This window comes from Alligator mississippiensis, chromosome 7 (genome assembly GCF_030867095.1).
Source record: "Alligator mississippiensis isolate rAllMis1 chromosome 7, rAllMis1, whole genome shotgun sequence".
In the NCBI taxonomy this organism is placed as follows: Eukaryota; Metazoa; Chordata; order Crocodylia; family Alligatoridae; genus Alligator; species Alligator mississippiensis.
In genome coordinates, this window is record NC_081830.1 from 75,849,883 (window position 1) to 76,364,095 (window position 514,213).

Sequence of the window (514,213 nt, forward strand, 5' to 3'; positions counted from 1 at the left end):
CATAGATATTGAGAGATAATAACAGGGACAAAGTTTCTCTAGATAAAGAAATTTTAAGGTTGGAGCAAGAAGTCATTTGCTTTTTTAAAAAACTTTTTACTACAATTTACCTTACTCTTGTTATCTCATGCTATCGTCTAAAGCTATATCATAAATCCTGTAGGGTTGCCAGGCCTGTACAAGAAGTTTACGGCTCTTTTGTCATTTGGGGATTATTTGTACATGTTTACTGTAAGCACTGTGAGATTGCCTCTTTTTGATCCTGGGGGAGAGCCAGAGCTTCTGAACCATCGCTGTGGCTTTCTAATCATTGATTTGGCAAGGAGGGAGTCATCAGGCCTCGGCCTTATCTTGGAGCATTTTACAAGTGCCTAGCAGTAGAGCTTCACATTTTTTATTTGACTCAGATGTTTTCTTCTGTTTACCTTTGGGAAAAATTAGTAACAATGTTCTTGGGGAAAAGTCTTCTGCTTAATGCTTTGCCATTTGAGATTAGATATGCTGAGTCACTGATATAATTTAAATCCAAAACTGAAGACATTTTATTTTGATTGCTCTGTACACAAGTCTCCATATTGCATATGCATGTAATTAACAGCAGGAACGGTGTTCTATTTAAGGTACACTGGGAAGAAAGTTTCAAATAGCATCCTGATTGCTTTTTAAGTTAACCTGAGTTTCAAAAAGAGTGAACAGCCTGCAAGTTAAATTGTAGTCTGAGGATATCTAAGTGTTTGGAATAGCCATTGTGATGCCACCAAAGAAATCAAAGTCAGGAACAGAAATCTTTTAGTTACTATTTAGACATTTTGGAGAGAACCATGGATTTTGGAGAGAGCTCTGCTTGTGATGCTTCCTCTGCAGCAATAAATTACTCAAGCAAAATAAACATTTATGTAGTTAAAATGTTGTTTTTTGTTTGTTATGTCTGGATGCTCTTTATATGAGAGGCTGAAGAACTGGAGAAAAACAGCTGGCAAACAAAAGGAAGGTAATAAGGAGGCAGGGGATATAGTGTGATGGAAAACTTGGTGTTAAACAAGGGCAAAGGCTCAGTTTAAGTGTTGGTATGCATAGAAATGACAACATATGAATTTTTACAGTAAGGGCTATAAAGCTTATGTTAAATCACCTGTTTTGTATCTTTGCTCCCTTCCCCCTCTTTGCAGGGTTTTTTTTTTCCTTTAATAACAAGGAAGACAAAAAATTGAGAGTTGTAAAAAGTGCTACAGGGGAAACACTGGGGATATAACCACCTAATTATGAATTTCCTGAATGTGCAACATGACCAGGAGTAACTGGACAAGATGAATATTATATGTTTTATCTCCAGCTGTTTCATGAATACCAGTCTTCAAAGTGTTCCAGGAAGAATTTTTTTTGTGGACCTGTTTTTGTTTTTAACAGTGCAAGGAATATTGGGTAGGTTTTTTTACTAATGACAGATTGCCTGAACTGCAACAAGAGCTTTCCACAGACAGACAAACAAACAAACCAGAACTCAGGGAGCAAAAGAATTGGATACTGTTAGGGAAATTAGGCTTGATTACGTGCCAGAAATCAAAAGAGCATCTTTCTTATTGGCAGAAGTGGAACTAAACCTGTGGGGCTGCACAATTTTGAGACAGGTATGAAACTGTATTTCATTCTGGCATAGTGGCCAGACATTACTGTCTTGAATGGACACCACTTGCATGTGGCAAGCTTCTTCAACTGAGTAAATGGCAGTGGTCATGGGGAATGCTTGGCAGATGGGAACTTATTTACAGTATTTACTAAAATGATGATGAAAAAATGCACTTCCTCAGCTTGCATGAAATCATGTTACAAAGACAATGGTGCTTCTGATCAAGGGGATGGCAACAGAAAAGATTTGATTTCTGTGATCTCTTTGCAAAGACTAAAGCACAAGTAGTAGAATAACGTCTCTGACTACTGTACCAACCCCTTTGCTGATGCTGCAGAAATAATGCCTTTATCTAAATGAAGCTGCAGTGCCTTGCAATTAGAAGGCCCATCCTATCTTCTGTTGAGGTCAATGGATCTTCCTATTGACTCCATTTACCCATTCTGGCATTGCTACTGTGGTCATGATAGACTGAAAATTGAAGGAATTTACTATTACTCCAGTATGTATCATTTCCTCTGTATCTACATTTTACTCATCATTTGGTCACAAAAATAAACTAAGGCCAGAGCTGCTATAGCCAGCAATAGAAATATGCTTTTCTCCATATAATTAACTACTAAAACTATGAAATCTTCTTTCTTATTATTACTCATGGTACATGAAAAGATAATGGCTTGAAGAAAGGAGGTTAATGTGATCTTTTTGCAACCAGTTCTAGACACAATGTGAAGAGTAAGTTCCAAGATCTTAAAGCACCTTCTACATAATGTACTCTGGAGATTTCCGCCCCTGATGATCATTCAGTTCCTTCACCTTTGTATGCTTTTGTATCCAAGACTCAACCTCACAAAAGCCTTCCTTCTGGCAGAGAAACACCTGACATTTGGCAGTGTTACTTTTCTGTTGGTCAGGGTGCTTGCTACAGGGTCATGCAAGGTGTTTCTTGCTGAAGCAGTGTATGCCGCTTCTCTGCAATCCAAGCCACTGCCAACTGTGTGCGAGTAAAAGCCTGAACCCAGCACTCCCAAAATGTAAAGTGTCAGATGCTAGAATGTGGAGCCAGCCCACCCAACAGCTATTGAAAAACCAGCACAAAGAAAAGTTCTGTGGCCACAGAGTTTGGATGGGGCTATCATCTGTGTACTCCAGGGCTATGTGATATTAAAAAAATGACTGAGGGCAGTATGCCCTAGGTTAGACAAAAATATTCAGCAAATAAACTAATCAAAGATTTCTCTGTACCCTATTAAACAGAAAGGATGCCAAGTTGTCAACCTACTTGCATTTCCAATGCAGCATACAGTTTGTTAAAACAGCAAAGTTAAATGCATAATCCTACCAGAAACCTAAGGGAAAATATCCTAGAAAAATAAAGATCGTCTTTCAGAACCCATATTGCCTTTTAAGAGATGTTTTATCTAAGATGTCATGTCATGGTTGTACTAATAGACCTAATCTTCCAAAACACTGGATTTTTTAACTAGTGGGGCCCGATGATTGAAGGGAATAGCAGTAGAATATAAAACCTTTGACTGGTTTGAATCCAGCCCACAGTAATAGTGACTGCAAGCTGTTACCCATCTGCTAACAGTTTAATGCATGTTAGACAAGATTTGGTGATTTCGGTCCAGTTCATGGTGGATAACTATGTGTAAAGCTAGAAACCACCACAATTAGCGGAGGCTAACTAAGGCCTGGACATGTTAGAAACTTAATATTCCTTTCAGCCTGCTTCCCTGTAAGAAAACTTATGCACATTGATGGAGGGATGTGAGAGATTTTGCACTGCTACTGTCCAGGCTATACCTATTCTGTGAATAAAAAGGATAAACTATGGATAAAGGATACATTTTTGGATGAAGGATACAAAGGATACATTTTTGGATGAGGAATATAGTATATATTATTGGCAAGGTAAATTTCATGTTGTAAAGTATTTAAAAATAAATAAAAAGCTTGGTTTCTAAGTCATAAGGGTGAGATTCAAGTGCAGGAACCTCCCTCCCTTGTCTCAAATTTGGTAGGTTTCTTATACTTCTTGGAATTTGAAAACTATACTGGAAATTTTGGGGGAAAAAGGCTTTCACATGAGTCTGAATCAGGCAATGCAAAAATTCAGAGAAATAAAAACTAATGAAAAAGACCAAAATTAACAAGAGAGACTGGAAATCACATGAAACACAGTCACCACGGACATTTTGTTCCTAAACATGGCAAGGTGTAGTGTTTTCAGTTGAGTTTCTCTCAGAGCCTTTTCCAATCTGAAAGTGTGAACTGACAACGCTTCGGACAGCTCTTCAGATAGTGTCATGTTTGAACAGCCCTAGACTGCATTGCTCTGCTTCTAGAAAGGCAGGGCAGTGTAGCTGGAGACACAGTACCTACAAATTCAGTTGTGACTATCCTAAAATTAGGTTGTACAGGCAGTCCTCAGACTTATGACACAACTGGTTCCTGAAAACCGTGTCTTAACTTGGAACCGTTTTTCCCATAGGAAACAATATTATAAATGGGGATTGGGTCCTGAACCCTATTTGGGCCCAATACCCTATTTTCACCAAAAATAACCCAGAATTTTGTACTCAATCAATTATAGATGAATAATATAGCTACATTAATGCATTTATATTGTAAATAGCAATCATATTGATTTAGAAGGACTTTGAGGTAACTTTACTGGACATTTTGAAGGGCTCTTGTTTGGACTTTTTGAAGGGCTCTTGACTGGTGTCTTCTCAGGAGCCTTGGCTGCAGGTTTTTCTGGAGTCTTGTCTGCTTTCTTAAAGAAATGTCCAAGCAAGTTTGGACAGATGTTCTCCAGGGACATGGGCAACTCAGTGAACTTGTTTTCTGGTGTGGTGTCGCATCAGATCAAGCGTTGCAAAACTGACATCAGAAAGTTGAAACAGGGTATCAAGTTATAAATGTTGTAACTCGAAACGTTGTAAGTCAAGGACTGCCTGTATTTGAATTTGGCAGCTTAGTTCAGCCCCATACAAAAGGCAAGCTACACATAAATATGGAAAGCAATACAGTTGAATGGAACTCAGTAAATAATAATCTGTTACCACCTCACTTTTTCCCTACTGATCTCTTATTTTATATTATTTACTTCTCAATTGTATTTTTTACAACGTTTTTGACATTTATGTCATCTTATAGTTTCATAGTTGGTAGGGGCAGAAAGGACCTGAGCAGATTATCAAGTCCAACCCCCCTGCCGTGGCAGGAAAGAGTACTGGGGTCAGATGACCTTGGCAAGGTGTACATCCAGCCTCCTCTTAAAGACCCCCAGGGTAGGAGCCAGCACCACTTCTCTTGGAAGTTGGTTCCAGATCCTAGCCGCCCTAACTGTGAAGTAGTGCTTTCCTGATATCTAGCCTGAATCTACTCTCTGCCAGCTTGTGCCGTTATTTCTTGTCACTCCTGGTAGTGTTTGGGGGAACAGGGACTCTCCTAATGGCTGCTGGTGCCCCCTGACCAGTTTGTAAACAGCCACTAGATCCCCCTTCAGCCTTCTCTTGTGAAGGCTGAACAGGTTCGGGTCCCATAGCCTCTCCTCGTAGGGCCTGCCCTGCTGCCCCCTGATCATGCGGGTGGCCCTCCTCTGGACCCTCTCCATGCTGTCCACATCCCTCCTGAAGTGCGACGCCCAGAACTGGACGCAGTACTCCAACTGCAGCCTGACCAATGTCACAGAGGGGGAGGATCACCTCCTTGGACCTGCATGAGATGCATCTGTGGATGCATGATAAGGCACGGTTGGCCTTCCTGACCGCATCCCCACACTTTCGGCCCACGTTCATTTTGGTGTCAATAATGACTCCAAGATCCTTTTCTGCCTCTGCACTAACGAGAAGGGAGTTCCCCAGCATGTAGGTCTGCTGCTGGTTCTTCCTCCCCAGGTGCAGTACCTTGCACTTGTCAGTGTTGAAACCCATCCTGTTCTCATCCGCCCACCCCTGTAATCTGTCTAGGTCGGATTGCAGCCTATTCCTCCCTTCTAGCTTGCCCACTTCTCCCCACATCTTATTGTTGTCTGCAAATTTGAACAGGGAGCTTTTTACACCCTCGTCCAAGTCGCTGATGAAGATGTTGAACAGCATGGGCCCGAGGACCGAGCCCTGGACCTACCACTGCCCACATCCCTCCAGGTCGAATAAGACCCGTCCACCACCACTCTCTGGGTGCGGCCCTCCAGCCAACTAGTGACCCATTTGACTGTGTAGGTGTTGATGCCACAGTCTCCTAGTTTTTTAATGAGAATGGGGTGAGAGACAGTGTCGAAGGCCTTCTTAAAGTCCAGAAAGACTACATCCACTGCTTCACCTGCATCTAAGGATTTTGTGACCTGGTTGTAGAAGGCCACCAGGCTGGTCTGACAGGACCTGCCTCTAATGAACCCATGTTGATTGCCCCTAAGTTTAATCTCCCCTGCTGGCCCCTCACAGGATAATTCTCTCAAAAAACTTACCCAGGATCGAGGTAAGACTGACTGGCCTATAGTTTCCTGAGTCATCCTTCCTCCCTTTTTTGAAAATGGGAAGCACACTGGCCCTTTTCCAGTCCTCTGGCACCACGAGTGCTCGTAAAGCTCTGCCAGGGGTCCCACAATGACCTCTGCTAATTCCCTCAGCACTCTGGGGTGGAGATCGTCAGGACCTGATGATTTAAATACATCCAGTCCCTCCAGTTCACCAACTCTAGGCCTGGGTGTGCCTCCCCTGTGTCCTATGGGGGTTCCGGTGGGGGTGGGGGTGACCCGGTCCCTGCTCAGAAAAATGGAGGCAAAGAGATTGTTAAATAGGTTAGCTTTGCTGCCTGGTGCGACGACCAGATTTCCTAGTGTGTCCTGCAGAGGCCCCACGTTACCCGGTACCTTTTTTTTACCCACTATGTATTTAAAAAAGGACTTCTTGTTGTACTTGATCCGGGTAGCTAGTCCCAGTTTCATCTCCGCCTTGGCCTTCCTGACTGCCCTCCTACAGCCCTGAGCAACCGAGGTATAGTCCTCCCTGGTGATGGCCCCTCCCTTCCATTGGGTGTATGCCTCCTTTTTAGATAGGAGACATTCCCGTATGCTTTTGGTGAGCTATAGGGGCTTTTGCGCCCTCTTGCCCGCTTTGATCCATGCTGGGATTACCTCCCTTTGGGCTTGGAGGATCATCTCCTTAAGGAACGACCACTCTTCTTGGACACCCGACTCCTCTCCCCTCCAGGACCTCAGTGCCTCCCCGACTATTCTCCTTACCTTAGTGAAATCTGCCCTCCTGAAGTCCAGAGCTGCTGCCTTGCTGCAGGCCTTTTCTACCTTGCGCTGGACGGTGAATTCCAGCAGGCAATGATCACTGTCGCCCAGGTGGTTGAGCACCCGCAGACCCCTCACCAGGTCATCGCCCATGGCCAGGACCAGATCCAACAAGGCGTCTCCCCTGGTGGGGCTGTGCACCTGCTGGGTTAGATGGGGGTCATGTATCTTGGCTAGGAACCTACGTGAGCAGTCAGACCTGGCTGGCTGCTCTTCCCAGCAGATGTCTGGAAAGTTCAGGTCACCCATGATGACCATGTCCTTTGACCTAACTACCTCCGTGAGCTGACTTAAGAATTCCTGGTCTAGGTCTTCCCCTTGGTTGTGTGGTCTGCAGTAGACTCCCACTGTCCCTTTCCCCTCGACTTCCTTGTATTCTAACCCAGAGCACTTCAGTGTGCCCCTCCTCTGACCCCATGCTACTCGTTGAGGATGTGCATTTCTCCTTGACATAGAGCGCCACACCCCCACCCTTCCTCCCTGTCCTATTCCTCCTGTATAGCCTATAGCCCTTGATATTCACCGCCCAGTCATGCGTTGGGTCCCACCACATTTCAGTGAGCCCCACTGTGTCTGGGCTGGTGTCAGGTAGCAGGAGGGTAAGTTCCTCCTGCCTGTTCCCCATACCACGAGCATTTCTGTAGAGGCATTTGAGGCCTCCTGAAGATGCATGCACTGGCCCCCTAATCTCAGTACTACCCGGGTCCCTGTTGCTTACCTGGGTATTTGTTCTGCTCATCATTGGTCTAGGCTGAGCTGTTCTTGTGGGTGATGCTTGGTTTAGTGGTCCAAGGCTTCCTCTGCCCTCGTCTTCCCCTTCCCCCGACGAGCCTAGTTTAAAGCCTGCCAGAGGAGATCAGCCAACCTAGAAAAGAACCAACGCGTACCTTTGGGGGAAAGGTGAAGCCTGTCGGGGCCGAGGGGCTGTGGCCAGCAGCCCGGGCATGTGGGCAGGGAAATTCAGCACAACAGACTAGAATTAGGCACGGACTCGTAGCGGTTGAACAAAGAAAACTTTACTTACACCGTAGGTGGTCGTGGTGCAGGCAGAAAGACTTGCTTGCGTTGCAATTACAGACAAACACACATGGAGTTTGCTAGGCTCCACCGAAGACGCACACGCACGGAGTTTGCTAGAGCTCTGGATAACAAAATGAGAGTCCGAAATATGACTCTCGACGAGCGTGCAGGGTAGGGATACGTCGGGATCGTTTGGTGACGGGGAGAGATTCTTGGTAACTGATCAGACCACCAGTCGGTCCGAAATTTACGTAGAAGTCCACGAAGTAATCATGGAATTCTCTCGGATTTCTCCCGGAATTCTCGGAATCGGGGATCTTGGGGTCCTCCCAAGATTCTCGGAGATCTCTGGCTTGGGCGGAAACTGCTCAAGCCTCTTATATGGCTAGCAAGCCAATCGCTAGCTGCCATGTGGGAATAATTTAGAAACAGCCAATAGGGGGCACAAATTTGCATACGCCTGGTGGGAACTTTTTGCACCGGGGTTTTCTCTCTGCAGCTGAGAATTGCACCGTGCAAAGAAAGTTCCATGTGGCGGGAAATAATTCTGCAGTGCCGAAGCGCACACACAATCATTGGGTCATGACAAAGCCCATCCCACCCAAGCATGTCTCTCGTCCTGATATGTGGGTCGTTGTCTAGGAAGCCGAAGCATGCCTCGAGACACCATTCCCGAAGCCACAAGTTGACCTCTCTGATGCAGGTCTCGTGTCATCTTCCAAGTCCGCTCACTGGTAGGACAGAAAAAAATACCACCTGTGCCCCTATCTCCTTCAGCATGCCCCCCAGAGCATGGTAGTCCATCATCAGGTGATCAGGGCTTCTCCTGGCCGCATCATTAGTGCTCACATGGATTAGGACCACGGGGTAGTAATCAGTGGGCTGAATCGTGGCCTGGATCATCCCCGTCACATCCTGAATCTTTGTCCCGGGCAGGCAGATCTATTCTCCTTCCATAATGAGCTATCTATTCTTGGCCAGGAATTAGTCTGCAAGACCCAAATACATAACTCAAAGCAACCTGACTTAGAAAGTCTACATGCTTTAGGTCTGCAGCAAAATATAAACCGTTTTTCCTGATTTCAGATTTCATGTCTTATTTTAGCAACTGCTTATTTTCTGTTGAAAAACATGTTTGACACAAAATGCCAATTTTGAACAAGTCTCTTTTAGATTAAATATTTTCTTTTGGTGAATAACTAAAAAATATGTATTATTTCTGATCAGCGAAAACTGAAAAAAAGGAGCTGATTAGGCAAAAACTAGATTCTACTGAAAAATAGCGCTTGACAAGTGTTGCCACCTTCTAGTTTAAGTGCATAAGATTCCAGGAATCAGTTTTAAAAACTGTAAATCCTCCAGTGGTGTGACAAACAAAACAATATTTAAAGGTGAAATATAGCCTTGTCATGGAAAGTTTCTTACCTTACAGGTCAGAAAAAGGTGAACCAAAGCGTAGCAAGAAGGGTTCAAGGAATGTCTCTCTTTCTTCCTCTCTCACAGGCCTGGTGAGGAAGTTACAAAGTTGAATTCCTCTTTCCAAGTCCAGAGGCTGAGGAAAGAGTAGCTAGCAAATAGTTCTTATTTTATTTTATTTTATTTTATTTTCTCCAGGAGCCAAAGAAAATCATTCACCTTTTTTTTCAAGTTCAAGAAAGGCCACCTTTTACCCAACCTTTTATTACTTTGGGTGTCTTATTAGGAGCACTGAAATAAAGAAAAGAAAATCTTGGGTAGTGGAAACAGTGGATGGGCCGTCCATGAGAATTCCTTCTCTCCTCTCCCCCTTTGGAGCTCAGGGGAGTAAATTGGGTGTGTATCATGTTCTCATCCTTCCCACAATGTAGAGGTGAGGTAAGGAAATCATGGAAGGGAGGGTTTCCATTTTCTGCAGTGAAGAAATCTTATGGGAGTAAATTATTCTTTCATTTCTGGAGATAGAGATGTTTTTCCCTACAATCCTGACTCTAGGGGCTGTAAGGGTTCCCCTTCAATTCTAGTATGATATTTTTTTCTGTTCCTTATATTCCATAAGGACCAGGGAGTCTCCCTCCCCCAGATAGTGAGAGAGTGGTTTTTCACATCCTCCTTCCTTGTTCCCATTGCCTAATGGAAACTAGTCTTACCCTTCCTTTTATTTCTAGATCACCTTCAGTTGCTTTATGTCACTTGTCAACTTTGGAGAACCTATGGGAATTATTTTTTCTCTCCTTCTGTCATCCTCAGTGAATGCTTATCAAACATCACGAGTCAGAGGGTTATGTTGCCCCTGCTGCTATTATTAATTAGTTTGATTAGGCAAATGCACACACTTTCATGGTTTTCCAGGCTCCAGTAGTGAGTTGAACTAGAGAAGCTAACCTCAGTGCCTCACCAGCTATGTAGAGTTTTTGATCTACCCTGATCAATCTTTTTCTTCTACTTTTCCTCCTGCTTCCCACTCCTCTCTCACACCCTTCAGTCTCTATCCCCACCCTAGCACCTTCATTTCCACTGCTCCAGTATCTGCTCTCACCTTTCTAGCCAGCTGGCAGAATGTGAGAAAGCTTTCTTCTAGAGAAAGCTATAATGAAGAAAATATAAAGCAAGTAAGAAAAGAATGGGAGAGATGGCAATGCTGGTGTTTTAAGTAATCAAGGGCCCAATTATATTCCAAATGCAACTAAGAAGACTACATCGAACTTGGTTGCAGATTGTAGTGTAAATGGGTCCTAGTCTTGCTTCAAGGTTTTCTAATTGTTAGACTAAAGTCCTAGAAGAAATTCCTGTCTTCTGCTACACAACTTTCCTGGCTACTTGACTGACTGTTTAGAGGTAAAGGACTGAGTGTGGTTCCCTTTGAGTCTGTGCCAAATACCTGCACAGGAAAACAAACTTTTCTTCCATCCCACTGCAAAGGTACTGCACAGCGACAGGTCCAGGTCCTGGGAAGAAGGGCAGTGCTGCCCTATACAGTAGGGCAGCGGTTCCCAAACTCTGACACACTGCGCATCACTGATTTAAAATGATACAACCTTAAGTACTAGGGGTGTGCAAAATGGCACTGTTCCATTTTGACTTGCGTTTCAAGGTTTTGATGGAACAGCATTTCATTTCAAATTTTGTTTCGATTCGAAACAGCTGTTCCGTTTAGTTTCATCAAAACAGTGACGTTGTTTTTATGCTTTACCCATAGGCTATAATGGGGAAGCTCAAAACAGCCTTCCTCATCCAGCAGGCAGATCGGGGCCCAAACCCGGGAGGGCTGTGGGGGCTGTGCCAGTCTTCCTAGGGTTGCGGGCCCCCATCTGCCTGCCAGATGAGGGAGGGATGCTGCCTGGGACCGGGGAGCTGGGAGGGGAACTGAGCGATTGGGCTCAGTTCCCCTCCCAGGCGCTGGGATCGATCAGGGAAGGGAACTGGGGCTGAGCTGAGTGCTACCATCAGGCTGGGGAAAGGAACTCAGCCCAGCTGAGCTGAGTTCCCCCCTTTAGCTCCATCATCCTGCTGGGGAGGGGAACTCAGCTCAGCTGGGCTGTGTTGCCTTCCCCAGTCCAATCCTCCCTCTGGGGAGGAGAACCGAGTGATCAGGCTCAGTTCCCTTCCCTTCCCCTGTGCTGCGATTGGCTTCCTGCAGCCACGCTGCAGGAGGCAGGGAGAGCCAGGGCTGCGCTCCCCGCCTGGCTGAGCCTGGAGCTGCTGGGAGCACAGCCCTGGCTCTCCTCTGTCTCCCACCACCTGGCTGCTTTGAAACTCAAAACGTTTTGAAAGTTTCGAAACGTTTTGACTAGCCTCTTTTTGTTTCAAGGCTGTTTCGAAGCCCTTTGTTCTATTTTGATTTTATGCGGGTTCTGTATGTGCAAATTCACTCCTATGAGATAACCCATTTTATACCAAAAATGTGTTATATGCGAGGTAAATTCACTCTTATGAGAGGAGTGTGGTGGAAGCTGGCAGTCAGCTGCTTTGTGTGGTGCATTGTGGGAGTGATGTGTGCCAAAATATAGTCTCCTGTGTGGATCTGTGCTCCTTGCTCATTGTCTGCGACATGTTTCTGTAGTTGCCATCCCCACTGTGGCTTCTAAGCGTCCCGCTAGCTTATCTCCTACCCCTCTCTCTGGTCCCTCAATGAAGTGCAGGAGATCTTCACTAACATTGGAGACAAAACTGGAGACCCTTCACCACCTCTCTTCATACCAACTAAACATTCACCACCACCCTGTGCTTGTGTGCACTGTCTGCTGTTGGTGAGTACCAAAATTGTCTTATAAAAGTGGTAGAAATGGGACTGGGCGTCGGTACGGTCAAGGTCTTGGAACGTATCCCCTATTTGTTACATTGCAAAGTGGGGTCCCTTTATGTGAATTCGAGTTACGCACCGTTTTCGAGGACCACACGTACAGCATAAAGTGAGGGGAACCTGTACCCTTCAGAGCAAAGAAGGGCCTGGCAAGCTCCTGTAGGCGGCCATGTCAGCGGCAGGGGCATGGCGGTGGTGAGCTCCTGCCGACGGCCACGACGGTGTTGGCAGTGGGTGCTGAGCACTGAAAAATAGAGGACATCAAGGCCTTCAGTAGAGGACAGAGAACCAGAAAACTGGACTGTCCTCTATAAAACCCAATGAATGGCCACCCTACGGGCGAACCAGGTGGCCACCCAGAGGAGGGGCTGAAAATGGCAATTTTAAAATTATTATTAGTAGGATTATCTCTGGCAAAGGGCAGGGGGGGCGATACTAAAAGTTTGCCCAGGGCTGCCAGGAGTCTAGGTTTGAGCCTACAGGGATTGCTTTGCCGGTGCCCTCCTGCCACGAACGGGGGTGCTTCCAGCGGCGGTTATAAGTGGGGGAGCTCCTGGTCAGCAGCGGCAGGGAGAGGGTGGCGAGCGCTCACCTTGGGTCGGCGACCACCTGCCGTGGGCACTGTGGACCGCAGCGAGGTGGCGCCGTTTTGCAGGGGGTGGCTCAGGGGGCGCACGTGCCCTACACCTCGCCCCTGCCTCCTGCCCAAGGCCGGCCTCTTTCCTCCCCTTTGCTTTTGGCCACCATGTAGTCACTCCAAGACGAGGTGTCGCACATCTGCCCTGCTAGGCCCTCTCCCCAGGCCGCGGCGGGATGCGGCGGGCACAGGAGGGGGCGGGGCGAGGCGGGGCGGGGCCGGGAGGAGGGGGAGGAGGCGGCGGCCCCGCCCCCGGCGGCGTTTGCAGGGAGCGGCTACTCCAGACTGCGCGGTAGCGGTAGCCGTCGCCGTAGCGGTCGTGGTAGCGGTAGTGCGGCCGCCCCCGCCCCATGTGGTCCCGACATCACTGACATGGCGGAGTCCCCGGCACGGCCGCCCGGCAGCGCCTCCGGCTAGAGCTCGCCGCCGCCACCAACATCAGCACCAACACCGCCCGCCGCCCCGGCCGCGCCCAGGTAAGCGCCGCGGCTGCACCCGGGCGGGAAAGTTTCCGTGCGCGGCTCCCTGAGGCGGCGGCGGAGCCGGGCCGGGCCGGGAGCGCCTCCAGCAGAGCCCGGCCAGCCCGCCAGGCTCCGCCGCCTCACGCTCCCCGCCGGCCCGGCCCGGCCCCGCCCCGCCCCGCTCCGCCCCGGGGCAGCGCGGGCTCGGCGCCCACACGGACACGGACACGGGCCCGGCGCGGCCTCCCTCCCTCTCTCCCTCCCGCGCACCCACCGTCGTGGCACGGCCGGCAAGCGGGTCCTCGTCCCCTCCGCGCGTGTGGAGGGCGAGGGCGGGAGCGGGGAGAGGTGCGCGGGTTTCTTCAGGGGCTTTAAGCGGTGCGACGGGAAGCCTGGGATGGAGGGTTTCTGTAGATGTAACTTTCTCGATATTTTATTTGTAAAAATTCACGCTTCGTTTGTTGGGAGGCCTCGGTGCGAATCGAGGTCTGTCTCGTATCACGCGTGAGAGAGGTCCAACTTTTTTAAAGAAGGGATTTGAAAGCTAGATGACTTTCTCTCTGCCGCATCCCATTTCCCGGTAACGTGCCACCTTTTTTTTTCAAGGTGTGTGGCGGGGGAGATGCATGCCGCGCTTGCAGGGTGTTTCTAGCGGAGGGCGGCTGGCGCTCTTTGCTGCTGGGGGCAGGGGCTGCACTCGGTGACCGGCTGAGGTCCTTTCCCATCCGAACATCTGTGAATCGATGGAAGTGGCATCGTGTGGGGCGGATGGGATCACGGAGACCGGTCGCCTGTGTGTCTTTTTTTTTTTTTTCCTTGTGTGCGTCTAGGTAGATATATAGATGAGGAGGTATATAACTTCTTTGTTTTAAATCCTCTTCTCTTTCATGCTCAGCTGAACATCCTCCTGCCTTCTTCTCCCAAAATAAGGTTTTGGCTCACGTTTATGTGGTTTGGGATTTAAAGGAAGGAACAATTCATCCCATCCACATATGAGGATTTTTTCCCCCTTAATTTTCCACACAGGCACAGTTCTGTGCTGTGCATTAGTATCTTTTCCGTGAGGGTCAGAAATTGCATGAAGACAGGGGAAGAGTAGGTCCATCTCTCTTTTTTTTTATGGGGAAACTGAGGCATAAAAACTTATCAAGTAACTTTTCCCTAGTTGACACAGAGACTCGGTGACAGAGTTGGCAATGGAGTTCAGATTTTCCACTGAACCTCATCACTTGTTTGCCCTGTGGTGGAGCACATCCTGACCAGGACTCACCAATACATGTTTAAAAAGTGTTAAGCTTGTCTAACGTGAGCCTCACAACATGTTCACTACCAGATTTTTAAACATGCCCTATTTGTCTTAGTCTAGACATGAGCAGTACGTATGAATGCTAACTGGAAACCTTCCTGGGAAGACGAACGCTGTTCCTGCTGTCGTTTCCCGTATCTCTTAGCAGTAGATAAGATGGAGTGACTCTTACTTGTAGTCTTGGAAGCATTCGCTGCCCCTCGCCTGCTCCCTCCTTACTGTCCCTAGGCTGTAAGATGGGAATTTGTGAGGAAGTTTGCTGCTGGTGTTGCCCCAAGAGGAAGATGGGTCTTGGCAAAATTCCCAGGGTTATTTGTGGTCTTACTGGAGCAGCCTGTCAGCGTCCTTCAAGTCTACAGTGCCTTGTGGTTCTCCCTCATAAATTTTCAAGTGACTAGGTTTTGGTGATTATACTGGGGACCTTACAGTAGTGACAAAGGGTTCTGCTTCCCCTTAAGTGCTATCTATCATTCATTACACTTTGGTTGGCTTACATTCCTAGTGTAGCCCAGGGGTGAGTGTGCATGGAAGCCGACTCATTTTCCATTTTTGAAGTGTCTGGACTCATCTGGTTTGGTCTGAGGTCATTGCTGGGACAATGGAGAGATTTTCACACTATTATCCTACCCCATCCCTAGCCTGAAGATAAATGAAGAATGTCAGCTTCCGAAACAGACTGCTAGTCTGTTGTATCCAAGAAGCGTGAGGTTACAGCCTCATTGCATCTCTTATGCATATTTATTCTTAGGGAAACTGTTATGAAGTTTTCAGTATGAAATGACTGTACTCTGGTTCCTTTTTTTAAAAGAAGACTTAGGAAATAGTAGTTTCCTAGCGTTTTTCAATTAGACTGCACGCAGGAACTTTGTGCACATTCTTTTTTCATAATAATATGTAATTTACATTAATCCATTCCCTTCATAGGCTTAATGAAAATCTCTAAAGAAAGGAATGGGGTTTTGTAAGTTGTATAAGTCTTTCCTCTCTCTCTCCCCTTTCTAAATTCATGGAATTCATATGCAGACCAAAAAATGTTTTGTTTTTTTTTTTGGTTGGTTATTTTTGGTCTGCGTGTCTAGTTTCATTTAGGACTGTTCAGTTAAATTGGCTTTCTTTCCAGAAACCTAGGTCCTAATCCTGTATGTAAACACACATTTGTTGTATAAAGGTCTCTTTATAAATTATTCATAATTACAAAAATTTGGGGTCATGTATACTGAATGCATCAAAGGACTTTCCCAACTGTTTCTCAGTACAGTTACCTACTCCTCCTACCCAGGCAGAAGCTGTTGAATAGTTATTGATCTGTGACAGCAGTATAAGGACCACCAAATTCAGGCTTATTTGGATGAGCAGGGGGAATTATTTCCAATGCTGAGGATCCTTCAGAATTGGGGCATTGCATTGGGAGACTGCATGCCAGAAGGTCATAATTGTTTGGTGGCACACTTTGCACGTGATTTAAGTCTTTTTTCTTTTTTAAATAAAAGGAATTTAAATCTGCAGCTAATGTAGTAGAGGACGTCAGAACACCTAAAAGTTGCATTTCTGAGGCATAAAATACCATAGAACCGAAAGGTTTTTTTAAAACCAGCAGTTAACTTGATTATAATTGGTCTTCCCTACACTACCAAGGCACTACTGTGGGGAATCCTTTTAAAGAAGGATATCAAAAGTAGGGTTGTTTACGGCCAAGGTTTAGTGTCACTGTGTGATATGTCCCTGGAGACAGAAGGTATGTGGGAAGAGGGAAGTTCTTTAAACAACAAAGTAGAAATAGGAGACGATAGATACACAATGTTAACAGGCCATCTACAGGCAGGAATGTTTGTGTTTGAAAATAGATAACTCCTTAAACAGTTTTCCAGTTGAGATGTGCTTGTTAGTAGCTGGTTCTAAATATATCTTTCGCTAAATAACGGAGTCTTTATTGGACTGCAGCTTAATCAAGGGGGAAAAAATTAACATATGCTTTAATGTGGGGTTTGTTGAGCACTGTGTAGAGATTTGTCACCTTCCCGGGTATGCTGCTGTAAGACTGCCTCTGCTCTAGATTATGTTGTTATAAGGGTGCTCACTTGAATTTAAGTGGTTTCTTTTTATGGTAAACTTTAATTTTGTCCAGAACTATCCTACAGACTTTCTTTCCTAATGATATGGCATTGGAAGATGATTTAAATTCCTTCTGATTTGTAAAATGATAGATAGTCTTACAGTACCAAAGTGTTTTAAAGGTTAAAACTAACCACTTTTGAGTGGCATCTTTTCTGTCTTTTTAAACCAATACATCATCCACTTACATTCAGTTTACAACGTAGTCTATATGTAATTCACCACTTCAGTAGCTCAAGTAAGTTGATAAAAGTAGTAACTGTAAAACAGGATCTGCATCTGTAATATGTAAACAGCAAAATGCTGATTTTAGCTACTTTTAATGCTTGCTTTTTGTTGGAACATGGTCAACAGTAGTTTGACAAAGTAGCATTTTATATGAATATAATTTTATTTCTGAGTTGTGCAAGTCATGCCAACTGCACACAAACATGTATACACAAAAATACCTGGGCCTTAAGTAAAATTAATGTGTAAACAGTCAAAGTAAAAAAAGCCTAATATTGAATTTCTTACTTTTGTTTGATACTTGCACAACCCCTTTAAGTCTAACATGCTGATGTCAATAGGAATGTGAGAGAGGTAATGAGTAATATAATCAAGATTTGCCCCCCAGAGTATAGGCAATCAAGTCCATGTTTTTGAATTAGACCTCTTTAAAATGAAACTAGAAATTCTTTATATGAAAACCTTTTTATTTGCGGTTAAAAGAATGATTCATTTTGAGTTGTTGACATTAATTTCACAGCAATTTTTTAAAATATGGAAATTAAACTACTTGCAACCTGTTAAAATTAGTTATTAGTTTGCTACTGTCATTAATACATTGCTCTCAGTATAAAATAAGGACTTCATGCTTTTAGAAGCATGTACATAAAACAGCTTCTTTGTACAAATCGTAGTAATTCTGTTGGGGATGTAAAACAACTCTGTTAAATACAGTTGGTCAGATTTTGCCTTCAAATATGTATGCTGTTTTCTCTTGCACCTGCACCAAAATTTGTTATACTGATAAATATGTATTGAAGCCTGAAAAAGTCTCTCTCTCTCATTTACTGAATTAAGAGATGTGGTATTAACTGTACTGTGGAGAGGAATATAGATTTTTGTAGTATAACATAGGACGTCTCGCGTTATGATACTTGTAAGTCACTGTGTCAGAACTTACCCTCCTTGTTCGCTAACACTTAACTTTGTAAACACTAAATATGGTAGTTATGTATAGTAAATATTTTCTGTTTTGCAGTTTTTGAGCAGCCATTAGCAAACGATGGTAATCATTACAGATACTCTTCTTTCTAAAAATATCCATTTTAGGAATGCTTTCTTTACTAATATGGCAGAAAATATAAATTTAACTTTAGAAATAATTTGTTCCTTTATCATTTATTTTTCTCTTGAGTAGGCAAATAAAGCAGCTAATCTTGACATGCTACTCGGGCCCCTGGCTTGCCCCCTCTCTCTTCTGATTCATCCCCTGATTTAACCCGGATTTGGGGTTGACACCAGGAATTAATTTAAAATGTGTTTCACTTTGAATTTTTAGCTCAGTATCATAAAAGTTGAACACATGAAGTAGATGGGAACTAAAACACCTTGCTTTCACTACTCTGTAATTTCAGTTCAAGGATGTCATACTCTCTCATAAAAGTACATGAGTCTCCTTTTTTTTTTTCTCTCTATATGAGATGCAGTATTTTATGTAACACTCCTGAAATCTCCAATCTTAACTGTTCATGTGACCACTTCTATTAGTCTCAGAAAAGATAAAATATATTGATGGAGTATATTTTTTCTTTAAATGGCGCATCTACATAAGACGCTAGAAGCGCAGTAGACTGTGCATTAGTGCGGCAGGCAAGAAACATGCTTATGTGCTGTAGAATTAGTCTACTGTGCATTAGTGTCAGAAAAAGCATGCACTGGCGCTACTGCGTGGTAGTGCCAATTACAGCACATTAAGATTGGTACCTGTTATTACAGGTACTAAACTTTAATATGCTGTAATTACAGCGCACTAATGGATGTGTGGATGTGCCCAAAAAGTATGGATTTTGTGCCTTCAGGAGCATGTTTCATGTAGCATATTCTGAAAGATAAATGAAGGAAATGTCTCTCAGGAAGCTAATAATGAGGACTATTAAGTGGAAATATTAGATAACTCTCTTATGCCTGGAAGGTCCTTAGAATGTCATGGAACAGACTCCCTAGCCCTTTTAATCTAAGTCGCAAAAATTGAAGCACCTCCTACCTAATCTGCCTTCAGACACACTTCTTTGAAGCCTTTGCATAGTGGTGACAATTTCATTAAGGTAACGTTGTGTTTTTTGGTTGTTTTTTTTTCACTTTCCCTCCTGCTCCTCGTATTGAAACACTGTTGCTATTGTTGCATTATAGAGCGGTCTCCACTTGCCCCGCTGCCCAAACCGTTTTAATTTTGTTGTCTAGTTGAGTTGAATTTGGTAGTATACTGTGATATTCTAAATCCTAAACTTTGGATGCAGAATCTGCATGTGGATGGAGAGCAGTTTTGATTTGTGTTGGGATTCCATTCTCTTGCCGTCTGTACACCAGCGCTTTGCTTCCTCCACCTCTGCTTCTGTAGTGCGAGATGCTCCTGTCAGGGAAGTATATGCTTGCTTTTATGGCAAAGATGAGTGTCATTGGGCAGCCTGCATAACATGGAAAGTAATTAAATTGTTATAGGTTCTTTATGCTGTGGCACTAGTGGCTCATTAGTGTCACATGCCTCTTTATTCTTGATACTTTGTCAATGTTGAGTAATAGAATGGGGAAGAAAAGGAAGACACAGTGTTCATGGATATCTGAAGGCCTTAAATAGTTTTACAGAGGATCCAGGAAATTGGATAACAATGTAGGGTGTCCAAACTTACATGAGAAAAGAAAAATGATTTCAGGAACTTTGAACAGCAAGTTTCTAGTAAACAATAATGTTGACATACTGGGTCAAATCAATAGAGCAAAAGTGACAAAGCCCCAAACGCTAATGTTTCGTTTTCCAGATTTTTATGCCCGGAGTTAGTTTGTGTTGCTTACTGGTGGAGGGGTAAGCCTGAAAATCAAACCTAGATTTTGTGTGCCTGGTGATTTGATTTAGGGGCTGATGTTTATATATGTTTGGGGTGTGAATCATCATTGTTCTGCAGTGTTGTAATGTTATGAGAACCCAAATTTTTGCTCAAATAATGATGATAAAAAAAAATGAAGCATGAAGTATCCCCACGCCTGCACACATGCACGTATGCATGCACAACGACTAAGCCAAATTTACCGTGATTTTTTTACGGCATTCTTATGACTTTCATTCAATCTGACATGATCCTCAAATGTTTGGGCTTGACAATATTAAGTGAAAAACTAGCAGCAAAAACTTATTTTTGATTTGTTCCCCTTCCCTGCTTGATACCAGTTTATGTAATGAGAAAAGATAGAAAGCACATAATGCGTCACAGTGAACTTGTACATCAAGTGTGTGATGGGGTTCTAGATTAGTATAATTTGTGCACCAAGCATTTGAGTAGTTTTGCAAACATTTTCAGTTTAAGTTCTGTTAGATTTGCTTGCACCTTTTTGGATTTGGCTATTTCAAATTTTTTGTTATGTCCTGTGAAAAGATAAGAAAAGGGAAGATCGAGCCTCTTCCTGAGGGTTCATCAGGAAATGGGCAGAGAATCCAAAAATAGGAGTTACATTTTTTGAGTCTCTATATTTACTGTCAGCCTTGACAAAAATCACTGTGCATTTCCCTGCTCTGACAGCTAGTTACAGTTGTGTTGTCTGCTAGCCCCTGAGCCCTTCTTAGTGACTTTCAAAATATATAAAAAAAAAAAAAAAGCACTTAGTATGTCAACTGCTTAGGGCAATGTTGGTATGGATGTAAGGGAGGAGTACCTTGCTGTATGGTAATACTAATTCACTTACCTTAGCTATACTGTTGTGCAGGGGTTGGTAACCTACAGTCTGTGGGCCAGATTTGGTCCAGGAAATAATTGGGTCCAGCCCATGGTATCACAGAGGATCAGCAGGATGAAGTTCAGTCTGGCACGTGCTTCTTTACCCTATGGCATACCACTGATTCCCTCTGCAGTTCCTCCTTTTGCATCTCTTCCTGCTTTTTTCCCCTCCACATTTCCCTCCTCCTCCCCCCTCCCCCTGCCCTTTTATCATTGCTGCCTAATTGGCCTTCCCCATTGTTGCTGCGGTTGAGAGTCAGCAGCATGTGGTTCAGGTGGCAGCAGATAGATGGCTTGGGTGCTATGGAGGAAAGTGGTGGCCCATGGTGGCGGGAGAGATTGGTGCCTGTTGGTGGTGGTTGGATCCCAAGGGGTAGTCTGTTGCCTTCAAAGGTCTTCCAGACCTGCCCAGTGATTTTGTCTGGGCATTCAAGTAATGCTTACCATTCTGCAACCCTGATCTGGATTGATTCCCTGATAGGGGTGAATACTTTAGGAAAAACTAGGTCTCTTTGATACTGTGGACAGATTGGGCTAGTAGCAAGGGCTGAATTTACTCAGTCTTGCATGGTATATCATAAAATCAGAAATTTGGACTACACTTAGAAGCATTTTCTTAATTTTGTTTTTTGGCTAAAGATACCCTTGTATTGAGGGTATAATATAAATAAAATGATATTATGATAATAGCAATATTGGAACAGTTGCATGGCTAACTGCATTTGATTTGCTTTCCTTTGTGTTTTGTTCGTTCCACTTTGCAAACATTAGCTTGGGTAGGAACATATAATGGTTCTTTTCACCTTTTCTGTTCCATGCCATTAGCATTTGCTAATCCAATGCTATTTAGATTTCCAAAACTTCAAGGGCATACTTTTTCTAAACACTTCTTTCTTTTGACATAATTGTTGAATAATAACTCATTCAAATTTAGATTTTGTTTGAAAAGTGCTATTACATAACATGTTGAGCCTGAGAGGTGCAGTCCCTTTAATTCACTTTACTAAAGGTGAGAAATTTGTTCCTGTTCAGTTGCACATAGGGTGACGACAAGTTTTTCAAATGCCAGTTTCCACTGAGTCATCTCTTGAGTTGAGTAGTGGGGCACTGCTTGCTGTTGTCAAGTATTTTGCATTGGCAGGTTGACTAGGAAATTAGTTATGAAAGTCTGCTTTAATAATGAGAGAGAACAGTTGCAAGTCTTACTTCGCTTTGCAATGCAGTCATTTTTCAGACAAATACAATGCATTAAAGAAGCAAGAATTTTATTCTATTAAATAATCAAAATGTTGGTTTTGCTAAACTTTGCCATCTGTAGCACCATAATGTGCTTTAGGGCTTTTCAGTTGTTTCATTTAATCACCAGGCTAGTTAATTAGCCAAGTACAGGTCTGATGTTCTCACACACTTTTTTTGGTCATGTCTCCAGTTTGGTAGGGGTCCATGAACACCTGACCAAGAGGCCAGTTGTTCAAAATCACTCGCTATGCAATGACACATAGTTTAGCAAAACCAACATTTTTGGGATTTTTCGTAAAACTAAAAGACTCTAAAAAAAGTTTTAAGTCCCATGTCTACGGTTGACGAAAGGAAACAACAGGTGGGTGAAGCAAGTTGGAAAGGTGCAGAGGCTAGATGGTTTTGGGTTGGTTGGTTTTCTTTTCACTGGTGATATAAAAAGTGTCTGGTCATGGTTAATATAGCTATGACCAACTGATATATTTCCCATAGCCATCACTTAAATTATGCTGAAATAGAAGGTAGTGGCTTTTCAGAGGAGTTCACTGGGGTTAACCCTGCTTTCTTCCAAGCTATGTACAGAAAGTTGTTGTGGGCCAAGTGAACAGCACTGTTGATTAAATTACAGGATATAGGAAATGCTGCATTAAGATAAAAAAGTGGCCTAGGTAGGCAGGAGCTTTTGATTTAAAGGAGGAGAACAATGTGGTCAGAGTAAGCAGAGAAATGGATATTTTCTGCAACTATGGATTTACAGGAGAACAAGCTGGATGCAAGGGAAGGGAGAAGAGAGGAGGTATTGGTAGTCAAGGAAGTGAATCATAGTAGGTCAGTTTGCAGATGGTTCTGCCTCTTTCTTAGTAAGACCTCTAAAACTTGGCTTAGATGTGGCTGTAGAAAAGAGCTGGGTATGGGTACCTGGAGAAAGGTGGTGCATTCAACCAGAATGAAGAAAGGGCAGGCAGTTCTATTCTGAACATAAGCTTAATACCTGTATGGGAAATTGGGGTGATGTTGTCAGAAAGATACTGAGAAGCTTCTTGAAATTGGCTGTGGAACGGAATCTGTGAGACTTTTTAAAGTCCCTTATTTAAGAGGTATTGGAGTGAAAATAAAAAGGGCATAAAAGTCAGAAACACTACTGTAAGAACAGGATCTAAATCTTGGTGAATGCTTGAGGAGGCTGATGCAACTGGTTTTATTTGCCACCTTTGCATACTTTAACTCTGAAAAATGCAGGCTGTATTCTATTTTGTAAGGAAGAAACTTATTAGATATTCTGGGCATAAAAGGAAAATGTTAATTTAGCTTTAAAAATGGAATATATTACCATTTGGATCCATCACTCTTTAGGCTGTTGAATGTAGCAGTGTTATAAAAAAAATTCTAAATTTTTGGCACAGATAGTTTAGTGGTGTTCTTTGTTGGTTTTTTGGGGGTTTTTTGTCCCCATGGTCCAGATGAGTGGCTCAGGGCCAGTTTGTGGTCCTTTGTGCTGCAGTCAGGCTCTGGGGCCCAGCATGACCCTTCCTGCTTCTGCATCTCAGGATTGGGTCTTGTGGGTCCAGCACTGCCCCCTCCCACCTGGATTGGGCCCTGGGGCCAGGCATCGCCCCCTCCCAACCTTCCTCCTGCCAAGATTCAGCCTTGGGCCACCCTTTTGTACTCCCTTGCATGTCGGTATTGGGTCCTGGGGCCCAATGCAGGGCCTGCCCAGCCTTATGCTTTGGGATCAGCCACCCAATCCAGTGCCTGGGTACTAAGGCTCCCCGTAGGTCTAGAAATGTGGTGGCGTGCAAGTAGTGCCACTGCTCTCTCTCCACTAAATTTTTGGACCTATGGAAGCCCTGCAGGCTGGATAACATGGGGCTGTGAGCCAGATTGGGACTATGGGCCATAAATTGAGGACCCCTGATAATATTGCAGGTGTTCTGTTGGTTTCAGATAATGTTAAAGTAACACACTTCATATCTTTAGTGCAAACAAAAGTGATACAATTTGTTGAGAATTGTCCCTGTTTTTGAGTCTTCCTGAACTTGATACTGGGACAGTGATTACATGTGTCACTTCATTGTGCAAAGCTCGATCTAACACCTCTCACTCTCTGGGTATGCTTGTCAATAAAGGACATAATAAAAATGCCTGTTTTCCAAGGAACTAAAGAGAATAACGTGCAGATGACAAAAAGCACATTTCATTCATGTCTATTCTAGGGTTGTGGTTAAAGCTCAGGAAATGTCATGATGATGACATCTCATGGAAGTGTTTGAGACTCTTGCCTTGCAAATCCCCACTTAATTTTTAATTTTTTTAATTGTGAGAATTTTGTTTGTACCATGAACTCCAGATTTGGTAGCTGACTTAAAGCCTTCTATTAATCTCTGTAATGCTTCTGTTCAGTTTGGTACTACCTTTATTTTCTAAGTCTTTATCCTGATGCCAATGTTTCTAGGAGGACCGGCACTTCTGTTTTGTTTCTTCACTCAGTGGTTGTTTGGTGGGGTTTTGATCCTCATCAGTTCATTGAATCTGCTTGCTTGTCTGCATATATCCTGTTCTGCGCTTCCCACCCCTCCTGAATGTTTTGCTGATTCTTGTTATGTCTTTGTGCAAACTCTTGCAAAACTTGTAGAAGTGTTTACCCATTTGTTCATCTTCCCATCCACCCACTCACTGTTGCACAGAAATCCACAAAATGTCAAGTCATAGGCATTTTACAGAAAATCTCATGAGGTATAAAGGAACCTGATTCAGGAAAGTTCTGATGGTTATACGGCTTTAGTATTACTAAACTAACATATTAAAATCACTGCTCTAGCAAAGCTGGTGATTCAAGCGGGTTTACTTCAGTTCACCCTGCTGTATACAGGTGCCTGAACTAGAACAGTTTGTTAACAAAAGATATCCAATTTCTCTGTGCTGATGTTCTCCTTGATACAGGGTTGTCATGCATTGCTCTTTAGGTGTGAATGGGCGAGCTAAAGAACAAGAATTAGCTTTTGTTATTAATTTCCAACTTTTAATAATGAATTTAAGGCCAGTCCTATTTTAACTGCTTGTTTGTATGTTTGTTTCTCTGTCTTGTTGTTGAACTGCAGCTTTGTAAAATGTAAATAAATATTTCAAATGCCTGTTAGTTACTAAATAAAACTTACAAAAATGCTTTTCCTTAATATTACTTTAGATGGTTGTAATGATTGTGTACATAACTGAATCTCAAGTCCTTTTTTTTTTTTTAAACATATAGCATCTAACTGATACTACATAAGCAAAGGGTTATGTTTATAAACTTAAATTTAGCCCCAAGCTGCAGCTGCACATTTGGGTTCAACCTGTTTGTTCTTAAATGTGTTCTTGCAGGGTCTACGTGCATTTTTGTGCCTGAATGCTGGAAGTACCTACTACTACATGGATCTCTTAGTCCCATGTTCAGAACAAAGCATTATTCAGATAATTTTGATGCATGTGCCACTAAAACTAATGGATTTTAGTGACTCCACTATTTCACATTCCCGAAGGCCGCTAATAAACTGGTTTTTATAAATTTATAAAGCATCTGTGTTTTTCCCCCAAGTAAAAATGTTTGGTTATGGGCCAAACTTTCTGCTGATATAAATGGACAAGACTTAATTGACTTCTGGATAGCTTCTATTTACAGCAGCAGAGAACTTGGCCTACTATCTTATCTCTAGAGTTTCTCTCCCAAGCTGCCTTTTGGTTTGTTGGTTTTTTGGGGGGTTTTTTTAAATCCTATTGCAGCAGTATGTGACTGGATTTATAACCCAAACCCCAGAAAAATGGTAGTTATATTATAAAACACTGGCAAACTTGATGCTGTTTGTGCTTCTATAACTACTACTATAAGAATTCAGCAAGACAGCAGCAGCACTATAGTAAGCCATTGTTATTACATTAGGGTGATAAATCATATTAACAGGCAAGAAACTCATGCTCCATTCAGTTTTTGTTGCCACACAGCGTGTTCTAGCTTTGATTTGTGAAAAGTCCTAGGAATTAGATTCTTTTGACGTGATTCAGAGTGGAACACCTGGGGTTGAGTAACTGATGGTATACCATAAATTGTCCACAGTTCAGGAGTTTTAGGATAAAAAGAAACAGAGGGCCCAATTCTGTGGTTTTTGAAGAGAATTCTTCCAGACCTTGGGCTAAATTAAGGGGAAAGTAACCTGAAACAGCTTAGCAATGCTTGTGCTTAAAAGCAGGTTGATTTGATGCTAAATTCTTAGGTGTGTCCTTGTTGCATAATTTGCTTGTTTGATTGGACTCCGGGCATTGGGCTGGCTTTTTTTTACTACTCCATGAACTGCTATAATAGGTTTATATTATCACTGACCTGACTGGTTCAACAGTGTTTATCATAACTAAACAGGATACATGTCTCAGTTTAAACTGCCTCAAGAAGCCTTGGTTAGACATAAAACATTCACTGTAACTCATTCTAAATCCATTCGTCAGATGGAGATATATCTTAGGTGGTGGTGTAATTGTGCTTACTGAAAGCCCTGAGATGACTTAACTAAGCCATTTCTTCACTTCATATTTTTATAAGCTTCCATTGGAACAACACATGGGTGGTGTTTGCATACACACACACATGCTCTTCCACTTTAAAACATTACAGCATGAGCATCCAGATGTGTTAATATTTTGTGTAGTGGACAGAAAATGCATGAGTCATGATCAGGGTATGCAGCCCTACTGGAAAAGGGGACAAGGAGCTGTATGGGTGATATAACCAAAGGGATCTCTACTTCAAGCAAACAGACACTGACATCAAGAGCTGGGAGGAGCTGGTTGGTAACCAACTCCAGTGGCACTGCAACCTCAGCCAAGCAGCAGCCTGTCTTGACATAAAGCGTCTTGTCCTTGAAGCAGAGAAGAGAGAGTGGTTGAAGGAAAAAGAGAGGAATCCCAGCCTGCAGCCTGTTTTTCCTTGCAGAAAAACCTGCAACTACTGTGGTTGCATCTGTGGCTTAAGGATTGGACTCTGAAGACCTCAAGAACCATCAATGAGCTGTGACAGAGAATCTCCAAATTGAGGGATTGCCAATTCCCCACCCCCCCAACGACAGGGATCTTCTAGTTCTGGATAACAATGTAAGAGTGAGCATCTGGATGTTTTGTAACCATACCTGTGTAACATGTAGAAGGGACTACATTTTGTGTCTGAATTGCCTGCTTCCGTGTACTACTGGGAACTAACTAATGCTGTCATCTTTAAGGGTAATATTAAGTAGAAGAAAATTTTACTTTCTTCTTACATTTTTTGATCCTCCAGTAAAGTGAATAACTTAGACCTCCAGAAAGCTGTTATAACAATGTTTCACTTTTTCCAATTTGCAGCCAGCAAAATTTTCCAGTATTGCCAAATCTATTGTTTCTAGTATCTGTCTGAGCTAACTTCATCATAGCTTATCCATCCTTCCTTCCTTCCTTCCTTCAAGTTGTTCAAGAGAGAGCTTATTCAACATAATGTTGTTTCAAGTGTTGTATTTAGCTGTGAGGAGGCCAGATGAAGTGCATTACTGGTTACAATACATGGTGAAACTGGAAACAAGGTGGGAGTGGTAGGATATGGGAAAGGAAAGAAAAAGTGCTATGAAACTTTAAGAAGTGAGAATGAGCATGGTAGTACTTGGAATAACATGGACTGGCATTTTTGATCGGGAACTCAAACTGTTTTTAAATTTTCACAATTGCCTGGTTTGGTGCTAAAAACCCAGACTTGCCTGGATCAGTGCTATTAATATTAAGCCTGATTTTTCAGTTTGTTTCTTGTCAGGGCTGGAATCAAAGTTGGCTTGCCCACTGGTGAGCTTGAATACTGAGATAATGCTTGTGTACCTAGGTAGGCAGTGCATATGCAATTGTTAAGGCACCAGATGGGCATTATGATTTTGAGATGGTTGGCTTTGTGAACCTGTCATCATTCAAGAGCCTGTAGTATGCTGTAAACAAAACATGAACAAACTTATTAGCTTCCTATTTCATATGTGATTATAATTGGGCTTGTTTAAAAAGCAACATTATTACTGCTCAGTTTTGGTACTGAGGTTAGGTCAGGTTTATTTGGAAGTCCTTTGTTTTTACTGCATCTGTAAAACTCTAGGGAGTGATGGATTGGATAGGATAGGATAGGAGGCAACTCCATTCTGACTATACCTTAGCAACCTGGCAGTTACTGATCTGTCACTTTAGTTTGAGAAGGACTTACAATGTTTTGGCCCAGTGCCTGAACTAGTTCCAGATGGTCAGAAAAGATTTTGTACTCGAGTCAAAGTATGTTGGGATGGTAGACTGGACCTATCAACTCTTTTCCTCTTCTGTCCTCTGAAGAGTTAGTTTCACATGTACTTGGAGCACATACACATGATGCTGGGTGGGAAGCTAGCATGCCTGATGACATAAAATGATCCCAGCAGGGCATGGTCAGCTTTCTGTGGCTCTGCTTCTTTCTCCCCAGCCCCCATGATTTCTACTTTCCCAAAGAGCGCTGGGTACATCAACACTGAATACTGGGCTATAATTAAATTCTTCTTAAACCCTCACTATTTGAGATGTTCGTTGATAGTTTCTCTCTTGTGCTGAGGTTAAAATTGTCCTATGGTTGCTTTTATGTAGAATTAGTCAAATGCAGAAGAACTGTCACGTGAAGTACTACAATCACTGTAGAATGTGAATGAATCTTGCAGAACAGTCAGCAATAAATCATGGAAAAAGGAACCACCTGATTTAATGTGGCCAGAATGCAGCCTTTTACACTTGCTTTCCACTTATTGATTAGTCATCTCTAACAATTTGCTTTCATGTGCAGTTGTGCATAGTAGGAACCTTTTCTTTGTTGAAGAAATAGGTTATTTCTTATTCCCCTCCTCCCAGCAGAAGTTAGCTTTAAATTGATTTTTTTTTATGTGGAGTTCATTCAAGATACAGTAAATAAATTATGTAAGTTCATCACTCAGTATTTTTTTCCTAATGCCAAAGGCTTATTCACTTTGACTAAGTCTACAATATAGACTTCTGCTGTCACAGCTGTGTCAATAAAGGCAGTAGAGGGGTGTGATACCTGTGGTAAAAGAATGCACTAAACTGGGCCCTGGTTTAGGTAGAGTTGCAACTTTTTCTGAGATGGCTTGTTTCATTTGAGGGCTAGCTACTATTTACTACTGCTATAAACTGTTACTTCACTAATCAAGTTTTGTACATAGTGGGTGCATCTACATGAGACACTTCCTGCTCAGTTGACTAATTAGCTGTACAGTAAACATATTGGCTTCTACATGTGCACCTCTCTTGGGGTGCACAAAACTAATAAACTCCGTTGTATTGTAGTCTTGCAAAATACAAATGCTGCCCTGATGTGGAGTTTTTCATGCTCTGCAATGCATGTGTAGACGCTGCCCTGGCTGGCTGGGGTTTCTCACCATGGGGCTAGCAGCGCCTGTGTTGAGGCACCTTGAGCCCCAGGCAGCCACTCAGCAGAAAATGCTTTCCCTCTTTCTGCCTTCTGCAGAATTATTAAATGTCGCATTGATAGGGAGGAATATTTTAATTCTCATTTACTTTATGAACTTCCAAGATAAGTCAAAGTATACTATATATTCTGTTTTACATTTTATTTAAAAAAAGGTTATAATGCCAATTACGTTATAAGGTCAATGCGATTATCAAACATCTGAATTTCTTTTTACTGCATATATGAACTTTACTAAAATCTAAGATGGCATACTGAAATCTCTGGGATGGGTTTAAACAATAAAATAAATATTACTCTTGTTAATAGTTTATCATAGGTTGAGACTCTACTCTGCAGGTCTGGTATATGATAGATTGGTGAGATACAGTGGAATGAAATCAGGTCACTTACAACTCGAGAGTTGGAATGTGTAATGTTGAATCATTGTGTCTGCTTGTCCAACACTAAGTGGAAAATGGAAAATCAGTATGTACCAGTGTGTACTAGAGGCATTATCTAGTTAATTGCCTGCTAGCCAAACCAAAATTGCTTTAATATTAGCTTTCAGTGTTTTGTTTCTCAGCAGAAATGCTGGAGTCAGTGAACAGTTAGTTCCTTGGACAAGTACTTGTGCATATTGTCTTCTGGGTTTTTCCCTTACAGTATGGAAACACAGCAATTGGTTGAGCCTTTTCCTCTGAAAAGATCAGGGAAATTGAAAATTCAGTCCAAATGAAGTGAGAGCTCACTTTTAATGTGATGGCATGGATTTATGATGTCTAAAATCTTAAAGAAACCCAGGCAAACTTCTGTGTAATGGCAGATTCTGGGTATGCGCCACCAGTGGAATTGAGTATACCTGCCTTTATGCCATTTAGCCGTTTACAAAGCAACTGTTTAAATTTGGACAGTGTCATTGTTAGTATAGGCCTAAATGGAGAGCATGAAGGAGTGAAGCAATAATACGTGGAGGAATGTGATGCCAGAACCTTGGCTAAGATACTTTTGTCAAAAAGTGAGAATTGGCTTGCAGATTCCTCAGTGTTACTGGGTCCAACTTCTGTTTGAGTGGTTTAAATGCTTAGCCCTGAACTTAACTGGACTCTGATTTGGAGCTGCATATGCATACCAGCAAAGGTGTGTTTTTTTGTTTTTGTTTTTTTCTTGTTCTGTCTTTTGCTAGCAGGAGACAAGACAAAATGTTTGGGGGAGGGGGAAGCGGTGTTTTGTGTGGGCTTTTTTGTTTTTTCTCTGCTTTCATTTTGTGCCGTCTCACCCTTTTATTGTTTTTACACTGGTTTCTGAAGCTCAGACTAATTAAGTTAGTATTAATTGCAGCATTTGCCTGTGAGGCTGGTATTTCTTATATTCATTTAATATTCTAGTTAGTTAAAAGAAATGAGCAATATAGGAATAATACCACTTTTTTTGAAGAAGTGGTATGTGGGTTCTCTTTCCTAGCAACAGTAAGGGGACTAATAGCTTTTTTGTCACTTTCGATATTTTATTTGCTGTAACTGAAAATGGTAACATGAGTTTAATTTACTATCCTGGACCAGACCCATGGTCCATCTAGATTTTAAAGGATTTGATAGATAAAGAATTTAAGGTCAAGTTTAAGGTCATTGGGGCCCATTAAATCATCAGGTCTGGTCACTTGTGTGTCTTAGGCCCCTTAAACTGTATTGACGCACTTCTGCACTGAGCCCAATTTCTTGTTCTTCCTGAAAAATAAGTTTCAGCCAGATGCAATTTCTGTATTTACTTTTAATTAATTGAAAATGTGAGTTTAGCACTGGTCCATGCAGGTTCCTGCTAGAAGCATTCCTATTTGATGGTTACTCCTTTGGCAGTTATTTATTTGAGATGGACATCATCTTAGTCCATCTAACATATGGCTCATTGATATTATGTAGTGCTAGTTTTTTAAATTCGTTTGTATGTAGCACAAATCTGTAGTGCACCACAGTTATTGCTGCGAGTCAAGCTGAGAATCTTTTCAACAAACGAAATCTCCTCTTTTTGACAAGACCCATTTTCTATAAACCATATTGACTTACGTTGTTGTCATTTATATAATTAAATTCTTTATCTATGAAATCCTATATTAAGTTCTCCATTACCGTTTGTACCTGAATCCATCCATGATGATTTCGGATTTTAAGACGATCTCACCAAGGATTAGATTTTATATATGGAACATCTTAAAAATGTGTTTTTATTCCAGTTACAGACTCTAATTTATTGGAGAATTGTCTTTTAAATTGGAACTCCTCCCCTCCCCCCCCCCCTTCCGGCCACCGGCACAACAGGGAAAGCAGCAGTTCAGGGGAAGGAAGGGGAGTCAGCCCTCCCTTGTCACCTGCACCCCCACCCCCAACCTCACTTCTTCCCTCTGCACCCTGCCTGCCTCCTTCCCATCCCCCCCTGGGTATTTCTTCCTGGGGCATAGAGTACATGGGAGTGTAGCTCCTGCCTGGTTGCGTACAGCAGCATCCCAGGGCAAGAGCTGCACTACTGCTGATTAGCTGGGCAGGGTATGGAGCCTCCGTGTGCTCCTTTTCCAAGGAGGGAATGGAGCTGGAGCTGTGTGACAGTGGGAGGGAGGCGGGAGGAGGCAGAAGATGTGTAGGGCAGGCAGCTACTGTGGCTCTGACTGGTTCTGGCCCTGACCTAGGCTTGGTGCCAGAGTCAGAGCCTCAACAGCTGCGTGTCCCCCCCCAATCCTGCCCTCTAGCTTTGTATTCAAGTCCAGGATGAAGGGCTTCCTGCTAGCTCCCCATGCTGAATGTTGAGGGGCTTGTCTTGGATCGAGTAAATATGGTATGTTGTTCAGAGCAGATGATGGACTGAGTCATCCTACTTGCCATTTTTGACTATAGACAGATCATCAGCAGTCTCTCTTACACCAGCTTCTGAAATGGCCTCACATTTATTACCAAGAATTATTAAAAATGGGCACCAGCTGTTCAGCTGCTTTTTCTTTCTTTTTAAAGGAACTCCCACTTTTTCTCATACTTCTCCATAGTTGGTTTTTTTCCCATTTAATATTGCTTATAACTTGCCTTGTTTTTAGGAAATTAACCTTCTAGAAGCACTACTATTTCTATTACTGAGCTTAATATCTTTATAAAAACATTTGATAGTCGTGGGCATGATTTCTAATTTTTCATGGTGCTGATGTGTGTGAATTTCTGAAGGAAAAAATCCCAGCCATAGAGAATATTGTATGCGCAAGAATTGTAGGATAGGAACAGTGTTCCTTTAAACATAAGGAATGCATTGGCTTTGTATTTTTGTGTGTTCAAGTGATTTAAAGCCATGCTGGAATTCTTTGAGACTGACTATTCTTTTGTAAAATAAATCAATGCATTTCTTTAAATTTATTTAAGGTAACAGAGGAAGGAAGCTGTTTCACAACTGCTAGGCAATGCCAAAATTGGCAGATGACTCGGTGGCCGCAGTAGCATGATTATAATTCATTTGTTTAAATGAAAAATAACAACAACTGTTTTGCCAGCATTCGCCTCATGCAATTCATGCAGTTGCTGCTGAGTTAACTAGAAGTTTAAATCAGCACCCCCTCTTCCTAACTGCAAATGTTTCAGGCTGCCTCTCTCTTCTCCCCCCAGCATTTGAACTGTTGCCCTGTGGGGTCAGGCCAACTCCTCTCAGGATCTCAATATTGTGGTGTGACACAATTGCGCGCGCGTGCACACACACACACACACACACACACACACACACACGTAAGTTCTTAACTTGGATGGCATGGTATGTATGTAAGTGTGTGCTTGGGGTACCTGGGATACTTGGGGGAAGGTTAAGGTGAGAGAGAGAGTTAAAGTGTAGGGAGTGAAAGTTGCCAGAACTGAGATTGGAACTGGTGAACCAGAGAGAATCTGCTTGGGGTTACTTAAGGTAGATTGGGGCTGGAAACTGAGGCAGACAGCTGAGATATTGGGGGCGGGGGCAGCTAAGTGGTGGCAAGGAGGAGACAGCCAGAAAAGAGAGAGAGAGAGGTAGAAACCTGGGAGCTTGGGGCTGGAAACAGGCTGACAGCTTAGAGACGGGGGGGCAGATAAGTGGTGGCAAGGAGGAGACAGTCAGGAAACAGACAAAAACCCAACTCGGGGTTTCAAAATAACAGGTTTATTAAACAGACAACACTCTACACAGCCCCATGAAGTTATTGGTACATGCACATAGACTGGCAGCAGGAGAAAGAGACTCAGTGGAAGGGTTGGAGTCCAGGTGAGGAAGAGAAGTAGAGTCCAAGTTGTTGGTTGAAGAGGGGGTGGGGGTGATAGCTACCTATCCAGGCTGGAAAGGGGTCCTTGTCCAGTAGGTATTGTCCAGAGGGGGGTCGCCGGCAGAGCCTCTGGGTGGATAGGTAGTGTGGCATGGTGCTGGTCTGGATGGAGAGGGTGTTCTCAAGGAGTCAGTCTTCACTACCCTTTTTATGGGGCAGACTACCTCTGATCTCCTATGGGGATGGCTTGTCCAGGCAATGTCAGTCCTGTCCCAGAGGGCTCCAGGTATTCTTACTGAGCATGTACAGCCTGACACAATGGTGCATTGCCTCATCTTTTGTTTCTTGAATGCTGATGGGTGGCTCCAAGGCCTGGGTCGCCAGTCCAGGTACTGGTGTTGATGGTTCAGTCACTCAGAGGGAGCTATTCTCAGACCCACTGCCACTGTCTCTCGAGCACCCTCATTCATCCCCATTCATTCAGGAACCAAGTTACATAGGAGGGGCAGGTGTGAGTCAAGGGCCACACAACCAGGCCTGGGGCCAGGATGGAGACCCGACAAACAAGATGAAAACTTGACATGACCCATGCCAACCCACATGTGTAGGCCTAAATCATATAGTACCAGTAAAACAGTAATATAGAACAGTAAAAATCAATATAAACATAATAATTATACAATATAAAGATGAGAAAAAACAAAACAAATAGAACTTGCTACCAAAATAAAATGCTGAGGCTTATCCTATGTCTTAGCTCACTTATCTATAGGGAATAGAGAGGGAAAGAAAAAGTTAGAAATGGTTGGGGAAGGGGAGGGAATGCATTTTAAAAGGAAAAAAAAAAAAGAAAAATGGGGGGTTTTGCTACAGAATTATTGAATGCTAAATTCATGACCCTGTCACATCTTTTTGTTTTCAGCAACAAAACTTCCCAATTCCAAAGCTGGAACAGTTGCTGATATTTCTTCCAACACAGCAAAGGGATATTTTTAGAGGGATAATGTTAGGAGGAAGGGAAGTCTGTGTTATAAAAGGCCTAAGATGTAATAGATTTATGTAATGCAGGAATTGGGTAACTTGCAGTATGGGTGCCATAGGTGGCCCAGGCAGCTTCTGTGTGTGATTTGTAGCAGATTGGGTAAGGATGAGCATCATGATGACAGATAGGGCAGGAAGCAGAAAGAAAAGCAGCAAATTGGGCAGGGAGCACAGGGTTGGGAGCAGAAGCCAGAGCAGGAGATCAGGCAGGGGAAGGGGACTGAAGTGGTACTTGGAGGGTGTGGTAGCCCCCTTTGAGGACAGAACTTTGGCTCTGGTGGTCTGCAGAACTTAAATATTTTTTTCTCTGTGTGCTGGAGCAGGGGTGCTCAATCTCCAGCCGATGGAGCCTTGGAATCTATCCTGTGGGGCTTTGCAAGGATTGGGAAATTTGGCAGCAGGTGAGCATTTAATATTGCCACCTCTCCCCACTGCCAAAATCCCAAGCCTAGTGCAGCCAGGTTGGACCGGGCCATGCCCCCTTTTTCCCCCACAGATTTGGGCCACATTCCTTCCCCCTGCCCAGCCATGTCGGGGCTATGTCACACCCCCTTTCCCTTGCAGAGCTGGGCCATGCCCCTTCCCTTGTGCAGCTGGTTCAAGGCTGGGTAGCAACCCCTTCCCCACCCCTGTGCAGCCACTCATCTGGCCCATGGGGACAAAAAAAATGTGGCCACACCCCTTTCCTCCTGTCTGACCAGGTTGGGGCTGGGCCATGTCCCCTTCCCTGTGGGGCTGGGTTGCAGCCGGGTCAAGCCCTCTTCCCCCCACATGGTCGAATCAGGACTTTGATGCCCCCCATTCCCCTCTGCAGCTGGATGGAGTCCCACCGTGCCCGCCTCAGGGATCATATTAGGAACACCCACTGTCTATATGGCCTACCAGGGAAAAGGTTGCACACTACTGTCCTAGAGGTTTCATGGTTTGGTTTTAATAAAAGTTGGGGCACAGGAGAGGCAGTAGTTGCTGTGCCTTATTAACCTTTCTAATGCAGACATGACTTTAAAAGCCATATTTTGGCCCTTTGTAGGGCTAGGACTGTCTATGGATTATTCACCAATAGAATATGGCATTTAATTGCTATTTAAAATTTAAACAGAGGGTAAACTTCAGGGTTATACAAAGAATGAATTTCATAGATAAAGCTTGGTTATTTTGTTAATTCATTCTGTCTGCTTTTTGTTAGAAGTAATTATTGTAGTACCAGAAATGGAAAACAACACAGCTATAATCTACTTGTAGTTGCATTAAAATCCTTAGCATGAAATACTGAGATGCATGCTGTTTGAACAAGCAAGATAGCTGTGTAGGGATTTTATGACTTGCCTTCCTCATGAAATTAAATGTAGTACACTGAAGCTTCTGTATGTACTCCAAAATATTAAAACTCCAGTTTATAAACAAATGATCAAAAAAGAGATCTCTCTCTAAAGCACATGTCTGTTTGCCAGAAAGAAAGCCCCTAATTTAATACAAACAAAAAGCATTTGTTGGAGCCCTTCTAGAATATAATTCGTTGGGGTGGTATCATGTTTTCTGAAATAGATGGATGATAGAATGTTGTGGGTATTGTTGTACGTGGGCTTAAATATAATTGATTTCAGTTGAAGATGGGTGAATTGGTTGAATTTTTGTCTCACTTAAATATATCTATCTATTTTGTCTAACATCAAGTAAGTGATGAGTTGGGAAGCTTGCCTTGCTGGGGGGTGAGCTTCCTCTTCTACGCAAGAACCAGAAACTGGGAACTGAACACCTCTAAAATTCAGAGGCTGTTTCTGAGTTGAAGTGTGGGACTGTAGTCCATTCTACTTCAAAGTATTAAGGCTAAATTTTGTTTTGAAATGGGCAGTTGATAAAGTGTTGTATCTGGGAAAGCATCATATTGAAGAATTTGTTATTCATTTCCGGTTGAAGGTGGAATTATGCTATTTTAAAAACTGTTCTCTAAATTTGAGCCATACTTTTTCTATAAGCTATTCATTTTGCTTAAAAACAGCAATAACAAAAGACATCCCTATTAGCACCTGAAATATTTTTTTAGTAGCACTTGTCTAAATATAATATTTTTAGAGAGAGGTAGTTAGCCACGTTAGCCTGAAGTTGGGCAGAAGGCAGGTCAGTGGCACCTTATAGACTATGTTGTTAAGAAAGGTATGAGCTTGAGAAGGCTACATTAAGGCAAAGTTATTTGTGGTGAGAATCCTACTGAATTTGGTGGAAATTGTACTCGCTTACACAATGGTGGAATTTCACTCTGTGGGGCTGACTATAGAAAAAGTTCTTGTAATTGGGTTCATTTCTTACTTAGACAACACTCAAACTTTCCAAAACATTGTTACTACTATTTTCCAGAAAACAAAAAGCCTTTTATGGGTTGGGGTTTTTTTGCATATTAAAATAGTGTGATTACTGATTTCTTCTCTACATCAGCCTGCTTCTTAGTGTTCTTGGAAAGGCAAATCAAAAGTACTGATTGTAATGGTACTGAAGGTAGCCCAGTGTCTAAAAGGATTTTTCCATGTTCTGAGACGTTCCATTTTGATTTGTCACTCATTCCTTCTCTACCAAAGCTTGGAGTAAATGTCCATAACTCTTTTTTTTTTTGTAGTTAATTAGCTTTACAGACTCTAGTGTGTCTTTGTTTTGTTTGTTTGTTTGTTAGATTTATATGCTACTTTTCCCAACGAAGACTCAGGCTGGCTTATAAAAGAGAGCAAAACAACTTATAAAACAAGCATACAGAACAAAATAACATAAAAAAGCTAACGGTATTAAAATAAACTATATAACAACCCTCACCCTTTCAGGCTTAGGGTCTGGTGGACCTTGAGGGGGAGGGCACTCCAAAGCTGAAGGGCACCTACCAAGATTGCCCTTCTGTGTTTTCACCAAGTGAGCTTTATGTCAGCAAAGCATCCATTTTAGAAACTTCAAAATAGCTGAAATGGTGCGACTATTAAGTGTGACCAAATAAGTGATGCTCACTTCAGATTAAATTTATACTTTCTTAGTGTCATGTTTAGCTAGCAAACTGACAGGTGTCCTAGAAGTAATGAATGCGATTTCCAGAAATTTGACAGTTAAGCCCAGAAATACGAGTTCCTGTGTTCTATAAAAAGTACAAAATTTTCCTGGCCTTATAATAATAAAATTAATACGACATCATCGGCTTGTTTTCACACCTTTCCAAGAGTTCCTTTCCCACACAAGTAGTAAAAGTGGTAGGTTAATAGCAATCAGTAGAAGGCTTTCAGGGGTAGTTTTGTTTTTGTGGCATCAAAGGTGAGTTTATTTTAATGAAGCATAATTCAGAGGCATGAAATGGTTGTTTGTGGTGTTGTTCTTCATGGGTGAAGATGACCGTATCCAGCGGGGGAGAGAAGAGAACAGGTAGGGAGAAGAGCTGAGAGAGGAAAGAGAGAGGAGTGGGTGGGGAGGGGGGAGGTAGAGGGTAGATCACCTGGGTATGTAGATGATTTTATAAACTTAATCTTTGACTTGAACAATCTGCTGCAGCAGGGGCAGGAAAACAATGAGGACTGGGTATGAGACGTTTTCGTTTTTCTGGCCATGCGTTTCCTCATTGCTTCTGCTGTGCGTTGCTGTTCAAACACCATTCTCGATTGACCTCTAGGATGGACAGTCATGAGCAGAGATCCTGGTTTTCTGTGATTAAAAAGAATAAATCAGAGAATTTGCAAATTTAAAAAGCCCCAAATCCATGATAAACAGTAAAGGTCCCCCCCATAGTCTCAACAGCCCTCCTGATGCCCCTCGCAACAGCCCCCCAGACTCACAGACATACAGATACTGACACCCACCCCAGTAGGTAAGTGTGTGTGTGTGTGGGGAGGGGGGAAGGGGCAGGGCAGGGCGGGGGAAAGGGAAGGTGCTGGGAGGTAGATCAACAAGGGGGGGAGTGTGCCCCTGTGCCCACTCCCAGGAGCAGAGCCAGGGGGTGAGGGCAGGGGTGTCACTCTGTGGGCCACACACATGACAGCTGGCCTGACAGGAGGTTCTCATATGGAGGCTGTCACCGCAACTCTGCCACTGCACCCTGTGCTACCATCCCATGGCCACCTGCATGGCTTTGTGGGCAAGTGGCACAGGGCACGGCAATGGCAGTGTGGTGGTGGCCACCGTGTGTGGGCCACATAGGTGCTGCCCGGCCAGGGGGCTTGCATGCAGCAGGTGGCTTGCATGCAACAGCATGCCCCGCAACCGGCTGCGTGGCTTTGCGGTGGTGTGGGGTGGTGGCTGCATGCAGGCGGGGGGAGGCTTTGCGGGCAAGCACTGCCACCTCAGAGCCATGCCCTTTGCCCCTGGATCCTAGAGGTAAGTGGGGCTTAGGGGCTGTGGGGCAGGGCTGGGGAAGATGGCTGGGGGCTGAGGGAGTTGGGGGGGCTGTGGGGCAGGGCTGGGGAAGATGGCTGGGGGCTGAGGGAGTTGGGGGTGCTGTGGGCCCCAGGTGGCACATCACAGCTGGGAGCAGGGCCATGGGGTGAGGGCAGGGGTGCCCCTCTGCGGGGGGGGGGGGGGGGGGCTTTGCGGGCAAGTGATGCGGGGCGCTGTGTGGTGGTGCCCACCATGTGCGGGCCGCACACATGCCACCCAGCTGCCTGCCCAGGGGACGGGGAGAAGGAGGCTGGCATGCGGCTGGAGCTCAGCTCCGTGGTCGGCTCTGCAGCCATGGCGAGGGATGGGGGCACAGGGATGGGGGCTTGGGCTTGCACGAGGTGGCCGCTGCTGCTTACCTGGAGGGCCGTGACGGCCACTGCCTACAAAACCTCCCGCTGCCGCTGCGGAGCCGTGCCCAGAGCTGTGCAGCCAGCCGTCGGTTGGCAGCAGCGGCATGGTGGTGGCTGGGTGGCATGCAGCCATCCCCACCGCCACTGCACGCTGCCGCTGCCAGCTGCACAGCTCCAAGCATGGTTCCGTGGCGGCAGCAGGAGGTTTTGCAGGCAGCGGCTGTCATCGCTGTCATGGGCGGCCACTGCCACTCACCTGTGGGGCCTCCTCTGCCAGTGGTGACTGCTGCTGCGTACAAAACCTCCTGCTGCCGTCGTGGAGCCATGCCCAGAGCTGTGCGGCTGGCGGCAGCTGTGCAGTGCGGGGTGGTGGTGGCCGGGTGGCACACAGCCATTCCCATCCCCACCACCGCCCTGTGCCACGCCACTGATGCTGGCTGCACAGCTCTGGGTACAGCTCCGTGGCAGCAGCAGGAGGAGGCTTTGTAGGCAGCAGCAGTCACTGCTGGCACCGGTGGCCCCACAGGTAAACGGCAGTGGCCGCCCATGCCAAGGCTGACTGCTGCTGCCTACAAAAACTCCCGTTGCTGCCGTGGAGCCATGGTTGGAGCTGTGTGGGCAGTGGTGCGGTGCGGAGTGGTGGTGGGGATGGCTGTGTGCCACCTGGCCACCACCACGCTGTTGCTGCCTCCTGGTAGCTGGCCGCAGAGCTCCAGGCACTGCTCCATGGCAGCAGAGGGAGGTTTTGTAGGTAGTGGCCATTACCGCCATCACGGCTCTCCAGGTAAGCAGCAGCGGCCACTGTGTACGAGTCCAAGCCCCTGCCCCCATCCCTTGCCGTGTCTGCAGAGCTGGCCACGGAGCTGTGCTCCAGCCACATGGCAGCCTCCCTCTCCCCTTCTCCTGGGCAGGCGGTCGGGTGGCATGTGTGGGGCCCGCACATGGCGGGCACCACCACACTGCACCCTGCATCACTTGCCTGCAAACCCCCCCCCGCAGAGGGGCACACCTGCCCACACCCCCTTGCCCTGCTCCCAGTTGTGATGTGCTGCCTGGGGCCCGCAGCACTCCCCACTCCCTCAGTATCCCAACCATCTTCCCCAGCCCTGCCCCACAGCCCCACTTACCTCTGCTCCAGGGGCAAAGGGTGAGTCTGAGCCCAGCCTTGGCTGCCTCAGAGGCTAAGGCCCTGCCCTCCTCCCTCTCTCTTCCCCTCCGGCCAGGGCTGGGGATTTCCTGCCCTTTTTGCAATTGGCTCTTGCAGGCTGGAGCTGTGCCAGCCTGCAAGAGCTCTTTGCAAAAGCAGAGAATCTGCGGATTTCTCTGCTAAAAAGAGAAATTTGCGTTTTCTCCGATTTAAAACGGGATCCGTGGTTTTCTCCATTTTTCTGTGGGAAACAAAGCCCAGATTCGTGGTCATGAGGGGTTCCCTCCCTTCCCCCTGCATCAACTCTGGGTCAAAGCTGAATCTCTTTAGGGACATCTTTAGGGTGTCCTTGTACCACTTCTTTGGTGCACCGTGTGAGTGTACTCTATTTGACAGTTCGTTGTAGAAGGTTTTATTTGGTAGGTAGATGTTGGACATTCTTGGAAGGTGGCCGGCCCATCTTAGCTGAGCCAGTTTCAGTAGAGTGGGAATACTGGGGAGAGCTGATCTTCTGAGCCACCTCGGTGTCCAGAATCTTGTCCTGCCACTTGATCTTTAGTATCTTTCAAAGGCAGCCCTGGTGGAAGTGGTTTAGTTTCTTGACATGCCCAGGTTTCGCAGGCATAAAGGAGGGTTGGGAGAAGGATGGCTTTTTTGTCGATGTTCTGATGCCTCTGCGGTCCCAGACCATCTTATGGAGTCTGCTGAAGGCCACGCTAGCTTTTGCTAGTCTCGCACTGACTTTGTCGTCGGTGTGGACAGCATGGGAGAGTATGCTGCCTAAGTAGACAAACTTGTCAACCATTGATAGTTGTTGGCCTTTAACCGAGATGTGTGGTTTCTGGGGCGTTGTGCCAGGCACAGGTTGAAACATCACTTCAGCCTTCTTCGTGTTAATAGTGAGTCTGGAGTTGTCGCAAGCTGAAGCGAGTAGGTTGTTTGTAGTTCATAATTAATTGTGGTGAACTATGTCAACTACTTATACCTGACAGTTTGGGAAATAAGCTCCCCTTCTTACTCCCTTTTAACTATTGAATTGAGGATGAAAATTGAGGTCTCCAAAATCTATTGAACAACTTAATGCTCCTTTTAGTAATTTGTAGACTGGGAATCTTTTTGCATTTTGGTTGCGGAGGGTGGGGGAACCTTTCCTAGCAATGCTAATGTGAAACATGCGTTTATTGGTCAAATTTCTTTTGAGACCGTATATCTAATTATAGGAAGTTAAATAGATGTTTAAGTGCAGCTTCATATATATTTATAAATACAGTTCTGTATTGGCATCTATAATTAGGTCTGTTTTCTCAGAGAATGCTAAGCAATAAACACATGCTTTGCACTGAGTACTGCTTAAGAGTAAACTGAGAGGAAAAACTTGTTGTATGGTTTGTTTGGTTGGTTGGTTGGGTTTTTTTGGTGTTTTTTTTGATGGATAGAAATCTTAGTGTGCATGATGAGCAGTCCTGAGGATATTGAGGTTTAATAAGAATGAAAATTGTTGTGTGATGTATCTTGAAAGAACTAGCAGTGTTTCCTTTTAAAGAATTATCTGCATTAAAATGAACTCTTGGACTTCATACTCAACTGTGTGAGAGCTGAACTTCTTGTGTATGAGTTGCTTTATCTGGGAAAGATGTCACTTTCTTGTTCTTTTACTGGTGAATGTGGGTGAAGAGGGTAAACCAAATTTGAGATGTCCAAAATCACAGCATTGTGAAAGCACTCCAAGGACAAAATCTTTCAAGACTAGAATTATGGAGGCTGAGGTGTCCAGAGAATGATTTAGATGAAACTCCTATTGGCAAGTTTAGACTTATTTAGTCTTTAATTTGATAATTACTGTTTCTGAAAAAAATGCATGAGAGGTATGTATTAGTTTGGAGCCCAAGAATGAAAAGTATAGCATGGCATTGAATCCATACCAAGAAACAATGATGAGCTAATTAGCTATTTCATATTTTATATATGACAACTGTAGTGGTTAGTATGAAGATACACTCCCAAACAAGTTTTGTAGCTCTATATAGAGTTATATGTCTCAACTTTAAAAGTAATAGACACTGTAATGGCCAAATGCTCCTTGAACTCCATTAGCAATTTCAGTCTGAAAAAGGAATGCAAGTTTGGGACCATAGGTGGCAGAAGGGGGGGAGGCGGGGGTAATGGGGCTCAGCCCCCCCTGTCCCCCCCAAACACAGGACAGCAGCAGGCATTGCCTTAGGGCAGCCTGGCTGTAGGCTGCTGCTGCAGGGAGGGAGGAGCGGGCACACTCAGCTACCCTGCACACTCACATCCAGGATCACAGCCGGCCCAGCTGCAGGCATGTAAATTTCTTTTGATCTGTTTTGTTTATTTCCATGGGCTGGGGGGGAGGGGGCAGGTCACTCTCTCCTGCACTGTGGGGGTCTTGGGGTAGGAGAAAGGTGAATCATTCACCCCAGCCCCTGGCCTGCTCCCTACTACACTGTGGGGAATGTCCCATGACGTGGCCTGGCTGGAGCCCCATTCACCTTGAATGGGGCCCTGGCTAGCCAGGTCATGGGACAGTCAGAGCCTGGCGGCTCATCCAGGGGTGCGGGGCATGGAAGCATGTGCCCCTACCTTGGTTCCCCTGTGGTGCGCACAGCGGCGGCAGCTGCCCACTTGTGCCCCATCGGGCTCCAATTGTGCCATGACCCGGCCCGGCTGGGGCCCCATTCACAGTTGTGGGATGATCAGAGCCCAGCGCTTCCTCCTTGGCCCTTTCCCTTAAGTGTGTGCACACACTCAGCACCCCCCCCACCCCAATTTCTTTTCTTTCTCCACTTGTTTTTGAGACTGTCATCATCAGACTCCAAAGTTAACAATCGTTCTTCTGTCCCCTTACAGGTAAAAAGTCATTGTACCTCCAGAGTATGCAGATGTTGTGTAAATGTCTGTTTCTGAGCATAGAACAACTTGTTTGGTTGGTTTTTTTAAATCTGCTATTTGCTGTCTGTCAGACTAGATGGATTTTATCTTTGTAACTAACCCAGGGATTTGAAATGCCATAGAAAATTTAAAAATATTACTGCAAGCATGTTGTTTGCTTCTGATCATTCGTTTTATGCTTTTTCTTCTCTATCTTACTGTAAATGGTAACAATCAGTGATTCGGGGTGAACTGTATTGATTTGCATCCATGTTTTTCTTACTGATACTTTAAAATGTATTTGTGGACTGCTGTTATGGTGGCTTGACTGAACCAAGTATTAGTAAAACAATGGCTGACATAAGGAAATCAGAATTGACTTTTGTGTTTCATACAAACAACGAATGAAATCTTTTAATTGTAAAAGATGAAATCTTGGTTGAAATCAATGAAAATATTGTCATTCATTTTTATGGAGTTGGAATTTTGTTGTAGATGCAGTATTCAGTCGAGTAGACTTAGATCCTTTCTTTTTGTAGAGATTTAGAAGAGTTTGTTGCACTCATATGCGTAAAACCTGGGGGAGTAGAATCTGCCTAATTCTGCTTTAGGTTTTTGCTGCCATTTAGAAAATTGCTTTTCTGTTTGACAGTACTTGATTAAAATTTCTCTTTTGATTAAGTTGGAAAATAGTTCTTTTTCCAAGGTTATATATTCGTATCATACATTTAATACTTGATATTATGTAATTAAATGTTTCTGTTCAGTTTCATGCTATCATTTGACATGTATTTAGATGTAGATTAAAGTCTGCGATACTTTCATAGAATATTAACAACTTCTGTTACTTGGATTGCCTTGGAATTGATTCAGTTTTATAAATTGTATTTACATAACTTCTCAAAGCATACAAAATTGAGAATGCTTTAAAGGCATGACAAGCTTAAAACACATCAATTGACCTTGACAGATTAGGAGACACTGCTGCTTTCATCACCATCTTTCTCCTTCCTTCCAGAAGACAGTCCCCACCCCAGGCACAGCTTGTGTGAATACAGGTTTCTGGATGCTAATTCTCTCTCCTGCAATGTAGCCTAATGTAAAAAATTCAAGCTTCTCTACTGTAAATGTCATAAGTCCATTCTCTGTTCATTGAAATCTTTATCAGCTAGCTCAGTTAGTTAGGCAGACTTAGGGTGAAGCAGAGAAAGAGAAAGGAGGTTGCCAGGGAAGTCAGGATCCAGTGCTCATAGGCTTCAAATCACAGTACTAGTTTTGGACTCTGAGCATGAAGACCAGATCATACGTTATGCTTCCTGTAGGAACTGCCATAAGTAGGAGGCAAAGCTTGGGTTATTTTTTTTCATGTGATATCAAATGGAGTTCATTGCACTAATTTGATTAAATTGCTATGTTAGGGCTTGTCTATATAAGGAAAATAACTTGCCTAGCTATGATGGAAGGAGGTATTCTGCTAGAGTTATTCTAGAAAACGTCTCACCTACTTCTCTGTTCCAGGACAAAAGGGACTTTATTCTGGAATGATTACTTGGAGTAGATAGAATTTGATTGTAATTGAAGCTTAGTAAGTAGGCTTCTGATGTGAGAGCCAGAATAGAATCCAGCTTGGTCTTGGCTTTGTTGACTGTGCATTGCTAGCAGAAATAAGCAGCAGTAAAATCTTGCTTTTGTTGTTGAAGTAATTAGATGTGATTACAAATAAGTACAGATATCTGGTGGAGCAGAAAAGTGCCATATTTATAGCCATGTTTGTGTGCAGAATTCCATTTCAAGGAATAGGGTTGATGTCTAGAAAAGAGGACTTTACAATGGCCAATGTATTTATAAAGGATTGTTGTGTGTGTGTGTGTGTGTGTGTGTGTGTGTGTGTGTGTGTATTGCACATATATAGATAAAGAAAGAAAGAAAGAAAAGAAGGGCTTGCTATTGTAAGCAGCTTTTCATTTTTTTAAAAAAAAGCAGTCAAAGGTACTAAAGATGGGACCAGTTGTCACCAAAATATAGAGGCTGAAATTAGTTCTTTTGACAGCATTGCTTTACTGCACTCATTATAAGGTAAATTGAAAGGGGTCAGGAGCTTGAGGGTGTCAAGAAATTAACAAACTCTAATTTAAATCGGAAACTTCCTGTGGGATAACTGTCCTTGTACCCACTTGTACCTTTTGGTAAATGAAAGCTAATCTGTGGCAATTTAACTGTGTTTTAGCTTTTGCTAATTGCACGGTAAGAGCAGCCAGAAAGACAGATGCCCTTTGTGAAGTGAAATAAATCCCTGCTCCATTTACATGTTGTCACAGTGTTTGTCCAAATCCAAAGATCCCAAACTACTGAGGGTAAGGGACAAGGCGAGTGCAAAGCCTTCTATTTATATCCCTTTGTGGTCAAGGTTGAGATGTGGGTAGAGCTGCATGTTCACATACTGCAGCAGTGTTTTCAAATTAGGGCACTGGGGGAGCAGAGGTGTTGGAGAGACTGTATCCAGAAAGATATGACCAAAGTGTGAGCTTGAAACCTCTGGGATTCCACCATTTTGACTACAGTTGTTGCAGGAGGAGTGTCATCTCTTTGTAAACACCAGAGAAATTTAGGTTTTGTGTGGGTAATTGGATTGTATTTATGAAAGATGTATGGAACTTTCTGTGGGGCCAGGTATCTCTTTTTGGGAGATCATTATCTTTGATGCACAAATACAGCATGCCCTCGTCAGTTGTTGTGAATAAATGTTAACAAGAAATCAAGTTAATATTTTGGGCTAAAAGTATTAACTTGTTAGAAACCTTTCTAAATTCTTGTCGACAGTAGAGGGATCTAGTGAAAAATTACTTACCCCAAACATATTCACAAATGCTTAATTGAGGGAATGTTCATGGAAGCTCACTGCTTACCAGACAAGTGTCAAAGAAAACAGGGAAATAAACATACATGTATCAGAAAAAGTGCAAGTCCATCCCATAGGGAAGAGACCAGAGTAAGTGGTTTTGTACTGTAAAAAAATATCTCCTATGTTTAATGCAGTTAAACTTTACTTGGGCTAAATACAGACATTTGGGGAGTTTAAATTGGATTAAGAATGGGCATCTGATGTAAATTTAGCTGGTCCTGGTGCCAACCTTACACTTAGAGACCCGGTATCAATGACTGGCAATCGGTCTAAACCTGTAACTGTACAGAAGTTCCATGCACATAAACCAGTCTAAAAATTGCAGAACCTGACTTCAGATAAACCTGGATCTATGTAGTATCACATGTACTTGATTTAGGTCAAACTGGTGTATGGAACTTCTGTCCACTTTGCCCGTGCAGCCCTGGGGCTGGGAAAACCTAGCCACTAGTTCCAGCCCCAGGGATGCTGTTTTCGCTCCCTCTCCCACGCACTGGGCTAATTTTTTGCGTCCCCACCGGCCCCTGGTTACCTCCTCCCCCTGTCAAGAGCAGCCACTGTTCTGAACCTCCATCTTGCAAGCCGCCCTGAGTGCAGCTGTTTTTTATCGGTGTTTCCCACTGCTGGAGCCAAGCAAGTAAGTCCTGCTGGGGGGGAGGGGTGGGAAGGATGGGGGGTAGGTTTGCTTGGGGGAGACCCCACCTGCAGGTCATGCCTGCCCCCCATCCCCCCCAGCAGGCCTCTTCCAGCCTGCCTGAACCCCCAACTCCCCTGCTAGCTCCCTCCATCCTGACTTAACTGATTTTGGGCAGCCATTTTGATCTGATATAACCCCCTCCCCCCCCAATGCCCCTGAACATCTGTACTTGGCTTATCAGGGTTCACAGTTGTAACCTTTTATTGTCAAAATGCCTCTGTCCTTGCACTGAAAGTTTTCAGTTCAGTTCAGCTGCACTTTTTACATTGGGTCTCTTTCCAAATTTAGCTTCTTTGGCATCACCTCAAATATTCTTCTGCCTTCTGCATTGTGGAATTTTGAGTTTCTCATCATAGGACAGAACAGGAAGCTGCTTAAGAGTAAAAAATGTATTTTAATAAACAGATTTTGTCCTGATCTTAATAGATTGTTTTTATTAAGATTTTTCCTTTTTGCTAATTAAGAAATATGAACTTGCAACAAGTTGGAAAACATTGGGTATGAATTTGTTAACTCAGATGCCAAATAGTTAAAGCTTGAATTGGGCAAATTGGTAAAAGGTAGTTGAGAGCAGATGACAGCAGTGAGTTGTAAGTAAAGGCCTGTTACTTCAGGGAACTTAATTGTGACACATCTTCCCCGTCTGTATCTAGGTGTTCATAAGTGACCTGGAGCAAGGATGTGTCTATGAAGTGGATTCTCTTCCCTCCTGCTCAGGAGGTTTCTAGAACCATTTTTTAAATGTTTCTTTTCTCTTTGTCCTTGTTGTTGCATGTGTTCTGCTTTTTCATGAGTTGTTCTTGTGGCAAGGAAGCTAAATGTGAGGGGTGCTCTTCAAGCTGGTGTGGTCTTTCCTGGTATTGGTCTATGACGTTAAACAGGACTGCCCCACAGCACAAGGCACTTTCTTATTGCTCAGCCAGTGGTGAGCAGAGTGCCTGGTGTAATGCAGTCCTGGCAGTCGGGATTGCTTAGGAGTGGGGCTGTGTTCTTCTTCTGCCCTGCAATATGGTGGTTTGGGGTTGAGTGTTTTGAGAAGGGAGATCTCGAAGAGCTGCTTTACTAAAACTGACTGCAATGCTGCGGCTACCACTGTGGTGAAAAAGAAAGTATGTATAGAGAAAAGTAGCCCTTTCAGTGTTTCTGTGAGTGCATTATGTACTCACTGGTACATTGAAAACAAACCTCTGTACTGCATAATGACACAGATAAGAAAGAATTTACAATAATAGCAGTGTCCTGAAGCAGTATAGCCTTTGCTCTGAGTATTTCCTGTCCACAAAATTGTATTTTTCAGTAATCTTTTTGGCAGAAAATCCAGAGAACTTGAGGGGAAAACTAGTACTTGAAAATAAAATGTTAGGTGTTTTCCTTTCCTTTTACTTAACAGTTCCAGGAAAGCAATGGAAAAGGTTAGGTTTTGGGGGAATAAAAAAGATCTCTTTTCCGTTCCTCCCACATTTATTCCTGGAAACCTCCACTGTTGATGAACATAAATACAGTGTAGATAATGATTCGCATTATTTTAATTCTTCTTAGCAAGCTTTTGGGTATAAATGCCCTTCGTCAGGCTGAGGAAGCCCCAGGCTATCTAAGGGTATTTATACCGGAAAGCTTGCTAAGAAGAATTTTTCCAACTATTTGAATTGGTCTAATAGAAGAAATCAGATTTACCCAAAGAACCTTGCCTGCCTATGTCCTTAGACCAACATGGCTACAACCTGTACCCCTGAATTTATTTTAATAAACGTACAGTATTTATTTTTGTTTTGTCAGTGTCTACCGTCTGAGTATTTCAGGAAGGTGGGGAAGGCATTTGTCATAGTCAGACTTGGCTTCCTAGCACAGCTTTGCCTATTTTATCTCTATCTGTGTGTATTATAGTAAAAGATAATGTTCATTACACTGTCTTTTTCTTAAAGTAAGTTTTGGCTTACGACTTTTGATCTGCTTCTCTTCCCTTATCCCTTATTCATTGCATGGTTCACTCATATTACAGTGGCATACCTTGGGAGGCAGTCCCAGGTGTGGTAATGAGGTGCTTGTAGCTTCCTGCTCTGAAAATACCTTTTGTCAGACTGATCTGGTGTGTGCTTTCTTCTGTAAACTTAAGTTGGAAATTACTTGATCTTGCCAGTGTGCCTGCATTTTTTGGGAAAGAACATTTCTGACGAGGACATGGTCCCTTCAGTAAGTTCCCACTTGTATTTATGTAACGTGATTATTTTGTGTTTTACTTCAGCAAAGGTATTTTTGAAGGGTTCTTCTACTTAAAGACATGCAAGAATTATTATTAGTAACTTAAATATAGCAGTTAGTCCAGTTTTGCAGACAGAAAGCAGGGTAAGCAATTGGTAAGGTGAGACATTAATCAAGTGTTTTTTGTTCCTTTTCCAAGCTTCCTTGACATAACAGACAGGGTAAAGGAATTTGATAAGCGTTTTCCAAAGGAAAGAAAAATCTTATACCTGAGCTATGATTTTTAGACATAGGAGGATAACTTTTTTTTAAATAGAATATTAAAAAAAAAATCTTCCTGAAACCATAGTTTGAAATAAAGTTGGTTGCAAGCTCAGATTGGTATAAACTTTAACATGTTAAAACAGAAACCTGACACGGATGAAAATGGTAACTCTGATGCAAAAAAAAAAAAAAAAAGATTTGGAATCTTTGGTATGTGCCAGGGGCAACAACCGAGGAGCTGAATCTTGCAGTACAGTTGGTCTTTTGAAATGAATGCGTGAAATGATTTGATGTACAGACATGCTTTTGTCTTTAAAAATGAAGGGTACCTTAACAGGCTACAGAGTGAGATGGGTTATAGACATTTGAAGTATTGTTTAAATAGCCCTTTCTTTCCTTCCTACTGAAGCCTCATTTTCAAGCATTTGATGAGCCTCCTAACAATCCTGTAATAAAAGGAAATTTGATTCATTTTATTGATGGGTAAACTTAGACATGCAGGGTGAGTGGAAGGGGGGAAAGGGGAGGAGTTCAGTGGTACAGTTCCATCCCCCTCCTCTTTTTTTTTTTTCCTGGTCTACCCATAGTTTAAAACTAACTGCCTGACAGTGGCAGCAGCACTTCTATTCAGGCAAGCAGTAAAGGAGTCACCTGACTTCATAACTCATAATCTGTCTTATTCTTTCTAAACTCTTCCTCCTTCCACAGGTGTTTAACGACCCTTTCGTTTAAAAAAAGTAGTTTTGATGTTCTGCTAGTAAGATTGTTCCTTCTGCAATTTTTCTGTCTGTTAGCTAGTCCTGGTAATGTAGCACCTATTAAGCAGCATTGCAGACTGTTTTTAACTCTAGCTAAGAACACTAACTCAGGTGTGGAAACATGAACTCTAGTGAATATCAACTTACGTATGGAAATAATTTTCAGTGAAGCATTAAATGCTCTGTCAAGATGCTCAAGAAGGCTAGATCTTGTTTTATGAATCTAAAAGAGATGTTGTCATTAGAATTAAATATATAGAACTAAAGAAACCATATCTTTTGATTTATATTTTGCTTAGCTTGTGGTTTCTTTTTTATTATTACATAATTTATGATGTAGTGAACAAATGCACGTTTTGATAAAGTTATTTTTGCTTTGATTTTAAACTGAATAATATAGCTCTCATGTAGTTGTGTTGTATGGGATGATGTGTCACACCATCGGCATCCTGATTCCCTTTTTTCAAAATTTTATATCCGCCCATGTAGGCATATACACTTTAAATTAACTTCCTCAATGTCAAGCAGAAATAGATGCCTAGATCTGTGCATAGGCGATTCCTTCCTATTCCAGTGGGGAGGGCGCAGCTCTTGCTCTGTTTGTGCAGAGCCCGGCTTGTTGGAGCCATAGGTGCTACTGAAGTACAAATAACTAACTTGATGATCACTGTAGGTCTGGGATGTGGAAGGCTTGCTGTCTTTGTCTTGTGTGGAATTGCTCTACAGTGGCCTAGCGCTTTTTCCAGGTATGATGCTATCAAACGTCTCGTGCTGTCTGTGGAGAAGAGCAATAAGGATGTCAGATTTCCATTCTGTTGGCAGTCTAAAAATGCTGTCATCTTCCCAGCAGGCTGAGCCGGCATGCTTATGATGGTTATGAAATTGTAGAGTCCTGTACTCTTTCCTGCTAACCTCCAAGAACGTTTTAATTGTCTTCTCACCAAGAAATACTGCAGCACTTGAGGCACAACCTGAATGCAGTTTGTCAAATATACTGAAACTTCCTTTGGGTTTGATAAGACCAAGGCAGTTATTTGACAGTTGTCCCTAGAAAGTAACAGAGGATCAACACACAAGTAAGAAAAGCCACTCTGTTGGTAACTTTGCCTTTTATCCATGTCCTAAATGTACAAAAGTGGTATTCTTAATTGATTTCATATCAAAGCAAGTTATTAAACATACTGCAGAGAGATCCTTTTAGGTATGCTATTAAGTAATTCATTATTTTTGACAAAGTATTCTTTTGAAATGGGGGTTACTAACGACTAGCATGCAGAGAAGTAAGATGAAAATGTAGAAAACTTTTCAATAGCCTTTCTGGCAATAGGAATTCAGATATAAAAACAAATAAAGGCATATTTGGGGGTCTCTATTTAAGTGATAGGGTCTCTTTTTCCTCTCCTTTCCTGGACAGAGGAAGCATTGAGAGTGTAGTGAATTGTCATGGTGTTGAATTTCAGAAAATTAGCTGTTGAATAAATAGGATTTTCTCTGTGCTATTTGCTATTTAAAACTACAGGGAACAGGGATACTACTTTGAAAGGCTACAGCATTCATAAATATACAAGGGCTGATCTAAACAGCTTTTAGTACTAAATAGACTATATTGCTCTGGCCACATCATTTTAGTATTGACAATAGTTGTGGGGTAACTTTTATTTTTTTGTTGGATTCTTTTTTCTTTTCTTTTTTCACAGACTTTGTGGACTTTTATTTAGAGTACAAATACTAGTGGTAGTTTGGAACACAAAGTAAGATTAGAGGTGAAGTTTGACCACAGGGCTTTTCTCAAGAATGGGAAAACATTAGTATGAATTCATTAAGGATGAGGGAATGTCATCAGTAACCATTTAAGAGGGGGGTGAGATGTTATACAGCTGTCTACAGAGGTTTTGGAGGGTTTCTTTGGAACACCATGCACTGCTTACATAGTCATCAGCAGTTTAAAAAATGAATAAATAAAAAGGAACAGGGGGAAGAGTGTTTTATTGATTGTTGGATTTTATTTGTTATTTGCTTGTGAAACCAGTTGGCATTTAAAATGTTGTTAGGACGCTTGCATGGCCTTGATGTCCTTGAAAAAAATAAGTAATGTATTATGGTTCAAATATTGGATAATGCTGTTTGGTTTTTACTGGAAATTTAAACCAGTATTTTTAAACATGCTTAAGGGGGAACAAATGTTTTTGAACAGAAAGGTCCCATTTTTGGCGAACAAAAGTAGGACCCATGTCTTATTCTTTGTCTAGATTTGTGAATCTCATGAGAGAGAGAGGAGTTGAAAGATACAGGTTTAATCTATTAGGAGTGTTTTGTTCAGTGACCTTAAACATTAACTTGAAGTCGTGCTGTCAAACCAATGTGCCATACAGAGTTTGTGTGTGGAAGATGGAAAACTGAGGGTATGGGTTTTTTTTGTTTGTTTTTAGGTGGGTTTTTTTTGTTTGTTTGTTGGTTTGTTTTTTATTCTTTTTTTCTACTCCTTATGGAGCTAATGCAATTCCTACCTGTGGATTCATGGACAACGTCTCCACTTAATGCTGTTGGTTACCTTTTACGCCCTTGTGTGAATACATGCCATATGTATTTTTCATTCTGAAGAAGTTGACCTTTTATTAGAAAAGTATATACTCTCATTGATTCCAACACACACTTTGAACATGTGTTCTTTCACTTACCATTTTTAAAGCAAATAGTATCAGTTTGCCTTCGTGACTCCAAATAAACTTCCTTGGCTGAATCTTTTGTCGATGTCCCTTCAGCTTCCACTTCAGGTACCTGAAAAGAAGCTCCTGCCAAAATGTCATTTTTTGCTATAGAAAGTTCTCTGTCCAGAAGCTCAAATGTCAACACAGAATCCTCATAGTTTTGGTCAGCAAGAGTGTACCTGTGGCGGTACTGAAAGAGTTGGTTAGCAGATAGCATCTGATTATGTAAACCTCTGTTTATGAAAGTTTATGCATCTCTGATTTGAGTTAGTTTATAATAGGGGAGGGCAATTATTTGAGCTGGAGGGCTACTTAAGGAGCTTTGGTCACCTGTTGTGGGCTGGGTCAGCACCCCTTGGCCCATGACAGCTCACCAAACTCAGTAAGTGGCTCTGCTGTGTACTCAACCAGGTGGATGGGATGGGGCACTGGGTGGATGGGGGAGCAGCATCTGAGAGTGGGACAGGCTAGGGTTGGGGTCAGGTCTGGGATCTGGATTGCAGGGTTTGGGCCCAGGCCTGGGATGGAGCTGCAATTTGCTTTCCACAAGCCCCTGAGACAGGCCCCTGTTCCACAGGCAGGGAGTGTATTGTAGCTCTGGCCCAGCCCATGCTATCACCACCCAGTGGTCCCAGGGTTTTGATAGAGACCAGCCTGGGAATTGCTTGGTCAGGTGGATAGGATGGTGCCATGACTGGGGAGTGACATCGGGGAGTTGGATGGGCAGCCAGGGCCATGGTTGGGGCTGGTGTTGTGAGGTAGTGACAATGTAGGGCTGTGGCCCAGGGCAGAGACATGATCCACTGTCCGCACAGCCCTGCCTATTGAACCAGCGCCTGTCACAGGGATGCAAGCGGCAGATTGTGGTTGTACCCAGGGCCACAGTTCCATGCTGTCACTGCCCTGTGCTCCTGGCCCCTGCTCCCGGATGCTGCTTCCTGCCCACTGCCCTATCCCATCTGCCCAGTCAAGCAGGCCCTGCCCTCGTGGATCCCAGGCTGGTCTCCATGGAGAGCCCACCCACCTGATCTGTCTGGCACCTCTGGTACTGGGTGCAGGGCAGATGGGCTGGGGTGCTTGGGCATTGGGGCAAGATCCAGTGGCGGCAGTGGAGACTGGCAGCGGCAGCTGGAAGGAGCCACCTCTGTGAGGACTGCCAGGAAGTGAGTCTAGCCACTGTACTGTCCCAGTCCCACTTGCGTGCCCGGGGGTGGCAGGACCAGCTGTACCTGCTATGGTCCGGGCTGTCCCCTGTTCCTGAGCCAGCAGGGCAGAGGGACCTACTGTAGGCCAGATAAAATCCCTTGGTGCGCTGGATCCAGCCCATGAGTTGTATTTTTCCCACACCTGGTCTATAAGGTGCAAATCTACCCTGTCTTCTGTGGTGCTGAAAGTCACCAAGTGGGTATTGTTTGCTTGAAGGTTTTGAAGTGTTGAAAGTGGTGGGTGGGATTCTTCTTCTAAGGAGGAAAGTGTAGAATAAGATCCATTGCTCTTTCAGGATCTGTTCACATGTACACTGCTTGCTCAAAAGAAAGGATGTTTGGGAACAGATGAAGTTGAGAAGAAGGAAGGTAAATATCAGGGACTCAAAACAACAGCAACAAACTCTTCACACTGCAGAAAGCAGAATCTTGTAAAGATTTACCCAATGTTTTTGTTCACATAAACGAAGACACTCCTAAGTACACTGTTTTATTGCTGGGGGCTGTTCAAACTTGCATTCTGAAAATAGTTTTTAAGAACTTGTACATCTTGCTCTCATCTCTTTGGCATTATGTGAGTGAATTATATATTATCCCCACCTACTCTTTGGCCTTCTAAACATCTCAGTCTCCTTTTTCTTTTCATTTTTCAATTCGCGTATCTATAGGTGACTATTGTGTGTGTTGTTTTTTTTTCTGGCAGACTGTTAGAGTTGTTTTAAGTTTACTGGGGAAATTGGCAAACCACCAATTAATCAATTGTTTAGTAGCTTCTTCCCTTACTGTCATCTATGTTAAGCATCAGCTACCTTGGTTAGGTTTGGAGGAGAGTGATCCTTAATGGATGTGCTTGGCAGAAGTCTCTACTATCCACTTCTTGTGGATACAGCTTGTTGCACTTATTGAAGGTGACTTACTGCACCAGGATGCAGTGCACCTTTGCCAGTTGAGCTACATCCGTGCTTAAAGAGCTTTGGTAATATAGCATAAGGGCATTCCTGCACTGGTAAAATACGCCAAGTTGAAGGCCATAGTGAGCTCTTATGGAGTCTCAGGATGAAAGGCCTCTCAGCAGGCAGTTTGACAGCAATATCCTCCCTGCAATAGGAAGATGGTGAAGTTTACAGTTCCCTGCTGTTTCATTAGAATATTAGGTTGCTATGACACTCTTAAAAATGATATTAGAAAGATATTGCAGTTGTAGAGGAAGGCACAAACATAAATCTTGAGTGCACTGTTACTGGCTTTTACTGCCTCTGTTAATGTATTCAGTGTCTTGCTTACGGAACACACAATTAAAAATGATTCCATTTAGGTGTTTATTTTTAGTTAATTATATTGATAGAAGCAATTTGTATGAATGGTAGATTTTAAAAATAATTGTTTTATGTACAGTTACCCAACCCTATTTCTTCGTTGCTTAGAATTACAGGGGGTGTACTGACATTTTATAAACACGTGTCATTTTTCTGAGGACTTGAAAGCATTTTTGTCAGTTCAAAGAGAACTTGCCCTCTGAGGTGAATATAGGTCTAGAATGGAGGAAACTGAAATGTGGTGAAGAAATTATTCTACACCAACTGGAGTGTCAGATGATGATGTGACACCCCCATTTTTTTAAGTTGGAGGTTTCATCCCAATGCCCAAGCCAACACTGCTTTACAATAGATCCTACCAAAGTTTCTTTCCTGTGAAACTGAGTTTAAGTGGTACCTATTTTAACTGATTATCTGGGGGTTTTGCAGTGAATCTCACTTTTCTGCGCCCCACTCTTTAGTGTATCCATACAAAAATGAACCTCTCCAAGTGTCTGAAGAAAAACTGAAATCAATGTGGTGTTTCATGAAGCTAGAAAATCAGAGTTTACTTCCCTCTTGCTAGTGAATTAATTCCTTTGATTTCATATTATGAGCCAGCCAAATGACAACTATATCCCAAAGGTATTGATTTAAGATTAAATATTCATAAGACTAATTTTATTGTAAAGCTTTTAATTGAATTTATTAGAGCAGGGTAACTACATAGGTTGTGCAGAGCTGTTTAAGGGGAGGGGATAAGTATATTGTGATAAAGTGAAACCTAAGCTAGGGATGGATTTGAACAAAAAAGGACCATTCAGCTTTCAACCCCCATTTATTGTCTTAAGGGTACTTCTTAGATTTCTCTCCTCTGACTCCCTCCAGCAACTCCATCACCCTTCAAACAAGTTTCTTGTCCTTTGAGATTCTTCATATTTTTGTAGTTTCTTGCTTTGTCTTTCCTGCTTTGCCAGTGATGCCAGCCGATAGCGCCCACTTGACCTTGCATGCTGCTTCTCTATCCCTCTACCTCAGCTAATCCATAAAAGGCTTTCCCTGTCCTCCTTCAATTCTCTCCTTAAAACCTACTCTTGGTGCTGCCAATATAAAATATTGCTAACTGATAATGCCACGTAGATGGCCAGGATAGACTTTGTTTCTCTTGTATTTTAGGATTTTTGTTTGTTCCTCTTGCCTCATTTTTTAGTTACCAGATATAAACAAACCAGCAACCACTTATTTGTGCATCTAGATGGCCTGTGTGAAATTTTACTCTTTTGTTATTACGGTTCTTTGCACCCTTTCCCTCCTTTCTTTTGAATACAAATGCGGTTTAGCCTTAGACTGGAAGTAGGCTTTGGTAGTGGTGCCTTTCAGTGTGGTCCAAAGCCTTACCCAGTAGGCTGGTGACTTGAGGTAGAGTCTGAGCACTGCTGTAGTACAAGTTAAAGAAGAAATGAATGCAATTTTTCTCCTTCTTACATGTAACGGTACAGTTGTTTTTCTGAATAATTATGTGATTTGAAATGTTAATTGTATGTTTGTGCAGCACAACTCCAGTACATTTTCTGGAACTTTAAGCCACTGTGTGAAAAATGACTGGGATATGGTGTGGTGGCTGCCTTTTCCTTGCTGCTGGTGTCGTACCTAGGGCTGCTTCATGTTCTGCTTGTCTTAATTCTGATTTTTAAATGCAAAAGTTGAAATATTAAGGAATCTGCATTTTACAAAGACTTAATTCATCACTTATTAACTAGTGACTCCCACTTATTAGGAACGCTGACTTCTGAATGCATACTGGGCACACAGAGGGAAGAGCATCTGTTTCCCCTGGCTCAGTGCCACCCGGCTGCCTTTCAACCAACAGTGCTGGGTTTGTATAATTTTTTTTTTTTAAACAGTAGAGTCAGTTTCTAGTTTAATATCAAAACTTGTCCGCTAATTGACCATCCTTCTTATCACCACAGAACACTGCTAATTTCTTTCTGCTGACAACAGCTTTCAGTCTACCTCTGCCTCACACTTCACTGATGAATAAGCACCTCTGGGGTACACTGGTAGGTAAAGCCTTGGTTTTCAACCTGTGGGCCACAGACCCCTGGGGGTCTGCAGACTATGTCTAAGGGGTCGGCAAAAGATGACTAATAAATCAAAAGCATGTGAATACCCACGCTTACAATTCAGATGGGTCTGTGCCTCCATTTAAAATTTCCAAATGGGTCCATACCTCTGATTCAAAGTTTTTTAGGCATTTGCAAATGAAGGAAAAAAAATAAGGTTGAAAACCAGTGCCTTAAGTACATGTACTGAATAAGCCTTACAAAAGCAGAGTAGACACTAAACATATTTTAGCTTAGATGGGCAGGAAGAGAACTTATTCTGTTGGACTGCTATCAAGCTGGTGCTTCTAGGTGAATATTATGATCGTGCCCGAGTGTCTGACTCTCGTTTATATTAGTGCTGTGTCTATATTGCCGAGTGCAGTGGTGTGTGGAAAGCAAAGCTAGTTTGGGTACCAGAAATTGCAATATTGCTGAGCTATATGCTAGCAAATCTACTCCCCTATTCGTTTTTAAACTACACTTGTGATGTGTATTGAAGGTTCAGATGTGGTCTGTCATAATGAGTTTCCAATCAAGGGCCCAGTTTAGGTCCTGTGCTGCAGTTCAGATTATATATTTTGGAAACCTAGTTTCTTGCTGAGTATTTTCAAGGTGCTTCTCTTTGGGGCATGTTTTAAAAATGGAATTAAATGCTCCTAATTCAGTTCAGAAAATGTAAGTTGTTGTTGCAATGTTTTTGTTTTGCACAGCACCTTAGAAGGATGAGAGGATCTTTATTTCCCCGTTCCCCTTTTCTCCCCCACCATATTGGAAAACCCTTTGCTTTTGTTTTATCTTGAAATCCAGACATTTAGAGCCTGTGAACATGACATTTACAGTGGTTTGACATTCCCACTGTGTTAAATTCCTCCGGCTAGCATCCAGAGGTGCTCCATTCCAGTGATTGCTCAGAGTTCTGTATGTGAATGCCCATTGTTGAATCTCTGGTTGAATGGGAGATTTGTGTGAAGTGGTTTCCCACAATAATACAATGTGCTGCTCTCTGTCAATACAACTTCTGCCACAGGTCAGGTTAACAGTTATGGCTGAAGCAAAGAGCCTGCGTTGCAACAAAAAGTGTGCTGAAAGCAACTTACATTAAAAAAAAGATCTCTACCTTGTATTGCTTATTTGCTAGAAAGTTTAACTTCCGTGTGGAAAGTTTACATACGGGAAGTTTAACTTGTGTGGGTAAAGGAAGTATACTATTTTAGTCAGTGGCACTGAAATGTAGTTAATTATAGTAGATTACCTAGGGAGTATAAACCAGTTGTAAAGTGAAATCATAATAATTTTAGATGAGATGAGAAATACCTTTGTTTTTACCCCACTGATTTTCTTTTCAAGAGGTAAAGCTGGGGGGAGGGAAGAGAGGGATGGATTCTGCATCAGTGAACACGAGCTGACTAACCCTAACTATAGATCTTAAACGTACATTTTAAAAAGTAAACCACATGAAACATGCATCATATCTCTCAATCTCTACATGAAAAAACCTGCTTCTGTATATACTGCCTAAGGTTCTGATTTTTCAGACTTATGCATACCTAGCTGTAAGCAGTGCTGATTTCACTGAGCCTACCCACAAGTGCATAACACTTTACAGGATTGAAGCCAAAGTTTGAGCACATATAACTCTCCCCCCCCTTTCGGATATTTAGTAATGTGGATTCTGAAAAGGAGAGGCTTTTTAAAATTGGGGAACAGGAGAGAGAGGGAGTCATGCATGCATGTGTTTGAAAAGCAAATATTGAAGCGCAGGGTATAAAATCTGTAACTTGCCCCAGTTCTGTCCTTACTGGGTTTGTGCACAGACTGCTGCCTTTCAGAACAGCACAGAGACAAACCGTCCCCTTAAGGTACCTGTGAGGGTTGGGAAAGCTTTTGGAGGCACCAGGTTTTTCTGAATCACAGAGCTTTCCAGAGCCCTCTGGCATGTTGAGGAGGTAGGCACCAGCTGTGCCACCAGCAGGAAGGCAGAGCATGTACTTTCTCCCGTGGTAGCCAGCAGCAAACTAGGATGATCCTATTTCCTTCTTGCCTTTCTGGGTCTGGCTTTGATAGCACAGGGCTCCTGAGTGCAAATTGCTGTGCACTTTTATGGGAGCGGGGGAAGGGGGACATATGATGGCCAAGATACCTTTATTATAATAACTCAGTAGGTGTAGACCCTCCAAGGTAAATGCTGCCTGTGGTTATGAAAGTATGAATGGCCATTACCTTTCTAAAGTGAACAGTTAGTGGATATGTAAAAGGTGTCCTAAACAGGTGAAGCTGATTGACCTGGATCTCATCTGAGAACTGCTATAATGGGGTAGAGCTTTTATTTATTTATTTAAATGCATGACACCTTTAAAAATTTAATAGGTACCAGTAGCCACTGCTGTATAAGGAGGGTGAGCTCTACCTGTTGCCTTTTTAAAGAGGCAACGTGATATAGCCTGTGTTCGTTAGAAGGACATGGGAAATGTGATTGTTTTGGAGAAGAGGAAGGCTTGTAAATAGGCAAGGAAAAAGAGGGTTGGTGTGTAAAATCCATGTAAAATGGTAGTGGAGAGTTGTCTGAAAAAAGTTGTAGATTGACTCTCTAGTTTCTCTCTGATATAAACCTGTAAAAGTTTGCTTAACTGGACCCTATTGTTCAATGTCTTACTTTCCTAGGGCAGGCTTCTGTGTTTTTTTGTTTTTTTTTAATTTCCACTGAATAGGTTAATTTAGCTATAATACCATCTTTTTGAGAATGCTTTGAACTTGTGTTGACTGACACCGTGTGCTACTGTACTGTTCTGTTCAGGTGTTCTTAATATGAGTCTTAAATGAATTTATTAGGCCAAATTCACTCCTGGTGATTCACTTGAATGCATTTGCTGGTATTGTGTCTTATCTGAGTTCACCTCCCTTTGGGGCATGTTTAATATTTTTAGAGCACTATACCCTTTGGGAGGAATGTTGGCTAGTTTTCCAAGAAATTGCACAGGTTTCTCTCTGGACAATAGAAAGCAGCATGGAAAAAACCAGTGGAGTGGTACATTCCTTTGATAGTTAAAGACTCCTTTGTGTGTGCCTGCTGACTTTGTTCTGGTATTTCATCAGAGGTATCGTACATTGATTAGTTTTACTTGCCCCATGAAATAGGACACTCCTGTATAAGGCATTTAACTTAATCTCTTCATTCCTAAAATTCTCTTCTGATGTGCTGTTTAAGTCATGATATTTGCAGCTAGTTAGCAACGTGTTGGATGTTCTTGAGGTTTCGTTCCCCACAAGATTTTTATCAAATGTGAGGTTCTCTTCTAACTATTCAGTGAATGAAACCAGAATTGCAAAAATGATGCTTTTCTGAAGTTTGTACTTAGGTTATCCTGAGTTACAAAGGTTTTTTTTGTATTTGTTACATATTGACAAGTCTAGCTAAGTTAAAATGCCTTTCCCAGAGCTAAAAGATGGTCAGTTTCCCAGTCAAAGATGGGCCAAAGTTGCAGAATTTTAAAGCCAGATTCTGCCACTTGGCCACACCAAAGATGTGTTCTTGAGTCAGGCTTCTGCTTTACGCCATATTGTAATGAACATAGGTATTCTTTGGATAATAGGGAACTAAGATTGGACTGGAAATGATTGTTTCTGAAATGCAGAATGCATTTTGCATGAATAATGACGACAATAAGTCAAATAAAGACAATAAGTCAAATTCTTTATTTAGGTGAATGCAACCCCACTGCTTAGAACAAGCTTTTAGCATGGGATTTTCTAGTGTGTCTAATTGACTCAGCAGTATAAATTCTTTTGACCTTTTCAGTGGGGACTTGTGTTTCTAAACTTGTCTTTTTTTGACAGACTCAGCCTTGACACACTTATCTTTAAGAACTCAATGGTATATTACAATTTACTGTTTTTGTATATCTTTCAACTCTTGTTTCCATCTATTTGTGTTTTCTATTGAGCAGTTTGGACAGGATAAATGTGTGTGTTTCAGTTATTCCTAGTAGTGAAGAGAAAAGAAGCTATTGATAATTTGTTAAAGAACAATGGCAGTTGCTAGTTTTCTTTTCCAGATGGGCATTCTGTGCCTTATCCTTTTACATTTCAAAAATGCAGTTTAAAAATATTAATTGGGAGATTTGTTACATATATCACCGTATGTTTTTGGATGCTTTCAGTTTAACCTACCATGTTTGCAATTAGACACAGAAAGAATGCTTTTAGGTTTTAAGTATTCTTTCAGACGGATGTGATTTTAACTGGGCTAATGAACACACATCAGACAAGAAGACAAATTCCAGACTATTTGTACCCTGACCAACCAGCTGTGTGCATACCTCCAGGTACTGCTCATGTCTCGAGAGGCTTTTTCTACATGAACAATTATCACCACTCCTTTTTGCATTCAAGTGGCAGGCCATGGCAAGCACTTTTCTTAGGTACAGCTGTATTTGCTGCTGAGCTGGAGTCCACTGAGCCTGTGGAATAGAAATATCGCACTGTGCTTGTTTTAATTTAGATATTTTTGTGAAATACTTTTAAATAAGAATATCTGAAAAGTAGTATTCATTGATGGGGGTTTGCAGCACACTTTGCTAATATGCAAGGGCTGCAGAGAAGAAGCAGAAATAATTCAGAGGTTTTCTTTCTTCAGCAGAGGCAGTTAAAAATCATCTCGGCTGAGAAGTACTAACTTTTTACCAGGTGGGGTTTCTGCCTTGTCAAATTAGTGAGACAGAACCATTTTAACACCAGTACATAGGCATTTAAAAGAGCTGATACTGACATGCTTTCCGAAGCCTAGGAAATCATACCGGGAGCATTCCTTTTTGTGGAAGAATACTGTGCCCTGCAGTTGTTGCCTGCTCCGCGTAAAACAGTGAAATATGTGTTTTCCCCCCTTGTTTCCCCTCTGTCCCTTATTTCCATCCTTAACTGCATATAGGTAGAAATAGTTCGGTGCTAGTCATTTGGGAGCCTGCTGTCCACAAGGCCATATTGGCCACTACTTTTTTCAATGGTATGTCCTGTACCTCTGAGATGCAAGTGTTTGTGGTTTCTATTGATGTATGGACCAAATGTTGTGGCAAGAGCTGAGACCTTTCAAAGTTTGGTCCCTTGGGAACTGTGTAGTTGCTTAGCCGCTTGTGGTGCTACACCCCTGCTTTTCTCTCTTGACTTCTGTTTGCCAGATATTTTTGCTGTCTCTTTTGGGTAGATATTGGCACTGAGCCAAGCTAGGAGGATGACAGGTACGTCTTTTTGTAAAGGATGCTGGGAGTTGCTAGGGTGGGGAAGGTGTGTATCATAGATCATGTGTATTAAAACATATACGTACCCACTCAAAGCCAAGCAGATATTTCCCTGCTTGGGTTTTTATAGTAAATTTCTTTGAATTTTATGGTAAAGTTGTTTTAACTTAAGGTAATATTCTGTTGAAATTTTTCTATGCTGAAGACTTGTTGGAAGCTACTTAGCATCTCCAGGTAGATCAGGAAGTGCAGTTTAATTTACAGTATCTGAACTTGACATGCGAGTCAAGTGAATTATCTTTTTTTTCAAGATGACTTATTTTTGAGTGAAAGGGTAGAGGTGATTTTGAGAGGCCACTCAAGCATTCGTTGTAGAAACCTGTGGATAAAATTAATTCTTTTGTGTGGGAGATCCAGTGTAATTGTGATTCTGTGTTGAGATCTTTTTCTTTAAAGGTTTAAAAATTGGTTGTTCAAAACCCTTGTATGTTAAAAGTAATTGTCTGGAAACAGTCGTCCTCTCTTTTTTGCTGCAGTGTGAGTGCTAATGAAGTACAATCTTAATCTCTTCTGGTATTTGGAGAAACAGACTGATCTAGTGCAGAGTTTTCCAAGCTTTTGGAGTTTATGCCCTGCTGCAGTCAAGTTGGCCACATAACATTCCTCTGACTTCAGCTGCAACCTTTTTTTTTTTTTTTTAACGTTTTGAGGCTGAATCAAGGGAGCTCAATACCAGGGCAACTGCATCTTGAGACACGGCTTTACCACTGCCATTATGGGTTTCCCTACCTGCCCTTTGCCATTAATTGCCACTGCTGTTTCTGCTTTGTGAGCTGGATGAATCCCTTCGTAGGCAGGATCTGGCCCATGGATCATAGGTTACTTGCCCCTGATATGTGATTAGCACATTCACGGGTAGCCTGGTAAAATCGAAGTCTCTCCTCCGCCTTTTATTTCTCATCCCTCTTTTACCTTTGTTCGAGAAATGCTCACTTACTGAGAACATGACTGGGAGTCGGTCTTGACTTCTGCTTTGTCTTGCTGGGTGGCCATGGGTAAGTCTCTTAGCTTATCTGTGACTGTGTTTCTCCAGCTGTAATGTTACTATAATACTTATTTACCTGTTTCCCAGGGATACCATACAAACTAATTAAATGACGTTTGTAAAGGCCTCAAGATGTAAGAATGTTCATATAAACACTAAATATTTTCATGGAGGTAAACTTGTAGGTTTTTTCTTTTTCTGAAGTCTTATTCATAATTTCCTACATTCCCAGTTGTTAGCTGGTTTTTAAGGAGTCTTTGTTTAATGGTGATGTGGATAAGCTTCTGCAAGCCTCACTGAAGTGAAATGGTCAGATTACTAGGTTAGATACAAACTTGTCCTTTTTATGAAGTACCATTTTATTGCCGGAAACTTTTTGATTAGTACTAGTCAAAGACTCTTGTTCACTTAAGACCTGGCTGGTTGTGCAATGTATGTACTTGAAAGGGTAAAATGACATAACCTTAAAGCATTGAATTTTTCTTTTTTATACTGATTTTTTTGATGGATATACAAGATGTCATCGTTGTGGTTTACATTATACTTTAAATGATTTTCATTAAAAGTAAGAATTCTTATTTAGTAACTTTGAGTAGTCTGTTACAGCCAAATGAAAAATTAACCTTTATGAAAAGGAGTTGAAGCTAAATATTGAGAAGTACTATTGCTTTGCCAGACTCCGTCTGAAATTTGGCCTGTATTAGTTGGAAGAGGCTCTTTAGCTATGTAAAAGGTACAAGGTAGAGAAGTCATAACGGGGGTGGGAAATGTTTTTGACTTCTACCATAATGAGAAGTGTAGTCAGAAACCTAGGAGAAGTTAGATGGCCTGGCTTATCCCAATGTGGTTTAAACTCTTCCTGGAATTTGGGGATAACTGACTTAACACAATGGGTCATGTTAATTTGTTATACATGGAAATTTGTTTTAGATAGCTATACTTTGTTCTTCCTTGTTTTTAACTTTTTCATCTGTTGCCATATGCAACTAATTTATGTATTACTAATTCACACATTGAACTAATTTAAGAACTTAGGAACATCATCTTGCTTGGTGAGCTGTAGGACATTTGTAAAGCTGAAGATCAGATTTGGAAGTGATTGGCAAATATTGAAAAGTTTGGTTTGGGTGTTGATGAAGCATCTAAAAATGGGGAAGCTTTATACCTGTCTTTGGTCTAGAATCTGGCTTGGAAACCTGTAGAAATTTCCAGTATTTTCTGGATGTAGCTAGACTGGAAATACAACCACTCTTGTTGACCACTAGCATTTCTGTGTCCTGTTACAGCCAAAACCAAGGAATGTACACATGCAGGAGGGAAAAAGTCAGTTTCTTGGTACCTGAAAAATATTTGGGGTTTTGTTTGACTCAAGTGCTAGGTTAGTATCATGCAGTTTATATTTTGTTCACTGAAGTGAGGTTCTCCAGTCTAAATTTGTTCTGATTCCTTGGGTTGGCGTTTTCCCTGTGGGAAATTTACTTGGTTCTTGGCGAGAGAAGGGGTTGCAGTGCTCCCCTACTAAAACAGTTCATGTCAGTGAAATGAATGGAACTAATTTATGTATGAGGAACTGTTTCATCCCAGTTTTTTTGTTTTTGTTTTTTTTTGGGGGGGGAGGACGGAGAAGGGGAGGCGTGTCAAAGGATGTGATACTTTGTTCTCTCTAATTATATTTGCAAAAATATTGCAGTTTAAGAATAAGAAAGAGTGGGGGATTACTCTCTGAAGCTGGTTCCTAGAGGCTTAGTATCTGAGAAGTTTTGTTTTAGTGGCTTTTAACACCATCCCATGTAACCATGCACATAGTAGGTCTACAGTGCACACTATTAAAAAATGCCAGTGACCAACTATGTCAATACTACTATGTCCTTCACTGATGCTATTAGCAGCAAAATGAGAGAGCTTTTCTTAAAAAGAATAAGTATAAACATGACTGGAGTCAGAAACTGTTAATAAAGTAAAAAGAATGTAACTGCAAAACTTTAACTAATGGCATACAGCGAATAAATCTCAGCATATTGGTTTTTTGTCTGGACTGGGAATATTACTATGGAAAAATATAGCTTCAGCTAGAGTCTACATTTTTTCTCCTCAACAGAAAAAAAAATTGGCATTGCCATTTTTTTTTTTAAGTTGAATGTAAATTGAAGCTCAAACATCTACGTTCAGACTGGATGAATGTGTCGTTTATTGGTTTATGTACTTCTAATGTGTTTATAATGGCTTTTGTCAGCCTTGCAATCCTTTCAAATTTCCTTAATGAAGTTAAAGAAGTAGGCCAGGAATGAATTGAGGACATGTGTGCTTTAGCTTGGATTACACGTAAAAGCAAGAGAAGGCTTTGGGTTTGTGAAGTTCTCCCTTCCGTATGATTGAAGACTTTGTGCAAGGCCATTGCAGACCTTTGCCTAAATTAATCCACTGTCATTGGAAATAGCTAGAATCATCTTTGAACGTTGTTTTGAAAAACACTTTCTCCCCAAAACCAAGAGTATTTTCTTTCTTTTTTAAATGAAAGATGAGATGCTTGTGTGACTATAGGAGCTGATACTTTAATATTACAAGACTCGAATAACAAACCTCCAAAAAAGTGGCTGATGAATTAGTGTGGGTATTTTAGGCAAATTTCAATAGCCAGCGAGCGTAGAAGGGCAAGGGGGTGAATATAAGCTGGGAACTTTAAACTCCTTAGATCAGAGGGTAGACATCTGTAAGCTGAAGAGGTAGCCAGATGTTCTAGGGTTTCTGTAGTATTAGACCTACATCAAGGTTGAGTTCTGTATGGCTAAACACTTGGTTTAGGGCCAAACTTGCAGATGTGGGTGCAGAGCTCAGTCACTTGCTAGTTGCTGTTTGTCATTTAAGCTGTGCTCCGTTTCCGATTTGCTGAAAATGTGTCCTATAATTATGCCTCAAGTGAAAGGAGAAGAGTCCTGTCATTTCAAAATTGATGGAAATAGATGTTCTCTATTTATATCTAGGTGAAGCAACAATTAGAAAAATGGTATTTTTCAGGCTAGTGATAACATTAGAGGGAGGTATGCGATTCATGCTAAATCTGGCACAAGCTGTCAAAGTCTGTGTAGATGTCCTGACTGATGAGGGTGATAAGGGTAAGCCTGACAGGTTCAAGGGTTAGATGCATAGTTTGGTTAACTATTGCTTCCTGTACATATAAAGGTGCTTGATGCAATAAGAGTGAAGAGTTGAAACTAAATTGTATTCGGGAACTGTGGTTACTGCTGTTACCCAAGTGAGTCTTCCGAGCTAATCAGACTGCTCACTTATGGTCTGATATTTTTTTAATTCTGATTTATTATATTACAATTTAGTTACCTGCAGAGCAGTGAGCTCTCGATGGGCTCATTTTCAAGAAATCCTAAATACATAAGTAGACCAGGATGGATGGAGTGTAAATCAGTGTTTTTTGTCTGTCTACAGTTCAAAACCTGTCTCTTAAAAATCTAAATTTAAACACTTGCATCATGAGGGGTGGGGATGCCTTAGTGGACTGAGTATCAGGTTTGCAGTATATAGACTCTGTGGAACCAGAGTGTCTAATCCTGGAATGGTTTCATCAGACTCTCACCCCTCATAATATATAAACTGAATTCCATGCAGTTCTGTTTTATGGCTCTTCTGGCCCTGACTTTAAAGAGCAAAGTCCTGCCTGTTGCACACAAACATTAGATCCCTCCACACTTTCCGCACAAATAGGGTTTGCCCTGTTGTTCTTTGCCAAAAATTCCCCTCTGGACACTTGTTTGGTATTGTGTGCGCCCGTTACCTGGTTGTTGCTACCTCTTGGTTTTCTCCCCAAATTCTACTAATGTCTCACGCAGTACCTTTTATGCCAGAGGATCCCAAAATACTCACGAATGATTGTGAGTAGATAAATTGTTATTCGGTCAGCACTAGGACCATGTGGCTTTTTTATTTGTGGGTTTTGTTCAAAAATCTGCTTTCTTTGTTAGGATAAACTACTTGACATTAGGTCCTGTAGTTTATTCATTAAGAAACTGGATTATTGCCTCATAAAACAGCTTGATGGTACTATTAACACTGAATTATAAGACTTGTTTTTACAAAGTGTTCTCCCCTTCGTTTTAGCAAGGCTTATATAACACTTCAGGTAATTAGCTGCTAGGGGATGGGGTTACGGTGAAAGTGGTCTATGTTTCATTATAGATTCTTAAGTGATGTCTTCCATCATGCTCCAGTTTTCTGCTTGCAGGTTTGTTTTCTGAGTAAAAAGCATTCTCATGGCTTATACTGTGAATGACTGGGGACTCCTGAAATTGGATTTTTAAATGCGCTTACAAAAATGCGGGTTGTCTGTAGACATGCTATTAAGGATTAATACCACTTGGCTTGTGCCTTGGATGTCACGAGTAATAGAATCTATTATGAATATTAAATATTCAAAGGATGCTTGTTCCAAGAACTACTGTATGGAGAAAGCATTTCTGTTACAGATCAACAGACTAAATTCTAAGCAGATCCTGCTGTAACATGGGTATGAAAGCTTTAGCTCATGGATTTTATTCTTGGAAAACATTATGGGAAGAGTGAAGACTGACATTGTGTGTGTGTGTGTGTGTGTGTGTGTGTGTGTGTGTGTAATGTGCTAATTCTGACCTGTTACATAAAAACAGTTTTATCCATAATCTTGATCTGACAGTTGTTAATGATGCATTCAGTGTTCCTCAATCTTCAACTTTTACTTTCTTAAATAGAGTTAGTGGGCAGGGTATTACCTTTGTGAAGAACAAATGGATTTTGAGGTTGTTGTTAAAAAATGAAATTTCTTTGTTGCAGGAAGCCTGTTGAGGAAAATTCTCCATGAATGTATGTCACAATGATGATGACCGACCAAATCCCGCTGGAACTGCCACCATTGCTGAATGGCGAGGTAGCGATGATGCCTCACATAGTGAATGGAGACGGATCGCAGCAGGTCAGTAAGCTGTATGGAAAGAAAATACTGAATGACCTGTCAGTGGGCCACAAAGCAGCATTTGGGAATGTGAGCATGTTTTTTTGGTTACAATTACTAGACACCACGCTACCCTACCTGCTGGGTAGAGGCAGACAACAAAGCCAGATGAGGGAGGGGGGGTCCTGACTTGCCTCCCCCATCTCCCCTGCATTCCCCCTCCTGGTTGTTTTAGGCCACTGGATACAGCCTTTTGGCAGGCATACCATAAGTTGCTGCACAGTCTGTGAGTGCCATTTGATCTTCTTCGTTTGTCCAGTCACCTGCTCTGTTTTCTGCTCCCTGTTCTGTGCTCCCCGCCCAATTTCCTGCTTTGCTTTGTGCATCCTGCCTTGTGCTCCCTGCTTGATCTGCTGCTCCGCTGTCTGCCCCATCTCCCACTGTGCTGCTTGTCCTGTCCCTGACCTGTTGTCATAGAGGCTGCCTGTGCCACTTCTGGCACTTGTGCTGTAGGTTGACCTCCCCTGTTTTAGGCTATGATAGCCCTGGGATGAAGAGCTCCTACCTTACCCTAAGCCTCTTAGCTTGTTTAGAAGTGGCTTTTAAGTATGGTATTGGATTGCACAGGTGTTAAGCTACCATGCTGGCTTACTTCAAAGGGGTGGGTTTTTTCCCCTTTTCATTTAAACACTCTAGTGCTGTATTTGGTGTATAGATAACTTAAGAAAAGGAGAGAGCGCCATGTTTTTCTTTTTTTCTCTCTCCTCTTCTTTTATAGTGCTGTAATGGTTTATCAGTTTATTTTTCCTTAAATATGTCCTTTGCGTCTCTGGAAATCATCATTATTCAGGTCAGAACTTCCAGTATGTTTTTTTCATACATCTGCATTTGGGAACAATAAAATATTCCTGCTGTCATCATAAGTAGTGGGCATCTAATTTAACTTTGTACATCTTCATTGGTGATGAATCCATAATCTCCAGCTGCTCTTCTGTTCACACCCTCTACCCCCTTTTTCTTTTTTAAGTAAAATTTCCTGAGGTGTAAGTCCTTCTAGTTTTTGTCTTGCTTGGCCTGAACAGAATTATGTGGTATTATGTTCATGAATCAAGTTACTTATGGAGTCTGTCTTGAATAGGTTGAGTCATGGTTGACTGGTGTTTATTCAAACCTTAGTCTCTGCTAGAAATTGGGTGCAAAGAAACATTTATGGGACCAGGCTTGAGTTAAAAAAATGTATCCTGAACTTTTATCTGTTGTAGTTGGAACACATCTCCCCTGGACTACTTTTCACTATGGCCTTCCTTTTAATCTCCTCCCCACGTGATCTTTTCACTCCGTTCTCTGGTCTCAGTTCACTTCCACATTTTTTTGAAATGTGGTTTCCCAAACTGAATGAAATGACTGAACTAAGTACTTAATTTATTTTTGCCATATTCAGATAACAAAATCCCTTAGCCTCTGTAAGTGTCCTTTAGCATAACTCAGAAAGTTTGGATTGGAGATGAGAGAGAAATTAATTTTTATGTGTTTCTTTTTTCTTCTTTCAAAATATTTAGTGAGACATCTCTCTTCCAAATTAAGAGCACCCTTTGAATTTTACTTGGTATCTTCAGTGTAATGATTCTTCCTTCTTAATAAAGGGTACTTGTATCCATTCTATAGGGAAGAGGATGAGGCTGACCTCATCCTTACCAACTGCTTGCAGTGCTTCTGCTTACTGGAGTCTGTCTTGGATAGATTGAGTCATGATTAATTAGTATTCAAACCTTAGTCTTTGCTAGAAATTGAGAGCAAAGAAGATTGCCCCATCTGAATTCCTGTGGTGATGGGGAGTGTGCTGAAAAATGAGCCTACTGTGTGTAAAATGGTCCAGTAAGTCTCTCAGTCTCCCCTCCAGGATGTGCAGGGTGACAGAATAGGACCCTGCAGAATTATGTGAGCGGAGTGTGTGGGAAAGAGAAGTAGCTCCTGGAGAAAGAGAACCATAAAGTAATCCCATTTTTTTTCCAGTTGGCTGGGTGCACAATGGGTTGTTGGCGTCTTCTGATCAGTAGTATCCAGGACTGCCAACACTCTTTAAAATTTGTCCATCTAGAGGAGGAGCTTGTCAGTCGTCATAGTTGGTGCCTTGCCTATGGCTAAAAAAAATCAAGGAAGATGCAGGATATCAGACCAGTATCGTAGTGCTTAGGGTCGGAAGGGACCTAAACAGATTATCAGGTCCGACCCTCTGCCCTGGGCAGGAACGGGTGCTGGGGTCATATCACCCCAGCCAAATATCTGTCCAGCCTCCTCTTGAAGATCCCCAAGGTAGAAGACAGTACTTCACTTGGGAGCCCATTCCAGAGCCTGGCAGCCCTAACTGTAAAGTAATGTCTCCTGATGTCCAGCCTGAACCTTCTCTAACAACTTGTGGCCGTTATTCCTAGTAACCCTGGTGGTGCGCGGGGGAACAGAGCCTCCCCCAGTTCTCACTGGTCCCCCCTGGTGAGTTCGTAAATGGCCACCAGATCCCCTCTCAGCCTTTTCTTGTGGAGGCTGAATAGATTCAGACCCTTTAGGCTCTCTTCATAGGGCCTGGCCCACTGCCCCCGATCATGCGGGTGGCCCTCCTCTGGACCCTCTCAATGCTAGCCACAGCCCTCTTGAAGTGCAGCACCCAGAACTGGACACAGTACTCCAACTGGGGCCTGACCAGCTCCACATAGAGGGGGAGGATCACCTCCCTGGACCTGCTTGTGATGCATCTGTAGATGCACAACAAGGTGTGGTTAGCCTTACTGACCGCCTCCTCGCATTGGTGGCTCATGTTCATCCTGGGGTCAACATTTCCGTTAGTCTTCCCAATAATGTACCTAATGTATTTTAAGTTGATGGAGCCTATATTGCATCTAATTGTTGATGTCAGACCCCAAGGTACTTTAAACAAAGGCTTAAAAAAGGCAGTGATTGGCAAGGTTACTGGCAGTGATTTTTTTTTTCTATAAGCACCTGGAGATGTAGCAGTAAAAGGTATGCAAATCCAAAGTAATATTATATAAGGATTTCTGCAAAAGACCTGCAGGCTGGCTCCTGATATAGAAATATTGACTATTTCCATCTAAGAAAAGGCATACAACTTCTCTGCTAGATTTTAGGGGCCATTGAAGCAAAAAGGTCTTGTTCTGAGGATGATGCTTCGCTAGTGGCTCTTGACTTGTGAAACTGGGCAAAATTAGTCAAAAAACAGTGGTAAGAAGCAACTCTCACAAGTAGACCTTCTTGTGTGACATGAATCTAAAAAAGAATATCCTTTAGATAAGCAGGTTAGATATGCTTTCCTCTTCGAGTACTTGACCGGCATCGTTTAAACAAACATTTGTTTCTTTGGAAAATTTAATTTTGATGCCTGTAACCAATGGCAAGCTGCCTTTTAGTCCTGCAGCAAACGCACAGAGAAAATTAACTTACTTCAGAACTTCCTTGCCACATAACAACTTCTAGCATTTTAAAGATCAAGTTAGCTGCTGTATATAGCAACAGTGTATATTGATTACAACGTAAGTTTTATTCAGTTCCTTTACCGGTTCATGTAATCACGTAACTTAATAGTTGAAAGAAACCGGAAAGGAAAAAATTGTCTCAATTTTTTTTATTTGTTTCTTCCTTTTTTCTTTCTTTCTGTGCATATGTTTGTCCTTCTAGAAACTGGACTGAATTGGCTATAATTCTAAGGCAGACTGCTAAACAGAGTTTTTGTGCTCCTAACTAGAGAGGATACAATTTAAATTTTCATAGCTGAAGTTAAGTGTGAAGTTTGGAAACTTAGAGAAAGGCAGTGGGTCAAAAAGGGAGAAGGAGTTAAAGTGAAAGACCAGAATTTCTGTTTTGAGACAGTTTTCTTTACAAGACATACTCCCTCCCCACCCCCTGCCCAACCCTCTTCCTTTGATTGACCAGTTTGGCAGTCAGTCAACTCTATTCTGTAATTAGGGAATTGGTGTTATCCAGAGACCACAGGTGCTCAACCTGCAACCTGTGGGCTAGATGCAGCCTGTGGTGCCCATGTCATCTCGCCCATGGGGTTCCCCACAAATCCAGAAATTCGGTGGTGGGAAAGTGGTGGCATCTCTCCTCTGCTGTCAGATATCTGGACCCATGGGATCCCCGAGCTGTATGCACTACATCAAGGTGCTTGATCTCGGCGCAATCCTGGCAGGCAGCGGGTCTGTGGGCTCCAAGGGCTGATCTGACCCTACAGAGCAGCCAGGTGCCACTGTTTAGCCTTGCAGGGCAGATTAACTTGAACACCACTGATTTAGACCTGCTATTGAGCCATTTTTCCTCCCATAGACATAAATTCTAATATAGTGCATGCACATAATGTTGTCCATCCTTGTATAATTTCACATCTTTAAAAAGGAGCTGGAGATCAGGCATGAGATCCTGATTCTGCACTAATAAGGAGTTTTTAGTCTCTAAGGGGCAGGTCCTAAAAAAATATTTGGGTGTCTGAACTCCCAGTGAAGTCAAAGAATGAAATGGGACAAGCTAAATCTAGCTTCCTACTTCAGGATAGGAGCAAACATACCAAACCTGCAGAACAACTCGCCTTCGGTAAGTCTGCTCCCTCCCCCAACCCTTCATCAACAACTTTTTTTTTCACTTTTATTTTTGTCCAAATTATTTGGTGTGTCTTGTTTGCAGTTGGGAGTTCTCTTTAGCACTACAAGAACTGCAGTAAATACATTCAGTCTAAAGTTTGAGGACACCTTAGCTGCCTTGCTTCTGTCAGTCTTTCTACTGGTATCCCATAACGTACTGCTTCATGCCTGATTGTGCTCTGGGATGACCATGACAAGGTGTTGCATCTCTGTTCACCACCAGTTAAAAACAGAGAAGGAAGCTGCTTTCTCAATACCAAGTATGTAGTGGTGAGTTAGAGACCTGGTATCCTACACCTGTTGTACAAACATGTTCCTTGATGCTGCCCTGTGGATCCCTTCAAAAGTCCTAGAATTGAGGTCTTTGGAGCGCTGCCTGTTCAGTATTGTCTGGAGATGATCCATTGGAATGCAGATGTCTACAAGATAGTTTTAGAGCAAAGAAGAGGAGGCACTCTAAGTTTTATTTGTTATTGAACTAAAAGCAAAGTAGTACCAGTGGTATTTATTACCAGGGTTCAGATTACACTTTGATGCTGGGGGGGATGCCAAGATGCCTCAGGGCAGCCTGGGTGCGGGCTCCGGGCAGCTCCAGCAAAACGCAGCTGGCAGAAACAAGGGGGAGGGGCTGCCTTCCCCCCACCCTGTGCTAAACAGCAGTTTCTGCCCGGCTGCTGGGGGGGCTCAGTCCCCCCGACTCCCTGCCCCCCTGTAATTCAAACCCCATTTATTTCCTTAGAACAAGAGATGCTTCTGCTTTGAACAGGGGGGTGGACAAGATGACCTCCTGAGGTCCCTTCCAACCCTAACTTCCTATGATTCTGTTATTATAACAGGGCACTTAGCAAAGCTCCTTCTACTTCCTTTGCTATAGGGATGTAGCTGTGTTGTGTGCGTGTCTCTTGTTGTTGGTTTTTGTTGGGCTTTTTTTTTTTGTTTGTTTTTTTGTTTTGTTTTTGCAAGCTGTGCCACTGAACTTGAGAATTGTATGGTAAATAGTTATGCACGCAGTACCTAGGACAGCATGGCAAGTACCCAGAGCCTACTGAATGTTCCCATGACCCCACATTTCTCCTGGCATTGACCAGGAGGAGATTTATCATGGCAGCCAAGAACTGCATGACCCAGCAGATAGGTTATACATTCTTATATAATGAAATATGGACAATCATATTGAACTTACTGTGGTAGAGAGCTGTACTAGCAGCCAGCCTGAATTTGCTGCAGAGGACAGTTTGCCAATACACATTTTGCTGTCGTACAGCGTATGTAGTTGTATAGTTGGATTTAGAACTTACCTAGCTGAATTCATTCAGATTTATCAAAATTCCATTGATGTACTTCTTTATTTTTCATTATATTTATTATTCCTTCCCCTTGGTTTATATTACTATTGTGAGGCTTCTGCTTACAGCTTGCTATTTCTCTGTGAAGTCAAGCAAACTGATATTGAATAGTTCTTCCTTATTGTCATCTTCTGTTAATAGGTCACATTACCACTGAGCAACCCACCCATATTTTCCCTTGTCAGTCTTCTATTGTTGGCTACAAATGTCCGACTCGGGATCCTTAAAATTCTAGTTTATTAGGTGGATTGAAACACTGTAATCATAAACCTTGGGGCTGGTGCACGCACGCACGCACACACTGGCAGGCTACAGAGTCAGGTATACCTATCCTACAAGCGCTGGAGTCTGTTGTCGAGGCTTCTTTCAGCGTGATGTTATCTTCCAGAAGGGAGTCGCCGGCTGGTCCTTCTGGCTGGACAGGTCTGGTCGAGTTGGAGATCAAGAGGGCACCATTGAGGGTCACTTTTCACTGCCTTTTATCTGTCCCTGGCAGACTTTGGTGACTCCCCAGTTTTCAGGTTTGCCCAATCCAGGGGTCATTGACCCTCGTGGGACCCCCCCCCCGGGTGGCTACTGGATAGCATCGGTCAGCCCCAGGGGTCGTCCGCATGTACGTGCAGGTTTGGGAGTCCGTTGATGAATTTAGAATAGGGCTCTGGGAGTGGTCGATCTGGAGATATTCAGCCCAAAAGTTGGTCCCCTGCGTTGATTAACTCTTGCCAGGGCTTCTAGCCCTTGATCAGTGACGTTTAGAGATTTCCTGGTTGTTACATTGCCTTCTATTGAGTTCTTCCGTTGGCTGATCTGCAGCTTCCCAGGTGTTAATTGCTGCCTGCTTCCATGTTACACATTCAATCACTGATTCACTGGCTCTTTCAGGGGCCAGCCTGATACAAGGAAGGGCAGTTTGATTCCTACCCTTGTTAACATTGTTACAATGTATAACTTACTAAAACACATTTAGTTGAAAGGTGAGGAGTATAAAATATAAGCTACAAATGCCATGGCACACAAATAGATAAAAATACCAAAATACAAGGGGAGATACAAAATGCACACATACAAATTTTAAAACACAATTTCTTATCTTAAAGTGAAAGAGAGAGGAAGGAAGAAAAGGTAGAAAAAGAGAAACATATCCAAAGAGGGGAGAGCAAATACAGGCAAGAGGAAAGGGGGCTTTCTGCTACACTATCTGACATTTGCAGAATCCCTTCTTCTTGTCTCCCTTATGTTTTGCCTTTATTTTCCTGATGTGCTTTGTGCTGTTCCTTTATATACTTGCATAGTGACGTACCCTAGTGTCTGTCTGTATCTGTTTGTGTCCCTTGATTCCTTTTAGGAACCGCTGGCCCTCTTGAACTTTTCTTTCTTTTAATATGTCTGTGTGGGACATGTGCATCTAGTATAATATAACATCCCCCTGTAGGCATAACCTAAGTGAAGACAGATAGAAATATGATGAGATGGCATTGCCCACACTGACACATTTTACCTTGTGCATTCTGCAAGTAATGAAGTAGACTGGATATCCAATGTGCTGGAGTCTTATTTCATTATTGGGTTTTCAGTGTTCAGCTGTGTTTTTGCCCTTGCCTATAGGGGTAGAGTCTAACTTTCCTTGTTCTTGATTTAGAATGGGGAGTTAATTTTATCTGAAGCCTCACAAGAATGTAAAGGCTTCTAACAGCTTGAGTCTGTTCTATGTGTGTGTTGGATTTTTTTTTTTTTTACAGGACTTCCTTAAAAGCTGAGTTAATTAAGAAGCTACTCATGAAAAAAATCATTGGATTAATTTACTCCTTTGAGTTGGTTCTACATTATAGTCTCAAAAATTGATCCCAGGCAGCTAGATTGGAAGGTTTTTATAAAACAAGACTCAAGCTCCTTGCAAATGTCCCTCTCCAAACTGTCAGACACCAAGCTTATATTACTTGGAGATTTAAACCACCTTCTCCACGAGGCGCGTGTTTATTTTATAGCAGCAGTTAATGCAGATGCAGAAGGCTGTCTCTGATCACGTCAAAGGTACCTTCCCTGTTTTGAGGCTACTTGCCTTCCTTATTTCTTAGCTTTTTTTGTAGTTTCTTGTTATCAAATACATTTTTAATACTCTTTTGCTTCTCTGTAGTAGACAAAGTTCTGTAAAGCAGGTCAGGTTTCTGATGTCTTATGAGCAGAAGAGTTCAGGAAAGTAATCGGAAGCAATAGTTGAAAGAAAGGAGGAGTTACTCAAAGCAGAAGTAACAGTAATGTCTGCGGAAGAAGGACCCATACATTCTGTGAATTGGCAAAGCTATGCTATAATATCCTCTTTTCTGTAAGAAAAGGATGAGATGCAGATATTCAGGAGGGGGAACCGCAAAGGTTTCTGATGCTAATAGATCTAAGCTGCCTTAGTTGAGAGGTATTTTCGAATTTAATCAGTCTGAAGAAGGTGGGTGTAATCTAAAGCAAGATTAAAATCAATATACTTAAGCACTGGGGAATTCAAATGGCCCCAGTGCATCTTGGAAAAGAAATGAGAAAACAGTATTGCTGACGGAAGTCAGGCAGTATTATAGAAGTAACCCATAGCTGATGTCTGTTATCTGGGAAGCCTGTCTGGAACTCAGAAAAAATAAAAGGCTTTTTTTCTAAACCATTGCAAATGTAATCTTTTTCTTCCCAGCTGATACTGCCTGTAAGTCTAGATGCTGATGACAGAACTCTGCAAGCCCATTCTGTTGCACAATTAACATTCCCTTTGTTTGCGACAATGGCAGTGTAAGTGGTATTCCAGCTTCACGATGCTTAGAATTGCCTGATTAGTTGGAGCACTTTGTAAGAGTTTTATACCGGGATTTTGTTAAACTGTTCTGTAGCAGCATTGAGCCACAGGAGTGGCTATGATGCTTCCTGGTAGCTGCACAGGTCCTGCCCTGCTCTAGCTCTCCAGATACCCTTCTTCTTTTGCCTGCTATGCCTTATTGATATTATTTAATTGGGAGAAAGGGAGGCTGGCCAGGGTCCCAGAGTGAGCCCTTGGCTATTATAAGTGAGTCCTTCCTGATCCTTCTGATGCTTGTCCTGCCCTTAAATGCTAGGTGGGTCCTCCCATCCCTTCTGTATCCCCAGGGCACCAGTCGCCTTAAGGGCTAATTTTGTGGTCTCCAACCTCCCCTACAACCATGACCATGCCTCACAGGTGTTGTTAGTCAATGGGACATTTTGCCACCAAGCCAATGCTAGGTCGCCTCAGGCCTCTGCACTCTTGTTAGGGCCTCAGCCTTCCTGGCCTCTGCCAGTTTTTTGTTCTGGTCCTCTTGGCCTCAGGCCTGCTGCTGCCCCCCCTCTCAAGATTGTCTTCTAGTCATCTAGACTCCTGGCCCACTATTAACTTTTTCTGGCTTGCACCCTGAATCCTTGCCCCCGGCGGGCTGTCTGACGTGCCTTACTGGTACCTCCTCCTTTCCTGTTTTGTTCCAACCGCGTCCACCGGTACAAATAAAAACATACAAGCAACCATGCACTTTAATGTAAACCTTCCCTTCTGGGCAAACAAACCAAGGCACACACTACCACTTTAACAAGAAACCTCCCCCCACCATCAGAGCAACCCTCACCTGTGGGAGCAGTTCTCACTACTCTGTTGTTCTGCTCTGGTTCAGGATAGCTCTTCTTCTGGGAGCTATTCTCCCTGCCCCAGCATGGCCAGACTGACTTTTCTGGCTCTGGTGCTGAGCTTATAAGCCTCCCAAGCCCTGCCCCTTCTGGTAAGGCAGCTCCCCACCCACCTGCAGAAGTTAATCAGAGCCTGATGCTTATTTCTCAGGGCAGCTTGCAACTGCTTCTTTGTCTGCCTTGGCAGTGCCATGGTTGTCCAAAGAGGGCTCTGGCCTGCTGTCCTGTAGGAGAGCACATAGTGTTGCAGTAGGCACTCATAGTCTCTAGCCTCTGACTGCTTATTTCCTGCAAGCAGCCCATCAAGTGCAGTGGTATCCTCCATCTGGGGGGGCACTGGTGTTGCTTTTCCTTTAAAGGGGTGGGGAGCCCCTGGTTCTGGCTTGCATAGTCCCTATGAACCTGTCTGGTCCTTTAATCCTGTGTGTGTGTGCGTGCACATGTGTATAGATATGTATGTATCTATGTGTATGTAGAGCTTGGCAAAATATATATCTCACTTGTGTAATTTATAACCTTAAGAATACAGTTTAACAGAAGCATAGTCATCTTTGTTAAAAACTATAATTACATCCCTAAATGTAAAAATGAATGCCTTGCCAAAGAACATGTTACTAAGATAGCAAATGTCCTATAATAGTCTGCTAGGTAACCGTAGACTTGAATACTGTGTAACTATATTAATTTGTCAAATCAGACCATTATATTAAAGCACAATACCATTTATATTATATTAGGATTGTGTTGATATCTCTAAGAAAAATTATACTCTCCAGCTTTTAAATCTGGGGTCCTTCTAGTGGTGAAATTGTGAGGCGTTTGAGGAGAAGAGATTAACAACACTTTTCTAAAAATGCTGGTTTAGTTCTTTTTTAATATTTAACATATTACATTTTTTATCTTTCATTTGGCCATACTGGCCATCTCTGCTCTTCAGAGTCCTCATTAGAATAATTTGAAGTAATCAGAGGGGGAAAAGGGAACTGGATCTGACCCTAGGTACAATACATACATGCTAAAATAACCTATCAAAACCTGTAGAACTATGTGGAGTCTTTAGCAGTTAAGATGTGATTAATAGGGGTGTATGAAATGGGCCGTATTTGATTTGGATTCGGCCCAAATTGGGGGACAGTGATTTGATTAGGTGATTCGGATCACTGTCCCGATTCGATTTGGCCGAATCTGAAGATTCAAAGCTGATTCAAAGAATCAGCGATTTGGCCGTAGACACAGCTTTAAATGTCACCAGGCGTGGCTCGTGAGTGCTGCAATGGTGGGGCGGATGGAGCATCCCAGAGGAGCCTGGGGGGCTCTTTGCGTGCTCAGCAGCAGACCCGGAAGTGGACTGGAAGTGCTTCTGGTCCACTTCTGGGTCTGCTGCTGAGCATGCAAGGCCCCCCCCCCCCCCCCCGGCTCCTCTGGGATGCTCCATCCGCCCCACCATCGCAGCATTCATGAGCCGCCTGGTACCTCAAGGTATGTAGAAAAAACATTTAAAGCTGCGTCTATGCCTGAATCGCCGAATGTCTCCAAATCGATTCAGAGGGTTCTGATTCAATTTGGAGAGATTAAAGGGTCTCTTGATTAGATTCAGATTCGGCTGCTGAACCTCCGCCAAATTGAATCTGCGACCAAAACTTCGCACAGCCCTAATGATTAAGACTTCATACATGAACAGCCTAGAAAAGATTGGTAGCCAAGTATCTGACTCCTAGCACTGTTTACTGGACTGTCTGGTAAAGCAAAAGAGTAACATGGGTTTCTTCATTAAGAGACAGTCTGGCAACTATAACCAGGCTCCTGAGAATTAAAAAAGTAAAGTGCATTGCTGAACTGGGAAGTTGGATAGAACATGTTCAAGCTGATGGTAATTCTGCTACCTACATTGTATTGTATTAGAAGAGTAGATGGATATTGTGTTGTGTACCAAAATGTATGGTTCAGTACCAAATACCTTTCTCATCAATACTTTGATAAAATATGATCCAAGCTTTTCTTAATAACTTCTTTATATTGCATTGAGGATATCTTCTTTAGTTCAGTGTAACACAGTTTCTTGCACTGTTGCCTTGGTTCTTACTTTGGGGATTACACTGTATTGGAAAACAAACAGAATGACCAGCTTTTTATAAGTGGTTGACCTATTGATGCAACCCAGCCAAGAGTGAGGCCATTATGCAGCAGCTTGGTTTCAAACTGGGTTATCAGTTACTGACTCCTGGTTGATTCAATAAGCAGTGTATACTTATAAATTCAGGGAAAATTTTGCAGAATGATAAACTTTGGCATATAATACTCTATCTATAATATCCCTTTAACCTCCCATTTCTTCTTAGCTTTTTGGGTAGGGCACTATCCTTGCATCTCTCTTTCCCTCCCCCTTCAATAGACTTTAATTCACAGGTTTCAGAAATGGTGGCCTCTTAAACATTACCTGTGCATAACTTTGGGAAAAGAAGCCCCAGGGTTGCTCCAGGATGCAGAATATTGTTTTGTTTTTTGAGAGAACCTGGGAAGTCAATCTCAGAGTTAGTTCCCATACCACCAAGACATACTTAGTCAGTGTATATAAACAAAAGAAGTCACAAAGTGCCTGGATGTTATTTGTCCCAGATGGAGTTCTAAACTTGGCTCATTATACGGCACTGATGTCATGGTGCCTAAGTAAGCCCAGAATTGGAGGCATGCATAGAATCCATTTTATTCCTGTGTGATTGCACTGGTGGGGGAGAATGAGGGGGTGTTTGTTGGAAAAAGTGTTTCATGTCTTTCCCTTCACTGTCTGCTAAGAACAGTGTTAATTAAAGAAGTTGGAACTGATGCCAGATAAGGCAAGCAATGTAATAGTCGTTGTCCACCTGTGTATATACAGAGGAATGGTGTTAAATTTTCACTAGCTGTTGGATGCATTGTAGAATGTGTGTCCATCTTCACTGTCAGTTCCTGATTAGAAGCTCAGCCTCTGAAATAGAACTGCTGTGTTCTTTGTAATGGCCTGACATGAACTATAGCATTGTTATAGCAATGCTATACTGTGCAACTCTGAGCTCTTATGGCCCTGTCCAGAGTGTGAGGATGGTCTGTAGCAAATCACTTGATTAAATCACTTAGTGAAATTCCCATCTCTACAGCACAAAACTTAGAGATGCTCTGTGCAGAATACAGTATCAGTGCATGGGAATGGCAAGAACAATTGATTTCAGTTGATAATCAGTGCAGGGTACAGAACAGCCCTGAAATCTTATCCTGGTGGCTCTTATTCCTGTACCTTACCTAACAAAATGGCCATGCTTCTTTGTTCACTGGGCAGGTAAGATGAGAAAAAAAACAGCTTAACTTTTAGCAAAAAAGATTTATGTTAGATGCTAGGAGACAGCTTTCAAACTTCAAGGGTAGCAAATTACTGGAGAAGGCTACCTAGGGAGGTTATGAACTCTTCTTATTCTAGCTTGTTCTTGAAAAGCTCCAGCAAACAAGTGACAGAAGCTTCTAAATTGTAGGCCTTGGTCTCATGGGGGACATAGGCTGGGAGGGAAACACAGCAGTGCACAAGAAGTCCTACAAGTTCCTGGAGTGTGTTGGAGAACTTTCTGATTCAGGTGGTTGAGGCCAATGAGATGGGGAAGATCTTCTCAACTTACTGCTCACAAAGAGGGGGGAATTGACTGGGAACTTGCAGGTGGAAGGTAATATGGGTGACGGTGACCACAAAATGATAGCGTTCAAGATCCTAAGGGGAAGAAGGAAGGAATAAGGACAACGGACTTGAGAAAAGCAGATTTTAACAGACTCGGGGACCTGGTGGACAGGATCCAGTTTTGGGCTCCACACTTCAGTCTGTCCACATACTTCTTGGAAAGAGTGCATTGGAGCGTGACAAAAATAATTAGAGGCCTTGGAGATGAGACTAATAAGGAAAGGCTGAAAGAGCTAATAGGGTTATTTTGTCTGGAGAAGAGAAGATTTGATAACAGGATTTGATAACAGTCTTCTAATACCTAAAGGGTGATTTATAGAGATAATGGAGATGGACTTTTCTCTGGGTCTGTAAGGGACAGATCTAGGAGCAATGGCCTCAAGCTTCAACAGGTGAAATTTAGGCTGGAGATTAGGAGGAACTTCCTGACTATGAGGGTGGACATGTACCCGAACAGGCTATCTAGAGGAGCTATGGAATCTCCATCCTTGGAAACTTTCAAGAGCAGGTTAGATGAACATTTGGCTGGGTTGACTGAGTCAGGGATGGATCTGCCTTGAGCAGGGGGCTGGACTAGATGACCTTATGAAGTCCCTTTCCAGAAGTCCCATCCAGCCCTATTTTCATGTGATTGCTGTGAAACCTCTGTGATACATGATCTTGGTATGCTTGATTTTGCCTTGATGAAGAGGGTTTGAGCTTGATGCCCTTAGGCTTGTATGGCTGGAAGGAATCTCCAATGATTCTGGTGCCCCTGATCTGTATGCTGCAAGTGCTTCTCCTCAGGGACAGCTATACTATAAGAGTTCTTTCTGTGACTCCAACAGTGACTGATTAATTTCAGTGGCAGAGCACCGATGCATTTTAGTTGCTTTAGTACTTAAACTTCTTGTTTTCAGAAATGGCAAGTACAGAGGTCTGTCCCCTCCTGCTCCCCTCCCCCCTGTTTTTTTTAAGATGAGATTTCTTGAGTGGGATGGCTAGAAGGAGGTACAGTTTTTGCCACACATTGTCATGCCTTAATGCAATCTGAGAATTTGTGTGCATGGAAAGATCATTCATAAATAAGGAAGGAAATGTGAGCCCCTACAAGCAGAAGACTGAGAATTGAGAGACTTGGTATGTTCCTGGTTCTGCTGATGATTTCCTTTGAGGAGTAAGTGATGTCCATTATGACGTGCCTGGTTTCATCACCTGCTGCGGGGGAATAACTGCAACTACAAGTTAGAATTTTCAGCATGTATATATGAGCCTAGAGGCCTTTCCAAAAGTCCCTAGTTGCACAATTCCCATCTCATTTCCATGAGAATCGGACACCCGGAAGTCTTGAAAATTCCTCTCTACATATCTATAAGTGCCTCAGTACCTTTTAAGATCTGTCTCTCTCTAAATCCTAGGAATGCTGTGGTCTTGTTTGGTGTTACTTGTAATGTGCTTTAAGATCCTAGGATGACAAATCTCCACTGACTGCAAAGTTGAAAAATCTATGTGAGGACTTGAAAGGCAAGGAGATATTTATATCTGCTGGCTCTAACTCAGAAACCATATTAGGACCTTTTCAGGACTGCTGGCTACAAAATAAAGCACCTGTTTCTAATAGTATAATTAAAGTTAAAAAAAAAAAAAAAAAAAAGTTGCACTGTTAAGTCTATGGCAGACAGATAATGGAATTAACATAAGAATCTTGTAAGTTGGAAATGAAATTGCAAAGGCTTACATGTGACATTGCATTTAGACGTTAAGGTGAGGGATTTTCAGGGCATGAATGGAAGACTCTTAAATGGTCACTTTTGACTTTTGGACATTTCCTAAATTTATTATTGGTCAGTAATGGCTGCTGCTGTTGGGCTGGTGAAGATGATACGCACTGCATTTGTCAGAAGCTGTTGTGAATCTAAAAGTGCATTGGAAACTTTCGAGAGAGGAAGCAAATTCCTCCAGGAAAACATTATGCTTCTTCTAACAAGAGTGACTTCATATGGGCAGAGTCGAATCATCAAATGTGAAACACCAGATGCAAGTGTGTGTGGAAGCTGCTTGACTGTCTGCCAGATTTTGTGCCAGATGATGAGGCAGTTTGGTAGAGCGTGAAAGCATTGCAGAACTTACCTCTAAAATGACCCAAGAGTGATATCACATATACTGCCTCTGAGTCCTAAAAAAGTAAGATTTAATTACAGAGGAAGAGTCATAGCAGTAAGTGGGTACTTTGGCTGTCCTTATTCGATCTTCAGTGCCAGTCCTAAAGGCTGCTTGTCTATTTTATAATAAATATTTAAATCTTTCACAATTTGGTTTATCAGTTTTTAGTAGTGCTTTCACACTAGACTTTTTTTTAATGTACCAAGGCACAAAAAATGAGTGTGGTGAGTAAAAGAAAGAACATACATGCCTGCTGCTCCCAGCTGGGAGTAAAATGAATCTGGTTAGAGGGAACTACTTCGAAGCTCAAGTAGCTGTTTTTCTGGATAGTAGGGGCTCTTGAGAGAATAGGGACCCTGTTCTGCAACATACTGAGCCTTTTTGAAAAGATCATTTTCTTTTCAGACTGTTCTTTCACTCCTCTTTGATATAAAAGAGGCACTGTGCGTGTTTTGCATGATATTTAACCCAAAGCCAAAGTCCCACCAAAAGCATTTTATGGTCTCTGCTTCGGCTGTAGTCACCAGTACTGCAAACAACAAATCTATGATAGCCTCTCTTAAGAGGCTGCATACAAGAAATAATGATTGCCCTATGGTAATGGATGGAAAACGTTTTTGTTTTTCACATTCAGAATCCTGCGTATGTCAGGATAATAATAGTTATTTCAGATTCATTTTAATAACTCCTAGAAGTACATTAGTTCATATCCTTTTGAGAAGTGTGGGTTTACATAATTACATAGTCTTGGGGAAAATTCTTCTAGTGACGATAAATTAAAATAGACAAGATTTGTAAATTTGAAATGTCAAAATGTCTTCTCTCTCATCTTATCTCTTGTTTTCTTATTCAATAGATTTCTGGTCAAATTTAATTTGAAACAACTGATAATAAGAACTTATTTTCAAGTGTGTGTTTGTGTATATAACTTGGCTGAGATTTACAAATCATCATATGGTTATGCCTGTACACCTTTTGATTCCATCATCATTTCATTCCTTGGTTTTGAGTCTTTTAGTTCACATGTCTCTTATATAATCTACATGGGGGGCAAAGCCCTACCTTTCAGACTATCCTTGCAAGTGTTAGGAATTATCGCCTGCCATCTGGATGTCAGGAAGAGTCGTATTTTCTGAATGAATCTTAGAAGAAACAGCTTGGTCTGGTCAGGTTCTGGGTTTTGTGGTTCAATGATAAAAGTTCTGTTATGAATACAGACGTCTGCTTTGCAGCTTAAAAAGAATAGGGCTTGCATGATACAATAGGTTAAATGCTACAGATCCTGCCAGTGTCTGACTCACTCTCCTACAAGCCTGCGTGATGCAAGGCCTGTTGCTGTCTTGCTGATGTCGGTTGTCAGGGAAGAGTCATTAGGCTTTTTTCCCCTTCTACTTTAAGTTACAACCAAGGTGATGAGTCTGTAACAGACTTCCCTCCCCCAGTCTGACCATAAACTGTCTGCCATGGATAGCACCTTTCTGGATGTCAAAGTGACCTGGTGACGTGGGTGGTGTTGAAATTTGCATTCACTTATTAAGTGAGAATGAATATTAGGATACTGAAATTTTGCTGATATTTTAGGTGGCTTGCTGGACTACTATCTGATTACTGCAGTAACTCAGCAGCAGTGAGTATTACAGAAAATAAAACCTTGACATGGAATAGTTAAACAAGAGGTCAAAGCTTCTTATCCAGTCAGTCTCCCTGTAAAACCTCTAGGTCCACTTCACCAGGCCTCCTGCACAATTTGAATTTCTTCCTCCTATCTGACTGTTAAGAAGCATGTTTTCAGTATTTTTCCTATCATATGAGGCAAGCAGATTTTATAAACAGTAAAGGGAAGTAAGAAGCTGCTGTATCCTCTTTCCTGAAGGAAGTTACTTTGGCAGCACAATTTTTATCATTGGATTTGAAGAGCCACATACGAAGAGCAGGATGACGTTGCTTTATTTCAGTGGTTTTTGAACTTCCTAAAATCACAGAACATTTTCTCTCGTGTCAAAGCTTTGTTTGGCCAGATCTTTAAAAAACTCTCCAAGGACGGAGAGTCCACAACCTCTCTGGGTAGCCTGTTCCAGTGCTTTACTATCTATCCTCCTTGTGAGAGTTTTTCCTAATATCCAACCTAAACTTCCCTTGCTGCAACTTGAGACCATTGCTCCTTGTTCTGTCATCTGCCACCACTGAGAACAGTCCAGCTCCATCCTCTTTGTAACCCCCCTGCAGGTAGTTGAAGGCTGCTATTGAATCACTGTTCAATCTTCTCTTCTCCAGGCTAAATAAGCCAAGTTCTCTCAGCCTCACCTCATAAATCATGTGCCCCAGCCCTCTAACCATTTTCGTTGCCCTCCACTAAATTCTCCAATTTGTCCACATCCTTTCTGTAGTGGGGAGCCCATGTTTGGACACAGTACTGCAGATGGGGCCTCACAGTACTGCAAAGAGGGGAATAATCACTTCCCTCAATCTGCTGCAGTGCTCCTACTAATGCAACCCAGTATGCTATTAGCCTTCTTTGCAACAAGGCCACACCGTTGGCTCATATTCACCTTCTTGTCCGCTGTAATCTCTGGGTCCTTTTTCTGTAGAGCTGCTGCTTAGTCGATTGGTCCCCAGCCTGTACCAGTGCATGGGGTTGTTCTGTTCTAAGTGCAGGACTTTGCACTTGTCTTTTTTAAACCTCATAAGTTGTCTTCTGGTCCAGTCCTCCAATTGGTCTAGGTCCTTGAATCCTAGCTCTACCCTCCAGCATATCTACTACTCTCCCCAGCTTGGTGTCATCCACAAACTTGCTGAGGATAGACTCCATCCCATCTTCCAGATCATTGATGGAGACATTGAACAAAATCAGCCCCAGGACAGACCCTTGGGGCACTCCACTTGATACTGGCTGCCAAGTGGACATCAAACTGTTGACTACTACTTTCTGACCCTGATGATCCAGCCAGTTTTCTGTCCAGCGTCCGGTCCATTAATCCAGCCTGTACTTCTGTAGCTTGCTTTCAAGCCTGTTGTGGGAGACCATATCAAAAGCCTTGCTAAAGTCAAAAGTATATCACATCCACTGCTTTCCCTGCATCCACAGAGCCAGTCATCTCATCATAGAAGGAAATCAGGTTGGTCAGGCATGATGTGCCCTTGGTTGAATCCGTGGTGACTGTTCCTAATCACTTTCTCCAAGTGCTTTGAAATGGATTCCTTAAGGAACTGCTTCTGGATTTCCATCCCACCCCCCTCACCCCTGCCCAGGGACTTACGTGAAGCTGACTAGTCTGTAGTTCCCCAGATTCCCCTTCTTCCCTTTCTTAAAAGATGGGCACTGTATTTGCCCTTTTCCAATTGCCCAGGACCTCTCCCAATCACCATGAGGTTTGTTTTTTTTTCAAAGATGATAGCTAGTGGCTCTGCAGCCACAGTGGTCATCTTTCTCAGTATCGTTGCATGCACTGCATCTGGCCCCATGGACTTGTATGTGTCCAGCTTTTCTAAATAGTCCCTACCCTGTTCTTTTGCCACTGTTGGTTCCTCCCCAAACTGTTCTGCCAGGTGTAGTAGTCTGGGACCCGACGTTGCCTGTGAAGACTGAGCTAAAGGCATTGAGCACTTTAGCCTTTTCCACATCGTTTATCACTAGGTTGCCTCCCTTCTTCACTAAGGGACCCACACTTTCCCTGATTTTCCTCTTGTTGCTGCCATACTTGTAGACATCCTTGTTATTACCTGTCATGTCCCTGGCTAGCTGCAACTCTAGTTGTGCTTTGGTCTTCTTGAGTTCATCCCTTCTCTTATACTCCTCCTTAGTCATTTATCCGTGTTTCTACTTATCAGCTTCTGTTTTCTGTTTTAGCTCACTGAAGAGTTTCCTGCTAAGCCACACTGGTCTTCTGACACACTTGCTAGTCTTCCTGGCATCAGGGTGGTTTGTTCCTGCGCCCCCAGTAAGGTTTCTTTAAAATAGGACCAGGTCTCCTGGACTCCTTTCCCTCTTGGATTAGCCTCCCAGGGGATCCTGCCCATCAGTTCCTTGAATGAGTCAGTCTGCTTTTCTGAGGTCCAGGGTCCTTACTCTGCTGCTCTTCTTTTTTCCTTTCCTCAGGATCCTGAACTCAATCATCTCATGATAGTTTCTGCCCAAGTTGCCATCCACTTCTACATTCCCCACCAAAACTACTTCCAGTTTCTTTGCAGAACCCCCTGGTGACAGATGGTGGAACAGTTTGAAAACCACTAGTTTATTTAAAGGCCATCAGAGCTTAGAGATGCATTTGGCTATTATGATCCTGGCAATTTTTCCTTTAATGGTTAAGATTGCCAACTCCAATCAGTAACTTTAAATTGCTAAAAGTTGTTACTGTAGACATCACTGGGTGAATGCATGGTTGATCTGAGGGAGGGCACTCTGGTGCACAAAAGCTTGTCTAAAATCTTTTGCTTTTTAATAACTGGCTGGTTGGAAGTATCTAGCATCCAATATAATATTTGTTAGTACATCTGTGGATTGATGTTGACTATTGGGAATTAAAAGGTTAATGGCAGAAGATAAGGAATTGCAGTTGAGGATGGATTTGTGTAGGATCCTGGGGATGCTGGGTCAGAACAAGACTAGACACAGAACTGAGTTAAAGCCACAGCAGCAGGCAGAGTGCAGTGCACAGCTGATTGCAACAAGAGGACTGCGTGCTGAGGCAGGTTTGATCTGTCTGAGCTGCCTGGCATGGGAGGAAGATCAAGGAGTTGGAAGGAGGAGAAAAAGCTAAGCCTTTAGGGGCATATGGGGAGCCTGGGGGTATCTGTTCAGCGCTCTCCTTCCCTCAGACTTCATGAATCCTAGACTTGATTAGTCATAATTTACCACTTACCGTGTTATATCATCAGATAAATAGCCAGTCCAGAAATTGCTTCTGAAAAGCTGTATATAAAAGAATAATTAGGTGACTTTACAGACTCATAGGCTGCTGCCTTGGTTTTGTTGTGCCCTTGTAACCAGGCCTCTTTCCCACCACCCCCTCCTCTATTCAACCCTATCATTTTGCTCTGCATGTTTCCTTTGACAAAAGAATATGTATCCATCCCCTCTAGTGAATAATTCATAGTTATTCCTAGGCAGAAGAGCAAATGTCCTTAAATGTTGATTGTGCAGAGGTTAGAGATGGGAATGGCTTTTGTCTCTTACTTTTATCTTGTCTAAACGACTTACTGTGGTGTGTCTGCTGGCTTAAAGCCATGCTAATCAATGTTCTGTGAAAAATTACTGTTACAGACCTAAAATAATGGTACTCTTGTTGTCATTTTTCCTCTCATGGCTTATAATTTGTGTTAAAAATTTAACCATGACAATGGGCTTCTGCCACAATACTGTAATTTCTAGGCTTATATAGGCAGTAATTATTTGTCATATAGTTTTATATCGCATTGAGAAAACATGGCATTTCTTTCTCAAATGGCATCCTGCAATGTGGACATGAATTTAAAGTTGAAGTCCCTGGTTCTAAACACCACAGGGCACCAGGCTTGGTACTAACTTATAAGTAGATCAAAATTGGGTTCCAGATGTGAATATGGAATTTTTTTTGGCTCCAATATAATCAACATTTCTTATTTTTTGTAACAAAAACAATTGTTTTGGCCTATTTGGCATGATGCTTGAAACCAACTATTGTGTATTTTGAACATGTAATGGATAGCATATGATAAAATGAATATTTATTCCAAATAAAACACTTCTTTAAAGATAGGACTTCCTGAAAGATTGCAAAGAACAATCTTTTCCAATTATTTAGTTGGTCTAATAAAAGAGATCACATCTACCCAAAGAACCTTGTCTGAGTAGTAATAAGTAATATTGATTTGGAGTTTGACTCTGCAGCTGCTCTGTAGGGACTGCCTGGAAGTTGGTGAGTATTCTGAGTGCCATCAGGTTCAAACCCATATTAAATGCTGACTAAAATAAACACAGACAGATCACATTGTGATCAGGATATTGCTGCTTGTGAAGTCATGCAGGATAAGCATAATTTTGCAGTCCCACTAAAAATAGTCTCTCCCATCCCCCACTGATGTCTGGAAACAAGTTAAACAGGCAAATGCATCACACTTTCTATTATATGGTGAAAGTGGTTTCAGAGAGGATGGGGTAATATGTCTTTCAGCCAGTTCTCTAGAGGTCCTGCAGCTCTCCCGTCATGTGGGAGAATAGGAATGACATCTAACTGTTCATTATAAATTATTCACTATGTATAGGAGGATGAAGCATTTGTGTGTCTAACTTCAGTCTTCACAGATGATTATAGGACAGTAGGGACCTTGTGAAGTCTAGTTCTGCCCCCTGCTCAAGGCAGAATCATCTCTGACTAAATCATCCCAATCAAGTGTCAGTCCAGCCTGCTTTTGAAAATTTGCAGGGGCGGATATTGCACAACCTTTCTGGATAGCTTGTTCCAATGCTTGACCACCCTCATGGTGAAAAAAATCTTCCTTAATTTCCAACCTAAATTTCCTCTTGTGCAGTTTGGGACCATTGGTCCTAGTCCTGCCCTTTACAGCCTAAGGGAAAGTTTATTTCCTATTTCTATCTGCTATATAATCACCTCAGTTTCTTGTGATCTAGGATCCTATTGTTAACAGTAGGTTGTTTTTCTGTGCACTTTACTACACTCTGTTTAACTATGGCTGGATGCTTTGTATCCAACAAAATAAATACAAAGGTCTAATACCTTGTTTCACTAGATGCAGCCCTAAGTTTGATGGGGCAAGGTGCTGCTTGCATTGCTGTCACAATGAGAGCATAATTTGACCCAAGATGTCACGCAGAAGCTTTTTCTGCAAGGCTCACTCTGAGCCTTATAGGCAGTAGCCCTATAAAGATGAATCTATTTCATTTTTTTTAAATAGGTAGCACAAAGTTATGCAGACATACAAAAATGTTTATAGGATTAGTGCTTAAATTTGTAGCTTTCAACTGTATACAGTAGGCTTAAATTTAGCTATACCAGAAAGGGTTGGAATATAATTGTGTGAATAAATATCATGTTCTAGCAAACTTCAAATCTGTATTGATTCTAGAGTTCTGCTGATGCTCGAGGCTGTGGTGATTTCTAGTTTGCCGCGTGTAGCTAATATGAATGTTAGAATGCATCTATTTTACTGCAGACGTGTAAGTAATATAAACAGTAGAATGAATAAGGCAGATCTTGGAGCATTAGATTGAAATCTAATCTGTTGTTTTCACAGGTCATTTTGGTTCAAGTTAATCCAGGTGAAACCTTTACAATAAGGGCTGAGGATGGAACACTTCAGTGCATTCAAGGTAAGAGTTATTTTTCTTTTATTTGTTTAAACCTTCAAATTAATTGAGCATCCTTGAACTCATGGACACAATGAATTACCTTTTCTGTGATGACACGTCTCAGGTGTACCTGGTTTCACTTTGTGAAAAGTTAATGGATAAGCTATTCGATTAAATCACATTTTTGGCATGTGTGTGAGGCTGTATATGTGACTATATATTTTATAGGACTGACTTAGGTGCCTGTTTTAGTATGTTATCTCGGAATAAACTGGAATTTTGTAAGGCCAGTGAATTTTGATGGGTACTGTAGGTAGGTAGGAAGTGACCCCACATGGTATTGTAGAGAAACTAAAAGTGGAAAGAATTCTTCTATTTCTTCTCCCTCCCCCCCCCCGCCCAAAAAAAAAAAAGTTTTTAACAAATATCTGGCTCTTTTGGAGATTTTGCAGCCCAAATATTGTCTCATATTGGAACAGGAGAAACAGGGTCTAAAACTGTGGAAATGATCAAATAAAATTAAATGCATTTGTGTATGATGTGGTCCAAACAGAAGAAAGCAAGATCAAAACAGGACAATATTTACCAGTCTAGGCTATCCTAGTAACCTAACAAAGGACATTAAAAAGTGTTTTCACTCAGAACTATCATTTAGGTATCCTTAACTTTTGTTCAACTTAAACATGAAAAATCAAAAGGCTTAAAAGTTTTCTATTTTCTGATGTTTTCAGATGAAAACTGATCTGTATAAGAAAGCCAAATATTTTCAGGTTCACGTGAAATCAGGAATTCCATTTCATAAGAGTAAACTTGTTTTTAATATCAAATTCCTTACCTGAAGTAATCATTTTCTATTATATCATAATTTCTGGAGCTTCCCATATGAAGTCAGGAGCAGAAGATGTACGAATCAATTGGGATATTATCATTTGATTCAGATGGATGTGACTTGAGCAATACTTTTGTTTTTATATAAATGTTCCTTACAAATGTTCCGTGACACAGAACTTTATAATAAAAAAGAACGTTGTCTATTGTCCATTGTGCCCGATTGTATAATTTTGTAAAAATGCCAAAAACAGTTTCCCTTGCCATCCCCTGTCTGTTAATGTTTTGGGTGATTTTTCTCTGAAAACTATTATGACTGTTTATAGGAAGTACAAAAAAAGTTGGGTTTTTTTCTGGTCAGTTTGACTCATTACCTAAAGAGATGCAGACTTTTTCTTCCTTTAGGGCATAAGAATTGTCTACCAGGAAACATGCTGTGGTAAAAAATAGACGAAGGAAAAATATCTAGCATAAGTTACATCATGTTGTTTTCATCAATACTTGGCATGCACATACCAATATTTTAAGAAGTCTTTCTTCATGATTTTTAGCAACCTTAATATGCTGATTATTTAATAGAATCAGTGAAATAACATATCTAGTGTCCACTGGACAAGGGCTGGCTTGACCCCTTTGAATTTGAACCAAACATGGCCTTTTCCTTTGACTGTAAAATATTAGGTCAAGTCATAATTTGCAGAGGACCCTACACAAAAGAAAAAAATGATGGTGGGGAGGAAGAAAGTTTTTTTTCTCTTTTCACTTTGCCCTTCCCTCATCATATTCTACTCTTTTTAACTTTTGAAAATGATGGCATCTAGCTTCTTTTGGTCATGACAGTTCACATACATGGATAACTTGTTTAGGGTGTCAGTCTTGTTTCCATGTAACAAAATGAAGGTCACCAACTGTAGTGTCTAAAAAGACTCAAGTGCATTGCTAAAATATGGTGATACCAATTTTTTCTAGGCCTTCGATGTTTGGCAAGATAATGTTTGCCTTCAATGTTTGATAAGCAAAATATTGGAAACATAAGTAACTGTCAAGTGAGGGCTTGATCAAGAAAATATTCATGCTTAATACTGAGGGGAAAGCATACTTGTTCTTAGTACAGTACACAGGAGAAATGTGTTCAGGTAAAGTTTGGTGAGATGCTGCTGTGATTAGAGAAGGGCAATGTTATGCCAGTCCTACCTACCAAGGCTTTTGTTTGCCTCAAGGTAATGCTTATAGAAATAAGGAACTAATAATAGATCTGACTTGCTTATTAGGAAGGTATTCCCAAACAATCATGTTGGTACAATTCAGTCTTGATCTGTAATATTGACCCCAATCCTATCAATCATGCTACTTTGCATGGGTTGTTTTTTTTTTTTTGGTTTTGAAATACCATATAGTCATGGTACAGTACACCATATTGGGACCACTAAACTCTACTTGTGCTGTCATTTACGTGTTAACCTTTGGATCTGTAGAGGGAAAGAGTCTAGGAGCTAGTTCAACTAGCACAATTGAATTTAATAAAACTAGAGTCTTGGTGGGTATAAATTAGTATAGGTCCACTGAAGTCAATGAATCTTTGCCAATATGGCCATAAATGCTTTTCTGATTTCTGAATAGGCCAGGCTTGCTTGTGTGTAGCTTTTTGTCACTGAAGATGTCTTAAAAGAAAGAGAAGTAGAACAAACGATATAAGGTCCTATTGTCACTGACTCTTTAAAATGATTGTATTTAAAAAACTGTAATTAAGGATGATTAAGTACTTATTGGAGATTTCTAAAAGTAGAATTAAAGACTGTGCTATCGATTTTGTTCTAAAAGTTGCTTATAGTACTTGCATGGATAATACTTTTCAGATTAATTAGGTTAATGTTACGAATGAACATACTGTAAAATCCACATTTCTGGCAGTATTTTAAAATTGCCTGTTAAGCTTGATAGTCACCTTGCTGTGTGTGAATGAGAGGTGGGCAGACATGAGAATTAGCAGGCTGATAAAGCTGTGTAACCCTTTCATTTGGGTTATAGTGATTGATACATTACATCTTTTCCATTTTGAATATAATACTAAGCATTTATTCAGCATTTTTTATGTTCAAAGTATTGTCCAGATGCATTCATTTTTAATGGGATAATTTGAAGCATTTTACAAAGTACATTCAGTAATTTGTTTTTGTGTTTAAGCTAATAGTCCTTGGTTGTCATTCAATACAAAACTGCTGATAAGTGTTAAAATACATTTGCTATTTATATTGTATGAAGTTTGGAAATTCCACTTGGTTTTTGTCTTGCAAACACTAAAAAAACCCCATGTATACATTATGAATATATTGCTTTTCATACCTTCTATGATGCATCTGATTATGGTCGTCTTTATACTAGCCTAAATTTCCTAAATTATTTTATAATAAATGCTTCTCTCCTAGACTGAACATGTACACATGTTTAAAAAGGTGGTCCCAGCCCCAAATGGCTTACAGTCCAAGTACAAGAGTAGACAAGTGACAGGCCGGGTCATGACTTCCTTCAGTGTTATGAATGAATTTGAAGGGTGTAAAACTGCATTGGTCAATGCAGGGAAAAGGATATTGCAGTAAATGAAATGTGAAAAGATGAGTCTGCATGGGGATGGCAGCTGTCCTGATGCCATAGAGGTGGTGTTGGACAGGAAAGGATAGACAGATGTACCTTGACTGCAAAGACTTCATAGAGATGCCAGGTTGAAGATGACACCTAGATGATGGGCCTCGGTGAGGGGAAAGCTGATGAAGAAAGGATGTAGTAGGGAGGCTTGTGGATAAGGGGAGGATGAGGCAGATCTATATCATCCCAGTGTGGCTTTAGGGAAAGCTGTACTTGGACACATTGTGCCCATTCCTGCATGCACTAGCTTCTGTATTTGGAGTTGTGTAGCTGGCTTAATGCACAACTGGGTCCTATCAATAAGGTCTCCTGAGAAATGGAGCTTATTAATAGGACACCTGGGTAGGAACCAGTGAATACTACTTCTTGTGAGAGGTGGGTTTTTTTTTTTGGCATGTATCTAGTGCTGTGCCAAGCGTATCACATCTCATTAGTCTTGCCTCTGAACCATACTGGGGTGGTATAGACGCGTCTCAAGAGCCGTGCTTGAGCTGATAATTGGTTACATGTTTGTGAGAGTTATTGGAGGTGCAGGTCAAGTTTGGAAGCAGGCCTAGAGTACAGAGGTGAATCTGCACATGCTCAGCCTGGAGATGCCAGTAGGAATTCATGTTTGTAGAACTGAACACCAAGGAACAAAGAATAGAAGTAGAACAGAAGTTGACCAAGAGGAAAGAGCCCTGTGGAAATACTGCAGAAAATTGTTGGGGGACAAGTTGGATCCTCCGAAAGAGTAACTGGAGCGAGAAGGAGAAAACCAAGACAGGAGGATTCACGGAAATCAGCGATGGACAAGGTTAAGAATAATGTTTCATTGTTAAATGAAATAATAAAATAATCAGTTTCCAGCCTTAGAGGTGGGAAAAATATACTCCCCCATTTACCCATTGAACAGCAGGTAGTGAAATACCCACATTAACACTGTGCCCACTTCTCTGGTAAGAACCCTTCTGTGGGTGGCAGGGGTTTGATCTCCATTGTTGGTGGTTAATTATCAATTTAGTCTATAATTATCCGGGCCTGCCCAAACAGCGGTTCTCTCTGTCAATTAACCCTCCAAGAGGGTGGGGTGGTTCTTTGCCCACAGCGTATCTAATCCCCGCTTTTATTAAATAAATAACTAAGAGAATTGATAACAGTACACAAACAAGATGATTTATTATAACATTGAGAAGAACAGGTAACTATACAATTACACAAGAACACACTTAGTCTAATTATCTACAAATCCTAAGTACAACAACAAAAATACGAGGACTGAACTTTATTATAAAAGGCAAGGGAACTTTATTCAGTTCGGCCCCGGTTGTTGGACTGGAGACAACTGCACCTCAGACAGCAGCTTCTAATCTTCTTCGGACACTCGCCGAGAAGAAGAAGAGCCTTAATACCGAGAGGGGAATGGGGTAATGCTTACCGAACAGAACGGAGGGCCGCTACTTCGTGTGAAAGACGCACCCGGAGGGAAAAGCCTGGGGAGCCGACCCTTCCTGCTCTGGTGGCAGACAGAAGATGTCTCACGGCAACTGGGTCCAGTACCAGGAACCTCCATGGTCCACACAGTTAACCAGCCACTCCGTGTGTGTGTGTGTGTGTGTGTGTGTGTGTGTGTGTGTGTGTGTGTGTGTGTGTCTCTCTCTCTCCTGTCCACAAGCACCCTGACTTCTTTCCCTCTCTCAGTCCCACCTCAGTTCAGCCACTCACATGCACCCTACGCACCAAGCTTGCAGTCCCACACACACAGTTTCTGTCAATCAAGAGCCCGTTATAGGGGTAGTGCACCCGGCACCCCAGGGCTCTGCACACGGCACGTGGGTGTGCACACAGCACTCTATTCCAGGGTCTCTTGAGGGTGGGTCAATTAAAGGTCATCTGTTGACCTACTTAACATCAACTAAATGAGCCAAGCCCCGATTTCCACCATTACACCATCTCCAGACCTATCCAATGTATTGTGGGTGCTACAAATCTGTTAACAAAGGTGTCCATTGAGGTGGTTGGGTTGTAATATGGATTTTTTTTCCAATCCTGAAAATAATCAGTTTTCATTTTCTGAATGTGTTTTGATACATATTCTGTTTTTCAAAAGCATGGTATTGGAGGGATCATTAGGAACACTTGACGCTAGGCTGATTTGTTCCCTTCTGTCACAATCCTTTCTTTTTCCTTTGAGCCCAATTTTTCCAAAACCTTGCTTGAGTGAATAATCTTTACTCTCATAAGTAATCATATAAGTAAAAGTCTTACAGGATTGAGCACTCTTGGGGGGTTTTTTTATCTTCATTTTTCCTGGTCATCAATTTTAATTAATTGGGTCATCGTGTCAGATTCTTCATCTTGCTACTTCATTTGTCTCCCCAACTGTACCGAGGCCTTACTTTTGAATTGAAATTATAATTCAGTACTGAAATATTTCATGCCCCTGTTCCTTTTCTCAATTAAAAGGTTAACTTGTGGCATTACTGCAGCCTCGGCTAGATAGTTGATATACACCAGGGGCATGGGTGCCAGTGTGTGGCACGTGAAGGCGTTTTGCTTGGCACGTGCACCTCAGGGCAGATGATGAGGAAGGGGCTGTGGCTGTGCTGCCACAACAAGGATCAGGCCCCTTGCAGCACCCCTGCCATCCGCCCCAGTCACGCCAACGTCTTACAAGTTGAGGTTGTGGGTGTTTTTGGCATACTGCCCAAAAACATTGCCGATCCCTGATATATGCTGATTCTTCTTTAAAAAGGCCTACACTTATAAAGGTACAGTAAAATCCCCGAGGCTTCATGGAAGACCATATGTAGTATGCTTTGGTTTGGTACAGCAGTCATGTAGTTACTGTGATTGCAGTGTTTAGACTATAGGGAACCATTTTCTCTTACTGGAACTGTTTTGTCAATGAGTGCTTGAAAATGGAGGCTTGAAATAGATTAGTGCTTAGAACATTTAGTATTTTTAAACACCTGATCCTTTTGTTAGATTCTGAACAGTCGCCCTTTAAAACTATATTGATCATGACCTCACTTTTTCCATGCTCGGAGAATATAGTTGGGAAATTCTCTTTTTATTTTCATGATACATCTTGTCCTTAAGATAATTATATAACTTTGATCTTAGTTTTGAGACACAACCTAAGGTATCTTAGAACATTCTTATTTAGTATCGGTAAGCTTTCAGAAATTAACCTTTCCAGAATGTGCCTTTTGATCTTTTAGCTGCAGAATAGTAGTCAATTGATCTGAGAGCATATCAAGGGATTTCTATTCAGCTGCTCATTGTTTGATCCCTTGAACCTTCTTCTTTTTCTTTTTTAATTGGGAATGACAGGAAACTCAAAGTAGGTGGTGACTTTGAAGATGATGTTTCCAATAGTGAGGACAGAAATTATGACTAGTTACAATACTAGTTTTCGCTGCCATGCTGTATACCGCATGCAACTACTTATGGAATAAGTTTGACATAGTGTAAAGCACCATGAAATGCTCCTATTTATAAGTGTATAATTCATGACTTCATAGTTCTAAGACAAATTGAGGCTGTTTACTTTTGCATGCTGGGCTGCTGCATGATCAGGGATGGCATAAGATACATTTATAAATGGAATCCATTCATGTTTAACCAACTTTCATGTTATGAAGAACAGTCTTATACACTATATGATTCTTAATGAGTTTAAATTGGGTGAGCAGTTTCAATAATACTTTAGGAGATGTGGAACTATCATAGCTTAGTTGCATTAAATCATTCAGGCTATATGAACGCTTTTATTTACACTGAGTCACTACACCCCTTCCACAGCTGCATCTAATTTTATTTGTATAGAGTAGTTCGTCTCTAAATGGAAAAATATTTTGCATTGCTTTCTGAGGATTTTTAGAATCCTCATCTTAAGCTTGGAGATCTTATTCTAGGAATGTATGCTTTATGCAGTACTAAAAAGATAGCCTGTCAGCCATTGATTTATATCCAAGATCACATAGAGTTCTATCATCTTATTTTTCCCCATGTTGAACAACGTCATCAAAGCCTTTTCTGTGTCAATGCAGTTTTTATTTCTAACTTTTAACATAACTAAGGTTTTTTTTCAAAGGGCTTATATGAAAAAAAAAAAAAAGTATACTTGTGGAACTTGGGCATCTGAAATTGTCCTCCGTAAAAACAGCTGAAAGTGTAATTGAACAATGAACCTATAAATGCTTTTAGAAACAGAAGGTGTTAAGTCTTTCGTGTTGGAGTAGTAGCTTGCAGCAGTCAGTAAGGAAGGTGGCAGTTGCTGAAGGATCTTGAATAACAAAATTTAATTAAACCTCATTCTTTAATTTAAAATTTAGACTAGTTCTCCAGCATTTTGTCTGTTGGTGGTTTTCCCTTTTAATGGAAAGTGATGATCTTATTAATAAGGGTCTATAGAAGCTAAAGAAGGGTGTGTGTGTGTGTGTGTGTACACACATCTGAAGTGGTTGGATCTGACCAGAAAGACTAAGGGATTTTGGATTTCTGTTCCAAAATGTGTACAGTAAAACCATTTTTTCTTGTACTTTTTTTTTTTTTAAACTGAAACCAGTTCCGCTGTATAAACCTATTCCATATCCAACTTAACAAGCTATCTTGGGGTACTAATGCTGTGGTGCCCTGTTTTGCAAGGGCAAATTCTTTTATACTTAGGATAATATATGCCATGGATACAGTTGCACAAACAAGTGTCAGTGTCACTTCTGTCTGCTGTTGGTCCTATGGTTGTGCTGATGTTGTCTATTAACATTCAAAGGAATGTTAAAATAGGGAATTTACTTGGTGCTGATCAGCTATGCTTTGTCTGGACAATCATACCTTCTTTGGCTCTCAAACAGTTTATACTATGGGAATCAAACTAATCTGGCCCAGCAGGATAGATGGGGGCATGGGGCTGGACTGTGGTCTGGATTGGGCATATGTTGGTCTTGGGTGTGCAGAGCTTGTTTGGTACCTGCTGCATGAGGTGCATGGGGTTGGACCTAGATTCTTCTGTACACGGCACACAGAGTTTGTTAGGGGCACACACTGCATGTGGCACCTGCACCAGACAAGCCCTAAGCCAACAGTGTCCCCTTGTTGCCAAGAAGACGTACTGAACTACATTGTTAGGGATGTTGCCAGCAGGTCAAAGGAAGTGATTATTTCACTCTGTTCAGCACTGGTGAGGCCACATCTGGAGTACTGTTCAGTTTTGGGCCCCCTGCTACAGGACACATGACTCATAACGAGAGGTTGCAAGAACTGGGCTTATTTAGTCTAGAGAAGAGAAGACTGAGAGGGGATTTAATATCAGCCTTCAACTACCTGAAGGGGAGTTCAAAAGAGGATGGGGCTAGACTCTTCTCAGTGGTGGCAAATGACAGAACAAAGAATAACAGTCCCAAGTTGCAGCAAGGGAAGTTTAGGTTGGATATTAGGAAGAGTTTTCTCACCAGGAAGGTAGTAAAGCACTGGAACAGGTTACTCAGAGAGGTTTTGTACTCTCCATTCTTGGAGGTTTTCAAGACCCGGCTAGACAAAACCTTGGCTGGAATGATCTAGTTGGGGATGGTCCTGCTTTGAGGAAGGGGTTGGACTCACTAGATCAGCGGTTCTCAACTTTTCGTACCTTACGTCCCACCAACCATTTTGTCAAAAAACCCTGATCCCACCATGATAAAAACAAAAACCCACTGTTCGAGCTATCTGTTGATTCATCTATTTGAAGTGCAAACAACTTTGGTATTTTTTCAATCGGGCAATGAGTTGAAGTCCCACCTACATGACCTTCAAGTCCCACCAGTGGGACGCATCCCACTGATTGAGAAACACTACATTAGATGACCTCCTGAGGTCCCTTCCAACTTTAATTGTACATGATTCGAAGTGCTGTTTCTGGGCCTGGTCTAGATCAGGCCCATAGACCAACTCCATGCATTGGCTGTCCTGCACAGGTGCTGCATGCAACGCACTCCCAGGACTTGCCCCTGTTAGCAGTTAACAGAATAATAAAGCTATGGCATGCAGGCTATAAAAAATAAAATAAAATTTGAAAGGTGGAAGAATGCAATATTTAATGTCCAAATTTGAGATTTGAACGTAAAAAATTAAACTGGTTCCTAGTGCAGTAAGTAAAAGGGGTGCCTGGTAAGATTATTTAATTTAAAATATTTAAACCAAGTGAAATAAAGCACCTTAAAAACTCAGTAGTAGATTCTAACTTTGTGGTACTCCCTTGTATTTCATTGCATAGTATTAAGAATTTGTGTGCTGGCTACAAACTGAGGCTTGTTACCTGGCCTGAACTAAGTGTTATAGAAAGTATAATGGTCATCCTTTTATTTTTCTGTTTATAAACCGTAGCTGACCAATCATTGAGTGTTCCCTTTAAAACCTCTGTATAGTGGTAACAAACTTTTATATACTACCTACAGAATATGCAAGTAATTCTATAGGAAGAAGAAAATGTTAACTTGCTGAACTGAAATGAATGGAAGCAGCCCAAGCTGGTTTAAACATGGATTCAGACGTGTAACTTTAGTTCTCCATGGTTGTTAGCCCTGCCCTGTGACTATCTGCTGGGTAAATTGGCCTCACCTGTTCCGTATTGATTGGACCTATTGCAGCTTGCACTACTTGAGGTTCCTGTCTACAAACCTCATTCTCAGTCCTGTGCGTGAGCTACATGCCATTTTCCCTTTCTGAGGGAGAGAACAATACTTTCCACTGAGTTTGAAATCTGAAGCCACCTTATGTATCTTTAATACCCAATAAACTGTATCTTTTACCTTATATTTTAGCACGAGTGGGTGCTTTGTAACTCTAGATTTGACTTTTCATCGTTTTTTGTTGTTGTTGTTCATTTTTAACAATTTCATTTGGGACCAGCCTGTTACCTTCAAAGGAAAAAGAAAGGCACAAGCAACCCTCTCTTCTATTCCCCAAAGTTCCTTTGCAGTTATTGCTCACCCATAATTGTAGCTCTTGTATGTATCTTTGCACAAACACTTGGTGCACTTCTCGAGCCTTGCCACACCAATGTGAGCATGGTGGAGATAAGGTATGGTGTGTTCTCATTCCTTACCAGGCATTGAACTGGTTCACTGCATATACTACACTTCATGAAGCCTTTCTTTGTATGTCTGGCGGTTCCAGAAGAAAAAATCTAAAAGTATAGTCCTGAATACTCCGTAGACCTCCAGAACCAGACCTAGTTTATGCCTGTTCTGGATAGTTGTAGCTGCTTTAGTGAAGTCATGAGGACAGCCTAATTAACGGTAGTGTGAGGATTCTTTCCCAAAAGCAGCATTGCTGCACCCAGGCTAAGCAGCACTGCTTCTCACCAGAGCTGATTAGCATTGCTGCATTTACACAGTGCTAAGAGGCAAAGATAATTAGCTGGCCTGTGTGCAGCACTACTTGTGGTTCAGAAACAGTAGACCTGTCGTTGCTGTGCCACGCAAGCCTGACTGCATCCTTTTGGTGCATGCAGAAGGACCAGTGGGTGGGGTTTACCTTTTTGAAGGCCCCTAATAATGATTCCATATTTCACTTTCTTATTCCCAAGCACTCTGTCAATGCTGCTGTTTAGCTCCCCCAAAGAAAAAGCTCACCGAACGAATATATAATTGAGCTGCAATTTTTAAATGAAATTATTGCAAAATTGTTGTTGTACACATTGCACTGTGGAATGAATATTATGGACAAAATTACTTTGGCACCGCTTGAATTTTGTTTATATCCCCACTGTTCTCAATGTTGGCAGATGACAGAACAAGGAGCAATGGTCTCATGTTGCAGCAAGGGTAGTTTAGGTTAGATATTAGGAAGAATTTTTGCATTAGAAGTATAGTAAAGCACTGAAACAGGTTACCCAGAGAGGTGGTGAAGTCCTCCATCCTTGGAGGTTTTCAAGACCTGGCTAGGCAAAGCTTTGGCTAGGATGATCTATTTGGGGATGATCCTGTTTTGAGCAGGGGATTGGACTAGATAATCTCCATAGGTCCCTTCCAACCTTAATTTTCTATCATTTCTATGGAGTGCATGTTTGTAGTGGGATGGGGGCATGCTAGTGTTCAAAGCAATTGGAAAATTTAACAGTGCCAGGTTGAAATAGAGGAAGGGACTTAGTTTCTTGGAGACAGAGAGAGAGTTGTAAATAGATGGACTGTCATGCAAATTAAGTGTTTGCTAACAGCTCAGTGTTTTTGGGTGGATTCCCAAGGGACAATTAGAGCTAGGGAGGGAACATGCCAGGGAATTGGTGGCTGTTGGGTTAGAGATGCAGTACAAAGCAAATCTGTTGGGAGTTTGAAAGGGTGGAATGAAACATATGAATCAAGGAATTCTAAGGAACTGCTAGCTTCGTTTCATCGAATTGTGGGAATGACTGTACAGTTTTTTGTTTGTTTTTTTAATTTCTGGAAAGTTTTTCCATTGCTGTGCAGGTGAAGAAATGGCTACTGCATCACCTGTGTAGCATATTTTGATACAGATGAACAAGCAGTGCTCAAGTCATACCACTTGAGAGAGGTTGCCAGAAGGCCAATAACTAACTTTAATTAAAGCCCAACTCGTCAAACTTGGAGAGAGAACTACTGTATACACTTGGCAGCATAGCAGATGCAGTGATTGTGTGTTAATGTTTTGCTGATGCCAGTAGGTTTCTGGAATGTACCTGGAACCGTCAGCACCACAGGGGGGTTATGGCACCTGGGCAAGTGTCCAGAATACACCTTTAATGCTCAGCCACACTTAATTAGCCATGGTCCAGAGTCTCAAAAAATGTATGCGCCCAGCAGTTTCTCCATGGCACAGAGTTAATTGGTCTGATTTTTCAGATGTTGCATACCTCATGGTACCTGTTGTTCTCAATAGGATCATGTAGATGATGGGTAGTTCTGAAAATGTGTGTGTGGGCACACGTGCATATGCCCCCACATTCCTTTGTCGAGGGGGAAGTCATGCCTAACAAACCTAGTGTCTTTTTATGACCAGGTAACTAACCAGGTGGATGTGGGACAGGAGGTGGACATCATCTACCTAGGCTTCAGCAAGGCCTTTGATGCTGTTTCCCATTAAATTCTCTCAACCAAGTTGGAGGGTACTGGCCTAGACCAGGCGAGGTGGGTTGGCAACTGGCTCAGAGGCTAATCCCAGCGAGTTGTAATTGATGGGGTGGCCTAATCCTGGAGGGCCGTCTCCAGTAGTGTCCCCCAGGGATTAGTGCTTGGGCCTGTGTTCGTTAACATCTTTATCAATGACCTGGATGAGGGAGTGGAAAGTGTAGTGATTCTGTTTGAGGATGACACCAAGCTGTGGGGACAAGCTGTGCGGGCACATCTGAAGGCAGAGCAAGAGTCCCGGACACCCTTGACAGGCTGGTCCTATGGTCTGAACGCAATCAGATGAGGTTCAGTAGGGACAAGTGCTGGGTCCTTCATCTGGGTAGGAAGAACTTCATCATATCTATATGATGAGTGGTGGTCCACTGGCTGGCACTGCATCCAAAAGGGACTGGGTTGACGATTGACCAGAGAATGAGCATGAGCCAACAGTGCGATGAAGTTGCCAGCAGGGCAAATAGAAGTCTGGTGTATAACAACCAATGTGTTGCCAATACATCCAAAGAGGTGCTTCTACCCCTGTACTCAGTATTGGTGAGACCACAGATTGAGTACTGTATCCAGTTCTGGGCACCACACTTCAGGAAGGATGTGGATAAGCTTGAAAGGGTGCAGAGAAGAGCCACCCTCAAGATCAAGGGCCTGGGAGATAGAGAAGAGACTTCGGGATCTGCGTTTGTTCAGTCTGAATAAGGGAAGACTGAGGAGTGACTGGATAGCCGCCTACAAGTATGTCAGGAGTGAACACCAGGATCTAGGGGAGCAACTCTTCAGAGAGGCACTCCTTGGGAGGATGAGGTTCAATGGGCACAAGCTAGTTGAGGAAAAGTTTAGGCTGGACATAAGGAAAAACTTCTTTTCCATCCAGGTGACTAGAATCTGGAACATCCTGCAAGCAGAGGTGGTGCAGTTGCCATCCCTGGCGGTGTTCAAGAGGAGGCTGGACAATCGAGCCCAATTAACTCCTGCCCATGGACTTGATCTTACAGGTGCCTTCCGGTCCTTCTATTCTATGATTCTGTCCCTGCACAGACACTGTGGTTATGTATTAATGTATGCATGATAGCATATTACAATGACACAGCAGGTGGGGGCAGCAAGCAAAACTAATGCACCCACTGTTGATTCCCTCTAAAATGTACCTTAACCTTTTAGCCTTCTTTCCTCCTTTTATCATTCCATGTATTGCTCCTCTCTTGCCTTATACCACCTATTTGACTGTTTAGCAGCCCCAGGAGATGATACAGATTTAGATGTTGCATGAACATCAGGATCCTCAACTCCTCGGTTTCATTGATGTGAGGAGGGGATTTGAAACCTATGTGGAGGGAAAGGAAGTGTTGAGGAATTTATAGGCAGGATACATTTGTGTCTTGGAAAGTAGAGGTGGCTAAGGCTAAGGACTGGATGGAGTTTTGCACGTGGTGGTCTGGGTCCTGAAAAACTGATGATCAGCCATAGCCTTTCCCCTCTCTTCCTTTTTTGCTCCATATTGTTGTCTTTTCCCATTTATTCATTGGAATATAGAATCTGAGAGTTGCACTGAGATCTTTGTGGCTGAAAAGTTACACAATGGCAGGACAATATTTCCTCAAATTATTTTCACTGAGCATGTGGTGATAAGAGAGAAGCTAGCTGTGATCAGAGCAGGGTGGTACCTTATAAAACCCTTAAGAGAGGCCTGAGCTTTCCTAGGCAACAGCCTGTTTTTTCAGGTGCTGTGAATGGACTTGCAGAGAGCAGGAGTACTTAATAACAGGAGTAAGTCATTTACATACAAAGCACAAGGAAAAGAGGAGGAAAGGAAGGGGACACTGGGACAGGTGAAGTTGAGTTGCAGAGATCAAAAGGGGGTAAGCAAAGCAAGTTAACTGTTTGAGGGAAATAAGGGTTATGAAAGCTGGTCTAGGTGATGGGATAAGACTCTAGAGTCTCTGAGACTATAACCAATACAATCCACAGTCTATGGATGCCTGGTTCTGCAGTTTTGTGTTCAAACTGGTTATTAATATTTTGTTGGCTAAGAACAGCCACCCTGAGGTCAGTGATGAAATGTCCAGGGAGGTTAGTGTTCTGCCCTAGGTGTTTGTGGGTTTTTTCATATAACACTGGATGTTATAATCAGTGTTGGTCTAGTGATTTGTGGTCTGTAAGGGGGCTTATCTGGTGCCTGCATCTGTAGCAAGGCCTAGTTGCTCGGTTAGAATAGCAGTTAGGTAGTCTGCTGGAGAGACATTGTTTGAGTTGGGGGCTGCCTGTTGGGCAGGACAGATTTGTCCCCAGTAGCTACCTTGATGGTCATCAGTTTCCAGAAGGGGTTGGAGGTCATTAATATGTCCAAGGTGTTCAACTTAGGTAATGTAGGTGACCCTGATACAAGATACGAGAGAATCAATTGTCCCTGTCACAAGATTGATATTGTAGCAGGTCAGAGTGGAGTCTTAGTCCGACTGTGCTCATTTAAGCAACTATGGTTTTGGGATTGTATTGTAAGTGTAGGAATCTCTGCTCCAGATCCGTAAGGTGCGCATCCCAGTTGGGATCAGAGCAGATATAGTTGTAACATAAAGGTTGGCTGTAGATCTGGTGATATGGTTAGGATGAAAACTGGTGTCATGGAGGTAGCTGTAGCAGTTGGTTGATTTACAAGAAATGCATATACTGGGTGGAATATTCCAGAGTCATTTGATGCAGGGGTGCAAATTATTAAAGTCCTTGTGGAATTTCTCTAGAGAGACCTTCCTATGTGACTATGATGATGTCATTGATGCATCTTAAGTATGTGGTGATGCTTTAAATATATTTGTAGTTAATGCACAATATACAAGTCCTGCTTGTAGAATCTTAATTTGGGGGTGGGGGGTTGCTCTCAGAAATTTTAATTTCTTTTGTAATTTATAGCCTTGTAACTGCCCAAAAGCACCTTCAATTGACACCCTTCCAAACCTGCTGTTTGGTTATGGTCTTCTTTTATTCCCAGATTTCTCTGCATAGATGTCATTTCAGCCTTCCAAAATGTGCCTGCACCACGTATCACCCTTGATGTTCTAAGTGGCTATAGAACTTTTAGTCTGACTAATTAAACTTTCTCATGTTAATCAACCTGTTGCCCTGGAATTATCTACAAAAACATTCTCTTGGACAAAACTAGTGTAGACTTTTATGGTCCCTTTGAAAAAATCATATGACACTTTATTGTTCTTAACTCCCTATTTTAACTGTCTGCTGCATTAGCCAAAATATTTAGTCTTCACTGTGGAGTCTTAATATCATTTTTCAAGAGAGATTGCCACCCATCCCTCTGCTCTGTTTACTTTATTCTTTTAGTAAATTCTGCCTCCTGGCCTTTAAAAATCCATATGTATAGTTCCCTACTCAATCATGTCCCCTCTCATTGGGTTATTACTCTCTGAGAATTTGTATAGCTGGAAATCAGCAATTTTGATAGTCCCTTACAGTTGTGTGGCAACTATTTAGTGCTTTGTTTGTCTTACTGTTTGCCCGCAGTATTACTCAGAAGGTACAGTAATCTGAAATCTAAACTTCCTCCCCTATATCCTTCCTTTCCATGGTATTAATGTAAATTTAATCTGAATATATGGGGATCCCATTGAGATGAGGCATTTTTAATACCTTTTCTCCTTACAAAGTACCCATTAAAAAAGTGTCTTCTGCTCATTATATTTATTCTCCCTCCTATCCCATAAAAAGTATTACAGGAACACTTCTCAGATGCCTTGTACTGCCTGTCTAACTGGAGGAAAAGTCTGATCAGAAGAGAAGAGCTTCCCATGTTATGATCAATAAAATTATAGCACACTAATTTGATGGGAAAAAATGCTGCATTCATCGGAGAGTCTGGTGTGCTGAAATGAAACCGAAGTATAGGATGCTGTGTAATAAGCCAGAAGTAAACAGTAGACTGCTTTGTTTGCTGTGAGAATAAACTCTTAGCTCTTCCGTTCCATTTAAAATTTGATTTTAATGAGTAAATAATAACCTAAAGATCTGTTTTGTGTGAATGAATATTGTATATTGGTATTGTTTATTGTACCTGCAATATGTTTACTGAATGTTGTACATCTAGCCTGGTGGGTTTTAACCCATTTCAGTATAAGGATGGCAAACTAATAATTATTTATTTCATGCAGTCCTCTTGAGACTGGCCTTTAAAAAATTGTGAAGTTTGATTTGGCTTCCTTGTTAATCCTTTACAACTATCTAAGTTTGTATGTTATATAGTACCATACTCCAAGGAGAGAGAGAGAGAAATCTCTGTAACTGGAAATATTTTTGGAAAACTTTGATATATGGAAACTTTAAACCTGCAATAAATGCGAAACTTGGACCTTGTTTAGTGATCCGTATTTTCAGAGGCTAGTCTTTTTTCCAGGCTCAGAGCTCTCTTCACTTGTGCAAACCAAAGAAATGGACTTTGTGCTGCATGTGCTGTGTGCTGTCTGCTCCAGACAGTCATGAATGTGACCTGGCAACCAGCTCTGTTTCCTGCTGACGTGGCCTTCCACAACAGGAGCAGAACAGAGCGGCTTCAGTGTAAAGTGGAGGAGAGGGGCAAAGGATGAATTGTCAGCAGGATGAAAAATAAATGAAGACTCAAACTTGGATTATTCAAGTTTGCAAGCATATAAAAACATGGCATCTTGCTTCACGGGGGAATGATCCAGTCAAGTAGAGAAGGATTTGATTAAACTTCAGTAGTTCTAACATAGTTATTTTATGTAGTCTGGGTGTAGTCTCTAGTAGTCTACACCTTGATTATCGCTTGTGCATAGAACAGCATACTTCAAAGGACTAGTATTGGGATGTACAGTAAGGTTGCATTTGCAAAGATCCTTGCGTTTGTAAAAGTACAGGATTTGTAGCTAAGGATGTGTATGCCTCCTTCTATTATTGCTAACATTAGTTGGATCAATATACCTAACTGGATCCTAGTTGAATCCATGTGTGGGGTTTACAGGGGCTGGGGTGGTGCAGACATAAAAGTGCAGGGTTGACAGCTTATGGGTCACAAGTTTGAGCCCATAGCAGAAGTGCTCATGATGTGGCCTGTCTGATACCAACGAATCTGCAGATCCTGCTGAATACCCTGTCACAAGGGAACGAAGAAGGAAGGAAAGGAAATGTGGGGTGTACATGCACTTTTCAGAGGTTCTTTGAAAATATGCACTTAAATATTTGAGAGAAACATTTTTTGTTTTTTATGTACTTGCAATGTGACCTTAATGGGAAAAGCATATCCCACGCTGCAGGAAAGCCAGAATTGTCTATATAAGAATCTGGTTAAATATAAATAATTCTCCAACTGTAGACTCGTTACATTCCAATCAATAGTGTCAGTATTCTGACATCCAAAATCCACATTCTTTACCCACTATTGCTGTGGTCTACAAACATTGCTAACGCATTAGTCAGTGCTAAAAATCCTTAATAAAATTTTATGCAACTATATTTCCTAGTCAGTAAAGCAGGACTTATTCCAATTATTTAACTGTAAACCAGATCCAGAAATGACCCAATCAACTATATTAGGTTCCAATACCTGCTGCCTTCTCGCAGATAGATGTCTAATTTCCCATGGCATTGTACTCTTCTTTGTGCCTTTTTGTTTTAGCATGTGAAAAGTGACAGATACTACTGAAATACAAATTCTGTGTGTTACGCATCCTGGAGAGAAGGGGGGTGGGGAAAAAAGATTTTGTATAGGATGCAATGCACCTAGTATGAGCTGCTATGAAGAGTTGTACTTGTTTTACAGGAAGAGGTTTATTCAATATCCTGGTTTCCAGCAGAGTTTTTCTGTATAGGAAAATAAAGTGGGTGGGTCTGGTGTGTGTGTGTGTGTGTGTGTGTGTACATGCCAGCCCACAGGCTTGATTACAGTCTGGCTAATGTCTGTCACAGGCATCAAGTGTATAAACTCACCTCAGTTACTAGGTTTGAGATTTGAACTTTATAACTATAGATTGTATGGGTCTGCAATATTAGTACTCAAGTCTAGCGTAATCCTCAGGCATAAAACCAGTGCAGATAACTATCATGCAAACTGATGTGAAAACTGAAGAGAATCTTATGCAGATATTAGGAGCGAGTCAGGCTCCATGGTAGCTCTGCTATGGGCTTTTTCTGTGAAGTTTGTGCCATATGTTGTTGGCTTATTTGTAAAGGGGTCTGTTATCCATTGGGATTTCACTAAACCCCTCGAATTACTGTAAGCAAAGACTTCAGGTTAGGATGGAACAAACAGTATCCTATTTCTTGTGTTTGAACTAGTCTCTAGTTTAGACATTCCAGAGGAGAAAACGTTATCTCTGTTTGACCCTGGATTCCCCCCCCCACGGCTTCTGCAGCCTCCTATGGACTGTCTAAAAAGTGTATGCATGTGCTCCAAACTCAAGCGTCTGGGAGTGGAAAACCAATCCTGTTAGGAGGATCATTGTTCCATGTGCTGTAGTGACAGGACTGCTCTATTTTAGAATATTAAGAAATGTTTTCTTGTAGAAATGAAACTTTATATTCTCCACACAGCAATATTAACATGTTTTGCCAGTTTATAACTTTTATTAAGATCATATGTTACATTGCAACAGTCTGTGAAACACTGTTATGACACATTAATTTATTACCTTTATACAAATGGCTAAGCCACCATTTCTTCTTCCTTTAGTCAGACTCTTAGCTCAGCAGAGGACAGATTTAATGTTTGTGTGCTTAAAAAGTTGCCTGCTTGGTAGTGTTTGCCATAGCTTTCCAATGACAATCAAGGGTTATGGCCAAAGCCTCAATTAGGGACTGGCAGGTGAAATTCTGGGGTGCTTCCAGAAAATTTTGGGGGCTAAGGATGGCTTTAATTTTGGCAAGATTTATATTGTCACAAATGCCTCAGTGCTTTTTTAAGGCAGCATGGACCAAATCAAGAAATTTAAGCTGATGAAAAACAGGTAAGATATGCAGATTTGAGGCATGGAGACATATAGTGCCACTCAGTAATGTTGTGGGACTTTTTTGGTTTTTGTTTTACAGACTCTTATAGGGAAGTTAGCAATGATGCTTGTATCTGGGACCTCTGGCCCATAACACATTTTTGCATGAATTGAATCAACTTGAAAACATCTTGATAAAAAAGAATGCCTGTTTGCTGGATTTTAAAGCATGTGATTTGTGTGTACACCATGGAAAAGAGAGAGATGCTGCATATTGAAAGCTTCTAATGTTACTGTTGGTCCTGTTGATGAAATGACCCTTATCAAATTTTAGGTCAGATCACTTTCATTCTCAGAATATTTGCTTAACCTCTTTGTATTTGAACAAATTGCACTGTATAGTCATGTTCTGAAGAGTCTGATTTGTTCTTCATGTGCCTACCTAAGCTTTCATTTGGTAACAACAATGCAATCTTGGCATTTCAAGTTTATGGTAGCTCTAAGGCATTGATTGAATGGTCTCTATAACTGAACAAAATTGTTGTTTGCACTAGTAAGGTTGTAAAAGGCAGATCTTATCAACTCGGTGTAACTCAAGGGCAGATTTTGAATTTTGAGCAGTGCTGACAGGAATGGGGAAAGTGCCTCCACCATATATTAAAATATATGCAAATCCTCCCAAAGAGAGTCCAGTTGAGAGAACACTGGTAATAACAGTACTTTATGGTAAATATGACTTATGGAGTTTAGGTTTTTATTCAGGAATATCTTAGCAAAAATACAACAAAGGGGAAACAAGTGCTTGTAGTTCTGGGATCATTAAATAAATCTTTTGGCCCACAGTGCAGTGCTGTTGCAAGACATGGTCACGGGGAAATAAAAGACAGAGAATGGGAGAGCTACAGCTGGATACTGTAGTTACATTAGCCAAGGGAGGAAGTTTGGAAGCCCTTGTTTGTATAGGTTGTCAGACTGTTGAAATGCGCTCCTACAATATTCTCTCCAACAAGTGCAAAGGGACCTTGAATTGATTATTCCACCTTTTAGAGTTTTGTTTATTGCAAGGGCCGGCAAAATACAGCCCGCAGACCGCATCCGGCCCACTAGGCCATTCTGTCCAGCCCATGGGGCCCCTAAAAAATTAGAAAATTAATTATAATCTTTCTGTGGCTGCCTGTCAAACGTGACAAGGTGCCAGCGGCAACAAGACGGAGGAGGAGCTGGCGGCAGACAGCAGCAGCAAGGCCTGTCTGGCCCTGCCCCGCTCCCAGCCCCCAACTGGGAGCTTCTGCCTAGCAGAGGCTTTTGGCCAGTCGACCCTTGGGCTGTTCCCCCACCCTCCCTCCATCTGAGAGGGAAACTCGGATAAGAATGGGTGGGAGGGGTTGGGGCGAGGGGCGGAGGAGGATGGCTGGCACAGCGGGAGCCAGCCCAACCCAACTGGCACCACACAGTTTCCAGTTGGCTCCTGTGGTGGGGGAGCTGTGGGTGGGCAGGTGGGGTGGGGCGGGGTGGGAGGGGAGTGGTGGTGGTAGTGGGTTGGGATGGAAGGGAAACAGCAGGGGAAAGGCAGCAGCAGCAGGAGATGGGAGTGCTAGCAGGTAGGAGCACGGGGCCCCAGAGCTGGGGCTGGTAGCAGCAGGAGCCGGCTGGGAACCACAGGGGCTGGGCTGGTCCCAGTGTTGCAGCTGGAAACCATGCACTGGCAGGAGGTGCCTGGCTAGGCCAGTCAGCTCTGTACTGTGCTGCACAGTTCCTGGCTGCAGTGCTGGGACCTGCACAGCACAGCACAGAGTTGACCAGTCTGGCCCAGCAGCGCTCAGTTCCCTTGGTTCTCACGCCATTGAGCCAGGCTGGCTCTGTGTGGGTCCCGGTGTTGCAACAGGGAACCATGTGGCATGGCACAGAACTCACCAGGCACCTCCTGGCACCACGCGATCCCCATTGTCCTGGCCCAGCCCCTCCAGGCACTGCGTGGTTCCTGGCTGCAGTGCCAGGACCCATGTGGTGCTGCATGGAGCCAGCTGGACCAGTCTGGCAGCACATGATTCTTGGCTGTAAAGCTGGGACCCACATGGACCCAACCCAGCCTGATGGCGCGTTAGTGCCAGGAGCTGTGGGGAGTCCTACACCATCAGGCTGGGCTGGCTCGTGAGGTTCCTGGCGCACTAGCTGGGAGCCGCACATGGAGGCACAGAGCTAGAGTCCTGTGAGCCCTACCTTGCAGCTGGGAACCACATGGCACATGGTACCCTCCCCTACACCCCACATACCCATACCCCCTGGTCCCCTTCACATGCCCTCCCCCCCCCATGTACACAAGTAAGACTTCATTTTGAGCTATTATGCAATCACCTCTATATACACAACAAAACACACACAAATCAGGACAAAAATATTTTTTGAAATTAAAATATGTTATTGTAGATGTGAGTTTTAGCATACAATATAGTTTTTTTTCAGTTTTAAGATAACACCACCTCCGCCCCCAGGAGTACTCCTGGAGCAAGGGGAGGGACTTCCCGTGGCAAAGGTCAAGAGTTAGGGGGTAGGGATTCCTGTCCCAAGATGGCGACCAGGGAACAGGGCACCTGTTGAGGGGCACGGCTGCCCTTGCGGTCCTTGACAGCTCACCAAAACTCGTTAAATGGCCATCCAGCCAAAATAATTGCCTTTCCTTGGCAATAGTGATATATCATGGAACTCACCAAAACACTTGAGTTACTTGTGATTGCATAAAAAAAATAACCTGTGGGGTCATTCTTTTTACAAGATCCTTGCTATGAGGGGAGATGTGCTCTCTCGTTTTGCTTCTTGAAGTCACACAGCTTATATCCTGTTAGTTCTTTTTCTGTGTATTTCCCTGTTATTTCCATAAAGGTGTGTGTAGCTCAGTATATTAGCTGGGTTATGGTTCCTGTAGGGTTTTTGACGTATACCTCTTAAATGGGAAAACACATTAATAGATTCCCTGTTGGTTTTTTTTTCTTCAAATAGATACAGCGTTAGCTCAGAGGTAGAATGGTTTTTCTTCTTAATTAAAGACAACATGTAATGGAGCAAGTCTGTTTTCAGAGATGTTTTTCTCAGGGTTGCTATTAATCCCTGTAAAATCCCCAAAGAGGGTTTTAAACAATGTTGCAAGGCACTGCCACATGCATTGACCTTCTGCTGTACTGCATCTCCACAATGGGTTGTACCCCACTCGAGTTTATTTTCTGCTGACAAACCAAGAGTTCGTGGAATGACCCCAAATGTATGGAACAAGTGGCCAAATTAACTCTGATAGAGAGGACACGCTGAATAATAATTACTGTTCAGACATGCTCATAGTTAGGGGGACTTCATTATAGCCTTTGCTTTCTAGGCACGACTCTAAAATCCTTTTTAGCTTTTTGTTTTGCCTTCATTTCTTGTATACTCCAGGTATGTGTTTTGTTGTTTCAATTTCTGCAGCTTTCTAGGGAGGTCACAAGTCTGCCATGTCTTTGTGTATTTTAAGGTGTGCTGCGTAGAGTTTTAGCCTGAATCCTTTTACCGACTTAGATGTCTATTTTATTTTCATGGGAAGAAATTATTTTTACTGCTCAAAGTTTTATATGTTCTCTTCAAATTAATCATTTTGACCAAAAATTACTCTTTCAAACTTCTGCTTACTCTTTATGTTGTAGGGTTGACTTCTCTTAAACGCATCCAGTACCACATGGAGGAATGGGGCAAGGGGCTGTGCCAGGCATGTGCAGTGAGCACTAGGATCAACGTTGGCTCCTGATGGAGTCCTGTGTGAGCTCCGAGCTCAGCAGCTGATTGGGGTGGGGTCTGTGCCCACTTCTGCATGGCTCCGGAATTGGGGCAAATGCTGTTGTTATTCACCCTTTCCCCTGATCTCCTTCCCACTGAATTTAGCAGCAGGGGGAAAGGAGGGGATGAGTGAGCGGCAGAGGGCTCTAGTCATGCTTCACATCAACAGCCTGCACGTCTCTCACACTCTGGATCCACCCCTGGAACATATCATCCAGTCCAAGACAGTTACCTGGTTTTTGGTGCATGTTTTTAACTTTGAATGAAGAGCTATTTGAAAGAAGCTGAGGAAAATTAATAAGATGTTATGGTGAAGTCACTATATCTGCTTTGCTTTTTTCTTTTTGCTTGCATACATTTTTTTCTTTCCAAAACTGCACACAAGCACAGAGATTTAGACTAAATTGGATCCACTTCTCTTTCAGCCTGTGTTAGGACAGTATTTTTCCTGTTATATCCTTGCTGCATGTTTCCCGTTTTAAAAATGGCTTTAGTGACCAAAAGTGGCTTGTTCTATCTGGGATTTTTGTTGTTGGATTTTTTTTTGGCTTTGAGACATTGTGTAGAAAGTGTGTGACGCAATTGAGTGCTGGAGTCGTGTAGCCATCATGGTCAAGGAATTGCGCGAGAGGCAAGGTTCTTTGTGGGTTATTTATTGGGCCAGCTGCATGCTTGGGGTGAAGTTAAACAAGCTTTCAAATGCAAGGCATGATGAAGAATCCTTGCCACAAAGTTCCTTGCCTTTGACAAAATTGAGCACGTTTTCAAGACTTAGTGGAAAACCTGGAAACTTAGTTTTTTGAGATTGAAAATGTGAATGAGCAAAATCATTTTTTCTGAGTTTTTGAGAAATGGCAACCTTTAATTCAACTTTCGTGTTTGTCTACAAGTTCTGTCTCTGCCTGTGACTTGGGCAGGGTGGGTGAGGTCGTTCTACATGTAGTCGTGATTGGTTTTGCCAGATGAAGTATGAACCATGAGACTTCTTTTACCTACCTTTTTAACTTTCCATTGTATTGCACTGAGAACCATTAGGATGCAGAAGTGTTGTTATAGAATTATACTCTTATAAGCACAACATAAACAATACTGCTTCCGAAGCTTGTTGTAAGAAGCCTTCAGAGCTAAGTCTCCATAGATTAATTTGTTGCCACATGTAAAATATTATTTTAGTTCTAGCTTGAAGATACTATCTCATCATAACAATTTTATAAATTCCTAGCTAAACTGGGTTTCACATATTGGAGCTGTGCCTAGAGATGGAACAAAAACAGTGCTAGTCATTCTCAGCTGTTCAAGCCAAAGGCTTTGAACTGAGTAAAAGACTAAGTCAAGTAGGATGGGAGTGAAGGAGTAATACCACTCTTCCATTGCAGGTCCCCTGTACCTGTTGCTTCAAGCTGTGTTACCATAATGCCCGAGAGTTATATGGCAAAGGAAAAGGATGTTTAGTACAGTATATTTGTACTGACATTCAAATGAGATAACGTACATGAGAATTAGCTAAAATTACATTACTTTGCTTTAAAATGCTTATTTCACAAGGTGTTAAGCATGATACTTTCTGCGTTACAGACTCTACGTCTTTAATAGCAACTTAAAAATGACAAGGAAATTGGCTGATTTGCCTGCAGGATTTTCACTTGGGGCTTGTTAATGTTATTTAACAGGTGAGAAGTAATTCACATCCTTTGAGGGAGAATCCTCATATTTTTAACGTTTATTAGTCGACTACAAAATGGAATGTTCATAACTTTTGCTTATTTTAGTTGAGGAACTCTGAAATACAGTGATGAAGAACAGTTAAGCTGAAACCAATTGTATTTACGGATGGAATTCAGTTTTTAAAAAACTTACCTTTATCCTTCATGAATATCAAGGAGCGTGATTTGTATAATTAAGAGTATCATTTTGTAATTTTCTTGCAGACTGAATGATTTGACATCTCTCTTTTTCTCTCTCATTTTTTATTTCTATTTTAAAATAGCTAGAGCAAATTGTACCATCCTGTCAGGTGGGGCCTTCTGCACTGAGTACTAAAAGAATTATCAAATTACTGTGTTTACTTACGGCATGCACATGTAGGAGGCCCAAAGGATATTGACTGGAAAAATTGCTTGAACTTCCATATCACAACTGTTTTATTGTGGCAGTAGTTAATATAATTACTGCACTTGACTATGAGCAGCACCTTACTTGGCAAGCAAAGCTGTGAAATACAGTTCTGGGAGGCATAGGGAAGCTGGGCTGATTTCTGTTTTCAGGTGCCTCTTACCTTTTGACCTATTTTATGTTGTCAAGCCCAGAGAAAGAACTGGAAAGACTTGTGGATTCTTTCAATGGTGTTTTTCATCTACAGATGGCAAAATGGTGTTTCGCTTAAAGAGTTCTTTAAATAATAGTATTTTCCTCTGCTACTGTACTTTCCAGGCTGCATCAAGTCAGCTGTTTTAAATGCCTGATTTCCTCTCCACCCCCTATAAAAATCATTAGCAGTTTGGCTATAAATTCAGTGGGAGCAATGTACAACTTTATACAGCAGTTTATGACAAAAAACCAAATACAAGTACTCTATCGTCCAGGTATATCTCCTTAGGGAGCCCAGAAAGGCAAGCAAAATGGTGAGCTGTAACTTGGCTGGCACATTGAAGCAGCTTCCTACTACAAAGTGGTATATGATCTTAATTATGTATGACCTCCAAAAAAACAAATTGCTTATTACCTGCATCAACAAAAACCTCACAGTTGTGACTCTAGTACCATGCTTGGGTGCTGTCTATCGTTGTGGAGTTGGAGGAAATGATTCTGTCTATGGATCTGTGAACACGCCACTTCCTTCAGCAACCCACGTTTTTCCTAGGACATTCAGTTACTGACCTGGCGTGACCCATTTTAGCTTGCGGTGGAATTATGGCACAAAGCTTTATAAGTAGAGGTTTATCAATTATATTAATTGCTTGTAGTTACCATTTATATTGTTTTTGTTGCCTCGGGGTCTGTTGCAAATTCTGCATAAAGAAAATTTTTAAAGAAAAAAAATGAACCAGCTGTGGGAAAGTGCCTTTCTTTGGAGGTACTTACTGAGATGCAGAACTTGGTTAAACTTTTGTACCAATTGCGGAAGTTTTATTCTTCCCTTTTTAAATGAACAGTGAAGCACAACTGTGGTGCTGCTTGGCATTGCTTATTGTTTTCATCCAGAACTAACAGAATGCTTTGTACTACAGTAATAAGAAGTAAAATTCTGCCCCAGAGAGTGTACAAACCCTTTGTTTTTGACATCTAATCCATACAAGCACCTATGACCATGTGGACCTCAATTAGCTATACCTGGGCTTCATGCAAAATTAATAGATATTGATACTGGTTAGGCAAAAAAGATTGTCTCCTTAAAAACAGACACAAGATAGGTGGAAGAATTCCCTAGGAAATCCAGTGATATGTGATGGAGACCAGCTTTGAAAAGGAAAATCTTCCCAATCATCATAATCCATTTTTATCCCAATATTACGCTGTCCCCCCTCCCCCCCAATGAAGCCTGTTTGGGTAAATGAACAGGTAAGGGAGTAAATTATTCTGCAATAAGAATTTAATTATATTATTATTGTTTTTCTTGCGCTAAATGAATGGTGAGAAAACTATTAAGTCATTTTCTTTCCCAGAAATACCTCATAGCTAAGTTCCAGTATGTTCCTAAGAAAAGTGATCTCTTGGTTTCTAGAGTAGAAATCACAGCTGTCTGTTCCTCCACAGTGGCAGTAGGCAAAATTAATTTCCAGAAAATTACATGCAGATTTGATTTTTAATAAAATACAGAACTGAAATTTCTAAACTTGTATTACTGGTGAGATAATGGGGTTTGCTGTATAATGCCCTACATGTCATATGAACACAAATATTTTTAGTATAAAATATACAGTTGATATTATCATAACAATTTGCATGCTGCTACCACAAATGCGTTCAGTTTAAGGAACAGTTCACCTAATGCCTTACTTTGATCTCTGTTTAACAATTTAATCGCCTCTGTGATGTAAATAAACACTCTGTGCTTGATTTCCAAAATTTCCATTTGGGAGCTTGTCATAAAGGAAGCTGTTTATGTCAAGGATGCAATTTGTTTAATTAGGCTGTTCTTGAAGTTTTCTTTTGAGTTTAAGGATTTTATCATCTCAGCTTTCCTCTTGTAAACTTAGATGACCTAAATGTCAGGAATAACTTTACAAAATTGCATTATCCACTTAAATGTTAGTTGAAAAAAATTAGTTAGAAAAAAATATAACAATAGGCTCAGTCTAGGATCAATATGCATATTGTTTAACATAATCTGGATACCTATTTTTGCTGTACATTATAACACACAAAAAGCATTTGATGCAATAATCTGTAACTTATACTTACCTCTTGTCCAAGGCATGATCTATAATAAAATCAGTGACAAACCTACAGTTTATCTCAGCTGCGGCATTAGATGTTCATTGTCTCCCATGATTGGCCTCTTTGTTTAACTAGTACCTTGCAGTGCAGTGTTGGTAGTGCTGATAGTTGTACTTGTTTTAATGTGTTGACTTTTGTGGTGGTGATCATATATTGTAGTGTTTGGAACACCTAAAAATCTTGTGTGCTTTCTCAGTGTATCAGTGTTTAGCCCATTTCCCCCAGTACCTTTACTGCTTCTTCCTAATAGGAGTATGTGGGTGTCTTGTGTGGAGGAAGTACATGAGGTTGCTGTGCAGCTCCTTTGCAGTTTTAATTTTTTTCTTTCTAGTTTCCATGAGGGTTCCTAACAGTTGTGTACATGCTAGTGCAGGGGTGGGCAAAAGAGTGGAGCCAGCCTGCAGCTGGACTCCATTTCCCAGCAGCCCCTGCTCATGTCTCTGCAGCCAGTTTCCTTGGAGGAGTGAGGCTGTGACAACGTGGGGGTTCCATGGAGACTGGCTCAAGCAGCACTGGCAAGGTGTGAGGTTGTGCAGGGAGCTGCTTCAGGGCTGGGGCCAGGATTTCGCGGTGGTAATAGAGTGGTCCGGAGCTGGGGCAGAGACGGACCACACTGTCACTGCTGCAAAATCCCAGCCCAGACCACACTGTCACTGCCGCAAAATCCCAGAGCAGCTCCCTGCCCAGCCTGGTGCCCTGCCAGCACTGCTTGGGCAGATCTCCATGGAAACCCAGGCCCTGTACTGTCATGGCTCTGCCCCTCCTGGGGTCTGCTTGGAAACCAGCTGCAGTGATGTGGGCAAGGGCGGCTGGGAAATGGAACCTGCTGTGGGCCTGATTTGGCCCACGGACTGGACTTTTGTACACCAGTGTAGTTGGGATTGGTTGAATCCAGACATGCATATGTGTGCGAATTCTGTCACTCCACTTCAGCCCATTCATTATTTATTCTCATTCTTAGCATTTAAAAAAAAATCCTTTGCTTCTCAGTTCATTTCTGCAGATGTCACAGCTAGCACTTATGCATATTCACAAACAAATGCTGTTATTCCCATGTGGCCTCTTGCTAGAAGAGGATCTCCATGCTGTTCACTATCCAGAAGTATTCATGAGTGACATTCAGATTCTTTTCAGTAACATGCACTCCTGGGAGCTGCCTGGGACACAGTGGTAGAACTTAAAATCTGTTTTACCTGATAGTGTTTTTGAAAAGAGACGAGAACTGTTCAGTGTGTAATAAACGGGCTGTTGGTGATTGGCTTCGTCTGTTTAGCTGAGAGGTTTTCTAATGACAGTATGCCATTAGAAAGTTATACTTTCCCATCCAAGGAATCTTGGCTTGCAAAATGCTTTTTTGGAAAGGGTGGGGTTATTTCTATGCTGGAGGTTTTTTCCTCACAGGCAGAGCATTTTGCTCTCTTTCTTGGAAACTGTTTTTAGTGCAGACTCACTTAACAAGCTAGTTATTGGGGCCTCATGTAAAGAACAGTTGTCATAACAATCTTTTCTATTTGACTCTGTGTGTAGTAAAATGAATGCTAACTACTGTTTCTAGACTTGGCCTAACTTAAAACTACTTTAGTAAATAAATTGTTACAATCTGAGTAGAGTTCTGATTAGAAATGTAAAAATGACAGACTTCTGCCTTTACATCAGAGCCTTCCCATGCAATGTACCTCTGAGATCTCTATTTCCTCTAGTGGGGATCTAGCTAGCTACCAAAAACTTCCTCCTCTTGATCACCTGGCACCTGTTAACAGATCCCTAGAGGTCATAATCCCCAAGCTAAAGGTTTAAACTTTTATTTTAGAAGTTCCCTTTATCTGTGAGATTTAAAGTGGAACAAAACCCAGGAGAATAGGGCTAGAAATTCCATAAGCAGCTACCAACAGACATTGCATTTGTCCCGGGTGAAACAACGTTCTCCCAGGACAAATTGTGATCATTCAGATATTCATGGCTGAAGTCCCACAAAAAGGTCTGCAGGGTAAGAAGTGCAAATGGCTTGTCCCTGGGCACCGCAAAGTGGTCGAACGGTTGTCCAAAGAAGATGCCAGTGTGTATGGCTTGTATCATAGTGGTACGCCTAGGATTGTTTTGGAGCAGTGGCTTTTAATGTTTTTTCATTCGTCAACCCCTACAAAATTTTGAATGGGGGTACGGGTGCCTTTGAATTGTGAGTGTGGGTCTTTACATACTTTTTATTGATTGTTGTAGTCCTCTTTCATGGATGCTTTAAACATAGTCCATGGACCCCTGGGGATCCACAGACTACAGGTTGAAAACCACTGCTCTAGGGGCCATGCAGAGACACTTACGTTACGAGGTAACACTTTCCATGCTATGTTTTTACCCTCCGTTATATGTTTTTGGCTTCTCCGCTTGAATGTTATGTCCAGGTTTTTTTGGTGAACTGTTAGTAGGGGTAGGAAGAGAAACAAACATGGCTTGAACTAGCTATCAGATTGAGTGCAGTGTATCTGGTAACTTGCTGGCTTGGATCCTAGTGGGAACAATTTAATGAAACCAACTCTCCTGTTTGCGTGGGTGGCATAAATCAATTTGCTGAAAAATGGTTTTCTGTCTGAAATTCTGTCCCTGAAATTGTTGTTAATTATTTTATCTTGGCGTCAGAGCCAGGAAGTTTGACTCAGCCTCCCCACCTTTCCAAGTGGGGAGAGAGGGACAAGATGTCATGTAAGTTCCTGTTGTAAACACAACTAGCCTGGCCCAGTTTTTTTCGTATCCTCATTTTTTGTATTCAATAACTTCCTGACATTATTTCAAATAAATAATCTCCTTGGATGCTACAAGGCAACCTTAAGCTGTGTTTGGAGTGTTGCAGCAACCCACGGTAATTCCTAGGGAGGTCCCAAGACTCTTGGTAAGAATTTCTGCTGTGCATCTCCCAGTAGCTTCAGTAGGACCTTCATTGCTATGAAGTTTCTTAAAGAAGCTGTTAAAATGCAGTTGGTATGAATATTTCTTTAGACACTTAATATGGAATTAAAATAATTTTCACTGGCATAAAAAACCCAGAAGATATAGTAAGAAATATTTAAACCAAGGGGTGGCAACTAATTTATATGAAATATTAATATTTCATTAATAGGTCTGGATGCAATTAATTAGGATGAAAACACTATCCCTTCAGTCTATACTCCAGTTCATTGGTGTTTGAGAAGAGGATAGGCATCATAATAGATGAGCAAGAAGTTGTGCACTGTAGTGAGCCAGTACAGTAGTTTCACACTGACTGTTTGACTGTTAATTGACTCAAAAAGATCTTTTTATCTTACCCTGTATGTTTCTGCACCATGCATGGAGGAAGCTAAGATAAACTAAATCTCACAATGACTTCTGTTGAATATATTGCACATACACCTTAATCATTCTTGCTCATATTGTGGCTCAGTCATGCCTGGTTGTTTTAATTTTGAGACCAGCATCAGCTTGCCGATATTCGTCACTGTCTACCTCCAAATCTTCATTATCGGAATTATGTTAATATTGCCAACAGCCTTAAAGCAGAGATTTTTTTCAGACAAAACCAAAACAACCAACGTGACCAGCCCCTCTAAAATTCCTATGTGGCTTTGCTGGTTAATAGTGTACTGTATTTATTATTCTGCACTCCGTGATGTAGTCCTTTACGCCAGTATAGAAATAATCTCAAATGTATTGGTTCAGACCAGGGGTGGTTTTTATATTCCTATGCACTTCTGAACAGGGCAAGTAAAAGGAGTATGCAAGGCTGTTGGGGATCAGGCCCTTCTATTTTTACCCCCATTTTAGTTTTTCTCCTATGCTGCACTGGGATCTAGAAATAAATAGCCTTGTTTTTATGGTGTAATGTGCCTTGATTATTTTAATTCTAACATGTTCATTTTGCTATTGCTTCTACCAAAGGATCTCTCTGTAGAGCAGTAAATTTTTTGTGGTAATTTGGCTTCAGATAGCAGCACTGCACCGAATCCTCGGGATATCTGTCATTTGTACAAATCTTTCCCAACTGCTGGTCCCTTAGTTAGTTATTCAGAGCTTCTATTAATCACTGCATGTTAACAGAACGGAGACAACAAATTTAAGTCGCAGCTTTTCTCCTCAAGAGCTATAATTGTAGACTTGTACCATCTACCTTGCTTTCAGTTGATTAACTTTTTACTTATATTTCTGTGATGGTTGTGGCCTTTTTTTCTTTCTTTTTTTTTTTTAACATGAAGAACATTGAGTTCTGATCTGACGGTGTTTGAAGTTTCTAAATTTTCAGATTGCAGGGCTTTGAATATCCAAGTTGGTATATAGAAGGTGGCCTCACTCTCGGTTAGAGAAAAGGTCACCATTCTGAACTTAACTTCTATAAATCCTGCACTAAATTGTCTAGGTTGGCTTGTAGCTCAGCTTTCAGGATGTGTGAACTGCACATGAATACTTAAGACTTCTTGTGCAGGAAAGCACTAATAGTGCAGAGCACTGCCTCTCGGCTCAGGTCAATAGCATCAAGAATTGTTGGCTGCAGTAGCAGCACATTTTAAGAAGGCAAAGTATTTTAGTTTATCTATACCTTGACAACTGGCTGATCTGAAAAAAAATTCTACAGTGTTTCATGGATAGCACATATCACGTTGCTAAGTTTTTCACCACTTGGGATTAAGGTAAGAGACAACTAAAACACCTGTGTATTTTCATTCAAAAGTGCACTGCCATCATTTTCTCAGTGCTGATGCACATTTAGCTATTTATGCAACACAGCACTGGGTGCATCAGCTTGCGTGCAGAGCAGGCTCAATTAATCGAGTTTGCTCTGACGCATGTGGCATGTTGGACCAGACAAATATAATGATGTATGCAGGCAGTCCTTGGACTTGCAACACAATTGGTTCCTAAAAACCACATCTTAAATTGAAACGTCGTAACTCGGAACTGATTTTCCCATCGCAACAACGTTATAAATGGGGGATTGGTTCTTAAACCAAGGCCCAATACCCTATTTTCACCAAAAATAACCCAAAATTATTTTGCACTCAGTCAATTATAGATGAGTAATATAGCTACATTAATGTATTTATATTGTAAATAGCTATCACATTGATTTGGAAGGACTTCTTTGAGGTGACTTTGCTGGACTTTTTGAAGGGCTCTCGATTGGACTTTTTGAGGAGTTCTTGGCTGGAGTCTTCTCAGGAGTCTTGGCTGCAGGTTTTTTCTGGAGTCTTGGCTGCTTTCTGGGAAAAAAAAAGTTTCCAAGGAAGTTTGGACAGATGTTCTTCAAGGAGATGGGTGACACAGTGAACTTGTTCGTTGGCGTGGCATCGTGTCAGATCAAGCGTCATAAGGTTGAAACCGATGTCAGAAAGTTGAAACATGGTGTCAATTTATAAACGTCATAAGTGCCATTTGTTGTAACTCAAAATGTCTTAAGTCAAGGACTGCCTGTACTACCATAAAGATGTTTTGTATAAAGAACAGATGAAAGAAGACAGATATTCCCCTCTGCTTGGAAGCTATCTTTCCCTTGAACTAGTGCATCTATCACCCAGTGACAATAAAAGCCCTCTAGCTATTAAGAGTTACTAAATACATTAGCAGACCATCTCAGGCGTCAATGTCCTTAAAATCACAAAAAGTTGACAAAAGTCTCCATGATTTTGAGGAGCATTACAGAAGCAGTTTCAGCAATGTTTAGGCTTACTTGCATTTTTTAAAAGAATATAAAATACAGTTTTTTTCTTTCTGAGACATTGGGGCAGCCGCATTTCTCCTACCATGGACTGTTCAGGGGGCTGATGTGTACCCATGAATTTATGGTTCCAAGTGGAGTAAACAAAATTAAGTGGGAATTGCCAGTGATGATCCTCTTAGCTTTGGCTTGGTCCAGGCAACACTAGTACTTGGACTTACTGAGTTCCACTATGTCCTGCAGCAGTCCAGCCAGTTATCTCCAGAATGTCAGTTTTGATGGGGGTTCCCTTATTGCACTTGCCTGTGAAGGCAGTCTTCCTAGCAGCAGTTACCTAAACCTGTAGAACAGGGGAGCAGTGAGGGCTTGTGGCCGTCTACTGATTTTCTTAAACAACATAATTCTTGGAGAGCCTTAAATAGTTTCAGCCTGTCACCTAAATCAGTGATGTGTTTACCAGTTTTGCTCCTACGTTACATTCATTCCAAGCTTCATACTTTAGATATCCTTAAAGCCCTATGGCCTATCCGGTTAGAACAAATGCTCTCAAAAGGTCACTCCACCAGAAAGCAGGCAGCTTCTGCTGCTTTTTTCTCAAAGTATCCTAGTTGCTGAAATGTGATCACACATGCTCCTCCTTTGTGTTGAGTAATTATTTGTTTTCTAGAAGTGGGCAAGAACTCCAAAGAAAGGAAAATTTTACTCTACCTGTACCAGACTTGAAGTTCCTTAGGGCATATCCCATAGCTGGCCTGTGTTCCCTGCTACAGCTCAAGCCAGGGGAAAAGCTGGCATGCCGTGGCAGTGGCGGGGTGGGGGGGGGGGAAATGGGACAGTGCCCAGGCTGGCCCAGCCCAACACAGCAGCTGTGGGGGAGGAGAGGAGCGAGCCTCCTTCCCCATTGGGCCCAGGCCCACTCCTCCCCCAACCCTGCTCCCCCATGTTGGTCCTGGGCCTGTTGCTCCCTACCCCCTCTCCATGTGGTGGCCCAGCTTCTCCTCACCCTCAGGCCTGGTCCTCCCCTGCATCAGGTCCAGGCCCATTTTCCCCCCCTCCCCACCAAGCAGCAGAAGGAAAGGCAGAATGGCCCGGGGTGGGGGCTGGGGCAGCAGTAGCAGAAGTTGGTAACGGTACCTTTGGTGCTTAGCATGGCTCCCTGTGACCACTCCCCGGTTCCCCCCCTCCCCCTCCTGCTGCTCACCAGAACCTGTAGTCTGCCACGGGAAGGGTGCAGGGATCAGACTTCTCTCGCCAGGGTGCTCTGGTAATTATTGGCTACAACGACCAGAAAATGCCGATAGTTGACAATGTCATTGCTCCTCTTATGGGTGCCGATCCGATAGCCAACCAATATATCCGATACAGCGCGTTGCAACATTTACATTGAAAATCTGGTTATGACGAGTCTTTATTTAAGTGACATCCTGACTGTGCAGAAAGCCCCAAAATCATTGATACAGCTCTCTTGTTTTGGAGAGTCCATGCCTGAGTGGTCCTGGAAGTGGATTGAATATGTGTTTGTGGGAGCTTGTGGTTGCATATGTGTATCAGCTTGGAAAATGAAGGTTGTGTGGTCATCAACTCAGTAGTCATCAGAGAGCAGCAGGCTGTAATAGTGACCAGTAATCAACCTTGTCTGTCATTCTTCCCCAGCAGTGTGCTGGAAGCATTCTGTACTGCTTTCCCCCACCTCCTTCGTGACTCGGATCCATTCTAGGAAAAGTTACCCACATCAGAATTGTTCTTTTGAAATACAGATAAATACAGCAATAAATGCAAATAGATTTTGCCTTCCTAGTCCGTGGGACCTGCTCCTGTCTTTCTAAAGGTGGTAAGCGGTCTTGCCTTTGAATGATGGGAATAAAACAGTGCTTGAAAAAAAAACCAACCCAGGTAGAAAGCCCTATTTTTCTTTCAACACCCTTTCACTATTCTTACTTATAAAAAATAGTCCTTTACAAAATCTTCCATTTTTTTTCTAAACATAACAGGCAAATAAAAAGTGTTTTGATTTTTTTTTTTTATTTTGAAAATACTGCCATATGCTTTCTTTTAGTGCTGCAAATAGTATTGCTATTTTGTTAAATATTTTACTATAGGCTCTGTAAGATAAAACTCTTGTTACATTCAGTCAATAAAGAAAGAGGCTTCTTGGAGGTTTTTGCCAAAAGAAGCACAAAGATAGCCATCTGAAACGTGCGTACAAAAGGCTTCTGTGCTCAACTTCTGAGTAACTTTGACAAAGGTTGTGAACTGAGCTTTGTGGTAGAAGTACATGAAAATTGTATGCCTAGGTTGTAACTCAAGTATTTCAAAGGGAAGCAGTGATGTGCCTACTTACCTAGCTTAAAAATCATGTGATTATCTTGACAATAGGTTTAGTACTTGATAAATGCTTTCTGAGTGCCTGCGAGGAATAACCTCATTCAGAGCTGAGACACGACTTTTGGTAGAAAAACTAGTGTGGTTTAATTTCTCTCTGTATCTTGGAACTTCCTGTACTGTTTTATTTTTTTGGTTGGCAAATGAATGTGTAATTTTAATTATAATGGTTTTTTGTCTGGAGACCTCAAGACACTTAATAAAATGGACCAGGTAAGTATCATAATTGCCACATTACTGGAGAGAACCTGCAGCACTGAGCAGAAGTGTGTAGGTATAGGCAGTAAATCTGTAGCAGAATTAAGATTAGAACCCAGGTCATCACTACTTAATCCAGTAAAATAAAAGCTTGGCATTTCTTTGCGCTGTGTGACTGGGCAAACATGTTAGTCTCCCAAACCCATTTGATTAGAGTGACAAATCGTGTGGGGGAGAGGAGGAACAAATTCTTTTGACATTCCTTGAAATAAAAACAGCTGCATTAAACATTTCTAAAAGCACAGTGGCATCTCCCTTGATAATCAGAGTTGCAGCTGAGCATGAACATCATGGCATAGTTTTCTATGGAGTCAGTTTACATAGTAGTGTTGCAACACTGATGATTATCCGACGCAAAACAGCTGTATTCATTACTAATAGAGGCAATTTGACAAAACATCAGCATGGATGTTTCCCATAACAAACAGATGTGTACAGTGGATTGCTATCCCCCTCCCCCATATTGGCAACTTCAGGAAGCCATGTAATGTTCCTGTGGACTTCGTAGGTGTGGTGTTTGCCTTATAGCCTTCAAGAATGGATGCATTTGTTACAACTGTATTATGGAATAGTTATGTTGTGACTCAGACTGATCTGTCAGCTGGAAAATTTTAACATCCTGAAAGAAAATGTTTCTGACTTGTTGGTGCTTTATTTTTTTTTTTAATAATAAAACATTTGGTGGATGCAAACACATGTTCTGTTCCCAACATGTACCAGGCACTTCTAAATAATTTCCTAGGATTTTATTACTGTTGGTTAGTAAACAGATGACTTAAAGGATTTACAATTGGCCACACACCTCCCAGGCTTTCCCTGGAAGTGGAACTATTTTATTATGATTACACATGGGAAAATATGTATTGTACAGCAGAATGTACGTAAGAACATTGGCAACGAGAATTAATTTCTCCCGGGTCTAGCAAAAAATATATCATCTCCGTGATTCCATATTTGCTTTTCAAATAGCATTACAATGTACATTTTAAATTAGGGAAATAACTATCAAGCACTCTTTTTTTTAAGAATCGGGCAAGACAGGAGGAAGTAGAGGGAAAACATGGACTGTATAATACCTATAGAAGCACAGGGGCTTCATTACTGGAGTTTGTCTGAATCGTTTGTCTTCATAAAGATGGAATAACACAAATTTGAATAGTTTAGTGTGGTCAAAAGAATATTTTTTTGTTTAGAAGGTTGTATAATGCTTGTAAATCAATGAGAGGAGACAACAGCTTGATTTCTAGTGTTGCTAGGGTCATCTGTTTCACAGTAGCCTTGCCAGGTAATGCTTGCTCCATTTCTACATCTCTGATTTTGGAAGCGGTTTCTCAGCTGTTTATCCTTCATATCTGAGAGAGGGAAGAAATGTGCGTTTGGTTCAACGTCATCCTGTCATGAGATTGACATTAAAAAAGCTTTGCTTGGACCATATCTTGAGAAGAACAACAAAAGTAAGTGAAGAAACGCATCAATAGAAATAAGGTTATTGGTTGTAGCTGTGTTGGTCTGTTTTTTAAGCGGGGGGGGGGGAAGGGGACATAGACCGCCTTCCCAGGAATACCCTTCTAGCCACCATGGCTGTTACCAGCTCACATACTAACATCCCACACCAGCATGGCATCCAAGCCTGCCTTGCATATCTACAAGAACAAGTTTACATCTCAGAGTACAGACCTCAAGATATTACTGAACTTACAAACTCATCCTCACACACCACAACTTCACTGTGAATAGCCAACACACTTCCTCCAGACCATGGGCACAGCTATGGGCACCAAAATGGCCCCACAATACGCTAACCTTTTTATGGCTCACGCAGAAGAAGAATTCCTCAAGAACTGCACCATCAAAACCATGCTATACCTAAGATATATTGATAACATCATCATTTGGAAAAATCTGCAGTCTCTGATTGATTTCCATCACAAGTTCAGTAATCATCACACCTCCATCAGACTATCTTTTGAATACTCCAGCATCAACATCTCCTTTTCAGACACTATGACAAATATCTAGAATGCTAAAATACAAACCACTATATACAAGAAACCCATAGGACAATATATACATATATATACTTCTGCACAATATCAGCAATCACCCTAAACACATCAGGAGAACTATAATTTAGAGCCAAGCCTTCTGATACCACTGAATTTGCACTGACAAGAATACCTGTGATGACCACCTTGTAATCTCAAAAGGGCTTTCACCCAATAAGGACACTCCTCCAGAGAGGTACATTGCACTTTTGAAAGAGCTGCCTAGATACCACGTGAAGAATTGCTGCAGTAGACAGAGAAAATCTGCACACCATTTGTTGTGACTTACCATCCTTCCCTGGTACCTATGTGGAAAATCCTCAAACAGTTGTAGCCAATACTAGAAGAAGACCCAGTTCTCAAAGAGATCTTTCCAGAACCACCCATCCTAGCCTTTAAACAAGCACCAAATGTTGCCAACGTCGTCACCAGAAGCAAAATTCCTATGGCCCAAACCACACCTAATGGATCCAGATCATGCTGGGATAAGAAATATAAAACCTGCTAATACATCTCTGCAACTCCCACAATCGCCCCATAATAGAACCATCACCATTCCTGAATCTTACATCTGCCCTGCAGAAATGTAATGCATCTCATCCAGTGCACCAAATGCCCTGATGGAAAATATGTAGGAGAAACCAAACAACTGCATAATAATAATAAACCATAATAAACACACACTGAAAATCTTATCAATGACAAAAATATTCAGTTACCTGTGGGTGCGCACTTTTCACAAGAAAACCACTCTCTTTCTGCAGTTGCTGTTCTAGTCCTCAAAGGGAATTTATAAAACACCTTTCATAGATGAGCCTACAAACTTCACTTCATAGATCTACTGGATACAAAATATCATGGACTAAATATAAACATTGGATTTATGGCACTTATAACCTGCCTAACATGTGAGAATCCCATGTAACCTCTCTACAGTTTAGTAGCTGCATTCTTTCACCAGGTCAACATCTCCCCTCCCCGCCCCATTTGTCTTTTCACAGACTTGCATTTTTGCATATTGGCTTCTAATCTACCCAGGAGAGCACCCAAAACAACAGCACACTCTCTCCAATACCTGAAGAATGGTGTTTGTGCCTGGAAGCTTGCAAAGAACTATTTTTCCAACTATTTAGTGGTTTAATAAAAGATATCATGTTTACCCAAAGAACCTCAGTAGAAATAAATTTGACAATAAAAACAATCCCATGCTGTTGCAGAAAAACAGGAAATAAGCATAATTAAAGGGCTTGCTTGTGGGACATATAATTTTTTTCTTCTAATTGTCCATTTAGAATGGATTATTTCACGCGATGGCCTGTATGCAGTGGGTTGAGACGGCAAACGGGAGCATTGACCAGGATGGGAGGCTACATTTTCTATCTTTCTGATAGTGATTGCTTTAGGTTAGTGCATAGGGACATGGGTAACATTTTATGGGAAAATCCCTCTACTCCCTCCTTCATCCTAGGATGTTATCTGAATAAAGCATTTCATTTTTTCCAGATCTGTCCTTCATCTTCCATGAATGCTGAAATACCCACGCACAAAGTTGCTGTAAAGATAAAAATAAAAGATAATGAATAAGGAGAAAAATTATTATTTTTAAACTTTTCTAACTAACAAAAATGGTGTGTTGATGATTTTGCCTATGTAAGACTTCTGAATGACTTGCTGATTATAACATATAGTTAGTCTGTAAAGGGGCATATTGACCCTGCCTTCTGACTGATTTCAGACTAACACAGCTAGCTAACTTTATATAAAGTAGAAAGGAAAATGAGGAGCTAAAATTGCATTTGCCAATGGGTATTATTTTGACACTCTTCCCCTTGTTGAAGTATTTATGCCTTGGTTACAATGAGAGCAGTTTCAGGCATAAGTTTGGAGTCATACTGCCGCCTGAAGCTGATTTACAGGAAAATGGTGGACACAGGAAAGCTACAAGTGAAGCTGCTTCAACGTCTAGAACTGAATCAACAGAACACTACTGAGGCAAAACTCTTAGCTGATCAACTGAGATGCTTTTTCCACAGAACAGCAGAGATATCAGGATTTCCATCATAATCTAATGCATGCTGTTGACAGACGGTGTGCGCAAAGCCAAAGAATGAAAGAAGCCTTGTAAAGAAAGAAGTCCAAGGGAAACTTATTTTTTAAACCACTCATTTCCTTCCCTGTCTTCCAAACATCTTCAATTAACTTTGAAACCTTTTAAGTCTTTTAAATACAAATGTTTCCAAGTGATCAATTTCAAAACACAACAAATGAACAAAACCTTGTTTGGGTGTTTTTGAGACTTTGAGTCAACTAAATTAAAATATATATACCGTATTTCACGGTTTAGAGGTCAACACAGTGTATAGGTTGAGCCGCAGCTTTCCAATTCTGAAAGATGAGGATTTTCACAGACATGGTGTATAAGCTGGGGCCAGGCTCAGTGCTTGGCTGGCACAGCTCATGCCCTGCAAGCAGTGCTGCTGGCACCACTCACAGGGGATGAAGCCATGTTAGCCAAGTGCTGAGCCCATCCCTGTCCCCAGCAAGCGGTGTGTCCCCAACCAGGCACTGAGTTCAGCCCCATCCCCTGCGAGCAGTGCAGAGCCCAGTGCTGCTTTCAGGGGGCAGGGATGGGGCTGGGCTTGGTGCTCAGCTAGCACGGCCTCATCCCCTGCAAGCAGCATAGCTGGTGTTGCTTGCAGGGGATGAGGCCGTGCTAGCCAAGAGCTGTTGAGCCCAATCCCATCCCCGTCCCCATCTCCTGTGAGCGGTGCTGGGCTCGCAGGGGATGGGGTCACACCGGCCAAGTGCCGAGCTCAGCCCCACCCCCTGTGAGTGGTGCTGCTGAACACTGAGCCACTGCTGCTTGCAGGGGACTGATGGGCTCGGTGCTCAGCTGGTGCAGCTCCACTGCCTGTGAGTGGTGCTGGTACAGCCCAGGCAGCGCTGCTCACAGGGGATAGGGTCACGCCAGCTGAGCTCTGAGCCCAGCCCCATCCCCAATTTTTTTGATGTGGCATGGTGGTATAAGCCTCTCTTGATTTTTAAGACACAAAAATTTGCTTTAAAAAAAGACTTATACACCCATTATTTCAATTAGTAATCATGTTAACTTGCTACCTCCTTGTATTTGCTCTGGAAATTTCAGCATTAATTAATGGAACCCAGATTGCATGTATGTGGTGGAGGACCATGGTGGACAATCCTATTATTAGGTTTGAAAATGTATTAATCTCACAATCTGTTGATTTTACAGCTGGCAAAAGGCTACAGGAAAAAATCTGTAGGTATTGCATCTTGTTTAGATTCTGGTTTGGAAATACCCAGGCTTTCAAAAGAGGATATAAATGTCTTATTTATAATAGTAGGCCCCTTGAATAAATCTTATTGTCAATACCTTTACATGAATAAATTTAGTTGTAAAAACAGGATTAGAGGTATCCTGTTTCAAGTATCACTCTTAAAGAATGGTATCACCATTTTAAAAATGGCTCACGTTTTAGCTTAACTATGTATATGTCTGCCTTGTATGATGTTCTCCATCTTTTCTTGGTGTCCAACAGCTGCAAAGATGATGGCTTATCAACAGTACTTTTTGGGTGTGGATATAAAATACTGTCACATTTCTACTGAACGCTGTTACAATTATAGAAGGTGGGAAGCAATTCAGAAAATTTAAGAAATCCAGCCATCCTCAAATTCTATTTGAATTTGGGTTGAATTAGTCTCCTAATACTTTCCATTGATATCCAATTCTGAAATTCACAATTCTGGGCATTGGATAGGACTGGGTATGCCAAAGTGCTGAGAGACTCTCTACATGTTTCTTAGGTGGGTAATAGTAGGAGGTTATGCAAGAATTTGTTTTGCTGGGATTTCCGTACCACTCTTTAGATTTAAAATACTTGGCGTTTGACTTATTTGGATGCTTATCTTGCCAGGATCCCTTGACCCTAGCAGACTTGCTGCCCTTTGGGCAGGGGGCTGGACCTAATGATCTTACAAGGTCCCTTCCAGCCATAATGTCTATGAAATCATTACACTGTCAGAAAGAGGGCAGATAGCAGTAACTGCATTTGAATTGTGTGCCCAGATAGTTCTGCTGCTTGTACTGGATCTGTCTTTGTACATTCTGCACATGTCTTCTACAGAACTACTTAAGTGTTAGATACAGAATTCATCCTTTTATTATAAATCAGCCTAGTTTATCAGACTATGAACATTATAACATTAACAAACTAAAAGTTTTCTATAACCTGCATATAGAAGCAGCATTTTCCAAGAACGGCATGTGTTGTCACAATTGGCCTTTATTACAAATGGTGTCAATCCAGAATAGTGCATCTCAGTAGTATGAATTCATTACTCAGAATTTTTCCACAAACACTTGTATTGAAAAGTAAGAAAATATTTTCTGAATAGCTGACAATCATAATAGTACTCAAAAAACTTGTGATCCTTTACCTCCTTGAACGTATCTCAATAGAGAATACCTTTTTCTTTTGACCTGATTGTCACCATGAGGTTGTTAAACCATGATTATTATAAGGTATTTAATGTTCCAGTTTCATAGACTTGAAGTTCAGGCTGTTAAGTCACTGCGGAGAGGTACAGGTCCATTGAAGGTTGGGCTCTTTATAGTCCTAGCAATGTTACTGATTTCTAAAGGCTTATTATTACTTACCCATATAACTTTTAAAAATTCACTGTTTTACAGGCTGTTGCATATCCTGCATTACGTTCATACCACTGGCTTTTTTTAAAGCCATGCCAATAAATCTACTAAGCTGTTACTTTGTACTTTTACAACATATAACTGTGTTCTTTTGCAATGCTAAAGGATAAGAGTTTTTACTACAGATGGCAGCAAGCTACAAAACTTGCATCTAGTTCCAGTCTTTCCCAAAAAATCGAGATATTCCAAATTGAGGATTTGGTCTTGCCTGTTATAACAGTTAAACTCCATCCTTTCCCAAACTACAGGAGAAGAAGTGCTCCAGAATTTGGGTTCAAAGCCATCTAAAAAACCCATTTACAATATTTCACAGTGTATTGGTCGATCCCGGTTTTCCGATGCAAAGAGTTAGGATTAGCATAGGCAAAGTGTATAAGTTGGGGCTGGGCTCAATGCTCGGCTGGCGTCGCCTCATTCCCTGTGAGTGGCTCCGGGCTTGCCCCATCCCTGTGAGTGTAACAGACACTGCAAGCGGTGCTGTCTGGGCTGTGCCAGCTGAGCCCGGCCCCATCCGCTTACAGGGAATGTGGCTGTACCACTGACCTTGTCTGCTGTGAGTGGCACTGTTGAGAGCTGAGACTAGCCTTGTCCCCTGCAAGTGTCACTGGACTTGGTGCTCGGCAGCACCTCTTGCAGTACACAGGGCCAGGCTTGGTGCTCGGCTGGTGCAGTCCCATCCCCTGTGAGCCTCCGTTACTAGAGTGAAATATTAACTTCCTAGGGCAGAGGTTGCAATCAGACCTGTAAAACCATTGGATCCACACTGCAGACATTGGTGTTGGTGGCATTTGGTGGTGGGGACAAATGTCAGCACTGGGTGCTTGCCTGCCCCTGACCGGGGTGGCTTATTTCAGCCTATAGCTGGAAAAGGTTTCCCACCTTAATTCTAGGGTCATAGATTCTAGGGTCGGAAGGGACCTCAATAGATCATCGAGTCCGACCCCCTGCATAGGCAGGAAAGAGTGCTGGGTCTAGATGACCCCAGCTAGATGTCTATCTAACCTCCTCTTGAAGACCCCCAGGGTAGGGGAGAGCACCACCTCCCTTGGGAGCCCGTTCCAGACCTTGGCCACTCGAACTGTGAAGAAGTTCTTCCTAATGTCCAATCTAAATCTGCTCTCTGCTAGCTTGTGGCCATTGTTTCTTGTAACCCCCGGGGGCGCCTTGGTGAATAAATACTCACCAATTCCTTTCTGTGCCCCCGTGATGAACTTATAGGCAGCCACAAGGTCGCCTCTCAACCTTCTCTTGCGGAGGCTGAAGAGGTCCAGGTGCCCCAGTCTCTCCTCATAGAGCTTGGCCTGCAAGCCCTTAACCATACGAGTGGCCCTTCTCTGGACCCTCTCCAGGTTCTCCACATCCCTCTTGAAGTGCGGCGCCCAAAATTGCACGCAGTATTCCAACTGCAGTCTGACCAGCACCCGATAGAGGGGAAGTATCACTTCCTTGGATCTGTTTGTTATGCATCTGCTGATGCACGATAAAGTGCCATTAGCTTTTCTGATGGCTTCATCACACTGACGACTCATGTTCATCTTGGAGTCCACTAGGACTCCAAGATCCCTTTCCACTTCCGTGCCACCCAGCAGGTCATTTCCTAGGCAGTAGGTATGCTGGACATTTTTCCTCCCTAGGTGAAGCACTTTGCATTTCTCCTTGTTGAACTGCATTCTGTTGTTTTCTGCCCATTTGTCCAACCTGTCCAGGTCTGCTTGTAGTTGTTCTCTGGCCTCTGGCATGTCTACTTCTCCCCACGTTTTTGTGTCATCCGCAAACTTGGACAGAGTACACTTCACTCCCTCGTCCAAGTCGCTAATGAAGACATTGAAGAGTATCGGTCCAAGGACCGTGCCCTGCGGGACCCCACTGCCCACACCCTTCCAGGTCGATGCCGACCCATCCACTACAACTCTCTGGGTGCGACCCTCTAGCCAATTCGCCACCCACTGGACTGTGTAGTCATCCAAGTCACAGCCTCTTAACTTGTTCACCAGTATGGTGTGGAATATCGTATTGAAGGCCTTCCTGAAGTCTAAGTATATGACGTCAACCCCTACTCCTGCGTCCAGGTGTTTTGTAACCTGGTCATAAAAAGAAACTAGATTGGTCAGGCATGATCTACCTGCCACGAACCCGTGCTGGTTTCCCCTCAGCATGATTTGTCCTGCTGGGCTCTTGCAAATGTGAGCCTTGATAATTTTTTCAAAGACTTTACCTAGGATGGAGGTGAGACTGACTGGCCTGTAGTTGCCCGGGTCCTCCTTCCTCCCCTTTTTGAAAATGGGGACCACGTTAGCCCTTTTCCAGTCCTCCGGGACCTGGCCCGTGTGCCACGAGTGTTCAAATATTCCCGCCAGTGGCTCTGCAATGATGTCAGCCAGTGCCTTCAGTACCCTCAGATGTAGCTCTTCCGGGCCTGCCAACTTAAACGCATCCAGTTCCTCCAAGTGACTCTGCACCACCTCAGGGTCTACGCTTGGTAGTCTGGCGCCCTGCTGCTGCCTCTCCACAATCCCATTGAGAGACTTGTCTTGCCCCTCACTTAGGAACACTGAGGCAAAGAACCCATTGAGGAGTTCAGCCTTGTCCCCTCTGTCCATCACCAATTACTTCTGCCCATCTAGTAGAGGTCCTGTTCCACCCTGGGCCTTCCTTTTTCTCCCTATATAGCTGAAAAACAGTTTCTTGTTATCCTTAACTTGGCATGCCATCCTCAGCTCCATGGTAGCTTTGGCCTGTCTAACTGCCTCCCTACAAGCGCCAGCAGAGGAGGTATACTCCTCTTTGGTAATTTCTCCCTGTTTCCACTTTTTATATGTTCCCCTTTTAGCCTGTAGGCTGCTCTGGATTTCTCTGGTCAGCCAGGGAAGCTTTCTGGCCTCTTTCCCTCTTTTTCCTCGCATCGGGATTGTCTCCCTCTGTGCCTGAAGGATCATTTCCTTAAGGCACAGCCACCCTTCCTGGGCTCCCATCTCTTCAAAACTCCTACTCTGCAGTGCATCCTTGACTGATTGCCTGAGTTCATTGAAATCAGCTTTCCTAAAGTCTAGCACTTTCACCCTACTAGTTATCTTACCCACTCAACGTCTAATGATGAATTCTATTATTAGGTGATCACTGTCCCCCAGGTGACCACCGATCTGTAGCTCCCCTACCATGTCATCCCCCATTGCCAATACCAGGTCCAGTATGGCATTCCTCCTAGCGGGACCATGTACCTCCTGTGTCAGGTGGAGGTCCTGTACACAGGATAGGAACCTGCATGAACGGTGGGACTTTGCTGTCTGCGTCTCCCAGCAGATGTCTGGGTAGTTTAGGTCCCCCATGACTACCGCCTCCTTAGTTTTTATGGTCTCCGAGAGCTGCCTCAGGAGCCCCGAATCTCTTTCTTCCCCTTGATGTGGGGGTCTGTAGCAGACCCCTACCACCAAATCCCTTTCTCCTTGACCCCCATGTAACCTAACCTAACGGTCATCATCCATAGGGAACTGAGAAAGAACATTTAATACCTGAAAGCTTGTATAACAGCTCTCCCAACTAGATAATTAGTCCACTAAAAGATATTACAAAAAATACTTGCCTCTTGTAAGTCTTTCTACAGATTTACTATATCGTATATAGTAACATATTGTAAATGTTATACTTAACCTTGGGGACCATCATGGTAAGAATGTTGAATACGTTATTTAAACACCTGTTTAAACAACCTATACTTACTTTTATATACAAAGTGAAGTGGACTAGTACTATTTTTTTTTTTGCTTTCTGATATGTGCTGGGATATTATAGCCAAATATCTATTTGATTTAGCTTTTCCATAGCACAGTGATGATTACTGCTTACATTGCATACACTATTTGCCTGTGGCTATGTTGAACTGATCTTGGAAGCTCGAATAGTCCTAGGTTACCTGGGAAATCAGGCTCATGGTTGAGCATGTGGTGAATATTTTGGCTACAGAAACTAGATGAATGGAAAAACAGCATTTGGCCCCACTGCTGAATTGCCAAATGAGAATGTAAAAGTACCCTATATCCTATTTACGGCACGTACTTAAATGGACAGATGCCTGGAAACCAATTTTACTTTCAAAGCTAATTTTCTTTTGCTGGGCCCCAAATAATAATAATAATATTTAATGTAGGGTGGGGGGAGCTTTAATGAATGTGCATAGAATGAAGTGTGTGTTCTGAAATGCTAGGCAGCCCTGTGCTTGTTCAGAAAAAAATTGGTAATCCAGTAGTGTAGAGAGAAAACTGGATCATGTCTGCTTCTCCTCCAGCAGCTCTTCCTGTCTGTTTGGATTACATTAGCAATGACCTCTTCACTGAGAAGCATATAAGAAAGAGCTCACAGTGCCTGTCAGCTTTAGGAGCCTGGGCTCTGCGGCTGATACTGACCTCAGATAATCTTTTGGATGAGTTATCAGCACAAAATACACATCATATGGAACTCCCTAAATATACTGGGATGCTTTTAAAATCTATTGCACATTTTTGCCATTATTCCTTTTTTCCCCAATTTGTTTTACTCTTAATCGCTGACAACATAAAGCACAGTTTTCCAAATGAAGTGAGGTGAGTCTCTGCGAAAATGTATGTGCATCACTGCATTTGAGTGTCTGTATTTGGCCCTCTCTGTTGGGTGGTGATGACTCCCAATAGAGTAGGTGATACATTTACCTACTGCTTTCTTTTGTAGATCAGTCTGGGACAGATATAGCCATTAGTGTTCATCTTATTCTGATACTGGTTAGCCATATTGTGCTTTAGTCATGTTCGTGAATAAGAGCCATGAGGTCAGAGTAGAATGACTGGTGTTTTGTGAGATTTGATCAGGACTGAAAACCCTTGAAAGGGCTCTGATAGATCTTTTTTAAAACACTTTTTCACCAGGCAAATCTCAGCTCAAAATGAAAAGTGGAAGCCTCAGTTACTTGTGCATAGCGTACAAGTTGTCAGTACAAGTTTAAGTGTTAAGAAAGTAGTGTTGAAAGAAAAGGCAGGCTAGCTAGTCCAGCTTTAGAATACCAGACATTCAGTTAACGTTTGTGGTTTTATTTACACGTTTGATTTTTCTTTTCCTACAGGAAGCTTGTTATAATCTAAAAAAATTCACGTCTGTGCCAACAAATACCTTCTGGTAGAGACTGACCAAAATTGAGAGCACTAGACTGGCGAATGAACAGCAGTTCACTGGCCAAGTTTCACAATTTTTCCCTTACTTGGGTCTTTACAAATTGAATGTTCAGAATTGTTGCAGTGTTTGAAGTGTTTCATAACCAGGAATCCTGGTTTTCTCTGATTTAAAAAAATAATCCCTAATCAATTTTTGGGTTAAAAGAAGTAACCTAAAATCCACATTTTTCTGTGATCAAAGTGAAACACCACTATGTATATGTATATTATTAGTGGAGTTTCATTTTAATCACAGAAAGATGTGGATTTTGGGTTGCTTTTTTAACCTGAAAATTGGGGATTTTTTTAAATCAGAGAAACCAGAATCCCTGTTCATAACTAACCCCAGAGGAAGAAGTACAGCAACATCTGTACTACTTCCATATAGCATAGAATAGGGGGATAAATACATGGAAAAATCAGCTGCGTGTGTTTTGGCAACCAAATATAAAACCAGGTTTTTAACTGAATCTGTAATAGAACAAACTTTGTCACATCCTGGGATTGGGACTCAAGGGTTCTACTTCAGTGGTTGATGATGACACCAAAACCAGCTGAAACGGAGGATTATTGTACTAAGGTGTTTTTCATATTAACTGGGGACAAACTTTTATGCTACTAGGATGCTTACTAAGTAACATCAGCTATACTAATTTTATGCAGTGTCCAATCATACGTTCTTTTATTGGGATTTCATACAATGGAGCCAGTGGAACGTTTCCATAGCTATGAACCGGCATGACGTTTCTACTGGGAGAATTGCAGCTCTCTGAGCAGAAACCATGAGTATACAAGAAGTCACACTGTTCCTCCTGGAACAAAATTGGCTGTCCTGGGAGAAAAATAGCCCGTCTCCAACCAGGTAGAATATGCTCCAAGGAGAGTTTCTTCTGGGAGAGAGAATGCCTGTATACTTCCCCACTGGTTGACTCTCTTTCTGGGGATGTGGAGAGGTTGGGCAGCTGGGAAATGCTTCTCTTCCCTCTGCCATGCACCTCTCCCCCTACCACCCTTCCATCTCTGAGGCCAGCGTCACCCTGGTCTGAGAAAGTCAGGGAAAGCAACTGCTGCTTGTTGCCTCGTGGTCCTGGGAGGAGGCAAGTTGCTGGGAAAGTCACCCCAGTCTGGAGAAGGTGTGTGCGGGGCTCCAAGTTGCATCCTTGCCCACTCCTCACACTGAAGTCCCCAGAGGGAGGAGAAAGGCTTTGCTGTGCTGCTCAGTCTGCTCAGCTCCCAGGCCCTGAGAGCCAAGCAGACTGAGCAGCTCCTGCTTGCTCCCTAATGTATACATTTTGAAATCTCTCTGCATTATAAATTCTCAAGACAAGTCTATAGAGCGGAATGAGGACAGAATGTCTATCGCTGTCCCTTCTGTCATGCCGGTTTCTTACAAACTTATTTTTAATTCTGAGAACCTGCTTTGTACATACTGTATTTCACATTTTGTTGGTGGCTCAATTTCATCAGGAAAGTACCTACCAAAATGGCACGATCACATTCTGTTCTGTATGGTGGAATACCTATTTATGTGTCGTTATGGAGGCTAACTCTTTAAAATTGTCCTTAATGGGCACCCTTTTTAAATAGATGCAGTCAAATGAAGTTCTTGAATTCTTGTTTGCTAATAGTTATTTTGAATGATTTAGAATCTCGCTGCAGTATTTTGAGTCCATTGGGTATACACATCCTATAAACTGAAATGAATTATTAGACTTCTTCAGTAAAAGTGTAAGTTTACACAAGTTTACTAGTCAGTCGGTAACCTGGGAACACTGTGTGAGGTCACCTACTCGCTTTTCATGATTTTGCTGCCCCAAATCAAACACCAAGTGATGAATTTTGGAAGCTGAACTCGTGATGTATGACTAACTTATTTGCGTCATTATCTTTTTCCATTTTGGGGGAGTGTACTTGCTATTTCCCTCTTCTGCATATTTCTGCACGTAGAACTCCATATAATTGCATATTCAGTACATGCATTCTCAGTTAAAATTATTGCACAAAAAGCACCATGTTACATTGAAGAATTAATTGTTAATTAAGCCTTTTTCTTAAAGACATATCAAGAACTATTCTATGGAATGTAAAGGCATCAACCAAAAGTGGTTTTTTGGAAGTATAGTATTGATTAAATAATTATATTCTGCTTTTTCTCAGCGGGTTTCAAAATAATTTTCCAAGAACCTTGTATTAATATCCCAAATTTAGAGTTGGAAATATGGCGGCACGCAGATGGAACACGTGGTTACCTATCAGTCTAGTAGCAGAGCTGTAAACAGAACTTGGGTCTCCTGAATTCCTGTCGGATACCCTGGCAGTGCATAAACTGTAATGGGCACAACTTTGAAAAATTTACTTATGCAACTTGGTGTTATTTTTGTCAGTTGAATACATTGGTGTATTTCTCTGAAAATCAGCATTTGTGACTGAGGATTGTAGAGTTAGGCCCAAATCTTGCTGTCTCTTTTGCTGTCCTTTTAGGTATTAAATTCATCCTGGGATTCTACTACAGTGACAGATCTTAGGTTGATCCAAGAAAAAATTATGTCCTTTTTGTTTCCTTGGACTTGATGTCTTCATTTTCTTGGACTTAAACTCTAATGCCTTGTGTTGTCATAGGATTTTTTTTATAAGAGTGTTTCCTTTGCTCTTACCTACCTTTAGTCACCACCAAGATTCACAGACAAATACAAAAGTTCATGGTGAAATTCCACTTGTATGTACACCAAGCCATGTGAAACCTGAATTTTACAGGATTATCATGTGACTCTTTAGGTATGTCAAGGTTTGTTGGAAATGAAAATGGACACTAGCAAACCTTTTAGTGACTTTTGTTTGAACTGAGGTTGTAGCAGTAAAACCCAGCTCATTTGGATCAAATAGAAAATGTTGACTTTCTTTTCCTTTTTGAAAGAAAATACCAAAATATGGTATCAAGTTCAACATGTACTGTTCCATTTGACCCAAAACATTGTTGAGGATATTTTTTAAGATGCAAAGGTAACAAAAGTCTAGATGCACCAAACTGCCAGTGCTGGCAGTGCCTTGTTTTAAATCCAGTTGCATAGTTGCTAGGGTGCTCCCACAGTATATGAAATCTGGTGTTAATTCAGTCTCCTGTGTTTGAGGGGCCTTAGCACTCCCATTTCCCAGAAAGGACCAGACGCCAAGCTAGAGTCTCATTTTCTCCTGTTCTGTCTCAGTTGCAACTTACATATTTTGTGCAAAGTAGAACAACTCTACACACAATGGAGGATAGTGATTTGTGCTTTGGGGTTTTCCATTTTTCAGAAGTATCCATGCGTGTTGACTCCACAGGTGCTTTGGGCCTCAAGCACCTACCAAAAAAAAATTGCGGGAGCTCAGTGCCCACGGAGCCATGTTTGCAAATGTTAAAAAACGAACAGACCCCAAAACAAGCAAACAAAATGCGCTTTACCAGAAGAAGCTGTGCATTACTTCAGCCCAGCTCTGCAGTGTCTGTAAAGACTGGGTACTTCAGTGCAGTTTGTTGGTGCTTTAGCTAAAGCTGATTTAGCTATTAGATAAAAGTACCAAAAAAGCCACGCTAAAGCACACAGTCTTTACAGGTGCTGCAGAGCTGGGTAGAAGTAACGCACGGCCTCTTCTGGGTATGCATGGGGCTCAGCATGGGAACGCACCAAGTTGAAAGTAAAGTGCCGCGTTTTTCGTTTTGTTTTGTTTTTTGTCTGCAAGCACCCACCAGCAAAAAATAAAGTTGGTGCTTATGAGAGTGTCTTCTGAAGTGGGGTAGTTTAAAGCTCTTCCTCGGCATATGAAAAACAAATAAATAGTCTTGAATGAGTGGGAGAGAGCGCTCCTCTGTCTTGCTGGTTCTAGCACGCACCAGGGCAGTGTGATGCATGGGTTCAGTCCCTGCCCCTTGGGGAATGCAACTGAGATGACAAAGGATGGCTGAACCTAAATATCCTCACCAACAGCTTGTGCTCTGATCAATGAGGAGTAGGATAAAAAGGGAACAGTATTAAAGAGCATAGAGCAGTAGTGAATAGCTTTAGGATGACAATATTTTTTCAGCTAACTGACTCTACTGCAGAGACTTTGTCCAGCTCTCAGCTCTGTGAATAGTTGAGGAGAGTGAATGGCATGAATTCAGCTTGGCACTTCTTTTTCCTTCAGCTGGATGTTGTTTTGTGTTGTATGGAGAAAACAGGAGACATGCAAGCTTTCCACAGGATTAGTAGAAAATGTGTAAGCATTAATGTGTGAATTTTTTCGACATGAGATGACAGCGTGGTACTTCTTATTGTGCAATGAAATAGAATCTGTTGATTTGGAAGCCCTACATTATCCTCGTTTCTTGTAATTTTGCTTTCTGAGAAGCTACCAAATACAGCAGGGGTGGGCAAAATGTGGCCCGGGGGATGGATGCGGCCCACCAGGCCACTCTATCCGGCCTGTGGGGCCCCTAAAAAATTTGGAAAATTAGTATTAATCTACCCTGGGCTGCCTGTCATGTGGCCCTCGATGGCTTGCTGAAACTCAGTAAGTGGCCCTCTGCCCAAAATAATTGCCCTCCCCTGATATGCAGCAGATTTTTGATGGACTTGCTGATGAATTCAGTTACTGTTGCCACAATACTGGCAGGATGGTGCCAAAGAATTCCAGGAATCCAAGATACAATCAATATACATGTGATTCCAGGAATTTTAATATTTCTGTAGCACAATGCAACAGTAATTTGATTGCTTAATGTTTAGTGTGATTACATGGTGAACCTATTTGTCATTAATGTTACTATCATAAGCTTGCATAGAATTTCCATTAAAATATGAAATGAACTAGAGAGGATTTTCAAAGATGTACCAGTACCAAGGTTTCAGTTTGCCTAATAAATCTTACATAAGAGTGCTTACGAATAAATGGTGAATAGTTAATTGATTTGGTACACAGCTGCCATTCTTGCAGACTGCTCACCTGAATAAGACCTGAATCTATAGCCAAAGAAGAGACAAAGCTGTATTTTGTAAACGAGGGTAATTGCAGAACAAACGCACTTTTGTAATAAAAAGCATTTATAAAACTTCCCTTTAGGTACGTAGGTATTTTTTCTTTCTCCTGTGCATGGGGAACGTGTGTAAAAGTAAAACTCCTATGTTTTAAAGTGGTTTGCAAACCTCCTTTTGCAACCCCTTATATACTGTCTGTCCAACATATTTGCTCTCTTGGTAATCAAGGGAGTGCTTAAGAGCTGACAAAAGGGTGCCAGTAGTAAAAATGGTGTTTAATATAACATTGATTAATGGTGTTTGAATGATTTGTATTTAAGTGGACTTCCTTGCTTCCTGAAGTGCGTCTTTAAAAAAAAAAAACCCATTGCAATGTACAGTATCTCATGGACTGTCACAGGTGGTGATTTAGGAATCATTTTTTTTTATTCATATTAAAAGTAACCTACTCCTCACCTCCCAGAATTGGTCTATATGTATATTGATGATGATGTAGGGATCTGAGTTCTCAGTGTTTGTGTAGAAGCTATATAATAGACATTTTTTAAGTCGGTGCTGTATTTGGTCACCATGGGTTCTGTAAATGTCTAACTGCAGCATTTATGACACTTTTTTTCTCTTTTTGCAGAATTTACTGTTTGTAGCTGAACATTATTGCAGTTTTATTGAAGATGCTTACAATACTGCTGATTTGAGCATTTGCTATGTATATTGTACTTATTTGTAATGTACCTCTCTGCTAGGCCTATTTTATCTTTGAAAAGTGACAGTAATTGCATTTAAGCAAGATTGAAGGGACTCGTTCTACTCGAAACAATATTTCTCTGAAAATGCACTTTATTTACCACTGCTACAAATAGCATCTGAGAATATTACAGCTGTAGGGGATTAATGAGAGGGTGGAGTTTTTGGCTATGTTTACTTCATGACCTATCGAGTTATGCTAATTCCCTTTTATATAAAACCGTAGATGCTCCTTTTCCTTGTTTTTATGCATATCTCTCACAGCAGTGAAGACTAAAGAACATTTACAAAAAAAGGAGGACAAAAAGTGGCTGGAAATCTCAGGGATGGTTCCGATACCTACTGCAACTACATTTTTTTTTAATTAACTAGACTGACTAGCTTTGAAGGTGCTGGTATAAGTGTTGTTGTTAGTACTGCATTTTTCCTAACTTTGTAAAATGGAGCTCTCAACCCATCTGCTGACAGAATCTGTCCAGTTAACTTCCCCCTGCAGCATCTCTGCTATGCTTAATGCACACTGATTAATCATTCATCAGATTTCAGTGTCTCATGACCTTTTTCAGATGCTGACAGCCCTGCTCCCCACCTTTTACCCTTCAGTTTTTTTAAATGTAATTGTGTGTGCATTGCTGCATATTCTGATGAGACCAGGAGATTCGCCTAGGTCTTTTCATTTGTTAAGAAATTGCAAAAATCTGCTGTTTTGTTAAAAGATGTTTATATGTTGATGATAACCTGGTTATTTAAAACATTTGAGACATACTTGTATTCTATTAAAAATAGGGACAAAAAAATCAGGATTGCTAATCTGAGGTTATAGACAGGAATATATTTGACTAGAGGCTAAAAGACTCTATCTGTACCCTGGATTACAGGAAAAAATTAATACTCATATGTGACATGAACACACCCAGCTTTCCTTTTGCATTGTGTAAGCCCTAGCAAATTAATTATGAGTTAGCTCTTAGCTCTGCTTAAAGTAAAAAAAATTCTAAAATTAGAACTCCTCTACCATACTTGGAAAATTTCCTCGTGAAGTGATTTACATTTGACTGATATACTGTTTTCAGAAGGATGTAGGTACAGATCAGATTCTGAAATCAGAACCTGTACAAGCCTAACCTTTTGCAAATTATGAATTTATTTTTATCAGTTCTCTTATAAGAAATTTTACAGAGTTAGTATAAAAAAAAAAAGCTTAGAAGAGACTTCATATTTTCCACACACCCAAAAATATACCTTCTCACTGCTGTAACTCTCTGTACTCCTATCTTAGAAGGGTAAAAATATAGGTGGTCCTAAAATTCATATGTGGAAAACCTTTTTGGTGACAGATGGCAATAATGTGTGACTCAGTATATAATCCATGTGGTTGGTATGCATTTTTCATGATGAATCAATACATGAACACTGTCTGGCCAGTTTGTCAACTATTGGCTTGAAGTCTATTCCTGAGAACTATATCTATCCAGCAACCGCTGACCTCATCTCTAAGGATTCAAGTGACTTGAATTCTTCACTATGTGAGCAGTGTATAAAAACGTTGTTTATTTATGTATTTATTTATTATAATAAATAAAAAACAAGGACTTCAGCATTTAGCTTTTGAAGAAATAATATTTTTAATTTGCACCTGAATAACACTGCAATTGGCTGTGTTTTAGAGTTTGGATTCAAAATATGGTAAGATCTAGAATGCAAGTTCCTGTGATGTTTCATGCAGTGTTTCACCCACATCTGAACAGGGCCTGTAGAACCAGACACTTTCTAGCTATGATTGCAGTTCAAAAGGAAAACCTAGAATAAGCTTTTGCTCTGATTCAGTTCTATCTTCTGCTTTGGGGGGGGCACTGGGATTTGGCGTTGGGGTGGTGACTAATTTTTACATAGCCTGTGGAGTACAGAACATACAAGCCATTCTGCAGTTTGTCTTGAAACAGGCAATTGCCCTTCTGCAGTCTCATTGCTGCTTCTCTCTATCATTTGCTGCTTTTAAGGCAAGGTATGTGGTACTGATTTTAGGCAACATGTGGACTAAATCTCACACCACTGATTATACATCTGATTACTGGATTCAAGTGAGAAATTTTTCATCTTTGTAAAAAAACCCAAAAAAACAAAAAACAAACTACTGATCTAGAAATTCTGTTTGTGGAAATAGTGCAGATAGTTACCCACATGACAGAGCAGGCAAAAAGCCTTGCTGCCTCTTACTTATTTCATGGACCATAATGGATACATCACCTGGCCCTTACCATGACAAAACAGGATGGGTTTTCCCTGCTAAATGCATTGTAGCATTTTGACTCTAAGATACTAATTTAAACCATGAATATTTGGTGTTAACCCTCTCTGGGCGTGTCCACACATGCAAGCACATGCGCTTGCAGCAGCTCAAATAGAAGTGGTGCAAATTTGAGCCGGGGCACTTTGCCTCAGTGCACGTGCTTGTACATGCGCTTTGTTGTGGAGCAAATTGTGCCACTTGGGGCAAAATGGCTCTGTCTGTCTCCTCCTGGATCTGCAGCCAGGGGGAGCTAGAGCCTGGAGCCAGCACCCCTGCTGTCCCCATCAGTATAAAAAGTTGCCCTGTCCTGGCCCCGTCTGTACAAACAGCTGCTTTGGCAAGCAGCTCAGGGCTACTTGCTCTCAGGAGCTTCTGGGGCCCAGCCAATTGGTACCCGGGAACAGTACCCCTTGTGCCAGCTGGACTGCTGCGCAGCAGCATCCCAAATCCATTTTTAAAAATATCCTAAAATCTGTGTTCTTCCATAGTTGAAACAAAAAACCACTCTACACACACATGCACACGCACCCCCCCCCCCCTTATAGAGACAGAGAGACAGCGATCAGTTGAGTAATGCTTAATTGGTATATTTATAATGTTAAAGCAATTTGGAAGCCTACCAGTGTCTCTCTTCATAATAAAATTAATTCTAAATACCTATATGTGTTGATGTGTACTTCTTGTTTTCTTCATGCTGGGCCCAGCTGGGTCCTGTCGCTCTTGGGCCTGCTCTGCTGCCCCCCTGGGCTCTTCCTATAGTGGCAGGACCCAGTCCAGCAGGCGGGAACCGTGTGGAGCCGAGCCGGGTCCTGCCGGCCCTGGGGTTGCATGTGACGCCTGCCCACACTGGGCAGCACAGCATCCCCAGGGCCGGCAGGATCTGGTCTGGCTCCTTGCGTTCGCTGCATGCTGGGCCGAGCAGCACGAGCAGCCTGGGGACTGCGTGGAGCCGAGCCGGGTCCTGCAGGCCCTAGGCTGCTCATGCTGCTCTATAGTGGCAGGACTTGGCCCGGCATGCGGGAGCCGAGCCCAGCCAGGTCTTGCCGACCCTGGGGCTGCTCGTGCCGCCTGGCCACCGAGCGTCACAAGCAGCCCCAGGGCCGGCAAGATCCGGCTTGGCTCCGCGCGGTCCCCGTGTGCCGGGCCAGGTCCTGCCACTATAGGAAGGGCTTGGCAAGGCAGCAGGACGCAGCGCGGCCTGTGGGGACCGCATGCTGCACTGGGTCCTGTCACCATGGACTGGGCTGGTTCCTGCCGTTGCCGTGCTCTGTGTGTGTGGTGGGGGCGGGGGGTGAGGACCTGGCCCAGCCTTATGTGGCTCTCTAGTCCGGCTTTGCATTGGAGCGGGTCACATGGCTCTGGGAGGCGTGGAGCCATGCAACCCACTCTGGTGGAAAGCTGGACTAGCAAGCTGCAGGGATCTGGGCCAGGTCCTCACCCCCCGCAGCCCTGGGGACATTCCCACCCGCACTCCCCAACCCTCCCATATCCCCCTGCCACCCCTCACCCACCCACACCCATGAACCCTCCTCCCACCACTTACCTTGGACAGCGCCGGGGTCTGGAGGCAGCAGGAGCACCAAAGAGACGCTCTGGCCGAAACCAGAGCATCTCTTTTGGAGGACCAACTCCTTGCTGGCTCTGGGCACAGTCTTGAACTGTGTCTTGCTCCGCTCTATTACAGAGCGGGTTTTTTAGACGTGCAGTGTGGGGAACATTTTTTTGTTCCCGCACGTGCCTCTTGCCCTGCCTCAAAGGAGTTTGAGGCGGGGCAAGAGGAATGTGCGCACACATCTGGATGTGCCCTCTGTGGCTAATGCAGTAGTTTCCAGCCTCTTTTTAAAATGAGCATCCATCTCACGTTTTGGGGTTGGATCTGCCTGCCTATCCTGCCATGTCCTGCCTGAGCTAACCTGCTGCCTGCACCACTATCCTTATTTTTGCTCCTCCTTCTGTCTCCACTCTTATTCTGTTCATTTTTATTCTATATTCTTACCATGGTATTTTTCCTTCTTTTTGGTCTTTTAATGGTATTTTTATGATTCCCTTAGTGCTTGTCCTGCTTTCTGTCTATCACTCAAAGCCTAGTGTTCCTACAGGAGTTGCATGGGCTGTCACTCCAGGCTTCATGGCTATGGAAGTACCACAACAGCAAAAAAGAGAGCTACCCTAGTCTGTACTTGTGATTCCTTCTATGGTAATGGACACCACGAGTATGTCTGTGGCACAAGGAAGTGCTGTTCTAAGATGCGCATTAGCTCCTCAGTTAAAGTGATATAGCTGTGCTTGTGCAGTATTTCTCAGCAGTATGTTTGTTGGCCTTGCACTATCATGGCGATGGTGCTTCTGTCCTAGTGCTAGCATATTTCAGACCTGTGATGGTGCTGCCTTGTGCTGAATAGACTTATCCTGTTGGGTTACTGAAGACAAGCAACCACTTCTGGGCTACCCTACCCCTGTTGCTGGATAAACATTCCAGCTGGGGAACAAATGGTAATGGGAAGATCTGTTATGCCATGGGGAACTAACAGTTGTGGCAGGCATGCCACAAATTAGTCCCATATCTTCTGCCATTGCTACTCCAGTCTCTTTCCCTTGCCTGATCTGCCCCTCCATCTTTCTGCTCCTTACTTTCTGCTTTTTGCCTCCTGCTTTGTGCTTCTTCCCTGTTCAGCGGGTCTGTTTTCTGGTCTCTGCCCTATCTGCCACTGTGCTGCCTAGCTTCTCCCCATGCAAGTCCGTCCCCAAGCTGCCACGTGCCACACAGGGGCTACATGTGCCACTTGTGACACCAGTGTCACAGGTTGGCCACCCCTGTGTTTGTCATCATCAGCCACCTCTGTGCATTTAACCAACTTTGTTCCGAAGTAGGCAATCTGTCCCAATCTGAGCAGGTGCAAAGATGTTCAGAAATGGTCATTTTCTGCTTTGCTCTCTCCCCTTTTCTGATTTTGAGTCATCCACTGTGAGTTCCAAGAAGCCTGTAGATGTACGATTGAGCAGGCAATAACAGCAGTTACGTAGAGATGAACTAACAGATACTGGTCCCAACACAAATCCCTGGGGGGCCCTGCTGTTTACTACTTTCTGTGCTGAAAACTGACAGTTTCTAGTCACTCTTTCCTTTCTATTTTGGGGCCAATTTCTAATCCACAAGTGGATGTTTGCTGTAATTCTATGACTGCCTTACTTAGTTAACAGCCTGGGATGTGGGACCTTGTCGAAGGCTTTTTAGAAGTCCACATATACTATGTTAACTGGATCATATGCTTATTAACACCCTTGAAGGACTCTAGTAAGTTGGTGAGGCATGACTTCTCTTTGACAAAGCCATGTTGATTCCTCCCCAGCAAGTTATGTTCATCCATGTGCTGAACAATTCTTCTATTTTATTATCTTTTCTACCAGTTTTCCAAGAACAGAAGTTAAGCTCACTGTCGTGTAGTTCCCTATGTTCCCTCCAGAGCCTTTTTAAAATATGGGAGAGTTTAGCATTTAAAGATGGATGTAGGTAGGGTGACTGACACGACTAAATGTTTTGTTGACCACATCAGGAACTGCATGTCTTTAAGAGCTTCTGTTAATGACATCAAGTATTAAAATAAAGTTTCAGAGGAAAGCTATTTTACTTTCACTGTTGCCTCCTTCCCATTTGTAAGCTAGAAAGAGGGTTACGCTTCTAAAAAACAAGAAAATGACTCCTGCAGACACATTGATTTTCATTGTCCTCTGATGGGGGCATGGAATTCTGTTTTTTTGGTATAATGATTTATCTGTCATTAAAAAGGGCTGAAGCAAATTGAAACCAGAAGGGCCTGTAGGTTCCAGGTGTTCTCTGCCTCATGTGCTTTGACTTCTTTTCATGCTTGGCTTGTTTATAATCAACTACTACCCTGAGATAAAATAATTAACAGAAAATAACTTACTCTATGAAAAGCAACTGTAGAAACCATGTATTTTGTTAGCCATTTTCTAAGTGGGTTAGTATGATGTTGCTGTAAACATCAAATTATTGGGTTACTTTGTGGATTTTTCTTTATGGAATTTAAAAAGACTTCTTGGATAAAACACTTGTGACCTAGTCCCTTTTCAGTATAATTTTAAATAATCTCTACTAGAGCGATTGTTAAAATTCTCCATACTTATAAACTGATTTTCCTGAGCATGGACAAATATATGGTTTATGGTTAAATACAAGGGTGGATCTCAATGCAGAGATGGCTGATGGTATACATCACAAAATACAGGGCTAGAATCTCAAGACTGTTAGAGGTTTATTATTCATTCTAATGCATGGTATGTCTGTAACACATTCAGTCCATAAATATCTCCTGGCTTGGTTAAATTTTGGCTAGTCAGCTCAATCCTTTTTTAAATTTCCCACTTAGGGATTTTGTATGCACTTTGACGTGCGTTCTCAGACTTCTCATTTGGCAAGTGCAATTTAGATCTCTTTCCAAAACTGTTCACAAGCCTGGAAGGTGAATTAATCCTGCTGCTGTGTTGCTAAGGAATCTTTTTCATGATGTTACTGAGTTGATTTGACTGAGTGATGGTTTCTCTGCTCTTGCATGCATGGAGACTTTTCTCTTTAAGAGAAAAATAGAGGACATAAAGGCGTCAGATTTTGTATCAATACAGGACAAAGTAGCAGAAAACCAGAATGTCCTCTGATGGCCACCCTAGTTGGAGAAGGAGTATCAAGAAGGCTTCATTCAAAGCCCTGTAGAACTTCACTTGCCTTTCAAAAGAGCCTAGGGTGCTTTTAATTGGACCTGAACCGATATTTGTAGCTTTTTATCTCCAGCATGTTAAGAAGCTAGGAGTGAGTTTGCCAGCACAAGGCCTTTGCAGAACTTGAGTTCCATTGAAGACCCATGCCTTGTTCAGGTCTTTTGCAGAAGGCAGCATTTTATCCTCCATATATTAAACTTGACACAGCTTCACTTTGGGGCTGGTTCCGACTTGGGAAGTGAAAGTCCCTGTTTGTTGACACTGTTGGAAAACTCTATACATGGAAGGTGCTTACCTCGCCACTTCATAACTAGGTCAGTTCCCCACAAGAAAACATGTATAACATGAGAGTGCTGTTCCTCTTATTAATTCTTGATCTTTGCCTACACTGCAACATCCAAGTACAAAAAAAAGTTCTCAGAGTTCTGCCTTAGCTGTGAATTCCTCTGCTTTTGTTGTTGGGTTGTTTTACATCTAAGCCGAGATATGTAACCTGATGCTTGCGAGATACTGACTGTTCCCTATGAGTTGCTGGGAGCTATCAAGACTTGGAAATAGAATTTGAGGGTCAGCAGCATCATGCAGGATCAGGCTATTTGTAAAAATAAACCTTCAGGCTCAGTTAAGATGCTAACAATGCCATGGCTCCTTTACTTTTATCCAGCTTCCTGATGGATATTCCTGTTGTAGAAGAGCAATGATTCCCTTGATTATTACAAGGGAGAAAATCAGCTACCAACTTATTCATATTTTTCCATAAGTATGTGAAACAAATAGCTTGCAATCTCTCTCTTGACCATTTCCTCCCCCCGCCCCCTTGCATTTATTCTACAGTTTTCGTGCATATTGCTAAGTCCTGGACCAGCGCGAGATTTAATGTGTCCAATACCATTCCCTTCCAGGGCTACAATTGGTGTTTATTGCTGTTGGGATATGCATCACTCTTCTTTTTATCTGCTTGAATCGGGCATCAGTGCCCAACACAGGTTTTTAGGTGCCTTAGATAAGGATTTTGGCATCCACATATGAAAATTTGTCCTGGACTGAATTCCTAGGGTTCTGGCTACATGAAAAGGCAACTGGGAGGGAAGCTGGGATGTGAACTCCCAGTGTATTAGTCACTCTGCAGTAACTTCCTGGGTATATGATGTTCACCTGTTATTCTTGCCCCCACAGTGATCCCAGGTAGCTTCCCCACTTTGTATTGAGGCAAATTCACACTTATGCATGGTAGGAGTGTGCCTTGAGGCAGTTACTATTGAATCACTAGGGCAGTATATGTTCTTATCTTCATTTACTTCACAGTAACTTGTTTCAGGCAAATGCTTGGTATTCAGGCTTATCAATCAAGACCCTTCGCCTAGTATAACACTGAAGAGGGCGTGAAAAAGGTTGGAGGTAAATGATAAAAAGGCAGTAGGAGGGGAAGGAGAAAGCAACTTTGCAAGTAGAGCCATGTTGCTTGCTTAGAATAGCTTTTTTTTCCCCACCTCCCTCTTTATTATGTAGTGCCATGAGGGTGAAAGGCTTTTCCCAGGGTTATTTTCTATTCAGTGTTGGTGAGGAGATTAAAGATGTTTGTTTTCCATTGGCTTAGGAAGCCTAAATCCACCCTTTGAAGCCAGGTCATAAAGGATCGAACGGATGAAAAATCCGCTCTTTATTTGGTAATCTACCTAAGACCCCAAGCTTTTAATTTAAAAAACGCCTCCTCCTGGTGCAGATGATGATGTCAGTATAGCCTAAGGTTTGTTTAAACAGAAAGCTGAAGTCAGCTTGAACAAAACTTGGCTAAAGTGGGCTGTTTTATTCATGTGGATGGTTTGAATAATGTTCCAGCATTTCTGTGGAAATAATTTTGTTATACTGTATGTTTAAAAAAATACCCCAAAACCCACATTTGGAGAAAGATATTTAAGATGGAATTATATATTTTTTAAATTTATATTGGGTGGTATTTTATTGCAGTATGGTTTTAGACATTTTCCATAAATACAAAAAAAAAAAAATTCAGAAGAGCTCTAATTCCTGTAGAGCGCTAGCGATAAACCCCTCCACCCTGTGCTGAGGGAGCAGGAGAGAAGTGGCATTACCAGTCACAAACACTCAAAACTTCATGAAGCAGACCAACAGAAATCTATAAGCTACTTGGGTTTCTTCCATTCCGCCTGGTTTTTTGGTCTGTACCTGGATTGGTATCGGATGTGTGCGTCAGGAAGCTCCTGGTAAAATGCAGTTGCATACATGCATTCAGGCACGGTAGGGGTCCGAGGGGGAGTTCAAAGTCCCTTGCTCTATTCCGTCTCTCTCCCTGAATACTTATCCAGGCTCTTATCTAATCCCCGCTCAGCTCCTCTTCCTCTTTCCTCCAGCACTGCCTGTTCTTCCAGTCCAGTTCCACGCTCCTTTCCTGAATATCTTCTTGTCCTAGCCAGCTCCCTCTTCCCTCCTCCAAATCACTCCTTTCCCTGTCTGCTCACCATGCTACCCCAGGCATACTGCAAAGGGCAGGTAGGCTTGATGAGAGACTTTAAGGGGTGCTCAGTTGCCTGGGAACTCCCTCTCTTTGTCAACCTCTCATTCTCACATCCTCATTTAATACTTTAGAAAGAAAGTTTGGGAAGGAGCTGACTCGCTGCTTCTCTTTGCCCACCCATGAGTGCTTGTCTGTTCCTATGCATCAGATGCAGCTGGCAGACCAGTGGCTTCTGCTGGTGGCAGCTGGAACTCCAGCCCCAACCTTGCAATCGTGGCAGCTGCAGCCAGAACTTGGGAAGTTCGGGAATTGTCATGTTTAAGGAACTTCTCACAAGCTCGTGGGAGGTCAGTAGCAGTGTTGAAAATCTCAGTACTCAATTAAAATATCACAGGAGTTGACAGCGTTGGTTGACGCACAGGCCTGCCATGAAGCTAGGGGGCTAACTGCTCCCCCTCTTTCTGCATCGGCTTCACCCAGCCCAAGTTTTTATAGTGTGACTGAGATAGTACACATAGGCATCAAACACAAGCCCTTTTACCTCTTCAGCATAGCACCTCTGGCAGTGAGGCTCATTAAAAAAAGTACACTGAGTGGTTAGCACCACCTATATTTAAGGTGGCCTGACACTTTCTGTTATACAGTCACTTTCACTAACTTATAACTGCCAAACTTTGACCTTTCGGGCTAAAATTTCCAGTGCTGAATGACTGCATCAGGATTTTTTTCTCCCAGTTTCATCAGAAATAGTTCAGTCTCTTTTTGAGAAGAATTAAGGGGGGAAATAGGCTTTTACCTGTAGTGTTAAAAGAAAAAAAAATCCTTATTTCATTGCAAACTCCTTGCACTTGTATACTTTGGAGAAGGAAGTTCCAGCCTGGTGAAGATGTCACTCTGGCAGCATGGTGTTTCCATCAGAAATGCTTTGAGCCATTGAAAAATGTTTTCACTTGCCCAGGGACAGGCAGGTGAGCTTGGTAACTAAGAAATTCAAAGATTGTCTACACTGAGCATGTTTGAGAGCACGGTTGTAGAGCATGAGCAGGGGTCCTATAATTCTTGCTCCCAGCTGCAGTGGACCGGGGAGGAGCTGGGTGCCAGAACTAAGAGTGTGATCCTTTTTCCTGTGCCCATTCTAGCTCTCCTGTTAATGCCTGAGCAGCATAGAGAGAGAAATTGTGAATCAACTTGTTAAGACCATAGGAAGGTGATAGGATCTCTTACATAATACATAATTCATTCCTGTTTCAGGTTCAATAACTGCGGTTGACCTGGAGAATCTGTTAGGAAACCATCCCATTAAAAACCTGCCATAATGCTTGAATACAGGGGGAGCAAGAACCAGACATGGGTGTGTGGAGGGAGTAGAATGAGACGAATTGTCTGTGGGCTTAACGTAGCAACCTAAACTTTCTTTTAAAGCTGTGGTGCCTAAGCTTTGTGGCTCCTGGGCGGCCACATGATTGGTGCCAGACCAGTCTGTGGGTTGGATCTAGCCCAAGTGCCCGGTCTGGAGCATAGTGCTGGCCCAGCCAGGGCCTGATCCAGCTGTCTGGAATGGGCCCTGGCCAGTCTGTCGCAGCATTAGTAACAGCAACAGCAGTGCACATACCTACTCTTGGGGGAGCAGCCACTTCCTGACACACTGTTTCCTGCAGGCAGGAGGTGTGGAGGTGCTCAGCACTGCCTGCCTACTGACTCCAAGGATTTGCAAGGTACAGCACGGGTGATGGCAAGAGAATGAGTGTATGCCTAGTCCCCACTGAGGGATCTGCTGAGTGATGAAATCCCAGTGTCAAGGCTGCCCTCTAGCCCTTCCCCAGAGGGATCCCCATGCCCAGAGGGGGTGCCAGGGCCAGGCAGCAAGTCCAGTGTTGGGGCAGGGGCTATGTGTGTAGGAGGGAAGGGGGCCAGAGCCTGCTTACTCTTATCCAGCCATGGGAACAGCCTGGTCAAAGCTGATTCTTTGCAGCTGGATCAGGGCCTGGTTTGATCCAGCCATATAGGAGTGGGTCCCAAATTCTTTCGTATAGGATTGGCATGACAGGGGCCTGGTCCAGCCATGAGGGGCTTGGACATTGGCACTGGGGAGTGGTAGTGGTGGTAATTGTCACTGCCCCTCTCAATTTGTTGCCAAATTTATGGACCTGTGGGACACATTAAATGGCTCTGTAGGCTGGATCTGGCTGGTGGGCTAGGGGTTGAGCATCTCTGTTCTAAAGCATCAGACTTTCTTCTGACTCCTCCCAAACCCTTCCCCAACTGAATTTAAAATCCTGAGGCAGTTTTGTCCAAAGTGAGATAAATGGTAGGTGTGTTACATTAACTGGGGCCTTCCTGTCAAGGTAAATGAGAGTTTAGTGATCCAGTTTCAGATTTGCTTTATGCTGAGGACAGTTTTCAGTTCCCTGTGACAGGAGCCAGCTTCATAGCTTCAAATCAGGATGAAATTCTGGTTCATTTCTTTGCTAACAAATACTGAGGGGTTGGCGTGGGCTTTGAGGCTGATTTAACATGATGGTAGAATGCTCTGTAAGGAGAGAATGAACAAATCCCAGAAGTGAAAGACCTTTGCAATTTCATTGCCTGAAAAGCCAGCTAATAACTGTCAGTGATAGGAGCATAAAGTAGGGTGGACTGACAATTGTGTCGCAGTCTTTAGGATATGTGAATGTTACCATGGGCACTTGGTTGTGAAGCAAATGTGATCACAAGAAATGGTGATTGTATGTACATTACAGCTCTTACAAATACTTTCAGCTGTTCCTTCCTTAAGAGACTCTGAAAGTGAAACTTGCTGTTGCTTTGGCTGCAGATGATTTAAAAAATGCTAATAATTTGTAATGAGGCCTAGTGTTCTCCAATATATTAGTTGTTCATTGTCATTTCTGTTTGTTGCTTCGAAGGCGTCCCTATACTATAGTGGTGAGGACCAGATACATACCTAGATAAATTTATACTGCTGTCTAAAAGTTGGGAGTTGGTGAATGTGCACTTAATATAATTTCACAATATCTGATGGGGTTTTTTTTAGCTTTTTGCTAATTTTTGGATTAAAAATGGATGCAGAACTAAGATGGCTTTTTAAAAGCTGTTGGGCCTATTGAATATTAAGTATCAGACAAAGACATTTTTGTTTTAGAGGCCTATCCCAATGGGTTGCTAGAGTCCTAGAGAAGGGCCCACAGTTCTCCTTGCTGTGGACTAATAGGAATGCTGATGTTTGCTGAGTAGATGGCTGTACTTACTGTCCAAACAGATCTGTGTTTGCCAACTGTGAACATATTGCACTCTCTGTGAAGTACTCCATCATGGCTTGAAAGGGTTCCCTTGTGTTCACTTTCTGACTTAAAAAAAGAAAAGAAAGAAATATTTCTTTCAGCCTTCACTGATCCATCCAGAATTTCACCAAACCTTTAGTGACCAAGTAAGAACCAAAGGCGACATTCTCAGAGGGGCCACAGAGAAGGGAAGAAGCAAAAAGAGGGGACTCTGGGAATGCCTTTTTTTTTTTTTTTAAACCACTGGTTACCAGATTTTAAGTGAAACAACTCCTGCAAAGACCCTGGAGATTCTTGCATTTTTTTCCCTGAACAGACACTGTATATTTATTAATGTACCATTCATTTTAACTTCAGAATTCCTTCAATATCACTAACAAATGAAATCATGAATTCATTCTTCTAGAATCAATAAACTCTTTTAGAAATTGAGTTAGCAGCAGCTGAGGTAGAATGCGGTTTATAAAGTAATCTTTACAGACCTATGCTCCAAATATGGTGTCCCAGTACTATTTCTGTGTCCAGATGTATTTATTTTGCACAGCTACTACAATAATATCCTGATCCTATGATACAATAGATCTTGGACTCTCCCTTTGACTTAGTGAACTCTGTGTGAGCCTAACTGTACACAATCGATAATCATTGTAATGAACAGCTCCAGTAACTCGGTATGTGACAGAAGTAAGAGAAGAGTTTTTCATTCAATGTTACTGTTTCTACCCACACAGTGAAAAGAGGTTTTTCTTCTACTTTTCCGACTAGCTACAAATCTAACCTAAATAAGGTAGAAGGCAGGATAAACGTGCACCTTCTAGACTAACTGAATCATAGGCCTCCTGTACACCTTCCATTTATACTGCTATTTTAACAAGTTAATCATGGTGTAAATGGCAAGTGCCATAAAATGGCAAACTAGCCATAAAAATGTTCTATATGTACTGCTATCCAGGGCCTGACAGAAGGATTATAAGGGTTTTCGTTCAAGCCCCCACCTGGAAAATAACCTTTACTTGGGGACCTAAAAGAACAACTTCCCCATTCACTCAAACAGAAAATAAAAGCCTTATTAAAGGGAAATGAGAGCATCCAAACCTTATTAGACACCCCTACTATTAAATACATGAACTATGAAAACACCCCTGGTCTCAGTTTTAGCCTCTGTCTGAAACTCCCCTTACCCTGGGAGTTGATGTCTCTCCCAGTCCAGGAAGGAGGGGAGTCTCCCTCGGGATTGCTGGCGGAGATTGTGTTGCTGGCTTCCACTTCTGGGTTGCTGTCAGGATCTCCTGGTGCTGTTGCACCTTGGGGTCTCTGCCGCTGCTCAGGACACACCGCTTGGAGGTCATGCTGCCTCTTAAGAGTCACCACTGACCTTCATCAGGTTGCCAGACCACTCAACTCTTCAGGTCAGCAGTTCAGGTAGTGTAACTCCTTCAGATCTCAAGGCATTTGCTAGGAACTCAAGGATTTCAGCTCTTGGTCTTAATGGTAGGATGGCTTAAGTTGAATTTTACTAGAGAGGGTTTTACAAGCCTTGGCTCTTCAAAGGATGCCTCTGATCTGGAGCCCCACTGGGCTCTCTGGTCCTTTTTAGGATCTAGTGGATACAGGCTTAAACCTGACCTGCTCTGTGTACTCCAGGCATTTCAACTTCTATAGAAACAACAGGGTAGCAGGCCTCATCCTGAACCCATTACAACAGGGGTGTCAAACTCGTCTGGGGTCCTATGCCGGATCTGGATTAGCTCTGTCTGGCCACAAAACCACACCAAGGTAACCACACCTGATTATTGGCCCCAACCCTGGACTACATTCATGCCAGTTCAAGACCCTGGAGCCAGTGATCAATTGATTGTTAGCCATGGCCTCAGACCTGCAGGGATTTGGCTTTCAACTTGCTGGTACAGGGGGAGTCTGGGATCATAGTTTTGGACTCCCTGGACACTGGCCAGTAGAAAGCACATGGTTATGATCTGATCCTCGAACTGAAAAATTCACCCCCTGTCATGAGTGGCATATAGGAGGCATGATCTCGGGGATCAGATCCCATGGCACCTTTAAGTGAACACGTGCCAGAGGTGTAGAAGATTGTGAGCAATAGCTCATTTCATCAGAGCATCAGTTAGTCCATAATGTACACATCTACCCTGCCTTATGCCTGACTTCAGACAAATATGGCTAACTACCTCTCTCTAATCTAAATAAATAAAAGCTAAAGTGGAAACTTCCTAAAGCTGGGATTAAAATTTTTTGGGTTTTTGAGGCTCAGGATGCTACCTTAAAGCTCTTATGGAAAAAAGCAATAACAGGGAAGCCTGTTACTAAGCATTTGTGGAAAAAAGCCGCTGCCCTGACAAGTCTATTGTTTCTGTAATTACAGTTGATTCTGAGGAGATAATTGGCATAAACCAGAGCCAGTTCTTCAAATTTTATTGCTACAGAGAAGAAACTGAACCATGGCTCAGTGTCCAGGCAGTGAAAACACTGCATTTACACATGCCTTTTATTTTCCTTGCAATACTCTGCATTAATTTTAAAGACTCTGCTGTGTCACATGAATGCACAAGTTTATTAGCATGTCACCAGACAATATAAATTGTAGTTGGGAATTCATACATATTTTAGATCCATGTAACACTGTACATACTGGTAACTTACCTAAGTATTGTGTACAGTGAAATAAAATAACTGAAGATGTGATTAGTTTTTTCATTAAGTGCTGTATACTTGGGTATAAAATATCCCTAATGTAGGGAAGTTTCTGAGCATAGTAGGAAGAGAAAGTGATGGCTTGCACTGTACCGTAGAAGCTTCATGGTGTAGGGAAGCCGTATGTTGCAGCATACCACTAAACAGTCTGTTACTGAAAAACAGCCTGGGTATATGTTGTGCATTTGGCTCAGTATGATAGCTTGAAAATGATGCAAGTGCAATTAATTTTTTTGAAAACTCTGCTTAAATTTTCTTTCAGCTCTGTAATTCAGGAGTGAAAGTCCCAGGGAAAGCTGCAGATAGTACTTTTTGATGTAAGGAGAAGTTCTTAGTTGTTAGCCCTTGCATTTATAAACTTGGGACCGACAGTAGAAATAGCAGGATGAGGGAGGGTGCTTTTAAAATACTATTTTCCCCCACTATTAAAATGGGAAGCTGAAAATAGATATTGTCACTTGTCAGTAGCAGGAGGACAAATGGTCTATGTGTATTACTGATAGAATAGCAGTATTTTTGATGTTATAGCAAGATGTACTTTTAAAAAATGCAGTCCATTCTCTTAGTTCCTGGAGATGAGTTAATTATAAACACGAAAATCTAAGTGGAACTTACATAATTGCTGTGATAAGTATTATAGAGTAAAAAGTGATTTAGGATGAGATTATAGCATTTGAGCAAGGACTGGATTTTTTAATTTCTATTCTTGAATCTGTCATAACCCTTAGAAAAACATTGGACTTTCAGTTTCTCCATTGATAAAAATGGATCATTTCATCAATCATTTCAACTTTCATCTCATGCAGACCTATCAATCAAATGGCTTTTCCAGTGTTAACTAGGACAGATGGAAAATAATATCAGAGGCAGGGTTGTAGAAAAAACTTATACTAAGACTGTTTTATTTGTTTGAATCCAGAAGGTGATTTTTGAAAAGGAAACAGCTTTTCTGCTGTTGCCATGCAAACTGTAAGCTTCTCGGGATAGGGGCTCCTGTTGTTTCTCATCTTCTACAACTCCAGCCTCATGATGAATACTTGGAAGTAAATGACATTGCTCTGGGGGTATGTGAAAGTGAATGCTGGCAAAGGTGTAGAACCTTATTGCAGTGCTACTGTTACATGAGCTTGGTTGTGGAGAAGCAAGATTTTCCCTTCTGTGAAAATTTCCAAGTTCTTGAAAACCAGATACATTCTGGAGCAGAATTAAAGAAACTTTTTTTTTTAAGTCACTGCCAGCCAAGGAGTGGGGCACCCTGGGGGGTCAGGCAGCCAGGGAATTAGTTGTCTGACTCCTCGGCAGCCCACTACATGAGTTTCCAAAGCATTCAGGGATACTTGTGCTTGCCTGTTAGGCTGTCCTGGAATCCAGGGCTGCCCCCTTTCTATGCACGTGTGGATGCTTCCCTTCCTGCTGCTCTGTGTGGGACCTCCCTCCCATTGCTGCACTGAGTGCCTCTTCCCCACTGCTGCCCCATGTGGGTGCGATTTGCCTTCTCCCTGCTGCTCCTTCTTTCCCTGCCCCCTCCCCGGTATGGAATCAGTTTTTCTCCCTCCCTCCATGCATGACTTGAACTTGCCCTTGACTCCCCTATGCTGCTGCACTGCCCCTACCCTGGGGCAAGAGTAGGAAGTAGCAGGTGGAGGAGGGAGAAGGAGCCTGGGGATTCTGGAGCAATGGAGGGAGTGGCAGGCAGGTGAAAGCCCAAGGGCTGCAAATTAACCATATGGCTGATGGGCTGCCAGTTGGACAGATCTGCTGTAAGCCTTGGAAAGTGAGGCTGCTAGGAGCACAAAAGCTGTGGGAGCCAACTTGGAGGGACAGGGATGCAGGCAAGTGTGTGTGAGAAACAAACTGCTCGGTTTTCTTGTGGAACATCTTGCATTTGACACAATGACATGTTCTGAAGGGAAAAGCATTCTTTTGGAAAAATTCTGACTAGCTTCTCTCATTAGTGTGAAACTTCAGCATCCTTTGTTTAGGGTAAATGTTAGAAACACAGAAATTACAGCAGCTAAAAGCACAGTGGAAAAAGTTATTGCTCTCCAGATCTAATTCTAGCATTTCCTGTATCCTGTAAAATTGCATTGAAGTCTGTCTAGACTTGGGGTGGGCAATTATTTTGGCTGGAAGGCCACTTAAGTTTTGGTGAGCTGTCAAGGGCTGCACAAATAAAATCTTTCAGAAGATGTCATTTGAACAAATTATAGATAAAAACAAATCATGTATTAATCAAAAATGTACTATAACATTCTAATTTTATTTCAAAAACTATTTTTGTCCTGAGTTTACATTTTTTGCGTGGTGTGTACAGAGGTTATTGCATAATAGCTGAAAATAAAGTCTTACTCTTGTATATTGCGGGGGTGTGGGAGTGATGGGGGGGTGTGGGCAGGGGGGTGCTGCCTGTGTGCTAGGTTCTGGAACTTGGCCATGGGAGCAGGGGCACATGCAGCAGAGCTTGCCAGGGTGGTGCAGGTCTAGTCTGCACACCGCCCCCGCTATCTGACCTGCAGCTGCCCCTGCAGCACTCTGAATGTGGCTGAATCCCACCCACTTCCACGCTGGGCAGCCCATTCCGTGCTATCACCTGCACCCAGTCCTGGCCAGTGTGCACAACACGGCAGCTGCAGTTGCCCAGGTACTGCTCAGTTCCCCTGCCTCCAACAGCTTCTCTTCCTCCCCCCTGCTGTGCCACTTTGGACAGCAGATAGCATGGGGAAGGGCAGCAGCTGTGGGGATTCATGTTGGGCACCACACACCCAGCCAGGCAGGGGGGAAGCTGCAGCCAGGTGGCTCCTGCCCCATTGCAAGTGGCTGCTCATAGTGCTGTGCAAGTAGAGTGGGCGGAAGGTGGCAGGGAGCTGGATGGAGCCCAAGCTCTGCACTCTGGGGCAGGAGTCACCCAGCTGCAGCTTCCTATTTGCCTGGCTGGGCATGTGGTGCCTGGGACACATCCCCACAGGTGCCATCCTTCTCCACGCTACCTGTTCTCCAGAGCGGTGCAGCAGGGGCAAGAGGAGGAGAAGGAGCTGCTGGAGGCAGGGGGAGCAGAGCAGTACCCGGGCAGCTGGAGCCACAACAGGAGCAGCCTTGCTGGGAAGCTATGCGTGCTGGCCAGGGCCGGGTCCATTAGTGTGTGGGAGCGCAATACAGGATGCCCTAGGCAGGAGTGGGTGGGGATCGGTCCCACGTGGAGTGCCATGGGGGCAGCTGCAGGCAGGACGCAATCAATTGGCAGCTGTCTGCCCATGGGGCAGATCCAATCAGTTGGTGGGCTGGGTCCGGCCTGCAGGCTGTACTTTGCCCACTCCTGAATCTACACTGTAGAATCATCGCTATGTTTTGAAAAAACTCTCCAGGTTCGTGAAATAAAATTCTTGCTTTCTTTCTGGGATCCTCTTGGCTAAAGTCCAGATTTCCAGTATGTGCAGATAATTCTAATCTTAATTCAGAGTATGCCTTTAAGATGTGCATTTGTATATGCTGTGTGTGTGTCGTATTTTCCATTATTTTCTGGCAGGCGAGTTCCAAAAACACAAATAGCTCTGGACACCTGCCTGATTTATGCGTATATGACAGCCAAATTTACATTCAAGGCCTGATCCTGAGAGTGCCAATGGTCAGGACCTCAGTCCTGAAGCACATTATTGCAGCCAACAATCTTCCCATCAGGACTGGCCCAATTTTGAAATCCTTTATCTGCTGGAAAAGTCAGTTTTGAAGTGCTGTATTTTCCATCAACAAATTTTACATACTCCTCTCTGCAACACTCCATGGAAAACAAGGGAGCAGGACAGGAAGGGGAGCCGTTATTTACTGTTGATTATAATGATACTCTAAAGTTCCTGCAATGAAAATACCTCATCCTGCAGTGAATGGGATGTGTCAGGATCTATGATGTACAGGTTTTTAAACTGGGCTCACTGTTTAATCGTGCACGGTATCATTCCCAACCAAACCCACATTTCTACCAGTCATCTATACTTTTCCAGAAACTGTTTTGTATATAACCCTGTAAGCGAGCTAATCATGTTTGTCCCGACTTAAAAACGTTCATGTAATTTGTGCTAGCTTACCTTTGGAAAGTGTCTATGTGGTTTTTGCTTTCTAGCGCAGAGATGTTTTGATGTAAGTGGTGCTTTTTAGACTTGTAAAACAACAAAACATTTTCAGCTGCAAAAGATTGTTTCAAGCAAAGGAATCGGTAACAATATATTGAGACCTTGATGTATTGTGTTAACAATCTTGGTCTTGCAGGCTAAAGCTTCACTAATGGTGGTTTCCCATAATTATATAGGTATGGGGGGTGGAAGTCCTTTTAAAACATGGCATAAAGTAAACTTTCCGTTGCATCGGCATACTAAGTTTGGAAAATGCCTTTTTTATAGTAGAATCTCTACTGAGTTAATAGGCAGACAAGGTTCCTTGGGTGAATTTGATATCTTTTATTAGACCAACCCAAATGGTTGGAGAATAGTTATTAAGCAAGCTTTCCGGTTCAAAAACCCTTCGTCAGGCTAAGGAAGCTTCAGCAGTTGCTGTGTGCTGAAACTTCCTTAGCCTGACGAAGGGTTTTTGAACCGGAAAGCTTGCTTAATAACTATTCTCCAACCATTTGGGTTGGTCTAATAAAAGATATCAAATTCACCCAAGGAACCTTGTCTGCCTATGTCCTTAGACCAACACGGCTACAACCTAAACCCCTACTGAGTTAATAGAATTCAGAAAAAAACCTGCAACGTGCACAATAGCACCATGTATTTTCCAGAAAGGCTCTTTGCTGCTTTCTTGGATTGGGTACAGAGATCACAGACGTCATGGATTTCCTCATTTCTTGAAGGACTTATTCCCCAGCTGTTGGAGCAGAGGGGTGTGAGTCATGGTATTGGTTCTATTCGTGGCTCTTCCACTGACTTTTCCTGTATGACTGGGCAACTCAGTTCCCTCCTCTTCGACTTCCTCTGCTACAAAAGTAGGTAATACCACTTATCTAACTCATGAGAGTTTTAGTAGTAATTGTTGGATGCTCTAAAGTTCAAAGCAATTGCGTTCATTATTTTTTCCATCCACAGTTTAAATCATTACATAAGAACTGTCATTTACTTTGTCAGGTCATAGATTCGTTAAGCCTAGTACCTTGTTTCTCCCATTGGCATAGTAGATGCTGAAAGGAAAGTAAACTGGGCATGTCTAGAATTGTCTACCCCCTGCTCCTCACCCAGTGCAGTTGCCAGCATACAGAGATTTAGGGAGCTCTGATTTAGAGGCCAAGTTCAATACTTACTGAATAGTAGGCATTGAAATTGTTCCATCCCCTTTTAGTTGGGTTAAGCTCTCAGCGTCCACAACATCTCGTGGCGGTGAGTTCCACAAGTTAATATGGTGTGAGAGAACTTTTTTTCGACTTTTAAACCTACAAGCAAATTTTTATTGTGCTGGGGCCTTTCTACTAGCTGAGATTTTAAATTGAATATCAGATGTTTGGTTTATGGCTTGTCTGGTCTTTTGAGGGTGCAATGCGATATCAGGGGTAGTTCAAAGCATAAAGTAAATGTTAAGCTTCACTTTTCCTCTGCGCTTTGAAGTAAATGATGGTGAAACATGAAAAATATATTCTGAATAGTGCTCAAAGAGGCCTGCCAGCAGCAGGGTGAGCAGAGAGAGCATTGCTAATGGAGAATAACATTGGAGCTGAATCTTGGGAGCCTCATAGAGCTGGGAATTCTAATAAGGGCTGAAGTGGGGACGGATTAAAAGAGTATGGAAATGCTTCCTTATTTTCTCTGATCACCTCCAGGAGAGCTGTTATTTCGAGTACAATTCCTATTTGCTTCACTTACCTCCTTAAGCTTGCCAGAGAGTCTATTCTCAACACTGCCGGTCATTCAAGATGTTATGGAATTGTTTTTTGTGCAGTCTTTTCCAAACATCTGAAGAGTCAAGGTTGATGACCACATAGTGTTGTCATACTTACTCATGCTTCCCATGGCAATGTCCTTTGTTTCTGAAAGGCTTGCCTGCCTCCCAAGTCTAGAAGGTGAACTGGGGGAAAAGAGCTAGAGTCAACTGTTCCTGTGAAACATGCTCTTAAACTGACACAGCAGTAGCTGTTGTGGGTTCCCAATTTTCTAATGAGTTTTTGTGGGTGAAATTTAGTGTTCAGGTGGTCAGAACTAGGGACCTTTGTGTCTAGAAGCCCTTGCATTTGGTCTTCAGTAATACCGCAATTCAGCTACAGTTCAAATACAGACCAGAAGTTTCTATGCACTTTCTTCATGCGCATTTTAAGTACTTAAGCAGCAGTCCCTGCACATCTGTTTTAATAATACGTTTCCATCAAAAATTGTGCTAAAGAATAGAGATTTTTAAAACAGAAGAGTTAATAAGTCCAAACTCTTGTAAACTTTAAATGGAATGAAAAATATGGTCAAATTTGCCTTTCTGTAGATTTCCTAATTCAGTTAAGTGGGCCCTTCATTAGTGTTGGTCCTGTTCTACTTCACCTTATTTTATTTTATTTTCTCTTCAAACTAGATTATGTTCTGGTGGTCACAAACAGAAGTGACTTCGATTTGTAATTGCACAACCGTGCACAGTGGAAGTGGTTGAGTCACAAGCCCTGGAGAGTTTCATGAGAATAATACTTCATCACAATTTCAGCCGCACAAGCTATTGCAGCAGCATGCCTGTCCAGTGCTGGTGATGGGAAGTCTGAGTCACCAGCCCTGGTTGTTTTTCATTTGTTTCAGTTGCTGGCTGGAAGAGCTGATGTGCTGAGTTGTGACCCAAAGCATTGTTTTGCTAACTGTTGCACAAGGTGCTATTAGTAAGTGTTCAGCAGGCATTGGGAATCTTAGAACTCTGGCCTGGTCCAGAGGCTTCCTTCCAAATCTGCCCTGAGATCTTAACTCCTGATGTACCTTGCCTGTGTGTCCATGGGAGGGAATGAGGACTCTTAGACAATATTCACAGTGATTCTCGAGCCCCTGGTAGATGTTAAAATAATGATACAATTTGGATAAGAGGAATTTTATGCCTGGTCCCAAAAATTGTGCAATCTGCTGTGCCAGAAGGGCAGTGTTTGGGATCAAGTATACAATTCCTCCAGTCCCAATAGTGCAACTGCTGGCACATGCAGCTGGGGATCAGGTTCCTGATTCACAGCTGCACATGCCAGGTGCTCCTTCAAACAGCGGGCTTGCAGCTGGGGTGGTGGAACTTGCCCATCTCCAGCTGCATGTGCTGGGCTCCCTTTCAGACTGCGTGGATCCAGGCATAGGCGCCAACTTTAATTTTTGCTGGTGGCTTGGAGGTAGGGAGGGCCTGAGATGATGCCCCTCCCACTCACCCTGCAGCACAGCCAGAGCAGAGTTGTGGGGGGGACAGGGTTGGATGTGGGCAGCCTGCTTGGGGCTCCCCGCCCTTCTGCCCTTCCCCTGAGAAGCCAACACTGCCATGGTTAGATGCCCCCTGTCTGCCTGGTAACAGCAGGGGGTACAACTCTGCACCACCACCTCCCCTGCTGCTGGGCAGGCAGGGGACAACTTGCCATGGCAGTGTGGCTGGTGCAAGGCTCCCCAGGCAAGGGCAGCAGGGCAGGAAGCCCTGAGTCTTCATCAGGCAGCCCACATCTGCCAGTGCCCCATGCACAAATCTGGGGGGCACTTGCCCACCCATTTCTCCCTTTCCATGGCTCTGCCCTGCTCCCTGCCCTGCCCCGGCCCAGGGTCCCATGCACCGCCCTGCTGGGCAGTGCTGCTAGGCCCAGCCCCTGCCCCACTCCCTCCCTTACTGTGGAGGACCTCAATCTGCCCCCCAACCTCCATAGGCTTGCATGCAGGCAACTGGGGGAGCTGTTCTTCATTGCTGCCTTAGGGTGTATTCCTAGCCACGTGCATGTGTGCGTGTGCACATAGATACACGGTGCCTCCTGCGTCCTGCTCCCTGCAGCCCCTGGAACTCTGCCAGCCTGCAAGGGGAAAATTGTTGTTTCCCACGTTTTTCTGTGGTGACCAGAAAACCCAGATCTCAGCACGATACTAGGAATCTGGGACAAACGTTGTTGTCCTGGAGTTGTGCATTCCAGGACCAGGACTTGATGTTCCCATTTTGGGACTGCCTCTTATGAAGGCAGGGCCAGTGCCCTCGGGCCTCCATTTACTAAACGCCTATGGATCCATGGCTACCTCGAGGGATTGCACAAGGGGAGCTGGGTCCCCTTTGGAGGTAGATTGTTACTTTAAGGAGGCCCTTTTAAGGGTGCGAGAGCAAGCTGTCCCAATGTGACGGAAGAATCGAAAGTACAACAGGAGACCAACCTGGCTCAACAGCAGTCTTTTTAGTGAGTTGAAGCTCAAAAAGAAATACTACAAAAAGTGGAAACTTGGTTGTAGTGCTAGGGAAAAGTATAATAGTATTGCACAGGTATGCAGGGAGAAAATTAGGAAGCCCAAGGCACAGTTTGAGATGCAGGTAGCAATAAAAGACAATAAATAAGGATTCTACAAGTATGTTGCAAGTAAGAGGTAGACTAGAGAAACCACAGGTCCCTTGTGGAATGTGGAAGGCAGTGTAGTTACAGATGATTCAGACAAGGGTGAAATATTTAATGCCTCCTTTACTTCAGTCTTTGTGTACAGGTGTAGTTATCTGATGAGTTCAGCTGGCAGCAGAGACAGGAAAACAGACAAATAATCTAAAGTAGTAGGAAAAATAGGTTAGACTACTAGGAGATGCTAGATGCTGTGATTGCAGAGGCACTAGCCACCTTCTTTGAAAACTCATGGCGATCAGGAGAGGCCCTGAATGATTGGAAAAGGGCAAACATAGTACCCATATTTAAGAAAGGCAAGAAGGAGGATCCTGGGAACTACAGACCAGTCAGCCTCCCCTCAGTCCCTGGAAAAATTCTGGAGAAGAACGTCAAGGAATCCATTTCTAAGCACTTGGAGGAGAAAAAGGTGATTAGGAGCAGTGAGCATGGATTCACCAGGGGTAAGTTATGCTTGACCAACCCGATTGCCTTCTATGATGAGGTGACTGGCTCTGTGGATGCAGAGAGACGAGTGGATGTGGCATGCCTTGATTTTAGCAAGCCTTTTGATACAGTCTCCCACAGCATTTTTGCAGGCAAGCTAAAGAAGTATGGGCTGGATGAATGGACTGTAAGGTGGATAGAAAACTGGTGGGAGCATTGGACTCAGAGAGTAGTAATCAATGGCTTGATGTCTAGTTGGCAGCTGGTGTCAAGCGGAGTGCCTCAGGGGTCGGTCCTGCGGCCGGTTTTGTTCAATGTCTGTATTAGTGAGCTGGAAGAAGGTATAGAGTACACCCTCAGCAAGCTTGCTGATGACACTAAGCTGGAGGGAGTAGTAGATACGGTAGAGGGTAGGGCTAGGATTCAGTGACCTAACGTATTGGAGGATTGGACCAAAAGAAGGTTCAACAAGGACAAGGGCGAAGTCCTGTACTGAGGACGGAACAATCCCATGCACCAGTGCAGGCTGGGTGTGACTGGCTGCGCAGCAGTTCTACAGGAAAGGACCTGGGCTTGCAGTGGACAATAAGCTGAATGTGAGCCAGCAGTGTGCCCTTGTTCCCAAGAAGGCTAATGGCATACTGGGCTACTGTTGCCAGTAGGTGAAGGGAAATGTATCTTCCTTCCTTCAGCACTGGTGAGGCCACATTTGGAGTATTGTGTTCAACTTTGGGCCCCCCACTACAGAAAGGATGTGAACAGACTGGAGGGAGTCATAAAGTCTCCTAGCTCATTCATTCATAAAGTGTGCTAGCTTGCACCCATGCAGCCTCTGGCAGTTCTTCTGTAAGGGAGATGCAAGCTGTCTGGCCTTACTACGGTTGGAGTGGCGTTGTAGTTGTGGTGGTCTTGGAAATATGTGAGAAGCAAGGGCTTTTTGGTGATTATTTGCTTTATTGCTTATCTGGATAGTTGGGAGATGTTAAATATGCTTTTGGGTATGAGGTGCCTGTTCTTAGGTCAGCTTGTTTGACACCTCTCCCAATTATACAGTTGGTCCAATAAAATAATATCATCAAAAGGCCCTTGCTCGCTATTTTTACCAAGGCAAAGTTTGGCTCTTAGCATTTATCTACTCAAGATTATCTTGTTAGGGTGGGTAACCAAGACCTTAAATCTTAACAATGAAAGTCAAATACTGAGAAATGCAAACATTTAGTGAAGTTCCAACCTGTTGTTGGAACAAGATGCTTTATAATGAAGTCACAAACATTCCTTGAATATTCACAGAGTAGATGCATTTCTTCCCCCTCTCCCTTGGTTTGATTACTACAAATTCTAGACTTCAGCCTTGTTATTAGTCGTAGCTGAGTCTGTAACTTTTAAAGGCTGATCCCTCCAAGAAACTTCACTAACATTGGGAGTCCCATATTAACATGATACTTCCATGATCCTGCCTCTGTGTAAACCATCGAGTTGAGTTGAATAGAAAGTTTCTCATGAAAAGAAAGGTGGTTTCTTCTCAGATGCAAATGAACAAACCTTGAGTGAAAGCTGCTGCTCTCATACAGACTTAAAAAAAAAAATCTTGATACCTATCACACTTGTTTTCCCCAGGAAATCTACCCAAACTATATATTGTGTTCCTAAAAAATGTTCAGCAGTAAACATCTGAAGGACAATTGCCAGGTTACAGGCTGTTATAAAAAAATTTATTCTCGAGAATAAAAGCTGTCATGTATACTAAGCTGCTAGGTGATAAATGTTTTGGAACAACAAGTGAATTTTACAGTCAATATTTAATTTTTATACTAGCTGACAAGTGATTCTCCTTTCTCTACTTGAATGTTTCCAACATTTTGGAAGTGTCACTAGAGAATGGTATTCTGGATCCACAGTTTTGATCTGAATACATGTCATTTTGGCAACTGTTAAACAATATTTGTTGTTTTTTTTAAGTTAATTCTTTCATGTTCTCTGCATTGAAGATAAAGTCTGCACTGACTTCTTTATCTTTTTTGCTGTCAGGTTAAAGGTAGGGGGTGCTCGATAGGGGTAAGGGTGAGAAAAGAATGAAGCCATATGCTCGATGCTTGTGTTTATTTGTGAAGAACCTAGTACTATTGTGGTATTAGAAGTAAGTATTAAGTTATTGTTTAAAGAAATGTTGAACTGGAAAGTGAAAGTGGACCACGGGGTAGAACTGTGTTTTTGGATCCTGTCAGAACCCAATAAGCAGAGATCGAGGTTTTCCGTTTCCCATGGACTTTCCCCTTTCTCGGAGGAAAAAGCGGATTTCTCATTTTACTGGAGAAACTGGCAGATTTTGCTCTTTTGCAAAGAGCTTTCTGCAGGTGGGCAGAGTTCCAGCCTGCAAGGGGAGTGGGAGGAGGGCTGTTGGGCAGGGGTGCCATGTGGATGTATATGGAGTACCTGTGTTTAAAACCTGCAGCAGTTTCAAAATAATGTAAGCTGTTTCCATTCTTGAAGAACAAAGTCGTTAGTAATTTGTTTATATGCAAATTTTGTCTTCCTCTTCTATGCGCTTAGGAAGAGCAGGGTCTGACAGTCGAGGGATCGGGGGGAGAGAAGATGGGAGAGCAGAGAACAAGGGGGCTACCTGACCCCCCAGATGTATATTTGCTGCTGTAACAGTGGGAGGGGGACAAATTCAAGGCAGATATCCGATAGTTAAGATTCTATACCTGGAAAAATATAATAACTATATAAATTTTCCTTATACAGAGTCTAATGATTGGGGGCTCGTCTTGTAATCTGGGCTGTCTTATATTTGAGTAAATATGGTACACCGAGCACTTTTTAAAGTGTGTGCGTGTGTTTAAGGATGCAGACAGACACGTAGCTCTCCACTGTAACTAAGAAGGCTTTGCAGGAAGGCTTTTTATGTGCGTGTGTGCCACACGCACACACACATATACATACCATCCAGCCACTGATCACTGCCTCTTTAACCCACCGTAGGAACCCGCGCACCTGTTACAATATACACACCCACATAATGGTGCTCCCATGCACCCGTCCGCAAGGTTTCTTCTCCCTCAAACCCTTTGTCTCTTAGTCTTGTCACCAAATACAGGGTTTAAAACTCAGTTCATTTGCTGTCTCTTTCACTTGAGGACCCGCTGCTATTGTTGCTGCTGCTGTCCTCATTGCTGTCTTCCGATCCGGTTGTCTCGACATCCTCTTCGCTGTCGCTGTCCATTCCCCCGCGGGGGGGTCAGTCTTGAAAGATCCTGTGCCAAGTGTCTCTCTGCCAGGTGGATTTGGCTGTGACCCCACCCTCCTCTGCTGCCAATTTTCTGGTAGTAGGACTGGAGTTCAGTGAAATTTAACACAGTCGACCACCTCGAGGTTCATGTGCCTGTACATCAGGACGTTCCTAGACTTCCACAGAGCTCTTCTAATTCAGGATACGAGCTGATTGATGTGGACTGACGGACTCCCCTGGTGTTTAGTCAGGTGCCCGTATGGCACCACCTCTCTTGACAGCTGTCTTGCCCGTCACTGCTTTGCAGAGCCGCTTTACCTTCTTCCACACCTCCTTGACGTACAAGCAGAGCCATAGGAGGTGATCAATTACTCTCTGTGGCTCCTTGGCAGATTGCCTTCGGTTGCCCCTCATTGGGAGGGCTTGGTGGGCTATCAGCCAGTTCAGGTCTTGGTGGTCTTTACTCAGGTCCTTGTTCTGAGTTACAGCGGTCACCTGGACCAAACAAGTTCACTGTTGGTTCCAGGAGGGAGGGGAATTTAGCAGCTATCTGGGGGCCTGCAGCCAGTTTCCTCTAGCAACTGCCCCTCCTCCCTGCCAGCCCACGCGGTTTTCAAAGTGGGAGCTGGGGGAAGGGAGTAGAGGGAGCTTGTTTTAGGGGTTTCCTAGAATTGTAGCCCCCACCTTGGGAGAGCTCCAGTACACCCATCCCACCCTTCAGCGGTGGCTGAAAAACCCTCATACTGAACTCGCTTTGCTCCCTTTCCTCCCTCCCATTCAGAAAACAGCTCACCGGCTGTAAGGCAGGCAGGCCCAAGTTTTACAGCAGATGCTGTTTTGAAACATCTTCATCTGACCCCTCATACAATGAGGGTTCAGATTTTCATCTGATCAACCATTTTTGAAGCGGTCTGCAGCCCTGTACTTGCTTGGTCATGGTGATAGACTGCTTTCTGTGACCAGATTGGACGAGAATTGTCACTTCTCTCTGTGCCGCACATGAACTGCTGCAGCGCTTGCTTATAGAGGAGGAATCTCTTGTTGCAATTGCAAGCAAAGAGACCATTATGAAATTAGCTGGCAGTGTCTTAGAAGCCATGACAGCTGTGATTCCAGAACACTAAATTGCTTTTTTTCACTTTGAATCCTGCTTTAGCATTTTTCCCTAATTATTCTCATGGAACTGCAAGACTAAACTCCCAACAATGACATATAAAATGTGAAATGACATTTAAAAAATGGTGTCCTAGTTTGGGAGCATATATTGGGAGACTTGTGCTTGCACCTCAGGAAAATTTTGCCATGAATCAAGTTAATTCTGATAGATTCTCATTGTGTAGTTTCTAGAGTTTTAAGTTTATGCAGTTTTGTGATACATTCTTTGCATTAAAAAAACTTAGTGCCCAGCACCTGCCTCTTACTTCAAGTCTGGAAGCCGCAGTTTTTTGCATGTGCCTATGGAAGAAAAGATTTGCTATTCCTTTGAAAACAGCTGTTCTAGCAAGCCGATAAGTATGTAGAAGTGATCAAAGTCATGACTGAACTCCTGTGGAATTTGGATTGGTGCAATGCATCAGATAATTACGATTGTATTATCATCTCCTCTAGGGATGGTGACTTGGGTGTGATCGCTGACAGAATTATTTATGCTTATGTAGGGTCTCAACATGTGGTTTCCAAATACTAAATGTCTCATTCTATGACATTATGTAGGTGGCTAGGTAGGTAGATATTCTCATTTTTTCCAATGAGTAAAGTAAGTCCCAGGGATTTCAAATGATTCATCTAGAGCCAAGAATAGAACCCATTAATCCTGGCTCCCAGCTTCCCGTTCCAGTTGCTACTCATTCCTTTTCTGGGCTAGGAAGGTATTAGATTGGCAGTCAACTGTAGATTTAGCTGTTTATGAAGTGTGCTTTTTTGCTTTGGGTGGATGAGTATAATATAACCGTCATTACTTAATTATCACCTAAAGAAAGCATAGGAATTATAACTCTTATCTTCTTGGTAGCATATCTGCTACTATACTATATACCATCTAATTGTACAGTCATATTGTTGCCATGGGAATGTAATAATTGCATTGAAGAAATAATAATTGCAGTAGTTCTCTTGTTTTGTTAATAGAGCAGAGCACTGGTATTAGGATAATTATAGCCATCTTTAAAAGGGGTGGGATCAAAGCTGACTGTTTATACAAACGTTAAGCCCATTAAGGGGAACAAACCATTTATAAATGAAAGCATTTTGTATAGCATGCTGCAAAATGAAAACCCAGAACAAAGACTGTTGCATCACTACCCGCTTCTGTTCCTTATCCATAGTTTGGGTATCTTGCTCTACCCTGAAATGTTCTACCATGGCATCAGGTAACACTAGTAATAAATTAATTTCCCATGCACAGATGTGGCTTTCAAACTAATTTCCCAATGAAAAAATATATCTGGTACTTTCCATCACATAGTTTATATGGTTTTAGAGTCCTGACCTCTTCTTAGGCACGTGAGCCTTAGATATACCTTAGGGCCACTGCTAATTTGGGCAAAAAAAAAGCCCACCAAGCCTATCAGGGAAAAATATGGTTTATCAATTGGCATTACAGTTTTAACAAATGAAATGCTTGTGACAATGGGGAACTTGCTAATGTATCATAAGTAACCAAAGAGTCTGTTTAAAAAAAAAAAAATTCTGCCTAACCTCAGTTATAGGCAAGGTTTAATTATTGTCAAGATTCTTCATGAAAACAGGCCAGGAGATAACAGAAGAAAAAACAACCCATAAATCCGCAAGCCTGGAGTTTTTCATATATGCATGTGGTGGGTATTTAAATTTGTGCCATCTCATTAATTTTTCTGGGAAGGATTATGATGTTACCCAATCATGCCTTCAACCATATCTTTTGTGCAATTAGAAGTACAGTTGTTTTGGGATCAATACAAGATGGATTTGCAAGTGTATCAGCTGTAGTGAAATGCACAAAACCTTGATTATGTTCTTTTATTTTAGTTGTTTTAAAATCAACTATTCAAACTTAAGAAATGCTGGATTTAAGATTGCACAGGCAGTATGATACAGTCTCTAATTACACGAGCAAATACCTTTTTCCCTAGGCTCTGTCTCATTCAGTTTAAGGAATAGACAAGGTCATTTTAATGAGTAGCTATTCAGTATTTTGTTTTCTTCTTATTGTTTGAGACATAGCCTTGTGCCTTATTTCCTGCATGCTATTTAAACTGCACTCTGAAGAATGAAGTATTAATTTTCTCATGGACTTTTTTATGGTGCTTGTTGCTATAACATCTGAGTCCCATGCAAATATTGATGAATTTTTTTTCACAACGGCCCTGTGAGATGAAGGTGTAATATTTCTCCCGTCTTACAGAAAAGGAACTGGAGATTAAAGGTCAAAGGTATCTAGTTTGGATGCTCCATTTGAGGCACCTAAGCCTAGGTTTTTTTCAGAGGACTTAGCTTTTTAGAGAATTCTTGTACGTTCAAAGCACACTTACTTCCGTTATGGGTGTTAAGCACTTTGGCAAATAACATCCAAGCATCTCAAATTAGGCTTCAGGAAAACGGTGCTCACTTGGGGCTCCTATACAGGAGCACAGAGGCTGCTCCAATGCCCTGGAATTCCAGCGCGTCCGTCCAGACTCGGTAATTAAGTCTTCTGGATTGTGGCATTTACTGCGCTCCAGCAGCGTCCTGTGTCTCGTGTCAGCATCCCCACACTTCAAAATGGCAGCAGCAGGCCTGGATTAATGCATAGGCGAACTAGGAATGTGCCTAGGGCCCTAAGTGAAGAAGGGGCCCAGTTTTGCTTATTTAAATATTATAATTATTGAGTGAAAAAAAAAAATAAGGGCCCATGAGTTTTTGCCTAGGGCTCAGGAAAGGGTTAATCTGGCCCCTGGGCAGCAGGTCGCTTGAACTAAAGCTCATCAAACAAGGTTTAGTTCAGGTGCCCCTGCTGCCATTTTTAAGCGCGGGGGCATTGGTACAGGAGACACAGCAGGGCTTATTGCAGCTCCAGGAGCCACTCTAATTAAAGCTCCGTCCCCCACCCCTGGAGTATGTGTAAAAGTGCCCCTAGTGATCACCTGTGAAAAGTTTGACTTATGTGACTTGATCAGGTTCCTGTAAGACCTCTAGCATGGGCACGGGTAGGAAGAAGTTTCTTGAGGCTGCGTTCAGTATCCTTAACCAATGAATTCTACATCCTTTCCCCTGCTTCATAAACAATGCAAGTAACAAAGTCTAATTCTTTGGACAAAAGCTGTCTTTGCTTCTCAGCCCTGATTTCTCGCTAAAGTAGCTCCATTCTGTGCACTGAATGAGGCAGGGGGTCTGTGGAAAAAATAATATGTGATCATGTAATTAAAGACTTATCATAATGCAGACACACAAGGGAGCTAAATGAATGTTGCTTAGGCAACCTTAATTCTGGCACTTCCTCTTCTTTTTTTTTTTTTTTTTTTTTGGCTGTTTGATTTTTACAAGCTGAAAAGTGTTCTTTTGGTACAGATGCCTATGTAGTTTCCTGGGATTTTAAAAGCAAAATTAAAAATAATAAAACCCCACAAGAGATTCTACCACAAACCATCACTAGCATCTGCAGTCTTGTAGATCTGCATCATTCAGATCTCTACCCCTTGCGTTAGAGGAGTAAGTGATAGCAGTAGTAGATTATCATCTCCTGTGTGGATCAGGAGTAGAGGTGGATGAGATGCACACTTTGTCATTGGGTTTTATTGATATTTGGTTCTGGGTGTGGCTGTAAACTGCATTTGACTGGAGGGCCTGGTAGCAATGCGGCAGGGCTACTCATGGCATGGTAGCTCCTATAAAATACCACAATGTTGTAATCTTCAGAGTAAGGCAAGCATAGGGTGCTGGAAAACCCTATCCTCCACTGTCTTGTGGGTACTCCTTGGCTGGAGAAAAGCTCAGGAACATCACCAAGAGAGAAACATGTCCTTGCTGAGGTATTAGACAGTCAGCAGTAGTTCTTGGATACTGCCAGAGAGCAACAGATACAACCATCAAGGCACTGAATGTCTGGACTTGGTCTGGCCTTTGTACTTAGTATTAATGGTCTAAAGGGAGGATGGTAGGTCTTGGGCAACCTCCACTCCTCCGTACACTTGTCTAGGCATACACGTCAAAGGTACAAGTGGATTCACAGGCACCTGACTGGACCTTTTATGTGTACACCACGATCTAGAGGATTGATGGTTGCCTACTTTATTGGCATTTGCTGACAGCAGAAGAATGGTGCGATTCAAGAATCTCAGGGCACTTTTATGCATGTTCTGGAGATGGAGGAAATGGCACTTTAATTAGAATGGTTCTGAGAGTTGCTTTAATTAAAGCGCCACCCCGTCTTGTGTATCAGCAAGGCACTCAGATGGCGGCAGGGGCAATTGAATTAAAGCTCGTTTGAGCTTTAGTTCAATCACCTATGCTGCCATTCTTAAGTGTGGGGGTGCTGATGCGCAAGATGCAGGAAGCAGCTGGAGTGCGGCAATTGCCATGTTCCAGCAGACTCGATTAATTGAATCTGCTCTGACGCACTAGAATTTCAGTGTGTCAGAGCAGCCTCCACGCTCGTGTATAGACAGCCCACACACACCTAGAGGTGGTGTGCTGTACTGGGCAAAAACTCTTGTATGCTGGGCTTTTTGTCCAGTCAGTGTGTGCACCCTCTGCTCAGCTGGCTGAATTTTTTTCTCCTTGCAGTCTCTGGCCTATTCTCACCTCACTGGTTCCCTGGCCTGGTCGCCTTGCTCAACTATTTGCATTCAAGTCACCCTGAGTATCCAGTTCCAGTCTCTTTACTTTGTCAGTCCCAATTTTTCCCAATCTAGACTGGCAACTGAAAAGCCAGGTCCTCTATTATACGAAGAGTCAGGCAGTGTCTAACAGGTGGAGCTAGCAGCTCCTCTTAATACAGTCAGAAAGTCCACGTACTAAGTTTTCCAGGTGAACTCTGTGAATATTTCTAAAATGCCATTTCTTTTTAAATGAAAACAAAAGTTCTATAGCTCGTGTAAAATCTTCCAAAGCCAGCAATCTTTGCGTGCTGTTCAAAGCTTTACCTGCCTGAAAACTGCTGGGAAAGACTCCACCTATTAGGGATTGCGGTGTGAGAACTGATGGTGCCTGAGGGCTCCATCTTTTGAAGGAGCCTCCAGATAGTGGTTTTTTGTTTTTTTTTTTAATTTTTCCTTCTCTCTCTCTCTGACTCTTCCCATAAACTGCCTGTATGACCTGTTATCGGTCATTTAACTTCTTGAGAAAATGTGGATGATACTTCTCTTCTACACAGGCTTCTGAGATGTATCCATGAATACCAAGTGGCGATCAGATACTCTCTGATGGTGATGATGAGGTGACAGAAGTACCTGAATAAATCTGCACCCTTACTTGAGAAGTCAGCACATCGTTATACTGACATTCACCTTGTAATTAACAGCTCGTCAGTTTCATGTTGCTGAGAAAAATTTGATCAGGCACAACTATGGTTTTGCATGATAATTCACTAATTTCAGATGTCTTTCAGTTGACTTGTTTTTGTAATTTCTTTCGATAGTAATTCCAATTTCTTTAACAGTATTAGCTGTTCTAGTTAACTGATTTTTAAGCAGATGTTTGTCTCTTGTCTTGTAGTCTAGACAGCCATGATTTACGATCGGCAACCCATCTGGTGAAATGCCATGGGATTATGCCTATCTTTCAATGCTCAAAAGATTGCAACATACTCTTTGCAAGTGTTTTCACAGTGGCAACTGATGAGCCAACCATCTGAAGGGGTTTATTGCAGGAGCTGAAAAGAAATCTTGACTTCTGCTAACTTGTTATGCAGATTAGGGCAGCAAAATATATCATCCCCACTAGGGGTAGGTGGGAATTTTTCCAATGAAAGAGATTTTCATCAGGAAAAAAAATATATATCTGGCAAAGTAACTTTCCAGTTTTGACCAGAGTGGAATTTCTGATTTAAAAACAAGAATAACCAACCCAGTGCTCTACTCTAATAGCCAGGGGTCATGGGAAATCAAGAATCAAGTCCTTGCACCAATCCTAGAAACATATGGCACTGACAGACAGCATCTGCTCTATTTTGTTGTTTTGAGCAGGACATCTCAAGCATTTTTGAGGGGATTCAGACCATCTAGACCATTCCTAACACGTGTTTGTCTGGCTTGCTCTTGAAAATGTCAAATCACAGGAAGCTGAACTCAACACCCCACCACTTTTGAATGTGGTGGCATCCCCAGTTGAGTACCATAGTTGGTGCTGCTTCAGTTTACCTTAGTGCTTCTCAATTGGGTTCTGCTGCCTCCTGATAAAATTGTCCTGTGCCTGCTGCAGGGTCAGTCCGGGAAGGGTTGGGACACATGCACACGCTCCTCCTGCATGAAGGCTGTGATTAGCCTAAAGCAAGCAAGCAGCTGCCTTGTACCGTGTTCCCTTCCCGGTCTGGCTTCTCCCCAAAACAGGCATGCAGGTGGGAGTCTTGTGCACCTCTGTTTCTGGGGGGAATGTGGCAGGGGCTGGCCTGGAAAAGGTTGGGGTCCAGGGAGCTCATCCCAGTCCTAATGCAGCAGGAGTGTGTACAGGGCAGTTTTTTACCTAGCAGCTGCTGCTATAGGACATGTGAGTGGGGGGGGGCTCGTAGCACCCTGTTTGAGAACTGCTGCCCTAGAGCATCCTATTCCACCTTTAGTATCTCTCTAATTAGTTTTTCTTAATATTTATCTTTAGTCTCTCTTGCTGCAAACTAGGACTAGTTTTTTTGCTTTTGGTGATAGTGGAGAACAGTTGATTTATATTCTCTTTATAACTTCAAAAATCTGAAAGTTTATCTCCACACCTCAATTTTTGTCCCCCTTCCCTCTAGAGTAGACAAACCCAGTTCATTCAAACTTCTTTCACAGGTCACATATCTGTAAACCTCTATTTTTTGTTGTTCTTCTCTCTTTTTTTCTACAAGGGTGATGCACAGAAACTGGGCACAGTGCTCCAGCTGAGTCCTTGGCAGTCTGTAATAGAATTTTTTTCTGTGTATACCAAGAATACATCATAGAAATAGCTTTTGCCTTTTGTTAACTCGTACTCAGTATGTACACCCTAAATCCTTTTCTGCAGTACTCTGGCCTAGACAGTTAGCATTTTTGCTTTTTATTTATTTATTTTACTACTTGCTTGTGGGGATTGAAGCAATAAATATCTCTGCCTTCTGTTTCATCTGGCTGTTTTAGTTATGTTACCTGCTGGTGGTTACAGTTGTTGATCTTTCTCTTATTTCTAAGTTATTTATAGAACTTTTCCTTTAATACTGTAATTCATTTGGTACTTCAGCCTGATTTTTGTGGCTATGTGCTTGCACTACTCTTAGCCATGTGGCCTTGTTTTAACACTTTACACAAGTCGTTTTTATTTTATTTTTTTGATTTTTCAGGTCATCAGAGCTTCTGATATAGCCATATTAGTTTCTAACTGTGCTTTTTCTGCCTTTCTCCTCCTCAGAACAGCTTGCAGTTTTGCCTTTAATATGCCCTATGAAATGCTGTCTGTCGTGAATTTGTTTTCCCTTAGAATTCTTTCTCAAGAGACCCTACCTGCCGGTTCCCTTAATTTGTTGCTTTTTTGGAAGTTAGTTGATCCTATTTTGCTCTGAATGCTGAATATCCAACTATTGTACAAAGTGAAGCAACTTAAATAGAAGAGCTGGGGAAGAGACTATTGCAGAGGATCTCATAACCTGGTGGGTATGGCACTCTTGATGTAGGGGATTGAGGTCCCTACTAAGAATCACTGAAAAACTTGCTCTCCCACATTTCTGGTAAGTGTTATAACTGCTGGGGAGTGTTCACTGTCTCGGGGAGCACAGTTTGTGATTTCAGTTATGATCCAAGTCAAGCATTTAAACTAGAGTTAAGTATAGATATGCTATATAAGCTGGTCTAATAAGAGATATCAGCTTTACCCAAAGAACCTTGTCTGCGATACGCAGTATAGACTTTTTATAGCAAGCACCTCATTGTGATATTTTGGGGCAAAATGAAGCTGAGCTATTCTAGTTAACTCGTGTGCTTTCTTCATTACTGTTGCTACAACATATCCTGAACTGTATGACCATATCTTCAGGACACTTATTTGTGGGTTAGTATTCTGCTGAATAAGGAAGTTCTTGGTTTGGGAGCAGCAGAGTATTAGCAATTATGCCTTTCTTTCTATGAACCACTTGTTTCTATAAAAAGAATCAACTTGCATAGCCTACCACTGCATAACTCCAAATTGGGGCCATCTTTGGTATAGGGTGATTGAACCTTCTATTGTGCTCAGACAGGTCAGGTAACCAAGGCAGCTAAAGTAGTAATTATTATTAAAATAGCACAGACCAAAAAGTGTGCATGCACAGCTAAAGAATACACTTTATTAGGAGTAAAGAGATGAAAAAGCACTTGATCTTTATTCTTGGTATATTTTAAGTGAGTTTACCCTGATTTTTCAGTTTCTTTACACATATGTACAAAATCATCTGTTAAATCTCGCCCATAGCATGGTATAATCTAAGGCAGTGGTCACCAACCAGTGGATCTTGATTCCCCTGGTAGATCTCAGAGCCCTCCTGCAGTAGATCTTGGAGCCTCTTGGAGTCGATCTGAGGCTGGAGTGGGGGGCTCTGTGCCCACGTGCATGAATACATGCATGTGCCCCAGGCCAGCAGGTCAGTCCATGGGGGAGGGAAGGGGCAGGGGCTGGATTGAGGCCCCCACGGTGAGCAACAGTGCAACAGAGGCAGGAGCAAGGGTAAATTAAGTGGGGCCCCGGCCGAGTGGAATTTACCTGCTGTGGAGGTGCATCCCCAAATTTTTTCTCCATCTACCTTGATCTGCACCCCCCTCCCCTCCTTCCAGACTTACCTGCTGGGTGGGGGAGTGGGGTGGTGGTGGCAACGCATGGTAGATCTTGGCTGGCTTTTAAATGCCAAAGGTTAAAAGGTTGGAGACCACTAATCTAAGGTTTGAACAGGGAAATTAAATCTACATGCCGAAGCGATGCATAGTGGTTTTCAGAGGGAAATTGCACTGAAACGCTAATTCTAACGCTACTTTTGGTTTAATTTATTTTTATAATATTGCATACGTCTTGCATATAATATGCATCTTTTCCCAAAAAAATAGCTGGTGCAAATGGAAGTGCACATTATATATGAGAAATACAGTAAGGGCGGGTTGTGCTACTTATTGCAATGGAGTAGAGTCAGCCCCCTAGCTGTTCTTGGTTACTTATCAGCATTACTAGGGAAGATCTCTTTTTTTTCTTCATACTGTCTTTCAAAAACAAGATACATATTATGTTCTGGGTAGGGGTGCACCAATGAAGATTTTTTGGGCCGATACCACTGGTCGATTCAATAATGAGCCATATTGGCCGATACCAATCCGATTGCCAGTATGCAAGAACAGCATCTGGCTGGTAAGTCTTTTGGATGAGAAGGGGAATTGGGGGGAGGGGGGGGAGGCTGACTGAGGGCCCCAGTGGTGAGGGAGGCAGGGGCTGGGACTGGGCAGCTGCTGCCCAGCTGGGCAGGGTGGGGGATGGAGCCATGAGCAGCTTGTCCAGGGGGCATGGGGTGGGGTGGCTTCTGCTGCTGCATGCACCCCGAGGGAGGCATGGGGGGGGGTGCATGCCGCCCTGGATCTGTGCTCAGGGTGAGGGCAGGCTGCCTCTGCGGGTGGGGCTGGAGGGTGCACTGTGCTCTTCCCAGCAGGTGGGCTGGACCAGAGCTGCACTTGGACGTAGCACAACCTGCTCTTACTGTATTTCAATTTCCACCATCTATTTTTGGGGAAAAAGATTCATATTGTATGCAAGATTGGAGTAGGCATGTATACTCTATATGTAAGTGTGCAGAGCTCTTTGTAATTAACTCAGCAGTTACCAACAGTTACTGTATTATGATAGATAACTTTTTAATTCTAAAAGAAATATAGTTTTACCCCTGCTGCTTCTTATAGGTGCCGTACTGGTATATTAGGTGCTTATATGATTATATATCCATTGGCTTGTGAGGTTCCTGTCCCTGTCTTTGAGGGCTTTTTAATGTGCTCTCTCTGTCTCTCTTGTATTACTGCAGTTCGTTGCACTTTTACTGCCCCACCTGCACTAACACTAATTCAGCAGACACGGGACTGTTTTTAACATTTGAAACATCAGAAATTTCAAATATCCTGTTCTTCTCCACCCTGCCAGACACGCACACTTTCAGCCCCTCAGAGCCTGCTATCAAAAGTTTCTCCTTCTCCCAAATGTGAAGTTCCCTTCCTAGACCAGCTTATGCTCACCTAAGGTTGAGGACTCTATAAACTTTTGGTCCTGGAGCAATGATTTTTTTTTTTTTTTTTTTTTTTTTTTTTTAAAGATCCATAATTTTGCAAGGGGTATTGGGAGGCTATTTTTCTGACATTGCCCTGCGCCTTGCATAGCCTTTTTGGTCTTTACAGAATAAGTGGATATAAAGTGTTGCCATTCTGCTTGTATAATGTCTTCACGGCGATGTTACATAACTATGGGCCAAGGGGCAATGCAGTAGAGTATTGGAGATCTGCAATTCATGGCTTTTCAGAATGTGTCCTCCCATCGGCCTTCAGTCAGATAAGCTATTAATTACACCGTAAGATGGTGGTATGCTTTGTATATGAAAGGAATTTTTTTAGATAGTTAATTGAGGAGCAGACCAATTCTATACAGTGGTGACCAAATTACTTAAATTGCTTGGCATGTCATGGCAAATGTGTTGTTTAACACAACTTCATATTGGAGGCTAGAGAAAGAAATGGAAGAGTCCAATTCTCTTTCCAGTGTCTACTTCAGAATAGATTATAGATACGCTTGAGAATAATGAAATAGTAAGAGAGAGGTGTGTGCACAAGGGAAGGAAGAGCCTGTTTGTGCTTGCTTCATTGAGGAAGTAGTTCTGGAACAGCTGTTAATTGGTGTTAAAATGACAAGCCCTTGGATTTCTGCCAAGGTCAGCAAGACCTGGAGTGATCCATTTGCTGAAAAAGGCCTGGGTCATTTGTTTTAGGGAAGCAGTTGTATACTGCAGGCTGTTTTTACCCTTTAATTATCTTTCCTTTTTTATGATAGTCAAAAGAGGTGCAGATACATTTCCTGGGATGTGTTCAGTGTTCCAGGAGGAGAGTATATCAATTTTAACTTGAATATTGGGATTCAGAGGGTTTTTTCTGCTCTGATTTTAGTTATAAAGCTAAAACTTGGTGAGTTTACCATGCAGGGATTTATTACAGTGTCTACTGAACTAATTGCATGTAGGCTCACACTCTCCCCTATATTTTGAGCCCTAGGTTTCAGCTGAAGTAATCAGGTTTCATTTAATTTTTCTGTTAATTTCAGTAATTGCAACATGAAATTGTGTATTGGGCCAAGTTTGCCTGAAACCAGGCCTAGATTCTCTTGAGAGATTCATAAAACTTATTAATGGAGTTTTCAGTGGATGTGGTCTGAATGCAGAGTTCATAATGAAGCCAGGTGGGTTTCAAATCCTGATAATAAGCCAAAGTAAAATGGTTAATGGAAGCACAAACCAGAACATATGTCCAGATTCTGGAGGTGACTGTGAATAATGGAATATTACTCAGCACTACAAAGAAGAAAGCAATATGTTTAGGTGTAATTGGGAGGGGGGGGGGAATTAAATATAAATTAGTGCCATTGTAGACAGGCCTCATTTGAGACATGCTGTCTATTGCTACATTGGAAGAAAAGCTGGCAAGGTGCAATGGCATAGTATGAAGCAACTGAAAACGGGGGAAAAAAAAACTTGCCATAATTGGTCTCTAAAATTTTAGAGGAAGTAAACTAAGGAGAGATTTAATTTGTGCGTGTAAAAAATGTCACACAGGAACAGGAAAGAAGGATCTTGTTTTTGCCAAAAAAAAAAAAAAGTCTTTTGTACAGTAATTAATTCAGAAAAAGGAGTCATGGGCTGAAATTGAGGTTATTAGCCTTTCAGCGGTTTGGTGGAATTTCCTTAAACAAGACATGATACAGTACTTGGAGGAGCGGGAAAGTTGACAAGCTTTCTGCCTGTCTGTCTGTGATAGAGCTGGACACATTTCTGGAGAAAAGTGGAAGCAGGGAATGTGTTGCTATTAACCTATCATTTACATAGCTTCAAAAAATGACACAAGGTTATAGGAAACATGCTGTACTATAGCTACACATGTGCTTTTATAGGAAATAAATATGTAAGTAACAGAATGGGAAGTAGAAATTCTGATGCTATTAGCATATAAGTACAGAAGGTTTATAAATAGTGGCCCTACTGAATTCATGGCAGAAGTGGGCTGCATGGCTGCTCCTTTAATTTTGCAGATTCCCCCGTGTTGTACCCCCTCTTTCCCCCCCTGTTGCTGATTGGCTGAGTGGCCCTGGTGGCCCTTGTGATTGTTGGGGGGGCGGGGGGCATGCGAGTGAACCTGCAAGATGAAAGGAGCCACTGTGCAGCCCACTTTTACCATGAATTTGGTTGGGCCCTATTTATAAACTTTACCAAGCAACTTTTTGCTTCAGGGCTAAACCTACCGGTTAATAAGGAGTGCAAAAGAAATGAATGGGAAAGGAAAACTAGCAAAATAGGACCGCAGCCTTGTGAGCTCGGTCCTGCATCCACATGTTGTAGAAAAGGGAGGTTACTGGAATGCTTGCAAGGGTATTATCACTGGATCTTACTCTGAGTTGCCAACGTTTAATGGATTCTGATTATGATGTGTGATAAATCTGATGCCTTCCTCACTTGGTGACTATCCAAAGGGAGTGCACTCGTTGTCTTTACCCCCTTGCACACACCCCAGGCTTTGGTCTGATGGTTGCTGTACAACTCCCCAGTCTGCAGTTAAAATATAGAGTCCAGTTCCTTCTCCATTTTGAACAGGGCTGGCTTTTTCATTTTGTGCACGGGGCTTTGAAAGTCGGTGGAGGTAGTCTGAATTCACACCAGTGTAACTCGGAGATTTTGGCCTCTGGTGCTCAGAGTAGAGATGTACAGAAGTCTCCCGGCTTTGTCATGCTAGAACGGCTAGGTGCAGCCCTGTCTTGTTAATAAAAGGATCATAGACTGTTCAAGCCAACCTGGTGCCAGTTTATGCCATTAGATTGAAACAAGATGAAATTTGACTGTGTTGCTTAAGCCTTGCTTTAAATTTTGGAGTTTGATTCCAGCCACCCACTTGAAATGAAACCCAGGGAGTGCAAATCCCAGAAGGAAATGTGGGTGTGATCCTAAAAAATGGAGACTGGCAGAGCTCTGTCTGCAAGTCCCTCGTTCCTTACCAATTCTATAAATATTTAAGCTGATTGGAAATAACGTTGTTTTATTTCTTCGAGTGTGTTTACTAGGCACCGAGGCTAGTTTTATTGCAGAGAGCAGACTCTTTAAGAGGACTTGTCACACGCCGGAGATGGTTTCTCTGTATTATGCAATCCCACTTGAAGTTGTTTTGATAACAGCGATGAGAGAAGAATAATGTATGCTAAAGCAATTTGGCCAGCCTTGAAACCAAGAAATCAAAGAGACCCTTTCCGAGCTGTAAATCACTCACCTGTCTCAAGTCCTTTAAAACCTGTTATCCAGATGATTTTAGGAGTTTAAGGTCATGCCTGAGGCTAAGAGTCTGACTGCATGGTGCACATTTTGATGATAAAACACAATCTTCTTTTATTGAAGTGGAAGTGTTACAGTCAACAGTATCTGTGTGGGAGTTTGATTTCTTCCTGAAAAAAGATTGTTCTTCCATACGAGCAGTTGGCAGATGTTTTAGTATTACAGGTTCTAAAGAGGGTGGAGTTAAGTGTCTTTTAGTTACTTGAGAAGTAACTAGAACCTGCTGTGTTGCTCTTTCAATTTAGTTCAAAGTCTGAGTATATATTTTATGATTAGGAACTAAACCAGTTTTGAGGAGGGCTTCAGTTGCTTGAAATGCTATGCACTTTTTTTGTATTGAGGAACATTTGTTTAATCCAATGTAGCACCTATATTATTGGTCAAGTAAATGCCAGATTATGAAGTTTTCCATTTATTTGGAATATTTTTAACAGTTGTTCAAGTATTTAAAAAGAAAGTTGCAAAAACAACTAAAGAAGAATTCATGTAACTTCAGTTATTTCCCCTTTTTTCATATACTTAAGCATGTGTCATTTTGAAGGGTTCAGTACCATTTTTGTAATTTAGTGTGATTCAGATTCTCAAGTCAAAATTTGACTCTGTTTGTATGTATTAGATGGTATGTGTAGTTATATATATGCTGTAATAAAACCATTTCTGGGGAGAGAGTTGGCAGCCCTCAGTGGTTTAGGACAAAAATTGAAATTTATATTTCTCATAATTAAAATCTGTAGAGAATTTAGATAGGAAGAATATAGATACTGAAATGGCAACCCTGGAAAATACCAGTATGAAGTATTTTATGTTTCTTGATGAGCTAAAATGGAGCTATTTGCAGGTTGCAATAACTTCTTCAAATTAATTGCACACTGACCATGTGGGGTTTTTGCCATTTTCCCTGAAACATATCAAAGAAAAGAAGTTTACTATGTGTTGTGTTTTCTAAATAGAAAGTCTCCAGAGTGCCTTAGATTTAAATTGTATATAGTGCCATAGTTAAATGGGTGATCTTTTTTTATTTATTTATTTTTCTTTGTCAGGATTTGGCCTTAATTGGGGGAGGGAGGGAAAGTGCTGCATTTCTGGTCCCCTGCTTGGTTAAGTACAGAAAAGGGTGAGGAAAGGTGATGTTTGAAATTCCCTATGTTAAATTTTTGTTTTTTATGGGCCTACCACTTTTTACCATTTCAGAAGTTGATTTATCACATTCTTAACAATTAGCCAACTTGCTAATAGTTAAACTATCAAAGCTTTCTATGCCTAAGGTAAGCTGGTAGTTTAAACAGATAACAGTAAATATAATTGAAGACAGCGTGCCAAATTTGGAAAACATGTAAATGATGCATACTGGTCTGTTGGTGTAACTGCTCATGAAGAAAACTAGAAGACAGGACTGTGGTTTAACAGAAGCAGACTATAAGGAAGCAAACGGTAGACATAGTAGTGTTTCACTTGTACATTTATTAGGTGCACAACAGCCAACTTTTCCCATTTTACCTTCTGGAAAGTGTGTTGCACCTGTTCACTAATGTGTAACTTTCACCTCGGTTCACATACGGTGACACACAGGAACAAGACACAGAGGAATAAGGATTGGTGATCAGAGGGCACTGAGGGTCTCAGCTTCTGGGTGAAATGAGAAAGCAAGGTCTTGGCCACTTTTGGTGGCTGACAGGCGGGGGATCGTCACTAGATGCAGTGTTCTCTAAAATGCTGTGTAGTCTGGAGGTGCACTGTTAAATGACTGCTGCATTTCATCTCAGAAAGGCTGGGAAGCAACTCTGCTGTGGGATGCCATGTAATGTTTACACTGTTAGCTGTGAAACATGATTCACAAGATAAACCCAGAGATTGAAAATAGGAATCTGCAGTATCAAACCTCTTCTGACCTGTTGTCTTGCTGAGATGCTTGCAACAGAAAAATGGCTCTAGTATTATTCCATAGTCAGAAAACAAGTGAAAACCTAAAGCTGGCATTTTCCAAGGGGTGCCTAGAGTCTGAAAAAGTTCAGAACCACTGGCTTGGTTCTGCTGAGAATTCAAAACACTATGAAGCTGTCATTAGACATTATTGTAGCATTGCTAGCAGGTGCCAGTACAATAACTACTTACAATATTTCTTGTTGCTTGCCTAAGAGAACAGTTCTTATATCTCACCTTTACTTTTTCAGAACAATCCAATAAAACCCGTTTGAGAAGGTTTGGTTGACTGGGGTATCTTCCTGTCTTGTGGTTGTTCTGCGTGGCCATTAATTGCCTATCCTAGTCTTAACTGCTTGTATAGAAATATTACTTCAAAATGTTGAGTGAACAAGTTCTAATTTTCCATTTTACCTAGGAATTTTTTTAGTTGTGTGGTTCAGTTTGCAATAGCTTAATGGTTATGGTACTTGCTTTGTTGTACTCCCGTCCCTCGAAGTGGAACTTGCACATCCAGAGCTACGTTCTGAGTGGAAACCATAAGCGCCTTGACTATATAACCGAATTCCAAGGTTCATCTGAATTGCTGAGATAATTAGTTTGGTTTTTGTGTGTTCTTAAATAGATAGTCATTCAAATATATGTGAACTATGGTGCAATTGGAGGCTTTACTTGCAAGCTGCCTAGAATGTGGCAGAAACTATGCAGTCTGAATTTCCTTGGATTTCTAATGAGAGATTTATTCATATTATTGATGTAGAAATTGTGGCCCATGAAAGGGCATTTAATGTTTCTGTCTGACTATAGCCACGTTGCTCAGTGGATAACAACAGAAAGGCTATATTTTTAGCTCTGTTGCAACAGTGAAAACACTCATTCAACAAAAACTTCTTTAAGTTGCTGTACAGCAGTGTCCTCAACCTGAATATACTGCTTTAAGAGAAATAAGCTATACACTGGAAATTATGTGGGTTGTTCAGTTACAATTGTTGCAGGTTTCTAATGTGACACTATTTTAGCACAATTGTACTCATTTTGTAAAAAAAATGCCTTTTCTTTATTCCCTTAGGACCAGCAGAGGTTCCCATGATGTCACCCAATGGATCCATCCCACCTATCCATGTGCCTCCAGGTTACATTTCGCAGGTAAGCAGCATCCAGAAAAAAAATTGAATTATTTTTTTTTTTAAGACGTAGGTTTGCATCTGAGATCATTAGCACTGACTCATTTGGCCAAGGATATTCTTTACTTCCTACTGGGGGAAGGATCCAGGGCATATAGGGTATGGGCATATAGACTACCATTAGGTAAGCTGGGTGCCCTTGGAATGTGTCATCTACTTGTCTATACCCAATGGCTCTTACCCAATGGTAAATCTGAGGTAGCTTACTCTACTTTTTCACAAGGGCCAAGCCACCTCTTGTTTTACCATAGTCTAAAAACATATACACAGACAGTTAACTACGAATTAGGTACCAACTACATTTGTATCCTAGTTTACCTTCCAGTAACTTGTCTCTGTGCTCATGTGCTAATACTCAAATACTATTTACAAAAGACACTATTACTTATCTGTTGCCATTAGTATAGGAAAAGGTGCAGGATAACAAGTCCAGTTTAAAAAAAAATGTATGATTTAATTGCCTATTTTAGTGATGCTAAAAGCCATAAGAAGGCAAGGATATAAAGAAAAGTTTACTGTTTAAGATGCATCAAGTTCCTGGTCTCTTAAAAACAGTCATTTCTAGATTTCACATAAGACCTTCATAAGATGGTTGAATATACTTACTGGTAGATTTTCTTTGCATCTTCTGTAAACTAAAATGGTCACACAAGCAGCCTTGCTATGGTTGGGATATAGTAAACCTATTCTGTGGCCATTTCACAGGACTTGAGCCTGATCGAAGGATCCATGTTAAAATTATTTAATTTAAAAAATGTTACTAAATGGCAAAAATACCCTTTAAATTTTTCAATATATCAAACCCTTTTGTGTATTTTAATAGCAGTAGACTGGATGTTGTCTTTTTCCTCTCCAGTAAATGTGTGGGTTGAGTTTAAATGGAATCTTGAATAGCCATGTGTGTCTGAAAAATTGTTGATGACATTACACTTACATCCCACAAATCACTGTAATGGCTCTGTGGCATTTTGATTTTCAAGTACAAAGAGAAAATGCCATAAATGCAGGAAAAATGATTATCAGTGTGGTGGTTGAAAGGATCTGCATGAAAGACTTGATTGAAGGCTAGTCTAATGGCCTAGCCGTATGGATCGGTGTGCTTTTTTGTGGGAGAGCTCCAGTTTCCTTCCAGTTCTTTTGGATTCTGGGCTTGTGGTGGGTATAAAGTTTTAAGGCACTATTTGAATTGCTCCTTACCACTCTGGTAGACCTCCAAGCTTGCTGGATGTACTGAGTTAGATTCTAGTACTGCGGAGAGATTCAAAAGTACGCACCTCTGTGGGGGAGACTTGGTCCTTGTACCTCCATTTGCAGGATCAGAACCTTTAGGAATGCACTTGATCTTTGTAATCAGGTTCTAAATTTGGGGGTCATCTTCAATCCTGGCTGGTCCCAAATGTTCAGGTAGCACCTGGGCCTAAGAGCCATGTTTTGTGCTTCTGTAAATCTGGCCCTAGTCACTTAAGCACTATTATACCCTCTTTGGAGGGACCAAGACTTGCACTGATGCTCTGTAGACTGTTGTGGCTTCTGGCTGGGTTCCAGCTGAAATTTAAGGTATCTGTAATGACCTACAAAATGCAAGTAATTTCTGAACCCAGTTAGCCTTCTTGAGCTTGCAAATACTTCCTTAGAACCCCATAATAATCTACCCCAGGAAGCTTTAAATAACTTTTAAAGAAGACAGTTAAAATGCATATTGTAAAATTTTATAGGAAAATCTGTAAGCTAAAAGATTTTAAGCATAAGAATGTACTTTTAAGGCATGTAGAAAATGAATATTTTGCCTTATGCATGACACCATGCTAAACAGTTGAAAGTCAAATGAGTTTTGTCTTGTAATTGATGTTGTAATAGCTTTCTCTGCCTTCCTGTGCTCTTGCCTTTGTTCTTTTGTATTGTTAACTAACAGGTTTATTGTATAATAATTTTAAAATTGTTTGTTTGTGGCACAATGAAGGCAAATTAGTGCACTCTGAGACATGACTAAAATATGGTTTGATTTTGGTTTGGTTTGTCCCCAGAGTGCATGTCTCAGTTAAGCAGAAAGTGGATACCCCTGTGGAGAACTATGTGCCTATTGAGAGAGCTACTGAATCCTTTTTCCATTTTTCATTGCCAAACCTTTGGAGCTGCACATATGAGCCTTGAACACTTACATTTACTATCTGATGACTGCCACCCAGGATTAAAATGATGCTTTATTACCTCTTCATAGATTCATAGATGTTAGGATCGGAAGGGACCTCAATAGATCGAGTCCGACCCCCTGCATAAGCAGGAAAGAGTGCTGGGTCTAGATGACCCCAGCTAGGTGCTCATCTAACCTCCTCTTGAAATCCCCCAGGGTAGGGGAGAGCACCACCTCCCTTGGGAGCCCGTTCCAGACCCTGGCCACTTGAACTGTGAAGAAGTTCTTCCTAATGTCCAGTCTAAATCTGCTCTCTGCTAGCTTGTGGCCATTATTTCTTGTAACCCCCGGGGGCGCCTTGGTGAATAAATACTCACCAATTCCCTTCTGTGCCCCTGTGATGAACTTATAGGCAGCCACAAGGTCACCTCTCAACCTTCTCTTGCGGAGGCTGAAAAGGTCCAGTTTCTCTCGTGTCTCCTCGTAGGGCTTGGACTGCAGGCCCTTAACCATACGAGTGGCCCTTCTCTGGACCCTCTCCAGGTTATCCGCATCCCTCTTGAATTGTGGCGCCCAGAATTGCACGCAGCATTCCAACTGCGGTCTGACCAGCGCCCGATAGAGGGGAAGTATCACCTCCTTGGACCTATTTGTCATGCATCTGCTGATGCACGATAAAGTGCCATTGGCTTTTTTGATGGCTTCGTCACACTGCCGACTCATGTTCATCTTGAAGTCCACTAGGACTCCAAGATCCCTTTCCACTTCTGTGCCACCCAGCAGGTCATTCCCTAGGCTGTAGGTGTGCTGGACATTTTTCCTCCCTAGGTGCAGCACTTTGCATTTCTCCTTGTTGAACTGCATTCTGTTGTTTTCTGCCCACTTGTCCAACCTGTCCAGGTCTGCTTGCAGCTGTTCCCTGCCCTCCGGCGTGTCTAGATTCATAGATTCATAGATGTTAGGGTCGGAAGGGACCTCAATAGATCATCGAGTCCGACCCCCTGCATAAGCAGGAAAGAGTGCTGGGTCTAGATGACCCCAGCTAGATACTCATCTAACCTCCTCTTGAAGACCCCCAGGGTAGGGGAGAGCACTACCTCCCTTGGGAGCCCGTTCCAGACCTTGGCCACTCGAACTGTGAAGAAGTTCTTCCTAATGTCCAATCTAAATCTGCTCTCTGCTAGCTTGTGGCCATTATTTCTTGTAACCCCCGGGGGCGCCTTGGTGAATAAATACTCACCAATTCCCTTCTGTGCCCCTGTGATGAACTTATAGGCAGCCACAAGGTCGCCTCTCAACCTTCTCTTGCGGAGGCTGAAAAGGTCCAGTTTCTCTAGTCTCTCCTCGTAGGGCTTGGTCTGCAGGCCCTTGACCATACGAGTTGCCCTTCTCTGGACCCTCTCCAGGTTATCCGCATCCTTTTTGAAGTGTGGCGCCCAGAATTGCACACAGTACTCCAACTGCAGTCTGACCAGCGCCTGATAGAGGGGAAGTATCACCTCCTTGGACCTATTCGTCATGCATCTACTGATGCACGATAAAGTGCCATTGGCTTTTCTGATGGCTTCGTCACACTGCCGGCTCATGTTCATCTTGGAGTCCACTAGGACTCCAAGATCCCTTTCCACCTCTGTGCCACCCAGCAGGCCATTCCCTAGGCTGTAGGTGTGCTGGACATTTTTCCTCCCTAGGTGCAGCACTTTGCATTTCTCCTTGTTGAACTGCATTCTGTTGTTTTCTGCCCACTTGTCCAACCTATCCAGGTCTGCCTGCAGCTGTTCCCTGCCCTCCGGCGTGTCCACTTCTCCCCATAGCTTTGTGTCATCTGCAAACTTGGACAGAGTACATTTGACTCCCTCGTCCAAGTCGCTGATGAAGACATTAAAGAGTATCAGTCCAAGGACCGAGACCTGCGGGACCCCACTGCCCACACCCTTCCAGGTTGAGACCGACCCATCTACCACGACTCTTTGGGTGCGACCCTCTAGCCAATTCGCCACCCACCGGACTGTGCAGTCATCCAAGTCACAGGCTCCTAACTTGTTCACCAGTATGTGGTGGGATACCGTATCGAAGGCCTTCCTGAAGTCTAAGTATACGACATCCACCCCTCCTCCTGTGTCCAGGCGTTTCGTAACCTGGTCATAGAAAGAGACTAGGTTGGTCAGGCACGATCTGCCCGCCACAAACCCGTGCTGGTTTCCCCTCAGCATAATCTGCCCTGCCGGGTTCTCACAAATGTGAGCCTTGATAATTTTTTCAAAGACTTTACCAAGGATGGAGGTGAGACTGACCGGCCTATAGTTGCCCGGGTCCTCCTTCCTCCCCTTTTTGAAAATGGGGACCACGTTAGCCCTTTTCCAGTCCTCCGGGACTTGGCCCGTGCGCCACGAGCGTTCGAATATTCCTGCCAGTGGCTCTGCAATGATGTCGGCCAGTGCCTTCAGCACCCTTGGATGGAGCCCATCCGGGCCTGCCGACTTAAAGGCATCCAGTTCTTCCAAGTGACTCTGCACCATCTCAGGGTCTACGCATGGAAGTCTGGCACCTTGCTGCTGCCTCTCTACAACCCCAGTGAGAGACTTGTCGTGCCCCTCGCTTAGGAACACTGAGGCAAGGAACTCGTTGAGGAGTTCAGCCTTGTCCCCCCTGTCTGTCACCAATTGTTTCTGCCCATTTAGCGGGGGTCCTATTCCTCCCTGGGCCTTCCTTTTACTCCCTATATATCTAAAAAACAATTTCTTGTTTTCTTTTACTTGGGTTGGCATCCTCAGCTCCATGGTAGCTTTGGCCTGCCTAACTGCCTCCCTGCAAGCACGAGCAGAGTGCTCTTCAGCATAGTGCAAATGATCAGTGAAAGAGAACTGGCAGCACGTTCTTCTGCAACAAGATTGACCTTGCTGGCAGTCAATAGTAAAATAGTTGGACTCTATTTCTAGAGTGACAGACTACGTGAGGAGCCTTGATTAGGAAGTGGGGTTTGACTCTGTTATATAAGAAAATATTTCACACTTATGAGGTGGTACGGAGAAGCAGTCCAGGAAAATCACGGAAGTCATTCACATCGCCAGTGTTTCGTTCAGTTTTATGTATTTTTAGACCCGTCACTTTTTATCACAAGATCTCTACCAGGTTCTTTTTTGCCAGGGTTGAGCTGTACTATGCAAATAATTATAAAAGGGACAGACAGTGCAGAATGGAAATTAGTTTTTATATTTCTCTGCTGGTTTTCTTTTTTAAACCTTAAAGAGCTTCATGTGAGGAATAAATGCCATCTCTCTATTACAGATGAAGTAATAGAGGCAGAGAATCACACTGTCAGCATCACTTTGCCTTATGTACTCCTTTGCATCTTTTTGATGTTTAGGTCAAATGGACTATAGATTATGGGTAGGTATGGATATTCAAAAAGCTTGAGGCAAAATCGATCTAAGTTATGCAGTTTTCTATAAAGATCTGTAGCAAACAGAACAAGCATTAACCCCTGGAGGGGTGCAAATCTTAGCCCGTTCTGTGCACCAAATTTTTGTTCTGTTATGGGTATAGACCAGTTTCCAATCAGTTATGCTAGTAAAAATGCCTGTACCTGGCCTATGTGTAAGTTTAATTCCCAAAAGAGGATTGTATGTAGTGGGACAAGATTGAATGAATTGTATGTAGTGGGACAAGATTGAATGAAGAGTTGAGCCAAGTTATTTTGTGCTTATACTACTAATTTTTTATGGGCTTAATTTTTTCTTGGGTGTGTTCTTCCTTTTGACATATTACTACAGACAGCAGCAGCTGGTTGCTATAAATTAACTTTGTAAATTTAAACAAAAAAAATCTCATGACAGCAAATCAGTTGAGCCCAGTTCAGTAAAGCAGCCTCTGCATAGCAAGAAACATGTGTTTTACTATTATGGATTGGAGATATAGTTAGTTTCCTAAAATTTCCCTTCATGGTGAATTTTAACTGTGCTGTCAATATATGAACTAGTTACACAACTTCTGCAGTGATTAATCTTATTGTCATTAGTTAAGCTGATGGAAAGAGTTGCCATTCTTGAAGATGGCTGCTGGAATCTTTTCACCTCCTAGAATAAGTTATCTGGATTTTTATATTATCACACGCCTTAGGAAGTAGGTGATATACAAAGCAAAAAAGTTGACAAATTTGGGCATAACTTATGTCCACTGTAAACAAGCACTCATTAATACTAGAAAAAGCATCATTAATGGGAACTTAACAGGCCAACTTGGAATGGGGATGTACAAATAAAATTATTCTTGCCATGACCCAAAAGAAATATCTGTTTGGCATATCATGCCATTCCCCCTCCTGTCTCCTTCCCCCACCCCGCAAGGAAACACTCCCATCTGATTCTCACGCAGAGGAAAATCTCTACATCTTGGATGAAATATGCACTTTTTGGCATGTCACAAGACTTTGGGATTCTGTAGGGAGGCCACTTGACCTTCCCAGATTTATTTTCCCTGCTGTCATAGTTGGAAGGGGCAGATTCAAGGCAGACCTTCCATACTTAGATTCTATACCTGGGAAATTATAACAGCTATATACGTTTTCCATATACATAATATAATTATTGGGGGGGGTTGGCTTGTATTCAGGGTCATCTTATGTTCAAGTAAATATGGCATTTTCCCTTTGTCACAGTTTTACACTGAAAATATCTGGGGGAAATAGAGTAGTTTATTTTTCATTATTTGTCTCCTTCACTGAATTGCTAGTATCCCTTTAATGTGAGGGTGATGCTGGTGTCTTGATTCATAATGTATATGCTTCTTGGTGAGTGAGAGCTGGAGAAGAAGAGTATTTCGGAGAGCAAATGTTGACCTATTTAATTCCATATTGTACTGCAACTTACCTGGGTCAGCTCTGGAGTATATACACCAGGGTAGCATAACTAATGAGAGACCAAAGCTTGGCTATAATTCGGTCTTTAAAAATGTACTGTGATTTCTTCTTCATGAGATCTGTTGCTGTCATAGAAATGCAAAACATGAAAGCAGAGCCTTACAACCAGTTTTATATAATTTCTATATGTCAAATATTGAGGGACTTGGCTGTGCCCTACTTTAGGGGAGAAAGCAAGGTCTTGTCTTCAATTCATTTGCATGTCAGCCCTCGTCTTTTCATACCACTTGGGCCACTACCCAATGGCGTGAGGTTTGCTAAAAGGCTCTACTGCACTGTCCATTAGTCCATACACTTACCGGAGGTCTGAAGCAGCCTGCACTCCTCTCAACTTGTAGGATTGCTGCAGTTGTAGAGTGAGCTCCCTATGTGGCATTGTGACTAAGTTGGCCAGGGTCCTGTCTGGCAATTCTTGTTGCCTGATGGCACTTTTGCATCCTTCAGCACAGTCTGTCACTTAAACCAGGCTCAATTTTGTTTTTTAAGTGTTGAGGCATGCTTGGCTTTTGCTTTTAGAGTGGCTTTCTTAAATGAGGAAAAATGGTCACTAAGGAAACATGAAAATGTAAACAGAGAAAAAAATATTATTAGCCTTTTGAACCTGCTGTCTTAAGGTCAGTGGTTGACATCTCTTACTCTAGCTACTTAACTAAAATAACTCCACTGACGTTGAGGGAATTGCTCCAGGTGAACTTGTTTTTGAAGGAAGAGCAGAATATAATATGCAACTTCCATTTGGTTTTGTTTAGTGTGTTTTTAGGGTTGGGCCTTTGCCACAGGTACTTTAAGACTATAAAACACTAGTTTGATCTTTTGACACAATGTGCATACCTTCCTGGCCTCTCTCTCTTTTTTTTTTTTAACACCAAACTAGATCATTATCTTAATCTAGTCTGACCTTCTACGTAACAAAGACCTTACAACTTGCTCATTTCTGCATCAAACTAACATTTGTGGGAAATGTGATATATTTAAGTTGAATCTCCTTAATGAAAACTTTTTAAGTGATATACACAACCAACCAGATCTCTAAGGAACACTTGTTTTGATTGGTTAGTTGTATGTGGCCGAAAACAAATAGAAGACAAGTTGACCTAGTTTGGTGTCCAGTTCTTGAATCTCTTATGCCTTTGCCTGTTAGACTGAAAGGCTATTCACTAGCCAATCTTCTTTTAATATATGTACTTATAGATCATGATCAAATTGCTGTTTACCATGTTAAATAAATCAGTTGACTTATCTTTCTCTTGTATTCTCTCTGTATAATAAGCTATACAGACATTTTTTCTTAGTTCATGAATATTCACCTCGGTGCACCCTGTTTCTTTAGAGTCAGAATTATTTGTTATATGCCATTTCAGCTAATGTGCATGCTCATCATGCATATATTCCAAATGAGAAGTCCAAATTTAATGTTGAGTGCTTTCAAATTACACATGCCAAAGTTTTAGCCTCAATTTGTCAGGACTGGCATGAACCTGGCTTAGCACTCTCAGTAAATCAAAATGAATAAACATCACCAAGTTTCTTGGAGATGAGCTCATTTGTTCCTTTTTCCTGGCTACAAATTGATTTATGACTTATGAACTGATTCTTAAAATTGGTTCATGAAGCACCCAAAGTACCAACTGACAAACAGTCTGTTTAACCTCCATCATAAAATACTGCCCGGTCAGCCAGTTCCAGTTGCCCTTTCTGATGTGTCATTTGTTTTGTGGTTTGTAATTTCAATATTTCATGTTGGAACTTGTGACAGCATATGGGTAGTATTAACATCTTTGAATTTTGTTAAATAGGTAAAGTATGGTGGAGAAAAGTAGAGGTCATCATCCAGAGCTATTATGTTTTCAGAAAAGGTTAACAATACCAACCTGATGGAATTGCCATTGCCATAGAGATGGAATGAGATCATCAGCATAAGCGAAAGCAATGGAAAATTAAAAGCTGTTCTGCTGTCAAGAATGTGGCGAATTGATCAGTGGGACACCAGTGGGAAGACAAAATAATTAAGTCAAAATAATGTCCATTGAAAGTCCACAGCCTGTAATTGAACTCCCAAAATGAAACATAAAACGAACACAAATTATGCAATGATGATGTTATCAGTGAGGCATCATGCCAGCTAGACCAGCAGGCTTTTAAAAATAATAACAAATGGCATTTCTACTAGTTTATAATTTGAAAACAGGCTAAATAATAAAAAGTATAGTTTTGTGTGCCAAATGATGACTTTACAATATTCCTAGATAATAAGCAGCTGTGATCTACATGAATTGATTCCAGTTAATTTGGGGGGGCTTTTTATCATCTAATAGTACCTGTAGGCTTTAGCTGGGTTGAAGAGGCCCCATTATACTAGACACCAAATAAATAGAACGGCCCTGCTCTTATGGTCTACAGCAGGACTGTCTGACTGGCTGCCCGCAGGTTGCACGAAGCCCCTAAAAAGTTAGCATGTGGTTTATAGGCTCCCAGCACAGCTTCTGCTGTCCCCACTCCTTGCAGTGCTGTAGCTGCGCCAGCCATGTTTTTCAGGCTCCCCTGTCCTCCCCTGGCTTCTGCTTCCTGCCCCTGTTCCCCGGGCCTGAGCCAACAGCATGCCCTTGTTAACTTTATTTGCAATGGCAAACTGGGCTGCATTAGCAGGAGCATTGCCAGCAGATTGAGAAAGCGATGATTCCCCTCTATTAGGCACTAGTAAGGCCACATCTGGAGTACAGTGTTCAGTTTTGGGGCCCCTACTACAGAAAGGATGTGTTCAAATTGGAGAGAGTGGAGGGCAGTGGAGGGCAATGAAAATAGTTAGGGGGCTGGGGCATCTTCTGAGGAGAGGCTGGGGGAACTAGGTTTATTTAGTCTGGAATAGGGAAGACTGAGAGGGGATTTAATAGCAGCCTTTGACTATCTGCAGTGGGGTTCAAAAGAGGATGGAGTTGGACTACTGTTCTCAGTGGTGGCAGATAACAGGACAAGGAGCAGTGGTCTCAAGTTGCAACAAAGCAAGTTGAAGTTAGATATTGGGAAAAACTTTCTAATTAGGAGGGAACAGGTTATCCAGAGAGGTATTGAATCTCCATCCTTGGAAGTTTTTAAGACCCAGCTAGACAGTCTTGCCTGAGATGACCTAGTTTAGGGGTGGTCCTGCTTTGAGCAGGGGGCTGGACTAGATAACCTCCTGAGGTCTCCTCCAACCCTAATTTGCTATGATTCTATGGGATGCCCATGCTGTTTATGTGGTAGGGGACAGGGCCGAGACATTTGTGCCAGAGGCAGGATCCGGGCTGCTGGCACTGCAGGTGGCTGCATGGTTGGGAGAGGAAAGGTAGGGGGGAGCTGGGCTACCAGTGGTGGCAGGGGGTGGGGAGGGAGAGAAGGGCTCCGATGAGCTGTATTTATGACTAACAAGCGTTTGGTAGCTGGGCTGCCCTGCACAGGCTGGGAAATGGGGGATTGGGCTGTCTGTACTGTGTGCCAGAGGGAGAGGCATGCTGTGCTGCCTGCGTGGCAGGGGAGAGCACAGGGAGGTGGAGGGTATCACATGTCCAGCAAGCAGCACAGTCTGTGGCCCATGTTTCTTGTGGACAGTTTGGCATATGGCCTCCAGCTGTTGGGAAGTTCGATAGCCCTGACCTGCAAGACAAAACTGACAAACCAAAGCCACTGTTGACTTTATCTAAAGAGCAGACTTTAATTTTCTCCATTATGCCATGCTGATTCCATATGGAAGTAGATCAAAACTAGATGTGGTTAAAACATTGAGGGTTCAGATGGAGAGGAAATCCAAGGTGTGTGGGGATGCTCCTGGGGCCCAGCCTCTTCCCCTGAACTGCCCAGAGGGGTGGGAGGCAGGGGGCATCAAGGGACCGGGCTGGTCCCCACCAAGAGGAGTTCACCCCTTCAGCCCCTTTGCTGGTGCCCACCAGGAGGAGTTCACCCCTGAGTGGCTGCAGGGAGCGCACACTCTGGGCAGGGTGGCCACTTCCTCTTCACGTATTCCCAGAACTCCTGCCTAGCCCAGTGGCCCCTGTGTGATTGGCACAACCCCACACCACTGCTCCTGCTTCAGCTGTGTAGGCAGAAGATGTGTTGCCAGGGCAGCGCGGAGCTCCCAGCGGCAAGGAGATCCCCGTGCGACCCTGCTGTGCCGGATTGCATCCACTGGGCTGTGGAGGCACTGGAGGAGGGCAGCAGGGTCAGAGCCCAAGCCTGCAATGGGAAGCCCGCACCCCTTCCACCTGTGCACAGATCTGGGGGGCATGGGTCCCCCTGCCCCCCCCCAGGAGTGCGCTCAGTGTGGGGAGCCTACCCTGCCCCCCAGACGAGCTGCCCAGGGCACCATCCTTTTCCTTGCTGGGGCCATGCAGCTGTGTATTGCGGTCCCAGGCCCCATGCTCCACACGCTGCCCAGCTCAGCAGCAGCCCCAGCCCTGCCCAATGCCCTCCCTTCTTCCCTATGGTGGTCTAATTCCTCCTCCCCGCTTACCTATAGGAGCTGCTCTCCAGGCTGCCTGGTGGCCATGTGTATATACATGCACATGGTGCTCCCTGCCTGACTTGCCCCCCTCTCGCTCCCTCCCAGCCCTTTGCAGGCTGAAACTCCACCACTCTGCAGAGAGCAGTTTGCAAAACTATGTACTCAACGAGTTTCTCCACTAAAATGAGAAATCCGTGTTTGAAGGGTAAGATCCGCAGTTTTCTCTGTATTTCCGTGAGAAATGGAAAACCTGGATCCCTGTTGATCACACAGGGGCCAGATCAGGCTTGCCAGGTGGAAATATTTAAATATTTTCTGTCAGTCTGTGAGTGACAGGTGAAATCAGTGTTTATCAATTAAAAAATCAAATCCTGCCATGCCTGTGTCTATTGCATCAAGTTGCCAGATGTATTTTTAATGAGGACTAAATGTCATAAGTAGGCATCTCAGTTCTACCTGCAAAAATGTATGTGTTCGCCTGCAAATCCTGTATTTGAATTGACAGAGAAGCTTTAGTCCTGTAAACAGTTATCTGTATGTGCCCATGTGAAGTTTATCAGTGCCACTTAATAGTCAGCACTTATGAATCTGGATGAATCAAGTAAGAGACTTTCTCTTAGCCTTTTAATGGGAGTCAGGGTGGAAACCAAGTTGACTCCTCTGACCTCCCAAATACTTTCCTGGTGTTGCCATGCGCTGATGCATCTTAGCCCATCCAGTGGTAAAAATCATGTGAAGGTGTTCAAAGTGACTTGAGCCCCTTCTCTCCATTTCCCCCCCTGAGGCTCCAGGATGCATTTTCTGGAAGCCTTCTCATAGTTTAAGTTTTGATGCATATGCCATACAAAAAGACACTGCAATCTTTGTTTAGGGTTACTTGTCAACATTACTTGCATGTATGTATGCATGCATACATAGTCATAAATATAATATCTTTAATTTAAGACATAATATTATGGATTTGATTAGATTTTGTCTGAGTATGAGGGTAAGGACTTGTGCCTGCTGAGGACATTCCAAGTTTTCTTTCAGGTTTGGCTTAATTTAAACCAAATAATGAAAGGACTTTTTTTTTCCCAAACTAACATTTTTGGGCTTTAAAAGCCAGTTAGATTAGAACATGATCTAAGCCTGAAATAAATAGATTCAACATCTCATCCCAAAGCCTTTACACAAATAAGTATTTCTGTTTAAAACCTGGGCAATTTAGAAGATTGCTCCCTACCCCAAATTTTCTCAAGTATCTCCACCAAGTTTGATACAAAGCTGCTGGCTGGTGGAAAGTTGAAGAGAGTATAACAGAAAAGAGCAGAGGTCTGCAGTTACCAGAGTTAAAATTATATGTTATAAATAAATGCCTGAGATCAAGTTCATTGTCTGCTTTGGAGCTTTATAAATCTCAAACCTTAAAACCAACAGTTTTCAAATTGTAGCCCCACAGTGCATGATAGAAAGTTAATAAGCAGATATCATTTTGGTTTACTAAATATAAGAGAAGTTACTTTTTTTAGTTTTCCTGTAAACTGTAGGGAACTCTGATTCCTCTCAGTGCTTTAGATTTAGAGCTTTAGGCTAGAAATGTGAAAATTTCATTGGAAGGACATGTTTCTGTTCTAAGGGGTATTTCATGGGTTAAAGCATGAACTTGTCTGAACTCTGATAAGGTGTAGAGTACAAGTATGAACAACATCATCTTCAGGATGCCGTGTATTGTACTTAAGTCAATGGATATCAGGCCTGGCTCCCTTCCGATATATCTCCTTTACTTGTGTTAAGTAGCAGGACCCTGAGCCCTGCCTTCAGTATGCATTCACTTGTCTAGGACATGCTGTATGTCCAATACTATATCTCCTTCCTACTGTAATTTCATTCAGCTCTGAGCTTCCTGTGGATGTCTCCTTCATGTGTTAGGTGGGAGTAGGCAGCACTCTCTCTGACTTTCTCAGCCATATGTATATGCTTGCGCAGAGCCAGAGGAACACACGAAGCTGCTGTATGATTGTATTAATCTCAGCATACTTGTAAGCAAAGTGCACTTTAAAAGGCTTACACATTTGACAGGTTGCAGTCATGTTGCACCTAACAGCAGACTTATGACTTATTAAGACAGGTCATAAAACAGGACAATCACCCTGCCAGCTGTCACCTTTATTTCAAATACAACTGCACTTCTAGTGCCCTTTAGAAAATAAATGAAAATATCTATTCTTTTCAAATGAAAACTGATTTTTGTTAAGCCCTTGTTTCCAGCAATGCCAGAGCGTTTTTGTTCACATTTTAAGGGGGGGGGAGGGAAATCTCTAAATCTTGGTTGGAATTTAGAATACTGTTTGCTCTTACGTATTACACTGAGAAGGTTGTATCCTAAAATTTATTCTTCAGTCTAAAAACATTTGTACCTTCCATTATGGTAATTGACTCAGGCTTGGCCTATGATGTTTTTGGGTCAAGTGTTGCACATCTTATGTTACATCTTCACAGGGAAATTTACTGACAGAGCTGTAGCAGCGCCAAGTTATTCTATCATACTCCTTTCACAGAGGGAGCTAAGTCATTATTGTGGATTTAACAGTATACTGTTAAATCAGTTGCATTTTGCAATAATGTATCAACACTGTACTTTATTTTCCAGTGCCAGTCAGTTTTCCTTCTATAATTAAATTTTACTCAAATAGCCATGCTGACTTCATTACTGTAAGAGATGTGCTTTCTGCTAATTTCTTAATTGTTTTATGCTCTAAATACAGAATATTTATTTTTTCCACTTCTGCCCACAGAGACCAAGCTAACTACAATTGGTCTTCCAGCAATTAGTGTGGCTAGTGGAGTCTCCACTGGAAACCACATTATCACCAAGATGAGGTGTGGTGATATTACATTTTGAAATGAGTGTTTTGATTCTAGGCAAGGAGAACTCATTTTCTAATGGGAAAAAATGACATAACAGTGAATAAACAATATTGTTTTTAAAAATGCTGTTTCAAATTATGCATGCGTCCTAATCTCCTTCCCATCCTTTGCAGGTGATAGAAGACAACACGGGCGTTCGCAGGGTGGTGGTCACGCCCCAGTCTCCCGAGTGCTATCCTCCCAGCTATCCGTCTGCTATCTCCCCAACCCATCACTTACCTCCATACTTGACACACCACCCCCATTTTATTCACAACTCTCATACAGCTTTTTACCCGCCTGTCACTGGACCTGGAGACATGCCACCCCAGTTTTTCCAACAGCATCATCTTCCCCCGACAATATATGGTGAACAAGGTGAGCAAGAAAAAAAAGTTGTAGTCTTTAAATGTGCATTTTAACGGGTATGCAGAGTGGGAAGAGCAAAGGGTTTTGGATTAATGTTAAGTGATTTTTTTTTTTTTCCACACACCCCATCCCCCGGCACTGTCTTTTGAACTGAATTCCTTCCTTTCATCTGCAGAATCGGGGAGAGGTAGGGAGTGAATCACTCCAGTCTGAAATAACTCATGACTCTTACGTCCTACACTTCTAAGTTATAGGATGCAAAGCTAACTCCAATTCATTTTCGCTGTAAAGGAGAATAGTACTCCAGCCTGTGTCCCAAATGACTTGCTTGAGTTCAAGTTCCTCATTGTGACTGTGTACATTATATTTATATTCTGCCAATTTTCCTTTGGGAGCAGAAGTGGGGAAGGATTAGGAATGGGGTTTCAGTCTGACAGGGTCTTACTTCACTCAGTGTCATAAGCTAGTAGCAGGCTTTCTCTTGTCACCAGCGGATGGAGATAGTCCTCCTTTCTGCCTCTTGTCAGGTCAGAGCTGCAGTGGACTTTTCCAAACTAAAGGATGTTCGAGTTAATCTGTTTCTTAAGACTCTGCAATAGGTCACTGAAAAGCACTATCTCATTCCCAAGGGTAATACGGTCACCCTAATCCTCAAAGGATAAGTAAATAGCTTAGTAAAGGAGAGAAAGCAACTTATTTCTTTCTGAACTATGCATTATTGTGTCTCCTCTACCCTTGAGATAAGCTTTTGTTTTGTCTGAAGGAGTGCATTAATCATAAAGGAACACAGATAGTTTTGCTGATGTAGGTATTACTATGTGAGGTGGTTATCATCATGAAAATGTTCGCTTCACAGATTCATTTATTTTCCTATTGTACACCCAAAGTATGAAAATTCCCAGGATTTTTCTATGGCATATTCCAAAATTACAGCTGAAGTAGAATGTCTGACGTTTCCTTAGAGGTCATATCCTCAGCAGGGTGGTGAAAAAAATGTAGGTTTGAATTTAAACGGAGTCCAAGAACTTGTGTATCTGATTTCTTGCCAAACAATATGCAAGCTTTATGTTGAGCTAATTGATGCTTTCATGCTGTGGAAAATTCTGATTGTTTTTATATCAGAAAAGATATCTATTTACAAATGGCAGTAGGATTTCTGGCACTTCCATTTAAAAATATTTCAGTTGAAGGGTCTTATGATGCACCACGGCCACTCAGCCACAGAGGAGACTGCAGTTCATCCCAGGATGTGTGGTCCAGGAAGAAAACCTGACTAGCAGGGAAGATTGATAGCGCCTGGCTCTCAAAGTGTGACTGCCATAAAACACTAATTCAGGAAAATTCAGATTAGGTCTGAGCCTAAAACTGCACATTTCAGTTGTTGACCAAGAAAATTGAGAGTTTTTGGCAAAATCCATTCTTCTGGGTCAAAAAAAATAATAATTATCCACTAAAATTTCAGCTATGGGGTGGAGAAGAGCGAGCTTGCTTGCTTGCTTGCTTTCTGTTCTTTAAAGATGAATGATCTGCCTCAGCCTTTTAGGTATAAGTCAGTAGGATGGTATCCAATCGGATAGGACTGGAACTCTTCTTGTTCCCTTTTCCAAAGCCTTAAGTTGCTTAATAAAACAGCTAATGTGAAAGCTGCGGTATATTAAATAGGCACTGAGCTACCAGCTGGTAGTACAGTAGATAGCGTATATTTCTGCAACTTTAAGTTAACAGTCAGTTGATTCACATGTACAAAAATAACTGTGTTGCCAGTGGCATCATGTGTGCTTGCAATAAAAGAATTCCTTGGATGTTTTCTTGCACAACATAATGAATTCATGCTTAATACACAGTCCCCAGAATACTTTGCACAATGGGTTCTGCGCTAAATACCAACATTAGCAAGAAATAATTATTTTTCATTGTTTTTATTCTGAAAAGCGCAACTTCTTTTAAAAGTCTTCTGCATCAGCTCTCTCAAATCCCCAATATACCATTAATTGCATCTAGTGTAATCACATTCTTGGAATACTATATATAGAAAGCCACTTGATCCTAGCACTTCAATGTGATCATGTTACTAGATAAGGAAAGATAAATGAAAGATGCTTCTAAACGAGAGAAAAAGAAAGGACTGAGCAGCTGAAAGAATTCAACAATGAAAGAGTGCATGGCAATAACAGCTTAGAAAACAAGTGTTATCACTAGAGCTGGCTGCAGTATTTGGAAGCTTGCAGCCAGGATTTTTTTAAAGGAATCTTGACTGAACTTAAAGGAATGCGAGTCTTTTCGTGGTCTGTTGGTAGAATTGAGCAAAACTGTACTTTCAGTTCAGTGTTGCTTTGAGCCTGAGTTTGAGCCAACTTTAAAAACTCCAAGCATAATGTAGAGTTTGGGTGCATCCAAATTGTACAGCAACATAAATGTTGTGGGAATTCCTCGCACTGTCCGTTCATTCGTGTATTTAATAAAGTTATCTGAAACTTCATTTTAACAGTAGAAAATACTGCTCTTGGATTTTTTTCTTGTCAACCATGTTTTCTTTTTATCTGTTGCTTTCCATCCTTTAATTCCCATGTCCTTCTGACCTTCTCCTTACTGAAACTGTACCTCAGCCTTTGGGAGTAGCATTTGAGGCCATGACACAAGGTCTTATCTGTACTAAAGGATTTTGAGAGACTTAGCCAGCAACTAACCTTGAATCCACTGCACGGAAACATTTTCTGCCAAAACCGGTGGCTTGAAAAGGCTTGCTGTGAATTTGAGTGAAATCTTCTGTTCCGTTTTATTCTACCAGGGGCTTGTTGTGAGGTCTGAAACCTTAAAGCACTCAATTTCTATACAGAAGTCGAATAAAACTTCAGATTGCATAAACCTGAAACAGGCAGGAGTATGTAGGTGTTTTATTAACACTGCCGACGAGCAAAATTAAATTTTAAGTTGTGAAGAGACCCAAATGAGATAAATATTGTATAAGTCCATTTTGACCTGGCTGAGAAGGTAATACTGTGAATGACAGACTATTTCTAGTTTTAATTAATTTGGCTGGACCCTTTTTATTTCAGAAATCATACCACTATATGGGATGTCCAGCTACATTACCAGGGAAGATCAGTACAGCAAACCACAGCACAAAAAACTCAAAGACAGACCGATTGACCGTCAGAACCGGCTGAATAGCCCTCCTTCCTCCATCTATAAAACCCACCTGAGCAACTGCACAACTGTATACAACGGTTATGCAAAGAGCCACAATGGAGCAAGCAGTGGAGGAGGAGGTGGTGGTGGTAGTGGTGGAGTAGGAGGTGGTGGCGGCGGAGGAGGAGGAGGTGGTGGTGGAGGTGGAGGAGGAGGAGGAGCAGCACCAGGAGTAAAGAAACCAGAGCGCAGAGCAAGAAGCAGCCCAAAGTCGATTGAACAAGACCCACATGGTAACGTGAAATATGATTTGATTCTTATTTTTATCTTTGCATTGCATTTTTCAAGTCTTATACAAACCTGTAAGGTGTGCAATAAATATGCCAAGAAAACACCCCACCACCCACATATAAAGACTGTCATTGCAGTGTGAATTTAGATATATGTTGTTTGTGTGTTTTTAAGTTGTGATAGGTTTGCTTTAGAAGAGTAGACCATCCTCTTCCAATATTTGATGAGTGTCTCCCATGTAAACGCAGCGTGGCTGTCTTCTCTTTTGTAGCATGCTGTTTAGATATCGTTTTGACTCTGTCTTTGATTTTGTTTAGCTTATTTAAAAAAAAAAAAAGTAGTCTTGGCAACAGTGCATCTGTGTATGTAAATGTATTAGACTTGAGTGCCTTATTAGACCATCAAAAATGTTCCGGCATAAACAAATATGCCTCATGTAGAGTGTGGCGGAGACAAAATTGCTATTGAAAAAAGGTTCTAGGATAAATGCTTCATCTTGGCCAATTTAAGGGCACAATTTGCTAATCTTCATTCCAGCACTAATATTTTTCAGCCACTTCTGGACTCCTCCTACTTGAAGATTTTAAGACCAAAACAGGTCATTAGAACATTTACGTCTGACTTGTTTCACAGGCCATTAAACTTCACACAATTATATTTAAATCATGCCCAATATCTTGCATTTCTCTAACAGTTATTGCTGAGGGAGGCATCCAGCCCGTTTCCTTCCTGTTTTTTTCCTTTCAATCTCCTATTTAAACTAAGCAAGTATGTTTATCAATAAACATCCTGGTAACCAAGTGAACATGCACTTTAATAATCTATAGAAGAGCAGCTCTGACTGTCATGCAGAGTCATCAATACAGTGCGTGTGGCTGTGTAGCTTATATAAAATACATGTATATTCCCTGTATTATGTATATAAGAGGATGCTTCAGAAAGTAATGGCAATTTCAAAATAAAACCATTTTGTGTGCAGTGAGCGGAGAAACTACAAAGCAACGGAGAACACTAATGGCGACTGTTTGAATGTACCCATTGTTTATAACTGTGTAGAGCAAAAGAACGTTGCATCTAGAATTGTTTTTACTCTCTGAAACACCCTCGTACTTGCACTTGGCTAAATATTCATAGCTCTCATTTATGCCGAAGATATGGAAACTATGGGATTGTATTGAATTAAGAACATGGTTTGGTCCCGAATAATAAAATGGAAGAGAGCTATAAGTATTTCAGCATTTATAGTTGGGGACATTGGTGATTTAGGGCTTTTTTTTTAAGACAGGAAATTTTAAAAAGAAGTTCTCACTGAAGCAATGGCACAGTGTTTTGTTGCCTTAAAGGAAAACCTAATAACAACTATAGAGTGTGGTAACATAGGAAAAACAGGACAATACTTATCTGCCCTTGGAACTGAGAAGAGAGTTTTATTTGTGGCATGGATCTGTTTTACTATGTTCATGATACTAGGCTATATGTAGTTATGAATTACTTTGTGTATTGACCAAGGGCAATTGCTCCATTATTTAACTTCTGTTTGCCTTTTCGTTTCTGGGTGACATCATCTTAATATTCTCGGAAACACTTGAGAGTACGGTATTTGTTGCTTGGTTTCATTAACACCTATCAGTCAGAGGAGACCTGACTGATTACAGCCTGGTTTGCCTCTTAGTGTCTCTAAATTTAAATTATGCTTTTGCTGATAGGTTTATGGTGCCTCTAATTGTCAGTAAAATAATACTGATAGTTATATATAGTTTTTGCAACAGTCTGATGTCAAATGACTATTTGTCTTAGAAATTTGAGATGAGTCTGTATTTGGACATAGGTCCTAGAATAGAAGGTAGTGTTAGCATTTAGACTACAACAAACTGTTAATTGACTGAAATGCTGTTTTGGAGGCTGAATTTTACACTAACTGTAAATAATCAGATGTTTTTCTACACAGCATGTGGTGTAGCCATGGGTCTTTGGAGGACAGAGGGTGGTCTTTGTGTTCTGCTTATGAAGTTGCTTGATTATTTTGATACACAAGTTGGGATGGTTTCTTGATGGGCTTTTTGGTTGGAGTATTATTCATGTGCTATATTTGAAGATTAAGTTAAAAGTCCAAAGCTTCCCCATATGCCCCAAATAAGCATGCTGGCATAAATCAAAATATGTAAGTAACATTTACTCAGGTATATATGCCATGTAAAAAATTAGAAAAGTTTTAACTTTTCTTGGCCTGGGTCAGTTGGTTGGTTGATTGTTTATTTGTTTTCTTAGCTTAGTTATTAGGTAAACTAAGACAATTGCATTTAAGTTCAATTTTCAGATTTCTGTTTATACAAGAACAAGGTTCATGCACAAGCTTCAGCTAGTCTGGCTTTACTAGCATCTTGGAACGGGTAGGATCAAGGATTCTTATTTAAAGATTATTATTTCAATGAAAAATGCATCCAGAATACCTGAGAGAAACCTGAGGGAGATTTAGCTTGAAATGGAGGGAGTTTTGGATGATGTCCTCCTGTTTGCTTTGGTTTCCCTTCTCCAACCCTGCCTATGATGATCCTTTCTTGTCCTAAATTTAAATTATTGCCACCACTCACTGACTTGCTCTTCTTCCTGGGAAACAGGTGCTGTGTGAACAGCAGTGAAAACTGTCACAGACATTTTAATTCTGCTTTGAAGCCGTTTGCTGTTGTGCAGAAGCAGCACATGCTGTTGGGACTCTAAGGGAATTGCTTTCAAGAGAGGGAAGCAACAGAACCAGGAATTGGTCTAGATCAAGGCGTCAGAGCTTCCAGATGGGAAATGTGGGGAGTAGCAGATGGATCCCTAGCGAGGGACACTTCTGTATCAGGTTTATAGCCTTTGCTTAGTGCTGGTTTGTGCATTAGGTTGGCAGCATGTGGAAAGATTTCCTTATGGGACTTCTGGTCTTGGAGCCTGATTTGCACACCATGCTGTTCATAAATTTTCCATTGAAGCCAATGGTCGCTCCATGTGCTGAATGGCTGCCAGACTACCCCCTTAATTTTGTACAGCTGTCTTCAACAGAAATGGAAAACAAACTTTTCTGCTGCTATTATTGCAGAACAACACATTCAGTACTTCATGATACTAGGCTGGCAAAGTAATATCACATGTCATAGACACTACTTCATATAGAGCATCTCAAATTGATAACCACTGTAGTTGTTGCTGACAAGACAGGAACATTATTACCGCAGAGTGCTATAAGTTTCCAAGGAAGATCTTCAAGAGGAATGGGAAAATTCCAGCCCTTCCCCAGTTCTGCTGCCAGCCTCCCTGCCAAAGCAAGTATTGGAGTAACAAATACAATACTTATGCTGAACTGTTAGCATTAGAGGCTTAGGAGTTTGAGCATACACTAGATATTGCTATCTCTTGTGACCACTATGTTGCTAGATTCAACAGGCATAAAAAAAAAAGACCCCAAATGGTGGAAAAATAAAAAGAAGGGATGCTAGAAGACATCTGGGATATCTGTTTTGTTTCTAGGGAAAACATCATTAGTTTCTATCCCTCCATTTTTTTTACTAGCTATCTTTTGGCTCAGGAAATATCTGAAGTACTTCTTAAATTAGACACGCACAAAGGGTATGTGCAAGTGTCACATCCCACTGTGTTCTGTTAGCCCTTCAGTCTTTCCATAAGACGATTATTCCTCCTACACAAATTTGTAGACTCTGTAAAGCTTATGAAACAGCACACCTGTGTTGTCCTTACAGTGGTTTCCTTTGTTTCCATGGCGGTGACTAACATTAATAGACTGTAGCATGCCATGGCTGTAGACAAAGGCCTTTCTTTCATTTTGTTTTGGAATAGTTTTCTCTGTCTGTTGACTTCAACAGATGGTTTCACTGTCTTGTTTTAAATGAGAGAATTGAAAAGTATCTTGGAAGGAGACGGATCTTCAGAAATGCATGTGAAGACCTCTGTGTTAATTGGCTTACCATTTTATTGGGGGCCATGCAAAATGGGGCTGTTTGTCAAAGAGAAAGAAGGATCTCAGAAAGCTGCCTTAGTATAGATATGCTGCTATTGTGTTAGGGAACTGTAGCACGAGCAGTGGGAATTGCACGCTTTTTGCCAAAGTTGTTGAGAAATGGACCTTTCTCTGAGAGTTTTTTTTTGATATGTCCCATCTGCACTAGTCATCACGGGGCCTCTTCCCAGTACAGTTGCTTCTTTTTGCTTCTGAAAGTCTGCGCTGCTTCAGACCTGCTGAGGAGCATGAGCACACTTGAAATGCCAAGAAAAGTCGTGAAGTCAGGACCGTGGAATGTCCGCTCTCGGCCAAGGGCTGTTTTTAAACGTGGAAATGGCCCAAATGATGGAGCACCACGTGGAGCCTTCCACCAAAGTGTGTGCGTGTTGTTGGGGAGGGGGAAGGAAACCTTGGCAGGTGACCATGTAGATAATAAATATTGTTCTTCAGCAACTCCTCCCACTACCTCCACCCCAACCTGATAAAGCAAACAACCATCTAGCATTGTGAACTTGCATACCGTGCCCATTCCCAACAGTAGCTACTCAGGAGTGAGTCTGAGATTCACATGGGGTTAACACCATGGCCCAAATACCACTTGTGCACTACAAAAAGGGAAGGAAAAACAATTCTGCAGAACTCAGAGGAATTTTCCACAGGGAGTAGAAACTGCTCAGCTCATGGTAGCACTTTTTGGAGAGTCTGGAACCAAGCACATCAACAACAACAAAAAAAGTGTGTGCGTGCACGCACCTACCCACCCCTCAGTTGAGTGGTCTGGCAAGAGATGCAGAAGGATGGTCATGGAGGGCTTAGAATGAGTCACAATGAACAGAGTCCCAAATTGGGTTCTTTATTTGAACTTTTGTAAAAGAAACCCCTCTAATTTCAGTCATTGTTTCATATTTAGAGGCACTTTATTTCAGCTTGAGTTGTTGGGAGTCGCTTGTCAATAATATTGCAAACATGATCTTTCTCAGTAGTTAGTGAGAGTTAAAAGTAAGCTGGAAACAGGATCTAGTAGTTCTTAATTGACTAGTGTGAACTAACTTGGTGTCTGAAGCAGTGGCTCTCAGCTGGGGTGCTGCAAACTGAGAAGCGGCTGCAGCAGAAAGGTGTGCCAGTCCGCTTTTCAGGACGCAGGCAGACCCTCTGGTTCTGCTGCAGCTCTTCCTGCTTCGGCTATGATGTGCCTCCTGAAAACGGAGGTGTGTGGCGCAGCTCACCCGATGGCAGTGGCATCTGTTTCCAGGCTGCTGTCGCTGTAGAATAAAACTGACCTGCACACCTTGGCTTTTCAGAGCCAAACTGGGAAGAGCTGCAACAGAAGCAGTGTGCCTGCCTGGATAACAGAAGGCAGGCAGGCACCATATTCCATGGCAGCCACTTCTTAGTGCAGCCTTTATCAGCCTCCTGAAAAGAAGCATGGGCCAATTTCCCTCGGCTCGTTGCATCTTTTTGTAGGAGACCCCTTGCAGCGTCAGACTGGGAAGGGCTGTGGGAAGAGCACGTGCCGCTGCCACAGTCACTTCCCGATCTGTCTGTGCGGGAGGCGTGTGGCACAGTTCCACCTGGCTGTGGCAGCGAGTGTGCTGCATACCCCCTCCATCCTCCCAGGGGCCTTGTGTCCTGCCCATTCCCTACTTCCCCCGTCCCTTAGCACTCTCCATGCTTTGTCCCTGCTGATCAGGCATGCCCGGACTCTATCCCTTATAGCCCCAGGGCTTAATATTAATAACATACGAATTACCAATTAATAATGGAATTGTAGTATTTAGATTGATATTCATAATATATGTAGGTTTTTTTAATGGGTTGCTGCTAAGTTCTGAAAAGTGTTGGAGGGGTGCCTTGAGTCTAAAAAAGCTTGAGAACCATCATAAAAAGGTAAAACAGGTAGCCAGAAGTAGATAGTAGCAGGATGCCTGTGTGTGACCGGTCAAACGTTTGATTGGGAGACCTCTGTAATTTTGGACGAAGACAGCAAATCCTGGAAAAAAATTCAAAGCATGTAACACATGAGAAGAATACTTCTCAGTCATGACATAGCAAATATTTGCTAGTCTTTGATTTTCTAGAAGTCAGGCAGAAATGTATAAGCTTAGGTAAGAGAAGCTTTTTAAAAAAGAAGTACCATAGATCATAGGTTTCTATATACCAACTTGCTGAGCTACAAATGTGCTGTGTTATTGCTGTTGTAGATTAGGCCCACAGTTCTGTTGATGTGCATATGAAGTGGTAGCTGGCAGGCTCTTTTTGGATATTCAAAGCAATCTGGTAAGCCAGCGTCTGTGATGCGATTTTGGCAGGCATGTTGCTGTCACTTAAACAGCAACAGTCTTGTTGCCCCACTGGCTGCCAAGGAATGGTGCTTTAGGATCCCTATACATAACTGGTGCAGAAATTCACAGGTGCTGGATTTTGAATGTTTCTGCCGTTGTGAGCCGGAACAACACCGTTTAAGACCCATGCTGCAGCCTGTGAAATAAGTCATTTTCTTTGAGGGAGCTGGCTTCTGGAGAGCACTGTGGTGTTCTAAATTTGGAATTCAAGTTGAATTTTTTTTTTGCCTGCTCCTTCTTAGTTCAGATTCTGGGTTGCTTACTTTTTGGGCTGTTGGCAGGTCCATGTTAAGACTTTTGCCTTGCATGGAACTGCATGCAGGCTGTACAGTGTAAAGTGGCTCCTACAAGGGGTACCCTGTACAAATGTTATTCTAGTGCAGGGGTGGGCAATTATGTCAGCTGGAGGGTTGCTTAATGGGTATTTTGGTGAGCTGTGGAGGGCCACAAGGGTAGCCCCACCACTTGACAGGTGCCCTGCCCCTAGTCACCATCATGGAACCAGAAGTCCCCTAACCCCTAAATTTGGCCACCAGAAGTCCCTCCCCTTGCTCCCAGAAGTACTCCTTTTTGGGGGGGGGGGGGGGGGTTGCTATCTTGGAACTGAAAAAAACTCAAATCATACTAAAAGTCAAACATCTAGTATAACATTTTATTTTAAAAAATATTTTTGTCATGATTTGTTTGCATAGTGTATATTGAGATGATTGCATAATAGCTCAACAGTTAACATTTTACTCCTATATATGGTGTGTGAGTGTATGGTGGGCTGTGTGTGGTTATATGGTGGGGTGTGTGAAGGGGTGTGGCTGTGAGTTTGGAGGGTGTAGGGTATATTGCAGGGTGTGGGAGGGTTGTGGAGGCAGGGTGTGAGTTTGCGAGGTGTGAGGAAGGGTAGGGGGATGTGGGGACACCCCCCACGTTTCCACCCTCCTACCCCCACAGACTGTACAGGCATTGCCACCTGGCAGCACAACTCCAGCCAGTTTCAGGAGCTGCATGTGACAGCTAGGAGCAGGTCCAGGCTGGTCCCCCCTTATCATGTGGGGCTCCCTGTGGTGCACGTGCAACTTCTGGCACTCACGCCACTGTGGGGAAGCCTCACATGATGGAGCCGTTTACCTGGCCTCACTCCTTGCCACCACATGCAGCTCCTGGGTCTGTCAGAACTGGAAGGGAGCCCTGTCCACAGCTTTCTGGCGGAGTCCCGGGAGCTACACATGGTGTCAGGGAGCAGGGCCAGGCCACTGACTCCATCGTGCAGGGCTTCTCCCTGGTGGCACACAAGTGCTGGGAGCTACATGTGCACCTCAGGGAGCCCCACATGATAGAGGAAGGCCAGCCTGGCTCTGTTTCTTGCTGCCATGTGCAGCTCCTGGAACTAGCTGGAGCTTTGGGCTGCCAGGCAGCAGCGCCTGCATGGCCATGAGCACCTCAAGGGCCCACTGTGTGCTGCTGCCACTGGCAGCAGTGGGGGTGTATGGGAGAAGTCCCCACACCCCCTCACCCTCTCTCATACCCTGCCCACCTGGGCTCTGCACTCTGACCATCCCCCCCAACTCCATGCTCCTGCCCAGCTGAAGTGCTGCCTCTGCTGCTTTACTACATACTGCCCAGAATGAGCACTGCAGTAGGGACAGGAGGAGGAGCTGCAGGCCAGGGAAGCTGAGCAGTAGGGGTGTGCAAAACGGGCTGCATTCGATTTGGATTCAGCCCAAATCAGGGACAGTGATTCGATTCCTTGATTTGGAGCACTGTCCCCGATTCGATTTGGCTGAATCCAAATCTGAAGATTTGATGCCGATTCGGAGAATCAGCAATTCGTACATAAACGTAGCTTTAAATGGTTTTTCTACATACCTCGAGGTACTAGGCACAGCTTGTGAATGCTGCCATGCTGGGGCAGATGGAGCATCCCACAGGAGTGGGGGGGGCCACCTGCATGCTCAACAGCAAACCCAGAAGCGGACCAGAAATAGTTCTGGTCCACTTCTGGGTCCGTCAGGGAGTGTGGCGGGGAGCCCCCCCCAACGCCCTCCCAGGTTGGCGATCAGCTACAGGACAACTGGCTGCTGCCCCGGACCAAGGAGGCACCAGTTGCCAAGCTCGGGGGAGGGGAGGGGGGACCCCCGTGCACTCCCCGGCGGACTTGGAAGTGGATCGGAAGTGCTTCTGGTCCGCTTCCGGGTTTGCTGCTGGGCACACTGGGGACCACCCCCGCGCTCCTGTGGGGCACTCCATGCGCCCCAGCATCGCAGCATTCACAAGCTGCCTGCTACCTAGAGGTATGTAGAAAAAACATTTAAAGCTGTGTCTTATGTCCAAATCACTGAATTTTTCCAAATCTCTCTGAATCAATTTGGAGAGGTCAGAGGTCTCCTGGTTTGATTCGGATTTGGAGATTCCACCACCAAATTGGGCCGAATCTCCACCGAATCAAATCAGGGACCAAAGCTTCGCACAGCCCTACTGAGCAGGTCCCCCAAGCAGCTGCAGCAGTGGCAGCAGCAGCCCTGCCTGGAAGCTGTGCGTGCTGGCTGGGCTGGGGCCTTTCTGCACATGAGGGTGGAAGCAAAGCACGCAGGCTGAGTGGGGTACAATTAATTGGTGGGTGCCTGTGGTCTGGATGAAATTGCCCCATGGGCTGGATTCGACCCACAGGCCATATTTTGCCCACCCCTGCTCAAGCGCCTGGTTCATGGGAGAAGCAGTTATCTAGTGAATTGGGTTCATGAGTTTTGTTCCTGCCTCTGCTAGTGCCTGTGGATGAGAATTAAAAGCAGAATTAAAGCATGAGACGTTAAAGAACAGGAGAGAACAACGATGCTGTCTCTTTACATCAGTCGGGACTGTCTCTCACTGTGTATCAGTAGCCAGTATGTACTACCAGAATACTATAACTATCAAATGATTATTAAGGGGAAAAATACAATATGCTATGCAAGAACAGGGCTTTTTATTTGAATTTACTGGAAAAAATGTGAAACAAATCACTGGATCTGAGATTTCCATGATTTTGATACACAAATCTTTAAATTATGCATTGATGTGAGCAGTATAACTCGGCGAGTGATTGGAAAAAACCTGCCCCCTATCAATACCTGATTGTAGCTTTCCGATCTTTCAAAAGTCCTTTCTTTTAGTAACTGATTCAGGACTGGTGGAAGGGGTGGCTTGCAGTAAAGTGTGTGCGTGTGTGAAAAGTAAAAGAAATGGTGACAGAGTCTTTGTGGAAAATCCTATAATTTTATAGGAGTGAAGCCATTGGTTTCTTTCAAAGTGATATCCTTAATTGAGGAAAGCATGTGATTATGGAATCACTTTTTAAAGTGGGGTTATTTTCCTGAATCTGAGTTTAAATAATTCTGTAGAAACTACCATAAAATTCCATATTAAAACCATGGCCATGATATCATTTCTGCAGGGTGCTATTTTTCACCCTTTAAAAAAAAAATATATATATATGCAGCATTATCTAGATAAATTGATATAACTTTTCCAAAAGGGAGATTTTTAATAACATTTTAGCGCCCCAAATGTGCTACATTCTGAACAGTCCTACAAACTTCTACAATTAATTTATTGTACTAATATTGCCCCCTGCATTTTTTTCTATTAACAGTATATAAACTGGGTAGTATCCTGTATTCTATACATGCGTTATCTTTTATATCGTGATGGTGTCTTGAGGGTGGGAGGGAAGGACCCAATCCTAACCTAAAAATGTTTAAATCAACATGAGGTCAGTAGACCAGCTGACAGGTTGGAACTGATGAGAAGGAAGACAATACTAATGAGAATCACTTTGTTTTTGGGGAGCAGGCTGTCCTTTAAGCATATCTCTGAATGGTTTTGTTGTGTATTTTAAAATGCATTGAATTTAAATGATAATCTTCTCCTTGTGTACCCAATTTGGTGATGTTGCTTGAACTAAAACGCTGATGAGAGTACATCATTGAGGTTTGTTTGGCTTTTTTTTTCAATAGTTGCCAGTCTGGTGAGAAATAACAACAGATCTGAGTTTTGTTATATACAATCTAAAAATTTCAGATATATTGACTTTTTTTCTTGTGATTTGTTTTTTTGGCTACATTGAAATGAACAGCATACACACACTGGTGCTGGGGTTAAAATTATCATTAATATGAACCTTCAGACACATGCCAGGTTACAGCTTAGTGATGGAAATGTGGGTATTCAGAACAGATGCTAGAGTTTTTAATACACACCTGAAAATCTCTCTTAATCCTGTCCCATTACTAAGGTAGTTATGACCTTTATTAAACATGACAGGCTACATTGCTGTTCATACTTTGTTGGTATGTTAAGTATCTGTCAGTGCTTCTAGTATAAAACCTATGTCAGGCTGTCCTGCTGGCAGAGATCTGTGATGCTATGATTCTTCTGCATTGGCCAGCAGGGAAATGAAAATTGCAATATGGGAGTACAGTTGCATGGCTAAAGAGAGATGCTAAATTGTTTCCTCCTAGTCTCTTATGAACAGCAGATGCCAAGGGCAGCATCATGTTATTATGGTAGAAAGCATTGCTTGTCGGGACAGAGAAGTACATCATTTATGCTGGGAGGTGGTCTTCTCTGTTTTCAGGGAGGGTAAGAAGATTGATTACTTTAATATGTACAGAATGCTGAAAACACAAAAGGCTTGTGTTAGATTGAGTACTGCTTTGCATGGAAAAATGTTATTAGGCATGTGTTTGTAGGGTCTTTGATTTTTCAAATGCTGGAAGAACTTTTAACGGCACCGTACTACGTATATAAATATGTATGAGGGACTGGCAGGGGAAATCCTGCTCCGTTCTCAGCCCTCTGTAATTTATAGTCTATATCAATTTACGTTAATGCCGCTTCTCCCTCCCCCAGTTCCCTCTTGGTCTTGGATAGCAGTGATCTGATAGGCTGTGAGAAGTTGCATGCATAGTGGACAGTGTGGGAACCTAACCTGATTACAAGGTTTATAGTGTGTTTATATCATTGCTAATAAAACAATCAATTTCTGCTCAGATTTGATGCAACTGTAAGCCAAATTGATCTGTAATTGCAGGCTTCTTTTTCCTTAAGATTTTAAGACTCTAACATAGCCAAAAATAAACACCTACAGTGAGTAAAAGTAGAAACCAGGAAATGGAGTTCTTACATACATCCTCTTCCACTAACCAGATGGGAACTGGAAATGGAGGCCAGATCAAATAAACTCGTTTTTGGGGAGCAGGGGGGCGGTGTTGTAAGCCTGAGATGGTTTAAAAGACACCTGGTTTAGATAAGCTATTGCCTGGATAGTTCTATTTCCAGCATCTTGTCATACAATTTTCTGTTTAGACGTACCAGGCAGGCAAACTTGGCCCCAGCAGCTGCCATGGGAACGATGAATACAGCAGAAGAATTACTGGGGATACCACTCTACTAACTTTGTCTCTGTGCTGTAAACCGGTGGTATCTTGTAAATAGCATTGATTATATTCTGATATGGGGGTGGAGGGAAAAAAAACTTGGTGAGATTATAGTTGACTTAGTAGTTTCAAGTGTACCTGTAAACAATGAATAGATCAGTAGACTTTCTATTCTGTCATCAGACATGCATGCACACATATCATTGATGGAATATATTTGTGCCTTAATAGTTTAAAGTTCAGTATATGTGTAGACAGTGAATAGATCAATGGATTTTCTATTCCATCATTAGACATGCATGCACATGTACTATTGATAAAATATATTCATTCCTAATTGTTTCAGTTATTTATTAAATGAGGTGGTAGTTTTCAGGTTTTTCCTTCTACCTTACTATTGGCTATGTACAAATAAGATCTGTGCAAGAGATTGCAGGGTAATGTTTTCAAAAACACACAAATGATGTAAGAGCCTAAGTCTTATTTTTAAAAGTGAAAGTCAATGGGACTTAAGCTTTTCAGTTTCTTAAAATGTTAACAGTGAGACAGATTGCTAAAAGCTTCATTCTAGTCTCAGCAGACATTTTTCCAGACCAAGGTTTTGCATCTTAGATTTGCGCACATAAAGTTGTTTCACCCATGCAACAACTAATCTTTACCTCCTTGTGACTCGTGTGAACTTTGCAGACACCCATATTTTTCCACACGCACAATGTAGAAACTATGTACATAAAAACCATTCTTTGTAAAATTAGCACAAGTATAAAGTTTGCTTTTGAGAAAATGCTTGTTCTGCAAACAGGAAGGATTCATTTGAAAATATTAGGGCAAACTCTTACTTTAGCATCAAAATAGTGTGCTTAAGACAATTTCCATATCCTTAGAAAAATGTCACGGGAAACTGCACTTTTTTCATCTTTGGTAGCTGCTGAAAACTACACCAGACCAACTGAAGGAGAATAAAGTTGAATGCAGAAATGGGTGAGCTGCTTTACCTCAGAGAAGAAAAAGTAACTGCATCTCGCACTGTTTTCATGCATTGACCTTAAGTGGCATTTATTTGAGCACTGAACTGTATGCAGTGATTTTCACCAGCAAGTTAAGAACATACCATAGCCTGGTAGAGAGAGACTAACCTTTTTCCAGTTCAAAAGTGAAAAAATATCAATCAAATAGAATGCACACACAAATGAAACAGCAAATATTGTAAAACACTTAAGTCAATGTTTTGATCACAACCTGGTCCAGTACTGCACTTTTATTATAGACACAAGTCCCTTGCAAGTGGGGTTATCTTCTGGGTCCCGTGTACTTCTAAGCTCACTGGTTTGGATAGAGTCTAATCACGTTTTTCTTGTACTCTAGGGCAAAATTGGACATGATTACAGCCTATTGTACATTGGAGGCTACAGTGAAAAATAAGTAGGCAGCTTGGTACAGGCATCTCACTCTCACTACTTTTTAAAGGTGGCAGCTCAGAATTTTAGAAATCATAAATGTTTGTTTCTTTAAAAAGAAAAAATTTCTATTTGTGAGGAAATCGAGCTTGGACATGCAAGGGAAATGAAGGACTGACGTGAGGAAGGCAGATGGCAAGCAAACTTCCTACAATTCATCTTCCTTTGCTCTTCCAATCCTGAATCCAAACTTCCCAGTCACATTGGATTGTAAAAGGTTTTGTGGCATTTTTTGGCAAATCTACATTGAAGCAAATCTGGTCTTAAAGTGAGCTGCTGCTTTTGTGGATTTGTACACATTGTCACATCCTAATGTCCTTGTAACTAGTCAGGCTTTAATGATGCATGGGATTCCTAAGAAATTCTGACAAGTTTTTCTTTAAACAACTTCAAGTTTTAAGGGAGACTAAATTCCTGTGTTGTAATACATAAGATCTTAACAGAAGATGAGTTCCCCCTGCCCCCTCAGTTAATTGTGTACCATTTAAGCACTGGTGCAAATGCCGTGACAATAACAAAATTGTGATCACTTGGCTAGGGGCCTACTAATGAGAACTATACGTCTGTTGCAGCAACATAGATGGGCAAAATATTATATCCAGTAGTATGTTAATGCCCCTTAAATATATTTCCTTCTATAAAATAAGGAGGCATAGCAGATTTCTCTGCTGAAGACAAACTGTCAAAGCTGACAGATTTGTATTAATATTGCGAGGGAGGGAAAAGACAAACCAACATCTGGGGATTTAAATAAATGTGTCAGTTTGTGTGCATTTCAGTTTTACCCTGAGTAATCAAATAAGAAACACAACCTTCATCCAAAATATAAAGGAAACATTTTGAATGCGAGACTATAGTATTGAGCATGGAAACCAGGGTGATATTTCTGTTCTTAACACTCACCTTAATAGGTCTCTGCTAAGAATGATGTCTGAATGGACCACGTGGCAGATAGTCCAGAAAAATTGGGCATACAGATTTATTCTCCTCCTCTTCTTTTTACAAAAAAAAAAAAAAAAGATAGGTTTTATAAGAGTAAGGAGGAAGATGGACTAGTGGTGAGAGCACTAGCATTAAACTGCCTTTTTTGAGAGGCCTTTGTCAAGTTACTTAGCCTTTATGTACCTCAGTGTTTCACCTGTAAAATTGGATACCTACTTTTTCTGGTTGTTGGGTTAGTAAATTAAAACTTTTATAGGTGCTTGGATTGTATGGTGATAGCAGCTATATGTGCACAGGAAATGAAGAATATGCGGATCAAGAAATACTGGAATCTTTTAATTTGTAATTGTGAAAAGCATAAACTTAAGGTCTCATTTTGAATCTTTCCCATCCCACAAATAGTGTGTGATATGATTTTGGATTAGGTTGATTTTGGATATATTTAGGGCTTGTATCTACAGAGAGCTATTCCAGAATAGCTATTCTTGATTAACTTCCTGTGTAGAGCTTCCTTATTCCCAAATTAGGCATTCTTATTCAAGGAGTAAAAGCTGTGACACAGGATATTAATCAGGGGTAATGATTAATTTTGCATGCAACATTAATGCCTATTAGCTTCACAACCACTTCCTTAGATGTAGCCTGAAATAAATAATCCATGGTCAGCTACAAACTGAAGTTGTAATAAATACAAGCAGTCCACATTTTTATTGCTTCCCCTATGTTCACCAGGGCACTGTTGGGGAAACCTAGGAGTAAAGGTCACAAGCTCCTGGAAGACTGTTTCAGGCTCAATGTTAAGAAAAACTATTTCACAACTAGCGTCCAGACTGTGGAATAAGGTCCTTCCAGAGGTGGTGACTTACCTTGGAAATCTTCAAGAGGAGACTGGACGGTCACCTTGTTGGGGTAACCTGACCCCAGTTGTCTTCCCTGCTTAGTGCCTGCTTAGTGCCGAGGTCCCTTCCAGCCTTACAGTCTATGAATCTAAGGTAGATTGTGATCTTGCAGTTAGATCTGTATGGACAGAGCTTCACTGACTTCAGCAGGGCTCTGTGCAGGCTTGTAGGTCTGCTCACATGGAGCACATTGAAAGACGAAGGTCTTGCTCCATCCTCCTTGCTGATGACTCATAGGGATCCCTGTTTTCTGTGTTTAAAAAAGGCAAATTCTCTGCTAAAACCCTGTGAATTTTCTGATTAAAACCCACCAAATCCATGATTAAGATGAACCCCCATTCTGTGTATAGGTATCAATTGAACATAATGCTTTATTGATAATTTACAATTTTAAAGCAATTTGGAAGCCTACCAATACCTGAATCACTATAATAAAATTAATTCTAAGTACCGATAAATTTCAGTATTTGATTTTGGGTTTTTTATCATGGAAAATCAGAGCTTCCCCTGCAACCTTTGCTTACCTGGATGCAGGTCCAGGCCCCTCACTCCCAAGTCACAGCTCCTTGACCCCCCAGCCCTGCCAGAGGGGGGCCCCCAGCTGCCAGGGCTAAGGGGTCAGGGTCCTGGGTCCACAATCCCCCGCCCCCCACAGCAGCTCCTCAGCCCCAGCTGCCACCTGCAGGAGGCAGTGGCTGCTGCAGCAGAGCAGGGCACGGAGCCTGGTTTCCTCCCTCCCATGAGCAGCATAGCCGAAGCAGAGCCTGTGGGGCAGGTGCAGGCTGCCCGCTGTGGGCTTGGGCATCCCCCACTGCTCCCCTCCCCGCAGGGCCTCTGTGGTCCAGCGTGTGGGACATGGCAGGGCAGGGCACAGTGGGGCCGGGCGGGGAAGCTTATTGCTGCCACTGGGAGCTCTGTGACACTGTAGCGAGCTGCAACCTGCCTGCCTGGCAACAGCAAGGGGCACAACTCCACGCCACTCTCCTGCTGCTGCCGGGTAGGCAGAAGCCGCTTCATCGGGGCCGTGCGCGGCTTGCAGCAGCAAGGAGCTTCCCTGCCTGGCCCCGCTGTGCCCTGCCATGCCTGGTCCCTCCCACCCTCTGGGCTGTGGAGGCCCTGTGGGGAGGGCAGCAGGGCGGGGAGCCTGAGCCCACAGCAGGCAGCCTGCACCTGCCTCCACCCCGTGCACAGACCTGGGGGGGCACATGCCTCCCCCACCTCCCTGGAAATGCACATAGTGGACCTTCTGCCCCCTGGACAAGCCACCTGCAGCTCTGTCTCACTCCCCACTGGGGCCCTGTGGCTGCTCATTCCAGCCCCATGCACTGCCCCCACTGGGAAGCAGCCCCAGCCTTGCCCAACTCCCTCCCTCCGTATGGGGGCCTCAATCCCTCCTCCCCATCCTGCCAGTTTACCTGCAGGAGCTGCTCTCCAGACTGCATCGTGGCCATGTGTATGTGTGAGTGCATATGGTGCTCCCTGTTGGACCACCCTCCTCCTGCTCCCCCACAGCCCTTTGCAGGCTGAAACTGCCAGCCTGCAGGGAGCTTTGCAAAAGTGGAAAATGTGTGTTTCTCCATTTAAAACAAAATCCATATTTTTGTCGGTTAAAAGGGAAAATCTGCATTTTTGTCCATTTTTCCACGGGCAAGAGGAAACCTGGATCACTTTTGATGTGAAAGTCATTGAGGTTGTTCATCGAATTAAACACTGGTCATGCTCATGAAATGCCTTCATTGGGTCCTTACCTTTTAGAATAAGCCTCAGATTGTTAAGGAGCCCTTCACATTTTGTTTTCAAAATTTGGCTGCTTTTCTACATATTGTTTTTAATAGTCTATTGTTTCTTTTGTTTTCTTTAATAAGCCTGTATTTATTGAGAACTTTTTGAACCCTAACAGGCTGCAAATGCATGCTTTCATGTACCAAAGTCAACTCTATCCGCTAGGTTACTTCAGTACACAAGGATATTTTAGTGTAGCTCTCACATAAATTAGTCACTTGAGTGCACTCATGTATTCCTATAAAAGTATTAGAAATATCTTGATGTTGTGCAGAGTTCAGACAAGGGGCACACTCAGGTTTGTATCAAAGCCTGCATGCATGCAACTATTTATGAAGATCAGACTTAAGTTATAGCTTTGTTTCGACAAGAAGAATATTTGAGAGGTTTGTCCGATATAGCTGATATAGACACTGTGCAGAGGGACACATCCTGGAGAATGTGCATAGCAGTATCCTCCATCTGATTCTTGTGAAAGAGGATAATTGTGGCATATTGCAGTATGCCAGTGGTACTCCCCTAGAGGTATATGCATAGGGCCAATCCTTGTAACTGGTTTCCTGTATATTGCTCTATCCAACCCCAAACACAACTGTGTGTGGCTTTGACTGACCATGTGGAGTCAGTCTTACTATCTATCACTGGTTATTTTCTTTAAATTGATTGTTTTACAGAACAACTTAAAAGGAAAACAGACACCTTACATTATGTTTGCTTCTCTGGAATAAGGACCATAGAAAAAAATTCATACATTATCCCCATTGTAAGGATGAAAATGTTAGCAAGAATGGTAAATGAAATTAATTGCAACTCTTAAGCCAGATCCCTGGCTTAAGATGCCCCTTCTAATATTTGGTATGTCACCATTCTGCAAGAATTGGGTAATTTTAGGCTTAAACATAAACATGAAAAACTGGAAGAGCTACATTCAAATGTTGCGCAGCTTCTTTGAAGTGGTGGGTGAAAATCTAAATGCCTCTCTGTAGGCAAACACAAAGTTTTGGAGGCTGAATTTCATGCTTTGTTTTTGCCTTTGTACAAAGCTCTTCTGACAGTTGTTTGTCTCAAACCTATAGGCAACAGAATACAGTGTGGTCTAAAAAGAAACTCAACATCTTCATTTTGATTTTCAGGTTCTTCATCCAGTTTCAGACTAGATGCAGCTAAGTGGCCCCAACTCTACGCGGAGTGACAAAGCTTCATTAAATTAATCCAGACTCATACCTTTTAATTCTGGTTATAGTCAAATTCTGGTCTCATAGGTATACAATCCTACAGAATGAATGGGTTGCTTGGGTGTAAATTGGAGCAAAATTTGCCCCGCTGAGTAGTTGCTGAAAGTTTACTTTGAACTTTATTTTTAATTCAAGCAAAAATGTACAATATTTTAGATGCAGAAGGGCTTGAATAACCTAATTTGGGTTAGACACCAAATTTTGGTTTGTGGGTGTTGCACTTGATATCAGCATCTGAGAAAAAGAAGTCTAGCAAAATTAAAATCAGGCATAGATCAGATTCCTGGTTCTTATTTTGCCCTTCCTCTAATTTGTTATTGGATTCTTCCCTTCAGAGCTGCCAATTGTCTATTTAAAAAAAAGTGTTATACACTTGATGGACAAGCACTTGTAACTTATTTTGATGTCTGTAAAACTTGGATGGTTGGCAACTTTGCTTTTCCCACTGCTGCCCACTGGGACACCTTCTGTTGTTTCCATGAACACTTTGGGTGTTGTATGTGGGAGGAGGGATTCCTCCTTGCTCGCTCTCAGAAGAGTGGGGGGAGCTAGGCCAGCAAGAAGTGTGTCAAAACACAAGGCAGACAAGGTTCTTTGAGTAAATCCATACTTTTTTATTAAACCAACTCATATAGTTGGAAAAAATCTTCTTTGCAAGCTTTCAGGTACAAATACTCTTCATCAGGCTGACGAAGCGTCTGCAGTTGGTGTGTGCTCTTCCTGGATGAAATAGTAAAGAAGCCAGAAGCCAGTATGTATGCGAGAGAGCCAGTCAGTGAAAATGTAAATTGAGGCAGTCAATGTGTGAGAGACAGGTGTGGGGAGAAGGGGAATGAATATAGCTGGTAAAATGCAGGCAGGTTACCTGGGGAGTCCGATGTTATGCAGGTTGTAATGTGTCATAAATCGAATGTCTAAATTTAGTCCATGATTTTTCTGTATCCAGTAGGTTGATGAAGTGAAGTTCGTAGGCTTGTTCGTGAAAGGTGTTTTATAAATTCCCTTTGAGGATTAGAACTGAGAGATTGGAGAGAGAGTGATATTTCTTGTGAGAAATGTGCCCCTGCAGGTAACTGGGTATTCTTGTCTTTGATAGATTTTCAGTGTTTGTTCATTCTGGTGCACTCGTTTGAGGATTTTCCGTATAGGCTCCAGGGAGAGAGATGTCATAACCAGTGGTGTGAGATTCATGGGGGTTTTCCTTCTGTACTGAAGCAATTCTTCATGTGGTATCCGGGTGGTTAAGACATATCATCACATGTACCCCTACTCCTTGCAGATCACACCTGTCCCCCCAACCTGTGGGTCACACCTGCTCCCCCCCACCCATGGGTTGCACCTGTTCCCCCTACCCCTCTCATGGGTCTTGCCTGCCCCCCCCCTCCCTTGCAGGTCATGCCTGCCCCCCATCTCCCTGTGGATCCCTGATCCCCTCCAGCCTGTTGGATTCCCAAGCCCCTGGTTAGGACCTCCCTCCCATCCTGATTTACCTGATATTGGGCAGCCGTTTTGAATTGATTTAATCTCCCCCTAATGCCCCTAAATGTCTGTACTTAGCCTAGCTCACATCTGTTCATGTGAACTTATTAATGGGATCACACCCTTGGAGCTTCACAAAGAGATTTTGAATGAGAAACACTTGAACTTTAAAAGCAAATTGAACATAAAAACTCAATCTGAACCTGAGTGAAAGCTGAATTGATACAAAACTTGATCCTACCCAAAAGGCCGAGAAGATCCACAACCCTCAACAGACATTTCAGTACATTTGGTTTGAGTTTCACATATATAATGAATCTATATCAAGCTGGAATTCTCGTAGCTTTAATGAATTTTTTTGGTAGTTTAGGTGCTCAGGAGTCCATTTCTGTGAAATACTTTAAATAGCTGTAAAGGTTCTTGCATATCTGTAAATATATTTAACGTTCGGATTTTCGGTTGGTCTGGTCAAGTACGCCAGCTGCATTATCACACTCATGGCTTGGTGGGTGAGCTTAGAAATATGAAATAATCAACGATGGACTCATTGACCTGTTTCTTTGCACCCGTATGTTTTGGTGTAGTGTTCATTTTGTGCAAATGTGATATTCTTGATAACCTCATGTTACCCTTTTTCCTCTGGTACACTCAAACTAGCACCTGTCAGTGCAGTTTGTTTATGCTTCATTCACTGAAGACGCACGTTTAAAAATCAGTCCTGGCATGGAGAGTGGAGTGAAGTTTTGAAGCGTCCTGGATTCTCATGGCCCAGCGCGAGCTGTAGTTATTAAAGGGGATTAGGGGACACAGCTGGTGAGCAGATGGAATGCTTGCGATTTCAAAAGTCGAACTCAGTCATAAACCAAATTTTGAACAAAACCTATTTGCTTTCTAAGTAACTCATTTCATTTTCTCCTCCTGGGATCATAACTCTAGTCAAATTTGATTGTTGAGGCATGGTCTGCTTAATAGGTTCTAGTTCAAGTAGTCATCATTTATCATTCAGGCAGGAATGCATTTAATTTATGCTTGGAATACTGTTTGAGAAACCATTTTGTCTCTCATTTGTAGGAGAATAAGTTGGGTCTGTCCTGTCAATCTCCAGATGTTTGGGCTGAGTGAAACAGGCAGTTCCCCAAAACCCTCCACTCTGCCCTCAATAGACCTTTAGTGTGATGACTGCAGCAGACAAGCTGTTTTGTATACTGTCCCTGCGTTTTTAATGCATCTCTCTTGTATTGTGTCCATTGCTGTAGTGTCATCCCTACTGCCAGAAATCTGACATTGCTTAGTGCCCCAGCGGCACATTTTCATCTCTTTCGAGTCATGAATTTAATCTGCATTGATTTAAATGAGTTCAGTTGGTCAAAGTTAGGTTGATCTGTGACCCTGTGTTTTTTGAAGTCAGAGATTTCTCATTGTTTTCATGCAAAAAGGGACAAATTATCTGTATTCAAGCTGAAAGTCAGTTCCAGGTTTATTTAAAAAATCTTTCACAATCCTTAGCAAATGGCTTCTTTTTTCTTTGTTTCTTGGTTTAACAAATAAGAGCCCTGGTCCAGACTTCTTTGCCTTATTGCGATACAGATCTTAGACAGAATACTGTATTTAAACAGAATTAAGTTTTGAACATGCATATCAGTACTATTAGGGCACATAAAAACATGTACCGGGATGTTGCAAGTATCTGAAACTTGAATGTTATAAATCTAGGAGATGTAAAGGTATTGTTACTTGCTTGCATTTAGATTTCCTGTAAGCATAAGAAATTCACAGTGAAGGTATCTGCACAGGCTTAACTCCATCCTGGAGTGATTTGCATACAAGCACACCTTTATTGCTGTTGTATTTGCAGTCCGAAGTTCGGTTAAATGAATGCTGTTTTAGGGTAAAAAATGGATGGTACAGTTGTATTCAGGGGCAGACTGATGGGGCGGGGGGAGAGAAGGTGGGAGGGGGCCACAGCCCCGGGCACTGGCCGGGTGCGGGAGGGAGGGCGCCAGGCTGGGCCCTTCAGAGTGCTTATCACACGACGTGACTAACTATTGCTTCGAAGGACCGGGGGGAATGCAAGTATTGGCCCCCAGGTGCCAGAGACCCATGGTATGTCACTGGTTGTATCTATATCAAAAGATACCCGTGTCAGTTGGCATGATGGCACTACTACATCTGTATTCTGTGGTAATACAAATGTATTGAAACCGCTGCAGCTTTTAACCCTGCTTCATTCATGGTTTAAGTAGAATGGTTTAGCTCGCTTGTACTCTCTATAGGATCATTCAGATGTAACAGTTACATGGTAATAGCTGATGCATACTGCATAGCAGCCCCTCCTGTCCTTTATCCCTTTTAAAAACAGTTCAGGATATAGATAAATGTACTTTTTAGTTGGGTTGGCATCATTAGAGAACTGTAGTTATGGGTGCCTTACTACAAGATCCAGGTCTTAATTTTAGTTTGGAACTAATTAACAAAATCTTTTATTGGACCAATTGCATGGTTGGGATGAAGTTAGACTAGCTTCTGATTTCAAGGCTTTCTTTTTCAGGCCCAGCACTACCAAATGTAGTTGCACATTTTCAGAGAACTTAATTCAAATAGTCAGTGCCTTCAATTTGAAGAGGATAGGGTTTTTTCATATATAACTCAGACAGGAGAAATCTGTTTTAAGTATAAATTAAAACCCATGACTAGCATTGCCAGGAGAACAAATTGTAGTAAGTGTCTTCTTTAATATATAGTGCACTTTATGCTTCTCATTTTTCTATTCTTTGTTGCCTTTTGTTTCTTCTAGTATGGCAAATAGATCCGGGGTTTTTAAATTCACATGTTCTGGGTTGATCCTATAGGTATATCATCAGCTGGAGAGGAACTAATCGGTAAATATTTTTGGCTGGCCTCCTCCATTTTACTAATCAGCTCAGCTGTAGTCTAAGCATGAAGAAAACAGTTCTGTACCCACCTAGGTGTTTGTACAACAGACGGCTCCCAGAAGGTCGAAGCATCGAAGACCTATTGCAGTGGGTCTGAAAGGGGTGAGGGTAGCTACTTGAGTAAGCAAGACCTCTAGAAACTGACTCCAGGCAAGCAGAGAAATTGGTGTAGTGGCCGGCTGCTGCCAACAACTGTAGTAATTAATCCCATCTATATCATTGTTCTCATTTTGCAACCACAAGAGTTTTGAAGCCACAGCGTTTCTCCTGCACCAAAGAGACTGTCAGCTGCAAGAAGTGTACTGTTCCATTCATTAAGTAACCCAAATGTCACATTCAGAAATTAAAAGAAAAGAAAAGGGGGGAGCTTTTTTCCATAAGCATCTTTCCTGGAACAGCAGTCACGTGACTCTTTTGCTTCTATAATAACAGAGCTCACTTTGCTTCGCTTGCTTGCCCGCCCTCAAAATGAGTAAGAAATGTGCTCTTTCCACATGAAGCCCAAAGCGATTGCTGCTAATGTGCAAGTAGGAGTGTTAGTGAAATGTATGTTCTCAATATTCCTCATTTTAGACCTCATTTTATCCCACAGGTTATTCCATCAAAACTATTGGATTCTGATTAAACTCATGCAAATAGAGGTATAGAAATGTTCTTTATTAGCATAAAGCAGGGCTTCAAACTCACCTAAGGCCTGATCCAGATCATGGGGCTCCTTTGCAGGTAGGATCCAATGTAGAGCAGTGGCCGTGGGCCAGGCAGCTGCTTGCCATGGTGGAGCCACACAAATAGTCTCAAGCCAGGTCACCACAGGGCAACTAATCAGTTGGGCCTCACCGCTTTGCTGCTGAGAGCCATGTCCCCTGAGGCCAGAAGGCTCCCGATTCTGCAGTAGGCCACATCTATTTGGTGGCTATGTCCTCAGCTGCTTGTATCCTGGCAGGCTGGATGGAGCTCCATAGTTGAAGCTTTTGTCTTAGCTTGTCTCATCAGTGGTATTGGGTTTGCAGGGTTCTACTAAAGTAGCTGGGAACCAACTAAATGAGAAAAAAAAATCTGGCTTTTCTAGCCAGCCCCAGGGACACTCTTCTTAACTTGGATGTCCATGGAAGTACCACTCATTAGAAAAAAGTGTGTGGCTAGTTCTGGGATGCCCCAGCCTTGTGAACAGCCTCAGGTGCTGTTAGATGAACTTCTGGCAAATCTATTGGGTTTCAAGCCCAAGATATGTTGGAAACAGTGAATATTTTCCACAATACTGACCTGCATTGCTCTTTTTAAAGTTGTATTTCCATTCAGCTTTCTAACAAATGATCAACAGCCAATTATAAATACCAAGAAAGAGAGAATCTAGCATCCAAGGTGGCTCTTTCCACTGGTGAAGATCAAAAACCCAAGGAGGGCAATTCCTCCCTTATTTTTTTTTTCTTTGACTCTGTCAGGGCTTTGCAGCAGAATTCAGCCCCCAACTATTCTCTTAAAGGTTTTCAGCCTTTAACAGGCAACCTCATGCTTTTCTATTTGCAAAGTACTCCATGCCTTTCATGTTCTTGTAGCAGACTCCTTGGCTTTGCAAGGTTCACTGCCAAGCAGATTGTTAATTTTGGCTGCCACCGCCTTTCCAGTCTGGACCAAGTAGCGGGCTTCTCGGGATTCATTAGACTGTGCAGTCTGATCGTTTTCTTGTGCAGATATGCAGATTATTTTGCAATTTATTTTGACTTGATCATAGCATACTACTATTGTGTATAATGGGGCAGATTATCAAGGGCCTTTTGGGGCCGTTTATGCTTTTGAAGATTTAAAAAAAAGGTTAAGTTTTATTTTAGGCTCAGTATGGATGTCCTTTTGCCTTTCCCTCCAGAGGTGGGGAAATATTTCCTGGCTAATGTGGGATATCAGTGCTAGGGTACAGAGCCGTTTTACCTTTGGGTTGCAGGTTTTACTCGCCTAAACCACGAACAACAGAAAGCTGCAAGTTTGTTGCTTCTGCAAATTGGTAGTCGTGGTTTATTCCTGTGAGGCTACAGAGACCAAAACTGCAGTTGGCATTCCTGCCAGCTGCCACAGCAGAGAAATCAAGGATTAAAATGGGTCAAGAGGCAAAGCTGCTCTCTCCCTGTCTGCCGGCAGAGCCAACACTGAGGAGGCAAGGAGAAAGCTGCCTGTGAGGGTTGTGTGGAGGAAGGAGGACTTCAGTCTGGTACTGAAAACTGCTCATTTTCATCAACATTTAAATGTAGCTAGGGGAGCGGGGAGTCAATGCTTCCTTTTACTGTTTATATGTGTGATTTCAAACTCTTGTCCTCCTGGCAGCAGAGAAGCCAATTGCTATGCTTTAAGGGAATCTTTTATTTTAGCGAAGAAATCTTGCGTCGGTAAGTTCAAACAACAGCATTTCACCACAGCACCAATGAGCAGTTCTCTGGGTCGCTGGTGAGGCCGTTAGCATTTTTAAGAAATGACAGTGTCTTAGCCACACAGCTGTCACTCTTAGGCTGGTTAGAAGCTGGGGAAACTTGTAGGCTTTTTGTGACTGTTTGTTTGCAGGCAGCCAGTAATAGTAACGTAGTGATCTTTGCAGAAGTTAACTTCTCCATGAATGACTCCTCAGTTCATCAGACTGACAGGCTTGCCTCGGGGGTTCTCGTGCCAGATTGTACTATGGCTTTTGAATACTAATGAAGGAGGTGGGGGACACAGATTAAAGTGACAGAAAATAAATTAGAAGAACTGAAAGAAGGGGGAAAGAAAGGAATAGCTTAGAAATAAATTATGGGAATTAAAGGCGAGTGTAATGCTTTGACACCCATCCCAGCTGCCATAGAAGGGCATAAGGGTATTCTGAGAACTTTTCTTCTCTTAGCAGAAGGTTATCTCCTGCTGTTTTATAAGTGAAATGACACAAAAAGTCTCCTGCAGAGAAATGAGAATCTGGGCACAGTTCTTATCTCTCCAGTTGTATTACTGTGTAATCATGGGCAATTCACTTAAGCATTCTGTGCCTCTATTTTCCAAATTATCATACGGGAATAATAGTCACTCACCTCTTGTGTGACAAAAAAAAATTGAGCAGTGTAAATTCTGCAGTCGGGTTTTGATGATACTGATGATATTTACTTCAGCATGCTGGGAATAGTGCCCGACAGTGGTGATTGCTGGGAGTTTAAAATAACTTGATTTTTCCATTTCTTGCCTGCTCACCCAAATGTTTTAAATGCTATAAACCGGATTGCATCTCACTAAAAGAGCAGTTAAAGACATCACAGTCTTTGTCGAACCAGGTGGTGTGGTTCGTTAGTGTTTGGGTGATAATAAGTACTGTACTATGAATGATACCTGCAGGGAGAGCAGGTGTGGTACACGCATGTGGTACAGGCTGGTCCACAGGCCAAGTCAAACCCATGGACTCCTGCCTGCATGCATTTGGCACCCAATGGGGCCAGCGCAGAGCAAGTGCCACAGGTGGCATGCATCCCAGGTACTGCACATGGGGCCAGTCTGGTACAGCGTGTGGGTCAGCAGGCAGCACCGGGGACCAGGTTATGATGCTCCAAAGGCTGAATCCAGCCTGCAGGCTGGATGTTTTGCCCCCCAGAGGTAGAACATTTATAATTTCAGGACTAGGAGTCAAGTGTCTTATGATGATTCCTTTTTCTCACCTTTTCCCCAAGAATCAGCCCCTTGGAATTGGGGGTGTACGTGTTAAGCGCAGAACTTGTTTTGTTCACTGGCAGAGAAGCTCACCTCCAGACACTGCGTGTCTTGCAGCTGCCAAGATAGCTGCTGCTTGTCTGGCCCAGCAAGGTGAAGGAGCAGAGGCCTGTTAACCCTCTTACAGCTGTAGCTTATTGGGCTCATGTCAGACTGGCCCTGCACACAAAATCCAGGGCTGGGCTGGATTGGGCCCACAGACTGTCTGTGCATGCCAGATCCAGCACTCAGAACTGGTCTGGCACAGACGCCACATGCAATGCATGCCCCAGAACAACAGAGCACGCCTTGTGCAGTACAAGCCCCATACCACCCCATGTACCTTGTAGTGCATACAGGCTGTGACTGGTTCATGGTGTCTTCAGTGTGCAAGGCTGGTCTTTTGCATGTGAGACCTGCACCAGACAAGCCCTGCATGCTGGATGTGGCACTTGGGCTGTCTTTGCACCCACTCCGGCCTGCAGACTGGCCCTGCACCACTCATCCAGTCCACGTGGATGGATAAGGCTGTCACCTTTGAGGTACAGTATAGTGATTGTATATTAGGAGCAACTCTATCTGAGCAATTTAATTTAGAGGTATGTTCCTATCATATGGCTGCTTGGCTTTGGAGTCCAAGTTCTGTTGATGTAATATCTGAACACTTAAGGGGTATCTTCTGTTCCTTAACTAATCCAGAGAATGAACCTGTCACATCTCACAGATGGAAAGCCTGGTTTCTTAGTTCCAGCTGTAGACTCATGCTTTTAGTTCTGGAGGTTCCTTTATGACAGCTGACACACGTGCCCCAATAAGACTTAGCTGTACAAAGAGGCATCTCAGCATACTTTTACCTGCCCTATACCTGCAGATACCTGTCTGCCAGCTCAGACAGAGGTTCCTGTAGACTGTTGCACACATAATAGAAGAGAGTCCTTTGAAAATGTAGCCCTTGGTACTTAAGTTATGTCCATGTCAGTCAACAGCACTTTTTATTTGTGGGTGGCTTCTCTAAAATGTTTGTATACACTCTTACTGTGAGAGCTACCCCATTTGCAAAGGATCAGATGCAGCCAGATTTTAAAAAAATTAAGAACAACTAATGGTTATATTTCATAAAGCTTGACACACCAAGCACATGACCTCATGTTCCTCCAAGTCCTTGTTCCTTGTTAACAAATATCTACCTTTCCATTACATACCCAAGGAGCATAATGCAGACTACTTTCGAAGAGTAATGTAATAGAAGCTGTCCAAAAATAAAAGGACTATTTCTGACTCTGAAAACTAGCTGAGAGGTCAAACATGCAAAGTGCACTTATTCATTACAGCAGAAGAAAGAGGCTGGTATGTAAATTGAATTCAGCCATACAGGCTGATCTAACTTGTACTTTATCCATGTATGTGGGTTATGTCACTTTAATTTGGTGTTCTTTCAAAAAAACAACCAGCTGCAGCCATATGTAGTGCTATGCATCTGTTACTGTCGGTGAGAGACAAGTAAGATGTAGAACTCCTGCCATGTAGATCTCCTACTTCTGTTTTTCACACCATTTTAGCAAGAAAGCCCTTTTCTGCTTTCTGATGGCCCCAATGCATGTTCAGAGCAGGAATTTACTCAGATCTTCAGCCAGTGGGGTAGGAGCTGTTGTTGCTGTGTTCCAGCAGCAGCAACAAAGTGGAAAAGAACAAAACCAACACGTCACTTGCACACTCCATTTGTCCCTTGCATCCAGCATTTCTTTCCACTGCAACCAGTTTTCTTTCTTCTTTCTTAATAAAAAATATGTTTAAACAGATTAATTCACTTCATTTGTGCTGTTTTGACTTCACTGAATTCCCACTTGCTCACAGGCTTGCTGCTTGCCTGCATTGTGGCAGGGGATTTTATATTAAAAATGCACAAGTTTCATTCAAACATAGGGATAAATTGCATGAAGTGAGCTGAAAAAGCAGTTTGGGGCCTGATCCAGTTTCCACTGAATGGCAAAATATTGATGGGAGGAGGAACAAGAGCAGCACTGGGGCTCCAAGGAAGAGCTGCAGAGTGTTCTTAAAGGCATCTGTGTTCAAGATGGTGCATAAGCAAGTGCTTAAGTCCCATTGAGCTTAGTTGTCATCAAGTGCCATCCTTGTAATCAGTTTCTTCCCACATCACAGTCTGAAAATGTTTGCTACTGCTTTTCACATTGCTTTCTTGATGCTTTCCAACACTTAGGGCAGTGGGGACCAACCCTTTCTGGCAGACATTAGTCCCAAACACTCCATGAGTGCCATTTTGATTCTCTTCCCCTGCCTAATTTGCTGCTCTGCTTTCTGCTTCCTGCCCTGTGCTCCCTCCCTGATCTGCTGCTTTGCTTTTTCCTCTCTGCCCTGTCTGCCATTGTGCTGCCAGCCCTTTCCCTAATCTGCCATGTACCGTACCTGCAAGCTGCTTGTGCCATTTAGGAAGTGTCTGTATTTTGAGCATCATCTAAAGAGCTCATAGATTTCAGAGAGAGTGATTTAATGTGAGGCTTCTAGTCCTTAAAGGGAGTGGCCAAGTTTTCATAGCTTCTGTGAGATCCCAGCTCCCAGAAATGGGAGAAGGGGGTGCTCAGTGCCTTTGAAAATCAAGCCATCTATGTTGATTCTTCAGAGCAGATTGAGTAGTTGAACTTTGAGCTTTGAAACTTGACAGCTACAGTCATGCATATAGTTATTTTGGAGCTAGCATTGGTGTCATTTGTAGAGCTCAGGAATATTTAAGCATGAGTATTGGAAATAAACTCATATTCATCGTTAGAAATTTGGGAATAATCCTTGCCCCCTATTTAACTCTGCTTACCATTTAGTATGGCACAGAAGTGAAGGGTTCTGCTTATTTCCTTCCTAAACATCAATCTGTAATTGGTCACAAGTCTGACCCGTTCTGAAAATGGCTCTGGTAAAAGTGCACAGAGGCACAGTGAACACAACATGAATGCACCATGTGGTATGCCCCTATCATCATAGAGCCTCAGTCGCTCTGACTCTAGCCAACAGCAGGCATCCACTTCCTAGTTTGAGGTTATAATTACCAACACTACGCTAAGGGGTGTATACACTCAAATATGTCGACTGCTTGCTACTGTCGTCTTGCCCTGTCCTGGGTTGGGGTGCACCTCTTTGATTCCCCATAGGACCTGAAGAGCAGTCCTGGGAAGGAAAACTGCTGACTGAATTTCTGGTCTCTTGTACTGTGCATATATAGCTGGAAAGATGGGTCTCTCATTTCATTGTACCTGCTGTGTCACTACTATATTTTTTGCACTTATGGTTGAGGGTCTGATTGTGCATTTCATTTTTTAAAAATCTCAAAGATGAAGGGGGGAACCTCTGTGTGAACACATGTGCATGTGTGTGTTTGATACTTTCTCAGAAGCCCTTCGTTTTTGTATTATTTATTGTATTTAGCAATAATGAGGAATTTGTCAAGGAAAAGCTCCTTATATTGGAGAGCTCAACGTCTTTCAAGTCACAAGTTCATTGTACTTGATGATAAGATCTGAGTTATCGAGCCAGTCCCAGCCCCAATAAATCTGGAACAAATTCTGAGAAAGCATTTTATGTTATGACTGACCTATCTGCAACTTTGGAGCTCTGCTTAAGAGTTAGACGTAGGGTTTGCGAGGCAGCCACGCTGATGTCAGTGCGTTGGAATGGAGGGGCTGTTGAAACAGTAAATACTTTCTGTAGCCAGCAGTGAAGTGTCTAGCTGAATCTCTTCCTTTTCTGTGAAAGGAAAAATGCACAAGAAACCTAAAATCAGTAAACTGTATTTACAGTGGGAAAATTGTAATTTAGGGCTTGTAACTGTTTCAAACTATTTGCATAAGCAGCTGTTGCTTGAGGAAGCATGTGAACTATTATTTGTGGAAACTTTAAACTCACCTTGTGACTCATGTTTTTCTGTTTAGTCTTTCTATGATTTATAAAATATAGGAAGGGCAGAAGAATTTTATATTTGTACATGCAGGATGAAGTGGAGAGACTTGTGCTAACAGAAATCTTGGAGTAGTCACCCTGCTTGTGTGCTCCTCTCAGAGTAAGAATAATCCTTGTTCTCCAGGGAAGTTCAACTTTGGTGATTCTGGATTGGCCAGAACCAATATGCCAAACTTTGGAAAGCAGGAGGAGGATAGGGGGCAATAAAAACATGGCTCAAGCTACACACCAGATTTTCCAGCTGATATTTTTACTGTAAAAGGTCAAATTGAAACTGCTAGATTCAAACACCACAGAACTTGGAGATGGTTCAAGATATGCTGTGAAAACCAAATTTCATAGCTCAGGACAATCCATAATACCTATTAGGCATTCAGAAATAGAGCATAATTGGGGGTTTATGTAGGGAATAATTGAGGTTTTTATACTTTTCCCCCAGAGAACTCCATGGAGCATTCACAAGGAATTTCCCTCCCACTCCTGACTTCCTCCGATGATGAAAAATTTTGCCGTTGCAGATGTGGGGAACAGATGTTACAGGGGGAAAAGCTGTAAAGGGACAATAACCCAAAGTGTTGGAGTGGGCTCTTCCCTGACTATGTTCCCTGTGTCAAACAAGGAGAGCAGTATGTGCCAGCTCCGTGGCTCTGTAATTCCTGGTCATAATGTGGAGGGAGTGACATGCACAGAGTTTTCATTGGCTGACTTGAGGCACCCAGGGTCACATAGGCTGGGAAGAATGAGAAAAGGTCAAAGATTAAAAACAAACAAAACTGGCCATTAGGGGCCTGATGCCCTTAAACAAATAAATGAATTCCCAATTCCCCAAGCAATCATAGGTAACGTTTCTAAAGTTTGCTGACTATTGGAAGCAGAGCTTGACTGTTGGCCCCTCCTGCAGTCCATTGTATGATATCCCATCCAAAAGATCAGAGCAGCTGTTTTAATGTACTAGAATAGGTGTTCAGTGATAAGGATGGCTTCCACATTCCACATCCTGGGTTCAGAGCAGGGTTTTTCATGCGATCTCTGCCACCTAGGTAGAGCCACTGCTCTCTCTAAGCCCCAAGTTGTGGCAGAAAGGCTGTTGTATGGAGTTCCCTCGAGATCCATGCGGTTCTTTTATAAGTCAGAGGAAGCCACTGTTGAATGGTGTGAGTTTCTCCTCCTCCACAGGCTGTCTTTGAAACTCTCCCATTCGTTGCTGTCTTGGGAGAAGGGCATTCAGCTTGAAGTTAGGGCCAGCATTTTTGATGACATTCTAGTTCAGTCTGGGGCTCAGCTGAACCAGCTCCCTGCTTGGGGAAAGTTGCATGACTTCTCTAGTTTTAATACAGAGTACAGTAGTATAAATGACAAGACTGCAGATAATCCTATTTACAATTGAACAGGCAACAACAATTTGTTGAAGCTTGATCAGAATTCATCTGGTTCACAGAACAGGAGACCAAAAACCTGGAGAAATAATTTAAGAATTTCTCTACCCTGATTTTAAAAAAAATGGTGCTGTTTCGCTCAGGTTGTTACTGCCTCTTTAGTTGCACATTTCCTTCGCTTTTATGGTATATTGCCTGTTACGATTGTTATCATTACTAGTGCTGTTATTTTGCATTAGAGTTCAATGCATTATAATTCAGTGCTGCCTGTAAGGCTTAAAGGTGCATACTACAGCGATCTCTAAGTTCAAGTGAGGAACAGCTCTTCTGTCTAAGTTGTCTTTAGAGAGAGGAAATAATTTTGGCAGTATCATCTGTGGTATTAGCAGACTAGTAAGAGGACTAGCCTCAAGTAGCTGAGACCTGCAGAAACACAAGGATCACACATGACTACTGTAAAATTCATTAATGGAATATGTAAATGTCCTGAGCTAGGCATAGGCAGGCAAGTTTCTTGTTTAGATGTGATATCTTTTATTAGAAGAACTGAGTAGTTGGGGAAAAAAATCTTAGCAAGCTTTTGGGCACAGTCACCCTCCTTCAGGCCTAGGAAGGTCTCTGCTGTTCTGAGACTTCAAGGAATGAGAGAAGTCTTAGAGCAGCAGAGACTTCCTATGCCTGAAGACTGGTGATTGCACCCAAAAGCTTGCTAAGAACTTCTTTCCAACTACTCATTTGGTCTAAGATATCACATCTACGCAAAGAACCTTGCTTGATTTAGACCAGCACAGCTACAACCAAAAACCAAAGCAGGCATAACACTTGCATGCTTCTTGCATTAACCTTCTGGGTCTTGCATCATCCCTGCACAATCCTGGATTCAATTACTAAAGACATGAAAGAGTATTGCAATTCATTTTCCATCCTGCTTCTATACCTGTTTTAATCATCTTTAGAAGAACTTTGAATATTTAAAGTTCAGATATGAAGCTGCTTGTTTTTTGATGATTAAACAGAGATAAAAGCATGCTTTCATTTGGGTTTGTCATTTCTGAATTGGATTGGTGGTCCTGAAAATTACACAGGCAGTGGCTGTGCAACCTTCCCCACAAGACCCTGCTAGTTGCCCCCCACACCCTGGAACAGAGAAAACAACTATAAAGGAAAAAAGGGCAAATCAGCCTCCATTCTCATCTGGTACCAAATGGGTGTGTGAGGACCCTGGGGTAGGTGGTGGACAGTGTCTTTTAGAAAGCTGATGAAACCAAGTGAATTTACTTTATTGTTAAATGTCTGTCAGCAGTGGGGTAAGGGATTTGTTGAAATAAATTAGCTTTTTAATTTTCTCTTAGGACTCCTGCAGTGAGAAGATCATTTTGCCCTGTGAACTGTTCAAAATGCTGCAGTCACCAAAATTTGTGAAGGGGGAAGTGGGGGAGAGGGGTGTTGGGGGAAGGGATAGAGACAAGCTGTCTAAAAGCAAGCTGTCTAGGCCAGAGGGATTAAGGTCACTCATACGCAAGTTCACAGCTCATTTCCTTTGCACTCACATTGCAAACTTTCATTCATCTCTCCCTAGCTATACTGTCCTTTTTTTACTTCCCTGAATTCCCTGATGATATAGTCTCTGTGAGCTTCCAACTCTAAATTGACCTCTACTGAGATGGATAGTCATAGCTATGAGCTAGGGCTGTGCGAAGCTTCAGTAGCTGATTCAATTTGGAGGAGATTCAGCCCAATTTGGGGACCGAATCTCTGAATCGAATTGGGAGACCAAGTAAAAGCTCCATATCGATTTGAGGCATCTGAATCAATACGGAAAAGAGTTAACCAATTCAAAGAGTCAGCCATAGACTAAACAGGCAGCTGACACCTGCCTCCAGCTGGTAAGTCTGTTGGGGTCAGGGGAGGGAGAAGGGAAGGGATGTGTGGGAAGGAGGGATTGGGGCTGGGGATAGGACAAGCTGCCCAGCCGGGGTGGGGTAAGCATGTTACTTGGGGGAGAGGGCGCAGGATGCGGGTGTGGCAGTACTCGGAGCGGGGGCACTGCCCTGCTGCTGCTTGCCCAGCCAGGACACAGTGGGGGGGGGAGGCGGGATGTGGGTGCAGCTCACTCCAGGCAGAAGGGGGCAAGCAGCAGCAGGGCAGAACCCCTGCTCCCAGTGCTGCCACCCCCGCATCCTGCACCCTCCGCGCCAGCTGGCAAGTGGCGACAGGGCCGAGCCCCCACTGCTGCACCTGCATCCCCTACTCTCTGTGCCAGCTGGCAAGTGGCGACAGGGCAGAGCTGTTGCTCCCAGTGCTGATGTGGGTGTGGCAGTGCTGGGAACGGGTGCTATGTCCTTCTGCCCCCCAGAGCGAGCCACGCCTGCATTGTGCGCCCCCCCCCCACCCATGCCGGCTGGGCAAGCAGCAGCAGAGCAGAGTCAGGCACAGCCAGAGGAGCTGCAGGAGAAACCCCCGTGGTTGCACTGCCCAGCCACATCCCCTACCTGGCCCAGCCTCTCAGCACTTTAAAAAGAGAAAAGAAAAAGCAGCGCACTCACTGGCTTTGGCAGCGGTGATTGGGGCCTCTGGGTGCTCATGGCACAGCCCCCACCCCTGTGCAGTGCGCAGCAGCAGGGATTGCCCCCTGCACCCCTCTCCCCCCCGCCTTGCACCTGCATGGCAGCTGCCCCACAGCGTGGGTGCAGCGCAGCTCGGCATGTGTTGTCCCGGACCTGGGGCGGCTCCACCTGTCAGCTGGAGCTCCCAGTTTGATTCCCCAAGCTCTTTCTGGGGGGTGCACCCCTGGATCTGATCACGGGGATTCAGCAGGCTGCTGCTGCTGCAGCTGGGGAAATAGCACAGAGCCACCAGCATCCTCCGCTGGCAGTGGCAGCCTGCTGTCGTCCTGCATCATCCGGGCGGCCATGCCCCCCAGAAAGAGCTGGGGGAAAGATCGGAGAGCTGGGGAATCAAACCGGGAGTGGGAGGGAATGTTCAGGTACCTGAATATTTCCCCAGCCCCCAGTTCGATTCCCCAGGTCTTGGTTCGGTTCCCCAGGGAGCTGAGGTGACTCCACGTGTCAGCCAGAGCCCAGCAGCGCTCAGCCTGAGTGGCTCCAGCTCCCAGGCAGCCTGCAGCCCCCAGCTGAGCTGTGCTGCACCCTGTAACATGAGACAGCTGCTGTGTGGGTACCAGGTAGGGCGGCAATCCCCGCTGCCCCATGCTGTGCGGGAGGGAGAGGGGGCCTCTGCCATGAGCGCCCAGAGGCCCCAATTGCTGCTGCTGCATCCAGTAAGTGAGGGGGGTTTTTTTGTTTTGGGGGTTTTTTTATGTACCAGGACTAGGCTGGGGTCAGGCGGGGATGGGGCTGCTAGGGCAGCCATGGGGGATTCTCCCCCAGCTCCCCCTGCCTAGGGAGAGGCAGGCACCAGAGGAGTGCAGAACCTGCAGCCACCTGGCTGTGCCATCCTGTTTATGGCCAATCCGAATTGCTGAATCTTCCAAAGCCGATCTCCGAATCAAATCGCTCTCCATTGAATCCAAATTGAATACTTTCCTATTCGTGCAGGCCTACTGTGAGCACTTGTGCACACTCCAAGCCTGAGGTCCTGCAGTAGGGGACCTGTGTGTGCTATCTATTTAGTAACATTGCATCAGAAGATTTCCTTGGGACCAGAAATCTGTTAACTTTTTGTTTGGAAAGCTGATGCCTTTATTTTCATCTGTTGCTGGGGAAGCCATAGTTTCTTAAGTCTCATTATTCAATTCTACTTTTTGGGGGAGTTTGAACCTTTAGCCATGCACTGCAAGGGGTCAGAAAAAGCTTAGTTACTTTACAAAGCCATTATTTTTCACAGGAGAGGGAAGTGAAATTTCACTGGGCTTTAGGGTTTATTTTCATCGCTTATTTGGTGTGACGTAGAACCTTTGCTAGAAAGCAGAGAGCAAAGAGAAAATTCAGTCCACATGTTTGGGATTTAAGGTCAGGAATGATTCAGACTTAGCTTCTGGGGGCTGTAATTAAGGGTGACATAATAACCATACACTTTCAATTGCATAGTAGCAGTATTCTGTTACACACTGTAAATGTAGAAACCGTTTTGTACTGACATCCTTCAGAAGTGAGGCCGCATCACCCCCAGATCTGGATACAAATGTTGAGGTGCAAGTCTGTCTCTAGGGCTAGAAGGCCCGTTGAACCTCCAAAGTCCTTGAACTTTTATGAACTTATTACTTGGAACAACATGTGGATCTCTTCGTTTGAGCCCATAGGTTTCAATTTAGCATTACCTTATGCTTATATTATGTCAATTTGTACACCAGGGTGGGCAAAATATGGCCCGTGGGCTGGATCCAGCCTGCGAGGCCATTCTATCCAGCCTGCAGGTCCCCTAAAAACTTTAGAAAATTAATATTTATCTGCCCTTGGGCAGTAGGACCCAGGGGAATCCCGGCAGGCTCCTGCAACAGCAGAGCCCACCCAACCCCGCCCCCCATCCAGAAGCCCCAGCCAGGGCTTCTGGCCTGGGACCACATGACTGCCCCAGCCGGAAACTCAGGTAAGCGGGGGGGCAGGGAAGGAGCTCTGGGAAAAGTGGCCCGGGGAAAAGCTGAACGCAGGGAGGGGGGGAAGCAGCCCCTTGCCCGCCCCATGGCCAGCGCCCTGTACTGCAGCCACTTGCAGCCCATGTGGGTCTGCCTGTGCCTGCTCCAGACAGCCCTGCGTGGGCTGTGAGTGGCTGCAGCGTGGGGCACCAGCCATGGGGCGGGCAAGGGGCCGCTTTTCCCTGGGCTCCTTCCCTGTTCCTTCCTGGCGTGGAGGAAAGCGGCCCCTCAGCCGTCCTGTGGCCGGCGCTCCCTGCTGCAGCCGCTTGCAGCTCACGCGGGGCTGTCCAGAGCAGGCACAGGCAGCGCAAGGCAGGCTGTGAGCGGCTGTAGCGCAGGGCACCAGCCATGGGGCAGGGAGGGTCCGCTTCCCCTGCTCCCCTGCGTTCAGCACCACCTTGTAACCTGGCCCCGCATGGCTGGCTCCGGGCTCGCCTGTCGTGGCTGCACATGGTGACAGCAGCTGTGGCCCCCCCCTGCTTGCCGTACCGGGCAGTGTTTGCCATCACCACCTGCGGGCTTCCCAGTGCGCAAGCTCCAGGCAGGCAGCAGCAGCCAACACTGCCCAGTGTGGCAAGTGGGGGGGCTGCAGCTGCTGTCGCCATGCGCAGCCCTGACAGGTGAGCCTGGAGCTGGCGCAGGTCCCAGGCTGGCAGCAGGGCTGGGTTACAAGCTGGTGCTGAGTGCGGGGAAAAGTGGCCCCTTGCCCGCCCAGCGCCCTGTGCTGTAGCTGCTTGCAGCCCATGTGGGGCTGCCTGTGCCTGCTCCAGACAGCCCCGCGTGGGCTGCGAGTGCCTGCAGCAGGGAGTGCCAGCCATGGGGCAGGGGAGGGGCTGCTTTTCCTGCTGGCGAGGAAGGGGTTGGGGCTGTACCATGGGGCTGGGGGGCACTGGGAGTGAGCAGGTGTGGGAGCCAGCGGGAGCATGAGGCCTGCACCAGTGTCCCGGGGCCAGTGCCGGCGGGTCCCAGCCGGCAGGGGCTCTATGGAGCCGGGCCAGCTCCCCTCTCTCTCTGCTGGTGCAGCCCAGCCTGGCTCCACAGACCCCTGCCAGCCTGTGCCCTGCTCTGGGCCCCACCAGTGCTGTCCCTGGGACATTGGTCCCAAGATGGTGACCAGGGGGTGGGGCACCTGTCAAGGGGCGGGGCTACCCGTGCGGCCCTCGACAGCCTGCTAAAACTGGTTAAGCAGCCCTCTGCCTGAAATAATTGCCTGCCCCTGTTGTACACTTTACTGCACACTCTACCAGTTGTTAGCTATGGAAAAAATGGTCACATTACCCTCCTCCTATTGAGAATTAGTTTAAGTGATTTTTTTTTTTTCCCTAAGTGGCTGAGACAGAAAAGCACTTCAAAATGCAAGAGGCCACAGACCCACTACACACTGAGGTGCATTCTTTTAGCAAAAGATGGACGTTTATATTGGAGTGCTGCCTGTCAGTACTCGGCCAGTTTATTTTTTGGCATGCTAGCACGTGGAACTTTGAAAAATGGTAGAGGGCTGGGGCTTTTTAAGGCAGTTTGTAGACAAAAACAAAGACACATTCTTGGTTTACTAGAAGTAGGTCATGGTATTAGGGAGTTATCATTTTTTGAAAGTTTTAATCTGAACCTGCCAGTTTTCCTTTGAGTTTTCTTCACCTTGTGCCAGTTGCCTTCTTCTAGGATGAAAGGTTTCTGTTTATTTTGTTTGGAGTTGTTTGTCTATGGTATTATTACTCTGCTTTATCTGTTTGTTTCTTTCCTTTTCACAAAATGTTTGGAAAACAAACCTTATACTAAAATAATAAAAACTCCTAACTTTCCACTAAAGAAGTATCTAGACAAAAAAAAAAAGACTTTGCTATGGCCTGCATAGAATAGTTACTTTGTATCGCCTCCTTCCTCTGAGTTGTTCACTTACCTTAGGTTTTTCTTTTCTTTTGTTCAATTTTGACTTGAGTGATCAGGTGATAACTCTTGTGGCACTTTCACTGCTCAGAGGGACCCCTGCCAATTTTGAGGGTGGGTCTTTGCATCCTGCTTCTGTATAACAATTTGAGTGGTTCTGCTGGCTTGAATATGAATATAAAGAGTGTAGTACAGGACCCAAAATTGGAAGGGAAGCAGGTGATTGCATGACTTTTATCACAAGTAACGGAGAGAAGCGGATTGACAAAAGTCATTCCTTCTGTGCTCAAGAGACTTGAGCCTTGATAGTGACTTAAACGGTAGCCTGCATGTTTTATTTTAAAAGACAACAGTTGTATGTTTAGTTGGCTTTTGTCTACTTTGTGTCTGATCTTTGAGCTCACAGGTATCCAGCATTACTATGGGTACCTAAGCATGAGAGATTTTTCTTTTCTTCAGGGCTAGGGACAGAAGTTACACACAAACTGGTTTAAGTGATCAAAAACTGGTTTAAACCTGTAACAGAACAGATGTTCAGTGCACATAAACCGGTTTGAAAATGGCTGAAACCAGTTTGAGATAAACCTGGTTGAATGTAGTATCCGACTTAACTGATGTAGGTCAAACCAGTTTCTGCAATGTCTGTCCCAGACCCTTGCTGGTTTAAGTTAAATCAGGCACCCCCAGCATGTTCTCTGGGCTGGGCAGGGCTCTCTGCTCCACAGCAGAGCTGGCCCCTCCCCTCTGCTCCCTGGCTGCAGCTCCAGCAGAGACTGCAGGCATCCCTGCTCCCCTGACTCCCCACACCACTCCCTGCTAAGCAGGAATTCCCCGCTCCCCTCTGCCTCACTGAGAGGTGTCTGTGTATTAGCTAGAACACTACACGCTGGCTACAATCTGTGCTGAACCAACGGGTAGCTGATAATGTCCCTCAGTTTTTTTTCTTAATGGGGTGATAAACACCAAGTTAGGGGTGATCATAATATCCAGCCAAGGCCTGGCCATGCTCCGCTCAGCTCAGCACTATGGAAGGAAAGGAAGGGCTGCTCTAGCACCCCCCAGCTTCTAGCCAGAGCCACTGCAGGCATGTGCCTGCATGTCTGGGATGTCTGCAGTTAAACTGATTTAGCCTAGCCAGGTTAGACTAACCTGCAAAGATTGAATCAATTCAGGCTCAGACTTTTTGAATGTCTGTCCCTAGCCTTAGTGATCAGAAACTGGTTTAAACCTGCAACAGAACATAAGTTCAGTGCACTTAAACCTCTTTCAAAATGCCTGAAACTGGTTTAAGATGGACATGATTAGATGTAGTATCAGACTTAACTGATTTTGCTCAAACCAGTTTATGGCACTTCTGTCCCATATCCCCTCCTGGTTCAAGTTAACTCACAGTTCCCCAACATCGCATGCTGCTTTGGAGCACTGGGCTGTGCTATCTGTTCCAGCAAACAGGGTCTGCCCTGCCCCTCTGCTCCCTAGCAGGATATCTTTCCTCTGGGTGGTTGAGCAGGGGGTGGGGGAAAAAAAACCCCTCGCTCCTCTGGCTCAGCACCAAACCCCTAGCTGGGTGTTGCCAGTAGGAAGGCCGGTGCGTGGGACCCAGACCCCTAGCTGGGTACAGCCAGCTTGGGGAGGGCAGGGGGAGCTCGGGGGGTGGGGGTGGAGCCAAGGCTTCTCTCTCCTTCCAGCCAGCTGGGAGGCTGAGAAGAAGGGTGCAGCCTCTGGCTCAGTGTTGTAGGGCCTGAGCCAAGCCCCAGTGCAGGCGTCTCCTCCCCTGACTTCCCTGTCCCCTCTGCCAGGCTGGAGGCTGAGGAAGGGGCATGGCTTCTGGCTCTGAGATGTCAGAGCTAAACCCCCCTCCCCCTTCCACCCCTCTCCTCTCAGCCTGTCTGGAGGCTGAGAAGAGGGTGTGATTAGGGGACTCCAGTCCTGCTTCCAGCTCTGGGGGGGCAGAGCCAAGCCCCACTGTGAGCTTCCCCCCATTCAGCCTCAGGGCTGAAGAGTGGGCAGGGCTTTCAGCTCTGGGGGCAGAGTTAAGCCCCCTCTTCTGGGCTTCCCTCCCCGCCCCTCCCCTCAGCCAGTCCCAGGCGGAGGAGGGGTCATGGCTCCTGGCTCTGGGGGCAGAGCCAGGCTTAGGTGCAGATTTCCCTCTGCTGCTGCCTCAGCCGGCTGGGAGGCTGAGAAGGGGGGTGGCTAAGAGATTCCAGCCCTGCTCCCAGCTGGGGGCGGGGAGGCAGGAGGGGGCAGAGTAAAGCCCTGCCCCCTCCTGGCCTGTTCCCAGCTGGGAGGTTGGCACCAGGTGGGAGGGGTGGGGTCACCCACCCCTTTGCTCAGTGGTCAGGGGGGCTGAGGAGGGGGCATGGCTTCAGGAAGTCCAGCTCTCTGAAGTGGCCAGCAGGTTGGGAGTCATGCTGTAGTCCCCCCGGCTATTGGTGTGGGCCACTGCAGGGCCTTTTCCTGTTTGAAAAGTGAATGTCAGTTCACTTGCTTATTGGCTCAGTCTGTGCAGTTTTAAAAAGTCTGCAAAGGTTGAATCGATTTCAGCCTTAGGCTTTTTGACTGTCTATACTTAGTCCAGAAGTCTGGCACTATAGTAAAAGGGTGGGATACCCAATATCCACATTTTGGTGAATGAAGATATGTTTGGTTAATAAATAAGGAACAAGCTTAACATGTAAAGAGCTATAGAAGCTTGTGGGTTGTTGCTGCCTCTAACAAAACTGTTTTTGCTACATTTAAACTAAACATAGTTTAGAAAGTAGACTATACAGACCAGCCCCATACCTGAGTTAATTAAGACTTGGAAGTTCCCTTTCTCATTTATTTTACCATAAAATACTTTTTCTATTCATGGGCAAATTCCTGTGTGTAGTTTTTATTTAAATTTTTTTAGTAAATTGATGAGGAACAAGTGGTCTGTCTCTTTCCCAGATAAAACTTCGTGATGGAGGAATGTAGACTCTGGTGTACTTGTGTCATCTGGTAATGTATTTCTCCTTTGTTTTACAGAATATGACTCAGAAGCAAAAAGGGTTCAGGACATTCTTTCTGGAATGGAGAAACCACAGGTAGGTGATCCACATTTATGGAAAAAAATAACTTATATGACAAGTGCCTTTTTATCTAGTCTGGTGGTGGAGTAAGGGGAGTGTTTTGGAATCATATTATGCTAGTGTGTTGACAGGGTATTTTTATCAAAAAACATTGTTATTGGATGCAGTTGCACGTGCTTCCTTTAATGAGCATTAGCTTATTTTAATGTGCATTAACGCATCACCAAAAAAGTGTTCTTAATTAACGTGTATTAAAATAGGCTAATCTGCCTTTTTCTACGGAGGTACTAAATTTAATGTGTATTACCCAAGGTGCATTAATGAACATGTAGACGTGCCCACAGAGTCCTTACTGAGGCAAACCCACTACTGCATGCAATAGCCATTATTTTCAGGTGTCTTTGCAAGCTGTTGTAGAATCTAATTAGAAACTGTTTCCAGAGCATTTTGAAATTCTTGGACAAATGTATTAATTTTGGTTATTTCATTGCCTGTACTCTTGTTACAGCAATGAAAGTATTTAATGCTAAGCATGTAATATTTAGTTTCAGAATATTGTATTTATTATTTATATTTAATATATTTAATGCATTCCTTTAATATCGCTTCCTTCTTCGCGTCTAGAGCGTTAATTTGAAAAATGAATAGAATGATAGAAGCCACTACTGTGGCAAGAACAGATCTAATTTGGTTTTTAATAACACCTTACAAATGTGGGAAACATGCTTTGGTTGCAGTGAAGACTCAATCCTTTAGAACAGATGCACCAGTGTAGAGATGTGTTTCTGTGAAGTTACAGACTCAACACGCTTCAGGAGCTGCACTAATCAATGCCTTTGCAAGACTAGTCCATTAGTAATAAGAATATATGAGGAGCCCTAAGTCCTTGCTGCCTTGATGTTTTTAGTGATTTATACAGCATTTTTTCCCTATGAGCAACAGCTGTGTCCTGAACGTGATTGACTTGCTGTTCTTTGGCAGACTCTTTTCCATTGTACTATTGCAATTAATGAGCCCTTAGTGGGTATGGAAGAGCAGTGGATAGTTCTGCAGAAGAAAATTAGTCCACTGTTGTAATGGATGTGGAATTGCAGTATAATGTAGAAATAATGAGATATAATAACTTCATGAAGACCAAATACATTTATGAACTTTCTAGTGAAGCGATTACATATTGTAAGTTTTGTCTGTATGGTTGTTTCATTATAGCTTAAAAGGCAACTGAAGTAACTCTTTACTTTGAGGGTCCTTGCATCTCTCTTTGAGACTCCATTGTCCCTAAGGGAGATGTAAGCCTCATTTTGCCAGCTTGAGAGTCCAGACAACAAAAGTTAAAATAATTAAATAGTTAAAAGCCTCTTCTCAGAAGGGGTACGCTTTTTATCAGCTAGACAGCTTGACAAAGCAGTTTGGTGAAGTGACTCTAGGGAGATGGGCCTTTTCTGAGATACAGGAATTAAGGAAAGGCAGGCGTGCATATAAACTGGTGTATTGTCTGCAAGAACTGTTACCTCCTAAATGCTTAGTTCTAAATTAATAAAACTCTGCCTTAAGAAGGCTGTTTCATAACTGGGAACTTCATGGCCTGAGCCTAAATCAGATTGCTGCTGTAAATTAGTATCAGGGAGACGGTAGCACAAAGCAGGGGAAATGCATCTCTCTACCTAGAAACAGGTGACAGTTTGAGGCTTGAATCATAAGAGGAGGGTGTACTCTGAGAGACCAGAATGGGATCAGAGATGCAGTTAGCCTAGCAACTATGACAACTGCACCGTGTAAAGTAATGAAGCAGGAGGTTAGATGACAGGTGCGTCTACACGTCGCCCTACAGTGATGTAGCAACGCACTACGTTGCTGTATGCTGTGCTACAGCAACATAGCAATCACGTGGGCTGGACATGATAGCCAGCTACGTTGCCATAGTGGCACGTTCCTCCAGTATAGCGAAATCTAACTGCGTGCCACACATGTGGGACAGTAGCTGCCTGTGCTGTGCTGTGCTTTAGTACTTCTGAAAGGAAGTACTGAAGCACGGTGCCATAGCAACAGCACTGTACGGCGATGAGTAGACGCACCCACATTATAGCATTCCCAGGAAATGATTATTTGTTCAATTAGTACAAATAGACTGAATTGTTAGGCTCTTATCAAGTTGTACTACATTTCAAGTTCACGTTAGGCAAAATAAAAATGTAATTAATTATCTTTATTTAAATAAAATTTATCACGTGTTTTGAAGGATTGCCTCACCTGTCTGATAGTCCATCTCTGGTGAGACTGTTGCCAAGATTCCAAACCTCTGACTAACCTCAAATGCCACTGGTTTTAAAAGAAACTTTTCTGATATAAATCTTTCCTCTCTTCCCCCTGCAAATGCGAGTATGTTAGTGGAAGAGAGGGAATTGCACAATTACACTAACTTGGTCTCCAGGGTTGACAGTATTAGTATTTAGAAGACTACAAGGTAACAAACAATAAAGCTAGTTATACTTTTCAAAATGTTTAACTTAAGAATCCTAAGATTTCTGATCTGAATACTAAAAATATTCTATATTGAGAAGAGCCAGTGGAGGTCAATTTTAGAATTGTCTATGATCTCCTCTGGGCCCTGTATAATTGCATGCATGGTAACTAAGGTACTTACATTTACAGGCAAAAGGACGCAAAGAATATTAATACCAATTTAGAGTTCTCTGAAACAGTCCAAATATATTTGTATAGCTGTTTGGTAATGCACATAGAACACTCTGATTATATAGTGAGGCACAGCGGTGTACAAAAAAGGTATGCTTGCAAGGTACTTCACTGTAATTTTAACATACAAAAGTAATACAGCTGTCCCAGATTCCGGCAAATAATACCTTATGTTGTGAGCCCTCAACATTTAATGTGTGCGTGTCTGTTTGCATACACATAATTGTTAGAGAATGTGTTGTTTAATTTGCAGTACTTCATAGAAACAGTAGACCAGCAGAACACAAAGAAAAGAGGAAGAAAAATAAAAGTGTTAAAAGAAATATAGTATTCATAACAGCAATGAGGAAACAGTCAATTCGTTGAGAGCAGTTTTAAGGTTATGCCTATATTAAATTCTGCGATATAATAGCAGCATATTACTGAAATTAATCTAGCTAGTCTGGGAAAAAAAAGCAGTGAAGTCGTCAGGCTTCAGCATAGGTAAGTGGCCACAGTCCTGGATGTGTTTGTACAGTCCATGCTAAAATCCATATTTCAGTATTCACTGTATTGCTACCGAACCTAACTAGCGCATACATATGTGCTTGGTAGTCATGCCACCCTCTCAGTACTAGTGTACATACCTAAAATTACATTTTGAAGTATCTAATGTTGTTGTTTGTTTTAGGGAACTTCAGGTGGAAATGTTCATATCAGATTTTCTCTCTTATACAACAACAATTTAAGACACTGATGCTTCTGTGTCTTAAAACACACAAGGTTATTTGTCTAAATTCAAATCCTGGTGAGTTTTTAGTGGTCAAGGTTACAAACCAAATGCTTATTCTCAGAACCAGTCAACTTCATGAGAGAAGAGAGGCTGGAAGCCAGCCTTCAAAAAAACTGCTAGTGCCATGCTTCAGTTCCACTGCAATGAAACGGCAGGTGCTTCCTCAGCCTGTCGAAGGGTATTTATACCCAAAAACTTGCTTAGAAGAATTTTTCCAGCTATATGAGTTGGTCTAATAAAAGATAGCAGATTTTCCCAAAGAACCTTGTCTGCCTATGTCCTTAGACCAACATGGCTACAACCGATACCCCAGGGGCTATTGAAACATTCAGATGGGCATTGAAGCCTTTCTGCTACTGTTGATGACTGCTCTACTGAGGAGAGGAGTGTGAGTGAAGAAATGATCCACGTGTGTGTTGGGTCTGAGTTCAAATGAAGACTGGCTTTTATTCCAGTAATGATCCTGTTCTTGCTGGCTCAGGCAAAGCTGGTGTGGAAATGTTTGGGATTTTTGACTGATTTAGCAGTTATGGGGATTGAAAGAGAGAGCTTGACCTAGCAAAAGCCTTGAATTTGTTTGACCCACAAGTCTTTCAAACATTGCCCTTTGGGGCAGTGACTCTCAACCTTTTTTGCACCAGGACCCAATTGTAAATATCAGTGGCCAGTCCCGACCCAGTGCCCCTCACTCCCGACCCGCTGACCCCACACCCCCAGGCCCCAGCCCCCATATGTGGGGTGGAGGGGGGTGGGGGGTATGGGGTTCGAGGCAAGCAGCCCCTCACAGGCTGGAACTCTGCCAGTCTGCAAGGGAAAAGCCACAGCTTCCCACATTTTTCTTCTTTAAAGGAGCATCCATTTTTAAAGTTTGTTTGTGACCCTTTTCTATATCCTTGCGACCCACAGGTTTAGAAATGCTTCTCTAGGGAACACTTAAATGTTGCTTTCAGTGTCGTTCTCACACACAATAAAATCCCAAAGCACAAAAGACTGATGAACACCAACCCAAAATTTCGAAGATAATGAGTCTTGCACAGAAACATTGTTCATTACCTGAATGACTGGAGGGACTGATACTAATCAGATTTGCAACTTAATTATAATACAGAGGTTGGGATTCTTTCATAAGGGCTTTCATAAAATAATTATTTGTACCACCATCTTCTCAGAAGTGTGTATAAAATAGAAACTGACTGTGTAAGCTGAGAAATTTGCAGAAACTAATTAGCTGTGCTTTTTACTAGCTGTACAAAACTCCTTCTGAGAGAGACTCTGCTATTACTTCTCAATCTAAAAAAATATATATATATAAAAGTTGAGTACAATAGCTTGTAGGACAAAGTGGCTCAGCTTACCCAACTAGAAAGAATACTTCTGAGTGTGTGGACCTTTCTGTCTACATAAGGACAGCACGTTTCTGTCTACATAAGCACACAATGGGGACTCATCCGTCTAGATGAAAAGAAATGTTCCAGTTTTCAATAAAGGGTTTCACAAAAGTGTTTATACCTATGCGTATCACTGTGTTGGTAATTCCTATAATGAGTGCCTTGATCTCAATGGTAGATGCATTGAATACCTATAGTAGGTAGTGTACGTTGTAAGTTATGCTCCTTGATTTCTAAGGGAATTGACACTGTCAAGTAATATGTCTCTGTATTCGTGAAGATTGAAATGCATGTAGATGTTTTGAGACGTCGTGTATTTTGATAGATTGGAACTGGGACAGCATTTAAAAATAAATGTGATGTTGATCATTATTATTTCTGTAAGTTTTTGCAGTGAAATAGAATAGAAGCATTGTCTTCCTGACAATATGTTGCATATGCTAGGGTAGCCATATATGTTTTAGGGAAATCCGAGGGGGGAGGGGAGCTAGGGAGTGTGCGTGTGTGTACACACGCACACACGCACTTCCTCACCAGAGCCCAGGTTGGGGGGAATGCACAGACTCTGCCTTATTCATGACTCTGGTCTCATCCCAACACCTACAGCTACATCCTGGATATGTGCCCTCTGGGTAGGCAACCACAGCCAGCCCCAGTGTTTTACTGGGGATTAGAGTAGAATATGGCTGGGCCAAGCTAGGCTGTCTGCATAGGGGTTGCGATGTGGCTAGGCCAGCCCAGTGGTGCATGGCTAGGATGCCTCTGCAGGTGCTGGAGTGGGGACAGATCCATAAGACAGCGTGAGGCAGACAGAACCTGTGCAGTGCCCCCAGTCTGCAGCCCTGGCTCCAGTGACAAAGGCACCACGATCCCGTGTGTGTGCACAAGTGCATACAGCCCTACCCCCCCCCCCCCCCAACACTGCAGCTCCCAGGTTCCTGCCAATCCAGGAATTCTGCTTATATTTTCTCTAGCAGCCAGGATGTTGACAGCCTAAAAATCTCAGGACTCTGCCAGCCAATCTGGGACATAGAATCATAGAAAGTTACAGCTGAAAACAGACCTCAGGAGGTCTAGTCCAACCCCCTGCTCAGAGCAGGACCATTCCCAACTAGATTATTCCTGCCAAAGCTTTTTCTAGCCGGGTTTTGAAAACATCCAAGGATGGAGCTTCTAGCACCTCTCTGGGTAACCTTTTCCAGTGTTTTACTACCCTCCTAGTGAGAAAATTCTTCCTAATACCTAACCTAAACTTCCCTTGCTGCAACTTGAGACCATTGCTCCTTGTTCTGTCATCTGCCACCACTGAGAACAGTCCAGCTCCATCCTCTTTTGAACCCCCCTTCAAGTAGTTGAAAGCTCCTATTAAATCCCTCCCCCGTCTTCTCTTCTGTAAGACTAAATAAGCCCAGCTCCCTTGGTCTTTCCTCGTAAGTCATGTCCCTCATCCCCCTCCCCATTTTTGTTGCTCTCTGCTGGGCTCTCTCCAATTTGTCCACATCCTTTCTGTAGTAGGGTGCCCAAAACTAAACACAGGCCTCACCAGTGCTGGATAGAGAGGAAGAATCACTTCTTTTGACCTACTGGCAGCACACCTACCAACACAGCCCAGTATGTTGTTAGCTTTCTTGGCAACAAGGTCACATTGCTGCCTCATATTCATCTTACTGTCCACTGTAACCCCCAGGTCCTTTTCTGCAGAGTTACTGCCCAGTCAGTCAGCCCCTAGCCTGTACTGGTGCATGGGATTGTTCATCCTAAGTGCAGGACTTTATGCTTGTCCTTGTTGAACCTCATGAGATTCCTTTTGGCCTAGTCCTTCAGTTTGTCTAAGTCACTCTGAATCCTAACCCTGCCTTCCAATGTATCTACTATGTCCAAGTTTCCACTTCTTATAAGCTGCCTTTTGGTGATTTAGTTTACTGAAGAGTTCCCTGCTAAGCCAAACTGGTCTTCTGCCATACTTGCTAGTCTTCCTGCATATCAGGATGGTTTGTTCCTGCACTCTCAGTAAGACTTCTTTCAAGTACAGCCAGCAATCGTGAACTCCTCTCCCCCTTAGTCAAACTTCCCAGGGGATCCTGCCCATGAGTTCCCTGAGTGAGCCAAAGTCTTCATTTCTGAATTCCAGGGTCTTTACTCTGGCAGGATCATTGGTGCCCACATGGATGAGCAGTATGAGGTAGTAGTCAGAGGACCAATTGAGCCTTGGTAGTCTCTCCATGACATCTTGGATCTGGGCTCCAGGCAAGCAGCAGACCTCCTGAGACAACAGGTCAGGTCAAGAGATGGCTCCCTCTGTCCCCTGCAGAAGAGAGTCTCCAACCACCACCACCCATCACTGCTTCTTGGTGGCGGTCATCTCGATTCTTCCTGCTTTGGTGAGGCCTGTGCTGTGTTTCTCCACCAATGGAATGTGTGCTTCCCTCTGCTGCTAGGGCTGTATATCTGTTCTCCAGATGAACGATTGTAGGTGGAGGTGAAGATCTTGGCTTGCTGCCATAGGTCACAAGCCTCCAGCTTCCACCCTTTTAGATGTCCATGTCCTTTCTCTTCTGTAGTGCTGCGTTTGGCATTTTTTCCTCCACAGTCCCAGAAGTCTTCTCCAGCATCCAATTGATGAACACCTCATGGCAGAGGATGCCATATGGTCACCACAAGCACCCTAAGAATTTTTTCCAGCCTGGTTTTAGATGACTGAAGTAGACTTCAGTCATCAAAACCAGGCTAGAAAAAGTACTTCTGGGACATTCCTTTTCTGGACAGGCAGTGGGACAAAGTATTGACTTGTCATTGAGTTCTACAGGAACAGAATTGGATCCACCATCCTTGAATTAGCTGCCATGCCAACTGAAAGAATTCACAAGAGCAGATTGTAATATAAACAGTTGCTTTGTGAGCCTGTTTCTATGCGCAATAATACCAAGGGTCAGCAATCCTGGATCTTCAGTACAAGGTGAAAATTGTCTGACTTAAGATAACAACTCCTCTAGTTGGTAGCTGTAGTAAATTCTCTTCTGTGGAACTGACCTGCACAGAGCTGCCCTGTTTTTAGCATAATACACATAAGGGCTTTCCAGAAGAAAGTAAGATTTACTGTTTCTTTTATTTTAAGAAACAGGAAAAGACATGGCTTTGCACATGTCACTGAAGTTTATGAAAGGACCAGGCTTTTTACCATATGCAAAGCATATATACGTGTGTCCTAGCTAGTAGTCATAAAGGAAAACATTTCAGTAGAACATTGGCAGGATATTTTGTACATGAGGTTCCAAGTCCCTGCCTGAATTTATGAAAAACAATTATGCAAGCATATGTCCATAATAACGGAAGAAATCTCATGTTGATGGGTTAATCTGGTATATAGTAGTAACGTATGTCCATATTTTTCCTCCCTGTTTGGTTTGTTTTTCTATGGTTTTCTTGGCCTATTAAATGCATAATTTATATCAAAGATACATTTTTAAGTATAACATCTTTATATAATTTCATTTTGTTAGTGCATTTATGATATTTTAATTGCTTTGTCTGATTTGACATATAAATAAAAGTTCGGCTAATCTTAACATGAGCTTTAATAAGCCCAGGTATTTAAAACAAACAGTTACAACATAGCCCCCCCAAAATGCTAATAAAACAGTAAATCCTAGGAAAATTGGTATAAGACAAACTTCAAGAACTTAAAAAAAAAAAAAAAAAGGAAAGAAAAAAATTATATCAAGCGTGTCTTGTTTTACCACTTTTTTCATGTGGTATGGAACAGATTTTCATCTTGGCAAGACTGTGTTTACAGCTATAAATTAAAATGTTGAAAATGGTGGGGGGGGTGTGCAAGTGAAGATGAGAGAGACTTTGTGTTTTCACCTCCTTAACAGTACTAAAAAGCTCCGATTTAGGTCTCATAAGGAATTTGTGGTATTGATATAAAAAAAAAAATAGGGAACTTTTCAGGTGGAAATGAGGCATTTTTCAAATGAGACATTAAATATTGTGTGTTAAGTATAGTCAGACTTATTTCTTGTATAAAGTCTGATATTCTGATCACATTCTTACTGAAATTTAATCTTTTTCAAACAATTTTGGTTCTTAAGTTAAATTCCAAACACAGTTGCACAAATTAATCTTGCAACTACTGTTGCCATTGGGTGAAGTTTCAAATTCCCGAGTAACTGTATAGAAAACTTATAACTGAGGTCACATAAAGACATTCAGTTTTTCCTTGAGTTCTGGGAGAAACCACTGTGTATAGGTGTTCAGGATTTTCTCCCAGAGCAAAAATGGCCACTCTAGGAGGAAAATAACCTGGAAATAACCCAAGTTTCTCCTGGGAGAGCAAAGGTCTAGACATGTTCTACTCTGAGAGAAGCTATAGCTCAGTCCTCCAGCATCCGAAGGTGCTTTGCTCATGTAAACTGCCCCCCACTTCCCAGAAGTCTGGGTCAGTCAATCAGGGCTGCCCTGTGCACTGCTGCCATCTGTCTTTGGGCAGACTAAGGGAGTCCAGAGAGCATGCTGAGATGTGCACACAGGGGCACCCTGGCTGTGCAGCATCAGCATTGCAACCTCTATGTTCTTCAGGGGCTTAACGTTTAAATGTCTCTTCCAGAGGTCTCTGGGTAAGTCTACCAGGGAGACAAACCTGGGAGAATTTTCCCAGATCATTTGAGCGTAAGTTTCTTAACCATTTGTCTTTTCACACCTGGAAAAAGCAGTGATTTTTTTGCTATGCAAGAATTTTAGAGAATTCTGCTAAAATGATAACACTAGTTTAAAGCTGAAGTGTAGGAGTAATTAATAAGAAACCCATAACTTTGTTTTGTAGGATGTAATTTCAGATCCTCCTCTAGGCTGTTGTGTTTTTCACCTCTACATCTGATATTGCAGTTTTAGGGGAATGGCTGCTTTTTTAAGTTTAAGGTCAAGAGGTTATGAGGCAGAGCTCTAAGGGCCAGAAAGCGATCATCAGGAATTTTTTCAGAAGAGATGTACAGAAGTACAGTACTTTTCTTTCCAAGATAGCCACTACAAGTAGAGATTCTTAGAAGCATTCAAATGTTTTTTTTTCTTGGCGTGCTGTCAGAAGTGTGTTCTGTCAAAAGGGGCATAAGGAGGACCTTATGTAGAGAAGCTGAGTCATTGTTAGCACAATACTCCAAGTGCTTTCCAAACTTCATCTTCAATAAAGAGTCTACTAAGGCTAAGAACAAACAGTCAGAAACCTGAGGCAGAAGTAAAGAGTCCACTAAGGCTAAGAACAAACAGTCAAAAACCTGAGGATGCCTGAGGCATCCTGTTCAGTCTTCTCAGATTAGTCTAAACCCTGAAGACTAAACCAATAAGCAAGTGAACAGACATTCACTTCTGATTCCAGAAATGCAGCCACATGCCTGCACTGGCCAGGGAGCAGGCAGTGGGGTGCTAGAGCATGCCTCCATGCTGGCCTGGAGCAGACAGAGTGGGCCCAGGCTAGCCTGCCCACACTGTCGGGGGAGAGGGGGATGGGGAGTTTTTTGCAGGGCAGGTACAAAGCATCCTGGGATGCTGTCGGGGTCTGTGGGTTGACTTGAATCTGGAAGAGACAGAAGTTCAATAAACTGAGGTTAACCTAAATCAGTTAGGTCTGATACTACATCCATCCAGATTTATCTTAAACCAGTTTCAGCCATGTTGAAAGTGACTTATGTGCACTGAACTTCTGTTGTGTTATGGATTTGAACTGGATTCTGATCACTTATATTGGTTTCTGTGTAATTTCTGTCTCTAGCCTAATTGAGCTGCATCCATTGGCCACTAGAGAACAGAAAGATCCTTGTATAGAAGGCTTATATGGCCACTTCGTGAGTTATTCCATGCTGTCTGCATCTATCATAAACTATCTGGATCTTTGTTCCTGTTTCTTAGCCAGCTTCTTGTTCAGGATAGAGATTTAGCTTTCATGATTAACTCTTGGTATTTAAAAGTAATTTTCTTTGTAAAGAGCAAATATATTTGGTATACTAATGAGAGAATTCCCAGTAATTGTTATTTCTTTTATAGGTTACAAATATTCAAGCAAGAACTGTTTTACTTACATGGTCCCCTCCTACTGGCCTTTTAAATGCAGATAGACACAATAATGGCTTGCCTTACACCTGTACTTATGAAGTTGCCTTATCAGATAAAGGGAGGGATGGAAAATACAAGATAATTTACAGGTAACAATCTTCCTTTTCACATGTATTTCTCTTTGTGTCTTGATTTTTAAAAAGTTGTCCCGTCTTGCAGTAGATGAAATCTTCATAGGTTCTGCAATTTACCAGTAGGTTCAGTCATCCTTATGGAGCAAGTGACCAGAAGCGCATGGCCAAACTTGTCTGTTATAGTCCCTACCACTTGTGGCCCCATAAACTGTAAAGATTAGGGGTGCACTAATATTTTTTTTTTGGCTGATTTATTAACTAGCCATATCAGCTGATACCAATCCGTTAGCCAATATGCACCCCAGTAGCTTGGAGACCAGCATCCCACTGGTAGGTCTGTGGGGGGGAGGGGCATGGGGGAGGGAAGGGGTGTGAGGGGTAGGGAGGAGTGTGGGGCATGGGTGATGAAGGCTCCCACAGTGAGGGAGGGAATGGAGCAGGGGCAGGCACTGCCCAGCTGTGGTAGGGCAAGGCGTGGGACAGCCACAGGCAGCTCATCTGGGGGGCACAGGAGAGTGGGAAAGGGGCGGCTCCCACCACTGCACGCACACCCAGGAGAGGCATGAGGGCCATGTGGCCCCTGAATCTGCATGGGGCAAGAGTGAGTTGTCCTCTGCGGGCTTGGGGCCAGATCCTGTGTTGTGGCCTCTTCGTGGAGGAGGGACTGAGCTCCTCTTCGTGAGGAGGGCGGATGGATAACAGCAGCACTGGGAGGGGGGCTACAGGGTAGACCAAAGCAACCCTAAAATTCCCTGTACCCTCCCATAGTCCCCCCACCTTCCTGGGCTGCTGCCATCTGGCCCAAGCATAGCACCAGCCCAGCCCCCCATTCCAGGAAGAGGCCAATACAGCCTCTGGCCCCAAGCCTGCAGTGGGCAGCCTACACACAGATGCGGTGGGGCACATACCCCCATGCCTGCTCTGGGAGTGTGCACAGTGGTGGGAGCCTCTCGTACCCCCTGGACGAGTCACCCACGGCTCCATCCTTCAACCCATCCCACCCCAGCTGGGCGGCGCCTATCCTTGCCCCAGCTCCATTCCCTCCTTCACCATGTGGGCCTCCATCACCCCTCCCTATGTCCCTCCCCTCCCCCCCCAACAGGCTTACACACCAGACGCTCCTCTCCAAGCTACAGGGCTGCATTCCTGGCTGTGTGCATGTTGTGGCTGCACACAGCATTTATCAGTGATATTATCAGCTATGCTGACCAAAAAAGCCAATTGCTAATAATGTAAATTTTCCTTTTATCAGTGCCGATCCAATGTAAACCAATATATCAGTGCATCTCTAGTCAACATGGCCCTGAATGTATTGGTTAACGTACAAGATTTTTTTAAAATTAATGTTTCAGCATCTGAGGCTGGAATCAGTTGGAGTTTTGCCGCTGTGCTTATGCTCTTAGGATGACGATGTTCTTAGTAGCAAGACCCTGTTATGGTCCTAAGATTGGGCATATATTGGCAAGAGAAGCTGAAATGAGGGCCCAAGTGAAATATCAGTGCAAGATGCAACAGTCCAAACAGCGTTAGAATCTTTTGATATAATATTCGTCACCCCAGCTTGATTATTAAACATTTTTAAGTACTGTAGATAATTTCCAATAATGAGAGTAAAATAACAAAGCTAGTGTGGAAGTGACTAAGGTTCAGTTCCCAATCACCATAAATTCAGTAGCTTGTACTAAGTATAGTTCTGCTTTTCATGATTTATTGATGATTTCTTTCTGCAGTGGAGAAGAATTAGAATATAACCTGAAGGACCTTAGGCCAGCAACAGATTACCATGTCAGGTGAGTTAGTATAATTCTGAATACCTCTTAAAAATATTCTGTTTAACATATATATTAAAAGAAAATATGGGAGTCTCTTGTCTAACTCCACATTTTAGCTCAAGTCCTTAAATAATCGTTAGTATTATTTTAGTTTCCTAGGGTACTTTTACATGCGCTCCAGGGGCAGGAGGGGTGGTGCTTTAATTAGAGTGGCTCTAAGAACCGCTCTAATTAAAGCGCCATAGCTTTTTGAGTATCAGTGCCCTCACACTTCAAAATGGCAGTGGGGGTACTTGAACTAAAGCTCATCCCATTTTGAAGTGCTGGGATGCTGATGCACAAGATATGAGAGGCTGCTGGAGAGTGGTAATTACCATGCTTTGGCAGACTCATTTAATAGTCTGCTCCAATGCATTGTAATTACAGCATGTCGGAGCAGCCTCTGAGCTCATGTACAGACACCCCTAGGCAAAAGATTTTAAGAAAGATTTTTCAAGATATGTATTTTATATCATCATTACTGAAGAAGAGGACAAGGATAAATAACTATATCAACTGAACAGAATTTATGTAAGAACCATGGGGGGGCTTGTGTGCAGAAGCAGGAGACTTCAAGTTTAAAGAAAATTATTTGAATGTGTTCAGACTAGCATGATGGTTTTTTTGTGTAGAGAATAAACCAATCTGCTCCCTTGTTTTATTTTAAGCAGAACAAGTTACCTTATAAATGAAATATCTTATTCTCAGTCTATCAGCCTATATTTCTTTCACATTTACTGCTTGCTAAAATATGTGTGTCCCCTGCCAGTATCCATGTAATTTAGTTTGTTCTAAGGCTATGACCATACCTAGATCTTAGGTTACTAGTGAGAATTACATTTTTTAAGTATGTTCTAATAGTAGATATTTGGCTATAAAAAAACCTAACTATGATAAATCCGCAGGGATCTGGGTTTTCTGTTTTCCATGGGGAAATGGAAAAAAACCCATGCATTTCCCCTTTTCCGTGAGGAACAACTGGATTTTTCATTTTAACAGAAAAACATGCAGGTTTTGCACTTTTGTAAAGAGCTCCCTGCAGGCTGGCAGGGTTGCAGCCTATAAGGGGCTGGGAGGAGAGGGAGGAGGGCAGTCAGGGTGCCATGTGCATGTTGCACATGGCTGCCAGGCAGCCTGGAGAGCAGCTCCTGCAGGTAAGATTGGCAGGGGGTGAGTGGGGATTGAGGCCCCCATAGGGATGGAGGGAGGGAGTTGGGCAGGGCTGGGGCTGCTGCGCAGCCAGGTGGGGCTTGGGGCTTGGGGCCTGGAGCTGGAATGCATGGCCGCAGGGCCCTGCAGGGAGCAGGTCGGGGCTGCGGGCAGTTCATCTTGGGGGCAGTGGGGTGGGGCTGGCTCCTCGCTGCTGCGTTCACTCTCAGGGAGGGCAGGGGAGACCTGTGCCCCCCAGATCTGTGCACAGGGTAGGTATGGGGGCAGGCTGCCCTCTGTGGGCTTGGTCTCCCTGTCCTGCTGCCCTCCCCCAGGAGGGGGAGCAAGCAGCCCAGCAAGCAAGGCCCTGTGTGGCAGGGCCCGGCAGGGAAGCTACTTGCCACTGCAGGCTCCACACTGCCCTGGCGACATGTCCCCTACCTGCCTGGCAGCAGGGGGGGGCAGTGGCATGGGGTTGTGCCCCTCACTACTGCGGGTCAAACGGGGCATGTCACCAGGGCAGCACGGAGCTCACAGCAGCAGCGAGCTTCCCCACCCAGCCCTGCTGCGCCAGGTCCTGCCCTCTAGGCTGTGGAGGCCCCAAGGTGGGGCAGCAGGATGGGGTGCCTGAGCCCACAGTGAGCAGCCTGCCCCCACCCCGTGCACAGATCTGGGGAACACAGGTCCACCCTACGCACCTCAGGAGTGTGCGCAGGAATGGGGAGTCAGGCGCCCCCCCCCACCCCAATGAGCCTGCTGCAAGCAGCCTGCACCTGCCTCCCCCATGGGCAGCACAGCTGGAGCAGAGCCGGGGCAGGGCTCCATGCTCCACTACACTGCAGCAGCTGCCACCTCCTGCAGGGGGCAGCCGGGGCTTGGGCACTGCTTCAGGGGGCTATGATACCCAGGTCCCCGGCCCCATAACCCAGGCATCTGGGTTGTCAGGGCTGGGGTGGGGGGGCAGGGGACTGTGGGTTGGGGACAAGTGGCACCAATGGGGAGGAGGGGAAGGGAGTGAGGGGCACCAGCAGGGCCAGGGGATTGTGGGAGGCTGGGGGGAGTGAGGGGCACCAGCAGGGCCAGGAGATTGTGTGGGGTGGGGGAAGTGTGGGGCATCAGCATGGTTGGAGGGGCTTTTGGGTGTGGGGGGGAGTGAGGGGCCTGGACCTGCATTCTGTGAGCTAAGGGAGCAGGGGGAGCTCTGATTTTTTCTATGATAAAAAACCCAAAATCAAATACCAAACTTTATAAGTATTTAGAATTTATTTTATTACAGCAGTTGAGTCATTGGTAGGCTTCTGCATTGTTTTAAAAATGTAAATATATCAAGAAAACATTGTGTTCAGTTGATACATACTTAAATAATGTTGTTTCATTTTAATTGTGGATTTTGAGGTCTTTATCAGAGATTGTGGGAGGAAAGTTAAATCAGAGAATTTACAATTTTACAATTTTATCAGAGAAAACCAGAATCCCTGTAAATCAGTAACAGAGTGAAGGGATGAAGAATTAGGAGCACTGAGATGCTGAGAGGAAAAATTGCACCTGAAATATTACAGTTTGTGTGGAAACACAGTTATAAGAAAAAATATGACTCTTTAGGTCCACATTCTTTTGAATCTGTTTACTCATATTGCTAAATTAGCTTTTTTGTGGGGCCGGTGTTGTATGTGATGCATACAAGGAATGGTGAAAGGATGCAGACTTCACATACTACCGCGTAATGGGTGACCCACTGTACAAACAGCTCTATATATTCTATAAAGCTGACTTGGTATTGTAAAAGACTTTACAGAGCAGTATGTGTATATACATTGCTTTAAAACTGTTGAATTAACACCAGAGTTCAGGTGCATCATATTTAATCTGGATTTTAGAACTGTATGGGTTTTTTTTTTCTTTTTGCGCAATTTATAACAATTAATATGTGCTTCTGTTTCACACACTATTTTAACACCATTTTTATTATCAGTGTTTTCATTAACATTGCAAAAGCATAGGCCTTCAATATACATCCTGTCTGTTTAAGCTCAGTATCCTTATAAAAATATCCTTTCAGTCTTTATGGATGTTATTTCCTTCTGTTTTCTACATAATGGCAAAGTTTGGCATGTTTTTACCCCTATCAAGTCTGCTATTTCATGCAGTTTCCTAACCCTAATAAGCAAAGAATTGCTTCTGAATTAAAAAAAATCAAGCGCTTATTTTTTGCAAGTGATATAGCTTTCCTTAAAAAAAAAAAAAAAAAAAAGCCAGGGTCTAGGAATACCTCAAAATTATTTTTAAAATTGTGAAGTTCAAGAGGTTAAATAACTAATAATACTGTCTCAGTCCCTGGAACATGTTGTTCAGGGTCCAAACAGCAATCCCAGTAATACAGACTCTCTGATAGTAGCAAGAAGAAAGTCGTCAGCTACTGCAGAGCTCCCTGCTGCTGGCAGGTGAGCATTATTCGTAAAGCAAACTTCAAATTGCAAACCAGTGGTAGTGTTACAAGCAATATTGAGCTCTAAATGCCCTTGTGGTTATTTGCCCCAGTGCCCTGACTAAGTTCCAAGTCATTTCCATTCTGGATGTAGAAATTTCCCTATATTTTTCCTGCCCATTTGCCAAATTATAAATCACTGGTGAACAATTAGAAAAACTCTGTTTAAGAAAAAATCAATGGCTGCCAGAAAGAAAAGTAAGCCCTGACAATGGCAACACAGAAGATAATAGGGGAATCAAGTGGCATTTAAAAAAAATCAAATAACATGTATTTTCTTCTGCCTGTTTTCCCTGGTAAGATGGGGGACATGTATTAAAGTATCTGGAAGTAAATATGTAAAGTAAATAAATTTGCATACCCAGACCATCCTAAGGCTGTTTAGTCCTAGCAGGATTTCTAAGGCTTTCATGTTCTCACTCAGACACAGTGCTTATGAACAGTTGTTGGTTTTTTTTCTGGTAGATTAGGCCCAGTGATGGCTCAGTGTCTTGCCAGCATAGTTTCACTAAAAAACTACATCTTTGCCTTTCTCTCATCTTACAAAAGGAGACATTGCAGCCACAGTAGATAGTAGCCTCTCAAGCTACTCACCATGGCATAAGTTTCCCCATGGAGCAAGCTGCAAATAGGCAAAGAACAGTTTCTAAATAGAGGGGAAATGCAGTTCAGTTCCTTATTAGCTTGGCCAGAAAGATGCTTTTCATGGACTGACTTAGCCCATACTGCTGTCTGCTGCTGCTGATAAAGTTGGTTTGATTCTTGGCTCCAGTGTTATACAGGATACACATACATGCATGAAGTGAATCCAGCTGCCAGGTAGGGACTCCATTCATTAAATGTAATGTGTTCTCACTCTTAGTTGTTTGTTGAAGATAAATCAGGCAGTTACACAGGAGCACAAGTGGTTTTTGTACATTGCCCCCAGAGACTGAATACAGTGTAGGTGGCCATTGTGCATAAATTGCTCTTATCTGCTAAAAACAAATTTAGAAATTGCCCATTTTTAAACCCCTACATTCAAATGCACAATAGCTACAGCCAGCCTCAAGGTCAGTGTCTGGTCACAGGGTAAACATTATTAGAGCAGAAAGCACTGTAGTTCTTCCTTTCTTTTTTTCTTTTTATTTTCTTTTTCCACTGCTATACAGAGGACATAAAGGGAAAAATAATACAGTCAAGTTACAGGGGAAAATCTGACTATGAGACATGAAAATCTGCAGCACTATCCAACTGTGTGTTTTTTTTCACCAATCCTTGGCAACCTCTGTTAACATTTTTTAGTTGAAGTCTATAGGCAGTTATCTGGGCTTTTGATGTGGAAGGTAGCAATGCCTCATCTTCTGTCTTTGGCAGTTATAAGTAGATCCTAGCTGCATTAAGGTATATCTGATTTGGTTTCTTGTGGGTACCAGGACAGCCTGATGGTCCCTCTCTCTCAATCCTCACAGACAAAATCAAATACTTACTCTTCTATATTAACCCACTGAGGAAAGTAGCCCTAAAGTCAGCACTAAGGTCTAGCAAAATGAAGATCCTCTGCAGGTTCCTTGTTAGCGTATGTCTACATGGTGTAGTGCTATATAAAGGTACCTGTGCTAGCCCTGAGTGACCTAGTACACCTCCACTCCACAACCCAGTGCTGTGCTGTACAGAAATGCAGGTCCCTGATTCTATATCATAGAATCATAGAAGTAGGGTCGGAAGGGACCTTGTAGATCTTCAAGTCCGACCCCCTGCCTGGGCAGGAGGAAAACTGGGCTCAAGTGACCCCAGCCAGGTAGGCATCAAGCCGCTTCTTAAAGACCCCCAGGGTAGGAGCCAGCACCACTTCCCTTGGAAGTTGGTTCCAGATCCTAGCCGCCCTAACTGTGAAATAGTTCTTACGGATGTCTAATATAAACCTACTCTCCAACAAGTTGTGGCCATTATTCCTTGTTATCCCGGGGGGCACTAGGAGAATCAAGGTCTTCCCCAAACCCTTCTTGTCCCCCCTAGTGAGTTTATAGACCGTCACCAGGTCCCCCCTCAGCCTTCTCTTGTGAAGGCTGAACAGGTTCAGGTCCCGTAGCCTCATTGTAGGGTCTGCCCTGCTGTCCCCGGATCATGCGGGTGGCCCTCCTCTGGACCCTCTCAATGTTGTCCACATCCCTCCTGAAGTGGGGTGCCCAGAACTGGACACAGTATTCCAGCTGTGGCCTGACCAGTGTCGCGTAGAGGGGGAGGATCACCTCCTTGGCCCTACTTGAGATTCACCTGTGGATGCACGATAAGGTCCATTTAGCCCTGCCGACCGTGACCTCGCATTGTCGGCCCATGTTCATCTTGGAGTCAATGATGACTCCAAGTTCCCTTTCTGCCTCCGTGCTCTCAAGAAGGGAGTTTCCCATCTTATAAGTGTGCTGCTGGTTACTACTGCCCATGTGCAGCACCCTGCACTTGTCAGTATTGAAACGCATCCTGTTTTTGTTAGCCAACCCCTGCAACCTGTCCAGGTCTTGCTGCAGTCTTTCCCTCCCTACTAGCGTGCCCACCTCACCCCAAATTTTGGTATCATCAGCAAATTTGAACAGGTTGCTTTTCACCCCATCATCCAAATCGCTATATAACCATAATAGCGAGGCACGCCACTCAGGCTAATTCCTCCTTCTTAGGAGGGCTAATCGGTCTATGTGGAGCACTGTGCTGATATGGCTTCTGCTTATGGAGCTAGCTTAGGTATCTCTACATGGCTCTGCATAGTGGTAGACTTACAGCAAGAGAGACTGCTCCCCATTCTCACAGTTATGGAAGTTCAGATCATACCCTGGCCAGCTAAGAAATCTCTTAGGTTTGAAGAGGGCAGTGGTTCTTCAAAAGTAACAGATGAAGTGACCCAGAAAGGTCCTGGAGAATTAGTAGCTCCCTGTGCAGAGGCATCTTGTCTGTGAGTGAGGAAGGACAAAGACTTGCACGTAGTAAATTAAGCTCCTTTATAGGAACTGATTTCAGTGCAAAGTGAATGTCTTCCTCCCAAGTATACAAAACGTAATGAATTACAACTCCAGTGTTCTGCTTGTTAGCCTAAGCCCCGTGGACTATTTTTTCTGTTATATCAGCCTTTTCCCCCCAGAAAAGTTGTTCTTTGAAGTAAAAGGTTTATCTTATACACTGAAGCGTTGGAAAGAAAAATAATTAATTGAAATTAGATATTAGTACCTTCAAGATGAACCCAGAAATCATAGAATCATAGAGAACTGGTGCTGAAAGGGATTTCCAGAGGTCATCTAGTCCAGCTTCCATACTGATGCGAGTCTGCAAGTCCAGTTTGGGGGAGAGGAGTTGTAGCAACCCCCTGCCGTTCTTCTGTGTGCATGCCCTAAACTGATCTCGGTAGTGGGGATCATCCTTCTAGGGTCACTTGGGAAAGGGTGGGGGTGAGCCTGGTGGTTACCATTAAAGCAGTTTCATCTTTTATAAGGAGGATGATAGTTTTATAGCTGGTGGGTCAGTGCTTCTAAGGATACTAATATTCAAATTACCATTGCCTGAACAGAAACCCAGTAACAGAGTTGTATGTTTAGTCAGCAGTGAATAGGTTAATAAGATTCGCATCTTTTTCTGAGCAGTCTTATTTTGAAGGAGGTTATAGCACCATGGGCAAAGTGTCAAGCAGTGGCCAAGAAAAATCATGGCAGAATCTTCCATCAGTGGAAGGAAAACACAATAAATCAGCCATCTGTGGAAGCAGTTACCAAACACCATCTTCTGCTGTGTATTATTTTGAACAGTCATATTGGATGAAATATAAAGAGAGAGAGGCTGGGATGTGAAAGAATGGTCATAAATGTGTATTGTATGATGAATGTTTTGCTAATGAGACTGGCTGAGGCAATCCATAGTTCCTTTTTTAGTTGTCAGCAAATTCCTAACCTGTGTAAATGTGTGTTCACTTTCAGGGTATATGCAATGTACAATTCAGTAAAGGGATCCTGTTCAGAGCCAGTTGGCTTCACCACTCACAGCTGCGCACCAGAATGTCCTTTCCCACCCAAACCCTCACACAGGACCAAAACTTCACTAACTTTACAATGGAAGGTAAGTAGCAAAATAATGCAAATCTAGGAAAGCAAAGTAAAAGCCCCGTATTAAATAGATGAGGCTGGTGGTGGGGCACTTAAAGATGCACGGTCACAGTTCCAGAGTTACAAGTTCAGACTTGGCTCCAGACTCAGGCCAAAGACTTTCCCCAGTCAGCTGAACTGTACCTGAGCTCTTCAGGCTGGGAAGTCAGGGGCAGCTAGATATGATGCTGACCACGTCGTTCCCTTCTGTGCTGTCAGCTACAGTAGCTGGTATGCCTTAACCCCATTAGCCCAATTGGCTTCAAGGATCCGGTAGACCTTTGACCCTCTGCATTAATTATCGAGTGCTGTGATACCTTTGGTTTCCACTATGTGGCTTGAGGTCACTGGGCTGAGGAACCTCTGCCAAGAACTAACTTCATATATATTTAAGTGTATATATGTAATTAGTTTCCCTTTTTTTTTTCTCTTCTTATCCATTGTAAAGTCTGCCAAGTGTTGTGCAAACACAAGCTCTGGTTTCACTTTAAACTGCAGTCATCTGGCTGAGAGTAAATGTGTTTTTTTTAAACTTGTTTCCAAGCTTTCCTTTTGTTTGTTGTTTGTTTATAGGCACCCATTGATAATGGTTCAAAAATCACCAGCTACCTTTTAGAATGGGATGAGGTAAGCAGCAACCAACCACAGAAACAACAATTATTTGTAAAACGACATGCTGATTTTTGCAAGGAACTGCCACGTGAAGGAAAACAATTAAATACTGGGGAACTTAAAAATAGGAAAATGAAAGCTGGCTGGCATAGGTAGAGCATGCACTAGGAAACAGAGGAATTAATTTTCATCTGTAGGTCTTATGCACAGCAGTTTGTGTCTGCTTTGTTTTAGATGAATGACTTTCCAGTCAGGTGCTCAGCGTCAAAAGTTTATTAATGAGCTTTGCCAATTACTGTTTCTTTCTTTGTAGTGCAGCCACATCTAGGAGCCCCAGTTGTGATCCCATTGTATACACACTGTACAAACACAGAGCAAATCCCTGTCTCGCATGAGTTAGGACCTCATTCCAAAAATCCATTAAAAAAAAAAAAAATTCTCACTGATTTAAATGAATGCCATCTATGTATTGGCAGCAGTGTGCTGGTTGTCTTCCAAACACAGGAAAGGTGATGAGGTCACTGCCTCAAAGACCTTGCCTTCTAAATAGACAGCATGTGCAGAGGGGGAAGGAAAGGCATGAGATGCTAAGACTCTTGCTGGAGCTATGATTTTATATTTTCTTCCTTTATGCCATCATTGTTTTGCCAACACAGCTTAGGTCTAGGGAATGTAGGCTTTATGGCTGAGAGAACAGTTTCAGAGTTGTCATGGGATTTCAGGTCCAAGGCCAGCATGGAAGAAGATGTTGAGGCAGGAGTTAGAGAGCCAAAAAGGGGTGCTCAGTTGTGCAGGTGGGGAAAACTGCTGCTGACCACAGTGAAGGCTTTTTGGTGAGGAGTGTTTAACTGCTGCATGAGAGCACTCTTAGCCGGTGGCACTTGGAACCACACACTGTGCAAACATTTGCTCTGTGCACTGTTGCAGCAATGGGTCCTATATAATGAGAGAACCACTGGACTAACAAATCAAACAATAGCTTTGGAATGGCTTGTTGCCCACAGCAGACAATTAAAGGAAAGGTTATCAACTGGGGAAAGAATGGGGAAATGTGAACTGGAAAAAACACTACTTTGAAAAGATCTAATCCAGGAGAATTTGATCCATTAGCCTCAAAAAACATCACCCCTATGCAGGGTGGCCCTGACCTTTTCCATTCTTTCTCCTGAAAAATTCCTATCAAATTCAGTGGGAATGTGTCACCAAACAAATGTGAGTTAGGAAAAATGTAGGATATTTCCAATGTAAGAAAACCATAGGGAACCCCTATTAGAATACAGATGTAGGAAACTTGTATTAGATCATTTAGAGATGAATCCAGAGTCCCATGACTTCATGAGGATTACATAAGAACAAAAGGCTTCAAAGCAGAATAACAGTAAGATTCTGCATCTACATAGTATTATTCATCTTCAGAAAGGAAGTGGTAGTTTGTTCGTATTACAGACAGGCTCAAGTAACTCGCTTCAGAACTCTGGAGGCCTGGTTCTCCGTCCCTTCACCTATGTCTTAGATTCCTTTTCTTTCTCAGTAATGAAGTGCGATTTTCCCCAAATATAACTTCAACTTGTGAAAGTGAAAACCCAATAAATCAATTAGGCCGATCTTTTAATAGCTTAACATAACTCTGATTGCTTTAAAGACTGTAGAAGTGGGAAACAGAACAAGATGGTGGTAGTCTAGTTGTGAAGTAGCCAATGCATTGATCTCAGCTGTATTTTGGTTGGAAGAAACCTTTCTGTAATACTCTGAGGTAGAAATTCATTTCTGAACAGATGTATGAACTACAGGTAGGATTATGGTCAAAAGGGGTCCCTTAAAAAAACAGGTTGGAGGAGGAAGCAGACAGTTGTCTCAGCAGGATCCAGTTTTTGTATCTGGCTCTTTATTGCTTTTGGAAATGCATTCCACTATTGTATGCTGGCTCCTGTGTGCGACATTAATAGTTGTGCCTCCTATGTGTAGTTAGGAACACATTTCAACACTTAAGTTATGGCATCCAAGTATAAAGCAGAAGACCAGTCTCAGTAGTCTCTGCCCTCTTGCATAATTATATAAAATCCATGAAAGTGAAAACATCAACTTTGTTACAGTAATGAACTGTGTCCTGGCAAAATCAAGAAACTAAATACAGAGGGAAAGAAGGCGACAGATCTTTCCAGTCAAGAGCAAAAAGTTTAGCCAGATCTCAGCTAGAGGCAACATTCATTAGCTACAGGGCACAGGATAAAATATAAACACAGGAAAATCAGTGATCAGAAGGAAATTAAATTATTTTGACTGCAAAGCAGAAGCAGCTTTGCATGAGTGAAGAACAAGTTCTCCACCCAGTAAAAAAAGCTAGGAGAATGCCTTGCGAATGGCAGCATGCCTTGGAAAAACTGTATCTCTTCATAAGAAGGGATAGAGGGAAGAGTAGACCATGGAAAGCTCTCACAATGTGGGAACTACTTCTACATCCTGTAGAGCTCCCCTCTAGAAGACTGCAGCCTCCCCAGTGCTGAAGCAGAATCAGCATTGGTCAAAGGTAAGGAGCCACAGGGCCACAAGTCATGTGAACTGGCACAAAGTTCCTGGAAAATGAAAGAGACTGCCACAGCCACTCTTGACTGAAGCACACAGCCCGCTCACACCAATGATTTGTTTAGCAGGCCGTTTTTACTTTGGCTAAGTACAGACAGTCAAAAAGCCCGAGCTGAATCGATTCAATCTTCTAAACTGCATAGAATGAAGTGATAAGCAAGTGAACAGGCATTCATTTTTGATTTCGGAAGTACAGCCACATGCCTGTGGTGGCCCAGGCCAGGAGCTGGGGGGCGCTAGAGAATGCCTCCCTGCTCTACTGGAGCAGACAGCTTAGGCCAAAGCTAGTCAGCCCACCCTGTGAGAGGGGTTTTGCAGGGGAGGTGCAAACTTAGATGCTAGAGGATTGAGTTAACTTGAATCTGGAGGGGAACTTGGACAGAACTTCAATAAACTGATTTAACCTAAAGCAGCTAAGTCTGATACTATGTCCAGCTAGGTTATCAACTATTTTGAAAGCACTTTATATGCACTGAACTTTGTCTTACAGATTTGAACCAGTTTCTGATCACTTATACCAGTTTATGTGTAATTTCTGTCCCTAGCCTTTACAGCAGCAGCCAGTAACGGGTCCTGTTGCTGGTATGTTTCAGAGCTTGTGGTGTATCTAATGTCAGTGTGTAGATGACCCACAGCCATGCTGCCTTTTTGATTTACAGGGTAGCTAAGCTTGCATATCTTAGCTTTTAATATGATTCCTGGAATGCAAATAACCAAGTTTTCAAGTATAAAAATAAACTGTTGCTGTAAAAGGACAGTGGAATGGATATGACATTCTTTAACCGTGGGATTAGATGGTACTGTAAACTGCAGCAAGAGGACTGTGCTCTAATCCACTGATGGCCACAGTCCCTGAAACCTCAAGGCATGTGTTATTTAAGGATTTCAGTTTAACATTTTCACATAATCAGGATGTAGCACATACAGTGTGTTCAGGGCATACCCTTGCATGGGATGGATGTTGTCATATATCCCAACGGTCTCCAGAACTGACTTAAAGAACTATGCAGGGAGCATGTTTTATTTTACTAGGACTGAGAATAAATGCAACAGGTGCTACATAAAGGGTCAGTCCTGCAGCTTAATGCTTCATTTTAGTGGATATTTTAGGACTACAGGATCCAGCCCAATATTTGGTTTTTTGAATGAGGTAGTCTTAGGAGACATGCCAGCATGGGACCTGAGGTTCTGTGTAAGACGTGTAGTAGGGGAGAGAAGAATTTGCCTAGGGATGTGCAGTGGGTTTTTTGAAAAGCTTTTTTTATTATTATCTGGCTCTCTACATCTTCCCAGAAACGTTTCCATTAACCCTGTTGCATCATCGGCTTTAGATGAAGCACAAATAAGGCGCATTCTTTTCTTTAGTGGAGCCTCAGGCATTGCTGTCTCATTAGAAAGAGCTTGTTGAGTGTCCTTGGATCAGTAGGTCAAGAGACCTGTCCTAGCCTGTTAAAAATTTATGAATGTCATTATTCTCCTTAATATTTTGGTATGCCAGTTTTGTTTTACCTTCCTCTTGCTCTTTCCTTGATTGCATGATCTTAAGCAGGCTCTACTATCAGTATGACAAACAAGAAGTATATGAAGAATAGCCTCTCAGTCTGTATGGTAGGCCATAACTAACTGGGATGGGGAGCACTTTAGATTAGGCTGATTGTTTATTTTTTAACAAACTTTGAAAGTAGAAAAGAGTAGAAAACCTTAGGGAGGCACCTTTATTTTTTCTTTTCAGTGCTTTCAGGTTCTAATGTCTGGCTAGCAAGTTGTTTTTTCCTAAAATAGCTGAAGAGTTAATAATGAATGTTCCTCAATGAATGAACAATTGGCTAGATTGGAGCATCTTCCTAAGTGCTGCTCCAAACTTGTACCCAATTCTGCTTGGTGGCAAAGCTTACACAGACTTCAAGAGGATCGGAATTGGGGATCCCTTTTCAACTGCTTTGGAATTCAGATGAGGTACTGAATTTCTGACTACCAGAGGTAGGCACTGTAAGATGGGTATCAGCCACAGGTAGTATCGAGAAGCTCTGTCTGGCTCACATTTTCTTATGTCTCACTTTCACCCAAGATTGGTTAACAACCCTAACCTAAGGGATGATTTTGTGGTCAGAGGAAGAATCCAAAGCAAAAGAAGGGCTGAGTGCTGGTGATTTTTACTGTATGCATAAGGATTTTTTCTTATTTTCACCCTGAAGAAGCCAAGAGTAATGGCCTTTTCCAACTCCTGTTGGCTTTGCTGTAAGACCCAGGGCCTGATTGGAGTAGCTGACCAGACATTAAATGATTTATGATCATTCTGGGCTTAACAATTGCTTTCAAATGCTTTCTTTATCTGAGCTTACCAGGAAGTCCTTTGGCTTGGGGCAGAAAGTAATAGGGTTTGTGGTTTCACAGCACGCGTCTTTGTAAAGTGAGGCTGCATCTCTGTCCCATGCACTGTAGTTCTGAATGGGCTGCAAGACAAAAATAGTTTTAATTCTGCAGGAACAAGTATTCATTTTACCTTGAGTTATACTCAGTCAGACAAACACACTGCACAATAGTATTTCTCAGCATAGGTGACTTGGAGGTAGTAACAGTATATTCATATGTAGAACTGTATCCTTAGCTGGTATAAATGGGTTTAATTCCATCGAGGCTAAAGGAACTACACAAACATTCACCAGCTGACAGTCTGACCCAGGGATAGGCAACCTCTGGCACATATATCAGTTAGTAGCATGCAAAGGTTATTCTCCTTGGCATGCCAGGAGGTATGCAAGTAAATTGTTTAAAACATTTTTTTTAAGTTGCTGCTTCATGCTCTCCAGAGCAGCCACAGGTCCCAGTAAAGGCAGCAGGCAGAGTCAAGAGGACACAGGCAGGGACACTGTCTGCATCTTGATGATCCTGCCCACAGGCTGTGCCCTCCAGCCTGGCCCCTGGAGGGGAGCTGTGGGTGGGTGAGGCTGGGGTGCAGGCAGGCACAGAAGAGGGCCACTGTGCTGAAGGCTTCCAGCTGGCTTGGCCCTGAGCGCTGCCCATCCCGGCTGTTCCTGGGGCCTGGGGGGCTCCTGCATCCAGGCCTTCATACCAGGGGTAGCTTCACCCCACTTGCACTGCACCCGGTGCACAGGAAGGCCAAGCTGGGAGCCCCCTGAGCCTGGTGTCCTTCCCTAGCCAGGCAGCATCCCCTTACGTGTATGGTGACTGCAGCCCATCCCCACAGAGCTGTGTGGGCTGGGCTAGGTGCCCCCACCTGCCCACCGTGGCCCAAACCTGTGGAGCCCTGGGGTAGCCCCTGCTTCCCACCTGCTCCCACTCACCTCCAGCTGCCACCTTCCCAAGGGCCAGGCTGGGCTGGCCCACCTATGGTGCCTCCCCTCATACCTGCTTCTCCCTGTGCCACCCAGCTCCTGCCCGAGCACCTGGTCCCAACACTCAGTGCCCCTGTGCTGCTCTGGGTGGGATGGGGGCATCCATCTGCCTGAGCCCTGGCTCGGCCCAGGTTTGAAGCACCCGCTGGGAGCCTCCAGCACTCTGATCAGGCCCTCCCACCCAGCCCTGGGCCTGGGCTCCCCTTGCTATAGAATTACTGGGGAGTCCTGAGCGACCTGGCTCTGGCGGCTGCTGCTGGGGTGTTGCTGCCTCCCTCCATGGGACACTGCCCTGGAGCAGCAGGCCTGATTCGCAGCAGGTAGCAGTGGGAGACGTGGACGGCAAGGGACACACCCTCTTTCGCTTTCCTTTTTTTTCTTTCTCCTTTTTCTTTCTCTCTCCTTTTTCTCTTTTTCTTTTCTCCTTTCTTCTCTTTTTCTCCTCTTTTCTCTTTTTTTCTCTCCTTTTCTTTCTCTCTCTTCTCTCCTTTTTTCCCTTCTTTTTCTCCCCTTTTTTCTTCTTTTCTTTTTTCTTTCTCCCTTTCCTTTTTCTCTTTCTCTTTCTCTCCTCTCCTTCTCTCCTTTCTCTTCTCCTTTTCTCTCCTGTTTTCCTTTTTTCTTTCCTTTCTTTTTTCTTTTTCCCTTGTCTCCTCTTTTTCTCTCCCCTCCTTTTTCTCTCCTCTCATTTCCTTTTTCTTTGTTCTCTTCTTTCTCACCCTCTCTTTCTGCTTTCTCCTCTTTCTCTTCTCCCCTCTTTTTTCTATTTTTCTTTTTCTGCCCTTTTTTCTTTCTCTTCTCTTTTTCTCTCCCTTTCTCTCTCTCTTTTCTTTCTTTACCTCTTTCTCTTTTTTTCTCTCCTCTCCTTTTTTCTTGTTTCTTTGTTTTCTTCTTTCTCTCTTTCTCTTTTTCTCTCTCTCATCACAACACGCTTAACAAAAAAAAAGAATTCACAACAAAGGTAGTCTGTAAGGTTTTATTTTAGAGTTTTTAGAAAACCTGGTATTTACTGTATTTAAAAAAAGCAACATTTATGGTTATTAACTATATTAATATGCAGTGTGTCCTGCCATGTACCCCCCACCCCAGTTTTGTTTTTCTGGCATGCCGACACTGTGGCACCTTACAAGATAGACATTGTGGTTTTTTCAGCGCTCCAGCCAAAAAGGTTGCCTAGCCCTGGTCTAGCCCATTTATTTTAATGTTGCACTATTTTGCTGGGTTCAGTTCTGCTGTCCTGTGCAGACCCAGAGCTTCAAGGAGGATGTTACTGTGTCTCTTCTCTGACTATGTTACTACAGTGTTAGGCCTCCACAAAGAGAAGGGTCATTGTTATTACTATTTAGTATTTATATTTCAGTGGTGTCCAGCAGCCCACTTGTATTGAGAACTGTACAAACACATAAGATGACAGAGTCCCTGCCCCAAGGGGAAGATAAGGGTGAGAAGAGGAAGAGAAGGGGAATGGTAATGAGGATCCCACAACAGTATTCCAAATTATAAACACTTTAACAACCAGCTCCCTTAGCTTCCGAGGTCCTGGGTTATCCTGTTGTTTAATGTGTCCTGTTTTTTCCTAATGCGAGCCAAAGAGAGAGCAAGCAAGGCTAGCATGTCCTCGAGCAGCTTTACTTTGTGTTTGTTTTCAGCAGTGAAGAATCCTATGAGAGAGTCTGCTGTAGTTCTGGCTGAGTCCATCACACATGCTTTCTGATGAGCTTACTGTCTTATTCCATGGCTCAGCCTTAATACTGTAATGTCTGCTGCATGGGTCCTGCCTAGCACAGTAGGGTCCAGTGAAAATCTCATAATGGCTTTCTTGCTGTATTTTGAGACTAGGTCATTCTGACAGATGCAGGCACTCCTGCTTGTAGAACAAATGTTTATTTTAAATATAAATGCACTAGTAGGCAAAAAAATCTTTGACTTCTATCAGTTAGGTGATATTATAAATGAGTTTTGCAGTTTCTGCTAGAGGTCTGTAGTTGCTTTTTCAATGAGCAGGCCCTAATTGTCACTGCAGAAGGGAGGGCCACTAGGAAGCTCAGCACCAGATATGGTTATGCAAAGACTGGAGGAAGACAAGAGAACAGGGGGTGTCGGGAAGACATCACAGCCAGTTATCAGAGTCCTTTCTCTGTGTGAAACTATATGGGTTGGAGATGTTTAAGGCAATTATGGGGTATGTCACCAGTAACTTATTTATCAATTTTTATAAGATTAAAACCTGGGGGTCTGAATATTTAAGGGATTGACAAGGGGGATTCTGGGAAGATTCTGAGATTTCTGGGTAACAGCCTGTACTAGCTTGCTAGTTGTTCATATGCCAACATTAAAGCTTTCATAAACCTTGGGAAAAAAGACTATTTCCAGGCTTATTAATGCCAGCATAATTAGAAATATCAGCCAGCCTCTCCAATTAGTGCCAGTCGAATCTGAAATACCAGCCAGACTCAGTAATTTTAAATACCAGCCAGCCCCCCAAATAAGCCAGGGTAATGTACAATACTAACACATTTCTATAGTAACAGATTTGTATTTATTAGGAAGTTGAAAATTGTCATTGGGGTCCTTGGGATACTGCTTGATCAAATGTTTGCAGTTATTTGACTAAATGTTATACAGTTATTTTCATCACCTTAAAACATGATTGTCCAACTTCTGGACAGCAGAGGGTTGCAGGCACACAGGCTGCGCGCACCCTGTGGGTCCCCCCCTTTCTCCCCAGCCATGCAGGCAGCCTTGCTTCCCTCCAGCTGTGTGAGCAACACAAGCAGTCCAGCTCTCCTCTGCCACTTGGATAGTACATTTTAACCCTTTGTGGGCTAGATGCAGTTGGATAGCCTGGATCTGAAATACTGGAATGCCCTTGTTCTATTCTTAGTTCAGAAATCATAAAAGAGAGGCTGCTGAGGACTCTATCCCACAACTCTACTTTCAGCTAGCTTTCATCCTCACTGTAGATGTTAATCAGCTCAGTATGTGGTCACAACAGCCACTAGTTTTTTGTTTGTTTGGGTAGGGGGGTTATGTGGGGTTGGTGGTGGGTAATACAAGAGGTAGAATGTTGTATTCAGGCCTCAGTTTTTCTAGTAGATAATTAGCTATTCTCATCAATAATCTCAATAATCAGATAATTAATGCTAGTATTGAGGTGATGTTGCTGTGATGGTCCAGGAAGTATGCAAGAGGCAAGAATTCTTGTGGGTGATTATCATTTAATTCAGGGGTGGGCAAAATGCGGCCCGTGGGCTGGATGCAGCCCGCTAGGCCATTCTATCCGGCCCACAGGGCCCCTAAAAATTTTAGAAAGATCAATGTTTATCTGCCTCTGGCTGCCTGTCATGCAGCCCTCAATGGCTTGCCAAAACTCAGTAAGCAGCCCTCCACCTGAAAAAATTGCCCACCCCTGTTTTAATTGAACCCACCGTATTGTTGGGATAGACGGGAGCTTTCAGGTATCACAGTACCCTTCCTCAGGTCCCTGGGAGAGAAGCAGACGCAGCAGAGCTAAGTATCAAATGGAACAAAAGCTTGTGTAACACTCCATATGTCAATATTGTTAATGATTAGTATATAATAATAATAATCGTAATAAATAATATATCATAATAATGATTATTTTTGTCATTGAAGCACATGCAGGGAAGGAGACAAGCACTACTGCTGCAAGCACTTCATCAAAAGTAGTAAAGTCAGGGAAGTTAAAAAGATTATAGAAAAAAAATCATCATAATTCAAAGCTGATGAGTATGCAAGTGTTGCCTAAAAAGAAAAAAAGCCCCTGTCTTAGTAATGCTGCATTGATAATTACCACTTTGCTAAGAGAATGGATATGGGAAATGGGTTTTGTGAAACCTGGATACTGAGACATGTTGCCTCTGAGCTTTTACCTCCCTTTCTCCTCCAAAATAATGTTTTCTATCAAGAACTGTCCTTGTCAAAGAACCTAATATCTAATAAATGACTTTTCATTTAGAAGTGTTTTTTTTTCTTTTAAGTGTTAGTTTGTGGGTGGGGTGGGGGATTGTGAACCCTAAAACATTTATTTCCTTGATTTCTCTTGGCTGTTGCAGAATGACAGCTAGAGCAGTTGAGCAAAGTCTAAATAGATTACACAAAATTGAGTTCTAGGGCAAATGGAAAACAGCACTGTACGAATAAAAATTAAGTTATGGCTGCTTGTCAGGGGCTGAGCGTCCCTTTCCTGACTTTAAGATGCTGGGCAGCACAAGATATCTGGCTAACTCTTTCAGTTTGGTAAATATTTTGTGTGGATTTATTTTAATCTACAGTGTTCAAAACTTCAAAAAAATCCTGAGAAATTAGGCCGTCTCTCTACAGTGGGACTGCAATCCTCATCCTGTATCACCACCAGAAAGGTGGTTCTTGAAAGCTGCTGTGATTATTCAAATATGTAGTGGGCAAACATTGCTCTGTGAATAAGTTGGTTACAGTTGACGTGGTCTGTGAGGTCAGTATATGCAAGACGTTCCATTTCTTTCAGTGACTAATTAATCTGTACAGATCATTGTGACTCAGGGTAGTAGAGGAATATTCAGCTATTATTCAGCAGTATTCAGCAACTGAGGAAACTGCTGGTATAAATTTGTAGACTCTTTGGAAAGAATGACCCCAGTGCTAACAATTTTATGGGTTTTCATTGCTTCTAGGAAAAAAACCTAGTTTTCTCCACAATTGCAAAGACCTTGGGTCTTCATAGTTAAATATAGCATTTAATTATTCTAGTAGGGAATGAGTACTCCATGGGGAAACTCCTTGCATAGACACTCTACCCATGTGGCAGAAATTTTGGCTTCTCTCTGCATGGGATGCACTTCAGAAGGCTGAATCTGAAACCAGAGAAATGGATGAAAGATGGGTGGACCTACAGCTAGATCCAGCAGACAGTCTACCTTCTATCACTGTGATTTTATTATGGCAAGGTCCTGTACTAAATCCTACTTAGCCTTTATACCAAGGGAGAAATTCCTATTCTGGGTCTTTTCTCTCCTGTGATTTAATCTGTGTTTGGAGACTTGAAGGAAAAGAGAGGGAAATTCACCCACCTGCAGAGCTGCCAGCCAGAAGATAGATATACCTTATGTTAGGACTAAATGGTGCGTAATGATACCTTGAACTTGGAGAGTGGACTGCCATGAATAAGAAATGTGGCTCTGAAAGAGAGGGGGCAGGAAGTCAGCATGTGTGCATGTGGTTTGAAAGCTAGCTGCAGTTGGAACATCTCTTAAACTAGTTTCCTTTCTCAGGAGTCAGTATGATTTTAGAAGCATGGAGCTCTCATGTTGTTGTGTTGCATGTGAAGATCTTGTACTTTCCCTCTGCACAGTGAATTTTTATCTCAAGGAAAAAATATATTAAAGGGCCTAGAAGCAGGTGGTAGAATAGCAGTACTTGCAGAAACTGGGATTATTTAAGTTCATGGCCAGTTTTATAGCAGTGGCTTAACTGTTCTCTCCCTAGGTAGGGGATTCTGCTCTTCCATACTTTTGAGTACTGTTGCTTCAATACATTAAGGTAAAATTCATCAAGAATACTGTTTTGTGGATTATGAGAGCTTAAAAGTCCTCTCAGAACTACTTTAGTGCAGACGTATCTCATTACTTAGGGCTGAGCAGTCTCTTTCAGGTCCACTTAAACCTCTGAGAGCCTAAAAGATTTCTAAGAAGATTGTTACCAGGTGTGCAAATAATTTTGCTTATGATGGGAAAGTCCAGGATATCAAGGCATTACAGTCTGTACAAAGTTGAGCTGTGTTTTTTTCATGTACTTGAATATTTAAGTGTAGGTTTTGATTTGGAATTGAGAGGTATGGATGGAAGAAAGAAGGCTTCTGGACTCGGTTCTCATTTGCAATGAAACACTTGATGTAGTGAGGGGAAACATGAGTGGTGAGAGTTCTTTAAACATCCTTTTACTGCCTCACAATCCTGGGTTGCTTAGAGTCTGAAATGACTCCTGCCAATACTTGAAACAGGTTCAAAAGTGCTTCAAATTATGGTTCCTTCAGCTGTAACATCAGTATCTTGGAGTATCATTGTCTCTGCTCAGTGCCACTCATCCCAATACATTATGTGTCTCATTCTAAAGAGAGGCAGATGGGTGATTCAGAGCCAGATTTAAAAACACTGTGCCACCAAAGAGTCCTCCATAGTAGATGTATCCTCCATTGTTAGGGCAGACTTCTGTTATGTGCTGCTCAGCCTCAGTATGTGTCCTCGGTGCTTCTTCTAGACTATGACTAGTGTGCTTCTAGGGCTGCCATCATGAACATGAGGAGCAAGAGCCCACTTTTGGGGAAATTTATTCTTTTAGGGCAGAGATGTAAAAGTCACTTGGGGCCTCAGGCTGAATCCAGCCTGTGAAACTCCAGCCCAGCTGTGGTAGCAGCAGCAAGTCCAGCAGTGACAAAGGGGGTGGCCACAGATCTCGGGAAGGAGAACCAGCGGTAGTGGGCCACGTTCACCAATGGCCACGGTCAGCAGGGCCAAAGGGCCCAGAACTCCATGGCAGGCCGTGCCTCCCAGCTTCTGGTGGCACACTGATAGCCCGGCAGGCTGGATTGGGAGGGTCCGCAGGCTGCATATTTGATACCTCTGTTTTAGGGGATAGAGAGGGAATGATAGCTGTAGGTAAGATCAGAAGGTGCTGCCAACACCTTAGGTGGAGGCTCTGAGTAGTTCTTCAGTCGAAGAGGCAGACTGGTGGGAAATTGCATGTTTAACTGGCTTCATACTTATATAAATTTTGTTTTATAAATGGGATATATTATAAGAGTAACTGAAGGAGTGAAGCTGCAAAGTGAAGTGGAGAGACAAAGCTGGAAGAAATAGATTATGAGAATAAAATTGCAACAGTTTAGGGAGTCTGACAGCTGATTGAATGTGTGTTGATTTTCCCCTGCTGGCAGTGATCTGCAGTTTAAAAAAATTTAAGAAGTCAAACATTAATGTAACCACTAAGACGTGTATGCATTTGTTTCATTAGCTATGATAAGAAAAGAAACGATGGATTTTTTTCTTTTTTTTGTAGGGAAAAAGAAACAACAGTTTCCGAGAATGTTACTTTGGGAGCCAAAAGCATTGCAAGTTGACTAAGCTCTGTCCAGCTATGGGGTACACCTTCAGGTTAGCAGCTCAGAATGACATAGGCACCAGGTAAGTCAGTTTTTCTCAACAAAATCACTAGTTTGGTGATGGTATTCAAAAGATGTAACTACAGAACAGACTGCACAGAGAAGCTGCTCTTCTTTTCCTTTGAGCTGGGTATTTCAATTACTAAAGTTTTATTGCACTACAAATAGTGTGTTAGAGTAGATCCCCTGAGGACTTTCCTGGCAGCATCGCTCACCTCACAGGGAACTAACATGGAGTTTTTAGAGTGAAGAGACTTATCTAAGATGATGGGCCCCTTTGGAAGTGTTAAATGCTGTTTTGTGGCCTGTTTTTAATACAAAAAGAACACATCTGTTATGTAAAATTCCCACTAGGGATTTCCATGAACCAAGAAAAACAAGTAAAAGGAAGTTAAGAGTTGCAGATTTTGAACGGAATCCTGATACTCTTTCATTGAAGTGATGTCCCTCTGTCTTTCAGCACCACAGTATGATCTGTGCTCACTTCTTCCTTTGGCAAGACTCATGAGCTCCACCATTAGTAGAGAAAAGGAAATGGAATAGCAGGGGCAAGAGTGGGTAACTAGACCTCAGGGAAGTTTTAGCAAGGCAGGTCCTGATTTTTCTACTTGCTTGCACCTGGCTTTAAATGCATACTTGTGCAAATCAGGTTCAAAATGCTCCCCGTCTTTCCATTGCTCAAGGTGAAGATAGTGGGAAAATAAGGTTACTAGGCTTCCCTTGATTTGCAAGCTGTTAAATAGCACTGGACTGATGATATCAGCTGAAGGCAGAGTGACACCTTGTATCCTAATTAATTCAGACAGTCATAAGCTTTCACGTGCAACAGCTTACTTTCTTAGATGCTATGATACAATACCTGACTTAGAGAGCCAAAGACCACTTCTTTATGGGGATTTTAGGTTGAGTGATAATTGGGTGATCATTAGGTTGAATGAAGGGCAGCAAAGATTTGCTGTAAAATATTAAAATAATTTGTGAATTGTAGAAAAATATGCATTTAAAAGCTATTAGTCCTTTCTTTCATGGATTCATTATCTTATTCTTAGCTTAAAAAGAAATAACAGGATAAAAGAGAAAATACAGCTGTACAAAGAGAGATTTACATACAGTTTTATGGGAGATTCTCCCAAAGATGTAATAGTCCCAAAGATGCAAAATTCCTAGCAACATCTGCAGCTTAATAAAGCTTGTTTAATGTCTCTGCTTCCTCTGAGATACCGTGGGCCTGTTCTACAAAGATTATTACGCAGTCATTTTGGTTCCTAATTATCTTGGGATTCCTTCTCTCCCTGTGCAGTATTCCTCCGCTGTAGTTAGCAGAGGTGCTTGCACCAGAGCTAGTCAGTGTAAACGAGACAGAACTGCTTATGGAAGGGTGTGTAGAGGGTCTTCAGTTTTGGAAGCCTTTGGAACCTTTTTGGAATAACCTCCCACCCCTCCAACAGTTTGCCATACCCCAGGGTTGTTTTTTTTTAAACTTCTGGGCATGCTACCAAACCCTTCTTTTCTCAGGCTATTGAGGGGAGGGAATGGGCTGAGGTTTGGGTGTTGTTATATTCATGGTCAATCTTGTTATGTTATTTTGTGTCTTAATCCATGGGACAGGCACCAAGAACATAGGATCTATATTTATATATAATTATAGGCAATACTGGCAGCATTTCCTATAGTTAAGGTTACCTAACACTTCCCATTATAAGACCCTGTTTTCAGCTGCTTGTAATTTTGCCAGAGTAACTGTTGAGGATGATATTTTCTGTGCTGGGTTTCTACCTCAGGCTGTATTTTGCACATACAGTATTGAAGTCAGTTAGTGAAGAAGCTTAAGCACCTATATGCTTTGGCGCTGAATCTTGAATATTAACATGCAGTTATTTGGGGTTCAGAGGCCTTTTGCTGAAATCTCCCAACATTTGGGAATTACAAGTCCCTGAAAATGCAAAATTTTCCAGACACTTCCTCTCCACCGAGCACATCACACCTTCTTAGAACCTACTGAGCATGCTCCGTTCTGGGGACGACTACAACTTTTTCTACAACTGTTTCTGAGTTTGGCTGTCATTGGAGGAAAATTCACGTCAAGGATGGGAATGGAAAGGCTTATCCAGATTCTGGATAGACCCCAGTATTCCTGAGTATGAGCATTCTTCTTCTGGTAGCAGATAACTCTGAAACCTTTTGGCCAAGTGTGTGTTATACTGTTGGTTCACGTCTAGCCTAATAGACTACTACTTCTACCATTTATCCCATTGCTCAAATGACAGAAGTCTCTATTGAGGATCCAAATCTTCCGCTTCCAGGAGCCTCTCATATACCTCCGTGCCTGGCATCCTAACCAGAACTGCCAGGTGTACAGAGTTTAAAGTCTTCAGTAGGGGAAGCTATTTCTGTCTCCATCCTTCCAGCCTTTGGCCAGACTTGCAATCAGCTGACTGTCAGCCACAGCTTCATATTAAATTCAGTGCATCATGAAAGTCCGCCATAAAAATGTTCTACCTAATGTGCAACATTTTTATGGCTCGTTTCCTATTTTATGGTGCCTTAAATTGGGTGCACATGTAGCACGCAGCATATTTATGCTGTGATTAATGTGTTAATAATGGTATAAACATGACATGAGGAGGGGGCCTAAAATACCAGCTTGGCCTGCCTTCTGCTTAAATTGGGACTAATACAGCTCACTATGTGCTCATAGGCATGGTAGTTAAGTGTCCTGGAGGACCGGACTGATGTCATCTCCACCTCTGCCACAGAATTCCTATGTGATGCTGAACCTGTCAACCATAATTTCACAGCTGGCTTTTTGTATTCATGACTTTTTCCAAAAAGCCCATCTGGAGTTACCCAAATTTGTTAACAGTTGAGCTTTCACAAGCATAACAAAAAGAAATTATCACTGTGTTTGAATTACAAATGCTTTGCAAAATCACTCATAGCATGTTTTAAGCAGGGCATATTTTTGAGTTTGGGCATAATTGTATCTGTGTCTCATTTCTAATTTGTAAAATAGGGATAATGATATTTCTGTTTCTCACAGTGAGAGGTAAATTCCTGTTTTATTTGAGGAACTCTAATATTATGGAGGTGAGCAGCATTAAATAATGTCCATAAGGCAATTATAATCCCACAGTCTGGAGTGTCTGGATTATATGCAATAGGGAAATTATGCTCTGAGCCACACGCTGCACAAATAGGGTAAAGCAAATTGTAGGATAGCTCTAGGTGTACAGAATAAGATGGATTCCATGGGAAAAAAAATCATATACTCCTTTTAAACATTTACTCATGCATGCACCCCAATGGTCTGAATTTAAGATTGCATCCTTCCTTTGAACATTTTCTAAGTTTTTGAGTGCTTGATTTTGCACCCAAGACACTTTGTAAATGTGTTTTGTACATTGTTATAGGCCTTGTATAGATCAGTATACATTCAAACAATTAATTTAAATTTCTTTTGCACATTTCTTTCTCTCCTATCTTTCTGTGCAGTGGGTACAGCCAGGAAGTAGTGTGTTACACAGCAGGTAATATTCCTCAGACCCCTTCTGCACCAAAACTTGTTCGAGCAGGTGTTACTTGGATCACGTTGCAGTGGAATAAAGTAGAAGGATGTACACCAGAAGAAGTTATTTCTTACACCCTGGAAATTCAAGAAGAGGATAATGTAAGTTCTCTATTGCTTTGATCAAGCAGAAAATGGGCCAAAATAATTTTTTATTTAACTCATTGTTGAGACTATGACTCAAGAGTTCATGAAATACCTGTACCAGTATTAAAGAACTCATTGAATTCTCAACAGTGTACAACTTAATGAGTTGTTCATGCTCATCTGCTCAAAGTTCAGAAGCTTAGTGAGGGTGATTTGCAGTTTTGCTGCACACCAGAAGGAAAATCCTGTGCTCATAGCAAAGTCGGGCGCAAATCTGTGATGTATGGATATTCAGAAACCTATTAAGAGTTTTGCCAGTCAAAGATTTGAAGGACTTGAAGTATTTTGTCTTTAAACAATTTGGTCTGCCATGTTCTACTTAACTTTATTTACAAAGTTGGTTTTCTGGGATAGATTTTAACCTATATTAAATGTAGGTTTACATTACCACAGTAAGTACTCAAGATTATATGTACTGGACAGACACGCACACTATAAATGTATATGTGGAAAAATAATCTAGAGCAGTGGTGCTCAACCCATAACCTACAGGCCAGATCTGGCTCCTGGGGCTCTGTTTTCTAGCACTTGGGGTTCCCGATGGGTCCGTGGCCCTGTATATTAGATTGAGTACACAAGGTAGTGCTGGGTCCAATTCTGGCACATGGGACTGGAAGAAGGCAGTGTGGGACCCCTGGAGTCCCAAACTTGTTGTGTAGAAGCAACATAGGGCCTGCAGGCCCTGTCTTGGCACGAGGAGTCCTAGGCATCTCATAGACCAGCCCTGTGCCCCTCATCTGGCTTGGGTCTAAAGGTTGAGCATCACTGAGAGAGAGAGAGAATGTTACAAACACTAGATTATATTTTGCATTGGTATAGTAAAATAGCATATTGTTCAGATCAATTAGTCTGAACTACAAAAGAATTACTATGATAATAGGAGATGTAAAAAAAAAAAAAAAAAAAAAAAGGTGAATGAGTAAAACCTTTAAAAACTACACTTGAGGTGGGTATATGTAGCTTCACTGTATGATAGGAATGGGACATACACATACTGATGATGATACCTGGAAATGTATAGGTGTTTTTTTCTGGTTTTTAGGATAGCGTGTTTCACACAAAGTACACTGGAGAAGACCTAACCTGTACTGTGAAAAATCTCAGAAGAAGCACACAATACAAATTTAGGGTAAGTTTTTTTCCCCCAGGGACTTTCATTATGTACACTCTGAGGACTCTGTATAATTGCACCTTAAAAATCAAGTTCTTTAAAAACAAATCCTGCCTTTGATGCAAGAAAATGGGTTTTTTAATGAAAACCCATTAATGTGAAATGTCTTTTGTTTGACACGTGCAAGTGTATATTGAAAATATGGTTACCTCAAAGTTTATTTGTTGCTTAGCATGTGTTAGACAGGTTGAGTACATTGGGCCATAGACTTGTCTTGGAGGTTTCACTGTGACGATTCTGTTCTTTTTGGGGAAGAGGTGCTGAATTAAGGACTCGTGGAGGGGATAGATTATGCTTAGAGGCCTTTTATGATGGTTTGAGGCCAGGGTATTCATGACTCTAGGACTCCAGCAGTTGGTCCTTGATGCATTTCATTCACCTTATTGATGGCTCCCCCAAGTGGCGAAAATAACTTTTTTTGAAAAGCTTATAAGGACACTGAAAATAGATGCTCCCTCAGAGGTGTGTATTCACTTGCCTTAATGTAAAGCTTTCCGACCTAGTTGGAATTTTCAGTGAATTTTCTGTTTTTTCAGCAGAAAACTACAGCTAGTGTTCTTTTTTCTTGTGACTGTAATCCTCCTTAAGAAATCTTTTTCAGCTTTTCTTAACAAATTTGCAAAATTCAGAAAAGTCTCTTGTTAGTTGTCAGCATGAATATGAAGATGGGGAGTGCTTTTGAGAGATCAAGCACTAGATGGTGGAGTTTACAACACATTTCCAGAATTGCAAGTTTATGCAACAGAGGAGCTAAATTCCTGTTGGCCAACTAATTGCATAGATTGTCAGGCCTTTGAAAAATCTGTGCTTGTAAATTTAGTGTTTTTCCACAAGGTGGCATCATTCCATTCATTTTTTATTAGAGATCCTATATATTACTAGAATTAAGCTGTTACCTGTAAAGTTAGTAACCATTGTCCATTGTACTTTCAGAATGCAATTATTATTTAACAGTTAGCTTTCTAAAAGTATCTCTTATTTTTATATGGCTATTGTAAGCCCTGAGCATGGGTGAAATGTCTTCAGCTTGAGAACATACATGATAGATGTGTTAAGGTTAAAAAACAAACAAAACTTTATTGTACAGAGAATAGTTCCATGCATTAAAGGACACAGATCTTACATAAGTTTGTTTGATGCTGTCTAAGACTATGTGAAATGTCGTGAACTTTAGATTAAGAAAGTATAGGAAAAGATATCGTGTCTTTTTAAACTTAGCACAGTTTAAGATTCTGCTTCTCTCTAAATAAATGAAGGGGATGGCTGTTGCCAAACTCAAGCTCCTGGAAAAGTAAGTTACTTTCTGTTGTGAACATGGACTCTTCAAGGATGGACTGACAGAGCAGTTGATACAATCCAGCAGTGAGTGACGGATAGGCGAGAGACAAATCTTGACCTTGCCCGCCTCTTCATAATCAGGTGGCAGCATTTGTAGTCTGGAATTGAGTTGATGTCAGTTGTGAGAAGGACAGGCACATTTACATGTGCACACATTCTGTCGGGAATGGCATTAATTAGCTCTAGAGGTCAAAGGGAAGTTCCACAAGACTTTAAAGAAAGTGAATAGTATGTAAAGAGGATGATCTGGGTAATTGTTGGTCTGTCAGGCTGACATTGACCCTGAGCATCATGATGGTATAGCTTGTAAATAATTAAAGGAAGGTAATCACTTTACTACTAGTTGAGATTCATTTATGGAAAATAGATGCTGCCAAACCAACTTGCTATCTTTTTTGGTGAGATTACAAGTTTGGTTGGTAATGGTGATTAGCATTGTAATAGACTTCTTTTAAGACATTTGACTTTTTTCCTCAAAATATTTTGATTAAGGAAAGATGAGAGTGCCACATGTTAAACACTGGCTATCAGACAGGTTGCAAAATGTCACATTAAATGGGAAATCTAAGTAGCGGTGTTTCTAGTTGGGTCCCCAGGAATCAGTTCTTGGATCACGCGTCAGTGAGGATTCTGTGTTTTCTTTCAGCTTATTCATAATGTTTCCAGAGGGCATGAAGATTGAGGGAGTGATAAAGGGTAAAGAGGACAAGCCTCTGTTTCAGAGCAACCTGGATTACTTTGTCAGCTGGATACGCACAAACAATACATGCTTTAATATGTAAAGGCTTCAGTTTACAAACAGTACATCTGAATGATACTTAGAGGATGAAAGACACTATCCTGGGAAGCTGGAAAGATTTTTGTGGAATGGTTGATGATTAACTGGACGTGTTTCTGGTGTTCTGTGTTGGCTAAAAGTAGGGGGACCATACGTACCGGATTGGCCAGGACAGTCCTGGATTTCAGAGGCCAGTGCCGACCAGCCAGTACAAATTAAAATGATTGTCCCAGGTGGGGGAGGGAGAGGGGGGCAGGAGGAAGGAGGGGGTGTCCCAGATTTCACATTGTCCCATTTGGTCACCCTAGTTAAAAGGGCTGTTGCAGTCCTTGACTGTTTAAAGAGGGGGCTTGTTATAGTGGTAGAGAATTTCTGTTACTTCTGTCTTTAGCATTGTTGATATTACCACATGTTGGAATATTGCATCCCGTGCTAGTGTTAACACTTATGAAGGATAATAATAATTTGGAGTGGGTTCAGAGAAGAGAATGAGGATGATTAAAGGATCGGAAAACTTTCCTGATTGTGGAAAAACTCTTGGAACCTGAAGTTATTTAGGTTATCAGAGAGAAGGTAAAGGGAAGTCTTTAGAAATGGCAAGTTTGTCTATGGGGACCAAAACTTTGATAATGGTCTTTTCAGTGTAGCAGACAAAGGTATATCAAGTTCTGGTGACTGTAAATTTGAAGCTAAACAAACTCAAACCAAAAATAAGAAACAGTTTTTAACAGTGGGGTTAATTAACCATAAAAGCAATCTACCAAGGATTCTTACAGATTATCTGTCACTAGCAATTTTTAAATCAAGATTGGTGCCTTTCCAACAGAGATGCTATAGTTCATACAGGAATTAATACATCTAGTATTATGTAAGAGCCCAGATTATCTAATCGCAAGGGAATCTAAGGCAGTTGTTGGACAGGATGATGAAAATGGGTTACCTGGAATAGCTGATACTTCCAGGAGAAAAGACACCTGCTCGTTTGTATAAACAAGTAGCTCTCAGAATTATTCATTCAATATTCAGTTTCTAGGCACTATGTTTAGAGCATTGTGTTCAGATTGATGGACTAAAAGGTCCCTGAGCATCACAAGGATTAATATGACCCTGTAGATGTTAATGTGTTGCAGGGGTTCCTTGAATTTGGTTTGCTGTTCCAATACCAACTGTAACCCCATAGTAAAAGCACATGGCCAAATCCTGAAGCCTGAACTTAGTCTAATGCTTTCCACTGAGGTCAGTATGAGGTTTTCCTCAGAACAGATGTTAAGTTTTGGCCCATAGAGTTTGTATCTCAAATCGGCAATTTTTGAAGCAGAAGCATATACTTGGTCTGCATCTAATCTTTCTGAAGTTTGTGTTGCTATTAATTTTCTGAAGTATTTCATTTTTGAACAGCAGCCGGAAAATTCTCCAAAATGGGCATGTGAATTGGTTACCGTTATTTACATATTTTATGAGTAAACAGCAGTGGGTTGGCACGTGACACTTTCTTTTACAAGCACATTGAGAATTGTCTTCATCATATTTTACCACAATACACTACTGGTGGGCCACAGAGAAACTCAGAATGTGCTTACTAATGAAACCAGTGCTGTGATCTAACACCTGTTATTAGCATCATACACAACTTAATGAGACTCGACAGGCGCACGCTTCTATCTTAATAAGTAACAGTCAAATGAACTGTTAGAGTATTTCATTTAAAACTCCAAGAAAGGAGAATACAAAATAATTAAGTAGTTGTGTTGTGTGGTGTTGTGTTGTTATTTCAGCTGATTGCCTCTAATGTGGAAGGGAAGAGTTGTCCAAGTGAAATTTTGGTCTGTACAACAAGCCCAGACCGACCAGGACCTCCTACCAGACCTGTTATTAAAGGGCCAATAACATCTCATGGCTTCAGTGTTAAATGGGGTAAGGTTGCTTGTTTATTTTACTGTAACACACTTTGACATAACGTAAATTAAGTGTATTTACAACCCACATGAATATACATTATATTGCAATGTTTGCTATGCTGCTGCTCGGTTCAGGGGTTTAGAGTTTAACAACCTTGCATTTGATAATTTTGAGAGATTCCTGAGCATGTGGTAAAAGGCCCCAAGTCTTTGGTAATCTAAGATCTTTTTACAGGCTGCAACAAAACGCACCTTCTGTGGGTTCTCTATATTCTTTCCACCACCCCTATATACCTTTTTGGCTAGTTCACTAACTGCCTGTTGCATAGTACTGACTTCTTTTCCTTAGGTTTGAAGGTCCCATAATATGTTGAATCTTTCTTTACTCCATCCTGTCTGCTCTGTCAGTGATTCCAGCCTCAATTCCTGCGACACATATCCTTCTGACATCTTTCATGCTCTGCTCTGCTTGGGTTTAGAGTGATGTACCTGGTTACGACGTCACCTCCTTCATTTCATTCAGATCTCTTCCAAGGGTTTACGGTTTTTTGTTTTTTATTTTTTTGGAATGAGCACATTTATTTCAGAGTAACTCTTAATGCTTGGCTGATCTTCCAAAATTCTAAATTCCATCAAAGTGAATTTACAATGTGAATTGCTGTCACTGATGTTAGGTTTAACGGAGGAGGCTGTATGCCAGTAGGGAGGGTCACTAGAAACCAGGTAATCCCAGTTGCTGCAGAAGCCAGTCTCTGGTCTCAGAGGCCAGAGAGAGCTCATCTCACCACAGTAAATAATGACACTGCAATAAAGGGAGAGGAAGGGGCACTTGAAGAAAAACTCAGTCTACTTTGCAGCAGGGTGATGGGTTCTGACAAGGAGGCATCTTCAGGCCAGAACTTCACAGGGCCTCAGAGGCCAAAAGTACCTAGCTGCCTAACGTCAGGAACGTCGGATGGAAAACAGCACTACCCCTCTCTGCTCAGTACAGATGTCCCTTGTCGCCCCATTGCCTTGGTCCCCTCTCAAACAGGGCAGGGGCTCTGGAGCCAGAACTGTGGATGTTTCTAAATATTCATTTGTACTGTCCTGCTATGATAAGTCAGGTAGAACAAAAGATTAAATTAATCCTGTAAAGCAATAGTCAGAGCACATCCATACCATCTTATTACTGTCACCTTGTTCTGCTCAGTGCTGTGCTCACACCAGAATGTGTAATGTGACATCCTCTCTGAATGTGCCGTTTTGCAGGTAGATCATATGCTCTTTGAGATAGGAATCATGTCTTTACCTGACTTATCTGTATGGCCGAGAGTATATTTTTGAGCAGCTAAAAATAATATATTATGATGTTGATAGTGATGAGGGATCCTAGACATCATATTTGAAATCCTAGATTCATGCTGAGTGAAAATATTCTGTATATTTCTATAGATTCATAGATGTTAGGGTCGGAAGGGACCTCAATAGATCATCGAGTCCGACCCCCTGCATAGGCAGGAAAGAGTGCTGGGTCTAGATGACCCCAGCTAGATGCCTATCCAACCTCCTCTTGAAGACCCCCAGAGTAGGGGAGAGCACCACCTCCCTTGGGAGCCCGTTCCAGATCTTGGCCACTCTAACTGTGAAGAAGTTCTTCCTAATGTCCAATCTAAATCTGCTCTCTGCTAGCTTGTGGCCATTATTTCTTGTAACCCCCGGGGGCGCCTTGGTGAATAAAAACTCACCAATTCCCTTCTGTGCCCCCATTGAATTATAGGAATTAATTATAATTCATTCCTAAATCCATTTATGGAGCAGGAGTAAAATTTAAGTAAAAAAACAGCTGTTCTATGGTTTAAAGAAAAAATCAACACCAAGCTGTCAGGAAAGCAATTAATAGAGACAGAATGTGGATTTTAAAATCACCATCTTTAGTATCTTGGCAAATGGTGTTTTATTTCTGCTTTACTTCTGTTGATTCAGCCAAGGAGCAGTTCTCCTACAGACTAAATATTTGCTATCAACTCTGTTTTAATTAACATGTGCCCTAATGAATCTGCTAAATATGGGCAGGTATCTTTAATTCTCACTGGCTTCTGTGAGATTTGAGAACACCCACCATCTCGCAGGATAAGTGTTGAATCTGTGCAGCTGACCACAAAGTCATTTGCTCCGTAAATGCATGCATGGCTTGGCAGGATGAGACTCAGTCACTGTACACTTTGATATCTGGTGAAGTCCTCTATTCTCGTAACCTGATTTTCCAACAAAAATGTGCTTGTTTTTTCAGATCCTCCACAGGACAATGGCGGTTCAGAAATTCTAAAATATCTCTTAGAGATTTCTGAAGGAAATTCTGAAGGTAAATTAGATACTGCTCCGTGTATTGTAAATCCCCTGAAGTTGTACATTTTCAACAATGAGAAGTGACTTATTCAGCTGTTATATTTTTTTAAAAAGTATTGATATAATAATTCTTTGGGAACACACCAATATCAGAGATTGGTATTTTTAGCTAAATCATTTAGTCTAACATTTTTGCTGTATGTACCCTTCATTAATTTTACAGAATGTAAAATATAGTACTGGATGTTGCATTAAAGCACAAACTGGGGGAAAGCTTAGTCAAAATCTTTGTGGTTATTTATTTATTTTTACTTAATTAGTGATAACAAAAATAACTGCTCTTAATTTGGATTTCCAAACCACTCGTAATAGAAGTGATATTTGTGCCTAGTTCAAACTTGCAGATGTGTAGAATGTTTCTATTTAATCAATGCTACTAATATGAAAGAATGTTATTACGAAGATTTACTACTACTGTGTAGTGTTTCTTATGTATCATTATCCTAAATCTTCAAGTGTTAAGATACATGGTCTAAACTCCTTTTTTCATGGAAAAACGGAAGTAGAGTCATTATGAAAGACTATACCACAATTTGTTAGCAGAAATACTTGGGCTGTTTCAGTGATCGTTTAGCAAAAACAGATTTTGCCACCTTTTATGAGAGTTTATGGGGCAGGTACTAAGGATACAAGAGTTGCATATCTGTTGCACTTCTGTAGCTTGTGTAAGAGCCATGCATATGTGCTGTTCTGCAGCCTTACAATTCCACCTGTCTTGGAAGGTATTTCCTCTGTTGCAGAGCAGATTATATTGACTTCTGTTTGTTGGGGGGAGTGGAGGGAGAAGGGTTAAAGTACCCTTCCACTTCCTTTCTTTAGGATAGATGGAATACAAACTTCCTGGACTATATTTACCGTCCAATGGAAAACTATATTTTTTCTTTAGGTCATAATATTAAATGCATAAAAAGGGTAACAGGTTAATATATTTTCAAACAAGGGATTAATTTGTTTCTATGGTATTTTTCTGTACCACATGTCACTTCCTTAAAGCATAACACCCCCATACCATACAATTGTGTGTTGTTTTCTAACTACATTTACTTTGAGCAGCATTTCATTTAACAGCAGGTCAATGGGAAGTGGCTTATAGTGGATCTGCTACAGAATATACCTGTACTCACTTGAAACCAGGCACTTTGTATAGACTCCGGGCATGCTGTATCAGCACTGGTGGACATAGTCAGGTAAGAATTGTTGGGTAGTGAAAATGATGATAATTGCTATATTAGCCGCATTTAAGCTTTTCATATTAGATCTGCTAAATTGCTTCTGCTTCAAAGAGTTGGTGATGTTTTTACCTAAACATTAGTATTTTGAATGTGATAAAATTAATACTCTGATGCTTAGTTGTAGTGTACTGATTTTTGGACATATATATTATCCGGAACTTATTAGCAAAATAAAACTAATGAAGTTCTTCAGATGAAAAACATCCTAAATACGCAGAGAATAATATAATTATGGCCCTTTCTGCTTATATAGTTTGACATTTGGCATAATATTTGACTTGATAAATTGAATATCAAGTCCATTTTATTTTTGTTCTCCGTGCACAATAGTTTTTGGCTCTCCTTTGTATTCAGAAGCCTGCCTATTTAAGTTTATTATTTATTAAAATATATATATTTTTAAAAGTAATCTGTTTCATCAACTTCCTGGTATAGGAGACGATACTTTAAGCCCTGACAAGAAACATTATGGATTAATCTATTTGGCTGGTTGTCATTTATATCTATGTGTGCTTCTGATGGACAGGTATCATCTGAACTCTGGAAATAATGTGCTATTTTATTATATTAGTTTTTTTACATAACACCAACAAGATCCTGACCCTTTGTATTTAATTTACTGGCTGCTGCAGTAGACTTCAGCACACTTGCTCACGTGCATAAAGTTAAGCATATAGTCATGACCTTCATCTTTTTGAAGACTTATCATTACTACAGTAGAAGGCTGCACAGATGAGCAAATTCAAGTAACCCGTTATCTCCAGAATGCACATAAATTACTAGTCATCATTTTGTGGTATATGCTACTCCGCATAAACCTGTTGACTTAAGGTTCTAAGTCATTAATACTCTTCAAATATAAACCCACAATTTCTAGAGCATTGTTTCAGTGCATATAATGCAAAAGAAGAGTTGTTTTTCAGGGATTTGTCTTCAAAGCATCCAGCCTTGATTTGAAGACAGCAGGAGACAAAATCTACCACCCCCCCATACTAGTTTGTTCTACTGTGTTATCACACTCACTGTCAAACTTTTTTTTTATCTGATTTCTAATTTGAATGGGTCAGTCTTCTACCTTGAGCCATTGGTTCTTGTTAAGTCCCATTTCTACTAAACTGAACAGCTTAATAACTAGTGTTTTGTTCCCCTTAAGCTTCTCATGTCCTTTTCTACTAGGTACTAAAGGGCTGTTTGACAATGCAGAAACTATGAGAAAAATAAACTACTAACAAAAAAGTTGTTGTACTAAAATATTTACTAGTGCTCATGAAAATATTTTATTAATGATGCTAATAAAAATAAGGAAAGGAATCTTTTATGTGTTTGTATTATTATAAACTCTTATTTTTGTACAAAAATGTTGTATACATTTTTCATTTGCCATTTTAAAATGTTTGTAGAGGGAATGGACTTTCAGCCCATTCTCCCTGCTTGTCTTGGTTTGGAAATGTGTTTCCACAGGATTCCTAAAACTGACATCGTCTGTTCTTTTCCAGTGTTCTGAAAGTTTACCTGTCCGTACGCTAAGTGTTGCACCAGGTCACTGTCGGCCACCACGAGTGTTGGGGAAACCCAAACACAAAGAAGTTCAGCTACAGTGGGGTGAGTGATCTAAGACTTGCCACAAGAATTACATTTACCATCTGTTGTTAAAGCTGATTGGGAACCTGTGTTTGTGGTTCAGATATGTAAATGTAAAGAGCCCCAAACTATGAGGAGTACAGACACAATCTTAAGTTAGCAAAACAATTTCGGGGATACATGATATAGTCCAGAATTTGAAGTTGCTGCAGCCAACATAATACAAACAAAAAGGTGTTCTTAGGCCAGGAGTGGGCAATTATTGGGGCTGGAGGGGCACTTACGGAGTTTTGGTCAGCTGTCGTGGGCCGAGTCACCAAAACTCAGTAAGTGGCCCTCCGGCCCAAATAATTGCCCACCCTTGGGTTAGGCAAACCTAACCTTTGTTCCCTCCTCCCTGCACCTACTCCCTGTGGCCTGAGTCCTCAGCACACAGCCATGCTGGTACTGAGTTGTGTCCCCAAGCAACACCTCTGGCCACATAGACATAGCTGGAGCGGCTCCTAATTGAGCAAGTTGCATGCCAGGGACTTGGGGAGGGGGTACAGGGAAAAGCAGGGAGCAAAGTGACACTGGCCCAGCTGGGCCGATAACCTGTGGCTCCCAGCCCCCTTCTCTCTGTACTCTCTACCCATCCCTGAGTCCCTGGCATGCAGCTGGGTCGGGCAGGAGCTGCATCAGCTGTGCCCCCCTGGACCAAGGTGGCTTACAGGAACACAGTGCAGCACTGGCCTAGCCTGGTCGTGTGCCAGGGACTCAGTCAGAGAGGGCATGCAGTGAGAAGTGGGCCAAGAGCTACGGGTTACCTGGGCTGAGCTGGTGCTGCACTGTGTACCTGTGCACCACTTTGGGTCATGTGGGGGCAGCTGGTGTGGATACTGCCTGATGTAGCTGCATGCCAGTGACTTGGGGTCAGGAAGGAGCTGCGCTAGCTGCTTCAGTTGCAGCCACATGGTACAGCCCAAAGCAGCACACAGAAATGCAGCATTGCACCACATTAGCAGTGCCTGTGCCCCTGCCAGCCTGGCAGAGCCTGGATAACCCATGGCTCCTGGCTCTCTTCCACCTGCACTCCCTCCCCAGCTAGCAGGAAGAAACTTACCTGAGTTTTGACTTGCTGGGGGCTAGGCTGTCTGGTCTGCAAGCACTTGCAGCATTGGAGCTATGCAGACAGCCTCGAACAGAAGCCTAGCCAGGAGCTTAGCACCCCCTGCCTTTGAGTATACACTGGGGGTTTCAGAACCAGACAGGGCGGGCCGAGCCAGGAAGGGGAATGGCTGCTGGTGCAGCAGCCAGCTGGCATGGGAAAGGGAGAAGGGTGAGAGGCGCCGAAAGCCAGGGCAGCTGTGGGCTGGGTACAGTTCTTCAGAGGAGCAGCCACAGGTCAGGTAGAATCATTTGGTGGGCCAGATCCAACCCAGACTGTATTTTACCTACCCCTGTCTTAAGCTGTGCATGAACCAGTAATTGTAGCATTTTGGAACGTCATTGCTTGTTGATAACCTTTAGTAAAGGTATGTGTTAGAAGTGTCTGTTACATACACGTTCTACTGCAGTGTCACTTCCATTAGACCAGAGGCAGGCAATTATTTCGCATGAAGGGCCACTTGCTGAAAGCAGGGTGGCAGGAGTGTGGGGTCCCAGCTGCCAGGGGCTCTTTGGAGCAAGGCTGCGCTGCTGAAGCCCCTTCCACCCCCTCCCCCCCACCCGCCTGCCGTAGCCACTTCCCCGCTCCTCTCCCTGCTTGCCTGCTTGCCTGCCTGCCCCTCTGGCACTGCATGGTTCCCAACTGCAGCACTGGGGTTGCCCCTCTTCTTCTTAGCTATATTTCCCTTTCATCTTTGACAGGCAGGCAGGGGAAGATAAATATTAATTTTCTAAATTTTTGGGGGGGCCCCGCAGGTCGGATAGAATGGCCTGGCGGTCTGGATCTGGCCCATGGGGCGTATTTTGCCCGCTCCTGCATTAGACTGATCTGTTCCTGGTTCAACATAAAACTTGAATTGCCATTGTGTTCATGGTATTGCATTGCCTTTCTAGGTCACAACACACTGGTCCAGGATTAGATGCTCTGGAATCTCTGAAGTGCTTTGCCAGTAGATTTTGAAAACGTGCCGTCTGAATGTTAGAGTTGCCTTTGTTTTACTGTGCGTCACTCGTAGTAAAGGCCGTTGGGAGGAATGCAGTTAGTTCCATCTTCCTTGCCTCTCAGTTGTGACTTTACCAGAATTACTGTATGTGGAGTTATTCAAAAGGGTAAATACCCCTGGTTCAAAAGGACATCCAGCATCAGCCTTATTTTTGGTTCAGCCAACATGCTCCATGTACCAGCCAGAATAGTGGGGAGACGAAGACAGACTTTGCCCTTTAGCCCTTCCAACTCAGATGCCACCAGCCTGTACTGAGGAATCCATAGGAGCTCTGCACAGACAGATTGGTCCCTCTAATATGGCTATTTTTGTTCTCCAATTTTTTCTGTCTCTCTGGTAACATCTTAGTAGAAGATTCCTCTCCGTTCCCTGACATTCACTTCTTTATTAGACCTCAGTCCTTATCCATCTTGGTTCCTTCCAGAGAGAGACACTTCAATTACTGTTATTTGAGAGTACCATTTAATCTTTTTCTGGTTCAGTTGTTTGTTCTTTTCTTATCTTTGCTGTTTTATAAAAATTGATTTTTTTTTTAAATAAAACAGAAATAGACTGCATAAATGTACAACCCTTTCTTAGATATAATTAAGGTCCAGGTCTCTCAAATCTCAGATGTCTTGATGCCTTTGGGGGTTGGCAGGGGGCAGGTTTAGTGACTTTTTTTTTTTTACAGGCTGCTGACTCTGCCCCCTCTATTTCCTGCAAGAAGTTCAGTTTCTTCTAAAGTACTTTTTAGAGAGCAACAGCAATGATCATCAGTGATAACCTGTGGAGAAAATGGGGAATTTGTGCTGTATGCAAGAAAATACATATTAGTGTATTAGAACTAAAAGAATTCCATATTTAGTCTTTAAATATGGAATGGGCTGTTGTAAAGTGTAAGGTAATAAGTTGATCTCCGTGTCCACTGAGATGAAGACAAGGAATAATGGGTGCCTATACATATGCACCAAGGCTCATTCTACCCCTGCTTGCTACACTTTTATTATTGATTTTGTGTTTTTTCCTCCTATTTATGTTTCCTGAAAATCTGTCATCACTGTTTGAATTGAAATTGTAACAGGGTATCTGTTAAAATGATAAAATTGAAGAAATTCCTTAATGATTTTGGTCCTTATTAACAATGGATGAATAAGTATAATTTTAGACTTTAAAAAGTTGCATTCTGCCCATGCTTCTTGTGTGTCAAAAAGACAAGATTTTCAGGAACAAACTAACCCAGAACAGTCCATTCCAAAGGTCTGAGTTTCCACTGGAGAACTCGGTATTAATGAGTTGTTGAAAGAAGCAGCAGATAGGATATCTTTGCAGTCTTTCTCCACCCAAAAGTGGTATTGGCTTCCCTCTGATTTTTTGAATGTTCAACAAACACAGGAGCGATCGTTTATCTCCAACTGAAAAGGGGATATGTTGATAGTACATCTGCTTGTAAATCTCTTAAACCTAAACATGCCATAAGAGCTTATTATTATTTTGATTAACATATAATTAGGGACCTATTGAAATCAAGGGGGCAGGTGGCTGATTTCACAGGCCGATCACGGGGCCAGATGCCATTTTTATGGGCTTATCTCAGCAGAATTCTGGTGGCCCCACTGCATGCTGCCGATTGGTCAAAAGGGCTGTCTGTCATCAGCCCTGCGCCTCACTGCTGATTGGTTGAGGGGGCTATCAGTTGTGTGGCCCTGTTCTTGCTACTATTTGGCAGAAAGGTGCAGGGCTGCTTGACAAGCAGATTGTTTAGCCAATCAGCGGTGAAGCGGGGGGGCAGTCAGCATCTTGCCTGTTCCCCTTGGCACTGGGAGCCCCCCCGCATGCTGCATGCAGCAGCTATGAGGACTCCTGGCTCCCACTGGAGAGCCAGCATTTTATTTTTAGAAAGTTGTGGGGGGGGGGATTTTGTGGACATTGCCCGATTTTGGTTATTTCCACGAAATCACAAATTGAATAGGTCCTTACATATAATCATTTATGGGTCTGTTCTGTGGTTTGATCTACAAAGCCATGCATTTTGACGGTGGAGTAAGTCCCACAGAGCTCTTTGACAAACATTCTCCTATTTTAAAGCTATTTAAAAAAACAGCCTATGTCTGTTTTCTTTCAACCATATTATTGCAATTTTTCCTTACTGAATGGAAGTGCTATTACCATTTTATTGTTTCTTTAAATAGATGTACCCATTCTTTCCAAAGGAAATACCAGCCACCATTGTTAAATAACTTTGTGGGGCTAGTTTTTGCTACTACCATGAATAGCTTGTTGCTATGAATGGGCTTATTTCAGGTATTGAATCTCTTCCCCCCGCACACACTGTTAGAGCACGCAGCATCGGATCCATTGTTACTCCAAGCTATTTGTCTCTGATCCTGTGATTACCTAAAGATACAAGTACTTTTACTCACCTTGAGTAAATCCCAACATGTTTGATATATTGTGGGTGAGAGACACTTTAAGAGAGAAAATCAGTTAAGACGATGCATACCTGCAGGATGAGGTGAATCAATGCCTGTTAATCCCTGATGCTTATTTATGGCACTCACCAGTAATAAATGATATTATCTCTTGTCTAGATGTTCCAGTGTCAGAAAGTGTGTGTCAAGTCTCAGAGTACAGTGTAGAAATGATGGGACCCACAGACGTCACTTCTGAAGTGTATCACGGTCCTGATCTAGAGTGCACAGTCTGCAACCTTCTTCCTGGAACAACGTATCAGTTCAGAGTGAGGGCTTTGAATGATGGAGGGGTAAGATTTAATGTCCTGTGCGGCATCTGGAGACTGGGTTCTGGAAGTTTTATTGTCCTAATATATTCCTCAGTATTACTAAAGGGGTAGGATGAACGCAAAGAACAGAAACAATGTTGAGATTTTTAAAAGGTCCAGTTAAGTCTGTTCTTTAAAGCACACTTGAGAGAAGCATTTTGTTTAAAACACAGTTTCTGCTAAGCTGTTTTTAAATGTGATTTTGCAGGCCAGTGTTGGTCAGGCCAGAGTTTGCTACAGTCGTAGAGTTGATTAGCTGTGTTAGTCTCAAGTCAAGCAATAGACAGAGCAGTGGCACGTTAGAAAGAGTGGTTCAGAGGCATGCACTATTGTAGGAAATGAGCTACTTCATGTGAGCATTCATAGCATCTGACAGTATAGGTTGTTGCCTACAAAATTTCATGCCACTCTGAACCAGTTAGTCTCTAAGGGTGCCTGTACACGTGCAGGAAGGCTGCTCTGATGCACTGCAGTTACAGCACATTGGAGCAGACTCCGTTAATTGAGTCTGCTGGAGCGTGATAATTAATGCGCTCCAGCCAACCTCTGCGTCTTCTGTATCAGGGTCTCCACACTTCAAAATGGTGGTGGGGGTGCTCTAACTAAAGCTCGTTCAATGAGCTTTAGTTAAAGTGACCCTGATGCTATTTTGAAGTGCAGGGACACTGATACACAAGACACAGCGGGTGTTTTAATTAGAGTGGCTCTTGCAGCCACTCTGATTAAAGCGCCCCTCTCCCTACCTCTGGAGCATATGTAGAAATACTCACTGGTGTCACTTTTTTTTGTTTAATTCCCCAGAGGACCTGCCTACATTGGTGAGAGCATTGAAAGCCTGATGCAGGCCTCACTGTAGTCAATAGAAGGATTTCTCTTGACTTAAATGAGTGTTGAGTTGGGTTCTGACTGTCATTGTGTGCTCATCACTCCCAGCACTTTGAAACCACGGTCTCTGTAGTATGAACTAGTACAACACATTGCTTAGTTGACTGTCAAACTGCTCACAAGCAATCTTCATTATGAACTTAATGATGTGAAGCGTTTAAATAATTCAGATCCCAGGGAAAAATGTATTAAAAATTGGATTAGGTATTTGATCAAATTGAAAGTTCTGTTTATTTTTCTAGGATATGTATTTGTTACTTATCATCAAAAATTAATTGTGTACATATATCAAGGTTTGATTTGTCGGTTAAAAAGGCCATTATATTGCCCTCAATTTTGAGAGAGCATGTGTTCCTATTAAGCAAAGTTGCTAGTATAATTTGGGAGGTGGAGTGAAGTATGCCAGTAAATTAATCATAGGTGCTTAACATTGAAGACTCAGTCTATATTTAAGAAAATTCGCTATACTAAAAATGCTTCTGTGGGCATCTTATGAAAACCCTTTAACATTGTTTAATGTGTAATATGCGTGTATGTATATATCTATCTTTTCCTCAGTATGGGCCATATTCTGAAGTGACAGAAATCACCACAGCAGCAGGACCACCTGCGCAGTGCAAAGCACCTTTCCTTTCCTTTCTGTCTGATACATGTGTACTTGTAAGCTGGGAGGTAAGACAAACACTCTTTGTACACTTCACTTCTCTTTCGCTTGTTCAAACAAAACACATCATCAGTACATGGAAGCTAATTCAAGACCAGTTGCAGTAAAAGCTCTGTTATCCAGCATCCTCTGGGAATGGGGGATGCCGGATAACAAAATATGCCGGTTAATTGAGCAGCCTGAACAGGTGTCCTTGCCTGTTTGGGCCGCCACTTCTCCCGCCGCATTCGGGGCATCGCCGCCCCTCCCACAGGACACGGAGGTGGGCCCAACGCAGCCTGTTATGCCCCCAGGCCGTGGAAATCAGCAGCTCGGGCTGCTTTGCCCCGGGCCATGGGGGCTCGGAGAAACCGGAAGTGCCATGGTGGGCACTTCTGGTTTCACTTTACCTTGCAAGCCGGCATGCCGATTAGTAGAGCATGCCGGCTTGTAAGGTGCCGGATAACTCTGCTTTTACTGAACTAATTTCAGGCCATTCCAAAATGCATTATAACTACTGTCAGTTGGAGGAAGTAATCTTCCCTGCTTTCCTCTGTCCTGTTCTAAACCCAAGCAGTGTTGCTAGCATGTCAGCAGAGAGAGAGGGGATTTTTATATTTTTATAGTGAATGTCCCAATGGGATTGAAACACATTGTATGTGTTGTACAAATGTTTGAAACTCTGCGTTTCTGTCAGTAACTTTTCATTTTATCTTGGCATAGTTCTGCTTAACAGGTCTGGTTTTTGTAGTCTTCATGGGTGAGCTAATTGTGTGCCCATTTTCAGTGGTGCTGGTTATCAGTAAGAAGTTAATTCGTTTTTATGCATTTTTCCTTCACCAGTCAAGCATAATGAACTAGAGCTCCCATCTTTAAACTGAACTATAAAATGCCAATGCTTGTTTTTCAGAGTCCCGAAAGCTCTGGTGCTGACATCTCTGAGTACAGATTAGAGTGGGGAGAAGACGAGGAAACTCTAGAACTTGTGTATAATGGCACAGATACCTGTTTTGAAATAAGTGAGTTGTCGGCAGCAGCACATTACTGCTGCAGACTGCAGGTACAGAAGTCTATTAATTTTTTGCATATATTACAGTCTAAGATGTAAATACTGTGTATATCCACTGGGTTTTTATTTCCATCATTAACTGCTATGAAATGAGGTATTTTGTAAGTTAGAAGCAACGTCATGCCTAGTATGGTTATATAATCAAACAGCTTAGATCCTAAACAACTCAAATTGATTAACGGAGAAAGTTAATAGAACTTTCAGCTCTTGAAAATTGCTCCCATTTGTCACAAGCTTTAATTTCAGCGAGTAACACCATTAACAGCCAACAAGCCTCCCTGCCCTCTGGTATTAAAATAGGATGATAATGTTTTTAAACTATTTTCAAAATCCTTATTCTCTTTTTTTTTCCCACTGGCCCCAAACTTGGAAATGGTATGTAAACATCGTTTACCTCCCAAATGGATGTTGAAGATTCCCATGGCTTAAATAATCTTCAACATTTATCAAGTAAAGCAAACTATCTGAGCAGCTGATAAAGATTCCTGTGTATGTAGGAGGCTACAGCTGCCAGGATGATGTACTCATCATCTTTGCCTCATCCCTTTGTTGTGTATCATTGTACCTCTTGTTGTGCAGCTCTGCAATGATCACCTGTTCTTTCATTTTTATGCTTCACCCATTCTTTTCAATAGAAGAAAAGCAAGTTAAAATATAAATACGATAGTTGAAATGTGATGTTTCCCTGGTCAAATCCCTGGGTGGGGGGGACAGGAAATGGAGGGGTGAGGCTGAACTTTGTGCCTAAACTGCATAGCTCTGGGTGCTCCTCCACACAGCTTATTTATGTGTAAAAGCAGAACACTCACGGTAAATCCAGCCAAAAATTCATGTACCCATCCAGCTAGCAAGGTGTGGAAAATTCCTCCCCTTTCTCCCCCCACACAATCTTTTAGCTTGGACCACCCAAAGTTTCCTCTCTTTGGTCAGAGGCCTCATGCTCAAGTGTTTCTGTTTGAGCTTTTAAATTCAGGATTCCTGTAAGAATTTTTTTTGTAGCTCATTAGCTGTTGGATCAAAGCCGGAGAGCCTCAAACCATGCCTGCACCCCACCTTCAGGCATACTCAGTTGCATTCTGCAGACTCCATTAGCACTGGTCCTATCCCTTGTATTGTCAGTGGCTTGGCAAACTCACTGGAGGAGCATGTGCGAGAAGATCTGCAAGCCAGAAAGCACATTCCATTTGCCCAGCAAGGGAAGTGCTTAGAGTCCACTGGCCTGGGAGGAGACCATAGTACCAGTTTTGTGGTGAAGGGGGAACTCAAGTTTTTAATGTTAAAAATGGAAACAGCCAGCTGCATAGTACATTCAGCTTGGGAACAGACATTTATTTTAGATTACCCACTACGGAAACTTTTTACAGCTCCACACACATTTTAACACATCCATTGTAGTTTAACCCATTGACAAGAGAGAGAAGCTAAGAAAAATACAGAGTATCCACACAGATACGTTTTTTTTAACATCCACCAGCAATCTTTGCATCACAAATCTAGAGCTGCATCATGTGAGCTGGACTTTTCCTTGTAGAGAGGAGCATTTGTCTTGAAAATGATATGCCAGAATTTTCAGGAGTACTAGGGAAGAGAGCAAGGTGTGAGGTTACAGGTAAGGGGAAATGTTAATTAATAGGAATTTGCATAGGGAATGTATTTTTATTAAACAAAATAAATTAACAAAGTGGAGAAACCAGAAACAAATCCATTCTTTCCTCCATAACTATTAAAGACAATAACAGAAAAGCCTTGTTTTTAAAACACTGTAATCATAAAGAATTTTCTCTGTTATTCTTTCCTCTAACAAATACTTGGTATTGTTATATCAATCTATACAAACTGGTTAGTAAGGAGAAAATCAGGCATAAGTGACTGGAGGGGAACTAGCTTGTTTTTAAAGAGAAGGGAACAAAGGCCAGTAATTCTAACGAAAATTCCTGAAAAGCTTCATCCTTTTAACCAAAGGAAATACTGCTCTGGGTAGGGCAGAGACAAGTAACTGGTAATCAAGCAAGAATGAAGTGCCCATCAGTTATAATGATGGGGCTGTCCAATGACAGAGTTATAAGTACCACTAAAACAAATTGCTCAGGGCAAGATACATAGCACCAAATGCTGGTTTAGAGGCAGACAAATAATATCATTGGCAGACCGCAAAATGAGGCTCACTATAACAGCTGTAGGAGCGCTTCATTAGATAAAAGCTGTCCCTGGAGCAGGATTTGTTTTGAAGTGCTTTTAAAGGCTCAACAAACCCAGCTTTATCATCTGCTCCCCCAGCTTACTAACTGAGCAAAACACCTCGTGGAAAAACTGCTTATTCCTTGCACAGCAAACAAAATCTTTCTGATACAGCAAAACGAAGTCTTGCAGGCCCTGCCTTCCCTGGGCCATGCTGCTCCCCCTTAACAGACTGCCAATTCTGCCTTTGCAGATCCTGCTTTTGGTGCGGAGTGCTGGCTTTGCTCCTGCTACCCCACCATGGGAGAAATATGGTGCTCAAAGCCCTGTGCCTAAAAGGCATTGTGCCTCTGCAAAAGCATTGGCTACAGGGAAGGTCCTCTATTGAAGTCTGCTTACTATCTATGGCACATAACTGCCCTCCACTGAATGAAATTGGAACTGTAATACAAATGAAGCCTAACTACTTAGTTACCACAGTTTTCTCTATCTTTTTCACTTGTACCTCAATTTTTTGTACACAATTAGAAATGGATGTCTTGAAATTTAAAGCAGCTAGTAAGTGTGGAAACTTTGAACCTTAGACTTCTGTACTGGTGTTGTATTGGAGACCGCACTCTGGATGAGAGGCTAGATGTAATGACTGGTCTACTCCTTTTTGTGATGGTTTGTGTGATTTTGTGATTTTTGGGAGGAAGCATACACCATGCCGAGTGAATGTTTCCTTTTAACAAAGTTTTTTTTTGTTTTTTTTTTAAATAAGGAATTAGCAAATTAACTTCTTAAGTTGGGGGTAGGCAACCCCTGGCACACATGCCTCTGTGGCACATGAAGGCATTTTGCTTGGCATGTATGCCTTGTGGCAGACGGTAGGGAAAAGGCTGTGGCTGTGCTGCCACAACAAGGATCAGGCCCCTTGCAGCTCCCCCACCATCCACCCCGGCATGACAACATCTTACACATCAAGTTTGTGGGTGTTTTTGGCACGCTGGCCAAAAACGTTGCCAGCCCCTGTCCTAAATTAAGACTCAGCATAGTCATCCTTAAATAGGCGTAATCTCGGCTGATGTCAAGGGTGTTTCAGCCCGAGTAAAGAATTTAGAATCAAAACAGTATAGAAGTAAGTACGGGCTTGAGGATTTGATGGAGAAGGGCTTGGAAGCTGGGAAGAGCCAGTTTGTTCATTAAGAACAATCATTGGCAGCATGATTATGTGCCACTTTCTTTCCAAATAAAGGTTCTTGCAGATATAAAGGTTATTGTTAAGTTTGAGTGAAATGGTTATGCAAGGAAAAGATAAATAATCTTTAGAGACACCTCAAACTTTCTGTGTGACATTTAGGGTAATGGAGAAAGATATTTATTGTCCTCTGTGTGCAGAGAGAGAACACACATCATGAAGTAATGAGTTGTTGAAGGGATAAGTATCTATTTTTTACTGACTGGGAATTTCATTATTTTAAACTTTGATTCTTATGTGAAATCAAGTATTAGTTTCTCTTTAAAAAAAACTCTCTGTTCCACAGGCTATAAATCAAGCAGGAGCTGGACCCTATAGTGATGTAGTAACTTGCAGAACCCCAGCATCAGTACCTGATGCAGTCTCTACCCTCTCTGTACTGGAGGATGAGCACATGGATGCCTATCAAATATCACCCTCTGTGTGCCTTGTATTGAACTGGGAAGAACCATGCAATAATGGGTCTGAGATCACTTCTTACAACATTGACCTTGGTGACGTTTGCATTCCTGTGGGCAGCGTTACAACTTATGTTATTGATGATCTGCTTCCAGAAACCTCATACCGGTGAGTGTCATTATCCTCTAATATTCCTGAGTACACCATCAGAAATACATGATATCACATAAATTACTTTTAATAGGGGGAACCTATTTAAGATGTATCCAAAATAACCCAAATGTCATCTTTAAGTATCGTATCTGTATCACAATGCCTTAAGCAGTGAATTTGAATACTTCAGGTTTCAAGATTTGGTTCCTTCCTTGCCCCTTATCAACTTATTTTTTTTCCTGCAAGTTTTATCTGGGTTCTCGTCCTTGTGTTTAAAATCTGTTAGCTCGTATAGGAAGTTTATTCTGAGAGGAGTATATAACTACATTCAAGAAATAGGAGTTTACCATTATTTTCTTGCAATGTATTATTTTTCCCCATGTCAGTCTATACTGTTCTAAGTATTCTATGGTGTTTAGTATGGTGTTTCCTTTGCATTGCTAATACGTTGTATACTGCTAACAATTTTGTTTTTATTTAAGTACTTCTGAGGTTTTTTTATTATTGTTATGTGAAAGCAAAATCTAGAAAGGAAATATTGGATTAAATAAAATAAGCTGCTAATTTTGTTCTGAAACGGTTTCTCCAGATCTTTAACCTGATTTTCAGGCTTCTGTCTTTTTCTAACTGCTGCAAGAACCAAATTAACTTAAACAGTAGGAAGCAGATGTGATGGACAGCGTATATGTTGGAATTAAACGTGGCAAGCAAAGTTCTTTTATAAAATTACTCTAATAGCTACATGAGGCTTAGAAATCTGGTGTTACAGTTGAAGAAATTAGGCTTGGTACAGGTTCACAAGATTGCTTTCACAATCATGCAGGGCTTACAGAGTTCAAGTAGAATGGTCCCACCATTCTCAAACTTTAGCACAGTGGCACCTGTGCTATTGCTACTTGTCTTACAAATAGATTTTAAGCTATTTTTGGAAGGGGCCATCCTATGCACCAGGTGTCTTGGACTGCTGAGCACTAATACAAATCATAAATAAGATTCTAGCCTTCTAACCGGCAGTAGTTCTGTAAATTTTAAGTGGGAATGAAACCTGAGACTGAGGGATTCAGAGATTGCTACTGGGATGTGGAGCTCTGCAGAGTAGGGATATAGGGGCAAAGCAGAAGTGGCAACTTCCGCCTTGCAATTGCAAGCTGGAAGATGTGGCTGCTGGTGGCAGTTAAATTTTTTCACTTCCCCCATCCATTCAGTGCCTGGCATAATTGCCCCTGGTACCTTTCTTCCCCCACCTCCCATTACACCATTGAAGAAACTTTTCATTTTCAAGTAATTAGTTCAAATACAGCTGGAGTGGACAATAACGATTGCTGTCTAAAGACATTTCAATGACTTTTATCAAATGAGCTTGCAATGTCAGAGGAATCCTGTATGGATACTGTCAACAATACAGACATCGCCATTAGGACTGGTGTTCTTCTTCACTGTCTCAATAATAAGAAAAACCATTGAATGAGTATGTGGGCTGAATACACCTGGTCTTTGGGTGGTCCATAGAAAAGGCAGGACAGTGGAGAGGGAATTTTCTTCCTGTTTTTTCTAGGGCTGTCTGTCCAATAGTTTTGTTTGGCAAAATTCACTTGCAAATTTTTAAGAGACTACGCAAATGGAGGGTGGAAAAAAGTTGCCTCCTTGTGATCTGCTGCTTTGTTTCCCCAAGTACTATCTATCACTGCTTGGTCTGGGCTGTCTTCCTTTTCATTATGTGATTAATCAGCTGTTGAAACAGCTAAAACAAATAAAAAAAGCTATGAGTACCAAGCAAACCAATCCAACAAGCCAGCTACACAATACCATCCTTTTTACAGTATTCTTACTATGATTTATGCCCTATGTCTAAGTTTATGCTCTAACTTCTGTACTTTTCCTAAGGCACCATATTAAATTACATGGCTTTAGTCTAGGAGGCTGTCTTCTAATGTGAATGAAAAAATGAAATTTTAAGCACAGACTAACGGATCACGAAGACTGCTGTTGGACTAGGCTTCTAAAAATGGTATGAAAATGTAATGGCAGAGCATTTGTCCTGTATTTTCAGAAAATATCTCAAGACTGTCTTGGAAGGCAGGAGGCCAAAGCTAAAATACAGAGGCAGATCAGGTCGCACTGCCCATAGTTTGTAGGTAGGATGTAATTCTCAAAATTGCGACAAGAGAAAATAATTTTTTTTGTACTCTGTCTTTAATTGACACTGTCTCCTCTGCTCTTGGGTATCACCCCCTCCCCCACCATTATTCCAGGGGTGGGCAAAATCCAGCCCGCAGCAGACTCCATTTCCCAGCAGCCCCTGCCTGCATCTTTGCGGCTGGTTTCTATGGAGACCCCAGCAGCAATGGCACCGTGACAGCGCAGGGCCAGGGTTTCCATGGAGACTGGCCCCAGCAGCACTGGCAGGGCACCCAACTAAGCAGAGAGTTGCTTTGGGGCTGGGATCGTGCGGCAGTGACAGCGAGGTCTGAAGCCGGAGCGGAGCTGCAATCCACTGCCTGCACTTCCTGGGCAGGGTGGTGCAGGCAGCAGATTGCCGCTCTGCTCCAGACCATGCTGTCACCCCTGTAAGATCTCAGCCCTGGCCCTGGAGCAGCTCCCTGCCCAGCCGCGTGCCCTGCCAGTGCTGCTGGAGCCAGTCTCCATGGAAACCCTGGCCCCTCATTGTCATAGCCACCATGACTGGGGTCTCCATAGAAACCAGCCTCAGCAACGTGGGCAGGGGCTTCTGAGAAATGGTGTCTTGCCCCAGCCAGATCCACTATTTTGCCCACCCATGCAATATTCTATATTTATATAGACCAGGAGTAGTCAGCCTGTGGCACGCACAGCCTCTGCGAGTGGCACGCACCAGATCGTGGAGCGGGGGAGAGAGGGAGCAGGGAACACAGCAGCATATAAGGTAGAAGTCAGAAAGCAGAGTAGCAGGCCAGGCAGGAGGCACAGAGCAGGGAGCTGAACAGCAGATCAAGGATAGAGCACAGGGCAGGCAACAGAAATGGTTTAATTACCATTTGCAAATCCCTTGAAGCTGCTGTGAAGCAGGCTGTTTTATTATTTTTGTAGGGTTATAGTAAACCATGTGAACCATCTTACAGCAAAAGCAAGTGGAAGTCCCCTGGTGTTAGGCTGCATTACAAAACCAAAGGTTGAGCGTGTTCTTTGAGGTTATCAAATCTCATGACCAAAACTGGTCTGAGTTTTCAAGTCAGTTATTTAGTTTTGTTTGAGTTTTGCTGTCAGTGCTTAGGTTTGTTTGAACCCAAAATTTCAAACCAAATTTTAGAAGATTGAATCTACCAGAACCAAAATTGGAATAAATGGCTATTTTGCTATTGCTGTAGCTTACTAAATAAACCTATACATTGAAACAGTACTGCCAAATGTATTAAAATATAAATTAGACAGGGGAATAACTTCGCTACAGATGGCACAAATGTAATCCAAGAGGATGTGCAGATCATTACGCCAGATGAAGATCTGTGAATGTCTCAAGCTTAGCTGCTTAAAGTATGCTTTGCTGATAATAACTTTGGTCATGTGAAATGAGAAGATATCTTATTATACATTCACTCTGACCACTCCTTTCATTGGATTTTGGAAGATTCAGACCTATCCAGTCACTGAATTACGTATACAGATGGTACCGGTCTGGGAAAAAGTATTTATTTACTACTTTTTCAATTCCAAGGGCTCTCATTGCTCAACTCCTTATGGGTTCTGCATATATAGGTTGTGCCAGCTATGAGCAAATTACTCCTCTTCAGTACAGCTCTTTGTAGCTAGAGGAGAGTGTTTTGTCACTAAGCACCAGATAATTTTGTGACCTTGATGGATGGTTTTATACCACTTGTTTACTGTGCAAATCCATGGTCAGCCATTTAGATTTACTCTGCATGGTAATGGATGGCTTAAATGAATATGATATTTTGTTTCCCATTATCACTGAATGAAGATGTAAAATGGAATACCCCTAAAGCTCTTGTAATATATCATGTTTTTCTTCTCTACAAAGAATAGAAATAAGAACATCTAATCTAAAAATGCAAGTCACACTTTTGTGTGCGATATAAATAGAAATCATTGTTTCAGTTGATTATTACTAAAGAACTACAGCCAGATTTTATGCACTAACCTTCATTTTTACAAGCATAATTCATTACCGTGCATTTTTTTTTTGTAACCAGAACGTAGATTATTTAGTTGGTACAACAAGGTGCTTTGTATAAGCTGCAAGTATTCAGAAGTAAAGGCACAAGCAAGAATGGAGGCCTAGTTAAGACAGGAATAAAAATAAACATTGATCGATAATTGTAAATATTCAGGCACAAAAAAATGTATGGCTTCTTTTTTAATTATTTTACCAGATAATGTTGTCTTCCCATAACTACTTTTCTTTTAAAAAGGAAATGGCATTTTTCTCTTGCATAAATAAATGCATTGTTGTCTTGTGAAGGCTTCTGTAGCTTGATTTTTATAAGGCGTTAGGAACACACAGTGCCTTACAAGAAATAGTCCTTATCTCTCAAGATTAGACATGTAACCAGCAGGATAGAAAACATGGCACTTTTTTTTAAATTTCATGTTTTGTTTCAGTTATAACTAACCTCAAATTCTGGATTAATAGATTTTAGGGCCCGTATGGGGTTTTTATGATTTAGTTTAGTTTCACGGGCCACTGAATTTCAGCAATCCTGCATCAAGCCCATAACTTCTGGTTGAGCAAGACCCTTAAGACCAGTGCATCTGATCTTTGTTTAAAGATTTCAAATGCTGGAAAAACCTAGAATGTCTCTTTATTGGTTATTTCAGTTGTAAGTTAATCACCCTCTCACTTTAAAAAAAAAAATTGCACTTCTGTTCAGTATGAATTTGTTCAACCTTAGTTTCAGCCACTGGATTTTGACCTGCTAAATTAAAGAACCCTACTAAAAGTCTCCTGAAGTAGGTATCATAGATCACAGTAAAGTCACCTCTTAATCTTTTATATGATAAGCTAAATACATTGCATTTCTTAACTCTATGGCTGTAAAGTAGGTTTTTCTAGTCTTTAAGCTTGTAGTCTTTGTAATGCTTCTAAATTTTCACCATCCTTTTTGAAACCTGGGCATCAGAACTGGATGTAGTAATGGTTTTACCAGGTAATATACACACACCCTCTTCCTCCTCAATATTATTTTGCTCTCTCTGTATCCAAGGATTGCTTTAGCTCTGTTAGAATCACAGGAGGAGCTTATTCATCATCATCATCATCATCTGTGTGCTTTTTACTTTGTAGCATATAGTCTCTCAGCCTGTAAGTGAGACCCTAATTTATCGTGCCTAGATGTATGATTGTATTTCACTCAACTAAGTGTCATGAATCTTGTTCTTCATAGTTAAAGGAGGCCACCTGTCATCTCAAGATAGAAGTATTCAGACAAGGTTCTGTTGTAGCTGTTCCACCCACCACCCTTCCTCCCCCAGAACATACAGTTAAAGACTGGACTGATGACTATAACTGTAGTGGACTGAGAGGGCTGGGCCTGATGCTAAAACTGTTTTAGGTGCTTATGTTTTTATCTTGACATCCAAATTAATTAAGAAAGCCAGTGAAATTTAACTACTTCTGCTGGTGGCTTTAGATGGTCCAGGATTTATAGGTGTAAAATAGGGATGTCAGGACAAACCACCTTTTTAGACTTTTCATTTTTGTTTGCAATGTTATGTGTCTGGAAAGCTTCCAAAAGCTGCACTGGCTTTAGCAATTCTGTTGGGAGAACTTTATTGATGTAAACTTCATGTGAGGGTGTAACCTCTGCGGGGGGATGGATCTGTATCACCTCCCCTGTGATAACTGGTGTTTTACCAGGGGGTGGGGTGGGGGTGTGTGTGTGTGTGTGTGTGTGTGTGTACACACACACACACACACACACACACACACACACACCCCACACACACACACACACACACACACACCACTGTCTTTTTACGTTAATAGTCAATCCAAAGCATAGGCTTGCAGCTGCAGTGATCCACAGTAATGGGCAATAAAAGCATAATGATCTGCAAACAAAAGTTTGTGGATTAATTCCTCTGGCACTACTAGACGCTCACAGATGTCAGGGATTAAACGGCTTTCTTTTCGTTCTGCATCTAATCTGAATAACTATATCAAGATTGTAGAAAGCAATAAAACTGCTGCACTTTCCCAATGAAAATCTGTTGGAAATATTCCCATCTGCTGTCACTACCACTATCATCCCAACATGAAACTGTCTGCAGTACAGCAAGTTTGTCAGGGCAACCATTCTTAGCTGGAAGCTTTCATAAGCCTTCTCTGCCAAAATTACTTTGAAATCAACAGACACACTGTAGGCTATGGCAGGGGTTGGCAACATTTTGGAGCCAGCCAGGGACTGCTTTAACAGATCTTAACTCTGAGTGCAGGCCGCTTCCCACCCCGTCACAGTCGCTTCTCCCCACCACTGCAGTGAAATGCCCTGCCACTGGAATGCCACAGAAGCCCTCCTCCATGGTCCCACGGGCCATAAGTTGCTGACCCCCGAGCTATGGGCAAACTTAGTAGCACTACAAAAATAGCATGCTGTGGGGGCGTGCAGGTGTTCACAGCTCACTGGCTGGAGCGCTAAAGAGCTCCCCCTCCAAGGTGAGCTCTCCAGCCAGGAAGCCAGCCCCTGTGCTCCTCTTAGCTCAGGGGAACCCATCAGTGAGCCCATATGTTCCCTGTGACTGAGTGAGATTCCCCATCTCTTTGCTGCTGGAGGGACCCTGTCAAAGAAATCCATAGAGGTTTCTAGTTCTTACTCCCATTATGATTAAGATCATTACTGAAGAAGTAAAAAATATTAGGGGTTGATGGGCTGCATCATCTTCTAAGTCAGAGCTGTCCAACTTGGTGGCTGGGGGCTGCACCATTGGGTGCCATGGCCACCCATCACCTCCCCAGCTATAAGCTCCCTTGGGTGGATGGGTGCCTTCCTCCCCCAACCCTTGCCTTGGTTAACCTCAGGCTTCCCTAGCACTGCGTGCTGCACTGAGCCACACTGCCTTCCCTCTGGGGTGGGAGTAGGAACTGAAAGCCAGAGAAAGGAGGAGCCCAGATACCTAGGCTGTAGCAGCAGCTGGTATGATGAGGGCACCTGTCGTCAGAGGGATCCTGGGGGCCGTGAATCATGGGCTGCCACTCGGACAGCCAGGTTCTAAGTAGTTTTTCCCAGCAAGGATTCTTGAGACCTTCAAAAGTACTTGAGTTTTACACATCCCTCCTCTGCTGAGTTGATCTGTTGTTAAATACCATGTAACAGCCGAGGTAAAATCCTTGCAGAATGGAAATAATAGTTTTCTTTATCACAGACATCAGTAGAGCCAGCATCTCACTGCTGGCTTTTATTAACTATCAGACATTACATTGCAAATTTACTAATTTGTTCATTAAAAACATAGAAAGGTCAACTTTGACTTTGCCAACTGCAGTAATATATAAAGTGTCTGTCCTTCAGCAACATTATGAAGCTCTACTAACCAGGCAGTATATTTCTATTCTACATCTTCTATTTTAATCTGTAAAAAAAAAAAAACCTGAACATTTTATATTTTCCTGAGAAAATTCAGGGTGTAACAGTTAGAACTACTAAAAAGAAGTGGGTAATTGTGAGTCTTTTATATTGTCCAGAGAAAATTACTAGACACTGACAGTAATACTGAAAAAGTAAATCTCTTCATTTGTAAATCTCATCTTGTAAATTCTTTACTCCTACAAGTAATCATTACTCAAGATGAGTAATCCCACTGACGCCAGAAGCGTGTGTGCAGATTTGAAGAAATGGAGGGTTGCTTTTTATTAATTGAATAAGGCAATACATGATGGCTCTGTTAGCTCTAGTGACCCATTTATAGCTAAGTCCTAGAGTCTTGTGTTTAATATGATAGAGACTAGCTTGTTATATGATGCAACAGTTGTACAATTCTGAAAGTTACAGCGGAAACATTGTTTTTTTCCTCATGGTATTTTTTTTTTAGCCATAAGTAGGATTATTTTCTTGTACCACTTTGCCAAGCAAGATTCTGATTGAAGTTCAGTTATCGAATAGCCAATAATTAAATGGGCGTTTGAATTAAATAGCAATAGTTTATAAAGCTTATACAATTGATATATAGATTTTCAAGACTTTAGAATTATAATTGTACACAATTATAATTGCTTGCATCAGAGACCATAGGACACCGTGCATAACTGCTGCATTATACCTTAATGACAAGCCTGAATGTTTTTATCCAATAAAGGTATAATTTCTGCCAAAGCAACTTCCTCTACTTCTTTTTTTCATGTGAATGTAACTAGATATGACACAATGTACCAGCTGAAAATTGTGAAAAACACATTTTTATATGTATTGAATGTGAGGGAACCAATTATATTATTTTTCTATTCAATACACTTTGTTCTCAAGTGCTGTCCTACTATTTCTCAGTCGTTCTCTGCTGTACTATTTTATCCCACACCCCCAAGGCAACTTGATAGACTTGTTGGGGACTATTTTGTTTTCCTGTAAGCTATCATTCTGAGCAGCTATAGTAATGTTTGTTATAGTATGATGATTTACATTTTGCTTAGGCTTATCTACATAAATAGAAACCATGTTCAAGTAAAGATCTTTCTAAATGAAGAGGGGAAAATGCATGTGGATGGTCATGGAAATCTCTTAGTAGCTTATAAAACAAAATTGCTAAAATAAGTTTTAGAGTATAGAATTCAGTCCTTTTTTTTTTTTTTGTTCAAGAGCTCCCAAAGCAGTTTTACCAGAGGGTATGAACAAACAGCAAAATACATCTAGTTAAAAGGGAACAGGTTATTTACTGTACATTAGCACATTAGCTGCTCTTTGGTAACTGCCCAAACTGCTCTTTGGCAAGTGCATGTACTTAACCTCACAGTAAGTAAAAGATAAACCACAGTAACTTGTCCTTAATGAAAAACCTGTATCTCGTAGAGCCTTGGACAGAACCAGCTGAAATCAAGACTCCAGTTCAGTTCATTTCTGTGGGCTTTGGAACAGGTTTAATGGAGGAATAAAACCTAGAGGAACCTTTTACTGAGGCTAAGTTACTGTAGTTTAGCTATCACTTACTGTTCATGTGAGCACTGCCAGAAAGCCACCACCATCCCATGAGTACCCTACTTCCTATGATCGTCCATTCCTTAAGTGAGGGTCTGCAGGATTGGAGTTTGTGGTCACAAATGAGCCTGCGAATATTTTGATAATGTTTGTGTTTGTAGTTCAGTCAGATGCATCCATGAAGCATCTTGTACAGACTGTGCTTCTCTTTCTCTTTTGTTTCGATCTGAATTTTGTCTAAGGACTGCATACGTCTCTCAGGCCCTTGGACAAAACCAACTTAAATCAAGACTCCCCATCAGTCCAGTGGGCTTTTAGAAGTGGCCTAATGGCATATATAGTTAAGGAAAAATGATCTAGTGCTAACCCCAGGCTTGTGTTAGGAAGCAGGAGTTCAGTTCCCAGCCCCACTACAGGCTTTCCTGCGTGATCCTGAGCAAATCATTAAATCATTCCTTGCTTCAGTTTCCCACCTGTAAAATGGAAACAATGGTGCCTCACAGGGGAGTTGTCAGGATAAATGCATCTAATGGTTGTGTTGTGCTCAGTCATGTTCTTCAGTAATGGGGGCCATGTAAATACTTTAGGTAGAATAGAGCTTTGAGCCTGGTAAAGCTGTCAATGAACGTTTTGTCTCCCAAAGGACTATTTAGGCTATTAATGGTTAATCGCTGTCAAATTAGAAATAATACCTTACTTGAAATATTAAATTCATTTTAGTCAGTATTAGTCATCAACCATAGGATTGTTCTGTGATCTCTACAAATAATGTAATACAAGCAACTAATTCATTGCTGTTGCATGGTATTAGAAGCCATCTCTTCACAATAACAGGTATTTGGTCTGCCACCATTTGCATTTATTTTATATTGGAGCCTGCGTACAAACTTTTCTCATTTCAGAGTGCTTAAGATTAAATCCAGAGTGATTTTTCACTTTGCAAATGGCTTTCTGCATAAAAGATTCTAGTACCAAACTGAAAATAGCAACCTGTTCAGAGTGTTTATTTCCCTGGGTCAGGGATCTTTATGGGCTATTCAGGGTCACAGGAAAGTTTCTAACTTGTGTTAGTCTTAAAATATTATTATCTGCATATAATATTTAAAAGAGCCAGTGGGAAAATGAAAGAAGGCGGGGTACAGGTCTGGGCCAAAAAGAGAAGTATTAGATAATGTCCTCTAACTTAGCTGTTTACATTTTCTAAATATTGCCCTGTAAATATTGATGGTCTCATTTGAAGGTAACTGTAGAATGTTTCTGTTGTTGTCTCAGGACTTTTAAGTTTATATTAGAATTAATTATTGAAGTAGTGGAGAATTTCCACCACTAATATTTAAGTGTAAAGTTTTTTTTTAATGTATTTTAGACCTGTATGTGAGAGTATGTGTATATATAGGTTTCCTTTTTCTCACTTGGTCTGTTCTGTGCATATGGCTTCTCTTTTTCTATACTTACATAGCAAGCTGTTTGGGTAAGGGACTCTTTGTCATATGTTTGTACAGCACCTAGCATAATGGGTTCTTGGCTTCTAGGTTAAGAGCAGGGAGGTAATTAGTTATGTTAATCGAAAGGTAGGCAGAAGGTAGCATTTCATAGCATCTGACAAAGTAGGTTATGAAACCTTGTGCCTCTCTGAACCAGTTAGTCTTTAAGTCTGTCCTTTCTTCTGCCCATCTTCACACAAATAATAATAATGAAATAGGACTTGGAAAGAAAAAAGAAACCCATAAGCCCTCACTTCCTCAGATGCACCTTCTCAAAGGTCCTTGCCAGTCTGCCTCTTATTACATAAGTATGGGCATGAAAGGAAGCCCATGTCCATCACTACATTGATCCAGAAGTTGCAAGTACTGGCTTCTAATGATGACAGTAACGTTTTGGCAAAAAACCCTTAGTATAATCTATGAGGACCTGTCCAACAGGTTCAAATTTGGTAGACTCAAGCTAGCAGCTGTTGCCATTCCAGGTCATTTGTTTGGGAAAATGCCTTTTATTTTCAAGGCTGAGTGTGGGTTTCACCAGTCTTCTCATTTCCCTAATTCAAAAGTATACATGTGTGTGCATCTTGCGCACCGCGACTGGTGTATGGAGGGTGACCATGGTTGATCAGCTTTTCTTTATTATAGTTGTTTAAAAAAATAGGTCTTTAGACATAAAGTTTTGATATACAGTTTGTGGCCTATTAATTTAAACTTCTGTCCTGAAATACAAAGTGAAAGGATGTGGAAATAACATTTCTGAGGCTTAAGCTGCCCGTTTTTTAAATGCATTTTGAATAGCAACAGAACATTTATGAATATTATGAGCACTGATCAGAAACACTGCATTTTTAAAACAGTAATGAGACACTTGAATAAGAAATAAAATATTCCTCTGGCACGTTTTCTTCGCTCTTCTTGACCATCTTTTAGTGGCTTACGCAATGGAACATTCATTTCAGCAAAGGACAGATTTAAAAATACACAAACGAAGCAGCACAATAAATATGCAACATGGTTATTTTTGTCATCTTTAGAATATCCACATAGACAGTAAAGATGCCAATTAATTCTGAATGCCCAGACTCTAAAAACATTGATACCTTGCTGGATTGATTCTATAACTCTACATAGGAAAAGGCACAAAACCAAATTAAGCTGTCATGTAAATGGGTATGGAGAAGGGAAGGGAGGGTTCAGATGTGAATATGAGGGTAGAGTTTGGCATTCTCTTTGCATCAGGCATGTTTCATAGATTCATAGATGTTAGGGTCGGAAGGGACCTCAATAGATCATCAAGTCCGACCCCCTGCATAGGCAGGGAAGAGTGCTGGGTCTGGATGACCCCAGCTAGATACTCGTCTAACCTCCCCTTGAAGACCCCCAGGGTAGGGGAGAGCACCACCTCCCTTGGGAGCCCGTTCCAGACCTTGGCCACTCGAACTGTGAAGAAGTTCTTCCTAATGTCCAATCTAAATCTGCTCTCTGCTAGCTTGTGGCCATTGTTTCTTGTAACCCCAGGGGGCACCTTGGTGAATAAATCCTCACCAATTCCCTTCTGTGCCCCCGTGATGAACTTATAGGCAGCCACAAGGTCGCCTCTCAACCTTCTCTTGCGGAGGCTGAAAAGGTCCAGTTTCTCTAGTCTCTCCTCGTAGGGCTTGGTCTGCAAGCCCTTGACCATACGAGTTGCCCTTCTCTGTACCCTCTCCAGGTTATCCGCATCCTTCTTGAAGTGTGGCGCCCAGAATTGCACGCAGTACTCCAACTGCGGTCTGACCAGCGCCCGATAGAGGGGAAGTATCACCTCCCTGGACCTATTCGTCGTGCATCTGCTGATGCACGATAAAGTGCCATTGGCTTTTCTGATGGCTTCGTCACGCTGCCGGCTCATGTTCATCTTGGAGTCCACTAGGACTCCAAGATCCCTTTCCACTTCCGTGCCACCCAGCAGGTCATTCCCTAGGCAGTAGGTGTGCTGGACATTTTTCCTCCCTAGGTGCAGCACTTTGCATTTCTCCTTGTTGAACTGCATTCTGTTGTTTTCTGCCCACTTGTCCAACCTGTCCAGGTCTGCTTGCAGCTGTTCCCTGCCCTCCAGCGTGTCCACTTCTCCCCATAGCTTTGTGTCATCTGCAAACTTGGACAGAGTACATTTGACTCCCTCGTCCAAGTCGCTGATGAAGACATTAAAGAGTATCGGTCCAAGGACCGAGCCCTGCGGGACCCCACTGCCCACACCCTTCCAGGTCAAGACCGACCCATCTACCACGACTCTCTGGGTGCAACCCTCTAGCCAATTCGCCACCCACCGGACTATGCAGTCATCCACATCACAGCCTCTTAACTTGTTCACCAGTATGGGGTGGGATACCGTATCGAAGGCCTTCCTGAAGTCTAAGTATACGACATCCACCCCTCCTCCTGTGTCCAGGCGTTTCGTAACCTGGTCATAGAAAGAGACTAGGTTGGTCAGGCACGATCTGCCTGCCACAAACCCATGCTGGTTTCCCCTGAGCATAATTTGCCCTGCCGGGCTCTCACAAATGTGAGCCTTGATAATTTTTTCAAAGACTTTACCAAGGATGGAGGTGAGACTGACCGGCCTATAGTTGCCCGGGTCCTCCTTCCTCCCCTTTTTGAAAATGGGGACCACGTTAGCCCTTTTCCAGTCCTCTGGGACTTGGCCCGTGCGCCACGAGCGCTCGAATATTCCCGCCAGTGGCTCTGCAATGACATCGGCCAGTGCCTTCAGCACCCTCGGATGGAGCCCATCCAGGCCTGCCGACTTAAAGGCATCCAGTTCTTCCAAGTGACTCTGCACCACCTCAGGATCTACGTATGGAAGTCTGGCGCCTTGCTGCTGCCTCTCTACAACCCCAGTGAGAGACTTGTCGTGTCCCTCACTTAGGAACACTGAGGCAAAGAACTCGTTGAGGAGTTCAGCCTTGTCCCCCCTGTCCGTCACCAATTGTTTCTGCCCATTTAGCAGGGGTCCTATTCCTCCCTGGGCCTTCCTTTTACTCCCTATATATCTAAAAAACAATTTCTTGTTGTCCTTTACTTGGGTTGCCATCCTCAGCTCCATGGTAGCTTTGGCCCGCCTAACTGCCTCCCTACAAGCACGAGCAGAGGAGGTATATTCATCTTTAGTGATCTCACCCTGTTTCTACTTTTTATGTGCTCCCCTTTTGTCCCTTAGGCTGCCCTGGATTTCTCTGGTCAGCCAGGGAAGCCTCCTGGCCCCTTTCCCTCTTTTTGCCTCGCACGGGGATCGTCTTGCTTTGTGCCCGAAGGATCGTTTCCTTTAGGCACAGCCACCCTTCTTGGGCTCCCATCCCATCAAAACTCCTACTCTGCAGTGCTTCCTTAACTAATCGCCTGAGTGCATTGAGATCAGCTTTCCTAAAGTCTAGCACTTTCACCCTACTAGTTACCTTACCCACTCGCCGTCTTATGTTGAATTCTATTATAAGGTGATCACTGTCTCCCAAATGGCTACCGATCTGGAGGTCCCCTACCATGTCATCTCCCGTTGCCAATACCAGATCCAGTATGGCATTCCCCCTAGTGGGACCATACACCTCCTGTGTCAGGTGGAGGTCCTGTACACAGGTTAGAAACCTGCGTGAGCGATGGGACCTTGCTGTCTGCGTCTCCCAGCAGATGTCTGGGTAGTTCTTATACAGTGAAAAAAATATTTACAATGCTGCATAGGAAAGCAGGGATTTGAACGTTTTCTTAGCATCTTTAATGTTTATTTAGGTGTTTATACCACTCCTAATAAGGCATGTAATTTCTGTTGAAGTCAGTAGGACTTACACAGACTCATGAAAGGAAGTATGTTTCTTTAGTAAAGCACGATGTTTGGCATTAATTCTTCCAGCCAAGACAAATGCCATGTATTGCTGTATCACAGAAAATGAGAACTAACATGTTTACAAAGAAATGCAAGGTTGTCTATATATGACTGTCTAGTGAGAAGCTGTAGAGAGAGCACATCTTGGGGAAATAGTAAATCCCATATTATTATTCTGTCTGTATTTTCTTTTATCTTTGGCAAGTCATTTAACTTATTACTGTCTGATGTCCCATCAGTAAAATGGAGGGGTCTTAAAATATATGTCACTGGTACAGAAAGAAATACTTCATGATTTAAGCGTGTTGCTCTGAGAGGCATAACTAATTAGCTGCGGTAATTTGGGAGGTTCTCCCCTTAGAGCCAACATAGGGTATGGCCACAGGTATGTTTGAAGTCATTTCAAAAGGGAAGCAGTGTTATGTTCTAATTATTACATGTAGGTGAGCTAGGAATGATAAAACTTTAAGGCTGCTTCATGATCTGTGAAAGTCAGAGCAGTTTTGCTACATTTGTAGCTTGTCTGCACATAAGTTACAATGTACCAGCTGCTGCCAAATGTTCCCCATTTGAAACAGTTCCAAACGTATGATGTATGTGCATCTCTACCCATAGACCAGGGGTGGGCAAAATGTGCCCCGTGGGTTGGATGCAGCCTGCCAGGCCATTCTATCTGGCCCGCAGGGCCCCTAAAATATTTAGAAAGTTAATATTTATCTGCTTCTGGCGCCTGTCATGCAGCCCTCGATGGCTTACCAAAACTCAGCAAGCCGCCCTTTGCCCGAAATAATTGTCCACCCCTGCCATAGCCAGTGCCATGCAGCATTAGCCCATGCAGAGCTAGATTGGGTACCTCCTGAATGAGAAGCATGGCTGCATTCACATGGTACTAGACCTAAGCTTATAACCACTGCCAGTGCTGTAGCAAACGGGGAGTGTGCAAGCTGGGCAACTGCCCTGGGCGCCGAAGCAAAGCAGCACCAACAGGTGCTGCCCAGCTGGGGCAGGGTGCGGGATAGAGCTGTGAGCGGCTCATATGGTGGGGAGGGGGCACAGGGATGGGGGGAGGGTGGTTCCCGCCACTGTGTGCACTCCTGGGCAACCATGGGGGGGGTGGGGGGGCACGTGTCCCCTGGTTCTGTGCATGGGGTAAGGGCATGCTACTGCTGCGGGCTTTAGTCCAGATGCCAAACTTCCTTGCTGTAGCACTAACTGCTGCCTCGATCTGTCATAAAGGTGGCTACAGTATTCAACTTCTGGTTTCGTGCTACAATTTTCTGTACTAGGCCTCAAGATCAAAAAGATGGAGTACTGTTGACCTAGATTGTAAGCTAAGGGTCAAACCCATAGAAATCATCGCATAACGCTCCAAATAGATATTATACGTGGAGTAACATCTGCTCCTGCTTGCAAGTGAAGGCTTTCTCTTTACTGATGTATATATTAAAGGTTTCAACCTTTTTTACCTTGACAATGAAGGAGTCTTATTTCTTGAGGTGTTCTGTCCCCCCTGCACCTTACACTTAACATGATTTTTTTTCTTGATTTTTATCGTGACAGTACTGCCATGTCCCCTCTCAGACAGAAATCCTTTGAAGGTTTAATTTGTTGTTTTTACACTTTCTTTAATCAAAGTAAGTGATTGTTGAGCAGAGATTAGTTACATTTAGTTCCTGCTTTCTTTCTAGTGAGTCGTTGCAGTTCTGTGAGAAGCTGTTTTTCTGTTGGTGGTTCCTGGCTTTCTTGATGGCTGGTAGTTCTGAGAAGAAGCAGTATCTCTTGCAGAGACTCTTTTCCCATGAGAAACTATTTAGACTGCCATGCACAACTTTTTTCCAAAGCAGGTGGCATTTGTCCAGCCATCTAAACTATGCCAATCTATGCTAAAACATAACTATTTTGTTAGCCCAGTAGGTTTTCTCTTTTCCACATTGATCAAACAGCTTTTTGAAACATATGTCAGACTTGACTATGTCTGACTTTCTGCAGTGTTAATATTTACTGCAGAGATGGGGCTTTTAAATTCAAGGATCTCTAATATTAATTTTCACGTTTTGTTACATAATAGAGATATCCCCATCATACAACTATTTAAACTGAGGCACATGAAAGTGAGTGACTGACGTGACAATAACAGACAGTCGTTCGTGATTGCTCTACTTAGTACAACTGTAGTGTGCAGAAACCCACCTCAGTTGCTTTCCAGATGTTAACGTGTATGGCCGCAGAGAGGATTAGGCTTTCTCTTACTCCCCAGTCCTATTCATTTTGATTCAGGTGGCTCAGTAAGGTTTTTTCTGCCCCTCTGATTTTTTTAAGAATGGTTCTTGCGTGAGGTTATACCTAAGCTTTGATGGAAAATGCTAATCGGATGGAATTCAGGGGGCAGGCAACACTGGCAGGTTTAATTTACAATCTGTCTGACTAGTACTAGAGTTCTGATTAACTTTTTTTTGTTAGTTTCTTAATATGTGTCAAATACAGTGTAAGTTCCAATTCCTGCTTCCAGAATGTACATGTCTCTTTGCATTAGCTGAATCCATGTGTTCTGGAGTATCATGGCAGCACAATCATCTTGTAGGGGGCAGTCTTTTAGTCCTTTGATCATGATGGAAAGTCCCATTATGAGTGATCCTTGCTTTTTAAGATTCATTTAGTTTGACCAAAAGGAGATGTTCTTCCACAGCTCTGTTATCTAAACCAAACTATTGAAATCTATCTTCCTCCTTCTCTCCCTTCCCCACCCAATGATATCCTGTTTTTTTATAGCTAATACCTACAGTCTTGAAAATGATTAGAATCACTTATCACTCGCTATATAGATTTCATAGACTTCATAGACATTAGGCCTGGAAGGGACCTCGGAAGATCATCGAGTCCAGCCCCCTGCCCCAGGGGCAGGAAGTCAGCTGGGGTCATAGGATCAACTATATGTTTTTTCTTATGACAGGTATACCCTTGGGTAAGTTTATAACTTGCTCTAGTGACTTTTAACCTAAAAAAAAAAAGCTGTTGCATTTTATCATTTCCAACATAATTCAATGAACCGTTTTCCTAAACTTAGCTTGTATTTGACCCTCCATTCCTCATAGTGAGGAGGCATATTCAGCAATTGTATTTTGTGGCTGAAAACTAGACTTTTGTCTTGAAGGCTGTTAATATTGTATGCTTCCCAAATTGCCACAAGCTAAATTCTTACTGGCACTGAGCAGTATCTTCCTCTGTAAGTAGCCCCAGTGAAAAAACCTGACTGTTCTTCAAGTAAAGTACTGCTTGCTCTGATTTTAGGGTAGCCTTAAATGGAAAACAGCGAAAAATATAAAAATTAGGTTGTGACTCCACTACTCCACACTGGGCACATCTGCATAAGACTCTGTCGCTGTAGCATCAGCGGGCACAAACCGTGATGCCACAGCTATGTTGCCGTGTTGCTACAGAGATGTTGTGGCTAAAAATAACCGTGTGCTTCCGGCACGGTGCAGTAGAAGCTGTTACTGCACCATCAAGAGGAAGTACTAAATGGCAGCACAGTAATAATGGCGCCATAGGGGCATGTGTAGATGTGCCCATTGTATGGTATCTTTCTGTTAAGATTAATTCCATTCACCTCAGCGGGCAGGTTCCAGATGTCAGGTGCTGTTCAATGCAAGCAAAAGTTTTGCAAAGGTTGGCTTTTACAGTGTTGCAATGGTGCATAGAGGACTGTACTAGTTAAAGCTGAAAGGACTCTTTAGATTAAGGAGTGCTTCAGTTTAACGGGAAAGATATAGACAACTGAGCGTGGATATAAAAATAGTATTGAATTGATGCTACACTAATTTTGCATAGGCAACCAAAAACAATTGTTTCCCTTTTGAGGCTTTTTTAGGTCAAATGCCCTCTGAAAGCATGCTGTTTTAAATAAGCTTTATTTGTATTGTGTATTTCAGGATCAGAATTCAGGCTGTCAATGAAATCGGAGCTGGGCCATTTAGTCACTTCATCAAAGCAAAAACGAGGCCATTACCCCCCTTACCTCCTCGGTTAGAGTGTGCTGCAGCAGGCCCTCAGAGCCTCAAGTTGAAATGGGGAGAGAGCAGCTCCAAACTGCATGCCACTGATGACATGGTCTATATCTTGCAGATAGAAGACAGAAACAAAAGGTAAGAGATGCATGGTTCTTTCTTTAAAGTTCAGGAGAAGTGAATGAGTTGTAAGGCGTTTATGGGAGTGAATCACAATCAAGGAAATATTGCTTTCCAGAATATCCTGTACTTAAGGGAATATAAAAATACAGCTCTAGCATGGATTCAGTAAGCTCTGTCCCATATATACAGTTTAATCTGTAATTTAAATAATTGCCTCTCATCAAACACTGTTGTTGTTATGGAACAATTGAATTTATAGTCAAACCAGTTGAACAATTGGTTTATAGTCGCAGTTAGCAAATGCCCTAACTTTTCCCCATAAATCTCGGTATGTTAGTTTTACAACCATAATTATTTTGCCCTCATTGGGATGTAGCATAAAATAGAGAAAGTAGTGTGGTATTGTTGCAAAGTGGTATTTATGTATTATATTAACACATTTTTATTTGCATGCAGTGCTGTTAAACTAGCTACAAGCAAAACAAATGTGTGACTGACACAATAAGCAAAGAAAGTTCTGGGTAGTGCTGTAGTCTGTATTTATTTCTTTGAGAGATACCTAGTGTATTTTGGACATTAGACAAATAGTATAAAATGCTGCCTCTCTCTGGAGCTACCCTGTAATTCTGTGCGTCTTATCCAGTATCCTTTAATGTCAGATAGGAGCTTGAATAAGAATCCTAGAAAAATAGGGCTGGAAGGGACTTGAGGTGTCAGTTAGTCCAGTGGTTGGCAACCTATGGCCCACCAGCTGGATGCAGCCTGCAGAGCTGTTCTAGCCAGTCCACAGGGCCAAGAGGGCTTCAGTAGCATTTTGTCAGTAGAGGGCTTTGCACAGGCAGTGGGGAAATACAGGTGATAGCAATGCAGGGGAAGCAGTGGCTCTGGCTCTAGCACCATGGGCCAGGTTGCAAGTGGCCCGCACTCAGACCTAAGCTCTGTTGAAGTGGGACCCTATCTGCAAAATGTTGTGACCTCTAATCCAGACCAACTCCCCACTCAGGACAGCATCATCCTTGTTTATCAAATCAGTTCTGCATCCCCTTTTTTGTCATCTAGTGCAGCGGTGCTCAACCTTTTTTGCCCCATAGGCTGGATGGGCAGTGCCCAGTCCACCCCCTGGCCAGAACCCACTGGTGAGCCCAATCCAGCTGTGCAGGTGGGGGACAGGGGGCAGCCCAGCCCTGATCCAGCTGTGCAGTGAGGAGGGGTCATAGCCTAGCCCTGAACCTGCTGTGCAGGGCTTAGGAATTTGGCAGCGGGGAGGGTTGGCAGCATTAATTGCCACTGCTCCCCTGCTGCCAAATTTCCTGGCCCATGTGGAGCTTCGTGGGCTGGACGCAACAGCTCCACCGTTCAGATTTGCTTAATTATGAGAATGTTGTGGGAGACAATATCAGAAGCTTTACTGAATCCTGACAAGTATGGCATCCTCTACTTCCCTCCATTCACAAGATCTGCCTTCTTATCTGAATGAGTTTTTTTGACAATATGCTCCAGTATCTTTTCAGGTATTGAAATCAGACTGACTGGTTTGTAATTCCCTTGGTTCTCATTTTGCCATTTTCAAAAGCAGGCACTGTATAGCTCTCTGTCCAATCTTCTGCAACTTCACCTGATCTCCATGAGTTCTCACAAAGATAATAGCCAGTGTCTCTGCAATTACTTAGCCTGATTCCTTGAGTCCTCTAGGATGAATCTCATCAGGCCTTGCTGAAAGTAATTTCTAACCTGTTATTTTCCTGCTTTAGACTGAGTATCAAGCTGCTTGTTCTTGATGCTAGCTGTATTTGTCATCTGATAGTTGTGAAGACTGAAGTAAAAAGATACTAAACGCTTTACCTTTGCCTGAAATGTCCATTATTAGCTTCCTGTCTCCAGTCTGTAAGGGACTTTCCTTCATCAGCAAGAAATGAAGAATTAGGTGTTAAACAGTATGTTCCACAATAAGTTTTTCCTGGTGGCTAAGATAAAATGAGTGGGCTTTGAAATGGTGGAAAGGCATAGGACATGCAGTATATAAATGCTGCATAACAGACTAGTAAAATTAATGAATCTATATGACAACACAGATTATCCACAACTGGCTCATAATTTATTAATTACACCAGCCCTTCACTAGTTTAATTAGGGAAAAAAAAAGACATTTTTAAGTAGATAATTCTAATAGGACTTCACCAATTAGCTTGTTCATAGTGGCCTGACTCCATCCATTGAAATGGCATGATGCTGATTTTGTCAGCTCAGGATCTGTTTTTTTGGAGTTCCATTTGTGAATGATTAAACCCATTTGTGAAAGTGTGCATCTACCTCCCTGTCTGTGGCAGCATGGTTGATGCTTTCCACTACATAAACAAAGGGGACTACAGATGCCCCTTTGAACCTGTGTCTGATGAAGGGGCAGCTTCACAGTGCAGAAATGCGTGGCAGCAGTCCATCACCTGCAGCAGTGTGCGATCAAGTAGGCAATGAAGGAAGTGATGTCCAGCAGGCTGCTTTTGTTTCCTTTCATGTAGCACTGCAGGTAAAAGGATGATCATCCTCCAGATTGTTTTAAATCTGTTCCTATACAAGGGAAATAAGAAGTTGCTCTGTAAGAATAAAATGCATGCTAGTCCCCTGGCGGCAGGGAGAATGAGAAGAAAGGTTTTCAGGTCCTGTTCCCTCTGTATTGATCCCTCCCACTGCAAATGGTCACTGGTACTGCCTGCACTGTTCCTTCTTGTGCTGTGAGGTTTTTTTAATTGTACAGTCTCAGGCTCTGTGATAACTTCAGTGTGGGGGGCTTTCTAGTTGCTACAGGATTTACTCAAGCCTTGTCTGCATTGGAGAAAGTTTAAACTGATTATTCTTTTCCAACTAAGTGAAAATTACTCTGGTCCTTTGCACCGAAGTGCGTTGATTGATTTGGGCGGGTTGAGGCGGGGGATGTGGCAATTTTTTCATCTCACATCCGAAATGAGTGAGGCTAAGCCCTCAGCCTGCATCAATTGTGGGCCAACATAGATGCAATGTAACAGCGCATTGCTGTACTATCAGTTCTGACAGCTGTCAGAGCTCTCCATTCCTGACAAACCGCCTGTATTCATCACCTAATGTTCTCCTCTCTGCTCCCCCACTGCGAGTTGCCCCATGGTGAGGAGAACAAAAGCCCTCTGACAAATGAAAAAGATTGGCAAGCTGAGGGAAGATATCATTCCTGATGAACAGAGATGACAGCCCACATCTGGCCCAATATAAACAGCCCTCAGCTAGGGGGAGCAAGTAGCTGTTTCGTAAACTCCACCCATAAAATAAGGTCTGTCTGTTAACTGCCAGATGCCACTCACAATGGTGTGTGCTGATGTGAAAAATAACGTTGTGCAGTCCGAGCTCCATTGGGCTGTCTATGCTGCACAGTGGGGCTCTAAGACTAGGGACAGGCATTCAGAAAGCCCAAGCCTGAATTGCAGATTAGTCTAACTTGCAGAGATAGAACCGGTTTGCAAGTGTACAGACATCCCCTATTCATTCTGGAAATGCAGGCACATGCCTGCAGTAGCTCAGGCCAGAAGCCGGGGGCGCTAAAGCAGTCCTTCCCTTCCACAGGAAAGCTGGGGCGGGGGCATGGCCAGGCCCTGGCAGGCCTAAGTAAGACTGAGGAGGGGTTTAAACCCCCACCTTGGCCTGCTGGGTTCAGAGGGTGGGGAAGAGGGAGCGCTGCTGGGCCCCTGTGGCAGGGGAGGAGCAGAAGGGGAGAGCTCTGCCCACCCCAGCGGCTCCCTGACAGCTGGGAGGAACCCGGGCACATGGTGCTGCTCAGCCTTACAGGGGGACTCTTTCCCTGCCCCCCCCCCCGTCTCCCCCATCACCATGGGGTGGGCAGGGTGGCTCTGTGCAGTGCTGCAGGGGGACTCTTCCCTCTCCTCCTCCTCCTCCTCCTCCCCTGCCACTGTGGTGCGGGGAGAGGGGCTGTGTGCAGCACTGCCTGGCCCGTCCCTGGGTACAGGGAGAGGCTTTCACCCATGCTGGGGGTGGTCCCATCCCCATGGCGCAGCCGAGGCAGCTGCACATCAGGGCCAGGCTGGGCCGTGGGGGCGGGGCCATCCCCAGTGGCTGCGGCTCAGTGACGGGGAGGTTGAGCACAGTCAGTAAACACAGCGTGGCCTGGTGCACATGGGCAGTGGGTGGCCAGGCAGTGGACCACTTAGGCTGGCACAGAGGCACTGGCAGGCCCAGAGCCCAGCAGCCACCTGTCACGGGGCTCACTGTGGGCTCACAAGCCCCATGCGGCACCTCCGAGTTGACCCGGGTAGCCCACTGCCCGGCCAGGCACCGCCCGTGCACACCGAGCCAGGCTGCACTCACTGCCAGGGCTCAACCTCCACATCTAGACCACGTGCACCCACATCACTGATTACTAATAGCTGAATCTGGGGATAATCTCCTGTATAGACACTGAATCTGCGGTGGGAGGAAGGGATCTCTGTATGTTGGACAGGCTCTCTTTTGAATGACCTGTAAAAGTATAGCTTCTCCCCTTTTTCAGAAATAGGATAGGGCACAACTTTTTCTGGTGAGGCTATGGGACAGAGTTCCCTACACCCCTGAGGCTGGGGATTGACTTGCTTACAAGAACAGCCTTTTAAAAAATGCTGCTTCTTGTTCCCTCTGCAGAACCATAAAATCCTCTTCTTCTGAGAGGAAAATAACTATTATTGGTCATCCACAGTGCATGCCTGCATACAGTTTGCTTACTGTGAGATTGCTTGCTTGTGAGGGTCACCAGCACAAAATAATTTAAAGTCATTGAAGCATTTGGTTTGACAGATGAAGTAACGTGTAGGAAAGCAAAACTGGTACAAAAACTGAAAAAAGGTGGCCCAGATTCTGAGCCTTAGTAAAAACTTGTTTTTGATGGTCATTAAAAATAAATTATATTTATTATACATTAATAACCAGTGCTCTTGCTCGTTGTCATTCATTAAGTATTGTTCTAAATACACCATAGCAAAAATGAAGCATGAGAGGTAAGTTGGATAGAGTAAACGTTTCACTGATTGCAAGACTCCATGAAACAAGATGCTTGGAAATCTTCTGGCACTGATTAATGTAGAGGCTTTTGAAGGTGTGCACATCACAAATGTGCCTGCTACATCTCTCATTTGCTGTCCATTGTGTGACATTTAGGAAGATCAGATTAGTGTCTCTTGTCCTTTAGATTGTGGACAGCCTTCAGTGGAAATAAGGAAAAGTGTGCTTTTACTAAGCATAGTACTTCGTGGAAATTGGGAGCAGTTGGCCTTTAAGTATGCAGGCATATAAGATTTGTTTTAAAAAAATAAACTTGATTTGTTTGTACACAGCTCTAACTTAGTTATGGCAAGAACACTATGTTGATCAGCATAGTCCTTTTCCCAAAATTCTGTAGATTTTTTACCCCAAGTCCAAAAAATGTAACCTTATTGTAGCAGTGCTTTGATTTTCTTTTTTTTTTAACTGCTAGTTATTAGTTTTTGCAGCGGGTCCTACAGCAAATTATTCTTTTCCCTAGTTGCATAAAAGGCTTACATGATCTAGTGTTGAAATAAGAGAATTAGCAAATTCATTAATTGCAGAACACTTACTTATTGCTCTGGGAACTTTTTTCCAGTAATATATGAAACAATACATGTGCATTTTATACCTGCGTTTAGATAGTGAAATCCTCTAGACTAATATAGACAAGTTTTAAAAGAGAATCATTGACAAGGATTGGTTAAAAATGTTGATCAAATTCTTGAACAAAGGTCTGTAGACTTATAAGGAGACAGAGTGGACCAATTGAACTAAAAGATGAGGTATTAATGGATAGTGTAAATTGTAATGAATTTATTGTGAGCAATATCATGAATAAATGAGTTATAGCCTTGAGCATTGAGTAAGTAGAATAATGTAATATTTATTTTAAAAACATACAGAAATTATTCATATCTATTATTTGTCGGTGCGCATAACTAGATTGTACGTTTGCTCTGCCTAAGGAGTATATAATCTTTAAGAAATGAAAAATGAGTAATTCCACATAAAAGAGCATTCACCTAACCACTGTAATTATATTTGTAAATAAAATGTTACTGTTGTCTAAATACCTCTTTTGCTAAGGGGCCTAGAATCTAGATGTCTCACAAAAGAGACATGCTTCATTGTGGTGGTTGGTCTATGGCCAAATCCTTCCCATGTTAAAGTCAGTTGGAGTTCTGCCCATTTACTTCAGGCGGTCTGGTGCCTCTCCTGAACATTTTCTTATGATGCTATGTTATACTTCAAATGCAAGCAGTAAGACTTGTGAACAGGTAGTATAAGTGCCATTTGTGTGGTTAAGGGGGGAAAAGAGCTATTGTAATCTTTTGCTCCACCTAACAAAAGTGCTACTTGGAGTAACGACCCAGTATACTTAGAGGCTGCACACAGATCTAACTTTAAACCTTTTAGGAGGGGATGGAGAATTTGCCATCGGCTGTTTCAATTTAACTATTACATTTGTCCATTCATAATCACAGAAATTGAACTAAATAGCTGTAACTTTAAACCTGTTTCCTTATGTTTTAATATTGCACCAGTTTTGATCCACTTCTGCTGGCACAGATGACTGATATTACAGGCATTGTGAAATTAACTGTTTAATTGTGCAGTTACCTTAAGACCAGCTACATGTGCAAAGTATTTACCACATGATAAAAAGCTTCAACCATCTATAAAGTTAGACCTCAAAAATGCATACTATGTAGCGGGTTGCTATTGAGCTTTAATTTGCATGTGTAGCAGGGTCTCCCACCCCTGTGACAGGGCTCTCAGCCACAGGGGTGCATCATACCCAGGGCAAAACCCCTGGGCCTGGGGGATCACAGGTACTGCAGTCCCCAAGGTTGGGTGTGCATGAAATGGCTTTGCCCACATGTGCAACCGGGACCGAGAGTCTTGTGCCTGAATGGGCTCTTGGTGCAGTGCAGCTGGGGCTGAGAGCCCTGTCAGGTATAAAACTGTCCCAGATGCACATGTGGGAGCCCATGATGAGGCTTCTGTTTCACCAGCAATAAGGCGCAATTGCATCTAATGTACAATCCCACAATCATACGCATGTGGCATGGCAGGAGGCGTGATTGTGTGGATCACGCATCAGATCCAATTGCACCTTTATCTGCACATGTAGAGGGGGCCACAGTTATATCAGAACAGCTTATGCCAGTGTAGCTAAATCGTTAACATCTGTCCACATACAGAGAGCAAGCTGGTGGATGTGGGCAGACCTCATGATTATTCTCTAGTCTCAGCGTTCTTTCAAATTCCTAGTTATTAAACTGATAAAGAAAACTGTCAAAACATAAAGCAAGTATAAATGATACAGAGATGTCTAAAACGATACCTGAGAAATGCAAATTGCCCTTTTTATGTCAATAGGTGCTAACTCAGCTGCTGAGGAACGGTACTTTCAATGTCTTTGTCAGATATTTCACTGTTTATAAAAAAAACTTGTTACAAAGGAAAGGGGGGAAGGTGGGATCATTACAAAGACCTATGCTCATGTTTATCAAAGTGGAAGAGACATGAAGCACTAGCCTTCCCAGAAAGGAGGGTTCCTGGGACATGTATGAATTCAAACAGATGGCCTTTTAAAAATCTATGACAAGAGCACAGGAGAGATGCAGCTATGTTCAGCTTTTCTTAAGAGGGGCTGAAGCTTGGAAAGCAGCATCTTTCCTGCCTGGATGTATTCTGGTGTCTTCCTAATTGTTTAACGCTGTCACAGCTTTCTTCTGATTTTCCCCTCTGTCCTAGTCAGGTAGAACAAGGCTACACTGACTTCCTGCAAATTGATTTTTTTGTATAACTATCCACTTCATTTTCTCTATCTGATTTTAAAAGTGTACACCATTGTAAGTGAGGCACTTTGGTAGTTTCTGGTGTACATGCAAGATCTTTGTCCACTAGGGAGTAGAAGACTTGCACCTTTTATAGACTAAATCAGAGATGTATAGCATAAGCTTTCCTCAGCAGCAGCTTACTTCATCAGATGCTGTGAAGGACTGCAGGAAGCAGAGCTGCTAAATAGAAAGCAGTGATTAGAAAAGGGGCTGTTCCTAGACATCAAAACTTTAAAAACTTTAGTTAGACTACGAAGGTGCAGATCTGCCCCGGATTCTGCCTTACTTCAGACTAATGCAGCTAACTACCTCTCTCCACTAGAGAATAGCCAGTTTTCCTCTACAGTATATGAGCTTTAAAATAAAACTTACATATTTTATCTTAGTGTGCATGAGGTGAATAGAAATATTATAGCCATAGACATGTACAGAAGGATGAATAGTAGCTAGACATAATCCCTGTGTTTTATGACTAATACAATCATCCAGTTACTACAGGTTTCAAGCTGTCTAATTAGAAAAGTGTTTACACTCTAAATCTAATCAAGACAGTTTGCACCCATTTTAACAGCAATTACTGATTTACATCCAGCCTCTTGGGTTGTAAAATTCTATTTAAAAAATATAAAAATAGTTGCATTAACATATTCATGCTAAAAATTTGCGTGAGTAGTTCTCCGGATTGGGAAAGATGATGATGATGAAAGGAAATTCATAATTAGGACTGAGGCATATGGCATTTTGCTGTTTATCCTGCACTACCTAAACTAAATAGGAAGTTAACATTCAGAAAGCCTTTAAAGTGGAAGACACCTAGTTTGGTTATGTAATGATTCACTGAACCAAGTTGTGTCTCTTATTCCCAGTACAAGTAAATATTTATATTAAGATAACATCCAAAAGCTCCACTCAAGACTGAGACCCTGCTGTGCTGGGTGCTTTTCAAATGTAAAATTTATGAAGGCTCACAGATCAAGGACTGGTTTCTTTTTCTTTTCTAGATTATTTGTGAACATTTTACAGTACATGTGAATTACCATTGGGTGCCTCACTTTGAGAGAATGTGAGAGGAGAAGAAAGGTGTGTAAAAAGCCTGAAATAAGATGCCCTCTATTTTAGAAGTCCTAATTGCTTTTCCCAGTGGGAGTCTTTGAAACTCCTACATTTATTAAATTTCCACCACCAAATCCAATAAAAATGCATGTCCAGGCACAGATTTTTCTTACATTGCACAGCCTGCATCTGTTACATACTATAACAGTACAACTGAGTGTGGTGGTGCACCGAGGTTTAAATGAGAAAAGAATCTACTGTGACAATGAAAGTTGGTGTCTCTGCTTCTCTCAGTACTATCTTGTTCATATCAATGTTTTATTCAGATACATTCACGTTCAAGAGCAGTGTGAGGGGCAAATCGGGCAGATTCAGACCTAGAGTTATCTTTATTTCAGTTAACGCTAACTTCACTCCGCGGATACTGGTGTCCTAGGTGGGTCAGCATAACTATATAGGCAGCACAGCCAGCTGCCTCAGGTGGCAAATTATAGGGTGCAGCAAAAATGGTGCTTTGGGCGGGGAGGAAGCCAGCACTCTGTTGGGCTCAGGCTCTTGCCTAAGGCAGCAAAAATCCTTGTGTTGGCCCTGTTAGTAGAGACTAGCGTGGCTTTCTGAATGAGGTTGTTGATCCAAACCATGGAACAATATCATTTCAGCTCATAAGTATGAACATGGCATGCTAACGAGATTTAATTAAAGGCTTATAAAACTATCAGTTGCTATCATGTTAGAAAAATGATTACCAGTATTGAGAGTGACAGTTGAAAATCAACCTCTGTATTATTATGAGTCTTGAGTGTTTCCAAATGTTGTTAGTGAAATGAAAGAATGTCTGTTTTTAACTTTTTTTTTGCTTTTTAATTAGTCCTTCAGCATCACAAATCAGGTTACTGTTGACCAAATGGACTGTTTACTTAGTACTTTAATACTCCCTGGCTCTCTAAATGCTGGGGCTAGGGACAGAAGTTACACATCTCAACCAGTTTAAGTGATCAGAAATTGGTCTAAACCTATAACAGAATAGAAGTTCTGTGCACATAAACTAGTTTCAAAAAGATTGAAACTGGTTTAAGATAAACCTGGTTGAATGCAGTATCAGACTTAACTGATTGAAGTCAAACCAGTTTATGAAACTTCTGTCCTAGACCCCTTCCTGGTTCAAGTTAAATCACAGTCCCCCGGCATCCCAGCATTTTGCAGCCCTGGGCTGGGCTGTGCTGTCTGCTCCAGAGAGCAGGGCTAGCCCCGCCCCTCTGCTCACTAGCTGGCTCTGGCCCCCCTTGGCCAGGGATGGGGGTTAAATTTCTCTTCCCCCAAGTACAGAGCTGTCCTGCTCTGCTTACTTAGTGCTGGCAGCAACTGTAGACTACAAATCCCAGAGGCACCCGGGAAGCAGGAAGAGGAAATGATGAGCAACCCTGCAGAGTCCTGTCATTGTGAGTGTGGACTGCAAATCCCAGAGACCTCAGGGGCTGCAGGAAGAGGAAGCAAACACACAGCCCATTCCAGAGAGCTGTGCTCTAGCGCACCCCTGGCTTCTGGCTTGAGCCACTGCAGGCATGTGGCTGCATTTCCAGAATCAAAAGTGAATGTTCATTTGCTTATTGTTTCAATCTTTGTATCTTAGACTAATTTGCAAAGACTGAATCAGTTCAGCCTCAGGCTTTTTAACTGTCTGTACTTAACCTGGAGGCCTGTGATTGGAAAATTTTGTTCCACCTCTTTATGTCAAGCACATATTTTCCCCATCACTGGTAATTATGGGTTATGTTCAGTATTACCCTTCAGTTTTCTCAATTGCCCAAGAGATCAAGCACTCTAGCAATGAATGGCCTTTCAAGATGGGTTTGGCTGATTTGTCTTATGCTATCCTACCTATATGTCCTGCCCACCAATCATTAGGATTTAACTATGCTTAGTGTTTTTGGTTCTTTGACCTTCCACAACTCCTTATTAAATCTTCTTCCTGATGCATTGTTCTCCCTTACTTATCAAAAATTCATCTCAGTTTTTTATTCCAAAGATAAGAAATTGTCTGTTTTCCTACTCGGTGCTGAATGAGGTTTTGCATCCATTTACAATAAGCTTTATTAAATGGCCTTATATGCCTGTAATGTGGTCTTTTTCAGTAGTGTTGAGGTAATGTTGTAGCTGTGATGGTCCAATAAAAATGTGAGAGCAAGGACTTTTATGAGTGATATCTTTTATTGGACCATCTATATAGTTGGGAGACACTTAGACAAGTTTTCAGGGACCAGTGTCCCCGGTCGTCTTTTTCTCAGTAGTTGTTTGGAGCTAAAAGTTCATTTATATAAAGTAATTAGCATTTCTACTGTGTGCCCCTGTCTTAAATTTATCATACTGTTGTTAGTTATTAATGATTCTCATTGTTTAAACTGGCTAATGTATTGATATCTGTTGTTACCAACTGCTACATACCTTACCCGAGATCTTCTTGTCAACTTACAACCATGTATTTGGTTTTATTTTGATTGTATTCCATTTTCTTGGCCTCTTCTTTCAAAATCCCAAACATCCTCTGCACCATATTTTCTGTCTCTCTTTTGATAGTGAAATCATTAGCAAGTTGGTGCAGACTGATTGAATTCACCCCATCCTGAGAATTTGGTAGTGATTGCGCTATTTTTTTTCCATAGTCACACAAGTGCCAGGGACAGTGCATCTCCCTGCCTTATTCTGTATGGATAAGCAGAGATTTTGTTCCTAGTTCTTACTGTATTTTTTTCTTTTTACCTGCAAGCATGGGTCTATACCATTCAAATAATTACACTGGGGATTCCAATGGCTTTCATTGTGGCCCAGAGACCATCAACACTACGCTCTGTTTTCGTAACATCAATTAAACTATGTTTATATTTTGATCATAATTCCATCTTTATTCCAGTAATTGATGAACTGAAAATATTTGGAACCCATACTATATTCCTTACTATATCCTCCATGTAAAGGGCTGAGTCTTTAGGAAGTGTCGAAGGTAGGGTTTGCATCCTCTTTATAGCAGTTTCCAGAAGCATGAGTGTTTGTATGGGATCTCAGCCTGTGGGAAAGAAGGTGCAGCATAAGAGAGAAACTGCAAGTGTCTTTGTCAGGCAGCCCATACAGAGCAATCCTAAAGGAACTAAGAGTCCTAAAGGAGCTAGCTTGGAAAGTTATGTTCTGAGGCAATTAGATGATACTTTGTGTCATTGCACCACATCAGCTTCTGCCTGCGGACTTTTTATTATGTTATGAGCTGTAAACCAAAGGTCCCTCAAACAGCTCAAGCCACAAGGGAGGATGTTAATTCTAATAGGCCATCATTCGATAGGGTGAATCCTCCCCTGGGGCTATCCTTTTGCAGGATATTACAACTTGCTGTTGTTCGTAGTTAATATGGATCACACTGGTGTCCCGTTCAGCTGCACCTGAAAGGGTGATTTAGTGAATGCAAGGTAGAGCTGATGCTTTTGGCAGCATGGATGAGCTCTTTACAGCCTATTGATATTGATGCCCTACACATTATTGGGTTTTTCCACCCAAAACGCAATGAATTACAAAGCAGAAGAAAGAAAACTCCACCTTTACACTTTTAATTTAGTTTTAGGAAAAACTAAACCATTGAAGGAAAAAGGACTTCACAGTAGGCAGCTAGAACAGTATGTTTGATATACCTGCCTATTTTAATAAGGTGTGATATTTTTCATGGGGTCATTTAAGAAGGAAGTTAGTCTTTTAGGCTGTTTTATTTTGCTGATTAAATTAGAGCACAAGAGTACTACCAGAATTGAAAGTGTAGTGTTGGATTCACTCTGGTCAGATGGGGGAACTATTTTCTTCAGGAATAGTATATAGCGCTGATGATACCAGCCCAAATTAAGTTTTAAAATGTATTTGTAGTTAATCCGCTGCTGACCTCAGGGTTTTCTTTAGGAGCCAAACGTTTAAAAAACAATTAGACTGTGAACTCAGACAGAACTGTTGGGAGGAAATCTCTTTTATGTAATGTGGTGACTTCTATTCTTAAATTGTTACTGATCAGATTGTTGGCCAGTCTAATATTTAAGATTGTCATGCATGAATCCATCTGGGACTTATTGAGAGGGGAGAGAGATGTGATTAGCAGGGGTGTGTTTTAAAGAACAGCCTATGTCATGGCCAGCTGTGGTAGCAAGGGCAGCAGCAAACTGGGTTCACTGTGGCAACAGCTCCAGTCTGGAACCGCCTTCTGAGTTGGCACCTGGGCTTCGTGCCCTGATTGCCCGCCCATAGTTCTGCTGCTGGTGACGAGGATGCCAGGTGCATTACTGATTCAGCATGTTTCCCAGCCAGCCTCTGCTCTTAGGGCACTTCCAGAGCATAAAATGCAAAGCTGAAGTTGCTCTTTATTGCTGACATGCTGTCCTCTGCTTCCCTTCCACGAGGGTGAATCATGTCTGATACATCTGTCCCATTGTCTTAGGAGAGACAAATTGCACTTCTTCACATCAGCAGGAGGAGATGTGAAAAGGGTTAAGCCTGTTTGATGAAGTATGATGGGAGCAGGATTTGGGTGTGAGCATCCTGACGCAAAGTGTCCTTAAAGAAGGACTTCACACCGGCAGCATAAAAGCAGGATCGTTTAATTGTTTTGGGGGTCAGATCTCGGTGGGTGTAATCACTGCAGCTACACTGCACCCACTTGCACTACCTGAGGACCCAGCCTTTTGTTTTTCCAGTTCAAGCACTGCAAAGAACTTGATGTTCTTTAACTCCTTTGATGAATTATATTCCTGTTTTGCAGCTCCTACTTTCCTGGGTGCTGCTTCATAGTGTGCAGAACTGCTGGTGGGGGAAGAAAATCACATAAACAGATGCGGGTTTGATGTGTTCTGTAAACACAGTAGAAGAGCGATTGTAAAAAAAAAATAGATAGGAGGCGGCGGCCATAATTGAGCACAAAAAAACAAGGACATTTTTACTGTTCAGATAATAATATTAACAGCTGTTGATTCATGAAATGTATGAACCTTGGTTTTAAATTATACAGTTGCCTGTGTTGTGGAGAGAAAAGCCTCAGGTCACCAGGTTAAATCATTGGTATATTAATGATTCCTTTGTAGCCTAATGGAGTTGCAGATCGCCACATTTTTCAGCATGACAGAAGGGAATCATTCAGGTTCCTATTTATGCCATTGTACTTTTACTCAAGATTTGCTGTCTTTCTTAGTGCTGTGCACATGAGATTTTTCTTTTGAATGAAATTGTTGGGAGCACAAAACTTGTTTCCAAAATCTAAACAAAACTTGAAAGAGTTTGAAAAGAGCAGAGCCAGCTGATTGATGTACGTTTAGAACTAGTGAATGGAGGTAGAGTTGAGGCACGTTCATAATCCTGTGTTTGATTGGAGGGTGGGCTTGAAGTCGAGGGAATAAAATAGCTGTGACATGCAAACCATTTCCAAGAAGATCCTTATTGACGATAAAAGGGTATTGATGGCAGCAATGGTCTCTCCCAAACAAGCTTTCTAGGACACTCCGTTCTCTCTCTCTTGCCCCCCATCTATAAATAAATGCATTATTTCTGTATTTGACAGTAGCGTACCCTGAGCAAGGAACAATAAAAGCAACTAAAGTAAGAGAAAAGTTCTCTAGGAAACATTTCCACAGAAAGTCACTTTACTTTTCATGTTCTGTTGTGCATTTAAGGGGAGTATGACACCCTGTTAAAAAGTAGCCCTAATATCTAGGGTTCACTCCTCCATGCTGTAATGACCTTGCCACGGTGGAACATCGTTGGAATTTATTTTGAACTTCTGAACAAAATGCCAGAAAAGCTGGTCGTCTGCACAGAAAGAAAGACTAATGTTAAACTGCACCATCTGTTCCCTTACAAATTGAGGGGGGTGATTCTCACAACATTGGAAGCTTCCCAAACCTCATCCACCAATTCTTGGGTTCCCATAAGTGTTCTGAGAAGCTGGACCATTTTTCATTGTCATTTAAATCCACACATTTTCCAAAGGGTGGGATTTGGTGGTTATGTTGTTTCAGACCATTTTTAAATCCCTATAAGGCATTGTTCATAGCTTAGCCTATAGGAATTATATACGCAAGTATTTTTCCGAGAAACATGCGTTACTGTTATCCAGAGAACTTGTATCATCAGTTCACTCCAGTCATTAATTCTCGCATGACAACGAAGTGGGTGGGGGGAAGAGCCTTCAGGCAGTGAGCACATTTTGCTGGGATTTCTAAAGCTTTGGGTTAACACGTTCATTTTGTGATATTTTTGTGCGGGGAGAGGAGCACGGAGAAGAAACAAAAGCAAACGACTCATTGCTGCGAGGAGTCGCGCAGGGGGAATGAGCTGAAAAGACCCTGTAGGATCATGTGCTTGCATGAGCTTCTCACCTCTCCTGGCTGACTCATTAACCACCATAAATTTTTAAGAAAATTGTTGCCATGTGTAAGGTATTATTTAAAAAACAAACAAACCATTTAAAGTGCATTTATTTGAATGTGAAGTCTTTGTACACAAGAGAAAAACAAGGGTAGGTTTGGTATAGGCTGGTTTATAGTGGTATCTAGAGCAGGGGTAGGCAACTCCTAGCATTGGTGCCAGAGCATGGCACGCAAAGGCATTTTGCTTGACATGTGCTCCTCGGGGCGGACAGCAGAGAAGGGGCTGCAGCTGTACCACAGTAAGGATGGGCCCCTCACAGCTCCCCCACCATCCGCCCCTGGCACGCCAGCAATCTTACAAGTCGAGGTTGTGGGTGTTTTTGGCACTCTGACCAAAAAGTTGCTGACCTTTGATCTTGAGTTTTCATAGTGATATTTGGTTTATAGTGCTATATAGCCATTTGAGATGGGGAGATGTTTAGCAAGCATCTCTAGGTAGTCAAAGGACAGACTGATGTGTGGGTAGAAGAAGATGGGGGAACTGAAGATGAGCTCAAAATTGGGTTCTCTGTAATAAGCCATGTGCGGAAAGAGGCATGTGAGGTTTTGCACGAGTAGCAGAGACAGGAGCTGATGAGGGTTGGATTTCTGCTGGAGGTAGCGTGAAGCTCACAAGGGAGAAGAAACAGAGGGGATAAGAACTCTACATTTTAAGAATTAACTTCCAATAATCCTATGGAAAAGAGTTAATCTTTCCTTGATCAATCAGTGATTGATTGTTTCGGTTAACAGAGCTTAACTCTGAGTGTGTCACTTCCAGCTTGGCTTGCACTACCGCAGTCGCAGTCACCAGTGCCCCAACAGCTGCCATCACTTTTCCTTGCCATCCAGCTGCCACATGGGCAAAGGCCACCACAAAAATGCCACCAGAGACCCCCAGCTTTGCCAGCCAGATCTAACCTGCAGGCCATAAGTTACCAATCCCTGCAGTATACCATGTTTGTTGTATGATTCCTGATATATAAGGCTCAGTGTAGGTGTTCTGCTTGAGTAAGGAGTACAGACTGTGGTCCCCAGAATCTTTGGCATTGTATGAAAAACATGCTGCTTTTACTTGTAATTTAACTTTTCCAGAAATAGAAAGTGGCTGCTGCATGCTCAGATAGATTTCCACATGATTACTAAAGTCAGCTGTGTTTTGAAGCTTAAATGTTTGTAAATCAAGATGAAACGTTTTCATTTCTTAAATCACAGTATGCATCTTCCAATATAATTAAGATCCATTATTGGCATTGTAGTTTTGAGTGGTAATTTAATTTGATTGACTTAATAAGCAGCCTTTTTCTTCTAGGATTGGAATAATCATCTTCATAAGAAAAGATGGTAACGTATCAAAGGTTTAATTGTGCTGCCATTACAGCCTGGTGCATTGCATCAAGGATGGCAGCTTTTCCTGGAATGCTTTTTGCTTTCTGTGACAGATGTTTCTTGAGAGAGAGAGACATAAAAGAAGAACAGAGCAGGGACGGAGAAAGGAGTGACTGGAATGATTGTGTTGGTTTCCAAATGACAAAGGGGAAACGGAAGAAGGAGAACTCCAGGAAATTCAGAATAGAAATGGAAGCAAGAAATAGAATTGGAACAACTACTGACATTCTGATTTAAAACCTTAATAGAAACCCACTTTTACGTGGAGGTTAACCTCCCTATGAATTTTCCAGAGTAGCCCAAGAATTAAACATAATTGGGTGAAATTACAAAAACCAATCATTTCAACACATATATAGGGTCCTCTTTCTCATTGCCAATTATCTACAATCTTCAGTGGACAAATATAGGCTTGAATTAAAATTATCCAGGCGTTCTTTGCAAGCAAACAAAGTTCAGTATCCCGTTGGACCTCTGCTTGTTTCGCTATCAGTTTGGAAAGTGCCGTCAGTGCCATGTGACCTGAGTTGCATGGAATTCGGCCTGTTCCCTGCATGACTGACTAAAGCTGTTACTGGCTGGGTAAAGACTTGGCACATGTCATAAGAGTCATTGCAGATGCACTTCTGCAGGAACACTTGCAGGACCTTCTCTTTTCACAATCAAAAATTGCACATAGGAATGCTGAGGGCTCTCTCACCTATGGGGGGAAGGGATTAGAGCCAAAGTGCAGCAAGATTTGGTGAGTCATCAGCCAAAATGCAAACTGTTTGGAGTGCAACACATCCAAGTGCTTTCCTGGATCACTTCTTAATGCTACTCCCAAACCTTACTTTTGGCATCTTTTACCCATATATGAAGGGGAAGATTGTGTGATTGTTGTAGTCCAGCCTGCACTGGGGGAGATGCCCCTTGGCTCCAGGGAATACCCGCCCCAGTTGGAGAATGAGGAATCTGTATCACCACAGTAGCAGGCACACAACACAGGTACTCTGGCACACCCAGCTACTAGCTCCACCAATCCCTGTACTTCCCAGAGCTCATCCTCTGGTTGGGATGCACAGTGCGACTAAGAAACCCTTTGTGTCTATGTGCAAACCACAGCAGTTTCAAATTTTCAGCTGTCATATACCAAATCTATTTCAAACAATTGAGTTCTTTAACAGTTGTCCCATTACCTTGGGACAGTGGGATCTGTCTTAACCATTTGAAACTTTACACTGATGCTGAATGGCAAATGCATGAAGTAGCAAAGGGTCGAAGCTTCCTTTGAAGCACGATACTGAGCGCTTCCTTTTATGCACTGTGTGCTCTTGTTCCCTATTGTCTGCCATGACTGTTACTGAAACGCACCTGTTCAACACAGCAGTTTAAAGCAAAACTCAGATTCTCTTCAGCTGGAAACTTGTATTTGCTTTTTGGGATTAAATAGGGTTGATTATTTTCTGTGTTACACTGTCAAATATAGGGGTTTTCTTGTGTGTCTTGGCCCTACCGAGCCAGTGTTTTGGAAGTCACTTCAAAAAAGCACTTTATCTCCATTCTCCTCTTTGGCCTCCACTGCAGTGTGCTTCCTACCTTTATCCTCCAGGTACTTCCTCCCTTTAATACCTGTCTCTTTAAGCTTTCTCCAGTTCCTTCTTCTTAAATAATAATCAGTAATAACAGTCAATAATCCCTCCACAGATTCCTTTTTGAATGATTTATTTTTGTGTTGTCTAAGATGTGTTCAGATCTATGAGAAATATCTGATCTAGGCATCCAATACTTGAAATCCTGATAAGCTGATATAAATAAAGCTATCTTTATGGCAAGCAAGATGGCAAGCAAGGTGGCCCAAAGGGCTGTTTTACATAAGGAAAAAATAGGCAAGTGAGCAAAGATTTTCTGGGTCACTTCTGTGCTTTTTAGGAGCTGTAAATTAGCAGTACTCCATCAACATATTGCACTTGAAGGAGCGTATCACAATAAGCTTGAATCCATTTTGATTAGATAAATAGCAAACAAACATCGAATCCTGGTGGGATTCATCCCATGACTGGGCGGTACATATTGAGGGCTATAGATTGTACAGAAAGGACAGGGTGGGGAAGAAAGGGGGAGGGGTTGCGCTCTATGTCAGTGAGCAATATACATCAACCCTCATCAAGACGGAATCCAAGGTTGAGGAAGTAGAAGGATTGTGGGTTAGGCTACATGGGGGTAAAGGAGAAAGGGATTTGGTGGTAGGGGTCTGATACAGACCCCCACATCAAAGGGAGGAAAGAGATTCGGGACTCCTGAGGCAACTCTGAGACCATAGAAGCTAAAGAGGCGGTAGTCATGGGGGATCTAAACTACCCGGATATCTGCTGGGAGACGCAGACAGCAAAGTCCCACCGCTCACGCAGGTTTCTAACCTGTGTACAGGACCTCCACCTGACACAGGAGGTGCATGGTCCCACTAGGGGGAATGCCATACTGGATCTGGTATTGGCAACGGGAGATGACATGGTAGCGGACCTCCAGATCGGTAGCCATCTGGGGGACAGTGATCACCTAATAATAAAATACACCATAAGACGTCAAGTGGGTAAGGTAACCAGTAGGGTGAAAGTGCTAGGCTTTAGGAAAGCTGATTTAAATGAACTCAGGCGATTAGTCAAGGACGCACTGCAGAGTAGGAGATTTGAAGAAATGGAAGCCCAAGAAGGGTGGCTGTGCCTTAAGGAAATGATCCTTCGGGCACAAAGCAAGACGATCCCCGTGCGAGGTAAAAGAGGGAAAGGGGCCAGGAGGCTTCCCTGGCTGACCAGAGAAATCCAGGGCAGCCTAAGGGACAAAAGGGGAGCACATAAAAAGTGGAAACAGGGAGAGATCTCCAAAGATGAATATACCTCCTCTGCTCGTGCTTGCAGGGAAGCAATTAGACAGGCCAAAGCTACCATGGAGCTGAGGATGGCAACCCAAGTAAAAGACAACAAGAAATTGTTTTTTAGATATATAGGGAGTAAAAGGAAGGCCCAGGGAGGAATAGGACCCCTGCTAAATGGGCAGAAACAATTGGTGACGGACAGGGGGGACAAGGCTGAACTCCTCAACGAGTTCTTTGCCTCAGTGTTCCTAAGTGAGGGGCACGACAAGTCTCTCACTGGGGTTGTAGAGAGGCAGCAGCAAGGCGCCAGACTTCCATGCGTAGACCCTGAGATGGTGCAGAGTCATTTGGAAGAACTGGATGCCTTTAAGTCGGCAGGCCCGGATGGGCTCCATCCGAGGGTGCTGAAGGCACTGGCCGACATCATTAAAGAGCCACTGGCGGGAATATTTGAATGCTTGTGGCGCACGGGCCAAGTCCCGGAGGACTGGAAAAGGGCCAACATGGTCCCCATTTTCAAAAAGGGGAGGAAGGAGGACCCGGGCAACTATAGGCCGGTCAGTCTCACCTCCATCCTTGGCAAAGTCTTTGAAAAAACTATCAAGGCTCACATTTGTGAGAGCCCGGCAGGACAAATTATGCTGAGGGGAAATCAGCACGGGTTCGTGGCAGGCAGATCATGCCTGACCAATCTAGTTTCTTTTTATGACCAGGTTACGAAACACCTGGACACAGGAGGAGGGGTGGATGTCGTATACTTAGACTTCAGGAAGGCCTTCGATACGGTATCCCACCCCATACTGGTGAACAAGTTAAGAGGCTGTGACGTGGATGACTACGCAGTCCGGTGGGTGGCGAATTGGCTGGAGGGTCGCACCCAGAGAGTTGTGGTTAATGGGTTGGTTTCGACCTGGAAGGGTGTGGGCAGTGGGGTCCCACAGGGTTCGGTCCTTGGACCGATACTTTTTAATGTCTTCATCAGTGACTTGGACGAGGGAGTCAAATGTACTCTGTCCAAGTTTGCAGATGACACAAAGCTATGGGGAGATGTAGACACGCCGGAGGGCAGGGAACAGCTGCAAGCAGACCTGGACAGGTTGGACAAGTGGGCAGAAAACAACAGAATGCAGTTCAACGAGGAGATATGCAAAGTGCTGCACCTAGGGAGGAAAAATGTCCAGCACACCTACAGCCTAGGGAATGACCTGCTGGGTGGCACGGAAGTGGAAAGGGATCTTTGAGTCCTAGTGGACTTCAAGATGAACATGAGTCGGCAGTGTGATGAAGCCATCAAAAAAGCCAATGGCACTTTATCGTGCATCAGCAGATGCATGACAAATAGGTCCAAGGAGGTGATACTTCCCCTCTATCGGGCGCTGGTCAGACCGCAGTTGGAGTACTGCGTGCAATTCTGGGCGCCGCAATTCAAGAAGGATGCGGATAACCTGGAGAGGGTCCAGAGAAGGGCCACTCGTATGGTTAAGGGCCTGCAGTCCAAGCCCTATGAGGAGAGACTAGAGAAACTGGACCTTTTCAGCCTCCGCAAGAGAAGGTTGAGAGGCGACCTTGTGGCCGCCTATAAGTTCATCACAGGAGCACAGAAGGGAATTGGTGAGTATTTATTCACCAAGGTGCCCCCGGGGGTTACAAGAAATAATGGCCACAAGCTAGCAGAGAGCAGATTTAGATTGTACATTATAGATTCATAGACGTTAGGGTCGGAAGGGACCTCAATAGATCATCGAGTCCGACCCCCTGCTTAAGCAGGAAATTTTTTTGTTTGTTTGTTTGGGGGGTTTTTTTGGGTTTTTTTGCAGCAAAGAGGATTGTTCTTTTAAAAAACCTGGCCTCAGTCTCTTCACTAACCTATCTCTAAGCAGCATTTATCCCTACAAATTACATTTTTTCCCCCTTTTTCTCACAAGATTGTTATTATATTTGTTGGCTGACCCAGATGCTAGGCCTCCTTAGGATGGTAGGAAAGGGTTAACTCCTTAAAGTCATCAAAACTACATCTTGACTGATCCTCAGACTCAGTAACAAAGAAAGTAGTGAGCAGCCTAGGAGGAGTGGGAGTTTTCTAAAAGGATTAAGTGGTTAAGAATGGATTAATGTCTGCACCCTCTATTTTCTGTATTGAGTATCTTGTCAAAACTAACACAATCAGTACATTTTCCTGGTTGACTTGGAATGTGACAAGATAATGTAGAAAATAAATCAAACTTATAATAGATCAAAATGGCTAAAATTCAAGAGGAAGAAATAATAAGGTATTATCTAGCTGTGTATACATGTTAGCCTGTGATTGTATGGTTCAAAGAACAATTCTAATATTTTATAAAACCCTAAGTCTGTCTGTCTCTCTCTGTCTTTCTGTCTGTCCACCTGTAACGCTTTATTCATGCCCTGATTGGCTGATGGAAACAGCCAATCAGAGTGCTCCAAGCGTGGGGGAGCACCGCCATGATTCCAAAGCCATGCCAAAGACCAGACAGGGTGGGGGAGCCGAGGCCTCGGCTCTCCCACCCTGCTCCCTGCAAGAGGCAGAACAGTGGCAGCATGGAGCAATAGGTGGTGGCACTCCATCCCAGCCCCCTCCTGCCCCCCCCCATCATTGTTGACAGGCAGTTGGCTAATGTGCATATAAAGATGCATGTTGTCAGGGGGATTTTGCATTTATGCACCTTAGCATTTACTCCCTGTGTCAATTGGCTTGACCAACTATTATCATTGGCATGACCAGCCAAATGGCAATGAATAAAAGCTACCTGCAACAGTGAAAAGGAAAGAAGTGTCCCTCTAAATTGTAACATAATTCAGAATGGATACAAGCAGATGCAATCCCCATAAAAATCTTTGTTAGATTTGGTGGTGATCAAAATTGTAGTGTACCAGCGGATGAGCTGTAAGATGTTGTAAAGTGAATGCAGATTTACCATTCAGTGGATGCATCTACATGAAACGCTACTGCACAGTGGTTACTGCACATTTATTTAGTATTTCTATAAACAAGTGTATAAATAAATGTGCAGTAACCCAAGTTGCTATGCAGTAGTGCCAGCTAACACCTTTTTTTGTGACACTACTGTACAGTAGCATCACATCATGGTTTTTGCCACACAAAGCTACTGAGTAGGATTATCAGGCTACCAAACAGTTAGTGTCTCGTGTTGATGCACCAAGTGGGTGTACAATTGAGTGTACAGGCAAAGTGTCAGAATTGGACATAAACTTATTATCATAGTGACAAGCAGGTGAGGGGGCACCTGTTTCATTGTATATCTTGTTACAATCAGTTCTTTGTATCTTCTTTTTTTTACAAACCACCTGTTTATAACCCCACTACACGAATGATACATCTGTCAACCTACTTATGCTTAATAGGCACTCTTACTCTTGCTCTGATGCAATCTGATTAGAACGTGTTGGAGTAGACTCAATTAATTGAGTCTGCTGGAGTGTTTTTCATCAGAATGCTCTAGCATACTGCATTGTCTCATGTATTCATCATCCCTGTGTTTCAAAATGGTGACAGGGACAATTTAACTAAAGCTTATTGAATGTTAAACCACTCTAATTAAAACGCCTCTCCCAGAGCATGTGTATAGGTGGCCACAGTCCTTATTTATATCAGTTCCAAAATGGACTAATTCTAAGACTACTGACTCTTGAAGCCCTCTAAGATTCCATACAGTATTAATGGGTGCATCTACACATGCAATTAATGCGAAGCAATAAACTCTGGAGTTTATCGCTGCCAGGCATGCCATCTGCATGTGTACGTGGAACTTCTTCTTAGGAAGAACTTCTTCACAGTTCGAGTGGCCAGGGTCTGAAACGGGCTCCCAAGGGAGGTGGTGCTCTCCCCTACCCTGGGGGTCTTCAAGAGGAGGTTAGATGGGCATCTAGCTGGGGTCATCTAGACCCAGCACTCTTTCCTGCTTATGCAGGGGGTCGGACTCGATGATCTATTGAGGTCCCTTCCGATCCTAACATCTATGAATCGTTAAAGTTCCTGCCAAATACAGGTGGAGTGCTATGGATTTTTTGAAGAGAATATATTGAGCTTTGGATCTTCTTAATATCTAATAGCAGACTGGTTATATGTTGTTTTCATACTGAACTTTTGTAGTTATGTTTGATTTTTTTTTTTTTTTTTTTTTTTTTTTTTACAAGACATCATCTACGGGTGTTTACAGTAAGGATGGCTGAGTGTGAAAAGCCCTTATATGAACTGAACGACTATTACTATAGCAAAGCACAAGTAATTTGGTTCTGTCTGTACTTGCTTCTAGGTTTATTCCGATATACAGAGGACCAAGTCACACATATAAGGTACAAAGACTGACAGAATCGACTTGCTACACTTTTAGAATACAAGCGGTCAACGATGCTGGAGAAGGGCCTTTCTCAGAACTGTGCACTTTTTGCACCACCAAATCTATCCCACCTGCTATCAAAGGTATGTAGTAGCAGGGAGATAATGTATACATGTTTGCGTGTTGCCATGGACTAGTAAGAGGAAACTGTAGTAGGAAGATCGTTGTCTCCAAAGACAGTCCCTTGTTAACTGTAATAAATCCCGTATTCCACAGAAACATAGGAACACTGAGACTAATAGTAACTTTGTTATAGAAACAGGGACCATTGCTGTGGGCTAATGGAGAATTTTTTTTAAAGAGATGCTAGAATGTATATGTACATGTAGGATACTTGGAAAGGAGTGAATTTCATATCCTTTTAAGTTGCTGTGTAGTGTGTGTTCAACCATTAACATTCACTGAATGCTTAGGAGTTTAGTTTTCCTTCCATTCCTAAAACTCTCATTGATATATCACATGCATGTGATGGAAGACAATACCCAGATGCATTTTAAGAAGTTCTGCTTTGGAAAAAAGCAGTGTGACAACCAAATTCCATAGTTTTGCTCTAGATAACACTGTCCCTCTAATTTTATATATATATATATATATATATATATATATATATATATATATATATATATCTGAATGAAAACTTCACGGTTTCATTTCCATTTAAATTAGGTAGAGAGAGAGAGAGAGAGAGAGCTAATTTAAATAGAAATGAAACCGTGAAGTCCATATACAATGAATGAAGATTTATATATTATTTTTAACTGTTTTTCTATACAGCTGATATCTTGATTCATAACCTTTGGCTATTGGGTACCTTTTCAAGGATTTCACCAGGATTTTTTAACATTTACCATAGTTGTGTTACTTTAAACAGATTTCTGTGTTTATTTGGCACAAAATTCAAGTGTAAACAATATTTGTTCAGGGGAGAGTTCTCCTTATCCACTTTTGCCCTTTCCCTCTAGCCAAAGCATGCCCTTTTTGCCTGTATAACAAACTGAATGTTTAATGGTAGCAACCAAAGTGCAAACTGTCCAGAGACCCTGAGTACACACGTGTGGTAAAGCCTACTGCAGCATCACTGTTGTTGTTTGTTACCCAGGGTGGGTAGATTGACGCTTCCACAGGTACGCCAGCACACCATTCCTCAACCCATGCCTTGCAACCCAAAAGTGGGTCACAAGAATATATGAAAGGGTCACAAACACACTTTTAAAAATGGATTCTCCTTTAAAGGAGAAAAACATGGGAAACTGGGGCTTTTCATTTGCAGGCTGGCAGAGCTCCAGCCTGCGAGGGGCGGCTTGGGGCCTCATCTGCCCCATACACTGCAGGGTGAGGGCCTGGGGGTGGGGGGCAGCAGGTTGGGAGTGAGGGGCACTGAGTCAGGACTGGCCATCAATGTTTACAAATGTGTCCTGGTACAAAAGAGGTTGAGAACCGTTGTGCTAGCACATACAACAGTGACATCTTTATTTTGCTGTGACATACTGTATAATTGGCTCAAGGCTCTTTGGGGAGCAGGGTTTCACTAAGTGGAAAATGACCTTCTTACCTAAGTTTTCATTAAATGTGATTCACATTCTGGGCTGAATATAAGGCAGTTATGATATTTGACAAACACTGGGCTGTATAGGGGAAGGGAAGGAGTGGGAGGCGTAATAGTAGCAATACATCACAAACCATAGCAGCAAACCCTGCAATCTGAAAGCAATATAGGAGAGCAGAGAATTGTGTCCTGTCAAGAAGATAACAAAATGGGTCATTCTTGATACCTTTAAGTGTTGAGAGCCAATTAGAAGAGGACAGTTTTTTTTCCTGACCTAGGTTTTAGTCCATGGGTCCTTAACTTGTTTTAGATTCAAGGTGCCCCTCAGAAAACACCAACATTTAACTTTCACCTTTTTTTTTGTGACTATGGAAAAATAATTTGGAAAGTCTTCTGTTGCAGACCACTCAGAGCATAACAGAATGGTTTTGACACGTAACAGTGCTACTACTGCATTGCACCCTGTGGCATCCTTAAAAGGATTTCTCAGTACTGAAGGGTGCTGTGTCACCCTGGTTGAGAATTAATGTTTTGCTCTAAAACAGGTGGCCTTCTAGGTGGTGGCAAATGAATTTAGGATTAATGCAACATATGTAGCAACAGCTGTTTCTTTGATGGCTTGTCCTGTTTCTAGATGTCCCTAAGGCTGTAAAACATTGTTTTTCAAATGCATGTGTCCTTGCATGTGCATATATTAACCACTTGCTGAGGTGTTTTGCAACATGTGTTTGTAGATCCTTTCACAGTTTCACTTTTCAGCCGCATGCTCGCTCCCTGTCTGGCAAACAGCAGACTCTCATAGTCTGCCGCTGGTTGGTTTGATATCCACACAGGACAGATGCTCAGTTGTACATGTAAACATATTGCAGTCAATTAAAACTCTGTGGACTGTTGACTTACCATCTTGCTCTCATTGGGCAGAGAATATCTGTTGGCTTTCAGCTGATGAAAGACCACTTTGCAAGGTAGACGGGTTTTGTCTGCTGATGAATCAATTTTCCGTAAATGCTAGTGAAAACTTTGCGATAGGACCAGAAAGTTCAAATCTGATCCCCACCGAACTGTGAAGTGTTATTTAGATATTAATCCCAGTATTTGAAAGCTTCAGGAAACCAGAATGTGGAATGAAACCCATTCTGTATTGAACTCAATGGCAAGACTCCCACTGATCTCAGTGGAGTCTGAACTTCAATTCGTATAGCAAAAAAAATGTGTATTTGTCTTCTCTTTTGTTCCCTTCCATTTCAAACGCCAATTATCTGTAGCTTGTGCCTATGTTCTGGGGTCCTCACAAGTGGGCTGTGACATGAAGATGACTATTAGCCCAAAGGAGTACTCAGTCCTGTGTTACAGGATTTCATGAAAATTTAGCTCTTGCAATCATAGTCAATCATCTCATAACTCTCCACTTGGGAAGCACAATAGATACCATTTCAGTTGAGTTACAAAGTTCATAGCTTTCACTATACATGCTTCAGTAGTTCATATAGTTCTGAGCAAGGATCTGGTCTCTTTTATACTTACTTGTTGCTCTCAGAAGGTCAATTCAAAGGGCATCAGAAGCCAATTCAGATTTCACTGTGTAACTAAGTGTCCCATCTTCCATCCCTTACTCAGGCAAAACTCCCTTTGAGATTAAAGGGACAGGCCCCAAGTTTACAAAAAATAAAGACTCCCTCAACCTCCGGTTTTATTAACAGTATTTTGGCAATAGGAACACATTTATCGCTTACCAAGCCCTGCAAAGTCCTGCAGTTCTCTTTCTAAAAGCATTTTGTAATTGGTGTATAAAGCAGGAAGGTAATTCTCTCATAACGCATTTTACAGTAGTATATCTCTGATGCATACATGTTTTTTCTAGCCCCTCGAGTGACGCAGCTAGAGGGAAATGCCTGTGAAATCACCTGGGAAGTGGTTCCACCCATGAAAGGAGACCCTATCAGTTATGTTCTGCAGGTACTGGTTGGGAGAGAATCTGAATATAAACAGGTAGGAGAATGCCTGATGTTAAGATAACTAACTGATAATGTGATGGGATTTTTTTGTTTAACATTCGCCTTCACTGTACTTTGAGTTGGATCAGAGTATGGCATACTGTATACTCCCTATTCACTTCATGAAAACCAGAGGAAGCAAATCTGTTACATTTCCATTCTGACTAAAATCGTGGAAATATCAATTTAATATTTATTAAAGTAAAAAGTTCCTATTGTTTGTCAACACTTATGAGCATGGATGAGCATTGAAATAATTCTGTACGTCCTTGATTCTTTCTTAAAAACAAAATAAAAAATGAGCAAAAAAACCCAGCCATCTGCATTTGACTGCTGAGCTTAACAGAATATCAGGCCAGAGAAATGTAGTTCTGTATTGAAAGTATCCTGTCACCTTTGCCTCAGAGGGGCCTTGATTTGATTTAGAACTAGACCAAAGACAGTGGGGTGGAAAAGAGCATTTAGCTGGAAGCCCCAAGGAGTTGGGTGATGTAGACCTATACTTACCAAGGAGGAGCACCATTGACCAACTGGTCTCATAAACTAATATAATGTTTATGCTGGTAGCTGATGTACTTAAGTTTTATAATATTCTTCCAATAAACAGATAAGGGCCCATTTAAGTTCTTTTCCATGATTTTGTGCTCCTCTGTAGAATAATTATAGCTCATCATTAATAAGAACTGTAATGAGACCTTCATGGGATGGGAAGCAGATTCCCCTACTTCTTCCTACCATTTGGGTTTTTTTGCAGCTTTGCGTAAAGCAGCTGGTGCTGACTGTTGCTAGAGACAAGATGATGGGCATGATAAGCCACGGTTCTAACCTGCTTGAACGGTTGCTGGATTTCCATGGCAGACTTCCAGACATTCTAGGCAAGAGTTTGAAAATCTTGTGCCTTAAAAAAATGGATTCAAACAGTGAGTCCATTCTATGTAAGGTCTTCTACCTTACCCATCGCAAGGGTATCCAGTCTACTTTGTTCTATTGGTTTATTCTTGCATTATCATATGGACAAAAATATTTAAAAAATGAGGTAAGTAAAGTCCATGCAGATCTACCTGTAGGCTGGATTTGCATTGTGAAAATGCTGTTATTTGTTCCACATCTTTTCTGCCCATTGCTGCAGAATGAATGTTTTATCATTCTTTATTTTAAAAATAATGCATGTAGCCATATACAGAAATTACATTTGGGTCATTTCAAATGTTTGAAGCCAAAGATTTGACATCTGCCCGGAAACTGCCCAAGAGCAGTGCTACTGTTGGTGTTATACAACACTTAACCAATGGTTTACCTCATTCTGCCATCCATTCTACCATCCTTTCTGAAGTGGCCTCAGCATAATAGAGTATTTTTAAGTATTAACCATAGTGTTGATCACCTTCATGGAGAATAGTATGAAACTTCTTGTTTCTGTGATAATCAATTAATTCAGTTGTTATAGTTGAAAGACAGAAGTATAAGAAAGCAGAGAAATTAGAAAACTCTTTCAGGCATTTTATGTTTTAGGGTTTTTATTTCTCATTAATAAAACAAACATGAAAGCTAAGGCTCTTAATGATGCTTAGAGGGTTCAGTTGGTGTGCTCACATCTGACGCACTGGAAAAAGCTCCCGGCAAAGGTTCCCAAACTGATATTTTGAAACTTTGAATTAAGTAATTATGAGTGACTAATAATAAGCAACAAATGAGGGTGAATTCTGCATCCTTAATGAATCAGAAAACAACCTCACTCTTCAAAACACTTTACCCTCACCACAAATGCTGTTTGCTTTCTAAGTTTACATTAGTAATCTGTTTTATTCACTCTTGTAAGTGCAGTATTCATTAGGTATGTGTGACTGCTTCTGACTCCAGGGGCATATTATAAAGAAATGTTTTGTAAACTGCTTGGAAGATACACAGATGAAAGGCACTATAGAAGTGAAGACTGCTAAAAACATCCATAGAAATCAACCATACCTGAACTGTTGGGTGCTAATATGCAGCCCCCAGTGTGTTTTCCAGGAACTGTGAATACTATAGGAGGTGGGAGACAGAACAGTAACAGCATTAAGTGAACTTAAGGTCTGTTGGCAAAGTGATAAATGTAACAAGGAATGGGCCCCATTTCTGTTTATCTTGTTTTTATATTAATTATAGCTTTGAAGCTGATTGTATGCTTTGTAGAGCCTTTTCTTTTTGTTCATCTTGCCTAAATGATCTCAGATTCTAGGCTGTGTCCAGGCTCTGCAGCTAAGTACAGACAGTCAGAGAGGCTGAGCCTGAATCAGTTGAATCTTTGCAGGTTGGTCTAAGCTACGTAGATTGAACTGATAAAGCAAGTGAACAGGCATTCATATTTGATTCCAGAGATGCAGCTGCATGCTGCACTGGCCAAGGTCAGGAGGCAGGGGTTGCTAGAGCATGCCTTCCTGCTGGGCTGGAGCAGACAGCTTGAGCCAAGGCTAACCTGCGTACCCTGTGAGGGGGAGAAGTGCAAAGCATTCTGGGATGCTGGGGCACTGTGAGTTGACTTGAATCTGGAGGGGATCTGGGACAGAAGTTCAATAAACCGATTTAACCTAAATCAGTAAAGTCTGATACTACATCCATCCAGGTTTATCTTAAACTGGTTTCGGTGGATATTTTGAAAGTGGCTTATGTGCACCGAACTTCTGTTGTGTTACAGAACTGGTTGAACTGGTTTTTGTTCACGCATACAGGTTTGGGTTGTGTGCAATTTTTGTCCCTAGCCTACAGGATGTAGTCTGAGTCAGGGTGGGAGCCCAGAGGAACCATTGGTAATCAATCCTTTGGTTCTGGGACTGGTTTTATACCAGCCCAGGCAGACGTAAAACCATTTTTAGACTGGCTATTATCTACACTATGCTAGTTGTCCATAAGGGACATTGTTCAAGACCAGACTGGCAGAGCACAACACACTTTGATAATATTTCTTACATGACCTATTCTGTGCGCGCTGCAAGGGACTGGTGTAGGAATATGCCATTTCTAAACCTGCTAAGACTCCCCAGCCCAATGCAGTCTGTTTTCTGCCTTATGCTGTGAATTCCAGCAAAGAATCTGGTCTCTGGTGTTCATTTAAGGGGATCTAATAACTTGCAGAGTTCTATCAGAGCAGAGTCCAGCAAATCCCCTTGGAAGTGCTTGCTACTGAGCTAAATTCTGATTATTTTAAGCCAGCCCTCAGTTACCCTACACAGTAGGATTCTGGGTACAAAAAAGCAAGCTGGAAATCTGACTTCAAAGAGAAATGTTAAGTTTGAATTGTTATGGGATTTCCAAGGGTCTTTCCGTGCAGTGGGCACTTGAATAAAGTTTTAGCACAAGCATTAAGCTGTTTTGGCCTGGCAACCATGCCAGCTGCTGGTCTACACTCATGTTCCCACTATTTGTATAAGCAATTGAAGTAGCACCATTGAAAGATTTCCCTCAAGTCCTCCTCACGCACAAAGTGTGCGTGGTCCTCATAACTCAGTAATGCACACCTGGGGCTGGGGACCAAGATTCACTGTTTCCAATGCAAACTCTCTAATTAGTATAAGCTCCCTGAAGCAAGGACAGTTTTCATGGTTACCTGCTTAAATAGATTACTACTTCCCCTCCCACACAGATGAGCAAGGATAGTCAGAGCCTTGTCTTCATTCTCCAGTGTGCTAAACTAGAGCAGAGGGAGAAGTAATTTGCACCTGGAAGTGGTCTGCAATGGTTTATCCCTCCCTCATGGCACAAGGAAGAAGCAGAGTCATCCACATCCCTTTACACAGGACAGACTGTAAAGGTTTGCTCGTCAAGTCTATGGAGCATAGTGAGGTCTTCAGTCTTGATTATGGCACTTTTTATAGTTCTCGTTTAAAGAACACTATTACCGGGGATGATCATAGAAGCAGAGAAATATTCAGGATTGGGGTATATGCATAAAGATGTGACAGAAATCTATTTTGTAAAACGACCTTCAAAACAGACAAGTAGTAAACGTTTTATAACAGTTTTTTAAAGTGATAAAACCTGTTTGTTTTTTCAACCAACCAAAGTACAACTGTTTCCCTATGACACCAGTCAGCATTCCTGTCAGTTGCCAGGAGACCACTCATTTTGCAGGATCTGGACATTTTAATTGGGAAAACATGGTATAAGTCCATGGGGTAGCAGCTGTCTGGCTGCTGCCAGTTGATTTATTTCAGGTAAGCATAACTAGCAGATGACCAAAACATCCTTGCTCATTTAACTTTAATCTCAAGGACTTACTTTCAATAAAAAAATATGATAAAAAGCTCATGGACACGAACTCATGCAGAGACACCTTCAGCTGGAATAGAACAAACCAAATTGGACTGCAAAGTGCTTGTTACCTCTTCATTCTTGTAGAAAACTGTTTGCAAGATCACAATTTAAGCAAATGGGAGAAAGTTTGAGATTTGACATGTTGCGGGGGGGTTGCCCCTCAGGAATTCTGATAAAAACATTACTATGCAGGTAAATATACATTATGAAAAATTCACTGGGCTCCAAAATAGGATGGCATTCACTTTGTGTTTTAAATCATCCTGATCATTTTTACAGTAAGAGTTGGTTAGGTTTCGGTTTTTGCTTCAGTTTGTCATCTTAGATTTGCATCTTTTAAAAATCAAAAAAGAGGGTTGAACAAAGCGATAGACTTGACTATCAACAGAATACAACTAGGACAAGTAGGCATCCTCATCTGGAACTTTCAAAGATTATGGTTGTTGTAAATAAGGAATTTTCTTCCTCCCCCTTGTCTCTTCTGGGCTCTAATGAGTGATACATCATTCCACACACAGTCTCCGTGAACTCCGCTGATAGATTACTACTCCATGTGCTTAAAGCTGACAGAATCAACTTCCACAGATAAAGTTGCATTCGAGATGGACTGTCAAGAAGATACAGGAACCTGCGCTGAGGAGGCATCATGCAGCCTGCTGCTGCTGCTTCAATATTATTATTTTTTTTTTTTATTAAGCACCAAAATTACCTAGGCAATTTAAGGGCCTTCTGCTTCAATGTGCTCTCTATTGTGCCACAAGGACAAAAGTAGAGCACATATGCAGAATTAGAGTGGATCAATTCTGCCTCCCTTCCTCATCTTGAACAGTTCTATAGTTTGTGAATAACACCATTTACTTCAGTGGACTAGATGCCTTGCATTATAATGTGTCAGGGACATTGCAGCTCCTGCCCAGTGTTTTTTGCAGCAAGAATCAATAGAGCAAATGGGCTGTGAAGCAAATTATCAGTGGGATATAATAAGAGAAAGCATTATCCTTTAGGCAGTTGTAGCTCTATGAAATCTTTTAAGACTTGTACTCGGTATTAGCATTAACTATGATCTATTGCTGCAAGTGTTTGGTTGCATCTCAGAATGAAATATCTCCCCAGAGAGATGCATTTCAGGAAGTGTGCCAAGTAGGATTGCTGTTCATTTAAATACTGAGGTTGTAGCTGCTGAGAGCACCTGCTCCCCATAGGTAAAGAGAGGTTACTGTGCCTTGCCTTAGCTTGAGCAAAGAGCAAACTGATTAGAGCTGCAGACGCCACTGCAGTTTATGTACTACTTATGTACTATTTCAGCACATCCTACTAGTATAATTTACATGGGTATATAGTTACTAAATTTTTTATGATGTGACTTTACACAAGATTACAGTGATTTTACAAATGTGGAAGCTGTAGAGTCTGTGTCTACAGCCGGTGTAAAGGCAGATTACTTTGGTGTAAACATATTGCGTATCCAAACCCTATCTTTGAAAGAACGCATTAACTTCCTGTGAGGTAGACACTCCTATTGGTGGGGTGACTTCACTGTATTCAGATTACTAGCAAAAAATCTTACTCTAGGTTAGGGGTGGGCAAAATGGCAGATCTGGCCAGCAGCTGTACTCCATTTCCCAGCAGCCCCTGCCCGCATGGCTGGGGCCACTTTACATGGAGACCCCAGCTGCAGCTGCACTGGGATAGTGCAAGGCTGGGGTTGCCATGGATACTGGCCCCAGCCACACTGGCAAGGCAAACTGTAGGGCAGAGAGGCTGCTCTGCTGCTGCTGGGATCTTGCGGCAGGAGCAGCTTGGTCCGGGGCCAGGGCAGAGCCATGATCTGCAGCCTGCATGCTCTGGGCAGAGGCACGCAGGCAGTGGGTGGCAGCTCTGCCCCGGCTCTGGACCACGTTGTCACCACTGCAAGGAGCCGGGGCAGAGCTGAGACCCGCTGCGTACATGCCCCTGCCCAGAGCATGCAGGCTGCAGATCGCGGCTCTGCCCTGGCCCTGGACCAAGCTACTCGTGCCGCAAGATCCCAGCGGCTCCAGAGCAGCCCCGCTGCCCTGCCGTGCGCCTTGCTAGCGCTGCTGGGGCTGGTCTCCACGGCAGATCTGACGGAAAGCAAAAGGAACCAAGGAAGAAACAGTACACTCTTCTCCAGTCTCTCATTCTTGGGTCTGCCAAGTTCTTGTCTACTTTGCCTATAGAGGCAGAGGCTATGACAAACTAGTTAGACAGGAACCTACGTGACCATGCTCTCCCCTCCCTTGGCAAGTGGAAGGGGGCTAAGGATTTATCTACTTCTCCAGTTAGAATTTTATCCAGGGCATTTTATTTCCTGGAGCTCCTTGGGGTGCCTGAAAACCATGCAGTAGAAGTGAAGCATTTACTTTTCCCATTTCAGGAAGATAATGGAGCATTCCTATTCAATGAATGTAAAGAGCAGTCATTCTTTGAAGAGTGGCAGTCAGTGACACTGCAAGGCCTGCATTTATTCTTTATGATATTGCCTATCAATTTGGCTTTGTTTCAAGTAAAAAAGTAAACTGCTGCAAACAACTTGAGAGCTGACAGTCAAAAACTTGCTGTTGCTGCCTCTTCCAGCCTCAGCTGCGATAAATCTGTATTTGGAATTCAGCTGTCAGTAGTTTGATAACTGTGCAAAGCAGAAGAGAATTCAGCTTGTACTTCAGTAGCTGTAGTGCAATAGTAATAGAAATGTGGGCCAGGTTTTCCAAGCCTAGAAGCCAAAAGTTAGGTTCTTAATAAAGTGTCCTGATTTTTAAAATCATTGAGGGGTCAGCTGAGTTCAACAGCAATTGCTAGGGGTTCAGCACTTCTGCAGGTCAGGTCAGTAATTCACCTACTTTAAGTACTTGGATACTGAGGAGCCATCAATGCGACCTTTTTCCGAAGTCTTGCACTTGAATTCTGTTACTAAAATAAACAGGATACAGGAATTGGAGATATTGAGGTAGGAGGTGATGTTTCTTCAGTAGCACAGTTAGGAATGGGTAAGCAGGGCACCCAGCTTGAGTGCTGATTTAGAGGGAGCACCAGACTGGTGGACCCTAACGATCCTGGGCTGCAGCAACACCAGCTGTAAGCAGGGGAGATCATGCTGTGGCAGCAGCAGCTGGAGTCATTGAGTCCTTGGGCAGGTAAGAATGACATCCTATTTCTATCCTCCTTCCCCACTTTCTGATGCTCGGTACTTCCCAACACGTGTCACCGTACCCCCAGCCCTCCAGCAAAATTTGCCAGTTAGGCCTTTGATGTTTGTCAGTTCAATTTTTAACCACCAGTGTCTTATGTCCATTGGTGTTCTGCCACTTGAGGTTGCATGCATATTCATATAATCCAAGTAGCATATGCTGATGGGAGTTGTTTGCTACCAAAGCAAAATATACTACCTCTAAGGCTCTTGGGAATTAGGGGGACAATGTTTATTCATTATGTGCCATCAGAAGTGCATCTTGGGTGTAATGTTCTAATTTGCAACCCTATAATACAGTTTATGAGAGAGGAAAATAAATGATAGATTAGAACATAGTATAGTCTCTAAAAAGAGGAAATAGGAGGTCTGTCACTTCGATTATTTCAACCTGGATTGGGGACATGGGGCTTCTATACACATGCAGGGAGCATGCTCCGCTGCGCTGCAATTCCAGCATATCGGAGCAGAATCGAGTCTGCTGGAGTGTGGGAATTAACACGCTTCAACAGCCTCCAGTATCTCATGTATCAGTGTCGCCGCACTGAAAAATGGTGGTGGGGAACTTTGAACTAAAGCTCGTTCAGTAAAAGACTGAGGTTCTTAAATTGTTCTTTTGAATCTTGAATGTCTGTGGTTATGTTTGGGTGTCAGGATCTATATTTGCATAAACCATTGTGTGTTATTAAGGATGAATTTAATTTGTGTAAATTTTTAATCAACAGAGATTCATCTTTCTTGTTTCAAATAGCAAGTCAGGACACTCAATTGAACCTGGAATACTTGGATGTCAGTATACAATATAATAGCACTATCTATATGCACTAAAATTGTCACCATTGCTACCTTTCCTGACTTTTTTTTCTTCCTCCCCTACAGCTTTGCTTAATGAGATAGGAAATACTCATTCATTTTTATTAGACTTGTTTACAGTGTGACTGACTTCATGAATATTTTCGGTTGTGTGTGAGACTGTTATCTGGTTTGTTAAATATTAAGGCTCTTGAGGACAGCCTTGCTTGTTTATGACCATCTGGGCAATGGAGTTGGTAAAACTAATTAAGAATGGACATAATAAGAATGAAATAATAAGAATCCAGAGCTTAGCTTCTTAGCAAGAGGTCTGTTGGCCCTTTTAGAAGAAATAAAACTTTCACAAATGAGCGTGTTTTCTAAAAAGAAATTCAGACAGGTTTTCCTTTGATCACCATCCCATATTGCTTTTTGTTTATGAATAGGTCTTGCCCTCGTTTATTAGACTCCAGATATTTCTATCGTGGTCTACAGGACTTTGAAGTATAGAATGCAGTCTTGTCTTAGGGCCCTAGTGCATTTTTCTAACCTTGTGAAATTTGTTTAAATGTTGTCAAGTTCTGAATTATCAAAAATAGTTGCTTCTCCTCAGTAGTTCCAAGGCACAACTTGGTTTTGCACTATGCCAAAGTTTCTTGGTATTCTATATGGTATTCTTTATACTCTGTAAGTGGTGTGCTCCATACATTTCTGTACCAAAATCAGAAATACCTTTGTATGAGCCCATACAGAAACCTTTTTCATTGACTGTAGAATAACAACGTTTCAGTTGCATACTAAAAGTATTAAATTATAATTCTAAAGAACATAAAAAGTGCTTGTGGGGACCCTGCTGGTTTTGGGCTGCTATTCTACTCCTGCATTATCTTAATGAGGGTAGAACAAACATGACATATTCTCCAAAAACACTCTTGTGTGCTGCTATCCAAAATAAAGTAACTTTATCTAAAATACCTGTTCTGTCATGTGATTTATGTCTTCTGTATAATATTATCCAAGTCAAGGAAATATGCGGTAAATAGGAGTAAAATAATTGAAATTGTTAAAAATAGCACAGCTAATCAGTCTCAGAAGAATGTTACCTTTCTGTTCAGAATCATTTGCAACCTGTATATTCAGTAGGCTCCACTTTTTATTTCCAACGTTTTAATGACGGTGAGTGTTCCCCCTGAATAGAAAACATGGATGCATAGGAAACTGGACTTGGGAAGTATTTCAGGTGTGTATGAGAGAGAGAGTGGAGAGCTAACCATTCCCTTCCACCAGTTCTCCAGTCTCATACATCACCTTACCTACCAAGTGATCCCTCTGTATGGGGAAAAAAGCTTCCAAGACTAGTCTTAAAAATCTATCAAGAGGTGCAAAAAAAATGAAGGCTCTGCTTAATGATTCAATGCCCCTTTGCTGGGGGAAGTAGGAGTGCTAATCAAATGTCATATCCTTGTCCCTGGCTAGCGTTCCATATCTCATTCCTCTTGGTGCATTTCATCATTCTTAACCTCAGACAATCTCAGAAAACTTCTTTACCGTTGGATGAATTGGACAAGCTACACAGGGTATGCTGTAGAATCCTCATTAGAGGTTTTCAAGAAGCTGAATAGGCTTTGAACTAGAGAGTATAGTTTAAGACTGCATCCTATATTTGCATGGGGGGAGCGGGGGCAGGGTAAAGGGAAAGAGGATTGGACTAGATGATCCTTGAGGCCTAAATGACAAGAATTATGTCCAGATATTCACAGTGGGCCTGATTGTTATCCATGTTGAACCCTGAATGTTCTTTAACTTCACTCATTCCTATTTGAAATGGTAAGGTGCAGTACTTAGTCTGTCCTCCATAATGGAAATATGGCCCTCATTTTATTAGTGGAGAGAACTAAGCTTTTGGGGAATCCCCTCCAGAGGTAGTGCCAGTTTGCCTAGCATTGTAACAAATGGCAAAACTGACAACTAAATACATATCACTTTTATTAAGGAAGCCGTGTATGGACTTCTCTAGTCTCGAGAAAATTGGGCAAACTTCCAGTGAAGTCAGTGAGATGTGTTGTCTGATACAGACTCTAGCTATGCGTAAATGCTGCAGTTATGCAGGTTAATGGAGCACACAATAATAGCCTGCCCACTGCAAGGAGAGAGGATACATACTTTACATTTACTCTAATATTCAGCTAGAATCAAGACCACACCTAAAAGCTGCAGTAGTCAGGGACCATAGGAACACACAGATGGTCATTATTACCAAACTAGCAAATTGCCCATCAAGCATGACGGGAAGGGTTCAAATAATGCCCCTTCCCTGTGTCCGGCTGGGCAGCACCTGTGCAGCCCACAGAGGGGCGCTGCTGCCCTCGTCCCCACCCCCACCCCCAGGCCCTGCTCCTAGGTGGCGGCAGCGCTCCGTCTCTACCCACCCACATGTACCCGCTAGGGCCTTCCCAAATACCCCCAGGGGTATGTGTACCCCCATTTGACACCCCCTCTTTTATATTATAGTAGTGCCAAAGACTCCTGTAGAAGATTGGGGCACTATACTACATAGTGTACAAATGCATGTGAAAGCTTTAGGTTTAGGGCACTTTGCTCCAGGAGTGTGAGGGGTGGCGCTTTAATTAGAGTGGCTCTGAGAACTGCTCTAATTAAAGTGCCAGTGTCTTATGTATCAGTGTCCCTGCACTTCAAAATGGTGGCAGGGGCACTTGGACTAAAGCTCATTTGATGAGCTTTAGTTCAAGTGCCCGCACTGCCATTTTGAAGTGCGGGGACGCTGATACGTGAGAAGCTGCTGGAGCACAGTCATTGCCACGCTGCAGTATTCTCGATTAATCGAATCTGCTCCAATGTGCTGCACATCAGAGCAGCCTCCGCGCTCACATACAGACACCCCGGGTATTTACATGGCCATAGCACCTCCTCAGACACAGGAAAATGATGTTACTCTGTTTTATGTACTGGGAGCTGAGGCACTTGGGATATGGTCTGTAGCAAAGTGAGGGATTGAACCTCAGCTCTAGAGTTAATACCCTATCTTTATTCTCTTAGAAGACTGTTAGATAGACAAAACTGCTAATCAGGAAGGTTAAATCTACATTGTTTTAATTTTCTTACAAATGTTAAGATATTAGCTGTTAAAATGGTTCATTTGTTCATTACGTCCAGCATTTGATGAGATCTTGACTAGCTTCTTTGTCAAACTGACCACTTCCTTTCTCTGTGCAAAGGCAAAAGTTGTCAGTACACCTGTTGTCATGTTTACAGGGCCAGGTCCTCAGCTGGTGTAAATCAGCATAGCTCCATTGCAATTAAGCAGCATTTAAATCAATGAAGTTACGCCAGTTTATACCAGTTAATTGTCTTTTCAAAAGAGGACTCTGTCTTTAATTTAATGCTGACCCAGAGTGTTACTGTGTGTTTTGCCCTAATGAATGTTTCTTGAAGAAGTTCACATTTCATTTCAAGGTCCTTGATTTGTTTCTGGGAAATTTCAACGTTTATCCAGCTTTCTTTGTCATCTATATTTATTAGTCCTTAAAGAAGATCTGAGTCTTTCTCTAACTGTGATTTAACCATATTTAGCCTCTAGTTTCCTTAGCGTACTCCTTTCCTATTGGAGGAGACAAGCAACCAAATGAATTCATTCAATTATATATTATTTTAAAAATTAGGATTATTTGCTTATATCCAAGCCCTAGCATTATTTAAACATAACATTCCTATTTTCACGTTGGGATTTTATTGGATTTTTGTTTTGTTTCAGCCACGTCTTCAAGGTGGTTAATTTAATGGCAATAACATCTAGAACAGGGGTGGGCAAAATAAGGCCTGCAGGCTGGATCCAGCCCGTGGAGGGGCTTTGTCCCGCCTGGCCCAGGCACCACCTGGCTGTGGTGCATCCTGCCACCCTTGGGCACGCAGTGGGGCTAGGGGCGGCTCCACAACTGGACTGGCTTTCTACACAGCCCAGGCACTGGCAGCTCCTTCTGGCTGACTGCTTCTTGAGCACCTCCTGTCTTGGAGAGTCCACAATTTCCCTAGGCAGTCTGGTCACTGCTTCACTATTCTCATGGTGAAGATGGTTTTTCAAGGTATCCAATCTAAATTTACTTTGCTACAACTTCAAGCCATTAATCCATATCCTCCTCTCTTCAGCAAGAGAAAAAGTGCTTTCTCTCTTCTTTATGGCAGCCATTCAAGTATTTGAAGACTACTATCATGTCTCCTCAAGTGCCTTTTTCACAAGCTGAACTTTTCCTAGCTCCTTCAGCCTCTTCTCATATAACTTGTCTTCCACGCCCTTGGTCATCTTTGTTGCCTGCCTCAGGACCCTCTCTTAACTTCCTTTTTAAAAAGTGGAACCTAGAACTGCATACAGGACTCCAGCTGAGGCCTAACCAGTGCCAAGTAGAGAGGCACCATCACCTCCCATGTCTTGCATGTAATGCTTCTATTGATGCAACCCAAAACCACGCTCACTTTTTTGTGTGGCTGCATCACACTGCAAACGTATATTGAGTCTGTGGTCTACCAGGACTCCCAAGCCCTTTTCCATAAAGCTGCCATGCAGCCAAGTGGCCCCCATTTTGTATTTGTGTTTTTGATTATTCCTCCCAAGGTATAGCACCTTGCATTTGTCCTCATTGAACTTCATCCTGTTAGCTCTAGCCCAACTTTTTAATCTGTCGAGAACATGATACATTAGAATTCCAGATCCTGAGACAGGGGAAAGTATGAGGTCAGCAAAATGACAGTACTAGATTTCAAAAAGACTGATTTCATCTGATTCAAGGAGCTGATAGGCATGGTGCCATGAGAGGATACATTGAAGGATGAAGGTGCCCAGAAAGACTGGGAACTTCTAAGGGGCAAATATTGGAAGCCCAACAAGAAACTGTTGCAGGATGATGGGAGCACAAGAAGAATGGCAAGAGATGAATGTGGCTGCGCAAGGAGCTTCCAAAATGCCTCAAATGCAAAAGGAAAACATACAGGCAATGGAAGAATGGTCGGGTCATCCAGGACATGTACCAGGAAATAGTAAGAACCTGCAGGGACAAAGTCAGGAAGAAAAAGATAAAGAATGAGCTGCACCTGGTGAAGGAGGCTAAGGACAACAAGAGGTTTCTATAAGTGTGTTGGCCAGAAAAGAAGGACCAAGGAAGCCATAGGTGGCGGAAGGCCGGGGCTAACAGGGCTTAGCCTCCCCAAATGTAGGCAGCCTGGGCATGGGCTCTGGGTGGCTGCAGCTGCTGGGGTGCAGACAAAGACCAGCGGAGGCTGGAGGTGGCTGGGAAATCAGTCCGGCCTGGCCGTGTGTGGATCAGCGCCCAGCTAGTAAATGTGTGGACGGAAAGGTGTGCGGTGGAGGGAAGGGGAGTGAGGGCTGATTGAGGCTCCCATGGAGGGGTGGTGAATGGAGCTGTGGGGTGGGTCATGGGATGCTTGCTGCCCGGGTGGCTTTTCCAGGGGTACAGGGAGACTTCTGCCGCTGCCCACACTCCCGGGGCAGGCACAGGGGATATGTGCCCCCCGATCTGTGCTGTACATGGGGCAGAGGCGGGCTGCCACTGCAGGCTGCACTCCACACCCTGCTACTAGTGCCCCGGGAGCGGCACAATGCCACATGCCTCCCGCTGCCAGGCAGGCACCACAGCCAGTGCGCGGGAGGCACGTGGTACTGCTCCTGGGCCACCAGCAGCAGGGTGCAGAGTGCAGCCCGCAGCAGCAGCCCACCTCTGCCCCACGCACAGATCAGGGGGTACATGCCCCCCCCCCATGCCTGCCCCAGCGATGCATGCAGTGGTGGGAGCCCTCCCACGACCCAGACAAGCTGCCTGGGCTCCGAGTACCACATAACCTGTCCTAGCCCCAGGGCCCCATTCATTCTTGCCTCTGCCCCTGACCCACTCCCTTACCACGGGAGCCTCGGTCTGCCCCCCCACACCCCTTTCCCATGACAGATGTGCTTGCTGGGGGGGCAGTTGTGTATGTGCTTGCCCCCCCCCCCATCATATTTTCTTCCTCCACCTATGAAGGAAGCTGTGGGTCCTCTGTTAACAAACCAGGGGGAACCCCTAACTGAATATACAAAGAAGGCAGTTACTCAACAGGTACTTTGCCTCAGTCTTCACAAAATAACTAAGCTGCCAGACACCTATTAGGTATTATCTGGATAAGGAAGGGGGCAAGCTGAGGGACCAGATAACAGAAGAGACAGTCGGAGAGCTTTTCTTGGATCTGAATGAATTCAAGTCGACAGGGTCAGGTGGACCTTATCCCTGGGTCCTGCAGGAACTGACCTCGGAGCCTTTGGCAGTGATCTGCATGAAGTTGTGGGAGATGGGCCAGATACCAGAGGACTAGAAAAGGGCCAGTATGGTACCCCTCTTTAAAAAAGGCCAGAAAGAGGACCTAAGAAATTACAGACTGGTTAGCCTCATCTCAATACCAGGGAAGTTACTGGAGCATATCCTAAGGAAGGCCATTTGCAAGTATCTGAAGGAGGAAAGACTGATCACAAGCAGCCAGCATGGATTTATGAAAAACAAATCATGCCAAACAAACCTGATCTCCTCCTTTGATAACATAACTACTTGGGTAGATAGAGGTAATGCGGTGGATATAGTGTAACTGGACTTCAGCAAGGCTTTTGACAAGATCCCGCACAGCCTCATAAACAAACTGGAAAAATGTGGGCTGGATAAAACTACTACAAAGTGGATAGATAACTGGCTCAGTTGCTGTAAGCAAAGGGTAATGATTAATAGGCCAATGTTAGAATGGCAGCAAGTTTTGAGTGGACTCCCACAGGGGTCTGTTCTGAACCCAGTGCTGTTCAACATTTTTATTAATGATTTGGATGTTAAGACAGCTTCTTGGGCAAGTTTGCAGACAACACAAACCGGAAGAATTGGGAACACATTGGAGGATGAGCGCGCTGTTCAAATGAAGGCCTCCTCACCTGAGCACTCCCCTTTCTTTGGGTGTTTGATGTTCTATTTCATATTCTAAATCTACATGGAAGAATTTTTGCATTTTAAGTTTTTTCTTGTTTTCCATCAAGAAACTAGAACTCATCTCTGCAAGAGAACAGAAGGTATTAGCAGCTTCCTATTCCTGTTTTGGGGGAAAAGGGAAACTGGTTAAAAAGGAGGCAAGAAAAGATCTTCAAGAGCTGAGGAGAAGGAAGCATATGTTAGTTGTTGTTCAGGAGATTTAAGCACCGTGGAACATATTATATTTATTGTATTTCAGTATTCAATAAAATTCCAGTCTTATCAATTTTTCTACATGTATTGTTTTATTTGGAGAGGTCACAAAGAAATCCCTTTCACTTTTTTCAGTTCTGTCTCAGTTCTTGCTCCTAGGTGTGTGTGCAGATTCATGATTCACGTATTCTCTCTTGTAGTGATTCACACACTCTGAGTCATGAATTCCCTGAATCATATTAGCATAAATAGGTGAAGTGTTGGGTATGTTACCAGACTGGATAAGGTGCAATGGAGGGGAGATTTTTCTTGTTTTACTAATTCTCAAGATGCTACGTATAGGTCAAGCATTGGCTCCTAAGGGAAAGCTGAAGAAAGTGGCTGCAAAATGACTGCATGGAAGCAAGCATTGTAACTAATTTAGGATTTGTCTAAGGCTATTTTTCAGTAAATTGGTTTTGTGATTTTTCTTCATTTCTTGGCCAAGTGTAGCCATCAGAGTTGTGAGTCAGATGCCTGATAGGCAGAATACGGCCCAAATATGAATTTATATTGTTGTTCTGTTAAAGCCTGACTTTAATGATGCTCATTTTATTTTCTTCATGCACAAACTGTTGCTTCCTGAGACCGAGTTACTGCTTGAAATCTCTTCTCCTTGTTGTTTTTTTCTTTTTGTTTTTTAAAAATATATTCTCGGGTAGTATATTATAAGAATTGCCATATTTGGTCATTTCTTATGCACTACCCTATGCTCCACGTTCTCACTGTTGTAACCTACTCGGGGCATGTTGAAATCTCCAGAGAAGTAGTTGGAATGCTTTTTAAAGGGGTTCAGATTTTGCAGTCCACTTCAAAGCTCTGGTCAAAATTGTGGCAGACCCAAAAAGTTCCCTGTCTTCATTTGAACATGACCGAGTCAAGACGGTAGGTTTCATAAAACGTTGATGATTGCATCTGAAATAAAATATTTGCAATCCAGAGTTCTCGCAAATGATGTTCTGTCCCGGATAGCACAATGGTATTTTTGATGTTGAGATGAGAAAACCATTAACACAAGAAAGACTATTGCTGCTTTCTGTAGTTGACTGACACTTTTTAAAAAAAATGTTTTTGAAGGTCTACAAGGGAGATGAGACGACATTCCAAATCTCAGGCCTTCAGGTCAACACAGACTACCGGTTCCGCGTCTGCGTATGCCGCCGATGCTTGGATACCTCACAGGAACTTAGTGGACCTTTCAGCCCATCTGTTGCCTTTCTACTCCAGCGAAGTGAGATCATGCTTTCAGGGGAAATGGGAAGTGTAGATGATCCTAAGATAAAGAGCATGATGCCTACTGATGAACAGTTTGCAGCCCTAATTGTTATTGGCTTTGCAACTTTGTCAATTGTATTTGCCTTTATATTACAATACTTCTTTATGAAGTAGAGAATCCAATGACAGTTTGAAGTATGAATTTAACTAATGCTACGCATTATAATCCACACATTTATTCAGATATTCCTTTTTGAAATCTTTTTGTTCTACCATGCATTTTATATATTTCTCTTGTTTTTACAGTTCTAGCTAAGAGAAAGATAAATCAGTGTTTTGATGCACCTTTTTGAAATTCAAAACTTGGAAGTGGTCAAACTGGAGAAATGAACCAGATAACAAAAGCAACGTGTTGTTTTTTTTTTCCTTCACAGTTTCAGAATTGTCACCCATTTGCTGTTCATTGTTTTATTTTTTATCACAGAAGTCCTTACAGTCTTTCCTGTATTGTTACTTTTTAGCAAATTATAATCATCAGTCACTACTTTTCTCTTCTTTATCTGTAAACATTAATCACAAGTGTGTATAGTGGTAAGGCTAGAATGAAGTGTTAGTCAGCAGTACCAGGTTTTCATTGACCAGTATTATCAATGTTACCTATGATTATTCACTACAATACATTTGCCCCAGTTTTTTTCAAGATACAGTGTACACTCAGTTACTTTAACTATGCTTAGTGCATTTAAATCGAAACAATATACTGCAGTCTAAAACCTTTTAATGATCTGTTACTTTTACAGTTACAACACTATGAATTGTCTACGTAAGAAATCAAAGCCAAACTGCATATAAATTATGAAGCATTAGGTTTTTTTTAATCATTTTGATTCATAGCAGTAACTTTAAGAGGGCATTGTGCAATAGTTAGTTATTCCCATGTTCAGCTGTTAAAAGCTGCTTGACCCTGTTTATTTGTCATTGTATATAACTACTCCTAATCTAATCACTAGATATTATTGTATTCTATTACGTTCAGTCTGATTTATGTAATTGGAGCTGGTGACAGCTTACTGCCTCTACTGATCATGTAAGATTTACACCCACAAGCAGCATTTTAGTCAATCAGTCACTTTTAAAGAAGGCTCCATTTCTTGGCGGTATCCGTTATAAGACCAGATAATTCATTTGATGCCTATATTCCTATTATTGCATCAAAATATTGGATACATTGCAGAAATCAGAGTGATCCAGATTTATCTTTCTTGTTCTTGCGGCAGTGGCCCAGACATACATGTTTTAATTCATGGAGATACTAGATTTTTAACAAAGTCATTTGGGTTATTTATATTGAAGTCAACAATGTGCGAGTACCTCAGGGACTTAAATGAGCTGGAGGTGCAAATCAATTCCAAAAGGGTGCAACAGACACACACCATGTATTTCCCTGCCTCTTGTTTTTGTATATTTTTGCTATATCTTGATTTTGCTTTTGTCATAGCTATTTCATGCTCTATGTTGTCTAAGATTCAGTGTCCTGTACTAGCATACTATTCCCTTAACCAAAGTAATGGGGAAACCAACATTATTTTGTTTTAGGTTTATTTATACTATATACTGCATACAGTACTTTAAATGCCAATTACAGTGCAATCTTTTATTTATTGTAAAAAAAAAAATAAAAAATAAAAAGTGTACTTATGTACTAATTTTTTCCCTCTTGTAGCATGTTATATTTTGTCTGTTTTATACTGTTGTACTTTTTAGGTCCACTTTTTCACCCGGCAGCATTCCTAGTATTATTAACCTTCTTATGTTTTCTTGTGTTTTGAAGATGGGAGCATCTAGTGCATTCAATGCCAAAAAAACCCCATTATCAGTGATTGAAACGTTTACATGTATCCAAAAAGCATAATCATCTCTTGAAAGAAAGTGCTAAGATCAATGACTTCTTCTGTGTGCCTCTAGATGTAGCAAATATTAGAAATGTTTGGTATTTTGTTAATGACTATAATTAGTTTAATTTAGCCTTGCAGACTAATGACATTGAACTAAATATATATATATTTTTTTGTTTCTGCCAAAGTCATGGCTTGTCAAATTTATTTACATTTTATTTAAATTTATTTGTGATATGGAAATGTTGTGACCTTGCCTTACATCGGTATTTTTTGAGCAAAGCATACGCAACTGTTTTCAACAGGGGGAGATCAGGTGTATTTTTTAAAACAATGAAAAACACAGTGATTTGGAAACTCACATTTGAATAGATTCCCTTTTTTATTTTGGAATACTCTTTTAGCATTGCTGCTACAAAATCCAGGCCTGGCATCTTTTTTTTCTTCAATAGTGTAATACATTTTTTTTAAATGTGTTTTAGGTAATTTGTTTGTTTCAAAATGTTGCATATATGGGGTGTAGCAGCAAGCAGAAGTGTAGAGAACAGAAACCTGTAACACTTTATGTGAAGTGTTTCTGACATGACTGATTCATTTGGTATCTCATCGTAATGACAACAATCAAAAAATCCAGCTCAACTCCCATTGAAGGTAATGGTGAAAGACTTTTATGGGATTTGGAACAGGCCCAAAATAAGTTAATTTTATATCTTCATTTACTTTGTATATACTGCCATAGCATTCTGTTATAATTCATCTTTAATGTAAACATAAAATAAAGTGTTACAGGTTTAAACCTTTCCTGTTTGTACTTCCATTACCAATTAATGCAGTTTACTGATGCTTCAGGTTTTTCTCTGTCTTTATACCCTTCCTTGGCCCAAATATTCATCATATGAACCAAATTCCAAAGCCCTCTGCTCTTCATGAAATTGTTACAGGAAAAAAAAAGGAAAAAAAAAAGGAAAAATAAGTATTTTAAAAATTATTAAAAAGGAAAGAAACATTTTATATTATCTGCCTTTTTTCTTTTTGAACTTGAAATGTAGTTTTCTAATCTGTTTTGTTGGCTACAGTAGTTCAGTATTCAATGTCACAATTGAGAAGTGCCCTAATTGAATGTGTATGAACGTTATCCTTGCACAATTCTTTAAATTGAAAAAATAAAATAAAATGTTTTTACCTCACTATGGGAACATACATTCCAAGCTTTTCAACTTTAAGAGAAAAATAATCATAAGTTTTTCTTGTATTGTAAATTTTAGACTATTTCATAAGCATTGTATTAAAACTGCCATATCAATTTTAATGTATAGATTTTGCAAATACTACGCTATGTATGTAAGACTTAACTGTATCTGTAGTGTATATGTAATATATTTATGCCCAATAAATGTTTTAATTCTTTCTGACATGAGCAGAAATGATTTCTGACTTAACGCTCTCCATCCATTCACATTTTTTCCTGCTGTTCCCATCAGATAATGGAGTTACAGCAATGTAAAGTTAACATAAAGAGCTGTGAATCAACTGCTGGTTTGAAAATTTAATGATTTTCCATTTTTGAGCAAGGCTCAAGTTCCCCTGTTGAGTTTAGTATGATAGTTAGCCTCTCCTGTGATCATATCAGGATTATCTTTACCAGCTATTAGGAGAGTGCATGTTAAGTGGTTGTCAAAGGCCATTAGCTTTCTGTAGTTATCCTAATGGATGCTGTAATCCCACCAGATCACTAAAATCAGCCTTGGGTTAATTAAGCCTCACTAAAATAGAAATGAGCAACCTGGATGAACTCTGGCTTTTTTCCTTTGTTTTTCAGTGAATGTTGTCCCATCCCCTTGTCTCTCTCATACTGCTTCACCCAGTAGAACAGTTCCACCTTCTTGTATCTTCATGACCAGTTTGCTGGAAAGGTGGCCAGTGTGCTGACATGGCATGATTACGAATCAGACAAATCAGCAGCAGGTGTGTTGGCCTCTGGTACCTGGGCAAATACAGATACCTCCCCCCAAGCATGGGTCAAGCCTTGTTTCCAAGCATGGGACCTCCTTTCTCAAGCTAACCTGGAACACACTGCAGGTGCCTTCTCCTCTCCACTGAAAAGCAAATTGTTGGCAGATTTCCAAATGGGGGGCTTCATTCTTTATCATGACTCTTAGGTGCCTTAAGGCTTTGCTCTAAACCACCTATTAATGGGAGTGAAAGGACTGCTATTGACAGCAGCTGGCTTTGTCAAGGAGTCAGATTAGTTTGAAATGCCTTAAATACGGGCATGTCAGTATATTGAAACTTGGTGTTAAAGCTAGGCACTTAATTTCAGGAGCATGGATTCAGGTGCATATGGTTTTCTATACATCCACATTTAAAATACGGGCTCTTACCTCTGTGTTGCTCCCTTGTGTGAAACTGGAAGTGATACAGACCTGTGTCATGAAGTTTGAGCTCGTAAAGTGCTGGACAAGTGCTAGAATTCACCAAACGCACTCAAAACCTGTCCCAGAAGTGCCAGATACTTAGCCAGGTAAGGGAGGAAGATAAATTACTATGAAACCTTTGTTCAGTGGTAGGGCCACTGTCACACCATCCATGCTGTTTCTGTGTGCAGGAGGATGCAAACTAAAGGGCGATGTTGGTTTGTCTTGCACAAGAAAATGGACATTACCAAACTAGGTCAGATCATCGGTCCATTTAGCCCAGCATCTGGTCTCCTTGTCAGAATTAGGTGAGTGGGAGAAAGTTGTAGATTGTCCTTGCAGAAAATCTCTCCTGGATCCCTTGAAGTTAAATTTTGGGTTTTTCTCTGACATAGAAGGGCATCTCAGACTCAGGATGTTCTTGTTACCCATAATAACTTCTTTATGAATTCTGCTAAATTCTTCCCATCAATTATATATTTTGGTAGCCAGTTCCCCTGGCCGTTCTGTTCTAGTAAGTGCTGACCACTAGGAATCAAAAGCTGATGGGAAATAATCCTAAAACTCAAGTTCATAAATATTTTTATTTGCTTTAATATTTTTCTGAAATACTGAAGAATGGGTGAAACAAGGCATATGAAAGTACATCAGTATTTGTGAGGTTTTTTGTGGGGGGTGGTTGTTTTTAAGAACGGCTGGATCTTCTCACTGAATTGGCAATTAAATAGAATTTATCTCATTTGTTATGAAGAACTCCCCAGAAATGTTTGTGTTTTGTTTTGAAATAGTTTATGCATATTTTACACTGTGTTGAAGCTCAAAAGCACTGTATACATGCTGCGGTTTATTTTATATGTATTTGTTCATTACTACAATTTACTGAATAGGTATGCCCTTTTCAAGAAAAACTAACCATTTATTCTCATTCGACCTCTCAGCATTTTCTCCTTGTTCTTTTCTCCAGCTGTTACCAAGATGGTACCAATGTAAGGCTCAGATTTTTCAACTGAATAATAATCATTGTATTTTATAGGAAGGATCAAACTTTCTTCTTTGTTAACCGCACATCCCAACAGTTTACATTAGCATCATGAGGGCCTAGAGTAAAATGGCAGGTTCTGATTTGCTTAGAAGATAGTATGGTATGATGTTTTATGGTGCTGCTACTGTCTTTTTTTAGGAGCTCTAAGCCTCTTTCCCTGTGGGTCAGGAAATAGGGAGCAGGTGGGATAGAAGAAAATACCAGCTGGGTATGGAAATACTAACCAAATTGTAGTTGTTTAGTTGTGTTGCATAAAGTAGCTGCTCTTGGTACACTAAGACTGGGAGAAAAGACTCAGTGACCTCTGAGAGTTTCAAAACGGAGCAGAGGTCCCTCACAGTAGCATAGCTCCTTTTTTCTGGCCCTTAGCAGGAGTTCAAAGACCCACAGGAGCTCCAGGCCGGCAACCCACATGGCTTTCTGGATTTTGCAGCCAGCTGCAGACCTGTGCATATCTGCAGTGAAGTCTGGTCATGATGACTAATGACTGTTGTTTCTATAATAGTAGCAATTCCAATTCTTCCCTTTAATCAAAGATCCCTATCAAATGTAAAATGTTCACTATTTTTGCTTTGCTTTTAGAATCAGCGACGGTCCCAACAGTGGGGATAATTAAAAGGTGAGGCAAAAAAGAATTCATGTTTGAAGTGTGATCTATTCATCCATATGCAACCATTGCTTTATAGGAGAGTGTTTCACAGGGAAAAGGTACTCGATGATGTGGCACTTGGGATAAATTAAAAAGCATAATTGAATATGGAGAGCCATGCCACCTCCTAGCGCAAAGTCCCTTATTTCTTAAGTAAGCTTTTTCTGCTCGGTTCATGCCTGCTATTCCATGTTGGGGGAGACCATCTCAACCATGATATTTAGAACCCGTCCCAATCGAATCGCCTTTCCTCATCCTGGCTCCTGTTCCAACCCCCTTGGGCCACTGGCACGTTTGGGACATGTTTCAGTGGCACACTAGCCTAGACTTTCCATGTAGCTGCCTTCCCATGCAAGCCATGTAGCCTTCCCTCCTATGCAAAGCTATGAAACTTGGCAGAATGCAAAAGATACTCAAGCTTTCTTCTGCACCCACCTTTCTCAGCGTGATCAAGTATAGTGCCAGCCTGCAGAATGGCTGCTATTGAGCGAGTTGTTTCTGGCTCAGAAAGAGCAGCTTTAAATAGGCAGAGCGGCCTGCTTTCTTCTGTCTGAACCTATGGATTGCTTGGGGCCACTGCGAGCCAGAAGAGAAGGGGCTAGCAGCAGTTTGGAAAATGGCACAGAAACAACCTAGCTAAGCTCATTCCACATTTTCGATCCTGCTTTTCATGGATACGCTTGTTAGTTAATGCTCAGTGAGTGCCGAAGAGCCAAAGTCTGATTCTGGTATAGAGCAGCAACCTTTTCAAATAATCTTTCAGGTGAATTATATAATTCATAGTGCAGGCTAAGAAAAAAACACTGAGTTTCTGTAGAAGCCCATTCCTACAGAGCAGGGCACTTTTAAAGAACGGCTGCTTCAGAGAACATTTATCCTCCCCAGATAGGGGGCTATAGATGCTGATGATGATACTAATAAAAGTAATAATAATAGTGATAAGGGGAAATTGGACTTCAAAACTAGAGCTGATATTGCAAACTTGTCTGGAATACTACTTTGTCTTTGCCTGGTCAGTCGTTCACTCCGAAACCTTTCCATACTCTGTCACCAAAGTAGGGGCAATTTAAGGTGGAATCTCATCGGCTAGAGAAGGCCTGGAAAGATCATTTAATCGAAATCAGAGTAACCTATCACACCATTCTCTGCTCTCTTGTGAGACCTTTTAAAGCAGATGCAGTATGTTTCCAAATTGAACAGCAACTAATCTATATGATAGTTTGAGAAACGAAGCAGGCTATTCTGTGCAGTCCTAGTAAACGCCAGTCACCGATGTGACGTGCAAAGCTGCATCGCCTCCTCTACCCATCAGGGCTGGATCAATATTTTAACAGAACTGGTTCTTTTTCAGTCAGAAGAAAACCAAGTTGAATTACTTCAGAGCAGTCCTTTTATTCCAGAATCTGGATTGAGCTCAAGAAAATATTTCTGTGCAAGTATTCTCGTTCCCCTGTAAACAGAAGAAAGAAAAGATTTCTTCGAAGTATATCAGCAGTCATGAAAGTTCAGCTGTCCTCATAGTGCTGATGCATGGGGTCGTGTAACGGCAGTGGAAGCCTGGAACTTCATCAGCTGTGTCCACTGAAGTCATAAATGCTCTGAAGAGGTAAAACTGCACTTGGAAAACTTCCACGACTATCCAGACTACATCATGCTGCCACGGCTACACAGTACATCATGCTGCCACTGTAAGAGCTGGGGAAACAGGTCTGAGAAGTAGTGCCGGACTGTGTTTCCATCTCCAACAGGCAATTTCAGCCAAAGCTGTTTTAGCAGACCACTTTGGGCTTACTTTGTCAGGGGACATTTCTTTCTAATAGGCAATTATAGCTTTGTGATAACTGATGGCTGTGATTGGAAAAGCAGGGAATCCCGTTAGACTTTTCCATGAAAATTTCCACTTCCTTTTTAAACGCAATCCATGCACAAATCACAGATGTCAATGGGGCTCTTAGGATCTTAACACCCCCGATATATTTTCATAAGCTGGGTTTGGTGTCTGTCACTTCTCTCTAACCACTTTTCGTACTTGTGTCTGACACTTGTCAGAGCTGAGTCTTAAAAATACAGCTGACACATTCATGGAAGTGAATTTTTAAACAGCTAGATGGTAAGACAGTCCCCAACCTTGCAAAGTGTTAAGCAGCTCCAGAGAGGCGCTGAGCATACTAAACTCCACTGAACATATGCAACTCTGCAGTTAGGTGGTGAAAAGAAACTGATGGTGCTCATGCTGTTTCTGGCAGCAACAAGGCCATCAGCCTATTAGCTATTTCCTATGTTGAATTTCCATCTGCATAGTCAAGAGTGTATCCATGGGGTTTGAAGGTGAACCAGATTTAAAAAACAGACCCTGGCTACAGCCTTTCACCCAGAACAGAACTGGAACATTTCTTGAGGTATGAGTGAAGCCTGAACAACTTAATTTATTATAGAGATGCACTGAATCCCCTATAGTGTCATTGATCCTCATATGAATCTGGCAATTTTGCTCCATCTGTCTAACAAACAAACCTGGTTCTGGAATCTACACAAAATTTCAAATTCTTGGCATTTACCTCGATGTAGAGTGATGGTGCAGATATCCTTTATAGTTCTCCCTGTAGATATGGACCAGATGTAGGTAGAAAAAGGAAGGCCTGGACAGTCTCTGAATCCTGTTAGGATGAGCAGAAGCTCATCAGAAACCCTTGAAATGACTGGTTCTTCGTATCTATAAAGAGGGCTTAAATTGCCACTTGTGTTCGGACTCTTCTGGCAGTCTGCAGATTCTTGGCTGGGTGAAAGAGAATAAAAAAGCTAAATTCCACTAGCAACTTCCAAACCCAAATGCTCTAGCTTATGGGCTATTGTTCAGTGATGTGCTGCTTGTTCATTTGTGTAATTGTTTCTTATCATTATTTTAGTAATTAGTATAAATGTCTTGGCACTGAAGTAATCAACAAGTTTTACAGTAGATGTTAACTTTAGTAGTAAATTAATACACAGCCCAGTCCGCTGAGCAATTATGGTCCTTGGCAATTTCACTGGCTTTTCTCCCTCCCTGAATTTCTTAAGGGAGTTGTTAGTCTCCATCAGTAAAATAAGACTAACAGTATACGCCACAGGAGTGTTGTGAGAATTAATTAATATATGAATGGAGCTGAGAAACTAATTCAGAATGAATAATTTATGTAATAAATGTGACTCCATTTTCTAGCCACCAAATGTTTGTGAGCCCATCGCAAAATTCCTCACATTGGATGACTAACCAATAGTGCATATTCCAATATTACTGGTAGATAATAAACCCTGCTGGCAGAACTGCTCTGAATTCAAGGTGATGCCACTGAATTCAACGTTGTGTGTTTATGGGTTAGAAGAGATGCGTGTACCCGGGTACATTAAAGGTTACTAGAGTGCATAGAGGCTACTGCAAAAGGAGAGGGAGGAAGAAAACCTGGATCTGTGGTCTGTCCAGTGCCATGGATTGCATGTTTGTTTGCAGGTATATGACGGTATTTCATCTCTAGCTTTTGGCAGCTGCATTAAAAAATGTGGGTGCTCTGGTTCTCTGAGTGTGAGGGATAACTAGACTTGCCATTCACTGTATGGTTTTCATTTGGGGTTAGCTACTACTAAAATCCTGTCGGTCTATTGGAGATCTTCCATCCCCTCCTCCCAACTCTTAAAATACCCATATAAAGGAAATGAAGTTGGTACTTTAGAAATCAAAGGTGTGTGGATAACAGTGGGGAACCTCCGTTTATTTTCTGAACAAGTACAGCAGAGACAGTGAATTACAAACATGTCTCCTGCCCCAAACCTGGCCGGAGGGGACTGAATTTGCTTTTGGTCTGGTACCATCTTACGCCAACGCAACTCCTTTAGCTTTAACAAAGCTTCTCTGGATTTGCACTGCTGTGAATAAAATCGGGATCAAACAATCAAGTTTTAATAGTGATGACGTAATAATAGCCTTCCTGTTGATGTTGCAAGCAAGAGCCGTCCACCTTTTTTACCGTGCGAGTGGACGTCTGTCTGCTATCCCGTGGAAAGGGGCAGCCAGCTGTTACTGTTCTGAAAGGTATAGCAGACATCCAGAGTCTTGCAGGTTTGTTTTCTAGTGGGGCAGAAATCCCTGACGTGTTATGTGAGTATATACGCTGTACTAAGTTCCTCCCAGAATTCGCCCAGCACAACTGCTCAGTTCCTAGAGAACGGCTCTGGCTCAGGAATGGCCACCAGTCAGACCAGTGCAGAAAGTAAACCCTCCTGCTGGTCACGCACCTCTGGTGAGAACTTTGCATGACACACGGCCATCACGTAGAGTAGGTCTGCCCTAAACAAGAGCTTGTTCTTATGCTAAAGGAAAGAAATCAGAAGATGGCACAAAACAGCCTCACCTGGCAGACTGTGCCATAACTCAGCTGGTTTCACATAATGAACCATCCTCTCACTGATTGGTGATGCCAAACTGGATCTAAGCCAGTATCCACGTTCATCAGTGGTTTAATTGGTTTTAATTGAGAATTGAATTTTGCAGGCTGCCTTTTGCTCTTCCGTTCATCTCCATATTAAGGTCAGAGTATTAATGCTACTCACTTATATGCTTTATTGCTCTCCATATTATATACTAGCAGCAGCAGTTCTTTGAAGCAATAGATTTTCTTCATCTCTTTTCTAATTAAGGGTGATGCAAAGAACTCGGGTATCTTCTGTGAATGAGATGGCATAGAGAGGAGTGACATGACTGACTGCTCCAGGATCCTCTGAGGCTTTCATTTTGATGTGCAGCAATTTAATAATTTGAAAATCAATGTCAATGTGAGAAAAAGGAAAAAGAGCAAAATATTTACTTTGCTATACTCTCTTTTTTTCTCCTCAGGCTGTTGAGTTGTTTTTTCCTTTCATGCCAGACTAATGCAGGTAAATGCTGCTGAGGCAGCACTCGGACCTGTTCTAGCAAGTTAGGTTTCTGGTTGCTTCTTCCGAACACCTTTTTTTCTTTTTTAAATTGTCCATCCCAGTGCTCAGACTTCTGGCCCTATGGGCTGGGTAACCAGCTTGAGGCCAATCCTGGGCTGGATCCTGTGGGCAGGGTTGGCTTGATCCAGCAAGGCGTTGGCAGGGGGCATCAATCTGCAGGTGCAATCCAGGGCACCAGCCCGGCTATGCCCACCACATCTGGCCACACACTGCCCCGCATGCAGGATCTAGCCACAGAGCGACTCCACGTGCCGGAGCGTGGGTTCGTGTCATCCAGCCTGCAGGGAAGCTGCAGCAACGAGGGCTCCTCTTCTGACAAACTCCCAGACCCGCGAGGAGCCCTGTGAACTGGATAACACTGCCCTGTGAGCCAGATTCAGCCCTCAGGCCAGAGGTTGAGCACCACTGCTCTCTGGTTTTAAGGTCAAGTCCCAAGTGCTCTTCAATTAATCGTTTTCTGTTACTGGGTCAGATTTTGTTCCCACCACTTTTGACCCCTAGGGGATATGGCATTGGCCACGGATCCCACTGAAGAACACTAGCTACTTGGTTATGCTTTTTCCCATATGTACCATATGTCAGCATTGAACAAGCACTGTCAATATTCATTACAGTCTCCGCACAACTTGCATCTTCTGCATTTGTCTTTGTGCTGCTAGTTTTCAAAGCATAGTATCCCAACTTGTTTGTGTGAAGAGCCCGGTACTGGCAGTAGTAGTATTTGTGTTATGGCAGTGCCTACAGCTCCATAGACACCAGGAGAGAGCATCTGGCCCAAAGGGCCAAGACCCTAAATTATAGATGCAGCTTTTCATCAGAACTGTTCATTCCTGCTCTTTGCAAATTAACCTGTATCTGATGGACAGGGCTCCACATCCCAAAAAACGACAGGTTCCCTGCCTTGCTGGAAGCCGCACCAAAAGCTAAATGAACTTGGAGACTAAGCTACGCTCTCTCCACTTACGCTGGGTACGTCTGAGGCCTGCGGGCAGGGTGTGGTAGTGGACTATGAAGCTGCAGCTGCCCGTGCTTCATGCATCCTCCAAATTCACCTCCTTGGCTTTCTAGGGTTTTGCACCTCTCCTGTCACAGTGGCATGCGAGTACCTTGGAAATGTGTCCGAGTGAGCGAACAAACCTCTCTGCTTCTCTAACCCTCCAGCAGTACTGCGTGTGGCTGCTGACTGACGGGGACTGACTCTGTTTCATTCTGAAGGCTCATGGCCAGCCCAAATCTGTCCCTTTGTGCTACTCCATGAAATGCAGCTCTCTAGGGAACTTATTACATTAATAATAAAAGTGAAACGATATTGAATGGAAAAGCATGACCCAAAGTCAAGCAGCCCCTGGCAATTTACTTCAGAGGAAACTTGCTGGGGTTTCTTTGCAATGCCATGTTCTCCGGGTTAGGCAGGGGGCTGCAAGGTTAAGGACACTGCAGAAGCGTTCCTGGCCCGGCCTGTCAGATGCCAATGAAACTGCGAATTCTCTTAAAGGCCTTGTCATAAAGATGTAAGAAAGGAGACAGGAAAGTGGAAGTCAAATCAATATATTCCCTGGCTTGGAGAAAATTTGTGTGAGGAACTCCAGAGGCAATAGGTTTGAAAAGTATTTAGGATGCAACTACTGGTGTTGCATAGATAATTAATGACAAATATCTATTTAACTTGAATTCAGTGCTGAAGAAAACATGCTCTGCGCCAGGGGTGTCAAACTCAAAGAGGCTGGAGGGCTACATTGCCTCCTTTGCAGGTGCCAGGGGCAAAATCTGCCCTGGTGGGTCCCAGGAGCGCTGAGTGCTGGCAGCACTGTGGGCAAAGCCCCACCTCTGCAGCCAGACCCCCAGCTGCGGTCTTGATGGCCACACTTCTTGTGGTAGCCAGCACCCCGATGCAAGCTGGGGCTCTGGCAACCCAGGCAGCACCGTGGGTCAAAACGCCACCACCAGGCTCATGGAGCAGGGGCAGGGCTGCTGCCAGCTGGGGCACAGACCGGCCCCACAGTGTCCTGTTCAGAGGATCCGTCACCAGAGAGCGATCTCTGTCTGTATTGCAAGCCTGGTTGCCAGATGCCCATCTCTTGTCAGGGTTAGGGCAGCTCCACCAGCACCTCAAGCAAAAACTCCTCCACCGTGGCCAGATCTGGGGCTCTGGCTATGGTGGCAAGACTTCCCACAGAGGGAAGCAGCACCCAAGGGAGAACTGGGCACTGGAAACCTGAGTAGTAACGTGGGTTCCCAAAGCAACAGGCCACATCCCAGGGAGGGCCAGGGCACCGGCAGTCCCACAAGCAAGCCCAGCCCTCGTGCCTAGAAGCAGGGCTCTGGGAGGTGGTGGCGCTACCCACAGCAGCAGCCAGCGCTCTGGTGAGAGCTTGGGGGCACGAGCAACACCAGTGGCACCAGAGCCACAACCCACCCAGAGCCAGGTCTTTGGCACAGCTACTGCCCACAGGCCTGGTCAGGGCTACTCTCCCCGGGGTGCTAGCTGCTGCTGCAGGAAGCCCCACCACCACAGACGGGGCCAGGTAAAAGTCTGGGGGCTGTGTGGTCCTGATCAGTGGGTCGGATTGAGCGTGCAGGCTGTTTGGTGCCACGTCATCAGAAGCGTCCGCTGCAGGGAGGGCGGGTGCCTCCGAGCACAGGATGGAGGCAATGATGAGACTTGGTACGTTCCCCCGCAGTGTCCTTCCTGCGCGTTTGCCACAGCCATCTTTTGAACTGAAGTGTATTGAGCCCGGGTTGTCTCGCTCCAGCCAAAGCAAACCCTGTCTTAACTGACTCCACGGACTCATGTGCACGTGGCTTTTCTGGTGAAAGAATTGGAGTCAGGAGATATTGGGCTCATGTCCACTTCTGTCTTAGTAGACGTTTGATCCCTGCACCTCAGTTTCCACATCTATAAAATGGCTTCCAGTGCATCCATTTCTCATGGAGGGAGCCAAAAGATTTAAATCATGAATACTTAGAATCATAGAGAATTAGGGCTGGAAGGGACCTCAGGAGGTCGTCTAGTCCAACCCTTGCTCAAAGCAGGACCAACCCCAAGTAAATGATCCCAGCCAAGGCTTTGTCTAGTTGGGTCTTAAATACCTCCAAGGATGGAGCTTCCACCACCTCTCTGGGTAACCTGTTCCAGTGCTTTACTTCCCTCCTAGCAAGACCATTCTTCCTAATAACGAACCTAAACTTCCCTTGCTGCAACTTGAGCCCGTTGCTCCTTGTTCTGTCATCTGCCCCCACTGAGAACAGACCACCTCCACCCTTTTTTGAACCCCCTTCAGGTAGCTGAATCTATTAAATCCCCTCTCAGTTTTCTCTAGACTAAATAAGCCCAGGTCCCTCAGTCTTAGCTCATAAGTCATGTCCCCCAGCCCCCTCACCATTTTTGTTGTCTTCCACTGGACTCTCTCCAATATCCACATCTTTTCAGGGGGGGCAAAAAAAACCCAGCTCCAGATGTGGCCTCATCAGTGCTGAATAAAGCAGAATAATCACTTTCCTTGATTTGCTGGCAGCGCTCCAACCAATGCAGCCCAGTATGCCATTACCCTTCTTCACAACAAGGACGCACTGCTGGCTTATATTCATCTTATTGTCCACTGTAACCCCCGGGTCCATTTCTGCCGAGGTGCTGCCCAGCCAGGTGGTCCCCAGCCTGTACCGGTGCATGGGCTTGTTCCATCTCAAGTGCAGGACTTTGCATTTCATCTTTTTTGAACTTCATGAGATTGCTTTTGGTTTAAACTTCCAATTTGTCTAGTCCTCTCTGAACGTATGGCAGTGTATCAAGTATCTTGCATAGAAGGATAGATCCCTACTTCCTACAGGCCTGCTACACTCACCACTTTCCCAGCCATCTAGGGCTGCCTCATTCACAGAAAGAAGTCTCGAGGGCAACTAATGGAGATGTCCCACTGCTCAAATAGCAGAAGACTGGTTTGGCTTCATTAGGATTGAAAGGTCTCATTGGCCTCTTACACACTTGAGGTAAAAGGGGCGTCCAAAACACCCCTATAGTTGATTTTTTTTTTTTCCTAACTAGAACAGCACTTGTTTTAGCATGAGATCACAAGGACAAAGTCATAACCAATCATCCAACAAATCTCCCGCCCAGTGAGAGAAAATGGGATCTAGATCCAGACCACTGTTGGCTCTGCCCATCTCTCGCCACGCGTTGTTTTCCTGCTGGAGGACTGTCTCTGTCCTGTGACCTCTGTATTCTTGTGCGGAGTTGGTGATACAGGCCGAGTGTATGTATGAAGTAGGGGTGCGTAACGTGAAGCATGTATGACTGTCCTCTTGTAGATTTGGCATGCCAACATGTTTAAAGGAAATGCCACATCCAAAAAAACCTTAGCACCCCAGAGAAAGATGTTGCTATGTACTATTAATGCCTCTTTTCCTTGAATTCAAAATGTTCACGGCACTGTTTGTGGTTATGCTGTTGCTGGGCAATGTGTAGCCGACTGTAACAGCATGTTTCAGATATGAGAAATGAAGCAATGCTGTACATCAGGCCAGATGTTTTGGAGGTATGTGATGTATATGCATGTGTTGCTGCTTAGTGTATGTGTGGATACAAGGTATCTGGTGAGCCCTGGGATGTCCGTGTGCCCAGCTAGGTGTGTACTTGTATGAATGTGCAGGCACCTACTACATGTCACCTCTGTTTAGTAGGGTATGCATATTAGTAGTTAAAAATATATCCATACACATGTATATTTTTGTAAATCTTGCCTATATACCATGCATCTTCATCAGACTCAAGCTGGCTAAGATATTTGGAGCCTGTAATATCAGCCAAAGGTTATTTTTTTTACTTATTTTTCACATACTGCTTATCTCAGACTATCAATACTGGTTCTAATGACCACTAAAGAAATGGCTGGAAATGGTTCTTTTCTATTGGAAAGTCAGACTGAAGCCAGCAGAAGACAAAAGATTGTGTAAATATAGATTCAAATGTGCTCATGTCTATGTGCTAAAAGCTGAAGTCTGTAGCCAGAGGCAAAGCCTTTAAAAATGAAACAGATGTCTACACAAAAACAATGAATAGACCTGTATAAATAGATTACTGGAGTGGGAGCAAAGAGATCTGCTCTCAATCCCTGCCCTAGACACAGACTCCAGACTTGGGCAAGTTACTTGATCTACCACTTCCTCCTTTTGGTAAAAGCTAATGATTCCCCAATGATTGTGAGGTCTTCCATTCCATAGTTATAAACGTTATCTGTGTGGCAAAATGATGTATATGTGAAAAGTTAAACATAAGAAGTGCCATACTGGATCAGACCAATGGTCCATCTAGCTCAATATCCTATGTCTGTGGCAGAAGTGGATGCTATAGAGCGAGAGCACTGAACCAGATGTTTCTAAAATGACCTATCCCCTATTTAATACTCTCCTTGGCATCCACTATTATTGGTTTAGAAAGGCCAAAGCAAATGTCTCCAACCATTCTGGTAAATAGCCATAAATAGATCTATCATCTATGAATGTATCTAGTCCCTTTTTGAACCTGGCTATGCTAGCTACCTCCACTATCTCCTGTGGCAATGAATTCCACAAGTTAACTACATGTTGCTTAAAAAAAGTACTTTCTCTTGCTAGTTTTAAACCTGTCACCTACTCATTTCAGTGCCCCCTTGTTCTAGTTTCTGGAGCTTGATGAACAACTGGTTCACACTCTTCATGGTTTTAAAGACCTCTGTCATATCCCCCATCAGCCTTCTCTTTTCCAAACTGAAGAGGCAACTGCTCCATACATTGATTTATTTTAAGTACATGGATTTCTTTAACAATGAGAGGACAGAATCCACCCCTAGAAAGTACAGTCTTCCCATGGGTGACCAAAACCCACAACGCGCCCATTGACTCCACAAGAAGCCCAGTAGGACGGACTGTCAGCATAGGAGCCTTGAAATCCCTTTATAGACATTGGTGATGTTGACTAATTAACCTGTGTTGTCTGGGCTTCTTCATTCTTATTTAAAGTTAGCAGTTCTGTATAACCAACCAGCTGCTCCCATCTTTGCAAACTGAAGGACTGATCTCAACGGCGGCTGCTTCCAGTCTCTCTCCCTGCGCTGTGAAATAAAATAGTTTACGTGTAGCTAGATACCCTGACATGCTAATGCAATTTTCACTCCGATGATCTTAATCAAGGTTGGCAGCAAAGAGTTTTCTTCCATCGTAAACAAGAATAAATTGTCCATATCAAGTTATTTAAGACAACCCTTTAATAATTTACCTGTAATAATATTATTCCTCAAAATGCTTAGTTCCCACTAACAGTCGCAAATCTGTGGCCACGTTAGAAAAGATCTCTGAACATTAGGTACCGAGTACCTTTGAACATCTGGCTCTTTTTTAGGTGTCTCAAATGAGAGAAATTCTGGTGCCAGTTTGGGGTGGCCATTGTTTGAAAATTTGGCTTCAAGTTATTTTGAAGAAATGACAACAGGCAAGTGTTTAATATGTACTAGTTGGCTGTGTATGGGTGCATCTACATGAGACACTATACTTCACAGTAAACCAATCTACTGTGCAGTAAAGCATCACCATCTACACATGGAGCATTTACTGTGCAGTAAATTAAGCTACTGCGCAGTGAGCTAGTACCTGTAAATACTGTGCATTATTGCACTTGTAGGGCACGTCCAGATGAGCACAGACATGCAGTATGTGGCACTGCAGACCTGTCAGGCACCGCACGCTGCACATGCTGCACATTGCACACATCCTATATGTGCAGGGAGGGCTTTTTGTTTGTTTCTTTTTGACACGGGGAGATCCCTGTGTCAAAAAAGCAGGGCAGTGCATGTGGCAGCAGTGTGTGCTGCCTGAAACTGAAGCCTGGGAGACAGGAGTCACAGAGCTCCCTGCTGCCAGATTGCCACTATTGCAGCCCTAGGAGGCCTCCAGGGTCCCAGGTAAGGCTGCTGGAGCAGCCCAGGTGCTGGACCCAGCCTCCCCTACTCCACCAGGGGCAACTTGCCCGTCATCAGAGCACATGTGCACAGGTGTTCCCTGGGGACAAGTAGCAGTGGCACAACTATGTGCTGATGCTATTTGCGCCCAGGGAAAAGCACATGCACACTTATCTGGATGCACCTGTAGATGCTGCCTGGGAGTAAATTTGCTCCCTTCAGCCTAGGCAGCAGGGGCCCACAGGCCCACAGTTATCTGTCCCTGGCCCTGGTGCTGCTCAGGTTCTGGCTCCCTACAGCAGCCAGGAGCCCAGTGCCAGGACTGAGGAGCTCTGCCCCACATCCCAGTTCCTGGCTCCCAGTGCAGAGCTGGGAGCTTCAGAAAGCAAGTGAGGTCTGGGAATCCAGCCCCGCTCGCTCTCCGGAGCAGCTCTGTGCGGTGTGGAGCTGGGAACTCCAGAGACTGAGTGGGGGCTGGCCACACAAGCAGGGCAGCTGCTGGCGAGCCCTATGCCCCACCTCGCTTAGCAAGTGGGGCAGCTGCTGGTGAGTTGTCTTGGCACACGTTGGCAGCTGTGTGTCCTGATGTGCGTGGCACCACAAGAGCTCTGCTGGCTGCAGCGATAGCAGGCTCCTAGCAGTGTGCACATCAGGTCCTCTTCCAATGTGCTCGGGGCCAGGAAACAGCTGTCACTGCAGCTGGCAGAGCTCTCCTAGCCCCGAGCACATCAGGACTAGCCCCCATGCTCTTGCCACCCCCAGGGGAGCCTGGAGCTCCCCTTGGCTGCTGCAGGGGAGCAAAGCAAGGTGGGAGCAAATCTGCTTCCAACAGGGTACATGTGTAGTTGTGCTCCCAGGGAAGGTTTACTGTGCAGCAAGCCTGAAGCATGTTAATAGAAGGTGTAGATGAGCCCTGTGCTCTCTAATTCATCTAAAGATCCTGGATAAAGAAGGATGGCCCAGTAGTCAGGTCATTACCATGGACTTCAGGAGAGCAAGGTTCACAGACTTTTCCTATGAGCTTTGGTAAGTCACTTTATCTAACTGTGTCTCTGTTCTTTATCTATGAAACAAACATTAGGCGACTGCCCTGTATTACAGGAGTGTACAAGCTGAAGACATTAGAGATTCAGGCCCTCACAACAGGGGTCATACAGGTACCTAAGAGAAGAACATGGAAACAAGCAAGTCTCAAATCATCCCTCTTATTCCGATTCAATTTCTTAAATAGGAAAAGATGAATCCTAACAACAAAAATGAGCTAAAAGCAACTGCTTGTTTTTACAGAAGCATGAAATACTTTAGCTTGGGTACAAATGTATAATGCAGGAAAACGCAGCTCTAGCTACCTCATCATCAGCCATCAGGTTGAGTTTTGCCTTCATTCAACTGAATTTAGAATTGCAATTGGAAAGCAGCTACTAAGGGCCACATTTTAAAGCAGGAGTGGGCAAAACAGAGCCCACAGGCTGGATCCAGCCCAACAATTGATTTTTATCTGGCCTACAGCTGATGCTGTGGTGCTCTGCATGGGGCTGAGCCCTGCCTGCTCCCGTTGGGGCAGCCTGCACCACACTCCCACCCACACCCACCCTGTGCCTACTGATGGCACTGCCCTGGCCAGGTGCACAGCTTCCCAGCGAGGCTGCTCTCTCTACTGCTGCAGCAGCCTGGTGCTGCTTGGCGGCCCCCATGTCCAGCGGCTCCTCCTCCTCCTGCCTGTGCTGCACTGCTCCAGGCACCAGGTAGGTCGGGGAAGTGGCAGTGGCCATGGGGCACGCACCAGGCACCACACTCCCAACCGGAGAGGGGGAAGCTGCAGCTGGGTGGCTCCTACCCCAGTGCATGGGGCTCCAGCTCCTTCCACCCACCCTGCCCACCTAGTGCAATGAGCCACCACCTGCGGGCGGCCAAGTGGGTGAAAGACATGCAGGTGCTGAAGCTGGAGCCCTATGCAGTGGGGCAGGAGCCACTCAGCTGCAGCTTCCCCCCTGCCTGGAGCAGTGCAGTAGGGGCAGGAGGAAGAGAAGGAGCCGCTGGAGGCTCCCTGGGTGACTGCTGGGAAGCTGTGCGCGCTGGTCAGGCCCGTGGCGATCGGCGGGTGCAGGGCAGGTGCAGGCAGAAGTATGGTGTGGGCTGCCCCAGGTGGCAGCAGGCAGTGCGTAATGGGGAGGGGGGCGGATCGCATCTGTACCTGCACCTGCGCTACACCACGCTGAGCTCTGCTGCACGTGCCCTGCCCTACCCCCAGCCGGCTCCTGGGGCCCAGCGTGTGGCAGCCCCCTACACACCTACCCCCACCCCCACACAATATACAAGAGTAAGACTTCATTATGCAATCGCTGCTATATCAACTACTAAAAAAACCCATAAATCAGGACAAAAAATATTTTTTGAAATTAAAATATATTACAGTAGATGTTTGATTTGTAGTATATGATTTGTGTTTTATCTATAATTTGGTAAAATGGTATCTTCTGAAGGATTTTATGTGCACAGCCCTGGACAGCTCACCAAAACTTGGTAAGTGGCCTGCCAGCTGAAATAATTGCACACCCCTTTTTTAAAGGTATTAAGACACTTATCTCCAGGGATTCTGCCAAGCTTATTTATTTTATGGAGAAAAAAAATCCCCAATTGTTGTATTAAAAAAAAAAATCCACATTTTTCCATGATTAAAATGAAATATGCCGCCACTTATATGTAGCGGTGTTTCATTTTAATCATGGAAAAATGTGGATTCTGGGTTACTTTTTTAATTAAATTGGGGATTTTTTTATCAGACAAACCCAGGATCCCTGCCTATCTCCCACTGATTTCAGTGGGGGTTAGGTACATAAAATTAAAAAAAAAATCTTAACCCTACACACTTTACACCCATCTGACCTAACACATATATAACTTTTAAATATCTATTTACACAAAAAAATGATGTGTACATGCTATTTTTATAGAACACTTTATTTTTTAGCAATATTTTGGGACCTGATTTTTCCAGAAGTTCTGACTCCCTTCAAGGTAGTTTTCTCAAATAAATGAAACTTCACAAGTGCTTTTGACTTAATTCATCATCAATTTAATATGTAGCCAGGAAATAAAATGCAACCAAATTGTACCTGCCTATTTATGAAATCATGATAGAAAATGTAGTGAGAAAAGCTTTTAAAATCTAGATCCCTTAATGAACAGACCTTCAAGCTAATGGTCAAATTATGCTCTACATGGGTTCGTCTCACATAGAGAAGTGAGAAAACTTTCACATTTCAACTCGCATGATTTTCTGGCATTTTTTTTCCAGTAAGAATGGCCAAGTTTGTTTCTCAGATAGATGTAGCATTGCCAACTCAGTCTGTGGAGCAATTGTAGGCAGAAGGCTTCCCCTACCATGTCCTGTTTCTGTATGACTGCCTCACCGTATTGCTCCCCACTGATTCCTGGATATCATGGTGCAAAATGCCCACTGAAGTCACACAAGGTAGGAGTCTCCTTAATTCTTATAGCTCCACACCACCCGCCAAGAGGTATTGCCAGACAGTTGGGAGAAGCAGCAAACTTTCTTGGACTTTTTGTGAGTTTTGTGGGTGAGGACTGCAGAGAAACTGGGAGCTAGGATTGCACCTTGGAAAATGATCAAGAAGTTTCCTTTGCCTGTCTCCACAAGAAGAGGTGTGCTGAGTGCACCAGTAGAGTCAGATATCAGTAAATCCCCCGAATGGAAGCAAAGGCTGCGTGCAGACATCACGTTTTGTAGCTATGCCTGCCCTTGTAACACTATAAGTAAGTGGGTGTTTGGACATGCGCCTCTCTTGTAGCCCTGCAAAAATGGCTACAGGGACATTCCTGGATGAAATGAGCACTTTTCCGTAGCACTACATTTTGTTGTACCACGTGTAGTGTCTGAACAGTGACAGGTAGCGCTACAGGGGATCTCTTGTTCTCCAAGCCATCCCACCGTGGAGAGCTCTGCTCTCTCCAGTGTAGGAGAGAGGGAGAGTGCAGCTGCAGCAGGCTCGGGGGTTGTTGCTTGCTATCGGTTAGTGAGTCCAAAGTAGGCACTGGGCTCGTTGGTGCGGAGCAGAGCTGCAGTCCAGTCAAACCAGTGGCTGCAGCTCTAGCTGCTGGGGTAGCAGGGCCTGCGGCTGTCCCTGCAGCAGAGCCATCCCATGGCAAGGACAGGGCCTGCCCACCAATCAATGACAGACTGCCCCCACTTTCCTAGCGGGGAGAGTGGGTACGTCTGCATGCGACACTACATCAACGTATCGTCCATGGGCAAAACCCGTGATGCCACAGCTGCATCACTGTAATGACACGCTCCCCCATTATAATGCATCGCTACAGTGATGTAGTGCCTAAAAAAAACCGTGCATGGCACTCCCAGCCCAGTACCAGCTGTTACTGCGCCGTCTTTTAGTACCTCCAAAAGGACATTACCAAAAGATGGCGCAGTAACAATGGCACCATAGATGTGCCCAGGGACCGGGTGCATTGACAAGCTCCCCTTTCCTATGGGGGTGGGGGGCAGAGGATCAATCCCTTGTCACCCCCTTACTGGCGAGCATGGCTTTGTAGTGCTCCAGCTGGAGGCTCTGGTTATCTGAGCACCCTTTATAGCACTGTATTGTGAAACTGCTGAAACACTGGTAATATTACAATGCACTTCTGGACATGGTTGACGGACAGCGCTTTTGCTGGTGGAGAGTGTACTCCAAATGACGAGTTACACTGGTAAAAGGACTGTTCTGTAGCTACTATTTCATTACGCTGGGAGCTGTTGCTAGCAAAACTTTGAAGGAGCAGGCCTGAAACTGCTGACTGCCATCCTGTCTGCATACATCATTCTGCCCGTCGCTGAGAAACATCTTTGTAGCTAACCCTGTGACTGTTTATTTTTTCAGAGGTATATCTGTACTGGCTGTTCACTGTTAACTGGTGCTATTTTTAAATCAAATTTTAATAATAACTGGTACTTGAAACAGACTCAGCTTTAGATTTCTCTGCAGTTTTCTTATCTAATGTCATAGCTTATTTTAGATAAAACCTTCCACGTTTCAGGACTGAGCCTAACAAGTAATGTTTTGTCTTTACTGTACAACTGAATGGGATGCTACGCTGACACGGGATCAGCACCTCAGTGTAAAATCCTACACTGTGGAGAGAAGGCACACCAGCAGTTTTTACCTGTATATCTTACTGAGGTCAGTCTTTTCCACCCCATTTGGGGCTAACCTCAACTTTAGTCATGCTCAGGTTAAAACCATGACTTTTATATCGGCAGAACTATCACAAAAGCACAATTTTTTTGCAGTGAAGAAATAACCTAATTGACCCAACATAGGCAATAACTTCCCTTATGGGCAAGCTATTCCATATTTATGCATATTGAGGAGTTTTGCACCTTTTCCGGCCACTTTTGGTCACAGGATACAGGACTGAAGGATTATCCCACCTCATTCAATGCGAAGGATCTAATTTTCCTTGGATTAAAATTGTGTTATGCTCCATAAAAAAAGACATCACCTTATTATTCATGTAATCTGATGTCATTGACTTTGGAGTTTCTGCATGAACAGCTGGCCAAGTTGCTAGTAAGCGAGTGGCCAAGCTGATGAGATGGCTTAATGTTAGTATGGAAGTGACTATGCTATTGTGTGTGTTAAACATCCAAAAGTGCCCAGGAGGAACATAAGTATTTTCAGGAGCCCAAGTAGATTCAGATCAAGCTTCTCACTTGTCTAATTAATAAAAGTGCACGTGCTTGTGTTTAGGCTAGGACCTAAATGCTCAGTGCCTTGTAGAAGCAAGGCCCCTGTGCCACACACAACTATAAGAAACACAGGGCGCATCTACACATCGCCCTATGTCTCCGCAGCAGCACACTACATCGCCATACGGTGCGCTACGGTGACATAGCGATCACGTGAGTCTACAGGTGATCACCAACTAATTTGCCATAGTGGTGCAGCAAGGTAGTGGTGATCTCTAACCATGCACCATGTGGACGGCACTGTAGGAGTGGTTACTGCACTGTGCTTTACTACTTCCACAAGGAAGTATGACAGCATGGTGCCGTAGCAGCATCACCATAGGGCGATGTATAGAGCCACCCAAAGAGAAGAAGACAAAAGGAACCTGTGCGATTGCTTGCAAGACGTATGTGATAAAAATGAAGGGTTTAATGGCCGCATACATGTGCAAAATGGTATCACTTTAACTATTCCCAAAATAATTACATTTTATCCAGGATGTAAAAGCAATGCAGTAGAAAGTATGTAAGCAGCAGAACTGTAAAGTTTTTTTCATAGCTTTATTAAAACCTCTGGTCATGGTTCAGACACAATTAACTTTTGAAACATTTAACATTAGGTGCATGGTCCGTTCACATACAGAGTACCGGTAACACCATTTGTGAGCGTATATCTTTACAGAACATATCTCTTTTAGATTCCCAAGTTCCTTTTTCCCTGAGTTGTGTGATACCTCTAATCAGAACCCTGTTTATGTGGTGAAGAGAAAATGAAGAGAATAAATGAGAACGAAGACAATAAAAAAGCAGAGATGCTGTTAGAGAGCCAGTTGGAGATACTCCTGTACTGCAGTCTCTGAATTATGTGCTACTGTCTCAGACAAATTAAGCTTATATTGGTGTCTGACAGCTGGAGGCTTGCTTCCCTTCTGAGTTTTAAATGATGTCGCCTTGTTAATTTGCTAACCTTTTGCATCTCTAATAATTATTTATAAACCCAAGCTGACTTTGTCCCTCCAGTTACACGTTTGCACTGAATCCCTACACATCATTATGATCACTCACTTCAGCAAATGCATTATCAGGCCACAAAATAAATTCAGGTTCCACATTTAAAATAAACCATTTTAACTTTACAGACCTAACGAAGCAATATAGAGCGTAGAATATATACAGAAAAGGCCAAATTCCGATTCCAGTTCTACACGAGCAGTTCCATTAACTGACCGTGTAACAGAATGGGAAAGGCCCATTACCTTCAAGATGCATTTCAGATCTACAGGAATTTTGGACAAAACAGATAATCCATTAGATAGAACATGTTGTGGGCCAGCCAGCAATAAATACAAGGACTTAATAAATAGAAATGTACTATTTTACATGGATGTGCCTAGGTTGTATTGGATGGGTGATAAAACCTGTATGTTGATACAATATAAGACATGCATAAAAGATGGACAGTACTTGAAAAAGAGACCTGAGTTACAAAAATTAATGGAAATAAATAGTGTTAAAGATTAGGTGTGAAACTGCATGTGTATATGTGCATTAATGGAGTTTTGGGATGAAATGCCAAGGTCCTATTCTTTAAAACTGTTCCAGAAAGTAAGTCAGACTGATGCAGGATTTCATGGTGTAATGAACTAGCACAGTTTTAAGGCAGGCCATGTCTCTCTCTGGAATCGGATCTGTGCAACTGTCTCATAGGCACTGTATTATTATGAACAAAACTGATGATATTCTCTGTATGACAAAGGTCTGGGCTTTTTGGGAGAGAAGGGTTGTGACCAACTTCTAGATCGGCATGCTGCACAGCAGAGTGCCTAAAGGAAAGATCCTAGCTGGTCACAGATTTGTTATCATATTGAAACCACTGTAGCTTTCAAGTTCAAACACATCAGGTTGCTTAGACTCAAGGCATGAGAAAGCATGAATAATGTGGCCATCTCTCCAGAAGAATTTTGATATGAATTGCCTTTTTGCACTAATGGGGAAACTCCTATAAAGGAGAATAAAAAGATGACTTTGGTGGGAGATTGCATGTAATAATTTTCAGAGTAACACCACTGTGACAGAAATCAATAGTGTCCTTCCCTAGCAGACGCATTAAAAAATATTCCGGTTCAGCGCTAATTGCTCTGTAACTCCATTTCTACCTAAGGTACTATTTTGCTTCCCTTCTTTCTTGATATGCTATGAAAGGTGCTGATTTTCAGCCTGTTTGGTAAATCATCCTCTTTTGTAAATCATTTCCCTTTGAATAAAATCAATCAAAGTTATGGCAAAGCGCATCAAATTCCATGTTTATCATCCACGCCAGACAACTGAATTGAACTTTCTCAAGGGCCTGATCAGGCAAAACTTTCAGTGATCTTGATCACTGATTCTTTTGACAGATTAAGGTTGCCACTGGACAAATCCTACTCAAATTTAGGATCATAGGAAAGTGTGGCTGGAAGGGACCCCATGAAGTTATCTAGTCCAGCTCAAATTGCTCCTACTGAAAGCTCACAGCTATTTGTGGTAGTTGTGTGAACTGAGGAAGCATCCTGCCTGTTAACAATGGTATCGCCTAGATCCCTCGCCAGTGCACATCTACATGTTCATCAATGCGCCATAGTTTCTGTGCATTTCGTTTAGTACTTCCTTAATGAAGTAGTAACGGGATGCGCAGTAAGTACATTTACTGCGCAGTAGCACTGGCATAGTTTTTTTGTGACGGTTACTGTGCAGTAGCTTAATAACGCTGCACAGTAGCTTATTAGCACAGTTTTTGACCAGCACGCTACTGCACAGTGCTATTAGGCTACTGCGCAGTAAGCATCTTATGTATACATGCCCAGTGTCTGCAAGCCCCTCTCCCCCTCAAAAAAAAAACCCAAATGCAATAAAGGCAGTAGGAGAATATTGCTGAGTTTTGCAAACATAAATCTCCTTGTACAAGCCCAGAGCTCAACTCATTCTTTTTCTTACCTTTAACTGTCTATATTATAACTTTCAGCAACCCCTGATGATGAAATAGATACCGCATTACACTTTTGTTTGAACAGTTTGGGCTTGTTTTCCCTTTCTTATGGCTTTCTGGGCAGGACTGGTAAGGGATGCTTCAGCACTTTCAATCAGTTGTCAGGTAATAACGCTAGATTCTGTCCAGGCACGAGAGCTTTCTTGTTTTGTAGCAGAGAGTCTTTTCTTTGGGAGTGGTTTGAGTCCAAACAGTTGGCAAGCAGCAGCTCGATACTTCTTAGACATAATATTGTACAGAATAGGGTTGATGGCAGCACTAAGGTAGAAGAGGACAAAGGACACCAAGTTGCAATACTGGCTAATTACAGCCAGCTCCAAGGATCCAGCCTCAAAAGATTTGGAAAACAAATATCGGTCCACATGAAAAGGCAACCAGCAGAGTATGAAAGCAAACACCACCACCGCTAAAAGAGAAACAGGGAAAGAAATGCTTTTAGATAAGTATATTAAAAACATGCATCATTTAAAATTAAACATACTTTGATGTCTTTAATACTAGTGAAGATCTTAAGAGTGTGATTTTTTTTCACACAACAAACATCAATTTGTTCAATTTATTTTGGATTTTAAAGATTAGCTTTTAAAATTAATACACCGATAATGATATTAATATATAATCAGAATAATCACTACAGCAGGCATTGCATATAAATATACTGTTTATATGTCCTTATTGGATTTAGTATATAATTGTTCTAAATGATATATCCTTGGTTTTTTCCAGAAGAGAGGATTTCAGGGTTGCAATGGTGAGGAAAAAACTGGTACAAAGACTAATTAAACACATGCAGCATTTAACTAAATACACCATTCCATGCACTATCATTTATCCGACTTTGGTTTTGCTCTTGCTCCTTAACTGATAAAGATTTAAAGCTTTAAAGCTGCTCTTTTAAATTCTCAGCAAGGGATTTACAATTCCAAGTTCTGATCACTCGAGGGCTCGGGGCATTCTGCATCTTGTCGTACCGATCCCTTATTCACTTCTTCTACTGCAGTCCAACCCTACAGTAGATTGCTAACATTTAAAGTTGTCTCTCTGTTAAAGGATGCTCTAGCCACAGTCTTTTCACTGTCTAATAGCTAGTGAAGAAAGTGACTTGAAATAATATTGGTGTTTGTAGCAGTGCTTTAGGGCTGAGGTAAGCAAGTATTTTAGGATTTGAAATCGGTATATTAAACTTTTAGAACTATAACTCTGGAACTAGTGAGCACCAATTTGTAATTTTGAAAAATCTAGGTCCGGAAATAGATCTTCGGCTAAGCAATGCGTTGCTTCCCAGGTCATACTGACTGGTTGCAGTACTTTATTGATCATATAATGTAATTGAAGGAGCATAAAAGATCTCACTGTTTTGATTACTCTTGCTGTTTTGCATAGTAATAATAACATGTAGGAATACATAATCAGTTAAGTTAAAATTGAATAACTGAGATATTCAGGACCTGTCTTGGCCCTGCCGTATAGTTCTCTGGTCCATTGCTCCAACTCAGTTGCAATTAGCAAAGTGAGTAGAGGTTGTTGCAGGATCAGGCTGCTAGAATAATAAGAGAATCTATACTTTTCCACTAAAGAATCAAATGAAAGTGTTTGGGGGTTTCTAAATAGTGTCAGAAAGTGTTGCTGTTTCTAGCCTGGTGATTTAATTCTGCAAATGCTACTTGCAGAGGACCTCATTAACTACACTAACGTTGAGCACTTGCAAGACCAAAGTCTTTCCAGTGGAAGACCTGTGTCTACTGACACATTGCAGTTTAGATTTCCCCACTGAAGCAACAGCTCTCCTTTGTACTTGTGTTCAAAATCTGTCCCTTGAAACATTAATACTTAATGCTTTGTGCCCTAAAAGTGATGAGCAGGAATTTTGCACTTGGCTTGCAAGGTTTTAGGATCTGGGCCCCTAAGAGACGGAGCATATTCTCCCATAGGTAGCAGCTGATGTTGCTAAAACAGCAAATGCAGTTTAGTTGGCAAAGGATGAATTTAGCTATATTGGTCAAGTTGGTCAGAAGAAACCCATTCCCCACATGCATGGGCTTCAGTCCACCGGCACACTGCAGCTGTGTCATGCTTTGAGACCGGATTAACAGTGGGGAGGGACAGGGCAGAAACGCTTCTCACACTGGCATTTTTTGGCACCTCTAACTTCACTACAGATTTAGCTCCACAATCTCCCGTGCAACAGGATCACTTTTCCCCCTCCCAGTGCAACAGGATCACTCCCCTCCATGCAACAGGATCACTTTTTTCCCCCCTGGTGCAATAGGGTCACTTTTCCCCTTCTCCCCATTCTCTGTGACTGTCTTCTGCATGGCCCAGCAGGGACCAGCAGTGTGACAGTGCTGCTACGCTGCCCTGCTTCCCTCCTGCCCCAGCCCTTCCCATGGCCCCGGGGTGAATCCAGCAAGGACAGCACTTCCCTGGGGAGCGTGGCTGCAGGTCCGGGCTGAACCCCTGGGCTTTCCTTGAACACACACACCCCCCCTCCCAATCCTACCTAACATTTTGACAGTCTGCCTGTTGTTCTTGTCCCTGACCGAGGCGCTGGGCCCCATGTTCTTCCTCTTCCTCCTCCACAGCTTCCTCCCGATGAGGCTGTAGAGCACGGTCAGGCAGAAGACGGGCAGGAAGAAGAAGACGCTGGACGTCCACACCATGACGGTGAGCAGGCCGGACTGGATGGCGTACTCGGTGGCGCGGCACTCGTCCGTGCTGGCCGGGCTGGTGCCGTTGTCGTGCTCGACCCCCACCAGGACGAAGATGGGCCCGGCGCTGGCGAAGGACACGGCCCAGAGGCCGAGGATGACCAGCTTGACCTTGCCCTTGGTGATGACCACCTTGGCGCGCAGCGGGAAGCAGATGGCCAGGTAGCGCTCCACGCTGAGCGCCGTGATGTTGAGGATGGTGGAGTAGGTGCAGCTCTCGCTCACGAACTGGAAGAGCTTGCACAGCAGGTCGCCCAGGGTCCAGGGCCGCGCCTGCCAGAGGCGCAGCAGGTCGAGGGGCATGCACAGGAAGATGAGCAGGTCGGAGAAGGCCATGCTGGACAGGTAGAGGTTGGTGGTGGTGCGCATGGCCCGGCAGCGCGACACCACCAGCATGGTCAGCACGTTGCCGCCGATGCCCACCACGAAGAGCAGCACGCAGGTCACCGTGATGCCGGTCAGCACCGGCGCCGAGAAGGGGTACTCGGCCCACGGGTCCGCCCCGTCCGGCATGGCCCCCGCCCGCCCGCCGCTCGCGTTCCGCATCCCGCCGCTCACGTCCCCATGCCCGCGCCCCGCCGCGCCGAGCCGGGCAGCCGCGGCCGCAGGTGCGGGAGAGCGAGCGGGAGGCGGGGAGTGAGCCGCCCGCTCCGCCCCCGGCCGGCGAGGCGAGGGGAGGGGGCGCGGGGACTTGCTCTGCAGTAATCACCGCCCCGCGGGCATCTCCTCCCCTGCGTGGGGCAAGCTGCTCGGCTGCAGGAGCGGCCGCGCTGGAGAGGGAAAAAGCAACAGCAAAATGCTGCGTGCGGAGCGGCCGCCCCCCGTGACAACACTTGCTGGGGGTGCTGGGGTGAACCGAAGCGTTGCGGGCAGCGGCGGTGCGCGTCCCCCCGCGGTGCACAGCCGGCCTGCCGGCGGGTGTCCGCACAGTGATCGGTGCTGTACATGGCAAACACTCGCCGGGGCTGAGCCGGGAAGTGTTGTGGGCAGCGGTGGTACGGGTCCCCCCGGGGTTAGGCACCCAGCCCGTCCGTGGTGCGTGCTAACAGATTTATTATACTTACTTTATGTGACAAACGCGTGCTGGTTGGTGGTGCTGGAGGGTGAAGGGAAACGCGTGCTGGTGGTGCTGCAGGCTGTAGCATTTGCCGCTGGTGGGGCGCAGTCTGCCGGAGTTTGGGAACTGTTTCACAGACATCGGGGCTGGAAGGGACCTCACGAGATCACCGGGTCCAGCCCTGCCGGAGGGACGGGGGTCAGCTGGGGTGGATCACCCCAGCAAGAAAAGCATCCAGGTGTTTCTTAGAGGTATCCAGAGTAGGTGCTTGCACCACTTCTGGGGGGAGCCCCTGGGCGACTGGTGCCTCCTGAGTCTGGGGGGCACCAGACTGCTGATGGGGGGGGGTCCCCAGCGGCCAGTCGCTGAGCCAGCGGCAAAATGGGAAGTGCATTTCTGCTGGCACCTCTGGTTTCACGGCTGGCACTTCCAGGGGGGTGCATGGCCGATCTCAGGGGGTGTCTGTTCCTACGCCTCACCAACGGGGGAGTCTGTTCCAGACTCTGGAGACTCGGAGGGTAAAGAAGTTTTTCCCGATGTCCAGTCTAAAACCATCTCGCAGCAGTTCGTGACCGCTAGAACTTGTCTTCCCTTGGGGTGCCCTGGTGAACAGATGTTCTCCTCAGTTCCTGCTGCACAGCCCTTATGTACTTGTATCATCAGTTTGCTCATAATAATACAGTGCCTATGAGACAGATGTGCAGATCTGATTCCAGAGAGACAGAAATGGCCTGCCTTAAAACTGTGCTAGTTCATTACAACACGACATCCTCATCAGTCTGACTTGCTTTCTGGGACGGTTTTAAAGAATGGCACCTCTGGGCAGGGCTTCCAGCCAGCCCCAGGCGTCTTTCCCTGCAGCGCTGCATCCGGGCTAGACCATGGGTTATGAGGGCCATGCTGCCTGCCCACCTTGCCCCGAGTCTTCCACCTAGTTCTTTATTTCCTAGTGGCAGGGGGTGGGGGCGCTGGACTCTTGTTCGACGACTGCTGCGTGCCTCCTCAGAGGCCGCTGGGCTTTATTTGGGAGCTGAAATGAGCTTGGTTATGGAGCATGGCTTATTGTTTGTAAAGCCTTTGGGGATCTCTAGGGAAAGGAGGCATATCAGGGCACCTGGAGTTGAAGTATTGGGCACCTCCGAATTTCTCCCCCAGACAGTGGTGGTTGAGATTGGAGCATCCTGCTTTGCCTTTGTGCTGCCCTTCTGCCTTGGCAGGAGCAGAGTGTCATAAGGAGGCCATGCATCATTGCACGCACAGTAATGACCCTCATATACATGATTTACACGTGTTAAAGCGCTGGCGGTGTTCCTGTCACAGTCCTCTGTCTTTCTCGGATGTGTTATCTAACTAGTGTCTCCCAACTGTGGTGCTCCCACATGGAAATTAAAGACTTGTATTCTGGGCCTGCCCAGCCCTAGTTAATGCAGTGGGGTGGTGAGGTTAGACCCCCAACTCGGAAGTAGCTAGAGGAAGCATGCCCAAAAGGATATCACTTCCAGGGATTCAGTGTCCTCCTTCTCCCTTCCCTAAGAGAAATGCCTCAGGCCCTTTCTCTTGGTGCCCCTACCCCACTCCTGGCTGAACTGCAAGAGGTGCCAAGGGGAATTACAGCTCTTCATTGCCTTTGCAAAGGGGCTGTGACACACTCTGCCCCTCTGGTCCCATCCTAATGCCAGCCATCATCTGGCTCCGAGTTGAAAGTTTAAATTTTTTCCCAGAAGACTTTCCATACACCTATTCGATGCCCAAACTTGCAAGCATGGAGGTACTTCTTTGGGAGAGAATAACTGAGTACATAGGGCTTTGGAGTTTTTCCAAATTTCCTTTTTTTAACTTAGTTGCTTTCCAGTACATCAATGCAGATTTTTCCCTTGCAGTATCCCAGAGGTATTGCTCTTTTTTTGCCTTCTAAACTTTCCGTTCCTCACCTCATTATTCAGAGAAGCCACTGTTTTCCCCAGTCCTTTCCCAAATCAAGTTTTCAACCCGCAGACCGCTATTTGTAAAACAATATTACAGGGTAATGACAGTGAAATCTTGGCCCCACAAAGCTCCCATTGACCCAAAGGGGTCAGAACTTAACCCTAGTATAAAATGTAACCCCCAAACCAAATGCAGTTCTCCTTCCCTGCATACTATTGTAGAAGCTGATACACTGTACCCACCAGTTGTGGGTGCTGAGAGTCAGATAACATTTGAATTAGAATTGGGAAGGCAGTAGTAGGACTCCCATATTTGAAATGTGTCTCTTACCCATTTTTAATAATAATTATGATTAGTTAATAGGGCAAAATTGTGTTAGATATAAACTGAGGGGTCTCTCCATAACCAAAACACCTAGTTCTTACATTCTTTTATAAACAGGAAAATGTGAAAACACTCAATCTAATACACAGAATTCACTGTTTTCCAGCATTTATTTCCACTTGTGTATTGGTTAATAAAAACCTAGTTTGTTAACACCTCTACAGCTGTTAGCATTGTTATCCAGCAGATCTTGATTTAGGACCTGAGGATAGGTATAGCACAGGACTAAGAACAATGTGTCTAAAAGTCTCTTCTTTCCGAAGACAGCGTTAGAGTGACGTTGTAGCTCTGATAGTCCAGGAATTCTGGTAGAGGTGAGGATTTCTTTTGGGGTGGTATCTCTTATTGAACCAACTAGATGGTTGGAATAAAGTTAGACAAACTTTTGAATGCAAGACATTCTTTATCAGGATGAAAGAATGTCTTGCATTCAAACTTGTTTTTTGGTTGATCCAATAAAAGATATCATCCCCAAAAGATCCTTGCTTTATTCCAGATGAGACAGGGCATATCTACACATGCATTTGATTTGGATTCGGTTTACTCTGGTGTAAACTTCTGCAGATTAAATGCTCCCAGGCAGGCGTCTACACATGCAGCAACTAGGGAGATTTGCTGCTCTTAGCACCAAACTTCCTACAGCCCTGCAACGGGCCCCTGCCACCACTCGGGGGAGCGCCAGGCTACAGCTGCAGCTGCCAGCAGTGGGCAGCCATCTTCAAAAGGCAGCACCACTCGCTGCTTTCTGGCCAGCCACTTTGCTATCCAGTGCCCAATGCAGGGACAGCACATGACAGCTCTCTCCTTGCCCACTCTGCCTCCCCATGCTACGGCTGCTCCAGCCCCTGCCCCTGGCGGTGATGACCAGCACCCTGGGCCCAAGCTGGCACTGCTGGCCTGCTGCACTGATCGCCACCTGGCCCATGGCCATCTGGGCCTGCCTGACTCCTCCATATGCAGGGACTGCCTGTCTGTCTGCAGCACGCCATCCCAGGGCTGCTGCTGTGCAGGTCCCGCCAGCAGGGATGCTGACGAGCAGCTTCCACATGCCACTTATGAATACCGAGGCTGCTGTCATCCTCCTGGACCTCCAGCCCTGCCACCTCTGGGCCAGGCAGGACTGGTGGTGGCACATCATCCAGCACACCTGGGAAGATAAGCAGTGGCTGGAGGCCTTCAGGATGACCTGGGCCGCCTTCCAGGACCTCGTGGAGCAGCTCTGGCCCCACCTGGAGTGGCAGGGCACCAGTATGCAGCTGCCTCTCCACATGGACATCTGCCTGGCCCTTGCCCTGCTCAAGCTGGTCATGCCCACCAGTTGTTGCAGTACGTCGGCCACCACCAGGGAAGCTGTCCTGGAGGTCTGCAGTGCCCTCCAGTTCATGCTGGTGGACACCGTGCTCTATGAGCACGATGCCTGCCCCCCTAACTGAGGCCCCAGGAGAGCCATGCACCGAACAGTGGGGTCAGGGCACCAGGCGCTGGCCAACCACCTCCTTCAGCACTCCACAATCTAGCCCGCCTGCACTGCCACCCATAGACCTCCCCGCCCACCCCCAGCACCACACTCACTACACACACATCTCACAAGATCAAGTTTTTATTTCCCACACATCATCCAGAGCCCCTCCACCACCCACCCCACCCACCAACTACCTTCTTCCCCCTGAAAACTATTCACAGTGTCCTTTGTGGGCCATCCTGGGGTGGGAGGCTGTGGGGTGGGGGTGCCTGGGGACGGAGCCTGGGGGCAGGTGGCCAGCACCCTGGCCTCTGGCTGTTCCTCTGTGGGTACAGATGCCATGGCGTGTGCAGCAGGTGGGGGGCTCGCCCAGGGGTGATGGCAGCTGTTGGTCCCCTGGTTCAGGCTAATCCTCCTCTGGTAGCCAGTGGCCAGGGCCAGCAGAGCCGTTGTGTAGTCCTGGCCCTACTGTAGGCAGCTCCAGCACCACACCATGTGAAGCCAGGGCAAGCAGTGGGGCTGGGCCCAGGCAGGGGAGGCTGTATGGCCCTGGACCCAGGGTGGGGTCTGGAGCCATGTGCTCCTGGCTGTTGGCAGTGACTCAGGACCTCCTCCCAGGTCCTGGTGGGGGCCTGCTGCTGGGCAGTGGGCCAGGGGGCATGCAGGGCTGGGGTCAGGGCTCAGGTAGTGGGTAACATGAACACGACCGCCAGGGCCAGAATGGTGCCTAGCACCTAGTGGTCATCGTCTGTGGCCTACACTTCACGGGCCAGGATGGCATTCTGTGCTCGCAGCAGTTCCAGCCGCTTGTGCTCCAGGGCCAGGAGCTATGCCCAGACCTCCCAGTCCCGTGTGTCCTTGTAGGCAACATCCTCTGCCCACCAGGCTTGTGAGTCCTCTATCTGGTCCTCCAATGCTGCCACCAGTCGCTGCAGGAGGATGGTACAGTCCTGTGTCTGCTTCTGGCAGAGCCGGCACATCTGTAGGGCCCTGGCTGTGGGTGCTGGTGATCCTGAGGCTACATCCTGGCTGCCAAAGGCGGACTCAACCCCCGCATGCAGCTGCAGGGCCTGCAAAGCCATAAGACAGAAGCTGTTTGTGAGAGTTTACAACATTTCTCTGATAAGATGCTTTGTACAGGGGGCTGTGCACTGCCCAGCCTCAGACTGAAGGGTGGCCATGCACGGGTGCCCAGGGACCATGGTAAGACAGCCAGGCAGGCCTGAGCCTAGGTGGCCACTGGGCCAAGCCCACATCCCTGCTCGCTCCCCTGGGGCCATCGGGCTGCTGGGTACTGGCTGCAGGCAGCCTGCCTCCTCTACCCCCTTCCCAGGCCAAGGCAAGCCAGGCTCCTGGCAGCACCTGCTGCTACGGATTCAGACCCTGCCCCCCTACAGGCCAGCTGCTGTTCTATGCTGCTGCCCAGCCCATGGCACCTGGGCTGGGGGGGCACGGGGCTCCCGGACAGCTGGGAAGAGGAGCTGCCCATGCCCCTGCCCTCCCCACAGGGGGCCTGTCTGGGGAGGCACCAGAGGGCCAGCCCTCTGGTGCACCAGAGCTGTACCCCAAGCATGCCCGTGCTGCGCGTGTCACAGGTGGTGCGCAAGGAGCTGTTTGCACAGACTGAGGGGTGCCCAACCTGCTACACCCTGCTGCTGCTGATGGCCATGGTGCCCTGGGCACACTTGGTACAGGACTCTCAGCTATGATGGTGTGGGGGAAGCCTGGGCTGCCTCACAATTTCTGCTGCCAGCTGGAGGGCTACCTGTGGTTTTAGAGAGCACAGCTGTATCCTGAGTCCCAGGGCACAAGGATGATGTCTAGTTGCTGCATAGAGGGCATGGACTTATAGGCACTGCTGGGTTGACACTTCTGTTAGGTCACAGCGAGCCACTGTGCCCACAAGGCCTTGACCTTTATGCAGCACTGCTATGTTGACCAGTTGTGCCTGTGCTCCTGCATCTGGCCTGACAGCACCTCATAGATGTGGGTGTTGAAGCACCGTCCCTGCTCGAACTGGCACTGCACCTCTGCCTTGTCCCACAGCACCATGAGGTCGCCAGTCTCCTCCTTGGACCATTTGGTGCCCTGGGTGGAGGGCACAGTTGTGGACATGGGCCTGGGTGAGGAGGATGCCATCCAAGATCCTGCACTGACTCTCTGGGCTTCCACGCAGCTGTCCCAGTGCTGCCAGGCCTGGGCAGCTGCCTGCAGGCTTCCTGGTGGTGTGCCCCAGGGCTCAAAATGCCAGCAGGCTTTTAAAGCCAGAGGCAGGGGCTGCCATAGAGACAGCCCAGCCTTGGGGCAGGAGAGCCTTCCAGCCCAGAGCCCTGGGGCTAGCAAGAGGCCGGCTCCCTAGTGGCAGGGCAGACCTGGGAGCAAACTTGCTCCCAGATTGCATTTACACATTTTTTACTGCTCAGTAACTAATCCTGTGTAAATTTGCTACCTGCATTTGCAAGTAGCAAATTTACGCACAATTAAGGGTTTTTACTGTTCAGTAAGCATATGCATATGTAGATGCATGTGCTTACTGTGCGGTAAACTAGGCTATTGCGCATTTAGGTGTCTTGTGTAGACTTGCCCACAGAGTACCAGAGTCCTCACCTTCTGCAGCCATTCAAGATCCCAGTGCTCTTCTTATATTAAATGTGAGTAGAGATACTGGCCTCCTAGACACATTTCAGCTTGAATAATTATATTTTTCTCCCACACGTCTTTTTGCAGTTTAAGCAGAAGTTAGTACTCTTTCCCTTGGGTCTTGAACTATTGCGTAACACATCTGTACACTATTCAACAGCTGATAGACTTCACCTCAGAAGTGGCTGCAAATCAACAGTGGCTGAATAGAAGAAAAGCTCAGTGTGCATCTGTCTTTCCATTCATCCATCTTTCTGTACAGTCATTGTACAAGTTAATGATGGAAAAGGCCTATTAGGTCATCCACTCAACGTCCTGCCAATTCAGGATTGCTTCCAGCTGTCCGTGTTACAGTTTTTTGTCCATTCTAATTTAAACCATGGACACTAAACTCTGGTTAATTAATCTGTGAGATAATTTGACACTGGTTCAATTCATTGGTGACACACAGCGGGTGCATGTGCACCCCCTGAGATCAGCCGTGCACCCCTTGGAAGCGCCAGCCATGAAACCAGAAGTGCTACTGGAAGTGTTGGCTCAGCAATGGGCTGCTGCCCCACCCCCCAGTCGGTGATCTGGTGCCCCACCAGACTCAGGAGGCACCAGTCGCCCATGGTTCAATTCACCATTTTTCTGATTCCTAGTCAGGATTACCAGGATTATCAAATCATGATCGTAGACAATGTGTGATTATTTGCATTCCCCACAATGGTGTGAATTAACCAGAATTTACTGGTGGCACCAAATGCTGCTAATGACCCCATGTAGATTTCATAGACATTAGGGCTGGAACGGACCTCGAAGATCATCAAGTCCAGCCCCCTGCCCCAGGGGCAGGAAGTCAGCTGGGGTCAAAGGATCCCAGCAAGGTAAGCATCCAAGTGTTTCTTGAATGAGTCCAGAGTAGGTGCCTGCACCACTTCTGGAGGGAGTCTATTCCAGGTCTTGGGGGCTCAGAGTGTAAAGAAATGTTTTCTTATGTCCAGCCTAAAACAGTCTTGTAGGATTTTATGACCATTGGTCCTTGTATTTCCTTGGGGCGCTCTGGTGAACAGGCATTTCCCCAGATCCTAATGTACACCCCTTATGTACTTATAAGCAGTCACCAGGTCCCCCCTGAGCCTGCGCTTTTCCAGACTGAAGAGTCCCATGGCTCTCAGCCTCTCTTCATAAGCCCTATATTCTCTTGTCCTCTGATCATGCACGTGGCTCTCCTCTGGACTCTCAAGCTTTTCAACATCCTTCTTGAATTGCAGAGCCCAGAATTGGATGCAGTGCTCCAGCTGTGGCCTCGTCAAGGCCGAGTACAGCAGGAGGATGACATCCTGAGATTTACTTGAGAAGCATCTATAGATGCAAGCCAGGGTTTTGCTTGCTTTACCAGCTGCAACATTACATTGGTGGCTCATGTTCATTTTGTGGTCAATCGTGACCCCCAAGTCTCTTTCAGCAGTGGTGCTAGCAAGTGTAACACTGCCGAGCCTATAAGTATGTTGTGGGTTTTTTTCCCTCGAGGTAGAGCATCTTGAATTTATTGGTATTGAACGTCATCAGGTTTGTGTCCGCCCACTTACTAAGTTTATCCAAGTCAGCCAGGATCACTAGCCTGTCCTCAGGTGTGGATGCTATGCCCAAAAGTGTAGTGTCATCGGTGAACTTAGCCAGTGCACTTCTGACACTAATGTCCACATCATTGATAAAGATGTTAAAGAGAACCAGTCCAAGGACAAAGTCTTGGGGGATACCACTGGTCAGGGGGCACCATAATGATTCGCTGCCATCAACCACTACTCTCTGGGTCCGACCTCAGAGCCAATTCCCCACCAGTAGACTCTGGTGTGTAGCCGAGGCCGCAGTTGTCCAATGTTTCCATGAGGAGATCATGGGACATCAGGTCAAAGCCTTTTTTAAAGTCCAGATATGATATCAATCTCTTCTCCCATGTCCAGGTGATACGTCACCTGGGCATAGAAGGAGATGAGATCGGTCAGGCAAGACCTACTCATGGCAAATCCGTGCTGGCTGTCCCACGGGATGCTGCCCTCAGCCAGCTTATCCAGAAGGGTCTCCTTGATAATTTTCTCAAGAACCTTACCAGGGATTGGGGTCAAGCTGATTGGCCTGTAATTCCCAGGGTCTACTTTCCACCCTTTCTTGAAGATAGGTACCACATTGGCTTTCTTCCAGTCTTCAGGTACTTCACCTGAACGCCATGAGTTTTTGAATATTTTTGCCAATGGTTGGGCTATGACACCTGTCAGCTCCTTGAGTACCCTAGGGTGTAATCTGTCAGGACCAGCTGACTTGAAGGTGCCCAGCCTCTCAAGGTGTTCCTCTACTAGATCAACACTGATGCTGGGTATAAATACACCCTCACCCTGGCCATCCTGCGTCTTGCTAGGCAGGGTGGTCCCATTGGACTGATAAAAGACTGATACGAAGTACCCATTAACCAGGTTGGCCTTTTCCTGGGTGTCGGTTGTCAGTTGTCCAGTTTGGTTCAGCAGGGGTCCAATGTTACCCTTGCTTTTTTCCCGACTCCCTACAGTAGTTGGGTTGCCTAGATTCAGAAACATTCTTTCCAATTCTTTGACAAGTTCTCGCACCACGTTTACATTATATATCATTGATATTTGGCAGGGAGAAGGCTCCCAGGCTACTAAAGAGCCCTTTCTTAGTCCCATGGCATTTTGTACAGGTTTTGCGGAGCTATCAACTGCCAAAACCCACCATTTTTCATCTCTTGCTTTTACTCTGCAGGAACATTTTGACAGCTTGCCAAAATATGAATTGACCCCTGAATGTGCTAAAGCCAGGCTCGTGCTGCTCCCTACGTCTAAGTATCATCATCAGGCCCTATACAGGAATATGTAGGAGCTACTGGAGCAAGTGTGTATGGGTTATACTAAGCTCCCTGCTTTCTGCACCCAGTAGTAGTGTATACCTTCCTCCAGATGTACCAAAGCATTTCAAACCACTTTACCAAGACGGTTCCAGGTGCAGACTATTTAACAGGCAATTGAGAAAGAGAAAAGACAGATGCACAGTGCTTCTTTTTTATCATAGTATTTGTATCTCAGTTTACTTATGTAATCACTATCACGCCCTTCCCTTTTTTTGTGTATCAGTAGGGGACTGTGAACCAAATTCAAGCATCCTATAAACGTGTCACCCTAATTAACTTCAGCTTACAATACATTCATATGTATTAGCACACACACACACACACACACACACACACACACACTTTTTTCATATTAGATAGTGGCAGAAAAGTTTGCTATCACGTTTGCTGGGAGTTGACTTACACTCCCAATGTCATTTCCGGGCCTCTAGCTGCAGCAGGCAGGGAGAATGATCTGGCAGCATTTAACTCTTCGGAGATCATGGCAATCTATCACTGTTAAAAATCACTTGATTTTTTTTCCTCTCTTCTACTCATTTACTGGGTGTCTTAACTGCAACCGATATCCCAGCATTAAATGAAATGCAAAAATGTTCATTTACGTACAATGTGCCTTCCCTTCGTGCATCTCTCAAAATACCAGTGCTGCTCTTGTACATCAGTGGGTCTGAAGCAAGCACTGCAGTTAAGGTTGCAGGAGAGTTTCTATTTATAGTGAGTTGAATTTTTTCTCCCTGTTCTGTTCCTTCTATTTTCTTTTCAGCCCATCACCTTCTAATTCCTGTTTTTTACATCCCAGTTTGTTGACATGGAAATAGTAGAAAGTTCTGAATATAGATTGATTATGCCTTTGCTGGGGAGAAGACCAAGTGAGTGAAAAAACAGACTTCGTGGGAGAAATCTGTTTAAAAATGACGTCTCTCCAACAATGCACCACAAAGCAGGATGCAGATATTTGATTATAGCGAAGAGCAGAAGATGTTTTGGCTTGTTTTACAAATTTAGTCTTTGAAAGACATCTGACACATGCTTTTAAAGGCTATGGTTTAAATGAGTAACAACAATGAATAATACTAATAATATCATGGTACTTCAATTTAATAGTATGACAAGAACCCCTCAGATTGTGCTCGAGTCCCTCCACACTTGTTTACACAGAAGTAAACACCTGCAAGCTGACTCAAAAGCAGTGTTAGTTAATTAGGGCACTGCTTTGTTACTGCACCACTAATTTAAAGAATCATCCACTTTAACTTTACCCTTTTGCAGTGGTTTTAGTACATTTAACTAATAGGTCATCATCATTGTGCTAATGCTTCTATCTCTTCCTTACCTACTCACAAAGTTGGAGGGGGAGGCAATGGTTCTGGGGTGGAGGCCCTCTTTACTTTTGGCTAAATAAAATATATAGGTTTTATCAGGGTGGGTTTGATTTAAATCAAATTAATTTAAATCCCTGGTCAGATAGCCTCAACTTAATCGTTTTCTACAAAAAGTGCATTCTTGTTGTTTGAGATAACCTTCATACATATTATTCACAACTCAGAGATAGATATAGGTTTCATTTTAGAAGGTATACACTACACATTTTAAAGCAGTGATTTATTTGTGATATGTTTTCAGATTAATTTTGAAGCTACATCAGAAAACTGAATTATGATTTGGTTATTTTATTTACCAAAGCTAATTGAAACAGATACTTGGGAAGTCACTGGGAGGTGAACTGTCTGCAATTCACTAAATGAATCATAGTTATTTGGGGGATATTTTTGCCATGCTGTATTAGGAAGACAACAATAACCGTCACCAAAAACAACAGACTTTTAAATTGTTTTATTTAACTAAAACAACAAGTTTATGTATTTTGGATATTTTTTTCAACCACAAACATTATTATTTTAACAAAACAAGCATATGTACTTAAAACTAGTTTAGTTATAAATGTGAAATGTGTTTTTAACAAAAATTCAATAGATTATTTCGGCTAGGTCAACATGAGAAACTTAAACTACTAGGTTATGCAGAGAGAGATCGTACTTTTGAAAAAAAATCCAGCTATACCACACAAAGAATTGCTGAAATACAGAAAGAAAATCCCCACGAGTCGTACACCATTGGTTATGGCATACCATCCTTCCCTGGAACCTGTATGGAAAATCCTCAAACAATTGCAACTCATACTAGACGATGACCCAATTCTTAGAGACCTTCCCAGAGCCACCCATCCTAGCCTTTAAACAAGCACCAAACCTCGCCAACCTCATCGCCAGAAGCAAACGTCCTATGGCCCAAAGCACACTGAATGGATCCAGACCAGGCTGGGACAAGAAATGTAAAACCTGCTAACACATCTCCATCACCCTGCAATGACTACACCCCACAACACAACCGTCACCATTCCTGGATCTTATACCTGCACCTCCAGAAATGCAATACATTTCATCCAGTGCACTAAATTCCCTGAAGGAAAATATATAGGAGAAACCAAAATGACTGCGTACCAAAATGAGCGCACGCCGAAAATCTATCAAAGACAAAAATACCCAATCGCCTGTGGGTGCACACTTCTCACAAGACAACTACTCCCTTTCCAATCTCTCAGTTCTGTTCCTCAAAGGGAATTTATAAAACAGATTTTGTAGATGAGCCTATGAACTTCTCTTCATAAATTTACTGGATACAAAAAATCACGGACTAAATATAGACAGTGGATTTATGGCACTTTATAACCTACCTGACACGTGATAACCCCAGGTAACCTGTCTGCATTTTACAAGCTACATTCTACCACTTTCTCCCCCTTCCCCCCCAACTACTTTCTCACACCTATCATCTCCCTTTCCCTCTGATCCTCACTGCCACACATTTGCATTGTCACAGACCTGCATCTGGATATTGGCTTCTGTCCTACCCAGGAGAGCACACGTACCCCAACAAACTCTTCCTATGCCTGAAGAAGGGTGTTTGTGCCTGAGAGGTTGGAAAGAATAAATTTTCCAACTATTTAGTTGGCCTAATAAAAGTTATCACATCTACCCAATGAACCTTGTCTGTCTGGGTTATGCAGCAAACTCAGTCTTCCTCTTCCTTTTCCTGTTTATTCATAGTCTGGAAAAGAAAGGCAAGCTTTCCTGCTTTTTCACTTCACAAGCAATTTCTCAATTTAGAATGAATTAGTCCAAAGGAAGAAAATATTGTTTCTACGTCTGCAGAAGTTAAAAGCTGAATTATCACTTCAATAGTCTCTGATGGATCCAGGTGCTTATGCAACTTCCACCAGTTCACTGGTGTGCCTTTCTTTAAAACCTCATCAGCAAACACATATTTCTTGAATGGTTCACCCTTAGCCCTGAAGTTTATCGTAGTTGGTATTATGGAGGGATGATTGGTGGATGCCCATGTCATAGCCAACTCCTTTTCTTCAGCAGTTAAGGATTGACCCTGGTACTAAGTATTGAGAATATGAGCAAAAAATTAGCTGGAGATTGTGCTTAATCCATTCATTTTTTTAATGTCTGTAATTTAACTCTGTCATTGCATGTTTCTCTTTTCAAGCAAGGTCTCACAATAAAACAGCGATTTCCCTCCACTTTGTTCAAAGCTATGGAAATAGGCTTCAGGATAGTCAGCCTATGTTCTCCATTTCTCTCTAGCCCAATGTGGAGAACTCTGGCTATGACAGTTCCACCTATTTTGTTGCAACTTTGTCCACAAATTGTCATCAGATTAGGCCACTTCTCAATATATTGCTCAAAATGGTCCACTACTGAGTTCCATCGCATGTCTTGTGGGAGAGTTAAATTGGTTCCTCCTGCTTTCTTCAGAGCAGCTGCTGCAAAGTGGTTGTTATGGAAGTATTTTGCAATTTAGCCTTAGCCTTTATTTCTGGAGCACTGAAGTCTTTGGCTAAGAGGCGCATCAGTTATAGCTTTTACTGCTACTTTTGGTAAGAATTCGGCTGCATGCCCTTCCTGATGTATCAATCGTTTCTGTAAGGTAGACAGTCCGTTCTTCTGTTGTTACACAAGCACATATTACTGGATCGCTGTGGACATTGCTTCACCCATCAAGACTCAGGTAACCTATTTTCTCCTCTAGACTTTTTGCACACTGTTTATTTTCTTTCTCATACACTTTATACAGCAATTTGCATGCTATCTCAGCTCTGTTGGGTGGACTGTATCCTGGGTGAAATGACCGAACCATGTCAGCGAAGTATGTGTTCTCAACCGTATGGAAAGGAGAGTTTGTTGCATAAATAAACTGAGCAATTTTTTCATCAGTTACCTCTTGCTGTAATCTGCCGGTTCTTATTACAAATTTATCTGTGCTTGTTTTTGGATGATGGAGATTTTTTTCTTTTTGCTACAGGTGATATACTATGTGATGTACGTTTGACTGGAAGGCTGGCATCATTAGCAGATAACTCTGAAACTAGACAGTGATGTTGATGTTGGAGATGGATAGTCAGAATCCTGTAAGTTGATGATGGATCCTCTTGAACAAAATAAGTCAGTGCAGTCACTACAGTACTGCTCATTTAGTATTATTCATTGCACTCAGTACTACATTAAAAGGGAAACTGTAAAAGGAAGATCTGCATATTTCAGCCATTATTTTATAACACAACTGCATTTAAATAAGATAGTTCCATAAATTAACAATTATAGTTTTGCTCAAACATTTTTATGAGAATCCAAGTAGTCCAGAAAGATATGGACAGTGAAGACAGGTAATCCTTAAGAAAGAAGTATGGAATAAGAAAGTTCACTAACCTGGAGATCCTGCATGTTCAGATATACTCCATTCATCATCTTCAAAGCAGCTTCCTCCTGAGAAGGAGCATTTCTCATGATGTTGTTTCATTCAGGCAACCAGGCCTTGTATTTTTGTTGCACTTTTTGCATTTTGCATGCATGCCTGTCTTACCAATGGGTAGAGGAAATGTCATTAAAATACTAGCACACAGGGTCTCTTTTATAGCCTGGCAAACTGCTACCATGATAGGTTTTCCCTCCTACCATACCATTCCCTCACTAGATCTCAAATCAATGGAGAGGGTATACTCAGAAACTTATCCCTCAAGACTTCTGGAATATTCTGCTCAAAATAGTTATCTTTTGTTTCAACTGCTCCTCCCTCCTTGTATTTATATCCAAACTCTTCTTGAAACTTTGTACTTTAGCATCTGTGCGGGTCTACACGTGACCAATAGCTACTTTGCTTATAGTGACATGCTCCCCCCGGTACAGTGCACCGCTACAGCGAAGTAGTTGCTAAAAATAACTGTGCATCATGGTGCAGTATGTGGTTTACTGTGCCGTCATTTAGTACTTCCAAAAAGGCCATGCCCTTAGAGCAGGGGTGGGCAAAATATGGCCCGGAGGCCAGATCCGGCCTGCCAAGCCATTCTATCTGGCCTGTAGGACCCCTAAAAGAATTAGAAAATTAATATTTATTTGCTCCCAACTGCCTGTCAAAGATGACAAGAGCCAGGGGCAGTAGGACCCAGAGGAAACTAGTGGCAGGACCCAGCAGCAAGGTCTGCTCAGCTCTGGCCCCCCAACCAGAAACTCCTGCTTAGCAGAGGCTTCTGGCCTGAGACCATAGGGCTGTTCCTGCTTCCCTGCACCAGAAAGGGAAATGCAGCCCCCAACAGTTTGCCAAAACTCAGTAAGCGGCCCTAAGCCCGGAATAATTACCTGCCACTGCCTTAGAGAGAGGTAAGGGATTGGCTCTGTGTACCGAAACTTGCAAAGAGACAACAGGGCTGATGGGTAGGTAATCAGGTCTGTTATCTCATCTCCATATACTGCTGTTAACAAAGATGTTATCTCTGAAGACAAAAATCCACAGCTTGAGAACTGAAACTAAGCAACCCATTAATGGGTTAATGGGTTCTTTTAGATTGAGCACTGAGTCCCATTGGGTAGTGTTTTTCTTTAATCTTTACTAATCTATAGAGGAGCTTCTGGGAACCCCGTAAGATCTGGCCCCTAATATCGTCCATGGCTTGTTGTGACCTATTGATGAAACTTTTCTAAAAAGGTTACATAAATATATTGTCTCAAGTACTATATAATTGGAAGTTATCATCCCTATTCCATGATGATATCTTTGAGCTTCAACATATCTTGAATTAAAACTATCTTTATATAGGGTTTGTTTTTTTTAAAGCATCTTTAAAAAATATAATTAAATAAAAAAATCTGATTTAAATTTTAAAAATCTGATTTTTTAAATTTTAAAACTGGTTGATTTTTATCCACCCTGGGTTTTATAAAATAAGTCTCAGCATAAGAGTAATGAAAAATGTATTCCGTGTTACTTATAGAGGTCACTGAGAGTTCTGCTTATGTAAGGAAGGGCTGCAGGTTTTGACTCAATGGGTTTTTTTCTTTCCTTATCTTCACAGGTAGCAAGATTTTACTATTGGCAGGATTTACACTACTAGTCCAGAAAGCTTTGCAGTCATTTGTAAGGAACTGAACTGTGCAGTCTTGAAGGCTGAGTAGTATATGTATTTTATTGTTATAAACCATTATTTGCCTGGTGTCTGTGTTCAAAGCTCCAGGGTGGGACTGGAAAATAAATAGTGCCTAACCATATTTGCTTGTAGGTACTCCTGCTTCTCATGGTAGGAAGGGAGCGGTAGCTGCTTGGCTGAATTTGCCAGAACTGAAAATGTGCAGAAAAATCTGCTTTGTCCTCACCCTGTGGTTACATGTAGGATAGGTACGATAGGGAATAACGTGATCTTGAAAATTTTTAACCAGACAAGACCAAAAATACATTTGAGAAGAATACGTGGCTAGGACTCAAATCACCCATCTCTCCCTCCATATGTAAAACATGAACAACTCCCTAACAGTTGCTAAGGATATAGAAGCTATATAAACCATACATATCAAGACTTGAGAGGCCCACTATAATGGGGATATGTGAATCATAGAGAAGGAATATGAATTATTATGGATCTGGCAGGAACAGTTCATAAGGTGAGAAGCTATTTAAACAGCCGGTAACACTGTAATAGCAGGAACCAGTGCATTGACCATAACCCATTGGCCATCATTACTGTCTCAACAGCTGATATATTTTGTGTTGCCTGTATAAATATGAGAAGAGGATAGTAGGGAAAGAAAACTCAGCTGGATTCTGATTCAAAAATGTTCTGGAAACAGATGGCAGTGGTGCTGTAGTGTAGACAGTCTAGTTTACCAATGGTGGTTACACAGTCAGCTGAGGTGGGGGAAATAACACAGACTAGTATTTGCAGTAGTTACTATACAGTGGTGTATTAAGATTTATTGGGGCTCTGGGCAAACAGAAAATTGGAGGCCCCCCCACACTCCATTATGAATATTAATTTATTAAAAAACGCTGCACCACCATTTTTAAGTGCAGGGATGCTAATACATGAGATGCTGTGAGTGGCTCTCAGAGCTGCTTTAATTAAAGTGCTCCCCCAACCCCTGGAGCACATGTCAGCCGTATGCCCCCTTCCCTCCTGGCAGCAGGAGGCACAACTCCCTGCCCCCGTTGCTGCTGGGTGGGCAGGGGGCATGTGACTGGTATGGGGCTCCTAAGGAAAAGGCAGGAGAGCAGAGAGCCCTGAGCCCACAGTGAGCAGCCTGCATCTGCCCCGTGCACAAATATGGAGGGGCACATGGCCCCCCTCCCCCAGGGGGTGCATGCAGTGGCAGGGAGATGCTCTACCCACACCTCCTGAACGAGGGCTCTGTCCTGCTCCCCGCCACAGCCCTAGATCCCATGCACTGCCCTGGCTGGGCAGCACCCCCAGGCCCTGCCCCGTCCCTCCTTTACCGTGGGGGCCTCAAGGGGAAACCCATCATTTCCTGAGGGAACCCAGACACCCAGGCAGAGGCCCCTGGGCCCGGGACCCACGGGCCTGTGCATAAATCCACCTCTTACTATATAAACTGATGGTACATATTTAACCTTGAATGTGATACTCAGTTTCTGTTGCTTCATCTTAAGAAGAGCACGAAGTTTCCAGAGAAGGGCACTAAAAATGACAAGAGACTCTTGTGCAATAGATTCAAAAGGCTAGGAGAAACGGGGTGCTATATTCCAGGCCCTGGAATAAGAAGCCCCTTTGGCAACCTTTGTCCCAGGTGCAACCTTTAACAAGCGGCGGGCCAGAACAACTTAGCTCTTGTCTGATGTGGGCTAAGTGGTTTCAGTGGCGAATCAGCAGCAGGGCGGCTTTCCCTGTGCCCATGCTGGGGCCAGGCAGCTGTGCTGCACCACCACCACTTCCCCCAGCCCCCAGCTCTTCCAGCTAGTGGGGAGTTACACCAGGGCCAAACAGCTGCAAACTGTGCCTATACTGCTGCCTTTTCTTCTCATTAACCCCTGCCTCTTGGCTGCGGCACAAGCACACCTGGAAGCTGCCTGGCCCTGGTGCAGCTCCCCATTGACTGGAAGCTGCACCCACACTGCAGCTGTGGGAGGGGGAGAGGCAGGGAGAAGCCACGGCAGCACAGATACAGCTGCTTCTGTCCAGTCCTACATGATGCAGGCACAGGCAAAGCCCTTCAGCTCTGCAGACTAGATCCAGTGGCTCTGTGGGCTGTATGTTGCTGACCTCTGGCATATTTTTCAGGAATTTCATATCCAGATCAGAGTAAAAAGGTCCATCTGATCCACTATCCCCTCTCTGACACTGGCAGGCCCTCAAGGCTTTGGAGGAAGGTACAACATTAAGCAGATGTGGGATTATCTGCTTCTCACATTAGGTCTTCTCTTAAGCCCTAATAGCTGATATTAGCTTAATCTGAAAAATATGCGGTTTGTATCAGAGTTCATGCCATGCATTCTTACACCTAATACTATGAGGCTCTGATGAGGTTTGGATATTACTGAAATGAAAACAATATTAATTCAATTAACTAATAGGGAAGCAACAGTAATCTGTGTAATGAAAGCCAATTAGCTAATGTGTTCCCACAACAATGAGTCAAAAGCAAGAGATATAAAATAAACTATCATTTTGAGGCATATACTAGGGAGCCTCATTACAAACTTGGGCTTTTAGTCATGGAAGACCTCTGGCTTGGTTTTAATGGGGCTCTGCGTAGATGCAGATTTCCACTCATATGAATTAGCTTGCAGGACTGGAGGCTTGATTACCATGGTTTGAAGCGTGTCCTGCACTCCAGATAAAAAATAACACAATCACTGTAGTAAATTTACCTGGCTTGTATGATCACTAGGACATGGACCATATTGCAGTTATATTGTTGTACATAAAACAATGTCTGGAGCCTTTAGGACTGGTGCAATGCTCTTACGTTCCTGCATACAGCACTCCCCAGAATATAATACATACCTTGTTTTTGAAAGGAAGAATGAAGTGGGGGGGGGGGGGGAAGATTTCTTCAGAGTTATGGTTGCATAGATCAGGGACAAAGCTTAATCTTCGTTTTAATTTCACCTTCCCTTTCTTGCCTAACTAAAGCTGAAACCCTAGCTGCTGCTGAAGACTGGTCTCCATAGATAGATATATGATCTTGAAAATAGTTAAAAAATCTCCAGGGCTGGGAAATAAGGAGAGAGACCAGGAACAGCTAGTCAATAGCAAAAGTGGCCTCAGAAAAGTTAGCTTGATTGAGGGAACATGAAGACCATTAATAAGGAGAGAGGATGTTAACACCTAAGAAATGAAGAACAAAAAGCCATGAAGTGAATTGACTCCCTCAGCTGCCCAAATAGTAATGCTACAGGTGCTGCACAGTGGAGAAGGAATCAAATCAGGGTGCTTCTATCCTGGGCAGAAAATCAGCTTCCCTGTTTAATATGCATACACCCCAATTTAGCGGGCAGATTTTTTGGAAAAAGGTGTGTTGTATGGGAAGAAATATGCAAGATAATAGATTAAAGGAGTGTGAATGGTGAATAGTGTTGGCCAGATGGTGCTGTTTTGATTCTGCCCCAAGCTGCAGTGGTGATATGGACCCACCAACCCAGGCACAACTCAGGTGAATGCCAGTGTTTCCAGGAGGCAGCATCCTTGTTTGAACTTCCCAGCATGGAGAGCACCTGCACAGCCTGTTCCCATGCATACTTGCTCTTCTCTGCATGTGTGTATGCAGAGGGAAGTGGCTCAATCCCCTTCATCTGCCTTCCCCATTTGCACTGAAGTCAATAGAGAAGCTCCCTAAGATCAAACAGAATCAGGCTCTCAGACTAAGGTAAGGTAGGTATAAAGAACATGGTTAATAATAAAAGGACAAATAGTTATTTACTACAAGTATTTTATATAAAAAGCATATAACTTTCAAAAAATTACAAGTTTTTTTTAAAAAACCATCAAAAACACAATGAACACAAATAACTGCTACATTCTGCATTCAAAATGGAGGGCGGGGACAGGACAAGGTGAGCAAATGAGAAAGATCAAATTCACCACTTGAAACGGTAGGTATATCTTTCTATTGATCTTCAAATTATTCTTTTCAGATATTGCTTGATAGTGTTTCCCCAGGATAATATCTCTAGAAGCACATCTCTAGATACAGGGCAATAAAATGAGATTCAGTGTACTAGTCCTTGTGCCATATTCTCCCAAAATGGAGTAGCATGAGAATATATACATACAGGGTGCGTCTAACAAGACACTGTCGCCAGAGCGACAAGCTACAGCGACATAGCTCATTGCTACAGTGATGTAATGTCGACAGGCACGAACCGTGACTCCGACGCTACTGCGCAGCAGCAATGAGCCTATGCACAGTAGCATCAGAAACGACCCATGCAGCACCAGGACTGCTCAGTAACACCTGCACAATCCAGTGCACGTGTAGAAAAGAGGGGTTTTGTGGAATCAAAAATTGAAATGAGGAAGGGAATTTGGATTACAATTCTGCATATTATTGTTGTATGAAAACCGAACAGAAAAAAGACTGGAATATAGTTTGAAAATGAGCACAACCTTTACTCACTGCAAATACCTTTTAAGGTCTTGATCTTCCACCATTCAAGTTTTTCCATTGTTCTCAATGGGAGCAGGCTTCAGCCCTCACTCTACAATCAATGTCATTAACATCAAAATGAAACAACCTGCCATCACATATACTTAGCTTCTGTGCATTGCAAGCAGTCCTATTTCAGGATCAGGGTGTACAATACAATGTAATTACAGCAAGAGTGACAGTCTGGCTTATAGGTAGCTACACATCTAGGTTATGATTCTGGTTTCATGCAGGGTATTAGTCAAGAGCGCCTCCACCAGTCAATAGTGACCAGTGTGAAACTGGTCTAAACTGAACCGGTGGATGCACTCTTGACTGCAACTGACTGTGTTCAGAGTCAGAAAGTTATCCAATTAAATAATGTTTCAGATAACAAGCTGGGACTAGTCTTCATACAGTCTGTATGGACTGCATAATGTGAGAGTCATGAGTACAATGAAAGCAGAGGTATTATAAGCAATAGAACAATTCACAGAATTGATTACGACTAAAATGTATACATTTTACTCCGTATGCAAACAGAACGTATGCGTGTGTTTATACTTCTCCTTGCATTTGCTTCATTGTTCTAACTGGTAAATGCTTTTCTTGGTGCTCAGGGACAAGGTAAACAGTAAACAGCTGGTATACTTACACTTTTGCCTTATTATAGTAAATGTAAGTAAGATGGTTCACGTAAATTCATTTCCTGATCCATAAACAAAGTAGCAGGATGAACATTGCACATATTTTATCATGTAGCCCATAAGCCAGGTAAGTACGGTGGTTTTGTGGCTTCCATCATTTTATGGCTCCTAAGGCAACCTTATTATATCAAAAAATATAAGACGTGCTTATTCTCTGCTCATTTAATTCTATTAAGTTACATCTGTAGAGAATTTGATTCATATTATCTTCCTTGCCTTACTGCTTTTTAACTGCTGCTGCTTTTAGAAATACACAGCATTATCGCTGAAGAAGAGCCGGAACAGATAGTATAAATTGATATAGCGCCACTTAAGTCAGTGCAGATGCTGATGATGACTTATATTAGCTGGCCATATTGCTTACTCCTGGAAACGTTTCACAGTTCTAATCATGTAGCTAACAAATATAGTTTTCAGTTCCAGTAAAAAAAATAAATGCTACGAAGTCCTCGCATGTCCCTATAAAACAAAAAACGAAATAAGAAAACCCTCCCCCTCCCAGCAAATCAACAGCATTAGCAAAAAATCAGCACAGATAGTGATGTGTGTTTTGTCTAGGACTGAAAAGGTTCTCCTAAAAAATCAGTCATCAGAATGCATTTCTCGTCATCACATCCTCGCACGCGGCGGCAGACCGATATATGTGACAAACTCTGTGTCGCACTCAGTGGAGACTTACACATGATGCTACGTCGCTGTAGCAACCCACTCTGGCAACGTAGCGTCTGCGGGCAAAAACCATGACACCATTGCTATATCGCCATAGCAATGCACTCCCTCAGTATAGCGCATTGCTATGGCAACATAGCAGCTAAAAATAACCGCGCACCACCAGCGCAGCACAGTACGGGCTGTTACTGCGCCATCATTTAGTACTTCCAAAAGAAAGTACTAAACGGCAGCGCAGTAACAATGATGCCATAGGGACTCATATAGATGGGCCCACTGTGTGCAAAATGATACAGTTTTAGCAGAATGCAACATTTAAAGGAAAAATACTTTCATTCTGGATCAAATACTCACTCTCACTACGTATGATTGCAGTTGCTCAATTGAATATATGCTTACGTGGCAAAAGATCTGCAGTCCAATATGCATCCACAAAGCAAATATATTACCATAATGTGTTGAGAACTCAAAATATTGACTGACTGATTTTTGTGGCTCTGCTGTGTCATTACAACATTGGTTATTTGTTTCCTATCCTCTGTACAACATTTGAATGAAGGCACCAGTAACCTGTGTGGTCAGGCTGTGATCCTACAAAGCACTTGTGCACATGTTCAACTCAGCACATGAGTAGTCCACTGATTCCAACTGGGCTAGTCAGAAGCTTCATGTTAGGTGTGTACTTAAATGCTTTGGTGGATTAGAGCTTCACTGAACAAAAAATGCTGCTGTGTTCTATGTTTTGGCTTATCTTGAACTTCTGTAATATGTAGGGCTGCTGTGCAAACCCTTACTTATGATAACTATCTCCTTGATACTAGAGGGACTGCTTTTGTAAGGAGACTTACAGCATATGCCTGGTAGGCTCTCCCACAAGATGACCACAAGCAACATCCATTTTCCAACCTCAGTCTAATTGCTATGCAAATAGCCAGTCTCAATCTTGTCACTACGCAAATCATGTGTATACGGACTGCCCCAAATGACAGCCGATGCTTTGGTAAAGTTGTACAAACAACTGTGGACAGTGCCTACCTGCGCATGATCTGGTTCTAGCTGAAGGTATTAATCTTTGGCATGTTAAAATCCTTCCAACTCAGTTCACTGGCTGGAAATGAGAGATCATGTTTGGGGATCTGCTTGGCTCTTATACAAGTTATGGTCACATGCAGCTTCAGCCATCAGCTGCTCTTCCTTACGGACTGTAAGGACCATTTCTCAGTGCAATCAGACCTTCCACTGACAATGGGGAGTCTCACATTGTCATGACTGCTTTGGAATATGAGGCTTTTCATTCCCTTGTTTAGAGTATTTATAGAAAACTAAGTCCTGAAATGAAAACCTGATTCATTTGGGGTTTGCCTTTGTCTTAAGCATTTAGCTGATCAAAAAGGCCCCAAAAAAGCTTGCTTCTTTGTCCATGTCAACTATGTCCTCATTACTGACAGAGACAAAAATCCTGTCGTTCCTTTTTAGTTGAAACACTCCTCCTTGGTATATGGAGTAAAGTCCATACTCTGCCTTTTTAGACCAGCAGCTACTTCTTGCACTTTTCAGAAGAAGGATGGGTTCTGGATAACTGGTCAGTTTGTAAACATACTGGACCATTTGTTTAGGGTTTCTGATTTGCTCCGATAAATCTGAGTCTGAATCCTCGTCCTCTGGTTCACGGAATCGGAAGTAAGTTTGACAGTAGATGTAATAAAACCCTGTTTTGGGTATGATCAACTCCCCGTTTCTCAGTTCCACATTGTAGAGAAAAGAATGGCCTTTCCTTGATGCTTCCCAAGAGTATATTTTCTTCCCGTATCCTCTTCTGAATGAGGAATCTATTTAAGAAGAAACAGAAAAATACAGGGTTAAATAAAGTCCCAAAGCACCAAAGGCAGCAACAAACACTGTCCTTTGAAAAAGCAAGTCTGAGCACTAGGCCAGATCATGGTCCACATTGCCTTCTGATGGAACAGGATTGGGTAGCAGGTTTTTTCAAGAAGTTTCATAAGTAACAGCTTGTGGGAATCTGTCCTGCTCATCTGTGTATTACATAACATGCTTATCATCATAGCATCTGGGATCTTGTACAGTAAATATTTTTCCAAGAAGATACAGCAAAGGAGAAAGACAGCAAGGAAGAGGGAAGGGACTTGAGTGAACTCAATGGTTTTTTGTTTTGTTTTTTTAGCAAAATCGAGGAAATCTTTTTTTTTCCTTCTTTTTTTTTAATAAAAAGCTGTTTCCTATTTTCTGACCAGACGTTTCATTAAGTCCTTGACAACTAAAAAAAAAGTGCACTATAAGCATCATAGGCGACACGTAGGGGGAGCACGGGGGGCATGTGCCCCCCCTGAGTTTGGCCACCGCTCAAGCTGCTGCCAGCTTCTGCGGGCAGTCACTGCTTGCACCTGCCCCCCCTCACCGCCGATGTGGCTGGTCCCTGCTCACCACCCCTCTCCCCCGCCACTGACACTGCTGACGGCGGTGGTGGGCGGTCTCCGCTTGCCAGCAGTGGCTGCGGGTGCTCCTCGCTCGCTGCCACCGACACCGGCAGGAGGTCCTCACCACCATGGTGCCCTCCCCGCTCACCGCCATGGTGCCTCCCCAGTCGTGGGAGGCAGCAGTTCATGATAAGCATCAACTTGGTTTATTCGTTTCTGGAAAACCACACAGCACATAAAGTCCATGATCTTTCTCCATTTTAAAATATTTACTTCCTTTTCCAATGGAGCAAAACGTCTTACTTTGTGTGAATGATGAACTCATCCTATTGCTGTTTCCAGTTATGTGAGCTGCTACTCTGTGCACGGGAGTCTGAGATTCCTGATCTTCAGTTGTTGAAAGACTTAGCGAAGTTTCAGCTGCATGAATAAAGACCACAGTATTTAATCTCAAATTAGAATAAAAGAAATAATAAAGACATGTATTATTTCTGGAAATATAAATGTCTGTCAAATTGGACAGCGTTTTGAAGATACTTTTGTCAATTTTTTTAATTGAACATTAGGTCAGTAATAGACTTAGCTTTAATGGGTGATCAGGTCAAAGTTTCCCCTAACTTTTCTCCATATTCCCTATGAAATATCTTTAAAGGTCTTTTAAATTACATTTGTTAGCTAGTACCAACAGCCCATACCCCGCTGATAACCTTCTAACAAAAAACTGTGGCTTATAAAGTCCAGGGCTATAAGACTAATTCTGTACTCTTTACTCATGCAACATTTCCACTGATTTCTGAGGCCAGAATGCTCTTTAATGGTCCTTCCTTGGGCTAAAAAACTGCACCAGCTTCAAAGCAGACCTCTGCTTAGCTTTTGATTAAAGTAGCTCAGTGACAGTGGAAGTGCTATTTGTTTTCTGAAGCAGAGAACCTGAATGTATTGAATAGCACTTGAATATATATATAATCTGGGATTTCTTCCTGACTCCTGGCCCAATACTCTACTTGACACAGTTCGTGATCATCAAGTCCATCTTAAAATGTCAGCGAATGCTAACAATTATCCATTTATCATGCTTTGCCATGGACAAACTATGAACGGGCAAGAAATCAGGACACATTTTCTACATCTGGAATGCATGTGTGCCACCTCTGTCCTTATACTACCAACACAACTTGTTTTTTATAGGGTAAGGAAATGTGTTGTACTAAAAAATACCTTTCACTGCAGACATGTTTTCTTCATAGTATCTTGACATGATCTGCAAGGATATGTAAAGAAAACTGGTTACTTCAGGTGGATTCAGTATAACCTTGGCAAAAATACAGGAATACAGCTATTTCAGTGTTGTGTACTATATAAATGATCAAACATCTGAATCTGAACTTGACCTTCAAACAAATTGTATTTTGTATCTGAAATCTGATCTTAAACAGAAAAGCACAATTAATTGATCATAATCAAACTTTTGCAAGAAAGTAATCAGCTGGAACATTTTTTAATGGAGCTCTGCTTATTGTGTATACAGTTGTTTTGAAAATCTGATCCTGATGCAGTCCCTAAATAAGAAGAAATGTGGAGTCACAGTTTCAGATTCTGTTTGTAATTAGTCCAGTGTAAATCTGGAATAATCTGACTGTGGAGTGAGTCACTGGAGCTTGACCAGACTCCAGTTTAACTGCTAGGGCAACACTGGCCTGTTGAAACGAATGGAAAGGCTGCACATGTTTTAGAGCAAACGCTACAAAGAATACGGACACATGCATTTGGAGCTGTTTCAAAAGGGAAAAGTTTCAAAAGGGCAGCGGCTGTTACCTTCCAATTATTATGTATGTACAAGCTGGCAGCCGTAAAGACTGATAGCAAAACCTCTCTAACACTGAATGAAGTAAACGTACATGTGCCCATGCCCTATATTCACTGTAGTAGCTCATGCCCTGTAGGTAGCCCACAACAGTACCCGCTACATTCATCTTGGGCTGAGATGCGAGTAAAAAACTGTCTCATGAATTATAAGGTTTAAAAAAGGTCCCCGGTTGTTTTCATGTAGTTTTGATGGTGGTTCTTTGTTACACAAAAGTGTCCCTTGCACACATTTCTGTTTCTCCACGACAAGGGTTGTCAGGGTTCGTCTCATGGGAAGTGTATACTGAATCCACTGAAATAACAAATGCAAGTTCTATTAGGCCCTTCTGCTGAGATTGTAATAAGTCCATGAGAGCAGCAAAGACATTATGTTATCTCCATATAAATGCGAGAGACTATCACTGTATATGAAATAAGAAGCACAGCCATTATCCATGGATTACTAAGATTACAGAATGTAATGACTTTAGAAGATCTTTATTCTGCAATTCATTGGCACAACAGGCATTCTTCATTGTGTTTATTGTGGATCCGGGGAATAGCTACTGTGCATAAGCAGCATCTGTTTTGTTAATGCTTTGACTGTAGAGACTATTTTATCCTGGGACAAAGTGCAGTTGTTCAAACATCCATGTCCATTGTCTAGAGACAAACCCTAAAAAAGGTTCATGAGTTAAAAAGTGTTAACACCTTGTTCTGGGACATTGTAAAGCACATCTGAACAACTGTCCCAAGACTGCATCACTGAATCAACCGCAGAAAAGCAGAAAGTGTTCAGCCGCTCACTAAACCCTGATTTGAAGGGTGTGCCATGTACGCACCACTCCTGGGACTTTTTTGGTCTGGGACAAATGCAACGTTTGTTCCTAGCCAGAGGCTGTTTCAGCACCGGGGCAGCTCTCCCAGGGTGCAGAACCTTTTTGATGAGAGGGTGTGCAAATCTGCATTTTACTTCCCTGGTTGGAGTTCAACTGTTTGAATCTACTGACATGGCATAACCAAGCTCCATTAACCAGTCTTTGAGAAAATTTCTAAATACCTTTTTAATTAACTTTCCTAGCTCCCACTTCACTTGCCAGCAGGGGTCTTGCTCTCTCTCTTCTATTCTGTTTAGATCCAAGTCTCCCATGAAAGTTCCCAGTTCTTCCCCAGTGAGGCAGGCAATGCCGCTCTTGGAGTATGTGTCCTGGAGCTGCGTTAGAAGGAAGGACAACTGTTAATTCATGGAATATGTGTTCATAGGTCTGCATATATGGTATGTCACTCAAGTCCCTGTATTTAGAAACACCTTTTTTTGTTCTTAATGTACCAACATGGTACAGCAAGCAGTGACTTATGAAGGAGGCTTAAAACTTCCTCCCAACTTTACATACTTATTTAGGTACAAGCAGATATTTGATGTCCAAGAATACACTTACATTGTTATCTTTCTGGTCATAAATCGGATGTGAAGGGCTCAATGGAGTAAACTTTATGCAAATGCAATCTCAAATCACTCAAGTTGTGAATTATTTTAGCTGCTCCAATCCTGACTTTGTATTTATAAAGTAAATGTTGTGAAGTAAAATGTATTTACTTTACTCAAGGGATCTTTCCATGCAGGCTTTTAAAGATGAACCCAAACAACCACTTTGGTCCTCTCCACTCAACCCTGCAACAGGCAGCTGGGTCTCTCCTAGCCTCCATGAGGGAATGAAATCAGGACAACACGTTCAACCCCTTTCCTTCTGAGGAAGCTGAGTAGGATCTGATTACAGGTTTGAACTTGGTGATCTCCAGCTGTAGGGAGACAATTCTACCTTCTGATGCATAGAAGAAAGGGTGAAATTCTGCCCCCCTCACTGAAGACAGTGCCAAAATCCCCATCGAGTACAATGGGACGAGTTTAGAATAGCAAAGAGCATTGCCAACAGCTCTGCTCCAGCTCTGGGGGTTAGGAGATGATCGAAACTCAAGCTGGCGCTGTTGCTTAATATAAGAATGCATCTTCTCAAATAAATGCCAACAAATTACACACTGAACTCAGTGATCCTGCTTCCACAACTCAGTGATACTGCATCAACCATGCCGGAGGAGGCAAGAGGCGGCGGGGGTAAGACCTATTATATATTGCCCAAGCTCAGAGGAAGCAGTCATCAACAGTCATTTAAATTCAACTGTTTTCTATACAAGTTCTTCCTTTTTTGATGGATCGCATTACTTAGCATGTAACTGGCTCCTGGAGCCTGGGAAATTCTAGCACAGGGTCATGCTCTTCCCCCACCCTCATTGCTTTCCTGTCAGGCTGGAAACAAAGGACAGGAATGATGGATTTTCCACTGGGGCAGGATGAAGGCAATTCACCCCTTCCACACTACAAAGCTCATTTTAAACAGGAAACCTCAGACTTGGACTGCGACTCTAGCCTTTCCTCATGTTTATAAACAGTCTTGTATTCTAGGATCACTGCTGCAAAAGGCCACAGCTGGAAAGGAGGCTACTGCAGCCTTCTGGATCACTGCTGCAGACTGCAGGGGGCTGTTTAATGAGGTTGTTTGGGAAATTTACCTTAACTTGATGGCAATATGCTACATGGTTATATGCACCGTTAAAGTGAACCTTTACTACGGCTTTGTACTGATTTAACTATATTGGCTTCTAAAACAATGTGGTTAAATTGGGGCAAAAACTGTAGATCACCCATTACTATCTATTTTCTGACCAGGTATAGAGGGCAGTTTTAAGGTATTCCACAGTTTTCTCTTTAAGCTGGATGGGATGGAAAAGATACTGCTTCCTTTACCTTTTGCTTACCCGTCACACACCTATAACCACCTATACTAGCATTGCCATAACATCTCCCAGCCCTCAATGGATTAGACCGCGTACCATTCAGGAAGAGAAGTAATATTAGCCCTGTTTTACAGGTAGGGAAACTGAGGCACTTTTTATAAGTGGAAAGAAGTCTGTGTTCCCCAGTGCTTCCCTCCAAGGTTGTATCCTGTATGTGCACTGAACTTTAACTTCTCCAAAATAACTTGATATCAGGTAAGAGCTGTACATCATGTGTCTGCTTCACTTTTTCTGCAGGGCAGATTGAGAAGACTCGGGCATAAAAGTCAAATGTCCACACCGTAATGCACAGCCAACTAGACTACTGTTTTGCCCCACCAAGTGCTGTCTCTCAAGTGACTGGATGTACCCTTCACATCATCTGTGCATGAGTAGCTCTGCAATAACAAGTTATTCTGGGGTAAGTATTATTGGAAATGATTTACCCAGCCTGGTAAAATAGACACTAAGGTTAAAGGTTAAAAATAAAGGTACCTTCGGGAAAAAGGCAATTAGGGAGAGGTGCAATACTACTAATCACTGGAATGCAAGGTCTATTAACCCAGGGCTTTAAACAGGGTAAGCAGGAGGTGGAAATCTCTGGTGTACAGTACAGCCTAACCTGTTTTCATCAAATAACTGTCTTCCATCAATCATTTCACCAACCCTCAAGTGACCGGCAACAAAAGTGCACTCAAAACAACCTGCAGACAAGGTTCCTTGGGTGAATTTGATATCGTTTATTAGACCAACCCAAATAGTTGGAGAATAGTTATTAAGCAAGCTTTCGGGTTCAAAAACCCTTTGTCAGGCTAAGGAAGTTTCAGCAGTTGGTGTGTGCTCTTCCTGGCACGTGGTTTTACAGCTGTGGTCGCTGGAAACAAGCTGCAGCCCTGGAGTTTTGCAGCTGAACAAAGCAAGGGCAGGGACAGTGGCTTGGTCTCCCACGAGCCAGGCTCTCCCTTCTGTCCCTGCAGCCGGCCCCGGCCCCGCACAGCGCAGCGCAGCGCAGCGCAGCGCAGCGCAGCAGCGGGGCTCGCCGGGGCGCTGCGGTCCGGGTGCGGGCGCCGGCGCCGTGCGGCAGGGCTGGAGAGAAACCCACGGGGCTTGCGTGCGGGGCGGGCATCAGCTGTGCTGTCTGCTGCACATTCCTCCGGGCTTAGTCACTGTCTGAACACGGGGTTGGTTTTGTAGGGGAGCAAAGTATTGTGCTGGTTTTTGTTTCCCCGGCCACGTGTGCCCGCTGTGCCCGTGCCCCCGAGCCCGCTCCTGTGCTGCCCTCGCCGTGTCAGCCCCGGGACAACAGCAGGCCCCTGCCCCGGGCTCTGCACGGCTGCGAGCAAAGCAGCAAGCCTTTGCAGCCTCCTGCTGGACGCGAGCCCGCTCCCGCCCCGGCCCCGCCGGGGGTGCACGGCGCTGCACGGCGCAGAGCTGCAAGCCCCGCCGAGATGTGGCTGCTACTGACCTGCTTCAGCTCGTTCGTGAAGTAGAGGAAAGTCACAGCCACGCAGATGGACTGCAGCAGCACGGCGGAGATGAGCACGAGCCCGCAGGTCTGCCCGGTGCTGGGGCCGGCCGTGGGCAGCATCGTGGCTTGGCCCCGCAGACACACGTGCGAGGACGCGCGACAGGGCCGGGCCGGGCCGCGCCGGGGGCAGCAACCCTGGCCTGCAGCCCCGCTGTCCTGGCTGCACGGAGCCGTGTGCTGCAAACACACAACACAACAGAGGCGTTTCCTCCCCGGGGCTGGTCATGGGCGGTGGCAGAGATCAGCCTGCCCCGTGCTCCGCAGTTCCTCCTCCTCCCTCCGAGCCCCTACTTTTGGCTCTTGCTAAACACAGAGCCGGAATTTCCTTCGCCCGTTTTGCACCAGGCTCCCCGGCCTGGTGGAGTCTCCCCGGGGGCAGGCTCACAGTGTGCATGGGAAAGCCAGGACCTGAGCATCCTGGGCTGGAAAGTGAAAGAAATGAAGTGGTGAGGCTTTCTGGGTCGCTTGTGGGCTGCAAGTATCTCAAGTCCCACACTGAAGAGGATGCTTGCCTGTGGTTTCTGGGGGCATGTCAATCCCAAGAGCTCTGGGCTTGGGTCTGCAGTACGGTGGATTTGGGAGTATCTGAAGTCCTAGGGTGAGCACCGGGGCAGAGGGTGCTCACCAGTTGTAGCGCCATACAGGTCTCCCTCACTTTATGCTGTACATGCGTTCCTGGAAAACGGTGCGTAACTCGGATTCGCATAAAGGGACCCCACTTTCCAATGTAACAAATAGGGATACGTTCCAAGACCACAACTGTACTGACCCCCAGACCCATTTCTACCACTTTTACAAGACAATTTTGGTACCCGCTAACAGCAGGTGGAGCACACAAGCACATAATGGGGATGGCAACTACAGAAACACATCGCAGATCCACACAAGAGACTATATTTTGGTGCACGTCACTCCCACAATGCACCGCACAAAGCAGCTGACTGCTGGCTTCCACCACACTGATCGCATCAGAGTGAATTTACCTCACCTAGAATGAATTTTGGGTATAAAAAGGGTCATTGCATAAGAGCAAATTCGCACATACAGAGCCCGCATAAAGCAAGGGAAACCCGTACATGGTATTTAGGACAACTGAGTTCTGCCTGCTCTATCAATACGGTTTTTGGAACGATTGAGTTCTGCTCAATTGATATGATCTGGAGCTGATTTGACCTGGAACACACAATATATTAATTTTTTAAAAATTACTGAGAGGGTCCTTCACAAACTGGGAGCGGTGGTGCTTCCCTAGGCTCCCAGCTGTACCCCGGCCTTTGCTATGCAGTTCATTGCTGGGAGACATTGCTGGGGCCAGAGAGGGTATGGAAGAGGATGGGTGCCCTTCACGGATCCTTCCTGCCTTCAGCCTGCTCTGTACATCATTGATGACTTAGGTTTGTTTCCCTTCCTCAGCTCATGCAAAAATAGATGGGTGTTTTTCCTCATGCCTTTTTTGTGGCCCAAGAGTAAGAGGTAACAAAATGATGCTACAGTACATAATTAGATGTATTAAAGGAGCTTCAGAACTTGGAAAGAATAGACTAGAATGGCAACTAGATGCTGAAGTCCCCTTAGACGACTACTGGGTGAAACAGAACCTGGCTCCAGGTGCCTTAGCCTGTATCCACAGGATTTGCCTGAGCTTAAGAAAGTTAGACTCTTGTGCAGAATGATCTGTGGGCAACTCATGACCTGACATAGAGAGAGCTTCTAGGTCGAGGGGGCAATTATTTTGGGCAGAAGGCTGCTTACTGAGTTTTGGCAAGCCATCGAGGGCCGCATGACAGTCAGTCCAGGGCAGATAAATATTATTTTTCTAAGTTTTTTAGGGTCCCCATGGGCCACATCCGGCCCCCGGGCCACATATTGCCCACTCCTGTTCTAGGTATTTAGATGGGTCTTGCTCTTCTGTCTGCTTTACAGTTAACGCCGGTGGTTCTCACCACATTGCTGGTGAATTGAGATGAGCAGACAGATGAACATTGGCTCCCTTCAAATGCAGCATTGACAGCCCCATAGATTTCAACCTCACAAATCATAGAACCATAGAAATGTAGGGTGGGAAGGGACCTCAGGGACATCTAGTCCAACCCCTGCTCAAGGCAGGACCAGCCCGAACTAGATCATTCCAGCCAAGGCTTTGTCTACCTCGGTCTTAAATCTCCCAAGGATGGAGAGTCCATAACCTCTTAGGGTAGCCTGTTCCAGTGCTTTACTACCCTCCTAGTGAGAAAGTTTTATCTAAACCTAAACTTCCCTTGCTGCGACTTGACACCCTTGCTTCTTGTTCTGTCATCTGCCACCACTGAGAACAGTCTGGCTCCATCCTTTTTGTAACCATCAAAAATACAGTTTTAAATCTGTTTATTTGTTGTTTTTTTGAGGCTTTCTTATTTAAATTCTAAAACCTGTTTAATTTCTTCTGGTTATACTGGTGCAAAAAAAAAAAAAAAAAGGATAGACCAAGTCTCAGAAGCACTGTAGTTTTGAGGACAATTTATAATGAGATTTAAGTTATGACTGTGAGTGACTTTAATGTCTTTGCAGATGGTGCTAGCATAGATTTTTTGACAATGTATCCAGAAACGGTAGATGGTTCAAATCCAACAATAAGGCTTGAATTTACTTGTACACTGATATAAGGCCCTTTTCCTCATCAATTTTTTGGACCCAACAGATGTTCGCTAACAATCATGGGCTCTTTTCTTTGCACTGATCTGTACTTTAGGCACGGTGTACAAGCCTTTACAGCATCTTCTATGTCATTATTTATGTTGGGCCAATATAGAGCATCCCATGCTCTCCTTTTGCATTGTCCAATGCCTAGAAGCCTCTCGTGTATTCTGTTTAATGTGACTTTCTTTAGCACTGCTAGAACAAGTCGTGAGCCTTTGAACAAAATGCCATCCAGTACTGACAGCTCTTCCTTTAACTGAGAGTAGGGGCTAGGTATATGTTTTCCAAACCAACCAGCACAAATAGGTATCACTTTTTGCAATGTGGTGTCCTAAACAGCAGCTTCTGCAATAAGTGCCCACATTTTATCTGTGATAGGACTCCCTCTTTTAATTAAATTAACATGTACTATCTATCTCTGAGTCTAGAATTCTGTCATGTTCCATTGTGTCATATGCTGTGGACAACGTATCTGCAATAAGTAGATGTGTTCCTGGTGTACAGTATGCCTAGAGCATACATTTGCAGTTGAAAGAAGTCTCTGTGATGTGGGTGACATGTCTGAGAACCCTTTCTTCGCTATAGTTACCAAAGGCTTGACCAGTTTCAGCTATCACAGGCTTCCCGTATATGAATATATGACATTTCTTACAGTCACATACCAGAGCTAAACTTTCTTTCTCAATTTGTGCATATAGACACTCTGACTTAGAGAGTGCCCTAGATGCATATGCTACTGGTCTCCAGCTAACCCTATGCTTTTGAGGCAAAGCTACTCCAATGCCTTCTTTAGAAGCATCTGTTGACAATTTAATGGGTCTTTTAGGGTCATAGTATTTTAGTACTGGAGCTTTCATTATTTTTTCCTTCAGGTTTGTAAATTCACCTTCATCTTCATGTTCCCATATCCATTGAGCATTCTTTTGTAGGAGTGATCTATGGTGTTTGGTCTGCTCTGCTAAGTTAGGTAGATATTCTCCTACAAAACTGATCATTCCCAGTAATCTTTGCACTCCTTCCTTATCTCTAGGGGGTGGCATGTTTATAATGGCTTTAGCCCTTGCAGGATTGATTTTCACCCCTTTCTCACAGAGATTTTCATACAAGTGTAAAATTATATGTGTTTTTATATATTCCATAGCCACATGGGGTAGTAATATGATTCCTGAGCAAAAGCCCTTCATGTGGCAGTGAACTATTTATGCATCTGGCTCTGGGTAGATGTTTAATCTGTCTGCCAGAGTCAGACAGTTGAAATGTGTGTAAGTCCAAGACCTATGTTGCATAGATGGGTTAACATATCCCTGAAAGTGAGAATGTGATCTCTTCTGAATGACTTTTCAGTTAGCAAACTGAATGTAAAGTTTGAATTTCCTTCTGGGTAGCTGAGTTCCAGCCAAACGAGCTGCTGGAGTTTCCACTAGAGTTTATCTGTATCGCTGCATTTCTTTACATCATTTCAAAACGAAACCTTCCAAATACATGAGAAACCAACAAGAAAGTCTATGCCTAACTCTGCCTTGCATACTAGGCTAGCTAGAAAAGCAGTAGCAGAAACACTTTGTCAGCGTGGTAGTTAAAAACAGGAAGCAGAGGTACAATGGGGTTGTTAATAGATGGGCCAAGGGGAAAAGTCTGCATGCTAAAAACTAAGGTGTCCAAATTCTTCTTCCACTCACGCTGTTTCGGACAGTCCATCCCATTTCCAGAAAAATGAAACTCTTGTCCAGATAAAGTAGAAACTAAAGTGAAAGTTAATCCAGTGCAAAAGAAAGCTTCAAGTCATTTGTTCCTAGAATGGGGATTTCTTTTTCATCTTTTCTGTTAAGCCTCTGTACTATCCCCACAGACTTTTCCTGTCAAGCATGTAAAAGGATCTCCTCCTATGAATACCTAGGCTTGTGAGTGTTTGTAAGAAAGAGATGCTTAGATCAGGAAGTAGGAACCATATCCTTTTATTGCTTTTCTTCTCTAAAGCTCCAGGCACACTTAATTAAAAAAGAAGGAACGAATAACATCCCATTTCAGCTTTTTAAGATTAAATTAATAAAGTTCAGCATGAATATAGGGCAAGTTGTAAACAATACTCACCTGTGCCCTCCAAAGAACCTGATGGTGCCACATTTTATTTTGGTTTTCCAAATATACTAACATCTTCCTAAAAAAAAAAAAAAAAATCCATATTTTTGTGAGTTTTCACACCAGGGTTTGAATGTGTTTGATGTTAATTTTCTGAAATTAAAAATGTATTTCCGGTAGAAATCAGTTCAGCATTTTGTAGGTTCTAGAGATTACAAATACATTAAAGGAGGTTCACACAATAAAATGTGCTGATGAAGTTCACACCTGGAAGGAAGGATGAAAGTTTGTTTGCTTGGTTTTTTTTTTAAAAAGAGTGCTTTTGCTCAGTGCTGGGCCTGAAGTCGCTCACCAGCAAAACCAATGATCACCTGCTGTCTGGTTGACAAGCAATCCCATCCTCATCCCCTCAACATCTAATCATTGACCCATGCACAGGAAAAATGCTGCACCCTGCCCCATGCAAGACAATAGCAGCATACCAGGTACACAAGAACTAGATTTCTCAGAACACCAAAAAACAGCGCTGCACCTCCACTAGCAAACAGTAGGTTTTGCCCAGAAATATAATCAGTACAAATATACAATGATATGTATGTTTCTGAAAAACAAATGAAAGCAATAGGGGTCTATAACAGGGTGCTCTGGCCTTTTAAATGGGAATGAAGGCCGGGTGGTTAGCTAATCAGGCCGTAGTATCTCTCCAGCTGGGAAAAGCCCAGAAAGAAGAACAGAAAGTGGTGAGCTGCAGGAAGGAGGAGTTTATGATCAGGAGGTAGACAGGATCCCAGATGAACTCTCTGCTAGGAAGAGACCAGAGCTAAATGATCCTTCCTAACACCCAGAAAAGGGCTAAAACAGGGGCAGGTAATAATTTTGGGTGGAGGGCCGCTTACTGAGTTTTGGCAAGCCATCGAGGGTTGCATGCCAGGCAGCCAGAAGGAGATAAATATTAGTTTTCTAAATGTTTTAGGGGCCCCACAGGCCAGATAGAATGGCCTGGTGGGCTGCATCTGGCCCGCAGGCCACATTTTGCCCACCCCTGGGCTAAAAGTTTTGTTTTGCTCGTTCATTTGTTTGGCACAAGGACTATTCTTTGTGTTAAGAGGAGCTCACAAGGGAACAAAGCCAGCCCGAAAGACAGGAAGCACACCAACCTGCTTACAGTGCCCCTGAAAAACTCCTTAGCTATATTTCCTCACTCAGTCTAATCATGGCAAAATGGTTCATCCAGGTACATTTTCAAGACAATGAAAAATATGAAGGCTCATGTCTAATGCTAAGGCTGCTGTTCAAGAAGGAGAACATGTATTATTCTTATTATTTGTATTTGTTCTGTAATAGGGCCTAGGAGGTCACAGCCTGGACCAAGATCTTTTGTGCTAGGGACTGAGCCCTAACCCTAACCCTAACCCTGCTCCCAAAGAATTGATGACCAGCCATTGCAAGGTAAGTGTAGGGCAGAGATTCCCAACCACCAGGCCGTGGTGTGGTACCAGGCCATGAAAGTTATCAGGCCACCGGCAGTCACATTCTGGGTTAAAGCTGGGCGGCACAGCAGCCCTGGGAGGGAGGCAGCCTGCTCCGTGCACCCTGTCCCTCTTCCAGTGCCATGGCCGCACCCAGCAAGGCGCTGCCTGCACAGCAGGTACTGGGGCCCATGTTGGGCCGGGCAGGACCCCCAGCCCTGCCCGCAGCCCGGAGCGGGGGATGCAGGCAAGGAAATGCCTGGGGTGAAGGGCAGGGAGATGGCTCTACTGCTTGCTCCTGGGGAAGGCAGCAGAGCCCCTTCTTCCTGAGCAGCCCCAGCTGGCTTCCCCTGGGCCACCACCTGCACACTCTCCTTCCCTGAAGGGTTCCCCCGGTGCCCGTGGCTACGGTGCCCCAACCCAATCTGATCCTTGCTATCCACCCACATAAAAAATTAAAATGTGACCATGTAAATTTAAATGTAAATATGTAAACTAGATGTAAATGTGTGAATTACATTTAAATATGTTTGCCGGTCCGCAGTATAAAAAAGGCTGGGAGCCACTGGTGTAGGGGACTATAGAAAGCTGTTTGCACTGTCTTCCTGGAGAGAGATCCCGACCTGGTCCTTTCCAAATGTCTTAGACAAGGGTCAGAGAGTTTGATAGGGCCCTTGTGTTTTGACGTTTGTTAAACCACTGCAATTTTGTGAGAGTTATTCCAAATTCATGTTGGTGTGAAAGCAGGGTGAGTACAACGACCTTTTCACCTACTGAGTCATATAAGTAATAGCAATGATTTAGGGTTGGCCTGCCACAATATTGGATGGATGGATGAATGAATCTTCAGATGGGGCATGTCTTCCTTTTAATGCCCCAGGAGAAGATTAGATAAATAGTGCAGAGAATAATGTGTATGCATTTTATGTACACACAAATTCACATCCCACCAATCTGCAGTCATCTCCAAACTTTTGCCTCCAGTCTTTCTTAGATGTGATAAAATATTGAACTATTTTCATGTTTGGACATTGGGCAAATTTAGATCTTTGCAATTTATTCAAAATATTTGTGGCCTCTTTTAATAATATATTCTTTAAGTAGTACCTTGCATCTTGAAGAGAATGATACTTTATTAGCTATATGCATATACTGCTTCACCCAACATTTGAAGGCAGCCAGCTCCTGGGTAGAAAACAGTAGCTGTCCACAGAGTCTGCAGCAAAACAATACAATTTTGTAGGACAGGAAATGAAAAGAAATTGTAGTATCTAATTCTGAGTACTAGAGGAATATATGTAGGTAAGTAGAATGAACTTGTGGTGGGTAGTAATTTCTTTCAAGGACCTGACCAGTTCATTAGTGCTAACTTTCTCTATGGTTGTAAAGTATCATGGAATCTTTTACTACAAAGGACTAAGAGTGATGTTTTTGTGATTCATTTCCAGAAGCACAAAGGAAAGTTCATCAACAGAATCTCAAGTTTTCCTTTGACACCTACAAAACCCCCTTCAGATGTAGCACCTGCGCTGCAGTTTCATGTGTTACTATTAAAATTCCTCTGAGATTCACATCTGAAATCAGATCCTTCTTTGATATCGCTGGGTACTGTAGGTAGACATGCGCTGGCAAAGCACATGGACTGAATTGAATGAATCAATGCATCTGGGCTTGTTAAACATGCCTCGGTTGCAAAGTTCTTGTAATGCTTTTGCCTTATGCTGTTTAATCATTTTTGATTACTGTCAGTGGAGCTGGTCAGAACTTGGAGCGTTGGTTCCACCGAATTTCTGACATTTCACAATTTCCTTTTGCTTCACGGTGACTAAAAGGCAGATGTTTCCCAAGAAGCAATAATTTCACCAAAAATTAATGTGTTAGAAATTGCAAAGCGACCTTGTTAAATCGTTATTGCGAACACGATATCATTTTGCTAATAGGATATAGCATAACCAAACCATTAAAGTTAGAAAACAGTGCTTCAGCATTATGAAAATGAATCATTTTGGTCTTATCCAAGTGAAATGTTTTAATAATTTCCACGGAAAATGTCAACCAAATCAATATGTTTATTAAATGGTTCGGTTTAATTAAATGATCATTTTCCAATATTCCAGGAGCATACTACATACGGCTTTTAGGCCACATGCTGCAATCCCAGTACCCCACCAGAAGTCTTTATGAAACCACTTAATTTGAGAATTAAGTGGATTTGAGAAGCAGAACAGCGAGTCCAGTGCCCTCACTGCACAACGATTCGATATGCAGTCCAATTTCCTGCCTGCAAATGTGCTGAAGGCTGGCATCTGGTCAGAGTGGATTCCACGCACGGCAGCCCTGTAATGGAAAGTGCACCTGGCAAATGGCCCTCGGTACAATGTGCGCTGTGCAATATTCCTTGCACTATTCCACTAGTAAATTTTCAGGCAGGTCCATCAACTTTCACTAGGGATTAATTTAGGGAAGAGCAGTCATAAAGTAGGCAAATGCGGGTACAAGTGTGAATGGGCTAAATCTTTAAGACTTTATTCAACTGATGCTCGCTTTTTATTCGGTTTATTCTTATAAGCTAGTTCAGATTCAGATAAAATCTTCAGGATCTGGCCTGCTTTTTTGTAATTCTTCAATGGGGGTTGGATGACCATTGGGTCATCAAGTCTGGCATCCAGAAATGACTTGAATTTGAGAATCTGGCTTATCTGTTGCCTTGAAGATTATGGAGTCATCCTGTGTGGGAGAGTCACCCCCCAGGAGGCTGGCAGTTCACATCCACAGGAAGGAATTAAGGATGTGTAAGGCAGCTGTAAATCACAGCTTGGGTGCTTCTGAGGAAGGTGGAGGAAAATCCATAATGCAGCTAGCTGCCTCTGTAGCATTTTACAAGGAGGAAAAGTCCTGCTTGATGTACAATAGTACCCTGGTAAGCAATCTGCTTATTCCCTGAAGCATGAAATTTGATTATCTTTATCTTAGATGAGAGACTTTGCCCTCCACAGAAAATGAAACAGATAAATACTGTTCCTCAGGGAGCCAGATATGCAAGCAGAGAAATATGGATGTTTTCAGCAGCCTCCTCCCTCTGAAGCATCTGTCATGTACCTGGCTGTCTTAGCCTAGGATATAGCCTCTACCTGAGACAGATTGAAAAGCACGACGCAAACTGACACTTAGGGAGTGATTGCTTCTGCCTCCCTGAGGGAAGCTGCCATTCACACGCTGATGTCTTAACGATATTTCAACATGCAGCTCCCTCAGAAATAGCCAAGCCCTGCATCCCAGAGTAATTGGGCACAGAAAGCAGTTGGGAACTATTCATCACCCATTGACATGAAAACTCTCTTTCATTCCCAGGAGTAACAAGGGAGGGGCAACCACTTACTAGACAGACATCCATTGAGTTTATTTGCTTGAAATGTGGCTAGTTTGTCACTGAAAAGATAGGGCTCATCTGTGTGTAGTGAGATTCTCAACTGTGCCTGGTGGAAGCCAGTTTTTCCTGCAGTCTCAGTTAGGCTTGGATGACACCATTTTTTTGTTTGGGTTTTGTTTTTACTTTACTAGTGTCAGTTTGGGATGTGATTTTCTTGAAATAATTAAGAGTACAAATTGTAATGAAGATGCAGGCATAAAGATGCCTGCTACCCGCATAGCTTATTCTCTTCCTATTTGGGAATACCTCTCTGAGCGTAAGAACTTTTTACATCAATATAACTTCAGCAGCAGTAGGGGAGAATGTTATCACTTGGTCATCTTATTGTATGTAATAATATGCAATGGGTGTACACACATGCATATCCATACGTGTGTGTGCGTGTGTATGCACACGCAGTATCTTGGCACTTCCTATTGGATGATTACACACAGATTATGGAGTCTTCAACAGCTACCATGTTGCAGAGGTGGCTATGCTTCAGTACTGAGTTAAATGATTTCTGTATGTGGCTTGATCTCTGTTTCAGCCCTAACAGAGATTGGAGCAGGGTTGTCAAACTGGTTCAACCCTGTAAACCAGATGAGTGGCATGGGGCTGGTCTACAGGATGGATTTGGCCCACAGACTTCTTCTTTCCCCTCCCCAACCTATCTGATCTGACAGCTGCTCTAGCTGGTCCACAGCCTGCCCTGTGCATGGCACAGATCCCGGAGCAGCCAGAACTCCAGCAGCCACCTCATGCAGCGTGGCTGACGTACTGGGTGGACTGGGTCTCATGTGGCACCCATTCTGACTGCTCCAGGATCTGTGCTGCATACAGCACAGGTCCCAGGCTGGCTGGAGCAGCCACCAGATCAGACGTCTTGGAGGAAAGGGGAGGGCAGAGTGAAGGAGCGGGTCTGTGGGCTGGACCTGGCCTCTGGACTGGCCCTGTGCTATGGCCATACATCATGCCCCATGTGGGTCTGATCAGATCCAGGGGCAGCACCAGGAGCCACACGGTAGGGCTCTGCAGGTTGTATTCGGCCCGCAGGCGATTGACACCTCTTGATTAGAGCAGAGGTTCCTAACCCCCGGGCCGTGGCTTGGTACCAGGTCCCAAAGGGTTGGCTGCCTGTCTGCAGGAGACTTGGCTGCCAGACTGGAAGTCTGGAAGTGACCGGCATCCTGTGGACTGGCAGCCAACCCTTTTTTATACGGAGTATACTGCTGGCTTGCAATATGCTGGCCACTTCCAGTCTGCGGTATGCTGGTCCGCAGTTTGCCCGTCCACAGTCACTTCTGGTCCACAGTCTAAAAAGGTTGGGAACCACTGGATTAGAGCATCCTGTGGGCTGCTGTAAGGTGTGACAGGTGGCTCGGGCTGTTTATCAGCTGGTAATTGCTAAGGCAAAAGCCTACTCTTGATGCCCTCAAAACACAAAGGTGTCTAATGCCACTTGTGTTCCCACTGCTTGACTCTGGGCCAAAAGAATCCTCCGCTAGAAAGACCTTCCTGCTATTTGGCCTCTGTGCTCCCCAAACGGCACAAAAAGGACTAGTTCAGGTTAAAGAATACAGCCTTTCAATGTTCAAGCTTGGCCGTTTCTAACGGGGAATGTTGAAGATGTTGGGAACAGAGTCCAGAGATTTCCTGATCCAGAAACATTGATATTGATATTGATCCCCAGAGTTTGGTGAAGTGTAGTCCATGTTTAATACAGTTTTCTCTTTGAATCAGTTGTTATGACTTCAGAGAGGATGGGCTACAGGACTCAGGAGTTATTCAGGTTCGTGCCACCAGGGAGGCTGCCTGAGCTTGATGGGAGTCTCTAAAGCTTGGTGAATAGGTGGCACATTGGTAGATTAAATTAATCACTAGCAAATGGTAAGGGGCAACCAGCATGGGTTTATAGCAGGCAAATCCTGCCTGACTAACCTGGTCTGTTTTTCTGACCAGGTCACAAAGTGCTTCGATGCAGGAGCGGAAGTAGACATTATTTACCTGGATTTTAAAAAGGCTTTTGACACAGTGTTGCACCCAGTTCTTACGAGCAAACTGAGTAGCTGTGATGTGGATTTTCTCACATAAGGTGGGTGAAAAACTGGCTTATGGGATGCACCCAGAGAGTGGTGGTGGATGGGTCGGTTTCTCCCTGGAGGGATGTGGGCAGTGGTGTCCCCCAAGGCTCTGTTTTGGGACCAGTACTGTTTAGTATCTTCATCAGCGATTTGGATGAAGGTGTTGAAAGCACCTTGTCCAGATTCACTGATGACACTAAACCATGGGGTATAGTAAACACACTGGAGGGTAGGGAGTGAATTTGGGTAGATTTGGATAGACTGGGAAAGTGGGAGGATCAGAATAAGGTACAATTTAACAAGGATAAATGCAAGGTGCTGCACCTGGGGAGAAAGACTCTCCAACACACCTATAGACTGGGGGAGCACCACAACAGTGGAAAGAGATCTCAGAGTCCTGGTTGGTGCAAAAATGAACATGAGTCGCCAGTGTGACGAGGTAATAAGCAGGGCTAACCTCACTCTTCCTTGCATCAGCAGGTGCACCACAAGCAAGTCTAGGGAAGTGATAATTCCCCTCTATGCAGCATTGGTGAGGCCACAGGCCGAGTACTGTGTCCAGTTTTGGGCACCACACTTCTAGAAGGATGTGGATAACCTTGAGAGGGTTCAGAGGAGAGCCACTCGCATGGTTGAGGGCCTGCAGGTAAGACCCTATGAAGACAGACTGACGGACCTGAATTTCTTCAGCCTCTGCAAGAGAAGGCTGAGAGGCGATCTTGTGGCTGCCTACAAACTCATCGTGGGGGTCAGCAGGTGTTTACCAGTATGCCCCTCGGGGTTACCAGAAATAATGGCCACAAACTGAAGGAGAACAGATTTAGATTGGACATAAGGAAGCAATGCTTTACAGTGAGGGTTGCCAAACTATGGAATGGGCTTCCAGGGGAGGTGGTGCTTTCCCCTACTGGGGGTGTTCAAGAAGAGATTAGATAGGCATCTGGCTGGGGTTACTTAACCCCAGAACTCTTTCCTGCCTGGAGCAGGGGGTCAGACCCGATGATCTACCAGGTCCCTTCTGACCCTGGAAATCTATGAAATTTATGAAATGCAATATCACATAAGTTATCATGAATAATTTGAAATATGTCTTTTTTTAAGAGATTTGTGTTCCAATCCAAATCAGCCAAATCTATTCCAAATCTGTGAGTCAGTCCAGAACCGTAAGTGGCCCTACGACTGACAAATATCCTGCACCCCATCTGGGGCTTCATATATTTCCAAATCCTTTGGCAGGCATCCTACGTGCAGGCCCAAGCCCGAGTTTCACTTACCCTCAGCCATAAGGCCGCAGAAGCAAGCTAGGGAGTCTTCCCATTTCCATAAAGTGGGCATAAAGCCAAGATCTTCCCACTCGAGCAGCAGATGGGAGGTTTACTATACATTACCTCTGTGGGTACTACCCCGTGCCAGAAAAGCAGTTAACCCTGGGTGCGACTAGGAAAACCACCTTAGTGACTGTGGTGTTTCCCCCTGCCACATAAATAGGCATACAAGTGCTGAGCTATAAATTAATTGTAGCTGCCCAAATAGAAAACCTGGGGATTGTTGTGGACGTTGCTATGAAAACCTCTTCAGAAAATGCAGTGGTGATTTAAAAAAAAAAAAAAAGGAAAGAAGCTGTTAAGATGTAGAAAAAAATGGAATAGAAAATTATATATTGCAAACATTATAGTATTACCACTTGTCCTTTTAGAAAAAGGAATTATATTTATCTGTATTTAGGATCTCTGTGGAAAGTTTTGTATTTAATCATGTTGAAACTGCAAGGACGTTACCTCCCAGCCCTGCAAGATAAGAAGTTACAGGATAACGTGGAATCAGACTTCCCTGCGGCCAATGGCAAAGTCAGGATTTTTAAAAGTGTTTTGTGGACTGGTTATCAGGGCGTGAAGCCAAAAGGGGTGGTTAGTGCTGGCTTTGCCAAGAAGTGCTCTGTTTGGCAGATTGTTTGCCAGCTGCAGGATTATTTGCATTGCTTGCTGAACTCCTGTAAACAGCACAGGCAGGAGGTAGAAATGAAAAGGAAACAAGCTCTCGGGTCAAGGAAACTTTCTGCCTCCCTGAAGCTCCCTCTGAGCAGCTTTTGATTTAACTAAAGCTTGCTTTAAGAGCACTTGGTTTAAAAATTACCCAGCTAATCTAACTGAGCAAAAGCAATTTGCAGCGGTTTTTAAACTAAAAGCTAGACTGTTTACTGTTGTGGTTTCAGTCTTTTGGTCTCCTGTGCTGAGTTTTAATAATAAACTGAAATGATTTGCCTTCAGTTAGCAAAACAAGATAAGCTTTCAGTGCCTAGGACTAAGAAATTAAACAAACAAGTGCTTTTTCCAAGCAGGATTTCCTTATTAAAGAAACTGTGCTCAGGAAGGAAATTGGACCAGAACCAGGGACAACTGATATCTAGTGCTAAAGATCCAAGTATATCACTGGAGAGCAAAGTATTACAAGAAAGATCTCCGTGTTTCAGTGTTGTAGCCAAGACATTTCAAGTTATTGTTCAATCATGTCTCACAATGACTATATCTTGCATTTCATAGTATTTGCCATTTGATTTAAAGCCCCAACCCCTTGATTCACATGAGCATATGTGAATCTCAGCTTTCATTGAAAAAAGAAGAGGGTTCCTAGCTCTTATGGTTGAGGAGACAAGTTTGGTCAGACACCACCTATGCACATCTAAGGGCAGCAATGTTCAACCAGGATGCTGTCAGATCCTTTGAAGGATGAAGCACGGTGTGAGGAGATAAGCAGATAAGTGCAGGCTCAGGCTGGTCCTTGCCTAACCAGTCTCCCACCCCAGCCTCACTGCAGAGAGGTAAGCACTGTAATATGGAAACCAGTCTTTGAAATTGGGTGCCACTCAATTCACAAAGTCATGGAGGGGTGTCTCAAGTTCAAAGAGGGTGCCTTGAGTCCAAAAATCTTGAAAACCACTGACCTAGGGGCTCAAAATCCAAAAGGGAAGGGAAAAGGACTCCGCAGATAGTCCATGTAAAATGAGTTGTGACTTTGAAGAGAATGAGTTTTAGTTCTGGACTCGTGGTTTTTGATCCCTTGAGGTTGACAAGACTTATATTTAGAATGAAATCTGTAAACCATACAAAGGCAACGTGCAAGGGGTGCACAGGGGTGCACGTGCACCCCCTGAGAGCGCCAGTGAACCCCCTGTCAGGCCATGCTCTGTTTAGCTGGCAGGCAGGGGGGCAGGCGGGAGCACCAGTGCCCCCTCTGCGAGCACCGGCCGAGGAACAGGGCTGCCAGCAAAAGTGGCTGCATCGATTCTGGAAGTGGCCACGGGAGTTCTGGAAGTGGCGCGGCCGCTTTTACAGTGAGTGAGATCGGCCGCTGGCAGACCTCCGCCCCCCTGGTCAGCAGAATCGGCCACCGGGGCACATGCCCCCCCTTACACAAGAGGCACCAGCCATCCATGAAACCATACATTGTGACTAAAAGGGCTCCTCCTGACTAGAAAGCACAACTAGCTAGGTTCAGGCTGCAAACCTAAGATCAAGCCCAAACATCCTCTGCATTCATGAGGATGTAAGGCCAGCATTTCTCTTATCAATAGCAGCAGCAGCTGGTCTTGACCATTGAATTACAAGTATATTATGTTAGAAGCTGTATACCAAAACCTGTTTCCTCCTGGCCAAATTAAAACCTTGGTTTGTCTCTCTGATGGGCACCTAGCTCTCAGTATAAGCTCAGCATGACAAGAGCAGAGTCCTTAATCTTCCTCCCAGACTCTCTCTATAGGTGCAGACAGACGTGCAGCTCCCTGCTGGACCTCATAGCACTTTGCAGGAAGCACCATCGCTTACAGCAATTCCCCGGACCCAACAGATGTTCACTGTTGGGTCCCAGGGGTTGGGAGATTCAGCTGCAATTTGGAGCAGCTGTGAGTCTGCAGCCACTCTCCCCTAGCCCTGCCCTTCACTCCTCCTAACCCCGGCTCTATGTTCAACTCAGGGGGCTCCAATCCTCCCATTCCACCCCCTAGCACCAGCTGAAAAAATCCCAGGCTCAACTCCCTCCGCTCCCTTCCCCTTTCCAATTCTGAAGATGGAACATGCTGACATATGTTAATGAAGATGCTCCATTTTGGAGCATCTTCACCTGGACCTTCATTCAGTGAGGGTTCATATTGTCATGGGTCCTTTTAAAGTGCTCTGAAGCTGTGCACTTGTGTTTGGTCATGGCTGTAGAGCATTTACAGGGGCCAGATTGTGCGAAAATTGTCACTTCTGTCTGCGCCTCTTATCTCCTTCCTTGATATCACTGCTCTACCAGTTTCAATTATCTCCCTAGGTCCTCACATTCAGACTATGTCTAAGACTGGTAATTTCAGTCTGTGAAACTTCTCTTAGATGCAGCCTTTCCTAGCTGTTCAGATAGCTAAAATTCATCTTTATCAAGATTACCTCCATTTTCTTTTCTTTGGATGTGACAAATACAACCTTATCCTCCAAATATCTCCTTAAAACTCTCTTTTGCTATGCTGCACCATGGTGTCCTGGACTATTAGGGCTTTGCAGCACTATGAGAATACAAAGGAATAACAATAATAATGAATAATCATCAACAATATTAATAATGATAATGAAGTAAAGGGCTGCAGGCAGACTAGTGGGCTCTCTGCAACAATGATGTACAGTAGGGTATGGGGCAAACTAACTTATATTAGTGAAGGCTTGATAAGTTCTATGAACCCTACTTGCTAGGTAGAGGAACATAGACACAAGAGAATTTGAAATTCACCTAAAGCTGCACGGCACTAGAGGAGAGACCTTGCCCTTAGGTCGAGGTCCAGCTACCAGAGAGCAGGTATTTATATAACTTCCCTGGTATCAATTAACATAGACAGGCAATGCTCCAATCTATACCAATGCAGTTAAATCAGGATAAACAGAATCATGACTTAAGGTGGCATGGCTTGTCTGTAACAATGCCATAGCAGTACAGGTGGGTGGCTCCGCAGGGCTGTAATCCTGACAAATCTTTAAGGCAGACCAGAGTGAAGACTGTGTAACTACTTAACAGTCCCTTGGACTGTTTCTAACTTGGCTATATAAACTATGTTATTTTATCCTCTCCTCTGCGATAATTGTAGATTTGCATATTTTTACTGTTCCTCCTGTGGGATGGAAAGTATAAAGTTGAAAGTGTTAAAGTTTAATATTTATGAGAGATATTCAAGATAAAAAACACAAAACAGTTTATTATATCTGGGAATATTTATCACAAAAGACAACTGATAAAGAACTGATAGCTGCAAATTGCAGTAATCCCACAAAACGAGCTCTTTGCCACAGTTAGATTGTAAAACTAACTCAATTAGATCAATTTCCTAGGGTTTGACTTTGCTTAAAATAATAAGGAACCTTTTATGGTTTCTGGGAAAGCTGATGAACTTGATCTGATAACATCAGTAAGACCACCATCTGAGAAAACTGGTCCTTACATACTGAGGGTAGGAAAATGATTATGCAAAGACGCACCTGCTATAGCAGGCAGATAGTCAGCGATATCAGGGAAGATTAAGGAGCAGTAACGGCTATACTGAAGCACACAGGCACTAAAGAAATGAGAAAGAAAGAGAGAGAGTTGGGGGTCAAATTTGAAAATATGAACTCCACTGCAGCATGAAATTTTGTAAAAGAAATTTCTCTCAGGTGGCAATGATAAAACATCATGGGAAGAATTGATCCCCCTTCTAGCTCAGAACAAAGAATGTGTTAGTGTTAGGGGAACGATTGTTCTTCCGAAGGCTACATTCTCTGTTTCTTCTCTGTTTTGCTACATCATACCTCCAATCCCCTATCAGTCTGGCTTCTTGCTACACTTTTAAACAAACAAAAACCCAAATCCTTGTGTTAACAGGGTGTTGAGGTGAACCTGTAGGCCAGACATGTCTCATTCCTAGTACTTCTAGATCAGGGGGCTCAGGGGGATGTGATCTGGCAGAGGAGAGGTGTGGCACAGATAGTATGTGATCTATTATAGGATCATAGAATCACAGGAAAGTAAGACTGGAGGGACCTCAAGAGGTCACCTAGTCTGGGCCCCTGCTCAAGGCAAGATCATCCCAACCAAGTGTCTATTCATAGATTCATAGATTCTGTGATATTCATAGATTGTAAGGCTGGAAGGGACATTGGAAGATCATTGGGTCCAGCCCCCTTCACCAAGCAGGAAAGATAATTGGGGGCCTGGTGACCCCAGCAAGGTGACTATTTAATCTTCTCTTGAAGATTTCCAAGGTAGGAAATTGTACCACCTCTGGAGGGAGCTTATTCCACAGTGTGGACACCCTGACTGTGAAGTTTTTCCTGATGTTGAGCCTGAAACGGTCTTCCAGGAGTTTATGGCCATTACTCCTGGTTTTCCCCTTGGGTGCCTTGGTGAACAGTTACCCACTGAGCCCTTGATGTACTCCCCTAGTGTACTAGTAAGGTGCTACCAGGTCCGCCTCTCAGCCTTCTTTTCCTCAGGCTGAAGAGTCCCTGATCCCAGGCTGAACTCACAACCATTGTGTCACTTCCCCAGTAACTTTCCATAAGTATCATGTACTGATCTACTGCACTACTGAAGCAGGTATTAAACCTTCTTAAGCTATCTAACCTTCCCAAAAATGTCCAGGGATGCAGATTCCACAACCTCTCTAGGTAGCCTGTTCCAATCTTTAACTAGTCTCGTAGTGATGAATTCTTCCTAATCTCTAACCTAGATTTCCTCTGTTGCAGTTTAATGCCATTACTCCCAAGGTGCAGACAGAACTGCAGTTTCCCAGTCTAACTCATGGCACTTCACAGAAAGCACCAGGAGTCAGATTGATCTTCCCGACCCAAAAGACGTTAGCTGTTGAGCCAGAAGGGTGGAGGAATCAAGCTTCAATTCGGAGCTGATCCAATGTGAGAAGCTGCATGCTGGCAGCCTCTTCCCTTATACCGCCCCCCCCCCCTCCAGATCCAGTGCTGTCTCAGGATGGGGAGGAGGGGAAGAAGGGAGGGGAGGGATCTCAAATTAGTGTTTGCCTGAGTGGAGGCAGGTAGATTGGAGCCCCTGCCTCAAGCTGGGCAAACACTAAACTCCCCTCTCTCCTTCTCCCTCCCTCCCATCCTGAGACAGCACTGGGGACAGGGCTAGGCTGCAGCAGCCCAGTTGCCAGAGCAGACAGGTTAATTAAGGTGCTCCACTTTGGAGCACCTTCATTTGAACCTTCGTACAATGAGGATTAATTTGTCATGCAATCAGAGTGCTCTGCAGCCATGCTCTCCTGGTAGGGCATGGCTGTAGAGTGCTTTTCAAGTGGCCAGCAAATGTTATTTCTCTCTGAGCCTCAAGTTCTGCCCCCTACAGACACAGAAAAAATATATCTCCATCCTCTTTATTATCATCCTTTAGATATTTGAAGACTGTTACCCCTCCACCCCTTGATTTTGTCTTCCTCAGACTAAATAACCCTAGTTCAGCCTTTCCTCATAGGTCATGTTTCTCACGCCTCTAATAGCTTTTGTTGCTCTCTGCTGGACTCTTTCTGGTCTTCCCACATCTTTCTTGAAGCGTGGGTTCCAAAACTGGACACACTACTTCAGGTGAGGCCTCACCAATGCCGGTGGAAGGGAGGTGTGGCATGGCACTCTATAGATGGTGATTGCAGGACAGTATAATGCAAGGTGTTGGTTCTGTTTCAGAAAGACCTGTGAGCAGGTTTAGAGACAAGCATGCTAGAAAAGAGAAAACAATCAAGACCCCAGAGGAAAGGTAAAGCATGAAAAGGTCTGGGGCACCAGACAGTGGCGTAGGCTTGAGGTCTGGTGTTGGCTCCTATATTTGCATAGCATGGTGATGAGTATTAAAGGTTCATTCTACCCCTTGCACTCCCAAGTACAGAGCTTTAGCTCAGGCTGTAGTTGCTCATTTTTAGCTCCAGAGGCAACTGATTCAGTTCCTGGTGTATTGCTGCTGCACTTGCTTAAGGGCCTTACTTGGGACTTTCCAGTGGAGGTAGCTATGCTGGTTCAACAGAGGTGCTTGCTGTATGCTTGGATTGGCCAAAGAAGTAACTGCTTAGCCTGAGAAGAGCTAAGACCAATGTCTTCTGCCCTGCATCAATGAGGTAGGAGATAGTTGAGCCCAAGGAGGATGAAGATCTGTTTTGTTTTGACCTCTCTTTTGTTGCCCAGGAGGACCAAAGCTTGAACAAACAACTGACCTGACTGACCCTGCTGCAGGTAGGAGACAGCATACCAGGAGAGAAATGGGGACACCTTAGGTACAAAAACTGAGGTATGGCTAGGGTCACCATATTTCTAGGTCCAAAAAAGAGGACACCTGTCATGGGGGGAGGGGGGCAGGGGGAATATGATGGTGGGTGGGCAGTGACATGCTGGTGCCCTGCCCCTACCCATTCTGTTGCTCCTCACTGACAAGCCACCCCCCCAACCCTGCTGCTGCCCCTCACTCCCAAACAGCAGTACCCTGCCCCCCACTCCCATCCTGTCCTTTGTGCCTCTCACTCCTGATCTGCAGCCCCCTGCGCCCCTTCCAGCTCTGCAGGTGCCCCTCACTTCCAACCCACAGCCCCCACCCCCCAGCCCTGCTGCCCAACCCGGCTCCTGCATTGTGCGCACTCTCTCTATCCCCCTCTCTACCTGGTTGCTAGAGCCCATGCAGGGAGCACGTGACCCCTGATAGCCAATCACCTTGCCCACTGCTCCCAGACCCAAGCAGCCTGGGAGAGCAGGAAATGTGGACATTTGCTCTTCTTTTAAAAACCCACCCAGATGCAGCACAGAGATCCAAAAAAGAGGACATGGCTGGGAAAACCTGGACATGGAGGGGAAGGCCTAGGTAGGGCAAGGAATGGAAACAGAGTACTCAATTAAAATCTTAAGAGGCAGAAACCTGACTCGATTCTAGATGAATTTTCTTATTGTTAAAAGCCTCAAATTTAGGAATATTTCTCAGAAAAAGAAATTGTCAATACAAAATTCAGTTAAAACCCCTCTTTTCTTTTGTCACTAATCAATCATACCTCATGGATAGGTCACCTAGAATTGGCTAGAAATCTGTAATTTGTTTTAGACTATATGCCAGGATGATTGTGGTTGTTGCCCTTGCAAGAGTTTTGGTTTGTTGTGTAGTTCTCAGGAAAATTGCTCTAATGGAACTGAAAGGAGAAATTATTAATTGTGTCTTGGTTATTTCATGTCAGAGACGTAATGATCCATGTTAATCTGAAGTCAAGCAGAAGGCAGGGTAGATTTTCCCCTTATAGATTAACTAAATCAGAAATGTATAGCATAAGCATTTGTGACTTAAGTCTGCTCCATCCACATTCAATCATCCAAAAAGCCATTTCTTGAACATCTCACTCATATCTTCCCAGAAGCTCCCAAAGCACTTTGTGAAACATTGGCTCGGACCCTCTGCCACTCCCTGCAACCAGGCACATTCTTGAGATGGATGTTGGACTAGGGAGGGGAAAGGCTTTCCTCACACTGATAAAAAGATCATGGAAGAGAAAGTTCCCCAGGAGTTTTAAGTTCAGCTGTAAACAACAGTTTTTATTTAAAACAGGGCATGTGCCAGGGGTGACTGGTGCCTCCTGAGTCTGTGGGGCAGGGATGGGGCACAATTTGCGGGTGGGCCTGGAGGCGGGCCAACAGCCCCATATCAACTCCTATACTTCTGTGCCGCTGCTTAGTGCCCCCTTTCCCACCCCGCCAACATGCTGCTGGCTCACATGGCAAAAATACTGCCTCATCCTGAGTCGGGGGCCAATCTCAAGGGGGGCATGTGCCCCCCCCCCCCCCATCAGTCGCCTCTGGCATGTGCAGAATCCTTGGGTCTGGTTCTTTTCTCACTTCTACCAAATGAACATGAGCAAGAGGATCACTGTCCAGCCAACAGGTTCTCCTTGACAGCAGATGAATAGGTAAGTGTCACTTGAACTATAGAAGTAATAGAAGAAAATGAGTTTGTTATTGCAGAACTAGGCTGAACTATTATCCGTGTTGTCTCTATTGATTTGGCCCCAGGTGAAAGAAGGCACTTGAAGTCTGACAAGGGCAATCGTTCAAACAACAAATTATCCAAAACTACGCTCTTTCTTCGCCAGTTGTCTTTTAAAGATGCCTTTGCCACCACAACCTCTATGTGATATGGAGTAAATACCATTTCTGAAAACATTTTTGTTTGCTTGAAAATCTATCTTGAGACACTGACACTTATTTAGAGATCACAGTTTCTGCTTGGGAATAACGATTTCTTCCTCAGAGGAATGTGGAAAGGGCCGGTGTTTTATGCATACCATCCTAATCTATTTGTTATGTTGATTACAGATAACAAATAGAGGCATTAATTCCAACTAGCACAAAATGCAGGAAGGGAGGAAATAAACAGCACCATCCACCAGTGCTTAACAACACAATGCAGACAGTCCCTTTTGAAGTTAATCACTGACCATACTGACTTCACCAGCCTTGACTAGATACACTTAGTGGGAAATCTAAAACAAAGAGATTAGGCGAGCGGGGGAGGCACAAAGATGAGGGGGAAGCAGACTCAGCCCCAGAGATACCCAGGGAAAAGAGATGTGTATAGGCTGTTGGTATATACTTACCTGCCAGGGGAAATACCATGACCACCAAGGTGATTTTCCTGCTGTCCTGGGAAAGCCATGAACGTGGCAGGGGGGTAGTACCTTGACCAAGGTAAGGCATAGTTAGCCTCCCACTTTCATTTCCAGTGGGAAGATCTCAGCTATATGCTGACTTTATGGAAATGGGAGACTCCTCCCTAGCTTGTTTCTGCAGCCATATGGCCGAGGGCAAGTGAAACTCATGGGCATCCAAACGCCAAGTCTCTTGGCTTGGGCCTGCACGTAGGATGCCTGCCAAAAGATTTAGAAGTATCTGAAGCCCCAGGCAGGGGTGGAGGATGCTTGTTGGTAGCAGGGCAACATATGGTTCTTGAATGACTCACACGGATTTAGGCAGGAAAGGTTCTTTGTGTAGATGTGATATCTTTTATTAGACCAACTGAGTAGTTGGCAAAAAGTTCTTAGCAAGCTTTCTGGTGTAATCACACTTCTACAGGCACAGGGAGTCTCAGCTGGTCTGAGACTCCAAGGAATGAGAGAAGCTAAAAGTGTGGCAGGATGTCAGTGAAAATATGAATAGGTAGAAATGAGAAAGACAAAAGGTAAAGCAGGGAAGGGAGGGGGAAAAAAGCGGGGTGGAAGGCCAGAGGGAGACACTATAGTGGTAGTAATTCAAGGTAGGAAAGAGGCTGTCTGTGAAAAAGGAAATAGTTGGAAATTAGGAAGACAAAGGGCAGAAAAACAGGAGATGGGAGAAAAGGTTGGGGAAAAGGACAATGTAAGAGGTTAGGTCTGGCAGGTACCTGGTGAATCAGATGTCAGGCATGTTGTAATGTGTCATAAATCCAATGTCTATATTGAGTGCACAATTTTTTGTCACGGATTTGGAATTGATTTGACTGATGTAACTTGGGACATGAAAACCTTTCCTTAAAAAAAGAAAGAAAGGCTGTTGGTATTAAAACCCCTTTTCTGATCCTTAGATTTTTTCTGTAAGTACGGATTTGTTATAAAAGGCTGGGGTTTCAACTGTTTATTTCTCCTTGGTATTTTACCTACTTCCCTCCATGTGTGGCCTATATCCTTATTCCTGGTGTATCTACCTGGATCTACCTCTGAAATGTATGATTTGTAGGTGGACCTTAGTGTAACCAGCAGGGTTTGTAATAAGGGGAAATCAAACTTGTTCCACCTGAGCCTTTCAGCATTTAGGTTCCACAAATCCAGGCAAACAACATGGTCTGACACAAAATAGGCTGTAGAAGGAAGGATTAAAATACCTGCTCTTTTAGCATTCTTTCCTCTTCTTTTCTTTCTAAAGACTCCTTCAGTGAAAGCACAAAGGAAAGGCAAACAAGGCTAGTCCTGCCAATCTGCTCAAAGCCAAATGTCTCTGGATTAAAATTCTTAAAATGCAGCACTGTGGGACTATAGAGTTTTTGCTAACTGTTCCCATCAGGATTTCTGCAGCGTTTGCACTTTGCAAATCAAATCAAAAGCTTTGAGGATGAAGTCTATTCCTTTTTGTTGCTGTTCCCAGGTTGCTGTCTTTCTGACTCAGAGTGTTTATGTATCTTCATGGCCAGGGTTAAGCAACCTCTCTATTTATATTAGAAATAAAGCAGGAGGGCAAAATAGAGCTGTGAGCCACAGTCACCCTAATGTACAACTTAATCTAATCTGACTTTCCAAAGAAAGGTGGTGCTAGTCTCCTGTCTGGCATCTATAATATGGGCCACTTCCATGAGATTTTAGATTCACATATTCATAGATGCTCGGGTTGGAAGGGACCTCAACAGATCATCGAGTCTGACCCCCTGCATAGGCAGGAGAGAGTGCTGGGGTCAGATGACCCCAGCCAGATGCCTATCCAGTCTTCTCTTGAAGACCCCCAAGGTAGGGGAGAGCACCACCTCCCTTGGAAGTCCGTTCCAAATTTTGGCCATCCTTACCATGAAGAAATTTTTCCTGCTATCTAACCTAAATCTGCTCTCAGTTTGTGACCATTGTTCCTTTTTACCCCAAGAGGTGCCCTGCTGAACAGAGCCTCTCCGATCCCTTGTTGCATCCCCCTAATGAATTTGTAGGCAGCCGCAAGATCATCTCTCAGCCTTCTCTAGCACAGGCTGAAGAGGTCCAGGCTCCTTACTCCTCATAGGGCTTGGCCTGCAAACCCTTACCCATATGAATGGCCCTCCTCTGGACCCTCTTGAGGTTATCCACATCCTTCTTAAAGTACGGCTCTCTAAACTGGATGCAGTACTCCAACTGCGGTCTGACCAATGCCACATAGAGAAGAGGGAAGTATCACCTCCTGGGTTCTGTTTCTCATGCATCTGCTGATGCATGATAAAGTGCGGTTAGCTTTGCTGATGATTTTGTCACACTGAAACTCACGTTCATCTTGGAGTCCACTATGACTCTGAGATCCCTTTCCCCTTCTGTGCTGCTGAGAGGGTCACTTCCCTCAGATGTTGCATGGGTCTTGTGGTGGCCTCCTTTCCTTGAAATCTGAGAGCAACATCTTGTCTTTGGTTATAGCCAGAGCAGGAACATAGGACTGGAAGGGCCTCTTGAATATAGTCTCTTGCATCCATACATAACTATTAGGAGAGGTACACATGTGTTGACACCCCACACATTTAGCAAGCAATACTGCTCTTACCAATATAAATCACAGTCTTGAGGCTTGCATGGCCACTGTATGCACTCCTACCATAGCAACTACTGCATTGAAAAAAATACTCTTGATTTACCAATAGCTTAAATGTGGAGGATGAAAATCATCCCTAGATGTAGTACAGTTACTCCAGAGATTAATGAGGTTTGTAAATCTTTTTTATACCTCTTACTTACGCAGGCAAAATTTCTGGTATTTCATAGATTTCATAGACATTAGGGCTGGAAGGGACCTCGGAAGATCATCGAGTCCAGCCCCCTGCCCAAAGGGCAGGAAGTCAGCTGGGGTCATAGGATCCCAGCAAGATAAGCATCCAGTTTCATCTTGAAGGTGTTCAATGTAGGCGCTTGAACAACCTCCGGTGGCAGGCTGTTCCAGACCTTGGGGGCTCGGACAGTAAAGAAATCCTTCCTTATGTCCAGCCTGAAACGATCTTGTAGTAGTTTGTGACCATTCGACCTCGTCATCCCTTGGGGCGCTCTGGTGAACAAACGTTCCCCTAGATACTGGTGGTCACCCCTGATAAACTTGTAGGTGGCCATCAGATCACCCCTGAGCCTGCGCTTTTCCAGGGTAAAGAGCCCCAGGGCTCTCAGCCTGTCATCGTAGGGTCTGCTTCCCTGACCTCTGATCATGCGCGTGGCTCTTCTCTGGACTCTCTCAAGCTTCTCCACATCCTTTTTGAATTGTGGAGCCCAAAACTGGACGCAGTACTCCAGCTGCGGCCTCACTAAGGCCGAGTACAAGGGGAGAATGACGTCCCGGGATTTGCTTGAGAAGCATCTATGGATGCAAGCTAGCATTTTGGTCGCTTTACTAGCCGCAGCATCGCATTGCAGGCTCATGTTCATCTTGTGGTCAATGATGACCCCCAAGTCTCTTTCTTCCATAGTGCTAGCCAAAATAGCACTGCCGAGCCTATAAGCATGATGCAGGTTTTTTTTCCCAAGGTGGAGAACCTTGCATTTATCGGCGTTGAACACCATCAGATTCTCTTCCGCCCACTTGCTGAGCCTGTCCAGGTCAGCCTGGATCACCCGCCTGTCTTCTGGTGTGGATGCTTTGCCCCAAAGTTTGGTGTCATCGGCGAACTTGGCCGGTCCGCTTCTGACTCCAGTGTCCACATCGTTAATGAAGATGTTGAACAGTATGGGTCCAAGGACAGAGCCCTGGGGGACCCCACTGGTCACAGGACACCACGATGAGTGACTTCCATCAATTACTACCCTCTGGGTCCGACCCCGGAGCCAATTTTCCAGCCAGTGGATCGTGGAGGACCCAAGGCGACAATTGGCCAGTTTCTCAAGAGACGATCATGGGACACCAGATCGAAGGCTTGTTTGAAATCAAGATATATGACATCGATCTCTTCTCCCTTGTCCAGGTGATAGGTCACCTGGTTGTAGAAGGAAATGAGATTGGTCAAGCAAGACCTACCCGCAACAAACCCGTGCTGGCTATCCCTTAAGATGTTGGCGTCGGCCAGTCCATTAAGGATGGCCTCCTTAATAAACTTTTCTAAGATCTTCCCCGGGATAGAAGTCAGGCTGATGGGCCTATAGTTAGCCAGATCCACTTTCCTCCCTTTCTTGAAGATAGGCACCACATTGGCCTTCTTCCAGTCTTCGGGCACTACACCAGAGCGCCAAGAGTTTTCAAAGATCCGCGCTAGAGGCTGGGCTATGATGCTCGCCAGCTCCTTGAGTACTCTGGGGTGAAGATTGTCAGGGCCGGCTGACTTGAAGGTATCCAGCTTCTCAAGATGTTCCTTCACAAAGTCAGCATTAATGGAGGGCAGGGGATCACCCTCACCCGGACTTCCCGGCCCTGTGGCGGGCATGGGCGTCCCATGGGGCTGATGAAAGACTGACGCAAAGTACCTATTTAATAGGTTGGCTTTTTCCTGGGTGTCAGTTGTCAGTTGCCCCATCTGGTTCAGCAGGGGTCCAACGTTGCCCCTGCTTTTCCTCCGGCTCCCCACATATCTGAAAAAGGACTTTTTATTGTCCTTGATGCTCAAAGCTAGCTGGAGTTCAGTTGCAGCCTTGGCTTTCCTGGTCAGCTCCCTACAGGACTGGACCAGTGCAGAATAATCCTCCTTGGAGGTGACTCCCATCGTCCATCCTTTGTAGGCCTTTCTTTTTAGCCTCAGGAGGTCTGCTAGGTCCCTGGAGAGCCAGGGGGGCTGCTGTGCCCTCTTGCTGCCTTTCCTCCGAGATGGAATAGACTTAGTTTGTGCATTGAGGATCGCTCCCTTGAGGAGCAACCACTCTTCTTGAACTCCCCTCTCCCTGTGGTCACAGTCCCTTAGGGCCTCACTGACAAGCCTCCTGAGCTTGTCAAAGTTGGTTTTCCTGAAGTCAAGGACTTCTGTGTTGCTGACTGACTTGCCAGCTTTTTGGCGGATGGTGAAGGTGATCAGCTCGTGGTCGCTGTCACCCAGCTTCCCATCGATCACTAGGTCGCCAACTAGGTCATCCCCAGTAGCCAGTACCAGGTCGAGCAGCGCTTTGCCTCTTGTTGGCCCATAGACTTCTTGAGTCAGGTAGAGGTCATCCACGCACGAGAGGAAGCTCTGCGACCGCTCAGATTTTGCTGAGCGATCCTCCCACGAGATGTCCGGGTAATTGAAGTCACCCATGACAACCATGGTCCTGGAGCATGCTGCCTCAGCCAGTTCCTGGGCAAACTCCTGGTCAAGCTCAGGACTTTGGGTGGGAGGTCTGTAGTAGACTCCCACCATTGTGTCCCCTGTGCTGTGTTCCCCACGGATTTTAACCCAGAGGGTCTCCAGCCCTTTCCTTAACATAGAGAGCTACACCCCCGCCCCTTTTCTCTACACGATCCCTCCTGTACAGGGTATAGCCATCTATCCCCATGGTCCAGTCATGGGTGGAGTCCCACCAGGTCTCCGTTATCCCTATGACATTGTAATTGTTTGCACTGAGCAGGAGGATGAGCTCCTTCTGCTTATTCCCCAAGCTCCTGGCATTTGTGTACAGGCAGGCAAGTGCCCCCTGGGGGGCTCCTTCCTTGGCCACAGATTTTACCAGGGCTGGGGCTGGGGTGGGCTCCCTTGAGTGCTGTGATCCTCTGGCTTTGCAAGGATTGCTCAGAGGGCCAGCAGTGGCGGTAGTCCCCCCGTCTCCCAACGGGCTTAGTTTAAAGCCCGGTGGAGCAGGTCAGCCAGTCTGGCTGAGAAGAGCCTCCTCCCTAGGGGAGAGAGGTGGAGACCATCTCTTCCCAGCAGCTTGCTGCCTCTCTTGCCAAAGAGCGGGCTGTGGTCATGAAAGCCAAAGCCTTCCTGATGACACCAGCGCCGCAGTCTTTGGTTGACCACATAGATCCTCCTGTCCCTTCTCAGCCCATAGCCTGAGACTGGGAGGATCGACGAGAACACCACCTGTGCCCCCAGACCCTTAAGCCCCGCTCCCAAATCCCTGTAGCGCCTCATGACCTGGCTGGGAGTGCTCCGAGCCGTGTCATTGGTGCCCATATGAATAAGGAGCATGGGATAGTGGTCTGTGGGTTTGAGGAGCTTGGGGATCCTCTCCGCAGTGTCCCGGATGCGGGCCCCTGGGAAGCAGCAGACTTGCCGGGCTAAGTGGTCGGGGTGGCAGATTGGCCCCTCCATCCCCCTCAGGAGGGAGTCTCCCACAACAAACACCTTACGTTTTGTCTTGGGGAGAGCAGGGGCGGGAGTTGCAGTTAGGCCCATGTTGCCTGTGGGGGCCGGCAACTCAGCAGGCTCTGCTGGGGCAGCAAGAGGTGCGTACCTGTTGCTCAGTTCTGGCGGGGGAGAGGCCTTGATGCGGCAGGCCTTAGGGCCCTTGACCACCTTGGTCCATGCCCTTGGCTGGACACAGCAGGAGGCCCCAGAGTCCTCTTTTGGCGTGGAGGGAGACTGTGGTCTACCCTCCGCCTCCCGGGGGAGAAGGGCCTGGCAGTAGGAGTCTATCTCCTGCTCACAGTCCCTGATGGCACGCAGTCTCTGGACTGTGGCCTGGAACTCCTCCAGCTGGCGCACCAGAGACCCCAAAATGGAGCAGACCCCGCAAGGGGAGGTCACCATGCTCCCAGGCCCCAGAGCCTGAAAAAGGGTTAAAGTTTTTTTTTTAAAGTATTAAAGTTACTTAAGAAAGATAAAGAATGTAAAAGTTTCCCAGTGTAATCCAAGCTGATTATTTCTCCTGGAGAGCATGTAAAGAGCTTAATCACCCTTAATGAAACCCAAAACAGCATATTCTACCACTCCTATAGCCCACAAGTAAAGGACTTTGTTATTGCCTCTCTGTCCTTACGTTTAATAGGGATTCTGACTGAGTTAAACTTGTAAACCCACATTATTTTTCCTATTTTTCACACCTAGGTCCTAGGTCTAGCAGCCCACCATAGATTCTCCTCACCCTGCTTTTCACTGGACCCACAGAGGTTACTGCAGTCCTGTAGGGCTGCTGTCACGATAGATGAAATGAAGCCAGCTTGTGGGTTGGTTGGTCTGAGATTTTTTCCGCCTACAAAAGGTGAGGTACATCTTAGTCCTCACAGAACCTGTTCTCTACCCCTGACAACTCTCTCTAAGCTCAGGGGCATCGCTTTCTGTCCAGTTTGTCATTGTAGATGTCCAGTGCTGTCAGCTTCTTTGAAGAGAGAGATTAATTTAATTGTCACTAAAGCCTTACCAATAAAACTCTGACTTAATTCCAGAATCTCTGTTCACCACCATTGCTCAAAGAGTAAGCAGCAGAGGTTTGGATGCTGTAGATCAGGGGTGGGCAATTATTTTGGGCAGAGGGCCACTTACTGAGTTTTGGCAAGCTATCGAGGGCTGCATGACAGGCAGCCCAGGGCAGATAAATATTAATTTTCTAAAATTTTTAGGGGCCCTGCGGGCCAGATAGAATGGCCTGGTGGGCCGCATCCGGCCCCGGGCTGCATTTTGCCCAGCCCTCCTGTAGATGGTTGGGGGTTTGGCTACAGGGAAGACAGCAAAAGGACAGATATTTAATGTATGTGGGCATGCTGGTTAGTGAAATCTGGTTTTCCAAAGGTAAAGAGATTTCAGAACTAATTAAGAGCCGCAAATAACATTTACTCCTGGTTATGATGACAGTTTAGCCCTACCAGTTCCTCCATTTAGTTCAGTATTGTTGACACACAGAAGAGAAGGAACAGCTTGATTTTTAGATACCAGACTCAGCTTGTAGTGCTAATAGCTAGAAAAGTCTTGTCTCAGCTTGCCAACCAAGTAAGCGTTATGAAATCATAATATCTGGATTTCGTCCTTTACAGAGCCGCTTCTCCCTCCTTAACCCAGGGGATGAAAGGCAAAGCTGACACAGACTGAAAACTGTAAACTCAAGCTATGGACAAATGTAATCATCAACCTTTTTAAAAAGGTAGGAAGAATTGCCGCTCTGGAACATGTATCACTAAGCCTGCGTGCTTCTACGAGGGAGCTATATCATAGTAACTTTAATTCTGATTGAAACTGGGTTCAACCTGCAGTGGATTTGCTCCATTTACCTCTGTGGGAACATGCAGATGTAACAGTTATATGGGAATTGTTTGTATCAGTCTCAGGTGGTAACCATAAAACTATTGTGTCTGTCATGATGATATTTACACAACTGTGCAAACAGAAGTATGTCCCACCTCGTGTCTACAGAAGGCACGAACCTGGTTGCGGGAAGGATGTTCTCTCTCTGGGTGAAGCTTCTATGCATGGAGATAAGAGCCCTTAAGGATAAAATTTATCCTAATCACTGATGGTCCTCAGGGTGGTGAGAATTTTATGCTTTCGAAGGCAAGAAGTTCTCAGCTGCTACAAAACTTCCGTGAGGGTTCATTTCTGCAGCACGCTCTGGGATCTGATTGCTATTTAAATCTGCCTAGCAAGTGTCACATACTAGGGCTATCAATTAATTGCGATCAACACGCATGATTAACGTGCTAATTGTTCGCATTATATTTTTTAATGCATTAATCATGCACGTGGTTTTGGAGCCCATTCCTGGGCTCTGCTCCACTGCCATCTTTGGCCCTTCCAGGCCGCCCCATGGGGCAGCAGTGGCAGCGCAGAGGACCGCAGGGCAGCCTGGGTGCGAGCTCCAGGTGGCTGCAGCAGTGGGGCAGGGGTGCACACAGACACAGGCACACAGCCGCAGCCTGCAGGTGACCAGGAACACAGCCTGGCAGCTTGTGGAGCAGCGCCCAGCAGGCAAGTCTATGAAGGAGAAGATGCATAGAGGAGGAAATGGGGGCGGGGTAGCTGACTGAGGTCCCCACAGTGAGGGAGGGAATGGGACAGGGGCTGGGGTGAATGGGGCCTTGGGGCTGCGGCTGGCCATGGGACAGATCTGCAGTTTGTCCAGGGACTTGGGTGGGGGTGGAGGGGCTCCCGCTGCTGCCTGCACCCCTGGGAGAGGCCCAGGGGGATGTGCCCCCTGGATTTGTATGCAGGGCAGAGGCGGGCTACCACTGTGTGCTGGGGATATGTGCCCCGCTGCCTTTGCCCCAGAAGCCATGTGCTGGCTGCATTGCGTCCCCTGCCCACCTGGTGGCAGGAGGCACAGCATGGTCTCCTGGGGTAATGGCAGTGGGGTGCAGAGCCCCAGCCCACAGTGGCAGCCCGTCTCCATCCCACACACAGATCTGGAGAGCACGTGGCCCCTGTGCCTCCCCCACGGGTGCGCACAGTGGCAGGAGTGCCCCCCGCCCCCCGCACACCTGGATAGGCCATGGCTCTGTCCAACAACCTGCCCCACCCCCAGGGCCCCATTCACCCTAGTGACTGTACCTGCCTCTGCCCCACTCCCTCCCTCATTGTATGGGTCTCAGTCTTCCTCCCACACCCCTTACCCCTGCAAACTTACTTGCTGGATGGTGTATGTGTATGTGTGTTTGTTCCTCACTCCCAAGCTGCAGCCCCCCCAGCCCTGTTGCTGCCCCTCACTTCTGACCCACAGGACCTCACATTCTGCCAAGCTATGAGAGAACAGCCCATCCCAGGCTCCAAACCCCCCACACACACCCACACCCCCCACACCTTCACAAATTCCCTCCCCGCATACACACAGACCCCCACCCCAACCATATAAAGTACCTGTGTCATTTTGCAAAACTTTGACTTTTTCTGCACATAATTTTGAGTTTTTGGCTGTGCGATTAAAATCACAATTAATTGCAACTAATTTTTTTAATCACGCAAATAATTGCGATCACGTTTTTAAATCTTTTGACAGCCCTATTACATACATATCATTTCTGCTTAGGGTTATCTACATGGGAAGATTGGCTGGCTTAGCTATTCTGCTATAGCTTCCTTGTGTGGATATTTTGTTCTGGAACAATTATAACTTCTGTTGATAGTCACTTTTATTCCAGAGTAGAAAAGCCACACAAGACAGTTACAGCACCATACTGAAAATGGAATATCTACTTTGCTATATCTATGCTGATCAGTTTACTATGTAGACAAACCAAAAAAACATCACAGTTGGAATAGCCAAAATAGGTTATGGTTTTATAGCTGATACTCTTTATTTTCTGTTTGGGACTGTGTTTTGGATCTGATCCTGCTTCCATGAAATAGATGGCAAGAGCTACATTATATTCAAGACAAGTAGTCCATTTTGTGGCTTATTGCTTGAAGGCAATGTGCAAAGTGGCTTTCCAAAAACAATTTGAATGTTATAGCTTGGTAAAGTAGGTAGCCAAATAGACCGTTAATAAGCAGAATGCAGGGCTTTATTTTCCTTTGATTTTTAATCAAAGTGGCTGAATCTTATCTAACTGCTGTCCAACTCACAGCAACATCATGAATTATATATATATAATATATAAATATATATTATAAATATATTATATATTAATATAAATATATTATAATTTATTATATAATATATAAATTATATATATATGTATATATAAATATAAATGTGTGTGTGTGTGTACATTGTTTGCTAGTATATGAAAACAGAACTCTGAAGTTATTGGATTTGCATCTATTTACACTGGCACAGTATAGGATCTGTAGTACTAAAGGGTCTAGAATATAATAAGTACCTACTATATCATATAATAAAATTAGGAGCTGGTTTATATACAGGAGTGGATAGACTGCATATGAAGTGGACTTTTTCAGCATCCTAAGTTTAAGAAAGCTAGTCAGTGGGTATTTGCTTCATTATGGTAGCATCCAGGGAGGATCTAGGATTTTGAAAATTGGGGCGCAGATGGTGTAGTGAATCTTCACATATAACTTAACACATTTTTCTCCAGTTAAAAAGAAACTAGAAGCTTTACTAAGATGCTGGGGGCCTAACGCTTAAACTTTCAGGCTAGGTAGAGACATTCAAAAAGCTGGAGGTGGAATTGATCCAAGTTGCACAATTTTCTGTAAACAGCATAGCTTAGATAGTTAGCAAACAGAACACACATTCACCATTTATGGCGGGGGGGCAATCTTAGACTGGGTTCCAACATTTTTAAACCAGTGTGTGCGCCAAACTTCTGTTTTGTTACAGGTATAGATTCATACATTCATAGACTGTAAGGCTGGAAGGGACCTTGGAAGATCATTGTGTCCAGCCCCCTGCACCAGGAAGGAAAGACAACTGGGGTCAGGTGACCCCAGCAAGGTGACCATCCTGTCTCCTCTTGAAGATCTTCAGGGTAGGTGATTGTACCAGCCCTGGAGTGAGCTCAATCCACAGTCTGGACACCCTGACTGTGAAGAAGTTTTTCCTAATGTTGAGCCTGGAATGGTCTTCCAGGAGTTTCTGGCCATAGACTGGTTTCCAATCATTTACACCAATAAAAATATATCTTTACCTGGCCTCAATTTAAGATCAAAGCAAAAACAAATATGCTTATATTGAAATGTTACTAGTTTCCTAGATTATATATGTAGTTTAAAAACATGAGAAACTAGCCAGAATTGGTCAAAATTGTCAAAAGTTATTGTTTCATTAGCCCTGTAGTCAAATGTATCTCTTATTCAAATTCATAAAACAAAGCCTAGTTGTCTTTAGTGTTTTGACAGTGATTCTAATACTTCACTGTCAGTCATTTTTACACCTGAGTTAACGTTTTTAGCTAGCTAGAGCTAAAAAAGATCTACGGGGCTGTGAAATAAGAGAGAGACGTTACCAGGAAAGACTAACAGACAGCAAATTTAAAGACTATTAAAATGGAGAGGTCATTAAAACCTACGCAATGAAGATAAATTAGCAGGAATCAGGTAGATTATAATGAGCTATATAGTCAGTTGACTGTCAGAATTGTCTAAATAGAAATGTCTCTGCCACTCCAAGGCAGTTGGTTTTAAAGTTTGGGTAGAGCAGGGGTGTACAAGTGCACACAGCATCCCTACCTGGGTCAGCCCTGGATGGCATCCAAAGGTTCTTATCAGGACTGGGATCCCACTAGGTATCCTGGGTACTGTACAGTCCAAGACAATTTTGCCCTAGAAGGTTTATACTTAAAGACCTTGATCTTGCAACTTTATGGCTATAAATGAGTTGTGAAGTCAAAGGGGATCTGCAGCAATGAATTTCACCTGTGTTCAAGAAGCTGTAGGTCTTAAGTCACAAAGTACCAGTGCAGGACTAATAAATGACTAATTTCTCGCCAAATCTTATCAGTAATTTTTTTCTACAAAGCTTATTCCAACTGAACCTTAAGAAGTATCCTTTCTTAAGCCACATTCCCAAGAGTAGGAAAGTGCAGGGAAACTTCATGGCTCAGGGTAGTCTTATTCCTCCTTGATATACCTAGCTTCTGTTAGGATGCTTCTAAGTCAGATGCGGATATGGAGGAGAATGATACAGGTCCCACCTCTCTGGACACATTTGACTTAATTTGATACAGCAGGATGGATAGAGACACCTGAGAAATTAATTTTGGCAAACTCTTTAGTGAATTAAACTGCTATGTAGTGATCTCTTAGCTCAAATTGTATTTACTGCCTACTTAATTTATACTGAAAAGAGGCCAATTATCCCACCTCTTATTTGCCTTGTGCATTGAGCCTTTGGCTACTAGGATTGAATTGGAAAACACAATTAAGAGCATTAACTGTAGCAAACATACCAGAAAAAATCATTATGTGCTGACAATATTCTTTTTCATATTGCTAATCACCTACAGAGCTACCTGCATGTAACAAGGTCGGAGTCCCAGGGGTAGCTGTGATGCCCCTGATGACTCTACAACTGTGCCCCACTCTGCCCCTAGGGCACCTTCCGGTGTTGCCTGCCACACCTTGATGGTATTGTAATGAATAGAGAGGCTGCCCACAGGCCTTCATGTGGCCTCAGTCCAGCTGGACCCTGCTGGCCTCTGCCTGCACCTAGGCCCTTCACCAGGCTTTACTGGTCCTTAGACCCCTCTCTGGGCCTTACTCCATAATTCTGCTACCAGAGGGCACCTCAAGCCTTAAGGGATAATTGTGTGGCTCTAAATCCTCTCCTACACCACACCCCAAGCCTCATGGGTGTTACCATAGTCACTCTGTGGGGCTTCAGCCTCCTTGGCCTCCCCCTCTTTATTTCAACTAGGCCTGCTCGCCTGGGCCCACTGTATCAGACCTGGCCTTGAGGCAGTTCAGCTTCCAGTTGTCCTTTCTGGTCACCGGGCCCCTGGCCCTGTCTGCCAGGCCCCAGGCCCCTGTGTGTCTGCACCCCGCTCTGGTGTTGTGTCCCAGACCCCTGTCTCTCTGCTGCCTTGCACTCTCTGCCCACTCCAGGCTCAATAACTGCTCAAGCCTTGAGCCTTCAAGGCTATTGCGTGCCCCATGGGCACTAATGGGACCTCCGTAAACCTCCCCTTACAGTCCCAACCCAAAGCACTGGTATAAACAGTAACATAAACATAAGCCCCTGGGCTGTAACACAAACAACAGCAATGGAAACAGCCCTCTGCCCCTTTAAGAGGGCAAAGCTTTCTTCGCCCCTTTCCTGGCACACCTCCCAGCCTGGGCTCCTTGTGAGTTCCCCGAGCCTCAGTGTTCCTGCAGGCAGTGAAGCAGACAGTCTGTCATCCCTGGACAGGAGCTCCTACTGTGCAGCTGGGAGGGCTAGACTGGCTTGCCAGTCCAAGCCTCACGTTTATATGCCCCCAGGGCCCTGTCTACTGGTCAGCAGGCCGCTTGCAGGTGCCTGGTAATTGCCTCCTTAGGCCTGTTGCCCCTGTAAAACAGGAAATGCTATCTCCTGCCTAGCCTGAAGAGCTCCCTGGCCGGGCTACTTTTCCCTTAAAGAAACAGAGAGAAAAGTAACATCTGTCTCTGTTACACAGTGCTATTACATTTCAGAGACAGATGTTACTTTTCTCAAGAGAATTAATTGGAAGCAGCAAATCGCACGCCCAATTAGATAAGGAGGGAATGGGGAGATGTTCTTTTATTGGAAAATCTTCTTGTTGGGCATGGCTTGAAATGCAGCAGTAAAGGGAAGGTTCCAAATATTTTTGGGTATCTTGATATTGTAACGTTTTTGGATAAACTATTGGTTGGGGACTATGATTTAGAGAACTACCTAAATAGAAGGCTGCAGCCCTGAGTGATTAAGAGTTCATAGGATGTGAGTTAATTACTGCTGACTTGTGGGTCACACAAACAGTAAGGTTGACTGAGTACATTCAAGATCTGAATAGAATTGAACTGACTCCTTTTATTTAAGGTTCACCAGGAGACTGATATACCTTGCAAAGTAGAGCCCAACTACTGTTAATATGTTTTCACATATTAACAGTAGGCGTGCTCTCATGAGGCATTCCTCTTGCAATCCTCAGGAGGTGTGAATTTAGGTAGCTCTTGCTTGCTGTCATTCTCGGTGTTCTTGAAATACCCAAGTTTCACAACACAGTTTACCTATCCTTTCACCAAAATGCTCATTTGAACTTGTACCTTTGTGCACATGGCATCTTTACTACTTTTATCTCAGCACCTATACTCATTAATTTATTTCTGTACTCCTAACACTCCCTTTTTTTTAATCAGCTTCTCTGCCCATTAGTGTATTTTTATATTTTACATTTCTTATCAACTTATATAGCAGTCAGCAATGCCTATTCCCTTCTCATTAGGTCATTCACCACACATCAAGGCCTGTTCTTTCCAAGGTCTCTCATAGCTTAACCACAGCTTGAGACCAGAAGTCCCACACCTCCTGTGCTGTCATTGTCCTTGTATTTAAACAGACTAAGATCATACCCACTCAAAACTCTTCAGGTCAGCTGGAAAGTCAGGAAGCATTGTATTTTCAGACAACACAGCCAGATTTCTTTGAGTCTGTCCCTGTAGCATGATTCTGAGGAAAACAACTACTTCTCTCTTATTCCCTGAGAACCAATAGTTGCATTTTATCAGTGATCCTAACAATTGCCTTAAGTGTAGCTACAGTAAAAATCACTGTGCTTTATGGCTTTTTTCATCAGTACAGAATCATAGAAGTTGCTGTTGAAACAAATCACACAAATAAGTCTCTTGTTTCATATGCCAGTCTTGCAATGGGCCAAAACTTTTGAAGATCTCTTAGAAAAGCTGTGCACCTTATGTCTGAGACTATGACTTTTATTTGGCAACCATGTAAAGAAACTCAACATCTGCAGAATGAAAACACAGCACTTTCATGGAAGGAACAAAGGCTTACATTTACACTAGGCTAGGTATACCTGTAACAAATTATAGAACCAAAGGGCTGTGGAGCTCATTTTCTGTATATTATAAATGAGGGAAGAGAAAGGGTAGCAGAGTTAAAGTATGTGGGGACACTGTTAGAAAAGTGAGGATGGGGGTTCAGCCGTGGGCTCTGGGTGGCAGTAGCCAGTAGTGGAGGGGCTGGCTGGGGCACAAGGGTGATGAAAGTGCAGAGCTGTGTGGCTGGGTGGCAGGCAGGAGCCTGGTGCCTGGCTGGCTGGGCTGACTGGGTGCAATTTATGCCTGTGGTCAGTCTACAGTAATAGGGCAGTAAATTACCCCAGCCTAAAATAGTCCCCAACAGTATTAGCTTATGCTGGCATAAATTAGTTTACTATGGCCTAATACTGTTGCACGTGTAGATGGTGATGTTTTACTTCATAGTTAATTAGTCCACTCTGCAGTAAAGCATATGGAGACATGGCCAATATACCCCACATTTCTAACCTTTCATTACAGTGTTCGTGGAGACATTATGCTTTCAAGGCCTTTTACTTTTTTAAAGCTTTGTTATGGGACTATACATATGGGTTTGTATTCACCCTGGAAAGAAAACTCCAGTTTATTCTTGTCAGAAATTCTTTATCCATAGTATTTTTTGTTATTTCTGTTGACATGTTATTTCACTACAACTGGCAACAGGGTTAATGGATAAAACATTTTTTTTTTATCAGAACTTATAAAGAATACGTGTCACCTCCCATGTGGTTTGCTAACCATGATTTACTTATCATGAATCATTGAAAAAATATAAATGAAACTTGGCTTCAGGAAACTGAAACTTAATATATGCCAAAGTGTTTATGCCAGGTCCTTAGCACAGTCCCCAAGATTTCAGTGAAGCTATGCTGATTAACACCAGCTGAGAACTGGTCCGCCCTCCTTTAAAATGACTTTTTAAGAAAAATGCACATTGCATATTCTGATCAAATTTTAGAGCAGCTCTGAAACTCCAAAATCATGAGTTACCCCAGGTCCGAAAGAAGGCAGTGTATTTGCCTACCCACATTCATGTTACCAGGCTTGTTAGTGTCCAAAGTATACTGAACTAAGTTCATTTCTATCTATTCAAACACAAGCTGTACATGTAATAACATCACAAGGAGTGGTTAAAGCAGGTCATGAAAGTAAGAGTCCAGACTCCTATGTTTTTCTAGGTTTCTGTGGGCATATTTACATGTCCATTAATGCGCTGTCGTTAGTGTGCGTTAAATTTAGTGCTTTGGGTAACCAAGTATTAAATCAATGTGCAATAACTTGAACTACTGTGCAGTAGTGCTGGTGCATGGGTTTTTAGTGACACTTACTGCACAGCAGCCTAATACTACTGCACAGTAGTATATTAGTACTTTTTTCCCTGGCACGCTACTGCGCAGTGTTACTAGGCTACTGTACAGTTAGCATCTTGGGTAGACGTGCCCTGTAAGTGATTAATTTAGATTGCTCTTGGGCAAGTGATTGAAGTCTGAATGTTTTTGGTGGTAATTTCCTTGTCTTTCAATTTACTTGCTTTAAAGGGTGGGGTGAAACCTCACATTTGTCTAGACTATTTCTTCTATTCACCACTTAAATCCTGCTTCCTGATCACCTTCTACTTGTGCATTAAATGAAGTGACTATAAATGTGACATAACAGAAGACATTGAATAAAATCTCTTTTAGCCTAGTGACAACCTCTATTACACCTAAACCATGACAGAGCTAATAAGAGCTGATATGGTCAGTGACAATAACCACCTGCCTGTGCTGCTTAGAGTACCAGGGATCCTCCACACTTTTCCTTCAGTCATGGAAGTGGTGATCCAAAGCCCGTTAATACAATATCAGTCTTTCTTTCGATTTCAGAAGACTCTGATTGAGGGCCCAAGACCTCTTATCATCATTGCCTACTCTCTTGTGTAGCCCAGACCTGTATTATAGACTTGTGCTAATGTAGTTGTGTCAATCAGGGGTGTGATTTGTGACCAACAAACTGTGCCAGTGAAAGCCCCTGGTATAGATGCTGTTGTACTAGGAAACTGTTTTTTGCTTGTTTGTGGTGGAGCTAAGAGGGCTAGGATAAACTATGCCAGGAAAGGCATCATTTGCTAGCTAGCTATATCCTTACCAGGGGTCACACACTTAGCTAGAAAAAAACTGCAGCCAACATAACTAGTTTCAGGAGCATCAAGTTGGAAGTCCCTTTGCCCACGTCAGTGCCACTAACACATCTTCCAGTGCTGTCACTGCCAGTCCTTTTAGACTCAGGACACTAAGTATAGCCCTTCCAGATGCCCGTCCCTTGCTGTAGCAATGAAATATGAGACAAATTGGAATTGAACCCCCTCTCTTGCACAGCAACTGCAAATGCCAGCTTATGATAGTGTCTAACTGGGGTCACTTCCTTAATAAGAAAGGCAGACTTTAATGTGAGCCAATGAGATTCTAAAACATTTTGCTTAAACAATACAAATTTCATATTTAAAAAAAAAAATGGTACGAGTGTGGCTTTGTATCAGACTCATTGTGAGCCTCACCCTTTTCTTCAGGCCCAAATAAGTTAACAACTCTATTGTTTTCTGTGGGAGTTTTCTGTCTGAATATAGCAAGACTTGGCACCTGATCACGGAAGAAACTGGATGATACAGAGGACTGCGGAATTCCCCATGTTATGAGCTGAAATAAGAAAGCTCATATAGTTCACTTAACTTGCAAAAGCTGCTTAGTTCCCTTAAAGTTAATGGCAGAGAAGGTAATGTGGGTAAATGTGGTATCTTTTATAGACCAATTAAATATATTGTAGTTGGAAAAACTGTTCTTTACAAGCTTTTGGGCACAAGTCAGGATCTGAAGTTAGACAAGTCAGGATCTGACCCAAAGACTTTATGCTAAAGGTATATTTAAGAGGATATTGTCCCTAAAGTGCTCCTTTTTCTGCATCACAAAAATGTCATGTTTACTGAACATTTTAGTCAGAGCAGGGAGAGAAGGTTTAGATATTAATATGAGTCACATTTTTTTACTTTAAAATGTGTTTTTAGTGACTATAAAATCGCTCATCATGAATTCTAATAGCTCTTGGCTCCCAGTGATTTCTTTATCAAATGTGCAATGTGCTTAATTTACAAGTAAAAATATGTTTGTTTCTGTTTTCAGCTTCCAGCTTGGTAACTGCTCTTGGATTTGTGAATCAAGCTGGGTTCCTTCCACTTCAGGTATCATCGTCACCAGAATTAGAGTGAGTGCTGCCTTAGCCCCATTATCTTAAACAGATTGGAATTTAGCAAACAGTTCTGTTGGTGGTACTTATGAAGGAAGAGAATCCAGCTGTGTTGGCTCTTCTGAGCTATAACAGATAAAACAGTGAACCATTATTTATCACAAAGGCCAGCAGATACCGGTCTGAATAAACACAAGGGGGCAGATTGGATTAGTAAGGAGGTACCTGTTCTCTTTTTTTTTTAAACAGTCTTGTTTGGAGATAGAGCCACAGGTTAAGTAACACAGAAAAGCAATTATAAACCAAAATCTAAAGGCTAAAGAAAAGACCTAAAGGATAAAGGAGGGTGGGACTCCTGTGTGCCTGTTAAGGGAGGGCAGGATTCCTGTGCGTCTGTTGCAAAGTCTAATGCAAACTTTTTTTTTTATTATCGGTTAGATTTGAATTAAACCACATCAAAATTGTGCCAGTCCATACAAACCAGTGAGTGACACTCACTAAAACACTGGGCCTGAATCTAATCCCATGCTGGCATGACTCCATCCTACCCTGAGCTGAACTCAAGCATAACTCCAGAGTCATTCTGCCAGTGAAGTTACTACCAATTTATACTGCTGTAACAAAGACTTGCCTGTGTATTTGTGTATATGTCTTAATTTCTTACTTATTACTACAGCTAAATAAGATATGTAACTATAGAGTGCAAGCTTTCATGAACCAAAGTTCACTTCATTAGATGCTGTCAAAGGACATGCAGAAAGCAGAGTATAAAGTGGAATGAGTGATAGAATACAATAGATAGGAAAGCAGGAGGGAGAAGGAGAGGGGAAGGAGGAGTAGGAATGCTATGAATGGCATACAAACAAAGAACCCATAGGAACAAAAGGGTTACAAAAACTAATTATACCCCAGGGAATTATGTGCAGAAAAATTCAAAAATTATATGCAGAATAACTCAAAATGATGCAATTTTATTATTATTATATATGCAGGTACTTGGTATGGTTGGGGGCGGGTGTGGGGGGGATTTGTGAAGCTGTGTTGGAGGTGTTTGTGGGGTTTATGGATGGGTGGTTTCTGGGAGGGTTGTGAATGGGTGGGGGTGTATGTGTGGGGTTTGTGGGGAGGTGTGGCTATGGGAGTATATGGGGTTTGTGGGTGCGTGTGGGGTTTGTAGATGGGTGTGGGATTTTGGGGAGTTGTCAAGGGGTGTGGGTATGTGGAGTTTGTAGGCAGGTGTGGGCCCCCTCACCACACATCCCCCAATGGTGCACAGCCCCTGCTGGTGGCAGCTCAGTGGTAACAGGGACCGGGCCCTCAGGGTGCTCATGGCTGTGGCAGGCAGAGCCCCTGGTGGCGCACACCTCTGACTGAGTCCCAGGGCCTGCATATGCTGGCACAGAGTTGGCCTGGCCCTCTGGCATGCTCCTTTGGACCAGACCAGGCTGGCTCCATGCCAGCATATGAGGCTTGTGGCACTTCAGGAAGGAATCATGCACCATCGGGGCAGGTGGGCTCCGTGCCTCCATGTGCAGCTTTCCGCTGGAGTGCTGGAAGCTCCACATGGAGGCACAGAGCTGGCTGACCCAGCCCGATGCCGTGTGGACCAGGAGCTGCACATCATCAAGCCAGGTGGGATCCATGCCTCAATGTGGGGCTTCCAGCACTTCAGCAGAAAGCCACATGTGGAGACATGGAGCCTGCTTGGCCTGATGGTGTGCAACTCCTTGCCTCCATATGCAGCTTCCCACCTGGCCTGATGGCACACGGCTCCTGGGTCCATGTGCCATTGGGCCAGCCCTCCATGTGGGGCTTCCAGCACTCCAGTAGGAAGCTGCACATGGAGGTACAGGGTCACATGCCATTGGGCCCGGCACACTCCATGCCTCCACATGCAGCTTCCCACTGGAGTGCTGGAAGCCCCACGTGGAGGCCTGGATCTGGCTGGCCTGGTTTGATGGCACACAGCCCACACCCACCCACAAACCCCACACCCTCCCACCTACACACACACCTCCACGCCCACCTTACGCCTACCCTCCCCCTCTGCAGGCAGGAGCTCCTCTCTCTACTTACCCAGCTGCCTAGTTGCATGGCTCTGTGTCTTCACATCATGGAGGTGGAGGCACAGAGCCCACCGCAGTTAAATTATGCAATTATACATGGTCATGTCTTTTATGTGCAAAATTGCGCGGGAGCATAATTGCATCATTCCCCAAGGTGCAACTAATCCAGATAATGAGACAAGAATCCATAATCCCTTTTTAAACAGTACTTAACACACTCCAGTTTGTGCATGGCTTCTTGTTCTGCAGGTACCTGTTCAAACTGGTTTTTCATTTTTTTCTTTTTTTTTTGCCTGAGAACAGCAATCCTGAGGTCAGTGATGGAGTGTCCAGGGAGGCTGAAGTGTTCTTCCCCAGGCTTTTATCAGACACATCAGACTGCAAAGACTAGATCCTGCCATTGCATCTTTTTTGGATACAGCCCTGTGCCCTACGTAACACAAGTGTGCCTGAGAAGATCTAGAACTAAGTTTGCTCCCTCCAGATTTTGTTACTGCAAAGGGGAATAGTGCATGGGTGCCAAGAGCAAAACAAACGTGAGGCCCAAACACTTGCACACACCCCTATTGGTTCAAAATAATAGCAACTGGCTATGGTTAAAAGGAAATTACAGCACCAGACATAGGAGATGAGTCATGTTGTGACAGGGTGGACAGCTGTAGCTTTGTTTGCCCTTTTTTTTTAAATGCATTGGCTTGGAATAAAGTGTAAACCTTGACTGTTGAAATATTTGTGAGTATATGGAGAAAGGCCTATTCTGAACTGGTCTAGGCACAAATTTTCCGTACAGTTCCCGTAAGTTGACTTTCATTTTTGTATTGTTGCCTCTGCATTTTAAGAACCACTGGGGAGCTTCATCAAATCCTCATTGACTTCCACGTGCGCCCTCTGCTGGCACATTCATGAACGTTCAGAAAGGTAAAAGCCTGGAAACCCCAATGCTGAATTACAACAGGGTCTCAAACCCCAGAGTAAAATTCCTTTCTCCCTCTCCAATAAATGCTGACTCCTCACTCCGAAACCACACAGAATATCATGTCCTGCTCAACATATTTGTAATCATTGTGTTTTGGATTTTCTTGAGTAATTCCTTCCGAAATAGCTAAGACTTTATTTTGGGTGTTTAATATCCTCAGATTGATATGATTTAAATGGAGTTATAACAAATATTACCTCACTTCTCTGAGAGTAATTTTGGAAGGAGTCAGCTTCCTTCTTTCTCTCTCTCTCTCTCCCCCCCTTTCTCTTTTGAATAGTTTATCAGAAACAGGATGTTGGTAAGCACTTGAATATCTTTGCAGGGGATCATTATGAAAATGGACTAAAGTTACATAATTTACATTAGGCAGGAAACTTAGGCCTAAAGATGCTCATGATAGGGCTGCCATAACTATTTATGCAATATTAATGAAAATAAACACATGTAACTGGACTCAGGCCAGGGCTCAGTTGTGTTAGAAACAATCAGAAGAGCTTTGTGCCAGCTACCTGTCAAACTTTGGGTGAGTGCACTGTGGGGTTTTTATAGGTCAATTCTAACTGCAGAGGTATTTCCTTTCAGCGCATGGTTTGTTACACTGGTGTTGCGGGTGTCTGTTAGCTCCTCCAAGGTGCAACACTGTCTGTGCCTATGAGAGCCCCAGGCCCAAAGGCGTTGTAACAGCGGGAAGGAAGGGAATAGGGGAAGGAGAGCTGTTGCTGGGGTGGTATGCTGTTGGTGAGGCAGGGAGGATGCTGCTTGTGCAGCAGTGGGGTTTGGGCCTGGGGGGACCTACACAAGGTGCAGCTCAAGGCCATGACAAGAAGCCCTGACTTAGATGTTTGGGGGTCCATCTTTCTGTTTTTCCAGCATCTAACAGGATTTTGGGTTGAGTCTCTTGGTGTTTCTGTAAATAAGCTAGGAGGAGCCTGAACTAGTTCTTGGCAAGCCCAGGGGCGGGTGTATTCAATCCCATTTTCCCCTTCTTGTTCCCCATCCCTGCATGGAGCTGTGCAATGGAAACCATCCTCTCCCCCAAATCTCCACATGGGCAGCCCAGAAGCAGCGCATGAGGACTTGGAAGGAACATCCAGAGCATGTTTCCCCATCCCCAGTTCAAATATTGTTGCTTTCCATACCAAACTCTGCTTGCTCAGTGAGTGCCATAGTAGTCATGGGCTGCGAGGAAACAGAAGCACCTCATATCAGCCAACTCTGCTGCCATAGCTGTGGCAAAAGTAGCATGAGCCTGGGAAGAGAGCACAAAGAAACCCAGATCCAGTGTCACAGTTTTGAGAAAACTTGGGTCAGTTTTCAGAGCAGCCCTGGGCTCTGTGACCAAGTTAAGGTCTACTCGCTGCCCTTCCACCCCTCTGCTTGTCTTGCATGTAGGAGGGACTCCTGAGATGGCAGATGCTGCTCCCTTCCATGACACACCAGTTCTTAGTTAATAGTCCTCTTCATGCACTACTTTAGATAGAAGGTGAGCAGAGAAATGGCCAAGTTATACTACAGACTTTAGTCAGTGGCAATGGTCAGTGCAGCTTCCTGGCTGCACAGTATCCTCTGGTGTCCCATTTGCTTTGGAAAACCTTACGACAGACTCATCTTTTTTGGGTTTTTTTTTGTTATCTCTGGCAGTTCTAGCTGCCACTTAGTGCTCATTGTCCCACCTCCAGCTTTCTTGCTCATGAGTCAAAAAGCTAGGACTGTGAATAGTAAACAATGTGACTCAAACCTCCATCCTGATTGCCTGCTGCTTCTAGGCATGAGGTTACATCTTCTTTCTCTAAGGCACTGGAGGTGTTGCATACATGTATTTTTCTGATCAATGGAACATTTTTTTAGATGTTAACTATTTTAACATATCCTGCCTTTTTCTTGGAATTAAGCATTTTAACTTTCCACATATTTTACCAAGAGCTTTCCAGCTTTCTAGTCTAGCTAGCCCCATGCATTAATGACTTTTCCTTGTTTCTCTTCCTTTATTTGCTCATCTTATTTTTTCCTCAGGATTTTTTTTTCTAATTAGGACCTTGTTGGTCCTTCCCCCACCCTGCTGCTTTTTAGTCCTCTGCTGGGCTGACTGTGGTTTCTTCCTTACCTCTGAGTATACAGTGGCTGGAAGGTGAGGCTGAAAGATGCTAATTATTTTGCTAAATGCTCCTCTGGAAAGCTCTCAAATACCTGCATGGGTGGAGTAAATCATTGTGCTGGTAATCAGCAGCTCTAGCTGCACAATTTTGCAGCTTATATACCAGGAACAGAAGATAACAATGGTATCTTTCTGCAGCCCGGCTGCATTCACTTCAGGGAGTACAAATCAGGTAAGAATTTGGCAAATGTCCTTGTTTTGGAACAGTCCAAGTGTTTTGTAGCCAAACTATGTATGCATGGACAGTGTCCTACATGTTATAGCTCTATGTTTAGCACTCCAAACTATATTCTGGCATGATTTTTCACTACCGTTCCATGTAACTTTGTCAGCTGAAGCATTTAGGACAGGGTCACAGAAATAGTGGTTGGCCCAATGTGTGCATAATGGAGCCTTCATGTGGATGGCATTTAACTTTGTACTCGTGTGGGCTGTACAGAATCCTCTTACAATGAGACACAAAGCAAATGGTAGGGCAAACTAAATTTAGTTCTCCCAGGCCAAACAGCTTAGGTCCCAGTTCAGCAAAGCACTTATTCACAGGCATAATTAAGTGAGACACTATAATCCCTTTGAAATCAATGGACTACTCTTGCCAGTAAAATCAAGCCCATCAAGTCTTTTTAGTATCTACGCCCTTGGCCCTGATTTGGTGAGTTACTTAAGCATGCTTAACTTGAAGTACACGAACACCTTCATGAACGCTTACACTGTTTAGTGATAATTTACCTGAAAGTAAAACTGGTAACAAAGCCTCATTGTCAAATCTAGGGGGTCCATATCAATTTTGACGTACTCTTCAATCCACATTTGGCTTCTGCTGTTATAGTATCTTGTGGATTTGTATTTTGAAGTCTTCTCTGGTACCCTCTGCTTACAGGTCTTACAAGAATAGAGTTATTTGAAAGTAGCGACGTCCAGCTTGAAGAAGTGATAAAACTACAGAGCAGGCCACTTTCAAAGCAATGCCATAAAGACCATCCTGGTGTGAATGAAATAAAATCTTGTCAGAGAGAAAGTATGTGCTTCAATGAATACATCTCTGACTGAGTAAAGAAAATACTTTCAAAACACAGGGAGACAATACTGGTACTGGGACCCACTGTCATTCAAACAGAACAAATGAGATCACTGTTAATCAGCTGACAGAACCACAATCAAACAAGAGAAGGTCATCTAGCAGAACAGTGACATAGGATGAAGGCCTTCTCTTTTGAAAGCAAACATCCTGTCTTCAATATTTCTTTAGCAACTTTGCCTTTCGAGACAACCTCATCGTACTGAGTGATTTCCATTCAGTAAACATTATAGCATCAATTTAAGGCAGCCTATTACATACCTGAAAACTCACATTCTTTCAGTTTTAGGATACAGGTAGTGAAAAGTCCTAAAAGTACACTGTATTATTACCCATGCCACCAAGAAGACCGACTTTGCTTACTCATTCTGGTAAAAAAAAAAAAAAGATATACAAAATCCATTTTGTTTTATTTATTGATTCTTCGGTTTGTATTACACACTTTTATCACACCTGCTAATTAGACCTTACAAGATCTTTTCCATGGCTGTGGGAAAGAAGCTAAACTGGTCATGCATGCATAAGATACTAAATGAACACACATCAAGTATGTTGTCATTTTGGTTCTTGAACATCTTCACAAGCACAAAAACATTAAACTAGTTGGGTTTTATTTATATTATTACCTGCAGATATTAGCAGCTTACAGAGGCAGGGTTTAACTAAGTTAACCCACTACTTTGTCATTTGCTGTTTATTCAGATAATCATGGTGAGTTTTTGTAACAGATAAACCACATATACCCACAGCTTAAAAACAAATAAAAGTCACAAAATGGCAAAACAAATTCTAAATAGCATTTGAAAATAGTTAAAAACAAATTCTGACTTAGAAACAGAAGTGGGCCCATTCTGCTCTAGTTAGGGACATAATTTTGCAATAGGGAATGCAGGAATTTGAGTGTATAGCATTAAAGGACCATGATTTTCAGGAAGTACTGACCATCTACCTCCCTGAAAAATCGGGCTTTTAAAATGTTTCAAGCTGGACATCTAAATTCTCTCTAAAACTCTGGCCAATGCCCTTCCTGGAGAATTATTACTATCACTTCCCTGATGAGTGAAAGGACTGTAACTACCCCTGGCCCTGTTATGTGACCCATCTTTGGTTTTTCAGGGAACACAGAATTTAACATTATTTACAGCTACCAAAAACAACTTCTTATTCTGGATTGCTAGGAGCTAATATGCATGGGGAAGAAAAACAGTTGACAGTACTACTTCACCAAAAACCCAATAGCTGAGTTCTTTGCGCATTGTCTTTTAAATTAAAGTTTTTTAGTTAAATATAAAACACTGAAAATATTACTGTTCTACACTGAAAAATAAATACTGGACCCAAGTCTAAGGTGTGCTAATTGCCATGAATTCCCATTGAAATGAATAAGGAATGGACTTCAGTACCTTCTAGTACAGACCTTGCATGATTTGAGACAGGTAGAGTTCAAGTAGAGATTATTCAAAAATTGCTGATTCACTGGAGTAAAATTGATGCATTGTAACAATCTCTTCCTGGCAGGGATCAGATTTACATAACAATGAAAACTGGGTCAATTGTGCTTTCTGCTGAATGACGTTGCTGTGAGCTGGAGTTACCATGGCCCTACAGCAGTTCGACTAAGAACCAAATATAACCAGTGAGCTTCAACCAGGGGGTTTGCCTAAAAAATAGAAAAAAAAAACCTAGAGCAAGGAGACAAGAAATAGGAAGAGAGACGAGAATGATCCTAAGGCTTACTTTGTGGTTTACAATTCCTGGCAAGTGTCTTGTGTTACCTTACCAAGATTTCTCAGAGCTGTAACTGACTCCTTGTAATTTGCTACATACAGAACGTGTCCCCTGTCCTTACAGCTACATATCATATACTTGAATTACTTCACAAGGTGAAATCAGTTCAGAACCTTGATATAAGAAGTTGCTACTGTCACTTCTATATTGCTGCCATGGATTTTGCCCTAAGTTGGTGGTGACTTGGGGTCAATTCTGTTCCACCTATGGTGCATCTAAGTCTCAGTATTAAACATATGTACTTGTGTAGCATAGTCTAAATGCTCAGATGAAGGTAAGCCACATTTTATCAAAAGTGGTTAGGAGGAAGAGGAAGGACCCATCCACATTGGCTTAATTATTTTTAGGGACTTGAACACGGTGGAATAGGATCCCACTTAGATGTCTTGCCTACATACTGCTTAGGTGTTCAATAGGGGGAATAGGTTCTACTCCTTAGTGAATAAATGTGTTCCAGTTATCTACTTTCTTCCATTTCTTGTGCTATGAATATTACATGCTTCAGTGCAAGAGGAACTTTACAACCAGCTCCATAAATATATATTCTAGCTGTGCTATCCACTTCACTAGAGTTAAGAAACTTCAGTAGTTCTATTATAGCTTCATACTAGGGATTTATAAGTCATCCATAAACATATGCTAGTCGAAAACTTTGCAAGTAGGTTTCGGGCCAACTTTATCATCACAGTGCATAACCTTGTGATTACAGAAATATTAACTTCTGATTTTTTTTCCAGTACTATAGTGGCTTAATGTTTTTGGCTGAAATTTTATAAGCCTGTAGGTAACTATATATTTGGTTATTTTAGTGTTATGGTTTTTAGTTTAAGAACAAAGCTAAGTCAAAGCCAAATGTTAAAGTTCAATTTAAAATCTCCCTTTGATTTCAGAGCGCTTTGGAGCAGGACCTACATTATGCTTTGCCATGGCTTTTGAGTGTATATACTAACTTTGGTTGGCATTAGTTGTAGGTCTGAACAGAACCCTGTCCAAATACTCCTGAAGCTGGGGATTTGAAATCCAGAGTAGAGTTTGAACCTTCCTATATCTTGGGATACTTGGATACATTGGCCAAACTCTGCTTCAATATACAGAGATGTAAAGCTAAATTACTGGCCTACTAAATTTTATGCCAGCAATTTATTTGGCCCCTTATGCAACTGTGAACTCAGTGAGAGGTTCATTTAAAGTTTCATGACAGAATATGGATCATGATCTTATCCAATGGCTAGCTTTTCTTGAGCCACACAATCTTAATATCCTGATTTTGTTATGATACAATATAACCCAAGTTATTCTCCTTTTAATTTATGGGCAGTTTGGTCCATCAGGCACACAAGGCATTTTTACATGTGCTCTGGGAGGCATGCGGGGTAGGAAGAGGATGCTTTAATTAGTGAGGACTTTTAATTAAAAGCACCCAAGCGCCACTTGTATCAGCATCCCCTGTGCTGACAAATGGCGGTAGGGCACTTCGAACTAAAGCTCATCCAACAAACTTTAGTTCAAAGTGCCCTGCTACCATTTTTTGGCATGGGGGACGCTGATACATGTGACGTCAGAGACTGCTGGAGCACGTTTTATTTCCATGCTCCAGCAGACTCAATTAATCAAGTCCACTCCAATGCGCTGGATTTCCAGCATGTTGGAGCCGTGTACAGGAGCCAACATGTTTTAGAAATTTCTAGAACCCTATGCTACAAATCAAGTAATAAAAAGTTCCATTTTAAAATGTCCCATCATAAGTTGACAAAAGCCAGGAAGACTTACTCACTGCCTAGGTCTGTGCAACAAGAAACTTGGGGTGTGTCTACACGTGCAGTTAGGTGCACCTAAATGTAATGGGCATTAGCTTAACGCTCATTAAGGCAATTTATTTTCAAGTCTACACATGCATGCATTAAAGTGCATTAATGCCGTGCGTGTGGACTGACATGGGACTAAAGTTAGTTCCAAGTCAATCCATACATAGCGTTAACACATCTTAACACATCTACACATGCGTTAATGCGCTTTAGCTGTTCACACCTAAATTTGATACCTGGTATTACATTTAGGCACAAATAGCCTAAAATCGCCATTTTAAAGGTGCATTAAGGGCACGCATGTGTAGATGCTCATTCTTAGTGCACTTTAAATTGGGCTAAAGCACCTTAAGTTGGCACATATAGATGCACCCTTAGAGAATGAACCAAAAAATTAAGTTGCCCTCAACAAAGCACAGGTAACTGAATGGCACAAAGCAGCATGGGACCAGACAATAAAATAAACTGGAGAGAGGTGAAAATTCAGCTCTTTCTATGCCATCTCTGATCTGTACCATATCAGAGAGCTTCAGTGATATCTGTGAATTACTGTTCACAATATCCTGGTGAGGTAGCCATGTACTTACTCCCGCATACAGGAGAAGAAACAGAGGCACACAGAGATTACATGATTTGCCCAAGGTCACACAGGAAGTCTCTGGCAAAGCTGGGAATTCAACCCAGATCTCAAATCCCACAGCCCTGCTTTTATTACAAGACTCATTTCTCCCTTCATCCTAATAGTTCCTGGCTTTTGCTCAAACTTTTTTTTTTTTTTGCATGTAATAAACATTATGCAGAATAAACACTGTTATAAGTAGCTTCTATTTCCTTGTCTTACAAGTTCAATCATGACTCTCCAGTTATTTCCATAAACACTGTTGTAAGTAGCTTCCATTTCCTTGTCTTACAAGTTCAAGTCATGGCTCTCCAGTTATTTTCCATAATAGCCAAGGCTATTCCTTTCTGAGATTTGGATTCGGTCCATGGTAGGAAGAGATGCAGCAGAGTTCCAGGCTGGATCTAGATTGCAGATTCAAGCCTAGTTCTTGTGATTTTGCTTGCTTACTTCCAGCAAGCATGGAAGACAATGGACTGGAAGCTACAAGCACAGCAGAGACTCAACGAACAAAAATTGCTAACATTAAATACAAACACTAGTGCAAACCACAGGAGTTATTTTTAGAACGCTTCATATTTTCTTTAAAGTGGTCATAAAATTGAAAAGGCTCTAAAGTGAGACACAGGCAGGGCAGTTAGCCAAAAATGCAACTGTAAAGTGGTAAATTCATGTAAGATCTAGTCTACACCTAATCTGATAACTAATACCTACTCCCATTGTAGTGGCAAGACACTGGTGGTGCCTTTTGACTGTTTTTTACCTGTGTGGACTTTAGGGTGGTTATTTTGTTTGCATAAAGTGCTTTGTGTAAGCCTTTACAGCAGTGGCTCCCACCCGTTTAGATATGAGGCACCCCTTGGAAAATGCCAGTTCTTAGTTTTCACTTGTTTTTTATTTTAATGGAAAAATAGTAGATCAGTTTTCTGTTGCAAAAGGACTCAGAAAAACCATAACAGGTCAGATGATTTTAACACTTTGGATTCCTGTTTGAAATCTCTCAGTTTGTCTTGTGAATCATGTTTGCACACCTAACAGTGTTAAGGTTGTGTGGTACCCTTGAAAGGATCTCAACTGTGGCACACTATCACTGTTTTACAACAGTGTGCCTTATAGGCCCCATGTTATCTCTCTTAAAACCAACAGAAGGACTTCCCTATGCTACTTCCTTTTTAAAAGCTATTTAACCCTGTGTTGGTTTAAAGGAACTATCATAATAAGGGCCAAATTCCAAAGCAGTTTCCATTTTTGGCTAAGAAGCTTGCCTTTCAACTGCCTCAAAATTGGAATTTAAAAAATTAATAAATAACAGTAAGTCTATATCCTTAAAGGCCAGTGCCTAAATTCACTGTTGAGCACCTTCACCACTGGCCCATTTTTCAAGGTGGAGGGGCACCCACAGCATCCCTTGCCTTCTTCAGTCAAGCTCAGCCAGTCTGAAAAGTAGGCTTTTCCTAGTTAAGTGCCTAAATAAAGATTGAGATGGCTAATGGTAGTGACTCCACTTTGAAAACTGTGGTCTTTGTCTAATAGTAGGCAGGTATCCTGACTTGAAAATTCTGTTTCAGGAATTTTCAGAATTAAGTTTCAGGAATACTGATGTACTTGCTTACACCTGCTCAGGATTTATTCATTGTGGCAGCAATTAAGGCACCACCTGATACTCACATAGACTAGCTTTTTAAAAAAAGCATTTTACAAATTGCTATGCCTGTCAAGGCTATTCAAGCTAATGAACCAAGCAGTTAGTGGTACACAAAATATAGGCTATGACGCAATCTTGAATGGATGATGTCAGAGTAAAAGTGCACATTTTTTTTTGGAAACAGTGGGCTTTAGATAGAACACTTTGTGCTTTCTAGAGATAATTTCTCTTCCTTCAAAGGTTTTGATCAAGCCACTTCATGTAGCTCTCCCTGGTCTGAAGTCCTGCAGAGAAATCAGTAGGCCAGACAGTGAAGATCATGCAGCCATGAAAGCAGTCTTCAAAATGATCCAGTGTGACCTCCACGCCAGCGTTCTCTAACCGTTTTGCATACATTACCCCATCATCTCTAAGGACGTCATTCTCACATGTCAGGATGTAAGTCTTTGGTTGTAGTTGCAAAATTTCTTTTTCTGCTAGCAATGGAGTTGCACGTATATCAAGTAGTTCAGGTATTTCCTGGAGGATTTCAGCCTTCCCTGTGGTTTGTATTACAGGCTTGTAGTTCTTTTTGAATACTGAAGGGAGGAGAGAGCTCCAGTTCAGATGTCCCTTGTAAGGAACAGCCTGGCTCACATCTAGGGCAGTATGATTGTTAATTACCATCGAGTGGGCAAAGTCAGGATTACCATTGAAATAGTCTATCCAGAACTTTATCATGACAAATCGGGGAAGAACAGGCATATTCACGTTCTGTCTGTACGAAGGGGTGTTAAAATCTAACGCCTGAAGGACTGGATAAATCAAAGCCTGCAGTTTTGGTTTGTTAGTTACACTGGTGTCTTGACTCAGCTGTAAGAAAAATGGAAGTTTGAGTCAAATTGTAAAACAAAAACAGTCATTATTCTGCAAATCTAGATCTTAGTCTTGGTCTCGCTGAAAGGAATTCCTCTAGGATGGAGGAGGCCACATTCTCTGCTGGTATAACCCGAGTGGCAGACAATTTTGCTCTTAATCTGAAATTTTAGCAGCCTAAGCTTGGTTCTTCTCTCACCTGACCCAGTTCTGCATCACTGAACAATGACACTACAACTAATTTACACCCACATTAGATGAAAGAAAACTTAGGCATGCAGATGCCAAAAAAGTGTTCTGTCATGGTTGCTGAAGAAATAACTGAGCATGATTAACACAACTTTAAGATTGAGCTGAAAATTCACTATCCCAGACACTAAATTTACTAGTTTATCAGTGGTTAATGATATGATAAAAGATGATGTTACCTCACTGAACCATCAACTACTACTTAAATATCCTAACCAGATCACAGTCCTCTTAATTTAAATTAGAAATTAACATAGAATAAGTAGTAGGAAAATATTTTTTTCCCTACAGTTCTATCATGGAAAGGCAGTTTGAAAGACACTGTTTTAGATGCAAATAGAAAGAAAATATTACACTAGCAATTTTTAAACCCTTTGACAAAGGTTTCCAGGTGCAAGAACTATACAAAATTGGGAAATGAATTTATGAATTAAGCACGTATGTATTCAGTTAACTGTGGGCCAATGAGATGCACACAAGAACAAAATGTAAAAAAATGCAAATTGGGTATGACCCTTTAAATCCAATAAGTTACCTTGTGATGATGCACCCCAAATAACCCATATGCCCACATGCACCACTGGATTATGGACTGTTCTAGTGTTAGAGATAACAGCAGTTGTTACCTGCTGGCACACAGCAGCAGCCAAATTCCCTCCTGCGCTATCACCAGATATTGCAATTCGACCTGGGTCAACCGAGTATTTCGCTAGGACATCAGGCTGCAAAAAATGCTTAGCTGCACGGAAAGCATCGTTGAATGGCTCAGGGAAATGAACCTTTGGGACCAGCCTGTATCTACAAAAAGAAGAAAGAGAGGCTTCTGTAGGACAGCCATTACTCAAAAATACCTTTCTAGAAGGATTACAATGTACTACCAACACAACAAATATTGTGTTCCATGCAGTTTAAGTATTATCAGGAAAACAGAAGGCATTAAATACTCATATTGCATATATACACCGTCTACAATGTTAAATCCTAATAATGAAAGAGTAATGCTCACCTAAAAGGATACAAATAAACTAGGAAATATTTATTTAGTATTATATACCACAATATCTGCTGGTAGAGGATCTCAAACAGCATCACAGACATTAATGAATGCATCCTTGCTGTGCCTTTGCAAGTTAGATATTGTTAAAACTTAGAAGACAGAATGAACATTCAAAGCTCTTGATATGCTGGAAATATATAGGGTGAAATTTAGTACAGACAAGTGTAAAGTATGACATTGAGGAGGAGCAACCAATCCACAAATACAAAATGGGGAAGAGCTGGCTAGGCTGAAATACTGCAGAAGAGGACCAAAGGTTACAGTGCATCACAAGCTGAATATAAATCAACTGTATAAGGTAAAAGAAAGAAAAGAAATAAAGTTAATAGAATAGTAGGATTTATTAACAGAAGCATCAGATGCTATAGTAGGAAGCGATTTTTCTATTCTATATAGTCTTCTTCATCTGGAGTACTTCTTTTCCCCCAGTTTGGGGCATGTTTTTTCAAGACAGATATAGACATGCTGCAAATTCCAGAGGAGAGCAACAAAAATTGATTAGGACTAGAAAATATGATGCATGAGGAAAGATAGGAAGACCTGGGATTAAGTTAATCCAAAGAGAAGACCAAGGGAGTTGGGGCAACTGTGTTCAAATACAAACAGAGTTTTTATAAAGAGGATGGCAATCAGTTGTTCTCCTCATCCATAGGTGACAGGACAAAAATTAATGGGCTTAAACTGCAACAAGGGAGATACAATTTGGGTATTAGAACAACACTCTAACAATGCAGGTGGGCAATCTTGGGAAGAAATAACCTAAGGCAGTTGTGCGATTTCCATCACTGGATGTCTTTAAATGCATGTTAGGCAAACAATTGTTAGGGACAGTTTAGATGGGGAGAATCCTACCTTCCTGGATTACAGGAACTTTTGAGGTCCATGCAAAAGCTATACAATTCTCAGATTTATATGCTCCAAGAGCTTCTTGGCTCAAATTGAAAAAAAAGAGTTTTGAAATGATCAAAAATGTTGTTCCAACATGTTCTAAGTGAAAATTCCAGTTATTTGGTTTTAACATATGTATAACGTATAAGCAGATAAGGTAAAACGAAAAAAAAAAAGTAAATGGTCAAAATCAAAACTTTGTGCCATGTGAGACGGGGCAATTTTGAGATCTCAAAACTTTTTGTGCTATAGGAAACCTATGTCCTACTCCCCTTCACTGTAGCTTAATTTGTTTTCCTTCAGCTGCATCTAGGTTTCCCTTAACAACATGCATTGAAGTCCAGTCTATTTCATTTGACTTTTCTCCAAGCAGTTTTGTATACACATGCTGGCTGAACTGCTGCTTAAATCTGTCATGTGTAATCTGTTATCAGTCCACTAGAGGTAGTAGAAAAGCCACTCTTCTCTGCTGTACACAACAGAGGGGAACCTGCTTTCTTCTGTATGTTTTTCCTGTTTGGACTGTTGTAAGCAACTGGTTAGTCAATCATCCCTGGCTGGTGTGCAGGGAAAGCAGCAGCCAGCATTTGCTCTCTTTCAACCTGTGAGCCAGATCACCAGAGTGGGATTACGTGCGATAAACTCATAATTAAAGCTGGTGCCCAGTAGGTGATATAGTAATATAAATGAATAAAGCCAGGCAAGTCTGGAGCAAAATGTTTCCTGATCTTCTAGATATACAAAGACTGCCAACTCCTCCACTAAAGAAGTTAATGGGATAGCCTTGGATATTTCATTGTCTTAAAATTGCTGCAGTTACAGAAAACACTATCAGAAAGATACTTTTAATCACTCAAGGTTTTAACCTCTCTCTCTCTCTCTAGAAAAGGATTAATTACATTTCAAAATCTCTTGTTTTTTGGAGTCTGAGACAAGTGGCTTATTCCTAAAGATATAAATGAGTGCCAGCTGGGTGCCGCTTTGAAACTACCTCACCCTCAACAGCCATTAATAATGGCAGATAGCAGCAGTAGTCATGATCATGCTTGCTTTATTTCGTAGTGCTCTTAACTGTTGGGGTCAGTTAGGGGCCCACAGGTCAGGTTGAGACTTTTGACCTAATCTTTTCCAAGTGTCAGGTGATCAGATGCTTTTATCAGCTGTACGGCTCACTTCATTTATTGTGAAAGCCCCATAGCGGGAATACATGCCCTTGCCATCGGCAACCAGGATTGGTTCTTGCCATTCTCTTAGGGTCTTAAGCCTTATATAGACCAAATGTTTGTGATTAGAAGGTGTTAGTCAACGTGTGCTAATGAAGGCTATATCTACACTGAACAGTTAACCTGGGTGATTCCTACCTGGATCTCAAATCTTAGTTTAGCTTAACATGAGTGTGAAGTTTCCAGCAGAAAGGCCCAACCTGCATTTTATTGCATCCCTACTGTTTCTATGCTTGCCCACATTGTCATGGGACATATCCCACAGTTCTTTGTATGTAGTTGCTCCATGGTTCTTTCCCAAAATATTTTGCCAATTGCAGGAATATCTGTCTGTACTCCAGAGGAAATTGTGGCTAGGATACTAGAGGATTATTAGCATTTGGATTTTGCCAGCATCCTTACTGCAAAGTATGTGTGCACGTTTGAGAAAGGGTTCCAGCTGAGCTAAACTCAGCTTGAGCTTTAACCTATACTCCAGCAGTTCAAACAAAGTACAGAGTCATTGCTCAATGGAACATGTTTTATTCACCAAGGTGCCCCCGGGGGTTACAAGAAATAATGGCCACAAGCTAGCAGAGAGCAGATTTAGACTAGACATTAGGAAGAACTTCTTCACAGTTAGAGTGGCCAAGGTCTGGAATGGGCTCCCAAGGGAGGTGGTGCTCTCCGCTACCCTGGGGGTCTTCAAGAGGAGGTTGGATATGCATCTAGCTGGGGTCATCTAGACCCAGCACTCTTTCCTGCCTATGCAGGGGGTCGGACTCAATGATCTATTGAGGTCCCTCCCGACCCTAACATCTATGAATCTATGAAACACAGAGGCAGAAAAGGATCTTGGTGTCACTATTGATTCCAAAATGAACATGGGCCACCAATGTTGGGATGCGGTCAGGAAGGCTAACCACACCTTGTCATGCATCCACAGATGCATCTCAAGCAGGTCCAAGGAGGTGATCCTCCCCCTCTATGCAACACTGGTCGTGCCACAGTTGGAGTACTTCATCCAGTTCTGGGCACCGCACTTCAGGAGGGAGGTGGACAGCATTGAGGGGGTCCAGAGGAGGGCCACTTGCATGATCAGGAGGCAGCAAGGTAGGCCCTATGAGCGGAGGCTACAGGACCTGAACCTGTTCAGCCTCCACAAGAGAAGGCTGAGAGGGGATCTGGTAGCTGTCTTCAAACTGGCCAAGGGGGACCAGCAGGCTATGGGAGAGTCCTTGTTCCACTGAGCACTACCGGGAGTATTGAGGAGTAATGGCCATAAGTTGACCAAGAGTAGATTCAGGCTAGATATCAGGAGGCACTACTTCAGAGTCAGGGTGGCTAGGATCCGGAACCAACTTCCAAGGGAAGTGGTGCTTGCTTCTACCCTGGGGGTCTTCAAAAGGAGGTAGATAATCACCTAGCCGGTGTTGTTTGACCCCAACATTCTTTCCTGCCATGGCAGGGGGTCGGACTTGATGATCTGCTCAGGTCCCCTCTGACCCTACCTAGTATGAAACTATGTACTTGATGGTTTTGCACACAAATGGAAGAAGGGTTTAGGCAAAAGCATATAGAAGCATGGACTAAGACTACAGTGTAGGCAGATCCTGACATGTCAGGCCTTAACAAGCTTCAAACACTGTATCTTAAATCCCAGTCTAGGCCTTATCTTACTTCCTCCTCAAAATGCAACGGCATATTTGATCTTGCTACTCTTGCCCTATGTTCTTTATTACCTATAAAGAGGTGGCTTGACTTAAATCTGGGACTTTAGTTTAACCTCTCCAGTGGTATAGGAAAAGGCATATTAAAAGCGTCATCCTGATAGGTCCACTCATCTTAGGGATTGTATTATCATCACATAGACTGCCTGCCTTTGTGATATAAGGACATACAGCTGTGGAACCTGCTACCCTTTAACACCCATTTTAGAATAACCCCACCTTACTATTATACATCTATAAGTACACTTTTCCTTCCCCCAGACCAAAAAGGAATCTTTAATATGGGTTGCTTCCAGGCAGCATTTATCTCCGTTCCTCTCATTTTTTCTTGCATCTGACCATCTGTTCTTCAAGTTGAGGAAGATTGTTTTTCATTTCTAGTGCCTCAATTCACAACTGAAAGATACAAGTCACACTCATATATAGTGTCCTTCGTGAGTAAAGATGTAGGAATGAGAATTAAAATGATTAATTATATCAGCCAAATCCAGCTAAGACTTCCTGAAGTACTTAAAAAGTCAGTCACATTTTTTACATTGGATCCTGGAAATGGCATATAAGAGCCTATTTCCAGCCTGTTTGTTCAGTGGTGCCTAACTTGGCCTGGATGAGTGGCATAAATGCAGTACACAGGCTATATCCAGAGCACAGGGCTGAACTGCAAACTGTAATGTAGAGCTGCATCAAGCTGGAATTTGGTCATGATATCAATTGTTGCAGCACCCATGTGCCAGATGACATGGCTACATGGGCTGGGCCTAACACCTGGGCCAGGTGTGGATTATCCCTGGATTCATTCATTCAGATACCATGTTCTCAACACATGCTAGAAGTGATTTGACCCAAAAAATGCATGCAACTGAAAAGCAGGGGTCCGCATGACCATTTTAATATTCTACTGGCTGAAAGTTTTGCATTTAACAGAAAATCAGATGTGCAAAGCAAACTTGAGGCACAAGACTGAGATAAGTAGCTTTTCCAATTCCTCAATCTTCTGGGACTTTAGAAAGCAGATGGAATATTAGATGACTTTAAGTGAGAGGAGATAGGTTTTTGGGAGCCCCCTGCGCAACAGATTGGGTATGCATCATGCAAGTGAGATGTGCAATTAAACCAATGAGAAATCAAATTAGACTGCACTAATTGAGTATAAAAGGCTTGATTGAGAGATATTATGGTTGGGGAGAGAAGACAAACAACAATAACTCAAGAAAACAGGCGGAATTACAGCATCTTAAACAATAAAAGGAATAATAAGGGGTTTTGAATGTGGTGATAGCTACTTCTCTGCAATGACCAACATCTGTTCTTTACTTTGGTAGTTATTAACAGAGACAATAAAAGGTGCTGAAAAGCCTACCCCTTACAGTATTCATTTCAATATAGTTTAACAGTAAACATCAAGTCAACATAATGAGACACTAATCCTGTGTTCAAATTTGAAAGTAATAAACCACCAGTGGAGAACTTGAATGACTGCATTAAGTGCTTTGCTTTTGTGAATGAAAATGTTAAATTTGACAAGGGGTAGTCAAAATGAAGTCGCAGCATGTTTAGTGGCTTGAGAGGCTAGCCCACCTTATGGGGATGCCTCTATCCAAAAAGATGCCTTCGTTCTTTGCTGCCTTGTCCCTTGGATAAAGCATATGGCTCCAATTAGATCTACGGAATAGTGCGGTTGGCAGAACAGCGGAAAGCCAGGAGGCTTCACAGCATATTTAGGTTTAGGAGCAGTGTCATACAGTTTAAACTCTTGTTCTTGAATGGACATGAAACATTCTTAATTTGAATCTGGCTCTCAAATCTCAGCCTCCAGCTGGGAAGTATAGTGGCAATAACCATGCACAATCCTAGCAACTAAATAGAGAAATTGAGTGATGCATGTTTCTACTTCCGTTCAAAGTGTAGACGATAATGTCTGTGTCTATACTTGCATTATGATCCTCAAAGCAACATTTTAACACGAGTGATTTACTCAATCTTAGGCTAGCAACTTCATATGCATCTACAACATTGAACTGACAAAGAATTTCTTAAAGGAAACAATTATAGTGGCTATCGCTATTCTTTTTCTACAATTGGGTTTTAAACAGCTAGAACAACTGATGGGGCCATAATTAAAATCATATTCAGAAACCACTCTCATTCTCACTGTCAGTTAGAAGGACCAAAAATATCTTACTGCTAAAAAGACTGTTTTTCCAAGTTAGAACCATTTAAACAAATCACAGCAATAAGATAAAAAAACAAACCCCTCACTCATTTATAAAGATATATATTTATAAATACCTTAAATTACTTTATTGATTATAGATTACTCACTCAATTGACACAATTACAGCCTTCAGAGATTCTGTCATGATTTTACAGAGATTGTTATAGGAGCTTGCTCCTAGAAATAAAAGAGGCATACGTTAATGACTGACTGTTCCAAGTTTATTAGCATTTTATATGGCAACATAAATTTGGATTCATAAGAAGGATCAAGCCCTGAAATAATAAACAAGAATCTTAGACAATACAATGATCTCATTACTAGCAGCAAATCTTTATGTAAATGTAAACCAATAGAATGCAATGATTGATAAAACACTACCTGCTATGGAATGAACAGATAATTCCTGCCTTCAAATCATGGGTTCATCATCATTTTTTGTACAACTTCCAGCTGGTCATTTCATCTGTCTACCTTACCTTTACCTTTGCCATGGAGGTAAAACATGCTACTGAGTCATCACATATACAATCATTTTATAACAGCTTGCACACCAAGCTCAACCTTGCTTTTACTCAAGTGAGTAATCCTATTAAAGAGACTATTCACTTAAGCTGGCAGCAGGATCAAGACCATTCTATTTCCCAGGACTTATTTTCTATAATTTTGGTCTTCTTTGGCTACTGAATACTTATTTCATGGGGGATGTAGAATATGCAAATATATTAAGTACCCAGTCTCAAGATTTAACTGTAGTATGCGTGCCACTAATTTTTACAGCTCACGAACTGCAATGACGCGTTAGTCACAGCCGAGTTATAGTGATCTGAATGAAGCCCAATAATATGGATGCAAACATTTTGCACAGTGGGAGTGCCATGCAAATTGCTACAGAACAAATAAAGCTGCTGGAGTTCTAGCAGGCGTCATAACAGCTAACAGCTGCGTATGAAAGCCCTTCTTGAAGAGACTCACTGGAGGAACTTCTCTGAGAGCAGAAAAGGCAAAGGAATGTTTACTACAATTGCAAACCACAGGCCAAACAGCATGGCTGGATCAGTGGCTGTGATATCACTGTCTGCAGCCATCAAAGGAGCGATACTTCTGTGGCCAGGTTAACACTGGTGTAAGACGCCTTAAATTTCAAGGTAATTTTTGCTAAACAGTAAGTATTATTTCTTCCTAATATGTTCGTAGCCCACATGCTGTTAAAGGATGCACTTTATTCTCTTGTCTCTCATGTGGCACAGTCAAGATAGCTACTACTGGACCCTCTTTTTAAAAATCAGGTACGTCTCAGACAGCCACATTTCCAGCTCTGGGATGAGGAAAGATTTTGCTTACGAACCGCCCCGATCAGAACACACTTTAATTCTATTTAATTAATGATAGATTCATACTTGCACTTGCCAAGGCCCAACCTCCACCATGGATGTAAACCACGCTGCGCCTTAGTGCCTTGTCCTCCTTCTTGGAAGGTTCAAACACTCTGACTTCTACTCCATCAAACTGGGTATCTTTGATCTTCACCAGTTCAGAGGATGGGGTCTCCAATTTGTCAAAGACACCAATCACATAATTCAGAACTGTCAAGTGATGGCTGAGTCTTAGATAGTGAACCAGGTTGCACTAGGAAAGAATTAAGGAGAATGAGATGACAAAAATACACAGTGATCACTTGTATTACTCACAAACTCATCCTACCTCATTTCAACGGTGTTTGATGACATTTCAATGGCAGTGCTTGTAACGAGACAGGCACCAGGAAAGTGATGGTATCATAAGACTTTTTCAGTTGTCATACCACTTCACACCATTAGCACCTCCAAGACAGATGTTTGAAAAGTAGTTAGACCAGTGGTTTTCAACCTTTTTTTCATTTGCAGACCTCTAACAAATTTTGAACAGAGGTATGGACTGCTTTGACTTGCAAGTGTGGGTATTCATATACTTTTGACTGATTATAATCTTTCACGGATCCCTCGGACATAGTCTGCAGACCACCAAGCGAAAGCTATTGAGGACTGTACGAGAAGCCTCCCTCCCTAATACAGCAATATGGAGCCCTGAAGTACCATTCACAGCTCTTCCCGTAGAGCTAAAACAGAAGCTTTTGCAGCATTTCCAATGAAACTATGGACCTCTAGTCTAAGTTCTCTACCACTGATTTTATTATTCTGCCTTCCTTCTTACAGCTTGAAGCAGTTTAAACCGTTAACTTAACCTGTGTCTACATCTCTGTTCACTCATTTCCAAGTTTATTATAAGCATCTGCTTCATGGCAGCAGTGATCACAAGACTTAATCTATGTTTGAAAAGCTTGGAAAAGGAGACATAAACACAGAGTAGTCATCTTGTTCTATGTAAAAAGAGCCACCCTGAAGCATGAACCTTCCTAGTGAGACTTTTCCTTAAAAAAACCCAACAAAACAACAAATCAAAAACAAAACAACTGCCCCCGTCCCCCAGTTACTGACAATAAGATTGAAAGCAGGACAGTTGTGACAGAGGGGAAGGAAGTTTTCAGGGAAACAGTGGTTTTCACCAGGCAGCCCAGCCTGCATTGACTCGCTGTACTCCCTAAAATGAGATCACACTTCTAGGAGCAGGGTCAGCTGATGATCTTCTTTCAGCCCAGCGCCCTTTGTTCTGGTGAACTGCAGTGGCCTAACCTTTCCCTTCCTTATGCCTTAAACTGCAGGCTCTCGTTCCATGTTTGTTTTCTGCAGAAAAGATAACGTGCCTACATTAACCAGCTTAAGAGCTCCTTCTACCTGAATGGTAGAGGACTGCTTCCCAGTATATAAATTACTCTATTTCTATAATAATTATGGTTGTAATACATGATTCCCCCCGCCTATGTCCTGCAAGGTCTACAGACAAAGAGATGATATCAACCCAAACTACCAAGTGGGGAGGAGTACATCTCCAAGGGCAAAGCTGCTAGTGCTTATTAAAGAGCGGAAGGAAGGGTTTTGCCATTTTGAACTGCCTGAAGTATGCTAGAGCAGTGGTGCCCAACCTTTTTGCCCAGTGGGCCAGATTGGCAGTGCCTGGTCCATCCAGGAGCCAGATCCAATCAGTGTGCCTGCGTGGGCCACCATCTCACAGACCTGCCCCAGTGCAGCCCTGCAGGGGAAAAGAGCTTGTTCTGGACCACAGAGAGGGAAGGAAGGGGGCATGGACCACCCACTAGAGAAGGAAGGGTGCGTGGCTTGGATCTGATGCAGGGAATGGGGCTTGGGGATTTGTCAGGGGAAGGCTGGCCATATTAATGGCCACTGCTCCCCCCACTACAAAGTTTCCAGACCTCTGGGGAGCCCTGCGGATGACAGCTCTGTGGGCCACATTTGGCACAGATTGAGCACCACTGTGCTAAAGAATGGGCAAGAAACTAAGCCCTTTCTAGCCATTTTCAAGAGGTCGGCGTGGATCTGGGTGGTACAGGAATAGTAACCCTGACCAAGATAGGAAACTATTGTTACCCAGGAACACTAGTATCAGAACTGACTTTTTACTTAATGTAAATAGCATGTGTTTGGAAAAATGTCTTCACATAACTAAGGAGTTACACACAAACAACTTTACTACTTTAGATACAGTGGTGTAACCGTACTAATACAACCTCCCTAGTGTTCCTCACACCCATACAGTTATTTCTAGATGGGAAGGAGATAAGCCATGCTGGTATAAGGCATCAATATGTTAGTGTAACTGCATTCACATTAGTGGGTTATGCTGGCTTAAAATATTTTTGTGTAAGAAACCCCTCTCCCCTCCCTCCCCACTTTGGAGTTGTTATACCAGTATTAAAATTTGGTGTGGACCATGCCTTATTGAAAATCATGGACAGATTCCTAAACAACATAAATGCTTTGCAAAGGAACCTGCTAAGTGTCAATCTGTTCCTGATTTTCTAAGTGCGTCTATGAGTGAACATTTCATTAGTGGTTTCTGTGTTAAGAAACATTCCTATCTGTTTACTAACCTCTGCCCTGTTGTTTTCTCTAGTTACTTTCCATTGGTAAGACTTCCATCCTGCAGCACCATTGTACATGAGCTTTTGGACAGAGGACAGAAGCACACTGCTTCCAGACATGCACAGAAGAAAAAACTGTTTTGGAACAACCTCAGCAGAGAAAACTTTGTTGTACTCTGTAGTGTCCTTGCCATGGGACTTTTACCACTTCAGATTTATGGCCCTCTTTCCTACTTATGGCATTTTAAAACATTTGGAACATCAGCATTCAGATATTCGATATACCAGAACTAAGAGAGCAACATTAATCCGGGTGCTTTATAAACAGCAAGCTGATCCCTGTAACCTACTCCTACATCCCACTCCAACTATGGATTCCACAGGTAAGTTTGAAGTTTACCTAAAAAACTATGAAACCCTGTTTGGTGAACCAGGGGGGGAATCCACTTCCAAATTTGAGGGACATTAACGAAGGTGACCTGCTTCAAATATGGTAATATCTAGTGGTTAAAGAAAGGGCCCAGGTTCCAGAGACTTTATCAATCAAACCCAAGCTTCATATGCTGTAAAAAGTCCTCCTCCATAAAAGCACAAGAAATATCCACCCAAGCCTAGAAAATGCTGAATGAACACAAATTTTTATCTTTGAATTCCAGATCATGCTGTTCTGCATATGTTCCTTTTAAATTCTCTTAGGCAAATCTAATTCAAGGTTGCATGCTATGTTAGAAAAAAGCAAATCAGTGTGGGTCAAAAGAATTGCTCTAAGGGAAGGAATACATTTCCCTTAAGGTTCAGCAAGTCCAGTATGTTTATTAATATTTTGGTTTTGACTTCAGTGGTGCTGTGCAGCTCTACCACAGCTAAAGATCCGAGACCTTATCCATCCTGGCACGGTTGTTAGGAACAGTTTTTTAATCAAAAATAAACAGTGAAGGCAATTTTGTGAAATTTTCTGCCCACTGCAGTTTCATGCAACAGCTAACACTTAACACGGTGGCTTCCAGATTATTCACTGGAGCTCACAGTCTCTCAGGACAGTTACTAGATAGCCCCAGAAGTCAGAAACATTCCATTATAAGGCTCAACTCCTGTTGGTTTTACAGAAAACTGGTTGACCCGGGTATTGAAAGGACCTAGCAGTCAGGGAGTCTAAGAAGCTCTCACATGTTGTCAAGCTACCTTGACTTCATAAAGCCTCCCAGCAATCCTCACCTTCTGTACAACCCAACCAACCAAAAAAGATCTCTGTCAGGGAGGGGAAAGGAAGAGAAGGGAAGTGCGGGGGACGGCGGGGGATAAACCCACTTTATTTTTTTGCTTTAAAGAAAGAGTCAGCACTTGAGATATAAAGGTGAAAGGTGCATTAGAAATATTTCAGATAGATTCAACCATTTGAATTGCTTCCCTTGAGATTCAAAGTAGTCCAGTAAGTTTATCAACGTTTTGTTTTTGACTTCAGTGGAGTTCCCTGGATCTAGCCCTGGGTCATCATTTGTAGGGCACTGAGAATATGCTTGCGACAACATGAGATAATGATTCAGCTTTGTCTTAATGAAAATCTATGTAGAGCCATAGACTTGCTCTGACTCTGGGAACACCTAGTGGCAGCAAGGCTACTGGCAGATCAGTCAACACAAGCAAATAAGGAGTGCACAGGCCTTCACTGACATCTGTATGCTCACCTTTCTTGTGAAAGACTACTGCAAGTCATGCTCAGTGCTTGCAGACATCAAAAACAAGCACACAAACAAACAAAGAAACGGTTGCTTTAAACTCAACACGTTCTTGCACCAAGCCCCATACACGTCCAGAGCAACTTAATTGGACCCCCAGTGTCTGTATAGATCAGCTACTTTAAGTAGGTTTTTTTGGTGCTTTTATCTAATAGGCTATTAGATTAGTAACAGCTGATAAAGGTAAATAGGCTATTAGTAATAGCTGACTGAATCAGCTTTAGCTAAAAGTGCCAAAAAACCCTGCTGAAGCACCTGATCTATACAGATGCTGCAGAGCCAGACCAAAGCTGCTGCTTCTGGTAAAGCATGGTTTGGTTTTGTCTGCTTTTTTTAATCTGTAAGCAGCCTCTGTGTGCTGGATGGGCAGGAAAGGAGGGGAGGGGCTGGAAGGAGAAGGGCAGAAAAGCAGAAGTAAAAGATAGAGAGAAGGCAAAATAAAAGAAAACGTGAGAACTAGAAGCAGGAGAGTACAAAGATTAAAGCCGACAGTGGATCCAGAAGCAGGGCAACGGGGTGTGTGGGATTTTGTCTGTGCTCTGAGCTCCATGCTCCCGCCCAGTCAGCACAGGCTTCTGCTGGAGCTCCTCATGAGCAGTGAGCTGTAAGATCACCAGGTGACTGGAGTGGGGTGCAGTCAGAGCTTCTGCATGGCTCCAGAGCTGGGGGGAAGAGCATTGCTGCTATTTGCTCTTGCCTTCCATCTCCCTCTCCACTGAATTCAGCAGGAGGGGAAAGGAGGGGACAAAGGTGACAGCAACATTCACCTCTGTCAGAGCTGGGCAAAAGCAGGGGCTCCAGCCTGTTCATTTGCAGCACAGCCAAAGAGGGAGTGGAACTACACTGCTTCCCTCCTGCCCCCCCCACTAGATCTGCCATACTAAAGCCCTGCTTACCCCACAACTTTTAACCAAGACTGTATTAGCAGCTACAGGCCAGGTGATCGTAACCACTAACAAGAAACATGGATCAGTTCATGTCCATGTAGTAGCTTTTCTTATGCCCTATGTTTTTGCATTTGCACCTATTGGTTTCACTAACCATGTTCTTAAGCAGCACATTCTGGGAAAAGACAGTTGGCTGTACTGGACTGTTTGCAGATGCCAGGACATGATGCAAGCTGCGTAGGAATCAATGTCTGCAGATGTGTTAGCACAAGAGCCGTGGGGAAGGAAGACCGACCAAAACAATTATGCAAACATGGGTAAGTGTTGGAATCACTCTGGGCTTAGTACAGGACGAGAAATGTGCCAGCAGACTAAGGCTCCAGTTTGAAGCTGCAGCTTTCTTAAGCTGTTGGGCCTAGGTCAGGGGTGCTCAAACACCATGCCACAGGCCACATCCAGCCCAGAAAGCCATGGCATCTGACCCACAGGGCTCCACACCAGTCAGGATATTTGGTGGTGGAGGTGTGGTGCCAATTAGCACTACCACCTCCTCCCTACTGCCAGATTTCCAGGCCCCATGGCTGGATCAGCCCCCACTGCACCTGCTCTGTGCACCTTGGACTGGGCTCACTGGTGGGACCAGCCCATGGATGGGCCTAGCAGCACCCATCTGGTCCACAGGGCAAAAAACGTTGGACACCACTGGACTAGGTCAGTCCCTGAAGTACATTTGCACAAGGCTTCTAAAGTTTATGCTTAAGTTGCAGAGTTCCCTGACTGTCCAGCAGCTCAGAATGGCTGATGTGGAGAAGGGTAAAGCATTTCCCTGAGACTCTCAACAAACCCAATTAGGATGTATTGACTGTGGCCATGTCTGCACTACATTTGAGCTTAGCATGGGAAATACTTTAACAAAGAAAAGACCTGGGCATGCAGATATGGGGAAGCAATTGGGATTGTAATAAGGGCAAAGAGAGCAAAGAGAAATACTTTAAAGGAGTGGCTTACAACAGTACTTCATTGGTCCAGGGTGCCTGTCCTCTGAATGTGAGCCGTAAGGCTGAGGTGTTAAACACGCAAGGAGCCCAAAATGCTCACCATTCCTGCTCTTACTTAGTACATGCCCTATCCTTGGAGATACAGCCCACCTCACAGCAACCCAGCTACACTGGGGAAAATGTATAGCAGTACCTTGCTATGGCTTAAGCTCCAGAGTTGTTAGCAATGCAATTCTTGGTCTGGGCTTTATTTGCCACTAGTTTTGGTGGCAGATAGCAACCACCTCATCCCAGCCACCAGTACATAATGCACTTCTGAGAGCTCCAAACAGTTCTACTCAGCAGCTTGTGGCCAGAGCACAAAGTGCACCCTGGGAAGGTCTTAGCAACTGAAGGAACCACAGCAGCTCATAAGAGTCTTACTCAACTTGGCTAAATTGGTTCAACTGAGCCACAGAGGAGCTCTGAATGTGAATATCCCTTCAGAAGCCACCGACAGCTGTCTCTGTTCTAAGCACTGAACTAACCATATTCTTGTATGCATTCAGTGACCTCCAAGTTTGAAACGATTGCAACATGCTGTACCCAGAATACGCAGTTCAGAGCAGACCAACATGAACACAGTAGCTCAATGCTCTACTCCCGTCACTGCCAATTCAAGGTCCTTGAATTGGTCTCTGGCCAATTCAAGGTCCTTGAATTGGTCTCCGAGGATATGGGACACTTAGGGACGAACTCTTTCTCTGCAGCTGCACTTGCATCTACAAGACGTGCTCAGGGGTGATCTCAAAAGTCCACTGACATCATGCCCCAAATAAGGGAAGTTTGTGAAAGTTGAGTGACTCAGCTTTTTCTGTAGCACATCCATAAATGTGGAACTCCCTCCTTTAACAGAGGACAATCCTGAATCTCAGTAGAACTAAACATACACTATGGAAACAAACCAAGGACTGAATGTTTTACTAAGTCTTAATTATTTTTCTATACCCTGGGTTTTGCACATACAGTCATTTAGGCAGTTAGATGGTTTTATCCAAGCCAACTGCATCACTGCTCTCACCATTCTGTCTTCAGTGCAAGGACCACTTTTTCGGCAGAACTCAGCTTCTATGTAGGCAAGGTCTCAGTGGGCACTGTTGGGGGCCGAGTGCTTATCAAGATGTGACCCACGCATAACAGTTCACAGAAGATAGTCACAAGCCTTTTCTCAGATAACGCTCTTGCATACAGAAGCAAGAGTGACTTGGCTGGCTGAGCCTTAAATTCATTGTGTATGAGGCTCTCAGGCACTTCAGCAGACTTTGTGGCTCAGATGCATTAGACAGTAGAAGGTCAAATATAGAGGTAATGCTGTTTACTCCCACCCTGCCCTTGACTGTAACATGCTTCAGTTTTTATTCTGGCAGGGAATAGGGTAGCATGGAATGATTTTCTTGGCTGAAGAATGGTAGAGCTGCCAAACCCCTCTAGATAGGCTTTCTTGATGTCCTCCAAACTCAGCCCAATTGTCCTCCTCTTCTGCCACAGACATTCCAGTTCAGAAAGTCTGTTTGTTTTAGTAAATCAGGTTAGTCAGCAGCAGAACATACAGCACCTGGCATCAATATTCAGAAATAAATGTTTTAGAAGTAGGCACCAGGTAAACAACTGATAACTCCTGCACCCTCTACCCAGTAAAATGCATGCACATTGGTTTTACTGCTAAAAGAGCAATACAGGATACACCTTAAGACATTATCAGGAATCCTAGTTTAGTCTATGGCTAAATCCTATCATCATGACTCACACATTAATCCCTGTAGTTTGGCCTAATTCCACTTGCTTAAGGCTTCTGTTTACCTGAGTTTCAGCTTGAGAAGAAGCATGCCTTTCATGTATTCCATGTCCTGAGGGAATGTAGAGCGCTACTGTAAACTGCAAGTGGGTGCTTTGCCCCACCCCAAAGTAGCTTTCACTTTAGTAATGGGTGAAACTATTGGTACACATGGATTCAGAGACAGTAGCTTCTGATCCCAACTCACTGATGGCAACAGGTTTCTGATGTCTCTTCAGAGCAATGTGGCCTAACAGATAGAGCCACTATGTACTGGGACTAAGGCACTATTCACTGGTCTGACAATGGCTTGCTGGGTAACCTTAAGCAAGCCATTTCACCAGTCATGCCTCAGTTTCCCCCAGTACAAAATGGGGTCAAAGATACAGACATCTCTTGTGAAACTTAACAGATGCACTAAGGTATCGTTAGCCTTTTTTTGCCAGAATGCAGGGAGTGGAGCAGGAAGCACCAGTTCTGCTGCCACGGTATGGGCTTCCCATACACTGGCTACTTATTGTTGCTGCTGTAATGGCATCCCTGCTAAGTCAGCACCCAGGGCTGGTACCCAGCTTGCCCACCCCTAGTTATGCTACTGCACTAAGGACAAAATATATGTGAAGTGAGGTATTATTATTACTGCCCACATAATTTAAACACCTTAAGTATGTTGTTGGTCTAAAGCCAGAGATGCAAAGGTTTGATTATATTTTAATCCTTTGTTTTGGGTGTACAGTTATTTACCCCAAAACAGCTGATATTAAAAAAAAAGTTAAACTGCCAGCAGTGCCAGCCTCTTACAGGATCAAGCAGCTAACTTGGAGATTTACTGGGATAAAAAGCTATATAGGCTAAAATATTACTGCAATTGCTTTGAAAACCAGTTATATTTGCTTGCATTTTGTATAGCTGCTGCTTATTGATATACTTAGAAGTAAACTTATCAGTCCTACCAAGGAACTGTAATGCTTAACTGACAGAGACATAATAAAATGGGTTTGAAGTGAATCTTCAAAATAGGTGAAAGGACAGTTCATGTTAGTAGCAGCAAGTTAAATCAGGTTTATGCTCTTAGGAGAAAGGATTGCAAGGACTGCAGGGAATTTAAAATTAGAATGTTTAGCAGAAATGTCCTGCTTCAGCCTGCAAATCAAACCCCTATGGGATGCTATTGTGATAAACAGAAGCAAGCTGAAAATACATGCAAAAATAGGTGAAAGTTCAACAGTCACATTTAAAGCAACATAAAACCATTCGGTGTTATAACAACCAATATGGGAGGCAAGGGAACATTTAGTTCTACTGAAAGTATCCTCGGTAATGTATACTTTGTATTGTACTCTATGCATTAAAAATGGACTTTGAAAATAACAGCCCTTGAGTCTATAATTTTTATTGCACCAGCTGTATAGTTAAGAGATGCTAGACAAGTTTTTGGGCACAAAGTGCCCCTAAGCAAGGGCACAGAAGTGCTTGAAAGCTTGTCTGCAGGGAAAGTTTGTCTGACATTTCTCCCAACTATACAGTTGGCCCAATACAGTTATATATCAACCGAAATCGCTTCACCTCTTGCATATTTGCTGGATCATCACAGCTACAAAAACGTAAATAAGAAAGAATTCTTGATTTCAGACTTCTGATTTTAGCTTACGCAAATAGTGGCTGGGACTTGCAGGGGTGCGCAGAGTCCATTTTTAATGGGAGTCAGCCAGTTCTGACGTCCTGCCTTCTTTCAGCTTTGGAAATCCAGCTAATAATTTGCCAACCATTTTCTGTTTCTCCTCGAAACAAACTCTTGAAGGCTGAAGGGTTAATATACTTTATGTACTATATATAACAACACATATATAAATGGATCACACCCAGTTCTGCCTTTGTTCTGTATTATACTCACCTGTTTCGTTCTTAAGAATGGAGGCAGTCAGCTGTGTTAGTCTTAAGTCAAGGCAGGGGAGGATGACACCTTAGAAATTAACTGGCTCAGAGAAGCATATGTTTTTGCAGGCAACAGCCTTTGTCTGATGTAGATGTCAGAAGCTGGTCATTGCTCAAGAAAGCTCATGCCTCTCTGAGCCCATTACTTTATAAGGCAGGGGTGGGCAAAATGCGGCCCGGGGGCTGGATGCCGCCCACCAGGCCATTCTATCTGGCCTGCGGGGCCTCTAAAAAATTTAGAAAATTAATATGCGTCTGCCCTGGGCTACCTGTCATGCGGCCCTCAATGGCTTGCCAAAACTCAGTAAGCGGCCCTCTGCCCAAAATAATTGCCTGCCCCTGCTCTAAGGTGCCAGCCTGCTCTGTCCTGCCTTTCCTTATTTACTTAGGGCAGGGAATCTTACTTGTTCAGTATTTTTCACCCAGGAGTGCAGCATGTCTCTCTAATGTGCTATGTAAATAATAATGGTGATAATGATGATATTGGTATGAACTAGAGAGTAAACTCCATGTATGAAAGCAGGAGCACGTATATTTTCAAAGGCTATGTTCTCCTTCAACCAGATGTTATGGACTTGAAGAAGAAATTGCCAGATCAAATTCTGTGTGTTGTTATACAGGAAGTCCCACTACTATATGATCACAGTGGGCTTCTTCTGGCTTTAAAGTCTGTGAATTGATTAAGGTTCAAGTTCACAATTGCATTACTTGAGATGCTCATGTGGCACAAATGAAGGTCACACAAGGTTCTGGGCACTCTTAACTTCTGTTGAAGAAGGGATCTGTTATGGAGCCCTTTCACATGACTTGGCCCATACCCCTGAAAGACTTGGTATGTTGCACGTGAGGAAAAAGCCTGTTCAGCTCTGATAAAGTTCTGATCTCGGTCTGTGGAAAAGAGCTGAGGCACATCCATTAAAATATCGCAAACTGTTTTCTAAAACTGTGCATCATATACACAGTATTAATAAAATGAGTATTAGCAAAGAAAAATAGTTTTTTGGGCTTTTTTAGAAATACTTAAAAAGAGGCAACCCTATTGCAAGGGTCCCTCTAAAAAGATTAGGCTACAGCAGCCAAAGGGGAACGAAGTTGATACGAGACACTTATGTAAAAGGTTTTGTAACCTCTGGTCCATACCACAGAAAAACGACAGAGGAGACATGGGGAGGGGAAGATCAGAGAATGACAGATGTGTCAGTCACAGGTGACCCATATTCGAGCGCACACAGGCCCCCAGCACCCTAGGATGCTTCCCACCTCCTCAGCAAACCCCTTCCTTGCAAGGTGGGCAAGCTAGCCTGGGCCTAGGAGGTGTGCTCCACTGCAGGCTGCATTTCCAGAATCAAAAGTGGACATCTGTTCACTTGCTTATCCGTTCAATCTACACAGCTCAGACCAGCCCAAGGCTTTCTGACTGTCTGTACTTAGCCCAGAAAACAAGTGCGGAAAGGCAGAAGGGTTTTACTTCAGAGTAAAACCCCAAACGCTACCTTTGTTACATTAGAAAGAGCTTCCCTAAGCAGCGGGGGGGAGGAGGGGGGGGGGAAAGCATCCAGCACCTTTCCAGGTTGCAACTACACGAACATAAAGGATTTTCGCTAGGTATCCAGCAAGCAAGAGCAATGGCTGCCCAGTGATAGCGGCAGTGCCTCTTCCTTGCCCTGGCTCTGCCTTGCTTCTGGCAGGGGCTGCAAGAGCCGGGAGGGAGGGAGCGGGCTGAGGGGCAGCGGACAGCAGCATCCCCCTCTCGGCTTAGGGCAGGCTGCTGCAGCGAGGGCTTCATCGCCCCGCTTGCCACCTGCCCTGCTTCCTCCGCTGGAGGCCGCCCCGCTGCCGGGAGGAGGGGGCTGCTCCTTACCGTCTCCTGGATGGCCCGGAAAGAAGCATCCATGAGCATGAGCTTCCAGGGCTCCGACATGGTGCCGGGCAGCGGCAGGTACACGTAGTAGGCGCCCAGCGCGGCCAGCGCCGGCAGCAGCACCACGGCCGTCCTCATCGCGGCGGCCCGGCCGGCTCCCCGACTCCCGGGCCCGGCTGCAAGGCGGTGGCTCCGCCGCTCTTCTCGCCCCGAGCCAATCGGCGGGGCGCGCGGGCGGGGCGGCAGGGGAGGAAGTGCGGCTCTGCCTTGCCCAGCGCCTGTGCCAGAGGGGGGCGACCCGGGTGCCCCCTCCCTCTGTCCTTGCAGCCGTGAGGGTCTCGGTTGTGAGTCAGAGGCCGTGCCCGGGCTCCTTTCCTCCAAGCATGTGCGCATCTGGTTGAATTGTCACTTCTTCCCCCTCCGCTGGCAACAAGCTCCACCGCCAAATGAGGCGGGGTGAAAAAGCTTCCCTTGGTTAGGCTTCAACTCAGGTTTCATCTTGTGACCCCCTAATTCCTGTATTAGGAGAGAGAGTAAATAATCAGCCCCTGTCTACTTTCCCTTTGCCCTTTAGGAGTTTTGCAAACCCTTACCCTGTCTCTTTTCTGAACCGAATAGGCCTGGCCTCCTCAATCTCCCTCCGTACCACTAACTGCCCTGGCTGCCCTTTCCTGGACCTCCTCTACGCTCCCGACGTTTTGGGTCTTCTCGACGTTCCTCGGGCAAGGGTCGAAGGATGCGTTGAAGGCACGCCTCAAGAAAATGGATGCTGACGTCAAGGTGTGGGAAGAGCTGGCTGATTCCAGTGGTGCTGCAACCTCAGCCACGTTGTCCGTTTTGAGGTAAAGCATCTTGCCTCAAAGCAAAGACGAGAGAGCAGGGGAACGAAAAGGAGTGGAACCCCAGCCTGCAGCCAGCTCGCCCCTGCGGAAAGACCTGCAATTTCTGCAGATGGCTCTGTGGCTCAAGGATTGTCGTCTCAAGACCCAACAATGAGCCCTCGAGATCATCCTTGAATCAAGGGATTGCTGACAATGACAGTTCCCGGTTCCCCGTTCAGCCTCATTGCCGGGCAGCGATGATGCTGAAGTTGATTCCTGCCTCCCGGTTCAGGAGGCACCTTCTTGCCACGTTCTCTTTGCATAATAATAAATGACTTGGCAACCCATGCGATGTGGTAGTGTTCCATTTTCCATCACCTGTGTTTCCTAATAACAATATAATTTGCTCATAAAACTTGCTAATAAAACAGTGTGAGACCTGATGAAGAATGTCTTGCATGCCTAAGTTTGTCTAACTTTATTCCCACCGCATAGTTAGTTCAATAAAAGATACAGTCCTAAGAAGTCCTTGCCTCTGGCACAATTTCTGGGCTACCGCAGCTCCAACATCACTCTTAGACTATATTGCATGCAGTGTCAGAACTAGGGAATGCTGGCCCCAGTGCAAGCATAATTGTTGTCCCCTCATCCCATAAAACCACACAAAATGCACAAGCACGTGCACAATAATAATATATATGTATGTAACAGGCACTGGGCATGCTGCTGGCCTGGAAAGAGCCCCCGAGCAAGCAGCAAGCAGAGGGAGGCTATGCTCCCAGGGGTTAAGAGGAGGTAGCTATAGAGCTGAGGTAGGGTGCAGTGGTTTAGGGATTGAGACTAGGGGCAGTGGTGGTCTCAGCTGGCCTGGGACCAGGTAGAGATGAAGGGGAGCAAGCCTGAGAGATGAGGGCAGAGCAGGAGCTAAGTGGCCACCTATGGGACCGGCACCTGCTACAATGTACAAATAAAGAGTAAAATAATATTGTATTTCTTCTCCACTTACCACTACTATTGGAATTTCATCTTTCATGCCTTCCTCTCCGCAAATTCATCAATAAGCTGGTCTATAGTTTCCTAGCCATCCCATTTTCAATAGACAGTATTGCAAACATGAAGCCTTTCTTGTTCCTTTGTACTATGCACATAATTATTCTGAGTTTTGAGAAGGAATGTTCAGCACTTGATATTGTTAGGGGGATGGGGAAAAACAATGCAATTGCCCTATATACATCAGAAAAACTTGATGACAAAGCACTGTTATCAACCATCAATAATTTAGTCAAATCTTCCACTGTAAGTCACCAAAAAGTTCTTATGTTAGATATGCTCTAAATTCATACAGTTGTCTAAGCAAGGTGACAGAAAAGTCCCTATTTGTGTTGTTTCACTCATTTTTTAGCTTCTTAGCACAGCTCTTCTACCTTGTTGTTGGAATCCTGGTCTGCCACGTGAGTAACCTGGGCTCTATTCCTGGGTAACTACAGCTATCAAGGCACTGGATGTCCAGACGCAGGCTGGCCTTTGGCTTCTGTTTTAATGGTTTAAAGGGGGATGCAAGATCTAGGCGGCCTCTGCTCCTCCATGCTCCTGCCTAGGTGTACGTGTGGAAGGTCTGGGTGACCTCTCACACACAAACCATGATCCAGAAGGATCAGCAGTTGTTGGCCACTACTGCTACTACAGCTCTTCAACAGTTGCTGATACAAGTGTTTTCAGTGGAGTTACATTAAACTTTGTAAGGATTGTATCCAAGCTACAAAAACAACTTGATAGCTGGGATAAAATGATAGCCAAACAGAACACAATAGAATACATTCACTTTGAAATCTCTCTCAGCGTCATTCGATTTTTCATTTTCACATAATTGATCAAAATACGTTTTTACTTTCTTTCTATGGCTCAGTTCCAACTTAACCTCCACACCCCACTTTTCTGACGTATTGATGGCCCTTTGTTTGGCATCTTTGGAATTATTTTGAAACAACACAAGCAATGTGTTACTTTGTGAAGTAGTGCTATAGCTTTGTCTAGGTGTATGTCTGTAGAGGGAGAGTTTACAGTTTCCAGAATTTTTGTTTGGAATACAACAAGAAATACAAAAGCAAAAAATCGTAAGTTGTTGGGTTTTTTAAAAATTTGAAGCTTCATTATTTGTTAAACTTTTCATTCAGGAAGATTATTCTGGAAAGAGCCTTCATTATAGTGAGACAAGGTTCCTTGGGTGAATCTGATATCTTTTATTACACCAACCCAAATAGTTAGAGAATAGTTATTAAGCAAGCTTTTGGGTTCAAAAACCCTTCGTCAGGCTAAGGAAGTTTCAGCAGTTGGTGTGTGCTCTTCCTGGATGGAATGAAAAGTGACATTATAGTGACATACTCCTAACTGTGACACTTCTGTATGTCCCCTCCATCCCCTCTGATGCTGTTTAAGACCAGCACCCCTTTGATCAGATATTTTGTGAAATCCCAGAAATACCTACTTGATTTTCACATCAGTTGCTATATTCATGTAATTGGTTTCTACTGTTACAAAATGAACAATTTGACTTAGCTGGTCTTTGCAATGTCTTGAGTTATATCTATTATAATACAGAAAAATGGTGCACTTTTGATTTCTTCACCCATCCCTCTCAACAAATTTTAACAATAATTCAGTGATTTTGTTTTGATTGTGATTACTTAAATACCAAGTGGAATTATTTGGCATATTAATTAATTCACTTTTTCAACACTGGGCAGACTACCGGGGGTGTGGAAGCTGGATAGGGGGGAACACTGTGTTTTACCTTTGCAGGTCTCCAGGTTTCACATGCTCTGCAAGTTGCTGTGCCAGTTGGGGGACAGGGTTAAAAGACCGGGAGAAAATGTCCATTGTTGGCAATGCCTAAAACCTGTGCCCCGCTGAAAGCAAGGTTACATATTACCATTGTTAAAATGGCATTGATAAGACACTCAAGTACTTGTCTCCGGAAGCTCTGTGCTCTCTGGATTTCTTTTTTGTATTTTTTAACAGCAATGCCACATAATCTCCACTGCTGAAACACTATGCAAGCATTTGAGTGTGCATGTGAAGTTTCGTGATTATCTGTCCTGTCAGGTAAATGACACTAGTCTCTAGCACCTCTCACCCATGCCGCATTACATATGGAAGAACTACAGTCAGCAAAGAGCCAACATGGCTTGCGGTATGCACCATCCAACTTAAGTTAATAACAAAGCCATGTTTGGGGTACAATCACTCCAGCCTTTGTTCTTTGTTCTAGTACCCTGCATTTTGGCTAAGATCAAGTTTAGCTTGTACTCCTTCCATGAACAGTTGTTGATCTTTCTGTTGCAATCACAATCACCAATATCAGTGCAGTGAAGAAAGGTGCTTGTTTTGGTTAATTTTGCAGATGGTTTCAACTCTTCCTTCTTTCCTATTGCTTTTGTGCCCCATTTTATGTTTAGGTGGCAGTCTCAAGAATAGTTAGGCTTGGCAGGATTTGATCTTTATCAGTAAACGTTGATAAATTTTGATTTCATCTCACACTCACAGACCAACAAAAATATTTCATTGTTAATAATCAAAATTTATAGAAAGGGGATGTAAGAAAAATGATGGCTGATGGAGTGTGTGATGATGACAGGGGGAGCAATCCTACAGAACTGTGCTGACTGTAGTTTGGATTGCAACTCCCAGAAACCCCAGGGGACTGGGAACAAAGGAAGAGGAAGTGACAAAAAAAAGTGGATGAGGGAGCTACAAGCGAGTGGAGCTGGGACTGACAGCTAGAGATCTACCCAAATCATGGCAAAAGTGCACTGCTCAACAGCTCTTTTCATCTTGCTTTTTTTGCCATGTGTTCCTGCCCCCTCCTCCCCCACCACTGATTGCTGGAGAGGCCCCAAAGGCCTCACTGCTCACTGACAAACCAAGAGGCAAAAACCATGGTTTTAAATATACTGTGGTTTTTGCCATATAAATATGTATGTTGTTTGTGTACATGCTGTGCTTTTGGAAAAAAAAGGGGTGAAAACCTGGCTCTTCCTAGTGGGGGGCCAGGGCTGCACTTGGGGTGAGTGGGGGCAGCACTGAGGAGGGTGACTATGGGGGGCTACAGCCACCTCCAAATTCACTGTAGCCCTGATTCTCAGCGCTGCCGCACCTGCCCCACGCGCAGCCCTGGCCCAGCCCCTCTGCTGGGAAGAAGCTGGCACTGCCCCTGGCCCCAGCCCACAGTGGCAGCCCAGCCTCACCCCATGCACAGATTCAGGGGGCCTGTGCCCACCATGGCTCTCCCAGGGGTGCGCGCAGTGGCAGGAGTCCCCTCTCTGGACGAGCTGCTTGCAGTTCTGTCCCATACCCAGTCCCAGTCACATTCCCTCCTTTACCACAGGGGCCTCAATCTGCCCCCCTTACCTCTTTTCCCTCCCCCACAACAGACTTACCAGCTGGATGCTGCTCTCCAAGCTGCCAGGCTGCCTATTGGTATCCGCTGATATAGCTTGTTAATAATCAGCCATTGGAATCAGCCCAAAAAAACCTTTATTGGTGCACCCCTACAAATAACAAATTTAATATTTAAAGATGCACCCAATCCCCTAAAATACACATAAAGACATATCTATCAAGAGTGTTCCCTGAACCCAAGTCAATGCCCACAGACATCTTGTGTTCTTTTCTTCTCCTCCTCTCAGCCTCTGACAGTTCTTTTATGTTTCAGTCAATCTTAAGCTTTTGTTTTTTGTCATCTCTATATACTGTATTTATCAAAATCCAAGACAAACCTGAATTTAGGATGATCCCCCCAATAGTTAAATTCTATACATGGAAAAATTATAAATTTGTTAACATTTCCATGAATTGAATCTAATTATTGGAGGTTCATCTTAAATTTTTCTCCCCATGCTGCAGTGTGAAAAGCAGTGGCAGTGTGGCAGGTGGTGAGGTAGCAGGTGGAAAGTATTGTGGGACAGTGAGTGGTACTCCACACCACTCATCTCCCTGCTGCCTGCCTCACTGTGCCTGCATGCCTCAGCTCCTGCCCCCAATTGCAGTGCCTGCTCCTCTGTGACTTGCCCCCGCCATGCCTAGCTTCTCTCCCAGTGCCTGTCCACCCCCATTAGTTCCCTCACCATGTCTCCTTTTCCCATCATACGTTGTAGAATCTTCCCAGCTAACGGTGTACCTAGGGTGGGATGAATGGGGCAACTATCTTAGGTGCCAACTTGAGGGACGGTGGCAGGAGGTAAAAAAAGGTCAACTGGAAGCCACCACTGCTCCTGTGCCCTGAGCACCCAGCTGCATCCCTAGCTACTGCTTCTAA

General features: G+C 43.2%; 4 protein-coding genes and 2 long non-coding RNA genes across 13 annotated transcripts; 2 read left to right on the forward strand and 4 right to left on the reverse strand.

The window, feature by feature from the left end:
• Positions 1–3,507: 3,507 nt before the first annotated feature.
• LOC109286513 (uncharacterized) lies at positions 3,508–13,110 on the reverse strand. 4 transcript variants are annotated; one of them, XR_009463524.1, is made up of 6 exons: positions 12,830–13,110; positions 12,317–12,481; positions 9,384–9,463; positions 7,963–8,689; positions 7,657–7,803; positions 3,508–7,082 (listed from the first exon to the last, which is right to left on the reverse strand). It is a non-coding gene; the product is annotated as an uncharacterized LOC109286513 (long non-coding RNA). The 4 variants fall into 4 exon arrangements; XR_009463525.1 differs by having other exon boundaries at positions 3,508–4,516; positions 6,105–7,082; positions 7,657–8,689; XR_002094582.2 differs by having other exon boundaries at positions 3,508–7,079; positions 7,657–8,689.
• Positions 13,111–13,205: 95 nt separating this feature from the next.
• Positions 13,206–376,199, forward strand: FNDC3B (fibronectin type III domain containing 3B). Of its 5 annotated transcripts, XM_059731146.1 has the most exons (27): positions 13,206–13,350; positions 57,329–57,427; positions 68,751–68,958; positions 91,599–91,674; positions 190,809–190,885; positions 205,470–205,713; positions 208,761–209,126; positions 250,124–250,182; positions 261,058–261,215; positions 262,931–262,990; positions 270,584–270,722; positions 271,322–271,375; positions 284,350–284,474; positions 287,945–288,119; positions 289,207–289,293; positions 293,227–293,365; positions 295,622–295,693; positions 296,806–296,924; positions 298,466–298,571; positions 303,271–303,443; positions 304,905–305,018; positions 305,900–306,049; positions 309,763–310,043; positions 328,414–328,626; positions 352,508–352,674; positions 355,999–356,126; positions 372,755–376,199. In XM_059731146.1, the coding sequence occupies exons 3-27, from the start codon at positions 68,779–68,781 to the stop codon at positions 373,064–373,066; spliced, it is 3,774 nt and encodes a 1,257-aa protein (XP_059587129.1). In that variant the 5' UTR covers positions 13,206–13,350; positions 57,329–57,427; positions 68,751–68,778; the 3' UTR covers positions 373,067–376,199. The 5 variants fall into 5 exon arrangements, with proteins under 5 accessions (XP_059587129.1, XP_059587128.1, XP_059587132.1 ...); XM_059731145.1 differs by lacking the exon at positions 57,329–57,427; XM_059731149.1 differs by lacking the exon at positions 57,329–57,427 and having other exon boundaries at positions 13,208–13,350; positions 68,751–68,889.
• Positions 376,200–396,983: 20,784 nt separating this feature from the next.
• Positions 396,984–402,814, reverse strand: GHSR (growth hormone secretagogue receptor). Its single transcript, XM_006259227.3, has 2 exons — positions 402,061–402,814; positions 396,984–399,966 (listed from the first exon to the last, which is right to left on the reverse strand). Exons 1-2 carry the CDS (start codon positions 402,812–402,814, stop codon positions 399,662–399,664), a joined length of 1,059 nt encoding a protein of 352 aa, XP_006259289.1. The 3' UTR covers positions 396,984–399,661.
• Positions 402,815–422,905: 20,091 nt separating this feature from the next.
• TNFSF10 (TNF superfamily member 10) lies at positions 422,906–433,838 on the reverse strand. Its single transcript, XM_019478450.2, has 5 exons — positions 433,572–433,838; positions 430,335–430,487; positions 428,648–428,690; positions 427,733–427,849; positions 422,906–426,823 (listed from the first exon to the last, which is right to left on the reverse strand). Exons 1-5 carry the CDS (start codon positions 433,692–433,694, stop codon positions 426,372–426,374), a joined length of 888 nt encoding a protein of 295 aa, XP_019333995.1. The 5' UTR covers positions 433,695–433,838; the 3' UTR covers positions 422,906–426,371.
• LOC106738339 (uncharacterized) lies at positions 430,466–478,036 on the forward strand. Its single transcript, XR_002087372.2, has 9 exons — positions 430,466–432,527; positions 439,734–439,838; positions 445,230–445,362; positions 445,832–445,997; positions 453,538–453,585; positions 463,930–464,036; positions 467,166–467,313; positions 474,475–474,556; positions 476,908–478,036. It is a non-coding gene; the product is annotated as an uncharacterized LOC106738339 (long non-coding RNA).
• Positions 478,037–481,214: 3,178 nt separating this feature from the next.
• NCEH1 (neutral cholesterol ester hydrolase 1) lies at positions 481,215–508,471 on the reverse strand. Its single transcript, XM_006259226.4, has 5 exons — positions 508,079–508,471; positions 496,270–496,498; positions 494,977–495,046; positions 488,404–488,575; positions 481,215–487,525 (listed from the first exon to the last, which is right to left on the reverse strand). The coding sequence occupies exons 1-5, from the start codon at positions 508,469–508,471 to the stop codon at positions 486,908–486,910; spliced, it is 1,482 nt and encodes a 493-aa protein (XP_006259288.2). The 3' UTR covers positions 481,215–486,907.
• Positions 508,472–514,213: the final 5,742 nt, after the last annotated feature.

What these genes read in the sequence shown, in the direction of transcription:
- FNDC3B (XM_059731146.1), top strand. Translation starts at nt 68,779, where the DNA reads ATGTATGTCACAATGATGATGACCGACCAAATCCCGCTGGAACTGCCA. An exon ending in ACAAAGCAGCATTTGGGAAT is followed by an intron (nt 68,959 to 91,598) that starts GTGAGCATGTTT and finishes TTGTTTTCACAG; the next exon opens with GTCATTTTGGTTCAAGTTAA. An exon ending in AGAAGTTCAGCTACAGTGGG is followed by an intron (nt 298,572 to 303,270) that starts GTGAGTGATCTA and finishes TCTCTTGTCTAG; the next exon opens with ATGTTCCAGTGTCAGAAAGT.
- GHSR (XM_006259227.3), bottom strand. Translation starts at nt 402,814, where the DNA reads ATGCGGAACGCGAGCGGCGGGCGGGCGGGGGCCATGCCGGACGGGGCG. An exon ending in GCAGACTGTCAAAATGTTAG is followed by an intron (nt 399,967 to 402,060) that starts GTAGGATTGGGA and finishes TTTCTCTTTTAG; the next exon opens with CGGTGGTGGTGTTTGCTTTC.
- TNFSF10 (XM_019478450.2), bottom strand. Translation starts at nt 433,694, where the DNA reads ATGCTGCCCACGGCCGGCCCCAGCACCGGGCAGACCTGCGGGCTCGTG. An exon ending in TCACGAACGAGCTGAAGCAG is followed by an intron (nt 430,488 to 433,571) that starts GTCAGTAGCAGC and finishes CTTCTAACGCAG; the next exon opens with CTCCAGGACACATACTCCAA. An exon ending in AAACATGTCTGCAGTGAAAG is followed by an intron (nt 427,850 to 428,647) that starts GTATTTTTTAGT and finishes TTATTCATGCAG; the next exon opens with CTGAAACTTCGCTAAGTCTT.
- NCEH1 (XM_006259226.4), bottom strand. Translation starts at nt 508,471, where the DNA reads ATGCGCACATGCTTGGAGGAAAGGAGCCCGGGCACGGCCTCTGACTCA. An exon ending in TCCGGGCCATCCAGGAGACG is followed by an intron (nt 496,499 to 508,078) that starts GTAAGGAGCAGC and finishes ATTCTTTCCTAG; the next exon opens with TGCAACCTGGTTCACTATCT. An exon ending in CTGCTGCTGTGTGCCAGCAG is followed by an intron (nt 487,526 to 488,403) that starts GTAACAACTGCT and finishes TTTTTCTTACAG; the next exon opens with CTGAGTCAAGACACCAGTGT.